Source organism: Erpetoichthys calabaricus, chromosome 4 (genome assembly GCF_900747795.2).
Source record: "Erpetoichthys calabaricus chromosome 4, fErpCal1.3, whole genome shotgun sequence".
NCBI classification, from domain to species: domain Eukaryota; kingdom Metazoa; phylum Chordata; class Cladistia; order Polypteriformes; family Polypteridae; genus Erpetoichthys; species Erpetoichthys calabaricus.
The window spans coordinates 226,300,875-226,877,590 of record NC_041397.2 but is presented as its reverse complement, the minus strand read 5'-3'; the positions used below and the strand labels follow the sequence as shown (position 1 = coordinate 226,877,590).

The 576,716-nt window shown below is 36.7% G+C and overlaps 1 protein-coding gene, 1 long non-coding RNA gene and 1 other non-coding gene across 8 annotated transcripts; 2 read left to right on the top strand and 1 right to left on the bottom strand.

Annotated features, from left to right (window-relative positions):
- The first annotated feature begins 99,378 nt into the window (after window positions 1–99,378).
- LOC114650634 (glutamate receptor 4) lies at window positions 99,379–572,450 on the top strand. Of its 6 annotated transcripts, none has more exons than XM_051926886.1 (16): window positions 99,379–99,757; window positions 100,943–101,101; window positions 357,132–357,371; window positions 406,518–406,702; window positions 425,973–426,026; window positions 435,152–435,310; window positions 460,173–460,340; window positions 462,254–462,358; window positions 465,967–466,077; window positions 489,551–489,757; window positions 496,272–496,645; window positions 534,751–534,949; window positions 539,871–540,118; window positions 557,765–557,879; window positions 560,509–560,756; window positions 571,190–571,275. In XM_051926886.1, the coding sequence occupies exons 1-15, from the start codon at window positions 99,670–99,672 to the stop codon at window positions 560,752–560,754; spliced, it is 2,658 nt and encodes an 885-aa protein (XP_051782846.1). In that variant the 5' UTR covers window positions 99,379–99,669; the 3' UTR covers window positions 560,755–560,756; window positions 571,190–571,275. The 6 variants fall into 6 exon arrangements, 5 of the variants coding, with proteins under 5 accessions (XP_051782846.1, XP_051782845.1, XP_051782844.1 ...); XM_051926885.1 differs by lacking the exon at window positions 557,765–557,879 and adding an exon at window positions 547,961–548,075; XM_051926884.1 differs by having other exon boundaries at window positions 99,380–99,757; window positions 560,509–560,643; window positions 571,190–572,450.
- Window positions 311,757–312,570, top strand: LOC127527642 (uncharacterized). The gene is made up of 2 exons (XR_007934827.1): window positions 311,757–311,872; window positions 311,951–312,570. It is a non-coding gene; the product is annotated as an uncharacterized LOC127527642 (long non-coding RNA).
- Window positions 531,577–531,649, bottom strand: trnak-uuu (transfer RNA lysine (anticodon UUU)). The gene has a single exon. It is a non-coding gene; the product is annotated as a tRNA-Lys (tRNA).
- Window positions 572,451–576,716: the final 4,266 nt, after the last annotated feature.

Genomic DNA, 576,716 nt, shown 5'->3' with positions numbered 1-576,716 from the left:
CAGTGTAATGTACCTGGGTACTGTGTAATAGTGTGACGACATGTTGACTTTATTCTCGACATTTCTACTGTATTCTCGCCGTTTATGTCAAGATTAAAGTCGACATGACTCTATTCTTGTAATTTGTCATTAAAGTAGAACATCATAAACTAAACTTCATCGTAAAATGAATATTTTAATTTACTAGATTTTCTCAAACCCCATCAAAAGTTATATAGCACATTAAACGCTTTGTGTTAAGTGTTCCCCAAGGCATGTTAAATCGGTACGTGCTACTTAAACTGACTTCCTCTTGTCCTGAGGAGGCGCCTGCAGCGATCGCTGCACAGAATACATTCACTTCATGATATTCCTGCTCTTTGAAAATTTAGAATGCTAAGATAAATACTTGATATAATTTTCATGATGAAATGCATTAAAGCATGTATTAATCATGTGGTGGCACAGCGGCGTGGAGGTTGCACTGGTGCCTCGCAGCAGGGGTGTCTCGGGTGTACCCTGCCTTGAATTTGCATGTTTTTCTGGTGGGTTTACTTGGCGTGCTTCAGTTTCCTTTCAAAGTCTTGTAGGATGTGGGGTTTTGTTATGTTATATTGACCCTGCTAGTGTATGTTTTGCTCGTATTCACCCTGCGATGTGCTGGCGACTCGTTCAGGATTTGCTCCTGCCTCGCACACAATGCTTGCTGGGATGGGTGCAACCCTGAATGGATGGCATAATTAAACATGTATAACGAAGATTTTTTTTAAATTCTGAACACTCCGTGGACTAGGTTTATAACTAGTTTTAATTTCACAAAGACGTTTATCGTGTGGTGATTGGTTATGTGGAGAAAGAAAAAGGAAGGATAGGAACTGGGGTTTGGTACATCAGACAGACAGCATGCATGCAATAAAGAAAGCCCGCTCAGAAGACTATCCATTGAATTCTGTGTTCGTGTCTCCGACCACCAGATCAAAAAAAACACAGTATTTACACAATATGTAAGTTAAACCTGTGCGATACCCATTCATACATCCAGTTTTTGGAGCCTCGTCACACCTGGCATAAAGTTCTCTACACTGAACATACACCTGGGGACCCCTTACTGCAAGGGAGCAGCACTACCGCCTCACTACCATGCATGTTTAATACCTGCTTTAATGCATGTCATCCTGAAAATGATATCAAGTATGTATCTTAGCATGGTGAATACTGTGTAATGCACCTAGGCTTGAAGTCTTGAAGTAATAGTGCAATTATCAGTAATAATACTATTATTTATTTTATTGTTATTATTTATTAGTTTAAATATTATGCAGTTTAATGATGGTAAAGTTGTTTAAAAAGTCACTTTAACGTGTTTCCGTGGACAGAGATTGTTAACATTAACAGAAAGTGTAGTTGGTTTACAAAAATATTTACTATTTTTTTCCTTTTCTAAGACATGTTCAGTGTAATACAACTTTTGACAAGCACCTCTGGATATTTTACTAAGTCTAAATGCCTCTTTGGATAGTTGAAAATATGTTGTCAAAATTATAGTTTAAGTTGTTTGCAAAATTTGTTCAATAAAAAGGTTCTATATTTTGACTGCATCTGTAATGCAATGTGATTCCTTCTCTTCATTAGTGCCACCCCCTTGAAAACTATCACTTTATGGTTCCATGCAAACCTGTATTAATACTTGTGTGCACATTAAAATGTTTTTTTGTACAGTGTACAATGCTCATGACAGTGGAATAGGTTATTCGTAGCCAGTCTACTGCAGTATTGCAGTGGAAAATGTGGTTAACATCCACTCATGCATGGGAAAAAAATACCGTTGAATACCGTGAAACCGGTATAATTTTGAAAAATACCGTGATATAGAATTTTGGTCATACCGCCCAGCACTAATATGTGTATATATAATATATATATATATATATATTATATATACATATATATATACAGTGCATCCGGAAAGTATTCACAGCGCTTCACTTTTTCCACATTTTGTTATGTTACAGCCTTATTCCAAAATGGATTAAATTCATTATATCGCCTCATGCTACCAGTAGTGACAATGACTGTAGCCAAATGCAAAACGGCAAAGCAGCTGAAACTGATTAACAACCCCCTCTGCTACTTAACTGACCTGATCAATATCGCAGAAGTTCCACTGACTTGATACTATATTCTAGTTAAAAATTGTTCCTTTAATTTTTTATAAATATATATATATATTATATATATATATATATATATATATATATATATATATATTATACAGTGCATCTGGAAAGTATTCACAGCGCATCACTTTTTCCACATTTTGTTATGTTACTGCCTTATTCCAAAATGGATTAAATTCATTTTTTTCCTCAGAATTCTACACACAACTCCCCATAATGACTATGTGAAAAAAAGTTTACTTGAGATTTTTGCAAATTTATTAAAAATAAAAAAACTGAGAAAGCACATGTACTGTACATACGTATTCACAGCCTTTGCCATGAAGCTCAAAATTGAGCTCAGGTGCATCCTGTTTCCCTTGATCATCCTTGAGATGTTTCTGCAGCTTAATTGGAGTCCACCTGTGGTAAATTCAGTTGATTGGACATGATTTGGTTGACAGTTCATGTCAGAGCACAAACCAAGCATGAAGTCAAAGGAATTGTCAATAGACCTCCGAGACAGGATTGTCTCGACAAATCTGGGGAAGGTTACAGAAAAATTTTCTGCTGCTTTGAAGGTCCCAAATAAGCACAGTGGCCTCCATCATCCGTAAGTGGAAGAAGTTCGAAACCACCAGGACTCTTCCTAGAGCTGGCCGGCCATCTAAAGAGAGCAATCGGGGGAGAAGGGCCTTAGTCAGGGAAGTGACCAAGAACCCGATGGTCACTCTGTCAGAGCTCCAGAGGTCCTCTGTGGAGAGAGGGAGAACCTTTCAGAAGGACAACCATCTCTGCAGCAATCTACCAATCAGGTCTGTATGGTAGAGTGGCCAGACGGAAGCCACTCCTAGTAAAAGGCACATGGCAGCCCACTTGGAGTTTGCCAAAAGGCACCTGAAGAAATTTCTCTGGCCTGATGAGACAAAGATTGAACTCTTGGGTGTGAATGCCAGGCGTCACGTTTGGAGGAAACCAGGCACTGCTCATCACCAGGCCAATACCATCCCTACAGTGAAGAATGGTGGTGACAGCATCATGCTGTTGGGATGTTTTTCAGCGGCAGGAACTGGGAGACTAGTCAGGATAAAGGGAAAGATACTGCAGCAATGTACAGAGACATCCTGGATGAAAACCTGCTCCAGAGCGCTGTTGACCTCAGACTGGGGCAAACGGCTCATCTTTCGGCAGGACAACGACCCTAAGCACACAGCAAGATATCAAAGGAGTGGCTTCAGGACAACTCTTTGAATATCTTTGAGTGGCCCAGCCAGAGCCCAGACTTGAATTCGATTGAACATCTCTGGAGAGATCTTAAAATGGCTGTGTACCGACGCTTCCCATCCAACCTGATTGGAGCTTGAGAGGTGCTACAAAGAGGAATGGGCGAAACTGGCCAAGGATAGGTGTGCCAAGCTTGTGGCATCATATTCAAAAAGACTTGAGGCTGTAATTGCTGCAAAAGGTGCATCGACAAAGTATTGAGCAAAGGCTGTGAACACCTATGTACATGTGATTTCTCAAGTTTTTTTATTTTTAATAAATTTTCAAAAACCTCAAGTAAAATTTTTTCACGTTGTCATTATGGGGTGTTGTGTGTAGAAATTCTGAGGAAAAAAATGAATTTATTCCATTTTGGAATTTATTCCATTTTTGAATGTGGAAAAAGTGATGCGCTGTGAATACTTTCTGGATGCACTGTATATATATATATATATATATATATATATATATATATATACAGTGGAACCTCGGTTCACGAACGCCTCGGTACACGTACAACTCGGTTTACGACCAAAACGTTCGCCAAACTTTTGCCTCGGTTCACGACCACACACTCGGTATACGAACAAGCCAGTTTCCCTTTCGGTTTGTGCGCGCTGATGATTTCCGCACGTGTTGCATTGTTCTCGGTCAGACGTGAAGTGCTGAACTGCTGCAATGTAAGAGAGAGAGAGAGCAGGCAGGCATGTGTGCTGATGAGAGAGAGAGAGAGAGAGCAGGCAGGCTTGTGTGCTGATGAGAGAGAGAGAGAGAGCAGGCAGGCTCGTGTGCAGATGAGAGAGAGAGAGAGCAGACAGGCTTGTGTGCTGATGAGAGAGAGAGAGAGCAGGCAGACTCGTGTGCTGATGAGAGAGAGAGAGAGAGAGAGAGAGCAGGCAGGCTCGTGTGCTGATGAGAGAGAGAGAGAGAGAGCAGACAGGCTCGTGTGCTGATGAGAGAGAGCAGGCAGGCTTGCGTGCTGGAGAGAGAGAGAGAGAGAGAGAGAGCGCATGCAGCTGAGAGCGAGCCTGTACGTGCAGCTGAGCAGGGAGCCTGGGTGTTTGTCAGTGTTATTCAATGTTTTTACATTAGTTTACTATTACACTGTGCATTCTATGGTGTAATTAACTATATTTGTGCTTAAAAATATTTAAAAAAATATATTTACATACAGTTTGTACGGTCTGGAACGGATTAATTGTATTTACATACAATCCTATGGGGGAAATTGCTTCGGTTCACGACCAATTCGGTTTACGACCAGAGGTTTGGAACGAATTATGGTCGTGAACCGAGGTTCCACTGTGTATATGTAATATATATATATATATATATATAGTGGAAGTTCCAGCCCCCGAACACAGACAGACACCAAATGTCCAAAATACATGTTTAATTTCTTTTCTTTTCCTTAAAACCACCATAACAATGCCTTAATATCCACAAATCCAGGTATTTTAAGATCTCTCCAGAGATGTTCAATCGGATTCAAGTCTGGGCTCTGGCTGGGCCACTCAAGGACATTCACAGAGTTTGTCCTGAAGCCACTCCTTTGATATCTTGGCTGTGTGCTTAGGGTCGTTGTCCTGCTGAAAGATGAGCCGTCGCCCCAGTCTGAGGTCAAGAGCGCTCTGGAGCAGGTTTCATCCAGGATGTCTCTGTACATTGCTGCAGTCATGTTTCCCTTTATCCTGACTAGTCTCCCAGTACCTGCCGCTGAAAAACATCCCCACAGCATGATACTGCCACCACCATGCTTCACTGTAAGGATGGTATTGGCCTGGTGATGAGTGGTGCCTGGTTTCCTCCAAAAGAGACGCCTGGCATTCACACCAAAGAGTTCAATCTTTGTCTCATCAGACCAGAGAATTTTCTTTCTCATGGTCTGAGAGTCCTTCAGGTGCCTTTTGGCAAACACCAGGATGGCTGCCATGTGCCTTTTACTAAGGAGTGGCTTCCGTCTGGCCACTCTACCATACAGGCCTGATTGGTGGATTGCTGCAGAGATTGTTGTCCTTCTGGAAGGTTCTCCTCTCTCCAGAGGACCTCTGGGGCTCTGACAGAGTGACCATCGGGTTCTTGGTCACCTCCCTGACTAAGGCCCTTCTCCCCCGATCGCTCAGTTTAGATGGCCGGCCAGCTCTAGGAAGAGTCCTGGTGGTTTCGAACTTCTTCCACTTATGGATGATGGAGGCCACTGTACTCATTGGGACCTTCGAAACAGCAGAAATTTTTCTGTAACCTTCCCCAGATTTGTGCCTCGAGACAATCCTGTCTTGGAGGTCTACAGACAATTCCTTTGACTTCATGCTTGGTTTGTGCTCTGACATGAACTGTCAACTGTGGGACTTTATATAGACAGGTTTTGTGCCTTTCCAAATCATGTCCAATCAACTGAATTTACCACAGGTGGACTCCAAGTAACCTGCAGAAACATCTCAAGAATGATCAGGGGAAACAGGATGCATCTGAGCTCAATTTTGAGCTTCATGGCAAAGGCTGTGAATACTTATGTACTTGTGCTTTCTCAATTTGTTTATTTTTAATAAATTTGAAAAAATCTCAAGTAAACTTTTTTCACGCCATTATGGGGTGTTTTGTGTAGAATTCTGAGGAAAAAAATGAATTTATTCCATTTTGGAATAAGGCTATAACAAAACAAAATGTGGAAAAAGTGATGTGCTGTGAATACTTTCCAGATGCACTGTATATATATATATATATATAATATAAAATAATTTTACAAAAAATTAAAGGAACAATTTTTAACTAGAATATAATATCAAGTCAGTGGAACTTCTGGGATATTGATCAGGTCAGTTAAGTAGCAGAGGGGGTTGTTAATTAGTTTCAACTGCTTTGGTGTTTTGCATTTGGCTACAGTCAGTGTCACTACTGGTAGCATGAGGTGATACCTGAACCCTACAGAGGTTGCACAGGTAGTCCAACTTCTCCAGGATGGCACATCAATATGTGCCATTGCCAGAAGGTTTGCTGTGTCTCCCAGCACAGTCTCAAGGGCATGGAGGAGATTCTAGGAGACAGTCAGTTACTCTAGGAGAGCTGGACAGGGCCATAGAAGGTCCTTAACCCATCAACAGGACCGGTATCTGCTCCTTTGGGCAAGGAGGAACAGGATGAGCACATCCAGAGCCCTACAAAATGACCTCCAGCAGGCCACTGGTGTGAATATCTCTGACCAAACAATCAGAAACAGACTTCATGAGGGTGGCCTGATGGCCCAACATCCTCTAGTGGGCCCTGTGCTCACTGCCCAGCACCGTGGAGCTCGATTGGCATTTGCCATTGAATACCAGAATTGGCAGGTCCACCACTGGCACCCTGTGCTTTTCACAGATGAGAGCAGGTTCACTCTGAGTACATGTGACAGACGTGAAAGGGTCTGGAGAAGCTGTGGAGAACATTATGCTGCCTGTAACATCATTCAGCATGACCAGTTTGGTGGTGGGTCAGTGATGATCTGGGAAGGCATATCCATGGTGGGACGCACACCTCTACAGGCTAGACAACGGCACCTTGACTGCCATTAGGTATGGGGATGAAATACTTGGACCCATTGTCAGACCCTATGTTGGTGCAGTGGATCCTGGGTTCCTCCACTTGTACGACAATGCCCGGCCTCATGTGGCGAGAGTATGCAGGCGGTTCCTGGAAGATGAAAGAATTGATATCATTGACTGGCCCCCACACTCGCCTGACCCAAATCCAATAGAACACCTCTGGGGCATTATGTTTTGGTCCATCTGACGCTGCCACGTTGCACCTTAGACTGTCCAGGAGCTCAGTGATGCCCTGGTCCAGATCTGGGAGGAGATCCCTATGTGTAATGTGGGGAACATTATAACTTGGCCAATGACCTGACCCCAGCCCTGCCCATTTGCTGTGTCTGTGTGTGAGTGGTAGCTCCCGCTGAAATAAATAAACTTGGTGTTCCTGTTTCAAGTTCAATAAAACTGATTTTCCTGAAATCCTGAGATTCAGCCTCATCTTTTGGGTGCAAGGCAGTGACTCACAAGTCACAATATATATATTGTAAAAGAGACAAAAACAGAGAGGAAGGTTTGGGGATCCAATCCGTATATTACAACAAGAAAATAAGTCACTTTGCAAAAAAGGAGTAGTCATAAAAAACTGAGTTAAACTAAGACTAAATTGTAGAGTGAAGAGGTTGGGTTTTATAGGTGGAGGGGCAGGAAAAGATGGGTTCTCTGCGGATGTGAGGTCGGTAGTAGGGTGTGGTCTGGCAGTAGAAGTGGGTGGAACTCTAGCTGGGCTTTTCTTCTGATGGTCTGTGGAAGAGGGAGAAAAGGCATTAGTGCAATTCATCAACCCCTGACTCTGTGTCTTACCCTGGGTCAAGCCGTTAGACTGCCTCCAATGCACGCATATGTGACAATATATATATGTATACAGGTTAAATTAAGCAGTGCAATTTACATTTGGGTTGTTGGTGATTTTAACTAAATACTGAAAATAGTGAAATATTTGTTAGCGTCACTGAGCTTGGCTTCCTCAAAACTGTTTATTCATCCCCTCTGTGATCTCTAGATATTAGTTTTTTCATTCTTTTTAAGGAAATCATCATTGAGATTGCCAGCTTCCACCTGTTCAGTGAGTCGACGGATCACTTGCCTTATCAACTCTCTGTTCATCTTCTTTTTAAGTACAATACACTTGTAATTGGAATGACTCTATCCCAAACTGTTAATTCCCCTTGCCCCATATTTTGAAGGCTAAAATGAGTAATTATGATGTATAGAGGTGACAGATAAAAGCATCGCTTCCTTAAAATGTGTCCTGCATTGGTTCCATATGTTTAATGAATGTTTATTTTTTATTCCTCTCCTACCTGCTTTTTAAAGGTTTATTCTCCTTCTGCACATCACCAACCTCAGTTTGGCTAGTTGCATTACAGTTTTACGTGAACTCCTGTGAGTTCCATGGGAAGTTTCAATTAAGCCACACAAATTCAATAAAACCTTTGCCAGGGATTGTGTCACATAGCTGAATATTCTGAAATATAAAATCAACACAAGTTTTTGCTTGTTAGAATTTAAGGTAATTTGTGACTTTTGTGTGTTTTATCTTTATGAATATTATTTAGTTTGTTCCATGGCATCTATGCACACACAATGTCCTACATGAGAGGCACATGGATAAAAGCTAAAAGTATCGCATGAAGCAAAATGCAGCAGGTTCTCATCAATATCAATGAAAAATAACTGCTATATGTCAAATTTTCCTTTTGTCATTGTAAATGTTTAAAATTTCATTTTAAAGAGCATTTGCAACACTGTCAACACTATTATTTGCTGCTTAACAGTGTTAAAAGCAAGAGTAACATTGAATAGTTAGCATATTCTTAATTTTTACCTGTAACAAGTCTTTCATTCATAAGTAACTTTGGTGCTCTTTTTCCACCAATTGTTTTGGTTGACTCAGGCTGACATTATGTACAATCAAATTATTAGCAATATTAATACTTTACTATAGCTTGTGTTTTCTTTTGTAAATGTGGAAAGTTGTACAACCTTTATGTATTATTTCGGCTAGATTATTTTCTATGATATTTTAATGTTAGTACTGACTGGCTGCAATACTTTTACTCCTGACTGCAGTAGACTGGCTAAGAATAACCTATTCCACTGTCATGAGAATTGTACATTGTACAAAAAAAACATTTTAATGTGCAGACAAGTATTAATACAGGTTTCCATGGCCCCATAAAGTGATAGTTATCAAGGGGGTGGCACTAATGAAGAGAAGGAATCACATTGCATGACAGATGCAGTCAAAATGTAGAACCTTTTTATTGAACAAATTTTGCAAACAACTTAAACTATAATTTTGACAACATATTTTCAACCATCCAAAGAGGCATTTAGACTTTGGAATAAATAGTAAATATTTTTTGTAAACCAACTACACTTTGTTAATGTTAACAATCTCTGTCCAATGACACGTTAAAGTGACTTTTTAAACAACTTTACCATCATTAAACTGCATAATATTTAAACTAATAAATAATAACAATAAAATAAATAATAGTATTATTATCGATAGTTGCACTATTACTTCAAGACAATTTAAACTGGTGTTGCGGTATAAGAAAAATCCATATCATAACAAAAATAAAAAATGGTTTTCGGTATGAACCGGTATACTGCCCAGCACTGATAGACACCTTCTTTTTATGACCACAGGCATGGTGATGCCCATTGTCACCAGTATCTTACTCAATATCATGACATGTGACATCACAATGCAATAGTTTTCAGTGATTGTGAAAACATAATGATCTAAGCTATTGAATTAATAAAAGAAAATCTTTGTGTGCTTAATACATTGTTTTTGTTTTTGGATTGCCTCTGATTCTTGCTTCTGTCTTTCGTCAAATGATTTTGTTACTTTCTTTTTGCTGTCCAATTAATTTGCCCTTCCATTTGTAAACCCAGCCTTACCTTTCAGCACACTTTTTCCTGCTCCGAAAACCAATCTATAGCTATAATAAAACAAAACAAGTCACAGTATAGTACTTGAAAGTGAGGTCAGAAGGCACCTTATCACCTATTGAGGAAACATTAAAGAGGCAACATTTGTGATGCAGCTAAGATGGAACAAAGTCTTTGTGTCATGTCAATGCTGATGTTGAAATGAGCGACATTAAGCTGAAAAAATGCATTACGTACAGGGAAAAGGTATTTACAGATCAGGAAACAAGGATAGACAGATATGGTAGAGAAGAAAATGTAATGCTCACAACTCAACTATGCCGTCAGTGAATGCTTTTGCTCATCTTCTAGGGACACCCATAACCATAACTATTATAAATTATATGCACCAAAAACAGATGCAGAAGTTATTCAATTTTCTTCTTTCTGAAGGTTGCTGAGGGTTGTGTAGGTGTTACCAGTGGTTCCCAGAATAAGGTGTTTCATTTCGCAGGGCACCCTGGATATCATTGAGAGGAGTTGCAGTGCACAGCTTGATGGCAATTCCGGTCTGTACCAGGAACTGAGAAGGATGGCTGCGAGGGCTCTGTGGGCAGATAAGGAGGTGTTTTTCAGAAGAAACTGTGAGCAAGTGACACGCCATCTATGGTTTAGTGACCCACGTGCGGCTTACAGAGGAATCGAAGTATTACGCACATCCAAATCTGTTCCCTGGTCCTTATGGATGACACTGCAGTTGTGACCTGCTGGACTGGCTACTTTGAGCAGTTGTTTAAAGCTGATCCTCCAGTTAGGATGTTGGATATCTCTGGGTCCATGGTTTTTGAGGCTGATCATGCAATTAGCCGTGATTCACCCAATCTCGCTGAGATCGCACAAGTGGTGAACCAGCTGAGGGGGGGAATGGCTGCAGGGATCTGTGGTATCTGGGGTGAACGTTTTCAGGCTGGTGGTAAGGCTGTCCTCCTGGCAATGCAGGCAATCTTTGCTTCCATTCGGGAGACGGGCATCATCCCAAATGACTGGAAAACAGAACATGTCGTCCTTGTCTGGAAAGAGAAGGGTAATTGCCTGGATTGCAGCAATTTCAGGGGGATAAAAACTGCTCTCTGTGCCAGGTAAGGTCCTTGCTAGGGTCATACTCAACAGAGTCCGTGATCATATGCTCACCTACCAGTGACCAGAGCAGTCTAATTTTATACCTAAGAAGTCTACCATCGACCATATCCTGTCACTGATGGTTCTTTTGCAGCCTTTGTCGATTATCATAAAGTATTCGACTCAGTTGATAGAGCTGCCCTGTGGGACATCCTGAGACATTGCGGGGTCCCCTCAAAGTTGCTGGATATCATGGCCTGCCTGTACACTGGTATTGTGAGTGGTGTGCAGAGTGGAGGCAGAACCTCTGCATTTTTCCTAGTTGATTCAGGGGTTTGTCAGGGGTGTGTTCTTGCTCCTATTATATTCAATACTTACATGGACTGGGTGTTGGGCAGGGTCATAGGGTCCACCGGCTGTGGGGCATCTGTTAGTGAAGAGAGATTCACTGATCTCGACTTGCTAACGATACTGTGATGTTCACAGAGTCAATGGAGAAACTGATCGAGGGTCTCAAGAGACTAATTGAGGAGTCTGAGTGTCTGGGCTTCCAAGTGTCACGGATAAAAATTCAGATCCAAGCCTTTAATGACATCTTGGGCACAGCCATCAGCAGTGTGTCTGTCTGTGGAGAGTGTGTTGACCTTTTTGAGAGGTTTACCTACCTTGGCAGCTACATTCATGTGTCTTGTGACTCTTCCTATGAAGTCAGTAGACAAATTGGAGAGCATGAGGCGTCAGGAGGTTGCTGGAAAGGGGTGTGTGGCGCTCCCTATATCTTTGCAAATTGATGAAGGTCCAAGTCTTTATAGCCCTGGTGCTTCCTGTTTTGCTATATGATTGTGAGACATGGATGCTATCCAGTGATCTGAGATGAAGACTGGACTCCTTTCGTACTGTGTCTCTTCGGAGAATACTTGGGTACTGCTGGTTTGACTTTGTGTTGAATGAGCAGTTGCTCATACAGTCCCGAAGAAGCACATTACCTGCATTGTGAGGGAGCCTGAGTTGCGGCACCATGGCCATGTGGTGCGATTGTTAAGGACCCGAGCAGCTGGACAAGGCCAAGGGGATGCCCACGTGACACCTGGCTGCGGCAGATAGATGGTCATTTCTGGAGGGTGGGACTGGACTGCGTGTCTGCTTGGGGTGTTGCCAACCAGGATCCTGGGCTCTTCCATCATGTGGTGGGTGCGGCAACACACTGTACCAGTGTATGCTCTCCAACCTGACCTGACGTGACCTTCTTCTCCAGTTATCTACCATAAGGCAGGCTTTTCGATCACCAGTTCCTCCATTGTACTGTGTCTTCTGATTTTCTTTTCATTTCATCTTTCAGATAATATAGCATGATTTACCTTGGCCTTCAGTGTTATGTTTAAGTATAAACTGAAATTGACAGTGCATTCAAACAAGATGTACTGATAGCGAGAGGTATCTGGAGCACAAAAATAAACAAGTAGGCTGAGTGCTTAGGAAAAATGAGTGCTAAACAGAAATGAAGCTGACAACAACCTTTTCATTTAAGCGGAGTGTGGCTCTGAAGCTAAGGATCTGCGCTGGTATCCCGAAGGTTGCCGGTTCGAATCCCTGTCAGTGCCAAAAGAGATCCTACTCTGCTGGGCCCTTGAGCAAGGCCCTTAACCTGTAATTGCTCCAGGGGGTGCTGTACAATGGCTGACCCTGTGCTCTGACCCCAAGGGGTATGCGAAAAAAACTAACAAACACTGTTGTAAGTCGCTCTGGATAAGAGCGTCTGCTAAATGATGTAAATGTAAATGTAAGCATTTTCTTTTATACAAACGGCAATTGTTTTTTTTTCTTAAATATGTTAACTTTCAGTAAAACTAGTGATCAAAACATTTGTATCTTTTATAATCTGCATCATTTTATAACTTTTAAAGATTGTAAATAGTTTTGCAAGGCATTGTATACCTGCTGCAATGGGCTGGTTGTCTGTTCCCTGGCACCCTATCATTGTTGGAAAAGGCTTCAGCTTGCCTTGCCATGGATAAGTGGGTTTGGAAGAGGGATAACTGGATTGTATACCTGAACAATGTAGTTGCCAGGCAGCCAAAAACTGACAAGAACTTGAAAAGAACAAGCAAACTATACATATGAGGAGCTGCAATTCCTCTTTAAATATGGAACTCAAAACTACAATGCACTCAATGGACAAAGGCCAGTGATAAATGAACAATCTAAAGAACTGAAATGATCAGTATTTCAAATCTGCTAATTTCATTACAGACTTGTGGTAGTTTAGATCTGTTCTGACATCAGCTGGCACAAAGGGGCAGGAACTAAATCTAAATGGGAGGGGAGCTTCATGCAGGGCATACAACCACTCTACATCTTACTGAGCTTGTTCAGATTTGTCATTCAAACAAACTTGCATATCCTTGGCGTGTGGAAGAAAATCCATGCAGAGACATGGAGACTGTGCAAATACCCAAGAGAAACCACCTAGGATGAGATTTGAACTGAAGACTGCAATTCTGTGGCTGTACTATTAAACTCTGAACCATCATGACAGTCTTTCCATTATGAATAATTATATATATATTGTCACGCATGCATGACAGTGGGTCTCCCTCCGAGTTCCTCTCAAGTATGTAGTTCCACCCCAGACAGAGAGGGGGCACTGCCACTAAGTGCGTTGTGTTCCTTCTCCACAGTACTGAGAAACTGCTTAGTGAGGGCAACTGGGCCAGAAAAGCATGACTGCTCAGAAAGAGACCAAGTGACTAGAGAGTCGTAGTATCTTCTATAACTTGAAGATACTACAAGTATTGGCCCTACTTTAACGGGAGGCTGTTATTTTCTTCTTTTCTTGTCCATGTTTTTGATGCTATCAAGAGTTTATTTTTGTTTTCTTTAAACAGTGACATCCAAGTTGTCACCGCAACATTTATTTTGTTGAAACTGTCATTCCCTTGGACGATCACAGTATGTAAATAGTACTGAAATATGCAGTGAATAGTTTGAAACAAATATTTATAGATACAATGCTTATCTACTGCTCTCTCGGGACATATGTATTAAATGTGGGAAAAATCATTAGTATTTTATATTGTACTGCAAATAAGTTTGCACTATTTAACTTTAAACTTTTAAAAGGAAACTTAGCATAAATCTGCAGATTCACTTTACAATGTTCAGATAGAAACAAGACTAACAGAAAATGTGATGTCTGTTAGGTAAACTGGGATATTTACCAGTGAACATTTATCTTGGCTGTAATTCAATTATGAGTCCTACAAATGAAAACCATATGGAGTAACAAGCAGTTATGTATGTTTGCATCACTTTGACTCTTGTGGGTGAGTCTGAAAAAATCAGAGCAGAAGCATTCCAGTGTGTATGTCTCTTGAGTGATCTGGGGTATTGTAATAGTGAAAAGGTCAATGGAGAGATGACAGGCAAAGACAGACTGAAGCAGGTTTAATTCTAAGCACACTGACAGTTTCATAGAGAGTGTAAATGAAAGCATGGAAGGAAGGTTTAAGGTTATTTTGAGGTTTATAAAGGCCATTTTAGGAAAAAAATAAAAGGATAAGATTTGTCAGTGACCATGGAAAACAAGTGACAATGCAACAATATATTGCTGGGAAGGGAGGCTTGCATTATTTGTTTATGTTTATGAATGAATGGTAAAACATGCATAAAAGACAGTTTCCACATACACATAACCATTACACAAGTAATGTACAAAACATGATGGTAAAAGTAATAATAAAGCATAATAAAAAACACTGGGTGAAAAATGTCTCTAAGTGAAACCAAAAAGACTGATCAGTGCAAGTTGAATGAGGGTGACTGTGTGGTTGAACATCCCCCCAAGACACATGGGTGCCATAAAAAGTGAAATATTACAGCAAATAAATTTGTCAGACAGAATATAGCTCTGATGAGAAAAGAAGGAAGGGAGGGTGGGAGGAAAAGAGAGTGAATGATAGCATAGCAGACAGGGAGGGTAGTAATAACCTCTGCACATGTAATGATAGGATAGAAGATTGACAGGAGGGGAAAATAGCAAACCAACAAAATCTATAAATGTTAGGAGCTTTTCTTTTGCATAATTAAATGTTGCTCTTTAACTTACTGTTGTTAAGAAGACGTTGCGTTTGAATGAAACGTAGGTTTAATTGCCGAAGTGTCATTGATGTATTTGAAATTATTAGATTTATGACATTCAGTCAGAATATTAAGTGTGGTCACACACTCACCATTAGGTTACATTGTGTGTGTTTTCATTTGGTGATCCCCCACAAACTTTTTTAGGATTGTGTGCACTACACCATCAAAACCCACAAAAAACAATTTAACAAAAAAAAAAAAAAAGAAAATGACAGTCATTCCAGAAAGGGTGAGTGTAATTAAAATGTATTAACTAAGTACATAAGGAAGTGTGTGAATAAATAAAGGGGAAACAAAACAGGCACAACAGATAATAAAACTGAGCTTGACTAACCAAGTTTTTTTTATTTTTTCCTATCATTTGAATGGCTTCTGAGCAGTTTAAAATTCTTACTTCTTATTTCTTTTTTTATATCTGCTTTTAGCCTCCCTATTAGAGTGCGTTTCACTCAGCTCTTCTTTTAGTATAAACCCTTTGATACAAGACAATAGTGTTCTAACTCCTTGCCTTCTAGGGTCAGGGTTCACAGGCACAAGTGCATAACCATTAGATTTCAGTGCCGTCCACAGTCTGCAGACTACACAAATGATCAAAACAGATACCACACTGGAATACATTTCCAAAAAGGTATTAAATAGTGTGGCCTCTTCTGCTCACTATTCTCCCACTCAGTCTTCTAACTCTGGCTTTCCTACTACTCTGCCACTGACCTTTTCACCCCAATTCACCTTCTGGTTTTAGAGTCATTATAGTCTTAGCAGGTTGTGACTTTTTAAAACAATCCCTGGGGACCTTTTAAGACAATCCACAGAATTATTTCTAGGTTCAAAATAAGACCTAATTGTGCTTCAGATTGCCCACCTGGGGGCCCTGACTCTATTGTATGTCAAGCCCTGACCTGCCTACAAGGCCTGTAAAGTAGTTGCTGGTTCTTGCTTAAATGTTACCACCCATTAAAAGTGCAGTTTTTTGTGCACTCATCATCAGACTTCATTGGTTTCACTGACCTCCTGTATGCACTTCATGTCCTTACTCTCTACATGGGAGATTCAAGCAATCTTGGCATATGCTGTGTTGCCTACCATCTGTCCGTTTGTAGGCAGACACAAGTCTTTCATTGTAGACTGTTTCTCTTTACTGTCCTTGGGAACACCCACAAGTGTCCTCCCAAAACACCACAACCCCCTGTTATTGGGACACCATTGCCACTGACATGGGATGTTTTATTATGTAAAAAGTACACAAAAGGGAAAGATCATCATGAAGAGAACACAAGGTTCTTCAAAATTGTCCAAGCACAATGATAACATTTTCCCATTCACATTTTCTGTTTTATAATCTGAACAACACCTCCAGTTTTATCATTGCCTTCATTCCAAGCTCTAAACAGAAGGGAGTGTCTTTCACTCTAAACTCTGCAGTTACTTTTGAGGAAAGTCTAGTGGCTATCTCAACAAAGATCTCTCTGGCTGCCCTAGATATACACTACCTGCATTCCTGAGATGTTAGTTATACAAAGATGGTAAAACACCATGGGTAGATCTCAAGTTGCCTGTTATTAAAAATATCTTCCAGGATCCAGTCCAATTTAGGTCCAAGGCAGTTTTCCTGGATTCCTGGCAGTCTTCTGCTATCACTATACCCTCTCCTCACTTCCCATAGACAGTTTTTTTTCCATTCTACAGTGTTTTAGTTTCAACAAATGGATGCCTTGTCTATAAGTCCATCTCCTGTACTATGTCATTCCTGTGTCTCTTCCATGCTGAAAAGCAGTAGCCTGTTAGTATGTGCAAACAGATGGTTATCAGTACTGTACAGATCTTTATCAGTACTGTAGATAATTTGCCCAAAGTACTGTACCTGCACCCAGATGTATTAGTCATATCGATAAAGGTATTGATGTATGTGAATTTACAAACATTTCTTTCAGATAACTTTTAGAAATAGATTTTTTAAACCTAGCAACCACACTGCACATCTAAGTGCTCTAGTTCTGCTGTTAACAAATGCTTCATTCTGAGATCTTGTCCATGTGCTTCATTAATCATAACTTTCAAATTTAATTTAATAATCAAGCTTCTCTTTATGAATTTTACATACTGGTGTTTAATTATTTGAAAATTATTATTATTTTTTTATTGGTGCTGATGTGAACTCTGCAGTGCTGTAAAGATTTTTTGCCAGAGTTCAGAATCTGCAAACCGGCACTGCTACCCCGTACCATTGGGTGGTTCATATTTGAGGTAAATTTTTTTCCTGTAATAACTATGATTTGCAGTTTGTACATTTTGCTGTAATGAAGCCCCTTGTTAGCTCATGTTTTGAGTGAAATGAAATGTGCATTTCTGCATGCGAAAAATGTTGTCAAATTCTACATTAAATGTTTCTGTTTATGTAATTGGGCTATATGCCATATTTTACAAAAATATTTATAATATTTCACTTCATAAAAACATAGAACATAAGACTATAAGAAATTTGACAAAATGAGATGGGACAGTTATGTCCAGAAAGCTTGTTTGTTTAGCTAACAGCGAAGTTGTCCAAATGTCTCATCTAGATATTTCTTTAAAAAAGTGGCGGTCCAAAGGTAGAAGAACCCTTACCAACTCCACAGATGACTTCACTTCAAATGGAGCATTCTCCTCTGATCTGTACTCTTTGTCTCCTGCTGGTTAACTAACTCGAGATCTAGTTTCGTAGGTTACCTCTGATGCCAACAGCTACTACTTTCAAAATTAATCTTTGGTGTGAGACTCTATCAAAGGCTTTTTGAAATCTAAGTAAATTATGTCATATGCTTTGCTGTGGTCTACTATTCTAGTGGCCTAATCAGCATAGCTTTTTACAAACAATTTTGAACAATACTGCAAAGTTCCATTTACAAAGTTACATCTTAATAATGTCTGATTGCATATATGGAAAACTAGTCTTGTGTTTCTATATCAAACTTTAAAAACACAGTATGAATTATTCTATTACAAATAGACTTAAATATTAACTGAAAAATGCATACGTAAATGATACATAAAAAGAATATTGAAAGTTCCTATGGACTTTCTTCATCCTACAAGGTGTTATTATTACTATTATTATTTGTGTTAACCATTTGCTCTTAGTTAAAATGTCGGTTAAAATTAACATGGCCATGGATTTAACATCATATTGGTTTGGATGTCACCATCAAAGATAAAATTTTAATTATGGCCAACTTTCAAGATTCCCAGTCAAGATATAGAAAGTAGTTAGTGATGCATTTTGTCCTCAAGTCTGAATAGTAAGGCTTTAAGAAAGGTGTAGTATTTGTATATTGAAATGATTCTTTGTTTCTGTTATACTTTTTCTTAATTTGCACCACTTGATCAATCAAACAATAATAATAACTAATAAACTAATAACATACATCAAATGTTATACTAATTTTAAAATAGAATTTTTTTAGGAAATTAAGATTTGGATATTCAAAAATTAAGTTCTGGCTATTTTTTCACAATTCTAACAAGTTGGTAATATTTTGTTTTTGCGTGAAAAAGTCTAGAAGATGAAAACAAAGGTGCCAAATAATTTATCCATGTTGTAGAAGGACATACACTCAAGATATATTTTTTTCTTGTTGAACATGTTTTGTTTTGTCTAGTTAACAAAGAAATGAATGAAAGAAGTGTTATAATAATAATAATTCTTTATATTTAGTGCTTATCTCACTACTCAAAGCACTCTCCACACAGGGAGGACCCGGGAAGCGAACCCACGATCTCCTTACTGCAAGGCAGCAGCACTACCGCTGCGTTATAAAGGATCTGGCCTTCTATCCAAAATACTGTTAGCTGAAAAACTAACTCAAAATGAACATTAAATAAAATAACTTAAAAGGAAATAAATTATTGTTGTAAATTTAAAAGGGGTTGAAATTAGGTGATTGAAGACATGGATTAAAGTGACTATGACAATACTGTATACAGCATATACAGGCACATGTTGGCATATGAATAGCAATGGCACATTGAACATTTTTAAATTGGGGGTGCAATTCTGATTTATCAGCAATGCAATTTTTTCACAAGGCGTCAGCCAGCTGCTTTCATAGATCGCAATTCTGAGTTATACCAAGGAGCTGAACACTTAAAGGAAACCTCCTTAAGTTTTAAAGGAGCTGTTTTATCTAATGTGAACGAAGGGCTGAGTTAAAGTGGTCAACAAGACTTATCTAGTGTTGACGGAATAGGTGAAGACAGTAAAAGATCAGAAATGGATCCAGAAAGGATAGAGGGACAGATATTTTTAAGGTTTCTGTAAGAGATTTGTTGTTTACAGGTAAGAGGAGGGAAAGGCAGTGAGACAGTGAAAAATACTGCTTTATGGTCAGAGAGTCCTAAATCAGTGCTGTAAATGTTGGCAACAGATAGTCCAGAAGTGCAGATCAGGTCCAGTATATGACCATCAGAGTGGGTGGGAAAATCAACATGTTGTGTCAAATCAAAACAGTTCAGTAAGGATAGGAATTAATTTCTCAGTTTAGATGTAGTAATGTCAATATGGATGTTGAAATCACCAAGAAAGATAATTCTCTGAGAGTAAGAGCTTAGGTGGGTCAAAAGTTCAATCAGATCGGATAAGAAGGATGCATTGCATTTTGGGGTATGATAAAGAACAATGAGTGAGACAGGACCTGATTTCGTTATTAGTTTAAGAGCTGGGCACTCAAAAGGCAATGGACAGTCAATTGGGATTCTGAATCCATGGGCTGCTTTAAAATTTTTTGTAATTACGTCATGTCTTCCTCAGACATACATGTATTAACACAAACAAGCTATAACATTTTGCCTGGTCTCACACACATTAGGCAGGGTGTTGTAACTGAATATTTGTTTTTTCCTTTGTTTCATTTGCTGACTGAAAACAATCACTTTGTATTCTTATATTTTACTGGTGTATCGGCAAGTGCTTGCATATTATTCATTTCAGGATCATGAATGTTACTTAAATGTATGAAAGCTAATGGTTGTACCTGTAAATAATCAATGATTCTCTATATTATTCAGCCCAAAGGAGAGGACAGTGCTGAGCATGGAACTAGGTAAGGCATAGAGACCATAAATCACTAGCCTTCTCTGACAATGTGCCTAAATACTTTTAGTGATAAGAAACAGTACACCATGCATTTACAAATTGGTTGCAAGAAGCTTTTTAAGCACTCCAACTGTATGATGAAGTGATAAAAAAGTAATTTTAATAGAATATTATTGTTGCTGATACGTGGAATTTGGCCATGGTAATGCAAAAATGCATTACATGTAGGTATTAAAATTCCAGCAACAAAATTGCTACAGTACCAGTGGACCTATTTTATCACACGCGAACAAAAGAAACTCTCACTCTCACAATATAGCCAACATAAAATAAAAAATAACAATAATGTTCTTGTTCAGGTCACTGTCACACTTTTTTTGAAAGGCAGAAACTAAGCAACCTATGTGGTAGATAGGCTAGAATTCAAATTCCAAAACAAATCAATGACAGAAATTCATATTTAAATCAAGGCATCTAAACAGAAAGTGAATCAAACTTGGAAAAAACATAAAATTTAAGATCAAGGTAATGAAATCAGAAGTAAAACCTTTCTCTCGTTACTTTATTTAATTTTTCTTTCAAGTCTATGCTTCTTTTTGATTTCTCTGTAATTGATTTGATTGTCTTCACCAATCAATATTTTCTTATTTTCCTACTAACCTGTAAGCCCATCTGTGTTATTTTCTCCTGTATTAAAAATCAATTATGGTACTGTACTTGTTTCTTATGTCTTAGCTGTCAGGAGTATGGAATGCTGGTTATGTTTTCTCGCTGTTTCTGGCATTGCCAAGCACAAGCATGAGTACACTCATATTTATGTGATTTTGAAGGTCTACTGTGTTGAAGTTTTGTTGTTTCTTTAAAAAAGAAATGAAATAGATAAATGTTTACCTCCTGTTTTGTTTAACAACAAAGGAACTATAACCTTGGACTGAGTAGGGGTCTCCAGAAAAAGATAATAGAGCATTTGGTTTTGAGCTTCTATTCAACTAGTGCTTGTCTGCCATCTCTGGCACTGTGCATGCATATGAATGGGAGCAAGCTTAAATCCTTGCAGTGGGTAAAGTAGCTTTTTTTTTGGCTTATTCATTTGTCCAAAACACATGTGATTACAATCTGCCACTTGCATCTTATACAGTGTTAGGATTTTGGAAGAAGTGAGAATGACTTATGTGGTATTTATTTCTTTGTTCTTTTTTGTTTTTGGCTTCTGTTTTTTATTTTGTCTCTATTCAGGATCCTGTCTGATTGCTTATGAGTCAGTTAGGGAAATCCTTTTGTTTCATTTCTTGTTCAGTTTTCACCAGTAGCTGCCAATTTTCATTGATCTGTTTACCCAGCCAAAGACCTTTTTTATACCGGTGTTCCTTGTTGTAGTCTTTTGCCACCTGCTTTCTATGTCTTTCTTGCCTGCCTTCTTCTTCCTGCAGGCATGTGTAAAGTATGTCCATTTTTGCCTGTGGCTACTGTCTCTTATTTTAAGTGTTCTGAACCTGGCACATTCCATGACTTGGGGCTGATTTCTGATCAGATCTTTACTTATTCTTGATTCTGATCTTTTGACAATGATTCTGTGGAGAACTTCAGTGTCTAGCCTCAGCTTTTCAAAAAAAAAAAAAATTTTAGCTGACAATAATCATAATAATAATAATAATAAATTACATTTATAGAGCGCCTTTCACAAATCCAAGGTCGCTTTACATATAGATGGGGGAAAAAAAAACATACAGACAAAAGTTTGTCGAAGAGGAAAGTTTTGATTTGAGATTTAAAGGTGGAGAAAGAGGAGCAATCTCAGATTGACTGAGGAAGAGAGTTCCAGAGTTGAGGGGCCATAACACTGAAGGACCTGCCTCCCAGGGTGGAGACAGAAAGAAGATTACTGATCTGAGAGTGCGACAAGGAGTGTATTGAGGTAGGAGCTGAGTGAGGTAGAGAGGGGCAAGGTTATGTAGGGATTTGAAGTGAATTTGGGAATGAACAGGGGAGATGTGAGGTGAACGCTTTGTGCGGGTGAGAATTTTGGCTGAAGAGTTCTGAATGTACTATAGCTTCTGTATAGATTTTGCAGGGAGGCCAATGAAGGGGGAATTACAGTAATCAATACAAGACATTATGATACAATGAACCAGAGCTTGAGCATCATTAAAGGACAAAAATGGACAGAGTCTAGCAAAGTTACAGAGATGATAGAATGAAATTTTGGACAGAGACCTAATGTGTAGCTCAAAACTAAGTGATGAATCAAACAAAACACCAAGGCTTCTGACAACAGGATCAGATTTGACAAGTGTACCATCAATAGAAACAGAAAAGTTGAATGCCTTAGAAAGAAAGGAGTTTGCACCTACCAATAACACTTCAGTTTTATTGGCAGTAAGTTTGAGAAAGTTATTTTCCATCCATTGCTTAAGATTAGTGATACATTCAGTAAGTGTGCTGAGAGGTTAGTCTGTAGGGAAGTGTGTAGTAAGATATAACTGTATATCGTCTGCATAGCAGTGGAAGTTAAGGCCACGTCTGCAAATAATCTGACCGAAAGGAAGGATATAAATTAGAAAGAGTAATGGCCCAAGGACTGAACCCTGAGGGACACCATGCGACACAGGTGATTTGAAGGATTTATATCGGCCTAGTGTGACAAACTGTTGCCTATTAGAAAGAAATGTGAGGAACTAGATAAACCTCTAACGCTAACAGAATTACTAGACGCTATAAAGTCACTACAAAGCGGGAAATCATCAGGCCCTGATGGTTACCCCGTAGAGTTTTATAAGAAATTCTCCACTCAGCTAGCTCCACTCTTATTGGTAACATTTACAGAAGCTAAAGACCACCAAATACTACCCCAAACATTTCGACAAGCATTAATCACCGTCTTTCCTAAACAAAATAAGGACTTGTTACAATGTGCATCATATAGACCAATTTCACTCCTGAATAATGATGTTAAGATACTCTCAAAAATCCTAGCTAGAAGGATGGAGAAAGTGCTGCCCTCGGTAATATCACAAGATCAAACTGGATTTATTAAAGGCCGACATCTATCTTCAAATCTCCGACGCTTGTTTAATGTTATATATTCACCAGCAAAATCAAACACCCCAGAGATATTACTATCATTAGACGCAGAAAAGGCATTTGACATGATCGAATGGAATTACCTTTTCACTGCATTGGAGAAATTTGGGTTTGGCCCGAATATTTGTGCTTGGATTAAACTACTGTATACCAGTCCAGAAGCTTCAGTTTGTATTAATAAAATTTGCTCAGACTACTTTAAACTAGAACGTGGTACCAGACAAGGATGTCCCTTGTCGCCACTGTTGTTTGCAATCGCTATTGAACCACTGGCGGTTCACTGCCGAAATTCTCATCAGATAAAGGGGATTGTCAGAGAAGGACTGGAACAGAAAATTTCTCTATATGCAGATGATATGGTCTTATATATATCGGACCCAGAAAACACTGTCCCTGCTGTTTTAACAGCACTAACAGAATTTCAAAAGATATCTGGTCTTAGAATTAATCTGAATAAAAGTATACTCTTTCCAGTGAACTCACAAGCATATAATATTAAATTAGACACCCTACCTTTTACCATAGCAGATCAGTTTAAATACCTAGGGGTAAATATCACAAGTAAACATAAAGCTCTTTATCAACAAAATTTTGGCGTCTGTATGGAAAAAATTAAGCAAGACTTGCATAGATGGTCAACCCTTCATCTCACTCTAGCCGGAAGAATTAACAGTGTTAAGATGAATATCCTTCCTAAACTTCTCTTTTTATTTCAAAACATTTCAATATATATCAATAAATCGTTTTTTAAACAGTTAGATTCAATAATAACCTCATTCATTTGGAACTCAAAACACCCACGTATCCGAAGAGCGACCCTACAAAGACCTCAGGCAGAAGGTGGCATGGCTTTACCTAATTTTCAGTTTTATTACTGGGCAGCAAACATACAAGCCATAAAAACCTGGACACAAATAAATGCACATACACAGGCTTGGTCTGCAATAGAAGTAAAATCCTGTAGTACTTCTTTATATTCCCTGCTTTGCTCTCCAATAAATGAAAGTTATCGCAAATATACTAATAACCCAATTGTGCTTTACTCACTCAGAATATGGAACCAAATTAGGAAGCATTTTAAGATGGAAAATCTTTTATCAGTGGCACCTTTGCAAGGGAACCACCTCTTTCAACCTTCGCAAGTATATCCAGTTTTTAATACCTGGAAAAGTTTTGGGATTAAAATGCTCAGAGATCTTTATATAGACAACATATTTACATCTTTTGAACAATTACGTTCAAAATTTAACCTCCCAGCTACACATTTCTTTTACTATCTTCAAATTAGAAATTTTGTTAAACAGAAATTGCCCGATTTCCCCCACCTTGCACCCTCCACAATGCTGGAAAAAATACTGCTCAATTCCGAGGAAACAAACACTATTTCCGCAATATATAAAATCTTATTAGAGTCCCTACCTTTCAAAGATCCAAGAGGACATTGGGAAGAAGATCTCTTAATCAATATATCAGAAAAGGAGTGGAAGGTAGCAAAGCAGAGAATTCACTCGAGTTCTATATGCGCAAAGCATAGAATTATTCAACTAAAAATTATATATCGAGCTCATCTGTCTCACTTAAAACTGTCCAAAATGTTTCCAGGCCAGGATCCAACCTGCGAGCGCTGCAACCAAGCTCCTGCCTCACTGGGTCACATGTTCTGGGCCTGCACCAAACTAACATCATTTTGGACAAAAATTTTTTAAGTGCCTCTCAGACAGCCTTAGTATCACAATCCCTCCTAACCCACTAACAGCTGTGTTTGGCGTCCTTCCAGATGGACTTGAATTGGAGAAGGACAAACAAACGGTGATTGCATTCACTACACTCTTGGCACACAGACTTATTTTGTTAAATTGGAAGAATCCTAATTCTCCTCTTATAAGTCAGTGGGAAACTGATGTTTTATATTATTTGAAATTGGAAAAAATCAAATTTTCAGTTAGAGGATCTGTACAAAATTTTTTCAAAACTTGGCAGGATTTAATCAATATTATTTTAGAATAAGAGAATTAACTATTATTGTATTTAACTCCCTTCTCCATCTCTTATTTATATAGATATTTACTTCTCCCCTTCTTTTGTCTAATGTTGCCTTATTAAAAAGCTTAAAGAAATTTTCCTTTAGCTAAGCTCTCCTTCTCAGGGATGGGGTTTGATTTGTTTTCAAATTTGTTGGGTTATAAATGGATCTGTTTGTATGGAATGATTACAATGAAAATTAATAAAATAAAAATATATAATAAGAAAGAAATGTGAACAATTGAAGGGATAAACCAGAGATCCCTACAGCGGAGAGTCATGAGAGGAGGATTTCATGATTAAGTGTCAAATGCTGCACTTAAGTCAAGAAGGAGGAGAATATTAAGTGAACCACATTCTCCAGATCGCAGAAGATCATTAACTACATGGAGAAGAGCTGTCTCAGTGCTGTGCTGAGTACGAAAACCAGACTGAAAAGGCTCATAGAGTGTGTTGTCTAGAAGAAAGGCATGGAGTTCTGTAGCAACCATGTGTTCCATCACCTTAGCCAGATAGACCTGTAACGATCCAAGTCAGGTTTTTAAAGGATTGGGGTAACTACAGCAGTGTTGAGGGCAGTAGGGACAGAACCTTAAACGAAACATGCATTTATCAATGAGGCAACAGGAATACTAATTATGGATGAACATGTCTTAAGCAGAGAAGTGGGGGCAAGATCAAGTAGACAGGAGGAGGAATTAGACTTATTAATAAGTTCAGAGATGGAGAGAGAGCCAACAAGCGAGAAACAAGTGAGTCTTGATGATGGAGATGGTAGATCAGAATGAGTGATTGAGGTGTGGAGGGGAAACTGTGATAGATTTGGTCAATTTTGGTATCAAAGAAATGTAAGCAAAAGGACACATTTTCTTGGCTAACTAAAAAGACTACAATATGCAAGCTTTCGAGGCAACTCAGGTCCCTTCTTCAGGCAAGATGTAATAATTGCCTGAAGAAGGGGCTTGAGTTGCCTCGAAAGCTTGCATATTGTAGTCTTTTTAGTTAGCCAATAAAAGGTGTCATTTTGCTTGGATTTTCTCTACATTCATAATGGCTAACACTGTACAACACCCTAGTGCTAAGGAAATGTAAGAAAGCCTGACAATGTTCAGCTCTATTGGGGCATGTTAGAGGAGGTGGTTGGAGGAGTTTATTAACAGTCCTAAAAAGAGTTCTAGGCCTAGACTTAGCACCTTCATCTGTGAGAGAGCAGTTGATATCAACATGGATATTAAAGTGACCAACAGGGAAAAGATATGAAATTACAGTGAGAAGTTCATTGAATTCAGACAGAAAATTCACCACAGATTTGGGAGTGCAGCACAGGAGGGGAGGAAACCAGCTTCACAGCAATATATTCAAAAGATGTGACTTCAAAAAAGGAAAGTTCCTTCATTGTTAAGGTATATCTATAAACCAGAGCCAGGCCACCTTCTTTTCCTGTTAACCTGGGTTAGATACTGTATGTGGCTGTAGTCAGGAGGAATCAGCATGTTTAAATGTAAATAGTAACCAAGTTGTTGCTAAGTTTCTGTAAGTAGAAACAATAAAAATAGTGACAATTTATTTTTTTATCCCAGTTTTCTTATTTACTTTTACGTTTTTTATATTATATACCATCTGTCTTCTATTGCGTTTCCAGTTATGACGTTATCTTAATGACTAATATTTATCATGCAAGTTGTCATGTGCATGTCACAAAAGCTACTTTTAATAAAAGAGCACACAGAAACATATTATTAGTATCATCGCCAGTGTATGATGAACCTATATTTTTCACTTCTTATTCGTTTCATTTCTTAAATTTGATTTCTAATTTTGTATTATATTTTCTTATTTTATGACTTTTTTGATAACATTTTGTGTTTTTTGTCATCTCCATTTTGTAACTCACTTCACATGTTTCCGGGGGCTGTGGTCTTTGACAGAAACACAATATAAAAATTATTAGGAACATTATTCAGGTCAAGGGCCTTGGTCAAGGGCCCAATGGAGTGGAATCACTTCAGGCATTCATAAGGTTTTGAACTGGCAACCTTCTGATTGCCAGCGCAGATCCCTAGCCTCAGGGCCACCACTCCACCATATTTAGCAATAGGTTTAGGAATAAGTGTGCACAGTAATATTTATGATATTAGAATGTAAAGTATTTTTTGCATTGGATCCTAGCATCCATTTATAAACTCATTGTTACCTGTTTAGGATTGTTAGTGCCAGTGCCTACTATACTGGTAGTAATGGGCACAAAGCTAGGACCAGCTCTGTAGTGAAGTCAATCAAAATCAAGGTCAAGTTTGTTCTCATTTGTATACATACTACAATGAAATTTTTAATTACATGTCACCTCAGAACATTTGACACTGTTTTTAGGTTACAGTATTTATTCCTATGATTGACTACTTAGTAATCTTGTGACTTGTGGGTAAAAACTATCCCTGAATTTACTGGTACAAATTTAAATTGTCCTTTACCATTTGCAAGGAAAGAGTAGCGAGAAGGCAGCAATGCAGGGTGGCAGGGGTCTTTAATAATACTCTTTGCGTTTCTAATACAGTCAGAGCTGTGTATGTTCTGAATAGTTGGCAGCTCGGTACCAGTAATATTCTGTGCCATCTTAACCAACCTCTGCAGTGCTTTATGATTTTGAAACGAACAGGTGCTGTATCCGGTTGTGGCGCTGCCATTGACGATGGACTCCACTGTGTACCTACTGAAGTATGTCAGAACTGATGGAGAAATCCTAGGTACTGGTAAGCATCTTTGACAAGAGATGAAATGCTTGATGAGATGAAATGCCCACTTCAGTGTGTCAGTAATAGGTACTCCAAGAAGTTTAAAGTTGATCAATCTTTCAACAGTATCATCTCTGATATGATATGAATGGAAGTGTGGTCTGCCTACTGCATCCTAAACTCTATAACTAGTTTCTTGGTTTTGCTGACATTAAACGTGAGATTGTTGTCCTGGTACTGCTGAGTCAGGTCACTAGTCACTGATATTACTGAGTCAGGTAGACCTTCTCTCTGCAGGCCATTACATCATTGTTGATGATCAGGCCTATGATGGTTGGGCTATCAGCAAATTTAATGATGAAAATGGAGCGGTGTTTGACCACACAGTCAGAGGTGAACAAGTACAAAACAGGGCTAAGAACACTGCCCTCTGGAGTGATTGTGCTCATAGTCAGCATGCTGCCAATCCACACATGCCAAACTGGGTTAATTCCAGTTGCCAATCAGTCTAAAAACCTATCTTAAAACAGGAAACCTGAACTCACTAAACACACTGATGCAAATATGAAGAAGCCATAAAAAGCCAATAAAAAAGACACAAGATGGGAACTGAAAGAGAGTGAGGCAGTAATGCGAAATATTATAAACAGTCTGTCATCTGAATAAATATGCAGAAAAATAAAACTATTATTTGCTGTTAATAACCTAGATTTTCAAAAAGAATAGAGCTGATGAAATACACTGGCTCTTGGTATTTCATGGGGTTTGAATGTTAATTTTGGAAAATGTTAAATACATTAGTCTGAATGTTAATCTTGGAAAATGTTAATCTAAATACATTAGTCTATTTAGAAATATCTAGTGAAGGCTTGTTTTTTGTAATACTCTCATGTTCTATATTTGGAGTTTAAAGAAATAATGAGCTACACAGCAGAACTGATGCTGTCCATCCCCACATTTATTATGCTGGATGGGACTGCTAAAAATGGAAAGACCTTATCACTGATGCTGAAAGTCAAAGGGGTTTGAATGGAAATGACAGAAACAATGTTCTGTCTAATTTTTAGCAGAATGTGTGCACAAAAAAAATATTTTGTGCATGCTTTTCTAAATTTCATTTTAAATTTGTACCCTTTAAGCCTAGTGCACCAAATAAGAATATATGTAAAGTTTATCAACTTTATATTTTTGTTCCTTTTTTTGTAATTCTTGTGAGTTCGTGGGGGATTTTTGTTGTTTGTTATTGTATTACTATAATTCTGGAACTTCTGTAAAAGATTGCCTCTTGGGACAAATAAAAGTCTATCTGTGTAACTGCCTACCTACCTACCTATCTATTTTAGCTTTGTCCTTTGTTAATGTATGTGGTTATTGGTTATTCAGACATAGACAACACAGCAATGAAACAAATCAACAAACATCAGGTCCTGTTAACCTTACAGTCTTTCTCTGCATTTTTGGCATTTGCTCATTTCCTATAGGCTCTACCCAGATTTATCACTCTTTTGTCAAGCTGATGAACAGAGATAAGCTTTCCTAAATAATCATTTGTAATTGTAATTCATCAGCTTTACAAGGTCACTTAATTGTTCATTTTGATAAGAAAATGCTGCCTTTGATGTCCCGTGCACAAGCACCCTTACACACACTTGGACTCCAGGAATCTGGTGTCATACCGGAGTAAGTAAGTGGTGAAGGAAACAGAGACACAGAGCAAAGAAAAAAAAAATACAGTACTTCTTTACCATTCACATGCCAGAAAACAATTCCATTGTCAACATATATTCCAATTCCAATGTCAATAAATATAATCAAATCTTCTGAAATGATATGGACTATATTTATAAAAAAAATAAAAATAAGTGCAATTGATTATATATAATATGTACAGTGGTTCAAAACAAAAGATGTAGAAAAAAATAAGTAAAACAAACAAGCAAAAAGACTTTTTCCTTCTCCTTCTCACAGGTCAAATATCAAGAGGATGAAAAAGACAGTTACTAAAATCAAAAAGTGAGAGAAAAAAAAACACAAAAAAACAGATTACGTATATTTACAGAGGATGCTTTCAAAAGACTGCACCATGCTCACGATGCAGAGACTTTCTCTCTCTAACCCCAGACAGTCAAAAAGACAGCCCATGTTGGTCTTTTCACAGTTTTATAAGCCAGTCACTGTTTATCTGGCCAGTCTCTTTCTTTTGAATTTTCTTTCTTTATGCTCATTCCAGTGTGTATTCAAACGAAGTGTGTGTGTATATTTATTTATTTACTTATCTATCTGTTTATGTATGTATTTGTTGAAAGAGATTCTGTAAAAAACCAAATTTCCTCCTGGGGACAAATATAGTTCTTTCGATCTATTAAGGTAACTCACAGTAAGTAAATTATGATTATTGGAGCTTTATCTAAAATCTACTAAAGAGTAGGAGGGTTTCCTTTAAGTCAGCCATTGTTAAAAGTAGTATTCACTTGGTGTATTATAGATGATGGTCAAATGAATGTCAGCAGCCTGTCTTACAATATCTCGGCATGGGAACAGTTTTTCTAAATTGAGATGGGATTTAGCTGTTTATGATGGCTGCCACTTTTACTGGTGATAATTATGGGCGTATCAAAGATACTGTTGAGCACATTTGCTGCAAGAATTTAAATCTCATCAGAATTAGGATATAAACTATCAGCTTTAAATAGCTTTTTGCAATCCAAGAACAGTTAAAATTCTCTATGACGTTTATTTTATGAGCAGGACACAGAGAAAAGCCAGAAGTTCAAACCAAGTAGCCTGCTAAAACATTCAGTTCCTTGGCTATCCATTGGTACTGAACCCAAAATGTACAGAAATGGGAAGAGTCAAGTGCGTCATGTAGGTAAATAAAATCCTGTTTAAAAGTTCCTGATTGCTGGTTATTGATCATTTCTTTTTTAAACAAAACACTCTCTGCAAAACACAATTGTGCTGCGCCTTGGATCTAGTAACATCAAAACCAATAGGCAATAACATATAAAAATTATATATTGTAGCACCTTGGCATTTCCACTTTAACCCTCATTAAGGGTGCTATGGAACAGCTTGTGCCCTTCAAGATTTGTACTTTTAGTGACAGTTCAACACACACACCCTGTTCCTATGTAAATCTAAATCGGACACAAACTGGAAGTCTACAGGGGAAAGAATTCTGCACAAACAGGTCTATCAGCAAAAAATATTAGCACAATAATGCCCACAAAACCTTTATGACTGCAAATGTATTAACTGTATCTTCTGTTACAATTTTAGGACTATTTGTCAGTTTGTATTTTAAGAATAAGCCTATGTGTTTTTGGAGTGCATCCTGTTTAACAATTTCCCCTTTTTGCATTTGCAGCCAGACATTTTTTATTCATTTTAATATGACTCACTTCTCTGTCATCAGCAATATTTTGCTGAGCAAAATTTGGCACCAGTACCATGCAGCTGGGTGTGGGAGGCCTGAGCTGGGACTGACACATTTTTCAGCCATTCAGCATTATTGGAAAAAGCTAGGTAGAATGATATGCCGTCAAGTTTCTAATAGGTTACAAAATAATTTGAAGTGTTACATTTTGCCACTGGCACTCTTGTTGAAGTGTTGCTCAATGGATGGGCTGGACCTGCTCCTCTATTAATTGTCATCTCACATGTGTTCTCTTTCTTCAGTGCTCATATAATACACTATGTTGTTAAAGAAAAGGTCTTCTTCATAAGTAATGCTCATAACTCAATGTGAGAGGTCATGTGATGGGCAACCTCTATATAAGGACTTCTGTCCTACTAAGCCTTTCTATGCTTGTGAACCTTAACCCTAGAAGGCTGAGTAATGAGACATAAAAAGGTATTTCACTCTTTTCTTTCTAATTCTAAGATAATAGAGTGATTAACATTCAAGTCTAACAATTTTGCATCTGTTTATCTGAACAATTTGAATGCTTGACAGTTGGCTCTGCAAAATGTCTCCTTGAAATAACACTGTTTTGAAGTTTGACAAATAATAATGGTTAAATTAAAACTGTACATTGTTTATCCTCTTTAATAAAACCCCTGTGTGCGTCCAGTGTCCGTGTGTGTGTATCTTCTGGTGAAGTGCGCATGTGCTGGGCACGGTGCGATGCTTCAAAGCAGATGCTTCAAAGGCCGCCTGACGCGTCACACAAGACAGAGAGTGCGGGACCTATAAAATATTGCGCGGCTGATCCAATTGGATTTCTGTAAATGAGGTAAGACTTAAAACAAAAGGCACGAAAAATCCAATCGGGTACTGAGACGCGGAGACCAGCTTCCCCAAAGAGGTAGGATTAGTGTTTGTTGTTGTGCAAGTGTTCACTCTGAGGATGTCAGATTTGCGATTAAGAAGCCTGGCCCGGTAAAGTGTAAAGTATCAGTCGTTGAAGGGGTTTTCATAAATATACGAATTTTCATGATATTACAATAGGATGACTTTTAAAAGTAGATTTATTTTCGCGCACATAAAATCCATTGCTGGGGAGACGCCACACATACAATAATCACCTGCACACCAGCACAGATTACTTGCTGGGGAACTGCACAGTACTTACTGGAGTAACGCCACAAGCACGATTATCAACTGCACGCCACACATTACATCAGTTGCTGGGGAGAATCTGCTGATTGCCCAGTGTTGGGACAAAAAATTAAACGCATATTACGGACATCGAAGCCAGTATTACTGTCAGAGAAAATTACAGGCATTTTACGGAAATACAAACCAGTATTACTGCGAGAGAAAATTAAAGGCACACAATACAGTGACGCATATTACAGCCACATACAAGCCAGTATTACTGTAACAGAAAATATTACGGACGTACAAGCCTATATTACTGTGACTATCTACTAACAACATCCATCCATTTTCCAACCGCTGAATCTGAACACAGGGTCACGGGGGTCAGCTGGAGCCAATCCCAGCCAACACAGGGCATAAGGCAGGAACCAATCCCGGGCAGGGTGCCAACCCACCGCAGTACTAACAACATCCATCCATCCATTTCCCAACCCGCTGAATCCGAACACAGGGTCACGGGGGTCTGCTGGAGCCAATCCCAGCCAACACAGGGCACAAGGCAGGGACCAATCCCGGGCAGGGTGCCAACCCACCGCAGGATACTAACAACATGCCATCCAAAAAAGAAGAAAAAGAAAATGAGCGTCAGAAAAACGCTATAAGAGAAAGACTCAGTAGAGCAAATAGATCTATAGAAGAACAGGAAAATGAGCATAAAAAAATTATCAAAGAGAATGCACTACTGTTCTAGCGCCCGTTATTGTAACGGGCTTAATGTCTAGTGTTAAAATAATATGCACAATAACTAGCAGTTAGTAGCCTATAGATTATATATTTAAACATTTATTTTTATTATTTAACTGTAGTGTATTATATTGGCAATTAAATGAAGCAATAAAAAGGAAAAAGAACAATTTCACACTGCAAGCTGTAGAGAATAAATATAGTCTACTTTCTGTTCTGATAATGCCTTACTTAGCATGTCTGGGGGCCTACTCAACTAATGTAGGATGTAGTGGTACTTGAAAGGTTCAGGGAAGGGACACACTAAAAGGCATAAGTTATGAAACAGGCTTTAGGATCTTAATCCTATTAGACTCTATCAAGTCAAGCCAAGATAGACTTAATTGAGGTTTACAAAGAAGGAGTGGTCTGGGTTAATCCTAACACTGACAAACCATTAACAATGAAATGGCTAGGGAGGACACTAAGAGGCATTTTCTACAAAAGGCATTTTTGTTCAGTAGCATAATTTAAAAATGAAAAAAAAAAAAAAAACATCTTGAGGTAACTGAAGCACTAAAAGGAAGTTGGTCCAATAATCGCAACTTGCAGTTTTCAACGTCTGCTTTTCAGATTCCTTACCATACTACAAAATGACTGAAGTAATTCTCTGGGGGCTGTGAACCTCTAATTTAATCTCTTTGTCTCCTTATCAACAACAAGTTAAGATAAGGTGTGTCACAATTCCACTGAGCAGAGAAAAAAATGAAACAGTATTTTTATTTTTTTAAATGCCCACTGGATGGTGGATCTTTTGAGCTTTTTGACTGGCACAGCTTAAATAATTAATTGCCAGGTACAATCAGTGTCACAAACAAAGCAGGGGGCTTTATCAGAAAATCTGTTATACAAAGTAGTTTTTTTTAACCAAATGTTTTCTTCCCAGGTCCACTCTGCGTGGAGTTTGCATGTTCTCCCCGTGTCTGCGTGGGTTTCCTCTGGGTACTCCGATTTCCTCCCACAGTCCAAAGACATGCAGGTTAGGTGCATTGGTGATTCTAAATTGTCCCTAGTGTGTGCTTGGTGTGTGGGTGTGTGTGTGTGTGTGCGCACCCTGCAGTGGGCTGGTACCCTACCCAGGGTTTGTTTCCTGCCTTGCGCCTGTGTTGGCTGGGATTGGCTCCAGCAGACCCCCGTGACCCTGTAGTTAGGATATAGTGGATTGGTTAATGGATGGATGGATGGATAATCAGAGTAAACAAAGATCACAACCAAAATATCACATAAAATTCAGAAGGGAGGAAACCAGTCTTTAATAAGGACTTACCAGGATTGGAACCAGCAAAGCTATTAACAGACAAGAAAGTCACAATAAGACTGGGTTAGCATTTGTGAACCCATACAGAAACTTACATATAAGAAAGACACAGAAGACATCTAATGTTTAGGTGACAGACTATCTGTGCAGACTAAATAGCACATAACCAATGATAACAAGCTGTTAATTAACCCAGCTAAATGAGAACTCACTTAGGGCAAGTGGCCATTTCCAGCTTTGTGAATATTGGTATCGTGCATAAATGTTTTAGCTGGTTCAGTGTTTTGAACTGATTGCCAAATATGATAGAGAAAGCACTTCCTCACTGTAAACAAGTCGTCTTCCCAGTCTTCCTCTCCATCTTAGCTCTTCCTTTCCTCAACATGAAGCACAGAAAACGAGATCTTTTATTGTCATTCCAACATCCATGTGCAGAAACAAAATTCAGTAGTCAGGTCCCAGTAATTAAACAGTGCCCATGATAACCCCATAAAACAATACATAATAAAAAGTAGCCCATTAACCTCATAGACTTTGTTATAAAGATATCACAGGTAAATGATACATAGAATGAAATAACATTAGTACATAAATGCAGTAAGATAACTATGGCTAAAATAAATATTATTGCAGTATGCCCTGTAATTAGCAGCAAGTTGAAATGGTAGTAGCAATAGTTTAATACATGAAACTACTGAAAGAAAAAAAACAAAGTGTAGTATAAATTACACAAAGTGTACAGTCACATTTAGTAATCTCCTCAAAATGTTGAGGCATTGGTGTGCTTTCTTTACTAGACAGGCTGTAATTGTAGCTCCAAGAGAGGTCATTTGTAATATGCACACCCAGATATTTGAAGCAGGTGACAATTCCAACCACTTCTCCATTGATGTAAAGGGGGAGAGGAAAGAGAATGCAAGTCCACCAAAAGTCCACAATTATTTCCTTATTTTTTAGTCAATGAAGCTTTAGTAGAACTGCTTTGTTTCAAGTGACTAAGTCAGAATTTTAGCTGTGAACAGTGATATCAGTCATATACATTTTAAAAAGCTATACACTTAATCATTGTTACACTCAAAGATTTTTTAAACTGTCCTACTTTTATCAGTTTCTCTCGTAACAGTTTAAATGCATTTACATAATAATCTACTTTTCTGCTCCATTTTAATTTCCTGTTGTTATTTTATGTGTTTGTTTGTAACTGTGGAATTATTTTCTCTGCAAATTATTTGCTTTACCGGGGAAATCCAAGAGCTGCCTGTACATACAAGTTAATGTAACTGAAGGGCTTGTAAAGCCAGAACTAGGTATGGATAATACTGCAGAACATCTCAGCAAAGGGGAACCAGAATCTTGATTAGGATGGCAAAAAGAAGGAATTTGTTAAAGAAATAAGATGGTTGTAACAAAGTATATAAGCAAAATACCTTAACAGGCCACAGTCACCATGACAAAAATAGTAGGCATTCTAAAATGTATCTGGGATTGGTTAACAAAAGAGGCTAAAAAGAGTAGGTCAGCTGCTTATTGGCTGGGAGGTAGTCAGCTGTACAGAATAAGACTACAATAAAAGGACACAGCTAAACAAATTCAAATCATATTATGGGATATATTCTACTGTTAAATTCTGCTCCATACTTGTAAATTTTTTATTTGTTATACTGTATTGAGGATTTGTTCTGTTCTGTGTATTGTATTGTATTGACCCCCTTCTTTTTGACACCCACTGAACGCCCAACCTACCTGGAAAGGGGTCACTTTTTGAACTTCCTTTCCCAAGGTTTCTTCCATTTTTTCCCTACAAGGGTTATTTTGGGAGTTTTTCCTTGTCTTCTTAGAGAGTCAAGGCTGGGGGACTGTCAAGAGGTAGGGCCTGTTAAAGCCCATTGCGGCACGTCTTGTGTGATTTTGGGCTATACAAAAATAAATTGTATTGTATTGTAATGAACATTGCGGTTGTCTGACTGGGCTGAAACACAACATATAGCAACTGCACATACAAAATGAAGTAGAGCAAGTAATCACACAAAATAAAGAATTGCTAGAAAGTTGTTTGGTTAGCAAAAAATACTAGAATGCTTCTGTTAGCTGAAATACTGTATTTGACATTACAAATCCTAATCAGCTGCATAGAGAGGTCACATCCTCCAAGAACCAAACAGCTTTTGTTCAAGAATAAATGACCATTTGGCCAAACCAATTCAATCCGGGAGGGAAGCTAGAGAGGACACTAAAAAGAAAAAAAAAAAATCAAAACATTCGACGTCATTTTCTGTTTTTGTATCAGCAGTGACACAGTGCTTGCTAAGTGTCTGAAAACAAAGTACATAATGCTTTAAGTTTGGCTTTTACAAAATGGTGTTAGTGATGTCATATGGTAGCATTACTGTATCATGTGCTATTGATGTCATCAATGAGAGACACTGCCAACATAAAAATAATGAGCAAAATGTAATCAAAGTCTATAAACAAAGAAACGAAAATATAAAAACAATAGACATTGTATCTTGGCAGGTCTGTCTTTAAAGGAACAAAAATTAAAGGTTATTTCCATTAAGTTAAGAAAAATAATGTTTGGCAGCATAGCTTTCATCAGGTAAGTCTCTCTTTTAGCCTTTTGAAAATTCTCAGACTATATTGTTACTTTCATTAGGTTATATTAAAGACAAATGTTACTTAATACACAATAATTATATAAAATAATAATAGTACTTCGAGTTTTCCAGATAGTACCTTTATTCCTGGCCACATGGATTCAATTTTTTAAATTGCCTGAAACAAAAACAAAATGGGATCAAAATGCTCGAAAATTACAAATATAGCAAAACAAACAGACCTTTGGAAATCAGAAGAACTGAAGATCTGGACTATGCCCCAATGCCTTCTTTTGTACAGCAAAGTGACTGTTATGATACGATACGTGTTTAATGCATGACATCAGGATAACACGGCCATCTATGATTTTAGAAAATTTTATGAGAATGATAGCTAAATTAAACAACTCAAAAAATAAATAAATGCTGAACTAGCACAAAAATGCTACAATGTAGAATTTGATACAGATGTTTCATATTGTTCTTTTGTTCCTATAACTACAGTATAAATTGACCATAAATCTTTTGAAGAAAAGCATAGCCCTAAAATTGAAATAAATAAATAAATAAAAATTAAGTTTACACTAAGGACTGAAGGGAACAATATATGAGGGACATTTATAAAGTTTCTGCACTTATATAACTTGGAAATGATGAAGGCGGGGGAGATAGTAATTGATCGTATCCGAAAGTGTCATGTGATTAGTTCTGTCTGGCAAGCCGGCTGCCCTTGCAGTTTAGTGTAAGTGTTGTCACCCTGTGGTGAAGATGGCTGCAAAACTTATAAATTGCACCAAAGGCCGTACTAGTGTGACAGATGCAGAGCACTCCGGATGTCCAGCTACAGCCACAACTACAAGGAATGTAGAAATAACCATGATGTGAAAGCAGTGGTGCATCAGTGGCTACATGTTCAACGAAAAACATTTTTGGCTGATAGCATTAAAAACGTGGTACAATGCTGGGAAAGCTGCATCGCAAAGGAAGGTGAATATGTAGAAAAAAGATTGTTTTTGCAATTCTTAATAAATAGAGTTTAAAAAAAAGTGCAGAAACTTTTTGAACATCCCTTGTAACTCCTGGCACAAAGAAATAGAACAATTAGTTGAATAATTATTTTTTTTAAATAAAGAAAACATCATAAACCAAGATTCCTAAGAAAAATGTCCAAAGCATCATAACAAAGCACAAAATATCTAAGCGCCAAAAAATTTAAAAAAGCCAATCAAGTTGTTATGAAATTTTTCTTAGTAAATTTCTGGACTTTTGGAATACCAGCATTTTAATTATTTGATTATTTACATTGTTAATTATTGTTTTGGATTTGCTGCAGTTTTTAGAAATTAATGTTGTTTGTTTTGGATTTGCCACAAGGTCAACGTTTTCATTTTGGTCACCACTTTTTTCGACACTTATTGTTAAGGACGCATGCAGGAATTGCTTTGCAACATTTTCTGAAGTTATAAGAATGGCTCACAATTTATAAGCTTGCAGTTGGGAGATTGTTAAACATTTTCAGTAAATGAGTTAGCAGTTGTATTACTGATTATGACTCTCGTTCATGTTTTTGTTTTTGGCAAAAGTTAAGCTTGGTTTATTACTTTTCAGCTTTTCAGCTTCTGACCTCGTAATTTCTTCATTTGTTGCCTGCCACTTTCCACCTCCTGTCAGTACACAAATAAAGAGCTTGACCAAATATGTAACCCAAAAAACAAAATCCGTAAGCAAGAAAAAAGTATCAAAGACCAAAAAATCCAAACAAAAAAGTCAAAGACCAACAAAGCCTACTATCCATCCATCCATCCATTTTCCAACCCGCTGAATCCGAACACAGGGTCACGGGGGTCTGCTGGAGCCAATCCCAGCCAACACAGGGCACAAGGCAGGGTGCCAACCCACCGCAGGACACACACAAACACACACACACTAGGGCCAATTTAGAATCGCCAATCCACCTAACCTGCATGTCTTTGGACTGTGGGAGGAAACCGGAGTGCCCAGAGGAAACCCACGCAGACACGGGGAGAACATGCAAACTCCACGCAGGGAGGACCCGGGAAGCGAACCCAGGTCCCCAGATCTCCCAACTGCAAGGCAGCAACACTACCCACTGCGCCACCGTCCCGCCCACAAAGCCTACTAGTAACAGGTAAGTCAACCAGGGGAGACAGGCAACACAAACAGAAAATTCTAATGCTTCAATTTACAGTAGGACTTAATATAGGGTGCTATAAACAGTTGCATTTGCTGCAGCATCAAGAGGTCCTTCTCCTTTGGACTGAACATACAAAGAATAAGACCTTCCTAAGATTACCTAAGCTTACATAAAAGCTGACAAAACAAATCTGAAACAAGAAAATAAGAAAAGAAAAACTGTACACACAAAAAATAAGAAATCAACAAAAACATAAGTAGGAACAAGTTTAAGATGAATTCATATTTACTAACAATTATAACAAAATAATTAACAAAAAACAACAAAATTAGCAAGTAAAAATTAAAGAAAGTAAAGCCAGTCATGAAGTTATGGGAAAACCATAACATTTCCAGGTGCATCATTTTAATATGCCATTGCTTTTTATTTGTTAATTTTATTTTCCCTTTTGCAAATACTCTATGCAAATTGCTTGTTGATGTAACTCCCACAGAAGTTAAACATAGGCTTCATGCACAGAGAAACAATAATAAGAACCAGTTAAAGTATAGTTGTTGTAATGCTATTTTAAATCTTGTGTTGTGCTGTGTTCTGGGCGGCTTTAAAGAAGACGGGTTAGTATAACCATTAAAGTGTGATGATCGAAATAAATATTTCATAATGAAAGCAATGTTTCACCTCTTAGTGTGCCAAATCTGCATGATTTTTGAATAGTAAAGCATCTGTTATTGGAGATGGATTTATTGTTCACCAGGAAAAAACACCGTAATAACAAAAAAGCTGTCTTATAACTAGCATACTAAATTATTTATTTAAATATAACATTCTTCTGTTAAACTGAATTGAATTTTTATAAGCACTTTGCCCTGAGCTTTCACTAAAACCAGTGAGTAATGAAATTACATGATATAAAAAAGAGAGTTGTATAGATACAAGGTAATGTGAACAACAGAGAGGCTGCTGCAATTCTAAATGTGCTGTTTATAGGGATTTTGAAATAATAAGCACTGATACATGAATAACAAATTGTTTTTTGAGCGGAATACAATTTCTGCTAGTGTGAATACAGAATTGAATTAACGGAAAGCACCGAGACACATCTGCAATTAAATTACAGCTTCCAAAATCTAGCATTGAAAGAATCCAGCCCATCTCCATTATGCATTGACTACACTATAAGATTATGTCAATGCTCTGTGACTCACTTTATACAAGCTTGTAGTACGTCCTCAGATGTCACCCCCACCTGATAAGTGAGAGTTATATCAGCCGCAGTTCTTGAACTCTGTGGCTTCTGCCTTCTTTCCGCTGAAGTCTATAATGATCACCTTCACAACCTCTTTTGAGTTTCCTCTCATGTTTTCATCTGTTGCCTTGCCTGTCTATACTGAAGCACTAATTAAATACAATGTTTTTATGTTTTGGCTTTTCTTGCAGCACATTTGATTTAATTTCTAGACTGTTGAGTTGATGAATCAGTTTTTATTTTTATTGAACCGTTTACAATGACTGCTATGACAAAGCACTTTATGTAAAACAATTATCATAAATTACACCATGCACCGTAGTGTGTTAATCTGCTATTTAGCAAGTTTCATTTACTCTACTATACAGCAGCTGCTATCATTTTCATTTTAACATGTAAGGTATATCTTGCTTTGGATAATGGGACTCGCAGTTCCTCACCCCAGTCATTGCCTCTTTCACCCGTAGGTTAGTTATTTTGGATGATTTACTTAAATTAGCCTCACTGAATAAAATAATGAAAGGTCACATTTGAATTCAGATTTTTTTTCCCCTGTCCCTTGATAAAGAATTAAACCTGAAAACTATTAAGCAGTGGTGACTGACTAGTCTGCTTTATTAATAGAGCTTTCGCCATTTCTGATTTAAGGACAAACTAAACTGCAAAATGAGAGCATACTCAGCAGTGGAAAACATTGATCTTCAAAACCCTAAAAAATATTACCACATCCTGGTGAAGAGGTAAATCAAGAATAGGGCAAAGAAATCAACATGCTAGCTCTCCATATGTGCTGAGACAGAACAAAATAAATTTTTTTCTGTTCTCTTAGTAGTGCTCTTAGACTAAAGCAGATAAATAGTAGCTGCATCTACATGATAGTAAATGATTCTTATTTGTTCTTACCCCAATTATGGCCTGTCAGAGGTCCTGCCCTGAAATGCTGTTTTTAAAATTTCTTTAAATTCTGTTTTATTGTTGATTATGTAGTTCTTGCTTCTTTTGTCACTTTAATTACATCATTTTTGAGCTTTGTTATTTGAATATAATTTGTTAATTTTTAACCTATGGGATGAGACACCAGATTAGGTAATGACAGTACCTGGTGGGTATAAGAAGCACCTGTAGATTACAGGATGCATTAACCTTTGTGTGTGTTCTTCTCCTCCTTCTTCTCCTCTGATATTTCCTTTATCAGATGTCACAATAGTGGAGGTGTATCTTTTCCATTGCCTTCTTTTCAAGTCATGTTCTTATTTCACACAATCTGTTGCATGTCTTTCACTACCACATTATTACATCGTTTTTTGATATCCCTCTATTCCTTTCTCCTGGCAACTCCATCTCTCATGCCCTCTTTTAGCGCACTTTTTCACTTTTTTTAGGTCACTGTTTTCCTGTTGTCACCATAACTGTCCAGCTCATAGACTATGTAACGTGCTATAATCAGAAAATTAAAATTATGATATAGGGAACAGAGAAATGTTGTCAGTTAAGCTTGTTTTATAAGAATGGCAACTTTTCCTGTTTATTTAGATCATAAGGATGTGATAGATCTGAAGAGTAGTTAACTCATACCAAGCTATATGGGCATTGAATTTGATTTGAGTTTGATTGTGTGATTACTTATTTTGCAGAGGTAAAAAGAGCAAGACTGACACTCTTTCAAACATACATAATCCAGATCTGATTACTGGCAAAAACAGAACTCATATTGCCACCAGAAAAAATTCTCACAACCACCTTAGTTGAATTTCCAGGCAATCTAGAGAAATTTAAAACAGTACAATTGTTCGTAACTCCTTAAAGATTTCATTTGGGAAATTATTTGTTCCATCTAATTTAGGAGGCAAAGCTGTTGAATGGGCCCATTCTTTGGAAATGTTCAGATATCTGGGAATCTCTCAAACTTTACAACTAATTAAAAGATTTCTCTGGTGGGAATAAAATGTTTAATGGTTCTTAAGACTTACACTGAAATGCAACCAAAATGAATTGGATGGCAATGAGAAGAGTCACACACAAGCAAGGAATTGCAACCAGAAAACCAATACAGAGATTGTCAAACCCAAATCATAACCCAAAAAAACAAAGTCGAAAAAAGTAAAGCAAAAGTCAGTAGCCAAAGACTCTGTATAATTATAAAATTATAAAGTATAAAAGTATATAAAATAGTTAGGAAATAAAAAGCATTTGGAATCTGTCAAACTCAGATAATTACAGTTCTCTTATACCAATCTTAATACCATTGTGTCGATGACATAATTTGCATAACTTCTAGGAGTACTCTCCATGGCAACCAAAAATAAACTGCTACCGCAACAGAAAATGGCAGCGACCGGAAGTAAACAAAAATAACAAACTACATAATACACATATGTATATGGGTGTTGAAAAAAATATAAGTCAGGGAAAAAATCATGACAATAATTTTTATGACAATTTGTTAACCAAATGTTGGTTTACCTAAGCCAATTCCATGTTCTGATCACCCATTGGAAGAGATTTCAATGTATTTTTCTAATTTTGTGCCAGTAAAAAGTTACCCTCAGCTTAAGAGTTTACAGATGTTTTTCTTACATGGATTTCCTTCATCCATTATAATTGATCATGGTTCTCAGTGTCTACATGGGTTTATAACTCCATTATTTGATTTGAATTCTGTATCATTTTCAGTGCCTAGTGTGACTGAATATCCCACTCAGGGGAATCTAACAAAGGTCAAAATGTTTTTGGAACAATTCCCTGAATGTAAATACAAACCAGCCCATGAATATCAAGTTGGGCAGAAGTTGTGGCTCACTACACAAGACAACCACCTGAGGATTCCATCCTGTAATCTGGTGCCATGTTTTATTGGACCTTACTCAGATTTAAGGAGGGTTGCACCAATGACTTACAAACTGGCCCTTCCTCCATATTTTAACATACATCCCAGCCTGTAATATACATGATCGAATCCACTTCCTGTTCTTGTGAATGGTTCTGAGGATGAAGGATGGAGTATTTGATTAATTTGTTTAGTTATGGTCCAAAGGATGTCTTAGCTCTGATTGGACTACGTTCATATGCCTTGTTTATAGGCATATTTTCATGCTTGGTCACAGCATAAGTAGCAGAATTATGTTATTACTTAATTTTGTTTTAATTTTTCTTCTCAAATTTCTAGGTCTGTTTCAAGACCTTTCTTTACCTTTCATAGGCTTTTTGGGTTGCTGAGTTTTTTGCCTGGCAAATGTATCTATCTATTATAAAAAGAAATCTCCTGTCCTGGAAAGCAAAATGCAAGTCTACGATACGTGATAATCTTGAAAGACATTTTAAAGACCCGCGAGACCAAGGAGACTTGCCACGGTGCATCTCGCGGGGACCATAAACATGAGACTTGGTGCCAAGAGATTGTCCCAAGGCTGTAGCAAAAAGGACAGCGGCTGTACAGGCTTTAAAAAGTGCGACAGCAGCTACCCCAACCGAATGCGAGCAGCGTTATACATCCTGCAAGAAAGAATTCAGCCACACCCGCGGCCAGAAATAAAAGACAGGTATTGCTTTTACAACGTCACGCGAGACCAGGCAGTGAGCCATCATTTAAAACAAGTCAACAGACCTCTAAGCTAGCAGTTGTTGGATTGCTTTTGGTAGGCAAGCATCATGTGCTCTGAGCTCTTAAAACAATGACATGCGACAGGCAGAAGAGGCAGCTAGCAAGCAGCAAAAAGACAGCAAATGATTCAAAGGCATATCCTTAGCGTACGTTCAGCCGCAACACCCTTCACAACACGAGCAGTATTATACGTCTGGGAAGAAAGAGATGTAAACATGCGATGGGCAGGAAATAAAGAAACAAGTATTGTTTCTACAAAAGTTTTTAAAGTAAAAGTGAAAATAATGCATATGTAACAATTCACAAGAAAATAATCTCTTTAAATTGTAGATTGCCTGCCTAAGGTAAAGTCATCCCTGATGAATGGGGACGTGGGAATGAGGGGACCTTTCATCGGATTAGCGCTATTTCAGGTGTGGAATGGCAAAATGGGGGAGGCAGCTTGATGACTGAGGTCTCCAGGACTTAAAACAAATCCAAATCATATTATGTGATATCATCTAATGTGAAATTCTACTCCGTACTTCTAGAAGTTTTATTTTTATACTGTATTGAGGATTTATTCTGTTCTATGTATTGTACTGTACGGCTCAGAATTAAAAGACAATGAGTTAAATGACAAAGTAGAACTTCATAAAAACGTTTAGAAAAGTTGGCGCTAAACACATGCAGAGCAGGTTAGAGACTATGAAACCAGTGAAATTAGAAAGGCTCAAAAAAAAAAAAAAAAAAAAAAACGGCGCTATACACATGTGGAGAAAGTTAAAGGATATGAAAGTAGGAAAATTAGAAAATAAAAAAAAAGAAAGTAAAGATCGCAGTAGCGCAAACAAACAAACTGCCTCTTTTAACTATGCACCAGTCTAACTTTGGTTTTGCACAATAATTACTACACTATTGCACCTTAACACTTAATTCTACTTTATTCACATAATTTTACTTATTTATTATGTTCTACTATACTGTTATCTTTCAATCTATGACTTTTTGTTAATCTAACTGATATTCTTCTAACTTTGCACAGTTTTTGATAAGCGGATCAGGATGCATTTCACTGTGTGTTGTCCTGTATAACTATGCATGTGACAAATAAAGGATCTTGAGAATTTCAAAAACGGAGTTTACCTCACATGCATTTATTGGTTACTTTGTTAGTGTTTATATATTTATCTGTCTGCTTATTTAAAAAGCTACATTTACCCCAGGAGTCAAAAACGTTCTGTCTAGCCTTTGTACAAAAACCTAGACAAAAGCTGGGGTATCACCTTGGTAACCCCATGTACTTTTGGAACTGTGAGAGGAAAATAGCATGACTTTACAGACAGGAGTCCAATGCAGAACTCTACTTACTTTTTTTACTTTGTAAAAAAAAATTATTAACTGCTGATGATGTAGATCGTTTTGTCTGTGCTGAACTTCCAAACAGAGAAACCTGTCATGACCTCATTAAAAAGATTCAGCATATTGGGACTCGCAAGATTACAAATATTGTTTTTACAGAAGTTCTGAAATAAAAGTGAAACTAATGAAATAGCAACAATTCAAATAAAAAAAAATCTTAAAAGTGTGTATCCGGAAACCAAACACGGGGGGTTGGTGAGCGAAACGAGCAGGGGGCGAAGCCCCCTGGTCTATTTTAAACTACATTTCTTCTCCTAGCTACAATTCTAATCCAAACTGCCTTTTGTGTGTGAATGACTTCTTTTGCCCATCCTAGAATCAGTTCATATCCGTAACACATCAGCTGACAAAGTACAAGGCATATCCTTGGAGAGGCCTAAAGATCCAACAAATGCAGGCCATCTGTGTCCATCAGGGGATAAAAATGTAAAAAATGTTATTCTTGTAAAGTTGGAGCCAGGAATATACACGGTAAGAGCCAAACCTTTCAAGGGAATGGTAAGTAAGTTTAAGTTTTTACTTAATTTCTGTAGAATATAGATTCCTCATAGTAGCACAGATAATGGAAGATTCTCTCTTTCCCCCTATAAGTTAACATGTTTTTGGAAGAACCTTCATGTTCTGTTGTATTCATCTATTTAGTCAATATAATGCTCTCAGACTGCAGAATTACAGCTAGAAAGCAGCATGAACTGTTGGAGAGAAAAGCATAAAAACATAGTTTTCTGCTAGCTTTAGCATTATGTTACATGCAACTGCTCCTACTGTATATGATAATATACAGAAACTTAGAGAACTGTAACCAAGACATGTAAGCCTTAAATGAAACAACATAAACATGAGGCTTTCCTTTTATTTGTTAGTACATTATCAACTTTCTTCTTTATTTCACTAAATGTGTAAAATTTTTAAAATGAAGATACTTGGACTGTGGATTTTTTGTACTTGTGCCATACTGACTTCTCAATTAGATTTTTGATAATAGCTGCATTTTATTTACTAAACCATCAGAAAATGCAGCTACACACACAAAAACGTGAGGCTTTGCATACTCATGATTTATTGTGAAAGTTAAAATTAACAGGAATATGAAAATAGCAGGAGATCAGTTACATGAAAGCAGATGAAGAGTGTTGGTAAAAGGTTATTGTGATGGCTCATGGCCCATGCTCTGTAAAGGCAGTCTTGGTAGAATAAGAAAGATGTCTAAATTGCAGACCCTCTATCTGAACAATGATATTTTGTATACTACAAAAATTGAAGTGCTACTTCTTTAAGTAACTTTAAACTTTATATGAGAGGTTTGATTCTGATTAAAAAACAAAAATACATTTTTCTGGCTGCAGTAAACAGAGATTTCATTTCACATAAAGTAGTTCTCAAGAAGAGCTGGAAGTATAAAACTGCATTTAACTATGGATAACTTTCACCTTTGGAAGTCTTTGTCTACTGACCTTTTATGTATACTTTCTTAGAACAGCAATCAAAACTAGCTCATCTTCTTTTTTTTTTCTTGCCCCCGGCACATAACCAAGAATGAATACCATATGTTGCTTCAATTTAAACTGAAGAGCCATCTGCATGAATTAGCAGGACTCATATGCTCATATGATGTAGTTATAGCATTGGTTTTGAACTGCAAAATGTGCAGTCCCGTGAATGTACTAAAGTATATGAATTTTTTTCAAGATCACCATTCTGCTCAAGCTTCACATTCTCTGAGGAATTAGGTAGAAAGATATGGACTATGTTAGCGTTAGTGTTGCCATTATAATCCAAAGAAATCCAAAGTGGTGTGTAGCTCAAAGTACTGAGTATGAATTTTTAATCATTACAAAGGAGAGGTATAGGATGCTTTGCATAGACATTCTGCATGCATTGCTTTGTCCTAACTCTGCCACCTACTGAATATTGATACTCCCTATGTCACTGGCTGTGGTTGTCTTTATTTTGTGCTTCTCACTGATACTCAAATCTTCTAATTCAGTAGGTAATTTTGTAAATGTAACCCTACACTTCATACTAATAACATTGTGTGGGCTGTGTGATTATTTAAAGTAGAACTAAAGTCATTATTGTCAGCTCCATACGGAGCTGTGCTGAAAGCTATTGTGAATATGTTCATCATTTATGTTAGCCATTTATGAGGTCTTGGATCTAGTTCTGAACCCAGGGAGGATCATTCCCTATTAAGAAGAGAGCTAGAATATTCTTGTGATCTTTATATATTTGTTGGAAATGGGTGGCAGTTGCCTCCAGTGGTGTATTGCAAAATAATGTATCCACTTTCCTTTTGAGTAAAAGAAGTGGAATTGCATTTGGAATTGAGATTTCTGTGTGCACGTGTCTAAGGATGGCGATAGTTAAAAAAGAAAAATATAATCTAAAATTTGAAATGAGGGGCCAGGGGGCTAAATATTAAATATTCAATGTTTCACTGAAATGGTGAAATACCTTGTAATAAGAAAAGCAGTAAAGAAAAAAGAAAAGAAAGTCAAGCATTCATGAAATAACTTTCCTGAAAAATGCAGTTTCAGTACAATAACAAAGTGTTGAAAAAATTAATGTATTAAATCTTTGTCTTTGTTCATCAGACTATTTATGGAAAAAAGTTGTTTTACATGTTAATTTTTTACTATCGCAAAGCCAGTGCCATAATGTGTGTATACACTTATGGCACATCAAAAAATCTTTTTAAACTGAGTGTATTTTATCAATTTTTTGTAATATGTTTTTACAATGAAAAACACTATTTGGTTCATTTATTCTATAATGTTTTCACCTTCTCCCTCATAGTTTGGTATAGCAATCATATTGTTGAGGTAAGGAAACAGCTGGAGAGAATGTTGTGCACCATTTCTAAACTCATTGGTCGGGAACTCCCCACTGTGAATTCACTCTACTTTGGCTGACTGAAACATAAAACCATTAAGATGTTTTCCTATTCATCACACTTTCCCAAACTGATTGGCTCCTTTATTAGATGCATCTATCTAATAGAGAGTTGGTACCCCAATTTCTCTCAGAATAAAGTGAATCTGTTACAATGTCCCACTACTGATGCAGGTTACCTGGTGGTAATATGGACTGTGTTAAGACTTCTGTGCCATATTAGTTCAGTATGGAGACAGAATAAAATTTTTTAGATGAACTATGCCATATTGTCAAGTCTATTCTGTTCGTTCTGTTTTTGTTTTATAATTTATTTTGCCATCTCTGCAATTTAGACATTTTACAATATTTGCCCTCTCTTTATTTAAAAACATTTTACGTTTCTAGTTTTTGTAGGGCATTTCCATTTTCTGTATTTGGTTGGTATGATACTATATAGTTGTCCGGGACATGCCCATTACATCATGAGATGGGTGTATTATAAAATATGGCTTGCACATATTTAACAACATCAGCACTCTGTTGTAAAATAAAGGAATGACTTAGAGAAAGAACTTTGATTGTGAACACTCTTTCATCTTAAATTTTCTGGTTATGCGATTTGAACTTTAGCATTGCCTTACTGTGTCACAAGAGTAATATCCCAAAATTTTACTCTTCATCACTTAACAACAGCACGTTGAGGTACTTTTTTTAAAAAAAAAAGTTACATTGTTGAATTTGCCATGTACTTTTTGAACACAAGAGTAAAAGGTAAGATTATATGTACCATCTGAACAGATTTTTAAGGTTGGACAGCCCAAGCTATGCAGTATGCATATAATCTCTGTGCCCTGTCATTGTGACTTTTGAATGTGTTTGAGCCAGCTTTATGTCATAATTCATATGTGTTATATGCAATGTGTGGGACATATACCTAGAAATTTGTTAGCCTGTCATTGTAATCAAATAATTTGATTAAATTAATTTAACTTATACTTTGCTCTTTCTGAATTCAGATTAAATTTAAACGTTATCTTTAACACATGACTTAAGGTTTAGCGACTACATTACCATGCTATGATCTGGTATGTCAATATTAGAAATACTGTACTAGAAATTAACATTGTTTCTTACATATGCATTATATAAAACCTTACTATTTGCTATAATGTCCAATTGTCATTTTTTTATTTTAATTGTTAAATTGTAACTTTAAAGTTGATTCAGATTATAGCAGTCAGAATCGTAAAGAGAGAAGTAAAAAGTATTAACTCTCTTCTAATTTTATACATCATTGTATCACAGTGGATTTAATTTGGCTTTTTTGACACTGAGCAGCAGAAAAGACTCTAACATAAATGTGACAAAGATCTCTGGAAACAGATTAAGTTAATTATAATAATTAATTAATTTCAATTGCAAAGAATCAAATGATGTCAACAGAACTGGCAGAATAATCCCTATATGAAAGTCTTCTTAGAAGCATATTTTAGCTTAATCTAATGATGATGAACAAGAAAGAGATAAAAAAAAAAAAAATAAGGACATTCAAGAAAGGGATTTTAAGACATGTGCACCACCATCTTATATAGACAGGCCATGATGAAGTAATGAACATAAGAGTAAACAGAATGGTCGTGGTCAGATCATAACAGCTATGCATCGTGATAAAGTTATCCCTGCTGACTTTGGAACAGAATTTTTAAGAGTTAATGGGTCTTAACTTAAAATCTGACCTTTATCTGCACTGTATGGCACCAGGAAATGCCCAATTGGGAACTGGATGACTAGTTGACTAAAGATAAGTGTAATTTGTTTTTTCTCTTCTCCATTTCCAAATAGCCTTTATTTAACTTTTAATACTTTTTTCTTTATTTGTTAATATTGTTCCTGCTTAAATAAAGAATAAATAAGGAAAAATATAGATACATTTTTATATTTCTGTTCTTCAATGTACACATTTCTTGTATTTGTTTTCAGCAATGTGTTTTTATGTGTTGCTAGTTTTAGTTTTGTATCTTATTATATTTATAAGTAGAAGTTCAAGTAACACTTTATAGTAACTTTCATTAATAAGCTGTTAACCATACACAATATAATGCTTAATAGATTACTGGTTCATGTACATTAAAATAGTTATAAATGCCATTAAATGGTAGTTCATATACTGGTAACACCTTATTAATCCGTCTTTAATACATCTTTGACTTTAACAAACATAATATATTGTTTCTATATATCTGTAAATCATTTAGTCTTGAATTGTAGGCCTTTTTGCAGTATTTCTGTTTAGGATCTTTCCAATGCTTTTCTGGCCTTGTGTCATGGAAGACTATTTTGTTGTTAAAAAAAAGCACAAACGTAAAAGAAATTCACAGATAATTTTCAGTCAGTGTTATCAAATAAAGTACACACCGTACACAAAAGATCTTCCAAAGACTCAGTGAAAGGATGATGATTGCTCGAAACAATTGTTGTTTAATGAGCAGGAACATAACTTGCCATGTAAAATGCTAGAAAAAAGTAAGCTATACATTTTTACTATTATATAATTACTGCAAGGCAAGTTTTGTAATATTTTCTATTTTATGAATAAATAATAACATTAAAATAGTCAGCTTTAATTTCATCTGTATCAAGTGATAAAATACCAGCGCTCTTCTTGAATTGATTGGTTAAGTATTTAGTTGTTAAATGACAATTTACTGCTACTGAAGTTTAATTTTTTGTATTTGTGTTTGATTTAATACACTGTTTGAAAAATATATCAATATGGGATACACATGAATTTAATTTAGAAATGGCTTTCACACAGCTAGTTACAATGACTATTAAAAGAGTCGTTAAAATTAAGAATTAATAATTGAATTGAACACTCTAAAATATTAAGGTAGGACTATTCAGTTATAGTTGGAATTTACTGACTATTAGTAACTGATAATAGGAAACATATAACTGTGAAAGAAGGTGTATCATTAATCAGGTATTTTGTCATTGCTATTGTCAAGTCTCTATTATCTATTTTTCTCTGTCTTCACTGTGTAACATTAACATATCATTAAGAAACATCTCTGTTCACAGATGTTATAGTTTCTTGGCAGTCTTTCAGGTGTCTGACATTGTACAATTTTTTTCTCTTTTACTCTTGCTTTTTCTCTAAACCCCAATCATTAGTTTAGAAAAGGACATGTTTTAACACAGATGTTGGTCAAAGTACTTTTTAGAGAAAATTAATTGCTACTATAAAGCAAAACCTTTAATAATTAAAAAAGATGATTTGAAAACTAGATTATTTTATTAGTTCATGATTTTTATAGTGTGTCAAGACATATGCACTAGATGCTATAGTGGTTGTGTATGATAGATCAGTTCATGTATGGGAAAGTCTTTTAAATGTTAGAAGCAATATAACTGTCAATTAACTCATTAAATTAACCCTGTCATATTTTGGTATTAAGTAGTACAAGGACAAATTGATTGAACTTTTCAGTGAACAGATTTTTTAAAAGGTGACACTGTTCTGCAATCAGGAGACATGCATATTTAATTCTAACTCTCTGTGACCCTTTTCCCTTAGGAAACACACTTGTGCAAAATATATACAAGACATGCATATTGCCGTGTGATAGAAATGTTGACCATTGCTACTGTAATGAGGTCATTAAAATTACCCAGTCAAACATGATGTTGTCCCATGGGTGACAGAGAGTACTGCATTCATTTGCTTATTTATTTATTATGCTGAAAAGAAGGCACCATAATCAATGCAAAAATAAATCAATAATTCCATGATGTATAATACAGTCTTCTAGATGTTTTAGCCACCACCTTTATATAAGGAGAACCTACTTACACCTTTACATTTCAGAGTTACTCTTTTCCATTATAAGGATTTATTTTAATAATAATACATTTTATTTATACAAGGCAACTTTCTAAGCACTCAAGGACACCGAACAAACAATGAATAAAAAACACATTATAAACAAAACTTAAAACATCAGAAAATATAAAAATTAAAACCAAACAAAGCCAATGTAATCATAGAGAAAAAGCCATTTTAAACAGATGGGTTTTAAGTTTACATTTGAAGGTTGAAAATGATTCGATATTTCTAAGATCAGTAGGTAGTGAGGTCCAGAGCTTGGGAGCAGAACGGCTGAATGCTATGCTCCCCGTTGTGGTTAGACGGGCGAGAGGGACGGTCAGATGGATGGAGGAAGAGGATCTAAGCTTACGGGAGGGAATGGCAACATGAAGAAGGTTGGACAGATATGGAGGGGCGAGGTTATGAATGGCCTTAAATGTTAACAGCAGAATTTTAAAATCAATTCGAAACTTAATCAGGAGCCAGTGAAGCTGCTGCAAAACCGGAGTAATATGATGAATAGACGGGGTTTGAGTAATGATGCGAGCAGCAGAATTCTGGACTAGCTGAAGCTTATGGAGAAATTTATTACAGGGACCAAAGAGGAATGAATTGCAATAGTCCAGATAAGAAGTAACAAGACTGTGAACAAGAATGGCAGTGGTATGGGGAGTGAGGGAGGGGCGGATGCGATTAATATTACATAGGTGGAAGTAAGCAGACTGGGTGATGTTATTAATGTGAGATTGAAAAGACAGAGTACTATCAAGGATGACACCCAGACTCTTCACCTGGGGTAAAGGGGAAACAAAAGAGTTATCAATAGCAAGTGAAAGATTATCGGCTTTGGATAATGATGATTTTGTACCAATGAGGAGAACCTCAGTTTTGTCACTTTTTAATTTAAGAAAATTTGAAGAAAACCACGATTTAATTTCAGCAATGCAGTCAATAAGCGAAGATGGTGGAAAAGAAGAGGTGGGTTTACTAGCAAGGTAGAGATGGATGCCATCAGCATAACAGTGAAAATTAATATTACAGTATATTTACGAAAGATATTTCCAAGGGGAAGAAGGTAAATAATAAAAAGAAGATGCCCCAGGACAGAGCCCTGGGGCACACCTGAAGCAAACAGTGGTGGGTTGGGATGTGAAAGTTTTAGGCTGAATGAGCTGAGTGCGGCCTGAGAGGTAGGATCTAAACCAATCTAGTGGAGTGTGGGTAATTCCAATCAAACATAATCTATTAAGGAGAGTGGTATGACAAATAATATCAAAGGCCGCACTCAGGTCAAGGAGGATGAGAATAGTAATTAAACCAAAATCAGCAGCCATAAGGAGGTCATTAGTAATTTTAACAAGTGCCGTTTCTGTACTATGAGGGTACGAAAACCAGACTAGACCTTTTCATATAGATTATCTATATTACTAAACGAAGGTTGTATATATGCACGGATGCCAATGGCTTCCCAGAGTCAGTAGGTGGCGCCCAAACAACACAACACAACCTGAAAACCAAACTTCACGTCACAATACAACCGCCGCCCGAACGCGAACACCACCACCGCATATACAACCTTCGTTTAGTGATGTTTGTATATATACAATGAAGAAGCACCGAAAGCACCCCCAAGTCAAAACCAGCGGCTTCCCAGAGTCAGTAGGTGACCCCAAACAACACAACACGACCTGTAAACTAAACTTAAGGTAAAGCGTGCATTTCAGTTTGTATATATGCACAGATGCCAGAGGCCACAAGCAAGCCGTACACACTACCACCGCCGCCCGAACACGACCGCCCACACCACCGCATATATCACCTTCATTTAGTAATGTACCCCTCCAAGACCGGGTCCTCCACCATTGTCACTTCAGCACGCGAATCCGCCGCCATCAGCAAACGACTTCTAGCTAACGACACAGCCATAGAAAAACAAAACGAGACCGCATGGATAAAAACAATAAACGAAGGCGCCTACAACGCGCTTCTGAAACACCAGAACCAGATAAGTCATGGCTCCAAAAAGAAACCGCTTTAGTACAAATATGTTTATTTAATTAAATGAAAACTTTCCCAGGATGCACCCACCCTCCATGATTTTTCATCCCTCCAAATATCGGAGGGAACAGAAAGTGATTGCCATTCTTGGATTTGCGATTCTTTCGAGAATCGCAGGTTTGCTGGTTATGAGATAAGTGGGAGTGAAGTTGGACAGCTACTATTTTTTCAAGAATTTTGAAGATGAAGGGTAAATTAGAAATAGGGTGAAAATTATTGAAGTTAGTAGGATCGGCACCAGGTTTTTTTCAGTATTGGGGTTATTGCAGCAGTTTTAAAAGATAAAGGAACAGTACTAGTAGCGAGAGAACAGTGAATTATAGCAGAAATAAGAGGGACCAGAGAGGGGAGGCAGGCTTTAACCAATTTATCTGATTTTAAATTGTCCAAAATGTGACCAGGACAAGATCCAACCTGTGAGTGTTGCAATCTAGCTCCAGTCTCACTGGGCCACATGTTTTGGAAATGCACCAAATTAACATCATTTTGGACACAAATGCTCATCAGTCAGCCTTGGTGTCACAATCACTCCTAATCCATTAACAGCAGTGTTTGGTGGACTCCCAGATGTGCTTAAGGTGGAGAAGAACAAACTGATTTTAATTGTCTATACCACACTACTAGCATGTAGACGTATCTTGCTTAACTGGAAGAATCCCAACCTACCTTTTATAAGTCAATGGGTAACTGATGGTCTGTACTATTTGAAATTGGAAAAAAAATCTAATTATCGCTTATAGGATATGTTCAAAACTTTTTAAAAATACTGTATGGTAAGATTTAATTTATAAAATTTTAGAATATGCATTTATACTGGGGGAAAAGGACATTTTCCCTTCTTTCTTTCTTTCTTTCTTTCTTTCTTTCTTTCTTTCTTTCTTTCTTTCTTTCTTTCTTTCTTTCTTATCTATTTTTGCCCATGCTCTTGGCTCTCCTTTCTCTTGGGTGGGGGTTAAATTCTGTTTCATTAGGTTTTGTATCTTTTTGTTCCTGCTTTCTTTTTTTAACTTTCTGATTTTTTTTTGTTCTTTTTTTCTAGTTTGACTATGTAATTTGTTGGATATCTTTGACTTGATTGTATGTAATGTTATATTCTTCAAATAGAAAAAAAAACAATTTGTCTGTGAAAATAATCAATCTAATGTGATTAAGAAATTTTCTAAAAATGATCACAGTATTATGGGGTCTGACTATTCCTTCAATCAAAGGAAGAGTCACTTGCATAATAAGTTGTATTTTGGTATTGTAGGTTTTTACAAAATAATTCATATATAAAATATGGAAAGCCTTGGCACATTCAACCATGTTATGAACAAGCCAAGTATAATTTTTAAAGCAGTATTGCCTAATAATAGCCTTTTTAAAATTCATTTTATGAATTCAACCAAAGAACTGTAACTCTTGTTGGAAAGGTAGTGTGGTAGGGAGGTGTTTTGAGAGAATACAAATATATAAGAGATGGTTGATAATCTTTAGTGATTGCAGCGCAAACATTTTAAAAATCTGTCCTTGCTCTGGTCAAGTTATAGATCAATAGTAACATTTCATCAAAATACCACTCTTATTATAATTTTTTTTTAATTAATAATTAAGTACAATATACAGTACATCAAATAAAGAGGCCTTGTAATGACACTTGTAATAAATAGTTTGATTTATTGAATTTGACAGATAAACAATGTCAAAAAAGTGTTTGAAAGAACTTTTTTTAATTCTCTACATGGAGTGATTTAATCTTTCTTTTTATAAATACATGCAAAAGGGATTGGTTCCCTGCCTTGTGCCCTGTGTTGGCTGGGATTGGCTCCAGCAGACCCCCGTGACCCTGTGTTCGGATTCAGCGGGTTGGAAAATGGATGGATGGATGGATGAAAAAGGGAAGGAACAGTTATTGTTTTAAGTTTTACGTGAAATGACTATAAAAATAAGTGCATTATTCTTTAAAAAGATAATTATAAATCATATTTGTTTTCAGTATAGTTAAAGTATTTCTGACAATCAAGTTGTTTTATCTATAAAATGCAACTCTAATTGCTTTGTTATTGTAGGTGATGTTCAGATTTACATATTGTCACATGTGCGCACATAAGAAACAACTAAAAGGCTTGGGTGATGTGAATTATCCTCTGAGACAGGAGATGGTGCTGTAAAGTAACATTCTCTCTTGTTCTTTCCTATGCAAAAAGAAAGACGGACACCTTTCCACCTCTGATGTCACTTCCAGGAGTCAATCCACTTGGACCCACCTCTTTTCTCTCAGAATGCCTGAAATCTAGAACAGCCTCCATTGTGGGCAGTCAACCTAAGGTGAGAGTCCAAGGAAAACTCGCTTGCATATTTACACATGTTTCTTTTGCTTTTTGAGCTTTGCAATTATACAGGGTTGGTCGCAAGGTGCCCCAAATCTTTAACATTGATCTTTTATCTTTTATAATATAAATTTTTAAACTTTTTAATCAACAAGAAGATGCTGGTAGCAACATTTCAAGTCAAATCAAACTTTTTCCTCATTAATACAGTTGTGTCTTTTGTGCTTGTTGTTTATATGAAGTTGAAGGAACCAATCTTTGGATTACTAGGAAAGCAAATGACAGCATTATTTCCAAATCATCTAATATTTATTTATAAACCGCACATGATCTGTTACGACATATAATATGGTTGACATTCACTTACTATATCTAAGAAAAAATGTAGGGTATGTTTCTTTACAGCTTTTGTCTAAAACAAAATATACAAATTATCATGCAATTTTATGTTGCATAATGTTTTTGCAAAAAAACTGTTTCCAGACCAAAACAAATTAACAATCCCATTGAATGTTTTGAGGATTTGTGGCCAAAGTTGAACAAAAACTCAGTTTCTGTCAGCTGGTAGCAAATTTTCATTCAGCTCTCAATTTTAAAAGACAGACAATTACAGGCTGACACATGTGAACTGCAGACCAATAACTGAGATGGTTGAGGTGGGAAGTGGACCAGCCACACCATTAAATAATCAGAGAGCTGAGTCAATGGATCTCTTTAACCGCAAGTGATTTATTAGAATTGCATTTATTTTTGCTTATTTTACATACTATTTTAATTATTTGTAATAAAACATCTTTTTTTATATACTTTGGACTCCATGGCTTTTACTTTTGACATGGGGAATGCCGTAGCACGCCTCCTGTCTTCTGTACTAGTTACAAATTCCATCTGTGGGAGAGGTGGTAGGTTTTATTTTAGAAATGAACTAAATTACTGATTTTTTTAAAAGAATTTTAGTTAGGTTTTAAGTTCAACATATAGCATATTATGACCCTGCCCTATTTCTGGAATCAAACTTCTCAGTCAGATAGATAGATAGATAGATAGATAGATAGATAGATGCTTTATTAATCCCCAAGGGAAATTCACATACTCCAGCAGCAGCATACTGATAAAAACAATATTACCTAAAGAGCAATAAAAACACAGTGCAAGTAAAAAAAAAAAAAAAAAAATTCAAGGTGGAGAGTGCAAGGCATAAGGGATGGTTGATAGTCTCAATAAAGGTTATCTTCATAAAAGTAATTTTCAGAAGTAAACAAATTAATTACATTATACATGCTTAAAATAGGTGAAACCAATTATTTGAAAAGTTGTTGGAACTCTAAATTAATCTCGCTTTGTTAGTAGTTTTGGCATGCAAAAATATCTGTAGTGTTTGTGTGAGAAGCCTGCTCATCGTGCAACACAGACAAACCTTGAGTAAGTACTGCAAACAAACGATGTACCTTTACATTTAATTTGAAATCCATTCGACACACAGTATCAAGACTACAAACCCTTAGTGATGGTTGAGCTACTGTAAGACTGCCACTCAAAACTCTCTTTTCATACAATTATGCCACACTGCTGAGGTAGGTTGTTTTAGGTGGTTCTCTTTAAAAGATAACATAAAATTTAAGTGCTAGAGTGAACTGGAATTTACCTCATTTTCGTAATGTACTCGGGACCTCAAAACTTTTACCACTCAGCCTAATGGGTTTGCAATTAAAAGTAACAATAAGCTGCAGCTTCTAGTTTTAAAATTTGAAGATGTGCTGTACCATATATATATTCCATATATGCAGTACTTTATAATTCAAGGATATGCTGTACCAGTCAAATGTAAGAAGTCACATCTGTCAGCCTAACACTGTAGACCAGCATTCAAGAAAAAATGGCTTCAGTTGTCCAAATAAAATGTCATATGCAAACTATCCAAAGACGTTAAACTAAAATCACGATACCATCACAGATTGTATTCTATGCCATTCATATTTCAGGCTATTTTAAATCATCAAGATTTTCATTGTTTGGTGAGATTTGCAGAATCTTTAAAATATATGCCTTGTATGGATGTAAATAAATATCATTAATAAAGTTAACATTTGTGAAAGATTAAAAATATTAAAGATAGGAAATAAAGTATTTAAGAAGTATTAAGCAACATTACACTCATTTGAATACATGAATAATCAGGCCCAAATAAGCTGTTTCCTTAACGTATTGGCATTCTAATATTCCTACACTTAAAAACATGTTTTTATCATATGCAGGCTTTTATGTCCATTTTTTTAAAAAAAAAATAGATTCCCCTTAAAGTGCAACTTTCAAACCATTTCTGTCATTAAAATTGATGGTAAGGTATTGACAAAACTACTTCCTAATTATCCAGAAAAAAGTGAATCCTTTTATTATTTCAGATGGTCAAACAGGGTTATCAAGAGCAAGTATTCTTGAACTGTTTTGTTTTAATTAATTAAATAGTTTTGGTTTAATCAATGAAATATGTAATTTGTCAAACTCTATGAACCCAGAACTGCTATTTCTTGATGCGGGAAAAGCTTCTGATAAAGTTCAGTGAGACAACTTGTTTGCCAAAAATCATAGGCTGCATTAAGCTCTAGCATTCCAATCCAGTATATGAACTCAGATATAAACTATTTCTCTCTCTTTAATTGCACAATATTGAAGAGGTTTGGTAACCCTGGTGGGAAGCCCAAAATAAAAGATTCTCATGTGCTGGTCTATATTTATAAATCAGTCTGTGGTAGTCATGAAGTAATGTATATATTTGATAACAAAAAAATTCCAAGATATATGCATTTAAATATAAAGAACACATTTGAAACTGGAAAAGTACGAGAAAAAAAACCAACTGTCCCTGTGGTGCCTTTCCCCAGTCATCCCATCCAGAGTGCTCTGTACAAGAGTTTCTTAGAAGATTGAAAGTCTTCAGCGCATGGGTAAACTGGAAAAAGAGGTACAAAAGGCACAGGAAGCCTCAGAGAAAAAAAAGAGGTATATCATAAAAATGTTAGGAGCAGAGATTAGAAACATGACACTGACCATCAATTAGCCATCTCCTAACCAAATACACAGTGTCCTTCCATTAAACAGCTGATAAACAGCTGATCAGTGCTGCTGAAAGTTAAAATGAGATAAGGGTAAATAAAGAGGATATCAAGAAATGCAGAGAAAGACAATCAGGGGGTTCCCAGCTAGAGGAATGGACTAGAAATAAGAAGAAATATGTGTTTGCTGGAAAAAAGTGAAGAGAAGAGCAAAGAAATGCCACAAAATCTTGGAAGCATGAGATGCAATAACCAGTGGGGCACTGATAAAAAGAGTTGAATGTTGTCAATAAAAACCTTGAAATATAACTTCTTCACTTAAAAAAACTTCCTGTTTTCTTCAAATGAGCTTTTAATAACTACATTGTATTTGAGAAGTTGCTATGACTATAGGAAAGAAACCTTTTAAAATTATAATCTTTCATTATGCATTTTTATAAAATGTTTTATAAAAGCATACTTCTATTCATTGACCCTAATCTAATTATTGCAATTTATGGTCCTACAAAACTATCTTGGCTGCAAGGCAGAATTCATCACTACATATCCATTACAGAGAACACACTCATACTTATTTACCGGTTAACCTGGTGTGCACATCCTTGAAATGTAAGTGAACACCAAAGGCCCTGGAGAAATTATATAGCAGAAAAAATTCAGAACCCCAAAAACCCACTTTTGAACCCAAAGATCTGCAACACATATTTACAAGTGCTGAAAAGCATAAATATTGTGGCTTGATTTCCCATCACTTTACTTATGCTTACCATCAGTTATAAAGTGAAACACAAAGGCTTCTTTCAGTTTGCTAAAATGAATTAACTGCTCTCTGGTGATTGTGTTTTATTCCTAAAACGTGTTAAAACATTGTAAAACATTAATTTAAAATGAAAGATTTTGGCACATTTGGATAAATGTGATAGGCCATATCACAGGATCATTTTGAACAGTGAACATAACTAATTATATGTTTTCTTTCTTTTATAGTTAGTTATATAAGAGGCAATTACCTGCGGGGTAGATGAGGAGGTTGCAAGAGAATGGATGTGGCAGTGGCATAAAGCCATGCTGTAGGCTTTACTTTATGCCATGCCATGGGAAGGATGTCCATTTTAGTCTGTGTGCGTTGCAGAAGGTACCAGCATGAAAAGAAGCATGTATGTTGGGCTTGCAGAGGAGCCATAACAGAGTTAATGTCCCAGAGTGAAAGTGAAAGACTAGGTGGTTGCCTGAATTTGGAGGTTCGTGCATGTATGCTGACTGGCAGACATGCACATGTGCTTGAGTAGAGTTGCTACAGAAACAGAGAGACTTTCACCTGTAATGAGGCAACATAGTCGCATTGGTGTCATTATATGAGTCATAATAGGATGGCATTAGTAATTGGCCAGATAAACTGGCCCAGCATATAAATCTGAGAGAGGCCCAGACGGAGTCGTCTTTTGATCATCTGGTATTGGAGAGTGAGAAAGGTAGCTGAGAAATCGAACAGCAATCCTTAAAGAGTATTCCTGTATATAGAATTTCCACGGATATTTATTGTATATTTTGTGCTTGTGCTAATTTTCACTGTTGATTTTTAATTACTTTTCTTTTTCTGCCCTCTTGATTTTTGTTTTGTGAGAAGGAGGAAGAAGAAGAAGAGTTATCTGCTTGTTTATATTTTTTATTACCTTTAATTTGACCAACTTAACATATACGCAACATATACAGTAGTCTTTGCATCCAATTTTTCCACCACTGGTCTGTACGCATACATTACAGATGTCTGGGGTATTGAGGTGTGTAGCGCGCCAGTTACATGGGGCATCACAGTAAAATAAAGATTTATTGAAATTTAAGTATCACTTTTAGGTAACAAATACCCACAAGAAGAAATATTTTTGTAAATTGTTGTAAGTGATGCTTTGCTTAGATTCTAATTTGGAAAGAAAAAGTCAGCATGAAATAAATCTGCTTTAGGACACATATAATTAGAGGCCATAGGAGTGGGCTTTTTAACAGATGGCCTTTTAATTAAGAAGAAAATTGTGTTTATTTAATTTGCTCTTTTTAATAAATATTACATAGTTTAGTTTTAATGCAACAATATTGAACTGTTTGTAGGATTGGAAATAACAATCTAATTCGCAGCTTTCAATATGAAAATTATAGACTATTTTTATCTTTTCTTTGGACCTTTCCTTGAAGTATTTTTTTTTGTGGGTTAAAAATCCTTACAGTCATTGTAAATCAGCTATTAAGGCCAATATCTCACCAAAATAATGGTGTTGTTTTCAGATGTGGTAATATTTTAAAATATGTTAATATTTCCTATTTTGACACATTAGTCAAAGAAGAAAAGTAGAGGCACATTGACACAGTGGTTAGTTGGCTGCCTCTCTGATTCAATATCCTTAATTTCAGCGCAGCACCCAGTTGTTTTTAGGCATTGAATTTGCTTATTCTGTCCTTGTCTACATGGATTTTCCTCTGGATATTCGTATTTAATAAAACAGTTTTTCTAAATCAGCCCTTTGACTTTGTGTGTATATGTGTGTGTATAAAAGCTGCAGCTTCTGTGATGGACTGGCACCTTATACAGAGCTGGTTCATGCTTTATACACAGTGTTGCCATGATAAAGTTCTGGACTCCACAATCCTGAATTTCATTAAAAGAGAAGTTTAAATGCAAAATGTTAGTATTATATGCATTGTTAAATTGTCTGAGTTGTCAAGCTGCAACATAGGCATACACAAAAAATTGTGCATTCTTTCTAGATACAATAACTTGGTATGTGTTCATTTAAAGCTAATGATTACAATAATCTGGAAGGGGTCATTTGTGTCATGACTCTATGCATTTTTAAAGAATGTGGGCTGTACCCTACTTATCCATCCATTTTCCAACCCGCTGAATCCGAACACAGGGTCACGGGGGTCTGCTGGAGCCAATCCCAGCCAACACAGGGCACAAGGCAAGGAACCAATCCTGGGCAGGGTGCCAACCCACCGCAGGACACACACAAACACACCCACACACCAAGCACACACTAGGGCCAATTTAGAATCGCCAATCCACCTAACCTGCATGCCTTTGGACTATGGGAGGAAACCAGAGCGCCCGGAGGAAATCCACACAGACACGGGGAGAACATGCAAACTCCACGCAGGGAGGACCCGGGAAGCGAACCCGGGTCCCCAGGTCTCCCAACTGCGAGGCAGCAGCGCTACCCACTGCGCCGCCCTGTACCCTACTTATGTTTCTTTTAAACAATTGTAAATGCCGACCAACTATATTTCTCATGAAGTATAAGTATATAATTTCAATTGTATTTATTTGAATTGTGGGAGCAATCAGTGGTTCTTTTTGCATGAAAATTCTGGTGGGGCCACATGGACCTGGAAGAGGGAGCAGAGCCATCTTGATAAGCTGTGAAGAGTGTGTGTGTGTGACAAAGAGAGAGATGATCAAGCACATAAAGAGCAGAACTTATGAGACTCATTCCTCTTCTTAAATCCTTTAGTCTGGGTATGTGACCATCGGCAGTCTCTTGTAGTATTCTGCTTTGAGTTGGATAAAGTGAGTGGAGGTGGTGTTGTTTCTGACCTCAAGTGAGTGGTATCAGGCAGATGGGACACAACAGAAAAGAGATCATTGGAGTAACATGGAAGTGGTGGTAGCAGGGTTGCAGACATCTTACAGTAAGCCACACTTGAGTGACAAAGATAGACACACTGCATTTCACAATATAATAGGTGATCAAAGCCAGTGATGATAAAGTGTCAGTCAAATAATGCCATAACAAAATCATACAAAATGAGGATTTATCAACACATGGTCATACAGTACCACCAGCAAAGGATGAACAGTAAAAAAATATATATAAACATCAAATACGTAACACCAAAAGCAGAAACACAACTGAATTAAAACAATTCCAATTTTTGTTCTGTGCGTAAAATGCTCAATTATGTTGTAGGTAAGTAATTGATATGATTGACGATAAGGGTTTTCACACACCATTTATATTACGTCACACACACACACATACAAAAAAATCAACTAATGAGTTTCTTTAAAGGGCTTTAGCTTTCAAGCCCTGAGGTGGATTTGAAAAGTTCATGTGGCACATGTACAGTACAATCATGAGCAAATTTATGTCTAGAACACTGCAGGTTCCAAGGACCTGCCCAGGCAATGCAAAATCAGGCATGATAACATTTTAAGAATACATTACATTGTTTCATTTTTACAAAACTCACCAAATGCTTGGAGATGGAGCAGTGTCTCACGTATCCTTAATGCAGAATACCTCCAGAATAATACCTCCAGAAGGAATGTTTCTGCTTTTTTATTTCAGCTCCTTTCCTAATCACTCTGGTTACTTCTCTTCAGTGATAGGTCCCACCCAAAAATATTGTAATATTTACCTGAAATTATAAAATATGGAGGCGTCATTGCTGCCAAACTCAGAATCATTTTGAAAATATCATCAGAAGATGGGACAGATTGAATGTGGTTGCTTATATTTATTTTGTGGTGTTTCACATATTGCCCACAAAATTTTAACCTGTCAATCCATTCATTTCTTGAGTCATTTGAGAATGAATAAAAAAAACAACCAAAGATATGTGTTGCCCCTAAAAAAATCAGAGTCAGTGAGCTGCCTTTGGTGTGTGAGGCTGTGATAAAGAATAGAGAGAGCAGACGCGGTGAGCTGGTGTCAGCTTCACATAGGAGGATGTATTCTTACACTGTTTGCTGCCTTTTGCTCTATACGCTCACGTGAGGAGAGCTCATCTAACGACTGGGAGATGGAATAGCACTTAACTCTTTTAAAATCACATGAGTGATTAAATCTTTCAAATAAGTAAACAAGATTAACAGGGGTGCATCTTTTCTTTCTACCTCATTTTAATGTTTTAAGTCTTTTTACTCCCTCATCCTTTTCTTAATTTATTTCTGAGTTTACTCATTTTTTTCAGCTCTCTACATATGCAGTAGCCAATCACTGGGCATATTCATTGCCACACATACAGTATTCTCACATTATACAACATGTTTTAAAGTTGCCAATTAACCAAACACACATTCACAATGAATGAATACATCTTTGCTTTAATTTCATATGCTCCATGCATACCTGTTATTTGCAAACACTTTCTTACTCTGTGTTTGTTTTTTAAACAGATTTCTGAAAAGCCCAAGCCATTTGAATGTGCTTCAGTTTTGTGCACTGCTCTGAATCTCCAAAAGTATTCATGTAAACAGTTGTAAACTAAACAGAGACAATGTCAAAGGTTCGTCAAATACGTCTTTACAGACTGGAGTCCAAAACTGAACCAAGTACAACAAAGAGAAGGCAGTATATATGATCGGCTGAAGGAAATGACGTCATTAGTCTGGGGCATTCTGGAACCAGAAGTGACATCAGAAGGAGGTGGGATCTGGTGGACTGGAACCAGAAGTGATGTTATCTGAGGACAGGAGGTGATGGTTAGGCTGAGGGTTCTTCTGTTGTTCTGCAGAGACAGAGGAGAAAGAGTTAGAGGACAGCGCCAACCCCTGTTCCAGCAGGCAAACGCACTGTTCAAACAGTCTCTTAATCACGTGTGTGACACAACATTTTACCAAAAAATACATGTGTTTTACAGTAGATATTGTTAGCACATGGCTGGATAACTTTCATAGATGTTTTATATTGTTTGCTGTTGTTCCGCATTGGTTTCCTTTGGCCCCCATTGAAGCCAACTGTAGGAGAAACTTTGTTATCTCCATTTTCCATAAAAACATGAGATTTTTTTTTTATCTCAGCTATTGCTATAAACAACATGGTGTAAAATGGATAAAGTGAAAAATTATACTTTTTTAAGTCTAAAAGGCAAATTAAGGGGCATATTTTATATTAATTTCAGTTCAACACTTTTATTTTTTATATTTACATAAAAGTATTTTTTCTGAGAAGATCAAAGCTGTATTTAGCACTGTACTGTTCAGCCTCAGAGTATTTCCAATACTTTGTAACACACAATAAAAAAAAAATACTAATTTCTACTGAAACATGTTGACAGCATAAAGAAACCATGGTTTAACCTATTGCATCATTTCTTGTATTGATAAATTCTTATAAAAATAAATTAACTGTGCCAGACAAGAAGCAGCCAAAAAGAAAAGGAATATAAAGGTCAGTATAGGATAAGCAACTACTGTGCCCTTTAATGTCATACAATACAACCTGAACCATACTGTTTGATGTAGGTCATTAAGGCACTAGTAAACAGCACATTTAACAATAATGTTAATGTAAATTTACCATGACAGCACTTAGTGGCTTGCTGCTTACAAATGATAATGTCATTGCAATATGTCCTTAGAGCTCAGCAATTATTGTTTTACCTCATAATACAGTGTGGCTAGGAATGATTTAGTTGTTTTAATTACTTTTAAAATTATTACTTCAATCTGTGCTCAAAACATTCTATTATGTGGTGCATTGTTTCTCCATGAGATTATTGGAAAATGATTATGTCAAAATTCCCTTGGCCATATGCAGTCAGTGTTTTGTGTCTTTCCTGATGTCTTTGTATATTAAAGTGGGGCACAAGACATCTAAATGAAAGAAACACTTTATAATATTCAGCATCAAATATTTTTGTCTCACATATTTTTTTTTAAATATTCATCCATTCATTTATGTATTTTCATGTCAGAAAAAATTGTTTGGTCTGCTAGTTCTGACTCCTTGACAATGGAGCAAAACCTGTGACATTTAACATAATGTATGAGGCTTGCATTTCCATGGATCCTTCATCTTTCAACACTGAACATCATGCAGAGGTGTTGAGAGTTAGCCAGTTTGCAAAGTATTTATATCAAAAGAAACTTCTTTTAGTAAGACCCTTTAAAGAAAATTATATAAATGTGCAACCATGAAGGCTATTGTAGATGTCACCTCATGCAGTGGAACCTCGGTTCACGAACGTCTCGGAACAAGTACAAATTGGTTTACGACCAAAAAAGTTTGCCAAACTTTTGCATCTGTTCAGGACCACACACTCGGTATACGAACAAGCCAGTTTCCCTTTCAGTTTGTACGTGTTCAGTCTCTCCCTGTGCATTTCCTGTGCAGCGAGCAAGAGAGAGAGAGCAAGAGAGCACCACACACACGAGAGAGAGAGAGAGACACACACACACACAGGTGCGAGAGAGAGAGAGAGAGAGAGAGAGAGACAGACACACACACACACACACGCGAGAGAGAGAGAGACACACACACGAGAGAGACACACACACACCGAGGCGCGCGAGTGAGAGACACACAGGCAGTGTGCGAGAGAGAACTGGACGCATAAGGTAGGAAGGCAGTTAAAGAATGCACTGGGCTTGTGTTTGTTTTCACTTCTGTTTACAGCGATTGGTTCGTAGTGTTCATTATTGCAATGTTACTTTTCTTGGTGGTTTATTAAATTATGGATTTTTTTCAAATGTTAATTTTTTTCCCTGTTCTTAAAACTCATTAAAAAAAAGTGTTTTTAGCCAGCGGTTGGTAGAGCTATAGCACGAACTATTGCAGTGTTAGTTTTCTCTGTTGTTCAAGGTTTTCTCAGTGTTATTCAATGTTTTTACATTTAGTTTACTATTGCGCTGTGCATTCTATGGTTTAATTAAATTAAATTAAAAACTTAAAAAAAATGTATATTTACATACAGTTCGTATGGTCTGGAATGGATTAATTGTATTTACATACAATCCTATGGGGGAAATTGCTTCGGTGAACCGAGGTTCCACTGTACTTTCATATGAACTCAACATTGATGTTTAAAATATTAGATCTTATTAGTAATTTTATGAGTATATTTTATTAGTATAATAGTTATGCTTAGCTGTCAAATACAGGTAATAGAATAAATGTAAAAATATTTGATATCTCTGTCCTATGTGTACCATCAGTATTCCTGCTACACCTTTCCTCTGTATCCTCATGTGTCTCAACCTCTCTTGCCTAGCACTTCCTCTCTCTATTGTGTTCCCTTAAAGCCTGCTTCTTATACTTTGTCATTTTGAGCATGTTGCTTTTTGACTATCACCAGTGGTAGACAAGCTCCCATTACTCCCTAAACATTTCCAGTGTTTGGATTCAACTCTCAAGGTTCCTCCTATGTCTTTTCTCAGTATCCTTATGTATGTTAGCCTCCCTTGCCTAGGACTGCCTGAATTTGATTGTGTTTGACTGAGCAACCACTGTGAGATTGACCAATCAGATTTCTTGGAGCAACTGGACACACACACACAAACATTAGTGTTTTATTATACAGGTAGACAATACACATGTTTTTTGAAAATCTGCCGTCTCCATTGTGCATGTGTGCAGAGCCACAGTCTTTTCTGTCAAAAACTAGTATAAGTCAGCAAACAATTCTAAATATTTTGTTTATCCAAGGGCTAATTTTGTGTCAACAAGTAACTTAACATAGTTTTCTTTGAGAAGCAGGGGGAAATTCAAGTACTTGAAGAAAACCCACTACAGATCATAAACTTCACCTAGCTAGAAGTGGAACCCAAGCAACTGAAGCCATGAGGCAGAAGCACTCACTACCACACCATGCTTAATACTGATTTAAGTGAAACTGATATGGCTGCATACTGGTTAGCTTTGCTAGTTCACATATCTGTTGACCTGGGATCAATCTCCAACCTGGTTGTTATGTGGTGTATGCACATTTTAATTGAGTCTGTGTAAGTTTTCTCTTGTTACTGTTGCATATGCTATTTATGCTGCTGTCTAGAGTGAGGGTGTACAGATGCAATACGGGCCTATAATGTAGGAAATCTATATACTGTACATAATTTTGATTCTTCTCCTCATCCAAAGATGCAGTGCTAAATAGTTGCCTACACGCAGTTCATATTTCTAAGAAAGAAATGGAGAGAGAGAGAGAGAGAGAGAGAGAGAGAGAAAACCAAAATAATGTAATGGATGTACTTGGGCATTAACTACACCTGAGTCACTCTTTTCTGAAAGGCATTCATGTTTGGCTAACATATCACTCTGAATAGCCTCAGTACGAGTTAATGTGCTCCATGTTGACCAGAAAAGGCACTCATTAGTTGAAACTGAGCCCAGCATGACACTAGAGCAAAGAAGTAATGTATTAATGAAACTACTAAATACAAGGAAGGGTATAAATATGGGAATTAAAGCAAGAAAAGTAGACCAAATAATAAAGATCTAACTTTTCTATCAGCATAACCAAAAAACAAAATGTTCCCCTGTCAACCAGATAGGTGTTAACGAAATTTTTAGTTATTAACTTTTTCTAAGCGTTTCTGTTATATTTTTCATGAATATTATTCCTAAACAGGGTTTTCAAATATAAGGAATTTAGTTTTGAAATCTAATATGTAAAGTTATTCTGCATTGTTTCTATTGGCAGTTTGTTTCAGTACAGAATGCAGCTGTTTTTGTGAGTACCATTGTTAAGATGTACTCCCAGGTTGCTGGGGGACTTGGTCTCGGAGGTCACAGCATCTGACATCATTGACACCCCATATTAAAAGACCACCTGGGATGTCCTTTCACCAACCAAACTTGCAGACATCACACCCCTTTTGGTAATGGAATATTTTTTTTAAAGCCTTTTTGGATTATGATCTTTTTGCTCTGTTATTCTGATGACGATTCTTACTTCACGCTGTGCCCTAGATGAAAGTATTATTGATTTTCTTCTGGCTTTGACCCTAGCCCTGATATAACAGCTCTTCTTCTGGTTCTAATCCTTCTAAAATTGCTAGTGATCAATCTCTAGCACAACAGTACGGAGACTTGCGCAATTACCCACCAATGCCCATTTCAGACTGTCCCCTGTTTCATTCTAGCTATTTTACTCGCTATTAGTATTTGGAGAAGTTCTCCACAAGACTTCACACTCAGTGGCCTAATGGCCAGAATACTTTTTAAATCATAGCCAGGAACTACTTCCATTTCCTGGGTCAGGAATGGCCATATCCCTACAAATACTCCTGTCACCCCTAGTGTCCCTGCAATTCTGGAACCCTATTTCTAGGTTTAGCAGTCATGCAGTCAGTAGGCCTGATGATCTACATGCTGAGCAACAGATTGGATCTTGTTCATCTTGTCTCCTATCCTGAACCTTATGACCAGTCTCTTTTAACACCTGCAATGGACTGCTTTTCTACTTGAAGCTGGTTCTCACTTTTAGCCACATGCTAAATATTTCTCCACTAGAAATGATTGTCTATCCCATTAAGTTGCAGTCCTGATTATTTACTGAAGCATCAGTACAGAGTTAAGATAGAAGAAAAAATCTGTTTTTTCACCTGAGTTTTGGCAGTGCTGAAACTGCACAGAAAATATCAAATTAATATCTTATAGCACCTAATGGTTGTTATATAGTATCTCTTCTGTCCAATAAGAGATCAATAATAGTATATTTGATGTAAGGACTAAGTTTTGTTGACTTTGGTAGGTTGGTACTTTGTCAAGTCAGTCCCAACTAATCAAATTCTATTGTCATTTGAGTTTATTCTTTATTTTAAAATGTAAACACTTCAGTACTGAAAATGACATTACAACATATACAAAAAAGTGGGAAATATATCTAAGAAAGTACAGTAAATTAGGTTCAGTTGGTATGGACGTGTGATAAGAGACAATGAATATGTGGGTAAAGCAGTGATGGGAATGGAAGTACAAGGGAGAAGAAAGCAAAGGAGGCCAAAGCAGTACTTGACTAGCGAGAAGTTACAGGACTAAGCTGTTTGCAGGAGGTTGATCAAGCACATCCACCCCACATAGAAATGGGAGAAGAGGATGAAGAAGATGTTCTTGTACTTGTATAATCACTATGAAAAAGGAAACATTCAGATGTAGTATAGTGGGTCTGCAGCTCAGAAAAAGTTGCCATTTTAAATAAATAAATAATTTGACGCACTCACACTGGGTAGTGGAGCTAGTGTAAGCAAACTGTTGAGAAGATGTCTCGTCTCTAGGTTGGTGTGAGGCAGTCAGCCGGCTGTGCACTGCCTTGTCAGCACATGCAGATTGTCTGATTGTCTCATTATCAGCCTGGAGCAGCATCCGCTCCCCAGCATATAAAGTGGAAGTGCAAGGGATTGGAAAGAGATAGACATCAGAGAGGAGGTTAAAGAAAGAGAAGATGACAGGAAGACTTGAGTTAGAGAGCGGTGATGCAGGAATGAGTGAGCTGAAGAAAGCGGGCTTGAGAGAGAAGGCAGGCAGTTGGGAGGAGAGCCCCTGGAGGGGAGTGTGTGGCCGACACTCAGGGCAGTTGAAATTGGTCACTCCGGCTGAGCATGTATGAGGAGCAGGAGTGACCAGGTCTGAGAATGACTTGCCACAGAAGACCGGGAAGGTAGCAGGGGTCGATGAGGCTTGGACTGAGAGCCCCAGTGTGAGCACCATGGTCTTTGGGGACCCAAGCCTAGGTCCAGAGAAGGGAGCCTTACTGTAACCATGGAACGGCAGGGACCGGGACCAGTGGAAGATTGGCTGTATCTATTGGCAGGGCAACTCCTCTGCTGTGAGGCCTGTACGGGATAAGCAGAGGAGACATTAGTTTTAAGAAAGATGCTTTTAGAAAACGGCAGTTTCCTGCCAGTTTCCTGTTTTTAACCTCATTTTTAATGGATTCATTTATTTGAATTTTAACCTCCACTTTCACTTTTATTGGATTATTTATTTATTGAACTCTGTTTTTGATGGCTTATTTTAATAAAAACATTGAACGCTGTTTCACCTTCCACTTGCTTTGTGTGGTGTCTTTATTTGCTCGGGTCATCCCTCTGAAACGTTATCACCGGTGGTGGGTTCAAGAGGATCTTGGTGGGACCTGGTAGCATGGAGCTGACCTGCACCATCACATCAGATCATAGTTAAACTTATTCTCACAAGGGTTTAAAACAATCTGAAGCAAAATTAGCTTTTTTTTTTTAACAAAAAAGCAGGCATCTTTGGTAAAGGCTGGCATGGTACATGCAGAACAGTAAATAATAAGTCATTAGATTTTAAACAAAAGTACTTCACTACATGAATTATTTTATTGAAATAAATTAGGTAATCATTGACATTTTAATAACACATCAACTTCTGTTGATGAATACTGTAAATACAAATGTTAAAGTGTTGTTACTAAGGAACAATAAGGATTTGTTTGTCAGAGAAATGTTTAAATATTAAACATTTAAAAATTAATTTAGTGTAATGTGATTCAAAATATATACAGTAGCAGTTCTTGTACTCTTAATTGCTCATAGCTCCAGTAGTCACTTTCTAGAAAAAAGTAAACTAGGCTTTAGTTGCAATTGTGCCATTGCATAATTCTCATTCCAGCCTGCAAACATTAAACTATCTTGTTTTTATTAGCATAAAATGTTAACTTATAAAATATTTATATAGTTCAATGACCTCCAATGATAAGAACAGAAATTCTAATGGTATTACCAATGGTATTAATAGCAAAAAATATCTTTATTAAATCTTAATATCCTGAAAATACAGCTTCATTGTAGTTATGAGAAAGCCTCTGGGGATTTTATTTAAATAATAAGTAAAGCATTTTCTTTTTGTTTTTCTGCAGCTATGTATTCTCTTGTTGATCTGAACTTGGCTGAACAGCTCCTTTTCAAATTCATTTTTCACATTTGTTGTCGTTTACCAGTGAACTGAATGCTAATCTGAGCTGATTCCTAACTAATCTGGTTTTCTCCTTGGCACCCTAAATTCTTCTGTCAGTGGTAAATCTGGTTCATTTACTGATTTGTTCAGTATTTCAGCTTATAGGTTCTTCCCTTCAGTTTCTTCACCATTGATTGCTTAGGCTCAATATCTGTATAGTGGAGCTCACTATGGCTTCAGCATACTTACTTGTTAACCAGTTCATACAAGTATTATAAGTAAATTTGCATTATGGCATATTTTATTATTTTGTTTTCAGGTCATTTGCTGTTTTTCAGCTGCAAAACTGTTTTGATTGCATCTTTTTTACAATTTTTGTGACATTCTTTTTAATTTCTTTTCATTATTATTTTTTTTGATTGATGGTAATCCCCTGTTGTTTTTTGGGGACTGAAGATGTGTTGTTAAATCACAGGGAGTGGTCATATGATCGTGGTGACTACTTGAGGACAGTATGTAAACTTACCTAGAAGCATGGTCCAGTTTTGTTACATCTAGAATTCATTTTGTTTCCTTTTGGATTATTTTGTTATGTATTTCACAAATATTATTTTTCATTGTTTTATCTTGTGCTATTACATTTTACCACCGCTGTTTATGAGTCTGTTTTCATGGAGGAAGCAATGTTGTTTGTGGTAACTATGCCTTGCATTGCTGACATATGTGATTAGTGTAGATTGATGAAATTCGCCAAAGCTAATATGCTGTGTTTGCCAGTGACCTTGTTTGCTGAATATTTTCCTGCAATCTCATGTGTGGTTGGCTTTAGGCAAACATTTTTTTTTCCAGTGCCCCATGATGCTTTGTAAGGCTATTGTGACATCACAGACATGGATAAAACTTTCACGCATGCCTACTGAAAAATCATTGTCATTCTGCTTCACTCATGCTTGATGTCATAAACTGATCAATATTTTAGCTTGATTTCCACCTTGCATGAATTTAAAAAGAAACAAAAAGTACTGAGTACTGCCACCAGATATATGACACTGACCCTTATGAGCTTGCCTGCTAGCCATTGTGCAGTGCCACTTGGATAATTTACATGTGTAATTAACCGTGAGCCCAGCTATGATTTCAAAACAAGGCTTAAAGGAGCCCTCCTCCTTTAAATAGCCATAATGACACAGTAACAACTTTGAAAAATACCAATTAGTTCCTGATTTTATAAAGGACTCATGTAGCATACAGTGACACACAGACAAGTTCAAGGCTTCTTGATCTGTTAGTATCCTGCTAACTAGCCTACTATACATTACAAAAATTGTTTTGTCTACAAATAAGGAATTTGCATGTTCTCCCTGTGTCTGCGTGGATTTCCTCCGGGTGCTATGGTTTCCTCCCACAGTTCAAAGACATGCAGGTTAGGTGCATTGGCGATTCTAAATTGTCCCTAGTGTGTGCTTGGTGTGTGTGTGTGCCCTGTGGTGGGCTGGCACCCTGCCCAGGGTTTGTTTCCTGCCTTGCACCCTGTGTTGGCTGGGATTGGCTCCAGCAGACCCCTGTGACCCTGTAGTTAGGATATAGCGGGTTGAATAATGGATGGATGGATGGACAAATAAAGAACCTTTTCAATGCTCAAAGAACCAATTTAATATGCAAAGAACCATACAACCCAGTAATCTGCCATTAAGGAACTATTCTTTTTAAGAATGTGTAATCAAGCTGTTAAGCATTTCAGCTCTACCTTGGCACAATACAAAGAAACAATAATGGTAAACAGAACTAGAGAAGCTCAAAAACTTTGTTTGGAGACTTATTAAACGGAAATGGAAATCATCTGGACTCTTGGTTTATTAAGAAATCTGGTCCTGCCATTACTGCCAGTACAAGCAAAAACGTCTTTGTGCACTCTTTCAAGATGTTCATATCACTCACATCTTGTCCCTTGCTTTTTAATGAAGTTTACTGTTACTGTATTCTTTAACCCGTTCTTATGTAATAACTTTTATTATTCCTGATTCTATCATTATTCCTGATTCTGCCTCTCAGGCATTCCATCCACTCCACTATTTATTTTGAAAGGTATTTTTGTTGTTTTCTTCCTTGTGATTGTTCTTTTTATGTGTGACTTTTTAGTAAAGATAGATTTATTCATTGATTTTACTGTTACTGTTTAGTTGCCTAGTTACATTCCAAGGATATATAGTAGATGTGATGACTTTACTTACTAAACTAATATATTATACTAGTCATTTAGCCCATTACAATAATGGGCGCTAGAACAGTAGTGCATAAACATTAGTAGGAACAGTCTCTATTAAATGGCAAGGGACTTTGACCTCATTCTTTTTGTTGGTCGTATTTTTCTTTCTTTCAGCCTTTCTTTTGTTGATGTTTACTTGCTGAGCTGACCGTTCTTCATGGGCTGCCACCGTGTATTGTGTGTCTTTAATTTTCTGTGATAGTAATACTGTCTTGTACGTCCGCTGGCTTGTACGTCCGTAATATAGCTTTAATTTTCTCTGGCGGTAATACAGGCGTGCGCGTCGGTAATATGCCTTTAATCTCCTCTGACAGTAATACTGGCTTGTATGTGGCTGTAATATGAGTTACTGTATTGTGTACCTTTAATTTCCTCTCGCAGTAATACTGGTTTGTATTTCCGTAAAACGCCTGTAACTTTCTTTGACAGTAATATCGCGCATCACACCGTGCCCCGTGCATGCGCACTTCACCAGAAGACACACACACACGGACACCTGGACGCACACAGGGATTTTATTAAAGAGAATGATATGTTCATAGCTGCCCTGTGACCCTGGTCTGGATAATTGTGTTTGGGAGATAGATGATATATAGCTAAGCAAAACAGAGGAAAAAGAAACTGAGAAAAACCAGAAATTTGGTGTAAAAGAATCTCTATATTATAAAAAAAAAAAATCTTGGAAGGGAGACAGGGAGATGAGACGTGATCTTCTCGAATCTTCTCAGAGGTTCATGGACATCTAACCTAGCAGTTGTTGGAATGCTTTTGGCAGACACGCTTCATGTGCTCCCAGTGCTTAAAACAACGACGAGCAACAAGCAGAATACGCAGCTCGCCAGCAGCAGCAGCAAGCCAGCAGATGATCCGAGCGCTTCTCCTTAGCTTGTGTTAAGCCCCCACCCCCTTCCCCCTTCACAACGCGAGCGGCCTGAGACGCGAAGTGGCAAAAGGACAGCTACTGTATTTCATGCTCGGGGCCAGAAATAAAGGACAAGTACAGTATTGTTTTTACAAAAGTTTTAAAGTAAAAGTGTAAAAAATGCATATGTAACAATTCCCATGAAAATAAGAATCTCTTTAAATTGTATATCCGGTAAACCAAACCCGGAGGTGGGCGTGTGAAGCGAGCAGGGGATCAGAGCCCCCTAGTACTTAAATATTACACTAAAATGTCTAATTTCATTATCCATTTCCTTAATTTTTCTTTATTTTTTAATTTATTAACAGAAGTAAAAAAACTAACTTTTGTACTATTGCAGGATAAAATGTGACTTGTTGCCCCTTAAACAATTTCATACTCATCAAATCTTTTCAGTACTTACAGAAGTCTAAGCACATTTCCTCTTTATTTCTGTTTGCATTTGGATATTGTGTCTGTTGGGTGAAATGGAATAGTTTCAGAGTACCAGTTTGGACTGCCCTTAATAGGTTAAAAAAAAAATTCATGGCTCAAGCCATAATTTGCAGGGATAGGATCTCTTTTCCAAAACAGTGCACCTTCAGGCAGTCTTTGGTTGAGTTCCTTTTCTTCTCTTACCTAGAAACAACCTAAACTCCTTGAATATGGTACAATGGATGGACATTGGCTTGTAGTAACCTTTCTGGGCCGAGCATCCTCCTGGGCACTTCATGTGGCCCTTAGCTTACTGATTCCCTTATGCTCTTAGCTGATACCTTCTTATTAGGCAAGGAGAGCTATGAAAATATTGTCACACACCTGCGAGTAGGAGTCAACTAAATGGCCTGAATAATGGCAATTCCATGTCCGACTAGGGGGCGCTGGGGTGCACTAACTGTCTTTCTCGATCCCTTACAGACCATTCTTGGGAAATCCCACAGGGTTCAGGCGCCTTTCATGACATCACTTAAGCTTCTGGTGCCATTGATGATGACTCTTCCAGGCCTGCATCTGATGACGTCACTTCCGGTCTCCAAACCCAATGCCGTCACTTCCGACCCCGCCTCCAATGACATTACTTTCACTTCCGGTCACAATGACGTCACTTCCAACACTGGCCTTTAAAGCTGCCATATTGAATCAATCGCAACCTTTAAAAATACCTTTTTGCAGCCAAGGCACATTATACAGATGGCTGCCCCAAACCTTTATGATGTCTAAGTGTCATTCTTGTCACAATATATATCTTGCATACATATCGGTGTACATATTGAACGTTGCTGTTGTAATCCACTTTAAATATTACCAAATGATATTTTGTATTTTATTTTAACTCTACTAATTTTGGAAATGTGTACAATGTTTTGGGTTTTAAATGACAGTTTCATATATAATAATACATTGAGCTGTATTAATGTAAACCCATCAGAAGAGTATACCAATGCTGACAATGTAGGTGACTTTATTTTAATTAATTCTTCAGGATTTTAGACAGAGAAGAGAACTTTCCTGTTAATGCCTTGTAAACATCACTCCCGGCCATTTGTCAAACCATTAGAGAAGCAGTTTTGATGTGGCAAATAAGTGCTGCAGTCATAATATCATTATAAAGAGGAAGAGGATTATTTTTTAAATAGAACTGTATTCATTTCCTTCATATTCTGACAAGATGTTAGTCATGTGAATATCAAATCACATTCAACAACAACATCAGTAACAGCTCAATAAATATTTATTCATAGTCCTCTTTATACAGCCAAGCATGCCTTTAAAATTTCCTGTCACTGAAATTTACTTCTCTAAAAAAACAACTTAAAGCAAAAAAACAACAACAACATTATTCCAAAGAGTTGCTACATACCATCTCAATAAGTGACAAATTAGGCTTCTCAAATGGAAGCAGTTGAGTAAGAACATTAATCTTCTTAGGTCTATAAATTAACGGAAATTAAATGTATAGTTGAAAATGTATTTATATAACAAGGCTAGTCATTGATATATAGTAATATGAAGCTTTAGAGGGTTTATGATTAAAGACAGGCTAAGCTTGTCACTCCTTTTTTTGGGTGGTTAGTATAAATATGGCTTTTCGCTTTGACTGCAAGAAGGCAGTGAAGGAATAGACACTGTGTGTTTCGTCTGACTAATGACAGACAGTCTTTTTATTCTGTACTTCCTGACTAATGTACACCTCTGTAGTTCCAATGAGACAAAGATAATGCAGCCTCTGTAAAGCTCTGGACTGTGATTTCAGCTCAAAGAGTACCCCTTGGCCATCTTAATGTTACATGCATGTGCATTTTCTACTCAGAGTACAGACATTCTATAAGATAATGTAGTAGTAAATTACGAGTCTCATGTGCTTTGTGTACAGTGCTCTAATCACTAAGATTGTTGTGCTGCTGTTACTGGCCTGTAGAGGACATATACGAGTCCTGTTTTCCTGTGTATACAGTACATGCCATTTTTGGCAAATGTGTAAGTTTAATTATTAGTATTATCCATAAGATTATTATGCTTATATTTTGATATTTGTCACGTTTTACACCATTTTGTTGTTTTTTCTCATTGATGATGCCATGTTGTTTACAGTTGTTATAGCTGTTTTAACTCATGTGATACAAAGTTTTTGTGACAAGCATAGTCATAGGAACTGGAGACATCATTCATTTAAATAATTGAATATATACCTATATATTGCAAAATTATATTATTTGTGAAGAATAAAAGTTTAAAACCAGCCAGTAACAAACATGATTCCAATTAAACAAAATATGATTTTTTTATTCAAGAGTGATATGTACATTTTTGTGATAATAAAACATATCATTATTTTTTATGCACCTGCTTATCAATCCATTTTGTGTAATGTCATAGATTAGAACTTTATCATCTTACCCGTATCCAGCTCCTCAGCCACTTTGAAAAAAATTAACATACTGTACCGAGTAAAGACATATTTGTAGGGAGACAGAAAGCTGTTAGATTTACTTCTTCCATTTTTAGGTGCCTTCAGCAATAGAATGCATGATGCACCTATTGCAATAGCTCATGTCTGTCTGTCTCTCTGAAACAACAAAGCCCCCAGTGGACCAATTTTGTTGAAATGTGGCACACTTATTCTTCAAGCCAATTTGTCAAGACAGTACAGTTTTGGTCAAGATATCTTGAACAGATTGCGCTGTGCACAGTTTTACAATATCAAAATCTCCCATTGAAACATATTACGAATTTGCGAGCTTGTCTATGCTAAAACAGAGAAACATTCAGTGTAATTTCAGCTATGAACTGGTTTACTGTTTCAGTTTTACCTTGATATTGGTTACTCCCACTTGAATATTTTTCTCTTTTTAACCTCCAATAGCTACAGAGTGCATGTGAAGGACAGCAATCCTACATTGGCAAGTCGAGATATACACACGCTGAGGGAAACCTCTACATCGGCAAGATGTTTCACCTTTATGTTAGTGGCTTGACAGCAAACAGAAGAGAATCAGTGCATCAGCGTCTCATTCCACCAGTCAGTCAGATACTTTAAGTTGTAACAAGTAAATTAAACAATTTTCCTAACCGTAAAATTATAAAATGCAAGTAGTAAAAACAAAAAGGTTATCTAGATATGGATGTAGAACCCTGTGGCATGTAAGCCATTGTGCACAGAGCAAATAGACATTTATTTAGTATTTACCTTACACTAAACCAACCTCATAGCTCCATTATCTTAAGTGTATAATGATTCACAATTTTATAGACACTTTAATTTACTAGGGTAAGGAGACGTCCTGATTTCAGGCTCTGCGACCTGATAAATAACTGAACAATATCAAAATATCCCAGGGTTAACATGCTGTCCATCTAATAAAGAATTGCTCTGCTGACACATGCATCCTTACATGTAATATACGAATAAACATGTGGTCAAAACTCTGACAGGGAAAGCTTAATTAAGAATTTGAGTTGAATTTGAACAGCATCACAAGAACAACTAGAAAGGAGACAAAAACAGATAGCACTGCCATTTATTTGTTTACACTTCAGGCACTGTTTGAGCTCTTATGCATTCATTTGTGAAAGTGATTTTTATTTTTTTTCAGTGTTCAGATTCCTGTCTAATGACAATGAAATAAAGCAGCCATTAAACGAGTATGAGCTTTATGCATGGGCATATATACTATGCAATGTCTCTGGGACTTCGAAAATCTGGTCACCCCATAATTTACCACCAGACAGCCACATTTATCTCTTTTTTATAATGGTCAGTGGCTGTAATAAAGTTTGCCTTGTACTTCTGTTATTCCCTATCATTTGTCATAAGTAGCTTTGCAAGTCCAATTTTATGAAAATTACTACAGCACAGAATGAATTACAAAAAGGTTTTATTTATTTAGGTTGTATTAATTGGCAACCTACTAAATTCAGTCAATTGAGGGCTACAGTGCCTGTGCAGCTCTTGAATTCACCTCGATGTTACGCTATGTGAACATTGTCTACCTTATTATTTTTTATGGTAGATACAGTCGGTAAAAACATTATTCTAGAGTTTTCTCAGCTCCAGACAGACACCCCTTTTTTGTTAACAGTTGATTGTTGTTTCTTTTTATTCTTCAAGCATAGTCTCATCCATCAGGATGGCAGCATGTTTTTTTTAAATATTTTAAATCTGTTATTTCCCAAGGGTGGCATGGTGGCGCAGTGGTAGCGCTGCTGCCTCACAGTTAGGAGACCTGGGTTTGCTTCCCGGGTCCTCCCTGCGTGGAGTTTGCATGTTCTTCCCGTGTCTGCGTGGGTTTCCTTCAGGTGCTCCGGTTTCCTCCTACAGTCCAAAGACATGCAGGTTAAGTGTATTGGCGATCCGAAATTGTCCCTGGTGTGTGTGTCATGCGGTGGGCTGGCACCCTGCCTGGGATTTGTTCCTGCCTTGCACCCTGTGTTGGCTGGGATTGGCTCCAGCAGACCCCCGTGACCCGGTGTTCGGATTCAGCGGGTTGGAAAATGGATGGATGGATGGACTTAACATTTCTGAGGTCTTACTTATTGTCCACATTTATTTGCCACTATCTGAGCATACCTGTATCTGCCATATCTGAGGCTACTTTTCTTTTCTGCTGAATCATCTTTTCCCAACTTATGTATGTATGGCTAATTATTGACTTTTTTAAATGTTGTGTCCACAAATTTTCACTTAGTTTAATCGTAATTCATGTTAAGTTTGCATCTTTATTCTGCTTTCATTTCAAATAATTTTCTATAAATTTCTACATGTACTCAACATTTCTTCCCAAGTGAAGATTGAAAAAAAACCTCTGCATTATACTTATTTATTTAATTGTTTATTTATAAAGCACTTTAAAAACAACATCAAGGCTGACCAAAGTGCTGTACAATAATAAAAAAAAGAAAACCCAACATATCAGACACACAAAACCAAAGGGTAAGTGAAACAGAAACACATAAACACATAAGAACTGAAGAGATTCTTAATAAAAAGTATACAGATAGTCAACATATCATACTGGGTTAAAAGCCAGAGAGTAAAAATGTGTTTTTAAATAGGATTTAAAGGCAGCTAGCGAAGGAGCTTGCCTAACGTGCAACTGCAAATCGTTCCAGAGTTTTGGGGCTGCAACTGAAAAAGCTCAATCACCTCGGAGTCTGCATCGTGCGTTGGGAACACGTAAAAGCATCTGGTCTGCTGACCTGAGAGAGCGAGACGGTACGTAAGGGTGCAGCAGTTCTGACAAATAAAGAGGGGCACAACCATTAACAGATTTAAAAACAAATACAAGGATCTTAAAATGGATTTGAAAATGAATTGGAAGCCAGTGAAGGGAAGCCAAAATCGGGGTAACATGCTCATGCTTTCTTGTGCCAGTTAAAAATCGAGCAGCAGCGTTTTGCACCAGCTGTAGGTGAGCAATGGAGGCCTGGCTAATTCCAAAAAGAAGCACACTGCAGTAATCTAGACGAGATGTTATGAAAGCATGTATCACTGTTTCAAGTTTGCGCTTAGACAAAACAGGCTTGATTTTTGACAGCCGCCTCAACTGGAAAACGCAAGATTTTACCACTGCATTCACATGGCTACATTGTAGACCGTAGTGGTTGGAATAAGCCACACATGCAGCTGGTCCATTACTATACTATGAACAAAAGCAAATATACTGGTCAAGAGTCATGTCTTCAGTTCGAAAGTTCAGTTTTATGGGAATGTCTTTCCTGGTTATGATGTACACTGATCTTTCCAAAGTATCTATTTAACAATATTTTACCAAAAAAGGCTTGTGTTTTGTATTTTGTGAGAAAGGGACTGCAGGATAATTGACATGTGAAATATGTGTGGTGTCAGAGTTAGACTTAGTGAGTCCGTAAGCTATATAATTGTTGGAGACCTCTTATTAAAAATTTACACTAGACAGTCTTACAAAGGTGCATACCAAAACATGACCTTGTGTTGCCACCAAAAAATAATAAATAAATAAATAAATTTGAAACATATATATGCCTTTCTTAATAACAAGGTATTTAAATGAAAAATAATTCTTTTCAAATGAATTATTTACTGATTAATTATTTAAAACTACAGTATACAGAAAAGGCCATATAAAATTTTAAAAGCCAAAAAAAAATCTAATATTTAGTGATTTCCTTGTGGATTGTGTGGCCCAAAGCTGTAGCTTTTTTAGCTTATGCCTAAATCTGGCACTGATTATTCAACACAAGTAATGTGAGATTTTTTTCCGTATCATTTGCCATTGAACAGCATTGGTATGTTGTTGTTGTTCTCTATGAAAACATGAAATTACTTTTTTTTTTTCTTGGTCATCACTTCGCAACACCTGGTGTAAGTAATTTAGAAAAAAGCATACCTTTAATAGCAATTATGTAAGCACAACTCAAGGAGGAGGTGAAGTGCATCAGAAATAGCAAAGGGGAACTAAAAGATACAGACAATGAAACAGTGGATGCCCTAAACTTGCATTTTTCTGAGGTCTTCACAAGTGAGGAAGTGGATAACCTCCCAGAGGTAAACAGGGACTACTAAGGAGGTACTGAGTGATTTGGAAATTGTAGAGGGAGAAGTGCTGCTCAGATTAAATAGGATAATAGATTAAATCAAGCAAATCACCAGGACCAGATAATGTAAACCCTCGAGTTCTTAAGGAGGCTAGCGAATACATATATAAACCCTTGACACAGGAAGTCACAGTGCACTGGAGAAATTCCGAAGGACTAGAAAATGGCAAATATCATCCAATTATATAAAAAGGGTGACAGGGCAGATCTAAGCAATTATAGGCCAGTAAGCTTAGCATGCATCACAGGAAAATTAATGGAATAAATTATTAAGGATAAGATTGAACAACATTTGGCAAGGACAAGAGTTATTAGGAAAAGTCAGCATGAGTTCAGAAGAGGAAGGTTGTGTTTTACTAACATGCTGGAAATCTATGAGGAGGCAACAAAAGGATATGTTCAAAGTAGAGCATATGATATTATTTATCTTGACTTTCAGAAAGCATTTGATAAGGTGCCACATGAGAGGTTGGGCATCAAACTAAAAGAAGTGGGAATTCAGGGTGATGTTTTTAGATGGGTACAAAATTGGATCAGACAGAGGAAGCAGAGTGTGATGGTGCGAGGAACCTTATCAGAATTGGCCGATGTTGCTGCTATTTTTAATATGTATAAATGATTTAGATAGGAATATAAGTAACAAACTGGTTAAGTTTGCAGATGATACCAAGATAGGCAGATTAGCAGATAATTTGGAATCCGTTATATGATTACAGAAGGACTTGGATAGCCTACAGGCTTGGGCAGATTTGTGGCAGATGAAATTTAATGTCAGTAAATGTAAAGTATTACACATAGGAAGTAAAAATGTTAGGTTTGAATATACAATGGGTGGTCTAAAAATCGAGAGTACAGTGTACACCTTATGAGTTGGATTTAGGAGACATAGTGACTTTAAGTTATCGACTTCCTGACAGTGTTTAGAAGACATTAAGAAAGTAAACAGAATGTTAGGTTATATAGCACGATGTGTAGAGTACAAGTCCAAGGAGGTTATGCTCAAGCTTTATAATGCACTGATGAGGTCTCATCTGGAGTACTCTGTGCAGTTTTGGTCTCCAGGCTACAAAAAGGACATAGCAGCACTAGAAAAGGTCCAGAGAAGAGCAATTAGGCTGATTCAAGGGCTACAGGGTATGAACTATGAGGAAAGATTAAAAGAGCTGAGCCATTTCTTTTTAAGTAAAAGAAGACTAAGAGGAGACATGACTGAAGTGTTTAAAATTAGGAAGGGAATTAGTACAGTGGATCGACACTAAATTTCACACAAACATTAGGAAGTTTATCTTTACACAAAGAATGATAGACATTTAGAATAAGCTACCAAGTAGTGTGGTAGACAGTAAGACTTTAGGGACTTTCAAAACTCAACTTGATGTTTTTTTGGAAAAAATAAGTGGATAGGACTGGCGAGCTTTGTTCGGCTCAATGGCCTGTTCTCATCTAGTTTGTTTAAATGTCTTATGTTCTAACTGTCTGCAAATAGAGGGATTGAATGGCATGCAGTAGAAGCCTAGAACACTATACGTTTCTACAGGATGCCCTGGAACATATGATCATAAGTCCACAAAGCCCATGCATACAGGAGTGGCAAACTCCCATATCACTTCAAATGTTTGTGCAAGAACAAAGAATTGATTCATTGCTCCAAAGCCATTACATATTGCTCCATTTGGATTTGAGGTTCAGCTTTCAGACAGTATCTCAGTTTCACTACTCTGGGCATAGTCTTTCTCTGGGAGATTCTGGAATGGGATCATCATCATCTGACTTTTCTTTTAAAAAGGGGAGCCCCCACTCCAGTCTGATAGTCAGATGTCAATTAGGTGACAGGCAAGAGTGGAAGATACTTGAGAAGTTATACTGAATAGTAAATGTAATGTTTGATTTTATGTAAGTAATGATGTTGTTTCCAAATTCATTCTTGTTTTACTTTTTTAATTAGATGTTTTATTTCAGTGGGCAGCACAGTGGCACAGTGGTAGCGCTGCAGCCTCGCAGTAAGGTGACCTGGGTTCGCTTCCCGGGTCTTCCCTGCGTGGAGTTTGAATGTTCTCCCCATGTCTGCATGGGTTTCCTCCAGGTGGTCCGGTTTCCTCTCACAGTCCAAAGACATGCAGATTAGGTGCATTGCCGATCCTGAATTGTCCCTAGTGTGTGCTTGGTGTGTGGGTGTGTGTGCCCTGTGGTGGGTTGGCACCCTGCCCGGGGTTTGTTCCTTCCTTGTGCACTGTGTTGGCTTGGATTGGCTCCAGCAGACCCCCATGACCCTGTGTTAGAATATAGACTGACTGACTGTTTTATTTCAGATTACTAATTTCAAAATATATTCACATTGGAGCAATGCAGAGCTGGTAACTGACCTTACCGCATCTATTTAGTCCATAAAAGCAAGCTGGAAACCTTAGGAAAACCTTTATGGATATAGAATATGAATAACAGCAAATCCTATGCAAAAGATACCCCAAACAAGAATCAAAATTTGTGCTTAATTTTGGAGTCATAAGAATAGGAACGCAAGTGAAGTGACAATGCTTTCTGCTGCACTAGTATACCTTTAAATTGTTTTATTGTGCATCTGGTGCAGTCAAAAGCTGTACAGGCTTATTGCCTTTATTGCCCCTAAAGAGCAAATGCTTATCCCTACAAAAGGCATGGTATGAATTAGGAGATTCAGAACAGCTGGGTTGTTGTTAACATTTTCATTATATTTTGTCTTTGTGCCTCTTGCAAAGCACGTGCAATGACTACTAAAACCAGATCAACAGCTGTTATAAACGGAAAGGGTTTATAAGGGCACTACCCATGTAACACAGGGATTTCAGAGACATTTTAGACAGTTTAAGCATACATGGAGTTATTTGATGGAGGAAATTAGTGGAGTGAATATACAATATAATAAAAATGTTTCAGTGATATACTGTAAATATTTTGGAGGCTATCAATACTCACTATTGTATATATGGTAATATATCCTATATACTATATATAGAGAGAAACAGAGCAGCATTATGGTGGTGCAGTTATTAGCTCTATATTGCTAGGTTTGAATACCAGCCTAGATTTTCAGCAAGAGAGAAGGGCATATTCAGCAGTGATCATACAAAGAGAGTGTAACCTCTGCTGGAAGGAGACAGAGCAGAAAAATCCAAAAGAAGAAAAATCTGAGGAGAGAAATTGATTTTTCTGGAAAGAACGTAATGGTGGTTTTCATTTTTAGTTGAGGTTTAGCTATAGTATGCCAAAAAAACATAATCGTGAGGCATTCTCAAAATGAGTAAGAAGGTACCTAGGTATTTGGAAAAACATTGAAACAATGAATTATCAGAGAAACCCCATAACAAAGAATTTGTGAGCAGTTAAATGCAAACAGTATACATCTAAAATTGGGTGTGTTGGCAGTTGGAATTCTTTGATGCTAGAGTAGTATTCTTAAAAATCTCATTCCAACCACAAATGTTGAAGGAGGGAAACCGACTGAACTGGAAATGGCTTAAGAACAGTTTCTGCAGGGCTATATACAATCTGGAAGATTGACTGGACAAAAGACAGTCAGTAATGGGAGGTAAGAGGAGAACACCATGAGACTTAAGAACGGACTTGATTCGAAGACCTAAGAAAAGCAAGAACTTATTATTATGCCAAGTTTGGTGATCCTGTACTGTACCCAGACTGGAGAAAAAATGGAATTGCCCCTGATAACTAAGGCCAGATTTTGAAATATGGGACTAACAGAATTCAGGATTGAGGAAGGGCCTAAATTGTTCTCCACCTTTTACAAGAACTTAGGAAACTAATGTGTACAGTTTAAAGTAGTACAGTGTCAAATTTAGAGAAATTAAGAAATGAAAGAGAGATCTTGGGTAAGCCAGGTTTGTCATAGTCGGGAGCCAAGGTCAGGGGTGGGTATCAAAGGAATCCAACCAGCACCAAATATATCTAAACATAAATGTACAGTGATAAAATGTTACATTTGCTATGAAAAACCTTGTTATTTGACCTGTCACTGATAAGAGTGGAATATGTTTGCAGATCGAGAGAAATTAAGATAAGAGAGGCTTGACTTCAGACCAGATTTTAGTTGGAAGGCATTATTAAATGTAAGTCAAGGGCGGTGTTCCTTTAAGTAATGGCTAATCTAGACCAAAATGAATTAAAACAGAAAGAAAGAGCAGAAAAGGGATTCTTTGATGTTTTTAAAAATTCATTTATAATTTCATGAGGCAATATCTTGCAGTGGCTGCAGGTTTTCATTCTAACCCTTTTTTTAATTGGTGACCAGTTTTTGCTGCTAATTAATTCCTTTTCCTTTCATTTTAATAGACTTGTTTTTTAAGATGTGTTCCCCTGAATTTCTTCATCGTTCCTCTGAATTGCTTCATTTCTTTCCTTAAATTCCACCCAAACAGAAATGAAATGTGAAGTGAGGAAGCCAACAGAAGACCAACTAAGTCAATGTCTCAAACTCCAAACAATTTTACTCCAACCAGTTTCTTAATTAAGAGCCGATTCTTGTTGTTAATTAAACCCGTTCTTTAATTCCATGGTTTGTTGCTGCTCTCATTGTGCAATGGGACACATTTCCAAAATTATTGATTTTCTCTTCTCTAAGAGCACCATTAAATTGTTCTTGTAGACCTGAGCAGATCAGTATTCCTGATACTTTCATTTTTCTTTATCTTCAGGTATTGTGTGATGGACACAGTTTGCTGGTCATTTTTTGGTTCATTTTTTATCTCATTATTGTTTGACTGCTAATTAAAGAGAAAGAAACAATTGGGGGGTCTGGGTCTTCAAGAATAAGTCAATTAAAATTAATTCAAAAGAAGTTACTTAGCTGCAAAAACAGGTCACTAATTAAGAAAAGGGTTAGAATGAAAACCTGCAGCCATTGAGTTTGAGACCACTCGTATAGAGCGAGATTCTGAGACTGAAAGTGATGTAAAATTAGGCCTGAACTTTGGATAGCAATGGCTAAAACCTTGAGAGAGAGGTTAAATAGAAGAGGGAAAAGTGGGCTACTGTGTCCGTCTCCTTTAAAAATCCAGAAGGGCAGCAATTTATTTGAGTTAGTGAGAACAACTCGACTTACTTTGTTTTAACATCAGAGTGATTATGGCAGTGGTAACAGAGTAATTGTTATGGTTTTACCAAGGTGCCAAATCAGTTTCCTTATTTGTTTGTTTATGTTGTTATTTTACATTATTTATTTTGTGATGTTATTAGTTTTATGTTAGTTCTTCTATGTAAATAGTTGTGTTAGTTCCTTTTATCTGATATTTTATTTTGCCTTTATTTTTTAAAATTTCTTTTACATTTGCATTATCTTGTGACACTGAAGGTGAGCTGACTACTTGTGTGGGTCTGTATAAAGACCAGAGATGCCACAAGCCTGTGTTAAATCATTAACTATCCTGCTTTTGTTGTTCACCTTCATTTTCAATTCATCTCTTTTTTGAGAATATTTTGTAAGTAAATTTGTAGGTGAAGTAGATAATTTGATCTTTTCATTTGGAATTAGATTTTTTTTTGCTCTGTTCCATGGTTGTTTGCTTTAATATTGTGAATTTTATGAGAAGCCAAGCAAAATTAAATCTTTTATTGTGGATCTGATTTTGTTCTTTATTTTATTTTATTTCGCTTTGCTTTGTTTTCCTTTTTTCTGGAAATGCTGTATTTCATGTTTACCTGTTTTGCTAAGTAAACCTAATATTTTCTCATAAAAGAATTATTATGTTGATTATTTGGACCAATGGATTTTAATCATTACCCTCTCCTGAGTGAGATTTTTGTGGGTCTCAGGGCTTTTGGAGGTGTAGGTCTTGAGACCTACATAAAGCAGTCAGGCCTTTTTTGAAGTCTGAGGCCTAGAATCATAACAGTCATTAATCTGAGTGAAAGAGAGAGCAGTATCTGGCATATGAAAAAGAGGGGCCAATAATTGTTAATTAAACACTAAAAAAGTTCAGGTGGCAAAGCACCTGGACTCTGAGACTTCCCAGAATGCAACAGATCTAATGTTTCTTTTACTTTGAAAATAATAGGAACATCTAAAGTTCAAGGTTATTGCAAATGTGTTGCAATGAGGATTTATTTTAATTTTTTTTTTTCTAGGTTCTATACTATTTTTCTGATTTCTTTTTTTACTCTTCTTGGTTTTGCAATATCTTGATTCCAACTATGTGGTTATGTTTTTGATTACAAATATATTTAAAGTAGTAGCACTATTTTCCAACTTCTCCAATGCCATTTTGTTTTTACACAGACTCCAATATTTTCTGAATTTGTTTCTGTGATGTGTTGACCCGTTGCTACGCAGTGCGGTATCGTTCATAACCAGTGACACACTGCTGCAATGGATTAAAGGTCCATGTATTTAATTCCCTGGTATTCTGATACCAATACACACCTAATTTCATCCATTTATTCCTTCATCTTCACAGCCTCACGATACCCAAAAGGGAAACATTCAAGTGCCATGGTAGAGACAGTATTTATGTGGCTTACATAAGGGAAAACTCCAGCAAACTAAATATTATTAATAGCCTTAATAGCAAGTTTTGTGTCATTGTAAACAGCTTCCTTTATCCAGGATATCAATAGTTGTGAACTGAGGATGGACCAGGGCTAGAGAGAAGACAAGCCAGACCTGTCTACTTTGCAAAAACAATAGCAGAGTTAATTAAACAAATGAGAACAAATGTGAAAAAAGTGCGAAACAGTGCATTATCATATAAAAAGTCAATAAATAAATCCATGCCAATTAAATTAAAGTGTCTTGTGTGCTTAATAAATAAATCCAAATAAATGCTTTTAAAGCCATCTAGTTCATGAAGAGGTAACCCTTTGCATTCTTTCTTTTACATTCAGTCCTTGTCAGATCTTCAAGACTCAAGACTGCAGCCACCACATCCTGGTCTGCCTCCTTCTCTGGTAACTGCAGCTCCGAATCTGCAACCTCAGTTGGTCACCACAGCTTCACCAGGGCACCTTGCTCTCACTCAGATGCTTCTGCATCTTGACCCTGCTAGCTTCTCCTGGTTCCTGTGGTCTCTCTCCATCCGTGTCTGCTCCCTCGATCATCACCCAGCTTATACAGAATTCTCTATGCACTGCAGCCTCTTCACAGCTCTTAGTCTTACTCTTTAAATAATCAGCCCTATTCAGTGATCACTATGCTCCTCTAGATCCTCTTACAAACATTTTTTTTCTTTCTTCCTACTCCCATTGTTTACTTGTGAGGGCAGGTGCTCTCCTTAACAACCCATGGAGCAGCTATGAGGGATGACTGTGCTGATCATGTTCGTATGGAAATCAGCCAGGAACAATGAGCCAGTTTCTCCCATTAAACACACTGTGGCTGCACAGCTTTCCACCAGTATTCACCTACACTTATAAAGTCTGAATCACAAAATTTTTAAAACTTCTCATCAAAACAAACCACTGACACACTTTGTCACAATCATCAAAATTGAAAAAGCTTATAACAACTTAAAACAGACATGATAAAAGAGTAATTAATGCAGTTCAGAAGCACATACTACCTTAACAGCAGGTTGCACCGCATTTGTTGTGGCTAAAGTTGAAGCCAAATATAAATGTATGTTGAGCTTCATGTGAAAGGTTATCATTTTTTTCTTGTAGTCTGGAGGTCGATATAATTTAGGAATTTTAATATTAAGGGGCTCAGGTGAGATGAATCTTTGTGTGAGGAACAGGTCCTATGTCATTGCTCAACAGTTTGATAGAAACCCGTCAAAAATGGGAAGATCACTGACCACAGTTTTTCCAGAAACTTAAGCACATTGCTGCCCTCCGATTTCCCGTTAATCCTGATGATGCTGTCACTACCCTATCTGTTTCAGTTTTCAAGTTCAGTTAATTTAGCATTCAAAGACCCAACATTGCCTTCCAAGGATCTGGCCTGTGTATCCTGATGGCTTAATTTGTAGACATACTATGATAGTTTCACTGTTCCCAGCCCAGAATATGGGGTAAGTAGAGATAATTTTATAATTGAAATAATATAATTTGAATGGTCCAAATATTAGATAGGTTGAGAATAGTGGACAGCCCCAAGAAGTTACCAAATCAGGTGTCCGTACACAATCAGCAGTCATGTGGTCTCTGAATTGGATGGATATTGAATTTTGCCGTTGTAGTAAGCTTTGAAAACTACTTCATGTTTGTTTTGAGTAATTTAATTTAACTATACTTAATTTGGAACTGTATACAGCACTTGTGGCATGTGAATAAAATTAAGCAATACAAGAAAATAAAGAACTGCATTTAATTAAAAGATTCTGTCCCTGTTGATATTGTAGGTAGTGTTAATTTTAAACAAAATTCACCATTGTTTTAAGAAGTGAAAAGAACTTTCCTGTTGAGGCACTGTAAAGTTTACTGATATTTCTCATTGAATACATAATCCTATGAATATTTGTCAGATGGTAGGTGGAGGAGGAGTAAGAGAAAGAGAAAAAATGCAATATATGTAAAGGAATATGTTTATAAACTGAATTTAGTGATTATAAAATAATTTTTTTGCATTTATTAAGTTACAGAAAGTAATTTTTAAATGATCTTTCTTTAACTTATAAAAATAAATGTGCAGAAATAGTGATAGCGACATGTAAAGGATAAGTAGAAAAACCACTGTCAGAATATTTTACCCTAAATAGCTGAAATAATGTGTCTGGCACACCGAACTGATGTCCTCATAGCTGTGACTTCTTTAAAAGTGATAATGCGGCATTGCCTTATTATAAGCTACCTATTATAGTCAATTAATTGTATTTTAGAGTTTAGATTAAGGACTGACTTTTTACTACTTTTTTTACATGTCTTCTCTAGTTTTAGGACACTTTATTTTGCCACTTTCTCAAAACACAATTTACAATGTAGACAGTGTCATTTTATCCTCATGAGACAGCGAATGACAAACAGTGCTAGCCACATATACATCAGCTCCAGAAATAATTTTTTACTTGAGTTGTGACAACATCTGTGTTACTGGAGATCATCAAATTGGCCCTTAGGCAAGACAGCATAGTGGGATAGGTGTTATACAGTATATAATGTGATCAGTGGATGGCATTAAACACTTGCACAGAAGGCAATAGTAACAGAGAAAGAGACAACACAATTTCAGAAGGAAGCAATATTTAAATGTTCTTTGGAAAAAAAATATGTGGAATTGTGCAAGGATTTAAAATAGTCATCTGGCCAGCTGACAACAAACTAGAGTTTAAAGGTGACAGATGGCTGGAATGTGTTTGTCATTACCATGATTTATTTTGGATAATTTTTGGTTGCATTATTTTTGTTATTTCACTTGATATTTATTTTTACTGTATTTTTTTTTTATATCACCATACTTCCAGTTTGTGGTTAATTTTTCTGAAAGGCGTTTTTTGTACTAATTTCATCAGCACAAATATGTTATTTTTAGGATTGACACTTGCAGTCATTTGCCTCGTCAGCATCCTGCCATTATTTTAAAAGAAATGGCAGCACACACAGTATGACATCTGAACTTTCATTCCAACCAAAAAAAGACTTTAGGTTAGTTTATGACTCACACACCTGTTGTTTTTGGAAAGATCATTAGTAACAATTGCACTTCAGATTCAGATTTTGGTTTTGATCATTGGGTTTTCACCTAATCATGCTTCAATCCTGGCTTGACTTTTGACAAATTTTCTAAATGTCAATTTTGAAATCCAGTCATATAAACTTTAAAATATTACATATTGGACTCTCTTCTTTTTCAAAAGGTTTGTAATAATACTATGGCCAAAGCCATAAAAAGGAAGCCTGACAATAAGAGAGTAAGGGAGCTGATTGAACATTTTGAGAAGATTAGTTAATATGGATCAACCAGTAGATCTAAGAAAATGTATGCTTGTATCCCTGACCTACAACAAGCAGTCCACTGATGGTTTCCTTAACATGTCAAACATGCATACCAGGATTTTCATGGAACAGCTGAAGCACAAAATTCTTTGGAAACAAAACAAGTGCACATCATCAATTTCATATGGCAAGGCACATCAGAACTGCAAGGCTGATGAATGGGAGTCAGTCCGGTAGAGCACTAAAGCAAAAATCATACATGGTCTTCCACTTTGATGCATGACTTTGTGTATGAAGTACACCTGATGAAAGTACATTTTGTTTTTTTTAATTAGTTGCAGTAATGATTTTTATTGGGCAGTCTTTATTAGTTGCTAATGACATCTTTAGAATAACACTTTTATAATCTTATTTTTATTTTCTGAACAGTTCTATGTTCTTTTTGGAACATTATGGAAATTTCAGGTTAATGGCAGTTATATCTTACTGTACATTGGGATGCTCACTATTAGAAAACTGGGATTGTAAAAGCAGTGTTTCAAGAGAATAACACTGGAACATTATACTTGAACTCTATATAGTATGTCATAATTCATAATTTAGTGGAAAACAAGAGTAGGTAGAATTGCATTCATATGACACATGGAATTGACTTTTTATCCAAATATTGTAGATTTTTTTCCCCATGTAGATCATTTATTGCCGTGCAGTCGTTTTCTACATAACTACATGTATCCAGTAGTTTCTGGTTATTCAATATGCTGTTTTCATAGAACTGAATAGATCAGAATAGAGTACGATAGAATAGAATAGAATAGAATAGAATAGAATAGAATAGAATAAGGGCAGAATAGTAACAGAGTGTTTAGAGATTTATAATGCGATATCATATATAAGGACTTTTCTACTAATTATATATCTATGTTATATAAGCCCATATTGATTTACTTTTGTTACGTATTTATTATTAGCTATGTTGTCCAGCATTGCTTGGGAAATTCAATGGGCCTCAGTTATAGTGCTGTCAATTAATTGGATGTATCAGAAGTATTATGTTACGATTTTTGTATATACAATATATATATATTTTTTTTAATAATCCAGAGACAATTTTATTAGTTGACTTTTGCTGGTTACTGTTGAACATGCTGCTACACACAGGCCTTGGTAGTGTTGGTGTGAAAAAGATTGCATCAGAACTCCGTATTAAAGGACATTATCAATAGTGGTGTTTAGTGATGTTGCAAAGGTGATTTAATGTTAATTTATTCAAAGCTGAAAAGTGCTAAAAATCTCAACTCTATATTAGCATCAAGCCTAAAATTAGTACAACCTCATTATAAAGTGGTTTTGAAGAAATGTCTATCAAAAAAGGTATTAATTAGTTTTACTCACTGAAAAGCATTATCCTGTGTTGTTCTTATCACATTATAACAAAAAAGCATCTCCATCAGCTTAAAAAAATTAATCTACACGCTGTCCAATTGTGGTTTGGCTCCATCAGTTTGTGTTTTCGTTTGAAAGTGTTTTGCATGAGTTTGCAATAGCAAAACTTACTAAAAACAGAAATTTATTGGGATTTGAGAGTTTTTAATTTTTGGGGGGCATTGGGCGTACAAAGAAAGAAAAGAATGGCAACACCGTACACACTAAATTTGGCAACAGATTTCTCAGAAAATGCTCCAAATTAAAATAAACTGGGAAAAAGTACCTTTAGTAAATACAAAATGTCTAAAGACAGGCCTAGATGAGGCAAAAAGATCAAGAGAGACAATAAAGTCGAAAGTGGTTGAGAAAAACAAATGCAGCAATTTATTAATTTATTAATTATTAATATTTAATAATTTGATGATAAACCAGTTTTGCCAGTTCTCTTACTTAAACTGTCTGAGTGCTGATGAAATATTATGGAGCAGTGAACTGGCTGATGGGAATTGTAGTCACTACATCGGCATTTGCCACAAACTTGTTGAGAAGATGAAGTGGGGCAGGGTAATATATATAAAATATCTTTCTTATTGGATCAGTTGCATGACATTGACTATGCTCACATCTGCAGTAATTGGTAACTACTTGAGCTTTATAACTCCTGCTAAACATGTCTTCTTTGAGCATCACCAAACTTTCCTCCTCTCACTTTGCTACTGCAAAAGGTCTTCATTTGAATAAACCTTCACGTCCATTTCTCTGAGATATCACGGTCAGCACTGTTGTGAAAAGGGGACTTGAGGTGTTAGAATGTCCCACTTGCCACAACATTATTACAAATATCAAAAAATAAAAAATATTTTTCTTTTTTTACAACATCATCAGATTTTTATGTTTAGTATTTTTGAGATTTTGGGTTTTTTAGGTTTTCTGTTGTGGTTCTAGGTTTCCCCCTAAATATTTATATCTTACTAATTTGGTTTTATTTTTTTGTAACTACAGCATTTTGACATTTTGTAAAGCACTTTGAGCTATATCCAGTATATGAAAATTTTGTTAGAAATAGGAAATATAGAAATAAATGGTGTTGTTAGTGCTGATACTGGTTTTCAAGTTCAGGTTTATGGTTATGTGTACAGAGTATAGTGAACTTTTTTCTCATTTATTTCAAAAACATACATGTTGTGTTTATTGGTCCTGTTTAAGTGAGTTGTGTGTGTGGTGTGTTTTCTGTGATGGACTGGCACACCATGTAGGGTTGGTTTCAGCCTTACGCCTGGTGATCATTAGAATGACTATTTTCTTACCCAATTCGTTTTAAGCGTAACATGTGGTGACTCCTGTGTAAATTTAATTTTTTCAAACAACAAAGACAGAAAAATTAAAACAGAAGTTATTGATACTTTAAGCAACAGTGATTACAAATTTTGAAATTGTTTTTGAAAACAGAAAAAGACTTATAATTTGCGGAAAGATGACTTTATGGGACGGAGGAATTGTCCACAGAATACATAATGGGAATGTAATAACTCAGCAATTATCACTTCATGGAAATTTTGATCTGGTATCAAAATAGCTGTAAATATAATCCAAAAACCAATAAAACAAAAAGACTGAAGGATTTCCCAAAATATACAAATAAGGGCATCGTTAGAAAAGTAAAACTGAACAGATTACAGTGCTCAAAAATTAAAAAACAGACAAATAATTATGATGTACGGTAATCCCGGACATGATACCAAGACGGCAAGCCAAAAAGGCAAAAGTTATTGCAATCAAGTGGAAGAAGAAGAAAGATGTCAGCCTCCTAACCCTGTTCATAATGCAGCAAGTGTGAATTTTCATGTCAGGGGAAATGTAGAAGTGACTAAACTTTGCACTGTGGTAGCTCACAGTAACACAAGGGGTGCTTCAGTCGGATGGGTCAGGCACTAACAGACATGCAGAAGCAACAGTAAAAATATTGCAAAAAAATCTTTCGACATCTGCTCGAACAGTGCCTGTGTGCGTTGGTGACCGTTTCAAAACATATCATACGAAGCATGAATACTAAATATATATTGATACAGCAGTGGACACTAGACATACTGTACCTTTCCTGCTTATGTTGACATTTTGTTATGTACATGTTTCTGTTATACATAGTAACATTTTTTGTAGTTAAAAGAAATGAATTGCTTTTAGCTCATTTTTCTGGTGGTAAACGTAATCATAAGAACACTACAAAGTATCTGGATGAGGTATTGGAAGAACTTAGCTATTACTTAAACAAACAAGCCTGATGGACTGAATGGTTTCCTCTTGTTTGTCAAACGTACATTCCTATGCTGTTTTGCCCAGTTCCTGATGTGAAAACAAAAAAGCACCAGTGATCTCTCAGCCAGCCTCATGGTCCTCCTCCTGATGCGCAATTTCATTTGTTTTACATGATTTCTTATACAAGCAGGTGTGTGGGTCCCCCTTGGAGTTTCTACTGCAATGATATGTACACCTTCTAGTGGAGACTTTAGATGTGAAGCAGGGGGGTTAGGTCCCTTTGAAGGCCAGGGTGGCAGTTGCCTGTACACAAACATTTGCTGGTAGTATGCTGTGGTGAAAAAATGATGCTGGTAGAGCATATTGGTGTGGATCAACCCTCTTCAAGCCCTAGTTTTCACCTCTCCAGGGATGTTGGTTTGGTTTGTTGCTCTCGTTTTTTTTTCACTGTGAATTCTGCATATTCTGTGTATGTGTTTAGTAAGGGGATTTTAGATTCTGCACACAACCCAAAGACACGATTTTTTTATTTGGCATGGTGAGTGTGAGTGTGAATAGTTAGTGTTCCCAATTTCATCCAGACACTGAAGTTTGTTGGTCTCTAAGACATTGAACTGTAAACCCTAAGCTGGCTCATTCAGTTCCCAATTTTGACTGACTTTCTCAACCTCAGGAAGTTACCTATAGCTATTTGTCCAGTATTTAAAACTTGAACTGTGTCCCAAATAGGTTTTTTGATATTTAGGCATGGGGTGAGGAGGGGGTTCATACCAACTATAAAAATAGTTGAATTTTTTTAGACCCACAACCTTAATGCTATATATTTATATCATATCTCAAGTCACATGTCATAAATTGTTGGTCATATACAGGTACAAAATAAACTGAATCTCACTTTTAATAATGTGTTTAAAATCTTCAAAATTCTGAAAAAAGTACACAAGTCTCTTAAACAATATCAAAATGATGGAAAACTTTTTTTGTCTACTTAAAGTATTTTCTTATTTTTTAAACAAATTAGAAAATTTATACATAGCGTTCTGGTATTCTGGGACTGGGCTCTTTTCAAAGACATGCAGGTTAGGTGGGTTGGCAATGCTAAATTAGCCTCAATGTTTTCTTGTGTGTGTGTATGTGTGTGTGTGTGTGTGCACATGTGTGTAAGAGTGTCTGTTTACCCTGCAATGGGCTATCGTCCTGTCCAGGTGTTGTTCCTGCCTTGCCCCTGATGAGCTTTCCTGTTTCCCTTCCCTTCTGGATAAGTGAGTTTAGAAAATGGATGGTCTGATGAAAACTTGAAACAATTTTAAATTTTTGTTTACTTCATCCAAGAGACAATTTTGTTTATTAAATATTTTGTCAGTGTTAACATATGTTATGTGTTATTGAGGTTTGCTCAAACTGCTGCACTGCCACTTAGACAGGCGGCACATTCAGGCATAAGACGCGGACACATAAACAAACGCTCGAGTTTGCAGTCATTTAAAAGCTGCCTGACAATCTGTTTTGCCAGCAGAAGCATTTTTACTTTTTATAACAGAGGAAAATACTGAATACAAAATATACAAGTTGAAGTGACATCTTTCAAGCTACATTTAAAACAGTAAACTAATCCGAAGTTTATGTAATATAGAATGTTTTTCTGTTTTAACAATCTGTGAGTTGTAATTGAGAGTTGCTTAGGCAGGATGGATTTAATTATCATATTCGTTGATTATTAACATATTTCCATTAGCTGTAGCATTAAAAAATAAACTTTTGAGGTAAAAAACAACCCTTTATTGGAGATCTATTTTAGTAATATAATGCATTTGTTGCTGACAGGCCCCCCTGGACCTCCCCTTAAACTCTGTCTGTGCATAAATGTGTTAAGTCTTCTTGTATAAAGGTGTCAGCCAGGTATTGTATGCAATAATAATTATAATATTAATAATCATGACCTTTGCCAAATGTAACAGTATGAAACTCTGGCACACTATTGCTTAGTAGTAACAAAAGCAGGTTCAGAAAAAAGCCGATGTCACATTACTTGCCTTCGGGTATGTCAGATTTGGCGACCACAATCACTTATCCCGTTGCAAGACCATGTCAATTTAAGTAACTTAAAATCGCTTCCCATTTCACCATTATGCTCACTGCTTTTTGTGACAGCCAATAACTTGCTGCCTGATGGAGCCAGCACTATATGAAAGGTTAACAATTTACTAGGCTTGGAGAGTCCATATGGAGTCTCACCCATTTTTTTTCTTTTATCCATTCTGTTGTAGTATAAAACATGAGACATTAGAATGACAAGTCTCTCTTCTGTTTATGAGTTTCAAAACACAAGTGTTCCTTATTTCTTGTTGCTGCAGTCAGGTTCTGTACTTCCCAATGAGCCATCATTGCTTGTCAGCTTTCATGCCCACAGAGCTCGCCCCTATAACTAAAGAAAAAAAATCAAATCATATTGAAATAAATAGATTATTGTCAAATGTATATAAAAATATAAAATTAGAAACAGAAAAATGACTGGAGGAACAAAATCAAGTGAAAACAGTGGTGAATGCCTATACCAAATTATTTTGTTACAATTATTGTTTATATTTGTATTATATGTATTTGATTAAAAAAAACTTCCTAAACACATTTATAACACATGGAAAGCATGACACCATACCGTTTATCTAATCTCTCGTTTTACATGTCCATTAAAAATCGGCATAGGCTGCAGTAGGCGTTTATTACAAATTTGAAAGTTTTCACACTTTACTTTTTTTCGTGCAAGTCTATGCTCTGTAAAAAGAGAGTCCTGAACTTAAAACCAAAGATAAAAGGGCAATCAGTTGAATTTTAGAATCAATCATAAAGAAAAAATAACGTTTATGAGAAATTGCTGGAAAAAGCACAGTTTGTTCAAGACGGTCATGTCCTTTATTAATTGCACTGTAAAGTTAAATGGATTAGCATCACATCGAAAAGATCCACTGCCAATAAACTAAACGTATGGAGCAAGTGAGCGCACGTTCGTATGTGTGTAAAAGGTAGAGAGTGAAAGAGAGAGACAGAGTGAGATCCTTTCCTGCTTAATAAACTGGCGATCATTTGTGGTCGAAAGGACTGAATGGGGATAGAGAAAGTGGTATAGTGAGGGTGGGAGGGAGGTAGTGAGTGAGTGAGAGAGAGAGAGAGAGAGAGAGAGAGAGAGAGAGAGAGAGAGAGAGAACAAGCGAGTGGGAGAGTGAGAGGGGACGAGAGAAAGCGCATGTCTCATCCCTCTAGCAGCCACTAGACGCTCCCCACTAACCAACGAGTCTCCCCCATCTTGCATGTGCAACATTGACTGCTGGACAGAGCCTCTCCCAGGGCTGTGGACGCTGCGGGAAAAATAAATAAAAATAAATAACCACCGGGAAAAAAAACAGGATGGATTGCTGAAACTCGCTTTATTTTTCTCTCATTTTTCCTCTTGCCATCCTCCTCAATGTCTCTCAACAGTTTTTAACAAAACAAGATGAGGATTATTTGCAGGCAGATTGTCTTGCTATTTTCTATCTTTTGGGGAGTAGCAATGGGAGCGTTCCCTAGCAGCGTACAAATTGGTAAGTAGAAATAAAAAAGCTAACAAAAAAAAAAAAAATCTTGGGATAGGACAGGAGCGAGACACAGTGTACGGGCAGGCTACTTTGATGCGAATTCACATCAAGCGTGTCTTTTCTTGGGATCGCACTAGCGCAATGTATGATTAAAAATATCAGAAAATATTAAGGCAAATAAATCGCAGTAAAATAAATGTTATATATGGAAACTGAAAAGTTGTTTGTTTTGTAATGCACCTTTTATAAATCCCCCGATAGTGCATGTATTTTCCTTGAACTGTTTTATTATGGGGATGACTATTGCTTCTTACTTGTTAAAACGCTGTCCCATGCATCAGCGCTCCTCTCGGCGTGTTATTTTGTTCTTGACGGTGTCAAAGCAGCACTGCACCAATCACACAACCTCAGACCCGAGCGTTACAGTGACCGCGGTTTATTTGTGTGCACCTTTAAAAGTTGCACATTAGGCATAGGGCACCCCGTTTTTTTGAGGACAGAGGCTTATTTCTTCTCTTTTGTTACTAACGTCAGTTTAATGTCTTCTTTATTTATTGGTACTATTTTGCCCCCCCCACCCCCCATTCAATGGAGGTGATTTAATTTATTCCACTACTGCATCAGACTGGAGTACCATGTACTGTATGTCTTATAATGAGAGGCTAGTATTAGGTTAACGTTGAACAAGTGAAAGGAGAAAGTTGTCATTTGATTCGTATATTTAAATTCGGTATTATACCTTCACGAACACATAAGCTTATATCCATGCTGTTCTTAAAAATGCGAGGTGAAAATGTACTTTGGAAGCTTTTCGGCGATATCAGTTCTAGACTAGAAATTGTCTGATTCATTTTTATCAACCTATACAGCATAAATCCCAAATGTTTTGCAATAAAATTATTCACTGCCGGCGTGCATGCAAAAGCGAAAGGTGAACTGCCATTAGCCCTCTTCCTTCAGCAAAAGTGAATTGCGTGTGCCTTGCTGCTGCTGCTGCAACATCGTAGCGATGCGGTTAGTTTGGTTACATTCGGTGCAATTTGTATCAAAGTAGCACTGCGGGGGTCTCCCTCCTTCTCCGCCACCATCCCCCTCACAAACGTCTTCCTTTCTGTTTTAAGTGTTATAATTGTATTAGAAAAAAAGCTATCAAAAATTAAATTGGATGTAATGTTTCCGTTTTATCCCCAGGAGGTCTCTTCATCAGAAACACAGATCAGGAATATACGGCATTTCGTCTAGCGATTTTTCTACACAACACCAGCCCTAACGCAACGGAAGCGCCTTTTAATTTAGTCCCTCATGTGGATAACATCGAGACAGCCAACAGTTTTGCTGTAACAAATGCCTGTAAGTAAAGCTGGGCTTTTTTCATATATATGCAATGAGCTGCCCCTGCGAAAAGCTGAAATAAATAAATAAGACAGGAACGTGTACACTTAGTGTGTGGATCTTAGTTTTTGAAGACGTCCAGTAGCTGCAAGGCATCCCGAATTGAGCTGTACCAGTCTGCCCAGATCTGCTGCAGACCACGCTTGACTGCTTTCGTCCTAAGTTGTTACAGTATCTGACACGAGTCCCGGCATCCATAAGAGTCAGTGTGCTGGATCTGCTCTGGGCTGCCCTGCTTCATGTCTTGTGCTGAAGAAACTTTTTTGGCAGGCAGTTCTGTCAAGTGGTGGTGTTTATTTCGCATACAGTACTTATTCAAATACTCTTTTCAAGCTGTTTTCCTTTTAGTTTTTAGCAGAGAAGAAATTCATTTAATAAAAGAAAAGCATAGGCATTAATGATTACGGCTAATATGTTTGCCTAAATGAAAGCCTTAAAGCCAGGGATTAACTTAAAATAATGTGGTAACAACACATACTGTATATATCCTGTATATTTACTTCTGTTTCTCATGTTACTTTTGCAAAACAATTATAGGGGTTATTGCTACCTATGTGAGCCTTAAAATACGCTTATTAGACTGTTCTCTTATTTTCCTGTACTGGATATTATTCAATACGTTAGCCTAACCCCTTTTCATAATTTTAAATCCTCTCAAATCCTTGGCCTAAGCAGAGAACACGATACATCAAACAGTAGAAATTACTTTTCAATGCACTAGCCTTGCTCGGCTGTAATACTATCTATCTATCTATCTATCTATCTATCTATCTATCTATCTATCTATCTATCTATCTATCTATCTATCTATCTATCTATCTATCTATCTATCTATCTATCTATCTATCTATCTATCTATCTATCTATCTATCTATCTATCTATCTATCTATCTACTAATGTGGTATATATCCATCCATTTTCCTAACCTTGCCTATCCAGGGAAGGGGCACACTGTAGCTGGAGCCTGTCCCAACAGTCACAAGGCACAAGGCAGGAACAATACCAGGGCCAGGCAGCAGTCTATCACAGGATATACGTGGAGTCATATATTGCAAATTATCATGATAAGTTTAAAAGTATTGGTATGAGATGAAGGATAGCTTTGGTTTGATGGACAGAAAAAACTACTCTTGTTTGCCAAATTCCTGTATTATGTCTATTTTCTATATTTTTCCGTATAAAATACATCTGATGTGTAATCACTGAAACACAGTTTAGTGCACTACCAGTAACTTGTGCTTGATTTCAATACCTTAATATATATTAATAAATTACTAAGATTTGAATAGTGATTAAACATAATTTGATAAAGAATCACAGCCTAGCCTTCTATTAAGCAGTGTGTTTATCATATTTACTTGTGAACCTTCAGGTCATCAATTCACATCACTACCGTTACATCTCTCCACTGTCCACACCTTCTCCTTATACAGCCAGACATGTTGATACACCTGATATGCAGTACACAGCCAGGCCTACTTGTTATTGAAAACATTTGTGCTGTTGTCCTTATTTTATGTATAGTGGTACCTTCCTTCTGAATTAATTTGTGTTGTTTTTAATTTTTTTTTTTTGACGTGTCATCATATTTGCTGAAGATGATGATCTGACTAATAGCTTTGGTGCTCTGATGATGCTAGTCAATAAGAACTTATATGGTAAAACTCTACTCTCTGGTGGCAAATTTCTTTTAATTGTTAAGATATTCAATGATTCTGCAAAGCAAAAGCATTTTTATTAACTTATGCGAGCAATTCCTGAGTTACACTATACTATATATTGCTAATTATATATATAAAAAAAACAAACAGAAAAGTAGAGGAACAACTGTTGTGGCAATTTTGTGAAGCAATTTGTTTTTATTTTGAGTAGCACTTTTCAGTTTCATTTATGCTTTCGTTGTTTTACATCAGCTCTCTTTTCTTGTGCAATTTATGACTAAATAATGAAAAGAAATTGTACTAACTGATTTCTCATGAAAACTTTTCTGTTGTACTTATAGCAGCAGAATATTATCTCTCTCTCTCTCTCTCTCTCTCTCTCTCTCTCTCTCTCTCTCTCTCTCTCTCTCTCTATCTATCTATCTATCTATCTATCTATCTATCTATCTATCTATCTATCTATCTATCTATCTATCTATCTATCTATCTATAACACAACCCAGTCAATGTTTTATTTAGCCTTTATCTAGTCAAGTAGTGGAAATATTGAGAATGTGCTGTAAAATGTAGCTACAGGACTTACATTACTCTATTGATGGTCGGCTAATACAGCTTAGGCACAGCTGTTATTTGTCTTTGATTAATGATTAAATTATAGGTGAATAATGAGTTTGTTATAAAGTCAAATTAAATAATGAGAAAAATTTTCGTCTTACGCTCTCTTTTTAACCGTCAGCCACTGCTTAAAAAGAGCTATGTAGAGAATTTGGAATGCAAATGAATCAACATTGCCGTCATTTTTCAATAATGTTGACTTGCACTGTGTTTTTTATATTGCCAGCATAATGAAAAAATGGATATCTAGGCTGATATTTGTTTCTTTAAAATGTTTCGGATGGTAGTGTGGTGGAAAAAAACTGCAGTATTCCCTAATGAGGCTCAAGCAAACTGAGTGACAAATGAATGAACATATTGCACCCCCCCTTAAGCAAAATTGGAGTGGATTCCACACACGCGCATGCAGACACACAAATGAGCACATACACACACACACACACACTCTCTCACAAATCAATTGTCTGATGGCTAGAGGACACCCACTTCCATGTGATTGAATCTGCTATGCTGACATGAGCTTCCAAGTCACAGATGTGTGCAGATTTCCAGCTTAATTAAAAGATGACTAAAATAAAGGAGGAAAAAGACAACACTTATAGTATAACATTAAACGAGGGGAAACTAAAGCATTCTTACATAAATCAGTTTTACTTGGCAGGCGAGAATTGTTTTACTTAATTCATTTACATACAGCACACGAGCTGCTTACATAGATTCAGAAGCCACTAGACCAAAATGAATATTCATGGGAGGTCAACCTTAAACATGTACGACGTGACCAGTGAGCATCATTGCCAGATTCCTTCTGCTGCAGAGGTTACACTCAATGCTATGATGTACTGCAGAATAACCAAGTGAGATTCTGTTCATTCCTGACATTGAGAAATGATACTGTAGGAATGAAAATCATTATATCTGTTAAACAATTTGATTTGCTGATTTTAAAATTATGAAAAAGGGTAAAGAAATTTGAAACTGCATGGTATTTCATGTCACCATGTACAGTATGCATGCTTGCTGCTGAGATCAGGTCATTTTGTATTATCTGTAACAAAAGCAAACACTTCCACCACATTATATTTTTCCAGTGTATGACATAATTAAAAGCCAAGAAGATTACAAAAGATGTAGTGGTAGACATGCTAACACTGCATGGTAGATTAAATTCAATAGTCCTCTTTTAAAGTCATGAACAGAAAGTATTTTCAGTCTCAGAAATGGAGATTCTCTGCTTGTTACATATCACTGTTCAGCCGTTTGCTTTGTTCAGTGCAGCTGATACCTCTCCCAAGGGATTACAAAGGTTCAAGATGGGTTGCTAGCTAAAATCGGTGTTTGTTAATCTTTCTAAAATGAGCACACATTTCTTCACACTCTCCACATGCCCATTTCTTATCACAATTTAAAGATCCTTTTATCAGACTGTTGTAGGTTGGGTTGTAGAGGATAAGAGTTGCAGCTGATCTGAGAAATTTGGGGCACATTGTTATATTACTTTTCAGTCCATAATCCCATGAATAATGAAAAGTAGAGTGTACTTTTCAGTTTTATTTGTTTTACATTACAGCAGTTGTACAGCTTGTGTGTTCAGCGGGACAAGATAATTCTCATAATAATACAATAGCCAACCTAGCACAAAATGAATATCTCAAGTAGCATGAGAAAACTATGCAATCAGAATATCTACTAGTTTGATGCTACAAAAGTTGCTGAATATTGCTCAGCTGTAATGTCAGAAACAGTTGTTAACAGCTATATGATCAGTATACCTCTAAGAAGTCTTTCAGTCAAAATCTAATAAAATGTTTTTAACTTACTTAGTAATAATTCATAAGAATATAAAACATTTGGGCCATTATGCCACTATCTCATCTTGAGACGACAGCAGGTCATCTGCCTGAACAACCTAACTGACAAGTCATGACAAAGTAAAAATCAGAAACATCATTTACTCCTGTTACACAGAATATTCAATAATTTGGCAATTAAATCAAAAATGAAGTTTATTTGTTTTGGTTACAAAGTATGCACTCATTGTGATTAACCAAAACATATAAGTTAATATGTAAATTATACTGAAAATCACTTTTCCAACAATTAAAATAGCAAAAATGGGAGAAGTCATACTTAGAGGTCACAAGTCAGAAAAACTAGTGGAACTGGGAAGGAAAGTGCACAGAACGAAAGCTAATTTTAGGATAGACTTTTAAGAGTCTTAGTTGAACATAATCTAAGAAGATGAGTAGTAAGTAGTTATATTATACAGAGCTTACAGTAGGTTAATAATGAACCCTGCTTTTTTATTAGTACTTTGTATACATGATACCTTTATCAAAGTCAGCTTATAAAATCAGGTGACAATACAATTGTTTACATACATGTCTTTTTACAATTGGCACATAGATGGATTAAACATGCACAGTGTTACACAATAAGTCGGAGGCAGGAATTGAACCAGATATTTTTTATAGGTGACCTCTGAGTAACAAAGTAGGTGTTTTCCTTATGTTCATTTTAAGTTGGGAGTGATTTATTTAATTTTCAAATATGAACGTTTGGCAAAAGATAAGAGAGAGCAAAATCTTTAACAGTGGTAATAAATAGTCCTCTTGTTGTGAAGGTCAGCCCAGTTTGAGTTGGGAGAGTAAGCAATGTTTTCATGTTTACAAATGAAATTAGGCTTTAAGATGCCCTGATAAGTTTAATGATTAAAAGCTAAATGGATAACAGTTCACTGATCACTTGCCACAGTAAGGCACCAGATCTCTCCCTTATCGATGGAGCTCTAAAGTGAGCATCATAGGAAATCAATATTTAAAGGAAAGACAATAGGGGATACTGAGTAATAAAGCTGTAGGACCCAAGTGCAATATTTGATTCCTAGCTACTTGGTATGGTGGGGGTTGGAGGGATTGGGTGTCGGGTGATCTGGTGGTAGGAATAAGGATTTAGGAAAGCAGGGACACTTGTGACCATTAGAATGATGGCTCATAATGTTTTATAGGCTTCTTGTGACCCATCCTTGGGACATGTCCTGAAAGTAATCCCTCACTGGGGCTTAAATCCTCATGTGGCCGTAAGGTCATTCAAATTTGAATCAGGAGGATGGCTAGAAAAGGAATCAATTGGCAAGAGAAAGACATTGCAAAGAGTGCGCAAACAGTATTATAACTGTGCTTGGTTTGAATATTTGCTTTGAGTAGAAAAGGTTATGGTACATGCCTGTTAGTTAGGATTTAAAGGGACAATATGTTTGTTTTCCCCTTTGTTTTTAGCCTCCCATCAGTTATATTTTATTATGTATTTAATAAAACATCTTTGTTCTGATTCACTTTGGTCCTCTGACATTTATTTTGGGTTCAGGAACATCTCAACAGCTCCCCCAAACTGCTACATTATATACAACAGAATCAAATATTCCCCAGTAACATTGTTTAATCAATTAATCTTTAAAAAACTATTTTTTCACTACTAAGGACAAGATGCAAGGAGTCACGGAAGAATAAAACAGCCTTGAATACTGTAGAGTAGGAAGACTATTAATCTAGGTTTAGGTTTAGGTTTAGGTTTATTTGTCATATATAGGTTAACACAGGGTCAACATACAATGAAATGTGTATGACAAGAAAAACAAGTCACTCAGCCTAGATCCAATAAAGCTAAAAAAAAAAAAAAAAAATTACAAGTTAAAAACAGACTAGCTATATAAAATAAAATGTGTACGTTTTAAAAGAAGTTATAGAGCAATATGAGTTGAATGAGCAGCAAGTACAAATGACAGTTATTGCACAGATAATGTATTATAAGTACAGATGCATATTCCATAAAGTGCAGATGTATGTTCCAGTCAGTATTCAGAGTGTGTGCAGGTACAGTTTGTGTGTGAGTAGTGCAATGTAGATGTAATGCAATGTAGGTGTCATGTAAGTGTATGTAAGTGTTCAGGTGTTGCTGTTGAGGAGTTGAATGGCCTGGTGGTAAAAACTGTTCTTAAGTCTTGTAGTCCGAGCAGCCAGACTCCTGTATCGTCTGCCAGACGGTAACAAGGAGAACAGCTGGCGTGCTGGATGACTGTGGTCCTTTATGATGCTGCTTGTCTTACGCAAGCACCGATGGAGGTAAATGTCTTCAATGGCAGGGAGACTCCTGCCCGTGATGTGTTCTGCTGCCTTCACCACTCTCTGTAGTGATTTCCGGCTGCTGGCAGAGCAGCTCCCATACCAGACGGTAATGCAGCCCGTCAGCAGACTCTCGACCACACTCCTGTAAAAGTTTGAGGTGATGTTGGCATTCATGCCAAACTTCCTCAGCCTCCTCAGGAAGTAGAGCCGCTGGCGAGCTTTCTTGACCACACTGTCTATGTGAAGGGTCCACGTGAGATCTTCGGTGATGTTTACTCCGAGGAACTTGAAGCTGTTAACCCTTTCAACTTCTACGCCGCTGATGTAGATGGCCTGGTGTTCTCTGCTTTGTTGTTTCCGATAGTCCACGATCATCTCCTTGGTTTTGCTGACGTTAAGAGACAAGTTGTTATCCAGGCACCAATTACTCAGTGCCTAATCTACACAGTGGTAAAACACTTTGCTATTACTAGTGAAAGCAAACATTTTATTGGCTACCTGAACAGATTCCAATATGCAACCTTTCCAGGCAGTTCAGGCCCCTTCTTCAGGCAAGCACAGTACAACACCCTACTACTTTTGAAAGAAAGAAAGAAAGAAAGAAAGAAAGAAAGAAAGAAAGAAAAAGAAAAGTCTTATTATATTCCTTGATTATTTGACTAAAGATAATAATACAGAATTCATGCTCTGAATGTTACAGCTTCCTTTAAATTACAAAACTGCATACTTTACTTGGGTGTAGCAAACATTGTAAATGTGACCAGTCTTGTATATACTGTAACTAATTTCTCAGCAGCTAACATTTAATTGAAAAGATTCTTACTTTCATTTACCATCCAAGAGAGTGTAGTTTATTTTACCTGCCAAAAAATTTCTTAAAATTGTACTTTTAACAGCTAGAGTTGTTTAATCTGAAAATGTTGAAAAAGTTATAATTATTTCCTTCCTCTGTTTTAAATTGTAAAGCAGGACATATAAGGTAGAAGTTCGGGGTAATTCCATGTAATCACTGAAGAGTTACCTGATAGTGTTGAATAACTATTAACATCAAATACTCTGAAACACTTTGTTGTCTTCATGTAAGGTGTCTATGCATGGTTTTAAATAAGTAATGATAGATAAATAAAGTATTCTTGTTTTACTGGGTGGGTTGGTACAACTCAAATTTTGTTAAGCCAGTGTTATCAGTCTTTTTAAAAATGGAAATATAAGTTCAAGTCTGTTTTGTACATTACATTTAATTTGTATCAGATTTTATTACTGTCTAAACAAATCTAGGGTGAATTTGCAAGGGGAAATTAACACACACCTTATGGTACTATTTAAGATAAAAAAGGCCATGAAAAATTTTACAATAAGTAATTGCACTTCTTTTTATATAAAACTATGCCAGGTATTATTTAAATCAATTCTTTAGCGTTCTCTCTTTTTCTTGTGAATTCTTTGCTAAATTTGCATTAGTCCAGCTTTATTTGGAGGCTAACAAAGCATTCTCAACAGAGTTAGTCAATCGTTTTCCACATAAGCTAAAATATCTTCTACCAGATGTATACATATTATTTTATCCCCTTCCTTACTGCCCGTAATGGTGAATTAATTCCATTCTTAAGCAGTTCAAAAAACTTTTATTTAATATAGACAAAACTGTTCAGTTTTCAGTTTAGTACTGGGTTGTTAAGATGCATCCACTTTTCAGACTGTTGGCATTTCTTTTCCAATAAGGTATTTAAATATGAAATATTTATAGGTGTGTAGCCCATGAACTTGAATCCTATGGTTTTTCATATAGTAAATTTAGACCAGTATCTTTTAAATATATAAACATATATGATTTATGTTTAAATGCACTGTATGGAAAATCCAGAGTTAAATTGTTGCTAAAATGCTACAGTGCCTTTAGTGGGCATGAAGGACGAGTGATAAATTGTACACAGCTCTTCTCATTTTCTAAGGTTGGGGGAAGGGCCATTTTCCTCCTCATGCAGCAGCTGCTGAGGCATGCAAGACATCCCGAAAGCCACCTGGGCAACACTGCTTTAATAAAATGAGGATTCCCTGATATTTGATTTCTTTTTTGAATTGAAAAAAAACATTTACTGCCTAAGGTGCTAAATAATATTATGAAATGCAGTTTGGTAGACAGTTAAAGAGTGAAAAAGGCACTAGTGCATGTATATGTCCATATTTCTGTGCTTTTCCAAATAATTGTCCAGTTCCTGTCAAACAGCGTTATTGTTGACACCTAGTGAAGCTCTTTGTGCTGTCTATAAACAGAGGTATATTGAAATAAATATTTATTGATTGATTGACAGTGACTCCAAACTGGGCCATTCCGACTCTGCGTAAATTATGTCATGTCTGTGTGTACCTATTGTTAGAAGAGATTTGGCAGCATAATGTGACAGCATTGTTTAATTTATTGTTCACTCCTTAATATCTATAAACCTTTTTTAATGTCTTAGAAGAAGTGACTAAAAGAGAAATTTGTTTATAGATTGTAAACATTACAGAATTTTAATGATGAGTAAGTGTAAATGCATACCCTTAGATATAATTAGGAGGTTTGTGATTCAAATAAAAAGAGGAAATGTGAAGGTGTTGGAGTTTAAACAGTAAGCAGAAACATGGAACCCAGAGAACACAGCATAAGGTGACAATGAAATGTTCAACTGGAAGAAAAAAATTGTGTCATTTTCTGCTTTTCTCTTGTCTGAACTACTGAATCGAAACAGACTTTTCTCTACAGTATGTTTGATTTTCTGTGATGGAATGAAAGTTCAGCTACTCTGCTTGTGTGATGTGTGAGCTCCGTGTGGAGCAGGGAGCATCTGTAGTTAACTGTCATCCAGCTCTGCAGCACTATCAAAAGTGACACATGCAAGGTTTCTGAGAAGGTTAATAATGTCATCTGTACTAATTAGGGATTTGGGTAACACTGCAGCCTTTGGGAATGCTTGTCCACATTTAGGCTCTCACAGAGTTGTGTTGGTAAATAAATCAAATATTATGAATATTCCCATGAACAAAACAACAACAAAAAAAAGGTAATTACAACACAAAGTTTTTAGTTCTTTCAATTGAAATTAACTGACTTTGGAAAGCTGTCTTCCTGGTGTAATATTTGCACGGAAAGTGAAGAAATAAGTTTTTTTCTAAATATGTGAGTATTTGCATCATTGCTCTTAGAGTTCAGTATGTACATGCTGGCTCTCTCAGGGTGAAGCACATCCTTAACTGTCAGCATGCTACACTTCTGGCCTTTATGTTGAATACACCACAGTGCAGCTAACATTTTGCAACAGTGAATTTTGAAGGCAACCTTCACTCTGCCATCCCTGATTTGCTAATTACCTCTTCTTTTCCCTCCCCAGTAAAGAAAACAAATAATTAAAGGCATCAATATTCTATGGCAGATGCCACAGTGAATTGATTTCATCCCAGATCAATGGTTGGTTAAACCGCTGCTGGCTTTTTCTTTTTTTATATCTTTCTGGTTTTACATACAGAGAGCTATTGATTGATTTAGGTTGCTAAACCATTTATTTGTGCTGATTCATGAAATTTCTTAAACGAAATAAAAGAAACAAAAGCAATGTTGTCTTCCAATTGCAAGAAATGTTTGTCATAGTGCATACGCCTGAGCATATTTAGTCTTATCTGTAAGACTGATTACAGTTTACTGTGATTAAAATGGTATTAGTACATAAGTGGTAATATTGTACATATACAGTATACACTGTTCTGTTTATTTATAATTTGCCCCTTATAATACAGAATCATGATTGAATTAATTAGGATTTTTGCCATTAAGCATCACAACAACTGTATAAAGTAAAAATGAAAATTAAGTACTGTCAATACCTCATAAACACTTCTTTCACAATTATTCAGCTTTTGTATGATGTCTGCGGTGCACCTAGAATGTTTTAGAAGTTTTAGAATGTTTTTGCGTTAAACGGAGACCTGCTCTGCACAGACAAGGGGCCTCATGTATAAATGATGTGTACGCCCCAAAAATATTGCATTCACCTGTTTCCACGCTCACTTCAAGATATATGTATACAAACTAAACTTGGCGTAATGCTACACACATTTTCATGGTAGACTCACACCATGCGTACGCATGTTTCTGCTTGGTTTTGCAAACTGGTGACACCCAGCATCAAAGCAGTGCTACTGTTTCTGAGCCATTTCTCTTTCTTTTTCATATTCGCATCCATGACGTGGGCGTTATGAAATATACCAAAATTCATATTGTTTACATATTTAAGACTCTTCATTGTAATCATTCTGTAACAATATAATGATGCACGGAATGGTCCAACTATTACAAATACCAATGCTGCTTTAGTGTTGTTATAAGACATTACAAATGGAAGAATATGAAGAGAGCACATATTTATAGATGATGATGACTGGCTTCTATGTCGATTGTGATTTCCAAGAGCTATCATCTTGGAGCTGTGTGCTGAACTGGCACCGGCTTTACAATGGCAGACGTTGAGGAATTGTGCTCTAACTGCTGCTCTACAAGTTCTGTCCACTCTCAGGTTTTTAGCCACAGGAGCTTTTGAAAGTGAACTTGCAAACGGATCGGGTATTTCACAGACATTACTGAGTTGCACCATTCCAGCTATATGGGATGGTATTATCTGCTTGTCATCCAGACATATAAGATATCCTTACCCTGTGGTTAAACTAGGAAACATCAAAGCGCAATTCGCAACAACGTCCGGTGTTCCAAATGTAATTGGAATGGTCAACTGCACACACATTGCTATTGCAATGGCGCTGGACAAGTTACATTACCAAAAGAATGAGCTGGCATTACATCATCTATAGCAGGAGGGCCTATAAAAACAACAATTCTGCATGGTTGCAGGTTCTTTTTCCAACTTGTGCGGCAAAACCAAGCAATCTTTTTAAGGATAGCGAGTCACCTTAAAGAGGAATGTAAAGAGCAGAGAATCTATCCACTGTAAAGGCGCCTTCAGAGAATGAATTGCTTATATAAATAGAAAGCATTTTCACTCTATGAATGTGCTGCTCTATAGTCCACAGCAAGTGTGTTGCATTGTGCAAGCCTGTAGCATGCTGAAGAGATGCCGTATGATGAACCTGACCCTGACCCACCAAATGATCAGCCAAATCGGACAGAATTACAACTTCGTTTGAATGTAATTAGTAGAATGTAAAAACAAATAATCAGATGCAGCATTTATTTTTTAACCAATTAATTTAATTTGTGGTCAATATCACATAGTACAGCCCTTATATTCCTTAGTTCATTGGCCACATCTCTTACAGCATCCACTATTGCATTTTGGGATTCTAGAACAGCATCTGTTAACACACATCCAGATGGTCAACCAGCGGTTTCCGAGGCAATGATATGCGTGCAGCCAGTGCCATCACCGACTGGAGTAATTTCCTTAGCACGGGGTAAGCTTTTGTAATATTGTCTGAAACAAAATACACAGACCCCATCAACTTCGTTTTGTTGCTTATACCATCGCATAAGCCAGCAAATAGTATGTTTTTCCTTGCCTTCACTTCGCATTCACTGATATTGCTTCATTTTTCCATATGCTTTTGCCATTGTCTTAAAACAAATATTCAAATATGCAAAATTCTGGGAGGAGTTGGGGTGGAGCTGTAGGTGTGTGCACGTGTGTTAAATTTCACCTTCATTGGGATTTATAAAGGAGAAATGCATGGAACTTGGTGTACGCACAGTTTTGTGCATCTGGATTTTTTTCTACATACGCACATTACCAATTTTGTCCATACGCCATGTTTTAGTGTGAGTTCTACACACGGTGTTATACATGAGGCCCAAGGTGTTTAATATGAATTTAACTTAAATGCACCTACTGTCTCTCTGGAAAGTCTTGCGGTGGGACATAATGAGGATGAAGAAACATATGCGTACTTCCTTAGATGCTATATTTCTCAAAATATATTATGGCACAGCATTCTAAGAATAATATCTCTAACATAAAACACAGCACATTGCCATAATGGTGCATCTGAGTTGTGGCCTCATGTCCTGGCATAAAATCTGTAAAAATCTGAAAGAAACCTGGGACTCTGGAAATTGATATTTTAATAGGACAATAACACAAGCCACAAGGGATTACATAAAAACAAAAACTTCAAAATTCTGGAGAGATGTAATCAAAAACCATAAGTGACGATCAATTAAAATTGCTGTTCACAAGTGGTGAAAGTTAAGGGTGCAGTGGTCAAAATTTGCTTGACAAGTTTGCCCAGACTTAATCTTAAAGGATCACGTCAAAGCTGCCTCTACCACAAATTGAGCAAAAAGGAACAATAATTACAAACTCAAGTCATTTACTATTTTTTTTTGTTTAGAATGAATTACATATATATAATTTAATGTTTTCTTTAGTATTATATTACAGTATATATTATATTCTTTAGTATTAGTTCCAAACCCATTTAATCTAATGTTGGATCGCCTATAGTGTCAGAGGTCAAGACAGTAACCAAAGCTGAACAGTGCTTCATCTCAGGGCAAGCTCATGTATGCATCCATATGGGACCAATTTACAATGGGCAATTAACCTGAAGAATAGTGGAATATCTAAAGAAAAATCCAAGCAGACACGGAGGACATTGTGTTTTAAAGTGTTAATTCCCATATATCCCCCAGGCACTAACCCCTACTCACCTTTTAAAAATCCCTTAATCTTCTCAGATGCCAGCTTTTGGCCATTTCATCTTCTCAGTATTTGTTTCCATCCCCTTCTCCACTCCTCTCTCATTTCATTATCTTGTTTGTGTCATCTACATTAGAGGTAAAATAACAAACTCCTAAATAGCCTATATTGTGTTACTAAGTTACTTTTCTAACCTTCATGATGAAATTAATGTGGTGGACTGATTTTGTAATATTCAATGATTTAAAAAATCCTGAAGATTCTTTACTGTTACAACATAGGATTTGAAAGTGTGTCTACTTTTTATAACTAAACATGATATGTAACATGATATAAGTATATTTGGTTTTATATTGGTATAAACAAACACTGTTTATTGGTATTTGTTAGATAACTAAAAATCTGAATACATTGACTGTTTATTTGTTCCCGTGATGTATTGGAAGAGTCATTGGCAATGTATGTCTAAGAATGAGACTGGATTTGAAAGAATGTTCGCTAACTTTCTGAGAAGTCCTTTTTAAGTTATTGTTGTTGATAGAATGCTTTTTCACTTTTTTCAAAATGGTTTCTTGTGTTTACACGGCAAAGACATTTCTACTGTATTTAGTGTTAAATCGAACCTAACCAAGGTTAGTCTCTGTCAACTTTAGTTTATTCTTATTTCTAAATCAATCTTTGTTCCATCATGTGAGTTCATCAGTCAAAATTGTCTTTAATTTCAGAAAAATTACAATCATATTTTCCTAAAGGCACATAAATTCTTAGTGACTATGGGGGTAGCACTGGTTCATGGTCTAGCCAGGACTCCAGAACTATCAACAGATATGTTTTGATTTATGAACAAAACTCATTAATTGGTGAAAATGTACTCAAATCAAACTTCACATTTTCTGTTTCTGTTGTTTGAACACAGTGACACTAAATAACCCAAATAGCTCAAATATACGTTCTGCAATAAACAAAATAATACTTTATTCATAACATATGATAACAGAGCGTGAATATAAAAATGTTTATACAAACACAGTAATACAAATAATAACAAAAACCATAAATGTAAGTTAGTTTGGTTTTATCTCATTTCTCCTAAAGAGAAAGACATCAACATATTATATTTCTTACTTTAATTTTTGTCTGGAGAATTTCTGAAGGGAATATTATCCAATCAGGACCAGTTTTTAGATGCTTTTGTAAGAGTTTAACTCTCTTAGCATGTTAGACACATCCTTTCCCTACTAGCTCGTCTGTGAGGATGTGTGTGTTTGTGCCAACACTGAAAGTGCTGCATGACTGTTATCGCTGTGAATGAACAGGTTAGTTTAGTCTTCCTATTGAATTCAGTTATGATAATGCCAATAAGTACAATTCATACGGCGTCAGTGTAATTACAAAGTCAAAAACAGTACAGGCTCGAAACCAAAACTATAATCATTGTATTTATTATTTGCTTAATTGCTGTTTTCCCAAGGTACGGAGGTGATGCTTAGTCCTGATTCCTCCATGGTCCACATGGAAGAATGTTAATCACACAACCTCCTTCTTTCTCCAGATAATATCTCATAGCTTTGGTCACATCCAGTAGTTGTGACAGTGCTGCAGTTGTAGTATTTGAAGCTTTACATGCAGTGGTCCTCTTTTGTTAGCATAAAATACATCTGCTAAAGATTGGTGATCAGGTAACTCCTTTGTGCAGCTGGATGAGCATGTTGCTTTTACATACAGTAAGTGCTTCCTATCTTATACACTGTGCTGTCTTTTGGAAGGTAGGAACCAATGAAGCACCCTTGTTCGTATCCAATATGGAGATTCCTCTGCTATTTGGAGTTGAAAGGTCACTCCAGCCATATGACAACACCCTAGGAAGTAGGGATCCAGCTGTAGAACAGATGTTAAATGCAGTTAAAGCATGGGGAAAAGGCACAGAACTAGAGCTTACACTAAGGTGTGGACATTTTGCAATTGGTTTCTTGGGCGCATGTAAGGCCAACCTTTGGTATGTCCATCAAGATAAGAAAAGATTGAGCTTTGGGAATTTGAAGCATTGAGTCATCTCTGAGCCAGCACCAGCATCATTTGACTGTGATTGATATAGTCTTATCAGATGTAGACCTTGAAAGAGTGTTCCATAGATGCCACATCTATGAAACTTGTTCTTTCCCTGAATTGACTTTTTTGACTTTTAAGTGTTTTGTAAAGAAGGCAGCAGCTCTGGCTTGCAGCTGCAAGACTCATGTGCCATACTGTGTAAAAAAGTGAGCAATGGCACTTTGTACTACACCTTCAGTATCGTATGTTGCAAATGTCATTACATTGTCAATATAATTATTTCTTCAGATTATAAGGGGAATGCAACAAAGTCAATTTAATTGCATGATATAATTAAGCAATAGAGAGAAATTTGGTAGAGGATCCCCACACTGTGTCTCATTAAATCTTTTTCTCATAATAAATGGTAGGCAAAATATCGGTCACTGCTGTTTTCTTTCCATAGGTTTGTAAAATACAGTAATGGGAATGCATTCAGGTTTTATAGGCAAAAAGTTGTTACTACAACAGTAGACTGATAAATTCAACTGCTTGCTAACTTATTTCTTCCATATTTTTTCCAATATGAGCTTTAACAGTGGGCTGTAATTTCACATATTTTCTTTCTTTGTAGGCATGCTTACTGCTCTTTGCTGAGACATGTACTGTATAATCCTGCAGTTCACATATAATAATGTGTGATGCTTTCTAATTGTTTTTATTCACTTTCAACTATAGCATTTTTCTTCTGGCTGTTGGTATTCAATTACAAAAATTACAAAATAATGAAACTTACTAAAATTCCCTTTTCAACAGTGGACAGTTAGACCTTACATTTACAGCCTAAGGTTAATACCTACAAGCAAAGTAGTCAGGCATATAAGACTGTATTAGTCTCTCTTCATCTTCTCTAGGCTCAGTTTAGGTTGCCTTTTTATTTCCAAATGTAATATCTCAGTAACTGTGGATATTTATCATAGTGGTGGAAGGTGGTGATGTGTTACTTGTTGGGTAGACATGCAAGTAAGAATTTCATTGCACGCTGTACACGAGACATGACAATACTATTCCTACTGCTAGCAATTAATCAGTGCCTGGCTAACCTTAAAGAAGTTCAACTCAACCTTGAGTCTCTGCCTTAGTTATTCCTGGTAATATCTTGGACACCTAATTCTTCTGATTTGACATCCATAAATACAGTTTTTAAGTTCAAATTTAAGCTTGTTGACATGTATACATGGTACTGTAACATTCTAAGATGTGCATGTGTGTGGCCATCTAGTAACAGTAGTATAATATCAATAACAAATAGTGAATACCACACCCTACACTAAAGTCAAAAATCAGATAATAGATGTATACAAGAAACACCCAAAAGGAATGTTTTAAAGACAGTTTTCCAGGAATAACCTGAAAACAGATTTTACACTTAAAGGAAGACTGAAGTCTCCATGTGGTAGCACAAATAATTTTACAAAACTAACAGCTCATTAAAAAAATGTCTTCCGTTTGGTGATGAATCGAATTTTTTTAGGTACTGAACATGCTTTAATCAAATGGCACACAAATATGTTACAAGAAATTAAGCAAATATTGTTCTTCTAGATCAGTTTTCCATCAGAGGTGTACATGACTCAATTTTGTTCTAATAACATACAGTACTTTCTCTTGATTGGCTAAGATCAGCTCCTGAGTGGCTATTCCACATAAATTTTGAAAGTGATGTCTTAACTATATGCATTTGAACTATTGATTTCTGTAATATCTCATTTGGATATTCTGAGAAATATTAGCATAGCGGAAATTGAGTTTAATAGCATTTATTCTTAAGTTATTAATTACTGATTTCTTATGTTCAGAGTTTTGATGAGTTGCACATTGCGTAAGAGAACAGTAGAAAATTTGGGAACTGGATTATTGATGAGGTGATAGTTATTTATTCTAGAAAAAAATATAAACACTCAATTCAGAGCCAAATCAGCAAACCCAACCCATAATTATGACAGTGGTAAGAATTTCCTGCTCGCTAGACAACAATATGAATGTACAGTAATCCCTTGCTACTTCGCGGTTCACTTTTCGCGGATTCACGACTTCGCGGATTTTATATGTAAGCATATCTAAATACATAACGCGGATTTTTCGCTGCTTCGCGGGTTTCTGTGGACAATGGGTCTTTTTACTTGCTTCCTCAGTTGGTTTGCCCAGTTGATTTCATACAAGAGATGCTATTGGCGGATGGCTGAGAAGCTACCCAATCAGAGCACGCAGTTAAGTTCCTGTGTGCTGCTGATTGGCTCAGCGACGGAGTGTTGCATTAACCAGGAAGTCTCATCTCACTCATTCATCATTAACGTGCTAATGCTTCAGGGGCCGTGTCCAAGCACCAACAGAAGATGCAAATGATTGCAGAAAAGGTAAAAGTTTTGGATATGTTGAAGGAAGGGAACAGCTACACCGCTGCAGGACATCGATTCTTTTTATTTAAAAAGGAGGAAAATCCATATAAGATCTACGGCCGCAGTGTCCTTTAACCAGGGTGCAAAACGAGTTGCAAGTGGACGTGATAAGGCAGTAGTCTGGATGGAATCTGCTTTAGGAATCTTTGCAACAAGGTCGACGACGTCATGACCGCCTACAAGCTGCTACGTGTACTTCGCTATACAGTAAGTGTAAACTTATCTACCGATTTCATATTGCTTAGCAGTTGTCCCTGTTTTTAATAGAGTAAATGGTGGGTTGTAAACAATACAGGGAGGGTTTAAAAACGTCCAAATACACGTTAAATAATTAAATAAATATAGTGTCCCTACTTCGCGGAAATTCAGTTATCGCGGTCGGTCTTGGAACCTATCTCCCGCGATAAGTGAGGGATTACTGTAATCAGAATGAATCTAGCATCATTGTGTTGAGTGGTTGTGATTTTTGAGACATCATTCAGAAGAGGATTTTTTAAATGAAAAGTTCTCTTTTGAAGTCCATTTTTGATTACTTTTTAACATGTATACAGTATATTGAAAATTTAAGTGCAGTGCGAAAAGACTTGGTACACAGGTTTAAATAAAAAGTCTTAACAGAGGAAAGTGAATAATGAAATGAACAAAATGAATAAAAATCAGATCTTTCAAACTATAGTAACTTAATGTTTGTCTGAAGGTCCTGCTGTTTAAAATCAGGTGTTGCTGATATGTGAATCTGTCCAAATATATTCTTTATTGGTAACTCAGATAAATCAGTTGAAAAGAACTGAGATTATGTAACAACACAAACACAATGCTAAGTCAGGTGGAAATCATGCCTGAATATTCCTTACCATACAAAGAAGAAAACAAAGTGTTACTATATGATTGCACCAAAAACAATAATCAGAGCTCCATAATGTTACCCAAGTCATAACTAGAAATGAAAATGTTTTAATAAAATAATCCATAATTACAAGTGACTGTCTAAAGTTACTGGTATAGCAATAGGAAGCACATTCAAATTCCTCAAAGTGATCAGCATTATTCAGAGCTTCAGCATAAAAGTATATATTTAAATTGAAGGCAACATAACAAAACAGCACATATTTTTGCCACCAGAAATCACTTTGATCAAAGCCTGGGTTCCTACTATGTGTTGCCTTCTGTATAGAATTGTCATGGGTTTCTTGTGATTAGGTTTATTGGTGCCTAAGGTGGCTCTGCATGTGTGACCTGGGGTTGATAATGTTTAATTGTAGAAGGGTTCTAGGACAACCATACTTTCACTTTCAGAATTTTTATTATTTAAACCTGAACACAGTGTCCTAAATCCCGAATATAACTTTCATATTTACATTTAACTGTCTGTTACAAACCAAAACAAGCAGGAGAGAAGTTTACAGTATTCTTACATTACACAATAACATTCTACAACTTTATAAATATGCCCAAAACAGATGTGGAATAATATTAATGCAGCAAATAATGCCCTTACAACCGGGATAGGTAGCAGTTCATCTTGCTAGAAGTCTAGGCATCAGCTTTTCATTTTAGTAAGTTGATTGGTCTTTGATCCAACATGACCTCTGTATATATGGAATAACAGAGACTTTGAGTTTCTCTATTAGTCTGAATTTATGCCAGTCTTGTGCTTCCTGCATGTTCCTCTTGAACCAATGGGGTGCTGTAGTTTAAGGCCGAATCACCTGGTTTAGTGCTCATGTCCTTTGACTGATCCTCTTTGGGCACAATTCGTGTTCTTGAAAAATTCTACCAACCCAGTCCTCCAGTAAAGCCCCCAGGCTAAGTCATATTTGCAACTTGCAAGTACAGGCCAGTTTATACTGGTTTTGGCATTCTCTGAACAGAACAGACACACATGATAACATAGATCCCTCTTTATGTCTACACTATCAATGGTTAACAAGATCTCCTGTTTAGATATATTAATGATAAACAAGATCATTATCTCTGTGATCTGGAATGTGGTAAATGCAAGAACCTTGTACAAGAAAAGTTTATAAAATTATATGTCACACAATGTCAGTTTATTAATTTTTTTCTAAGCACATACTTTATCATATTATTATACATCACACAAATCCAGATACCTGACAGAAATAATGCAGATTTAGAAAATGGCTGGGACAAGGGAGAATTATTTACTTAGAATTTTGAGTTGTATTGTGATTATAAGTTGGAGGCTTGCTGATGTACTTAACTTGACCTGCTAAACATCCGTGACTGAAGCTGAGCTTGGTAGTATTATGAGGCCTGAGAAGTCTTTCGGATGAAATTTGTTTTTGCTCTTACATCAACTTGTGTTTCTGGTGTCCTTGAAGAATGGGCCTCTATAGTTTACCTATTAGGACTGTTCTTCAGCATTTGAGTCCATTTTTGCTTAGTTCTTAGTACAATTTGTTTAGTACTGAATGATACAGAGAAATACAGTGTCTGTTGAACATTTCTTGTTTTGCTCACCATGTAACAGAGAATATTTCAATGCTGTTCCCATAAACAATTCAATTATGTATTAATGACTAACATTACCAGAAGACTGTGGGTGGAAATTACATACTGTGGTCACACTGCTGTTTAATATCAGCTGTTTGATACAGCTACTGTATGGAATATACTAAATAGGACACTTTTTCACCACAAAAACACACATATAAACTCCCAGGCAAGCATAGATACAGTATGTGTAATTACTGTATTCTTAACCAAACCTTTCTCCATTCCAATACTGTATAATTTCAGTAGTTCCTGCAACTGCCAGTTTTGTAGCCACAGAATGTTATGCATGTAGCTACGCTACCAGTCAAAAGTTTTAGATCACCTCAGTTTTTATGAAAATTCATCAAATCAAGGATTAGAACAAATAAACATGACAAATTAAAAAAAGTCAAGTAATCATTAAGTGTACAAAATTTTATTCAAAGTTTTGATTTATCCAAGTAGCCACCTTTTGCTGCTATAACAGCCAAACTGTGGTTACTCTTTCAATTCAGAATGCCTGTGACTCAGTGCAAGTCACCATCTCTGCCTCTAGCAAAAGAACCCCAGACCATCACATTTCCTCCTCCATGTTTGACAGTTTTTGTCACACACTGAGGAATCATCCTTTCACCAACTCGATGGTGTATAAATACCCTGTGTGATAAACTGAAGATTTCAGATTTTGATTTATCGGTCCATACGACTTTCTTCCAGTCTACTGTAGTCCACAGCCAATATTTCAAGGCCCTATTTTGTCTTTTAAGGCAGTGGTCCCCAACCTTTTTGACAGCAAGGATCACTTTATTAGATGCAAATTTTTCCACGGACCGGTCGGGGGGGGGCAGTTTTATACACAATTTACATAACATCGCTATTATTATTAAGCAGTTCACATACGTTTGCAACCCGAGATTTTTCTTCTTTTTTTGCATATAACAAAGACATATGCTTTGCATTTGCCATTCCAACAGACTGCACATCACAAACATTAACACTGTTATCGTTTTTTTCGTGTCTGCCGTTTCTATAGGAGTGTGACAATGAGTTAAATTCCAATGGATGTTTTGCAGATGTTGACAAGCAATAAGCAAAAGGTATCACTGAAAACCACAGAAAACAAAAACATCAAAAAAAAAACAGTACGAGGAAAGTTCAAAGAAAGAATTTTTTTTTACAATGTTTCTGTTTGGGGATCGTTGTGTAGCCTAAATGTGTACAACTGAGCTGCGGCCACAGATCTAACTGCTCTGTGGATGATTCATTCAAGCATTTGAAGGTCACCTCGTTGTAATGAAAGCATCTGCTGAATGTACTTCGTAGTAACGAGATTTCTATAGTCTCGTGTCATATGGGGAAACTGTCGGGACCGGAAAAATACTTTGTTGTAATACTCTCTCACCTCGGTCTCTCTCCTCTCTCTGCGCCGCTGCAAAGCCCCGCCCACCAAGCGTTCTGAAAAGTCTGAGTGAGTCGAGTGCCGGCAGTTCTCTCGCGGCCTGGCTGTCAGAGGGCTGCGGCCCGGTAGTGGGTCGCGGACCGGTGGTTGGGGACCCCTGCTTTAAGGAATAGCTTTCTTATTGCCACTCACCCTATCAAACCAGCAGCACAAAGTCTTCTCCTCACAGTAGAAACTGAGACTTGCTTTTTTGATCACTGTTAAGCTGTGCTTGATGCCATTTTGCTGTGAGGCACTTATCACGCAATCTGGTGGCCCTCAGAAACTTGTCTTCTGATTGGGTTGTGACTTTGGGTCTGACAGATCTCTTCCTAGCAGAGTTTCTTCCAGTTTCCAAATGCCTTTGGATTGTGTAGGACACCAAACTCAGTGACACTGATTTTTTAAAAACATTTCTCTAAATGATAGGCTTACATGTATAAGGGTAATAATGCTCTGTCTCATTTCACTTGTTAATTTCCATTTTCTTGTCATTTTCACTGGAATTTACAACTTTCTACTGTATAATATTGATCAAGTAGTACTTCAGAGGGTGTAGTAGCACAGTCTGTTCCAACTTTGCTTTAAGACAGGCAGAAGGTTTTTAAGTAATCAACAGCAGTTGTGGCAACTGTAGAAATTGTTTGCTTCAACTTGCAAGGTTTAATTTACTTTAATTGCCGTAGAACATCTGTAGGTTGTAACCTATTAGCTGTTCCCTGAAGATGGCCCTTTTGTAATATTCTGAAATTTCCTTTTTTTTTCAGTTTTTACTAAACAAAACTTTAAATTTAAACATCTGGCAGTTAACTGCTTACCTTTTCACTGTTTAGGTCATTCATTGCATTTCAGCTAAATAAATGTGAGGAAAAACAGGAAAAACTGAGGTATTCTAAAACTTTTGATCAGTAGTGTATTAGTTAATCAAACTCTTATTTTGTCATCACAAAATATGAGGTCTGAACTCCTCAAGTTCTGTAATGTTGTATTGAAGTAAGTATAATAAAAGAGGATGATTTGGTGACACTGTGATTTGTGCTGTTTTCTCAAACCATACCAACTAAGAAGGTTTGATTGTCAGCCTACATACTTTTTGTTTTAAGTTTGTATCGTCTCTAAATTGCCAAAATCTGCATATTATGCTAGCTGATGACTCTAAATTGGCCAGGTGTGTGTGAGTATGAATGTATTTACCCACTGATATTGTCTTCTATCATATTCTGATTACTACTGAGGTAAGCTCACCTCCCCAAGACCCTGTCCCAAAAAAGAAAATTAAGAGAACGGGTTCATGGATAAAAAAGGAAATATGACAGAACATGTACAGTAGCATAATAACTCACTATCAATGGCGAAGTCATACATTATCCATGCTATTAACATTTGGGCTAACGTTTAGTTTAGAACTTGAAATTCTGTACTTTTTTTGAATTCAGTTTTTATTACTTATAAACGTTATTTTATTTTGAAGCCAAAACAGGTTTGAGAGAACCATACAGTAAAAGCAGTTAGTCCTCATTTTTGTTGTGAAGTTACTTTTCACTGGCATTAAACTGCAGCACTGCTCTCAGTAATCATGCAGAAACAATTCTGAGCTTACATACACCTGAACAACTACACTCTTGTGAAGAAAACATTGTTGAAACTGAATAGAAAAACTGTGCAACTGAAGAGTACACATATTAAGAATACACCAAAGAGCAACAAGAAATTTTGAACAGTCTAACCTGAAGTTTGTTTTGACTCAATAGCAAACATTGTATTCATGTCTAAAACATTTTAAATGCATTTTTGCTCTCAAAATTTCATGTAACATTACTTAATTTTTTTTTCCTGTTCAAAAATAATTAGTTTTAGTAAAAAAGAAGCATGTATTATTTGATTTTGCGGATTGTTCTTAGTCACAATAGTTTTCAGAAAAATCAAATTTATATTTAATCTCATTTGTGATGTAAAAAATAAAATAATGTAAAATAATCCTTTGATGTCTGAAGCTTTACAGGTGGCCTTTATTATAACAATTTAAAGGCTCACAATCATGCTTGTAATGTAAGTAAATTTGGAAACATTTTTTCAATGGATTTTAAAAATATAAAATGTATATATAATAAATATTGCTAAATATCATTATTTGTTTTCTGACACAAAAAATTACTCGAGGACAAATTTCTGAAAGGCTAAAGAAAGCTTTGCTCAAAACTGTACTGCTTTATAAGGTTCACTGTCCATGGTGCTGAAATGTTTAACTGCTCAGTAGTCAGATGGATACAGTAGATATAATAATGTGTATACTGCACTCTATTTTTCCAAGGGAAAATGACGGTGTTCACACATCTGCAGAGAATTCCTTTGTTTTTTCAGTCAAACAGTAAAACAAAACAGAACAAATAAATTAATTTGGCCATAGTCTAGTCAAAGGATATGCTATAAAGTCTGATGGTGGTTGGTTTAAAAAAAAGGGTGTCAAACAGAGGGTGTGAAAATATTAAGCAGCTTCAGCAAAATCCTTTTTTCTATGTTATTGTCTCAGGAGAGTCCAGACTTGTCCTCAGAATAAAGCCAGCCTATCTGATTCTTATTAAATTTTCTGATATTGGTGTTCTCAGAGAGTGGTTGCATTCACGCTTATAGAATCTATACAGAAATGTTCTGTTCATATCAAAGGACCTGAGACATCTTAGGAAATAGGCCTTTTATGTATGCAGGTTCTTTGTTTGTAGTTTGTTTGCACTTCAGAGGCTCATTGTGTACCACTTGACAAAGTACTTCAGCACATCTCTCTGTTCATGTTCGTTCTTCTCCTCCTGCCCACAGCTTACACTATGCACCCTATTAATGCAAAGCCATCTGAAAATGTATGCATGTCTTGAAATTGTATTTAAAGTGTGAAGTATAAAACAGGGAAGTTAGAACAACATTTAATCTAAAATTTGAATATTTTTATTTAAAACTTGACTCTTGCTGTATAAGTAAAGCAGTTGTAAAAATAATTAATTTTGATATATAATCCCTACATACAATTTAATTCACAGGAAAAACAATCATCATTCTAAAGGAAGTATATAGTAGGCATAAACATACATTCACAGTATATTTTTACAGATGAATGGTTTGGGATTAACCAGTAATTGCAAAATTATCACAGAACAGTTCTGCTTACAGTTATTCAAAGAGGTGACATTTTTTACGTTATTTCCGTTTCAAAAGAAGCTGCAACTTTTAAATATTTAGGCGCTGTGTTTCTTTAAATTATAATACAGCATATTTCTAGAAAACCAAAAAGTAGGATCATTTTAACTAACAAGCTAAATGATAAATAAAAAATATCACCTGGCAGGCAAACAAAACCCAAGCACATTTAATTAATAAAGCGTGTTCCATGTTGAGAAAATACATGATGTGGCATATTGTACTGGGATTCCTTATTAAAAGCCTACAGTATAATTCATATTATGTATCTAATTACATCCTAAAGGGTCAGTAATATTGGACTGAAAGGGACTGTAGATCTGCTGCTTTTATGATATACTGCATTTGTCTAACGTTAAATGCTTTATTTGCTGCAAATGAAATGGGCTTTACTGTGGGACTGCTGAGGAAGCAATTGCTGTGGAAACAGTTCCATATGCCAGTGTTCAGCAAAATGAACTCTTTAAGAAGACAGTATGTCAAGTTTTCATGCTGAGCAATGTTTGTCACAATACAAAATGCTGAATCTTTTGCAATTTTGACAAATTGCTCTCTAAATACTGACACTATTCTGTTTATGCAGTGGTAGACATCTGGTAAATAAGAAATTACTATGTTGTATTACCACAATACTTCAAACACATGTTAAAAATTTGTGCATCATATCATCAAAAAATTAAATATTTCTTTTCTCCCTTGATGTTTTTTTTAGCACACAGGTTGTGAACTTGAAAAGCTTCATTCATTTTAATAGCTTATTTAGTATGAAAAAAGCAGTAATTAAATGTGTGCTTGACACCTAAAAGTGAAGAGGTTAGAAACAGGTCATGTAGTCATTATTTGCAGTGACACAGGAATCAAACCAAATACTTTACAAACATTACTTTAATTCTCTTCCCTAAATGATGTTAAGTCAACAAGTTTTACCTGTATATCAACACAATATTTTTATTTATAATGTTATTTTTCAGTATTTTGAACGCTAACAAACAGAAAATAAGCTTCATAAAATGACTACATCTATTAAATAAAGCATAAAGATCTGAGAACATTAAGACAGATGAAAAAAGACAATCAAAATGCTTTAGAATTTTTGAATGTAGTTTACAAAAAATAAATTGACTTGACGTTGTGTCTGAGCCATGATTAATTATCTTGGAAAAAGTTTCACATTTATAAATGTAAGTCAAGTCCACAGAAAAAGAGCTACAGTGTATACCATACCATTTTCTAAGTCAACTTAATCCTGAGCAGGGTCACATGGGAGCTGGATCTTAACAAAGAGAGCATAGGGCACAAGACAAGAACAATCCCCAGTTTTCTGACTGTGGCCCATCAAGTGTTGGCAATCTAATCTAATCTGAATGTCTTTGGACTGTGAGAGGAAACCAGAGAAAACCCACATAGACAAGGGGAGAACATGCAAACTCCACACACGGAGCACCCAGGTTGTGATCCCTGGTCAGCTTACAGCGAGGCAGCTGTGCTACCACTGTACCACCATGCTGCCCTGCTATAGTATATGTCACCTAGTAATTGTGCACTAATATGTTTCGCTAATATTTTTTGTGAAATAATAAATAACATTGACATGTGTAATATTTATGAAAATACAAATTTGATTAAACCAGTAGAGAGGCTGATGTTTGCAGAAACAAATACATATTTTGAGTAGGCAAAGGGAGTCATGAAGAGAAACAGTAGACAGTTTAGCTTACCTACACTTATAAAACAACTTGGATCTAGTTCTGTACAATGTGTTACTACAGAGAAACAAGACAAGACAGGAAATGTAGAGAACAGGTAACAAAAAGATTATTCAAAAGGTTCTTCAGAGGCAGTTACTCTTTAGATTAAGTAAATTTAAAGAAATTAGATTTACATTTTGAATAAAACCACAGATTTGGACACATATTTGGTAAGTACAACTTCAGGAAGGCAAGGTTAATTAATATATGAAATGCAGAAAACCCAACATCATACAACATCCTGGTTTTTAAGGATCAGATTATGATTATACTGTAAGGATTCAAATTGTTAAATTTTTGTTCTAAAGTCAATAAAAGGAATCAATTGGCTAAGAAAATTTAATCTTTTTAATCTTGTGTAGAGAAGACGGACTTTAAAGTCATCTAAAGCTTAAAAGTATGAATGGGAAAAATTATGATTTTTGCAAAGTGTCAAAGGTAAGGAACTGTCCAAAGGACAAAACAAATCAAATGAGGCTATGACCAACCAATTATTTTCTAAAAAAATGTATAAGGACATAGTTTAAAGTAAAAAGTCAATAACAAGTATGTCAATACTATTTGTAATTCTGATAAGTACATAATTGATGTGTATGTAATTCTAGCTGGCTCTTCTCTTACAATTCAACTAAGTTAAGCATTGCAGTTTGTAGTCTTAGTGCTTATGTATCTACACATGATAATATGGGCACTGTCTGCAAAGATGATATCATTTTTGTTTTGGTCAATAACATTATGTCATAAGAACACAACGGAAATTATTCAAAATGTTAAATATTTAAACAAATCATTTGAGATCCTAATAAATGAACTGATGCACTAAACAGATTTAGATTTACGTGTACAGACTTGTGGAAGATGTTGGTTAATGCATTAAAGGAAATGTATTGGGAGGTCCTTGTTTAGCTAGAGGACAGTAGAAGTCTGAAAAAGGGCAATTTTGCTAAAATGATTTACTGCCATCATTTTAGACCTGACTGAGTGAGTTATTGATAACCAGATGAATCACAATTCTTAACCTCTGGACCACAATCAGTCAATAAGTCTTAATTTAATATGCCCTGTTTAAAGGCAAATATCATCCCAACTTATATTGCATAAGACTTACTGTATTTACAAATAAAGATAAGACAAACATGTCAGACTTGTTCATTTTATTTAAATATTTTTCTTAATTTTGGTCCTGGTATATGTTTCACTTTCTGAAATAAAAGGCTGTTCTAGCTTTTGGTGAAACGTGTCATTTGATGGTTTCTTTCATTTGACTCATTCAGTCATACCAGATATTTCTGCCTGCCTGTATTTTACTTAATAATATGTTTTGTAAAATGGAGTTTAGTAGCGCACCTCAGTCCTTCAAGATTTTGTTTCTTATCCTCATTTCTAAATTTTTTATTTATATTAACAATAAGCACATTCATCTACAGATTGTAGTATCGTACTACCACACTTTCTGATACCTGTTTTATTACAGTGCCAAGAAAGCATTGCCCCTTCCTAATTTTCTCTATTATCGAAAATTTGTGACACACAAAATGTTTTCATTTCTCCAACTAAAAGCTAATACAGTATTAGAATGCACAAATAACACTTTTTAAAAGTTATTTAATTTCTATAAAAAACAGAGTTATCTGACACTTATGTGAAATAATAATGCATATGTAAAACTAAACAGGTAATTTCAAACATAATGTAAGTGGCCTCGCCTTTACATGCTTGAGAGATGTGTTATTTATTGGTGGCTCCTGGTTGTGAGACCAGCCTTTGAAAATTGTTTTCTCCCTTTCTTATTTTAGTTTGCCTCATACATGCATATTGAACTGTAGCATTCTAATTTGACAGTTAATTTTATGCCAATGGTTCTATAGAAAAATAGTTTAAAAAAATAACTAGTCACTGATCTCTCTGTAGAAATCATACTTTGGAACTGAATTCCAATCAGGGCCAGCTCTAGCTTTTGGCTGCCCTAGGCAAATGTGAAAATGTTGCGCCCAGTCCAGAGTCTTGAAAGCAATTAATTTACATATTATTGCAGCTCTTAGAGGTGGGGGCCAGGGCTGGGGGTTTTGAGGTTTGGTGTGAGTTGCAGATTTTGGAGGAAACTGTGGGAAAAAGCAGTTGTGTAGCTAGGGGAGAACATTTTTGGGGGCGGCATTATTGGCCAAAAGGCTTAGTAAAATTCATGTGTATGAGTTTTATCCACAAATGCTTCAAAAATAATTTTCAGACTGTCCTTCTGTGACAGCATCAGACACATCAGTTGAAATGTATGAGGCAGTAACATAAAATAAACACAAACATTACACCGATAATAATTTCTAGGAAGATAAACAACTAATTTACAAGTTATAATTTCGTTTCATTATCAATCCGAATGTGTTCTTACTCTTTGCAGAATACATCCCCACCTATCACTTGTACAGTACACTGGTTCTGGTTTTTGCAGTGTAATTACATTAAACTAATAATTAGAACATGGCTTATCAGTCCGTCTATACTATATTCTTGTTTAGTTGATGCTTATAGATAAATTATATGTGAAAAATTATTGCTGTTTCTCTATCTATGAATAAATCTATGCAAAATTTATCTTAACTTTTCTCTATACGTCATTTTAATTTTCTATTTAAATAGGTTAACATATTCAGATATGTTGGAGGATGGCAAATTGAGGCACTGCCCCGGCCCAAGTGGCACGAACTCTAGCTACACCACTGGGAAAAAGTGCTGGTGGCTGGGAAAATCAGGAGCTTGGCGACAAAGATGACTTGAAGCCACCTCCTCCTGATGCCAACTGCTATATCCATCATAGTTAACAAAATGCCAAAAAACTTTGCCGCCCTAGTCAACCACCTAGTTCACCTTCATTAAGATATTCTAAACACTATTCCTTTTTTTCCGAGCAGCTCCATTTAAATTCATTAGTTGTGTTATGCCACTTGGATTATGAAAATGTTAAAGAAAAGCAGATTGTTGGTCCACTGTGCCTGCTGCATTTTGCAGATATGGTTGGAATGTTAATGCAACACAAGTAGATATTTATTATTCATATGCTGTATTTTGCCCTTCTAGAGATGGTAGTCCTTTATAATGAAGTTTATGTTTAATGAAAGTGTGTTGTTGGTTACTCATGATAAAAGCTTTGAATGCTGTGAATTGGATAGCAGATCTCTTTAACTTTCGCACAGTTTCATTAACAGACAAATCAAGCTTGTGCTTACAAAAGATGGTAACACGTGACAATGCCACTATTAGTGCTACATACTTTACCCCAGCATTTGTATTCTATTGATGTTAGTGACTGACTGAGTCCACCTTTCCTGCATACATACCCATGATGCACCTGTCAAGGCTGTATTTGCTCCACTTTACATCAAAGCACATCAGTTTTGCTTAATTTTGATAAATGCTAGTTTTTTTAATGTTTGTTCCACTTTTGTTCAGATTAATCTCATTAACCTATCTCTTTATTTATTTTCTGGCCTGACCTTTACCTCACAAGTATATTAACTCTTTTACATGCATATTTTATAAATCTTCTTAATACTCCATATATCATTTCATGAATAATAAGATATTAAACCTGGAAAACTGGAAATGTACTTTAACGAGCAAGCATATACTTGTCATAAAAGAGAACAGCTTTTATTCAGTGGTCATTTTCAAGCATATAATTAAAATAATTACTGCCTAATCATGTGTGCAACTTGACATATAGAAACCCATCAAAATAATAAGAACTTGAATCTACTGACAATGTTAATACTTGTATACTTCTTTGAGTATATCAGTGTACAGTACATGTTACCTATGGTAAATAACATTGTCAAATAAATAAACAACAGTTCATTACCATTTGAGGCTTTTCATTTGGCAACATCAGTTGAACACCACTTCCTACTTTTCCTGCATCTTATTGTGTCACATAATGGTGTCAAATTAGGGTACACTGAAAATTTGTTTTATTAGGTACACCTGCATAGTAAGCCATAGAATGATATGTGCTGTTTGAAGCAGATACCAATAAACTGTGCATGTGTACAATTGGTCATGACTAAAGATTTAAATGATCTCAAGCAGAACAGTGTTTTAGGAGCCAGAGGTTTCAGCACATGTCAGAGGTAGCAACTGATCTTGTCCATAAACAACAGGACTGATGCCCAACTCAGTAATGGTCCTATGGTTGAAATGGGCTAAGTTGTGTAACATGATTAATGGAAAGTAATGCATGGGCAAAAGTCAACCAGCAAAAGGCAGAATGCAGTAATGATAGTAACAAACATATTACAACACCCTGACCATTATATCATTGATATTAGTAAAGTATAGCCACTGATATCCTGACAGGGATGTGGTTGTAATGAGTTAAGGTAACAAATATCCCTGGACATTTAAAAAAGAAGATTTTGTTTGATTAATCCTGTTTCATGTTTGTTTGTTTTTATAGGTGAGTCAAACACCAGCATGCCAAATATGGCAAAAGCAAATTCAGCAGTGTTGGCTGGTGTCATCAGAGTAAATATGTGGAATTTGTTTTTTGTGGTAAAAACTGAGGACCTTTGATATGAGCAGAGAAATATTTAACCACAATTACCGCTGATGTCCCTTTTTACTTTAGAATAATGTCATTTTCCACAAACCTAACAAAGTCCTGCAAAGGTTCTAAGAGCATGGCAATGAATTCATCATAGTGCTATGATGTATCCAGTAACCAGTTTATCATCTGTTTGGTGAGCGGTAACAACATTTAGAATAATGATCCATTTCCAGTTTCAAGACTGCTTTTATTTTTACATTTATTCACTTTTGTCCAAAGTGACTTAAAAAAGAGGACAACATAATTGAATAAACATCATTCTGGTGTTACATAACAGTTAGTCAGTCAGTCATCGTCCAACCTGCTATATCCCAACACAGGGTCACGGGAGTCTGCTGGAGCCAATCACAGCCAGCACAATGCAGGAACAAATCCTGGGCAGGGCACCAGCCCACCGCAGGACACACACACACACACACACTAAGCACACACTAGGGACAATTTAGGATCGCCAGTGCACCTAACTTGCATGTCTTTGGACTGTGGGAGGAAACCGGAGCAAACCCACGCAGACACGGGGAGAACATGCAAACTCCACGCAGGGAGGACCCGGGAAGCAAACCCAGATCTCCTTACTGTGAGGCAGCAGTGCTACCACTGCACCACCGTGCCACCCTGTTACATAACAAGATTACAAAAATTAACCATCACAAGTGAAGATCTCTAAACCAAATAGAACAGAACAATATTAGTTGCTTTCTTCTGAGCTACTAAGAACCTAGCATCAAAACCATTCTCAGTTAGAAAGATATTCGCAAAACAAGAGTCTTCAAATGCTTCTCAAATACAATGAAGGAGTCAGCAGTTTGGATGAAGGTGGGCAGCTTGTTCCACCAGTAAGGAGCTTCACTTGATGCTGCATAGAGGTGGTATCACCAGATGCCATTCACTAGCAGACCTTAGTGGGCAAGAAAAAGCATAGGACCTCATGAGTGCCTCAATATACATTGGTGTAGATCCACTGACTACTCTGTAGGCAAGTATCAAAAGATTTGAACTTAATGCTTGCTGCAACAGGGAGATAGTGCAATCATCTGGAAGGCAGAGCAGTATGTACCCCTCTTGTCTGGTTGAAAACAATATATACCATTTTTAAAATCCTCTGCAGTGGCTTTGCAGTGTATGCAGGTTCTTCTGCCAGAAAGGAGTTACAGTGTGCAAGATTTGATAGAACCAATCCCTGAAGCAGAAGTTGTGCTGTGTACTCTGTCAGATACAGCATGATGTACAGTTATGAGCACATGTTCCTACAATATCCATCTAATTTTGTTCACTTCAAATTCGTAGATTGGCAATGCTGTTCAATAATAAAATAATTTGGTAGGGCTCCCACTTTATTTCTTTACCTTTCTCAGTAGGAGGGGAAATTTGACTTGAGACACACTCATTTTAAGAAACAGAAAAATACAATATATTGATAAACAATGATTATAGAAATATAATAACTGCATATACTGTATATCCACGTAGAAGACAGAACACAAGACAGACAAACATTTAACACAGAAGAGGCTGGTTGTTTAGTAGCTATTTAGAGTTCTAATTGATCTTGGCTCAGATAAAAAGTTTAACGATACCAAGTCTTTAAGGATTGTGTCAGATGTTATGTGTGTTGTTGCTGTTGTTGCTCTGGGTTCAAGTGGAAGACTTTTTTTTGCATTGGAGTGCACTCTTTCTTTGCTACATTGTTCTTTGTTCATGGTATGCTCTGGATGCTGTCTCAGCTTGCTTTTAGACCTTTGCTGTGTTCTCTTAAACTTCATAGGGAAAAGCATGAGTCTTTCTGGCACAAGAGTGAAGATGCTGACGTTCCATACTTAAAATATTAGCTGCTTTTCAGTCTTCTCAGGTAGGGTTCAGTCACTGGCACAGAGTGTGGCTTGGCAGAGTGGATGTTAGAGCTAGTTTAGGGCATCCAGCTCTAAGAGAACAGCTGCCCCCTAAAAAGAAAGTGGATTATCAGCTTTTATGTTTCAGAGAGAAAGAAGAGATAAGTGCAGCTAGTTTTTGATGGAAGGTATACCCTTGGGTGATTGGATCAAGGTCACTTCCAGTTACAGAACCAGTGCCTGTTAATAGAAGCATCACATATAGGTAGAGTTAAGTTCATGGTCACAAGCCTAAGGTGAATGTGTATTTGGGTGCTGTTGTTTCTGAAGGAGTCTCTGATAAAGTGGCAGCTCAACTCTGATTTATAGCTCTGTGATCAGATGGTGTACAGAGCTGACCAGGGTTTGATACAAACTGCAGTTCAGCCATTTACTCAGGAATGCAGGTGGGAGGTGGGACATGCAGCTGAATTTCTGCATCTCTGTTAAATCCGCTGTCTTAACAGGCCTAGTGCCACTAAAGCCTAGCAAAATGGTTGATGCTCACTTTGTTCTACAGCATATTTTCTTCAGTTAATCAATTATTAATTATATTGTATAGCTATGACAGCAAAATATATGGTTGTTCCAGTTAATTTCAAATATAAGATTCTGCTCTGAAAATATTTAAAAGACATATTTAACATTATAGTAAATGTAAACTGTTTGGTTTCTTTTATATTTTGTCAACAGCTCCAGCTTACCTAGTTGTATTTAATGGACCTTGAAAAAGCAGGGATAAACATGATTTTTTTTTTACTCAGCCTAGACTTGAAATGCCGAAAGGTATTGCTTTGACTCATACTGTTTTCAGTGAAAAGTTTATCCACAGTTTTTGGGAACAATATAGATATAGCTGCTGCAGCAGATGACTCAGAGAAAAATGATGACAAAGAAATCTAAAGTTTTAAGATGCCGAATCACTTAGTTCATGTGTCATTTATGTCAATGCTATTGTTATGGAAGGAGAAATGCATTTGTAATACAAATCCCAATTCCCAGAATACATCACATGGTAATAATACACATGTCCAGGTAAGGTTTGCTGCTAGTATGTTTTAAAAAAGCAAGAATAGAAATTCTATTGTAAAGTTGCCAACCACAACTCCAAACTGAATGTGAACATAATGGGTGTCCTGCAATGGTGTCCCTTGTGAGACTCATTCTTGTCATGTACCTGATGCTGCTGGCAAAGAATCCATGAAACTGATATAGAACTTGTAGAGGTTTCAGCAAATGGATGGGTGCCTGCATTGCTGAAGAAATTGCATCCTGTTTTCATAGAGTAGAAAATTTGGTAGAGAAATTAAGAACAAGAAAGCATACTATATCCATATAGAGCTTTAAATGTAATTATGAATTGGTGTAGTTTCAATATTTATTACAATTAATGTTGATATGCAGAATTTTACAGAATAGTAAGTTGTAGAAAATAAATATACTTTCTGAATTTCTACCCAAAAAGTAAATAAAAATTAGTTTTTGCAGTTTGATTTTTTGAAAGTATTTTTAAGGGTAGCAAAGTTTAGCAAATGTAAAGAAAACCAAGAACTCTGACAAATCTAAAAAAAAGGAAAAGAGTGATAGATTATGCAGAGATGGTAAATAAAAAATCAAAGGAGAGAAGGATTTGAATTAGGGCAGAAAAAACAAACATAATTTCATTCATCTGCTGCCTCCCATTGTAGCACTCTCTGACTAATGTGAAGAACAGTCAGGGCCGGCGCCACCATTAAGGTGAATCAGGCATACGCCTAGGGCACAGATCATAAGGGGAGGGGAACTCAGCCGCACGGGTTAGCTACCGAACAGTCAGTTGGTGTACTAATAAGCTTGGCCTAGGGCGCAAAATAACCTAGCACCGGCACTGAGTGCAGTTGCTCATATATACAAAACATTCATCCACTTTTGATACCATAATGAAATCTCATAGGTTATAAACTAAACTAGCTTCAAATCCAGAAGATTATCACCAAAATGAGTGCCAAAAAACAAAGTGTTCTTGCTAAATCTTTGCTTTATTTTTTCAACAAAGCTTGGATGGTCCATGATGTCTCAGGTCATGGGACATATGCTTCACATGATTAGCAACCATGTAGCATTGTAGTGACCAGGCACACAAAATGGCGGCACCCACACAAAGAAATACACAAAATGGAAAAGGTAATCACACAAAATGAAGATGAAATTACATCACTGAAATAATATAAAATATTACATTATTAAACAAAAATGGAATGCTATTTGTGCAGTTTTTGTAGAGGACTTCTCCTGTTCTTTCCCATAAACTATATATTATGCATGGAAACCCAAATTGCAGTAATAAATCTTTTTTTTGAATCACAGTGTTTTGGTTCTCAATCAATTATAACTGAAGCTGGCACTCGAGTGTACTGATTGTATTTGGGATGCATTGAAGGAGTGATGAATTTTGTAATGAGCTGGCTTTGCCAGCCTGCTGGTAACTGGCTCAATCTCTTTGATTGTTGTTAAAGAGTCAGCATACCTAGGCGCTGACTTCAAGGATAGAATTCACAATCGGAAGTTTCTCAAAGAGAAGCCACCACTTTTAACCAACCAGATATCTAAGGCAATTTTTGGTGAATTAAATAGACTCTGATTCAAGGACTTTGCAGCATTATATGTTTTTATTAAACACTGTGCTGTTTAACACTAGAATTACCAGAGTCTACGAAAAAACTCATAGATCCGGCCCACCTTAAAACCGTTCTCACCTCTCTTTTGTCTTCTAAATGTGCCGATTAAGGTGAGCAGCAAAAAGCCGGCTATTCCATCCCCCACCATTGCAAAACGTTCACTAAGTTTTCCCAGCTCATATCTTGTTTAATTATCTGGGAGTGACTGAACTGGAGTTTTAGAGTGGAAATAATAGATCGCTATTTGGAACACACGCATTTCATGTGTGTTCCGTTTCTACAGTAATCTGTGTAAACACATTGTTAAAACAGAAACTTTTTCATATTTTAGTAATAAATGTTAGAAAATGTAGGCATAAACTATAGAATGTGTGAATCCTGACGGCGAAACAGCAAATAAACACTTTTACAAAAGGTTCAAGAATGTCACAACACCTTCCGTGGCATAACGCTGAGATTTGATGACTCAGAGCACGACAGCTCTGCCGCGCCATAGAGACCTGAGTTTGATTCCCTGCTGGGGAGGAAGTGTTTTTTTTTTTCTTTATAGCCTCAAACGGACATAAAATTTATAAATTGGTATACAATGTAAATCGTTAAGTTTAAAATGTCGATCGCGGTTATTTCTGTGTGGGTTGGCACCCTGCCCGGGATTGGTTCCTGCCTTGTGCCCTGTGTTGGCTGGGATTGGCTCCAGCAGACCCCCGTGACCCTGTGTTTGGATTCAGCGGGTTGGAAAATGGATGGATGGATGGGTTATTTCTGTTGATTAATTCATGCTTTTTTACTTAGAGTCAGAACAGGAGCTTATTCAGCTTATTCGGCTTCTGATCTCACTCTAAGTAACAACGCCAGTATAAATTACACCCAATCTGACGCTGTTCGTTTTCAAATAATATTGCATTACTTCGACGATATTTTCTGATTGGTACAATTCGCGTCATAAAATGATTTCTTCAAAACGTCACATATATTTGTTTTGAGATAATGAATAGAGCTGCAAATTACAGGTGCTTGTTCAGTGTAATAGGAACCATAGCACAGAGAGGTGTGTACACTGCAACAAGTACACATGTCGTAAATGTAGGAAGGGCGGTCCTTGGGTGAGCTATAGTGCGTCTTTATGTGAAAACAGCAGTGTCAGATGAGGAGTGTCTGATGATTGCATATAGTGCTGAAGTTACTGCTCTTTATTATGCTTTCCTCTGCATGTCTTGGAGTACAAAAGAAACAGCATACATGAAACATGTGGGGACTGGCAAGATTGGGGGAAAAAAAACATGTGGTCGTATGTATCGTGATACACTGCAGAGCTATAGCGCGTCTTTATGTGAAAACAGCAGTGTCAGATGGGGTAGGGAAGGATCCTGAATGCGACTGAGAGAATGAAAAGTGAATAAAAAAAAACAAAAACAAAGCTAACCTTTACAAATATCATAAATTACACCGGCTGTTACAAACTGAAATCAAATGTATCTTTTTATTCTAAAATAGTAAAAATAAGAGCAGTTCACTTCTCAAAAGGGAGTCGTGCAGGATCGAACTTGTGACCTTTTGATTCCCAGTCAACAACTGATACTGTTGTGCCACAGGGCCATCGTAGTAAATGAGTGTCAATGTCGCACACTAAGGCAGCTTTTTTTTTCTGCAGTTATATTTTTGAATAAAAGCGCACTTGTTCTGTTATATTTGTACCTTTCATGAAAGTGTTTCTTTGATATTTGGACTTCAGGATTCATACATTATATAGTTTATGCCTACATTTTGTCATTTACTACTAGAATATGAAAAACGTTTCTGTTTTAAAAATGTGTTTACACAGATTACTGTAGAAACGGAACACACATGAAATGTGTATGTTCCAAATAGCGATCTATTATTTCCACTCTAAAACTCCACTTCACTCCCAGATAATCAATCAAGGCATGATCTGGGAGAAGTTCGTGCACGTTCTAAGTCGGTGGGAGGATGGAATAGTTGGCTGTTTGCAGCTTGTCTTTATCTGCACATTTAGAAGACAAAAGACAATGGTGGAGAAGTGCGAACGGATTTAAGAAGCGATTTAAGGTGGGACGGATCTACAAGTTTTTTCGTAGGCTCTGGTAATTCTAGTGTTAAAAGTGATTGAGGCTGTTCTGCTTAGTTGAGCAAATGGCAGAAGAATGAAGATTAAGTACCAGGAAATAATCAGAAAAAATTGTAGTCAAAATAGAAAAGGTCAAATGCCAGAAAGAACATCAAATCAAGGTGAAAAAAACACACAAAGACTGATTTTAAAATATGTAACTAAATGCACTGACAGCAACACCCAAGAATACAGAATCTAGAACAATAGGGTGAAGTGCACTGCCATCTAAAATAGTGTACAGATGATAATATCACATGATGCAACTTCCAGTCATTTGTGAATACCAACAACAGTATGGCCACAGATAAGAACAAATACCCCAAATGGGGGTTCTTGTGATAAACAAAATGACATAATGATAGTGTTATATAAAATAACTAGCCAACCCGCGGCGTAGCATACGCCACATAATTATGTATTGATGGGTGAACACTTCCTGAACGACACAGTTGTCCAAATGGGTTGGGTTTGTGGATACCACTGTGAGTGAATGAAAAGATGGACCTCTGGAGAGAGTAACATACAACTGTCCATGACTGAAAGCGAGATCGTCTGTGATGATAGAGGCCACGCTGGTGAAAGTTACTTCGTCGGTAGGGATAAGTTTCAGCACTTGTTCATTAAGGTGTAGCGAGTCTTCGTTGTTGACGCTTAATATAGCTTGCGTACTGAGTTGTTCCGCAGTCACAGTTGAGAAACACTTTTTTAATGTCTTTTAAGCACAGAGAAAAAAATTAACATGTGAAACATCCGTAATGTAATAAGCCACCAAGAAAAGTAACATTGCAATAATGCACGCTACGATCCGATCGCTGTAAACAGAAGTGAAAACAAAATCAAGCCCGGTGCATTCTTTAACTGCCTTGTAGTGCAGTGGTAGTGTTGCTGCTTTGCAGTAAGGAGACTATGGAAGATTTTGGGTTCGCTTCCCGGTTCCTCCCTGTGTGGATAGCGCTTTGAATACTGAAAACACCGGTATATCAATGTAATGAAGTTTTATTATTCTTATGCGTCCAGCGCTCTCTCTCTCTCGCGCACGCACCTGTATGTGTATGTGTGTCGCTCGCTCGCTTGCACGTGTTCCTGCACTCAAATGCCGCATAATCATTTATTGATGGCTGAACAGTTCCGGAAAGGCACAGTTGTCTAAAAGGGGTGGTTTTGAGGATACAACAGTAAGTGAATAAAAAGATGGAACTCTGGAGAGAGCAACATACAACTGTCCGTGACTGAAAACTGGTTTTGGCAGATACATGCATATCTTTCTGAAAGTTTGGCCCTGTGCCTTATTAAATGTCATCGCAAAGGCCAATCTAACAGGAAATTGTCTTCGTGTAAAAATAAAAGGCAAATTATCCACGACAAACAAACTGTTTTACACGCTGCATACCTACCCATGGCGTAGTATACGCCGCATAATCACGCTGCTTTTTTTAATGTTTTTCAAGCAGAGGGAAAAAATGAACATTTGCAAAATCCGTAACGCTGCTTTCAGTAAGTGCAATGCACATGCATTTAATTTGTCGGCCACTTTTTGCCAGCCGTCTTTTCTGGTTTGGGCTGCTTTTGCAGTGTTACCACTTGTGCATATTAAATCTTGAAATCCTTCGAGTAACTAATTAACTAACTAACTAACACCCACCCACCCACACACACACACACAGCTTGTGTGAAAAAAATACGCCTGTACTTTCATAATTTTGTTGCAGCCTATCAAAGACTTGCTGATCATGTTTTTTAGACTCAATATACATTGGCTTTTCACTCAGCGCGGGGGCACGCATTCATCACAGATTATTACATCCAGCTAGTCTGCTAGACTAATCTGCTACACGGCTGCATTTGAAAAACTGACTTATCCCAGATGAGTTTCACCGGCATTAATGATTAGGAATCTGGTTGGAACAAAACCCTGCAGCCACAGGGGTTCACCAGGACCGAGTTTGGGAAACACTGCTGAACAGAGACGAAACCGACTCAGGTGAGGAGTTGGGGCTGGCAAAGTAGTTGCAGCTATTGATTATTCAGTGTTGTTTGCCTGGGTGTCTGATCTGCTCGACGGGATCAGAAATAAAAGGAAAACAATGTGAAGGCAATGTCACAGGTGATCCTGTGGTATAGTGGGTCCACAGCTCCCCTTCAAAAGGCCATTTTTAAATAAATAATCATCGCACTCATAGTGTAGCGAGGGGCGTGGAAGTGTGGCTGAAACGGTTTCCAGGTGGAGTCGTGCTGCGGGCATGTCTCCCCTGTGCAGTGTGCAAGCGAGTGAGGTATAGCAGGCTCGAAGGCAATTTGTTCCTGTGGTATAGCAGGTCCATAGCTCCCCTTCAAAAGGCCATTTTTAATCAGGTGACTGACAGTAGTGGAGTCAGGCACAGAGAAGGTCAGCTGCTGAGAGAGCGTCTTGACTGTTGCAGGGCCTGCATCGGAGAAGCAGGTGAGACGCTAATGAAAAAGAGGCACAGGGCTTATTGGTTTTTAAAGACTGCTTCCTTCATTGTGTTTTAACCTCAGTTTTAAAGGATTGTTTTAAGGATCCCATGGGATACCCCTCGCAAACTGTTTTAGACAGTACATAAAGCGATTCACATCCGCGAGAAACATGCCTCTATGTACAGTCAACGTGGCTCAGAGGTGCATGTGGACTCTAGCACAGACAAACATAAATAACGCCATGTTTTCCGAGTCGTTGCGTCCGAGTTGCTGGGCGTGGCTCTGCGAGTTGTCGTCGTATCCAATGGTCTTACAGTTGGTGGGCGTGGCTCCGTCCTGCGTGCGCCATGGGTGTCTTACTTGTCGGCGGCTTAGTGAATTATATATATAGATGATAAAAAACAATAACCACCAAAACATGTTAATAATCAAAAACAAGTCCAAAATTGAATTCCACAAGAAGAAAAATGTTCTCATAATCAAAACCAATTTTGCTTTGAATTATCAAGAGGAAATTAAAACCACTGTCAACCAGCATTAGAATAAAAGAACACCACTGCCCACCCAGTGGATTCAGTGATTGATTTTGGCACATCAAGAAGGAAACTTATCATTGTTTTTTTGGCCGATAGCTTCTTCCTTACAAGATCAGTATTCAGTTAAATTTTTACCTTTGCAGGTTTAAGTGACTTGCTCACTTGTTATTTATTCGGTCAGAGGGAAGATTATTCCAGCAATATTGAGTTTTAAATGGCTTAGCCTCGTCACCCCTTTTCAAGTGTTTAACTTTCACTATGGCATATCAAGAGAAATCAGTATTGTTATCTGATGACTGATAAATTCCTGTAATAAAATTCCAAAGAAGAGATAGATCCACACTGGCAAACACAAAGCACCTCTGCATGCTCATGAAAAGCACAGGATGCTAGGATTGTATAGAACCTACCATGCAAAGAAGAAACCGCTAGGAACACCAGAGTGAAGACACAGTGTGAGATCCTGAGAGGACAGTAAGCAGTGCCCCCCAAGTCACTAACAAGTAGAAAAAAGCCATGAAGTTTGGGTAGGAGACCAAAAGACCTCCAAATCAGTAGGTGACAGCTAGTGTTGATAGGCAAAATTTGTTTAAGCTTTTTTTTTTGCAGTGAATATGCTGTGTTCCCTGCTGACCTTGTTTGACAAATATTTTCTTGGATATTTGCTGTTCAGTTAGCTTAGACAAACATTTTTTCCCAGTGCCCCATGTTGCTTGGCTGGGCCTGTGTGACATTACACAGCAGCAGCTGCCATGCAGTATTTTCATTTGAGGGGTACATTAGCTGACCATAATTTGCATGCATAATTAGCCATGTGCTGCGCTTACAACTTTAAAGAAATCTTAAAGGGGCCTTCCCCTCCCCGCTCTGGTCATCAAAAAGCACAGGAGAACCTGTTAAATAATAATAATACCGTATTAACAAAATATTTTTCATTATGTACAAGGTGTTTCTTCCTTCTTGATGGAAGTGCAAAATTATGTACACAGATAAACTGGGAAAAATACAGACATTCTAGCTGTGTATAGAGCCACAACTTGAAACAATGGCACATCTATCTATCTATCTATTGTGGTAATTATTCTATCTGAATCTTGTATTATTTGAGGCACAGTGACACAGTGATTAGCACATCTAGCTCACAGGTCAGATCACATTTTGTCGACAATAATCAATCCAGTATAGTTGTCAGTCCCTAACCCTCATGGTCACTTAAAAGACCACTCATGGTGCCTGCCTACCAGTTTTTAACATTATTGAGTTCACCTTTGATGCTATGACTTGTTGAAAAGTCAATTACGTAGGTCTTGCATGTTTACCTAATAAACTGGTAACTTAGTACATAAAGAGTTTAAAATACTAAAACCCATTTTCTTACAAAATAGCGTGTAAGAGGTCCTGTGTCTAATTATTTCTTCTAAATCTACTCTTTCATTATGTGTGATATTCTAAATTAGGACTGAGCCTTCTTTTATTCATGTGTCTTGTTTCAGGAAACTTTCATCAAGTCATGATTTCAACATAAAAGCACATTAAGAATCTAATTAAACTTTATACACATTTAATAGAATTGATACCCTTAAGAGTTCAAGTTTTAAAATGATGCTTAAAAACCAATCATTTTGTGTCCTTTAGTACTCTGAAGCACATTATTCAAGCTGTCTGTTTAATTCAGTTAAGTTTAGATTGGACATGTAACTGAAAAGTTAAAGGTTTGATTGCTTCTGATTTTTATCTTGGTAGAAATACAAAGTTATTTAAAATTTGTTAAACCTAACAAACATCAAAATCATGAAGAAATTCAAAACGGTCATAATTCTCAAAAGCTGTGTTTCAGTTCACTGGGTTTACTAAAAGCATTTCAGCGTCTCTGGGCTATTATGCTTCTTGCATTTCTATGCCTGGGCAAATTTCCTATAATGAACTTTCACTGGTAAATTTTATGCGTTTGGTTTTTAAAAATCATAAAAATTAATTGTCAACTATTTATTCTCATTTTTATTGTCTTAACAAGTTTAAATATATTTATCTTACAACTAAATGGTGAGTTGTTTCCTTTTAAATGCATACAATGCCTTTGATTAGAAATAAAGCTAAAAAAAATAATTCTCAAAACCTACTTTTCAAGTCCACATTACAGGAGAACTGAAGCCATTTTTCACAACAACTGATCCAAGATAGGGTTTAATTCAAGTTTGATCTTGGATGGGAGGCCGTCTTATGTTTCTGCATATTCTTTCAGAGACATGCTGGGAGGATGGTTGGTGATTATACTATAAATTCTCCCTGAGTGACTGTATAATTTTGCCTCGAGTCCAGACTTAGAGTTTGCTTTGCACCTTTTAAATGTTATGTTTCTGGACTGGAGCAGAAAACGAGTTAGAAAATGTACACATGGCGTGACATTCAGGTGTGTTTGAGAGCTATGCAGGCACCGTAGCCCTCTATGGGCTGAGTTCAGTAGCGAGGTTTTAGAACCTTCTCAGTCCATTTCAGGGTTGCCCAGGCCAGAAGCTATCCCACCTGGAGTAAGCAAAAGATTTAAAACAGGCCTGAACAGGACTCTGGTCCATCACAGGAACCACTCTCACCCACACACGCACATAAACACACATACTTACCATAATTAAACATAGCGACAGTTTACAATTGCCAATTAATATGCAAATAATTAAAAAGACCATTATAATTAATTCCTTCTTTGCCTGAGCATGTCTGACTTTAGTAATTTTCCTGTAATGGGACCTGCAAAGCTGTTCAGTTACAACAAATATTTGGGAATAACAGAAGCGTAAGTCAAACTTTATTACAGACGCTGATCATTATGGATATGAGGTGAATTTTGCACTCTGATGGTAAATTATGGTGTCAGTGAAATAGTGAATCATTATAATCTGCAGTTAATGCAGCTATGAGTTTGGTTTAGTGAAAGGTTAATACTGAAAACATGTTTATTTACTGTTCGTAATAGCTTACATGTCACACGGTGTTTCATTCATATCTAGATAACCTTTTGTTTTCCTAGCTTGCATTTTATACTTTTACAGTTAGGAAGCTCATTTAACTTACCTGTTAAGGTATAAAGCATGAAGGGAAATGAGATGCTGATGCACAGGTTCTCTTACATTTCCACTTCATACCTAGCATACACATGCAGCTCATGACAGCAACTTTCTACATGCACAAGCTGTCTACTGGTATCATATTAACTTGTACTGGGGATCTGTTTGTTATCAGTAGCGGCTATCCGAGGTGAAAAAGATAAAAATATACAAAATATACAAGTTGGTGAAACTTTTGTCAAGGGAAAATCGAATCAATAAACTAATTCGTAGTTGAAATTGCACAGAATGTTTCTCTCTTTTAAGACAGATGAGTTTGTAGATTTGCAAATGGTTTTCATTTTTTAAAACCTTGTACAGTGCAATGTGTTTGATGTATCTTGACAAAATCTGAACTGTGGTTTTGAAGAATAAGTATGCCAAATTTCAAAAACATTGGTCCATGGGGGGCCATGTTGTTTCCTGTGAACAGACAGGTAGACAGACAGACAGACATGGTAAACACAGAGGATGATTCTTACATTATATGCAAATATTCCTAAAATGGATTGTTGGCTATATACATACATTATTTTACATAAGAACTGCTAACAAGTGTTTAATACAGATATGCAAGGCTGTGTCCATAATCAATGAGACTGACTGCAGCTTGCAAAGGGAGCCAAAGCAACGCAGGATACTTGGAGTGGTAGGTTTCAGTCCCAAGCAATACTGTATATATTTTGGAATAATTCAGTAGTGGCCAGCAGGAGTCAGAGTGGAGAGGGGAGACTATATAAAGTGAAAACCAGCAAAGAATGGAAAAGCAGGAAAATTAGGCTTACTCAATTTTTAACAACACAAAAAATATTTTAACATTTGTAAACAAGCAATTTGTGTGCCTTAAGGGCAAAAATAAAAGTTGTACTGATAATGAACATTATGTTCACACCTTCATTTTCTTAAATTACCATTTTCCAATATAAAATTAAGATTGTGAGGGTCAAGAATGCACTGAATCACACTGTGTGTGAATAAAGGAATATACAAAATCAACACAGACAGTGCTTGCCCTGGGATTTAGACCCTTGAGTAAGGTAGCTAACCTGTGCCAGTGTACCACTATATTTATATAACATATAACATAACAGTATTAAGCCTACCTAATCCATTTCAGTGTTGTTGGGGGCTGTGGCCTGTCCTCCTACTAGAATTGGCGCAAACTGGTATACAACTCCAGTTGGGATGCCATTTTCTCTTACAACTGCACATAGGGTCAGTTAAAAATTGGCAATATATCTAAGTGAGGGTAACTGGATTACTTAGGGAAAACAAATCCTTTACAGACATGTGGAGAATGTTCATAGTTCACAGAGATGATGACCAGGGGTGGCATTCAAACTATGAGATACCCATGATAACCACTGCACCACTCCTGTACAATACCCTAAATGCTAACTTGCAAAGCTGACCAGGATCTACATAGGAAATTGACAGATTTTTATAGTGAGGTAACACAATGTGTGCAAAAACTTTCACAAAGTCAATTGATGAATTGAATAAAAAAATGACAAAATATAAACTCTAGACTATCTATCTAAACAAGAAATACTGTAAATAAATGATTTAGAGTAAAAGAAACAATTAGCAGTGCTATTAAACTCTTACATTTGTAACATTTTACTAATAAATGTAAGATTTAGTGTCCAATAGAATATAGTGTTTAAAAGAGATCACTTAGACATCTTAGAAGCAGATCAAGTCCATAAACTTTTAAAACTGAGTAACTCATTGTGCCTTTAGGTGCCAATGGCTGGGTGCCAAAAAGGTAAACTGGAACTTCTGGAGAGTATTATGTTCTAACATTTTATCATTACTATACTCAAGTAAGCTTTGCTCACCATGTAATAATTTCCTGTACTGGCACATGGCAACATTGGATAGATTATTGGGAGCAGATTAGAGTGTGATACTGCCTGGAACTGTTATTCAGTGCTTATATAGTTGAAAAGAAAAGAAGTAGGACAGCATCATTGTATTTTATTATTTTGTGATGCACACTGTGAATGAAAACTGTGCTTTTACTTTCTAGGGATGGTTTAGTTACAAAGAAGATATACCTTAGAAAAAAATCAGAAAGGTGCTGGAACAACTGAGTGTCAACTATCTTAGCACGCAAGTCTCATATCTCACAATAATAAAAGTGTTTATTAGTGCTTGTTTCCCTTATGCAGGAAGTCTTTCCCAGGCTGGGGTGCTTCTGTCTTTCAGATCCATCTGCAAGGCAGGTAGCATCATTGTCGCCTTGTAGGAAAGCAGCTTGAAAGGAGATACCTTTGAATTTTATTAAATCTGAAAAGACAGACAAGTTTCACTTGAGAAATATTCCTTGAAAGCATCATTATTTAAAGACAGCTTGTGCCACCAGGGAATTTTTCATCACACTTTCTCTTCATGGTGCTAGATCATTAAAAATAATAATAACAATAATATGGAAAGTGTCAAATCTAAGTGGCTAACAGCAGATGTTATACAGATGTTATCTTACTTTTTTCTGCTTTGTTTAATAGGCCTTTTTAAATTGCATTAGACAACTGGACCATCATTTAGTATAAAAAATATTGCAGTGATGAAAAAAATACAAAGTAGAAGAAACTTAATCATATAAAGTATTTTTAAATTTTAATCAGGGTATTCACATTTACTAGTCATAGAATAAGTGCCCAATGATAAATGAATTAGTTAAAGTATTAATTTCATGTTTCATTTGAAGCAAGATCCCTTCCAATCCCAAAGCAGTTGTTAAACAGCTAACCTTTAAAGTAGAGTATGTATTGTGATTGTGTGGTATAGCGGGTCCACGGCTCAGAAAAAGGTGGCCAGAATTTAAATAAGCAAATAATGGAATGGCTGGCTTGATCTCTGTCAGTGTGCGTGATGGCACAGCTGCGAGTGGTTGGTGAGGTAAGATGCATCTGCACGTGATGGTGTGGTCTGTCTGAATTGCTTCGTCACCTTTCTGCAGTACGTGATTGAGGTGCTGCACCAATGGAAGAATATAAGAGAGAGCCGGCACGAAATTAAGAGGAGAATTGAGAGAAAAAGCAAAGGAGGTTAAAGGGAGGGGTGAGAAAGGCAGGAGTGAGCGAAAGCCAGAGCAAGATGGGAAGAAGCAGACAGACAGGAATGGAGCTCCAGAAAGGAGCGTGTGGCCAGCACTCAGGAGGGTGCTGAGAGATCACTTCTGTTGAGTGACTATGGAGCAGGAGTGACCATTATGCTCATGGTGTGCTCTTGCCTGGAGGCACCAGTGATTGGCATTGGTAGGAGTACAGTATGCTCCCACCAGGAGGAGACAGGTATTGGCAGCAGTAAGAGCAGGAGAGGACTCGGTGTCTCCCTTTGGAACACTGTGGGATTGGCAGCGGGGACAAAGGGCAAAATAAAAGGTTGTCTGCATCTGTTGAATGGACGTCTCTCCGTGCTGTGGGGCCCGATCAGGGTAAGACGGAGAGGGAAGCACCAGGATTCTGAATTGTAAAGGACAGTTTCCTGCCTGTGTTTTTAACCTCATGTTAATGGATATTTATTGGAACTGTTTTTAACCTTCACCTTCACTTCTTTTTATTGGATTATTTATTTATTGAATTTTTTGCACTGCACTGTTTTGAACAATGTTTGCTTTTATAGTTTTAATAAAAGTACTGACACTGTTTCACCTACCCCTTGCTATGTTTGTGTGTTGTGGCTGATCCCTTGGGTATGTTATAGGTGGTAATAGGTTCAAGAGGCTAACTAGAGCAGCTGGGAAGGTGGAGCTAACCCGCACCATCACAAATTGATTACTTAAAAGGCAATGGGGAGTTAAACAGGAAAAGAAAATATGGGTTTTGGACATTAACTGACAAGACCTAATAGCAACACATATTCTAGTGCCAGTGTGGGAAAAAGAGTAGCACTAGAGGATGATACAGTCTGTAACCATACTGGATATCTTGAAAAAGTAACAGATAAGGGTACCAGGGAAGGAGAGGCAGAAGTGTGACCTGAAAAAACCTTCAATGTTTCTTTAGGAGGCTAGAGGCCTTGTTACTCTACAAGTGTGAGTAATGCTGGACCTTACAAGAACTAAAGCTAGATGAAGAAGAGAGACAACATTGTAAAACAGGGTGAGATGGTATCTCAGAGAACAGAGTGCTTTGTTCATTATGCTTGAGTGGTAGGAAAGCAGGACATTCACTGAAACAGCTAGAAAGGGAACTGACATCTCTAATTGAGGCTGTCAAGCACGTGTGATTAGGGAAGATCTTGAAGGTAAGCAATACCACTCTGAGCAGAGAGGGGGCAATCTCACTTTTTCCCATTTTTGTTGGCAGTTCAGAAGATTGCCAGTTGACAGACGACTAATCTAGCCCTCTTCTGGGTAGACAGCATAAAACTACTGAAATCACTGGAAGCCAGTGTTTATCTGATGATCATCCATTTAAAAATAAGGTTCGAGTCCATTTCTTTTATTTTTGGCTTGGCTGATGCCAAGTTATTGCACCATTTAGTGCATTTTTTGCCCTTGTTTTTGTTTTCTTCCTTAATTAAGGCTTGTCGGTACTGGCAGGTACCCCAAGCCTTTTTATGTTTCTTGCTACATCTTTACAGATCACAAGGCCCAGAGTGGCTGCAGTATTTGTTCTTTTGCATTGTTATTATTCCATTACTTTTCTGTTCTCTTTTTTTTAACATAATCTGTCTTTTTTGGCAATTGTTATGGATGTGAGGGACCATCCTTCTATTTTATAAGCCAACATTTCCCAACATTACAGTGTTGTGGATATCCAGAACATTGAAAATTAGTAGCACTGGGCACAAGTCAAATCCATACCTGGACATGATGTTAGTCCAATGCAGGACATACTCATATTCACCCAGCAACAGTTAGGAGATTTCAGTTAATCTAAAAATGTAGGTCTTTGGAATGTGTGTGGCAAACTTGAGCAAAACATGGAGAATATGGGGAGATGGTGAAGTAACTTTAGCAATATTTATATAGGGATAATTGCATTTTTTGTTTATTCTACATTAGGAGTCAAAGTAGCATTTTGTTTTTTAAGATACATTCCAGGAATGGGAGTGGCACAAGCAGCAAAGTGTATCCACCTAACAGTACTTAAATGGCAAGTTCTGCTTAGGTCTAGGATACCATTATGTGGTGTTTGCCTGTTTCTCCACCTTTATGTTTGTTTCAGATCTACTCTTTCATTGTAAAAGCTGGCTGTTGCATTCATTGGCATGTCTAAAGTATCCCAGCCGTTGTTTGCAGTTTGAATGACTAGCCTCCCACTTTGGACCATAAGTGTAGTTTGATGTTCTCCACATCTAAAATGTATTCAGAATTTGGATAAATTGATTTTTTTGGAATATTTTAAATATTTAAGATATTCAAATGATTCATTTATCTTCCATTAAATGTAGGACTGTTAAGAAAATGTCAAAGTATGTGTGCTGTTTCCTTTTATGTATGGTTTCTGATGTTACTAGACAGGTAATCACATAAGGAACACTCATTTAGTTTCTCTTATGAAATTTTTAAGTATAAGACAAGAAATATGACTTGGCTTTACTCTATGCATCTTTCAAAGTTTTCCTTTGTCATTCCTCCGAAGTTTGTCACTGATGTCATATCAGCACTAGAAATCTTCCGTATTGTTTTCTTGGCGGCAGCTGCCGTTGGAGTAATGAACCATGCAGACCAGCTGATGGTTCCCGGCTCTGAGTTTTCAGCTTCACTGGTTATATTCTGATTTCTGGCAAACGTCTCCTGAAAAGCTGCTGCTGTTCTGATCTTGTTCTCAAAGTAATTCATACCATGAGACATACATTTAGGGATGCTAGTCCTGCATTGGCTGGACTCCACTGTGGTCAGTTTTATTTATATTCATGTTCTTCTTAGCATTTTAACAGGTGCTCATGGCTTGAAACTCTTAATATGTTAGCTTGTAGCAATAAGCAGCAATAATTATGTAGCAATAATTATGCTTCTAATATGATGCATAAGGTTAAACAAGCAAGAGGCACTTGTTGCTTCTGACAGAGGAGGTATTTTAAAATTATATACTTAATCTACCATAGTTATAAAAAGCTAGCTGTCATTCTGAAAGTGAACAAACTTTGCACTTATTCAAACAATGAACCTCTTAATCATTATGCTGAATCAGCCTTTCATACTGAACCCTACTACGAAATAATCAAGGAGTACTATCAGGAAAAAATAACACAAGAGCTGCACTGGGAAACAAACTGATTAAGTGTGGACAACAGAGAACAAAAATCACATAATTGAATAAAAATAACAATATAATACTGGCTTTTTAACCCTAATGCTGAAGAATTGGGTGTGTAGTTTGGTTTTTGAAAGCTGACCCTGGTACAAGAAAGACTGTATGACCTACAAACAGCAGTGTCACTTTGGACCACCTTTCATGCAGAGCACCTAGCATCTCATTTCTAACATTCACCTGCCAACACTTGAAAATGGAAGGTTATCAAAGATTTTAGACTAGTGATGACTTGCTTTAGATTGTTAAACTGTCTTACAGAGCATCGTCTGACAGCCTGCCATAGCACTGCTGGTAATGTGAGATGGAGTTGGGATTCACATGAAATGTTCTGAGAAGGAATGAGCCTTCACTTCATTTATAAGTGTCTTGTCTCTCTATAGACTTTGCAAGTCAAACATTACCATTGCAGAAGCTGGTAACCTGCTGGAAAGAGTTTTTTTAAGTTTTACTGGTATTCATAACAGATACAAAAATAGGTAATAACATAACTTTCAAACTACTACTGTAGTTTATTTTCTGCCTTTATTTTTCTCATTAGGGGTTTTGAACAGTACAAAATTCATTTCTACACTTGTATTTTATGTGAGAAAAATATTTTGCAATACTGATTGTGTTTCACAGTGGGAGGCCATTTTCTAAGTTGTTGGAATAGTAATTGCTAGGGTGGTTGCCACCATGGGTTTACTAGAGGTCACTACCCGTGACATAACCAGATCAACAAGTATAACAATCAGCGCCTCAAACTTCCTGGTGAATGAGTTTGGATAAAAGCAAAAGACTTTTCATTGGTGTGTGCTTTCATGTTTGACAAAAAAATTCTTGTTTTGTTTTTTTGAGTTCAACTTTTGATTATTATTCTTTTGGTTTATCAAAATTAGGCTCAGCTCTTGTTTACTGTACTTCATTTCCTGATTGATATTTTTTGCTCATGTCTGTTTCATTGTATACAGTACATAAAAAAGAGTCCAAAAAAGGACTGCTCACCCCACTAGATGAAATACTGCCTGCAAACTTTGCGGGATTGCCATTTTTATCGACGTCCCTGGTGCAGATGATGAAATTCTAGCTCATACTATACTCACCTCTGGCTGTTGCGACTTGTCAGTGCAGTTAGATTAAATTAGATATAGCCTTTGAAATCACTTTCCCCACCGCACTTCCAACATCTTGAAATGGAACATAACTCTTCAAAACAGATAGGGTTGTATTCATTTTCATTGCAGCCGGTGACAAAAACACATCAGAAGGACACATAAGAGCTTTGCTGCTAAGTGTCACAGAAGGGATGTAGAATGTTGCATTTTCAGATGGTGCAGCAGGTCAGCATGTTGACCTCAGTGCAGTGAAGAGTCGATTGTAAGTGAGCAGGCAAAACACCTTTTGTGGAGTTGCAAATGTACCACTGTCTTGGCTGTCTTCCCTATTTGAACTGACACTGCAAACAGTAATCTAGGTCTGGACCTCAGCTTTGAGACTCTCCATTGCTGCTTTGTAGCACCTCTGTGACCTGCCTTATCCTTTTCCCGTACACTCTTACCACTGGTGCTGATTCACACTGCTCACCTGGGGTTAGTGTCAGCTTGATCTACCCCACTTACCCCAGCTCCATGGGCCAGAAGCTCCACTGATGTCCACACACCCAGACCAGTGAACCTTGGCAGATGAAAAAGTGTGGTGGAGCTGCAGAAGTAGCAGTCTTTCAGCTGTCCAACCCCCATACTGATACTATAAATGGCACTCCAGATCTCAGATCTCAGATTTGGGAATCTCCAGCTTCTCCTCATTAAAGCTGACTGGGTACACTGTGGCTTCTGCAGAACTCAGCACTTGCTAAAATTGGACAGTAGGTCTTCTGTTCGTCCCACTTCTGTCACCAATGTACCACTGGCACCAAGTGCCAATATGGATTTGTTGCTCTTTACATGGCTCTTTGAGGCGATTCGCTATTCTAATAAGGACTGCTTGCCATTGCTGCAATAGATGGAATTCCGTTTATGACTTTGCAGGCTTGCTGTTTTTATAGGTGCCCCTTCTGATGGTGGTGGATGCCAGCTCATACGTTGGGTGGCTCATCCCTGGCTGATGCATCTTCTTAGTGTCAATACAATATGTAAGAATTTCACATACAGCTAAAGATGACAAAGTTGTATAAATTGTGTTACTTACAATGTATTCACAAATAAGTTATAAATGAGACACGTGTTTGGCTTCAGGGTCTTTCTAGCCATGGTGTTTTTATTTTTATTTTTTGACCTTATTTCATGTTTCATCTATGCTTTCTAACAATTTGGCTTGTGTTTGTCTGATGTGGATTGTGAACTCGATGAATATTTTGGACCACAAAGTGTCATACACTCTCTTGTCTTCATTTATTATTGCTGTTCAGTTATGAACTATTTTTTCATTTTGCCCATCAGTCATCATGTTCCAGCTTTCTGTCTCATGAACCGGAAGCCACCCTTTAATAATGTCGCGAAGCAGTTTTTCACTTTCAAATCTGACCTGTAACTCAATACTCAAAGGAGTTTAACCCTGAGAGACAAAGCTAAGGTGAAGATTCAGCAGAGTGACACCACAATACGATTTCCCAGACTGAGATATTTTTTTATACTACACTTTCCCAGTTCTTGGCAAGATAAAGAAATGGCCTAAGCCATTTCATACAAAAAGTGTAACTCAAATTGCTTTACAAGAAGTAAAATTATTACACTTACATAGAAAATAGATTTTAATAGTGAACAAATAAATACACAATACAATCACATAAAGAAAACTTTAAAATTGAAGTGTCCCTAATGGAACAAAGTGTAATTAAGCAGTAGTCTAAATTTGAATTTCTCTCAATTGAGGGCAGGACAGAACCAACCCAAGCAAAAGAGTAGTGCTTTCACAAAACTGACTGTTCAGGCTTTTCACGGCATGTGTTTATCTTGCAACAGGCTTCTGTGTAATGTAACTCTGGTTTAAAATTTTAGTTTTTTGCACACACCATTAGTTAATGCTGCTGCCTAATGATGGAGATTTTGGTGTTTATCAATGTGTTTTGAATCATTTGGTTAGGTGCAGTAAAAAGTTCCTGATCCTTACCTCAATAATTTGTTTATTTCACCAAGTAACAAGTTTCATCCCAGTCCCACTACCCACTCCAAATAGTCTCTACCCTTGTCAAAGAAGACTGCATGTTAAAAGACCAACTTGTTTGCCTAAGTGTGCAATAATAAAGCTGATTATGTTATGAACAAGCAGTTTGGAAAATCAATTACGTCACGTTTGTTATGAACTGCATAACTGGGGATGTTACTCACAAATAGTTCATTTGCTGTTTCTTTGAAATATGCAGTTCAATGTCACATACTACCACTGCTAGCATTTCACATGTCTCCCCCTCTACCGTACTTTCATAAGCCACTGTCAAATGCTGCCTCCTCTCATGTTGTGGATGCACCAACTATTTAGGTTTTTGTGCAAGTTGTATTTTAGTTCCATCACAGTATGTGCATATTTGGCTTAAATTAACCATTTACATATAAATAAACCAAATAAACCAATAAACCAAATACAACTTGCTTTCTTGTAATTGGCTTTGTATTTTCTTGAACACCATGTATCAAGCAGCATAATAAAAATACCTGTATTATTGCTGTGATGAGGATGGTTCAATAATATTATGATAAAAACATGTACTCAGACAAAAAATACTTTAGAAACCAGTTGTTGATCGGGTACATTTTTGTTCTTACCAGATCAGATAAGAACTTTTTCATGAGCTGAAATTTATAAGCAGGAACTGAATGGCCAGCTGGCTTGGAGAAGTGCATGTGGCCGAGATGAAAGGCCAAGGATGAAATGGAGGTTGATGGCTGAGATGAAATAACATTGCAAGTTTGTGCTGGCCAGCAGATGGACTGGAGGGGATGCTGAGTCTGTCTGATTTGGGAAGTGAAGGCATTTTTCCTCCTAAGGAGAGGTAGTGTCTTTCTGTGTGTGTGTCTCTCTCTCCCCATTTCATCCAAGGGCCATGCTGGGCCACACTGGACCAGAGAGCAATCAACATAATAAGACAGAGAGCCACTTGGCAGTCTGTTGTCCTGGTTGTATTAATATTATTTTGGCAACACTTACATTTGTACTCTTCCCATACTTTTGGTAGATGACCTACAATGCATTTGCAACTTTTTCTCCTGCCTGTTTTGGTACTCATGTTTAAATGCCTGGGATTATAGATGTAAAATAAGGGGGGAAGTATTAAACTACAATAGCAGTCAATCCTGACATTGTGGTAAGAGTATGGGATTTGAGGCATTTGGTTAAGGGAAAATAGGCTCACAGTAGGACCCTACCACGACAAAAAACAGTTGTACCCCTAAACAGTTATTTATTACCACATTATAGCAGCAACACTGAGCACGCAGGAAAAAACAAGAATTAAATATACAATAGACAAAGTGCACTTTAAATATATATTAATGTCCAAGAAGTACTCTACATATTCTCTTATAACAAATCCTGACAACCAAGTATTTCTACACAGCTTGTCTATGTACAGTACAATTACCTGCCCACCAGCTCTCTTATTTTTTTCTTTCTGTTGGATCAACAGAGTTCATCTGTGTAGGCAAGCAATGCTGAGTTATTCAGACTGTGACTTTTTCCCTCTCTTTTTTTTGAAGGTCAGCTTAATAACAATGCCTATTGTAAGGGGCAGGAGAGGTACTTATAGTCAAAACTCTTACTAAGGCAGCTGGTTTGATTCCATTCTGTTATGCAGCATTCAAGAGCAACAAAACCAACAAACATTAGGGTTTAATATATATGACTTCTGTCAAAGAAAGGTACCCCTAATAAATCCAGTTATTTTCATATAAACATCTACTGAAAGAGGCAGATGATAAAAGCAAAAGGCAAGCATTTAAAGACAGGCAGTAATAGAGAGTAGCGCTTTAGACATTGACTGATCTTTGAAAATGGTGGTGTTCTGTATTTCCCAGTTTCATACATATACACTTGTTTAAATAACAAATAAAATACATAAAATTGCATTATAACATTAAAACAATCTGGATGAGAACAGGCCATTCAAAGCTTGCCAGTGCTATCCATTTAATACTTCTAAAAACACATCAAGTCTTTTTTTGAAAGTCCCTAAAGTCCTACTGGTCTACCACACTACCTGGTAACCTATTCTATGTTTTGATAGTTCTCTGTATAAAGAAAACCTTTGTAATTTTTGGTGAAATATACCCTTAACACATTTCTAACAGTGTCCCCTTGTTCTTGATGAACTCATTTGAAAGTAACAGTCTCGATCAACTGTACTAATTCCCTTCATAATTTTAAACACTTCAATCATGTTTCCTCTTAATCTTCTTTTGCTTAAACTGAAGAGGCTCAGCTCTTTTAATATTTTCTCATCATCCCATTATAGCACCACTGGAGTCAGCCTAGTCGCTCTTCTCTGGACTTGTTCCAGCGCTGCTATGTCCTTTTTGTAGCCTGGAGACCACAACTATACACAGTACTCCAGATGAGGCCTCACCAGTGCAATGTAAAGCTTGACGTTCATTATAAAGCTTGACATTATGTATAGAAAGCAGTGTTGTTTGTTCCCAATATATTTTAGGTGAAGTTTTCATAGATGCACCAGGATCATTCAATCAATGGATAGAATCCATTGTTAAGTTTTTTGACATTTTTTAATTTATAAATGATGACAATGAAAGTTATCAAGTTATATATTTTTCTTAGAATCAACAGTGAAACAAATGTGTATGTCAAATATGACTGAAATAATTTCTAAACTGTACACCAAACACATAATTGGTATTTAATAAGTATTGTAAAAACTTTTTCTTTAGATGTGAAAGTACTAGGGTGTTGTACCGTGTTAGCCATTATGAATGTAGAGAAAAGCCAAGCAAAATGACACTTTTTATTGGCTAACTAAAAAGATTACAATATGCAAGCTTTCGAGGCTCTTGCCTGAAGAAGGGGCCTGAGTTGCCTCGAAAGCTTGCATATTGTAATCTTTTTAGTTAGCCAATAAAAGGTGTCATTTTGCTTGGCTTTTCTTTGGATGTGAAAAATACAACAGTGAACATAATGGATTTATGGTTATATTGCCAATATACATTACCAGCATCTGTCACATTCTATTCAGTAGTTCTAAATAAACAAATGTTAACTTGAAACTGTTGCCTATGAGCAGGGCAAAAGTGTTTTTTCCCATTAACCCACAAACAAGGAAGAAGGGAATTAAAATGCCAAATTTCAAACACACAGCACATGCATTTTAATACTGTTGACAATCAATCTCCTTGTCAGAGCCAAACTGATTACTCATATGCATTTGTTTATTCACCTTATGTCAAAAGAGTTGAATGTATAATCACTGATTTCATTTTAAGTGTATTATTCACTTAGGATCATCCTTCAGTATCTTATGAACAGGTGTTCTGCCATCGTAGTATATTTGGATGCACAACCTCCCAAATGGTGCTGTCACAACTTCCGACATTGGAACTGAAGGAGCTGCTGCTTGTCTGTTGAATACACATGTTTCTATTTAGTGTGTTTCTTTTTCTTTCTGGTTTATTAGGATGGTGTGTGGGAGAGTGCAGAGATAAGAGTGGCTCTGTCTATTTGTTCATTGCTGGGCTATACAGAAACAATTGAGTTACTCTGCCTAGTAATAAAAGTCAATTGCATATGCAAGTATCGCAAGTTGTTGTGCATGAAACATACATTATCTCCTCCTGATAAAAAAGTAATCTGGAATGTGTATATTTCTAAGAAAAGGGCTTCTGGATCTTTAAAGTACACTTTAACAGTAAAATATTAATAGTATTTGAAAAAAAAATACCAAGCTCTTAGGTAAAGTGAAAAGGACTGCTTTAAGGTGTTTAGTTACTTTTAAGGTGCACTGTAATCAACTTTAAATAATCATTTAAATGTCCAAAGTTGGATTTGATTCCAATCTCAATTTACAAGTGTCAAAAGACAATTTCAAAATTGTATGCTTGAAACAAGCACACTCGATTGAATTTCTTGATCAGTCACAGAAAAAAAAATACTTGTGGTTATCTCCTGCAAGCACAGTATTGCTTTAATTTTTTTTAGAATTATATGAACATTTATTGTACACGTTTATTTGTTTTGTTTACATTTACACTTTTTGCAATTTTTTCTGCTAGCACTGAAACTCATTGTGGGAAGTGGAATTGCTCTTTCCTATGTGTGCCATAATTGCTATAGGGCATTTAATGCAAGTAACTTCCCAGGCACTATTTTGTATAAAAAATACTTGGTAAACAGGGCTTGCTTGCCAGAACTTTGCTAGGTAAAATGTAAGGAAAGATGCTGTTCTGAGCAGTAAATTTGAAGCAAAAAATGAAAATAATAAGTTTAAAGTTAATCTGGTCAAAATGTGAAAGAAAAATTTAGTATTAGTTTGGCAAAATATAAAACCCCAAAAAATATTTAGTTTGTCCAAAGTGGTAAACAGGAGTTTAGGACCGGGAAATCAAAACCAAAACCAGAGGGGAGTTCTGTGAGAGCTATTGTTATTCAGACTTAGGTCAAATACTACAAGAAACATGAGAAAACTAATCCTGAAAACCAAAACACAAAGCTCATAGTATTCTACCATTTCAGTGTTTTGGCTCCTCCTTTAACGTCCCATACAGAAAAAAAAATTCAAGTAACTATGCTATTCTTTTCTTCAACATAATTAAAAAGGGCAGGATTTTACTATGGTTTCTATAATTGAAGGTTTAATTCTCTGACCTATTTATTTCATGTATAAATGCCTTAAATCCTCCTAGTCTTTTTTAGACACAGCTGCAAATATTCAGAAGAGGTCTGTGATTGTCATAAGGTTTATTAAAACTGCAAAAATAAAAAAGTAATTTTTTTAAGAATTTATTGTGGGTTGTAGATGTTTGGTGTTAAGTGAAACATTTTTGATTATTTTTATCTGTGTAGATAATGTTCAGAATTATATACAATTTCATAGATTATTTTAAGGTTAATAATAATAATAATTCTTTGCATTTATATAGCGCTTTTCTCACAACTCAAAGCGCTCAGCAATTGCAGGTTAAGGACCTTGCTCAAGGGCTCAACAGAGCAGAGTCGCTATTGGCATTTACGGGATTTGTTTTATTGGATAAATATATAGAAGATGTTATAAAGCTGCATGATTCCTTGTCCAATTTCTTTTTTACTTTTTTAGCCTTAGCCTGATTTGGAATTGGCTAAGGTAAAGGCATTGTGGGCACTCCCAGGTCACTTTGCCACAATACTTTTATGATTCTGGCAAGCATAACTAAGTGTAACTAAGCTTCAGTAGGATAGAAATATGAATGAGCATAAGCTACAACCAAATCATTTAAATGAAACTGGTTATCTTAAATGATTGTGTTCTTTTTGGTGGTCAGAGGTGCACACACAAAATTCTTTTCAGGAGTTTTTCTTCATTACATCTTTACTACTTCTCCTCAAATATACGAACCTGCAATACTTGTCCTTCTGATTTATTTTTCACTGCCTCTCCCAATAACTAATTGTAACAGAGGAAATTTATCTATCAATGTAAAGCTAACTTCACTTTTATAAGACAGATTCTCCATAGAACATAAAGATATTATGAACATACAAATTTGTAATTATTAGAAGCTGAAATTATAAATCGGTTATTTAGTTATATAACAGAATCCTACAATTGCATTAGTGCATAAAAGTGATATACAGTGTATTATTTACTTAAGTAAAATCATAGTATTCTAAATGTTCAGAGTACAGTATTGTAATCAGGTCAGGTCAGGTCAGGTTGGGGAGCATGCACTAGTACAGTGTTCCCGGTTGGCAGCCCTCCAGGCAGACAGTCCAGTCCCATACTCTAGAAATGACCATCTATCTGCCACAGCCAGGTATTATGTGTGCACCCCCTTGGCCTGGTCCAGCCACTCTTGTCCTCATCAGAGATGAACCTGTGAGCCGGATAACCGTTGAGGAATCGCACCACATGGCCATAGTGCTGTAACTGATACTCCTACACAATGCAGGTAATGTGCTTCATTTGGGACTCCGTGAGCAACCGCTCATTTGACACAAAGTCAAACCAGCAGTATCGAAGGATTCTTCGAAGAGACACAGTACTGAAGGAGTCTAGTCTTTGTCTCAGGTCACTGGATGACGTCCATGTCTTGCAACCATATAACATAACAGCAAGCACCAGGACTCAAAAGAATCAGACCTTTGTCCTGTTGCAAAGATATTGGAAGCGCCACACACCCCTTTCCAGCAACCTCATGACCCCTCATGCTCTCCCAGTTTGTCTACTGACTTCATAGGAAGAGTCACCAGAGACATGAATGTCACTGCCAAGGTAAGTAAACCTCTTGACAAGGTCGACACTCTCTCCGTAGACTGACACACTGCTGATATCTATGCCTAAGAGGTCATTAAAGGCCTGGATCTTGGTTTTTGTCCCGGTCACTCGCAAGCCCAGACACTCAGACTCCTCTGTTAGTCTCTCAGGAGCCCCGATCAGAGCCTCCATTGACTTCATTAAGATCACAGCAATGTTGGCAAACTCAAGATAAGTGAATCTTTCTTCACCAACAGATGCACCACAGCATCTGGACACCACGACCCTGTCTAACACCCAGTCCATGTAAGCATTGAACAGAGTAGGTGAAAGAGCACACCCCCGATGAACCCCAGAATCAACTGGGAAAAATGCAGAGGTTCTGCCTCCACTCTGCACAGCACTCAGAGTACCAGTGTACAGGCTTGTCTTTATATCCAGCAACTTCAGGGGGATCCCGCAAATTCTCAGCATGTCCTACAGGCAGCTCGATCAAATCAGTGGAATGCTTTGCGAAAATTAACAAAGGCTTCAAAGAAATTGTGCCGATATTCGCATTTGTATTTGATGGGAACCCTCAGTGCCAGGATGCAGTCGATGGTAGACTTCTTATGTGTAAAACCAGACTGCTCCAGTCTCTGGTTGGTAAGCAAGGTATCTTTTGATATGGTTGTTGCAAGATATATCCAGTTCAAGAAGTACTTAGTAATTATAAAAGTAAATCACCATGCAGTAGATAGTATACTTACAAATTTAAATATATCATTTTGTATATTCATATGTATGTTAGTGTTTTTATTTTTCTCTTAAATTAGAAAGTTATGTTCATTCAGAAACAAATAACGAACATTTACTTTTATGAACTTTGGATCATTAAAAATTGCATTTGTTTAGCATTGTAGCCCAGTTAAATACAGTAATATTCTTCTCACAAATTCTGAGAAAGCCACAAAAAACACCATGACATTTTAAGTCTAATGGGATAGGATTTTTTGAACTATTCTAGTATAAATCAGCAGGAGCCCATATTCCTCAAAAATTTAATTTTCATTTCTACAGTGCCCCGTGTTTGTGTTCTTTAGCCCAGCACAACCAGACTTTTCTGTGTCTTTCTGACAGGTGTGTAACTTGGTTGGGTTATTGGCTACAGTACATTTCCTTTCTAAGGTATAGCAGGTTTTGCATTTTAAAATGCCTCTTTCAGCAGTGCTGTTCTACTGAGCATCTGGCTGCAGCCCATCTTTTTTCTTTGAAAGCAAAATCGGTCTCCATCAGATCATATTCATCCAAAGGTCTTTCTTTGGTTTGTTGTTTTTTTCTTTATGTTTATCGACGAGCTTGTAAAAATCAGTCAGCCTAATGTGCACAGTTTCCTAATATTTATTTGGCAGTGAGTCTGAGTATAGAGATGTCTATCAGAGATGTTTGTAATTTAACAGATAAAACACTAGTGGTGAGCAAATAGTGAGCAGGGTACACAGCCTTACGATGTACTTGTGACACAGAGGTTGAGGTCTCATCTGCACATGTTGTATTCTCTTTCTTGCTGAGTTTGAAATTTGTAGGCAGATAGCAGGAACAAAGTCTTGTCATGATTATTTAATAAGAAGAAGTAATAACATAATGTTATTAAGAACATAAGTTAAATCCACTAACAAGATACTTTTGTATACCTGGATATACCAAAATATATTGTGGAGATTGTGGAGGCCTGATGGATGAGTATGCTAATTGATTACAACAGAAAAGTGAGTCTATAGTGAATAGAGTACCTGACATTTACTACACTGACTGAATCCAGAGGCCTTTTGAATATGAGAGTAAACACTAGACTAATCAATAAGCATAGAGCTTGAATGTTGAAGAAGACATTGGGCAGTGCTTTACAGATACTGTGTTTCATGAAGAAACTGTAGTGATGTTCTTTTATGAGAAGGTTGATATAGATATAGAAACAAGTTGTAGCATGTATTTAGCAGGTTCTTTTTTAATGTGGGTAATGACTCATATTCTTCGCATATTCTATAACTGTGATGGTTGGTGTGACTTTCAATGCTGTTGTGTGCTGGTCCAGTAACATCACTTCAAAAGAGACCCACCGAATTCACAAACTAATTGAAAGGGTAGGTTCAGTTATGCAGTGCACTCTGGACTCTGGACTCCCCAGAGGTAGTAGCAAAGGAGAGAATGAAAACAAAGCTGAGTGCCATTATAAACTATGCTACACAGCCACTCTCTGACACACTGAGGACTTTTAACCAAAGAAATGCTGAGCAGAAGTGTGTCAAGAAACACTACTGAGGCTTCTTCATGCCAACAGCAACACATCTTTATAATGCATCACTATGACTGTGACTACCAAGTCAGAAGTTTTATTTCTTTTTAATATTTTTTTTTAGTAATTCTGGTGTGTGGGAAGAACGGGTCATGACAACTGAAGAATAGTTGGGAGACCAGCCAGGTCATTCCTTTTAATTTCCTTTCTCTTCCACTTTTATCTGAAATGTAACACCTTCTGCTGACAAAACAAAGTTGCCTCAAGGGCAGTAAAATAAGACAAATAATAAGGCTCTATATAGCCAATTCTTTAAAACAAACAGTCTCCCGAGGAGCTCTGGTTCAGTCAGGTCTCAGTCTCAAAGAATCCCTCGTCCCAGGCACTTGGGCTTCTTATCTCAGGAGGACCAGAAGGGACTGAGCTAATTGCCCTTACTGGAAGAATTCTCAGAGCTGCAGGGAGAGAAGGAGAAGACACAGTTAACGACAGTGTCCTCTCTCACTCCGGCGGGTTATCACATACCTTGAATAAGCCAGCAAGGATATCCTTCAAATCACATGTGTGACAGTATATTTAATATCTGTTTATCTATTTCCCCATTGGGACAAGTATCAAATTCTTGTAAGTTTTCAGTGTGAAAAACCTCCAATCTACTCCTTAGCAAACAAGGATTCAGGAAATTGTCATATGTGTGCTCTCTGTAATGTTAGCAATTCTCACTGTAAAGATCATCTTAATCTTTTGAGTCAAGATAACCATGTGAAACCTCAGTGGCATTGGTTGTAGAATTTTGAATTGATTTTTTTGACTGATTTGGCTAATTTCATTTTCTGTTTGTGTGACAGAAATACCTGCAGCATTATGTAGTCTGTATGTAACTAAGGAGGTTAAGTATCCTTTATTGAACTATACCTTGTGAGACAGTCACCCATCTTTACATATCAAAGAGATTATTTGATAATTTAATGTTGTTAAAATCCCCATTTATACTAAGTGGAGAGTTTGTTATTTGAGTTTAAATGTTTATCTTACATAATTTTAATCAGCTTCCAGTCATTATTCTAAAAGGGCATTTGCTGCCTGGTCTATATATATATATATATATATATATATATATATATATATATATATATATATATATATCAGCAAGAATCACATAAAAAGTCTGTGTTGTAAATAAAACAATTTTGTAATGTATATGATGATTGCAGGTTGGAGAGCAGTATTTGAAGAGTGCCATATGATGGCATCAGCTTTTGTTAACATAAAAGCACTACCACATCTTGATTCCTTACTTATGTCATGATTATCTCTAAAGAGCCCATTTCCCGGCAGCTCCACTCATAAATCAGGTTAGAATTGCCAAGCCATGTTTCAGTGAAGCAAAAGTGTGAAAGAAATCTGACTTCTCCTGAAGCCTTAGTTGTAGCACATCCATTTTGTTTTATAACTGAATGCATATTGGCGAGACGGGCAGCAGTGACCCTCTCATTATCTCACTTTTCAGATTAGTAAAGATTTGGAATATATCCAATTGTTAGTAAAATCATATTGCATTGTTATTTATTAGTTGTCTTCTAGAACTGTGATGTACTTATATTCCATGAAAGCTAATAAGGAGATATAATGGCTCTCTTTTTCCATTAAACCAGTCCCATAATCAAAAGAAATATTGCTGTTTTGTTTGAAATCCTTGCTTAATTTGTCTAATGTCACTGGTAGATGCATTATTTGTGTTTCCGGAAAATTCAATTAACACAGAATTTAACATATGCCAGTGTTTAAAATGTAAACTTGGCATAGATTTTTGTTTGCAATACATCCATCCATTATCCAACCCTCTATATCCTAACTACAGGGTCACAGGGGTCAGCCCACCGCTGGGCGCGCACACACTAGGGACAATTTAGAATCACCAATGCACCTAACCTGCATGCCTTTGGACTGTGGGAGGAAACCGGAGCACCCAGAGGAAACCCACGCAGACACGGGGAGAACTTTCAAACTCCATGCAGGGAGGACCCAGGAAGTGAACCCAGGTCTCCTAACTGCGAGGCAGCAGCACTACCCACTGTGCCACCGTGCCACCCATTTGCTATACATGTAACAGACAAATAAAGAATACCACAAGCTTTATCTATGGCTGTTTGCTAACATAATAATATACTACCAACATAGACACACACACACAAAATGTCTACATAGCATGCAACATAGATATGTATACTATATGTGTTTGTGTATATACTTACTAACGAACCCGCGGTGTAGCATAATTATGTATTGATGGGTGAACACTTCCTGAACAACACAGTTGTCCAAATGGGGTGGCTTTGAGGATACGACTGTGAGTGAATGAAAAGATGGACCTCTGGAGAGAGCAACATACAATTGTCTGTGACTGGAAGCGGGATCGTCTGTGACGATGGAGGCCACGCTGGTGAAAGCTACTTCATCGGTAGGGATAAGTGTCAGTACTTGTTCATTAAGGTGTAGCGAGTCTTCGTTGTTGACGCTTAATATAGCTCGCGTACTGAGTTGTTCCAGAGTCACAGTTGAGAAACACTTTTTTAATGTCTTTTAAGCACAGGTAAAAATGAACATGTGAATCATCCGTAATGTAATAAACCACCAAGAAAAGTAACATTGCAACAATGCACGCTATGACCCGATCGCTGTAAACAGAAGTGAAAACAAAATCGAGCCCAGTGCATTCTTTAACTGCCTTGTGGTGCAGTGGTAGTGCTGCTGCTTTGCAGTAAGAAGACTGTGGAAGATTGTGGGTTCGCTTCCTGGTTCATCCCTGTGTGGATAGCGCTTTGAATACTGAGAACACCGCTATATCAATGTAATGAAGTATCATTATTATTATTCTTATGCGTCCAGCCCCCTCTCTCGCGCGCCTGTATGTGTGTGTGTCTCTCTCACGTGCCTCTGTATGTCGCTCTCTCTCTCTCTTTCTGGCTCGCTCGCTGCACACGTTCCTGCAGGCATACACCGCATAATTATTTATTGATGGCTGAACACTTCCAGAAAGACACAGTTGTCTTAAAGGGGTGGGTTTGAGGATACAACAGTAAGTGAATGAAAAGATGGAACTCTGGAGAGAGCAACATACAATTGTCCGTGACTGAAAACTGGTTTTGGCAGATACATGCATATCTTTTTGAAAGTTTGGCCCTATGCCTTATTAATTGTCATCGCAAAGGCCAATCTAACAGGAAATTGTCTTCATGTAAAAGTAAAAGGCAAATTATCCGCGACTAACAAACTGTTTTACACGCTGCATACAGCGATTCACATCGAAGCATACACACTGCCTGGTCATGTGCCCGGTCACAAGAGCAACTCACGGAGACCCACCCACCAACTCTAAGACCATGGGATACCTCTCACAAACTGTTTTACACGTTGCATACAGCGATTCACATCCGCGACAAACAAACTGCTTTACATGCTGCATACAGCGATTCACATCCGCGACAAACATGCCTCTTCTTAGATGGTCCTGCCACGTCCACCCTCATTCTCGAAGCATACACATCACCTGGTCATGTGCCCGCTCGCAAGAGCAACTCACGGAGACCCGCCCACCAACTCTAAGACCATGGCGTGTAAAACAGTTTGCGATGGTGGACGCGGTCGTGCGTCATAACCGAAAAGAATAATGAAAAGTCAACGTGGCTCAGAGGTGCATGTGGAGTGTAGCAGAGACGAATGCAAATGACGCCCTGTGTTGTGAGTTGCTGCGTCCGAGTTGGTGGGTGTGGCTCTGTGAGTTGTCGTCGTATCCAATGGTCTTAGAGTTGGTGGGCGTGGCTCTGTGCTGCGTGATTCCATGGGTGTCTTGCTTGCACTGGCGGCAGCTTAGTGAATTATATATATAGATACTGTGTGTGTGTGTGTATATATATATATATATATATATATATATATATATATATATATATATATATATATATATGGTTGAAAATAGTTTTACTGTCAAATAATGCAAAGAGTACGCGACACATGTTTCACCCTAATTCTGGGCTCATCAGGCATACACACTCACTGCACCCCCCTCTCGGGGAAGCGAACCTCGGACATCAGCGCCAGAGGCGAAGCCCCTAGCGTTGCGCTACGGTGTGTGGTTCGTTCATTTGACAGCATGTAGATTGGGGTAATTACATTCATGGCATTCGTAGTCTGAATCACAATCTGATTGTATGAGTGGTTATCTACCAGGTAACGCTTGTGGTTGGTCAGCAAGTCGGCTAACATCCTCCACAGTGCCCTCTTTCAGTTGCGAGAAGCATATCATAGAATGGTATTTTCAAATAAATATATATGTTATATTATGGTGTCTCAGCTCTTTACATGGCTCTTTGAGGTGACTCGCTATCCTTGAAAGGACTGCTCACGTTTTGCCACACTAGTTGAAAAAACATATGACTTTGCAGGCTTGCCACTTACATAGGCTCCTCTGCCACTGATGATGTAATGCCAGCTTATACTTGGGTGACTTACCCCTGGCTAATGTAACTTGTCAGCGCTGTTACATAGCCCTCCCACTGAGTCACCATCCCTAGTGACCAATTCCAAACCCTAGCATTGGAGTACAAACTTGTTGAAACGGAACCTGCAGTCATGCAGCTGGTGACAAGGGCATAACAGCAGGGATTGTGAGCGCTGAGTTATCAAATGGCACATTTGGGATGTTGAATGCTGCACTTTCCTGCGCTACAGTGGAGGAGTTTAACACCCATGAATTGTATGCATTCAGGCAAACCTCCTTGTATGGAAATGCAGATGTACTGATTGTCTTGGCTGTGTTCCTTCACTGAACTGGAGCTGCAAACCATGTTCCAGGTCTAGATCTCATTTATAAGACTTTCCTTACACCGCCACTTCACAACGGCTCTACAATATCCCTTATCCTTTACCCGTGCATTTTTACCACTGGCCCTGCCTGTCACAGCTTACTTGGGGTCAGAGGTATCTCAATCTGCCAGCCATTTTCACAGGTCCATGAGCCCAAATCTCTGCTGCTGTATGTGCATCCAGGCTAATGGACCTTAGCTAATGAAGAAGCTGTGGTGGAGCTGGAGAGATGGCAGTCTTTCAGCTGTCTTCACCCCTGTACTGCTGCTGCAAACAGCATTCCAGATTACATATTTGATCCTCAAGTCTCTCCAGCAACTCCTCTGAAGAGCCAAGCAGGCACTCTGCTAAGCTGGACATTAGGTCTTTTCTTCCCTCTTCTGATACCAATGTAGTATCTGTGCCGAGTGCTGCAATAGATGGATTCTGTGGTCTTTACTTGGCTCTTTGACGTTGTATGCCTTTAGCCGCACTCATTGGAAAAACAGGTGACTCTGCGGGGTTGCCATTTATATAGGCACCCCTGCCAGTGATGTAATACCAGCTCATACTTTGTTGACTCATCCCAGGTTGATGTAACTTGTCAGCACATTCTCTGTTTCTCTGTATGTATATACAGTATATATATATATATATATATATATATATATATATATATATATATATAATATATATATATATATATATATATATATTTATATACTAGCCAACCCACGGTGTAGCATACGTTGCATAATCACGCTGCTTTTTTAATGATTTTTAAGCACAGGGAAAGAAAATGAACATTTGAAAAATCCGTAATTTAATAAACCACCATGCAAAGTAACATTGCAACAATGCACGCTACGACCCAACATACAATCATCGTTCAGTACACACTGCCTGCTCATGTGCCCGCCCCCAACTCCTCACCTGAGTCGCTTTCGCCTGTGTACAGTCCACATGCACCTGTGAGTCACGTTGACTGTTCATTTTCCAAACACCACCTCGGTCGCTTTTGTCTCTGCTACAGTCCACATGCACCTCTGAGCCACGTTGTCTTTTCATTGTTCTTTGCGGTTCCGGCTGCTTTTCTATATATAATCCACCAAGTCACCTGACCATGGTAGTAGCGAGGGGGGGGTGTGTACAAAGGGCAGGGACGTAATCAGTGTGAGCGTATGACCCGTACTTACTGGGAATTCCTCGTTCATGGGAAACAATTGTAAGCCCCTGTCTCCAGCACGAATGGGGTTTAACGGCTTACCCACGTCTCTCGGCGCCAGGTAGACACACGTTGATCCATTCAGTGTAGCGCGCGTGCAGTACCGGACATCCAAGGGCATCACAGACCTGTTAATGCTGAATCTCACGTGGCTGAAAGCCACTTGTTCCTCTAAGAAGTTGGATGCTGACCGCTCTTGGGTCGCATAACTATTTAGCAGGCAGGAGTCTCGCTTGTTTTCTGAATTAACCAGACAAATCGCTCCACCAACTAAGAACGGCCATGCACCACCACTCACAGAATCGAGAAAGAGCTATCAATCTGTCAATCCTCTCCATGTCCGGGCCGGGTGAGGTTTCCCGTGTTGAGTCAAATTAAGCGAAAGGCTCCACACCTGGTGGTGCCCTTCCGTCAATTCCTTTAAGTTTAGGCTTTGCAATCATACTCCCCCCCGGAACCCAAAGACTTTGGTTACCCGGTTGGCCGCCCGGCGGGTCATGGGAATGACACCGCCAGATCGCCTGTCAGCATCGTTTATGGTCGGAACAACGACAGCATGTGACCGTCTTCGAACCTCCGACTTTCATTCTTGATTAATGAAAACATTCTTGGCAAATGCTTTCGCTCTCGCTCGAATTGTTGTCGGGCGTGTGCCATGGTCGGCTGCTTAGTGAATTGTTGGTGGGCAGGGCTCTGTGAGTTGTCATCGTATCTCATGGTCTTAGCGTTGGTGGGCGGGTCTCTGTGAGTTGGCGGGCACGGCTATGCCGTGCGTATCCCATGGTTGTCTTGCTTGTTCTGTCGGCTATGCCATGCATATCCCATGGTTGTCTTGCTTGTTTTGTCGGCTTGGTGAATTATATATATATATACTGTATATATATATATATATATATATATATATATATATATATATATATATATATATATATATATATATATACACACATACATACATGCACACATACTGTATGAACACAGCTTTAAATAATATAAAGTATATTTGTATTTGTAACATATATATGGTATGCATAGTAAAATAATCACTATGAGTTATTTGAAGAGTTGAGTTCCCAAGTAATGCCACATTGTCCCTGGTGTCCATAGAATGAAAGACAAGAAATCAGCAATAATAAATCATGAGATACTCTGTCAGTAACACTTTTCAGGATACAAAACAGGTGCTTCATCTGGGAGCGCTATTCTCCTCTGAACCTGGTTCACAAATGAACGCTGGCTTACACTTGGAATATTGTTTAAGTACTGTTGGGACATTAAGGGACAGGGCTTTCGATGCTAAAATGAATGTAATGTCATACACATTTCAGTATATTATCCTCTACTATATGAATTCAGATGAATATGCAGTTAGTGACTTCACTTCTGATGTTTGTGTGCCTATACATATATTGTATATACACAATATATATACCTATACACACTAGGTTTGCTGTGTTCAAATATTTGTTTTTATGATCAACTGTTCAGCAATAGCAACTCTGCCACTAGTGAATAGAAACTTCAACTCTGCTTCTGAGAGTCACTGCCACTATTTCAGCAATGCAGTGAGCATCTGTGCAGTATGGCTGCAAAACAAATTGGCATATTATAATCAAGATGTTAGTATATAGGCCAGGATTTGATCCTGAGTAATAAAAATAGGTGATAATGGAGAACTCTGGCCTTAATGTCATCATTACACCTCTCATTATGTGAAATTAGGTGAATCTAAGCAATATAACCGCTCTTGTTCTCTGTCTTCTCCCTGTTCACAGTAACTTGTGTTTTATTCCTGCTTTTTGTTCTACCATCGTCAGTATAGCCATTTAAAGCCAATGTTTGTTTTTTAAATTCAGTGCCATCTTTCTTCATCTCACTTCATTTCTCAGAATCTACCACCACGGGTTCATTATTGCAATCACAAGTTCTCCTGCAAACTATGTCAACCTTTTCCCCCAGGTTAGAAGTGTTAAACATAGCATATTGACAGATCTGTCATTTAACATCAAAGGTTTGACAATATATTCATACAGACAGGCCATGGCCTCTAAGGCCACAAGTTCAAGTTGAGGTCAGTATTAGCTGTACCCAGTGCATTAACCTCAGTTTTTATTTTATATAGCACTTTTCATAGTGAACATTTTAAAATTACTTCACAAAAAATGTCATTGTAAAAAATTTAGTCAGCTACTAAATTGTAAATGTTGTGCTTAAAGAGGTTTATAACAGAAAGGCTGTCAAAATGTCCAATGGTTGTTTTTGATTGCAGTAGAAACAGATACATCTTCTGTTTGGATTTAAATTTTCAGAAGTAAGAATGATCATAAGTGTCACAGTGATACAGGCATTTTACAAAAGTAGCTCAAAAATGGCATATTCATAAAATGATGTGCCTCTGATTAATAGCAAATTTGTACTTTATTTGGCTCTGTCTGTTTGGGCATACAGTATAGAAGATGCAAGATTTAACCACATAACTACCTTATCTCAAAACATTTGTGTTCCTTTCCTGAAACATCTAAGTATTCATGTCTGACATTGTGACTTCTTAAAGGAATATTCCACACAAACATGATCATTTTTAAATTTGTTACTTATCCTGAGGTGTTTTGTAGTGCAGTGAAATTGAATAGAGAGTAGGAGTGTTTTATGCTCCTGGTACTGTATAATTAATATTAGACACTGATGTCATGGATGCAGCAGCAGAAAATAGCAAAAAAGGTATAAGGCCTCATAAAAAGAGCAAGACAAGACCAGGACCTTAGCAGATCTGCCTAGAGACAGGCCTTCCCCCAAGTAGCCCTACCCCAAACAAATCTGACAGCATTCAAGGCCTCCTTAGTCCCAAAAATGGCGCACAAGCTTTTAACAATTTTGAAATACTTTTAAATGTCCGAGATATACAAAAGTGCTTTCCAAGGAAGAGGAACCATGAAAAAGGGACAAGGCCAAGAATAATATTTACAAAAAAGAAATTTATTCAAAAAATAACTTTGATTTATTTTCCACTATGTTTTATATGACACTTATATCCTCCTTTAGATCATTCCTTACCTTTACCTTTGTGTTTAGTTAATTTCTAATACCTTTTGATTGTTCTACTTATTTCATGTCAAGGTGGCACATTGAAATTCTTATATTAACATGTAAAGTACAGTAAAAATCATTTCCTTATTGCGCATTTACAACCTTTAATTTTCTCTGAATTTACATAAAGTATTTCACATTCTCCCAATATCAGTATTAAACATTTGATGTGCGAGAGGCATCTCTTGCCTTTGCTTTAATTCAGTTACTAATTGGCAGACTTTTATTTATCTGCCTGTATTGTAATTCAAGGTTTTTTATGTCTATTACAAACATATAACTTAACTTTTCAAGCATTGCTGTTGCTGCTCATGTGACTGTCTCTGCTGCGACGTGTGACATCATCAACCATTTACTATACAAGAATGCGACATACAGAACTTCATTCCCTAGCTTTGGGATATACTAAAATGTTCAACAAATCTTTGTCAGTGTTAGGAAAAAAATCAGTTATCAAATCTAACTTGGTGTTTGACTCATGATATTTGTTTTGGGATTCTGGCAGCTGGTGTTCTTTCATGCTTTTGACCCCGTCCAGTTTCTGACTGCTCTTTCTATATCACTTTTTTTCTTTTGTTTCATCTCCTGATCTGTTGTGTCTAAGAGACTGTTGTCCCTTTGTATAGCCTTCTTCTACCTAGGCATAATAGCTTAAATTGTAATGAATTGTAATGAATAGCTACACATGCATTGTTGCCATATATAGTTGATTGAGTCAAATAATAATTTATTTCCACAAAGATACAGTATAAGCAGAGCCAGTTGCTCTAGAATGAGGGTTTAGCCAAATTCTTTATTTATCTTCAAATATGATCTGTGCAATTCCCTAACCCTAACCCTCACCCTAAATCCCTTTTTCTCCCAGTGCATGCTCAAACTCAGTTATTGGCTAATTCATTAATGAAAAAATCCAGTTTATTTAATAGCATGCAATTGCTGCTTCATGTAAAGTGCATCCACTAATGCTGACACTGTAGCATTATACTGTCCAGCTTGTCTTGGGTTTATCGCACCCAAGTTTTTTAAACACATACAGCTGCAAGAAATAAGAACCAAGAGTTAAGAGAAATAAAAATATATGCACAGATTTGGTTATATGGATACTATCAAGGAGGAAGGCTTGCACATAAAGATATACAGAGAGTATTCAGATTTGATACACATTTAACAAAAGAGAAAAGCAGAAAAAAAGTCAGAAGAGATTTAGGATAAACAAATAGTTAGACCTATTGTGTCATCATATTACTTGATTCATACATTCATGTTGTTCCCTGCTTTAAACACTGTACCCATGCTGTAGGACTTCTTAAGCAGCAGCTGGGTCAGTAGTCATTCAGCAAAATGGAGATGATTTCCCTGATAATAACATGTACTTAATATTTGGCTGCTTTATTTATTTTTTTCAGCTTAGGGAGGATCCCTTGATCAAGTTTTCTAATGGATATATTCTTTGTGAACAATCAACCCAAGACTGAATAAGAGTATGCAGAAAAAAGTATGCAGAAGTATTGTTTTGTTTTAAAGTAAATATAACTTTTCAATAATGCAGCATTACTGGACTTAATTCAAACAATTTTTATTATGTATAGCACTTTTTCATACACTATAAAAAAACTTCCCAACTGGTAAGTTATTTGAAATACTCATTGTCAACACATTTTGATCAGTCATAGGGTACTTACACACATCTGCAAACCCTGTCTAGCCATATTGACTTGTACAGCAGCTTTCATGTTGCTACTGTGTGCTTGTATTCCCACTGAACCATAAACCAGTCTTTATTTTCAATTTGTGCCTGTGGAAACCATATGCCTAGTTTGCAACTCTTCATGTTATCTTGGATTTTTTTCTGTCTGATGTATTATACTTTTTTTTTTAATTAAGAATTTTTTCCCACCTTGTTGCATGGCAAAACCTTGTTGATGCAGTTTCCTATTCATTGTCCACAACTAGTCATTATCCGAGTGGAGTTTACATGTTCTCACCATGTCTGCATGGGCTTTTCTCCAAGTACACTGGTGTCCCTCCTACACCATCAAAGACATAAATGGAACGTTAACTGTTGATTCCAAATTGACACTGTGTAAGTGTGAGTACGGTGTTTGAATAACATTTAACATTTATTTTACATATTGGTATTTGTCAAATTTTACAAATTATGATCAGATAATTTCAAAAGGCTGCTGAAATGATATTTCAGATTTTGGTAGCACATGTGCTGCTACAACATTTTTGTGACTTCATTTTGAAGGCTTTTCAGGGAACTCTAAGATTGAGTCAAATATTATGTATGCTGTGAATGAAAACACAAAAGTCAAAAATGGGTTGGGGCTCCAAGGAAGATCCTATTTAATGTCCAGTTGAAAAAAGATAAAAACAAATTGTCAGTATTATGAGGTTTGATGAGTGTCAAATTGCAGTACTTTGTAATGGTGAAGCCCTGTTCTACTTAGAAGCAGGTCCCCAAATTAACTCTGACTTCCAGGATTATGGCTGATTATGTAGATCGATAATAATTTATTTGTTCCCAAGAATAAATTAAAACTTTACATAAGCACAGAAATCTAAATATTTTACCAAACCACAACCCCCAACCAAAAAATTCACACAAGAAATCTGCCATGGATAATAAGAAAGCTGCTGGTGTCTGATATCAGGCTTCAAGGTGGGAGAAAAATGTAATCAGATTTGTCCAGTTATGCCACAAGTTTATGTTTAAAGGCATTAACATTTGGATTGATCAGATCTAGCTTGTTATGTCCACAAATGAGATATACTGATAGAAGTTTTTTTTCTTTCCAAAGTCTCTGAAAAAAGTCACAATCATTCTATGGTCAGAATGAGGCATCATTAGAGTGTTAGTAACAGAGTAAATTGTTTCCGTTGCTGATTTATTAAACACTAACAAGGATGATATAACATAATTTATATTCCTAGGCAGTATTGTGGGCAAATTCAATCAGTATTTCAACGTCTGGATTGCACATTTTAATTCTAACTGTAATCGGCTTGCTGATTATATCAGATGAATCCTGTCCAGTGTTCAAATATCATCTAAAATAAGAAGTTGAAGTTGGTTCTCCCCTGTACCCAAAATACCATAGTATCCACCATGAGATGTGACAGTTTATACAACTTATTTAAAAGCGATCAAACATTCTTCATTATATGGAGGCAGGCCACATCTGAAACCTGTCTATTTTACTTTTATCCTCACCCCGGATCTTTGCCCTTTCCATTCTCTGATGAGCTGCTCCTCTAATAAAGAACTGCTAAGGTACTTGTGATCACAGTTGTACAAGTGGAGTACTTAATATATCGCACTTTTTACGTTCCTGAAAATAGTTTGCATTCTCAGATGTTGCACATGTAAGGTACCCTTCAGAACCTCTATGCTCATCCAGTGTCATCCCACAATTTCACAGTTTGCCCAAAAGGCAATTGAGACAATCCAACATTCATGTTTCTGATGACAGTAGCATATCTCAGTCAGTCAGTCAGTCATTCTCCAACCCACTATATCCTAACACAGAGCCACGGGGGTGTAGTGGAGCCAATCCCAGCCAACACAGGGTGGAAGGCAGGAACAAATCCCGGGCAGGGCGCCAGCCCACCACAGGAAACACACACACACACCCACAAACCAAGCACACACTATGGACAATTTAGGATCACCAATGCACCTTACCTGCATGTCTTTGGACTGTGGGAGGAAACCGGAGCACCTGGAGGAAACCCACACAGACATGGGGAGAACATGCCGACTCCATGGAGGGAGGACCTGGGAAGTGAATCCAGGTCTCCTTACTGCGAGGCAGCAGCGCTACCACTGTGCCACAGTGCCACCCAGCAGCATATCTTCAATTTAAAAATCCATTAAAAAATGTATAGTGACAAGCCAGATTCCAGATCACATCTAATCTTAAAATTAATAATTAATTGCTAAAAAAAAAATATTGTGTGCATTTCTTTTTTCTTTTCCTCCAGAGAGAGCACAGGCAGGTGAAGTGAGTTATTTCACCTCAGGTCTTGAAGTCCAAAGTCTTAACCACTGAACCACTCTCCCTGCCATGTTAAAAGAGAAGTGATGTCAGAAATCTTCCAGGTGCTTTTCCTCCATTCTAAAAACAGAAAAGGAAACTGTATTAGTGATGGTATGCCACCCTTAGTCCTCCCCCCTTATTTCCTTTCTCCATGACCCATATAACACTCTCCAGGCTTTTTATATATATTTATATATAGTGAAGGGATGCCCAGCTGGCACGAGTATAATGAAGATGGTACAAGAGAAATTCTAAGAGAAGGCCTTCATAGAAGCGAGAAACTGACATTGGCTAGAAGAGAGGATTTCCGCAGGTAATGGAATTGAGTAGATATAGGGGCATCTAGAACGGACAACTCACTGTACATATATTGAGTGCTCTGGGTCACCTTTGTAAGAAAGAGATAGAGACAAAGTGAGCTGGGGAAGAAATATTGCTACATATTAAAAATATGCCATTTGATTAATATGTTGGGGACTCCCGACCCACCCATTGCTTATGAGTATAAACACATTCAATTCCAAACCACTAAACAGTTCATTTGGGAGAGGCATCAAAAAAAACATTTCTTTTCATTTGACAATGACATCCCTAGCAGCCTGGCCCCCAGGAAAACTATCTGTTCTTCTTTCCTCTTATTCAAATATTTTATTTAGATCGATGTCAGAAATTAAAAATATATTATCTTGCTGTGATTGATCTAGGTGGGATAAACTGCATTTTCTTTCCTGAAATTTTTATTGTGAGTAGACTTTGTGGTTAATATAAAGATGTAACAGAGTCATTACTGTATCACATTTGTTTCACTCTGTGATTTCATTATAATAATGTTCTTGCAATTCCTTCTTTATTGAAGCCTGCCAAGCTTTTATCATGGCCAAGCTCAAAACATTTGGGTTAACCAGGGAGGCTGTCATTTAACACATTGAGAAAAATGGCTCCCAGCACACTTTCCTAATTATTTAGAATTAGCAATCAGTCAGCTTCTTGTTATTGAATTTATTGTCATTCCCAGTTTGCTGTCTCCCTTGGCTTTAACCTTGGAGGTCCTATATGGCTGTAAATTTCTGCTCTAAATTAATGGTGGCTGAATGAGTTATAGTAGTATATTTCTTAGGAAGCTCACTTTTTGTTTTGTTTTATCTCCATGCTTAGTGAGAAGGAATCCCTTCCTTATTAACTGTTAAGTGTATCTTTTATCAAATGGCCATCATTACATTTCTTCCTGCTTTCACACATTAAAAAAACTTCCAAAATGAGTGTACCGTATGATACGAATATTGCCTGGGATCATCCATATTTTGCAAACATAGATAATGTACACACTCAATGTGAACACCCAATGGTGGGACTTTGGCTAAAATACCTAAGAATGAGGCAATAGCACTAATCTCACATATTACTAACTACATCATACCAAAAGTTCTATTTTTATTCCATTATATAAGGTAAGAATAATAATTCTCGGTCACCAGAGATTAGCTCTGCTATCTCAAAGACACAGAGTCTGTCATTTTCTATGTGGAGTGAATGACCTACAATAGACCGATATAATGCCAGGATATAACTATGTACAAGGACATAGGTGGATTGTAGGATGGGTGGATGGACAAATAAATATGTGAAGTTATAGTTAAATACAGTAGCTTCTACATCACTCTGCTTTCTATTGTCTCTGAAAATTATTTTTTTACCTTACAGATGGCATAGAAATGCCGTAAATTCTTGTCAACTTTAAAAATATCCATCTTTTACTTAAGCACAATAATTTTTTTTAATGTTGAATAGCATTTGTAAAGTTTGCTGAAAATTAGGTGGTGATTATGCTGAGAATCTTGCATAAGTACACTTTCAGTAAAACAAGTATAGTTATTATTATAGAGTAATTTCCTGCGCTTCTACACTGCACATAATGATTTATATATGTACAGTATATAAACGTTTTATCAAAAAAAAAACAATCTGATGTGAACGTTTTAAACATAACCAAAAAGTGAAAACCTAAAAATATTATTTTTCATTTGTCCCTGGAGTTTCCAAAGAATTTGTCTTTGTAAGTCCTGAAAACACTATTTCTTCATTCATGCCCAAAGATGCCTTACATATGTAGACTATTCAGAACCTAGGGTTTGGTATGAAATTGAGAGTTCTGTTTTTAATATACTCTATGTGATCATTCAAACTCCACAGTAATTTAAGGAGTTGGTATTCACTGTAAACGTAGAAGCAAGTCTTGTGAAATATTACAAATTCTATCTCTAATGATATCACACATTTATTTTTCAAACTCTCAAAACCTTAGTCTCAAAAAGGATAGCACAGTTCACTTCAGTAAATCTCAAGCTTTTTGTTTCTTTAGAGCATAAAAGTTTATAAAACAATCCTAGCATTTGTCGGAGTCAGTCACTTGGATTATGAATCATGATGTTTCCTTGCAGTAGCATAAAGAGAAATGCTGTTATCTGGGAATGCAGCTCAGTAGTTTCATAGTCGTAGTAAGGGAATTGTCTATCCCTGCACCAGCATACTTTAGAAAAGTATGTGTAATTTCTAAATCCAATGCGGCTTTATTTCTGTTTTATGCAGAAAATTGTTATCAGTGTTATCAAAAGGTTTATGCTCTTAATGATTTATGGTTTTAAACCCTTATATGAAAATAACAAGAAGTTGGCCATTTATTCATCAAAAACAAGAAACAGATCCAAATGATGCAATATACTGTATCTGAATACTTGTTTTTCAAGAATCTGATTTTGCTAAGGTTATTATACTGACTGATTATGTGAAAGCAGAGTGGTGAGAAACTTTGCCTTACAAATACAGGTGAATAAATTTAATCAATCAGCTTTGACATCCGTCTCGGACATCATAAAGCAAAAACACACCATTTTACATTTCAAGTCTGCTGAAATGTATACATGTTTTCTTTTCTAAGCTCAGATACTGTATATGTGTTTTTCTCTTCTAAGACATCAATGTCTAACAAGCTGGTTGTTTAAATATAAATGACTATACTGGAATGGAAAATTTGTGATGTAGTACAAGGGACAAAAGAACCCAATGAAATCTAATGGGTCATCATCAGAATGAATATGTAATTTACCTCAAGTGAATTCTCCTTTCAAATGCTATTTTTCTATATTTATTTTGTAAATGGTCATGTGTTGATTGAAAATACGCTAGTATGAAAGTCCTGTATTAAATTAAGTGAAATTCATATTGTATAAATGGTAGCAGTCATATTTAGCAGGATAATAAAAATATATGCAAAATAAACAAGATATACTATTTTGCAAAGAAGGAATAATACACTGAGATAGTAGCTAGTTTACATGATTTAAAATAAACATTTTTATAAAGAACACATAGTTTACATGTTCAGATAGTTAGACTCTAAGTGGTAAGATTATGAGTTAGTGAAGATGGGTAACATGTGAGTGTCCTTCACGAAGGCTTGGATTCTTTTTAGAATTGATCTTATACTGTACAAAACAATTAGGTAGATGGAAATTCTAACTTATTATTGAAATAGCTTTTACTTGATAAACTTTCCATATCCTCTTTAATAAAATCCCTGTGTGCGTCCAGGTGTCCGTGTGTGTGTGTCTTCTGGTGAAGTGCGCATGTGCGGGGCACGGTGCGATGCGCGATATTACTGTCAGAGAAAGTTACAGGCGTTTTATGGAAATACAAACCAGTATTACTGCGAGATGAAATTAAAGGTACACACTGCAGTGACGCATATTACAGCCATATACAAGCCTGTATTACTGTCAGAGGAGATTAAAGGCATATTACTGACGCGCACGCCTGTATTACCGCCAGAGAAAATTAAAGGTATATTACGGACGCACAAGACAGTATTACTGTCACAGAAAATTAAAGACACACAATATACAGCGGCAGTTCACGAAGAACGGTCAGCTCAGCAAGTAAACATCAATAAAGGCTGAAAGAAAGAAAAATACGACCAACAAAGAGAATGAGGTCAAAGTCCCTTGCCATTTAATATACTGTAGACTGTTCCTTCTAATGTTTATGCACTACTGTTCTAGCGCCCGTTATTGTAACGGGCTAAATGACTAGTATAGTAATAATAAGCAAAGCACGTTAACATTGTTTTATATGAATACTCCTATAATGGCTGACCAATGAATTTAACTTTTTTGTTTCATGTCAAGTTGTGTGTACTGAATACATTTCTGGATCTAAATATGAGTTTTAAAAGCTGCAGCGCCTCATTTTTGAGGTTGCTGAATTTTAGGGTGATCTTCATATCATATGATTAAGTTTGAATCTAGTATCTTTTGTAGGATGAATTCTTTTTCTTCCAAAACATTTTTTTAAATATGGATTCAAAAAATGTCCATGCAGACTCATCAGCCTCACAAAGTCTCATTTAATCCATGGTGCAAACCTCTTATTCCAAACGTTTTCTAGAACATTGGCATCTGTTGACTGTGTAGGCCACTGGAGAAAACTGTAATCACTGCCATGGTCAAAGAACCAGTGTGTACTAGTAAACACCAATTTGTACCATTGACAAGACATAGAATTGATCATTATCCTTGTATTCATGTAGTATATACTCTATATACCAAATTCAATCTTTTCTAACTACATATAGGCAGACATCAAAATTACAGTATTGGCCAAAAGTTTTGGCAGTGACACAAATGTTGTGGTGTGCAAAATTTGCAGCTTCAGTTTTTGTGGTGGCAATTTGCATGGATTTTACATGATTGTGCAGAGTAATCAGATGGATATTAATTCATTGCAAAGAGCTTTATTAACATAAAAAGTGAACTTTATCACAAAAACCCATTTTCACTTATTTTGGCCCTGGCACAAAATGATCAGCTAAAACTGTCCAGCAAGTGCCCGGACCATCTCCTCCTGAGGAGTCAGCTACAGAATCTTGTTGCCACCAGTACAGAGCTTGCTCAGTATTGGCAGCAGGTGGGTTGTGAGTGAATCTACACACACAGTGAGGTGAAGATTTTTGCACAGTGGCACTGTGTCTAGAAGGACAGCAAAGAAGCCACTTCTTTCCAAGAAAAATATCAAGGACAGAGTGACCTTCTGCAAGATGTGCAAGGATTAGACAGCAAAAGACTGGTGCAGAGTTATTTTTTCAGATGAATCCTCCTTCTGACTATTTGGGACATCTGGAAAATCGATTGTCCAGAGAAGGAAAAGGTGAATGCTACCATGAGTCCTGTGTCATGCCAACAGTGAAGCATCACAAGACAATCCATGTGTGGAATTTGCCATAAATAAAGAATATTATGAAAACGTTCTACAAGAGCAACTTCTCTCAACAATCCAGGTGCAATTTGATGATGACCTGTGTATTTTCCAGCATGATGGAGCACCATGTCACACGGCAAAAGTGATAATGAACTGGCTTAGAGATCATAACATTGAAAGTTTGGAGCTGTGGCCAGGAAACTCACCAGATCTTAATCCCATTGAGAACCTGTGGTCAGTTCTTAAAAAGCGGGAGGACAGGCACAAACCCACAAATTGTGATCAACTCCAAGTACTAAAAAGGCAAGAATGGATCACCATCAGTCCGGATTTGGCCCAGAAGCTGATATCCAGCATGCCAGAGTGAAATGCAGAAGTTATGAAGAAGAAGGGTCAGCACTGTAAATGTTAACACTTTACATAAATTTGATGTATTTGTCAATAAAAGCCTTTGAAACTTATGAAATGTTTATAATTGTTATTCAGTATACTATAGAAACATGTAAAAAAAATCTGAAAATGCTGAAGCAGCAAAGTTTGCCAAACACAACATTTGTGTCACTGCCAAAACGTTTCGCCACTACTATAGTCAGACCAGCCATTATTTTTACAATCTTCCATTGTCAAATAGACTTCCATTGGAGTCTTCCATCTTCAATTGGAGTGGCCATTTTCAGTCTACTCCAGCTTTATCTTCCTATTCAGCTTACAGGAGTTCAGTACAGCCTTCTCTTCTAATGCTGTAGCCCATCCGCTTTAAAATACAATGTGTTGTACAGTCAGAAATTTCCCCAGTGCTCACCACCATTGTAAACAGAGGTTATTTCAGTATTTGTGGCCTTTCTTTTAACTTGAATGAATCTGGTCATGCTCCTCTGATCTCTATCATTTACAAGATATTTTCACCAACATCACATCATGTTTATCATGCAACTCTTTTAAACTATACAGAGTGTATTGTAAGAAAAATACCAGAAGTAAAAAAGTTACAGTTGAAACCACCACATACAGTACCAATAGAAGTTAATAGTGAATTAGTTCATTCCCCATGTCCATTCTCATTTATGGTCAAACAACAACTAAACCTCTTGACCATGGGCCTCATGTATAATGCTGTGCGTAGAATTCACACTAAAACATGGTGCATGGACAAAAGTGGAAATGTGCAAACGCATAAAAATATCCAGATGAATAAATCTATGTGTATGCCAAGTTTCACGAACTTCCCCTTTACAAATCCCAACAAACGTGAACTTTAATGCACATGCACACACCTACAGCTCCCCGGACTGCACCCAGAATTTTGCATATTTTAATATGCAAATCAATATAAATATCACCTTCCGTTCAGTGTTTGGTTAAAAACAATGGAAAAGGCAGATGAAAAAAAGAATAATTTCAGCAAATGTGAAGTGCAGGCAAGGAAAAACTTACTATTTGTTGGCTTATGCAGTGGTATAAGCAACAAAAGCATGGCTTAGACACTCGAAATGTTCAAGTTCAAAAAGTCACACAGTGCTTGAAAGAAAAAAAAAATGGTCAGACAATGCAGTTGGTGTGAAAGGCGAGTCACAGCCCACCATCTGTTTATTCTGTTTCAGACAATATTACAAAAGCGATGCTCAGGCAGTAATGGTGCTGCTGTGCCGAGCATGTCTTTGGGCATTGGCTGCACACACACCTCTGCCTTGGAAACTGCTGGGAGGCCATCTGACTGTGTGCTGATGGACTCTGTTCTGGAGACACAAAATGCAATAGTGGATACTGTAAGAGATGTGGCCAATGAAGTAAGGAATATAATGGCTGTACTATATGATATTGACCACAAATTAAATGAATTGGTCAAAAAATAAATGCTGCATCTGGTTACCTATTTTTCCATTTTCCTAATTACATTCAAATGAAGTTGTAACGCTGTCTGACTTGGCTGATCATTTGGTGGGTCAGGGTCAGGTTCAGGTTCATCATAGCGCATCTGTTTAGGTATATGCTTGCACACTGCAACACACTTTCTGTGGACTATAGAACAGCACACTAATAGATTGGAAATGCTTTCTATTTACATAAGCAAATTCATTTTCTGAAGGTGCCTTTATAGTGTAGCAACGGCACTGAGCGCCACAATGGATCAATTCTCTGCCCTTTATTTTGAGGTGACTCACTCACCATTCTTATAGGTTCTCCAATGATATATAATGTAATGCCAGCTCATTCTTTTGGTGATTCATCCCTGGCTGATGTAACTTGCCCAGCACCATTGCAATAGCAATGTACGTGAAGTTTATATTTGGAAAAATGGACGTTACTGTGAATTGCGCTTTTATGTTTTCAGTTCAACTGCAGTGTAAGGAAATCTTATATATCTGGATGACAAGCAGATAATACCATCCTATACAGCTGGCATGATGAGACTCAGTGATAATTGTGAAATACCCGATTGATCAGCCAGTTCATGTTGAAAAGCTCCTGTGGCTAAAAACCTGAGAATGGATAGAACTTGCAATAGAGCAGGTAGAGCACAATTCCTCAAACTCTGCCTTTGTAAACCTGGCGCCAAACCAGCACACAGCTCCAAGAGGATAGCTCTTGGAGATCAAAATTCGATTTAGAAGCCAGTCATCATCATCTGTAAATATTCACTGTCTGCTAATTCTTCCATTTGCAATGTCTTCTAACAGTGCAAAAGCAGCCATGGTAGTTGGAATAGTTTGGCCATTCTGTGCACCATTATATTATTACAGAATGATTATAATCCAGAGAACTAAATTTGAAAACGATACACAGTTAATTTTGGTACATTTCATAAAACCCACATCATAGATGTGAATCTATAAAAGAAAAGCAGACCACAGAAACAGTAGCACTGCTTTGATGCTCGGTGCCGCCAGTTTACAAAACTGAGCAGAAAAGTGTGTACGCAAGGGGTAACCCTGTTGTGAAAATGTACATGGCTTTATGCCAAGTTTAGTTTTTATAAATCTTGAAGTGAGCATGGAAACGGGTGTACGCAACATTTTCATGCATACACAACGTTTATACATGAGGCCCCATGTCTGCATGCCATATAGTGAGTTGCGCCTACTTATTTGCTATTTAGAACAGCAGGTTTTTTGCATTAATGGCCAGGTGTATTTAATAAAGTGGCCCTTTAGTTTATATATTTCGATACATAAATTAATTATTTTAATAATTATTCAGCAAAAATAGAAGTTTAAATGTAATCATCTGAGCAATCTTAATTATTGTTCCAAATATGGAGATGTTATAAATGAGCTATGTGATCTAAATTGTAAACATGCATTTTAGATTTCAGATGTTTGTTTTTTGTGAAATCTTCATTAATGCCTGTTCTTCTTTGCGTTATTGGAAATATTTTAGATAGCAGAAACCCTGTATTAGACAAAGAGTAAATGCAATAAAAGAGACTGGATAGGTAATATAGGAAAGGACAAGAATAGATTTTTTTTCAGATAATCAAATAATATTAATACAAAAATATTCCACAGGGAATTAAATAAATGGTTACATTTGATAAGCAAATTAGCAATTATAGTTATGTAGATACAATCAAGATGGAAATACCCACATTGTTTTTCCTAAATCATTAATCTTACGCATTTAAGAACATATTTTATTCTTTCATTAATAACACTCCTTTCTTTCACCTACATAATATTTAGAAAAATTTATTTAGCTCTTAATAATACTGACTCAGAACTGCTATTAAGAATTGTGGAGTGCTTGTGTTACTATGCACTTTGGAACATGAGCACACTGTGTGAATAGTTTGCAAAAGCAAGATAAAAGCATTCAAGGCTATATAATTTTCACAAATACTAATTGAGGGTGGCACGGTGGCAGAGTGGGTAGCACTGCTGCGTTGCAGTTAGGAGACCCGGGTTCACTTCCCAGATCTTCCTTGCGTGGAGTTTGCATGTTCTCCCTGTGTCTGTGTGGGTTTCCTCTGGGTACTCTGGTTTCCTCCCACAGTCCAAAGACATGCAGGTTAAGTGGATTGGCGATTCTAAATTGTCCCTAGTATGTGCTTGGTGTGTGTGTGTGTGTGCAACCTGCGGTGGGCTGGTGCCCTGCCCGGGGTTTGTTTCCTGCTTTGCACCCTGTATTGGCTGGGATTGGCTCTAGCAGACCCCTGTGACCCTGTAGTTAGGATATAGCGGGTTGGATAATGGATGGATGGATAATTATTGAAAATGATTTAAAAGTAATTATTGTACAAAGCAGAAGTATAGATTACACTACATATGCAGCAAAACAAAAAATTTGGTTACTTAACTATTGTACATATTTTCAATTTGGAATTTCAATTTTTATGGTGGATTCCAGCATAATGTGGGTGCAAATGACGATGCATAATAAAAATGATATTGCTTTATGAATGCATGAAAGACAGAATCAACCTGTGGTATCCAGGTTGATTTTCTCCAGGCTGGTGGTAAGGCTGTCCTCCTGGTATTGTAAGCAATCTTCCATTTGGGAGATGGGCATCATCACAACTGATTGGAAAACGAGACTTGTCATTCCTATGTGGAAGGGGAAGGGTGATCGCCTGGATTGTGGCTACTACAGGGGGATAACAATGCTCTTGGTGATGGCTAAGGTCCTTGCTAGGTTTAACCTCAATAGGATCTTTGATCACTTGCTTACCTACCAGCAACTGGAGCAGCCTGATTTTATGCCTGAGAAGTCTACTACCATCCATTGCATCCCGGCACTGAGGGCTCTCATTGAGCGCAAAAGTGAATATCACCAAAAATTCTTTGCAGCCTTTGTCAATTTTCAGATAGCTTTCAACTCAGCTGATTGAGCTGCCCTGTGGGACATCCTAAGACCCCCGAAGTTGATAAATGTCATGGCCGGCCTATACACTGGTACAGTGAGTGCTGTGTAGAGTGGAGGCAGAACCTCTGTGTATTTCCCAGTTTATTCTGGGGTGTATCAGGGGTGTGTTCTTGCTCCTACCCTGTTCAGTGCTTGCATGGACTGGGTGTTGGGCAGAGTCGTGGGTTCCAGTGGCTGTGGGGTATCTGTTGGTGAAGAAAGATTCACTGGTCTTCAATTTGCCTACAATGCTGTGATTTTTGCAGGGTCAAAGGAGGCTCTGATCTGGGCTGTCGAGAGACTGGCTGAGGAGTCTGAGTGTTTGGGTTTGTGAGAATCCTGGATAAATACCAAAAGCCAGGCCTTTAATGACCTCTTAGGCACAGCCATCAGCAGTGTGTCTGTCTGCGGAGATAGTGTTGACCACATTGAGAGATTTACTTACCTCGGCAGCGACATTCATGTCTTTGGTGACTTTTCTTGTGAAGTCAGTAGATGGATTGGGAGAGCATGTGGGGTCATGAGGTCTCTGGAAAGGGGTATATGGCACTCTGGATAAGAGCAAGAGGATGAAGGTCCAAGTCTTTAGAGTCCTGATACTTCCTGTTTTGTTGCGGTACTGTGTCATTTCAGAGAATCCTTGGTTACCACTGGTTTGACTTTGTGTCGAATGAGTGATTGGTCACGGAGTCCCAAATGAGGAACGTTACATGCATTTTGAGGAAACATCAGTTATGGCACTATGGTGATGTGGCACAATTCTCCAAGAATGATCTGGCTCGCAGGATGCTCATTGCTGAAGCTAAAACAGAAAATTATTACAAAATGTCTCAAATCTTCTATCTGCAGGGGTTTTTGATTTGTGCAAATCAAAAAGTAGCCATCAGTATTTTAGCATGAATATTATAATCATGTACTGTTTAGTCAGTTGTTTGTAAAACAATGTTTCCAAAAATAAATTATGAATTTTTTTCCAATAATATTAATTTTGTGTGATTAAAAAAAGATTTTCACTTGGAGTAAACAAGAGTGCTTTGTTGGACTGGCAACATGATAAATTAAACATCAGCTATCTATGTAGCACAGTGAGCCTGTGCAGGAAAATCTGCTGTGCTTGTGAGCCAGGCTTTTTGAAACACATCAGGCATTTCCTTCATCAAAAAGACAAACTATGCTGGAAGATATTTTCATCTGAAGGTAAAGGTTAGCGAAAGCTAAATTTAACAGTCTGCAGTAAAAGCATCTGGACGGAAATGCATTAATATTGCTATCACTACTTTAAAATGCTAATGACCGATTTAATTCAGGAACCTTGTGCTAGTCAGAGTGACCTAATTGCTTGGACTTTGGATTGACAACTATGGTCAATGTGTTACTGAAAACAATATTTAGGCAGCCACAGGTAAATTGGTGTGATGCTGCATCTCACTACGTCATGCTGTGCAAATGATATGTTTGGAAAGGGTGCTACATTATGATTACTATAATCCATCCATCCATTTTCCAACCCGCTGAATCCGAACACAGGGTCACGGGGGTCTGCTGGAGCCAATCCCAGCCAACACAGGGCACAAGGCAGGAACCAATCCCAGGCAGGGCGCCAACCCACCACAGGATTACTATAATGATAGATTAAAATTAGAATTGTTGTTTTTGTTTTTACGTTTGGCAGGATGAATCTGGTTAGTATACAGCCTTATTAGGAATGTCTTATTACAAAACACTTTGCAAAGAAACAGACAACTTAACAACCAGAGCTGAGATAGATATTAACGTACATGGCTGCATTTTTTGTTTTATCAATGCATTAATTTCTAATTTTTAATTTGTCATTTTTATTAGTTTTCTTCATGTTAATATATTTATTATATTGTTATTTAATATGAGTTAGCTATGTTGTTCCTACACTATAGTATTTCTTCAGATTGCTCATAAGGATACATAAGTATTCAATAAAGTACCTGTGAACAATTACAAAATTGTGGGAAGCACAAAAGCCCATTGTTTACCACTGCTGCATCATGGATCACGTCTCCTAGATCCAAATCCTAGGCTTGGGCGTTGTTGGAGTTTGCTTATTAGTTTTCTGTCTGCGTGAAATTTTCTCTTGGCAGTCCACATTTCTTCCCACATTCCTGAAGATTTACAGGTTAGTGTTAGTAACGATTTGGAATTGGCCCAGAATCAGTTTTATGCATAAATAGGTCTTCTCCCATATTTTATTTGAATTTTTAAATAGATCAACCAGACTGTACTTTTTTCTTTATTAATATCCAAGTATTATAAATGTGTTAATCCTTTTGCAGTTATTTAACTTATTTTAATTGCTGCAGAATTTTAAAAATATACAAACTACATTAGTTCATTTTGTCAGAATATTTTGTGTTAGGTAATCTCCTCTCGTGTCAGTTGCTGTATATTTTTTTTTTTAAATGTGTCACAATGGAAATGACTTGTATGTCTACTTTAGCTCAAAAAATCTGATTAGTTGCCATTTTCATTACATAGTGTCAAATGAGGTTGTCTCATATCCTGAAAATAGCAGAAAATCCTAAAAAGGATCACCTGATATTTGTGACTAATCATGAGAAAAGATGACTGCTTTAGCTATTCATTTTTCCTGTTTAAGGTTGCAAATTGTCATGGGCTATCTTGGCAGGACTGAATGGAAATGCACCAGAAAAGAATGCCAGTCCATCGCAGGGTGCCCGAGAGGCAATTTAAAACATCCAGTTAATTAAATGGAGTGTTTCTGGACAGTAGAAGGCTTTAGAATAATCAGAGAAAGGAGGCTAATTCTTTTCATGTGGATTCCCTGTGGCAAGGATCACCCCTAAGATACTGGAGGTAAAAAGAAAGTGGCAAGGGGAAGAAGGCCAGGTTAATATGAATGTTACTAAACATAAAAGTGAAGTGTGGCAATTGCACTCTTCACATTTCACCTCTTACATCTTTACTGCATTGTTTGCAATTGCTGTCTTTTAAGTAAAATATCTGATCTCTGGATCCTGGGTTCATAATTAAAAAGTAACGTTTAAATGGTGGATCTGTGGTGAATGGTGCTTATGTTTAATGAGTGCACTCATAATAAATTGTTTAATTATTTATATCATGGTTTGTAAATGTGGAAGATTTAACCTGTACTTTAAATAGGGATTGCACTAATATAATGCACATGTAGGCCCTGTTAAAAGCAGCCACTTTTACTGGACATTATTTATAGTGGGCTCTGATTTTGGCATAGAGTATTGCAGATACAGGTCAGTGATTTTATTTCATTTCTTGGAGTGCATAATTGATCACCAATTCAGTACTTATCTATAATATATACTTGTAGTGATTATGTGCTGTTTGATTTTTGCTGGTCAGCAGTGCCGTTCAACCCCTGTGAAATATCTTTATTCTCAAGAGTTCTAATTATGTAGATTCGATCTCTTGTAGCTAATGTGGACTTTAAATATTAAATAAATGGAGGGCATTAAATGCATGGAGGAAAATATGAGAGGAGTAATAACAACATGTGGTGTACAACTACAATAAGCAATATGTGGAAAGAAAAACAAGCAATATTCATAGCAAGCAATTTCACTATGCTAAACTGTGTGTTCTTTTCGCAGCTTCCAATCTAACCTACTGGTGACTATAGGCTACTGGGAAGCCTCTGGTGTTGGTCTGAAGTGGCTGAGAGCTTTATGAATAAAGAGATACACTGTATAACATTTCACAGTCTATATGCAAGATTTGTTTTTTGCACTTACATTGTAGCACAGGAATCATCTTTCTAATCAAAATAAACTAAACTGTAATATTCCTCAATATAATGTGTCTGCATATCACATGTATCTCATGTGAAAACATTATTTGACATATTTGCATTGGGTAAAAGGCTTAGTTGTGGCTATGTTAGATTGGTTCTTTTTTAAAATCAGCTTATCAGTACTTCATTATTTTGTTTTGAAAGGAATAGTTCTAACTTTAAAGGAAGGCCAACACCTTGAAGTGACTAGAGATTGCAATGAATTTGATACAGTAAGTGCAGTCTGATATCAAGCAAAATATTTTTATTACTTAAGGTTAGCATTAAAGATGAAGTTTATTCCGACCCAGTTGTTAAATTGATGTCATAAATAATACTTGTATATTTGAGATGGGTGCTATATACTTTTGCAAAATAGTTTTTCACCAAAATTACTTTCTGGAATCAGTGTCAAAGTCTCTTTAAAGTGTGTTACTTTGTATAAGTTAGTTTCATCCTTTAACCTCTTGTCTAGTATCCTAGGGTTCTGAAGAGGTTAATGGGTGCCTGGTCACTCCTTAGGATATGTTAATATTTTGTTGAACACTGCATATTTCATTCTACAGGTAATAAAGAAATAAATATGTTTACAGGCAAATTCCTAGCGAATCTGTGTGTTATCAAATAACATAATTGTTAACAGTTCTTATCCAGCCTATGTAAATAGGACTTTAGATACCTACTAAGCATGTGAGTAGATTTAGTCCTGCTGGTAGATTTAAATACTCTAAATATTGATAGTAAATGTAAATTAACTTAACTTAATTACAAGCCTTTATGTAAGTAGAAACAAAACTATTGTAAATGTAATTATTGTTCTTCAAGCATGTTGCATAAAGGAAATTTTGGGCTAAACGTAAACAATTTAAAATGTATATTTAAGAAAAGCATGTTTCACTGGAACAAAAAACTGTGGATTTTATAAGTTTGAATTTAACAGACACCATTTTTGATTCTTTCTCTTAGTGTATTGAGTGGCATTAAAAAAAAATCTTTTTCTGCTTTAAGGGTGTAAAAATTCAGAAACAAAAAAATTGTTTCAGGTAAAACAGAAATATATTTTTGTATGAAATGTGTACAGAATCATTTTGTATCTGAATTATGATATCTGAATGATGAACAGCAGGAAAATCTGTTCAATATGAATTGACAACAAACGAAGGAGGTGTTCTTGATCAGAGTGAATCCTAGAAAAAAGTACCTTTATAAATTGAAACAAATTACTGTAAAGAATAAGCAGCATGTGATCTATATCTATTTGTATATATATCTATATCTATATCTATATCTATATATACAGGGTGGCCCATATTTATGTATATGACATTTCACAGGCTGTAGCATTTAAACTACTATGTGAAGAGTATCGAAAATGGCATCACTATGTAGCCCGAGAATGGGAGTAACGATGACCGGACATTGATGATCTGTGGTGGCAACAAGATAGGGCTCCACCACACTATGCTGTACCAGTGCAACAGTGGTTGAACAAAACATTCCCACAACAATGGATCAGCCGATGCGGGCCTGTGGAATGGCAGGCTCAGTCTCCCGATTTGACCCCACTAGACTTTTTCCTGTGGGGTTACCTAAAAGACAAGGTGTATCAACATCACATCCACAATATGGCTGAACTACATGCAGCTATCACAGAAGAATTTCAGAGGATACCAATTAAGGTGTGCCAAGCTGCCTGTGACAGCGTTGCTCTTCGTCTTCAGGTATGTATTGATCTCAATGGTGCTTTGGTGGACCACGCCATGGAGAACAGGGGATGAAAAACATTTAAGGTTCCTAATGTTCATGTTCCATTATGTTACTTGATAATAACATTGGTAGTTTCCTGACAATAATGCCTTTTCAATCATATACATAAATATGGGCCACCCTATATATATATATATATACAGTAATCCCTCACTTATCGCGGGAGATAGGTTCCAAGGCCGACCACGATAACTGAATTTCCGTGAAGTAGGGACACTATATTTATTTAATTATTTAACGTGTATTTGGACGTTTTTAAACCCTCCCTGTATTGTTTACAACCCACCATTTACTTTATTAAAAACAGGGACAACTGCTAAGCAATATGAAATCGGTAGATAAGTTTACACTTACTGTATAGCGAAGTACACGTAGCAGCTTGTAGGTGGTCATGACGTCGTCGACCTTGTTGCAAAGATTCCTAAAGCAGATTCTATCCAGACTACTGCCTTATCACGTCCACTTGCAACTCGTTTTGCACCCTGGTTAAAGGACACTGCGGCCGTAGATCTTATATGCTTTTCCTCCTTTTTAAATAAAAAGAATCGATGTCCTGCAGCGGTGTAGCTGTTCCCTTTCTTCAACATATCCAAAACTTTTACCTTTTCTGCAATCATTTGCATCTTCTGTTGGTGCTTGGACACGGCCCCTGAAGCATTAGCACGTTAATGATGAATGAGTGAGATGAGACTTCATGGTTAATGCAACACTCCGTCGCTGAGCCAATCAGCAGCACACAGGAACTTAACTGTGTGCTCTGATTGGGTAGCTTCTCAGCCATCCGCCAATAGCATCTCTTGTATGAAATCAACTGGGCAAACCAACTGAGGAAGCAAGTAAAAAGACCCATTGTCCGCAGAAACCCGCGAAGCTGCGAAAAATCCGCGTTATGAAATTAGATATGCTTACATATAAAATCCGCGAAGTTGTGAATCCGCGAAAAGTGAACCGCGAAGTAGCGAGGGATTACTATATATATATATATATATATATATATATATATATATATATATATATATATATATATATACATACATACATATATATATATATATATATATATATATATATATATATATATGTATATATATATATATGTATATATATATATATATATATGTATATAAAGATGCAGTATATATGTGTTATGCGTTACATAAAAACATATACTCTATTATTATTATTATTATTGTTTATTGATAATTAATGTTAAAGTACCACAGTGAATTGTGTAAGTTAGAGTATGTATGCATGTGGGTGCATATGTGATTTGGGTTTGCAATGGATCGGCTCACGATCCAGGATTGGTTACAGTCTTTCGCCCAATGCAGCTGGTGTCGAGTCTGGCTCACGCAACACACTGAATTTAATTAAGTGTGTTGGAGAATTTTACATTCTCTATGTTGTACTTATTCTATGATATACCATTATTTGATTGCTTTAACATATTTATCTGGAGCACTGTAAATAGTACAAAAAGTATTAAAAGGGTATGCGTCATTTCAAACCACTTCTGTGCCTTAAATCCTTGTCTCCAAGTATAATTTTAGATTATCAAACATCCTTCTATTTTCTGAGCCTGCGTACTGTACTGTAGAGAGCCAAATGCTATGCTCATAGTAATAAACATAAGTTAAGAACAAATTCCACACAAGCACATTCACTGATATGTAGCCAATTCTTGTATTAACTCTGTACTCTGGACTTGTGATAATATTAATACTACTACTGCTTCTCTGCAGCCACACACATTCCTTTGGTGTAGAAAACTAATTAAAGTTTTAAATTCCACAATATAATTTATTGTACAGTATAGCCATTACCTGAATTTCAAATAACCACTTTACAAAAAGTCAGTTATATGAAGAATATCATTTGATATCTGTATTTATTTTATGATACACAAGAAAGCTGAATGTTTGTGGTTAGGAAGATTGAGTCAGTACCTCTAGTTCCAATAGCCTAACATCTTGGCATTCATTCCATGTACAACTTACTGCAGCCAGTGGCACAGAGCAGGGCTGGATGTTTAAGGTATGGATTGATGTTGGTGATGTGCAATCATTTTCTCAGCTAATGCTGCATTCACATGCTGTGGTTCAGTAGATTTGTTGTGTGTGTTGCTCATATATGTGTAACATTGTGAGTTGAAAAAGCCGGATAGATCATTCTTCAGAATTTGAAACTTGAAATGATAAGGCATAGATAAACAGCTTTATTAAACAGTATTTTTAAATGGAAAATATATTATTAGTGTTTATTTTCATGGTTAATGCTGTTATTTAATTAATTCTGTCAGTTTTTTTGTGTTTTGATCTTAAATGAGTAAAAATGAGAGACATTTTTTGGGAGGAAAGAATCTTTACATTTTTTTCATTTAAATGAATGCTAACTATCGGTATGTGTTCATGTTCCGAAAAATTAACCAAATCAAAGGGTTTTCAGGAATAGGTTAGCTTCACAAAGAGGGGGGCACCTGTATTCATCTTTGTTTTAGTTAGAAATACCTAGGGACGTTTCTTTCTGTATTCTTACCTTTGGATTTGGTTTCATATTTAGACTTTGTATTAAATATTATTTGAGAACCTAAAGAAACTTACATAGTAGAGCTTTCTGTGAATTCACAAAAGAAATACCACTTTTTTCTTAAAAAGTGTAAACATAATGACTCTTTACACCCCTTTACATGTGTCTTATATGCATCATTATTTGCAGTAATCCACAACTAGTCGACTAATTGTTTTTTCAGGTAGTCACGGGCCCTTAATAGTTACATAAACCATGTGGTAATCATTGGGAAGGAGCCATTTATCTTTAAATTGAAACTCCCATAAACTTACACCTTTTTTCTACGTTTTGACTCTTTTTCCCCTTTTGCCGATACTCATTGATAATGTTTATGCTAAAGCCAAACATTCAAAGCAAAACTAATACCGCAGATGATATTGGCATTATATGTTAATAATAATTCTACAATAAACATGTTTTAAATTGTGGCATATATTCTGAGATCCAGATATTTATTTTTGGTATTGCTTTTCAGCATATTGTTGAATATTGCTGTTCTTTTTGTTACTCATTTTACAAGATATATTACATACCCTGAAATTTTGTCGCATGATGTGCAGGATTAAAATTTGCTGCCTTTGTCATGCTGCTGGCTAAAATACTCTCCGCAGGGCCTTTGTCTCCTTCAGTGTTGCAGTTTTTTTTTTCTTTCTTATCACCCATCAGGCTGTCTTATCCATGATTAATGGTTCACTTGTTCACTGTACCTGCACAAGATCAATATGCTGAGTGAACCATTTACCTCAGTGAAGTGCGGTTAACTGAACCTGGAACTGCAGGCTGATTTATCTGACTGAAACACTTTGCATGAAAAAAATAAGTCTGAAATAAAGGGGCCCTCCTTAGTGATTTAACCTTTATAGGAAGCAGCACACTTCACCAAGGGGCAGGCCCTGGAAAGCCTTTCACATTTGTAACGATGTGCATAGAGCATCCTTATCATACTAAAGCAGTAAAGCTTCAGTGTGTTGCTATCTTTTTTTGTTTATAAAGATAGGACGCCTGTTAAGGGCAGTATTTTCCCAGTTTCTGAAATAATTTAGCTTCCTCAGTTGCAATAAATGCAAATATAATTCACCATTTAGTTAAAAAGGGCATGTAAAAATGTTATATACATGTGTAATTTATGTCTACTGCCTTCATTTACAAAATGTCTACTGATGTAAGAGTAAATCTGTGTGTAAGACAAGGCTTTAAGCAAATGCAGTGCTCCCGAACTGCAGTGCTATGAGTCAACCTATTGTGAAAAGTGCTATATAAAAATTCATTTTTTATAAATGTTAAAATAGCAATAAAACAGTGCAGTCTAGTAATTTTATTTTTCAGTTATTTTGTTTAAATGAAAAAAAAATATTAAAATAAATCCCAAAGTCTTTGTTTACTCTTGAACAACATGCAGAAATAGCACAGATTCATATTATTCTTAGTAAATTGGGCAGCAAAACAAAAGTGTTTTCCAATTTTTTCAGGAGCTGGAAAATTTGATGCTATTATTTTTTCAATAATTATGCTGTATCATCACATTTCTTGTTTACAGCTTGATGGGCCATACAGAGGCCATTCACAAAAATGAAAAGTAAATAAAGGAAACACGTATATTAATGTCTTAGTAAAGCATTAGGTGACTATATTGGCAATCTAGCATAGTGTAGCATTGTTATATTAGAAATTCCATCATTTTATGTTTTGTTTAATTGGATGGAAATCCTTTCTGGTGCTATTCAAGAATACCCCTTAAATGTTATCTTGGGTTTGAGATCCAGTGACTGGGATGGTCGTGGTATATCACTGTCATACTCTTTAAACCTTTCAATGATCACTTGTGTCATAAACATCCTGGATGATTCAATTACATTTAAGATAGACATGCTAGCATACATTTAGTATGATTATCCAGAATTGCTTTGTATGTCTTGGAATTAAACATGGTCTCTGTGAAATTCTATGCATTTAATACATGCCAGGAAAATTCATTTCATATCATAACATAGCCATCAGATAAAGAATATGAGCCTATAGATCTTTGATGTACACCTTGCTTGTATTCATCCATTTGCGCCAACTCAGGTGATTAGTGTACATTTAATTGTATTTTTTGTACTTCATTAATCACAAGAAGCTATGCTTAAATGCAGCCTGATTCTAGTATTCCACTCTTTAGATTAACTGACATATTTGAAACTTCCAGCTCCGGCCTTATACTGATGTTTGCTGTCCAATGATCTTGCATTGCTTACCTGTTTATCTTTGCATCTCAGATCAACACATAGTAGTCACACTTAAGGAAGTTGTTATTTTCACATCCCTAAATAATGATGCATTTCTCTTTGCCTTCCATCCCTTCGTCTTCATAGCCGCAGGACTAGTAATGGTACACATTTTGAACTGACTTGTATTATCTTTCAAACGAACTTGTATAGGAAAAAAAATAAAGACAAAGAATTATATATCACCTGTTATCTTAAACAATTGAAAATATGAAATTGGCTACTTTCATTAGTATTTTGATGCCTGTGCTTTGCTGGCTCTAAGTCTTCAATTTTTATAACAATTGTTTAAGTGAATTACTATTGGCCTTTTCATGTGTCCTATTTCTGGCATAGGAGCTTCTTTACACCAAAGTTCCCATCTGTTTATAAATCATCAGCCATACAATGACTTGAAGAACATGTGGGAGATCAAAGAACATTCTAAGTCAGTAATAAAGTGATAAAAATTCTTAGGCTGTCAAACCAACATAAAATGGCATCAAACTGTGTAGATGTCATCAAAGTAGGGAATCTCTAAAATTGTCCTAAATGGCCTACTGAGTTATTGGCTTACAGTAGAGTATACTGTACTACTTTATATCAGGAGCTCTGCATATCACTGTTCTGTACAGAGAGGTTTGCTGGAAAGAAATTATTTCTCAATAATAATTATCATGAGGCCCTTCTGAGTTTTTTAAAAAGCTGAAGCTTAAGGAGATTTGCCTTTCAGTAAGATGATGGTTACATGCACAAGGCAAAAACAATATTGGAGGAATGTAAGAATAAAAAGGAAAATGACTTTGGATGGTCCACTCAAAGTCCCAAGCAATCAAGAACCAGTGACCCGATGTGAAAATAACAGTCCACAATGACTTAAAAACAGGAATGAGCTCAAGCAATTCTGCAATTGAGAATATTCAGAAACAACTACTAAGCAGTATTCAGGACCTGTTCCAGTTCTGTTTGAGACTAAAGGTGGTTCAACTTAAATATGACAGTATAGGATCAGAATACTCAATTTTTGTTTACCTTTAAAGTCTCTGCTGATACAATACAATACAATACAATTTATTTTTGTATAGCCCAAAATCACACAAGAAGTGCCACAATGGGCTTTAACAGGCCCTGTCTCTTGACAACCCCCCAGCCTTGACTCTCTAAGAAGACAAGGAAAAACTCCCAAAAAAACCCTTGTAGGGAAAAAATGGAAGAAATCTTGGGAAAGGCAGTTCAAAACAAGACACTTTTCCAGGTAGGTTGGGCATGCAGTGGGTGTTGTCAAAAAGTAGGGGGTCAATACAATACAATACACAAAACAGAACAAATCCTCAATACAGTATAAAAATAAAAATTTTACAGATACGGAGCAGAATTTAACAGTAGATGATATCACATAATATGATTTGGATTTGTTTAGAGTCCTGGAGACCTCAGCCATGAAGCTGCCTCCCCCATTTGCCTTTTCCACAGCTGAAACAGCGCTGGGCCTATCAATCCGATGAAAGGACCCCTCCACCCAACAATTCCTGTGATCCTCCATCAGGGATAACTTTACCTTAGGCAGGCAAAACAACTTGGCAGGTGGGCCGTGGCACCAAGTGCCACATTTGAGTACCGAGAAGAGAAACAGAATAGGTGAGGGTTAGTAACAAATTAGAATGATTGTGTTACTTATGTTTTAGTGCTAATGACTAATAACAGAGATGCAGTCTATAGAGTTAATCAGCAGCTCTAGTCAGGATGTGCTAAACTGAAGTAGTGAGTCTTTAGCCGGGATTTAAAAGGGGCACCTCTTATAGTAGCAGGCAGACCATTCCAAAGTTTAGGGGCCCTGTAACTAAAAGCTCGACCTCCCACTGTTATTTTATTAATCATTGGAATCATAAGCAGACCAGCATCTTGAGATCTTAATGTGCGCTCTAGTTTGTAAGTCATGATAAGTTCAGACAAGTAAGCCAGACCTTGGCCATTTAATGCTTTATATGTTAAAAGGAGGTTTTTGAAATCTGCCCTAAACTTAACCCAGGAGCCAGTGTAAGGATTTAAGAACTGGAGTTATGTGTTCATATTTTCTTGTTCTTGTAATAATTCTTGCAGCAGCATTTTGGATTAACTAGAGGCTGTATAAAGAACAGTTTGAACATCCAGTGAACACTGCATTGCAGTAGTTAATCCTACTAGAAATAAATGAATTAATTAATTTCTCAGAATCCTGTTTATTTAGAAAGCACCTTAATTTCCCAACCTTTTTAAGGTGGAAGAAACATGATTTGGACAACTTTGTAATATGCGCTTTAAATGACATGCTAGAGTCTAAGACAACTCCTAGATTGCGGGCTGATTCAGTAAAATTAATGGTGATTCCAACTGAGTTAAATGATGACAAAATATTGTTGTGATCAGCGTCATTCTCTCCAACAATTAACATCATTTTTTTATCTTTTTTTAAAGACAAGTAGTTCTCATCCATCCACTCCTTTAATTCACTAACACAACTAATTAAAGACAACATCGGAGAAACTTCATTTGATCTAAATGAAAGGTATAACTGGGTGTCATCTGCATATGAGTGAAAATTAACATTATGTTTCCTAATGATAGATCCCAGTGGAAGCATGTAAAGTGAAAACAGTAAAGGTCCCAGTGCTGAGCCCTGTGGGACACCATATCTTACTTCTGTGTATAATGATGGAGTACTGTCAGCACTTTTCTGTACATATTGGAATCGATTTGATAAATAAGAACTAAACCAAGCAAGCACAGTGCCTGTAAGCCCAACATCATTTTCTAGCCTGTGCATTAAAATAGAATGGTCAATGGTGTCAAATTCTGCACTTAAGTCTAATATAATTAAAGTGGAGTTTTAAATAGTTTTGTATTTAGATTTTTTTTCTTTATTGTGTTAGTTTGCAACAAATATACAAGTCAGAACAAGATATGTAATATTTGTCATCCTCCAACATTTTAATACTTTTAAAGGTTCAGAAAACTTTAGCTATTCAGTTCAAGTCTGGTGACATTTTTCTTACATATTTTAACCCCCCCCCCCCCCCCCCCACACACACACACACACACTCCCCCCACCACATCTGTAGCAGCTATGGCTATTTGGACAAGTGGATTTTCCACCAGCCAAGAAAGATTTCGACCAACGTTACAAACACTGCAGTACATTTACTTTATATACATTTTTGAAGAACGTTTTGACTGTTTATGCATTCAAACAGCTGAAGAGAGCATTGGTGGTGTGTTTTAGATATGAAAATAAGCCATCAATGTGTAAACAATTTCTAAACTGCCAAAAAACTCTAACTTTTTTTTCAAAATGAAAATAAACTTTACCTATTTTTCCTTTTGTAGTTGCATGCTGACACAGCTACCCATTATGTCCATATATGCATTTCATTGGCTTTGGCTACCCAGACTATTGAATGGTGTCCTTGCTTTTATATCAGCATTTCCATTTGTAAGAACAGCATATTTATTTTCTTTATTTTATAGTTTTATAATGACCAGTACTGGGACACAATGTTCAGCGCTGATGCCTCCCACATCCAAACATGCTTGTTAGTGTAATTGGCTTCTCTAAATATACTAAGCATGGGTGAATGATTGAGAATTTTGTCCTGCGACAGAGCTGTGTAAATCCAGAATGGACTTCTGTCTTGTGTCTGATAGTATTAGGGTTGGCACTGACTCCTCGTAACCCTTTAATGCAATAATCATACTCATAAAATAGTAATGAGATTTCATTTTATTGTCTGTTCATTGTAAAGTTTAACATGGAATGTGTTTTAGAAATGACAAACATACTCAGTTTATGCTTAATCAATCAATTATGCTCCACTGAGGTTGTTCAATGTATTTCTAAATGAGGACATATCACTTTGTAGTAATGGTCCACAATAAGAGCAATGACTGCAATTTAATTAGTCAGTTGCTTTATACATCATATGTCACAAGGACACCGGAATTCTTATACACTCTTGTCCTCAGTTAAACATGCAAACATGGCTAATATTTATAAAAGATGTTTAAAAATTATATGGGTGCATGAATTCATTTTTCATATGCCAAGGTAACTAAATATAGGTAAATAAAAAAATATTCAATTAGTCTGTGAAAGATTTCAGATCTGTTGCTGCCCTGGGCCACGGCTGGAGTAATTTGGATGAAGTTTATTCAATCTGGCTAGAGTCGTTTGTAGATGAATAAAAAAGGAAAGTTGCCAGAGCAGCAAATTACCAAGATCTGGGGTTTTCCATGAAGAAGCTAAAAATAATGTTGGCAGCCATTAGAGTTAAGAGAAATCCTCTCATTTGATAGAAAGGAAAAGTGAAGTAGACAGGACAGAAGAAACATTCATGTGGGAGTGTAAAAAATAGAATAAGAAAGAAAAATGTTTGTAGGAAGGTAAAGACATAAATATTGTGAAAGGTTTTAAGAATGGCTTCAGGCAGCCAGATTGCAAAAGGACAGCCAGTAATGCAAAAAGACATGAGCCATCATCTGTCACAGCCACATGCTATATATTATTGTAGTCTACAATGGAGTGGTTAGTTCTGTATCCTCACTGATCTGAAAGAGTGGGTTAAGTCTTCACTCCATGTTCGAAGTATTCCTCCTCGTGTGAGTAAGTGAACAGGCATGTGCATGTCTAAATTTTGAGTTGTTAATTGGCTTGTCTTACTTGGGAAGAGGCCTGGATAGACTTCTGCTTCCCATGACTTTAAAGTAAATTGAGCAGATTCAGAAAAGATTTCCAATAGGGTTGATCAAAAATAAATTGAAACAAAAAACTGGAATTTGTTAAAAAATGTAAATATGTGTCTGATCGAACAATATGCAGTTAGACAGCAGCACTGGTGTTGTGAAGTATTTGTTGGCCCCCTTGCAATAGTGGCAGTGGGGCTCCCACCCAATCCCATTTTAAAGCTACCATATTTAGCACTTAAAATATTTTTTGGATACAATTGTTGACATAAAACTAGCTCTTGTTTAAACAAGCGTATATCTGGCAGGGGGTGTATGCTACTTGAGAATATGCTCCTTTAGAATTGCAGCCATACATGAAACAATATATCCCTTCCAGTAACCATGGCAGAAACAGTAAGACAAGAAATGTATGGCACAAAATAGATAACATATTTATCTTGCTTCTAAATGCTGCAATTACTTCAACATCATGTCTGACATTGTGGTCAGCAACACAGGAGCGCCACAGGGGACTGTACTTTCTCCGGTCCTGTTCAGCCTATATACATCGGACTTCCAATACAACTCGGAGTCCTGCCATGTGCAAAAGTTCGCTGATGACACTGCTATCGTGGGCTGCATCAGGAATGGGCTGGAGGAGGAGTATAGGGACCTAATCAATGACTTTGTTAAATGGTGCGACTCAAACCACCTACACCTGAACACCAGCAAAACCAAAGAGCTGGTGGTGGATTTTAGGAGGCCCAGACCCCTCATAGACCCAGTGATCATCAAAGGTGACTGTGTACAGATGGTGCAGACCTATAAATATCTGGGAGTGCAGCTGGATGATAAATTAGACTGGACTGCCAATACTGATGCGCTGTGCAAGAAAGGACAGAGCCGGTTATACTACCTTAGAAGGCTGGCGTCCTTCAACATCTGCAATAAGATGCTGCAGATGTTCTATCAGACAGTTGTGGCGAGCGCCCTTTTCTACGCAGTGGTGTGCTGGGGAGGCAGCATTAAGAGGAAAGACGCCTCACGTCTGGACAAACTGGTGAGGAAGGCAAGCTCTATTGTTGGCATGGAGCGGGACAGTTTAACATCTGTGGCAGAGCAAAGGGCGCTCAGCAGGCTCCTATCAATTATGGAGAATCCACTGCATCCACTTAATAGTATCATCTCCAGATAGAAGAGCAGCTTCAGGGACAGACTGCTGTCACTGTCCTGCTCCACTGACAGATTGAGTTAACATTTAACATTTAAAGACAAGAGTTTTATGGCCAGATATGAGGATTGTTTACATCTCTCAGAATAACAGACAACCTGTCTACAGACCCACATTGTTTTGAAAAAACTCATTACAAATCATTACAAACTTGATTACATCTTGCCTGAAGAAGGGGCCTGAGTTGCCTCGAAAGCTTGCATATTGTAATCTTTCTAGTTAGCCAATAAAAGGTGTCATTTTGCTTGGCTTTTCTCTACATTCATAATGGCTAACACGGTACAACACCCTAGTACTATTACAAACTTCAAAAGACTTTGTTGGACAGTTATCTTATCCAGAGATCTTGACAATACATTGTTCTTTTCTCTCTTGCTAAATTAACCCTAGCCTGAATGAATCTATTAATTTTTTACATTCAAAATCTCTCATTTAAATTTTTACCAATGTTGTTTCTTGTCCTAGAGTGTGTATATAAACATAGGAAACTTCAGTTTCTGTATTACATCTTGCCTGAAGAAGGGGCCTGAGTTGCCTCGAAAGCTTGCATATTGTAATCTTTCTAGTTAGCTAATAAAAGGTGTCATTTTGCTTGGCTTTTCTCTACATTCATAATGGCTAACACGGTACAGCACCCTAGTACTACAGTAATACTCGTACAAAAGAAAGGAAGTATTTAACATGTTTTTAAATTCTACATTTACTCATATAAACAAACAAATGAAGATGCCTATAGTAAGGTGCAATTGTCTTATAATGTTTCAGTGGGGTCATTGAGGATTGTGTGTCCATCTTCAGAGGAGTCAGAATACTTACCTTTGAATGGATATGAGACACACCCATCTATACATATCCAGGACAATGCCTCTGACTTCTCTGAGGATGTGAACCTCTAATTGCAGTAGTTATAGCACAGCACTTAGCAACACTTGTGAGTATGATTGGTATGAAGACCATTTTGGTATGTAAAACAAAGCAGGACCATTCCAAAAAATATGTGGAATAACATTCCAGGGCCATACAAACAAGAGCAGTTGCCTAGTGAGTTATCTGATAGATACCTAGCAAACTATTTGCATTGTGAGAATGATTTTGTGTTTTTGGATGAGAGAGTGATATTTTGAAAATAGTTCTCCAAGGTAAGGAGAAAGCAGAAGGTCAGTTCTGTTGCCATATTGGGTATAGAAGTAGAGATTTATAGTGTGCTTTATGAAGTACAGCACACAGAGTGGCAACAAACTTGTTATGAGAAGAAAGACACTGAGACATACCAAAGATAGGGTTTAAATGAAGAGGAGAAGATAATGAAACTTCACATGTTCCAAGGACTGATCTAAGGTGAAGATACTGTAGAAGGAACAAAGATTCTGCGTCTTAGTGTCCAATTTCACAAGCCCTCTACAATGATTCTGTTATCCAGACATTCTGTTATCCAAAAACAAGGGACATCCTCTTATTCGTGTGCATTGTGGAGTTTTCATTTATGCAAATATTGTTAACCTGAGAGAATAATATGGCTATGCATTTTATATCACTATTATGAAAACTGTAACAGATAATTAGAAAATGTGGAAAAAATTACCATCCCATAATTTTTTCAGGAGAAGCTGATTATACTAGCTGTTTTTTGCAGCTATTTACTATTTAAAAATAAAAAACTTTCACTGGATATAAGATTGGTTTTGTCAATTTCCTGTAGATGCCTTTGGGGCCTCAGTTAAGTTAACTTTCCAGTGTTATGTCAGCACACCTGCCACTGCTTTGCAAGAAAAGCATTAAATGCTATGTGACTAAATCTAGTTCAGGGCTATTTGGCTGGGAGTGCCAGTGCCTGACATGTCAGTCTTCAAGTCACATTGAGATGCAGAAAACTGTTTTGTGCTAGTAAGATCATTGAACTAGTAATGCATTTACTAGACTCTAATACTGCTTCCAAAAGTCTGTAAGTTAAAGAAAAAACTAAATTACTGTAATCAAAAATCTGAGTCAACAAATTAAAATACAGGCATAAAATTTTAATTAATATGGATAAATGGATATTTAGGTTGCCAAGTGAGCATCCCAAAAAGCCAATTTATCTTTGATGCAGTTATCACTCTTATAATACCAGTATCTTCACTGAGGGAAGCAAATTAAGAAGAGAATGGAGTACTAGGGTGTTGTACTGTGTTAGCCATTATGAATGTAGAGAAAAGCCAAGCAAAATGACACCTTTTATTGGCTAACTAAAAAGATTACAATATGCAAGCTTTCGAGGCAACTCAGGCCCCTTCTTCAGGCAAGAGAATGGATAAATAGTGAAATTATAATTATCATTAGTAATTATTATTATTTTTGGATTCAATTTGGGACATGTGATGTTGAGATCCCTATTATTTAAGTTTAGTATAAATCAACAACATATTCTCTGACATTAATCTGTCTCCAATTCCAGTTTGGTAAAGTTGTGAAGGAAGATCAGTACTGTCATTTTTACAAGGTTGGGATTCAAAATACCTTGAAGCTTAAAGAACCTATATAAATTTAGTACAGGATGATTATTCCTTTGGCAATAAGTTCTGCTTTGTCTAAGGCCTGGTTTGTGGCCAGTGTCACAGTTAGTCAAGATTAGATTCCTTTTTTCACTCTCTTTTTTTGTTTGGTCACCCATACATTCTAAGAAGATTTGGTTTAAATTAGGGTGATAAGGTAAACTAGATATAAAATCCTTTCTAAATAAGGTTTAAAACATTATTTTGACACTCCAATTAATGTATTTTTGGACATCGTATGTCCTTATCATAATGATGTTGTTATGTCATGTAATTTTTTGTCCTAGAAGATTTAATGCTTTTCCATTTTAAAGTGAATAAGGTAAATGTATGGTATCACAAATATATAGATGAAAAAGTTTATATAGAAGACTTAATGTACATTGTCCTGTAGTTTTTTTCCCTTCATGCAAAAATTAAAACTGTAAATGTACTGGAATCCATATGTTTTTGTCTTATTTTACTTTCATTTCCTCTTGGTAGTTTTGCTAAATGCGATTTGTATCTAGAAAGTGTGTTAATTAGCGTAAAACTGATCGGGCTGCCAGCATGTACATGTTCACTTTAAGAAAGTTGACTCTGTTTATTGTAGTACATTAAAAGAAGGATTTCTAAAAGAATCTTAGGTATACTGTATTTTTCAGGATTTCTTATTCTGGTATGGCATAACTTTTTATTAAAGTAATTATTTTACTAAAACTTAATATCAGCTTTACTGATCCACATCAGTGAATGCTTTTAGAACAGAAACACAATTGACTCACACAGCAAAAATTTACATACAGGCCAAATGTTTAGACATTGTTGTTGAAAATACACTTTTTTTCCGGATGTGTATCCTTAAAAACATGATGATCTTTTATTTTTTTAAAACAATCAAATCAAAACATCTTCATATTACAAAGGTGAAAATGTGCTTTTCTTTAAAATGTAGGTGCTTAAAACAAATTTATAATTTATGAAATAGTAAAAAAGTAAATTTATAACAATGCAAAAATGTAAATGATTTAGTCTCTTAAAGTATTATTTTACCTGAGGTTCAAACAGTGGGTGAAACAACAAAATATATAGTATCAACATGTAAATAATGCACAGTAAAACCATGAAGAAATTTTGTATTTTTAATTACTGTCCTAAAAAAATATTTCATTATAGTAACATGACAAATGTAACATGGAGAAAGTGATCTATGAGAAAAAAATCACGATTGAAGTACAGAGATATTAATGCAAAAACATTTATTTTATCTTCAAAGACATGCTGACACAGCCCACTGCAAAGCTCAATTTGGCTCAGCTTGTTAGACCTTCCTATAAGCCTCTTAGGAAATTACCTAATTCATGGCCCAGCAGTGTTCGCATATTGACAGTGAAATGGTTTTTACACAACATTTAGGAAATGTAATAAATTTAATCAGTGTAAGCTTAGAAAAAAAAGCATTTTTAACCTCATTGCACTGAATTTTTCAATATAAAGTTCCATGTGAGGTTTAGAACAATTACTTAAGTTTCAGCATTAATCTTTTTAAATATAAAAGTATACTTTTTTTTAGATTTACCTTTCTACAACTGAGGGAATTTCAGGGATTATGAAAGTGCATTTAAAATAAAAGAGTGGTACAAAAAATTATAAATTTTGTAGGTTCTTACCTACTCCTGTTCACTCTATGCTGTAGTCTTGATCTTTGTTTCCATCTTTACAGTTCAACAAGTATTTGGTAGCAATAGTAGATGAGGGAGAGGCACAATCTGATTCTGATGGGTTTCTGTTGTTCTGATATACACTTTGTGTTTAAAAATGATCGTAATTAAATTTTTAAATGAAAGTGGGATTCATCTATGCATTCATTCATCTTTGAAACTATTTAATCCAATGTGTACCAAATATGGCTGGAACCTAACCTGTCATACATCTGTACCAATGGCAGGGAGTGCACACTCATTGCATATGTTTGCTTGTTGTAGTATAAGATTCCAAGGAGACAAAGTTTAATCATATCAAAAGCAGTGTCATTTCTATAACCAAAGTTAAATCAAAGTGCTATACTGTATAATAAAACACACACTAAAATTAAAGTAAAAAAAAATTATAGAAGACAAATGATAAGGGAAAAAACGATGATGCATAAAAATAAAATAACAAATAAGAATTGGACTAAACTCCCCCGAAAGCACTGACAGAAACTGCAGCCCTAATAAACAGGAATAGACAGTTCCAAAGTAACAGAGCGTCTACTGAAAACACAGTGTATCCCTTCGATTTAAGGCAAGAGAGGGGAATAATAAATATCTTGAGAGAGTTTACAATCATATCAATGTGGCCTTTCTAATCCAAAACCAGTATCAGGAAGCAAATCGAGAGTGGCCTGTATTGACGATATACTGAGCCTCTTCCCAGTACCAATAAGCATCCTAGCTCTTGCATTCGAGACTAACTATAATTGAGATAAAACAGAAGTCTAGTGCATTGCAGTAATCTATTCAAGATGTAATGAAAGCATGTATAATCTCTAGGTTCTTAAAAGAGTGGAAAGGTTTGAGTCTGTAAATTTTCTTGAGATGATAAAAGCTATTGTAATTTGACTTACAAATTTGAGCTCCAAATTTCAGAATAAAACGCTTGTTAACAGTCATGTTGTGAATAAAATTCCCAAAGACTAGGTTCAAATTCGTAACCTTACCAGTGTTGCCAATAACAATTATATCACTTTTGCTTTCATTTAAATGAAGAAAACTCGCTAGCACCTATCAGGCTAAGATATCATCAAAGAAGTGAAGAAGAAATTCAAATTTCTAGACGTCAGAGATAGATAAATCTAAATATAGTCTGCATAGTATTGGTACATAATATGCTGTTTCCTTAAGATGTTTGCTAAGGGAAGCATATAAGGAGAGAATCATATAAGACCTACTGTAAAACAGATCTCTGAGGTACTCCACATTCCGATGAAACAATAGAGGAAAATGAATCATCATCTTTAACAGATAAGGACCTGTCTTTAAGTTATGATTCAATCTACATTACAGCTGTCCCTTGGACACCAGACATAAACTTTACACATCTCAACAAAGTAGGATGATCAGCCGTATTGAAAACCAAATTTAACTCCAGAAGAAAAAAAGAGTACTTTTTCCAGAGTGTTGTCAGTAATAAGGAGTAAACAATTGGTCACCTTTGCAAGAGTAGATTCTGTTTTCTGAGGCACCATAAAACACAGATGAAACTTATCAAAAACTGTATGTAATATTGAAGGTAACCCAAGGCTTGCTAATGCATCACTTTCTTTAGGACTTTATCTAGGACCGGCTGTTTCAATTAGGTTTGTAATTACTTAGAACAGTAATTCTGAAACTCAGTCCCAGAAACCTCATTTGGCTACATGTTTTTGTTTCTATCAACTTCTGTCTTTGGAAACCTAACATAATTAAAAAAGTTGTTACTTCCCATTTTTGTGTTTTGAGGTCAGTATAGATACATTATATGCTACACCGATCCCTCTCCCACTTGAACAGAGGCAGTGATGCAGTAAGAATTAAGTTTCTGGACTTCTCTAGCGCTTTCAACACAATCCAACCTCTGCTCATTTGGGACAAGCTGACAGAGATGGGAGTAGATTCATACCTGGTGGCATGGATCGTGGACTATCTTACAGACAGACCTCAGTATGTATGCCTCGGGAACTGCAGGTTTGACATTGTGGTCAGCAACACAGGAGCGCCGCAGGGGACTGTACTGTCCTGTTCAGCCTATATACATCGGACTTCCAATACAACTCGGAGTCCTGCCACGTGCAAAAGTTCGCTGACGACACTGCTATCGTGGGCTGCATCCGGAGTGGGCAGGAGGAGGAGTATAGGAACCTAATCAAGGACTTTGTTAAATGGTGCAACTCACACCACTTACACCTGAACACCAGCAAAACCAAGGAGCTGGTGATGGATTTTAGGAGGCCCAGACCCCTCATGGACCCCGTGATTATCAGAGGTGACTGTGTGCAGAGGGTGCAGACCTATAAATACCTGGGAGTGCAGGTGGATGATAAACTGGACTGGACTGCCAATTCTGATGCTCTGTGCAAGAGAGGACAGAGCCGACTATACTTCCTTAGAAGGCTGGCGTCCTTCAACATCTGCAATAAGATGCTGCAAATGTTCTATCAGACGGTTGTGGCGAGTGCCCTCTTCTACGCGGTGGTGTGCTGGGGAGGCAGCATAAAGAAGAAGGATGCCTCACGCCTGGACAAACTGGTGAGGAAGGCAGGCTCTACAGTTTAACATCCGTGGCAGAGTGACAGATGCTGAGCAGGCTCCTGTCAATCACGGAGAATCCACTGCATCCACTGAACAGTATCATTTCCAGACAGAGGAGCAGCTTCAGCGAGAGACTGCTGTCACTTTCCTGCTCCACTGACAGACTGAGGAGATCGTTCCTCTCCCACACTATGCAACTCTTCAATTCCACCCGAAATGGGGGTAAACAACATTATACAAAGTTATTGTCTGTTATACCTGCACTTTTATCATTCTTTAATTTAATGTTTTTTATCAGTATGCTACTGCTAGAATATGTGAATTTCTCCTTGGGATTAATAAAGTTATCTATCTATCTATCTATCTATCTATCTATCTATCTATCTATCTATCTATCTATCTATCTATCTATCTATCTATCTATCTATCTATCTATCTATCTATCTATCTATCTATCTATCATAGTTAATGTAAATCAAATTACAGCCTATGTCACATTAAATGAATACATCTTAACAGGATTTAACCTAACTAGCACAGTAAAGTGTGAATCTCTTAATTAATAATAATAATAACCTAAAAATACTTTGGTTTTCTTTAGTCAGTAGTTTATTGTGTTCCTTTAGTATAAATTAGCTTTCTATAAAACCATTAAGGTAAAGTTTGCTTTAATAAAGGCAACAGTGGTTGCATATCCCAGCTGGGCATGTCAAGCTCTTGCCTCATAATGGGGTACTGGGTGAAGTCATGTCTGGCATTTAAAACTTGATCACTCTCAATTCCCTCTGCCCTCCATCTTTTCAGTGAAAGAATTTTTGTTTAGTGACTCTAAATTTGACCTTTGATAACTGTGAGATTTTGATTGTTTTTGAGGATTGCTTTCCTTTTTCTTATAGATTTACTGTAGTTACTAAATAAGTGAGCAATAAGAAAGTAGTAAAATTACATAAACCTATCTCTCCATCCATGAATCTATGTATCCATGTTTTGTATCTTTTCTATGCCGTTCATGGTGGTAAAGACAGGATACAATGCAAGCACCACTGGGTGCAATGCAGGTCCAATCTTGCATGAGACACCAGACCACTAAAAGACTGAAAGTTGTGTGCATTTATTTAGCTGACATTTTATTGATTATTGATTTTATTATTCACTTTATATTTCTTACAAAGCCTGATGGAAATAATACAAAAAATCTTAATGTTTTTTATACAAAGCAGAACCATTCAGATGTTTAGTATAATGGCATCTCTTCATTATTTATATTTGGTTAGTATTTGCGATCTTGTTAATACATACATGTGCACTTTAAAGAAAGCATGTTTATTGGTAGTCTGAAGCAACTGCACACAGGTTTGAATTGACCTGAAAAATGTAATAATGTGGTTTATAGATTATATAAAATCTAACAAAATGGTGTAAAATTACAAAGTTAATAACCAAAAGTAGTCTAAGTATGCAGCATGTTAATTGAATTAATGTTGCCTTATTGTCAAAATATAAATTCATGCTTGGCTTAGTCCTAACTCCCAGTACTTTACCCCATTTTAGCAGAACCCTGCTCATGAAGTTGAACAGCAGAGATGAATGAAACCAAGGCATAAGCAGTCACATCTACATAAACAAAATGTTCTTACTCTTTCTAGAAAAAGTGTTTCCAACATACTATATATGTGGAAAGAATTTTCTGCTAATTAGATTGTTGTATTTGTGCTAAAGGTGACAAAGCTAAAAACTGCACATGTTTGATTTATATTATAGCTATCTACTCCATCTTAGCACTGCAGTGCAAATTAAGTTACGGTATGAGAAGCACCAGGCCTGGAAAAAGGCAGTTTTTATCTCTTCTGTAGGTTCTCAAATTCCCACGATTGTACGGTATATATGGTGTTGTATTTAATTTCCATTTTACTATCCAAGAGTGACACCTTGAACCGCTGGAGAAGATCGCTCTGTAAACCTGAATTGATTAAGAGCTTAAGAATAAATAGTAGGAAAATTAGCATTTATTTGCTCTTTTAGAACCCCACATTCTCTTTTTACAATGTATCACAGATCTAATTTGCAAATAACCTTGTTCAGATCGAGGTACTATGGACCCCAAGTAGTGTTTAATGTCACACTTCTGTTGAATTATTTTGTGGGCTAAAAGCACTTAAGGATATTGTGTTAGAGACATAATGTGCATGATTATTCATAATGGCTATCAGCTTTGTCTTTGTTCTCTCCTCTGCTACTAACTCCATAAGACTGAGAGTGCATCCTATAACTGAGCTTTATTCTTCTGTTTTTGTTAGAGGAAATGTAGTACACAAGCTCTAGTACAGTGGTTCCCAAAGTGTGGGTTACATCTCCCTGGAGCAGCATTGCAATAAAGAACTGGGGCGGGGTCATGACAGGATTTCTAAAATAAAACAAAAAACGCCTTAAAAGTTCTCTTTCAGGGCAGATGTCGACTTTTGTCGACAGGGGGCGTTAAGGGTGAATATCGACTTCAGCTGTAAATGTTAAAAAAACTTGCTGTTACGGTAAAGATAGACTCTGTTTGCCTGGAGGAATGTTAGACTCGTTGACTTGATGTCTAATCCCTTGACATCCCTACATTTACGTGAATAGCAAAGAGTAAATTAATGGCATCAAGCGAGAGAGCCAAGCGAATCCGCAAAGCAAAATAGTCAGTGGATGATGTTTTGTGTATTATCACTGAATTGGACTCTGACTTGGTTGGACTACGATTTTGGTGCAAGTGATCTGCAGATCAAGGTCAAAAACAAAAGTGATATACAGGCATCAGCTGATTGCTCCCCAGCTAATTGTGGTGCTGAACATGTTCAGGTAGATTACACACCTATGGAAATGTTTGCCCGGGAGGACTGCCACTTACAATGACAAGAGGTAAAACCAGATTGCGTCGCACTGTGACCACAGCCGCTGCTGCCACCAGAATTGGAAATATCTGCGGATTTGTATATCTGTAATGAGTACTTGCACTTCTTAATATTTTCAAGAACTTGTGTTATCTTCTGCCATATTCCTTATTATTCTTTGGAGTGTATTATTAGAGAGATGTATTTTTTTGAGCTTGTCAGCCTCTTTTTCACCAACAATTATTTGCACCATATCAAAAGTTGTTGGTAAAATCTGATTTTTGCAATTGTATTGGCTTACTGGCTTTTGCAATATGAAATGCAACTCAATAACTTGCTAGTAATGCTTTTTCATTAGTGGTGGTTGCCAAAGTAAAAATGACTTGCTCCTTGTGGAGGTATTTCAGCTTTCTTTCATAGAATTTCACAGGCTTATCTTTTTTGTCGGATGTTTTATATTTAAATATTAAAGTAGCTTGGATGGCTTCATACATAGTTTTGACAACACTTCTCGACAAAATACACACTGGGGTTTATTGGAAATAACAGTAAAACCATATTTGAGATATTCATCACTGTACAATCTATTTTTCTTTTTATTCTTGTTGCTGTAAACATATAAGGTAACCAATGATCTTTATAAAAATGTATCCATCTTTAACAAAATGGGTATAGCTTGTACTTATCATTGAATATTTGATATTGTACTTGTCACTCACTAGCACAACACACAGCTTGGAAATGAAGCCCCATCGTGCTTCGCTGCTTATATAATTAAAACTAAATTGAAATTGCTAGAAGACTCCAGTGCCATAGAGCATTGATGCAGCGAATAAAAATAATTAGTACATGCTTTCTCAAATGTGGTGGTAAGCCCAGGAAACACGAAGAACAAAGGCAAATTGCACTATTGAATAAGAAATGACGCCAGTATTTCTGTTATTTAATAACTGTTTTACACACCTGTCAGCTACTGTTTGTTTAGGAATGGGGTTGAGTGTGGTAGTATGGTGCGGTCGCAAAACTAAATTCTTGCCCAAAAGTATGTCATATCTTAAAAAATTTTAGGAACCACTGTTGCAGTAAATGCTTGTGTTTTTTAATACCAGGTTGAATTGAAGACATGATTCTTGACCAATAAATGAGAGGGAGAGGTGGATCTTCAATTGAAAAGCAAAAAATGAATATCAATGCACTTTAAAGGAAGTGACTGTTAATAATGTTTTAGTAAAAAATACACTGCTTTGTACATTTTGCACATATAACTAGATAAAGAACATTTGACAAAAATTAAATGAGAATTATTTGAAATCATTTGTCATGGTGTAGCATGTATATTATCATAAATGTTTCTCTTATTCTGCATGAAAACATGACATTAACGTTTTTCCTCGACCATCACAACAAACTATATGGGGTAAGTAACATATAAAAAAACATCATTTTTGGTTGAGGTATTCCGTTAAATTGCTTCTTCTACTGCTCTAGAATATCCCAAACTGAGGTCTACATTTTTGCAACAGAGGACTTGAACAGGGTCCTATTTGTTTTCCACAATCCAAGAACTCAACTGGCTTTGCTCCTGATGTTCTAAGTTGCCCGTGGTGAGCCCATGTGGTTGCTTTATGCAGTTTTATTAGGCTGAGTCAAACTGGGCTACATGGGCTATCTAGACACAGGGCTCTTGCTTTCAAGTACTACCAAGCCTGGTTCCAATGGTGTGGTTTGGGTTCAGACCATTTTTGCTTAGATCTATTTATTTACTTCATGGAAATTGTATTTTTTTGTAATTATTAGTTTTATTTGGCTCAAAAAATCAATTAAAAGATAAGTTTCCTGACATATTAAAAAAACAACTTGCCACAAAAATACCATAATGTTATTAAAAATGTTTATTAAATATGAATATAGTACTATTAGTGTGAACAATGAACAACAGAATATCATTTTTGCCATGTCAGAAATATGCAGTAAACAGTTCATTCATCACGATGTTCCTTTGTCATTTTAGAGTTACTACAGTACTTTTGGTCAAATTATGCATAAGTACTAGTGCGCTATTCAGTAACTGTACAGAATTGACTAATATATGTGAAAGGTGTCCAGTTTTAATCTGTACTTAATAAATGCTGGATGGTCATTAAATGAGTTGTTTAGAGTTGCCTTTTCCTCATTTACGGTCTGCCCAGTATGAGCTTTATTGTGCCACGTTGTATCCTGGTGTTCTCTCAAGTGAATGTTCTAATGAGCTCTTGATGGGTAATTACATATGGGTGTCATTTGAGTTCTTTTGTATATTGTATAGGACAGGTACCTACTACCTAATGCAAAATGAAAAAGTATTAGCAACTTTAACATTCTGTGTTTTTTTTTGTTTTGGTTTTAGTTGTCTAATGTGCGAAAATGGTCACCTGGTACAAGTACCTTAATGTACCAGTGGTCCATTTGTAAAAATGTAATTAAAAAGTACAGTTTTTACAGATATATCACCATATATTTGTAGTACCTTAGATAGGATTTATTAAGGAAGTACAATATATGAAACAAAATCAAGATGCTGGACCTGATACTAATTCTGTACATTTTCTTTATGTCTGAATTGTACAAAAACTATGTTACCATCATTCCTGAAGTCTTAAGTGCATATTGGTAAAAGACAAGCTTATCTTCTCTAAACATGTTAGAAAGTTCTTAGAAATGAGAATAGCACTTTATTCCATTTTAGCTTACAACACATCAGTCATAGTTTAACAAGCAATGCTCAGAAGGCCCATTTCAGTAAATTGTCCTCTTAATGATGTCATTTAGAAGCCAAACTTATCGAATCAGACAATGGCAAAAGGCTTGATCAGGGACATAGAGAAATGCTAATTCTTTTTTTTCCGCCTCACATTAAATTATCCTTTTTCTATGCAAAGTTTACTCCAGCTTCATTTGCTGTTAAAATGTTTTGTTAATTGAGGAGAAAAATGTAATAAGGGCCCTAATTAAGGAGTTGAGTAGACCCTCTGTGGGGATGTTTTATTGTATGTATTGCATTAGTTAGAGATTTACAAGGAACTACCTGTTTGAACAAATGACATATACTCAGACTGTGCTGGGAGTAAAAAGATAAAAAAGTAAATTTAATTAAAAAAAAGGGGCACACAATTTTTATTGTGGACAGTAAGCTAATTGATATTTGTCATTTGCAAAGATAGCAAGGCTCAGAAACTATAAAACATAATATTTTCAAAACAGGTTTAATTTAGTTCAGAGGTGATCCAGAGCTGATAATAGTAGCACTAGGCACAAGACAGGAACCAAAACTGCACAAGGTACAAGTCATTTCATGGCTCTTTCACACACATGCTTACACATAACAAGTTTGGAATTACCAATCAATTTGACTCACACACTGTATGTTTGGAATATTGGAGGAACACTGAATTTCTTGAAGGAAAATCCATACAATCACAGTAAGAATATGCATATTTCCCACAATCAGCAACTGGGTGCAAGATTTGAAGAATGGACATTGAATCAATGAGGAAGCAATACTAGTTTTTGCACAATGAAATCATCTGGCTCAAAAGTCTTTAAAGCATACTCTCTATCATAGTGCAGCCCAGAGTAAGCAGAAGAAGCTTTATTAATAAAGTTACTTTAGTCTCCATAGTGAGCAGTTTAACACACTAGCAACAATATTTCCATGAATTTCTTGATCAGATCGCGTTAGTTTATTTCTGTCTTTACACTTATACCATTAACAGTTTTATGAAATACGGTATTTTTCATCCTTGACTTGTTTTAATGCCCAGTACCAATTATTGAAGTGTGTACCATTGTTTTAGACTGAAATGATTATTATTCATAATCATCTTTAGTGTGTCTCTTTATTCTTATACTGTAGGTTTTGATAAGGGTAAATTTGAGAGCATTGTGATGATGCGGGTTCGGCTACATGCTCCCATCTTCTGTTAGGGAGCCCTTGAACCCAACACTGTCGGTAATGTCACCGATGAGCTAGACAGTGAGGCAATAAACAATTGAGCAAGGGGATGATGTATAAAAGTGCAAAGTGCTTTTATTCAAATAAATCCAAAGTGCAACAGTGCAGTGTTCAAAGTTAAAGTGCTATGCAGTTCTTTTATAAACTTAATTAAATAAATAATCCATAAAACAGTTGTGAAGTGGAGGTTAAAACCAATAGAAAAAACTCTTCTAAAAACCACAAGGTAAAATAGCCCAGGAAGTGATATGTTAAAACCAAAAGCCCGGTGTCTTCTGTTTCAATGGCGGCTACCCTGCTACACCCATCTGGACTGCTCTACAGGAGAGTTGCCTACCTGCAGGAACAGCTGCCCTTCACTCAGGTCCGGTAGCCCTCCGACCCTTGGCTTCGTCAGGCTCCCAACCGGACCAAGACTTTGGACCATTCCCCAGCGGCCAAGGCGCTCACACTGAGGCTACACCAGTCCAAAGCTTCATCGACTCCCATTGCCTTCTACGGTCAGTCGACTTCTCCACTGGTCACTCCGGCTCCTAAATCGCTCAGCTGGAGTGACTACTTTCTCAGCCCCACTGAGTGTCGACCAAACACTCCCCTCGTGGGCTCTCCTCCCAGCTGCGTGCTTTCTCCCTCGCTCGTTCTCCTTCTTCCTCACACCGGCTCTCTCCACCTGCTTCCTGTCTTCTCCTACTACCTCCCATTCTCTCTTTCCTTCATTTCTTTTTTCCCCCTTTTAACCAGCTCGCGCTTCTCTATATAGGCGGAGAGGACATGGCAGCTGCAGCCCATTAGCCACAGGAACGATCACGGATGCGGGCAGTCTCTCACCTGTGCACTTGGGTGAGAAACGCCCACACCGCAGATCGCCCTGCGGCTCGCTACAGTCACCACGCCCCCTCGCTAAGCCACGAGCGCGGTGATTATTTATTTAAAACAAAACGGCCTTTGCTGGAAGAGCTGTGGACCCATAACACCACAAGCATGTAGAGATGTGTGGACTATTGTAATGTATAGATATAGGAAGTAAAAATGTTAGATTTGAATACACAGTGGGAGGCCTGAAACTTGTAGTACGTATGAATTCAGAACCTTGGAGTGTAAATAGGCAATTAAGAAAGTTATACAGCTTGATGTGTGGAATATACAGTATAAGAACATAAGAAATTTGACAAACAAGAGGAGACAATTCAGTCCATCAAGCCCATTAGTTTAGCTAATAGCTAATCTGTCCAAAGTCAAAAAAAAGTTATTCTTAAATTATATGATACCACCTCATCTGTTTTTGGTCTCCAGTCTACAAAAAAGAGGTGTGAGCTATGAGGAAATACTGAAGGAATTAAAACTTTTCAATTTAAGCAGACAGAGAAAAAAAGCGATGAGATGATTAAAGATTTTTAAAATTTTGAAAGAAATTAATAAAGTGGATCCCAGCTGTTACTTTAAAATGAACACAGGAACACAGACAGAACCTTGTTACAGTGAAGTTCATACAAAAGTTATGATGTTTTTCTTCATACAGAGCACCATAGACATATGGAGTAAGTCACCAAGTGGTGTGGTAAAATAGGACTTTAAAAGTTCTTCTGGTGGGCTGAATGGCCTGTTCTAATATTTTGATGTTCCTATACTAATACATACGGTATATGCTCTGCACTGTCCTAATTATTGATATGCATTTGGTACTGCCAGAATAACATTGTGTGAGTTAATACATTTCTGCATCATTCTTTGCGCTGATTTTTTTTGTGCACTCTGATTCCCCATCATCCAAAAGAAATGTAAGTTATTGTAGGTTACAATGTTACTTCACAATATTGTGAGTGCGGATGATTGTGCTAGTATGCAAGTGCCCTGTGCTATGCTGTTAGCTTGTCCAGGAATAGATCATACATTGTGTCTGATGCTATAATGTAGGTTTTATTCATCTCCATCGATAAATTGAATTGAGCAGGTCAGATGGATGATAAATTAAAAACACTTTTTCTGCTTTGTCAACATCAGAGCTATTCCGAAGCAGTCATGGTGCAGGCATTTATTATTCTGCCATGGACAACACAGGATGAAACAATTAAATAATACCTTAATCTAAACTTAAAAGAGTTTTGTATTAAATTTCTAACTCAATTTAGGATTTTGAGCCAAGATTTACCCAATGAGGAATGCCAAGCAAGCCTCTCACTTCTATATTTAGGAAGATATGATGACATCAGAGACTGTGATTGCCAAATCGTATTAATAGTTTTCAAAGTAGATGTGACCAAAAAATACTGTCAGAGTGAAACAAAACGATAAAACTAATTAAATCATTCAGAATGAAAATTGAAGTATTTAATGTAAATGAAACTAGAATCTACATTTTCCAAAACCCTAGATAAAAAGTAATTCACCAGCAAGATTTATTTTGTTCAAGATAAAAAAGCTTAGAATCATAACATTGTATATGTATTGTGCAGGGGGAAAACTCCATGAGAAATAATACTTTTTGACTTGGATGCAGATAACAGTCAAGTTTCCATGCACTGCTATCCAAATAAGCAAAAGCGGCATGCTCGAGCACTAGATGAAGAAATTGAACTTGACGTTTAGTGCTGGGTTATATACTTTAAAACAAACCTTTGTTGAAAGCACAGGAAATAGTCTGTTAAAACAAGTGACTCTGATAGACTTTAGTAATGAGTAGAAAATGACTGGTCATGGTGAGGGTTAAATATTAACTATCAAGGGTCAATCTAGAATTTGTTAGTTGTTTTATAACTTTATCTAGTTAAAGTTAGGCCAATAAAGAAATCTTATAATACTCTTACACTTCTAAAAAAGAGCACATAGGAAGATGGGAGAGTGGGGGGTCATAGGTAGGGAAAAACTTATTTTTTGTTTTTTTGGTGATAAGTTTTGCTTGATGTACAAACATAGTGCTAGCAGTTACTGTTCCCACTAAAATAACTTTGGTCTCGTGAAATGTGTTGTCAGCCAGGTGTTATTGACACTTAAGTCTATATCACATTACATGACATTTATAGTGATTTACAGTTGTAGGCTTCAGTTACATAATCTTAGCGAGCCAGAGTCAGTCATCGATGAGCTTCCGGTTGCATAATGTGGCACAACCCAGCAACTCACTCCAACTAGTATGCAACTTGCTCCGACAAGTCATAGTGGTGGGCTTGTGTGATTGAGAGATGCCAGCCAGTGAATGGTCATCTGGAAGTACAATGCATAAAATGCAGAAATGAGGAAGAAGGAATGCGGATGTTTTGGATCTCAGAAACAGAATAGAAGCTTGTCTGTCTGACATCTAATGTTTTATGTACCATGGTAGAATGGCAAAAGAAAAAAGGGAAAAGATTGTGTCAGAACTCTCCCAACTTGTTCACCTTTTGCCCAGAACCAGCTAAGTCAGGCAGCATGTTATTGGCTGTCATAGAAAAGGGCTAGAATGATTGCTCCAGGAGGTTGGCACTTAGTCAATAGACATGGACAGTGATTTTCAGACGTTTAAATTGAAATGGTCCAGTAACGAGCTCAGCAACTGCATTTGGTAAATTTGATATACACCACAACTAGAAGTTGTGTAATGTGACCTCACCTTAAGTAGGAGTGTTTTTATAACGGTTGCTGGCAGGCAGAGACAGCTTAAGATGATAATTCATTTTCTGGGTCCTTTGTTTACTGGGCAAAATGGAATCACTTCTAATCCTGGGCCAGATTCCATTTTTTTGATCAGATTGTTCATACTTTTAATGTTCAAAGTGCCATCATTTGTTACTTACATGTTTGTAACTTTTGCTTATCCTTTTCATTATTGTTTCTTGGTGGAATATTCTAGAAATGACTATTATTATATAATTCCCCTTGCCAATGCCTTTGTGTTATATTTTTGCTAGTTTCTTACTCTGTGTCATGTTGTAGATCCTTAAGCATGCCCTTGTCCTATATCTCTTCTCTCTGTGCATCTTAAAATCCCAGAACACATTTCATATTTTGTCTTATTTCTTGCAAAATGATTGCTTTCTATTAACTAAGTACTTTGTATGTACTGACAGGTGAAGTGAATAATATTGATTATCTTGTTACAGTAGCATCTGTCAAGGGGTGGGATATATTAGGTAGCAAGAGAACAACCAGTTCTTGAAGGTGATGTGTTGCGAACAGGAAAAATGCACTAGAGTAACAATCTGAACTACTCTCACAAGGGCTAAATTTTGATGGCTAAACAACTCAGTTGGAACATTTAAAAAATGGCTGGCTTTGTGGGGTGTTCACAATATGAAGTGGTTAGAACCTACCAAAAGTAGGTGAACTGGTCATAGAGTCAAGGGCACCCAAGGCTTATTGATGCGCATGGGGAGCAAAGGCTATCCCATCTGGGGTGACTGCAGAAAAGAACTACTGTAGGACAAATAGCTAAAAAACTAGTTAGAATATACACACATACAGTGCTTCACAGCTGGCTGCCTATGGGAGTGCAGAGCTGCAGACTAGCCAGATTGCCCATGCTATCCCCTATCCACAGCTGAACGCACTTACAGTGGGCACATGAGGGTCAGAACTGGACAATGGAGTAATGGGAGAAGGTGGCCTGGTCTGATGAATTATGTCTTTTAGACCATTTGGACTGCTGGGTGCATGTATGTTGTTAACATAGGGCAGAGATGGCCTCAGGATACACTTTTGGAAGAAAGGATTTGGATTATATATTGGATGGCACAATATTTATTACAATTAAACGAAAATAAAACAGAGGTCATTATTTTTGGTCCTACCACATCTGCAGTTGAAATTGGTACTCAGGATCCTTGGCAGCAATGGTTCATAATGATGTCAGAAACCTAGGTATCATATTTGAGTCATCACTAAGTTTTGAAAAACAAATCTCCACGGTGGTAAAGTCCAGTTTTTACCAACTGAGGCAAATTTCTAAACTAAAATCCTTTATTTCACAGAAGGACTTGGAAACAGTCATTCATGCCTTTATTACATCTCGGCTAGATTATTGTAATTCCTTATACAGTAATCCCTCCTCCATCGTGGGGGTTGCGTTCCAGAGCCACCCGCGAAATAAGAAATCCGCGAAGTAGAAAACCATATGTTTATATGGTTATTTTTATATTGTCATGCTTGGGTCACAGATTTGCGGAGAAACACAGGAGGTTGTAGAGAGACAGGAACGTTTTTCAAACACTGCAAACAAACATTTGTCTCTTTTTCAAAAGTTTAAACTGTGCTCCATGACAAGACAGAGATGACAGTTCTGTCTCAAAATTAAAAGAATGCAAACATATCTTCCTCTTCAAAGGAGTGCGCGTCAGGAGCAGAGACTGTCATAAAGACAGAGGAAAGCAAACAAATCAATAGGGCTGTTTGGCTTTTAAGTATGCGAAGCACCACCGGTACAAAGCTGTTGAAGGTGGCAGCTCACACCCCCTCCGTCAGGAGCAGGGAGAGAGAGAGAGAGAGACAGAGAAAAACAAACAGTGAAAAATCAATACGTGCCCTTTGAGCTTTTAAGTATGCGAAGCACCGTGCAGCATGTCGCTTCACGAAGCAGCTGCACACAGAAGGTAGCAACGTGAAGATAATCTTTCAGCATTTTTAGACGAGCGTCCGTATCGTCTAGGTGTGCGAACAGCCCCCCTGCTCACACCCCCTACGTCAGGATCAGAGAAAGTCATCGCAAGAGAGAGAGAGAGAAAAGTACGTTGGGTAGCTTCTCAGCCATCTGCCAATAGCGTCCCTTGTATGAAATCAACTGGGCAAACCAACTGAGGAAGCATGTACCAGAAATTAAAAGACCCATTGTCCTCAGAAATCCGCGAACCAGCAAAAAATCCGCGATATATATTTTAAATATGCTTACATATAAAATCCGCGATAGAGTGAAGCCGTGAAAGGCGAAGCGCGATATAGCGAGGGATCACTGTATGTGAAACTGCCAAAAAAGTCTAGGGGAGACGGAGTTTTCTCAGTTATTGCTCCTAGGCTTAGGAATGACTTGCCTTTCCACATTAGGTCTTCATCCTCTATTGAGGTTTTTAAAAGTCGGCTTAAGACCTACTTGTTTTCTTCTGCCTTTTACTGTATATAATGGGATTGTGGTGGATGTTATAATGGGTTGTTTTATTAATCTGCTTCCGCATGATTGCTTGCATTGTGTTTATTTTAATGCTTCTTTGTACAGCAGTTTGGCACAACCTCTGTTGTTTTAAATGTGCTTTTATAAATAAATAATCTAATCTAATCTAAAGTTGGCAGAGTCAGTGTGATGCACTGGGCAGTGTTCTGCTAGTAAACCTTGGGTCCTGGCATTCAGGTTGATGTTACTTTTACATGAACCACCTACCTAAAGATTGTTGCAGAACACATAAATCGCTTCATGGCAACGGGATTCCCTGATGGCTGTGGCATCTTTCAGGAGGATAATATGTCATACTGTGGTGCCAGATACTATGGGACACCTTCAGGGGTCTTGTTGAGTCCATGCCTTGAGGGATCAGAGCTGTTTTGGTAGCACAAGTGGAACCTACACAATATTATGCAGGTGGTTTTAATGCTGTGGCTGAATGGTGTATGCTAAGCATATATTTTGTGTAAGAGCAAATGTATAGCATACTGTATATGTCTATAAGCATATTAAAGTACAATCAGGTTGACATACTGATTACTGATATTTTTGTCTCCACTTACTTTAGCTGTTGAAGGAGGCAAGACTTGGGGTGAATTTTAAAATGGATTTATACATACAGTATATAGTACCAAGTTATTTTCACTGTTTTCTGCATTAGCTATTAATTCAGTTATATAATTCACTAATTGGTGTTAATTGCTAATTGCTTTAGTATTGCTTCATTTTATCCTTTCTTTAAAAAAGGTCAGGAAGTCAAGGACTAAGTAGACCCAAGTGTGGGTTATTTTCCAAGTGACTACAATTTCTTAGTGTCCTATTATTAACTGCCTATTGTCTTCTTCTGGTACTTCATATATCCCCATTCAGGGGTGCATAACTGAAATGAGAGTCCCTTTATGCATTATCTTGTCCTTCTTGTGTAGTATTACAGTTTCTATGTTTTTGGTAGACATTCTGGAGGACAATACGTCTACAGGAACCCTGACTTCTGTTCTGTCTGTGAAAAGAGATGAACCTGCTCTGAGACATCAGAATTTCTTAATTCCCTGCCCTGGTACAAGACCTGAAATTTCTAGCAGGACAAAGTAGAACAAATTATAAAACTGATTTTAGACTTTCTTGTCATTTTGTTTCATGCATAAAGGTGGATTTACCTGTTAAAATTTATGGAAAAATTACATTCTTTTTAATTTAACTAGCTGAATTCTTTTTTCCTTCATCTGGAAACAAATATATGCTCTCGACCTGAACAGAAACATACATAAGGAGTTAAATGCTAATAAATAATGGATGGATTAATGATATAAACTCAATGATAGACTGTGACCTATTTCTGTATGTGCAATATGCCACATAAAAAAACTGGAGACAGAGAGAGAGAGGGACAGTGAAAGAGAGAAAGGGGGTGGGGGGGCATCATGTATTTTTTGATTTAGGAAAGATTAAAATAACGAAAAATCTTGCTATGTTTATGGCACAATTTATTTGTCTATGTTTATGAGACTGTTATATTAATTTACCACCTACCGTGGATCACAATTAATTCTTTACACAGCTATTACTTTTAATGTGGTATTTATTAGTATTTCAGTAAATCACATTTCACATTCCAACAATAGCATTTTTCCTAATAGTTACCCAAATTGCAGTTAAGAATACAAAAATATATGCTATGTTAAAAAAGAATCCACTGTCCAGCATAATTATTGTGTAATTAATTTATCGAAAAAGCAGCAATTAATTACTAGAATTACCTAGTTCTTGATGTTTATAAATGGTTTCATTTTTTGGCTTCTAGATGTACTATGTGGACTAAACAAATTAGTTTTAATTATAGAAAGCACATTTTGTGGAACATTTAACTCAGACATATTTAGCAGCCGAGAAAATCCACTGGGGAAATGCAAATTATGCACAAACTTAATAAATAAAAAGAATTTAAAGCAATAGCATTAAGCCTGTAAGCCTTTAGTATATAAGTGTAAAATGAAGTGTAGTGGCTTAGGAGTGTTAATGCTTTGAAAAGTAACATTTCATCATTAAGCAATGAATTTATGCTTCAGATGTGTAGAAACTATGAAGGAAACACGTTATGTTATTCATACGGTAAATATTGCTGATATTTTTTTGACATTTTACTAACTTTCACCAAAAAGCAACAATGTTACTATCCATCCAACATACTGTCTTAATTGTCTTTTTATCAGTTTTGAGTTGCAGGGGATATGGGATCTGGCTGGGCCAAATCAAGCAAAAGTCAGAAAGCAACCTGGGTCATGAAAATATTCTAACTACCATGCTAGCATTCACTCCCAGCAATAGAACTGAGATTAACAGAACATGCAGTCTTTAGGACATGAGAGGAAAAACAAAAAACAAAACATGCAAAATGCAAACTCTAAACATAAAGAAGATAAGAAGAAAATAAACTCTGGTGCCTCAAATTGTGAGGCTACTGTCTTAAGATTGTGTCAGAGACTTTATTTTAGATCGCATCTTTAAAAATCTTTCAGGTCTGTTGGTCATTGGATTACAGTGTTTTTTTTAGTTTGGCATGACACAGCATTGAGAGTGACATTTATATCCATTTTGTTAAAAAGTTGCATTTTACAGTTACCTATGTTGTTACTTTGTAGTTGAGTAGCACATTCCCAGTCCAGCACTCTCAGAACCTTTGGAGCAGACAGTCAGTGAAGAAATGTCTCCTGCATTAGTCAATGACTGCAATGTATTATTAATGGAACATTCAGTATTCCAACATACTGTAATTGGTTCATCTTATTTTTCAGATTGGAAAATTGTTGAAAGCAGTCTTTACTGTAGTGACAAGTTTACAAAATTCTTATATTTATTCTATAATATAATATAAAGTTCAAAGTTGTTAGCTTAGAGACAAGCTAATAAGAATGTGGACTTAAACCCAAATCATAAACAAACTTAGCCACATTATTAAAACCTGCTTCATATTTTTGAAAACATCTGACAATGCTTTCCGTATTAATTTCAAATCTAGATACTTAATATTTTAACTGTTTTGGTATCAACTGGGAATACTTGTCTCCCAGGGCCTCTTGTTTCTAGGTAACTTTAGTCAAGTGTGCTTACTCATCACACACCTAATAATTATTTGTAAATAAGAATAAAACATAGTCAGCCTTTTAAGACTTACCCAGTGCCCGGCATTGACTTGCTTCAAGTTCAAGCCTCTCAAGTGTTTGCATTCCATTCATTTTTTTAATTCAGCTCAGGGATGCAGAGGCCAATAACATAAAGCTCAAGTCAAGAAGCAACTCTTAGTGATGCACAAGTCCACCTGGTTAAGTGCTGTAGCAAATCATAAATTAAATTATTATAGTGTCAGTCTTCTGCTTCCACAGTGAACTTATAATTAGTCCATTATTAAATAATTAGTTATGTGTGGTTTATTAAATAGTTGCTGAACAAGGCTTGCCAACAGAGGCAACTGCAGAAAACTAGTTTCAGTGTGGAAATCTAGGCTAAAAATCTACTTATACAATTTATGCAATAATTTTCAGCAGTGTAAAAGTTATTTAATAGTAAAAGATGTAATATTATTAAACAAAATTGTGCTGTGGTGTGGCTATACGACATTGAATTTGACTGATAATAGAAAGTGACAATTTATTTTAAGCATATATTTTAACTTATGATATTTTAAAGGGTAATGTTAATCTTTTACAACACACCCATCAAGCTTCTGTTGGATACTTGAGAATGTCTTAAAATTTGGTCATTATCAGTTCCTTTGACAGGTTAATAAGATCTTAACATATGTTTATATTATATTAACATACTCCCCTAACATATCATAAGGTAATATGTTATGTAACAATTCCAATTTTGACGAGTGATCGCACCATCTTCTTTATTTCCTGTGATGTCTCAGGAAAAGCTGCATGTGTCCACCTGTGATCTCTTCCTCAAGCAGTTCATTACTATTTCAACCCAAACCACTAGATTTAATTTGCAGTTATGAGGCAACTCACTAACCACTCCTATTAACAACTGCACAAGTGTTTCTTCTATATATCATCTATATAATGTATGTATACACAGTCTGTGTGTGAATTTATTTTCTGTTGTTGGTATTGATTTAAACTTGAATTTACACCTTGTAAGACAATATTTAAGAGTAAATATTTTGGTTGCAAAATGTATAACTTAAAAATAAACCACACTATCCATTTCTAACCACTTATCCCTTTCAAGGTAAGAAACTCTAGGCAGAAGAAAAGGACACAGGATGAAGCAATTGGTTCTAAACATAAATGTATTATATAAAAAAATAAAGATATGTTAGCTAAAACTAATTAAAACACGGTATGAACGATTAAATCGAAAATATGCAAAGACCGATAAAAAACACAGATCTGCTTTTCCAAATGAGCCAATCAGCTTGCTTATTATAGACTGCTGTGGCTTAACATTTATTTCTTTCATCTTTTTCCTTCCAGCGTGACAGCTGTTTTTCTTGATAATTATCTGATATCGTGTAAATCTGGCTAGCTAAATTCTGTTTTGAATGTGATATCCAACAGAAACAGGGTGTTTATTCTCATTTAGATTGCAAGGGCCTGCACAATGTTTACTTCTCCCTATCCAGAACTCAACACAGTTGGAACAAAAACAGTTCATTTGGCCTAGTGTTTTTTTCCTAAAAGCTAATTGACATCTGAACAACATGAAGCTGACTTTCTGAGGTAACTAATGCATTATGGCTGTAAAAATGTAACTCTAAATCCACTTAGAATCAATTATTTAGTGAAAAAATGAAAACTGACAGTTTAAAAAGAGAATTAACTGCAAAGAAAAAAATCATAATAAACTGTAGGCCTATTTAATCTGGAAATGTTTATTTTTTAAAGCAGCTTAGTGAAAAAAAAGTATGCCCTTCTATATAATCATTACAATAAAATGACTCATCCTGATCAACCTCACTGCATTCTGGCAAAAGTCCCAGAACACTGGGCAAAAATGAGGCTACTATGCTCCTTGGAAAAGATGCCAGTGTACCACAGGTCACATTTTCCTCTGCAATTTACAGAAGCTAATTGTTCTAGTCATATGCAAGTTAGACAAAAGTGGTAGTAGGGAGAGCTCATGTTGACTCTGTGCAGCAGCAGGTGCCCAACCCAGGACTAAACCCAGAAATTCAAAAGCTGACTGGTGGTGGTAGATATAAAGACTTCTTATAAGAATTTTACTGTAATTTCATAATGCTTTCTTAGTGTGCTTTCCCATTTATCACTTGGTTATGAGGTAACATTTTTAAACCTGCTCATTTCAAGACATGGTCACAGAAAGCTGGATTATATCCCAGCAGCAAAGGCACAAGGTTGGGACAAATCATTTCACTCAAACACACACACCCATTTTCACAGAGGGACATTTCAGAATCAGTGTGCTAACCTAACATTTAGATTCCACCAACTTGGCACAGGATCTGCATCCAGGATGTTGGCTCTATTAGGCAGCAGTGCTAGTCACTGCCCCACTATGCTACCCCACTTTCAATCATTACAATTATTTTTATATTCTCTTTTTTACCATTGTTTGGTTATTTAATCTCTGGAACTACAGGACATATTTTCAAATATGTGAAGGTCATCATTAAGTAATAATTCATGACAACAATCTAACAACTGCTTCCAATAATTTCTCTTTCACCTGGACTTTGAAACACATGATTTTTCCAGGCTTTAACTCTTGTCACAAGAATGAGTCGGAGACATCACAAAGGTTTGGGGCAGCCACCCGTATAATATGCTCGGCTGCAAAATTGCCCTTTTTAGGTACACGATGTGAATGGTTCAGAGTCCAAAACAGAACTGCCTGTACTGAGGCAAGATGGCAGTTTTAAAGGCCTGGAAAGGAAATTATGTCAGCGTAGCAGGAACTGGGAGTGGCGTCCTCGTGGTCGGAAGTGACGTCATCCTTGGGGACGGCAAGAGGTGGGATTTCCCGGGAAATGTCTGCAAGGGACTGAGAGAGATAGTCAGTACACTCCGCCGCCCCCTGGCCTGGCGTAGAACTACCAGTGATTAGGCTCTTCAGCTGTTCCCCATGCGCATGTGTGTGACACTCTTAATATGCTCAAATTTGATATTAATCAAAGCATACTCACATTTTCATGCATCAATATGCATGAGATCACACAGTAATAGCAATTCTAATATGTGCATTTTTAATCCCTTTTCTTGTCCACACCATCTTATTTTCTCTAGCCACAGACAGTGTAAACGATCAAAAAGGATATTAAATAATGTAAATTAAATGACCTTTTATTAATTACTTTTCAATACAACAAATGACTGAAGAGTCAACATGATATATTCTCAAGTATTTTTGTCCCCAATCTAGCCCACCTGTCATATAACTGTGAATTAAACTGTCATTGAAGAAGGTTGTAGGAGTAACCCAACTGGCCTCAGGCAGAAACCTTCACTTTTTTTCTATTGAAATTAAAAGCAGAAAATTGTAAGAGAGCTGCTCAATAGGGCTTCCAATAAATGCAACACACTATTTGCAAGACTACTGGATCTAGTTTTGGTTCATGAGGGGCCAAAGTCAATTTTGGCTCAGCACTAGATTTGATATGAATCCATTGTAAGGCCCAGTCATATGGAGCTATTAGAGAATTCCCAATTTACACAACACATGTCTTAGGGATGTGAGAGGAAAACTAGAATTCTTAGAGAAAAGCCAGTGGGGAGAACATGCAAAATCCACACAGAGGGCAACTGTTTAGAGGATTTCAGGCAGTATGGTATTGCGGTTATATTTCTGGACATAAAGCCACAAGGTCACTGCCTCACAGAGTCACTAAGCAAGTTTTTTTACCCGTCAATGAATTAATTGTAAAAAACATTTGTAAACAGTTGTAATAAACCATAATCTTGTAAGTCGCTTATTGAGATGTCTGCTAAATATAGAATGGTAATGTCTCTCTGTTAAATGTGATATGAAATAAAGATTCATTGACTAACCAGCTAAAATGCTGAATCCTGAATATGCCAGTAGAAAAAAAAGTTGACCAATGCAAATCCTTACCAAAAAGCATTAGATAGTTGCCTACAAGAAATGAATAAGAAACTGCTGGAGAATCTGGTTTGCTGAACATTTCATTACAGGTACTGAAGGCCTTAATTCAGCTCTAAACTGGAGTACTATGCATATGGCTGAATTGCCCCAGTTTTATTTGGCCTGGCAGCACTATTTCATTGCCTCTGGTGACTTAAGGCATAGTCTTAGTATGTTGTTTAAATCCATTTCTCGAAATGAAAGAATGGACTTGTGTAGAAGCTGTAAATAAATAAATAATCTAAAGCCTAATTCAGTGGTCTCTAAGGATACAGTATTAAAAGCATCCAGAATTCAGCTTGTTATTTTTTTCTACATTGCTTACAGGGCCCTTTTAGACCTTTTGCTTTTAAGGGATGCCATGTCATAAAGAATCATCCTCACATCATGTTGTTTGTAGCCATTCAGTGTTATGTTTCCTTTTGTTTAGACTGCAACTTTCGTCTCATCTGCTTTCTTTCCTTAAAAGGTAATATCATAATTCCTCCTACTCTAACATCTTTTCAAATACAGATTTATTATAACTGAAATTATTATTGTAAGTTAAAATTATATTAACAGTTAAATAACGTAGCTTCCATTTTAAATAATAATTAATCATTATTCCACTGCAGGATACAATAACATGTAATTTTGTATTGACTTTAATTAAAAGCAAATAACAATCCATACAATCAAATCAAACTTAACAAAATCAAAATTCAACCCCCACCCAAAAGAAAGAGAGGAGAGCCAGCCAACAAAGCAAATCTTTTTAGCAGCAAGGAAGGAAGAGTATCCCCTTCCCCAATATAGAAGCTTATTCTAAAATGTTATTGATTAGATCCTGCCATTTTTTTTAAATGTTTTGAACAGATCTTCTGAGTGAGAATTAGATTTTTTCCAAATCCAAATAGTTACCCACTGACTTAAAAGTGATGGCGTGGGATTCTTCCAATTGAGCAAGATAAGTCTATGTAGTGAGGTAAAAGCAATTACGATTTGTTTGTCCTTCTCCACTTTAAGCCCATTTGGGAGTCCACCGAACACAGCTATTAATGGGTTAGGGGTGATTGTGACATCAAGGCTATCTGACAGACATTTAAAGATTTCTGTCCAAAATGATCTTAATTTGGTGCACACCCAAAACATATGGTCTAGTGAGGCTAGAGATGGATTGGAACATTCACAGGTTGAATCTTGCCCTGGAAATGTTTTAGGATGTTTTAATCAAGATAATTGTGCTTGACAGAAGATCTTAAGTTGAATAAGTGAGTGCTTATGGAACTAGAGTGTATTCTGTGCATGGCTGCCTTCCATTCATTTTCTGAAATATTAAGTGTGTTTTATAAATTGTAGAGATGCTATCTGAATCTTCAAGACTGATCAATATTTCTTCTGGAATAGAAATAGGTGGAAAATGAGGAAAATTTGGCAGGTTCCGTTTAGCAAAGTTTCTAGGTTGAAAGTAGTAGAAAAAATTTGTGGATGAGAACTTAAATTTGAAGCTTAATTGCTTGCAGGATGTAAAACATTATCTATGTACAACTCTCTAAATGTTTTAATCCCATACATTTTCCAAACATTACTGTGTGTGTCTGAGAGGGTGGAAAAAAATGGTTGTAATGTTGAGGTACAACAGATAAGAGCTTCTCTGTCTTAAAGTGCTTCCTACATTGGTTCCAAATTCTGAGTGAACGAAGGGCAGTTGGATTATTAGTTTATTGATGATAGTTTGTATTTACTGGAGCACAAAGCACGGAATATAAAGAAGTACTGCAAGATTATAATTCTATTGCAGACCAGGCTTCTTTATATCAATTAATTTGTGTTGATGTCCAGGTCATAATGGCCTGTATATTTGCCACCCAGTAATAAAATTGAAAGTTAGGTAGTGCCATGCCACCCCCTGCTTTAGTTAATTGTAGAGTCACCTTTTGGATGAGTGGATGTTTCGAATTCCAGCTAAATGAGGTTAAAAATTAATGTCATTTTGTAAAAAAAGATTTGTTAATGTATATGGGGATGGTTTGAAAGAGAAAAAGAAGGTATGGAAGGATGTGCATCTCAGCAGTGTTAATTCACCCTGCTAATGTGAATGTGGAGAGTGGACCATCTATTCACATCTTGTTTAATTTTTTCCATTCAAACAGCAAAATTCTGTTGAAAAAGATCTTTCTATTTACTTGTGATATTTACCCCTAGATATTTAAAGTGATCAAGTGACCTTGACTTCTTATTTAATAGCTACATAATACCTGCACTACACAATACCTACAGGTTTGACTTTTTCTTTTGAAATACCGGTGAAACTCTTTAGAAATACCATTTGTTTCCTATCTCTAGCAAATATTATTAGACTGTGGCAAAGGAAAGCTACTGTGCAAAATAAAGGTTATAACAAAAATGAGAATGGAGAATTGGACAGATTGTGTGGACAGTGTGGTGTCCAAATTGGCAAAGCAATTCTACTACTCTGTAGTGGATAAGTAAGATATAGCATTAAAACATAAGATGAAATATGTTATACTGTATTGATTGGGTAATTTTCTGGTTAGCTAAGACAGGTTATGATAAATGCATCCTAAACCTTTAATTAATTGTTTAATTAATTAACTATACCTTCCATTCACAGGTAGCCTCATGGCAAAGACAACACTTTGTCTATAAGGGAGAGGCTGGGAGCATGCGTTGACTATCCTGCCGCACCCACCACACACTGAACTACCTGGATTAGGACCTGAGTGTAGCCATGCAACAGGTGACACCTCAGCAATACACTGGAACTGTGTGAGGTTTTTACAGTGGCTGGAGTCTGTTATTATTGGGTGTTGCAATCTCTGGCAATTTTTTGGTCAATCTCATGATCACATCTGTCCTCTCATGAACAAGACCCTAAGTACTTGATTTCCTCACATGGGGTAGTTACTCACTCCTTACCTGCAGGGAACAAGCCAACTCTTTTCCTGTAGAGTATGACAACCTCAAATTTGAAGTTCATCCTAACAGCACAACACTCAACACTCTAAATCAAATTGAGTTTGATAAAAATGAATAATTATTTAAGTGTATATAAGCAATGATGCATAAATATCCCGATTTTGTTGTCACCTTTCAGTTAGTATCACCATTTTGGTTTAGTATTGTGTTTATGATCTTAGGTTTTCTTACATACCATTTTTTAATTTTAATTTCACTGTACTGTCTCTCTATTATAAAAAAAAAAACCTTGGAAGGAAATGAGACGTGATTTTCTCAGACAGATGCTTTCACGTCCCACGAGACGAGTCTTTGTGCCAAGAGATTTAGCCATGCCCGGTGCCTGAAATAAAAGACAAAGAGTAGATGACAAAGTAGAACGTCGTAAAGAATTCAAAAACGTTAGCGCAGTACACATGCAGAGCAGGTTAGAGATAATGGAAGTACGAAAATTTTAAAGTCTCAAAAAAAGGACAGTAAAGATCGCATTAGCGTAAACAAACGGAAATTATTACTTGGTGAAATAACGGCACATCGAAAAGAGATTGAATATATTGTTTGGATTTAAACTTTTAAGTCGGAAACTTTTAGATCGTCTTAATTCGTGTTGCCATCAGGGAAAAAAAAGTAGTGTTTCTTCCCAATGAAGAGGTGTATCTGCGAGAATTAAAAGATTTGTTGTTTGGAGAAAGTGAAATCCCTCAAGAGAAAATTTCAAGCCCCGCGTGACAAGAGCTTATGCAAAGAGATTTGGAAAAGTCCTTCCCACATAACCACGCACACAGTTCAAGCATTTCTCATTTGTGTGAATGCTATTGTCAGACACATTTCTTGTAGAGAGAAAGAAACAATATTCACTCATGGGCAGTTATACGTTGCGTTGTCACGATGTAATTACAAACACAGAATCAAAATTCAATGCGATTTTGATGAAAAGGTAAAAGCAAAAAGAGATCGAATATATGGACATAGGTGATATGACACAAGTGCGCCGCACAAAATGCAGGTCTCCTCTTCACAACACAAGTGGCAGAGATGCGGAGTGGCTGGCGCATAGAGCAGGCCGGGGGGTGGTGGGAGGTGGGAGTTGGCAAGTGAAGCAAGCAGGTGGGGAAGCCCCCTAGTATTTGTAAATATTGCACAGCAAACTTTGCCTTTGAATGGAAGAACACTTTTATTTTCTTATTTACTTTTAATGATTTAAATGATCAGATTATGAAATATAAGATATCCAATCAAAAATACATTCAAAACAAAATTTCTGAAAGAGTGATGAGACGCATTAACTCATAATCAACACTTAAAGCCCCACTTCGTAGGAATATTTTAAAATTAACATGGGCATAGGTAACAGAGTACAGATTTATAGTATCAGAAATTAAAAAAAGAGACACAGAAACCCTTCAAAGGTAAAACAGGTTAATTGACAAATAAAAAAACAGTGACCTCCAAATAACTCACAATATTCTAAAGAACTGTGCCTCTATTGATGACTTAATTCTACTTCTTTCCCCACAACAATAACTGTCTGCATGGCGTTTGCATGTTTTATTTTATTCCACTTAGCTTTTACCTGGTGTCCTTCTATATCCTGTACATGTATGTTAAGTTCACTTAAAAGTCACCTTCCTGAAAAGGCCTGAGATGGTGAGGTGGTTTCTGTGATACATTTCATCTTTTTCCTAGGACCCTATAATGGAAAAAGATGATCCAGAAACAGAAGGAATGGGACAATGGATTTTTTATTCTGATTTTAGATGCCATATCTTGGTCTAGAAATTCTAGAAATATGTAGTGTACAGTTAGGTCCATAAATATTTGGGCAGAGACAACTTTTTTTCTAATTTTGGCTCTGTACATTACCACAATGAATTTTAAATGAAACAACTCAGATGCAGTTGAAGTGACTTTCAGCTTTAATTCAGTGGGGTGAACAAAACGATTGCATAAAAATATGAGGCAACTAAAGCATTTTTTAACACAATCCCTTCATTTCAGGGGCTCAAAAGTAATTGGACAAATTAAATAACTGGAAATAAAATGTTCATTTCTAATACTTGGTTGAAAACCCTTTAACGGCAATGACAGCCTGAAGTCTTGAACTCATGGACATCACCAGATGCTGGGTTTCCTCCTTTTTAATGCTCTGCCAGGCCTTTACTGCAGCGGCTTTCAGTTGCTGTTTGTTTGTGGGCCTTTCTGTCTGAAGTTTAGTCTTCAACAAGTGAAATGCATGCTCAATTGGGTTAAGATCAGGTGACTGACTTGGCCATTCAAGAATTTTCCACTTTTTTGCTTTAATAAACTCCTGGGTTGCTTTGGCTGTATGTTTTGGGTCATTGTCCATCTGTATCATGAAATGCCACCCAATCAATTTGACTGCATTTAGTTGGATTTGAGCAGACAGTATGTCTTTGAACACCTCAGAATTCATTCGGCTGCTTCTGTCCTGTGTCACATCATCAATAAACACTAGTGTCCCAGTGCCACTGGCAGCCATGCACGCCCAAGCCATCACACTGTCTCCACCGTGTTTTACAGATGATGTGGTATGCTTTGGATAATGAGCTGTTCCACGCCTTCTCCATACTTTTTTCTTGCCATCATTCTGGTAGAGGTTGATCTTGGTTTCATCTGTCCAAAGAATGTTTTTCCAGAACTGTGCTGGGTTTTTTAGATGTTCTTTAGCAAAGTCCAATCTAGCCTTTCTATTCTTGAGGCTTATGAGTGGCTTGCACCTTGCAGTGCACCCTCTGTATTTACTTTCATGCAGTCTTCTCTTTATGGTAGACTTGGATATCGATACACCTACTCCCTGGAGAGTGTTGTTCACTTGGTTGGCTGTTGTGAAGGGGTTTCTCTTCACCATGGAAATGATTCTGTTCGACCACTGTTGTCTTCCGTGGATGTCTAGGTCTTTTTGCGTTGCTGAGTTCACCAGTGCTTGCTTCCTTTCTCAGGATGTACCAAACTGTAGATTTTGCCACTCGTAATATTATAGCAATTTCTCGGATGGTTTTTTTCTGTTTTTGCAGCTTAAGGATGGCTTCTTTCACCTGCATGGAGAGCTCCTTTGACCGCATGTTGTCTTTTCACAGCAATCTTCCACATGCAAGCACCACACCTCAAATCAACTCCAGGCCTTTTATCTGCTTAATTGATAATGACATAACGACGGACTTGCCCATACCTGCCCATGAAATAGCCTTTGAGTCAATTGTCCAATTACTTTTGAGCCCCTGGAATGAAAGGATTGTGTTAAACAATGCTTTTGTTGCCTCACATTTTTATGCAATCATTTTGTTCACCCCACTGAAATAAAGCTGAAAGTCTGCACTTCAACTGCATCTGAGTTGTTTCATTTAAAATTCATTGTGGTAATGTACAGAACCAAAATTAGAAAAAAGTTGTCTCTGTCCAAATATTTATGGACCTAACTGTATAACATCCCAGTGAGAAGCATAGTGGTGTAGTGGTTAGTCTTGAATTTGAATCCTGGGCCCATATGCTACTTATGTGAAGTTTACACATGTGAACCCCTACATCCCAAATACATGCGTGTTAAATTAATTGGCAACATAAAACTGAATCCTAATGCCCATTGTGGCAGTGCCCATTGTGGACTAGCAACCTCATAAGTAGTTTTGAAAATTAATAAATTGATGATTACACTGTCAGTTCACATATTATAGTTACTGAAGGCTGTATGTGATCACACAATATTGACACACATTGATGAATGCTGGATTCTAGTACAATGGTGAGAACTATGGTGAGGGTCTCTGTAAAGTTAAAAAATGGTCTGATAAACAGTAAAACTATACTTGCATTTGAATTTGACACAGAGAAAAGCTCAGTTTCCAATGCCTTTTCTCATTAGCTACTTAGTTGGTTTAAGTATTGGTAGTATGAGCTCAAAACAAATATTCTGTTTCCTTTGGGTTAAGTTTATGCTTGCGCCATTACTTCATTTTGTGATTGTCTTTAAAATACAATAATCCCTTCCAGCCTTATGCTAAGGGGATTTTGTACTGGTTATGCCTCCAGGAAAGTTTTCTTAAATAGCAGACTTTGGGCAGATCGCCTTGAGCAACCCAGTGGCATCTATAGGATTTATCATTTATAGTATGGCAACCAAGCCATTTTTTCCTAATTTGATCCTTTTCATAGCCTCACGTATTTCACCCCAAAAGTTAAACTAAAGTAGTCAAAATACCTTGTAAACCAGCCAACGTGATTAAAAAAGAAATACAAAACAAGGAATATCATTGAAATATACTTAAAAAGGCTGCAGAAATATAATATTATTATTGAAAGCTTTCAATTAGCCTAAATGTATCAGAATAACTTAACCAATAAGAAAATAACATTTCTTCTTTTATGAACCAAACACAGAAGAAGAGATTAACAAATGCACAAATTTGAATTTCCTATAAGCAGTTATAGAAAGTGAATGTATAGGGGGATGGTTGTACATTTTCATTTATACAGGAAATTGATGGATGTTTTTGAAAGGTAAGTTATCATAAATATCTGGCATAGGTCAGACAGAGAATGCGTTAATTTCATTAGGCTGTATGTGACAATCAATGCCAAAATAAAAGAAAAAATATATATTGTTTGACTTATTCTGGCCCTTAGCATTTATGAGTGTGTCTAAGAACATTAAATGTGTTTTTTAAAAACCTAATTTTTTAAAAAAGTTAGCCATATTAAAATTACTGTTACTATTAGCATTTCAAGAACAAATTGGAAGAAGTCATTAATTGGGTTGAACTTAATTATGATATTATGAAATGTCCATGATGCATGAAAATCCCCTAAAGGGTTTTCTGTTTGATGCAATATTGCTGTTGTATGCAAAATCTCAGAATACTGCTACACCTAAATAATAGCCTTCCCCAAAATAAAAAGGAATCAATTATTTGAAAATATTAAGAGCATATTCTACTTAAGTTTGTCAAAACTGACTTAAAATTGACTTGAGTAGCAGAGAATTAAAATTGTTTTTTGTAGAGAGCATCAAAATAAAAAACATTCAAAAGGCTGAAATACCGGAAACAGGAATATATTTATAGCCATTACAGAGTCTGTGCCAAACAAAACCCTAGTAACCCTTTGGTTTTTGAAATGGCTAGAGTTTAAGGAGGTCTTTCCTTATTTTTTATCAAGAGTTCAGACATCTTCCTGGCCACTCCATTATAATGATATCATACACCACGCACCATACTATAGTTGGTTCATGTGAATAGCAGCATGCATTGTTTCAATAACTGATAAGTGGATATTAAACACAAAATAGGGGCCAAATAGATACATGTTAAACAAGTTAGCCGTTCAACAACCACATGAAAACAACAATAACATTTACTAACACTAAAAATAATAATAATAAAATTACATAAACTGATGCAGCATGTGTCATGATTATGACAATCATGATTAAATCTGTTGTTTTGTTTTTAGTTTGCCAGTTTTCTACTGTTATTTAGTTATGTGCTGAAGATGTCTTTGGTGTTTGGTGGCAATGTGTCCTAAGTGCAGGTATGTGTGTTGACTGTATGAGGTATGACAACATGATTCTTATTTAAGGGTGTGCTGCTCTGTAACCATTTGCACTATAGAAGAAAGATGTTTTATGTATCATGTAAGAAGATAACTCTCGCAATTTTTTTTTCAAGTTCTTTTACTTTTGGTTTTCACTCTATATTGTTTTAACAAAAAGCGTATCCTTATTTGTATCAATCCCAACTATCTCTTGATATTCTTTCTTGTTTTATTCTTTTAATTCTCTTCCTCACTTAGGCTGTAAAAGTTAATCTTAAACCTACATTTTAGGTACTTAAATATAATTTGTGACAGAAAGGGGGTTTTGCTCGCCAAAGTAACATTAATTTAGGGGTTTCTACTGGGTTGGAGGTGGGTGGTTCAGCACAGGTTGTATAAATAGTGCTCATCATGGATTTGCCCGATATATCTCAACATGTACTTGTACTAAATCTGTTTCTTGACATTTTTAATAATAATAACAATTACAGAGGTGTAATATTTAATGAACAAGTGAAATTAATAAAAATTTCAAATGTCACAAACCTGATGCTTTAGTTTTCCAAATTTTTCCCTCCTGTTTCAGTTTTGCCCAAACTTTAATACTAATACTTTAATACTTGTGAAATCAAATTTGTCATTTCAGATTATTATCTCAGAATTCCTATAAAACCAAATTTGTTCCGTTTTTTTCATGCTATCTCAGATACGTTATTACACTTAGCTATGGCTTATGCCTGTGTTTTAAGGCATAGTTAGTCATTGAATTGGACTGACTAGTGCATAAATTACTTGTAACTGTAGATGTCATCCCATTCACTCTTGTACTATTCAATTACAGTATGTATCATATACAGTAATCCCTCCTCCATCGCGGGGGTTGCTTTCCAGAGCCACCCGCGAAATAAGAAAATCCGCGAAGTAGAAACCATATGTTTATATGGTTATTTTTAGATTGTCATGCTTGGGTCACAGATTTGCGCAGAAACACAGGAGGTTGTAGAGAGACAGGAACGTTATTCAAACACTGCAAACAAACATTTGTCTCTTTTTCAAAAGTTTAAACTGTGCTCCATGACAAGACAGAGATGACAGTTCTGTCTCACAATTAAAAGAATGCAAACATATCTTCCTTTTCAAAGGAGTGCGCGTCAGGAGAGAGAGAACAAAGCAAGCAGTCAAAAAAAAAATCAATAGGGCTTTTTGGCTTTTAAGTATGCGAAGCACTGCCGGTACAAAGCTGTTGAAGGCGGCAGCTCACACCCCTTCGTCAGGAGCAGAGAGAGAGAGCCACAGAAAAACAAAGTCAAAAATCAATACGTGCCCTTTGAGCTTTTAAGTATGCGAAGCACAGTGCAGCATGTCCTTCAGGAAGCAGCTGCACACAGCCCCCCTGCTCACACCCCCCTACGTCAGCGCAAGAGAGAGAGAGAGAGAGAGAGAGAGAGAAAGAAAGTTGGGTAGCTTCTCAGCCATCTGCCAATAGCGTCCCTTGTATGAAATCAACTGGGCAAACCAACTGAGGAAGCATGTACCAGAAATTAAAAGACCCATTGTCCGCAGAAACCCGCGAAGCAGCGAAAAATCCGCGATATATATTTAAATATGCTTACATATAAAATCCGCGATGGAGTGAAGCCGCGAAAGGCGAAGCGCGATATAGCGAGGGATCACTGTATGCTTTACCTACATATTAATTGTTATACTAAATCCAATAAACATTATGTTGGTTAAAAAAACAACAAGTAATACAAATGTAATGTTTTCAGGAATAAAGTACTGTATGCCTTTTCAGTAGCTCTGTTAATCGCTGATTTCTGAGATTGAATTTTCCTCCCTGCATTGCATATCATATGACTAGAGATTTCTGCCTCAAAATAGTGCAAGTGAAGCCACACAAATTTTTGGCCAATGTGGAAGTTTTAAATTAGGTTGGTACCACATTCAAGGTGGGATCCAGTCTTGTGCTCGGGGCAGCCAAAATAGGCACTCATTCTGGGCAACCTTGAACTGAATACCAGTCAGAAAATGGATGGTTGGAAGGACAACTTTTGCCATATTCATAACAATCGACGGATAAATGTGAAGCGTCTGATCCTTTAATGCAGCTGTGTATACCACTGTATTATTAAGCAAGTAATCGGGCCATTTGCTCAATGCACTCAACTGACAGTTAATAGGTCACATTATCACGCTCTCAAAGTATGCATGAATCATTTATGTTTCTTTCTTAACCAAGTCTATTATGGCATCAAGGTAACAGTGAAATTCGGTATTTGCCTTTGAAACTGTAGAGCGGGGTGTCCAACCTTTTTTCCCCTAAGAGCTACTTTTACAAAATGAAAATGGCCGAGACCTTCTCATGTTTTCTAACGTTTATTCTCATATCTTATATCAACACAAACAAACTGAATAAGCTTGTTTTGCCTGAACATTTACAAAATGTTGGTGTCCACAACTCACATTTTGCATTAAAACATCACAAAAAAAATATTTAGTTCACCTGCAAGTACATTTTGTATGTCTGTATGCATCTTCTAGTGTATCTCACACTATTGAATTAAAGCATGAATGTTGCCAAAACAAAACAATGCAATTCCAAATACACAGATATGACTTATTCATTTGTCATTTTGTTACATGTCACTGTTTCACTTCACAAGAGTATTCACATGTCCAGTTGCATGTGTGTTTTTTAGTTAGTGAGATGTCTGGCACTGCATCGAGTCAACAAGAGAGGTGTATAGTGGGGTGTAGCCACTTAGGTTCACTCTTAGGGAGCCATTTAAATGTTCATCTCTCAGTCTTGTTCTGAACTTTGATTTCATGACATTCATGTCAGAAAAGGCAGACACTCAAAGGTATGTAGACTCAAACAAAGAAGACATTTTCAGAGCTGCTTGGTGAAGATTCTTATAGTTATCTGGCTGTACTAAGCTCCAGAAATGCTGAGAATGCTGTTTAGACTTTAACTGCACATTATTTTGAAGGTTTACTAATGTATAAATATATACTGTATATAAAATCCAATGTCTCTCTGTCTGTATGTCTGTTTGCTTTTCACAAGAGAACTACTTAACGAATTTCGCTATGTATCATAGTTCACTTGTGGTACAGATTTACAGTGATCCCTCGCTATATCGCGCTTCGCCTTTCGCGGCTTCACTCTATCACGGATTTTATATGTAAGCATATTTAAATATATATCGCGGATTTTTTGCTGGTTCACGGATTTCTGCGGACAATAGGTCTTTTAATTTCTGGTACATGCTTCCTCAGTTGGTTTGCCCAGTTGATTTCATACAAGGGACGCTATTAGCAGATGGCTGAGAAGCTACCCAACTTACTTTTCTTTCTCTCTCTCTTGCGCTGACTATCTGTGATCCTGACGTAGGGGGTGTGAGCAGGGGGGCTGTTCGCACACCTAGACGATACGGATGCTCGTCTAAAAATGCTGAAAGATTATCTTCACGTTGCTACCTTCTGTGTGCAGCTTTTAAGTATGCTGCACGGTGCTTCGCATACTTAAAAGCTCAAAAGGCACGTATTGATTTTTGACTTTGTTTCTCTCTCTCTCTCTCCCTGCTCCTGACGGAGGGGGTGTGAGCTGCCGCCTTCAACAGCTTTGTACCGGCGGTGCTTCGCATACTTAAGAGCCAAACAGCCCTATTGATTTGTTTGCTTTACTCTCTGTTTCCTTTGAAGAGGAAGATATGTTTGCATTCTTTTAATTGTGAGACAGAACTGTCATCTCTGTCTTGTCATGGAGCACAGTTTAAACTTTTGAAAAAGAGACAAATGTTTGTTTGCAGTGTTTGAATAACGTTCCTGTCTCTCTACAACCTCCTGTGTTTCTGCGCAAATCTGTGACCCAAGCATGACAATATAAAAATAACCATATAAACATATGGTTTCTACTTCGCGGATTTTCTTATTTCGCGGGTGGCTCTGGAACGCAACCCCCGCGATGGAGGAGGGATTACTGTATTTGCGCAAATCCAAGAGAGATGCAGTGGGCCGAGGGGAGGGGCCTTCCTCACTCACTCGCCAGCTTTGGGTCATGTTCCTTAACTCTGCTTAGCTAGCGAATGAGAGAACAATTGAATTTAACTTTGTTTGATATTTAAAATAAAGTGTTACTTCGGTCTTGATGAGTTTGAGTCTGGATATTCTGTTAAGTGTATGCCACATTGAAAAGATAGATTGCAATTCAGATTGTGGATCGTGATATGATTTTTTGGAAAGATTGCCCACCCCTGATTTGACTAATCAAGTTTTCAAATTTATGTAGGATTCATTAACCCTTTAGCGAGCTACTTGGAAGGGGGTTGCCAGCCACCAGTAGCTCACGAGCGACTTGTTGGAGACCCTTGCTGTAGTGGAATTTTCCTGCTTTACTAAATTAAACCGGGATGGGATTTTTCAAAATAGGTGGAATACCCATAACCCCACACTGTAACTGAAGTAGTGATATTTTATTAAAAAAAAACCAATCATGATGATATATATTTATATATATTGTTATAGTATTGGCCCTTGTGACAGCCCTTCTCTCCCAGGGCATTGGCAACTCTGTACTTGTAATAAACAGTTAAATTTTAGGGAGTGATAAAAATAAGCAAAACATAAATACAGTACAAAATAAAGGTAAAATAATAAAACCTCCTGCCCTTCTTGGTTTATCTTGAACCTTGACTATTTCAGGTAACGGCTAGCTCACATTCTGTAGTGAACACAGATACGCCTGAAAACATAGAAAAAAGAATTTAATGTGATTTTCCGATAAATTCAGTCATTTCATGAAACACATATAGGCTCAGTTCCATAATGTATACAAAAAAGAGATGGGCTGCCTTGCTACATCTTCTGATGTATAGGAGCAAAAACAAGAATAGATGTGGAAAAAATATTAATGTCTACATTTAACATGTTTGACCAAACAACTTTGTCTGTTTTTTTTTATCTGCAGTGCAAAGTTTTCAGCATCTGCTTTCTCTTTGATCACATTACTTTGTACATACAGAGAATCCTGTTCTTTGAAAGAGATGTGTTTTCAAGTGTCACATTTGTTTATGTCGTCACATCTTTCAGCACATGTTGAAACATAAGCACATCATGCTTTACAAAAAATATACAAATGTTAATAACAGTACAATTATTTATGTAACACTTAGAATTTTTAATCTTTGTTTGAATATATTTCAATATGTATTTATTTTTAATATTTGAACCTTACATTTTGGCTAATTTGACAGGTTTAATGTGGAAAGCAAGAGGGTCTTCAGCACTGCCTCAAGGACTAGGCTAACAGCGTAGAAAGCTAGAATGCTAGTTATTCTCAAGGAATATTTGCCCCTCATGAAGCAGTGAGTTGACAAAGGGATCTGTAAAGGATGAGCCAATAAGTAGTAACTTTATTTTTTAAAGTTGTTAAACATGAGGTTCATAAATTACTATCTTAAACCAACTATACACAGATGTCTTTTTTAGATTTTTATTGTATTCTTTTTAATGGTTGATTAGTTAGAAAAAAGGTATTTATGTCATGTCAAAATTATAAAAAAATAATGAATTCTTTTTGTTGATGTTGAAGTATAGAAATTTTATTATATTTTTGTTATGACTGATTTTTTGACATATATATATATATATATATATATATATATATATATATATATATATATATATATATATATATATATATTGTGGAATACGGCCTGGACACAGACAGGCAGACATCGTAATAAGCACCACCACACGTATAAGTGCCACACACAACCCCCAAACTCCCCCAAAGTCCAGGTCTTCTCAATGATGCCTTCTTCATGTCCGCCTCCACTCCTCTCCTCCAAGACTTTGTCTCTCGTCCTCCCGACTCCAGCCATCAAATGGAGGGAGGCGCCCCCTTTTATCCCCACCCGGACGTGCTCCAGGTTCCTCCTGATTAGCTTCCGCTGGCACTCCCCAGTGTGGTGGAAGTACCGGCTGCGCACCCGGAAGCACTCCGGGTATGCCTGGTCTTCTTCCCCCCAGCACTTCCAGGTGTGGTGAAAGTGCTGAGCGCCAGGACTCTTCAGGCATCCGGGCATCCCCTGGCGTTGACCACGGGCCCCATATCATCCAGGGCGGCTGCCCTCTCATGGTCCGGAGGAGGTGTAGTCCCTCTTCCGGTCCTCCTGGGTGTCCTGGCTGGGTACCACCCCCAGCCACTCACCACAATATATATATATATATACAGTATATATATATATATATATATATACATATATATATATATATATATATATATATATATATATATACTGTATATATATATATACTGTATATATATATATATATATTTATATATATAGTAGATGCCACACGGGCTGGATAGGCATCCCGGCCAGAAGAGAGGATGGTTCCTTACCCATACGGGAGGCTCCAAGCAAGTAGACAGGCATCCCGGCCGGGGAGGAAAAGGGGATCAGACCCAGAAGAAAGAGTCAGAAAGGATGGACGAACAACCCACCCTAAAGAGGAGATGTCGCTGGGGGTTGTTTATTTCCCCAGCACGCTAGATGGCAGTGATCCTGGGACTGGAAGTTGCCCTGGCACCGGAAGTACTTTCAGGTCCTTAATAAAAGGGACCACACTCCCTTACCCAGGTGAGTCAGAACTGGGAGGAAAAAATACAACACTCAACTAGAGGAGGGCAATACGGTGGTAAGAGTTGGAAGGAGAGAGATTTTTGTGTATTGTAGAGAGAAACCTGTGCTTTTGTGCTACTTTGTGGTATTGTGGAAGGAATACGGTTGAATAAACCATCCTTTATTTGCACCCGGGACTCCTTGTGTGTTTGTGTTGGGGGTTTGGGCCGTTGACACCCTGGGTTCCATCAGAGCCACTGCCCAATGGATTCACTTCCGGGTAATATGAAAGTCCATTACAGCAGGGAGCTTGCAAATATAACAGCCTCTAGATGCCTCATCTAGCCTTTCATGAGTGTCTGGATTCTGGATGAAGGTATTTTTGACCATTGTTCCATACAAAATCTCTCCAGTTCAGTTAAATTTGATGACTGCCAAGCATGGGCAGCCTGCTTCAAATCATCCCATAAATTTTCGATGATATTCAAGTCAGGGAACTGTGACGGCCATTCCAGAACATTGAACTTCTCCCTCTGCATGAATGTCTTTTAGATTTTGAACTGTGTTTTGGGTCGTTGTCTTGTTGGAATATCCAACCCCTGTGTAACTTCAACTTTGTGACTGATGCTTGAACATTATCCTGAAGAATTTGTTGCTATTGGGTTGAATTCATCCGTCCCTTGACTTTAACAAGGGCCCCAGTCTCTGAACTAGCCAGCCACACAGCCCCACAGCATGATGGAACCTCCACCAAATTTGAAAAGTAGGTAGCAGGTTTTTTTCTTGGAAAGTGGTGTTCTTCTTCCACCACGCAAAGCGATTTTTGTTATGACCAAATGACTCAATTTTTTCTCCATCAGTCCAAAGCACTTTGTTCCAAAATGAATCTGGCTTGCATTAATGACCATTTGCATATAACAAGCGACTCTGTTTGTGGTGTGAGTGCAGAAAGAGCTTCTTTCTCATCACCCTGCCATACAGATGTTCTTTGTGCAAATTGCGCTGAGTTGTAGAATGATATACAGATACACCATCTGCAGCAAGATGTTCTTGCAGGTCTTTGGAGGTGATCTGTGTGCTGTCTATAACCATTCTCACAATCCTGCACATATGCCGCTCCTGTATTTTTCTTGGCCTGCCAGAACTGGGTTTAACAGCAGCTGTGCCTGTGGCCTTCCATTTCCTGATTACATTCCTTACAGTTGAAACTGACAGTTTAAACCTCTGAGATAACTTTTTGTAGCCTTCCCCTAAACCATGATACTGAACAATCTTTGTTTACAGATCTTTTGAGATTTGCTTTGAGGATCCCATGCTGTCACTCTTCAGAGAAGAATCAAAGGGAAGCACAACTTGCAATTGATCACCTTAAATACCTTTTCTCATGATTGGACACACCTTCCTATGAAGTTCAAGGCTTAACAAGCTAATCCAACCAATTTGGTGTTCCAAGCAATCAGTATTGAGCAGTTACATGCATTCAAATCAGCAAAATTAGAAGGGTACCCAAATTTTTTGCACAGCCAGTTTTTCACATTTGATTTAATTTCATACAACTAAATACTGCTTCACTAAAAATCTTTGTTCCGAAAACACCCCAGTACTCAGATGTTCCTAGGAAATAAAAGACATATCACTGTTATCTTTTTTGTTGAAAGTAGAGTAAATTATTATGCAGGCTGAGAGGGGTTCCCAAACTTTTTCATATGACTGTATATATATGGCATTTATTATATAGGCATCAAAATTGGTATCATCTAGTACTCAACATTTTAATATCGATATCAGTATCAGAAAAGAATGAAGTGGTATCATGCCATCTCTAGTCTTTTTCTTCTTTGTTATAAATCCATCTGTTTTCCCTCCCTGCTCTATGTGATCCTACCACTAAACTTCTGGCTCTCATGTGACACTGGCACCTATCCTATCAACAACCTGTTGCAAGGCACAACTGGATTGTGTATCCAGTCATTTGCATACACACTGACTTAAACAGGGCCAAGTAGGAGGCACCAGTTAATTTAACACACATTTTTTTGGGATGTGGGAGTAAGACCAGAATATACAGATTAATACCCATGGTCACACAATATTAACATGCAAACTCCACACAGGCAGGAACTAGTCCTTTAATTTGATTACTTTCCAATTGTCAAGCCAACATTGAAAGCTTCCAATGATTAATGTTGCAAAATTCAAGTTTCTTCTTTTTTCTCAAGATAATTACTACAAAAAATATTCTATGTCAGCTGCACTTGCAGAACTGATACTTTATACTGGAAAAAATTATATCCATAACAAGATGTCATACAGTTATTTATAGAACATATTCTTCTGTGACTTTTAAGATTAACCATTGTCAAACCTGTTCTGAGTAGTGCTTATGTTACAGCCCTCAGCCCTAGGAAATCTGCGCCAAGCACAAGCCACTTTTGCAACATTGTATAGTCGTAAAGTGCTGAATCTATAAAAGAAGCAGGCAGCAGTTACGAATCTCTGACCATAACTGATTTTATTCCGATTTGCCCAGAGATATATAACTACTTGAATCTCTGCCTAGATCAGTGGTTCTCAAACTGTGGAGTGGGCCCCCCTAGGGGGGCACGAAGTAACAAAAAAGGGGGGTGCAAAGATGTGAAAAAAAGAAAACAAGAATCGAAAATATGAAAAATACATCTATTGAAACCAAAACAAATTAACTTAAACTACACTCTGATACTAGAAAAAGAAATATAGAGTTAGATAAGTGTCGATTAAAGTTAAGTAGGTATAATAAAATATGCGTCTATGATATATCATTAATTAAAAAAGAACAAATTGGTATTAGTGGAATCCTTTTAAAAAAATGTTAGGGGGGGCGCAATTAAAACTGCTATGAAAACTCGGGTCACAAATACTTAAAGGTTGAGAAACGCTGGCCTAGATCAACATATTGATTGGGTTAACAATGGTATGTACCGCTTTCCTGTGTTAACAATAGCATATACACATTTTCATTGGTTAAACAATAGCACGGTTACTAACTATCAAGAAGTCCATATGCCACACTGTAGGTTGATTAGAGACCAATATCCCCAGAACATGTTCATTTTCAAACCAAGTAAATACAAACATTTCCTAAGGAAGCAGGTAGTTTTGTTATCAAAGTACTGTTTGTTGATGAGATACCACTCAAAGAAGGTGACTTTTCTGAGACAGGTAAATGTCTTATGTCCTGTAGATGGCTATCAACAATAACTTGTAGCAGTATTGCTCGTAAAATTTGGATCTTCACTTATCATCTCAGTCTCCAACATTGCCCCACCACCTATTGGCTTTGAAATTTTTTCCTAAAAATGCCACACAGAAATCTCTCTCTTTTTAAACACTCATTTTAGTCCATTACTCATTGCCAGTCTCTATCATGACACTATCAAGAACAGGAAATCAGCCAATCCTGGATGGGGTTCTAGTCCACTGCAGGGCTCACTGTCTCATATCAGGCAAATAATTTGATGTGATTTTGTGCAGTTTTTAGCCTTTGAAAAATCTTTTTGTATAACTGCATTCAATGCAGAACTTTCACCTAAAGGACATACTGAACATTGCATTCATCTATATGAGGGTTCTGTTGGAAAATAGAAGATTAGAGGCCACATTTCTTTTATATTCTGCATGTGGCCTAATGATCATAGTAAGCTATTCAGAATTTGTCATAATGCTAAGCACCCATTCAAAATTTCTTAGAAATATCTTTTTTACTTTTGGTTTTGAGTAATAAGATATGAATAAAATATACATAAGACAGCCTTCTCAACAGCTTATTTAGGTTTTCTTGTTTTTCCTTTTTCACCAATTTCCTTTAAGGTATACCAACAATTTGCGTTCAAATCATTATTCATCTAGTCTTAAAAAGCATAGTTCATTGTAAAATACGTACTTAATAGAGTATGAGGCAAACTGTAATATGCCTTGCAAAAATGTAACACACTCTAGAGGTATGGAATACTGTATAAACACCCATGGGTGAAGATTGATAGGCTTTTTAAACTATTCAGCAAGAGGAGGGAATGCATTAATAGAGAATTTAGATCCTCTGGGTTTTATTTTGCATAATTATATGGGTCTGCAGTTTATCTATTCTTGGGGGGGTTATCTGTATGTCAAAAGCTGCTGCATCAGTGGTGCATGCTTAAAGATTCCCATGGTAGTTTCATTCAAATGCTCTTTTTTTGTAGTTGATATTACATACATTTTCTTAATTTATTTTGTGCTATTCAGTTTCACTTTCTAGCATTTTGCTTTGTAGCTTGTACTATTACTATTGTACTTTTGCATTTTATTGTATTCTGTTTTGTGTAATATATTTACCCCATTTTTGACTTCCATTGCATGTCCAACATACTTGGAAAGGGGTCTCTCTTTGAATTGCCAGGGCTTGTTAAAATCCATTGCAACATTCCTTGTGTGACTTTGGGCTCTACAAAAAATAAAGTATTGTTGTTGTAGTGAAGTGTAACATTACAGCATTTAACACTGTTCTGTTACATCATTTGGATCTTGATTTCCTTCCAGACTGGGTACTGTGCGTGTTCTTCCTGTGTGAATTTCGTTTTTCCTCGGTGACTCCATGCTCTTCCCTCAGTCCAGAATTATCAAGCTGATTACTGCCTGTAAATTTTCTGTGGTATGAATGAATTTGGGTATGTGTATCCTGTAGTGAACTTGATATCTATGCTTGATCTGTTGAGGTACCATCCCATGTGCCCATTACTGGGACTGAATATCTCCACCAGCTCCATACTGCAAAAGGCAGCCTTAGATGGACAGATATTTCTTTTTTTATATATTTATTGATTTTAATTAGAAACAGATAACATTCCATACAGTCAAGTAAAACTTAACAAATCAAAGCAAAAATTTGACCCCCACCCAAAAGAAAGAGAGAGGAGCCAGCAATGAAGCTACTCTATAATATAAGGGAGCAAGAAAAGAAGGGTATCCCTTTCCCCAAAATGGAGACTTATTCTAAAACATTATTGATTAGATCCTGCCATATTTTAAAAAGGTTTTAAAATGTTCGTATAAAAGCTTTTCTTTCTTAAAGTGCTTCCTACATTGGCTCCATTTTCTAACAGAATGAAGGGTAATTGGATTTTTAGTGTAAATTATGATAGTTTGTATCAACTGGGGCACAGACCCGGGAATATAAAGAAGCACTGCAAGATTTTATTTCTATTGCGGACCAGGCTTGTGGATATTCATCAATTTGTGTCGATATCTAGGTCTTTATAGCTTGTATGTTTGCCGGCCAGTAATAAAATTGAAAGTTGGGTAGTTTCATGCCCCCTTCTGCTTTAGGTCGTTGCATGGATGTTTCGAATTCCAAATAAATGAAGTTATGACTGAATCTAATTTCTTAAAAAAATAATTGTCAATGTATATGAGGATGCTTTGAAATAGGAAGAGCAGCTTGGAAAGGATGGACATCTTAACAATGTTGATTCTCCCTACTAATGTAAGGTGAAGGGTAGAACATCTAGTCATCCATCCATCCATCCATCCATCCATTTTCCAACCCGCTGAATCCGAACACAGGGTCACGGGGGTCTGCTGGAGCCAATCCCAGCCAACACAGGGCACAAGGCAGGAACCAATCCTGGGCAGGGTGCCAACCCACCGCAGGACACACACAAACACACCCACACACCAAGCACACACTAGGGCCAATTTAGAATTGCCAATCCACCTAACCTAACCTGCATGTCTTTGGACTGTGGGAGGAAACCGGAGCGCCCGGAGGAAACCCACGCAGACACGGGGAGAACATGCAAACTCCACGCAGGGAGGACCCGGGAATTGAACCCAGGTCCCCAGGTCTCCCAACTGCGAGGCAGCAGCGCTACCCACTGCGCCACCGTGCCGCCCATGTCTTGTTTAAATTTTTCCATGCACACAGCAAAATTTTGTTGGAAATGAGCTTTATATTTACTTGTAATATTTACCCCTAGATATTTAAATTAATATGCTCAGATAAATGGGAAGGTGTCCAGTCTGATATTGCACACTAGAGAATTCACTGGAAAAAGCATGCTTTTATTCAAATTGATTTTAAGTCCAGATATCTTTTGAAAATCTGCTAATGCTTTTAGGACTTCTGGCACAGAATTTTGTGGATCTGATATATACAATACCATATCATCTGCATATAGTGATATTTTCTATTTAAGTCCTTCTCTGAAAATCCCCTTTATCTTTAATGTGTTTTGAAAGTATATAGCCAATGGTTCAATGGCGATTGCAAAGAGGAAAGGTGATAAAGGGGAATCCTTGTCGAGTACCACATTCTTGTTTGAAGTTATCTGAAATAATGTTGTTAATACGAATTAAGACTTCAGAAATTGTATAAAGTAGTTTGATCCATGCACATATGTTTGGGCCAAACCCAAATTTGTGTAATGTGGTGAAAAGGTAGTCCCATTCAACCAAATTAAATGCTTTTTCTGCATCTAAAGATTATAAGATATCTGGGGTGTTAGATATAATAGGTGAATATATTATATTAAACAAATGTTGAAGGTTAGAACTTAAGTGTCTGCCTTTAGTAAATCCTGTTTGGTCTTGTGATATTATAGAAGGAAGCATTTTCTCAGTCCTTCTTGTTATGAATAACAATGTTAAGATACTTTCCAAAGAGAGATTGGTCTGTATGATGCATATTGTAGTAGGTTCTTGTTCTTCTTAGGACGGATGGTAATTAATTTGGGCGAAAAGTTTGAGGTAGAATTTTTTTTCTTTTTAGCTTCTATAAACATTGCTAATAGTAGTGGAGCTAACTTATTTGAGAATTATTTATACAATTCCACTGGGAAGTCATCAGGCCTGGCTGTTTTTCCACTTTGAAGTGTGTTTATAGCATCTATTAATTCTGACAGTTTCAGAGGTTTAGTTCCGCAGCAGTAAGAGTATCTAGCTGTGGTATCTCTAATGAATCAAGAAACTCATAAGATTGTGTCTTATCTTATTTAAACTGAGTAGAATGTAAGGATTCATAGTACTCTCTAATTGTGTCAGCTATATTTTCATGGTCAATAATTTTATCTCCATCTGTGTTGTTAATTGCTGTTATTGCATTTTGGACTTCCTGCTTGTGCATGTGTTGGGCTAAGATCTTATTGGCCTTTTCTCTGTGTTCATAATAATGATGTCACGACTTAAAGATAAGCTATTCTGTTTCTTTAGTCGTCAAGAAGTTAAATAGCAAAACCTGTCTTTTCCTATAGAGTGCCTCATTTGGAGACCTGGCATATTCTAGATCTATTCAAGGCAATTTCGCTGATTAACTCAGATGACATCTTGATTTCAATTTTATTTTTGTGAGAAAGATATGAAATAATCTGCCCTCTTAAAAATGCCTTTAAAGTTTCCCAATGTAAACCTGCTGAGACCTCTGAGGATGCATTTGTCTCAAGAAAATAATCAATTTGCTTGGATATGAATTCTGTACAGTTCTCATCAGCTAATGACAGGGGGTTAAGACGGCAACTACGAGATGAGTGTGTAGGACGCTGTAATTTAAGCTCCGTGATCAGAAGGGGCATGGTCAGAGATAATGATAGTGTCATACTTACAATATAGTGATTGATAGTGGGCAAAAAGTTATTTTCTATGTACGGGTGAGAAGGAGTACGCACTTAGGTTAGGATTTAAGAACCTCCATGGGTCAGATAAGTTATGATCCATTACAAACTGTGTAAATATCTTTGCAGTATTAGATGTTATCGCCATTATATCTGAGGATCTGTCCAGGTCTCCGGCCAATATAATTTTGTGAGTGTTCACATTAGGGATAGATGCAAATACATTTTAGAAGAAGGCTGTATCATCCGAGTTAGGTGCATAGATATTAATCAAAATTATTTTAGTATTAGAGAAATTGCCCATCATAACGATATTTCGCCCTTCAGAATCAATATTGCATCTGACACTACAAATGGGATAATTCTGTGTATTAAGATTCCCAGACCACTGGTTTTCTTTGTACAGCTAGAGTAAAAAATTTGGCCAGACCACCCTTTTTGCAACTGAAACTGGCCCTTGCTTAATAAGTGAGTCTCCTGTAAAAATGCTATCTTGGCATTTAGACTTGTTAACACTAGAATTACCAGAGTCTATGAAAAAACTCGTAGATCCGGCCCACCTTAAAACCATTCGCACCTCTGCGCCAGCATCCTTTGTCCTCTAAATGTGCTGATAAAAACAAGCTGCAAGCAGCCGGCTATTCCATTCCCCCACCGACTTAGAACGTGCACGAGCATCTCCCAGCTCATGCCTTGATTGATTATCTGGGAGTGAAGTGGAGTTTTAGAGTGGAAATAATCGATCGTTATTTGGAACACACGCATTTCATGTGTGTTCCGTTTCTACAGTAATCTGTGTAAACACATTGTTAAAACAGAAACTTTTTCATATTTTAGTAATAAATGTTACAAAATGTAGGCATAAACTATAGAATGTGTGATGCATGAAGTCCAAACATCAAATAAACACTTTCACAAAAGGTTTAAGAACATTACACCTACCGTGGCATAGCGATAAGATTTGCTGTCTCAGAGCACAGCAGGTTTACTGTCCCTCAGACTTCTGAGTTCGATTCCCCATTGAGGGGAAAGAGTTCTTTTTTTTTTTCTTTTAAACCTCAAACGGACATAAAATTTATAAATTGGTATGTACTGTCAGTTAATGAGATCGTTATATTTTCATGTGGGATGCTCCTTTTAAAATATTTTTTAACAATTGAGACTGCAATTAACATGAACAAGTGTCCTTATAACTGTTATTTTTAAGATCCATAACACACAGACAGACAGAGCACTGCGTAATAGAGAGACAGACAGGCAGAAAAGTCACTAGATATATAAATAAACAGGGAAGGCACATGTACTGAAAGAAAAAAAAAGATCAACAAGTGCATTGATCCTGCTGCACTGAATAAGCTCACACACTCTAACATCCCCCCCCCCCCCCCCGATCTGACTCTAAGTAACAATGCAAGTACAGAAGCAAACCAAGTGTATGTGTGTACTGTATAATATTAACAAAAAGAGCAGCTTACTACTGAAAACAGCAAATATAGGAGTGAGTGGGGATCAAACCGGGGACTCTTGATCACACTTGGTTTGCGTCTGTACTTGCACTGTTTCTTAGAGTCGTGGGGGGGATGTTAGAGCGCATGAGCTTATTCAGTGCTGTAGGATCAATGCACATGTTGATCTTTTTTTTCTTTCAGTAATAGAGCCAACATAAATCCACACCCGAAGTGACGCTGTTCGTTTTCAAATAATATTGCATTAGTGCGATGATGTTTTCACATATATTGTCTCTTTCTTTCAGGTGTGTAATAGGAACCACAGCATAGAGACAAGCGTGTACATTGTAACAGGTACACACGTTGTAAATGTAGGAAAGAAGAGCCTTGCGTGTGTGTGAATAGTTAACATTTGAATATGATGATTGCATATAGCGCTGAACTTACTGCTCTGTACTATTCTATCCTCTGCATGTCCTGGAGTACAAAAGAAACAGCATACAGCAACATGTGCGGACTGGCAAGATCAGGAAAAAAAAAAAAAACGCAGTCACTGATTACAAACCGCAACATGTTATGCAAATGAATATGAATAATATGAATAATGTTGCATCTGTGCCACAAAGTTTTCCGAAATGTACTATACAGGTCATAAAACGAATAATTCCAAATATCATATATACCTACCTATGTCTGTGATTTTTTTTTTTGACATCATACACCATAAGGTGCACACTAATTCAGCATGAGCAGGAACATTCATTAAAACTGAATAAAAAATAATCAAGTGATGGTGAGATACGAAGAAGGCAGATTCACCAGCGTGTGTGTGTCAGCTTTAATCCCTCCAGATGAGAGAATGTCCAGTTCCATTGTCTCAAAACACCACTCACATCTCCAGTTATTCCATTTCAAATGAAAAATAAAAGCGTCAGATCCCTGGGTGGGGGGGGGGGTTGTTAGTATGTATCGTGATCGTGATTTAGAGAGAATAAAAGTTAAAAAAATGGTTTACAAGTCCTATAAATGCACACCATGTGTTACAGATGCAAACCAAATGTATGTGTGTACTGTATAATATTAACAAAAGGAGCAGTGCACTACTGAAAACAGCAAATATAGGACTGAGTGGGGATCAAACCGGGGACTCTTGATTACAAGTCAGCAAATCTTACCGCTATGCCACTGAAGCTGTTGTCTATTCCTTGAATCTTTTGTGAAAGTGTTTACTTGATCTTTGGACTTCTGGCTTCATACATTATATAGTTTATGCCTACATTTTGTCATTTACTACTCAAATCTGAAAAACATTTCTGTTTTAAAAATGTGTTTACACAGATTACTGTAGAAATGGAACACACGCAATGCATGTGTTCCAAATAGCGATCTATTATTTCCACTCTAAAACAGCACTTTAGTCACTCCCAGATAATCAAACAAGGCATGAGCTGGGAAAACTTAGTGAATGTTCTGCGGTGGTGGGGGATGGAATAGCCGGCTGCTTGCTGCTCGTCTTAATTGGCACATTTAGAAGACAAAAGAGAGGTGAGAACGGTTTTAGGGTGGACCGGATCTATGAGTTTTTTCGTAGACTCTGGTAATTCTAGTGTTAACTACGAGAGTACTTTCTTTCTCTTTAATTCATGATTGAGACCCTTGACATTCCAGCTCACAAAGGTCAATATTTGGTCATGGAATTATTTCTTCTGAACTTGTAGTCTTAGGTTAAGGTAGTACATTGTACATATGATAGCTTTGACATAGATTTTGTACTATTGCCAAGCGATACAGCTATGAAGCGTATTGTTATGTTGTCACTAACAGTTATTGGGGTATAAGGGAATAAAATGAAATAGCATTGCTCTCTTTCTCTCTTTCTCTCCAATTTGGCAAGTCACACTTCACATAGTCCTGGTTCTCTGACATGTCAAGAAAAGGATGACATCTAGGGCAAAATAAATCCCTCCAGCAGTGGTTGGAAGAAGGTTAAAACTGATCTTGTGAAGATACAGTCCAAATACAACAGACTAATAATATAATCTTAAACAATCCAAATATAATAGGATATGATGTTAAGGAAAAGAAAAATTGTAAAAAACACTATTAAAGGCTGGTTACTTAAATAAAGTTTAACAAAAAGACAATGACTTGTTACTTTGTGGTAGCCAAAGTATGCATATAATCATTGGAAGAAATTTCAATATAATATAAATAAGAGGAAAGGGATTGTCCAAAAAGAAGTAAAATATTAAATAAAGTAAAAAAAAAATATTCAATATAATTTATAGTTATGGCAAATTTTGCTTTACAAACAGTTCAATATGCAAGTTTTAACACTAGAATTACCAGAGCCTACGAAAAAACATGTAGATCCGTCCCACCTTAAATCGCTTCTTAAATCCGTTCACACCTCTTCGCCATCGTCTTTTGTCTTCTAAATGTGCAGATAAAGACAAGCTGCAAACAGCCGACTGTTCCATCCCGGCTTCACACATTCTATAGTTTATGCCTATATTTTGTAACATTTATTGCTAAAATATGAAAAAGTTTCTGTTTTAACAATGTGTTTACACAGATTACTGTAGAAACGGAACACACATGAAATGCGTGTGTTCCAAATAACGATCTATTATTTCCACTCTAAAACTCCACTTCACTCCCAGATAATCAATCAAAGCATGAGCTGAGAAAACTTAGTGAACGTTCTGTGACGGTGGGGGATGGAATAGCCGGCTTTTTGCTGCTCGTCTTAATTGGCACATTTACAAGACAAAAGAGAGGTGAGAACGGTTTTAAGGTGGGCCGGATCTACGAGTTTTTTTGTAGACTCTGGTAATTCTAGTGTTAAGTAGAATCTTCTTTGCCTTGCCAGTACACGGCATGACTCATGATCGTGTGTTTCAAAAGAAAGTTGGGATTGGTCTTCTCAGCTCTTTATCTGCTTTGTCAGGACAACTAAAAACGTAAAACTAATCTTCAATAACCACTTTCAGTTTGGCAGGTAACAAGGGGCTGTATTTGATTTCAGATCTACGTAGGTGCTGTTTAAGGCAATAGAATGCGGCGCATTTAGCAGCTGTAGCTATTGTAGTGAGAAACCTGGGAAAATACGAATGCGGGTATTTTCAAAAATAATCTTGTGTTTCTGTCTGAGAAGGGACATGAGATTTTGCTTGGCCTGTAGTTTCTCAAAATGGACAATTAGGCTTTTTGGTTTATAGACATTTGATCCACGTATATGGTAGGTTGCAGAGATCTCAAAATCCGATTTAAAGCCCACTTTCTATTTTAGAGAATAGTTCAGCTGTGAATTTCACTGGGTTTGGACCTCCCAGTTTTTCAGGAAGACCTTCATTTCTGATTTTGTTCCATCTACATCTATCTTCCAGTGTTGCCAGTTTGTGTGCAAGCACTTTGCATTCTCATTTTGCAGCTGATTGTTAAACTGTTTCAATATGGGTCGTGAACGCTTACTTAACATCTTCAAGATGAGCAGCAAGTACTAGTTTTTCATCAATTTTCTGTAGCATTTCTCTGAAAGTTACAGTAAACTTAATACTTAAACGTTGCTCCAAGTCTTTCATATCCTGATGCAATTTCTTATTTTTCTTGTTTAGGACCTTTATTTCATTTTTTATTTAATTTCATTTGTTCTTCTTTATGTCTCACCTTATATCATTTAAGCCTAAACTGAGTGTGGCAATCATTATCTTCAACCCGTACAATGTGTTTCGATCTTCCGTACGCAGTGTTGCAAGTTCAGTAGGAGATGGTGTTGCAGACTCCAAGAGGGAATTAGTTGAAGTTGACAGTAGAGAAAAAAAGGCCATGCTCAGCTGTAATGATCCTCTCAGAGTCGACACATGCTCCTTGCCCACCTCACTCGCAGTTCCGCTCCCACTAATGCTCTCAATTGGAGCTGATGCTGCTGTGTCAGGTCCTGGCAGGTCTGTACCTTCGCCCTTCAGTTCCACATCAGTCTCTGGGAGGCGGTACCATGAACTTGAGGTTGGTTTAGACTTTGATGGGGCTTTTGCTGCCTTATCATTTTCCTCTTCCTTCTCAGCTCTTTCTTTGCTACTCATGCTTATTTGTACTTTCATGTAGTATTATTAAATCCCCTTGGGATGAATAAATACAGGATATCTCAAAATGATATATAAAAAAAGTAAAACAACATCCCTGCTAACAGCGCTTCCCACCCCTACACATCCATCTCCAACAACAGAGGAGACCAACTACTATATACTATCAGATATTTTGCTATATCTACTAACTTCTAGGGCAATATGAATTGCAAGTGTTGGCATGCTAATGTTTCCATACTTTTTATAGGGTAGTGCCATTGACATACAGTAAATGGAACAGCTGAATTCTGTTAACTAAACAGTGAATCATGTACTTTAGAACACCAGAGAAAATTAAGGAGAGGTGCATGTAGGACTGAAGCCAGGAAGCATTTCTTTACGCAAAGAGTTGTGGGAATCTGGAACAAACTATGGAGACATGTAACTGACGCAGAAACCCTGCCAACCTTTAAGAAGTATCTAGATTAGATTTTGAGACAGTTTAGCTATTAGTTAAACAAATGAGCTTGATAGACTGAGTGGTCTCCTCTCACATGTCAAACGTCTTAAGTTTCAGCACTATAGTAGTGGCACAGAACTCATGGAGAGAGCTATGGGGGTGCCTGGCTGACCATTTTAAAAGTCAGACATCCCTGAAGCTATTTAGGAGACCTGGACATTTAAATATAGAAGTATAAGAATGCAGGGAACCTGCTTGGACCAGAAGGCCCCCCTATTAGATTGATGTACGATTTCTAAGGAGTGTCCCTGACCTGGAAAATCATTGTACCAAAGCAGCTCTTTTGTGGGACTTAATTTTTCTTTTCCTGAGCCACCTTGAGTATAGGTGGACAACAATTCAATTAGACAGATATTTCGAACAAGAATGTGAGGTGGGGAACAAACACTTTTGTGATGAGTATGGTATTTTGGATGAGAACAAATAAGAAAGCTATCCCTCCTGGTCAAATAGGGATGAGCTTAGTGCAAAGCTATTTCTCACTAGAATCACCCTAACTTTCTCTTTTCTCTTTTATTACATAATTGCATGGAAAGCAGTTACCCAATGATGTAGTCTAAGGTACATTAGATACTACAAACTCCCAAGCCTTGATTTGCCTCTTAGTATCTAGTAAAGATTGTTCTTCCCTGTCTTGTGGTAATACATCATTCGTCCTATCCTATGTGCAGTTCTGTACTGATGCTGTCCTGCCCACGAAGACCTTTAGGGTGTTTCCAAATCAGAAACCATGGCTGGACAGTACGGTGAGGTCCCTGCTTAAAGCCCGGGACACTGCATATAGGTCAGGTGACAGGCTGGCATATACCAAAGCCCGAAAAGAACTGAAAAAAGGAATGAACCTGGCAAAATACAGATACAAACAGCATATCGAGGAGTATTTTGATAAAAATGACCCATGGAACATGTGGAGAGGTTTAAAAACCATAACGGATTACATGTATAACCGTACCGATCAGCAGGTCAGCTATGACCCTAGTCTCCCTGACACCTTGAACAGTTTCTTTGCACGCTTTGATGCATCTAGCAGCAGGGAGACTGCACATCTCCCTTGGCTGGAGGAGCAGCATCAGCCTCTAGTCCTACAACTACACCAAGTGAGGTCCACCCTGAGGAGGATCAACACCAACAGAGCTGCAGGACCAGATAAGGTGTCGGGTAAGACACTGAAACTATGTGCTGATCAATTGGCAGGAGTATTTCTGGACATTTTCAACCTTTCTCTACAACTTGCAATGGTCCCTGTCTGTCTCAAATTCTCCACTATTGGGCCAGTGCCTAAAAAATCAGCAGTCACCTGCCTTAATGATTACCGCCCTGTGGCTCTGACCCCAGTAATAATGAAGTGCTTTGAGAGAATCCTCCTAAAGTACATCAAGGATGCCATCCCTGACTTGACAATCATCAGTTTGCCTACAGGAGGAACAGATCTACCGAGGATGCTGTCTCAATAGCACTTCACACAGCCCTGACTCATCTGCAGTGCCCTAACACTTACTGTATGTTAGGATGCCATTCGTCGATTTTAGTTCATCATTTAACACCGTATTCCCAGACAAGCTGGTACAAAAGCTTCATAATCTGGGTCTGTCCACATCGTTGTGTCTCTGGATCAGGGTCTTTCTTATCAACAGGCCTCAGGTGGTTAGAATTGGAGATCGTACATCAGCCACACTGGTTCTGAACACAGACACTCCACAAGGTTGTGGGCTCAGCCCAGCACTCTTCACGTTATTCACGCACGATTGCTCTACCATCCATGCCACAAATATGGTTGTGAAGTTTGCGGATGGTACGTCCGTAGTGGGTCTCATATCAGACAATGATGAGACTCACTACAGAGAGGAGATACAACACCTAGCACTATTGTGCTCAGCCAACAACCTCATCTTGAATACCAGCAAGACCAAAGAAGTCATTGTGGACTATAGGAGGTCCAGAAGAACAGAACATGCTCCTATATTCATATATGAGGAGGCTGTAATATGTGTGGAAAATATCAAGTTCTTGGGTATCCACATCACATCGGATCTGACCTGGTCTTTGAACACATCTTACCTGGTAAAGAAGGCCCAATAAAGACTCTTCTTCCTCAGGAAGATGAGACGTGCTGGATTCTCCACTTGGCTGCTCACAAACTTCTACAGATCCGCTATAGAAAGCATTCTCTGTCACAGTATGACAGTGTGGTACAGCGGCTGCATAGCACAGGACAGGAAGGACTTGGCACACATGAGAACAGCACAGGGGATCGTTGAATGTCCTCTCCTAGACCTGGACTCTATATATGCCGGAAGGGTGCAGAAGAAGGCCAAATATATAGCTGCAGATCTCATCCATCCGGCAAATGGACTGTTTGTACCACTTCCTTCAGGAAAGCAGTACAGAAACATAAAAACACGTACCAGCAGACTGAAAGACAGCTTTTTCCCCAGAGCTGTGAAGTCCATCTGCCCCTGCTGATACATACACATACAGCACACCTAACCTGCCCCCCTGTAGACATGCACACTTTCCCTCGTAATCAAACACGCAAACTCGTATTCCTCCCCTGCAGACCCACGCACACAGATCACTGGTCTCTGCAGGCATACTACTTCAGGAAAAGTATGGACTTGATGATGTCTTATTACTGCTGTCCTTTATATTTATTTTATTATTTATAGTGTATTGTGTGTTTTAAGTATTCTGCCATGAAGCCAGGTCCTACCAACAAAAATTTTGTTATGTGTATGCATAATGACAATAAAGAATTCAATTCTATTATCTGCAACCTTGTGGCAAATTGCGAAATGGGGACTACAATTTCATCAACCAGTGCGCTGTTCTAACTGACTTCATCAGAGCTCACAAAGTTTAAATAAAAGCACTGACAAATGCGGCATGTCATCAAAGGGAGCATCTGCTGCATTTTTTTTTTCTTCTTCAAATTCTCAGTCACTTTGGGATAGCGGTTTCATTGTCTTGCTGGATTACAGAGTTTATTTTAGTGTCTGTCTTTTTGTCTCATTTTGGATTGTGTTTAGACATGTTGCTTTATATTCCCCTGTTCTTTTTAAAATTGGATCTTTTCAGAGAAATGTGTTGCCAAAATTAGTGTATATAGTGTTGCCAGAGCAATGTTCCTTGCTTTCTTTCTACACCCCAAAATGCAAAATCTCCCAAATCCAAATACCTGTTTTTACCAAGTTTCGCTATTCCAGACTTGCACATGAAATGTAATATATTCAAAAGAAAATTAGCTATTTTGCTTATCATTACATATTGGGATGTTATATTTAAAATAATCTACAAAGCAAGATTTGGGCAGCCAGATAGTGGCAGCGTGATGAACTTGGCCAAGTGTCCAATTCATTTACTGTGTACACCATATGTGACTATAAATCTGAGATAAAATGTTTACATTTTTTATTAGTGCATAGCTTTGTGTTTTTGAAAAAGCCAACACAAGATGGCAATCATTGATCAGAAACAAACACTTTTTGAAGGTAAAAAAAACAAAAAGGAAACAAAAAAAAGAGAAAAAACTAATGGATGGAGCCAAGCCAAGAAAGAATGATTTTTTCCATCTATACTGTTTGTAACAAATTCATGTAAAACACGGTTCCGCCATGAAGCCATATAAGTAAAATAAAAAAGTAATAATACTATAATGCCTTATTCACCTTCCCTTCTGAACATATGACTGTTGGTAAACTTAAAAACAAATTCTTAAATGAACAAAGTAAAAACCCACATCTGAAGCTGAGTTTAGTTTAGTTTAGTTTGATTGCTACCACTGCATGATTTGCATGTTGCACTCATTGCAAGGATAAGATTTTCAGTTTGCTGTACTTTTTATTTCACTTTTCATTGTTTTTTTTATATTTTATTGTACTACGAAGATGAGAGAGAAACAGTATTTTGATTCTGCTGTATGTTCTGCACATATAGTGAATTGACAATAAAAGGCTATTTGATGTGATTGATGATTTGATTTGATGTTTTCCGTTTTGTATGTTTTTGGGGGATTTATTTCAGGTCTTACTGGTTCTGATTTTTAGTTCCCCACTTTTTGTAAGTTAAACTGTTGTTCCCATACACTAGGCCTATTTCAATTTAAGTATTGATTTTGATCTATACCAGCACTTCCCAACCTTCAAGCCAGAGTGGCATTGCAGGTTGGCTATGATCAACCCCTGACAAATCCCTGCCTCTCCCTACCACTCTAACAATTGCTTGATTCAAAGTGGTAGCATCGCAGGTGGATTGCGGCTGGTCCTTGTCAACCTCCCTAACCCCCACTCTGACGATCGTGCTCGATTCACCAAGGAGGAAAACATTGACGATTGCCCTTGATTCATCTAAAGTTCTGATGCACTGGTGATCGTGTGGGAGCCATCCCATGGTTGGACGATTGCATTCAATTCACCAAGAGGGACTGCCTCACTCCTTTCCAGATGATCGTGCTAAAATCACCAAGAGGAGACCCTATGGTAGGTTACGAACACACTGGCATGTGAAAAACTGGGTTGTGACAATACAAAGGTTGGGAAACTTTGATCTAAACCCTCCAAAACTTTGCAACAGTACAAGATTACTGAACGAAGTGCTACACTCAAATCTGATTGAAGCTACCATTTTTGCAGGATGTGCTACAGGGTGAAATTATATTTATACCCAAAATTCCCATTATTCAACTTTATTACTTATTTTACTTGTTTGAATTTAAAAGAACATTTTCCTACAAAATTTTATTTTCTATTAACCATCAACAAAGGCCAAGGTCAGTCACTAGGAAGTAATAATTTACTCTTGGAGTATTATATGGAGCTCCAGCGAACGAATAATGTTAGCCCCGATTTAGAGAAAACAAAAAACGAAATATATTGAAAAATACCCAGTCAGTTACATGGTGAATCTGATACATCTGATTAAATGATGACACTCTAACTAAGGCCAACTGTTTTAGAAAAATTCCCTGGCAAAGCCAGGTAACATAGCTAGTAATAGATTTTTGTGAGTTTTTATCTGTACTGACCCTGATTAGTACTTCTAAGATTCTGTCTGTCACTCTGATGCATGCTCAGTAAATTTACTGTGTTAAGAATTAAAATGGATAGCTACTATTCTGTGTTGTTGATTAGAATCAAGGAATTCATAAAATAATGACAGTCCTGAAATTAACTATCTACCAAATGGATGAACTCTGGCCAAAGATTAAAATAAATAGAACCCTATCTTTGTCCAGGAAGAGTCTTTGGGACGTGGCCTGTTACTCTAATACCATTAGCTCAGGCCTCATAGCATTGATTTTACTCACATATAAATCCAAAATCTAAACTCTTTTTGGGGTCATAGGAAATCAACTTCAACTCTGTACATTGCTTACACACAACAATATTTAGTCCAATATTTGCCATTTGTAAAACATTACGCTTATTTTCTAACAAGTTTTAGGATGTTCTTTCAAATAAAATATAAAAACACAGAGTGTCAGAATGTACAATATTGTTTGAGACAAGTTAACAATTGTGACATTGATTTTTCATTTTACTTCATTGAACATTTATCTTAAATCCTGTGTAGACTGACTTTTTTGGCAATAATTAAATATTTGCCTTTTTTCCAGACTATGCATTTTTTAAGCCATCTGCTACTTTAATTTCAAAGCAATAACTCACAGTTTCCTGATAAAAAAGACAAAAGACGTGTACTGTAGAGTTATCCAGGCATTGAAATAAGACATTTCCTTACCAACTCAAAAGCTACAGCTGTCTGAATTGGATTTGATTCAGGCCGGTGATGTAATGAATGACTTTTCCTGTGCTTGTGTAACTGTGGCTGTGTTAAATTGTAATTATATGTATGATGCCAATGACCCAGAAGGAAATCTCTTACAGCATTTGATTCTTTTGCTGTGACCTCTGCATGTGCAGCCTGTGAGGCTCCTTCAATAAAACTCCTATCTTGGTCTGCCATGTCTCCTTCCTGCCTTTACAAACATTTACTTATAGTAATTCCCTTATTTCTTCTAAATAAATCTTCATGCCCTTCTGTCTGTCATAATATCATAAAGTGGTATGGAGGGCATTTTAGAAAAGAATTCTTGAGAATTTATTAAATTCATAGAATATACAGAATTGTCATTAAGAGAAAAAAAAAACTTGTTAATAATTGATATGTAGTATTCAAGAATACTGCAATATTTAACAACTAGAATATTAGGAACATATCTTTTCAGCATCTGAATGTCTCGAGTGGGGCATTGATTCACCAACATGACATTGTGGTTCACCTGTATATGAAAGATACTCAGTTCTAGTGGATTTAAAGGATACTTCTGGCTCACCAGCTGCTTCAGTGATAACACTGAGTGGAATATCTTCTGACATTCTACATCTGAACTGCTTCTTGAAAGATCTCCAGCTCAGCCTTAAAAGCTTGACCTTTTTTTCTCAATGAATCATGAATTAATCCACCATCCCCTGTCACAACAGTTGTCTGAAGTTTGAATTTAACACCACAACTACAGTCTTTCTGTCAAGCAATGGCACAATGCAGACCTATATCTTCATCTGAGATATTAAAGTCTTTCAACATCTTGGCGGGGTCACTGTATTCTTTTCTGGGTAGTCATTGTGTTAAAAGTGTTACTAGATTAAGAACAGGTTTTAAAATCTGATGTGGCCAGACATCAGACTGAATGAATAAATTTGATGCCCTACAAGGCCCATGGCACCTTTCCCGGCTGTAATTTTCTAGGGTAATCTGCTTATTTACAACATGAGTAGAATGGTGTGGATTGCCATACCAAATACACACTTTTTATCATTAAAATTTCAAAGCTCAAGCTTTGTGTTGTACTCAAAATTCATCTAAAATATTTTTCATTTTAAAGTCCTTAAATTTGTGAACTTCTTAGCAGTGGTTTGGCTATTGTTGGGTACTGGCTTTAATAAAGCTAAATTTTCAAAGCTCAAAGCTAAAAAATTGGAATTCATCCAAAGCCTTATTAGCTCTTAAGATTAATGAGGACAAGTTGTCCATAAAATAAAAAAAAATGAATTTACCCACTCACTTTCCGATTTATTCTCTGTGTACAAGGACTTTTTAGCATAGACAAACTGACACGTGATATATTTACATCATTGAAAAACAAAATTCTTAGGATATCAAAATGTGTTTTGTTGAAAACCTGTATTATTTGTTTCACTAAAGTAATGCTTCTTCATTATATGAAATATGGAAAAAGTAAATCCAGCTGGCAAATATACAGTACACTTCACCACTCAAATGGTTTGACTACAATGACTTCCTGTATTAATACTGAGTCATCTGTAAAAATCTCTGAGCTTCAGTGCTGTATAGTAAATAACTGTCACTGCCATGTAACCAGGACAACCACAGTAAAATGTTTGGAAAATTAATGGTGATATCACCATTTTTTGAGGTGGATAGCTTGATAAGCCACTTTCTGATTTCAACTAAGACACTGCTGATCCTGCCATATTTTTTAATTTTCTGGGCCATGTGTTCTTTAATGGGCACTTAGAGTTCAGACATTGATTTAATGTCTCATTCAAGGCATGATTTCTCCCATACCTATAGCACCATGACAGCTATTAATGCATTTTTATATTATTTCTGGTCCAGAGGAAAGAGTGCCTTTTACTAACTCCCTCACTACCTCACTCACTCACCATCATCAGCAAGGTGGTATAGCTGCACATTGTCTGTAATGGTAAACTTTGATAATGACTCAATTAAATTACTTAAATTGTATTTCTGGTGTTGAACTGATTAATGCTGCTCTGGCTGGTTCTGGTTCAGATCCTGTCCAGTCACTTTCACAGTGGAGTTTTCAAGCTCTCCCTATGACCTTGTGTATTTTCTTTAGGTAGCTTCAACTTTCTTGTAAATCCCAGAGAAATGCAGGTGAGCCTGACTGGCAAATCTAAACTGGTCTGATAATAGTGTATGAGGGCATGTATGTGAGTGTGCCCAGTTGTGGACTGTTGCCCTATCCAGGGCTGAATAGTTTATGGAGGGCAATTTGGGAAAGAATTCTTGAGAATTTTTCAAATTCATGGAATTAAACATTAAACACAAATGAGGATAGAAGGGGCTTCACTGACAGGACAGCCTCTGCCCCAGGGTTGTCTCTGCTTCCTTGAAACCCAGCAATTGGCTTAAGCAGAAAATACAGTACATGAAAAAATGAAGTAATATTTTTACAACATAGTAAAACACTTTTGATTAAAACCAATGGACTCATTTTAACATTAATGGCATTGCTATGCGCAAGCAGATTTGCATTAGATTGATAATACTCCCAACCATATAATATTTAATGCCAGAAATATATTCATATTTTTTATTTCTGCAGTTATGGAGGATGAACACTCATGAACGTGTGCAGAAGTCCTTTTGCTGATTCCTGTATTCAAATACAAATCTAATCTCGGCATGCATTCCCTTTGGTACATACTAAATGATTAAAATAAATATCTGTATAATGGAAATTACTGCACACAACAAAAAGGCAATAGCTTCCTAGGAATCAAGATGACAGGTTTGCAATAAAACCGTGCATTTTCCTGCTACTAAATTAAATGGATTTACTACACTTAAGCATTTTACATTTTAATAGAAAAACAGCCTTTACTTGCTATTCATATCTGCCATACAATTTCAAGACTTTACGTTACAGTTTACAAGGCTTGCATAAGCAAATTCAGCCAGTACATAATGCCCTTGCTAAGCACCGACACTTTTTTTTAGCACCGATGTCATTTACTATTCACAATGCAGTTAAGATTTTCTCAGGTTTCTCATTACAGTCTATTCTATTAGTTTTATTTATTTATTTTTTTTACATAAACCTGACAAACTCAGTAACCTAAACTTTTCAAGCAGTAATTCTGTATATTGTTTAGTGGGCAAATATATTGTTGAAAAGCAAATATTGTATTTATTATGTATAATGAAACAATCAATTGTTTATAAAGTATCTGGTTACATGTGTATGACTAATATGTGCTTTAATCTTACATTGAGCTAAGGTCTTCAAAATGTTTTTAAGTAAATTTCCATCATCATATTTTTATATACTTGTACTGTGCCCATTAAAGGTCATTATTTTTGATCTTACTTTGATGACCATGTCCAGTCCTTCTGGATCTAACATAAAATTTGATTGGCTAGCCTAAGTCTTTCCCCTGCCATGTACCGTATAAGCTTTATCATTTCAATTAATATTTACATAAAGTTATTGTCTTTTCCAGAAACCTATATTTGCATTCAAATTTCTGTAATGGTGTAATGTATGCCTTCTGACTTTCACAATTGTGTAAGAAACTTTAATTAAAATATACAGTACAAAACAGTTCGGCTTTTAATTATAGTCTTTTATTAAAACAAAATATTTCTTGTCTAACATAAGGACTTAGTAACTGGTGTGGCTCTTTGGATTATTTAGTTTGTGTTTTCAACTTTCCCTTTTATTGTAAATGAACGAGACTGAATTTAGACTAAATAAAAGAACATAGAAAGGCAAACTAAAGAAAAGCCTGCCATACATTATATGAAGAGAGTCTGACAGACTTAACCTGTTGCCCAGTATATTCATGTACTGTGCTTGTGTGACTTTCACATGGCATACACTGAGAAGTGGGTTCATCCCTCCTGACACATTCACTGTCATCTAAGATATGAAAAGCTATATATACTGTAAATCATCCAAAACGTATCCAATAAAAAATAAGAACATAAGTTTGGCCAAACAAGAGGATACCAGTCATTCCTTCAAGGTTTCTATCTCATCCTGATACTTTCAAAAATGTCAAGGTTTCTGCCTTAACAACTTGAACTTGAAGTTTGTGTCAGATTCCCACAACTGTTTGTGTGAAGAAGTGCTTCTTAGCTCCAGTCGTAATACACTTCCCTTTAATATCCACTGGTGTCCTTGAGTACGATTCACTATTTAGATGAAGGTATTCTGTTGGATCCACTTGTCAGTGCCTTTAAGAATTTTGAACACTTGAATTTGGTCTCCACTTAGCTTGCTCTGCCCGAGACTAAAAAGGTTTATTTCCATTAGCCTTTCAGAATAAGATATGCTTTCTAGACCTGGGATGGTACTTGGATTGCTCTCCCCTGCAAAGCTTCAAGTGTTGCTGTGTCTCTTTTTATAATATTGTGACCAGAACTGCACACTTATTCACAATAAAGTAGCAATTAGTGACTGCTACTTAATATTTAAATAATGTCACAAGTTACACTTCCTAGAATCTCTAGGAGCACATGAAAAACAATGCCAAATGATAAATGTTCAAGATGTCTTGGACTATGCATGGTTGCCTCAGAGAAACCAGAAAAGAGCTCAAACCAGACAAGAGAAATGAGACAGGGTACCAAGAATCACCTTGTCTGGTTACACCCACATATTGAATTATGGAAAGCAACCATGAGAGTGGAAGGTCATTTTGCTAATTAATGTGAACATAACAGGACCTTTGACTGAGCAGTCCAGGAGGAGAGCACAGTATATAGTTGAGTGGCAAAAATTTTAAAACCCTTTTGTTTACCAGAATAAATATTGTGTGAACAAATTAAACCAGCATGGCCTTATCTATTATGTTTTCTCTCTTTTTTTGCCAAGTTTTCCTTAGTTACTACTGTATATTTTTTAAATTTAATTTCCTTTACAATAATCAGAATGATTTTGCAGTAGAAATTAAACCTATCCTACATATAACAACTTCCACAGCATATACTGTATTTCTCAAAAAATAAGCAGCCGACCATGGCAGGCAAGACGCAAGACAGAGCCCCACCCACCAACAATTCACTAAGAAGCCGACCATGGCACGCAAGACAGAGACCATGGGATACGCACGACAGAGCCACGCCTGCCAACTCACAGAGCCCCGCCCACCAACTCTAAGACCATGGAATACGCACAACAGAGCCCCGCCCGCCAACTCTAACCCTTCTCCCGCGTCCACCCTCACTCTCGAGGCATGCATACTGCCTGCTCATGTGCCAGCACACAACACCTCACCAAACACTGCCTCAGTCGCTTTAGTCTCTGCTACAGTCCACATGCACCTCTGAGCCACGTTGACTGTTCATTGTTGTTTTTGGTTCCGGCTGCTTTTCTATATATAATCCACCAAGTCGCCCGACCATGGGATACGCACGCACACAAGACAGAGCCCCGCCCTCCAACTCTAACCCTCCTCCCACGTCATGGGATACGCACAACAGAGCCCTGCCCACTGACTCTAACCCTCCTCCTGCGTCCCACACACGCAAGACAGAGCCCCGCCCACCGACTCTAACCCTCCTCCCGCGTCATGGGATACACACGACAGAGCCCCGGCCGCCAACTCTAACCCTCCTCCCGGAACACAACGACAAACTCAGCACAGAACAGAAACACGCTGTTGACACTGTTTTACACGCTGCATACAGCGATTCCCATCCCCGACAAACATGCTTCTTCTTAGATGGTCCTGCAGGACCAGGGAAAACCTTTGTCTACAAAACCCTGATTCATACCATCAGAGCTAGGGGAGACATTCCTACAACCGTAGCATCTACAGGAATAGCTGCAACATTGTTACCGGGTGGACGAACTGCACATTCCGTTTTTAAAATACTGTTGAGGCTGAATACTACTTCCGCATGCAACATCAAAACTACCTCGCCACACGCTCAACATCTTGATATTGAAACCTTCATGTATTACCAGTGCTGTGAGTGAGCAGATGCTTGTAAATTGATTACTAATAAAATCATTTTAATGAATAGTATTTTTTTCAATTACACAATTTTATGTTATGCAAACAATCTGATGATTGCATGCATGCAGTGATAGACCAGGTTCTGAGCCCATGCACCTGGAGTTGTAATAGAGAAGTGATAACTAGTTTGGATATTTCAGGCAAATGTTTCAAAATACATGTTTGTACAGAGTACTCTACTGTAGGTGTACAGTGTGGAACATGATACCTTGTAATGTAGTGCAAATAACATCCTGATGTCATTTAAAGCTTCAAGAAGTTTTGTAAATATATAAATGGTGTTATAAACAAGACAAAAAGATACACAAAAAGGTTTGGGGCAGCCACCCGTATATTGTTCCTGGCTGCAAAAATGGATATTAATAATGTACAGATGTGTATAGACTGGAGTCCACAACAGAACTGACTCAATAGCACAAAGATGACGGCTTTATAGGAAAGCAGAGGAAGTGACGTCATCAGTGGGGCCAGAACTGGAAGTAGCGTCAGTGGGTCCGGGAGGCTGAAAGTGGTGTCATTAATGCCGAAACTGGAAGTGAGATCATCAGGGCCAGGCAGGGTTTCCCATAAATGGTCTGCAGAGAAGTAACAGAAAGAGTTAGTGCACTTTGCCACCCCCTGGTCTGGCATGGAATTATTTTCATTCAGGCCCTTTATCTGCCTCCCTTGTGTACGTGTGTGACAATGGTAAAGGGACAGACCATACTTCCTAGGTGAATACAGAAGTATTGGAAAGCCGGTAAGTACATCAGGATGCAACTTCTCATTTTATAAACTAACTAATGTATGTTAAGGGGTGCTGCCCCTCCTAATTTTATATTGTATCCCAAAGGTAATTACTCTGAGCTTTCATAGAGGTTTTCTAAGGGATTATTACAAAACAATCAATTGGAAGCACATAGCCTATGCCTGTTACAGGAGCATCTCTATGTCGTGCTGTGGAGAATGGAGAGGTCAGGAAAATCAGGCATGCTTTGTCCTTGTTTTCTGGATTTTGTATTTCAGGAGCACATAAGTTTTTGAGGTGTCTATAGGGAGCTCTAGGTGGAAGGACAAAGCACTTTCTTGTAGCATTCATGATTCTAGTATTTTTTCCTGGATTGCCCCTAGAAGTAGATTCAGTGTGGAATATAAAGCTGCTTCTAAGTCAACGTTCATTTCAAAAGCTGAGTTGAGAAAGACCTGAAAGTGTCAGTGATGTTGTGTGACTAGGTGAAAGTAGTTTGAGGTCAGCAGAAGAGAAACGTTGATGCCCGCAATGGTAGCTTCCTTAGTGGAAAAGGAGATGAGCCACCCAACTTGATAGATAGGGAATCAGCCTTGTGAAGCCAAGTTCAGAGAGGCACCTTTCTATTAATTGTTTTGCTACTTTGTGTTCTTCCCTTTAATAATCTTGCTGTTGTGTGACCTTTGTAAAAAAAAGTCAATTATTTTTTATCATGAAGAATTTGGACCTGATATTTTAGTGTTAGTTTAACATACCATAAAGTCACAATGCGTAGGTCTTTTATTGTAAATTATAACATTAAATAAATACAAAAACTGAAATTAAACATCCTGGACTGTAGAACTAATCAGAAAAATGCCCAATGTTGAGAAGCAACCCTTATTTAATGTACAGTGTGTGTGTGTTTGGACCTTTTTTTTTTTTTACTCTGAAACTTCCAGAATGAAATATGTGGCCAATAAACACATTGTCAGACTCGCATTCAGAGGTCAAACAAATAGTGTGCCAAGGGAAAGTAATTTGTGGGCATCGAATGAAGTTCTCATTGCACTAGAGGTCTCAGTTTAATCCAATTGTCTATGCGGTGAGATAGAGACGTATCCTTTTAATGTTGTCAAATCGACCCTGCCATAGTCAGAGCTGTAACGTTGATTAAGTTTTGTCTACATGAAGCATCACTAGTTTGACAGGGCTGAATGACAAACACCAAGGACACTGCTGAGTCAAAATGAAAGGAAGGGCTTTTGTTGGTTTAACCTGTAGGTCTGAAAGCAAACACCTCAAGCAAACTGTAACTGTCTCAAAACTTTATTATGTTATGTTATTGAAATCAATAGTTTCTTCATTGCAATACTTTTACTGTTTGGATATTGATTGCACAATTTAAAGGTATTCTTATTGTAGTGATGCTGCAGTATTTCTTGCTTCACACCAAATTTGTATTTATATAGCATGCACTGGCGTAATATGTGATATATGATTTATATGATATTATATAATATATAATATATATAAGTGAATGGACTAATGACATTTCATTAAAATATGATATTTGCAGGACAGAGACATAGGGGACAGAATGTTGTTCCAGCAATTTATAAGTATAAGTTAGTTTACATACAGTGTTTACATGCCAAAGTGAGACAGTTCTGAGTTTTAGAGTGGCCAGATGTTCAAACTTTAGATGTGTAAACTCTGTTTACTCAAATGGAGTAGAGGGAGCGAGTTCTTCAAAAAAAAAAAAAAAAAATTGTGTTTACACTCCCAGCTCATATTAAGTTGTGCCTTGAATCATCCATCCATCCATCCATCTGGAGCCAATCCCAGCCAACACAGGGCACAAGGCAGGAACCAATCCTGGGCAGGGTGCCAACCCACCGCAGGCCTTGAATCATGTTTATTTTTATTTTTTTTTCTGGAAAGGACACATTTTTCTTTAAAGAACATTTACACTGTAATAATGTTGCTTATGGTCAGGAACCTTTTCAGTTAAGTATTTCAAATGTATGTGGTGCCTTGTGAAAGTTATTAATTATTTTTGTGTTGATATTTGAAGATATTACGGTGCCATTTTTTTTTTTAACATTGCCGTTTTGGTACCTGGTTACTAAGCAGTTGCCAGGATCGCACCATATATAGCATCCGAGTGATACTTTCACTGTACACTTTTGTGAATACATTTAGAAAACCTTGCACAAAAAGCTGTTGTATTTACTTCTGCTTCATTTTCTTTTTCAAATTACATGTTTGCTAGATCTCTTGTCTTCCTGGGTTCAATTCTTGCGTGCCTATTGACGTCTCTTTTCGCGATGGCAGAACACTATCATCACTGTCATGTTTGTCTGTCTGTCTGTCTGCCCATCTGAATAAAACAACTCGGTTTTTATTTGGTTGATTTTGTTGTAATTGAGATGTTTATTCTTCAATGAAAATTTGTTAGGAAAGTTGAATCTCAGTAAGATATCTCTAATAGGGCATGTGTTACAATTTTTTTTAAGTTTCAGAAACTATCACTAAAAAGCATTACATTTATACTGCACCACTTACCTTAGGTTAAGTAAAAAGAAAAGTTCATATAACACTCATGAATAGACAAACAATAGAAATTTGGTTTATTAGATCTTTTGTTTTTAATCTGATCTATAAATACACTTTTCTCCAGTACACCATAATTTAAGTATTAACTCTGAAACAACAACACTGTTTATTTATATAGCACATTTTCATAGAAATGATGTAGCTCAAAGTGCTTTACAGGATGAAGAAAGAGAAAAAAGACAAAATACAAAAAATAAAATTAGGCAATACTAATTAACATAGAATAAAAGTAAGGTCTGATGGCCTGGGAGGACAGAAAACACAAAAAATAAAAACTCCAGATGGCTGCAGAAAAAAAAAAATCTGCAGGGGTTCCGAGGCTACGAGACCGCCCAGCACCCTCTAGGCATTCTTCCTAACATGAAGGACCTCAATTCAGGCTTCACATGGAAGAACTTGATGATGATATTCATTTGGACTTCTGGCCTTTAGTCCATCAATGTAAGGACATTACGGTGCTTTGATCTGAAAACCAGAAAAAGGACAGCAGAGAAAGTAGGGGTTCGTACGGATTTCGGAGCCACCATGAATGATGATAATTAAATGCATATACAGAATATCAGGATTAAACTAAAATGAAGCTATGAGAAAGCCATGTTAAAATAATATGTTTTTAGTAATTTTTTAAAGTGCTCCACTGTATTAGTCTGGCGAATTTCTATTGGTAAGCTATTCCAGATTTTAGGTGCATAACAGCAGAAGGCTGCCTCACCACTTCTTTTAAGTTTAGCTCTTGGAATAATAAGCAGACACTCATTTGAAGATCTAAGGTTACGATTTGGAGTGTAAGGTGAAAGACATTCTGAAATATAGGATGGAGCAAGATTGTTGAAGGCTTTGTAAACCATAAGCAGTATTTTAAAGTCAATTCTAAATGACACAGGTAACCAGTGTAGTGACATCAAAACTGGGGTGCTCAGATTTTCTTTTCCTAGTTAAGATTCTAGCAGCTGCATTCTGCACTTCATTGATGTCTTTTTTTGGTAGTCCTGAGAGGAGTGCGTTACAGTAATCTAGCCGACTGAAAACAAAAGCGTGAACTAATTTCTCAGCATCTTGCAATGTTATAAGAGGTCTAACTCTGAAAGGAACAGTGATTAAAAAATAATAAAATAATAATAATAAAAAATGATAAAAATAATAACAGTAACTTTGCATTATTATTGTGGTTGTACTATTAGCAGAATCACAACTTTCCTCTTCATTAAAGTAGTGATTCTATTTTGTTGGGCCTTTTTACCTGTAATGATTTATATGCTGCAAATATATATATATTCTAAATGGTCATTGCGTATTTCTGACTGATTCTAATTTTACAGTATATCCCAATTAAGATTTTTTCTTTACTGCTTAGCATTTCTGGTTAAAGAAGTACAGGGTAATCAGATAAGCTGATTTGTGTTAAAATAATGTTATGTATTATAGTATAGTATATATAGTATACTCTTATTTAGCATGGTGCCAGAGATTGACAGCATGCTGCATGTTGGTTGGACATGTACATGTGATGATTTTACTGTTAGAAGGCACATGCAGTACCTCCTGTCCACCTAACTCCTAAATTAGCTGAACTACCTTTGTATCCTGAACATCTGGTTTTATCTTTCACACCCTGGTACTTATTTATAAAGCTCCCAAATGACACCCAGTGTAATATATCTATAGTACTTACTACATGCAGACCTCTGCTACCACTGAGACCGTCTTCAGCTTACCTTCTCAGTATGTCAAAACCTCAACATACTTCTTTCTGAATAACTTTCTGAAGTTTTTGTAGTTCACTCAATAATACTCCTTTTTAAAGTCTTCATACCAAGATCGTTTTGTTCTAACTAGTAAATCTTTGCTAAAAGGATACTTCTTACCTGGTCTGAGCTACAGTAAACAGTCTTTTACCGTAATGGTATTTCAGAAAGTTAGGTAACCTGGCTTTGTAAATTCGCATTTTTATTCATGCTTTTTATAAACAAAATAAAGACTCTAAACTATTGCTTTGGCACAGAATCTCCAAACTTGTCCAGGCATTTGCAACACACTAACAGTAAGGCTTCTATCCCAGGCCAGCAGAGATTAATGTCAAGGAGCTGCAGCCAGAACACAGTGTTAGTAAGCGTCTGTCTTTTCTGATAATGCAGTCCAGACAAAATGCATTGTTTCCTGACAAGGAGATTCATGGAGTCCAGATCTTGCCTCTTTAGTAGAATCTTTTTTTTCCAGTTTTAATAAAATGACACCAGAAGCAAACCAGATATTTGTGATGTAACTGTAGACCATATTCTGCCACCAGTAAGCAATGACTTTAAGGTGGGGTTGACACAAAAAACGGATTACACTAGACATCTTAATGATTGATTGTGTTTCAAGATATCCTGTCTTCTTCAAAGGTACACACTCCGATGGCCTAAAACATAACCAGACTCAATGTGTTAATAGCTATAGCTATTCAAGCAAGCTATACAAATTTTGAGTTTGAAGTGAGCAAAGTTGTTCATATACTTTCTGAAATACTCTCATTTCTTCAATAAGTAATCTCAACTAAGAATCCATGGCCATCTTTCACAGCAAGGAAAAACAAAAGCAACACTAATTTATTAAAATCACATCAACTACTCTCCCCTCTGCAGGGCATCATGAGATCAGATGACATTGCTGCGGCTGGCCAAACATTATTTCAATCTGTGATGAGTGTGTACACTTACACATCATGCCACCAAATCTCCAATGTTCTTTGTCTCCTCAACAGCTATTGAGTTTACAGAACTCTTAATTGTTTGAACAAATCCTCAAAGGTGTAGTTGTTTCCACTATTTATAGACATGTAGGCAATGGATAGGTTATGTATACCATAACCTATAAGTTAAATGCTACATTTTACATTTTACACCCCAAACAAATATATGTTTAGACTTAAACTGTGATGGCAGTGGACTGGTCAACCTTTTTGCACTAATTACTGCTGTACAAGATACTATACAAAATACACAAGCATCCATTAAGACCCCCCTCTCCCCCCCCGACCCCTGGGTAACTTAGCGCTTTAACGGAGAGTTGATCATACTTATAACAATGCAGCACACAGACACCTGGAATTTTAATTCTGTGTGGTATTTCTCACTGTTGCGTTCATTGTGTGGATACTCAATCATTTTATCAAATTGAGTGCCCCTCAGTCATTTCGACGTGCAGAGCCTCAATCGTTTAATTTTGTTGTATTGGTGAAAAGGCCCCTTGCTGTCACAGACCTCTGCGTGTGCACACAGTAATCCCGGATGATAGATCTGAATTTAACGTTGATGAGCACTACAAGCATTCAAGTGTAAATGAGCAAAAAAGCATTCAGTGTTCAGCACTCCCAATCTTCTGAATTAATATATGTATGCTTACTCATTTTACTTAATGGCCTTTGATAACTTACAACCAAAGAAAAACTTCATCCATGCAAAAATGCAGCAAATTCTATATAGAAAACCCCACATTTACAGTATGCCCTGTAAGTAAATTGATTATATCTGCCTACGTTATGTTATTCTAAAACTCTCTCAATATACACAATACATTTTACCCACCAGCTGTATTTTCTTTTCTTTTAAAGCAATTATGAATATTGACAGTGACAAGTAAATATAAAACTGCAGTCGCCATTCTTATCAAAATAAAACCAGGAGCTGCAGGGTAGCCAAGGTTTATGCTAGGAGAATTATAGGCCGAGTAATTCACTGTTTCATTCCTCCAGGCTTTGTTTAATGTATCAAAAAGCTCCCAATAGTGGTATGCATCTCCTCAGATGTATTAAGGCAGTCCTAAAGTTACTGCTCTATATTTGGAACTGGCCGCTCATCAAATATTACTTTCATTTTGAAACATCAGTATGAATCAATATTCATTAATTTTCATTTTAGCATGCTGGAAGAGTGATCCTAACATTGATTTTTTGTTTAATTCATACTGAGAAACATTGAATGTACATTTGTTCTTCCATAAAAGTTATGCCTGTTTACTGTGGTAGATTGACGATATCTTTTAATAATTGCAAAAAATTTTTACAAGTGGATTATTTTTATTTTATAAGGATATTTTCACAGTATATGTAACAGTTGAAAAGATCAAGCGACCCTATTCACTGCAATACTCAGATTTTTTAATGTTGTTTGCTTATAGTATCTGTGTATTCTACATACATTCACCGGACATTGATGATCTGATATCTTCATTATTAGGATTGCTAATCTAGCTCCAACATCAGGAATCATGTTTCTAGCTAGTCACAGTGCTTTCTAATCTAATTGGGCATAAGCAACTGTAATGTGTGCATTTATTCTTTCACAGATACCTAAAGATTGTCTCAGTTTCTGTGCTGTCACTTTATTTTTCTAGTTTGTTGAACAGTTTAAAAATGCTTTACTGACAAAAAGCAGAATTTGAACCATAACCTAATGGTTGAAAAATTCAGCTTAGTTTGTTTTACCACTGAGTACAGACTCAGAGTACATGCATAGATCTATATTTACAATGCATTAACTGCAATTTTTACATTCATGAACAAACAAACTGTATTAAACACATAGTAAAACAAAGCCTGACAATGAAAAGTCCATTCAAATTATAACTTAGATATGGCAAGTTGACAGTGGAGGGAAACAAAAATCCAAGTTAGGAACAACAATAAAAGAAACAAATAAACATCTGGGGGGCCATAATCACCTATAACAAACAAATAAGGTCAAAGTCAGCTAAAGTCACACTTCTGATGACCTAGGCCTCAGTTTCTTAAACTATGGATCACGACCTAAAATGGGTTGTGAGTTGCTGCTATTGGGTCACATAGGGTTAGAATTCACCGCTGTATTTAATTGAAATGGGTTGCGTAAGGATTGTGAAGTATCTAGAGATAGGTTGCAGTGAGCTCCACAGGAATTCTCCAAACGGGGTTGTAGTGGACTGGGTCTTGAAGACACTAAGAAGGGTAATATTGGGTCGCAAGAAAAACCCTTACCTAGACCAAATGACTGCCCACCCAACCTGTCATTTTGTAATATCGTAATATATTCTTAATGGAGTTTACAGTACATCTGTCCATCCATTAAACAGTCTATTTTATATTGTACCATGAACAGAACGCATCATTGTGGAAATCTGTTTGTTAATCTTTCCCTTAAGCCTTCTCTTGTTTTTTTTTCCCATTTGGCTTTTGATACTCTCTAACCCTTTTTAGGTGTGTTTACATATAATGCAATAGCCATGTCTGTCTGTCTGCATGAAACAACTCGGCCCCCAGTGGACTGGTTTTGCTGAAATAGTTCACACTTATTTTTCGTGGATATTTATTGGGACAGTTCAATTTTCACTGAGATATCATTAATACAGCTCTCTGTCCAGTTTTGAACTTTTAAAATCTTACGTTGAGAAGCATTCATAAATTGTTAACTCCTCTATGTTTGAACATTCTGTGTGATTTCAGCTACAAAGTAATTTACTTTTTGGACTTTTACCTTGAGTGACACCACCTTTTTTATTTTTTATATTTATTGTTTTACTTGTATGACAGTCACTCCTGATGACAGTGAAACATCACCTTGCTGCAGGACACAGAAGGGCATTGTTAGACTTTAGGCAGAGTTGGATTGCTAAGTATTACAGTGTGGCAAGGTGCACCATGGGACAGTGACATGATTTTTTTAGTTTGTTTTTTGAAAAAGGTGTGCACTGCTCTTGAGGCACAATGCTCCTACCGGTCTCAGTTTATTTGGATCATTAATGTGAGATTTGAATGGGTGATCAGCAATCAAAACAGGCAGGAGAGGCCGGTAGAGGTAATGATGGATGCAACACTTTTTAAATACTGTGACAGGATCAGTTTGGGGTCAGTAAATTTTCATTTAGTTAAGGTAGTTCTAGTGAGAGTGATGGAAAGAACTGAGATGAGTGAAATAGTGGAGATGGAAATAGTCTGTTTTTATTTGAACTTTAAAGTGCAAGGTAAAGGAGAGCGGGAGAGGGTGAAGCAGCAGGTCCTCCCAGGAATACATTGGACTGGTAGGATGTACTGAGTCCTGCTGGGACTATGACAGTCAACGCATGAGGTGGATGTCTTCAGTGAGAGCCAATGTCGCTGTGAATTAAAGCTACTGGGAATACCTTGGAGTCCACAGGAATGCTGGAGTAGAGGTCAAGGAAGGGCCAGGTGTAAAGTTTTGCACCTTTCCAGAAAAGTCCATTTTTATGTCTCTCACATGCCACTGCCTCCAGCCTTGGTTTTTACACACTACTATGGTATAAACCTTTCATTTGAGTGTTGGAAATGCCCTGGCACAGTGAACCCTGACATAGCATGCTTATATTGTAAGACATTAGATACTGATGTACAGTATGTATTCTATTTGCTAATAATGATGATGATATTTGGTCAATAATGTGATGGCCCTGGTTAGCTGCAACTACCATGTTGAGACCATTGATAATCAGAAACTTTGATGGGCCAGTGCAATAAAACACTTATAAAGACTATAGTGCAAAAGTGCAATGAGCTTTTATTAAAGCAAATTTAAATGTCTGCCTGGATGTATGGAACAAGACACTCACCCAGTATTTCTTGGATTCCTGGGAGGTTTGTTCACTAGTCCCTGCTGCAACACCATTGCTCAGATAGGACACCCCTCAGAGCGCCATTGCTTTGCTCCCTCAGAGAGGGCCCAACCACACTGCTTCCCCATTTCTGTGCTCACTCACTCATGCTCTCAATGTTAAGTCTAATTTCCCTTCCAAAAAGCCTCCTCCTTTTCTAGCTCAGGCCCTCTTATGCATCCATGGGCTCGGAGTCTCAATTACGACCCAATCACCTCATTAAACATTCTGGGGCACTACAAACCCAAAATGCACTACCATTCTAGCTTCCCATACTTGTTTTTGCAGTTCCACTGTGTCGTGCATGAATCTTAGCTTCAGTAGTTCACTTTACCTGCTCTTTGTCATTGCAGTAAGTGACATGGTATTCGTGAGACACTTTATGCTACAATGACTTAATTTTATGTTGTTGTTTATACTCAGTTACTTAGACCTGAACAGAATGCCTCAAATCCCATACTTCTGCCACACTGTTATGTACAGCACTGTCGTTCAGCACTTGGCTTTCCTGTAATCTCAGGAATTAAACCGAGCAACAAAACAGGCAGGAGAAATGTTACATATGAATTATATAGGTCAAATAGATAGTGACACAGAAAAAAAGCAAATTAAAGTGTGAACACCATACAGCCTGGTATTGAAGTGTCTACAGTAACTCAGAGCATTTTTGTCTTGACTTTTCATTTCTCCTTTCTAGTTTTTCTGATCAGCTTTTTACTGATCTTTTAAATCTGCTCTTTTTATCATGGGGTCATTCAGTCCCCAAGACAACTTCGCCTTTCTTTACAATTAATTTTCTTGTCTCAGAAATGTGCTTTCAGAGCTCATACACTTCTGTCATTAAAGTCAGGAGGCTATTTGAGGTATGTTTGTGTAACTTGGAACTAAGTTTGTAAGAAGTATTCCTGTGCTATCATCTAAAGTTAATAAAATTCTAAAATCAGGTGCTTTAGCTCATACGTCTGACATCATAAATGGGAGCTAACAGCAAAGAATGTTTGTATAACAGCTTTTGAAATCATGCATGAATTATAGCAGCAATTTCAACAAAATCATGCATAGCCAAGCAATACCTTAAATTTACAATGCTGCAAAGCTTTTACAATTTCTGCGTAATCTAATTATCGGGTAATTCTTAAGCAAACACCAAACCATTAGTGGACAAGGTACATATGACAAGTGAAACAAGCAGCTGCTTTAACATATGGACTGTTGCAAAATGTAAATAAAAAGCATCTTTTTACACTGATGGTGGGGTGAGCACATGTCAAGTTTAGGCCTGATGGACTGCTCTTGTGCCAGGTGAAAAAGTCAAGCGTCTCCATAGCCACATGCCATTAACAAAGAAGAAGCGTGGAGTGTTGGGTTTATCATTAACAAAGAAGAAGCGTGGAGTGTTGGGTTTAGTTTAGTTTAAGTATGAATGCATTAGTTAGAAGAATAGGATGTCTAGATAAAATCCCAAAGTAAAGTTATAAAAAGGTAGACTTACTTTCGTAACTCTGGGGAAGCCAATGGGTTGTCCAGAGTGGGAAAACTGAGGCTGCGCTCATGCTCTCTCATGTGCATGCGAGGCCACCTGGCTATTTATTACAGGCCTTGCAGGGATTGAGTGTATTAAGTATACAGAATGTGCCTGTGGAGGAAGTGGGTAGCATGACGCAGAATTGGCTGAAAGGGTCGTTCCCTGAAATGAAAATCACTTCCTGCCTCTAGGGGTCATCACTTGTGACTTAGTTGTCAGGAGAGTGAGTTTGGTGTAGCTTATTGTTCCATGTACATCAAGCATATCAGCCTGTGTTTTATTTTGCATATATTTTATTTTTGTACATAATAGATATGGATATCTTTTCATTATAGAATTGTTTTGGAGGGGGTATTTATATAGTTTGGGTTTGTGGTGCACTTTTTTCCTATTTTGTATGTAAACTAATTTTTTCTGTTTGCAAATATTTTTGGAGTCTTTGAAATGACTGTGTTTTGTGTAGATTCCTCCTGATTGTATTTTTATTTAGGAAGACTACTGCTTTTGTGTATATACATTTTTTGCTTTTGATTATTTTCATTTTGTACCATCTTTTTGTGTCTGTGTCTCCATGTCTGACATCTCTGATGTCTGATTCGAGTTGGTTCTGAACTACAAGACGCCCAGAGTGTAGTCTGCTGCCAACCTTGCCACTACATGGGGTTTTACAGACTTCAGCACAGCTTTTAAATCTCTATTGGGTAATTTTTGAAAATTTTTAAATCATTTAGCAAGAGACCCTCCACAACCAGCAACAAACAATAGCACATGAATCTTTTCATCACTTGAGTTTGAATCTGCTGTCTATGAAAGCAATTTCAGGGACATGATGTTGTAAAATGGCATAATGAAAGCAATTTTAATGTACCCTACTAATACATGTATTCAGACAGAGTAGCAGCTTCAGCGACAGACTGCTGTCACTGTCCTGCTCCACTGACAGACTGAGAAGATCGTTCCTCCCCCACACTATGCGACTCTTCAATTCCACCCGGGGGGGTAAATGTTAAAATTATACAAAGTTATTGTCTGTCTGTATACCTGCATTGTTATCGGCATTGTTATCACGCTTTAATTTAATATTGTTCTTTATCAGTATGCTGCTGCTGGAGTATGAGAATTTCCCCTTGGATTAATAAAGTATCTATCTATCTATCTATCTATCTATCTATCTATCTATCTATCTATCTATCTATCTATCTATCTATCTATCTATCTATCTATCTATCTATCTATCTATCTATCTATCTATCTATCTATCTATCTATCTATCTATCATCACTTTTATTTTTTAATATGGCTCACAGTTACAAAAAATATAAAAAATAAAATGGTGATAGAAATTCTATCTTAAGATGACTAGAACATTTTAAAAGCCTTGGACATTTAAACCAGCAAACATACCTGAATGGCATTCCATGCATACATTGTCGTACATTTTGTTATTTTGTGCATAATATTAGGTCTTTTTTGGTTTGATTTCCTTTTGCTACAGTCCTTTCAGATTAGGGTTTGTATGATATGTATTAATTTTTACAACATTAACACTTTTTAGTATAAAAGTTTACGCTGGCTTCAAGTGTACTAGATCAATCATGAATAAGGAGCCTGTTGCGGTAATCACCATGTCATCTTATGTGGCCTTCCAAGAGATCTGCAGTGTATCTGACAACCTCTGGTATATGGACAGAAGGTTGTCTTGGCATTACTAACTGAGTCAGTATTATTCCACTTTTTCCAGTAGTTGAATTGTGTCTTTCCGCAGGAGCACTTGCAACGGATGTTCTTTCCAAATTCTTTCTATGTCGCCTTAAGGGAATCTATATGAACATATTGCTCCATAATGAAGAAATACCAATGAATACAGCATGACTTCTTTTCAGCATACTCGCATATAACAGAATTGACATAACTTTATCAAACATGTAAGTTGTCCTATGCCTCCTGGACTAACTTTTGTTTGGTATTTTTCAAATCAAAGTTATTTCTGTACAATCATGGTATATATTAATTTGACACATTAAATCTTTCTCTAAAGTTAAACATCATTTTTAAAATGTAAAAAATAACTTGCTCGTATTGCCTTTTATAATGAAGGTGAAGGGAGCTAGAGTCCCATTAGTAAGAAAAGCATTAAAAATTACCAAATAAATCAATTTTTCAAATCAAAAATGCAACTGACTATTGACGCATGTCTTGAGAATATATACATATTGCAAAACATATATTCATGTTGTTTTAAGAAGGAAAGAAGCTGTGATATTCAGCCAAAGAGAAAACATTCCATAATATACCAAATAAATATTACAGTAATCCCTCCTCGATCGTGGGGGTTGCGTTCCAGAACCCCCCACAAAAGGTGAAAATCCGCGAAGTAAAAACCATATGTTCATATGGTTATTTTTATACAGTTAGGTCCATAAATATTTGGACAGAGACAACTTTTTTCTAATTTTGGTTCTGTACATTACCACAATGAATTTTAAATGAAACAACTCAGATGCAGTTGAAGTGCAGACTTTCAGCTTTAATTCAGTGGGGTGAACAAAACGATTGCATAAAAATGTGAGGCAACTAAAGCATTCATTTGACATACTGTCTGCTCAAATCCAGCTAAATGCAGTCAAAGTGATTGGGTGGCATTTCATGATACAGATGGACAATGACCCAAAACATACAGCCAAAGCAACCCAGGAGTTTATTAAAGCAAAGAAGTGGAAAATTCTTGAATGGCCAAGTCAGTCACCTGATCTTAACCCAATTGAGCATGCATTTCACTTGTTGAAGACTAAACTTCAGACAGAAAGGCCCACAAACAAACAGCAACTGAAAGCCGCTGCAATAAAGGCCTGGCAGAGCATTAAAAAGGAGGAAACCCAGCATCTGGTGATGTCCATGAGTGCAAGACTTCAGGCTGTCATTGCCAGCAAAGGGTTTTCAACCAAGTATTAGAAATGAACATTTTATTTCCAGTTATTTAATTTGTCCAATTACTTTTGAGCCCCTGAAATGAAGGGATTGTGTTAAAAAAATGCTTTAGTTGCCTCACATTTTTATGCAATCGTTTTGTTCACCCCACTGAATTAAAGCTGAAAGTCTGCACTTCAACTGCATCTGAGTTGTTTAATTTAAAATTCATTCTGGTAATGTACAGAACCAAAATTAGAAAACAGTTGTCTCTGTCTAAATATTTATGGACCTAACTGTATATTTTAAGCCCTTATAAACTCTCCCACACTATTATTAACAATTATACAGCATAAATCCTCTTTTAGATATTAGGTAAGATTCATTGAAATTATGTATGGAAATTGTGAATTTCCCCTTGGGATTAATAAAGTATCTATCTATCTATCTATCTATCTATCTATCTATCTATCTATCTATCTATCTATGTAAACACACTGTTTATATACAGTAAAACCTAAATATTATTTTAAAGATATCGAGCGTCTCCGATATCACATATGTTACAGCCATCACGACAGACAGGCCACCAGTAATAAATACGTGCAATGCAAGAAAAATTTTATACAGTAAAATGTGTGTACAGTGACACTAAACTATGTACATGTAATAAGTATTGTACGTAGAAAATTAATTATGGTTACTCACCAACAATGACACAACGACTTGTCCGATAACGATGAGTTTAATTTCACTGCACAACAAAGGAGAGCGTTACAGCTCTTCTAAAGGAGCCTCTTCAGGCAACTGTGTAGCACCGCCATTGTTCTTCTTCCAGCAGTCTTCAATCCAAATCCCTAAAGCAGATTCCATCCGGACTACCGCCTTATTACATCCACTTACAACTCGTTTTGTGCCCTGGTTAAAAGACACTGCGGCCGTAGATCTTATATTCCTTTCTTCCTTTTTAAATAAAAAGAATTGTGGACTCATTGATGCCGTAATGGCGTCCTGCAGTGGTGTAGCTGTTCCCTTCCTTCAACATATCCAAAACTTTTACCTTTTCGGCAATCATTAGCATCTTCCGTTGGCGCTTGGGCACAGCCCCTGAAGCAGTAGCAGGAGCACGTTGATGCTGAATGAACAAGACGAAACTTCCTGGTTAACGCAGCGGAATCGAATACGGCGCTCCGTCACTGAGCCAATCAGCACACAGGAACTTAATTGCGTGCTCTGATTGGGTAGCTTCTCAGCCATCCACCAATAGCGTCCCTTGTATGAAATCAACTGGGCAAACCAACTGAGGAAGCATGTACCAGAAGTAAAAAGACCCATTGTCCGCAGAAACCCGCGAAGTAGCGAAAAATCCGCGTTATATATTTAGATATGCTTACATGTAAAATACGTGATAGAGTGAAGCCGCGAAAGTCGAAGCGCGATATAGTGAGGGATTACTGTATATGTATACATACATATTTTCTTATCACACAAGAGAAAGAGGAATGGAATTAGTCACTTTACATTGACTTTCTAGTTTCTTCAGCAGCCATATCCACCAAGCTGCCCAGATGTTCTGCAGTGACACACTTTTTCAGCTGCTTTGTCCGTTTGCTCCCTCATTCATGCCACATCTCTCCACCTCACTCCACATGTCTGAGGCAACCCCTATGCCACTCTTCCCCCTGGATACTTGGCAGTAGCTAAACATCTTGGCTGATGAACTCTAGCAGCTGGGAGACATGTCCAATATGTTCCCTGTAGCCTGGTTTATACTTGATGTGCTCGCAGTTTCTACATGACAAAAATGGCGTCAGTCAAGGAGTTGCATGCTGTGCACAGATTTTTTCAATTTTTTCATAACTAGGCAGTGGATATGGTGTATCCTAGGAAGAAATGCAAATATGAAGTGCATCTGTTCATCATGTTGTTCACCCACTCATGAGGATATTATACTTGCCTTCCCTTCAATTCTTTTGGTTATGGTCTAACACTCCACCTACTTCTGTTTTTTCCCCCCTAAAGCCAATAATAACAGACCCCTACAACACCTTTGGAACCTTTTTTATATTGACTTCTCCAGATAGCGAATAGCTGTTATTCTTGCCTCAAAGTGACAGAGTCTGCATGAGTTTACATGTTCTCTCTGTGCATTTACATATTAATTGAAATGAGTGATCTGATCTTTTCACTATGTTGCCCCTTGGCGTGAATCTCACTCTACAGGCTTTATAAAATAGCACACAGAATGTAAAAAAAAGTGGGCACAATTTAGGAAAAAATAATCATAGGGGAAATTGAGGGTGCATCTGTGTGTTATTACAAGCCATGGCAGATCTTAACTGTTTATTAGAATTGCTGAAGCAAAAGTAGGATTATAAGCAGAATGCAGCTTGGTACTTGAGGCAGGTTGGGTTGTCAGAAATCCAGCCTTGCATAGAATGTGAGCAGCTAAGTGAACATGAAATATTTACTTACTTCAACATAAATATTTCTAAGAATCTATGATAAAACAGTTATTTCTAGTTTCCTTTCATTATCACAAGGATACTTCATAAACACGGAAGCTGCTTTAAAGTGGACATATTTGATAAATTTAAGGCTTTTTCATTCACATCAGCCCCATTGTAAGCTACAGGAACAGACAAGGTGTTTTTAAAATTTAAAAAAACACTTAACTTTAGAATACAGTTTTATGTGGCAAATTGCTATATAAAATATGTTGAAGAAATAACTTTAAACTTGAAAAATACCAAAGTAATCCTTCAAAATCAACTGTGGATGCCCTAGAGAAATATTTTCTCAAATATTGCTGTTATCTAAAATTTTATTTTTCTTCTCTTCTATTGTTAACTAGCCATGTCACAGATATAGTGTTCATGGACTTATATTGTCATAAGCATATGTTAATCAGATTCAAATCTGCTTTGTGCTTTCAACATAATTTGTGTGTTTATGTATGTAAATGTTGTGTGTGTTTGGTCACTGCTCTATAGCCAAACTAACTATAACTTGTGCAAACACTCTGAGCCCGTTCTAAGTAAAGAGCTCTAAAAAGAAATACTGTGACTTGAATTGAACTTCTGGCTTTATAGGATGGCAGTGCTGTGGAGGAGTACCCACCATCTAAGAGGGCACTTGACAGGTAAATATATGCAAACATGATGCAGCCCAATAAATGGTAATTGACAAGTCAGGAGATCAAAATCAATCTGCATCTGAGTTAGAAAAGGAGATAAATCTGCAAAGTTCTTGGAAAGAAGGCTACAGATAATTTAGTTTAATTAAGAGAGCAATAATCTACTGAAAGGAAAGGAATTAGAAATTAGCTTTAGTAAATGTAGATTTTGACAAGGCATTTGATAAGTTATCACATAAACACATTTGCAGTGCAATGAAAGTAATGAGGTTTCCTGAAAAAAATAATAGAATGGATAAAAATCAGTATTAAGGAATTGCAAATAAAGTTTCAGTAAATGAACTACCCAAAAATCTGTTTCTAATAAAAAGCTGAGTGAGAGCAGGTTGTTCTTTTATCTGCATTCTTTTTTGGAATTAACTTGAAACAGGGCTTTGCTGGAGATAGGATGTTCTGCCATTTTTACCTTTTCTCATCTTTAATGCCTTACATTAATTGATACAGACTACGTATTGTACTAATATTGGTAATAATAAAACTATATATGTTTAGCTTGTCAAGATTTCATAAAGGCAATGGTGGTCTCTTTATCCTGTTAGATTGAACTAGATTAAGTGTGTTCATCAGCTGATGAGGATTATCAAAACGTTTTGAAAATTTCTAAGACGTGGCTAAAGGAATAAATGTTTATTTTTAACCAATAAATAAGGGATGTGTAAAGCATAATTAGCAACAATGTAATTGTTGAAGTAGTTTAAAATACAGCAAGCAGGCACACTGTATGTTTGCTAGTCATTTATATAAAAATGCAATTAATACAGTAATTATAAATCACAGGGTTATAGCACTCTGAGCCTGGACTCAGTGAAAAGCGCTATACAAAAATAAACTGAATGGAATTTCATTGAATATTACAGGACTTAGTGTCTTAAGGTGAAACAAACATATGGAGCCTGCTGAGATTTTGGTTTAATATAGCAAAGAATTTTAAATATTAAATATAACATTTTTGGAAGAAATTCTTCTGAAAGTGAAGAACAAGTGTCACAATGAATCTCATAAATGAAACTCCAATAAATAAAAAGGGAATTACAGTAAATAAATACTAATCTGTTTCATGCTAAATAATAGTAAACAACTTTAGAAGAACGCAGCAGCAATCTGAAAACACCCATTGAGAGTTAGCATTGATCCAGGCAGGGTAGATTCTGTCCAACATATTACACTTCATTGGACTGGCAGCAAGAGCTGCGTACTAAAACTAAAACTAACACACATCATAGTCTGCCTTTCCACATAACAAATTAATCCTAAAGTAGAAGACTTAGGGATGTGAAGTAACCTATAGGACTGCATTTCAAGCTAGTTATTGTAGAAAATGCAGTGTACAGATAAGATAAGGGGTGCTCAATAAGCCTGAGGTAAGGTCATTAGTGGAGTCTCCCATGGATCTGATTTTGGATTGTTGCCTTTCCTAATTTATATTAAGCCTATTGATTCAAGCATAATGAATACACTTGTAAAATTTGCAGATGGTGCCAAATTAGGAAGAATGCCAAACACTGAGGAAGTAGCAAGCACAATTCATATTCACAACTGGGCAAACACTTGCAAATTACAATTTAGTGCAGTCAAGTGTAAATGTTTTACATGCAGGTAACAAGAACATGAAATGTAGACACAAAGTAAAAGATTCAAAACTACAAGTGCAATAAGCATTTAGGCTCAAAACACCATTTATGTTCAGAAGGTAATGAAAAAAACAAATAAAATGATTCCAGCAGTTATTGAAACCATTCAGTCCAGCTGAGGCTCAGCAAAGCCTAACCTTGATGTCACAGGCAGGGCAGTAACCAGTCTAGGAGAATGCACTTACTCAGTTTAGAGGTAACAATTAATCTAACATACACATCTTTGGGATATGGTAGTAAAACTGGATTACTCAGGGGAAAACACATCCAGGCAGGGGAAGAACTTGCTAACTCTACATAGATAGTGACATACTACTGTACCATTATGCTGCTCACCTCTTACCGTACTTGCGTATCAACTTTATTTTCATTTGCTTAAAGTGCAACATAATTTATTTTTCATATTTTGCATTGTCAGTCAATGTTGACTATAGAAACAATGGACTACCAAAATCATAGCATTATTCATCCTGATGGTGATTGTCAGATGAATAGGGAAAAATTAAAACTAGTCTTGTCTTACTGGAGGTTCATTATGGGGCAGCTGTTCATCTGTGCTGTCTCTCTGGGTAAATGCTGTAAAGTTAAACAGCTCACCAATACAGCTGTTTTCCATTAAATTGGAGGGGAAAATGAGCGAAACAAAGACCATCCCAGTTCTTAAGTTGGCTTGGGTATGGAGTGAAGAAGTGTAGCTTTAGTGCAATACATAAACTATATGCAGTGGTAGCGTTGCTGCCTGAGATCTTGGGTTCATGTCCGTGGTCCTCACTGTGAGGAGAACGGTTTGAGTAGTGAGAAAAGCACTATATAAATGTAAAGATACATTATTATTATTATTATATTCAGATTAACATTGATTGAATTTTTACTTAGTGCGGTGAAACAAATCAAGGGCATGTTGTTTTGATTGTTAATCTCTTAACACTAGAATTACCAGAGCCTACGAGAAAACTCGCACCTCTCCATCAGCGGAATATGAATAATATGAATAATGTTGCATCCGTGCCACAATGTTTTCTGAAATGTACTATACAGGTCATAAAATGAGTTATACCAAATATCATATATACCTATGTCTTTTATCCATCCAGATCAGAGAATGTCCAGTTCCATTGCCTCAAAACACCACTGACATCTACAGTTATTCCCAGTTTCAGATAAAAAGTAACAGCGTCAGATCCCTGAATGGGGGGTGGGGGGTGGGTGGAGGTTTTGCGGTTGTATGCATTGTGGTCGTGACTGAGAGAATAAAAGTGAAAAAAAAACATAACTTTTACAAGTCCTATAAATGTACAGCGGCTGTTACAGACACAAACCAAATGTATGTGTGTACTGTATAATATTAACAATAAGAGCAGCTCACTACTGAAAACAGCAAATATAGGAGGCAGTTGGGATCGAACAGGGGACTCTTGATTACAACTCAGCAAATCTTACCGCAATGCCACGGAAGTTGTTGTATCATCCTTGAACCATTTGTGAAAGTCTTTATTTGATCTTTGGACTTCAGGCTTCACACATTCTATAGTTTATGCCTACGTTTTGTAACATTTATTACTAAAATATGAAAAAGTTTCTGTTTTAACAATGTGTTTACACAGATTATTGTAGAAACGGAACATACATGAAATGCATGGGTTCCAAATAACAATCTATTATTTCCACTCTAAAACTCCAGCACTTCACTCCCAGATAATCAATCAAGGCATGAGCTGGGAGAACATTGTGCACGTTCTGCGACAGTGGGGGGATGGAATAGCAGGCTGCTTGCTGTTTGTCTTAATCGGCACATTTACAGAACAAAAGACGCTGACGGAGAGGTGCGAACGGATTTAAGGTGGGCCGGATTTACGAGTTTTCTCATAGGATCTGGTAATTCTAGTGTTAAGTGGTTGTATTGATCACAACACAACCCGTTTTAACTCAGGTTGGTGCAGGGCATGTGTGCTGATGTGCACTATTGTTAATAAATGATTGCTGGTGTGCCACAATGCTGCAATCAGAAGCCATGAGGTGAACATGTAGTAGAATAATAGGGAACTAGGTTAGTGCATAGGGAAAAATGAGGTTGGTTGGTTTTAGGAGTACAGAGAAAGTTTAGCTTTTTTGGAGGGGTTACAGAAGAGGACAAGTTGGACAGCAACTGTCTGGCTGATTAGTCTGTAGAGAGTAGTGCAGAGAGCTGGATGAGGCTAAGCAATGTGGATATGCTCTCCATGGTTAAAGAGCTGAAAGGAGTTGATGGAAGGAGGGAAGTTCATGGTGCCCTGGAAGCTGCTGTGACCAGAAGAGGTTGCAGCTCCATGAACTGTGGGTACCAGAAGAGGTTGGATTTCAGATCTGTGGTGACTGACCAAAGTGGTGGATTGTTGGGATACAGTGGGCTACATCAAGGGAGAATGGGGAAAGGGTAAGAAGTCAGCATTTATTTTACCACTCCACTTTAACTTTTAACATATTTATTAGATTGTGTATTTGATCACCTTGAGACACTGATTTTATTTTATGGGACATTTTATGGAGGATTTATTTACTGAACTGTTTATTGATCAACTTACGCTGTTTGTACCTTTTTGCACCCTTCATTTCTCAATGTTGATAATAAACTTTCCTATTCTTTTCAACTGAAAGTTTTGTGTGTTTGCTACCTGGCCCTGGTCCATCCTCATGATTATCAATGCCCCAGATACAGGAAACATAACCTTGGTTGCAGGTCTGGAGCATCACACTTAGCCAATGCATGATGCATTGACAATGTATAGCTAAACCTTCACATCCACTAATATGTTTATGTAAATAGTTCATTATTGTGAGTAACGTAAGATGTTGTGCTACTTAAGAAAGTATGCTCCTTCACATTTCAATTAAGCTTTAAAAGAAATCTGTGAAAATATATAATTCTTGATTCTGTGTTTGGTAACACAGCAAGGCAGCATAATTCACTGATGTACCTTTACCCCACAATCCCAGGCTGCCCCCCTCAGATATCTGGCCAAGTCTGTAAATAATGTGGATTTTTTTTAAGTTGTTGTTCTCTTCCTTACAATAGCAGACTTTGTTTAAAGAAGTAGTTACTCAAAGAAAGTAATAGATTACAAATTATGAATTACTTCACTCAGATTGTAACAGGATTATTTTTCTCATTACTTATTGCTTTACTTATATATTACTCGTTAAATCCATGCAAAAATGTACCATCGGGAAAGTATGAACATGACACCCAAAAGTGTTTTAATAAGGAAGTCACCAATAACAGTGAATGCAAATTGAGTAGTTAAAGAAGTAAACTATGTGATTTTTATTAACAGTGTGCCATTTTAACCATTTAAACCAGCAGATAGAGGTCTTTAGCTACAACTGTAACTCTTACAAAAATAAATCTTATTAAACAAATCTAAAAGTGGTGAAAATGGTGTGATGCCTCTAAATAACTCAAAAACCAGGCTTTATCCCAAGAAGCCTGTCCCAAACTACACAGATAGACTTCAGCGTGCAGAGGCCCAAAATGGGGAGCTGGCCTTAAAAATACTGTATGTGAATGTACTGAAATATACCAAAATGTCTCTCTAGGGGAAAGGAAGCCAACAAATCCCTGGCTAGAAAGACAAGTCCAAAATGAGTTTTTATAAATAAAGGAATTTCTTTAAATATACAAAAAAGAAGCACCTAAACTAACGAAAGGCATATGAGGAACAGGGTTTGTCTAAAAAAGCAACCCACAGCAAGCAAATCCAAAGAGGAATTCCAATAATCAAAAACCAAAAACAGAAGCAGAAAATTCAGAAACCAGAAAATGAATACTGAAGGCCCCAGTACTCCACATGAAATATAAAGGCTGAGGATTGATCCTCAGCAGTGACACCAGGGTAACCCAACCTTTTGATGTTTTACCCACAATACACAAGCGAGGTATTCACACTTAAATGCATAGCACAATAATGTGAAATATTAAATGAATATTGCAATTTTAATAGAGAGAGAGAGAGGTTGAGAGCATGTGCCTACCATACACTGAACCACCTGGATTGGGACCCAAGTGCAGCGGGTGACACCTCAGCACCACACTGGAACAGTGTTAGGTAGAATTAACAGAAAAACAAAAAATGATATGAAAATATTCAAATGAAGAAAGCAAAAACAGAAGGAGAAGGAAAACATATTTATGCCAGTAAAAAAATCCTAGCTGAAACATAACACTAGTGCAGCAGCCAGCAGATGAGAACACTTATTGATTGGGCTGGGCCAGGTACCTGTAATGTTTATTGTGTAGCACAATCAATGTGCCTGTGTATCTGTGTCTCTTTTGTCTTGATGTTCTATATACTATCAAAACAGCACAAGGTAATCAAAAAGAAAGCATTTACAAAGTAATTAAATATTTTACGTTCACTGGTAATTATTCAGTTACCTTTCTTGTACATAGACTCCTTCATTTGTATGAGAATGTTAAAGATGTATAATGACACACAATGCTTTTATTTCATTGGATGTCCAAGATTATTTTCTTTTCTGTAAATCTAATTCCTTATGAGCACTTTGATGAAGAGGCTGTATGTACCATACCATGCCATTTTATAACCTCGCTTAATCCTGAGCAGGGTCACAGGAGCTGAAGCCTATCCTAGCAAACATAGGGCACAAGGCAGAAATATTCCCCATCACAGAGGCTGTACATCAAATGAACAAAAATATTGACACAGCTAAAGTTTAATTATAAAAATCCCTGGATACATGTTGTAGTTCACTGCTCTCTGTCTCCCTTAAACTAGAATTATATTCTGTCCATTAATCATATTCTTCCAATGTGTTGCAAAACTGAAAGTTATCTTTCAAAATAAAAATAGAAGTTTTATTTTTTAAAAAAGATTCATTCTTTTTTAAAAAATTCAGACTGTCATGTAACACATAAAATTAGACACATCTGTGGTACAAATCTTGACTGAGTCATAAAATTCAATGTGCTCCACAGCAGCATGAGAATAGTGCGCATATGCAGTGCAGATTGGATAGACACACTCACCTTCTTGAACATTATGTGAGATGAAATATTTGTCCTTCAAGACATTTACCGTACATACTGTATTATCTGCTTAGAAAGAAATATGTCACGCAAGTAATACATTCTAGTTAAGCAACTGTAATGTAATTACAAGAGTTTAAACTGTACCGCGGTACACTACTTTGTTATTGGGAAATGAAATTAGAATACAGTAATGGATTGCTTTGCACCACATTACTCCAAACTCTGCTCATGTTATTTAAAATGTGTTTTCAAATTGCAAATTAAAGTTGCATTTAAATATTAAAATCAACATTAGTTATATTTCAAACCCACTGATTCTAGCAGTTGTTTTAAAATTCTGTTGAATCTAAAGATGTATGAGAAGATGACTAAATTGCTCTAGCAAAGAGTACAGACTGCAATGTACTGGGTAAGTGGGAATGAAGATTAGTGAATAGATAGTTTTAACTCTATAGTGTCCCTGGGTCCAGACCTGAGAGAGACATGCTGCCAAAATAAATAAAAGCTCTGTGATCACAGTTTTGCAGGCACAGCACTTGGAGCACTTTAGCAGCCAGGAGATATATTGGGGGTCCTTCTACCTGGGTGTGTGTTCACCGGTGACTTCCTCAGAGCAAATGACAATCTCCAAGCTTCTTTTTTTTGCCGCCCCCTCTCTTGCCCTTTCAGACAATTTTGCATGTCTAAGAGATTTAATGCTTTTTGGGTTGGTAGAATCATGGTGTGTCATGAGATTTTTTGGGTTATAAAAACTGTGCCACCACAGAAAAAAAGGTTGGAAAACACTGCTCTACCTACACCTTTGCTCCTGACAAGCTTAAAAAGATCTCCATAGCTGCTGTCTTGAGCAGAGTCTTAACTGACTCTTTGCATTACTTGGGTGGTTATGTGGTGTTCTTTGTATAAATTAGCAAATTTACTGGAAACTGGAATAATGGGTAGGGTTAATCATTACACTTCTATTTCGTAGAATTTTGTCATTATATTATGGCAGTCAGCACTATAAGCTAACTGGCAGACCGTCTATTTAAATACAGAGGTACTAGAGATTTATTTTGGTTTTAGTGCAACTGTATTTCACACTTATGTGATATGACATTGATTTGATCTTCTTATAGAAATGCTGGGAGTTCTGCTTTAACTGGTTCTGGTATGTAATACATTTGTCCATATTAGAGACATCTGTGGAAAACTACAGTTATCCGAAAGAGACGTGATTCACAGATTCCGTCAGCACCTCATTGAAAAACAGCCTGAAAAATTGTAGCCTCTGCTGCCTGCTGTTAGTTGTATTCCAGTTTTGTCAACTGAGTGTGAACGTGGGTTTTCACAAATGCATCTAATTGTTACTCCAGTGAGAGCCTTGTTACTGACAAGCATTGTCACCGCACTTCTCTTCATTTGATTTAGTTTGGCCCTCCACTCACATACTTCACTCCTGCATTTAATGAATAGCAACTTTTTTGCAGAATATAGAGCTGGTTATTAACCAGCGGTTAACATTGTTCTGTTTTTGGAAATTCTATGTTTCTAGTTTTAAACTGTCAAGCACAAAATTATACAGTATGGTACACTTAATGATTTATCAATTTCAGATTTTAAATGTTTTGTTTCACCAAGTAAACAAAACATGTAGTGGTAAGGCTGTCAGCCTCTATATACCTCAAACTTGATCCAAACGCAATGTACATGGTACCACCACCTTTTTCTTTACAAAATAAGCACTGCGTATATATATATACATTTATTTCCAATTATCAGAACCATACAACAATATGCTACTCTTTCAAACAAATAATAATAACATAACATGCACAACAGTTTACTTTAAAGTTAATACAGAAATAAAAGGAAAAATAGAGATCAAAAGAAAAGAAAGAAAAACAAAACAAGTTGCAACCCCCAACCATAAGAAAGAGAAAAACAACAGAGGCACAAACAACCATCTTAACTTTTTAAAAATAACAGGAAAATTCTCAGAGAGAATTAGATTTTTACTAATTTGAGATAATATAGAATGTTGCTTACCCACTGAGTTATAGAGGGTATGTTGAATTTCTTCCAGAAGAGCAAGAAAAGGCATTGTGCTAGTGTGGTATAAGCTATTACAATCGACTTTCCTTGAGTACTTTAATGCCATCTGGGAGTACACCAAATATGGCCATTAATGGCTTAGGAGTAACACCAGGGCTGTCGGAAAATGATGTAAAAATTGTTTTCCAAAATTATGTTAATTTAATGCATTCCCTAAACCTATAGCCCATTGATGCTGGAGCTAGATGGCAACACTCAAAGGTTGGGTCTTGCCTGGGTACATTTCGGACAATTTAAAATGAAATAAGTGAGTTTTTTGAAAGGCCTTTAGTTGAATTATGGAACTAGAGTGTATTCTATGTATGGCTGAGTTCCAGTACTGTTCAGAGATGCAAATTGAAAGGTCTCTTTATAACATTTCCCTAGGAACTTTGACGGGAAGATTCTTTGAAATATTTTATATGTTGTTGAAATGCTGTCTGAGTCTTCATCAAGCCTAGCCAGTATGGCTGCCTGGATAGATATGGGTGTGAGATGTGGAAAGTTGGATAAGTTTTTTTAACAAAATATGTAATTTGTATATAGAAAAATTGTTGTCTATATAAATATCTCTGAGTGTTTCAATATGTAGCATTATGAATCAATTAAACAATGAGAAGGTCTGAGAAGGTGGTAAAAGATGATTAATATGCACAGTATAGGAGTAACATATAACAGCTTCGCTACCTTAAAATGTGCTCTTCATTGCTTCCACATTTTAAATAATTGGCTGACAACTAGATTGCTGGTGAATTGGCTATAGTTAGTACTGATTGGCATACATAGGAGGATACCCAAGAAAGATATAGAATAGGATTTATTTTTTTATTGCAAGCCAGATTGGTGTAAATTCATGAATTTCTACCAATTTCCAATATTTTATTGTGCATAGATTTGTAATAACCAACAACAACAACAACATTTATTTATATAGCACATTTTCATACAAATAATGTAGCTCAAAGTGCTTTACATGATGAAGAAAAGAAAAATAAAAGACAAAGTAAGAATTAAAATAAGACAACACTAATTAACATAGAGTAAGAGTAAGGTCCGATGGCCAGGGGGGACAGAAAAAACGAAAAAAACTCCAGATGGCTGGAGAGAAAAAATCTGCAGGGGTTCCAGACCATGAGTCGGCCCATCCCACTCTGGGCATTCAACCTAACATAAATGAAACAGTACTCTTTGTATTTAGGGTTCTCACGGAAGGACTTGATGATGATGGTCATGCAGACTTCTGGCTTTTAATCCATCAATGTAGGAACATCATGATGCTTTGATTAGGTGGTGGTGTCACAGGTCGCCACCACAGAAAGCCGGGAAAGGAAACAGCAGAGAAAGTAGGGGTTAGTACGGATTTCGGAGCCACCATGAATGATGATAATTAAATGCATATATAGAATATCAGGCTTAAACTAAAACGAAGCTATGAAAAAGCCATGTTAAAATAACATGTTTTTTTGTAATTTTTTAAAATGCTCCACTGTATTAGCCTGGCGAATTCCTATTGGCAGGCTATTCCAGATTTTAGGTGCATAACAGCAGAAGGCCACCTCACCACTTCTTTTAAGTTTTGCTCTTGGAATTCTAAGCAGACACTCATTTGAGGATCTAAGGTTATGATTTGGAATATAGGGTGTCAGACATTCCGATATATAAGATGGAGTGAGATTATTTAAGGCTTTATAAACCACAAGCAGTATTTTAAAGTCAATTCTGAATGACACAGGTAATCAGTGACATCAAAACTGGAGAAATGTGCTTGGATTTTCTTTTCCTAGTTAGGATTCTAGCAGCTGCATTCTGCACTAGTTGCAAATGATTTATGTCTTTTTGGGTAGTCCTGAGAGGAGTGCGTTACAGTAATCTAGTCGAACTGAAAACAAAAGCGTGAACTAATTTCTCAGCATCGTTCAATGATATAAGAGGTCTAACTTTTGATATGTTTCTTAAGTGAAAAAATGCAGTCCTAGTGATCAGATTAATATCCATCCATCCATCCATTATCCAACCCGCTGAATCCGAACACAGGGTCACGGGGGTCTGCTGGAGCCAATCCCAGCCAACACAGGGCACAAGGCAGGGAACCAATCCTGGGCAGGGTGCCAACCCACCGCAGGACACACACAAACACACCACGCACACACTAGGGCCAATTTAGAATCGCCAATCCACCTAACCTGCATGTCTTTGGACTGTGGGAGGAAACCGGAGCGCCCGGAGGAAACCCACGCAGACACGGGGAGAACATGCAAACTCCACGCAGGAAGCGAACCCAGGTCCCCAGGTCTCCCAACTGCGAGGCAGCAGCGCTACCCACTGCGCCACCGTGCCGCCCTCAGATTAATATGCGATTTAAAATTCAGGTTACAGTCAACCAGTATACTGTTAACTACTTACACACCCTTAAAATATGTATATATGGTTTGTGATGAAAAAGGGCAGAAATAAATGGGATGAGCAACCAGACAATGTAGGTTTGAGAATATCAGTCCACCCAGTCTTAATCAATCTATGAAATTTTGTTACGTATCTGTTGTCTGAAATCAGAAGTTCTAATACAAACACATGGAGGCATTTTTAGGAAAGATCAGATTTAAACTAGAGTATAAATTAAGAAATCTTGTGATATAATGTCAAACTTATTTGGAGAGTTTCAAGTAAATTTAGTCTAATCTTTTCAAAGCAATATAAAAAAAAGCTTGCCTTGTGCATATCTGTAACATATTCTCCTCTGACATGGATATCTTTAGTCTTGAACTGAGAGGATTTTATAGTTATCTGCCAGAAGCCATGTGGTCAAAATCTTTAGGGACTTTAGTAGAGTGAAACCCACAAGTTGCCTTTTTTGTATAGTTGACCTTCATAAACAGTTTACTCTAGTGGCTATGGAGCTCTCTTCTTCATATGTAAAAAAAGAAAAATACGTAAACATTTGTATTATTTATCTCTACTTGTTTGTGTGGACATTATATAGCAGTTCAATTTTGTGGTGCAACCAGATGTTAGTATTATGATTTGAACCTTCCCTAATGCACATGATAGAATAAAGTATATTGGATATTCTTCAGTTGTAAAATATTTGTGCTGTCTCCTTTTTCCCAAAATATCACTCTTGATTTCCAATTCACACAGAGGTGAACAGAGGTGAAAACCTGGTACAGCGTTTTTATTGAAAACAAAAAAGAAATTATATAAACACAGTAAGCCAGGTAAAGTCTCTTTCAGAAAGATCATGAAGATATATATATATATATATATATATATATATATATATATATATATATATTGTTAGAGATGGCCGGCAGCTTATCCTGGCCAATACGCTCACACCGCCAGATGGAGTCCTCCCTGCAACATGGAGGTGCCCCAAATTCCCGCAGGGCATCATGGACAATGGAGTTCAGCTTCACTGCCCTGATGGATACCGTGGGGGCTGCCAGGGGACGCTGCAGGGAGACATGAAGATTGTTTCTATTATAACCCGGAAGTACTCCCAAGTCGCGGGGACGGAAGGACAGAAGTACTTCCGGGCTAAAGGAAAATATCAATCTTCATTTGACCTGGAAGTGCTATTGGATCACGTGCACCGAAGGACAGGAGTGCTTCCGGGTCAAGGACTATTTAAAGGACTGTGGGAAACCCAGCAAGCTGAGCCGGAATTGGGAGGAGGTGTGATGGAGCTGCTGGGTGCAGAGGAGGATTATTGTTGAGCATTTGTATGATTATTGATTATTATTATTGAGTATTGTGGAGGTGGAGGTGCTTTGTGCACATTATTATAATAATTAAATTAATTTCTGATACTTTTACCTGGTGTCTGGACGTGGTGTCTGTGGGTTTTACAGGGCAACAGCCACCCCTAGTGTCACTATATATATATATATATATATATATATATATATATATATATATATATATATATGCAGTTATAGAAAGCATGAAGTGGAACCTTACTTCCTGATGTCACAGCTGTTTTACATTTTCATAAATGTGATGTGCAGAAGTAACAGGATTGGATAAGCTATTATTATATCTTTTGTATAGTATGACATTCCATTTCTTTATCATTCACCTTTTCATTGAAAGCACATTATAAATTTGGCAATATTTGAATTTATTATAAAAATTTCTCTAGCCAAGTATTGAAACCCATTGACTACTGCAGTTAATTCACATTGAATATATAAAACCTTCATGATATAACTTAGCCAATGCCATTTATATGTTCTCTGCATTAGCTACAATTTCCAAATACAATATTCTATTGACTCTACATTGCTTCTTTTTCACCGTCCAGCACCATGCTACTGCCTGCCACCTGACACTGCAACAGCCCCTGATGTATCTGCCAGTTTATTTAGTGTCTCAGCTGTCTGTGCCTTGCACTGATCCATATGGGACAATTAGGAATTAATTAGGACCAGATGTTTCGCCTGCTTAACAAACAAACTGCAGATCACAGACTCAGAGATCACAAAAGTCTTGGGGACTGGATATCACTACATTACATGTTGGTAAACCACACAAAGAAAGATGCTTTATTTTTCAGACTTATACAGATATCCATCCATCCATCCATCTTCCAAATCCATTGCATCCTGAGCATGGCAATGGGGAAACTGGGGCCTATCCTAGCAAGCCTAAGGGCGCAAGGCAGGAACAACCCTTGGACAAGGCACCAGTCCATAACAACATGAATACACACACATACACATACTAGGAATGATTTAACATCACCAGCTCACCTAAACTGCATGTCTTTCAACTGTGGAAGGAAACTCAAGCACCTGGTGGAAACCCAGGCAGACACATGGGGAACATGTAAACTCCTTGCAGGGAGGACTCAGGACATGAACTCCTGTCACTCTGTATTTAGACAGCAGAGCTACTACAGCACCACTGTGCCATCCATATGCAGATATACTGGCCACTTTATTAGATAGTCCTTGGTAATACCTGGTTGAAAGCCCCTTTGCCTTCAGAACTGCCTTAATTCTTTGTGGAATAGGTTCAACAAGGTGCTGGAAACATTCCTCAGGGATTTTGGTCCATATTGACATGATAGCATCATGTGAATCTTCCGTTCCACCGCATCCCAAAAGTGCTCTGTCAGATTGAGATCTGGTGACTGAGGAGGCCATTTGAGTACAGTGAACTCATTGTCATGTTCAAGAAACCAGTTTGAGATGATTTGAGCTTTGTGACACAGTGCATTATCCTGCTGGAAGGATGCTTGGTTTGAACTTCAGCAGGTCATATTGACAATGTCTACATGCCTAAATTCATTGAGTTGCTACCACGTGATTTAGGTCTATATATATTGTACTTACCGCACACAAAGTTTGATCAGCTTCACACATTCTAAAGCACATAATTTCAGTATGTCAAAGTGACATAGTAAACCCCCTTTTATTTTAAAGATAAAGTTTACTTACTTTATTTAAAACTTCTCACCACAAAGCATCTAGCCTTAAAATTTTTATGACATTTTTGGCAAACCCTGTTAGTAAGTGCTTAATAGTTTCAAGCAATGTCTGCATTCAGTAGATACTATGCCTAATACAAATTCAACAATTCACGTCAATAATGTACCAGATGAGGGTCGCTGTGGTAACAAGCTGAGCAGGAATGTCCTAAATTACCCTTTCAAAGCAATAATCTGCAGTTTTTCTTGTAGGATTTCTAGGCATTACAAATTCAGGAGAAAAATGTCACCCCTTTTGTTTGTATAAGGTGTGCCACTAAATCGTCTGCAAGTGAGCGGTGAGCCGTATCTGACCCATGGGAAGTGTTGGGGAGAATGACCTAACTAGGATATGACACAACCCCTGTAGCTTATTTTATTCAACAGCATAAGCTTTTTAAAGCTATGATCCTCCAGAAGGGTGAATATCCATATTTTGGTGTAACAATTGCAGTTTTCTTTAGGTCACACTACACACAGTCCGTGAAGTCAAGATCAAGAATCAAAATATGCTGATAAGAATCAAAAACACTGATCCTGATCCATTAATTTACAGAGTTTCCTTAATACAATTTTTTGGTCATCAGTAGTCCATTTCCCAGGACAATCACAAGCATCCCAAATTTTACTAATGCTTTCACAATTTAGAGTCACAAAGTAGCCTAACCCACATTTCTTTAAGAAGAAAAAGAAGAAAACTAGAGAACTCAAAGAAAAGCCCACACAAGTTCTGGGAAAACATGCAAATACCAGATGGTGACAAGGCCAGGATTGAAATGTGGCTTTCTGGAGGTGTGAAGAAACATGGACAAACACTGCACCAATGCACCAGCAGAAACTGCGAATTCTGAATTAAATACTGCTTGTTACCAAAACTATTTTTAAATTTACTGTGATGGCTAGTAGTATGTTTTTTTTTTAGTTACTCTAAACAGTAAGGTGCATAGGGACATACATTTTGGGATTTGTGGAAACCCTTGTCTTTTGTGTGCTCATGCATAACAATAATCTTCCTCACCTAAAGCATTGTATAATTAATTTGGTTTCAGTAAACCTGTTTCAGAATTATGCAAATTCTACTGTTATTTATTATAACATGTATGTTACAGTAACAGTAACTGTTCTGTTACTTATAATATTTATGTTATCATTAACAGTATGTAGTCATGGATAGTACATAATAGACAAAATTGGTATTAACTATCTCATTTGATCTTAGTGTCATTTACCGTTCTTTAATTTTAAGCCACATTTTTTAAAAATGTGAGTTCATTCTGATTTTAGTGAAGCAAGTGACAAACATATTTTGAATACTATTGTAAATTCAAGAATTTTGATATTATTCAAGTTGGAAAAACCCTTAGAAATTACCAAATATAATACATTTTTCAAGCCAAAAATGTTAAGTATTGATCTGCATCTTCAGATTACACACATACAGTATTACGAAACAGCATATCCACATTGTTTTAAGAAGGTAAAAAAGCAAATAGCAAACCATTTTTGCAAGATTCAGCCATTTTAAAAGGAGACTGACTGAATGGTTCACTTTACCAACTACGCCATTCGTCTTTCCCTGTCTGGGTTCACCTTGGAAAGTAATCACTAAGTGCCCGTTATTAACATTATGGAATGTTGATGTCCAGGATGCCTCTAGTTTATTTATAATAATTTGTTCCTCTGAAGTGCTCACTAACATGTACTATGCATCTCATTCACTTACCTAGCAGTTTATCAGATGCAAATGCTAACTTTCCGTAGAATTTTTGAAACAATAGCAAAACCCCAATTCCTGCCAGCACTAGTCAGCTATGTTTTCTTTAGCTGGCATATTTTATGGTCAAAGGAGGCAGGGGTAGCAGCACCTTTTACTACTGACTATTAAAACAGAGGAGAGCTACAGTGAGGAACTAATCCCCGTATTTAAAATCCTCAAAGTCATTGATAAAGTAGATCCAGCAACATTCTTTCAGCGTAAGGTAAGGTGAATCACGTACTCAAGGGCATCAGTGGAAACTAAGACCGAAGCCAGGAAGTATGCAAATAGTTGTGAGACTACAGAGACATGTAGTTGAAGCAGAAACCTTAACATCCTTTAAGAAGAATGGGGATGAGATATTGAGACAGCTTAGCTATTCGCTAAACTAGCAAGCTTGATGGACTGAATGGTCTCCTCTCGTTTGTCAAGTTTCTTATGTTCTTAAATAAGAAAGAAGAAGTTCTACCCAAAATCTTTTTTCACTCCCCAATTGTATGCTCACTTTTGAACTCACAAAAAAACATATCATTATTTCTTTCATTTCAAACAACATACCTACACTAGATTTTCAAGGACTATCGTAGTCTCAGAAAGGTGTGTTTAGTTTTGCAAAATGGGTTTTGACATAGGATGGATATATTGTGAGAGCTGGAGTGTAATTTATGGGTGTTTAAATAAATTTTTATAAAAGGAATTGGTATAACATTTTTGGAGTACAGACAGGCTTTATATACAGTAGTTATTATGACCTCTTAAGGCACAAATGATGAGCACATACTTTAATATGAGTGAAGAGTAAGTTGTTGAACTGTTGCTCCCTCATGCTTTTCAAATATCAGACAGCCTGCACAAAATAAATTCTTCAATACTTTCATTAGCTGGAAAGATAGCTAAGAAGCTACCTTTATTTACTAGTCAAAATTCTTCCTGTTCTTTTTAATTCATTTAGACTTTCTGAGTACTTTAATATATTCAAAGGGTGATTTTTAAATGCACTAGAATACTATATCATTAAGCAGTTGAATTTTTATAATCTTGAATAAAGGAAATTTTGTGGAATAAAAAGTTTTGTCTATTTTATGAATTTAGGATCAAGAGACTACAGATGATTCCAGATATATTGGAAGTACCCCGATGCTGCAGTTACTTTCTGGATCTTTGTTAGTGTAATTTATCTCAATCTTGCAAAAAGGCCAGATCCATTGTCTTTATTGTGTGATGCTTTAATCTGTTAAAAAAAAAGATAAGCCCAGGAAAGTTATTGTGAGTTGTAATATAGGTAAGTAGTGTGAACAGATATGGTTTGGCAAAGGCATGATGTTCGAGAGTGAGGATTAGAAGAACAAAGTATAAAGTGAACGATAAGAAAGCACTTTGAGTGTTTTTTTTTCATATCCATTCCTTTATTAATAAATTTGTGTTTTATGTGTTTTTTTGTTTTTCCTAATTCAAAAGTAGATTCATTACCAGGGTGATATTTAATTTCTGGTAGAAAATTTTGTTAAGCTAGTACTTTTAATATTTAGTACTGTAAATACATCTGTATTTATGTTTTATGTTACAAAGGACAACACTTATGTCACATTAATATTTAATTCCCTTTTATTTGTGAGTATCAGGAATACATAGTGGATAAGTACAACATACCCTTACAATGTATTGATACTAGAACAATGAATAATTAATAATTATAATAAACAATATGCTGGCTCTCACATATTCCCCATTCATGATAATGGTATGCTGTATATTAAAAATTCACTACTTGATGTTGAGTGTTCTACTTCTCTCATCCACTGAATATATAGATAACAGTCTTTGACCTCAAAATGTTTTACATTATCTCTTAGCCTGATTAAATCTTCCAATTTTATCTGGCAAAAGCATTCCTTCAAAAGGACAATGAATTTCAGCTCCACAAGAATGTCCTTAGGCACCCGTCAAACTACAAGATATATCTTTTTTTTAACTGCCTTGGAGTATGACCTTAGCCCCTGAGTTCTAGCGTGAGTGAGTCTCAGGCTAAAGCTAATTATTACTTTTTGGATTATAAGATGCCTTTCTTTCTGTAACTAAGGCAGTAGGCCTAAAGTAATATATTGTGGGCTACAGGTGAACACGGAAAGAAAAGAAAAATTAACACATTAATAAATACATCATAGAACATAAAGACAAACAGGAGGTTAACTATTAAACAATGAAAATATTACATATTTATCATTAATTTTACATGAAAATAAGTTGATGGTGTTTTTTTTTTTCTAAAACCAAGGAACATCTTAAATATTCACCATAAAATATTCTTACATAGTTGAGTTTCATAAATAAATTGTAAAACCTACAAAGGTAGTCTTGCTGTCAGCTAAGTTCTGATGAAGAGGTGGACTATAAAGTATTCTCTCAATAAAAATAAGTCAAAGTTGGAGAGTCACTAGAAGAGAGCTCAGCCATAAGATTGGTGCCTGGTGCTGAAAGAGTATATTGGGAACTTTTGAATTAGTTGCAGAAGTGTACTTCTAAACCAGAATGAATCTCAGAATTATTCCTCCTGTAAACAAAAATGGTGTTGGAAATGTTTTTCTCTTGACCAGAAACAGGGATTAAAGGAGGAGGTTCAGAACTTAGCTGTCAACTGTGTGTTTCACTTGATTCATAGGAACCATAACCAAAAGGACTGAGCAGATATATAACCACTGTTGTTTGTTTTTATTTCCTTTGTAAGTTTAATATGATTACATTACAGTAAGTGTGATAAAGAATGACCAAGTATACAATGAATAACACCACATTTCATGTCAAATTCAACTTTATGACCAACCTCTTTTGAAAAACAATACAATAAGACAGCCCAGAGGTGGGCATTGCCCATCCCTGAGATAGCCCTATATGTAATTGGCACTAAAAGATGTTGAATTATATAAAATAATAACAGAGGCCCAGGATGATTACTTAAGGAATACTCCACCCAAAAATGATATGTTACTTACCCCATGTACTTTGTAGGGCTGGCCAGAAGAAATTTAATTTCATGTTTTCATGCAGAATGATGAGGAAACAAGTTTACTATGTAATACAAGCCAATAGTGGCCAATGTTATGTACAATGGCAAATAATGTGAAAAATGTCCAAGAAAAAATAAATGAAAAATAACCCATAATCAGTTGTATGCTCAAAATGTGCAAGAACACATGCCTGTTTGGTGAAATATTGTTCCCATCATTCATTGGTTAATATTCCTATCTTCAGTTCTAAAAGTGACTGCTATTAGGCTTTAGTTTTCTGTTCATGATGTGCACTGATTTTCCCAGTAGTATATATTAAACAATATTTTCTTACTCTATAATAGTAAGTTAGGAATTCTCCAGCTGAAAAATACTGGGAATCGAGCAAACCGTTCAGTACACTCTTAAAAATAGTGGTTTTTAATGGCATTTATGGTTGTTTACTGGGTTGTGTGATTCCTTGTAGAACTATTGCTTGACAAAGTGCAGTTTCATTCTGGGAAGGGTTCTTTGCATATAAAGTTGATTCTTTGTGCTTTGAAAAACTTCCTGATACAGTATGTAAAAAACTGAAATCTTTAATGTATGGTAGCCTACCTAGCAGGACACTTAACAGATTCAGAAAACCTACTTGTGTTATTGTATGCAGCAGGAGTCTCTTTAAACTAGGATTTCATAAATCTGTTATCATCGATTCATGGTTATTTACTGTATAGAAAAATGTTACAGATCTAAATAAATAAAGGATCTTTCTGGAACATTTATGTGGATGGGTCTTTTAGGAATTAAAAATTGTTCAACTATGGCTTTTCTCTGAAGATCAACCCTGGCACCTTCATTTATAACAGTGCATAAGATATCACAACAGTTTATTTAGAACACAATATTATTCTGCCTGGTAATTCTCTAAATACCTTAGTACAATGGAACCTCGGTTTGCGAGCATAATTCGTTCCGGAAACGTGCTCGCAGTCCAAAGCACTCATATATCAAAGTGAATTTCCCCATAAGAAATAATGGAAACTCAGATGATTCGTTCCACAACCCAAAACTATTCAAATAAAAATGATTAATTAATACAAAATATAAAATAAAAATACATAAAACAAATAAACCTGCACTTTACCTTTGAAAAGAATCATGGCTGTTGTGAGTGAGTTTCTAAATTCTTGTGGGATTCCACCCAACGGGATGACACGCAGAAGAGCGTCCCAAAGCAATCGCAGTCTCCCAGCGCTGTAGCAGTTCGCCGTAAAAGCAATACTGAAAAGATCGCGGACATGCTATAAGCGCCTGCTGTCGATGGGTGATACAAGGAACAAGTAACATTATAAATGCGCAGGGCACAGTACTACTTGGCCATGACCCTGCCTGACTGCTGTGTCTGTGTATAGGAGAGTGGCAGATCCCGCTACAATAAACAGCCGCGCTGTTGCTGTTTCAAGCTGAATAAAGCTGGTGTTGCTAAAGTACTGAGACTCAGCTTCGTGTTTTGTGATGCAAGACGGGGACTCGCACATCACAGCACACACACACGCACACACATACACACACACACACACAATGCTGTAGTAAACACTATACGCTCGTACGGATGTTGACTATATGAGTGAGGCATGCCGACTCAGACGGAGAATAGGAGACGATTGCCCACAATCCCACAGCGAGAGAGAAGAACCATCAGCTCAGTTGTGATCACATGACGCTCAGCAGACAAAGCATATACATACTACTCGTATTGCAAGACCTCGCTCGTTTTTCAAGTCAAAATTTATTAAAAATTTTAGTTCATCTTGCAAAACACTCATAAACCAAGTTACTCGCAAACCGAGGTTCCACTGTAAATGAATTAGAAGAAACAGTGTCTAATAAACAGGAAAATATATCTTCCCCTTTCCCACTTTCAATCAGGGTCTTGTCCTAGTTATGTTTTTTTTTTAATTAAAATTATTTAACAATCAATACAATCAAATTAGACTTAACACAACCAAAATTCAAGCCCCACCCAAAAGAAGTAAAGAGAGGACAGCCAGTCAACAAAGCACATCTTTGAAGCAGCAAGGAAGGAAGAGTATCCTTTTCCCTGATATTAAAGATTATTCTAAAATGTTATCAATTAGATCCTGCCACATTTTAGAAAAGTTCTGAACAGATCCTTTGAGTGAGAATTAGATTTTTTTTCCAATTTCAGATAGTATAGGACATCAGTAACCCACTGACTTAAAGGTGGTGGGTTGGGATTCTTCCACTTGAGCATAAGTCTATGTGCTAGTAGTAGTTAGTTAAAGGCAATTACAATTTGTTTGTCCTGCTCCACTTGTATCCGAAACAGAAATAGGTGGAAGGTGAGGAAAATTGGGAAGGTTCAGTTTAACAAAGTTTCTAGCTTGAAAATAGAAGCTTAATTTCTTGTTGGATGCAAAAACATTATCAATGTACAAGTTTCTAAATGTTTAATCCCAGACATTTTCCAAATATTAAATATGTTTGAGACAGTGGAAAAGAGTGTTTGTTATGTGGAGGTGCAACAGGTAAGAGCTTCTCAGTCTTAAAGTGCTTTGTGACAGTAGGGGGCGCTGTCTCACCTCCAAACCCACAGACAACACGCCAAACACCAGGTAAAAAGTCCCAATAAAGAATTTATTATAATAATAATGTGCACAAAGCACCTCCACCTTCACTATACACAATAAATCAATAATCAATACAATTCTGAGAGTGTCAGAGGTTTAGCCAGTTCCACAGCACTAAGAGTATCTAGCTATGTTATCTGTAATGAGTCAAAAAACTCATTGTGTCTTACTTCTTTAGACTGAGTGGAATAGAAGAACTTTTGCTACTCTCCAAATGTATGGGTTATATTTTTATGGTCTATGATTTTATCTCCGTCTATGTTGGTAATTGCTGCTATTGCATTGCAGACTTCTTGCATGTGGATTTGTTGAGCTAAAATCTTATTGGTCTTCTCTCCATGTTCATAATGATGATATCACGATTTAAAGATGAGCTGTTCCATTTCTTTAGTAGTCAAGAGGTTAAATTCTGATTGCTAAACCTGTCTTTTCCTATAAAGTGCCTCATTTGGATATCTGGCGTAGTCTAGATCTATTCTGGTAATTTCGCCGATTAACTCAGATGCCTTCTTGGTTTCCAATTTATTTTTGTGAGAAACACATAAAATAATCTGTCCTCTTAAAAATGCCTTGAGAGTTTCCCAGAGTATACCTGCAGAGACCTCTGGGGATGCGTTTGTCTCCAGAAAATAATCAATTTGCTTGGATATAAATTCTGTACAGTGCTCATCAGCTAATGACAGTGGTGGTTAAGATGCTAAGTATGAGATGAGTGTGTAGGACATAGTAAGTTAAGCTCCATGATCATAGGGTGTGGTTGGAGATAACAATAGCGTTGTACTTACACAATTTGATAATAGGCAAAAAATTATTGTCTATAAAGAAAATTGTTGAGTAACAATGATGAACTTGTGAGAAGAAGGAATATGCTCTAAGGTTAGGATTTTAAAAACCACCATGAGTCTGATAAGCTCTGATCCATTACAAACTGTGCAATTATTTTTGCATTATTAGATGTTATCACTGCTGTAGCTGAAGACCTATCCATATCCCTATCCATTTTGAATTTAAAACACAATTAAATTCTCCAGCCATTATAATTTTATTAATGTTCATATTAGGAATAGATCTCTATTATTCACGTTAGGTGCATAAATATTTATCAGAATCACTTTAGTATTAAATAAATTGCTCATCACCATGACATATCGCCCTTCAGGATCACATATTACATCTGACACTACAAATGGGATATTTCTTTGTATTAAGATTTCCACATCCCTAGTTTTCTTTGTATATCCAGAGTGAAAACTTTGCCCAATCCAATCCCTTTGCAACCAAAACCTGTCCTAACTTTCTATGTGAGTCTTCAGTACTACTAGTACTTCTGTACTTCTCCGGTACTATTATTAAATAATACATTTAAACCTATTAAGTGAGTAAATAGTTTCTTTATGTTTAATTCATGATTAAGACCTTTGACATTCCAGTTCATTGTTTGGTCATAAAATCATTGCTTCTGAATTTGTTGTAGTCTTAAGTTAAGGTATAAATTTTTACATATGATTGCTCTGACCTATATTATTACCAGGTATTATGTCTATGAATCCTATTGTTGTGTTGGCATTAACAGTAGTTGGGGTAGGAAGGATAAATAAGAAGTAGCAAAGCTGTTGTTCTTTTTCTTTCTCATGAACCCCAACCCCCATTTTACCTCCCTGTGTGAGGCAGACCACACTTCACAAAGTCCTGGGGCCTCATGTATAAATGGTGCGTACACACAGAAATGTTGCGTAAGAAAAATCAAATCGTGATGTATAAAACCTAAACTTTGTATAAAGCCACACACATTTCCATGGTACCTCATACCCTGTCGTACGCAAGTTTTCCGCTCGGTTTTGTAGACTGGCGGCACCCAGTGTCAAAGCAGTGCTACTGTTCCTGTGTGGTTATCCTTTCTTTCCTGACGCGGCTTTATAAATACACTGAAATTAACTGCATATTGTTTATTAGTTTAATGCATCTGATTGTAATTAACCAGTAACAATATAATGGTCCATGGAATGGTCAAGCTATTCTAAATACCATAGCTGCTTTAGCGTTGTTACTCTCACTGCACCTTCTTTTTCTTCTTCTTTCAGCTGCTCCCACTAGGGGTTGCCACAGCGGATCATCTTATTCCATATTACTCTCACTGCACCACTCGGAGAAGGTGATCGGAAAGAGAATTATCGATATACAGCATCAAGCACATGCTTCCTCAGCCATGCTTCCTATTTGAACTGCTTCTCACACGGCAAACACTTCAAACCTTTCCTGTACGGACCTCGTGGTTCCAGAAACAGTTTCATCCCAAGAGCTCTAAACGCACTCAATCAGTCCATCAACTGCTCCTGGTAGATCTGTTTGTACTTTAAGTACAATCACCTCACTGTAAACTTGTGATACAGTTATAATATTGCACAACCTGAGCCACTTTATAAAGCGCGTATTTACATATGATGACGATATCATTTTAAGATGAAATGCAGCAAAATATGTTTATTATATTATACAGATGAAACTTCATTTAAATAATCTGTATTGTTAATAATTAAAGGACACGGTGTTGCTACGCTAGCAAGGATCTGGCGCTCCGCTCACGGATTGTTCCTGCCACGCCCTGTATGCTTCACTGGGACTGGCGTGAAGGATAGAATAATTAAACATGTACTAGGAAGATACATGTTTTTATATATATATATATATATATATATATATATATATATGTGTGTGTGTATATTTCAGTGTTCCTTAAAAGTTTTGAAGAATCGGTGTTATAAGCTTACAGATGGCTTAACGTCCATTACAGAGCTGATTGTGTGGCGATCGGTTACTTGGAGAAAGAAAAGGAATTAGAGTACGTTTGAAAGAGACAATACTGCAGGGGCAGCCTTAGGCATGTGCAAACTGTGTACCTGCACAGGGCCGCCAAATCCCAGGGGCCTCCACGCCAATATATATTGAATATAAAACAGAAAGAGAAAATAATGACACAGATCAAAACACAGCGGCAAATTTCGGCAAAATTTAAACACTTGTGTCATGAAAACGAGGCGGCTATGCAGTGTCCACAATGGACGTGGCCATCCGCCGTGCATAAGATACCATATTGACATTGGCGGGCGAAGGAGCCACTTTCTCTGCCCAGGGCCGCCACGAGCCTAGAGCAGCCCCTGAGTACTGCTGCAATAAATTATTTCATCGAAGGTCGCATACAATCACTGCGCCACCGTGCTCCAATGTTTAATAACGTGCTTTAACTCCTATCATCATGAAAATGATATCACGTATACATCTCAGTATTTTAGTTATTCAGAGAGCTGTAATATCACGAATGTAATGGATTCTGTGTCCTGTCGGAGGTAGAGAAAGCTGGTTTAAGAAGCGCGTAGTGATTCACACACATAAAGCACATAGAAGAACACATACAAAACAAAGCATTTAACGTGCTATTTTACTTATGATGTGATTTGAGAAACTAGTTAATTAAACGATTTTAAGATGAAGTTTATGATGTTCTACTTTAATGACAAAATAAACTACGTGATTAAAGTGGAAATTTCGAGATTGAAGTTGTCATTTCGTGCTTTTTCCCCACTGTGTGCCTTTTTTTTTTCTCTGTATCCTAATAAGCTTTCATATGACACTCAGATGGTGGGCTACGACTCGCCTTTTTACGGCGACTTTGATATCTGACAACTTCTTTTTTATTTCGGGCACTGTGCGACTTTGTGAACTTGAGCTTTTGAGTTTCTGTGACACGCTATGTCACTCGATCAGCCTTTTGTTGCTTATGCCACTGTTTAAACCAACAAATAGTACGTTTTTCCTTGCTTCCACTTGGTATTCACTGAAATTCTTCCATTTTCCCTCTTGCTTTTCCCATTATCTTTTCACAGAATGCTGAGCTTAAGAGCTATTTAAATTGATTTTCATATTCAAAGAGGCGTAATTCTGGGAGGAGTTGGGGCGTGACAGCAGGCGTGTACATGTGCGTTACTTTTCACGCTGACCGGGATTTATGTAGCGGAAGAACGTGGAAGTTGGCAAACACACAGATTCCTGCATCCCAGAATTATGCCTCTTTGAATATGCAAATCAATATAAATAGCCCTTCAGCTCAGCGTTCTGTGAAAAGGCAATGGCAAAAGCACAGGGAAAATAGAAGAATTTCAGTGAATACCAAATGGAGGCAAGGAAAAACATTGGTTTAAACAGTGGTACAAACAACAAAAGGAAGTTGATCGAATGACATAGAGTGTTGGAGAAACTTGAAAGCTCAAGTTCACAAAGTCGCACAGTGCCCGAAATAAAAAAGAAGTTGTCAGATATCAAAGTCGCCGTGAAAAGGCGAGTTGTAGCCCACTGGCTGAGTATCATATGAAAGGTTATTAGGGTACAGAGAAAAGAAAAAAAATAGGGACACAGTGGGTAAAAAAGCACGAAATGTCAACTTTAATCTCGAAATTTCCACTTTAATCACGTAGTTTATTTTGTCATTAAAGTAGAACATCATAAACTTCATCTTTAAATCGTTTAATATACTAGTTTCTCAAATACCATCATAACTAAAGTAGCATGTTAAATGCTTTGTTTTGTATGTGTTCTTCTATGTGCTCTATGTGTGTTAATCACTTTTGCTTCTTAAACGGGCTTTATCTTCTTCCGACTGGACACAGATTCCATTACATTCGTGATATTACAGTTCTCTGAATAATTAAAATACTGAGATGTATACTTGATATCATTTTCATAATGATAGGAGTTAAACCATGCTGTCAAACATGGGAACACGGTGGCGCAGTGATAGTGATGAGCTGGCGCCCTGTCCAGAGATTTTTCCTGCCTTCCGCAAGATCCTTGCTGTGCCGTGCGCGAACTTCGATGAAATACTTTATTGTAGCAGTACTGTCTCTTTCAAGAATAGAAACAGCAAGAATACAGCGCAAGGCAGGAACAATCCCTGAACTAGCTAGCGCTGCGCCACCATGTCCTCACATGTTTAACAATATAGATTATTTAAATGATGTTAATATTTTATCTGTATAATATAATAAACATATTTTGATGCATTTCATAATAAAAATGATATCGTCATCATATGTAAATATGCGCTTTATAAAGTGGCTCAGGTTGTGCAGTATTATAACTGTATCACAAGTTTACAGTGAGGTAATTGTACTAATAAGTACAAACAGTTCTACAATGAGCACTTGATGGACTGATTGACTGCGTTTATAGTTCTTGGGATGAAACTGTTTCTGAACCACGAGGTCCGTACAGGAAAGGCTCTGAAGTGTTTGCTGTATGAGAGCAGTTCAATAGACAGCATGGCAGAGGCAGCATGTGCTTGATGCTGTATACTGATAATTCTCTTTCCAATCAGCTGCTGTAGAGCTGTGGTTCCACACTCAGATACAGTGATATAAATACTCTGAATGGTGCAGTGAGAGTAATATGGAAAAAGATGTTCCGCTGTGGCAACCCCTAACTGGAGCAGCTGAAAGAAGAAGAAGAAGGTGCAGTGAGAGTAACAACGCTTAAGGCATCTATGGTATTTGGAATAGTTTGTCCATTCCGTGGACCATTATATTGTTACAGGTTAATTACAATCAGATGCATTAAACTAATAAACAATATGCGGTTAATTTCAGTGTATTTATAAAGCCGCGTACGGGATGTGCATCTAAAGAAGAAAGGGAAACCACAATGGAACAAAAGCACTGCTTTGACGCTGGGCGCCGCCAGTTTGCAAAACCGAGCGAAGAACTTGCGTGCGTCAGGGTTTTGGCTAGCATGAAAATGTGCATGGCTTTACTCCAAGTTTAGGTTTTATACATCATGATTTGAGTGTGGAAACGGGCTTACGCAACATTTTTGTGCATATGCACCGTTTATACATGAGACCCCAGCTTTTTAGAGAATAGTTCAGCTATGAATTTCACTGGGTTTAGACTTTCACATTTTGCAGGGAGACCTTCGATTCTGATGTTGTTCCATCTATCTTCCAGTGCAGCCAGTTTGTCAGCGAGCACTTTACATTTTGATTTTGCAGTCGTTGCCTTTTCATTAGCGGCGGTAGTCAATTGTTTAACTATTTCAATACAAGTTGTAAACATTTGCTTAACATCTTCAAGCTGAACAGCAAGTACTCTAATTTTACTTTCTAACTTAGTCGTATTTTTCTGTATTTTTTCATCAATTTTTCCTCGAATTTCTGTAAAATCTGTAATAAACATATTACTTAAATGTTTTTCCCGGTCCTTTATATCTTGATGCTGTTTCTCACTCTTCTTATTTACTGTAGGTCCATTATTTCTTTCTTTATTTCCTTCTATTTTAGATTCTGTCATAATAATTTTAGACTAAATTTTATGCTTCTTCATGGACATTGTGTATTTGATGCATTTTCTTAGGCTCTTGTAACTCCCATCATATCAAGTGTCAATGCGATAATTAGATCTTTTAAGTCTTTTGATTCAACTCAACTCAACTGATTCTGATCTTTTGCATTAATTCATCTCTGGCAAAGTGCTATATCCCGTTAATGGAAAGTGACAAAATGTCAGACAAGTTGTTTTTGTTCAGCAAGATTAGTGATCGGGATCCTTGCATGACTGCATCTAGGCATACAGTATTCAGATCCCTTCTGCTGCCACAATGCCTGGCAAATCAAGACCTCCATCCACTTCAGTGATCACCAGCTTGGTACAGACCATGATGTGTCACTCTTTTTGACTTTGTTTGTTTCATTGTTGTGGTTAGGAGACATAATACACTCAATGTCTACGGGATCCTCGCAAAGATACTAAAAGCAACAAAGCATGAAAAAAATAACGTGTGAGGAAAACAGAGACTCTTAAGTGTTAGAGGACCAAATTTCTACAAATGGTAATTGGATAATTGCTGTCAATAGGAGAATGCAAAAAAAAAAAACAAATGAGAGTAAAAAAAATCAATTCTGCGACTGAATCTGGGATCACTGATGTAATGCAGTTGGCCTTCATGACCAGCTTATTTAGAAGTTTGGCATCCCCTGAGCAGATGTTATGTCCCAAGAGACAATGGCACAGAATAGTGGCTACCATTAACGGGTAGAACATCCCCAGGAGCTTTTCCAGTATATTAAAGGGTCTATGAACATCCTATTCTGTCTCTTTTTGTACAGTAGGTATGTGTTGTCTATCCAAATCAGTCTACTTTTCACACAGACCTTCAGATGTTTATAAGACTGTACCACCTCCATGTCCTCTCTTGTGGTGACTGATCACAGGGTGTTCCCTGGCGCATTGGAATTCCACCACCCACTCCTTTGTCTTGATAATGTTCAGATGACATAAACGGGACTTGCACTTAAAATAAGCAATATACAGAGTGAAGAAAAAGGGAGACGAGACAGTCTACTGAGGTGACCTTCTGTTGTTGACCACCTTCTCTGACACATAGTCTTTTGAGCCTCACAACCTGCCTTCTTTTAGTTAAATAATTCATCAGACAAACGGTGTGGGCATCTGCTGTACCAGCATTGCCTTAAGATTATTAATTGCAATGAAGCATCATCATGTCATATTGAATTATGTATATTGATAAAGGTAAAAATCTGAAAAGCATTATTTCATATTATTAGGATAGTTCAAGAGGAAGAATTCACACTCACTGTATAAAACTATTTACTGGCCACTGACCAGATTTACATAATCTACATAAAAACTCATCTTTCAACTCATGACTCCTGTATTTACTAGATACTCTTGGTTTAGGCTGAACTGCCAGTAATCACCTAGATTTTTCATAGTATTTCATGAATGACAATTACTAATTACAAAGGACAATAAACATAGGTTTAAGGTGGAAGCAGAAACTAAGCCATAAACAGAACAAAAACAAAAAGGCTAAGGAAAGTAAGTTTTCAGGCTCAGGGCTAGAACTCCAGAAATCAAAATGAATGTCCAGAATCAAACTAAAGGTCAGGAACAAAGAAAATCATTAACTAGAGAAATCACCATGTACTCCTAAGTAGTGAAGGCCTGAAGACTAAGCATGGTTTGAAAGTTACTGTGTTAAACCAAATCTCAATTAGCCATACATGCGATCTGCTCACCCATTTCTAGGTAACAGAGTACAGCAGGCCAGAAAGCACTTAGACTATCACAACCTTAAATAATTAAACATGGCAAAGCTCTTTCAGCATTTGTTTAAGCTTTCTGAACACTGAATATGATTATGGACTTCATTATTGTAAAAAGCAGTGATGCATCAACTAAACTAATCAAGCTGCAAGACTACTCACTTCCAGTATGAGTAAATTCACCACTCCAAAATACATCTCACCTATTGTGTTTTTCAACCATTGTTCAATTGAAATGGGTTGTGCAAGTCTGATGAGGTGCATATCCAAATAATTAACATTCTTCAAATTCATAGACAAATCAAACCAGAAAGGACTCAAGTTATATAACTCCAAAAGCGATCAATATTTTTCTTCATAGAGAGTATACATGACATTTGGTGTTTCAAAAATGATGGAAAGATATACTACTAGTGTTACCATTAAGATAACCTATGGCTAATACTACTGTGTGCAGATTCACCTCTAATTTAAACTGCTCATTTATTTCAGCTTTCTCAGTTAAGCATATTGTCAAGTTCTATAGTAATGCACATAGATAGATAGATAGATAGATAGATAGATAGATAGATAGATAGATAGATAGATAGATAGATAGATAGATAGATAGATAGATAGATAGATAGATAGATAGAACTTTATTTGTCCACACACACTTTCAGCCGAACACAAACCAGAGTGACTATAAAGCAAGAAAATTAAAAGAAAGAAAACTTCTGATTTGGCTGTCAAAGTCATAGTGAGGCTTTATAAAGTCTTATTACTGTTGGTATAAGGGAGTACCAGTATCGTTTCTGGAAACACTACTCCTGAAAGTACTCAGTGTTAGTGTGTCAAAGAAAGGATGTACAGTATAGTTCATTATGGCACTCAGTATTGTTTTAATCCCCTTGAAAGTTGAACAGAAGGCTATTTCAGTAACCAGACTTGACAATTAATATCTTGTTTTGAAGTTGAATCCAAAAGAGGAAAACAGTGAACATTTGATTAAAGTGATTAAAAACATCTGATATAGAAAAAAGATAATTTACCTAGACATGCATTCTTTTAAGTAATAAAAAGTTTTCTTTTGGTTTTACTAATGAATTGTCAGATTAAATATTTATCGTAAACATTTGAATATTTGGTGCTACTTTTAAGAACTTGTTTGTTGCCTGGGAGTAGTGATATTATGTTAATATTTGTAAAATCATTAAAAATCGTTAAAACAAATCTCAGTGACTCTATAGAAAGTGAACGATCGTGTCTTGTATCTATGGACACTATGGCCACTGTTGCCCCGGGAAACCCAACAGACAGACGTCCAGGAACACACATATAAAAGCACTAAGAAGAATTTTAATATTTTTCGTCAATAAAGTGCACAAAGCACCACACTCTCCACAATATCAATAATCAATACTATAAATCAATCCTCCACTCCCAGCAGCTTCGTCACCCAACCTCTCAACTCCAGCTCAGCTTGCTGGGTCTCCAACAGTCCTTTATATATTCCATGACCCGGAAATGTTTCTCCTCTTCTTTCGGGTCAAACGCCACATCATCCTCTTCAAGCATCCCGGAAGTACTGTGGGCTTCCGTCCTCGTGACTCCGAAGTACTTCCGGGTTGTAAGAAAAGTAGGAGTTCCCAGGTCCTTTATTAGCTCCCCCTGGCGGCACCCACAGCATCCAATAGGGCTGAGAAAATGGACTCATTGTCCCATGATGCCCTGCGGGAATCCGGGGTACATTTACCGTCCAGGGGAGCTGCCACCTAGCGTCCTGGGGGAGGCAGTGTCCTGGAAAGGCTGCCCTTCTCCATTCTTCCCATTCTGGGACGTCCAGGCTGGATTGAGCTACCGGCCGTCTCTCACATATCCTATGTCACAGTCGCCCAGAGTGTAATTGTAACCCCCAAGGTATCTTTCTCATAGTAGGCCTGAAAATGATTATTAGCCCAGTTAGTGTCTGAGTAGAGGTTTCCACATTCTGCTTACTGTATGTTCTGTCTGGTTGCTCTAAATGTCTTCCACTGATGGACAGTATATGTTAGACTAACTGGTGATTCCACATTGTCTTCTTGTGAGTAAGGCAGTGTGTTTCTCTGTGTAGAATGTCTTTCCCTGCCTTTCAGACAAGGCTTATATTTTCACAATGTTGTAACCTTGAAAACATTTTTTGTTTCTTTTTTCTGTTTAGGTCATTAAACTATTTGTTAATTATTGTGTGGCAGAGATTTAAAAATATATTTTCTAAAGAAACATGTGGTATAGATCATATTAAAATGAAGAACTTCCATAGGAAAATTTTACTTCTGAAAGGTTGATCTTTGATAGCTCATGAAACTTTAAAGAGATTCTCATTTATGTTTAATTTAAGAATCAACTTTGTCACAGATGCTTCACCCAAAAAACAAACAAAAACGGGCAAAAAACACTTTTGATGAAACTGGAATAATTTACTAGAACAATAACTTTTATCATGGCTTACAAATATTTTTTAATAAATGTGTTATTTATAGTACCAGATCATGCTGACTTCTTTGCAGAAATTGCTTTTTCAGACTTAGGCATGTTTATTTAAAAATGAAATGTAATATTACAATCATGTAACAATTAATACGTCCTATTTTTTTTTATACATATTCTCTTCACTGGTGGTAATATGTGAAGCCAGATAGACCAGGCCACCCTATTCCTCAGCAACTTCCTTCAGCTCCTCCTAGAGAATCCTTATGTGGTCCAAGGTTGATTGAGAGATATAATCCATTCAGATCATTCTTGGTCTGCTTCAGGGCTTCTCCTTTGTGGGCTGTCCCTTGTACACTTCCTCTGAAATCTGTGAGGAAATCATAGAACATTTACTTAGAACTTGAAAACACTCTATCCAGAAGCTGAATTGGCCTGTAAGCTCTTTTATTAGTTTCATTAGTTAGTTACTAAGCCACTGTGTTGCTCTTTATTTAACAACTAGTCTTGATGTCCATGCAAAAGGGCTGCTATATACTGTAGGATGCATGCACAGTCTTACTGCTGTAACCAGCAGCAACAACAACATTTATTTCTATAACACATTTTCATACACAGGATAAAGTGCTTAAAATGTCAAAAAAAGACTTGTAGAAAAAGAAAAACTAATTACATTAAGTAAGAATAATAATAATAAATAAATAACAAAAAATTCAATAGGGTTACATAAAATAGATGTGCAGTTAGAATTAAAGTCCTTATAAATAGTATTATATACAGTTTTCTGTATATAACATGAATATAATGATAAGGTCAGGTGGCTGGGAGTACAGAAAAAAGAGATGACAAAATATACTTTTTACCTACTGCTATGTGTTTATGTAAGTTGTATGCTTAAATGCTTGTCGTAATCTTAGACAATATGATTTTTATTAATGTTAAAAATAGCATTGTCATTTTCTTTCATTCTAAGTTTGTTTGCAAGAAACATTTTTTTGGACAATAAGAGCAACTAAGACCAAGTAAAGGCTGTGACCTTTACTGTTTTTACGAAGAATTAAACCTTTGACCTCTGTAAAGGCAGAATGTTTTAAACAAAGAGGAAGTGTTAGTACAGACAGAAAGCAGTTTTCCAGAGAGGGGAATTTTTAAGCAGTCAGAAGAGCAGTCACACACCTTTTGCAGACAAGTAGCAAGATGAAAAATGCAGAACTTTAAATGGTAGAATGGTCATTTTCTGAATTTTTCATTTGCATTAAAGCAAAGCTCTCAGCCCATCTATTACCCTTCTGCATGCACACATATGGTCTGTCAAAAAAGACATTGGTCAGGGAGGGGCTAGGTGTATCTCAAGCTCTTAAAAGTCATCTTCAAGCAGAAGGAGATCGAGAAGAACCAGGAAAGAGGCGAAGGAAATACATAGCTATCAAGAAGACATGTGCCATGTGACTAACAATGTGCTCCTTGATTGCCTTGTTGCTCTTTTGCCGCCTGGCTTACAAATGAATAAACAGGCGGCATTCTGTAATAAAAGGAGTGAGGTAAAGTAGCAGTTATTTCTAAGTGTAGATTGAACCAGTAGGTACATCTGCAAGTGCATGGCGTCTGTAGGCTGTGTCTCCGTTCAGGCCAGTTGAATGTCAGGATAAGAGAACAAGGATTGGGGAAGAAAACATATGTATGGGTTTTCAGATAGTGTCACCCCAAAACCTTTCCACAATATATACAGTGGTGTGAAAAACTATTTGCCCCCTTCCTGATTTCTTATTCTTTTGCATGTTTGTCACACAAAATGTTTCTGATCATCAAACACATTTAACCATTAGTCAAATATAACACAAGTAAACACAAAATGCAGTTTGTAAATGGTGGTTTTTATTATTTAGGGAGAAAAAAAAATCCAAACCTACATGGCCCTGTGTGAAAAAGTAATTGCCCCCTGAACCTAATAACTGGTTGGGCCACCCTTAGCAGCAATAACTGCAATCAAGCATTTGCGATAACTTGCAATGAGTCTTTTACAGTGCTCTGGAGGAATTTTGGCCCACTCATCTTTGCAAAATTGTTGTAATTCAGCTTTATTTGAGGGTTTTCTAGTATGAACCGCCTTTTTAAGGTCATGCCATAGCATCTCAATTGGATTCAGGTCAGGACTTTGACTAGGCCACTCCAAAGTCTTCATTTTGTTTTTCTTCAGCCATTCAGAGGTGGATTTGCTGATGTGTTTTGGGTCATTGTCCTGTTGCAGCACCCAAGATCGCTTCAGCTTGAGTTGACGAACAGATGGCCGGACATTCTCCTTCAGGATTTTTTGGTAGACAGTAGAATTCGTGGTTCCATCTATCACAGCAAGCCTTCCAGGTCCTGAAGCAGCAAAACAACCCCAGACCATCACACTACCACCACCATATTTTACTGTTGGTATGATGTTCTTTTTCTGAAATGCTGTGTTCCTTTTATGCCAGATGTAACGGGACATTTGCCTTCCAAAAAGTTCAACTTTTGACTCATCAGTCCACAAGGTATTTTCCCAAAAGTCTTGGCAATCATTGAGATGTTTCTTAGCAAAATTGAGACGAGCCCTAATGTTCTTTTTGCTTAACAGTGGTTTGCGTCTTGGAAATCTGCCATGCAGGCCGTTTTTTGCCCAGTCTCTTTCTTATGGTGGAGTCGTGAACACTGACCTTAATTGAGGCAAGTGAGGCCTGCAGTTCTTTAGACGTTGTCCTGGGGTCTTTTGTGACCTCTCGGATGAGTCGTCTCTGCGCTCTTGGGGTAATTTTGGTTGGCCGGCCACTCCTGGGAAGGTTCACCACTGTTCCATGTTTTTGCCATTTGTGGATAATGGCTCTCACTGTGGTTCGCTGGAGTCCCAAAGCTTTAGAAATGGCTTTATAACCTTTACCAGACTGATAGATCTCAATTACTTCTGTTCTCATTTGTTCCTGAATTTCTTTGGATCTTGGCATGATGTCTAGCTTTTGAGGTGCTTTTGGTCTACTTCTCTGTGTCAGGCAGCTCCTATTTAAGTGATTTCTTGATTGAAACAGGTGTGGCAGTAATCAGGCCTGGGGGTGGCTACGGAAATTGAACTCAGGTGTGATACACCACAGTTAGGTTATTTTTTAACAAGGGGGCAATTACTTTTTCACACAGGGCCATGTAGGTTTGGATTTTTTTTCTCCCTAAATAATAAACACCATCATTTAAAAACTGCATTTTGTGTTTACTTGTGTTATATTTGACTAATGGTTAAATGTGTTTGATGATCAGAAACATTTTGTGTGACAAACATGCAAAAGAATAAGAAATCAGGAAGGGGGCAAATAGTTTTTCACACCACTGTATACTTGCATGCTTACGTATGTACAAAAACTCCTTCTTGAAATAAATTAACATATTTTAGCAGAAAATACTTCTTTATGCACAATATATTATAATATTTGACACTCTGTCTACACTGGGAATTAGTTTTCCTTGCTTTTCTGTATTAAGAATTTTACTTTTGCTCCCAATGTTGCTTTAGACTAATCGTTCTCAAAGTGTGGCCCACGGACCACCAGTGGCCTCAAGTTGACAGTCATCAGGGAAAGGTAACTTTCAAGTGGCATAGATACATTAGTCTGCTTTGTACTTAACTTACTTACTTAAGCATATCTTTGTAATAATCAAGACTACTTTTTGACATCAGTACTTCTAAGTCAATATGCTTAAATAAAAGAGAAATGGCTCTAAAACTACCATCACGGAGCATACCATCTAACATTCATGCAGCTGGTAACAGCTTTTGCTTCAGTTCCACACTTACCTGCTCTGCTCCTGTTTGCTTGTTATGGGCTCCCCCTCTCTTTTTTACTTTCAACACCTCTTCAGCTGCTGTCTCTTTTCAGTTCGGTCAATCTTATAAGTGCACAGGACTCTCTTCTAAACTCACTTTGCTGTCAGCCTGTTGAGCATACGTGTCTGATCATGGCAATCTATTATCTCTTTGCCGCCAGTGATGTGGTCATCAGTGCCAGTCTGCCTGTTGTTAATCGATCTTAATGGATAAGGTGTTATTATAGGCCAATGGCTAAAATCTGGGACTTTGAAATGCAAATGCAGCACCATTAGATTTGAATTTTAGCATTTTTGTATAAATGCCTTTTGTAAAAAAATTGGGATATGTAACATAGAATTATACTAACAGTTCACTTTTAGACTCAAGTGGTCATCTGTAGGTGTGACTTCAGCAAATTTGTTCTTGCTTCAAAACACTTTAAGTACCAGTATTTTAGACTAAGTAACACATGCTTGGCCATGTGTAAAAACTGGCAATTACAAATATGTACAAAAAAAATATCTAAAGTTTGCTGAGCAAGGGAGATGAAGGAAATGGCACATGTGCTTGCACCCTAAAATGTATCACGAAAATGAATGAAGTAATACATCAGCCATAGAATTAGTATTCCTTACACAGATGCTCCAAATTGAAGTGTCCAGCAGGTTTTTATTACTGTATTTATGTTCACTGCATTAATTTCAACATGTTGTGTATATATGCGTGAGATTCAAATTTGTGAAATCTAAATTGTCATCTGTGAGCTGTACATAGACAGAAGGAGAATAGGTTACTATACTATTACATCATATTATTTGGCTGTAATGTGCTATATTGTAAATATTGAATAAAGAGCTACCTTTTTAGAGACATATGATTTTTATTTCTTAACTTTTTACCTGTCCTTTGTTTGATTGTTATATTAAAATTGTTTTTATTTCTGTTTATTATGTACATACTGATTATAGTTCACTATTTGTTTAAATAGATGTGTAGTATTGTGGAATCAAATGAGCACAACGACACAACTCAAGCATGAGCTGTGGCATTATACATTCAAAACATTCATCCTCTTGATTTGTAGTTTTTGGCTGAGAATCCCAGTATGTGGCAAGCACCTCTGAACAGTGCCCTTAATAAACATCATATTTGTTTAACATGAGCTAACTACAGACAAACAGCCAATTGACTGAAATGCTTTTCATTCAGTTTTCTAGCATCCAGGGTTCATTGAATAGACAAATACATTCATTTAGATCTATTCACACAAAAACACAAATGTTGTTTTTCTGAGACGTATTCAGATGGCATGAATGGACTGATGCAAGCGAAGACATGAACATGTACAAAAATAGGTTTGTTTCAGAATATTAGTCCTGTTTATGATTCTCCTGTGCGCCTAGACTAATGTCTGATAAATACAGGATGAAGCAAGCTTGTGCATATTTTATTAGAATTATATAGTTTGATGGAAAAGGGAAAACTCTGTTACTGAAAGAAATAAATGCCCCATTTTTACTGCTGGCTTAAATGAAATCAAGCAAACACACAGTGTTGCCGAGCCTAGTAGTGAGTGAATAAGAGCAACGAGAGGTCACATTGGAACTGAGGGAAAGTATTTGGAGAGTGCAGAATCAGCTTTCAGAATAATTAAATGGAGCTGCTTAGCTATTAGACACTGGTATTTATAGTTTTCTGTCTTTTTTTTTTCTTTTGCTATGATTAATTAGGACCATATTTTTTAAAATCCAGGCTTGAATCTAAATATCATACATTTTCTGTAACTAATTCCACTACACTTTTTTCACTAGTTCTTGTAGCTTAGAAGAATGCAGTTTACTTATGTCATTCAATATACAATACCATTTAGGCATTACTGCACAGTAAACACAGCAGAATTATTAAAGACATAATAAACAATCAAGACTATTAATTGCTATTCTTTGAAAGCTTTGGTTTATTAATATTTTTGTTGTACCTGAATGTTTACTTGAATACTTTTAAGGATATTTCATTATGAACATCACATAAAAGATAACATAGTGGTATAGTGATTGGCTTCACAGCTCCCAAGTCCTGGATTTGAATTCTCCTCTTATTATCTTGTGGAGTTTTCACATTCTCTGCCTTTTCCATATACATTGTACATATGTAGACTGCATATGTACACTGGTTTTCTTCCCACATACTAAAGTCATGTTTGTTAGGTTACTTGGTGACTGTAAATTGGCCCAGTATGAATGAGTGAGGCCATGTGTGCACAATAAGTGTGTTCTACAATGGATAATGGATTAGAAAGTTGACACATTAAAACAAACAGTAGTAGACAGACAGTCCACTGTTTTACTGTAACCTGACACTGCAGACTTAATGCCACATTAATGAAGATTTCTATAAAATTTCAACTTCTTTCTTTGTTTGTTCTGACAGGTACAAGTAATAACCATGTCTTTGCTATAGATGGCACCTTCACCGTTTGATCATATTACTTCCTGCAGTGGTGATCTTTTTAGTCTGAGGAAGAAATGCATAATTAAAACATGATATTCTTCATCAGTAAGAGAATACCAAAGCTAGTGTAACCACAACAGGGATTTAATAGCTTAACAGATGGCTCATAGTACACATTTACCACACTACACAAACATGGAGCTAACCCTAGCAGTCTAATACAATTTATGCAACATCTTCAGAAAACCAGATTGCAGATTAAAACCAGGTTATTATTATTCATATGTGTTCATTTTAACTGCATATAGCACATATTAAGTTAAAAACAGCATTCCTTTTTATTTTGACTCTTTTCGGCTTTTGACTCTGTCTTTTATCCCGTTTATTTTTCAGATAGCTTTTGCTTGTTTTACTAGCAGAACACTGCCAAGCAAACACAGCACTAGACATGGTCTTGTCTTACTGTTTGCATCAACTCACCAACAGGTTGAACTGCTCATCACTCTGAGTAAGATTCTTAAAGAGGTGGGCTCACTTGTTACATGCAGTTCACATACACAGAGACATTACCTTTAAGAAACTAATATACCAACAGAAAAGTCACATTTACTTTTTTTTTTTGCACATACATATTTGAATGTTTGTGTTTTACATTTTAAATTGTTCATACGTTTTCCAATATTATTTTACATACCAGCATTTCTTTTTCAAAATCCAAACTAAAAGAAGAACATTCAGTATACTGAATTGACAAATATATCACCCATTCCCTCTGCTGCAATAATCAGTTTATCCCTATACTGATGTTTAGCCACTTTAATTGCTTTTCTGAGATAATACTGACATTTCTTTTATGTTTCTATATCACCATACTGGAGTGAATTGCTACATGCCTTTTTAAGAATTTTCTCATAAAGTAAATGAAAAGTGGTGACATGAAAACCACAAGGTTACAGGATTCCTTTTCATCACTGACCAATATGGCACTAAGCAGCCACATAATAAGACTCTGCTTAAGGTATATTAAGATGTACTGTGAAAATGCAAATAAGCAGTAAAGCATCTTGCAGTCACGATTAGTTTTAAACTAAAATTAAAATTGGTTGCCTGATGCAAAGAGCAAAAGGTGCAAGTTAGTTCTGGACTGTTTAATTTTTTAAAATTATAACAGATAGATGAATGGATGGAGGATACCACTTTGTTAGAGTAGAGGCAGAAAACACAGAGCATGTAAAAGCTTTTAATTATTTTTTATGCTATGTTAAAGAAGCACATTGCAATTGGGGCCTAATTAATATTAGTTAGAAAACTATGGTGAGCATGTTGATGATTAAAACAAATGTACGGGAGGCAGCAGACTCTGCAGAAAAGCCTGGAGTTCTAAATGAATAGAGGCAGTGCTACTGAAAGTTAAGGAGTGTTTTGTTCAGGTACTGGCTGGAGATGGGACACCCCTGAGGAGTGTTATTTAATGTATAACACAAACACATCTGTTTGAAACAGATGTGCCCGAGGGTTTTTTGATACATAAATTTCATTATGTAGGCTGTTTTTGCCCCTATGGGATGGGCAACTCATCACATGCGTTACTGTTGTGTAAAATGTTTCCTTCCTTAGTGGCCAATTCATAATGTGGACTACATTGAGCTTGTAATTTTGAATACATCATTAGCAACCATTTTAAATGTGTTTTTCTGACATAATTCTAATTGATATTCTGTAATAGGTTAAGTTATTGCCAATTCACTGCTGTATATCTTGCAGATCTACAGTAATGCATATGTTTTGAGGATTTTCATATAGTAAATTAACAAGGGACTAGATTAAATTATATGAGGTGGCCTTTAGCCACACTATTATCTGTCTGTCTACCTATCTCTTATGAGAAGCACAACCACCATGTGGACTATTAGTATTACATACACAGTTTATATTGCATAAATTCAGCCACTTTACTTGTCGGCACTATTTTTATTGCCCTTTGAAGTGTATCTCTCCTGTTGGTTAATAGATCTCAAGGAGACATTACTTTACTATGTCACATAAGAAAATGACAACTGATCAATTTTACTAATCCTTTCTATTGATTTTGTTGATTATCCAAATATATGGGATTGTTGGTTTATTCTACTCCTACATATCGTAAGAGTCCAGGCCTAGTTACGTCTGTGTGTGAAGTGTACACGTTCTCCTTGTGGTTGTGTTAAGTTTCTCACTGCATTTTGCTTTTCTTTTACATGTTGATTAGGTCGAAAGGAAATGTAAAATTGTTGCAGTATGTTGGACTAACATCCAATCTAGGTTTGTTTCCTGCCTTGTGCCCAGTCCTACCAGGCTAGGCTTTGACTTCCCACAATACTGTATTGAAATAATGAATGAAACAGGTATGCCTATGTTAACATTTTGACATTGACATAATAGTGAACATTTCTGCCTCACATTTCAGCCTCACAGCACTAGGAATTTGGGTTCAGTTTTAGACCTCCTCCAACCTGTATTAATCTCATGTCCATATGGATTTTTAATGATTTTTTTTTTCACTTCTTTGAATATTGTTTGGCTCTGGAATTACTCTGGTATGAGTAAGTGTGCAATGCAATGATTGACATTTTACTGCTCAATTATCTCTGACTTCTCCTAAGACTGAAATGGACAAAACAAAAAATAGAAATCAATGGATTGTTAGGTGCGGTGGGTTGGCACCCTGCCTGGGATTGGTTTCTGCCTTGTGCCCTGTGTTGGCTGGGATTGGCTCCAGCAGACCCCCGTGACCCTGTGTTCAGATACAGCGGGTTGAAAAATGGATGGTTGGATGGATTGTTAGATGGATGGCTTAAATATTTTAACTGTATTCTTGAAAAGTTTATACATCAGTAACTCAGATAATGAAGTAGTTGGGCTCTAGTTCATTATAAGAAACCTTTACATCAGAGTTAGATTTACTATAGGGGGAGTATGTATATGTATGGGTGTGGTTAAGGTATTTTCGTAACTTATGTCATTTGCCATCTCCTTCCTCGGTCGATGCAGCCTTGGTTTTCCATAGGTAATTACATGTGACTCCACGTGCTCGAATTCCTCTCATCAACTGCTTACACATTTTTGCCATTAGTATTGCCATTTTAGTATTAGCGAAGCACTGCCTAAATGATTGCAAGTAAATTTTATCCATTTTAATAAGGCGCTATGTATGTGTCCAACCCGACACAGACTGACAACGGAGGCACGTTAAAATAAACAAGTCAAGTTGGGGAGCATGCACTGGTACACTGCGTTACTGCACCCACTACACAACAAAACAACTCGGGATCCCAGTTTGCAACCCCCCAGGCAGACACACGGTCCAGTCCCACCCTCCGGAAATGACCTTCTATCTGCCGCAGCCAGGTATTATGTGGGCGAACCCTTGGTCTGGTCCAGCCACTAGGGTCCCCAACAATAAGAATCTTACGAGTTGGATCACCCTCTGGGAAACGCGCCACATGGCCGTAGTGCTGTAACTGACGCTCCCTCACAATGTAGGTAATGTGACTCATTCGGGACTCCATGAGCAACTGCTCAATCGACACAAAGTCAAACCAAAGGTACCCAAGGATTTTCCAGAGAGACATAGTACCAAAGGAATCCAGTCTTCATCTCAGGTTACTGGATAGCATTCATGTCTCGCAACCATATAGCAAGACAGGAAGCACCAGGACTCTAAAGACTTGGACCTTTGTCCTTTTGCATACTGTAGATATCAGGAGCGCCACACATCCCTTTCCAGCAACCTCATGACCCCCCATGCTCTCCCAATCCGTCTACTGACTTCATAGAAAGAGTCACCAGAGACATGAATGTCACTGCCCAGGTAAGTAAACCTCTCAACAAAGTCAACACTCTCTCTTCAGACAGACACACTGCTGATGGCTGTGCCCAAGAGGTCATTAAAGGCCTGGATCTTGGTTTTCATCCAGGACACTCGCAAGCCCAGACACTCAGACTCCTCGCTCAGTCTCTCGAGCTCCCCGGTCAGAGCCTTCATTGATTCCGCGAAGATCACAGCATTGTCAGCAAAGTCTAAGATCCGCGAACCTTTCTTCACCAACAGATGCCCCACAGCTGCTGGACCCCACGACCTTGCCCAACACCCAGTCCATACAAGCATTGAACAGAGTAGGAGCAAAAACACACCCCTGACAAACCCCAGAATCAACTGGGAAAAACGCAGAGGTCCTGCCTCCACTCTGCACAGCACTCACAGTACCAGTGTACAGGCCGGCCATGATATCCAGTAACCTCGAGGGGATCCCGCGAATCCTCAGGATGTCCCACAGGGCAGCTTGATCAACTGAGTTGAACGCTTTGCAAAAATCGACAAAGGCTACAAAGAAACTCTGCCGATATTCATATTTGCACTCCATAAGAACCTTCAGTGCCAGGATGCGGTCGATGGTAGACTTCTTAGGCATAAAACCAGACTGTTCCGGTTGCTGGTAGGTCACCAAGTGATCACGGATCCTATTGAGGACGACCCTAGCAAGGACCTTACCCGGCACCGAGAGCAGTGTTATCCCCCTGTAGTTGTTGCAATCCAGGCGATCACCCTTCCCTTTCCAGATAGGGATGACAAGTCCCGTTTTCCAGTCAGTTGGGATAATGCCAGTCTCCCAAATGGAAGCAAAGATTGCTTGCAATGCCAGGAGGACAGCCTTACCAGCAGCCTGGAGAAGTTCACCCCAGATACCACAGATCCCTGCAGCCTTTACCCCCCCCCTCAGCAGGTTCACCACCCGTGCAATCTCAGTGAGATTGGGTGGTTTGCAGCTAATTGGAGCATCAGCCTCAAGAACCATGGACCCAGAGATATACAACGTCCTAGCCAGAGGATCAGCTATGAACAACTGCTCAAATAGCCAGCACAGCGGGTCACAACTGCAGTGTCATCTGTAAGGACCGTTCCATCAGCTGCCCTGACTGCGACTCTCCGAGGAACAGATTCAGATGTTCGTAATGCTTCAATTCCTCTGTAAGCAGGACGTGGGTCGCTAGACCTCAGATGGTGTGTCACTTGCTCACAGATTCCTTTAACAAATGCCTCTTTATCTGCCCTCAGAGCCCTTGCATCCGTCCCTCTCAATTCCCAGTACAGACCAGATTTGCCATTGAGCCGTGCGCTGCCAATCCTCTCAATGATATCCAGGGTGCCCTGCGAGATGAAACACCTCCTTCTGGCAACACCGGTAACACCAACACAACCCTCAGCAACCTTCAGGGTCTTGTCATGGAAGATCTCCCACATCACATTAGGATCGGCAGTCGTACCCAAATCTGCAAGTTCCTCACACAAACTGCGTGTAAACTCATTAGAAATAAACCAAAAGAATTTATTTTCCTTCTTCAGCTGGGACTCACGTCTTCCCCATGTCCCTCAGCCACAACACAGTCCCACAAAACCACAAGTCACAAGCACAAGTAAACTCTGCGAGTCCTCGACTCCTCCTTAGCAGCTTTGTCTCCCTCCTCCCGACACCGGCTCCTGGAGTGGTGGCTGGTGGCTCCTTTTATAGCTCATCTGGAAGTGCTTCAGGTGATTGACCACCTGCTTCCGATTGCACCTTCAGGTGTGGCTGAACTACGGGCCAGACTGGCCCAGGAACTCCTGCAGCGCCTCCTGGTGGCCACCCCGGATCCCAACAGGGCTGTGGAGAACTCCATCTCCCATGGAGCCCTGCGGGTATCTGAGGCACCATAGTCACCTGGGGGGCTGCCACCAAGTGGTCCAGGGGAGGTACTGTGCAGCCCATGCTTGCTACCATGGAACATATACAGAAGGGACGTCCCGGCTGTCCATCACACCATATACATCTTGTCTTCCATGCTCTGCTCCTCCTTATTCCATGACTGGGTGCTGATAGCAATGGTTTTTCTATGTACCATTTCTTTTCTCCAGCTTCTACTCTCTTTACAACTTGTTTCACTTTCAAAAGATATTGATTTATGTTTCTATGACATATAGGGCAAAATATATTTTTTACACAGCAGTCTAGCAAAGTGGTATTTGAATTTGCATACATGCAGTAACACTTTTAATACAGACTTCACAATAAAAGAACTTCAGTCTCAGATGAATCTCTAACAAACACATTACTGCACTTCCATTAGTGTAGTCATTTAATACAAAGCTTTCTCAGACTATGCACAATATTTAGAAAGAAAGTCTCAGTTAAATTAATTCATTTTTCTGCCCATGTTGTCACATGCTTACCCACTTCAGTGATATTGGGTGCCTAGGCCTAACCAGGCAGAATTGAGCAAGAGGGGGCATCTATTGAAACTGACTCTTCTCCTTTGAATACCATTCATGCTAGCATTTAGCTTTAGAAAAAAAAACTGTAAACCTGTTTATGACAAAATAGTTTGCCAGTTCCAGATCAGTCGCATAGAGCTCTTCCTCTTCTAGAAGAAAAGAGATGTAGCAGTGAGACTTCTGGTTGGAGACTCCACCTTTACTTATCCAACCCACTGTATCCTAACTACAGGGTCACAGGGGTCTGCCGGAGCCAATCCCAGCGAACACAGGGCGCAAGGCAGGAAACAAACCTTGGGCAGGGTGCCAGCCCACCGCAGGGCACACACACACACACACATACACACACACCAAGCACACACTAGGGACAATTTAGAATCGCCAATGCACCTAACCTGCATGTCTTTGGACTGTGGGAGGAAGCTGGAGTACTCAGAGGAAACCCATGCAGACACGGGGAGAACATGCAAACCCCACGCAGGGAGGACCCGGGAAGTGATGCTGCACACCCTTACTTATGTTCCACTAAATGTATTCCAGTAGATGTTCTTATATAAACATCGACATGCAAATTGTCTCTAGTACCCCTGGGATAAAAGTGATAAAAAAGGTTAAAACAGTGAGAAGACATTCCTTCTCATCCATTGAAGTTGTACTAAATAAATGAACTTTGAATACCAGCATATGCTGTGTGATTTATGCAGAGTACACTAGTAGAAAAAAGTGGCTGCTATGAAGGCCCGGTTTCACCTTTCCTCCCTGCAAAGTGCAGGTGAATTTCTGTTCAAACGGGTATGCAGCTCCAAATCACTTCTAAACTATAGACAGGTACACTGAAAAAAATGGCATGCCAGATTAAAATAAAAAAAATATGTACATCGGTTGCACATAATAAAATTGTTTTTATCAAAAATAATTTAATTATGCTTAATGCACTAAATTATTATATTCTGAAACAACATGATATTTTTATATAAAATAAATGAAACTTTTTCATTCTCTGTTAAATTAATTATATTATGTTAAATAAACATGGCTCATGTCAATAAAGCAACTCCACGCAGGGAGGACCCAAGAAGCGAACCCGGGTCTCCTTACTGCAAGGAGGCAGCACTACCACTGCTCCAACGTGCCGGCCTTGATAAAACATTAAAAGAGAATACAAGAAAAAACGCAAAACGGAGTAACGTTAGTCTGTGTGATTAAGTATTTTAAATGAATATCTGAATATTTCTCGTTGTGTGTGTGTGTTTTTATTTTTTTTTACTTTTATTTCACTAACCTTTTGCTCTTAACCAGCGACAATAACTCAAACAAACAACCTGTTGCTTCTTTGAAAGTCACATGACTTTACCGCCAAGCTATCTAACCTCGGTTGATGATAAATCCGCTTGGTGCGTATTAATTTCCGGTGAGGACTAAATATAACTATTTTGACTTCTACCTGAATGACTGAAATTAGTATATTGCACATCCCACAAGATTCAATAAATTAAACATGATCGAGTTATGTTCAAAAGTGATACATAAACAATACATGTAATATAAAGTAAATACATTCTTGTAAATGTAACAACCTGCCATTTCCCTTTTTTTCAGGGTATTTTATGCATCTCACAAATCTTTTTTCTGAAAACAGCTCATCATTTTGCAATTTGTAAGTGAACTGAATGGCCATAGATGATGGGAAATACATATTGAAAAATTTTTTTTATCTGTTCCTGATGAAATGAAACCAAGAGGCGAAGCAGTGAAAAGACTTGAGCAGCTAAACTCCAGGTTGACAGAAGACTGATATTTTTATATTAGAAACTATAATGCAGTAACACTAGATTGAATGAAATGGAAAAATAGGAGGGTATATTAAGCAGTGCAGTTTTTTTAAATCATATTTACTGTATTTACTTATTTATACGGTTTATTTATATTCTGCTACTTAATTACTGTATTTATTTATACATAATGCAATTGTGCCCCAAAAATTTTGTCTATGTGCTTTCTCTTGTAATCTCTCTATGAAGTGTGGACAATGAATTAAGAGCTAAGAACTAGAAACACTTTTTCGCCTCTTTCATATTAATTCTGTTAGTACTGTTGTACAAAGTCTGGACAGCTATTTTGTGGAGAGTGCTGTTTTCTTATTTAATTACAATCCTCTTATATACTTCTTACCTGGTCATCACCTTTATATATTTTCTCCAGTTCTTCTGTATATCAAAGCATGGAAGGTTAGGTTGATTGCTGACCTTTAAATTTGGGAGCATGTATGAGTGTTCTCTGCAGTGATTTGACCTCCCATCCAGAGTTGTCCATGTATTTTAGTAAACTTGTACAGAAAATGGATAGGTAATTTTGTGAACATCACACTGCCATTTCAAAAAATCAACCCATGTTAATATTACATGTGCCAATACTAGCGCTTCACCTCCCAGGATGACCCATTGGGCCTTAGGGCAAATGAACTTGGCACAGTTATAGACATAATGCACAAAGCATTAAACAAACAAACAAAAAAACAACCAAATAAACAAATAAATAAATAAATACATACATAACAGTGTTTCATAATCAGCTTCCTATGAAGAAAGTAAATGCCGCAGTAGTGTGTGATCAAACACAGTCTGGTGGATCTGGAAAAATAAAGCATTTAAGGAAGAAAAAATATGGAACATTGCAAAGCAGATGAAGTGTAAAGCAAAAAAAAAAAAAAACTGGATCAGACTGCAACTTCTTCCAGGTGTTTAATAGGTTGCTTAGTGTTTTCAGTCACAGATGTAAGGCTTTCAAGCTATTAGTCCGTAATGAAAGTTCCTGGGCATAAATTCCATAATGGAAATGTGGCTCCTCAGAACAGTCATAACTCTTTTGATTCATGCAAGGGCATCAAGGGCTAGCATCCCAGTTTTTCCTTTTTTTGTATTAATTTTAGATCATTAATTGATGTATGATTAGATATGAAGAAATATTGTTCAACATTTTGAAAGATTAACTTTGGAGCAAGACGCACATTATCATTAATTGCAGATAAACAGACAGCTGGCATAAACGTGAAACAAAACTTTAAAAAAGCAGACAAAACAAAAGTGCACTTTTCTACATAGTTATTAGTTTATTCCCCAGACAATGTATGTGGTGAAGAGTGCATGCCATATTTAACAGCATACTTTGAGCAGGTGTGAAAAAGGACCCCCGCTGTCCGGGAAGTACAACAGTGCAGCTGTCTAGATAGGAAATGGACCCAAATGGAATGCTGTTGCTTTAGAAACACTCCTGCCTTGTTTCAGTAATAGTGATAAAAAGGCGCATTAATTATCATCTGCTGGTTAATGAATATTTATCAGTAATAAGGGGCACTTTGTTAATTATAAGCAGTTACTATTCATGATATGTTCCCTTTGCCACATCAGTTGTATAAAGCAGCACCTGGTTGGCTGGATGTGGAAGCCATAAGTTTGCATTGCAGAAAAAGATCCAGATTTTGCGCTAATCTCTTTTTTTTCCCCTCAAGTATAAATTAATGGCTTCCTGGGTCATCTTTTCTGCTTTTAGTAAACCTGTAAACTTGCAATTTGTATACTTACTAAAACACACTTTGCTGTTTACACCTACAATATTCTAAGGCTTTGTCCTTACAGTGTACCAGGTTGATTATGTATAAATTGTAAAGATGTGGCACAATTATGGATTATAATAATAATAATTATTATTTACATTTATATAGCGCTTTTCTCACTACTCAAAGCGCTCTCCACACAGGGAGGACCTGGGATGTGAACCCCCAGTCTCCTAACTGCAAAGCAGCAGCACTACCACTGCACCACCTGTGAGGATAAAATGAAATAAAAAAAAATTATAGTTACATGCTTCCTCTACTTTCTGAATTTGCTTGCTTTATTATAGGACAACGGGGAGCCAGATCCTTTCCCCTAACCAGTGAGTGCATAGCTGAAACTAGATGTCTCCATTGCATAGCACACCCATGTTGTCATCCAATTTAGCACATACAGTATCAGGGTGCAGTAGTAGTTTCCATTTAACCTAATATACTACCTTCGAAAAGGAAGATTAAACTGGGATATTTGGAGAATATCCACAGGGACATGAAGGAAATGTGCAAACCACATATAGTAGCGTTTCTCAACCTTTAAGTATTTGCGACCCGAGATTTCATAATAGTTTTAATCGCGCCCCCCTAACGTTTTTTTGAAACCCCAATAAAATTTATTCCTATATTTTTTTGCTGCCGATACACCGCTACAAGTTTAAAATTTTTCTACGAATAGCAAAATTACGCCACATATGGCAACATTCACGCCCCCTTTTTTGTTTGAGAACCACTGCCATATAGGAAGGGTGTCTAGAAATTTCCCCTAACATTAATTAATGCCAGTTTTGGCAAAATTATGCCAAAATGGGTATTCATTATACATAAAGCAAACATGGGAGGTATCCAAAGGTTTGCAGAAAAAGTATTATAAACTACACAAGTGAGTAAAAGGAAACAAATTCTAATGCCAATTTGAATCTTTCTACACAGATTATTGACCTGTTTATCAGATGGAATGGCAGACTTACTTCCCAATCACTTCAGCAAAACACAAAGCACTACTATTTCTGACCTTCCTTTCCACTTCTCTGAATCTCTATCCCCCTCTTCTTCCTGCACATCTCCTTGTCTTATTACGAGACACAAAACCTTTTAATTAGGTGATAATACTCTTATGGACTGGTGTCCTGTTTAGAGTTACTTCTGCTATTGTATCCATGGCTGTCAAGATTAATACCAGCTCCCCCAGATCTTGAAATGGGTAAGAAAGTTGAAGGATGAATAGATGGATCAGTGGATAATTGAAAATAATGCCCACGCACATTAAAACAGATCTTTGCCACAAACAGTAAGTGTTGAAGCAGTGCTCATGGATACTATTGAACTTTATATGTCATTGCTCATCTGTATTAAACAAAACAAACAGTGCTTATGCCTCACAGTTTTGGAAAACTCATATTAGCCTACTGAGAACATTTGATGCTGATGTCTTCAATTTTTATATGCCAGTCTGACATGAACTGTGAAATACATTCCTTGGGCCATGTTGATAATTTCCATTGCCTTTTGTAAATGAAGCAGCTGCTAATCTCACACCAACAATCACATAGCTCTCAGAGTTATTGAAGTCTCCTTTTAACAGTCATGCTGGTTTGTAATTCCTGCCTCAAGCCATATCCTACATATAATAGTATATAAACAAAGGCAGAACTTATGAGAAGAGCTGTTCTTGTTTTCTGCACTGTTTGCAAATGAATGATGGCCATGTATTTTGCAAATGTATGGCATAGGCCTTGTATTCTGCCTTTTACATTTTTGTCCACCATTTGTACCAGCTGGCTGATTGTTATGTAGCCTTTAAGAACATGTGTTATTTTTACCATTAAAGGCTTGTCATTCACCTAATACTAACCCTAGAAAGGTCGCTGTTCATTACAGGGCACATTCATCTACACATCTAAACTAACTTGTCCTGAATCAGAATATATTCATCTAACTCTGACATCTTTGGATTGTGGAAGAAAAAACCCATGGATAAAGGATGAATCTACAAATTCCACACAAACAGTATCAGAAATGGACATGAGTCTTTGGAGACTTTGGAGTCTTTGGAGACTAACTTCTGTACATCCCACTCATAGTATACAATTGTTTTCATTATTATACCCGTGATATTAGTAAAGATAATATATCTATAAATACCAGGTGTAGTTTGATCCATTTTTTCTATAATGCTACGATGTTTACCAGCCTTCAGTCTAAGGGACTTGTCAGGTTTGCACATTACAAGCTTTTCTATCATCATGAGTATTGTATGGAATTGTAATTAAACAATGTGTAACACCGTCTGTTTTATCTATATTTATCATTTTATCTTAGTAGTATTTTAATGTATACTCTCCTCTTTATAGAATATTTCCAGACAATTTTCTATTCTTCTGATTTTAAAAAGGCTAACATTTTTATTAAAGACCATTCTGCATAGTCACTTTTCTCCCTACTCAGTTCTTGCAAATAGTGCATGACCATTCATACTTGCACCAGTAGAATCAGAAACAAATTCATGGTACTGTATTTTCTTTTATATATTGTATATATACGTTGCATTCAGCATATGGATTTGTAATCATTCTTTTTATTTGTCTGTTCTTGGTGTTATACTATAGTCACTAGTCATTGGAAAGCATGCAGTTAAGAATTTATTTGTAATCTGTACATAGTAATCTTAATACATAATTCGCCTGCCTTCTCCCTCACTCACGTCCGTCCGAAGCCGAATGCGCAGTCGCCTTCTGTGCATGTCCGAAGCCGAATGCACAGTCGCCTTCTGCGCAGCTGCCCGAAAAACCTTACGAGACCGACATCCAACCCCAACATCGTGGCAGGCGGCGGATTTACGGCCGCAAAAATTCAAAGAGAAAGGTGACTTTGATTAAAGCTCTAGAGGCCTGAAAGGCGATTTCGACTACAGCTCGAGGCCTAATTACGCATTCTGATTCAATTACGCATTCATTCAATACACCTATATCAGGTTTGTGGTGCTTATACTTATTACTATTCCATATTGTACTGGAACATTCATCATTCAATATTATACTATAGGCCTTGAAAATTCATCAACTAACAGTACAAGCCTGTACAGTAATGAGTAAAGCGGACTACAATCATTACAAAACAACTTCTTCGTTACCTATCATTTGTTCTTCATACACTGCTGACACAAACTCGTGCCCGTTTCATCTTACGTTGTCGAAACAGGCTTTTTGTCTAGTACAATAATAATGTAACTGAACCGACTTTTCACTTGTGTTTACTTTGTTTCTGAAAGTTGTGCTTCATTATTGCTAGGCTTACTATTCTTTACCTGCGTTTTTAATGCAATGTTGTTTTATAAGTGCATATTGCATCAATTTATGTTATGACTTGCTTATACAATTTTAGGGTTTGCTTGGGCTAACTCCCATATTCAGTTTCAAATGTTACCAGCAGTGGGTAGGATGCTAGTCTTGGATCAAGCAGTGGCCAAGCTGGGATTTGTATCCAGTCTCCTGGGCTGTGAAGCAGTAGTAGCAGTAATCATGCCACCTTAAATACTGTAATGTAATTAGCTCTAAAATACTGTATTTTTTATTTTGCATAATTGCCTAGGTGTTCAGATATGTCCATATTTAATCACTTTCTTAACCTGACATGGAGATTCTAAGACAAAGTTTACACTGAAGGCTTTATAAGGGAGACAAGTTCTGAACCAAACTGTCATTTTGTTCAGTTAAATAAAATTGCCATTCCAACCTCCAACACATGTGTATGTGCTACTATCATAAGTAGTCGCCACCGAGATTGAGCACTCAGTTAAATTGTGTTCCTTTTTGTACTATGTTTCTATTCTTAGTTTTTTTAATCTATCTATCTACCATTAACTGTATATTTGATGGTGAAGGTTGTGAATTCTGTGTAGTTGTTTTATTCTATCACTAAATGGAAGTGTGGTGGAGTTGGACTAAAATTTGCAAGGATTTGTAAAATCCAAAGAAACATTTTCATGGATCTGTGTCAATTCTGTTTATTATATACATATTATATATAGTCAGAGGAGCTTGAGTGACTTGATCGGGCTCACAAGGTATTGAAAATGTCTCTATTTTGGTTTCTAGTACAACACCTCACCTCTTAGGCCAATCTATCTGCCTAAAGAGATCATCTGCTGTACAATAACTTTTATAATAGTAAACTCACTTTCCATAATATCCTCTGCCATGTGATTAGAAAACAAGTGATGAAGATGTGCTTTTTTAGCAGCAAATTGGTCCGTGAAATATTCCACTTGATAGCATTTTTGCAACAGCTTTTTTCATCTACACAGCCTGTCAATATGTATACTTAATGATGTTCACTGCTACAAATGATGGGAGAAATGATAGTGAACAAGGATGCTCTTTGGAAAATTTAGACTGGTGAGTGATGTTTTTTTCTGAAAATGTATTTTGCAGACTGTAACAAACAAGTCTTTACATGCAATAAACAGAGGCAGCTGATTGAAAGGTTAAGCAAACTTTATTTTCAGATTTTTTCATTGTAGGCTAGTCTCTCTGGCTAAAGGATCTGGGCTGGTAACTAGAAGGTTGCTGGTTCAAATCCTGGGAGTGATAGAAGGAATGCTACTGCATTGGGCCCTTGAACAAGACCCTTAACCCAAAATTGCCTCAGGGGTGCTGAACAAATAGCTGACCCTGTGCTCTGACCACAAAAACTACATGTCTCTGAAGAGTGAGTTGGGGTACGCAAAAAATTGCTAATTCCTAATACAAGAAACTTTATATGCCAAATGAAGGATTAAAAATCACTAAAAAAAAATCACCAAAGATATATTAAGATGAGGCTACTTAGATGTTCTAAGTACTACAGAACAAAGTTTTTTTTGTTTTTTTTACATGACATAGGAAATCTATTATTGTTAAGAGTTAGTTTAATACGCTCTCAGTTATTAAAGAAGCAAAGATAAAAGACCGATGCAGAGTATCTACAAAAAAGTAAGTTAAAAAAATAATCTTGAAATTAGGTTTTACTACCCCCACTACTAATTACTTCTGCTGTCTGTTCTTTTTAGCTGGAAATTAGCTACTTTTCCATATTGAATGAACTATGAATATTAATATAGCATTGAATCATCGTTTAATGCATTCTGAAGAAGATATTGTAATTATTCTTAAAGGATATATGCCACCAAAATGTTTGCATTTTAAGGATTGATTATAATGCAAGAATGTACATGGCTGTGCTAAAATTGGAAACATTTGTGTCCAGGCATTGAGCTCTGAAAAAATACAACTTGTCACTGACTGATATCCCCGTTCTGCTGATTTGGGAATGGCAATTCTGGCTTTCTGGCTTTTAATTCAGTGAGTGATCAGCCCAGAGGCAACAATGAATATGACTTAATTCCTTTACGTTTTTCTGGTAAATTGATAGTATTTATCCATCTGAAATTCAATGCCTAGATACCTTCCATGGCACACTTTCTACTTGAATGCTTTCACAGTAGGTAATTTTACTCCAAAAGGAACCTATGGAATTACAGCTTGAATGTAACAGGGCTTAGTTTCTTGAAAGACTATTTATGAGTATATTTGTATTTTGCTTTTATTAGGATTATAGTATATTATGACACATTGCCTAACCATATCAAATTATGTTTTAAAACTCAGGTACTGTAATGTTACAATAACAAAGACAAATGGGTATCTCTATCTATTTATCCATTATATACCTGTTTTATTAAATGATTTGGATTATATTAGATGTAGGGATAATTCCTTGTTGTGATATAGGTCAGTCCTAAGGCACAAGAAACACAACCACACATATACAAGGCAGTTTATTGTTTTAGGTTTAATACTAGAATTACCAGGGCCAACGATAAAACTCGTAAATCCGGCCCACCTTAAATTCCTTCGCACCTCTCTGTCAGCGTCTTTTGTCTTCTAAATGTGTCGATAAGCCCAAGCAGCAAGCAGCCTGCTATACCATCCCCCCCACCACCTCAGAACGGGCAAGAAGTTCTACCAGTTCCTGCCTTGATTGATTATCTGGGAAGCGCAAGAAGGCATGCGAATGAATATGAATAATATGAATAATGTTGCATCAGTGCCACAATGTCTTCTGAAATGTAATATACAGGTCATAAAATGAGTTATTCCAAATATCATATATACCTATGTCTCTGTCTTTTGTCAGTGCGGCTTTGACATCATAGACCATAAGGTGCACACTAATTCAGCGTAAGCAGGAACACTCAATAAAACTGAATAAAAAAAAATCAAGTGATGGAGAGATACGAAGAAGGCAGATTCACCAGCATTTGTGTGTTAGCTTTTATCCCTCCAGATCAGAGAATTTCCAGTTCCATTGTCTCAAAACACTACTCACATCTATAGTTATTCCCAGTTTCAGATAAAAAGTAACCACGTCAGATCTGGGGCGGGGTGGGGGGGAGGGGTGTTGTATCGTGATCATGACTGAGAGAGTAAAAGTGAATAAAAAAACGCTCATTTTTACAAGTACTATAAATTTACACTGGCTATTACAGACACAAATCAAATGTATGTTTTTATTGTATAATATTAACAATAAGAGTAGCACACTATTCAAAACGGTAAGTTTGCGGGGGAGCTGGTTTCAAACTCACGACCTCTTTATTATAAGTTGGCAGTTCTAACCACAGCACCACGGAAGCTGTCGTATTCTACACAAATCCAAATCTTATTATGGGATATATCATCTACTGTTAAATTCTGCTCTGTACTTCTAAAATTTATATTTTTTATTTCTTACTATATTGAGAAATTGTTCTGTTCTGTGTACTGCATTGTATTGCATTGACCCCCTTCTTTTGACACCCACTGCACGCCCAACCTACCTGGAAAGGGGTCTCTCTTTGAACTGCCTTTCCCAAGGTTTCTTCCATTTTTTCCCTACAAGGTTTTTTTTGGGAGTTTTTCCTTGTCTTCTTAGAGAGTCAAAGCTGGGGGGCTGTCAAGAGGCAGGGCCTGTTAAAGCCCATTGCGGCACTTCCGTTGTGATTTTGGGCTATACAAAAATAAACTGTATTGTATTGTATTGTATTGGCACCTTTTGTGAAAGTGTTTATTTGATATTTGGCCATCAGCCTTCACACATTACACAGTTCATGTTTACATTTTGTCATTTATTACTAAAACATGAAAAACGTTTCTGTTTTAACGATGTGTTTACATGGATTATTGTAGACACAAAACACACATCAAATTATTTCCCCTTACAATTCTAGGTAGCTCACTCCCAGATAATCAATCAAGGCAGGAACTGAGAGAACTTCTTGCCCGTTCTGAGGCGGTGGGGAGGATGGTATAGCAGGATGCTTGCTGCTTGGGCTTATCTACGCATTTAGATGACAAAAGACACTGACAGAGAGGTACAAAGGGATTTAAGGTGGGCTGGATTTACAAGTTTTTTCGTAGGCTCTGGTAATTCTAGTGTTAATGTAATCATTTATTAAAGGTAATATAGAGAGTGCATCTTTAAAGCATATGTAGTATATATAAAAGTTTAAAAAGCTTTTTATGCTCAGTCTACCTTCACTCTTGTAATGTATAGTCTGCTTTTAGCTGTGCCTTTTAATAATTGTTTTGTGATTAACTGCTGTGGTAATGTGATCACAGTGAGCTGGGGTATTTAGTTTATCTTTAACGTGTGCCTCATGGCACTGTTCATCAAACCCTTTGAAATATAAGACTCAACTGTCTTATTTTTGTTTCTAAATATGTTCCTGTATCTTACACTTGTGTTAGTTGTTGGTTATATACAGTGTATATTGATTTCTAGCCTACTTTCAGCCTGATCCTTTTTAAAGTTTTGTTTAAGTACATTTTCTGGTTACCGAATTTGATCTTATTTCTTGCTGTAGCTTTACATCCTGCAGCTAAAATAGTAATAAAGCTGAACTGACCCTGGAGTTTCTCTTACTCTATTAAGCATTATTTTATTCTTCTTCATCTCAGAAAGTCCTCCTCTCTAGAGGGAGATAGTGCAAGGGTAGAAGAGGAGGAGGTGGAGAGATGTGAGCAGTTGTAAGCTTGAATCCGGTTATCAGTGGCATTCATAAGCTAATCTGTACAGACATTATGAGAAGGCAGCAACTTTGAGAGTTAGCTAAGTCAAAGTTATCAAGCCAAGTGTCAAAATCAATAAAAATAAATGGTTTAGCAAGCAGTGCTGAGGATGTGTTTCAAGAATCATTGTCAGGAAACAATGTGGAAAAGTTTAGTAACCAACAAATATAAATGAACACATAATTATAAGTCAAAATCGTAAATAGTAAATCTTAGTCAAAAATCAGGGCAAAAATATTCGTAACCAGGAATTTGAAAATAACAACAAAGAGTAAGCACAAAGGTCTTTTGGGATGAATCTAATCAGGGTCAACCAGGAAGTATGTTACATGTTGTACACTTCTGGTTGACTTTGCTTAACAAAAGCATTCTTTTCTCAGTTTTAATTTTTAGGACAAAGAATTTCTGTAAATTATTTTGTGACAACAGGTTTGGTTAGGAGTTTGATTTTGGTGTATAGTTTTGTTTACCTTAGATTTTACAATACACAAAACAGAAAACAAGTAATCTTCTTCACAGAGCTAGATGGCCAATCTATCATTGCAACCTCAGGAATAAAATACAGCAGTACAAACTACAAAGCAAAATGCAAGATTTTATCACTCACTAAATACAAAACTATCACATATGAGGATACAGATTTGTTGAGAGTCCTGGAGACCTCGGTCAACAAGCTGCCCCCACACCACTGGCCATTCCACAGCTTAGTCAGTGCTGGGTCAGCCAGTCTGATGAAAGGAGCCTGCTACCCGAGTATTCTACTGCTCCTGTATCAGAGATGACTTTACTATAGTTAAGCAAACAACTTGGCAGTACAGCAGTGGCACCAAGTGCCCCATGTGAGTACCCAAAAGAGAAACGGAATAGGGGAGGGTTAGTAACAGTTTATAAATACCACATTACTGATATTGTAGTACTAATAACTAACCACAGAGATGCACTGTGCACATCTAATCAGCAGCTATACTCAGGGTATGCTAAACTGAAGTAGTGAGCCTTCAGCCTGGATTTAAAAGCTGAGACTGAAGGGACACCTCTTATAGTAACAGGCAGACCATTCCACCACTTTGGGAGCCTTGTAAGTAAAAACTCAACCTCCCACTGTTATTTTATTAATCCTTGGAATCATAAGCAGGCCAGCATCTTGAGATCTTAGTGTGCACTCTGGTTTGTAAGAAATGATAGTTCAGATAAGTAAGCAGGGCCTTGGCCATTTAAGGCTTTAAAAGTTAAAAGAAGGATTTTGAAATCTGCCCTCAACATAACCGGGAACCAGTGTAAGGATTTAAGAATTAGAACTATGTATTCTTATTTGCTTGTTCTTGTAATAATTCTTGCAGCAGCATTTTGAATTACCTGAAATCTGTATAAGGAACAACTTGAACATCTAGTGAACACCACATTACAGCAGTCAATCCTACTAGAAATAAATGCATGAATTAATTTATCAGTAACCTGCATATTTAGAAAAAACACCTTAATTTTCCAATATTTTTAAGATGGAGAAAACATGTTTTGGACAGTTTTGTAGTGTGCTCTTTAACTGACATGCTAGTGTCAAAGATATTGCCTAGATTGTGGGCTGATTCAGTAAAACTAATGGTGATTCCAACTGAACTTAATAATGGCAAAATATTGTGAGATCAGCATCATTTCCTCCAATAATTAACATTTCTGTTTTCTCTGTGTTCAAAGACAAGTAATTCTCATCCATCGACTCCTTTAACTCACTAGAACAGCAGCATAAACAAAATGGCATCCAGCTGAAGTCAATGTTATTCTTAGAATGATAATAATCAAACTTCCAATGCAAGCTTCTGTGATAGTACCTGGGTCAGCACAGAATTTCTAAATGCCTAAGCAGAAGGAGCAATGTTGGGGTTCGGCGCTCAATACACTGAGAAGCATAAAGCTCCGAAAAAGAGAATTTTACCTATACTCCAACAGAAAATCCACAGGAATTCAAGAAGTGGATAAACAGGGAGACAGCAGACCATATAGGCAGTAATATTCAGAGATTCCATTTTTTAATCAGGGAAGCCAAAATGCATCGGTGTAATCTTTTGTATCCTGGAAGTTAGAACTCAAGAATTTAACGCAATGATGAGCTATTGATAATGTAAGAATAGGCTCTGCAAGAACATCCATTGCACTTTTTACTAGTTTTGTTTGTACTGGAACCACAGAACAAGTAGTAGGTTTCACTTTAGAAATTAAAGTTAAGACTACCTATTCTGTTATAGGATTAAAATTTCAAAAGTGTTGAATGCAACGTGATAGAGGTTTTGTCAACACTAATGTTAGGTTTGCACTGTGATGCTGACAGCTGGTATCGTATATTTTCAATTTTCTCATTAAAGAAGTTCATAAAGTCTGTACTGATAATGTCTTTTGGTATTTTACACTGTAGATCTGAATTCTCATTTGTTACTTTAGCCACTGTTCTAAGCAGTACATGAGGATTATTATTGTTGTTACCAATTATGTTAGAATAGTAGTCTGAGTGGGCTTTAACGAGAGCTTTCTTATATCTTTTTAACACTCTCTGTCCATGCAATTTGAAAGAGCTGCAGCTTTGTTGTTCTCCATCTATGCTCCAGTTTTCGACACTCTAATTTAAGAGTTTGAGTGCTCTCATTAAACCAGGGTGAGTTTCTATGCCCTTTGATCACTTTAGTTTTAAGGGTAGTGACAAAGCCTCTCTCAAGGTCATATTATAATGTGATGTTAGCTGATCAAAATTGTTTTCCACGATTACACTTGACTCACTCAAAGTATCTATAAATTTTGAAGAAGAGTTATAATCTAGATGTTGCGCTGTCTTTCTTTTAATCTGTGAATGTATTGGTAAGGGCACGACTAAATTAAACATAATTAAGTGTTGATCAGAAATAACTTAATTCAATGGAGTAATATTTAAATTTTGAATTTCAACTTTGTAAGTTATAGTTAAATTTAATATGTGGTTATGATTCTGTTGGACCATTGACAATGTAACAAAGTCCTACTGAATTTAACAAATAAGTAAAGCATTTGCTAAAAGTGTCAGTTTCCACATCAATGTGTATATTACAATCCCCCATCAATACTACACAATCATAATTTATAGCCAAATCAGATAAAAGGATGCCAAATTCAGTCATGGACAATGAATATTGCCCTGGTGGTCTGTAGACTAACACTGCAATTGTGTTGGCATCTGTTTTAATATTTAAATTAAGTGCCTGAATTAATGTGAATTTGCCTACATTTTTAGAAGCAGTTTGAATTTTGTCACAATGAGTTATTCCAAGTCCACTTCCTCAACCAGTATGTCTAGATTTATGAAGAAATGTGTATCCATCTGGTGATGCCTCAACTAGGGGAACAGTGTCAGATTTACTAAGCCAGGTTTGTGAGAAGACACAGATCAGATATATCAGATTAATATAATATCATTTACCAAATCAGTTTTACTTTCAAGAGAGTGAATGTTTAATAAGCAGCATTTAAAACTGTATAGATATTGCTGGACTGGTTATGTCTTTTTTGTTTTAATTTCTATTAAGTTACAATTTCAGGTGCCTTTGTTGAAGGATCTGTTTTTTTTTCTCTTGGTCTAATTATACACCTAATTTTTTGGTTATCAAGTTATTTAAGGTTTGCATCATGACTAAATTTATAGGATACACAACAACAGAGATTATGGGTAACTGCTACAGGATAGTAACAAGTTGGATAAACAACAGCCTGTGATTTAAGATCACAAAACTGCGGCCTGGATGGTGCTCTTTGCTGCCATATTTTGAGATAAAAAAGATCCACTCCAGTTAGGATGAAGACTATCTCAGTTGAAAAATCAACAGCAAATACAACTTCAAATACAACTACAAATAAAACTGGGCAATATTTAACTTTTGCTTTGCCCTTTTATTCTGTTCATCTCCCGGTCCTATTTCTCCTAAAAAATAATTCAATATTTTTCCTTTGGAAAGGTTATTTATCATTTACTTATTTGATTGACACATTTATCCAAAGCAGCTTACAACTTTTGAGATACAATTGGGTACTTTTCTCTATTTTTCCAGTGGGAGCACAAGCAGGTGAAGTGATTTGCTTATGGTCTGTGTCAGTCTGTACAGGGATTTGCACCCATGACCACAGTGTTTGCAGTCTTAAAACCTTAACATCTACGATTATCTTTGGCCAGACACAATGGATGGGACCAAGACGATAAGATTATCTTCCTGATAGTGATACTTTTGCTGACATTATATATAAAAAGAGAAAACAGAGACATTTTAATGCACTGTTCTCCTATGTGTACTTAAAGAGAAGGAAAAAGGCATTAAAAGCTTCTCAGTGTTCTCAGTTAATTTTGCCATTTGTGGGCCAGGAGAAGTTGATGGAAAAAGTTGCAAGCTTTGGATTCTAGCCACAGAGATGTGTCTTCCTCAAAGTATGGTCACGAACTAATGCCATCTTGATTTTTTGGAACCATTTTATATCTTAGAACTGGGAGACAGAGCTAAAGACAAGTTCAGAGTTCTTCTTCAAATTCATGGTCTTGCCGTCTTACAGCAGAAAAGGAAAATGGCCATGAGACTACACCAGATCCAGATTCCTCTGCACACTTCCAACCAGTCCCCATTAAATGTTCATGAGTCTTGTAAACTCAAATTACCTGATGGATGAATATTGCTCATTAGGTACACATTTTACCATTATGACTTTTTTATCTCAGCGTCCTTAATCAGCTACTTGTTTTTGAATCCTTTTCACTGAAGATTCCTGGTTGCTTAACTGAAAATGTGTGGGTATTAAATGGTTTCCTGAGATAACTGTAAAAACTAAACAATAGATACACATGTAATGGTAAGGAGACAGTCTATTGATCTCCTAGAGATAAAAGAATCACATGAGTAGTAGATAGATAGATAGATAGATAGATAGATAGATAGATAGATAGATAGATAGATAGATAGATAGATAGATAGATAGATAGATAGATAGATAGATAGATAGATAGATACGTTATTAATCCCAATGGGAAATTCACATTCTTCAGCAGCAGCATACTGATACAATAAATAATATTAAAGAATGATAATAATAGGGTAGCCCATGAAAACATAGGTAAGGCTTTTGTTAGTTTGTATACCCAATAAGTAATCCACACATTGCATATGATTAGATATATATTTTCCTGCTGTGAAGTAAGTACTTTACAATCATAATAAACAGATAATTCTCTCACAATGACCTGTAGAAAATGTACTGTCAGCTTAGTTAATGTCAGTGTTTTATGTGGGTGGCATCTGTTACAGCAAGTTCAATAGCTGTTGTTTAACAATAATGTTAGGTGGAGGATATAATAATCATCAGTTAGACTTTGGACTGTTGAGATACCTGACCAGTACCAGAGAATAACTGCAAATGGTTAATCCACAATTTAGACACACTATTTTCTACTTTATAAATTTGTAAGCAAAAGAGCATATCTACAGTATCTAGAACTGGGACAGTAACTTTACCTTTACAAAAAGAAAGTGCACCACATAAGCAGAAGAAAGCTGTGAGATTCAACAAAAAATTATTTAACATTGGTGCCCCACTTTACTGTTTTATTGCTTTAACCTATAATAGTATAGAAAAAAATCACAAAGTTTGCACTGATTAATGTTTTATGTAAAGTGAATGTGTCTTGTGCATACAGTATACTACAAGTTTCCTTTAGCAGATTTCATCTTTAGATATCTGCCAGTGTCAGATTCTTTTCTTAGTGTAGTTTGTTTTGCCTGTTCTTTGCTATGGAGGTTTATTTCTGTGAAACAGCTTGATGTTGCTGACACCCAACTCAGCACCTAAACATAAGCAATTAAACTTGATAGCATGTGTTGTAAGATTTTTCTCTTTGGAATAAAGCAGTGATTATGCATTCTGCCTTGCAGAGTAATCAAAACGAACTGCAAGCAAGTCCTAAGTATCCTCATTAATTGTTATCTTATCTCCAGCTGCCTCCTTTGTTCATATAATGAGGCTTAATCAGGTCTATGATGGTTTTCTTGGTAACAGTTTTTCCTCTGCTGCATAAATGGTAGGTGGAAATAGCATTAGGCACTATGTAATTCAACACTGTCATTTAACAATATACTATCTTTGTCTAGAAAAGTTTAATCATCCATTGGACTTTCTATTGCCAGTTGACACTCTTGTGAAAAGAAAGATTGGTTAACAATCTGGGGCTGACTGTATGCTATACTTATGCACTACAGAATTGAACTTTCTTTTCATTTTTCTTACTAGTGGACATTTGTTCAATTTTTGACTCACTCTCTCCATTTTTGCCCTGTCCAGAGCTACATTTGTACAATAAGTTATTTCAGTGTCCCAATTCCCTGCTTTTTGCCTCTTCTATTCTTAACTTTCTATTTTTACTTAATTGCCTGTGCTTTGCTGCTTCTGATCATGCTTCTTCTATATACACTAGCTGTTTCCTGGCTTCGCCCAGAAAATTTTGTAAAACAGAGGGTCTCATTTACAGTGGTAATCAGTTAATCAGATGTATCAGAAGTACTGCGTAACTAATTAAATACTTCTCTGTATATAATATTGGTAGTTTTTTACCAAGAGCTTGACAGGCAGAGTAGTGTAATGGTTAAGTTGTTGGACCTAAGACATCAAACCCGGACGTTCTGGGCTTATATCCTGCTGCTGATGCTGTGTGGCCATGAGCAAATCACTTCACTTGCATGTGCTACAAATAGAAAACAAAAAAGAAGTATAACCAATTGTATCTTAATTGCTGTAATATGCCTTGGGTAAAGGTGTCAGCCAAATACAAAATAGCAATGCTGTTAGATCACTGGAGCTGCTTATTATTGAACATGCTATATATAATTGCACAGGAGTAACACATCCCTGTATTAGATCAATGTCTGCTTTCCCTAGTGACTTGGCTTTTGTTGATGGTCATAGTAAAACACAATTTGACAGGAAAGTGTATTCTTTTGAATTGAAGCAGGTAATCAGTAGGAATAACATGAAATTTGAGTAAATATTATCATTATTAGATATTAAATATTTTAATTTGTTTACATTATTTACTCAGAATTACTTTTCATGTTTTAGTCCCTGCGGTGGGTTGGCACCCTGCCCAGGATTGTTTCCTGCCTTGTGCCCTGTGTTGGCTGGGATTGGCTCCAGCAGACCCCCGTGACCCTGTGTTTGGATTCAGCGGGTTGGAAAATGGATGGATGGATGGATGTTTTAGTCCATTGTATGTTCAAGCTTGTATTTTATTTTATTTTTTTAATTGCCATAGATGAACACTTAAATGCTAGCACTGAGTCGTGTTTTACTTAAACTTACTACAAACCACACAAACATTTATAGGTTGCCCATGCAATAAATTGAATGTTTTTACTTTTGGTGTTGTTTTCCCTTGTGCTTGAAGTGGAAGAACATAACTGTCTGTACTTTGTTTCAGAGGCTTCTTAAATGACTGGGTGTTCCCCCTTAAAGTCAAGTTTGCAGATGCAAATGTATATGTAAAGAATTCTGAATTCTTTTAAAGGTTGGGGTTGGTGTCCCCTTTCAAAGTCAGTACATGGCATAGTATATTAGAAGAGAGTAGCTTGTGGGGGACCTGTTAAGTTTAAACTTACACCATCAGTCCCAGCTTTTGTTGTATCAGAGAAGACCATTTAAGCTTCTGCTTCTCTCTCACTCTCCCTTTTTGCATCAAGTGAAACAATGTCTACGCACACTGCCACATCACCTGCCAACCTCACTGAAGCTTTATAGTGCATTTGCTAACCATTGAGCTTTACATCTTTCTTGAGCTTTACCAAACTTTCTGCTTCCATTTCACACCTGACTGCACACACCAAACATGATTATGTCTCTTTTTTCCCATCCAGGACACTGCCCCTTCTTCAGTCATCTGTCCATTCAGTTGGCAAGCGCTGCTGTTTGTGTGGCCTGTCATTTGCTTCTGCTGTGTCCTTCGTTTGCATCAATCCATGTTAGGATAATATTAATAAATATCGACAAAATTGTTATCAACAAATAAAAAACATAGGTCACCTAATTTTCTTTTTTCAATAACACCATCAAATTTCAATCAAATCAGTCAAAGCATTTTTGTGATTTTGGGGTATTTAGTTTTTCTAATGTGTCTCAACATATCTAAATGTTCTTTCTTAGGTATACCTACTATCTTAGATGTACTATTCTGGTAAATTCTTATTAACAATGGAAAGCAATGCTTTTGTTGATGAGTGAATAAGTGTATCAGTCAGTCCACTTTCATTTTATATATATCATCTGGATCTAAAAGTGGGTATTAAATTCATCTTCTATATCTTGAATTTCTTTTCTAGAACTAATCAGATTCTACATTTCCCCTTGGTATTAATAAAGTTTATCTAATCTAAGCTAATCATTTTTTTTGTGTATTGGATGAGCCATTTTTTCTATAGATATCATATATTGTTCTATCTTCTTAATAATCCAAAACTTTTAAAGGTGCATCTTTTTTTTAAAGGTGCATATTTGAGCAAGTGGGCCTTTCTCCTGCTATAGAACTCTGTACTGCACAAAAAGGTTGCAGACTTAAGAAAATACAGTTTGGAAATATTCCAGGCAGCCTAAACCAACTGAAAGGCCTTTCTTTGCAATTAACAGTATGGTTCCTGTGAATTTCCATCTTTTTGACAGAATACAATGAATGTTTGACAATGACTATGGTATTATTTTGATCTAAGTGAGAATGATGTCAAGTCCAATACAGGGCATGAAGAAGAGAAAGAGAATGAGTATGACTTAGTAACAATAACAAGTACTAAATTTGTTTACTGCGGTGGGTTGGCACCCTGCCTGGGATTGGTTCCGGATTCAGCGGGTTGGAAAATGGATGGATGAAATTTGTTTAAATGTTTAAATGAGAAAAGCATCATCTGTGTTCTGATTTAAAGGAATATGCCACCCAGAAATGATATTATTTTATATTTTACTTGCCCAATGTAGTTGTATCAGATTTTTATTTTTATAATAGTTTAACAACTACTTAACAAGTTTAACAACTATTGACATGTCTTGCCCATTGGTTTTAATACGTTTCCTAATAAAACTGACTTTGCCTTTTCTGCCTAGATTTTTGGATTACAAAACAAAGAATATTTGGAAAAGAATGTTTGTCTGCACTCTCTTCTACCTCTTTTTCCTAAAAGCTCTTATAAGAACATTACCGCCAGTAGCTCTAATAAAAACAGTATTTACAGTCGAGACCAATGCTCTTCTTTGGCAAAAGGCTTTGCCTCTTACAGTAGTTTTAAATATCCTGAGAATTAGAATAAGATTTGCATCTTGTAATGGTAGGGTGTTTTTTAGAGAATAGCTATTAAAAGGTTGTGTAAGACAACCCATTTACAACTTTTTATGTTCAGTGGAGAATTTCATAATTAGCTATAAATGTAACTGAAAGGCAATTTAATCACGTTATATAGCTGTCTTTTTATTTTGTAGTTTGTAGAGTATTACAGTATAGTACTGCTGCAGTATTTTGAATTCACAGTAGAGCAGGAAGTAAATAATTTGAACAATTTGACACTAAAGTATTATAATAGGTCATTTGGATTGATACAGATGAATTCACCAATGTCCCTTTTTTCTGTAGGTTAAGAAAACAGCTTAATTTCACAGTGTCTGTTACTGGGAGAATTAGAATTAGAGAGTTAGAATTACATTTATTGAAAAATATTGAATAATGTTTAAATCCACATCGAATCTACTTGAAAGCTGGATGAGGATTCAGGAAAACAGAACTTCAGGAAGTTTGAAACAAATGTATAAAACTACATTTTTGCCTTACAATATGCAAAATTAATTCTTATTTAAAGAATGTGTTTTTATTTCAAATGTTAGGACTCATAATTATAAGCTATCGATAGACTCAATCTGCAAAAAAACATTAGTTTGTTAAAGTGTCATGCTGTATTATTGATAAAGACAACTGAGTGTCAGCTGTGTATAAATGTCTGACCTGCCCAGAGTAAGATTATATTCCCTCACAGTCCATGATCTGGATGAGTGTGGAGAGGTGTTCTAGTTGAAAAACTTCAACTTTAATTCTAGTCAAGGTTACACCAGAGTTTGTGAGTAGAACAGCTACAGAATTTATCTTTTATATTCTCTCTATTCCCATTTTATGAACTAGTCACACAACAATTTTAAAATTTTTAGAAAGACACAATGTGTTGCTTTATGACATCTCATCAACAGTTTTCGTATTATTTGGCTGTCCAAGGTAAGACTGTACACCTCATTGTCCCTGATCTTTGAGACTGTGAAAAGTTGTTCAAAGATTGTGTTTGCAAATTTGAACTTTACTTACTTTTGGTAACATCCTTTATTAATTCCTTAACAGTTATCCCTACTGAGTCCATGACAGCCAAACTACAACATAATTAATAGCCACATCTCTGAGTGAATTTCAGAACATAATTTCTTTATCTGCCTCTCAAACATTGGTTACATAAAGATTTTCTATCATTTATCAGTTTCCCCAAAAAACATCTAGACTGTTCTCTAATAATTGTTTGCCTATAAGCACTACCACCAAAATCTTCTGACCTAATGTATTGAATAAGTCACTTTTATGCCTTATTTGAAGGTAACTCAACAAAGTGACAGACCTGCAAACCACTTAATTTATACTCCCTGGAAGCAGGCATTGCTAGACTTTTTCGGCCTTGACAAAGTATTGGACTCAGCTGACACTATTGATTTTAGCCCATAGCCATATGATACATTGTTTAAAATGAAAGTTTATAATATACTACAACTGTCACATTGTGCCCCTAGCATGATAAGAACAATTATTTATTTTCTGTATGGTGTTCAAGAATATCTCTCTCTCTGGCTATGAAAGCATTTGACTTGCTGTCCCAGCAAATTTCCCCTTTAAGTGTCTTCTGGCTTTTTAGAAACTTTTATTAACAGTCCACTGCTGTGTCACCAGACATGTTCTACAATTTAAGAGAGAGGCACTGAAGACGCTCCCTATGACTACCAATAGCAGAACAGTTGGTCAAAATGAAAGGTTGTGGTCTTTTTTAAGGTGGCAGTAGAGGAGGATCTTTTTTGTACCTATACTCTAGAGGCAAATGTTTTACTAAGATAGATAGATAGATAGATAGATAGATAGATAGATAGATAGATAGATAGATAGATAGATAGATAGATAGATAGATACTTTATTAATCCCAATGGGAAGAGGACTGAAAGCTAGCAATGTGCGACTTTGTCATTGTGGAATTTGCGAGACCTACCAGGTTCATTACTAGATTGGTCTCCTCCCACACTTTAAGATTAACACACCCAGAGATCCACATAGGTACACACACATACACATACAGATCCTATCCAGACAAAGTCTTGGGTGATGGTCATTGCCAGTTACCCCAGAATATACCCCACAGAGGACACCATTAAGTATGTATGAGAGTAGTGCGAAATGCCTGTCATTCTTAATACTCTACATAGGGACTTACTAACAAACATATGGGTGTCCTTGTGTCATATGAAGGCTCAATTACTTTGGCTATAGTGCCACTTTCCAACCAATAGTGTCTTACTTCCACCATGCTTAAATCTAAATATCAAGGTGCGACCTCTCAGCCTTAATAACCCTGCAGGCAAGAAACACTAGGTGTCCTAATATTTACTTCAGTCACTCACGATATAAAGGCAAAGTATAGAAATGTAAAAGCAATGTGCTCTTTATTAAAGTATCATAATACCAATAGAAGAAAAGTAAAATAGAAAATAAATAGACAGTAAAAGTTTGAATATAGTCTTAGAAAATCTTACTTAAATCAGTATTGTCAAGGGTGGATATTGTCCTGCGTAGCATTTTGATTTAGCGATCAGTGTTATCTGTAGGTTATCCAAATGAGATGAAATGGTCATATATGTCATGACCTCTGATGTTGCTTCCTGTGTTTTTGTTTTCAATGTGTCGTGGTCCCTTGGATGAGCCATTTTTACGTTAAAATTTCACGTGGGGCTTTGGTACGTGTGACGCTGTACACTTTTGATTGGTTGGCTGTCCTTATGATGGATAACTCTGCTCGACGTCTTTGATCTTTTCCTGAATCTGCATTCTGCTTTCCTTTCCCAGGCTGTAAACTAATTGAAACTGTTTCTAGTCCATTTTTTTCTGTTCTCAGGTTATAAACATATTAAAACAGCTTCTGGCCCATACTTATTTTTCATGGTCAGGTTATAAATAAACTGAAACAGCTTCTGGTTCTGTGGTGTTATACTTGTTTTCCTTTCTCTTGACCATTAAGTTCTAAACCAACTAAAACAGATGCATAAATTACTAGTACAATACAGGAAAAATTTACGAGAGAAAAATACTTTGAATGGGAATTGTGTCTGTAGTTAAATTGCTTTTAAGTCATATAAATTGAGTTCATCCTGATTCATTTGAGCAAAAATCAATTTTTAATATGAGCAGTCTGCAGTTTCAAAAACTGGAGGTTTTCCACTCCAGAACAGCGACTTTTCTTAATGCCCTTATTTAACGATCACTTTTCTATTTATTATTTTCAAGCTAACCTGTTTCAGATTTCTAATAAAATAACTGAGGCCAAAACAGTTTTAAGCACCTCTTATAATGCCTGGTATGATTCTCTGTGCTTATATATATATATATATATATATATATATATATATATATATATATATATATATATCTGCTTAGTAATATTTGAACACTCACAATCAACAGTACTGTTAACTTCTTAATGCTTCTTGACTATGGAGTTTTTCAGCTGTTTAAGCGCAAAATAACAATTCATGGTGGCACCTTTGATGACTTGGTGCTTATTTTCTGGCATCTAGGTGCTTATTTTCTTTCTTTCATTTTTACACAAAAAAATCAGTCAGGTTGATGGGCATTAATTTCATTCATGAGGTAGCATAATGCAAGCTACCAGTTTCTCATCTGACACTTGATCCAACCATGCACCTATTCATTGCTTGGATTTGTTCTTGATATCCATGATTCACAGTGTCATAAGTAAGTGAACATAACAGAAGGTTGTTCAATGAAAAATTAGAATAATATAATTCAGGTTCCATATGTTTTTTCACTTCATGAAGAGGGATACAGCCTGCGAAATTTTGATTATTTATGTTATGAACTACAGGATGCTACTCTTTCCCTGACTTTTTTTTTTTGTATCCTAACAAATTCTGACCTACTTTTCTTTCTCTCTTTCTCTTCTTCTCTTTTTACAGTCTGTTCACAGTACTCAAGAGGTGTTTTTGCAATATTTGGATTATATGACAAGAGGTCTGTGCACACTCTCACCTCATTCTGCAGTGCGCTGCACATTTCACTCATCACGCCAAGTTTTCCCACAGAGGGTGAGAGCCAGTTTGTGCTCCAGTTGAGACCTTCTCTCAGAGGTGCTCTACTCAGTGTGTTAGATCATTATGAATGGAACCGTTTTGTTTTCCTGTATGACACTGACAGGGGTGAGTATACGATTCTGATGTTTTGTGTATATATATATATATATATCTAGATATAAAAAGCTACCTGATAGTCAGTGAGAATAAACACTTTACAGATATTATACTATTTCTTTTTACCATGAAGCTTAAAAAAAGCACAAAACACAGAAGAACCAGACATACTGAATAGGCCTCATTCCAAGGCAGCCTACAACCCCAACTCATATAGCAAGCTTCCTGCCCGCACAGAACCAAAAATGGGGCTAAGCCTTCTAAATATCCAAAATGAGTCTTAAAATGCTCTTAAAAGAGGAACAGGTAAACAATGAAGCCATTGTTCCCAAAGGAAAACAAAAAGAAAGTTACTTAATTATTAAGGAATATATACAGTATAAGAATTCAAAAGAATACAAAAAGGTTAAATCTAAAACAAACTAATTCAGTGACAGTCACTAATTCAACCCCACCCATATGTAATTGTTAGAGAATATACTGTGTTTAAGAATGTAAAACACAATATTCAGCGGTATATTTAAAAAATTAACAAGCAAACCTAAGGCACATTTGCTGAAACTTAACAATCATGATTTAGTCTAAACTTACTATATCATTCCTAAATATTTGCGTTATTTTTATTTTATATAGTTTTGAACTTTATAACATCTTCTACCATGGTTTTTGTGGGAATGGCAACATATAGGGCTGCCAACTCTCTTTCTCTGGAAATGAGGACATTTGGGTCGAAAAATGAGGACTTTTGAGGATGCCTTTCCCTGTGATGCCATAATACGCCCTTATACCGTCTTATCGTTTTTTAAAATTATATAAACCTTTAGTAACAGTTTATCACTATAATTATGATATGATGGCCACAATCACAGTCACTGGCAGACTAATAAGCCATTAAATATTTTGAATATATCTGTTAAATTAACAGACTTCATTCCTTCCATTCTTATTTAGATAGCTTAACTGTATACACATGGTAAATTCACATCTTGTAAAATAAAAATAATTTAGTTTATTTGCATTTACCTACATTCTTTTATTTTTGTCCACTGAAGCTATTTTTCTCAGTAAATCTGATAAAACAAGGATATTTGTTGTTCAAGTAGTCTATGAACTTGCAATTTATTTTTGGCATAATGGGTATTCCTGAATTTATGTAAATGAAAGAATTATGAAAATATTATGAAATTATTTGAAGAAGTGACTTGATACGCTGTTCACTAAAAAGATATTGCATTTATATGACAGAATAAATGTGTGATTTTTTTAATTAACTGAAACTTTAATAGTTGACTCATTCATTTACAATTAAATCCATTTTGGAACAACAGGTGGTAATAATAATATTTTCCATTAAAATATTACAAAGTAGTACTTAACTCGCACTTAAATACGATGGACTGTACCTGGATGTATGAAATTTCTTGTTTAACCAAGCTGCTGAAAGAAGAATCAAAAATAAGATTTCACATATAAAACATGAAATTGTAATTTGGATTTTGAATAAATTCACTTAGTTACTGTGAATTAGGACTACAAGTAAATAAGGAAAGGAACAACATTTATAATGAACTCTCTACTCACCAAGAAGATAAAGCTGAATTCAAAAGATGAAATGAATAAGCCAACTTGGACAGAAAAAAGCCAAGAGCTCAAAAGTTTGTTTCTATTCTCGTCAATATCTGCACTGTTAACTACCGGAACAGAAGTAAGGATTCTGGGAAAAATGTGTGCGCACTACTTCTGTAAATGCTGATTGATATACGAGTTTCAAATTTTACCAATGATAAGTAGATGTTCAAATTTTAGGAGCCAAAATTTTAAAAATTCCTCCTGGACAGTCCATGGGATGTAAAAAATGAGGACATGTCCGGGAAAATGAGGACGGTTGGCACCCCTAACAACATAGTTAATTTTTACATGTTTGTTGCTATCAGTTAATTTGCTTCACACTTTGTGTGACATTACTAACAGGCGTTAGAACATATATTGCTATTGTAGGAGTTTTACACTGTCCTGCTTTTGTGATATTAACTAAAAGCAAATGTTTCTGCTCTCAATTCTTTTTTGAACTTTGGCAAAGTTGCTTTGACAGTGAATTTTGTTTTTTGTTTTGGGTTAGATGCAATGAGGCTCTATTATAAGAGGGTTCTCTCCATGTTGCTTTATTATTCACTGTTGGACAACCTTGTATTAAACATTCAAAATATTATTGATATACACCTCATCTCTTAAAACACTGTTGTGCCATCTTGAGAAGTTAGCTAAATTAAATTGCAGCAACAAAAAGTTATATAAAGTTAAAAAACAAGCAACAGCTTACCACAAATCAGTCCTATCTTTTGTTTTAACACAAAACACTAACCAGAAGTCATAATCAAAACGTCAAAGCAGAACGAGTGAAAGAAGTAGGAGTATTGTTTTAACAAGCATATGCACTAACAAAGAAAATGCATTTTTATTTTTTATCCGCACAATCAGGTAATAAAGGAGTTTAAATTGGAACTGACCTTTAAACGAACACATAGGTGACATCATGTGCTGCCCATTCCTGGTTAGCAAAATCAAAATTATTTAAAGCAAATGGTTACACCTGAAATAAATAATAATGATGAAGAAGTAAGTGGTTAATTAGTTTTTACTATATTATTAATGTTCTCAAAAACACTTCAGATAATTTTCTAACTTAAAGAAACAAGTTCCTCATGTAAGTTGGGCTTGAAACACAGAGGAAAAGGTCAGAAGAAAAGTTTAAAATAATCCTAGATCAAAATGAACGCTTTTCACTAGAAACATAAATTTATAACTATGCAGTTAACAAAGTTTGACACAAAGAGTGCTGCTAAGGAGTGTTATAAACTTTAATATTGAACACTTCTCTTTCTCATCTATTTCCAGACACAGCTTCATGTTCCAGTAAAATGTCTATGTTAATGGAGACACTTCCAGTGATGATGTACATTGGCATAAACTATACATCGAATGGACTATACCAAGTGTTTAAAATTTTAATAACAGTTAAGAATTTCCTATAGATGTATTATTTTCCAGACAATCCTAAATCTTAAATGAATCTAAATTGTATATGGTAGTACAGTCAATCAATTGTGATTCAGTCTATATTATTGAGGGCACTACTTTATGTTACTTTAAAATAATTAAAACCAAAAGTATTTCATATATTCATTATATTATCTTCAAAATTAGAGAACCCATTTACACAACAGTATTCCATATACATTTCGTAAAACATAACTCTGCAGAGTTATATATAAAGTTTGAAATTTTACAGACTTGGCGTATTTTCTGAAATGTTTCAAATACAACCTGTCATCGTTAAAAAGTCCTCCACGACTTTCCTGTACTCTCACTCATCTCCATTATTAATGCAGCCTTTGATGGATGAGTAATCTGAAATTATCTGCAGATGGCAAAAGCTGGTATTGTTCTGGAAGTTTGTTGTGTAAAAGTTGAAGAGAGACAGGACAGTTCCCTGAGGTGCTCCAGTATTGCACACCATTTCTGACACACAATCCCTTAGCCTCACAAACTACTATCTAGTTAGTCCATGATCTAGGAGATTGTGGGAGCATCAAGATTCAAAGCCTTGAGCTTTTTCCCCAGTCGATGAGACAGAATGGTGTTAAAAGCACTGGAAAAGTCAAAGAACATTATACTGACTGTGGTACCAGCTTTGTCCAAGTGGAAGTAGGCTCTGTGGAGCATGTAGATGAGAGCATTCTCCACACCTATATGTACCTGATACACAAACTGCAGAGGATCCAGATGTTCTGAATCAAGGGTTGTAGCTGTTTTCAGACCAGCCTCTCAAAGGTCTTCATGATATATGAAGTAAGATCAACTGGTCTGAAGCTCTTGGTATCACTGGAATGCCCATTATTTGGCCCTGGGGCCATACAGGATATTTTCTACAGATGGGAAACCTTCTGCAAATTCAGGGAAAGGGAGAATGGGTGGTGAAAGACCCCACTGAGCTGACTGGCACATGTTTTCAGAATCCTAGGACTGATTCCATCTGGCCCTGAAGCCTCGTTTATGCAAAGTTATACCAGCTTTCTCCTCATTTGATCAGCAGAGACACACAATCCAGGGAGTAGGTGAGGGCTGGAGATGACCGGTGTAATGTAATTTTAGGTCACATAGAGTGCAAATGGCAGTTGGGATTCCGGAACCTCCTCAGCTTGCACACAGAAGCTAGCAGTGTTGGGGGAAGACAAGAATGAGTCAGACCTGTTAAAGAACTGGTTCAGTTTATTAGCTCTGTTCTTGGTCCTTTCCTCTGCATGTTTAACAGTCTGCTTGTAGCCAGTGATAGTCCTCATCCATTCTGCAATTCCTACATGTTTTTTTATTGTAATTTGTGGTAATGTTTGTCTCTTTATTGGGCTTTCACCTCATGGAGCCACTTCTTCAGTTCCGTGTACACCCATTTGATTTCATCCCTATCTCCAGACCTGAAGGCTCTTTTGTTCATATTCAGTAGGGCTTTAAGTTCTTCTGTCATATATATACGTGTGTATACTATATATCTGTTTATATATATATATATATATATATATTTCACAATGTCCAGGCCCACAAAAAGTATAACAGAATGGAAGGGCCTGGGGAGAGAGCATCAATGAAGCAATACCTCCCCTGGGACGCTAGAGGACAGCCCTCCTGGGCAGCTGTGGCACCATGGATTCCCACAGTGCATGCTGGGAGCTGGAGTTTGGATTGACAAGTCTTCACTGAAGCGTGAAGGCTGCTTGCTGCTTGGGATTATCGACACATTTGCAAGACAAAAGATGCTGAATGGAGAGGTGTGAGTGGATTTAAGGTGGGCCAGATTTACGAGTTTTCTCGTAAGCTTTGGTAATTCTAGTGTTAAACAGTAACAAGATCTGCCAGTAAGAAGCGTGTACTCAAGGCGGTCTTAATTGTTATGAATGAGTTTTGTTTTAATAGTTTTCTTATTTTTCCAACCTTTAATGCTATATTTATAATTTGATTTGCTTTTTGAAGGTGCAGAATATATTTCTGGTTGCTACTTTTAGGTTGGAAATAGTTTTGAGACTGTTGAACTTAGTTTGTATCTTTTTTGACACCATTTTGCATTTCATTTGGGCATCGCTGCCAAAGGTGTGCAGTGAATAAAATCACAACAGTATATTTCTTGCAGTTCTTGGTCATCCAAGTTTGTAGATATACCAGTACCTTCAAGTTAGTATATGCTTTCCTATTTTGATTCACAGTTAAATAATTATAGATTTGTTTCTTGGACTACATTTTATTGTTACTGTTACTGGATTGGCAAAAGATAGGATGGTCTTTTGAATGTTTAATGATGTTTGTTCTTTTGCTCACCTCCATTCAATTCCCATTTCCTATATTCAGATTCAGGCATCTCATTCATTATTTGGACTCACAGTAATTGTTGCCTGATACACTCTTAGAGTTCAGGGTTGCATGATATCTTTTCTAGCTTCCTTTAATGAAACATTAATAGCATTCATTTAAAAAATTATGTGGGATAGCAAAACTGAAATTGTACTTTACACTCTTTGCAAAGAATTTCTAGCATCTTGGATTTCATTGTGTCTCCATGGGTTTGTCCATGTCTTCAGTAAGCAGTTTTGTTTTACATTATCTGCATATTTATCTGCATAAACTTCTCCATTAAGCTCTGATGTATATAAAAACACATTGGGACCACCAGGGGGTGCACATCAGACACAAGCAGAAAAACCAGCTCAACACAGGCTTCATTCAACTGTGGGAAACGTTTCTTAGGTTTCCCAACAATGTAGTACAGTACAAAGCCCTAGTAAAATGGCACACAGAGCTTTCTTTCTTCTCCTTGTCTCTCTTTCCATTTCCTGTCCTCCTCGCAAACTTCGTCTTCTTTCCTCCTGCCTCTGGCTCCTCAAATGGAGTTAGGCAGCTCCTTTTATATAGCACCCAAAAGGGCTCCAGGTGACCTGTAATCTCCTTCCAGGAGTAGTTTAGGGTGTGATGGCAGCCCTGCAAAGAAGGGCTCAGCTGTTCCTCATACACTCTCTGGCAGTGGACCCGGGCTCCAACAGGGTTGAGCTTTCATGCTTCAAACCCGTGGCACCGTAGCAAGCCAGAGGGACTGCAGGACTGCTCCATGTCGTTCTGGGAGAGGTACTGCTCTGTACAAGCTCCTTCCCTTAGGAAGGTGTCCTGGCCATATAAGTATCCCAGCTGTCCATTACAACCTATAATATTTTGTTAAATATACTAGTTATTTTTTTATTTTCACCTACTTTGGTTCAAAGTGTGTTGTTAAACTCAACAATTGTGTTCCACACTTTCTTTTTATGTATTTTTAGACCTGAAAACTTTTTAGCCTTTTCTACATTCTCATTATAAGTGGGACATTTCTCTTGTATTAAAAATATTGAACTTTGTTTGCCATGACAACCTTTTTTGTCAAGAATATCATTAGGCAAGTTAATGTATTTCTTGTCATTCCTAGAAACCTCAGTAATTTTGATGCAGTAATAGTGTTATTGGGATTTGTTACAAGTAATGTGTTGTATTAATGAAATGTAGTCATTTAAGTTTCAGAATAACATGGTCTGATATAATGATCACATTGAATTTACAAGATTAATAAAAGGCAAAAAGTGTGTTACCTGTAATTCACTGTTGAAAAAAGGAATGTTGTCTTAAATATAGGTACAGAGGTCTCAATGGATCTGAAAAAGTTATGATCTTTAATAAAATGTGAAATTATTGCAGCAGTTTTAGATGTGAAAGTCATAGTTGTTAATGACTTATCCAAATGAAGGTTTAAAACACAATTAAAATTTCCAGGCATATTAAAAAATAATGTAAGGAAAGTAGGTATAAATTCCTTTTCATAAAAATCTGATGCATATATATTTGCCAAAAATCTTTCTGAAAATGCTCTCGTTGGACCTCATGTATAAGTGGTGCGTATGCACAAAAATGTTGAGTACATCCATCTCCACACTCACTTTGAGATGTATAAAAACTAAACTTGACATAAAGCCATGCACATTTTCACACCAGCCCCTCACCTTACATACATACTTTTCTGCTTGGTTTTGTAAACTGGTGGCACCCAACGTCAAAACACTGCGACTGTTACTGTATCATTTCCCTTTCTTTTTCAGATTTCTAAGTCGATTTTGATTTCAAAGAGCTATCCCCTTGGAGCTGTGTGCTGAACTGGTGCCAGGTTTACAAAGGCATACTTTGAGGAATTGTGCTCTACCTGTTTCTTTGCAAGTTCTATCCACTCATGAGTTTGTAGCCATAGTAGCTTTTCAATGTGAACTGGCTGACTGATTGGGTATTTCTCAGTCATCACTGAGTCATGCCATGCCAGCTGTATGGGATGGTATTATGCACTTTTCATCCAGATATATAAGATTTCCTTACACTCTGGTTGAACAGGCAGACATTAAAGTGCAATTCGCAGCCACGTCCAGTTTTCCAGATGTAATCAGAGAGGTTGACTGCACACACATTGCTATAAAGGTGCGTCACAGAATGAATGTGCCTATGTAAATAGAAAGCATTTACACTCTATTAATGTGCAAATTATCTGTGATGCAGAAATGTGTCTCATTAATGTTGTTGCAAGATGGCTCAACTCATGATTCATTCATCCTGAGAAATGGTAGTATTGGAAACAAACTTGAAAATGGTGTTGTGTTTGATAGCTGGCTTCTTGGTAAGATAAGACATTTAATACTATCCCTTTGGTCAATTTTGTAAATTATCTGTATGATGTATCCATATAACATAATTACTTAGGTGACAGCGCATACCCTCAGAAGACGTGGCTTTTCACCCCACTCACCAACCCATTGACTTTTCAAGAGTAACGTTATAATGAACTCAAAACTCAGGCTCGGGCTGTAGTACAACATACTATGGGGCAGCTTAAAGGCCGTTGGCGCTGCCTTGTTAAAACTGGATTAGTGCTGCGCTGTAGTCCACAGAAGGTGTGTTGCATTGTACGAGCATATAGTGTGCTGCATAATGTAGCTCTCAATCGTGGCTTGCCCGTACCTGAGGAGATGCCGTATGATGAACCTGACCCTGACCCACCAACTGATAAGCCAAACCAAGCAATGTTACAACTTCAATTGAAGGTAATTAGCAGAATGTAAACACAGGTAAGCAGGTGCAGCATTTATTTTTTAAATCATTAATTTGATTCCTGGTCAATATTATACAGTACTGCCTTTATATTCCATAGTTCATTGGCAACATCTCTTTCAGCATCCACTAATGCTGCTTCTACTGCCTGCTTGTTTGTCTAATTAAACATGCAAATTATTTACAAATGTATGGATAATGGTAAGCAAAAAAAATAACCTTCACTCGGTTTGATGTCAGAATCTCCCTCACACACTGGTAGAATGGCAGTTATCAGTGTCTCGCCAAATATAGCAGAAACTCGCTGCTCAAACGGTGTGAGCCCCAGAATTTTGCTACCTCCCCCAGTGGTGTTGACACTCAGACGATGGACATCACCTCATCTTTTCAAGGCAACTTTGATGTCTGATCACTTCATTTTTACTTTGAGGACTGTGCGACTTTCTGAACCTGAGCTTTTGAGTGCCTCCGCAACACTGTGCCACTCCATCATTTTACACCACCAAACAGTGTGTTTTCTCTTGCCTCCACTTCACTTAGCAGGACCTCCATTTCACATTTTCTGAAGTTTTTTTTTTTTCCATGTGTTTTTCCCATTGTCTTTTGACAAACCTCAGAACAAAAGGATCTATGTATATTGATTCTGGGAGGAGTTGAGGCGTGTGCATGTGCGTTAAATTTGATGTTCATTGGTATTTATAAAGAGGAAGTGCGTGGAACTTGGCATACACAGTTTTATTCATCTGGATTTTTTTTGTGCATACACACATTTCTGTTTTTGTCTGTATAGCATGTTTTAGTGCTAATTTTACACACAGCGCTATACATGAGGCCCCTTATGACTTGTTTTGTGCTCCAGTTTTCAATAATTTGCTATCAATCCAATTCTCCATCAGTTCCTGAAAATATCCATCCAAAATAGTAAACACTTTTGTGTTAATACTGTGGTACCCACAAAGACAGTGTTTTGCTTTCCAATGACAAGACCTGGACTAATAAGGAGCCAAAAGGTCTCCTAAATGAGAAAAAGAGAGGATTCAAATCCAGTGACAAAGAGGCTATGAAGGATACACAGCGAGTGTATGAAACCAAAAACAAATAAGATTAGGCAATAATAATTAAAGAGCAAGTAACAAAGAAAAGGTACTGTCAGATTGCTGGGAGGACAAAAAAAAAAAAAACTTCAGTTAGGCTTGAGATATAAACAAAATCTGCAGGTTTTCCAAGGCCAAAAAGACTGCCCAGGCCCACAGGGCATTCTACCTAACATAAATGTTCTTAAATCAGTCCTCTTGGTCTTCATGCTTCACATGACAGAATTTGATTATGTTGGTCTTGTGGATAGCTGGGACACTCGCTTTCAATCCATCAATACGGGGGGCTCCATGGTGGATTAATCAGGCAGTGGTGGCACAGATCGCCAGTACAGAAGAACTGGAAAAGACAGCAGAGAATAGTAGAGATTAGTATGGATTGTGTATAACTGATGAATATGATAATTCTATGCCCATATAGTCTATCAGAAATACAAATAAAACTTATTAAAATAATGGGGGTTTTATCAGTTATTTAACATGATCCACCGTACTAGCCTGACAAATTTCTATTTGTAAAGTATTCTAGATATTAGGTGCATAACAGCAAAAGGCCGCTTCAACACTTCTTTTAAGTTTATCTCTTGGAATTATAAGCAGACCTCCAATCGAAGATCTAAGGGTACAAGTTGGAGCATAAGGGGAATAGGCATTATAAAATTAGGACGGAACAAGATTATTTAAGGTTTTGTAAACCATTAGTAGTATTTTAAAGTCAATTCTGAATGACACACAGGTAACCAATGTAATGATGCTAAATCTGGTGAGTGTGCTTTTCTTTTCCTAGTTAAGATTCTGGCTGCTGCATTCTGCACAAATTGCAATTGATTGATGTTTTTCTTAGGTAGTCCTATTGGGAGTGCATTATATTTTCAACTGAAAAACAAAAGTGTGAACTAATTTTTCAACATCTTGTAAAGTTATAAGAGGTCTAACTTTTACTATATTCTTTAAGTGAAAAAATGCAGTCCTAGTAATTTGGTTAATGCGTGATTTAAAGTTTAAGTCAGAGTTAATAATTTCCCCTAAATTCTTTATCTCTGCCTTGATTTTTAATCCTAAGGGATGCCCTCCTCATTTAGATGTTTGGCAATCACTAAGATTTGTACTTTCTCCTTATTTGGTTTGAGAAAGTTACCACTCATCCAATCGGAAATACTGCTATGACAAGAGCATCAGGGTCATCAGGTGTTATCAATAAATAAAGGAAAGGAAGCTTCTAAAGCTAAAATAGAAAACTCTATCAAAATAACATAAAACATGTCAGGAGTGGACTGAACATAATTACTGGACTCAGGCAATCCAGGGCTCAGGTGCTAGAAGGGGATATGGACAGAAGTAATGTGCTGACCAAAATTTTAATAGATTTTCCCTTCTACTGCCACCTTCTTCTAATGACCATTCCTCAAACACTGTCTCCAATACATCAACAACTTCTACTATGTCTTCTAGAATGTACAGTGACAAGTCCACATCTGACATCAGTAAGGTATATCCATAACTGTACACCAAGTAAGGAGACAAATGAGGAAGCTACAGACAGGAATATTGGCTGGACCAGATGGAGTCAGTCCTTGAGTTCTTAAGGCCGTTGCTGACCAACTTGGTTGCTGTGGTGTCCTCTGTCACCTGTTTGGTCTGTCCCTACAGGTCAAGAAAGTGACGTTGCTGTGGAAAACATCCTGCATTGTTCCTGTTTTAAAGAAGGCAGACACCTCTTCACCTAATGAATACAGACCAATGGCGCTTACATCTCATATCATAAAGTCCTTTAAGAGGATGGTTCTATATATGAGTATATGAGTCCAACTGTGGTACAGTGGAACCTCGGGTCCGTAATTCGTTTCAAAACTGTGGTCGCAACCCGAAGTAATTTCCCCCATAGGATTGTATGCAAATACAATAATCCGTTCCGGACCGTACGAACTGTATGTAAATATATTTTTTTAAAGATTTTTAAGCACAAAAATAGTTAATTATACCATAGAATGCACAGTGTAATAGTAAACTAAATGTAAAAACGTTGAATAATACAGAGAAAACCTTGAACAGAGAAAACTAACATTGCAAGAGTTCACGCTATAGCCTTAAGAACCGCTTGCTGTAACACTTTTTTTAAGCACAAGAGTTAAAAATAAGAGTTTTAAGCACAGGGAAAAAAATGAACATTTGAAAAATCCGTAATTTATACAAAAACTAACCATAAACAACCAAGAAAACTAACCTTGCATGAGTCGAGTTCTGGCATGAAGGAATTGAGGAGGAACTGGGTGGAGAGGAGATTACAGTTTTGAGGTAAAGTCTGTGATGATGCGGGTTTGCTGCATGCTCCCATCTCGCTTTCGGGAGCCCTTAAACCCATCACCGTCGGTAATGTTACCAATGAGCACGACAGTGAGGCACTACAATGGAGCAAGGGGATGGTGCAATAAGTGCCAAGTGCTTTTATTGAAATCAACAAAACAACAAAGTCCAAATTAAATAAAGTGCAGTGCTTTCAGAATCCTTCAATAAATAAATTATCCCATAAAAACAGAAGTGAAGTGGAGGTTAAAACCCAATAGAAAAAAGTCTTCATTAAATACAACAAGGTTAAAACAATGCTGGAAGCAGTCTCTTTAAAAACAAGCCCAGTGCATTCTTTAACTGGTGACCCCCGCTGCCTTCTCGGCCTTATGCGGCCATCTGTCCTTCTTCTGGTCACTCCAGCTCCTTGATGCAAACACCCTTGCTTGGGCTCACTTGTCCAGCTGCCTGTCTGTGAGCACACACTCGCTCGCTCACTCACACCGGTTCTTTCCACACTGCTTCCTACTTACTTCCTCACTCCGCAACCTCCATCTTTCTTTTCTTTTTCCTCCCTTTAGCCGCCTCGCGCTTCTATTTATGAAAAGGACGTGGCAGCTGTAGCGGCGCGATTATTTATTTAAAACTGGTCTCTTGACATGAGCTGTGGACCCACTATACCACAAAGTCCCTCTGCGCAATGCGGTCCAGATCTAATTATGCAGATCCAGATCGTCTGGATGACTTTGATTTATGCTGGGATGATTCCAGTTCGGCGTGAAGATGATTCTTCATGTCGCCAGTTCGCACACTTCTCGATGGTTTGGGATTTTTCGGGTGATTTTCTATGTAATAAACTTAAGTTATAGCGTAATGAAAATTGCATAATTAGATCTGGACCACAATATACTGTACAGGGAGAGACGGAACACGTGCGTAAATCACCGGCACGTATGAACCGGAAGGGAAACGAAATAGAGCACAAACAGTTCACAGCGAATGCACAGGGAGAGACTAAACACGTGCGGAAATCATCGCCGTGTATGAACCGGAAGGGAAACTGGCTTGTTCGTCACCTGAGTGTGTGGTCGTGAACAGATGCAAAAGTTTGGCGAACTTTTTGGTCATAACCCAATTTGTACGTGTTCAGTGATGTTCGTGACCCGAGGTTCCACTGTACTAAAAGCTGGTGAATAGTGGTCATATTAGTTGCCTCTAAGGCAAAGAGGGGTGGGCAAAGATTTGAAGCCGGTGGGAGATGCCCTTAAAGTACTTACAAAGTGGCGTGCCCACGAATGCTGATCTTGGGGCTGCTTTTTTAACGGTAGTCCCACCCCTTCAGACGATTGAATACATGTATACGGTATAACGTCTTTGTGGTTAGTAAAATAGTGGTGTGCCTTGGGATGTTTTTGGTTACAAAAAGTACGCCACCCCAGAAGAAATGTTGGGAAACACTGAAATATTCAAATGCTAAATTTGTATCATTCATTTGTTTTTTGAAGAAAAACTAATGTTCATGGATATAACCTGTAAAATATGATTAACATAGTAAAAACACAATGTCATGTATTTGAACAGTTAAGATTAATTGACTACAGGTAACATCAGTCCAGTTAATTTCCTAATACTGGATTTGTACAGAGGCTAAGCAATAACAAAGTCTGATCACTTATATAATATACAGTACTTTGAAAACAGTACAGTAATGGCTGTTTTACAAGACTTCTGAAATAATGGATTCATGTAAAAATGACTTGATTGATTTCACACAGTAAGCCTTAAAGGTTGAATAAATGTAAAAAAGAAGGGATAGATTTAGACAATTCAAGCACCAGGAGTTTGTGATATTTGACATTTGAATTAATTTGACTCATTTGTTAATAATTACTCTTTAGTAAGTTTTTCACTAGCTAATGGAGCAAAAAAAATCTTACAATAGCAAAAGTTACAAGCCTGAGTAATTTTAAAAGAGTGTTGTTAGAAACAGAGTATTTTTTTAATGAAATATCCTGAATTACCTTGAAACAGTATAGATATAATGTGTACATTTTTATTTTTAATTTTTGATTTTAAGTAGTACTTTTTTACTTAATTAGAAATGTCCATGATTACATTTAGAATGTGGGCATAGCAAGATAAACTATATAGTCCATGATATCCTTTGTTATAAACCCTACATTGAAACAACACCAGCTGAGTTTTTCCATCAATTGTTCACCCAACTCTGAATTCAATTATGAAGTATTTCTAAGGCTATCCTGGTAATAACTTCTAACACCAGGAACATTCTGCAAAATTTGAGCTCAAGCTCTCACTTAAAGAGTTTGGCATCACCCAGGTAGCCTACACCTTTTGGGCTGAGAGACTTTTGATACCAGTCCTTTCTTCCCTTCTTCCACTTCTGTGTTGGTAAATCCAGGATTGACTACCCAATTGATGATTGACAGGCCGTAGTACTTTTCCAACCAGGAGGCACCTTCCATATTCTCATGGGAACCTCCTACTATTGAACCTCAAGGAAACTTTAAAAAATTAGAGAGCTTCAGGTTCTCTTACAGCCTGACTGTTGTCCTACGTTACATATGAATTGTTACAAATGTCTAGTCTTTACCAGGGGCCTCATGTATAAATGGTGTGTACGCACAAAAATGTTGCGCACGCCCGTTTCCACACTCACATTACAATGTATAAAAACTAAACTTGGCATAAAGCCATGCACATTTTCACGCCAGGGTAATCCCTTGCGTACACAAGTTCTCCGCTCGGTTTTGCAAAATGGCTGCGCCCAGCGTCACAGCAGTGCTACTGTTCCTATGTGGTTTCCCTTTATTTTTTAGATTCACATCCCTGACTTGGCTTTATCAAGTACACTGAAATTAACCGCATATCAATCCGTAACCATATAATGGTGCACAGAATGGCAAATCTATTCCAAATACTATTGCTGCTTTAGCGTTGTCACTGACAGTGCACTACCCAGAATATTTAACTCTTTTAGGGCTAATTTTTTTTTTGTTTCTTATCTCCCAGGGCTGAATATTTTTCCAAAAACTAACATTTTTTAAAAAAGAACACAAAGCAATTGTTTGACATATCAAATCAACAAAAAATATTTACTTTTGACAAATGTTACTGTCTTGCATGTTGTATGAGCCTGCATACTCTATGATTTCACATACATATCACATACATTTTACACAGCAAAGTCTGATCTCGCTCAAAGCAGCCAATTTCAGTCATTGCCACATTGCACTCCTTACAATATGTGTTGCTTTGGTGCCTACTTTTCAATTATCTGTTGCTGCACTTTCTCACATATATTGTTAGTGTGTACTGTAGAGAGACAAGTCACCCATTTGCCATCGTGCCATGCCACTGCCACCAAGTTTTCTGCCCGCATGAAAACCGGATTGTCACCTCTTTTCATCTTCTGAAACTTTATGAACTTTATGCATGGCATTATAGCCTGGCTCACCCCATGGGATTTGCTTCTGTTTATTACAGAAGTGAATAAAACTTTGCAGCAGCATGTACCTATCACCACGCTGCATAACCTGTCCAAAGCCACCAGGGGACAAAGCACGTTTGGACCAATGCTCCCTGAAGTTATATCACCAGTTCTGTCCCATCTCTATTTGTAATGCCACAGCACGCTTCATCTCATCTTTTGTTGTGGGTTTCCACTTTGAAAAACGAAAATGCAATGCAATCACAGCCTGCGATTCAAAAAATTTCTTTGCCTACCTGTTTGTCTCATCTGACAGTAGCTGAAAAGCAGCATCAGGAGAAAGCAGCCTGAAGTACAGCAGCTGATGATCTGTCGTGTCCAGCAGCAAGCCGTGCCTTCTTGTGAAGTCAGATAGCCAGATCGGCTCCCATGGATCAATTTCTGGGTATTCCTCCCATGCGAACCTTGCCATAGGTGTACCGGCAGCGCAAATGCGCTCAGCTGCCAGCCGACCAGCTGGGGCGGCATCGGCTGGTCTCCGATTGGCTGATGCCGGCTCCTCAATCTCTTCCTCAATCTCCTGATCACTGTCTATGAAATCCAACTCTGAAAAATCAGAGTCCGACTCCGCGATAATGCGCAAAATGTCATCTGCCGAGTATTTTCTTTTCTCGACTCGCTTCGCTCCCTCGTGAGATGTTGATGCCATGTTGTCTTTGTTTACATTTCGCAACTCATGCACACGCAAGGATCATTTGCTGAGTCAACGAGTCTAGCATTCCTCTAAGCACAGAGGAAATGCCTGTGACGTGACAATGAGTTTTGTCTCCATTAACAGCTGATTGCCGCCCTCTATCCCTGGATGTCGACTTTTGTCGACATCCGCCCTCAACCCCTCCTGTCGACAAAAGTCGACATCCGCCCTAAAAGAGTTAACCCACTGTATCTGAGTGTGGAATTATAGCTGTACAGCAGCTGATCGGATTATTGGGATACAGCATCTAGCACATACTGTCTCAGCCATGTGCACAGTCTATTTGAAAGTCACCCATACAGTATGGCAAATGCTTCAGAGTCTTTTCTGTAGGGACCTCGCGCTTCAGAAACAGTTTCATCCCAAGAGCTCTGAACGCGCTCAGTAAGTCCATCAAGTGTTCTTGGTAGAACTGTTTGTACTTATAAGTACAATCACCTTACTGTAAACTTGCACTACAGTTATAATATTGCACAACTTGAGCCACTTTATAAAGCGCATATTTACATATGCTGATGTCTGGCTTCTAAGTCGATTTAGATTTCCATGTGCTATCTTCTTGGAGCTCTTGATATCATTTTTAAGATGAAATGCAGTAAAGCATGTTTATTATATTATACAGATAAGTTTTAAACTTCATTAAAATAATGTATATTGTTGATAATTAAACATGTGAGGACACGGTGGACAGCGGTAGCGATGAGCTGGCGCCCCGTTCATTGATTGTTCTTGCCTAGGGCTGAATGCTTGCTGGGATTGGCGCAACACTGGATGGATAGATGGATGGAATAATTAAACATGTACTACGAAGATATTTCAGTGTTCCATAAAAGTTTTGAAGAATCTGCGTTCTAAGCTTACAGATGGCTTGGCATCTATTACAGAGCTGATCGTGTGGTGATTGGTTACTTGGAGAAAGAAAAGGAAGGGCAGGAATTGGAGGTTAGTACGTTTGAGAGAGATAGTACTGCTGCAATAAATTATTTCATCGAGGGTCGTGCACAGCACAGCAAAAATCTTGCGGGAGGCAGAAACAATCTCTGCACAGGGTGCCAGCTCATCACTATTACTGCGCCACCGTGTCCCCATGTTTAATACATGCTTTAATTCCTATCACTATGAAAACGATATCAAGTATACATCTTAATATTTAAATTGTTCAGAGAGCTGTAATATCATGAATGTAATGTATTCTGTGTCCTGTTGGCGGAAGAGAAAGCCCGTTTAAGAAGCATTTAGTGATTCACACATAGACTACACAGAGGAACATGTACAATATGAAGCATTTAACATGCTGCTTTAGTTACGATGGGATTTGAGTAGTAAATTAAACGATTTTAAGATGAAGTTTATGACATTCTACTTTAATGACAAAATAAACTGTGATTAAAGTGGAAATTTTGAGATTAAAATTGACTTTTGAACATTTTTTTAACTGTGTCCCTATTTTGTTTTTCTTTTCTTTGTACCCTAATACACTTCCATATGACACTCAGACGGTGGGCTACGACTCACCTTTTTACAGCGACTTTGATATCTAACCACTTCTTATTTATTTCAGACATATTGTGACTTTCTGAATTTGAACTTTTGAGTTTCTCCGCCACTCTGTTACTCAATCAACTTCCTTTTGTTGTTTATATCACTGTTTAAACCAACAAATAATATGTTTTTCCTTGCCTCTACTTGGTGTTCACTGAAATTCTTCTTTTTCCCCCATGCTTTTGACATTGTCTTTTCAGAGAACAAAAAAACATAAGGGGCTATTTATATTGATTTGCATATTCAAAGAGGCGTAATTCTGGGCCGTGGGTGCATGCACAAGTGTTACATTTCACACAGACCGGGATTTATGTAGCGGAAGTGCTTGGAAGTTGACGTACACACAGATTTATGCATCTGGATTTTTTTGTGCATACGCAAATTTCCGCTTTTGTCCATACGCCATGTTTTATTGTGAATTCTATGCACGTCGTAATGCATGACACCCCAGGTGTCCTGTTACCACATTTGGACTAGAACTGATGTGACCAGTAATTTAACACAGTATGCTGTGATGTTGTGTTCAAATCCCTGCATGGGCTATAGAATGATAAATTAATCACATCCAAAGAATTAGTTTAAACATCTAAATTAGGCCTGTCCTTGGGAATACGGAAATACCATTTGAACAATTACCTCATGTTTTGTCTTGGTAGAGTAATATATATTGCTCTACTTTCCCCTATTGTATTATTAATATGTAGCCTTAGAATGCCTAATCTCACAGACTTACCACTGTTTATAAGGTACTATTGTATATAACTTATCCCCACCTTCCCTTCTATATCTATAACCTCAGGCAATTAGATGTAGTAAAAAAGGCAAGCAGAAGTTAAGTTACAGTTTAAACAATGTATTATTGATAATATTCATAAATAATAACAAAATGCAAAGTACATTTGACTATTGGCAACCATACAACCTGATTAAATGATGATATGTAGTTCAGGTGGCACACAGTCTTCTGGTTACTTAAATGTCTCTAGTTAAGGTATCATTGATGCTCAGCTTTCAGCCACATGTCTGTTCAAAATGGCTGCTGAGCTGTGCTGTTCATTGTGTTCTCTTCATCATCACAGGTTAGCAAGAGAGATGCTTCTTCATCATATGTTGGTTGGTAAGAGAGAGATACTGAGGTTAAACACATACATTTATAGATGTTCTGTCCAGCCCCGAGAGCCAATAGGACATCATGGTACTTAAAGGCCTCTGAGACAAGCCAATTCCAAACAGCCATACCTCAGACCAATGGGGGAAATAGAACATCTTAACACCTGCCCCCAAACCATATGTTAAAGTACACCTTAGCCCATTTGCGGGGGTAGAAATGACTTTAGCAAAGAAACACTTGCCAAACTGGTTTATAACACACATCCCCCCAAATCCTGTCGTAAAATTCAAACAGACCCATTCCTAAGGGGGGGGGCGGGTCAGGGGGGTAAACACTAAATTACATTCCTTTGTCTAAATTACAAATAAAGATATACAGTACAAAAATATTCATCAAGTTATATGTAAAATCTCACATCACAACACCTCAGTACCAATACAATAAAAGAGTTAATGCAAACTGCACAATTTTTGTGATTTTTTTTTATCTTTAGTATTATGTTAGAAATAATTTGGGAATATCATAATGATATTTAGCAGACCTCAAATTCAAGCTTCACCATTCATCTTCATTTCTCACTTTTTAACTTGAAGAAAAAGAAAATTACTTTTAGAGATCAGATGTGTATCATTATCTGTTTTTCTATTTCATTATTTTAAGTGAAAATGTTATCCTCCAGAAGAGCAGCTTCACAATGGCATTTAAAAAAATAAAATCAATGAAGTCACTTATAATTTAAAGCACTCTCTGAAAAGTATCTAATTTTATGGCTCATGGAAAATTGACATTCCAGCGGAAAGATGCATTAATATAAAATATCCATTTCTTTTTTGTTTCCCTGTGGAGCTGTTAGCATTTAGGATGTTAAACTGAGCAATGTTCATGACATAGCTTGTTATATTGCTGTTTCTTTAATATTAAAATAGTTGTAAAACTAGGAAAAAATAAATTGCTAATGAAATTAATCACATATATTTTCACATCAAATGTAAAACACTGAAGTTCAAAGTAATCATACATGATTGTGTTAACTTTATTTAGTTATTTTTCCTTTCTAAGACAGTATAGTTTCATAAATACACAGACATTTTAAGATATTGTCTAATTCTGCGTCCAGTTTTGGTCTCAGTATTATTAAAATGGGACATTACAATGGCAAACAAAGTTCAGTAAAAAGCTGCTGCACCTCAGTACAGGTATCAGTACTGTTAACCTTATTAAAGTACAGTGTAATACAAGGGTTGTTCCTTAATGAAAAGCCATTACTTCTTGTACAGTCAGGTCCAGTACATGCCAATCTGCTACACTAACCAAAACATGATTTGTGCTTCCCCTGTGAAATAGTAACATCACATCTAATAGACAGTAACACATAAAGGCTGTATGAAATCCAATATCCACTCATACACACAAAATAAATATTGTAGGACTATGGTACTTTCACCACCCTGTTAAGTGTGTCATATGATAAATATGGTAGCCCCTTTGAGCCCTGCAAGATTTCCAAGTCTTTAATAACGGTTTGATACACACATTCTGCATCAGTGCTTATCCCTTGGCAATGCACAATCTCTCTACCTTTAGAATCAACAGAAACCCAGAAATCTACAGGGGAAAAGAATTCAACATGATTTGAGAAATTTTAGTATGATGTTGTGCTCTGCCATCTAGTTGGTAATAGGTTAGTTACATAAAAGTTTGAAGTAGTACATCTGGTCACCCTTGCTCATCTGCCATACTAGGCATTCACCATGTTCACTGATATGGATGGGCCAACCCTAGATGCTATCCAATGCTCATCATCTGGCCCATATGTCAGATGGTTTATATATTGTATCTTACAATTTGTTTTTGCAGTTTCTAACAGATATGTTCAAATCTGTTTAATGAATTACCAGTTATGTTGAAAATGATGTGAATCTCCACTTTCCTTATTTAAGCTTCTATTTGAGTCTCTTCTGAAGAGAAAATAAATTTGTTTACTCATTATTTTTCCATTTAATGTACAGAATTATTTAGGATATTAAAAGAATATTGCTGGGGCAAACACCAAATACTATTAAAAGTGATTGTTATCTTTACCAATTAGCCCAAATGCTGGATTTAATCTTTTAAGTACTAATTTTATCAACATAATTTAAGATTACCCAAGTAATAATTATATTAATATGATGGCAACTAGCAAGTGGATGTAAAGTTTTTTACAAAAAATTTGATAGCTATGGCTACTACGTTATCATTGGATGCATCATGAATGATAAAGATACAGTCATATGAAAAATTCTCAGCCTGCATAATAATTTACTTTCAACAAAAAAGATAACAGCGGTATGTCTTTCATTTCCCAGGAACATCTGAGTACTGGGGTGTTTTCCGAACAAAGATTTTTAGTGAAGCAGTATTTAATTGTATGAAATCAAATGTGAAAAACTGGCTGTGCAAAAATTTGGGTCCCCTTGTAATTTTGCTGATTTGAATACATGTAACTGCTCAATACTGATTACTTGCAACACCAAATTGGTTGGAGTAGCTCGTTAAGCCTTGAACTTCATAGACAGGTGTGTCTAATCATTAGAAAAGGTATTTAAGATGGTCAGTTGCAAGTTGTGATTCCCTTTGACTCTCCTCTGAAGAGTGACAGCATGGGATCCTCAAAGCAACTCTCAAAAGATCTGAAAACAAAGATTGTTCAGTATCATGGTTTAGGGGAAGGCTACAAAAAGCTATTTCAGAGGTTTAAACTGTCAGTTTCAACTGTAAGGAGTGTAATCGGGAAATGGAAGGCCACAGGCACAGTTGCTGTTAAACCCAGGTCAGGCAGGCCAAGAAAAATACAGGAGCGGCATATGCACAGGATTGTGAGAATGGTTACAGACAGCGCACACATCACCTCCAAAGACCTACAAGAACATCTTGCTGCAGATGGTACATCTGTACATCGTTCTACTGTACAATTCAGCACAATTTGCTCAAAGAACATCTGTATGGCAGGGTGATGAGAAAGAAGCTCTTTCTGCACTCACGCCACAAACAGAGTCGCTTGTTGTATGCAAATGCTCATTTAGACAAGCCAGATTCATTTTGGAACAAAGTGCTTTATACTGATGAGACAAAAATTGAGTTATTTGGTGATAACAAAAAGCACTTTGCATGGCGGAAGAACACCGCATTCTAAGAAAAACACCGGCTACCTACTGTCAAATTTGGTGGAGGTTCCATCATGCTGTGGGGCTGTGTGGCTAGTTCAGGGACTGGGGCCCTTGTTAAAGTCGATGGTCGGATGAATTCAACCCAATATCAACAAATTCTTCAGGATAATGTTCAAGCATCGGTCACAAAGTTGAAGTCACACAGGGGTTGGACATTCCAACAAGACAACAACCCAAAACACAGTTCGAAATCTACAAAGGCATTCATGCAGAGGGATAATGTTCTGGAATGGCCGTCACAGTTCCCTGACTTGAATATCATCAAAAATCTATGGGATAATTTGAAGCAGGCTGTCCATGCTCGGCAGCCATCAAATTTAACTGAACTGGAGAGATTTTGTATGGATCAATGGTCAAAAATACCTCCATCTAGAATCCAGACATTCATCAAAGGCTATATGAGGCGTCTAGAGGCTGTTATATTTGCAAAAGGAGGCTCAACTAAGTATTGATGTAATTTCTCTGTTGGGGTGCCCAAATGTATGCACCTGTCTAATTTTGTTATGATGCATATTGCATATTTTCAGTTAATCCAATAAACTTAATGTCACCGCTGAAATACTACTGTCTCCATAAGGCATGTCATATGTTAAAAGGAAGTTGCTACTTTGAAAGCTCATCCAATGATAAACAAAAATCCAAAGGATTAAGAGGGGTTCCCAAACTTTTTCATATGACCATGTACCAGGTGGTCTGTATTTCTTTGAAAGTGCTGATTCCCCTTTTAACTTCGGAGGAACTGAAACAATTCCATGCGTTTTCTTAGTAAGAAGTATCATGAAAGAATTTGTAAAGCCAAAATATTTAATGAAACATCTGTAGTATTTTGCATGGTTTCAAGGAATTTTCAAAAATAAACTAGCAGTACCTTGCTGAAGTGACTGATGCAATTGAAGGGATTTTTCCCACCAGGCTTTTTTTTTTTTTTTTTTTTTTTTTTTTTTTAAACAGCTTTAATTATAATACCCAATTACTGTGCCTAAGTCAAATTTGAAAAAATTAGACCTTACATTGTTGAAACACATAAAGAGGAACAAAGGGAATGTTGTGGAGGTGAACTCGAGGCGTTCTTACCTTTTTCATCTCCTAGTATCTCACTCCATATACATCCATTCATGCTGCTGATGCAAAGTATAAGATGAACCACTGCATCCTGCTAATTATTAATTAAAGAGTATCAAAGCAGTATTATTAAAACTGAAAAGGAGGTGCACAGAGGTGGAACTTGAGGAAGACAAATTGTACTAGGTTTGATAGTGCTGACACACTGCCTGGCTGCCCCACTGGACTCTCTCCTAATTCATTTCAGCTGTTTTATACATCACTATTTTTTAAAGTGAATTAATTAATTTACATTTGAGATGAGGTCACTCATAAGTATGTTAAACCTCAAGTGACAAAGCTTCAAATGACAAGGATCTGTTGTATTCTCAGCTACTTTGACCTTAAGGTAAATAGGAGACAGTCTTAGGCCTGTTGTTTTTTCGTTATTCTCTTACATTTTACTTTGGTCAACTGGTCCCATTTATTCTATTTCAATATTTTGAGAATTTCATATCACACAGGGGTATTGTACTGTGACCCAGGCCTGTTCAACAAAAGTAGGATTTTTTCTGATGGAATTGTTTAACTGACAGAGGTTTAGAAAAAGCTAGGCAATGATTGTAGTAGCAAATGAACTGAATTTTCTTTAAAGAGAATAAAGTCATTCATTTGTTTATGTAATGTTATAGATGAGAGTCAATGGCAGCTATCTGTCCCTAAAGAAGGTGGCACTCATCATATCATAAATGTGTCACACCAAGTAGGCTTTTAGCACCCATCTGAGCATATGGCACAGAGCAACCACATATATATGTGATTATTTTTGAAAAAATACACAAAATCATATGCTAAATTAGAAGCAAATTCCCAAAATAATAAACACAGGCAAAACATGACACTTACATTGAATGTGAAATCAAAGATTCAATTGAATCCTACAGCAAAGTTACCAGAGAAGTAAAATTAAACTTTGGTTTATTTATACAGTAATGTTATATCATATAAATATTCCGTATATCACCGTTTTTGTCCTTAACTTTAAATATCATATAAAAGTACCCCAAATGTCATTAAATTTACTTGAATTACACATAAAAGTAATATGTAATTAATGGTCATGGCCATGTATTGGTTTGCCTCTATTCACATGTAAGAGCTGACTTTATTATTGATGATTATACTATTAGTTTCATGCCCTTTTTGCACATTCTTAATTAACTTAAATTGGAACTTACATGCCTTATAATTCTTTGTAAATCTGACACATTGAGCTAAGTGCCTAATTTTACATGTATGAAATTGCAGCTGGAAAGTATTTCACTTGGAGTAGACAATAAAATGAAAGGTTCTGTAGTAAATCTTCAGACATACCTCATAAATACAAGGGTATTTTCAGGCTATTACCAGAAATGTTCTCAGATATCATTTCCTAATAGCAAGTAAGCAGATACCAGAAAGGCTGCTTTTAGTGATTCTATTGTGCCCAGTTTTATTTTTTTGGCAAAATATATTTTTAAGATGTGAACACTATGAGATAAAATAAAACATTTGTGATGTTTTCCTTTTTTTAATATAATACAAATGTTCAGTTCCTAATTCCTAGCACATTGCTTCTTTATGATTAATTTACATATTTGAAGCTATTTACTTTTGATAATCTATGATTGTGTTTATAAGTGGTTGAATAAATACTTGCATTATATATACGCTGTAAAATAGTCTCACTGGCTTACATGGTTGTTTTTCTAAGTGGCGGCTTGTTCTTGCCAAAAAAATTTTAGTTCTGTTCATTTCTTTAATGAAATCGCAAATAATACCTCCATACATCCATCTAGCCATTCATCTTCCTTACCCTCCTTATTCAGGAAAGGGATGTGGGGAAGTTGGAACCTACCCAGGCAAGCATATAAGGCGAGGAGCAATACAAAACAATATATTATCATTAATAGTTTTCTAATAAAATATAGGATATTAGTCCATACTTTTCTGCAATCATTGAAGTGTTTGAAGTTGAAATATTCTTCCGATATATACAACTGTATGAAAAATATGGAGTCTCTGTCCATTTACAATGCACCTGGAGTATCAGTTCACATCCACACTCATACAAGACCATCTTAAAAATCCCAGGTAATTTAACCCAAAAATATGTGGGATTACAGCAGTCAGGCAGTAGGCCAAATATGTAGTCTGAGATGCTTCAGGATAATCAGTATAGCTTGTTTTAAAAAAAAAGCTAAACCTAGTCTCATGGCATTTTGATGTGGGAAAATAATTGTATCAATGTGCCAAGCACAATATTGTTGCTGTTAATTAAAAGTGATCGTGACTTGCAATATATTTTCTCTAGCCAAATATTTATTCTTGTTTGTTGAATTAATTGAATGTATCTAATAATTTTGTTCACTTATATTAAACTAAAAGGATGGTTACATTATAAAGATGCTTTGTGCTTTAGCATAAACAACACAGTATTCAATTTCAGATATCTTAGCACTTTACATGCCTGCTTAAAGAAACACATAATAGTGTTTTGTAGTCTTTTGCCTCCTCTTCCCCCTGCCTCCTTGATCAGGCTCTAGGCTTTTGGAATCGGTTGTCCAAACATGTTTTTCTTATGTCAGATTGATAGATAAAAAGCAAACCACTGAAACTTGTTGCAAAATGACACCTTTAAACTTTAATTTTTAAGAGTAAGTTAATTGTCTATCCCTGTTTATTTTTTACTTTATTATTGGTCAGTAGAAACATGACTGTTTTTGGAGACAAATGATTCTTTGTGTTGTGTTGATCTGTATTAAGAGCCTGCTGAATTTTTTGGTTCTTCCTGAAGCCCGTCTCAAACTTTTAGTCAACTGCCATAACAAAGATTCTCCATAATGTTGGCTATCAGCAGATCCCAACCAGAGGTTTCCAGGTCCACTGAAGAAAAACTCCAACCACCAAGGATATATTTGAGGAAGCTATGATCAAGTATAATGTATGCATGTTATATAAAGATATAAAGATATTTGTGCTTGAGCAGCTAGTTTTCCAAGATAAAATGCATAGAGTTAAGTTTTCAGAAACAGATTGGTGAACTACATCATAAAATGAAATTAAATCAAAAATAAAACTGATCATGACAGATAGAAACATCTAAACAGCCTATAATTCAAGCTTCTGAACCCAAATTATCACCATTGCTATATCTAGGTTTGTACACATGGCTTGAATTTGTGGTGTAATTTTAGGCATACTGTATAGTACATAGTGAATAAACAATTTTGTTAATTTTTATACTGTGTGCATTTAATGATAAAATAGAGCTGTAAGAAATATTCTAAGTGACTTATAAACTAAAAATGCTAAAAATTAGGCAAAAAGGGTGATATGATACATCAGACTCTTTGGAAACCAGGGACTGATATAGTTGGCTACTGAGCAGAGACAGATCACTGACTCAATGTCATACATCTATTTTTTGTATCTGTTTTCTGCTCCCTCCACCATCACACTCTTTCAAAACAATAGGTTTGTATTGTGTTTAGGTAACGTAAGGCATTCTGTTTTTTCAGCTCATATTGCATGTTTAAGAATTATAGAGGATAAGCCTGTATTGGAAGAATAAAATTAATTTTTAAAAATAACAGGGTTGAGTAGCTGCCCACTACCCAAGAACGTGAAATACTACTGCAACATTCATGAATATTTTATACAAATCAACAAGTAAAAGCCACAGATTTCTGTTTTCATGCAAACATTAGTTCAGTTTATAATTTTAAAAACAAATCTGAAAAATAGAATGAATTCATCCTGGCAAGCATCATCATCCTCAAGAAATGAATGAGCCCTGAATGAGATAACAGTTCATTGTAGGTCACACTCTCAAACACAAGCATACTTACCAATGCAGAGACAATTTAGCACAGTGAACCTAGGATCGGTGGCTATGAAAATTCACCATTCTTTCCCAAATCAATTTGCTATTGACTGTCCATATGTTTATTGCCAAAGAAAATCTGATTTTAAAGATTACTAGCATATATTCACTAAATTACTGAAGTCAATAAATTCAATACCAATTTCTGCTTCAAGGCTATAAAAATTGGAGGATTATCTGTTTGATAGCCATTTGAAAGAGGCTATATTGATAACATTGAATACCTTCAGGTGTTTAGAGTTTCTATGATGTTTCTGCTGAACATGCGACTGACTGTGTGTCGGATATTCAATAAAAGATGTAAATTCTGACTAACGCAAAGCCAATCCTCACCCTAACCACATGAAATAAATATGCATATCTAACAAAAGAATGTTTGTCATTACACAAAAAGAAAACTTTTTTTTTTTGATTCATAAAACTTTATGTGCAGTAACCAGTGATGTGTTAGTTCTGTTGGTCTGTTATATGCTAGAAAAATATAATATATTCTTAATGGCAGCCACACTTCGAGGACCACAAACATAAGAAGGCTGTTTATGCAGTGGAGTGGAATTTAAAGTGATGATTGAGTCTTGAAAAGGAGATTATATTTCATGACAAAATATGTATGGTAATGATATGATAAAAACAGAATATGACAATTGGGCTGATTTATGTCTAATGTTTAAAGAAAAACATTGGTAGAGAGTAGACTTATTTCCTTTTACTTGAACAGGGAAAGGCTGTGAGAATGATCTTCCTGTTTTAGAATTCTAGTAAGAGATTGTGGTGTTAGATTAAATTGGAAGGGCTGGCAGAGCATGATAGGGAATAGGTGCTCTGAATTTGTGTACTTTGAGACCCTGTGGTATTTGCTACCACTCTGTCAGTGCTATTTGTGGAGAATTTTGCACATTTTTTTTCCACATTTGTGGCTTTCCATAAAGCCACGATTATCAATTTCACTTTTCATTTATGCTTTTCAATAAAACAGAATTATAAAACTTCTAGTTGGTGAAAAAATCCTTTTGTTATTCAAGTAAGTCATTTTAAAGAGGACATATTTTTAAAAAACTGAACTGGAAATATGTGAACAAATAAGTAAAACAAATAAAATGTGAGTTGAGCTATCATGTTGTATATTCTTGACAGGCAAGTCATACAGATCCACGTTATTTACTAAGCTCAAATAATTTAAATATTGTTGTTTTGCATCCCAGTTCAATTTTTCCTTGGACAGTCACTTTCCTTGTCCATTTGCTTTGGCGTTTGTAAAAGTATTGAGGTTTCTTGTAGTATGTTGCTGTTGTTTGTAGTAGATCTACTAGAACAGGAGTTGCTTGTTTGTAAGTATCATTCATGAACAGTGCAGAAGGACAAAGCTGATAGTGTCATGCGTTCAGTCAAAAAATCCAGCATTTTTACTCATTTGCCAAAACACAGATGTTTTAAAATTTGCAGTTGAACAATTTTGGTAGCTGATAAGCCTGTTTACGTCTAATAATAAATATATATTATATATAATATATACAGTACTGTGCAAACGTTTTAGGCAGGTGTGAAAAAATGCTGTAAACAAAGAATGCTTTCAAAAATGGAAGTGTTAATCATTTATTTTCATCAATCAACAAAATGCAGTGAATGAACAAAAGAGAAATCTAAATCAAATCAATATTTGGTGTGACCACCCTTTGCCTTCAAAACAGCATCAATTCTTCTAGGTACACTTGCACACAGTTTTTGAGGAAACTCGGCTGGTAGGTTGTTCCAAACATCTTGGAGAACTAACCACAGATCTTCTGTGGATGTAGGCTTCCTCACATCCTTCTGTCTCTTAATGTAATCCCAGACACACTCGATGATGTTGAGATCAGGGCTCTGTGGGGGCCATACCATCACTTCCAGGACTTCTTGTTCTTCTTTACGCTGAAGATAGTTCTTAATGACTTTGGCTGTATGTTTGGGGTCGTTGTCCTGCTGCAGAATAAATTTGGGGCCAATCATACGCCTCCCTGATGGTATTGCATGATGGATAAGTATCTGCCTGAATTTCTCAGCATTGAGAACACCATTAATCCTGACCAAATCTCCAACTCCATTTGCAGAAATGCAGCCCCAAATGTTCAAGGAACCTCCACCATGCTTCAATGTTGCCTGCAGACACTCATTATTATACCGCTCTCCAGCCCTTCAACGAACAAACTGCCTTCTGCTACAGCCAAATATTTCAAATTTTGACTCATCAGTCCAGAGTACCTGCTGCCATTTTTCTGCACCTCAGTTCCTATGTTTTCGTGCATACTTGAGTCGCTTGACCTTGTTTCCAAATCGGAGGTATGGCTTTTTGGCTGCAACTCTTCCATGAAGACCACTTCTGGCCAGACTTCTCCGGACAGTAGATGGGTGTACCTGGGTCCCACTGGTTTCTGCCAGTTCTGAGCTGATGGCACTGCTGGACATCTTCCGATTTCGAAGGGTAATAAGCTTGATGTGTCTTTCATCTGCTGCACTATTTCCTTGGCCGATCCTCAACGTTGCCTGTTTCTTTGTGCTTCTTCAAAAGAGCTTGAACAGCACATCTTGAAACCCCAGTCTGCTTTGAAATCTTTGTCTGGGAGAGACCTTGCTGATGCAGTATAACTACTACCACCTTGTGTCTTGTTGCTGTGCTCAGTCTTGCCATGACATGAAACTGTCTTCCATAACCTCACCCTGGTAGCAGAGTTTGGCTGTTCCTCACCCAGTTTTAAGCCTCCTACACAGCTGTTTCTGTTTCAGTTAATGACTGTGTTTCAACCTACGTGTGACATTGATGATCATTAGCACCTGTTTGGTATAATTGGTTGATCATACACCTGACTATAATCCTACAAAATCCCTGACTTTGTGCAAGTGTACCAATAAGAATTGATGCTGGTTTGAAGGCAAAAGGTAGTAACACCAAATATTGATTTGATTTAGATTTTTCTTTTGTTCGCTCACTTTGCATTTTGTAAATTGATAACAATAAACAATCATTATTTATATTTCTGAAAGCATTCTTTGTTTACAGCATTTTTTCACACCCGCATAAAACTTTTGCACAATACTGTGTGTGTGTGTATGTATATATATATATATATATATATATATATATATATATATATATATATATATATATATATATATATATGTATGTGTGTGTATATATATATATATATATTGCATAGTTTACTGTCAAATAAAGCAAAGAGTATGCGACACGTGTTTCCCCCCTCATTTGGGCTCATCAGGCGTACACACTCTACTGCTCCCCTCTCGGGGAATCGAACCTCGGACGTCAGCGTCAGAGACGAAGTCCCATTACACTGCGCCACGGCGTGTAGTTAGTTTATTTGACTTTGAATCGATTCCCCGAGAGGGGAGCAGTAGAGTGTGTACGCCTGATGAGCCCAAATGAGGGCGAAACATGTGTTGCGTACTCTTTGCTTTATTTGACAGTAAACTATGCAACATTCCATGCTCTGTTTCTCACAACTGGAAGAGGGCACCGTGGCGGATGTTTGCCGACTTGCTGACCAACCACAAGCGTTACCTAGTAGTTAACCATCCACACAATTCAGGTCGTCGAGACTCAGACTACAAATGCAATGAATATATATATATATATATATATATATATATATATATATATATATATATATATATATATATATAGTTGAAAAATCTTTAATAAACCATCTCATTGTAATTACTCCATGTATGTTGCCATGAACTAGGGTAACTGGGAAGGAAAGTAACAATTTTAAAATAGCTTTCACCCCATTGCTCTGAAATTATACTGGCTTGTTACACTGTGCCCAAGTTATTTAAAAAATATCTTTCCAGTTAGCAAATTCCAGTGAGACAGATTGTTCAACTATGACATAGTTTCACCTGCCACTTTATTAGGTACATCTTGCTAGTTCCGGGTTGGACCCCCTTTTGCCTTAACAACTGCTATAATTCTTTGTGGCATAAATTCAACAAGATGCTGGAAACAATCCTCAGAAATTTTGGTCCATATTGAAATGATAGCATCACATAGTTGCTCCAGATTTCTCGGCTGAACATCCATGATGTGAATCTTCCATTCCACCACATCCCAACGGTGCTCTGTTGAATTGAGATCTGCTGACTGCGAAGGCCATTTGAGTACAGTGAACTCATTGTCATGTTCAAGAAACCAGTTTGAAATTATTTGAGCTTTGTGACATGGCGTGTTATACTGCTGGAAGTAGCCATCAGAGATCAACATGGTGAGCAACAATACTCAGGTAGCCTGTGGCATTTAAACAATGCTCAGTTGGTATTAAGGGGACCAAAGTGTGCCAAGAAAGTATCCCCACACCATTAAACCATCACCGGCAGCCTAAGTAGTTGATACAAGGCAGTATGGATCCATGCTTTCATTTGCTTGATGCCAAATTGTGACTGAATGTCACAGCAGAAATCAAGACTCATCAGAGCAGGCAACATTTTTCATATTTTCTACTGTCCAATCTTAGTGAGCCAGTGCGAATTGCAGCCTAGTTTCCTGTTCTTAGCTGACAGGAGTGGCACCCGGAGTGGTCTCCTTCTGCTGTAGCCCATCTGCTTCAAGGTTTGACATTGTGTTCAGAGATACTCTTCTGCATAACTGGGTTGTAAGGAGTGGTTATCTTTGTATCAGCTCGACCCAGTCTGACCATTCTCCTCTGACCTCTCACATCAACAAGGCATTTTCATCCAAAGAACTGCCGTCCATTGGATATTTTCCCTTTTGCGGACTGTTCTATGTAAATCTTAGAGATGGTTGTGTGTGAAAATCCCAGTAGATCAGCAGTTTCTGAAATATTCAGAACAGCCCATCTGGAGCCAACAACCATGCCACATCACATTCAAAGTCACTTAAATCTCCTTTAATCCCAATTCTGATGCTCAATTTGAATGTCAGCAGGTCATCCTCACAAAGTCCACATCCCTAAAATGCATTGAGTTGCTTCTATGTGATTGGCTGATTAGATATTTGCATTAACAAACAGTTGAACAGGTGTACCTAATAAAGTGGCTGGTGAGTGTGTACACATCCCTGTCTAAATCTATAAACTTTAATTATAATATAAATATACACATCCATATTTAAATCTATAAACTTTAATTATTATACAAACATGTGATAGTAACCCCAAATATAGTATTTTCACCCTGGACAGTTTTCTCTGTAATTAAAAACAGGGTTATAAATCTTTACTTAGAGTACATGTCTCTGCATTAATTGAATCAGCTTAATAGCGGAGAGTGAGATATCATCAGGGCTGTATACTGTACAGTAATCCCTCCTCCATCGCGGGGGTTGCGTTCCAGAGCTACCCGCGAAATAAGAAAATCCGCGAAGTAGAAACCATATGTTTATATGGTTATTTTTATATTGTCATGCTTGGGTCACAGATTTGCGCAGAAACACAGGAGGTTGTAGAGAGACAGGAACGTTATTCAAACACTGCAAACAAACATTTGTCTCTTTTTCAAAAGTTTAAACTGTGCTCCATGACAAGACAGAGATGACAGTTCCGTCTCACAATTAAAAGAATGCAAACATTTCTTCCTCTTCAAAGGAGTGTGTGTCAGGAGCACAGGCTGTCACAGAGATAGAGAGAAAAGCAAACAACTCAATAGGGCTGCTTTTAAGTATGCAAAGCACCGCGGCACAAAGCTGTTGAAGGCGGCAGCTCACACCCCCTCCGTCAGGAGCAGACAAAGAGAGAGAGAGACAGTGTTTGTTTTTCAAGCAAAAATCAATACGTGTACTTCGAGCTTTTAAGTATGCGAAGCACCGTGCATGTCGTTTCAGGAAGCAGCTGCACAAAAGATAGAAACGTGAAGATAATCTTTCAGCATTTTTAGACGAGCGTCCGTATCGTCCAGGTGTGCGAACAGCCCCCCTGCTCAATCCCCCTACGTCAGGATCAGAGAAAGTCCGCGCAAGAGAAAGAGAAAAGTAAGCCGGGTAGCTTCTCAGCCATCTGCCAATAGCGTCCCTTATATGAAATCAACTGGGAAAACCAACTGAGGAAGCATGTACCAGAAATTAAAAGACCCATTGTCCGCAGAAACCCGCGAAGCAGCGGAAAATCCGCGATATATATTTAAATATGCTTACATATAAAATTTGCGATGGAGTGAAGCCGCGAAAGGCGAAGCGCGATATAGCGAGGGATTACTGTATACAAAACTCAATTTTTCAGAAGCACAGGTGAACTTTTTGGCCACAATAATTGGTCTAGGATATTTGGTAGACACTTCCCTAGCCCTCGGAAATATGTCAAAGTCCATTGCACCATTGTAATTCACTATTTCAGTTCCTCCATCACAATTGACTTCAGTTACATTTCACAATGTTTTATGAAGTCCTCGAACAATTCCATGATTTCCCTGAACTTACAGTGAAGTGAACTCTGTAGGGTTAACTAATCTCTAGTGATAGTCTCACTTTGATAGTGGCTTCAAAGTTTTAGTATCAGAACGAAAGTTTCATAGGAGTCATGCAAGGCTGGTCTCCTATGTTTTTTGAAAACTCAGCACTGGTGTGCCATACTGTAAATTCAACAAATATTAAATGTGCTTCCTACTCTTCTTGAATAGACTGTCATTTCTTGCCACATGTAAGATGTTGTGCTTAATGGAAATATAAACATGTCCACCGCAGATCTTCAACGGGACCCAACCCTCAACAGAAACTTCATGCCAAGGTATTGCTATTCAGAGTTCCCAAAACCCCATAAAATAGTTATACTGATGACTACAGTGAAAAAATTGTTTGATTTTAAATTAGGGGTCATTCAAATCAATAAAGGTATTTGATATTTTTCAGTCTAATGAAGGAATTAGAAAACCGCAAAAAGTCTTATTTTTGTATTTACTAGTATTCTTCAGTTTTTAACAAAGCACAACATGCTATCAAATAGTACAAATAGTAGTGAATGATTTTCCTCCTTAATTGAGCATGGTTGATTACAGAGTGGTGTCTTTCAGAAATGCACTGGATCATGTCAGTCTTGCAGGAAGTGTGGAAATCATTGTTAAAAGTGACTTGAGTATGAAAGCATTGCAGTGAGGGGCACTGGAGCTATACTCAAGCCTAGATGATGGATGGCACTTATTTAAAAAGGTTATATATTTTATGTGTTGGGAATTTTGACTTTGCAAGTCTTTCACCATACAGAATACAGATACTGCAGAGAACCTAGTGAACCAACAGTGCCACCTACAGTATCAACAACTGTCATCGTGCTTGAATCTTTTGTGATTAAAGATGTCAGATGAGTGCTTCCTGGCAGATTCCCTTTCTTGATTTGCGATTTATATTTGAGGTTTATTTTCGGCAGTTTTTTTATTTGTGGTCAGAGCCATGATCCTGTTTATTTTTCAAATACTAAAGTCTGATAAATGTTCTTGACCAATGTCTACACTCATGGTGAAAATCAAATAGTGATCGTAGCTTGTATCTTTTGCTTTTACTGAATGGCTTGTGTTTAAGATGCTTATTTTATAGAATAATATTTTATATAAAATGATTTTTTCTTTCTTTCTAGATATTTTATAAACAATGGCCATTCTTTTGAATGACCATAGGTGCATCCTGCAGAGATGTATCTCATTCATTGTAGTTTACACCTGAGCTTGCTTTTTAGAAAATTGCTTACCTTTTTAATGCTGACCAGAATTAAAAAGACAACATTGTCATATTTTGTTCATCTGTTTTCTGGAAAAAAATACAAGCAAAACTCACATCCTTTAAGTTTTGTTATTATGGGATAGAACTGGATTCATTATTTTGACAATTTTTCAGAAAAGAGTACTTAGAAGGTAGAAGGTAGAAATTTTACATTATGGAATCAGAGTTTCCAGCGATTTTCCTATAGGAGACTGGAAAGTAATGTGATATTTTTTCTAAGTTTAAAAGGCCACAATTTTAAGCCCAAATGTCTTCTTTCCTTGTGAAAATCCATGAAGCTGTTTGGCAGTGCAAACATTAAAGAAATATATAAAACCAGTGAAAAAAACAAAAACCAATAAAAGCTAATATCAGATTAAGGGAAGTAAGGCAATATAATGGTTGACAGTCCTTGAATTCATTGGAGTCTGCATGGATTTTTCCAAGTATTCCCCAGTGCATGGTATGTTGATGGAAGATTCCAAGCCAGCCCTATTTTAGAGAGAGAATGTGTGTCTTTTTTTGTCTGGAGAGGTTCGACTTATAAGGACTTGTGCCCTGTTCAGGGTTTTTTCATGTCTTGTACCTGTTGCTTCCAGTAATGGCTCCTGCTTTTGCTACCCTGTATTTAATTAGGTTGCTTTGTAAATACCTTGTTACCACTATTAGAATTTATGAGTCTTTTTGTTTTTTCCTAATGTAATGTATTTTTTCTGGCCATGTAGTAATTTTTTTCAACATCTTTATGTCATTCTGGATTTAGTTTCCCCTTTCATTTGAGTTAAGTGTTTAAGCTTTATTTCATGGTAAATAAATGTTTATTATCTCTAATTTTTGTTACTGTGTGCAGCCATCTTGTTTTTTTTTTTTTGGAAACAATCACTTTGTGAAGCAGTTGTTCATTTCCATGTTCATGCATCACAGGGGTTACAACACAAAATTTCATTAGCCCGTCTCTGTTTAAACCATCATTGCACTAGAGGCTTTCTCCAGACTTATAGATATCTTTCAAAAGTCTTTAGATTGTTTTTTTGTTGACCGTTTATTTCTGTTAATCTAGCTTTGAATATTTGACTAAGGCTTTAGATTTACGTAAAGGATTTGGTGCTTTGTTTGAAGTAGAATTAATAACTTTGACCCTACATGGTTTTGACAATATTTCTTTTCCAATTTTCTTTAAATAAATATCTTGAGGCTAGCTATCAACTTTCCTTTTTGGCAGATCAGTTATGTTCTATCAGATTTGTGTAGAATTATTAATTGTTCAGTAATGTTTTTTCTTGTAATTAGAGAACTTTTCTATTAATTTTGCATGATTTAGATCATACTTGCCATGTTTATTTGGAAGCTTTGTACTTGTAGTACAGTGCACTCCGTTTAGCTGCAATGTTTGGGGGCTGAAGGCCTAATTGCAGTTAAGCGGGGATTGCAAATAAGTGGAGATAGCTTATAATAGACTGTGAGCCATGTGCTTCATGCTAGGAACGCACTTTATGCATGTATTGCATCACTGTGGTCGCCTATTTATAAAGGACCCGCCTAACTGCAGTGCCTAGAGCTAAGGAATAAACACAACGTATTGTTACTAACCAGCCTCAAATATAGTTTAATAGTCTAATGTAGTCAAATTAGATTATAGTACATGTAATATACATACAGCCTTGCCGGTCTACAGCTGCTAATTTTCAATTAAGCGATGTCGTCGTTTACTCAGTGTTAGTTCACATGCAACGAAAATAATCTGTTATTGTTGTCTGTGCCTGGTTCGGACGACGGTCATAAATTTGGCTGGACAGTGCATAAAATGTTTTGTACGAATCATAGCCAGTTGACTCTAGGTAGGCTCATATAAAATCCAAGTTCTTCACTGTGTTAGCGAACATCAGTGCCATGGCAGGTGCAGTCTGAACGTCATCAACGTTGGCTGCGTTCAGTCTCTCCTCCTCTTCTAGTTGATTAGCAGCTGGAGTAGACGCCTTCAGGCTTTCGCATATCTCTTCATCTGTTTTATCTGCACTTGTTGGACCATTACTGTTGATTTCAACAAAACGATCGAAGTCATTAGTTGACATTCCATGAGGCAGCTGTAGCCCCACGCTGCTGCTATCGTCCACAACTGCTGATGAGGCACCTGGAACTGGGATAGTGCTATCTCCCTCCACAGCTTTCACGAAGCTTGCCCGTCTGTAGCAGTTAACGATTGTTAATGTACTGACACAACTCCATGCATCCTTCTGCATGTGCAAACTGTCAAGTAGCATCAGCTTATGGGCCAGCTCAATTGCTCTCATTGTTTCATTGTCACCTTGATCTATGATAGCCATCAGACGGCGAAGCATGAGGGATCGGTAATTTCGCTTGAAATTTTCTGTTATGCCTTGGTCCATGGGCTGAATTAAGCTTGTTGTGTTGGGCAGCATAAAAACGAGCTTGATGTTTGTCAGTTTGATATCATCACTGTGTGCTGCACAGTTGTCACACAGCAAAACAATTTGTCGTCTTTTGGACCTCATTGAATTGTCCAGCTTCTTCAGCCACGCCAAACTTCACTGGTCATCCAGGCATTGCGATTTGCCTCATATGCCACTAGAAGCTTCTTGATGTTTTTGAAGCACCTTGGCTCTTTGCTTTTCCCTGTTACCAGCGGCGGCAACTTTTCTGATCCATCCATGTTACAGGCCAGTAGCAGCATCAGTCTGCCTTTTGGCACTTTAGTCCCAGCAGCTTCATGGTGTTTAAACATTAATGTTCCCTCAGGTATGGCACGGCATTAAAGCCCAGTTTCATCAGCATTGAAGATATCACGTTCATCATACTCTTTGTTGATGTCAGGAAGAACTTCAACTATCCAACGCTCTGCACCAGATTCACCAGCGTCCTGCTTTTCCCCGTGTTGCTGTGTAAACTGGATGTTTTCTTGTTGCTTCCAGCGCTCCAGCCATCCATTTGTAGCATTAAATACCTCTATGCCAAAGCTAACAGCAAGCTGATTGGCTTTTTCAATCAACATCGGTCGTCTAACTGGCAGTTGTCTCCTTCTAGCTTGGCTGAACCAACGCAACAAAGTGACTTCAACATCCTCAGATTTTCCTGCCCGTTTTCTTTTTTCGGTCAGGATTATCGTTTTTTTGCCAGTCATCAATCACCTGCTGCCGTTGCTTAACAATGTGACAGATTTGACTTGAATGAACACCAAAGTGCTTGGCAACAGACACTTGACTTTCCTTACTATCAATTTATTTTAACACTTCTACTCTATCCGCTAATGACAGGGCTTTTAACGTTTTTGAAGTCTTACATGCTACCTTATTAGACTAGACCTAATGTAACGATATTCCAGCAACTTTTCAAAAAACTAAATTATGTCGATCAGTTGTTACTGAAATAACAGACACCGCCCACGCATATGCCTGACACTGTTCACTTTATATGGTGTCGTCTCTCCCTGTACAGTGTATCAACTACAGTCGACTCCACTTGTGTGCACGCCGGTTGAGCGCACACTCTGCTTAGCTGCACATGACTTGCACGGTCCCTATTTGCATAAAGTCAAGTGCAGTTGACTCCGTTTAAGCGCATGTGACGATCTCGTCCAGAGGTCCTGCACTTAAATGGAGTAGACTGTACAGTCTCGCACGGCCATTGCAGCTATCCGAAGCCGACTGACCTAAAAATCATGAAATGGGAATATTAAAGGCATTGTAGCAAACCAGAAATTGCAGATAAGTGAATTGCAGCTAACCGAATGCAGTTAGCAATGGAGTGTATAGCGAAAAAAACGGGCCCAAAACCTGCATTGCCGCTAGGCAAAGATTGCAGCTAATCGAATTACAGTTAACTCCACTTACCTGCATCTCCTACAGATGAATGATTTTTGGCTCCTTTTCTCTAAGCAGTATTTAGATGGACCTTTTTTTTAATGATATACATTTTATAATACATTGCATGGTTGGGGGCTACATTTAGGTGCACCACAATTTGTATGTATATAGTAGTTATTCTAATAATTAACAATATTGCAGAAATCAACAGTTTTCCTGAAAATTTATCTCTGGTATATTATAGTTATGGAAAAAAACTTTTCATTTTATAATTTTCTTTTGATAAGATATATTAATTTAATCAGTATTTAATAACAAAAATAATTATTGATCTATAGTATGGATGCTCCAATTGTTTTTTTAGGGGCAATACCAATCACTGATTTCATATTAAAGAAATCAACAATTCTTATACCGATTCCATTTATTTCTTTATTATTTTACTTATTTTTTTCATTTTCCTGCCTAGCTAGCCATGTAGAAGGCTTGTGTTCTATTTTGCAGTGGTATATATTAAATTGCAGACCACAAGTGTTATCTGATCATTTTTATTTCATTTTGTGCACCTATTTTTCATTCATTCCTTCATTTTCCACCAGTTATTTGAAGCCTGGTCGCAGGGCAACAGTCTTAGTTGTGAGGCTCATACATCCTTTTCACCAGTCACACTTACCAGCTCATATTATGAGATTCCAAGGCATTCCCAGTCCATCTGGGAGGAATAATCCTCCCAGTCAACCCTGGGTCTTCCTCCGGGGTCTCTTCCCAGCTGGTTGTGCCTGTAAAACCTCCACAGGGATACATCCAGGAGACATCAGTTTCAGATGCCCAAAGCACCTCAATTGGCTCCTCTCGATGTGGAGGGTCAGCAGCTCTACTTCCGAGCCTCTCCCAGATGTTTGCGTTTCTTACCCTGCCTCTAAGGGAGAGCCCAGCAACCCTTCAGAGAAAGCTCATTTTGGTCGCTTGTACCTGCGATCTTTTGGTCATTACCCAAAGCTCATGACCATAGGTGAGAGTATGTGTGTAGATCAACTGGTAAATCAAGAGCTTCACCTTCTGACTCAGCTCCTTCTTCACCACTACGGATTGGTGTAGTGACTGCATAACTGCGCTCACCACCCCATCCATCTGTCAAGGTCACAGTCACTTTTCCTCTCACTCATGAACAAGACCCAGAGTACTTAAACTCCTCCATTTGAGGCAGTAACTAACCTCCCACTCAGAGAGAACAGTCTACCTTTTTCCTACTGAGAACAGCCCTCCTTTATACTCCTACTTATTGTTCAGTGACTATTAAAAATACTAAAATAAATACAAATTGTTACATTTTTTTTAACTAATAAAACATGTACACAAAATATTATCCATATTACATATGGCATGAAAAGAAACTAAAACGTTTATCATTATTACAAGCCACAATTCAAATAAAATGTAAGGTGCTTATCAAGAAAAAGTAAGGCTAACATGCTTAACTTGTTCACATGTAAAATACACATGTTTGGCTTAAGCCATGAAACTTATTGTTTACTAAGCAGTGAGTGCAAGTTCTTCTTTATTAGTTCTTTTTTTAATTAGAAATGTGAGCTACTGTACTAAACATCAGCTCGCTCACTATTCATACTCGGACAAGGAGTGTCCATTTTAATTAGAGGACCAAATAAAAACATAAGAACTCAATAAATGAGCTTCTCCTAATTCCTGCCAAAGATATGTCTCTCTTTTCTTTCATGTGGTCAGTATATACATCTGCTGTTCATCTCCATGTGCAGGACGACTCCTAAGATTTCCTTTTCTCAGCTAATTACTCCACTTTTTGTGAAAGCCAATATTCCTGCCTTCACTTTCTCCTAAAATCTGACTGTCTGCATCTCTTTTTACAGGAAGTTAAGCAGCAACAAGACACATGCGCATTACATAAAGGAGAACTACAACTAAATTACCGTAAAGCATAGAAAAGCAGATGCATGCATGCATGTCAGAATGTAGAATAGGAGGAGGAAGGGCAAAGCTCTCGGATATCAGGGGCTGAATGCTTGAGACCAGGGGTTAAAGCCTCAGGAGCTCCTCCCAACGATGCCACTGATTCAACAAGAAGAATGTGCCTTTATTCTATGTATATTTTACTGTGCCATCTCACAGAGGGCATAGCTTTAAGGTAATTTTTCTCTGTGATTGCTTACACTTCAGCACAATAAAAAAGAGGGTAAAACTTACGGATGTTCAGCAAAATACAAAAACTGTGGGACTGTTTAAAGTGCTGCATGCATCATTTTCTGCATATGAAAATGTATTCCTAGATGGTGCGCAGTTATTGCAAAACACATTCTATCGTCTCTGAAATGCGAATGTCACTGCAGTTAATCTCAGGTTCAGTGTTGGAGAATTGCTCATGGCCCCCATTAGACTTACAAACAGATAACACAAGCACACTCCTCCTTTGAATACTAAACGAGCTGGCAGATCTTAAACCGCTTCGCATGTTAAATCCTGGATATGATTTACTTTCTTCATTGCCAGCTGGGAGTATAAGCAGTCTACAAGTGTTTGGATGTGTGTGTTTGCTTGTGTGTATTTCTGAAGGATGGCTAACGTAAGCCTTAGGGGCCCAATTAGGCTACTAGCATAATTTCATCCTGCTCTCTGCCCACAAACTTCCCATTGTGTAAATAATTAATGCAGGCCTTTTTGTCTTAATATCACACATCTAAGAGAGGATTAAGCTGGCAGTTACTTCATATTTTGTATGCTTATTTATTTATACAAAAAATCCTTGCACCTACATGCTCACCATTTAAATGAAAACCTACTTGTAGCTAGACAAAAAATTTATTATTTCCACTCACTGCCAAAGCATGCAATTCCTAAATGTTAATTTTTCATAGTACTTTAGAGGAATTTATGAGGACGCATGTCCATCAGACAGCTGCAGCTGTGTTTTAAGTCCAAGGATAAGCTGTATGGCTGTCAGAACACTTAGGATACTGCATTGCAGGGATGTCTAAAAGCAGGTCTGTCATGATCTTTTTATATAAGACATACAGGAATGGAAATACTACATTCTGAGCCTTGTCAAGAACCTAATGAAATATTTAGTTTAGGCTTTCTCAGAAATAGTTGTTAGCAGATGCTCCCTAAACACTTCTGTTTGGACCAGTGAAAGATTAATTGGTAACTTTTGTTTTATGTAGTTGAACTCCAGGAATGACAAGTTGTGAAAGATCATCCATGGCATAGCAAATGGTTGTATTTAGTTTATTTTTTCTATTATGGCTCTTGCTTAGTGCTGATGCACAGTTGTAACATTTTAACATATGCTCTTTTTCATAAATATGGTCAGTAGCAGAATACCTAGTACAACTTCTAATCTGTTTATGAATCTACTGTACTTTTTAAGTGTAGCTGCCAAATGAAAAATTTTATACAGTGGATACTGACAAGTGATTTTGAAAAGTTATCAACCAACTACATTTTGTCATGGATGTAATATCCGCATTCAGTTAATGTGAGGTAGCATCCCTACCTTTTACACTACTGAAATGCCCTAGTACCTAGTACCAGTGGACTGGCACCTTGTCCTGGTGTTGTTCCTTCCTTGCACTGCATGACTGCTGGGATAGGCTCTAGCTGCCCTGAGAACCTGCCCTGGATAAATGGATTAGGAAATTGGATACATGGATGGATATTAAATGCCATATCATGGTGTTCGTGATGTATTAGCAATCATCTGGCTCATAGTAGTAAACATCAATATTTCAGAACATTTCCATGTATAGCATAAAGAAAACTTTTAAGTAAAAAAAAATGTAATGGATATTCAAAGTTTATATGTCATCTTTGAATAGCAGTGCACTTTTAGGTACTGTAAATGGTAAAGGGTACTTATACTGTACACCTAATTAAGAAATTACATTGTTTGGAATATAACACTATTAAAATTAAAATTTAATATTCATTATCATTTTATCATAGACATCCTTTTGTGTAGTTTTAAAGATAACTGGGCTCCATAATGTTAAAGGGCTTTCATACGTATAATTGAGAATTGATTATCATATGACTGAGAATTGGCAGGTAAAAATCTACAGGTTTAATTTAATGTTGACAATGATTCAGAAGGCAAACACTTATGACTACATCAAAGTACACTGTACATGATACCAGCACAACTAAGTCAAAGATTCCAGGGCATCTCTTATCAGTTCTGAATAAAGTAGTTTCTGTCATAAGTCAAGGCTGGTTTAAGTACAAATAACATTTAGTGAAGACAATGTGGAACATCTAGATGTATGTGATGGTCTTACATGCAGACCATAAAAACAAAAAGGATAATAGCCAGTCATTCGCTTTTACTGTAGTTGTAAAAGTAAAGTACACCTTTAAGCTTAATTCATATTTTCTTACAACTGTTTATAACTCTTACTATAATGTAGTGTGTTTATTTATTTCTAGTTTAAAGTTGACACAAGTCTTTTAGATAATGAATAATTCCACACAGATATGTCAGAAGAGTTTTGGTAACGTAGATAAAATGGCTTATTTTTAGTTAGATATTAAAAATTGATGGTGTCTGTATAGCAGTGCCTTTCTGTATTTAAACACAACATGACACCTTTAAGCATAAAAGGCACCCCATAGCATAATCCAATACTGACAGTCCTATTTGGGTATTAAGTGCACCTCCAGGTCATTTATAATCTACAGTATACAGGGAGCTGCTACAAGAATGACAATAATCCCTTAAATCTAATGTTGTGTGCTGTTTCCTATGATATATGTTTGAGTTATGAGTTGAAAATATACAAGATCTATTTTGATTTTAAAAGGGTTTTGTAACAGAGGACCTCAACCTTACAGCATATTTTCTCACCAAGAATAATATCAGAAAGCTTACAGGTATAAAAATAATACAGAAGAAGAAAGAAACAAAGGAAGAATACAAAGTACCATAATAACAGCAGACAATAATACCCTGCTACTACAGTTAGCATGCCTGCCTTGAACCCCTGTCTACTAAGTGATATGAATTTTCCACTTTCCCATTCTTGTCCCAAACTCTTCATGACTCAAGACTCAATTGCATTCATTTTTTGGCTGCCATAGTTCCTCATGTGATATAAACATTGCAGAGTGTGGTCTGAGAGAGGTATACTCTTAGAGGTTAAAAGTTAAGGAAAAGAAAGTAAAAACTTTATCAGATGAAAAGTGTGCCTCATAATCGTCTATATCTGAGATGCTTCAACAAGCAGAAGGTCAATTCACAATCACAGCTTTGCACATTGCTGATAAACAACACTGAAGTTCTGCAGTTCTGGTTTACCATTATGAACATGAATGTAACAGCCATGGAACGATCTTGTGCTCAGTTCAAAAGTTTCATCAGGAAATTGTTTATTTAAGTGTATTTTTTTAACCAGAATACATGTTTAGAACATTGTCAGCATTTAAATGTTTGCAGTTTGTGTTATTATGTACAATTATTATACATAAGTAATTTGAGATGAATTCATGTTTTGATATTGTTTGGGTTAAACCCCCATTGAAATCCAATAGATGACACATTTTTCTTGACTATCACAACAAACTATTTGGGGTAAGTAACAGATACAGAAATTGTCATCTTTGGTGCAGTATTCCTTTAAGTCTCAGAATTTCTTCTGCTATCACAGGTTGTCCTTTATTGCCTACCGGTAAGCCACTAAGCAAGCTGGAGGTTAATAACTGGCCTTCCAGTCCTCCCAAAGCACAAATTTTAAAAAAGCAACACAGTCCAAACTCACATGTGCTGCCATATACTGGATAGTTAGTGTTCTGTTCTGTTCCTGAACCTCCGTTTCCTAGCTCTGACTTTGTTGCCTTTTCCAGATTGTTATGTAAATTTGCAACTCAACTTTAAGTGTTGTCTTTGCTCTCTCTCTCTCTCTCCCTCTCTCCCTAATGCCTTTCTTTGTGAAAACCCCTGTCCAGTACTAACCTTCTTCAATAGCAACAGTGTCCCATCCACTCAACCCAAAAAAGCCAAATATCTGTTTTAAAATATAGTACAAATTGTGATTATACTTTACAATTACATCATGAAAATTATACTTGTTTCCCCAAATAAGATGTCATACTTCTCCTACTTTTGAACATAATGAATATAAATCTGCAGATTAGTGCAGATATTTGCTAGGTAATCTTTATAGGAATATCTTGATGTGTTGTTTATTGGCAGGATATCTTTTAATTATCATATAGAATTTTCTCTACACAGTTAAAGCAGCATCATCATGTCTTTTACAAAGAGTCGAATTTGATGTGGTGTCTTTTTTTTTTTCTAAATACAGAAATTGTTGTTTTTTCTTTTTCATTCAGACCATCTCAGTATGTGTCTTACATATTATTTTCTAAAACTTTAAATTCTTCAGTTAAAAAAATAATGAGGATAGTAATAAGGAGGACTTTGTATTCACATCTCAAAGTTGATCATTTTCTGTGTGGTTCTGGCATTTTTATCTTATGTTTGTATGGGTTTTCTTTGGTACTACAGTTTTTCTGACTTCCTGATGATGTTTTTGTTGTATTAATTGTTTACCTTAAATTATCCTTGTATGAGTGGGTCTGTTTGTGCTTGAGTGTACCCAGAGATGATTTAGAGAAAGCTCTGATACTTCCAGAAGTCTACGTTTCTCTGGAAACATAGGAACATTAAAAAATGGATTGTTGAATGGATTGTTGAATGGATTGGTAAATGGTTAGAAAGGGAGTACCAATCATAGCAATAAAAAACAAATAACAACAAAACAGCCTGTTAAGGTACTTTAAACACAGAGGTATTGCTGTGGCCAAGAAACATACATGCTCTACAAAGAACTTGGCAATCACACCGCTTTGTCTCAGCTTAAAGTATTAAACCCCTGGATCTTGTTAGTTGGTTTGCTGTATATCACTGGAATTAAAAGAGGTGGAAATAATTGCCTCTGTTTCCAAGAGCACAACTAGCAGAGGGAGCAAGTCAAAGAGAATAAATAAGTGAAAATTAAGTTGTATTGTAGCAGAAATAAAATGATGTGACCTTAAAGCTCAGTACAGAAAGCAGTTATTGGCTATCTTCCTAAAGGCATCGTAACCTTACCCAATATAAAAGATACTGGACATACCTATACATGTGTAATTTATATTTTATTTTTTAACGTCTCCACCTCAACAATAGTCTATAATTACTTTTCTACTGTGCAGTGCTTATTACTCTGTATTAATAAAACATACAAAAAACTACTCCTGCCAGACTCCATGACTAAAGGTTTTCACTCCACAGTTATCTTTCTTACACATTAATTAAGCTTCTATCCTATCTTAGATAGATAGATAGATAGATAGAACTTTATTTGGCTTTGTACAGAAGCCTTTTAAATAAATAAATACATAAATAGGTAGATAAGTAAGAAAGTAAATAAATAAATAAACACACACACACTTTGGTCTGAGCACACACTAGAATGACTATAAAGCAGGAAAATTAAAAATAAAGAAAATGTATGACTTGGCTGTCACAGTCCCAGTGAGACATTATGCAGGCATATTGCTGTTAGTATAAAAGAGCGCCAATCGTGTTTCCTGGAACATTTTATCCTCAATAAGTCATTGGATGAAAGTACTCGGTGTTAGTGTGACAGAGAGAGGATGGGCAGCATTGTTCATAATGGAACTCAGTTTTGTTTTAATTCTCTTCCTTGCTAATACCTCCAGGTGTCGAGAGTGTATTGTATAACTGAGCCTTCTTGTTTAATTAGCTTGTTGATTTGGTGGGCCACTCTTGAAGTGATTGGTAGCAGCCCGGCACATCACAGAGTAGAAAATTGCACTGGCCGTCACAGAGTTATAGAAGATGTGAAGGTTGTCACTTCCCACTTTAAAGGATCACAGTCTCCTAAGGAAAAAGAGCCTGCTCTGCCCTTTCTTATACAGTTCCTCTGTGTTTCAAGACTATTTCAACCTGTCATTAAACTGGACCCCCAAGTACTTGTAGGAGTCCTACATCCACTCCTTGAATAGTAACATAGAGAGTCTTTGGTGGGGCGAAGGTCAATATTTAGTTCATTGGTTTTCCTTATATTACGGTGCAAGGTTATCTACTGTAAATGCATTCTGTTTTTTATTATACAAAAAAATTAACATTGTAATTATACTGTCAAAGGAGGACATATCCTTAGACTTCATTGACCTCTGTAGCCTTGTCTCTATGGAGCTTTTATGAGAACTGTGTGTAATAAGTGGCATAAGTGAGTAAGAGAAAGAATCTGCAATTTTATCATTTATACTTACTGTACATTTATATTTGTTTGCTTAACAGACACTTTTATCCAAAGCAACTTACAAAAGAGGCCAAGTAACATAAGTTTGGGGACTGTTTGGGAACGAGTGTAATAGAACAAGGGTACAAAATTAATTATCACAATTAATTTTTGAATTTTATGACTTTTATTGTAATTTTACAATTATTCAAATATGGAATCACTCCAGTAACTAAAAACTAAACCTACCCTTTATTAGTGTAATTTTTAAATTATTTAATTATCCACATAAGTACCACATTTGGTCAACATAGGGATTTCCAATCTTGCAGGCTTTTTAAACAATGAATGTATCAGACACAAAATATTACAATTAATTTTATTGCTAATTAATTCAATGATTATTCCTCCATTCCATCTTAAAAAAATGCATGTCACTGTAGTATTAGCAAGCACAACATTCCATATTATTTTTTATTTAATTTTATTTAAATTCTTTTTAAAACGTTCAATTTTTTATGTATATAAAATTTATTTAGGAGAAAGAAGGAAATAATGTATTACTAAAATAAGAAACACCTAATGATAAACTAAACAAAAAAACTGATACAAAATAATACTAATTAATATAAAATAGACTTTCGTAACGCTTTGACATAAAATTATTTTAAAAATAATCAAAAAAACAGTACTTTTTTGAAAATAAAATAAAAAAGTTTTAATGGAACTACCAGCAAAGTGCACAAAACTAGAAATTTTAAGCAAATTATCAAAGCAAGGGTCAAAAACGAAATGAATTTTACATACAAAAGTCTCCACGGTGGGAAAAAAAATCTAAAAAACTAAAAGATAAACACCAAAAAGCAAAGGAGCCAAAAGCACAGCAAGAAAAAGCCAAGTAATGGCAAAGACAAGGCAGGTGGCCATTAATAATATCCAACTGCAGAGCCAGAGCACCATATGTCACCGCAGGTCTACGCCAGCAGTTCTAGACCAGCAGTTATAGAACGTAGTTAAGTTGAGGGCTTAGTATGGTTAGCATGATGGATAAATGGTTAAAGTTAGGGTTTAGTTAATGTTGGGGGTTAGTTTAGTTAGGTTTTGGTGTGGCTACCATGCCAGTCAATTTAATTTGTGAAGACCTATAAACGTTTATTACCAAACTGCTAGTCTAGACATGCAGTGATGTCACTTGAAAATATTGGCATAGACCTGCAGGTCAGTCTTGTGGCCATCTGGAGTCTTTTATAGTTTTTTTGTGTAACTCTGGTTCTAATGACTTCAACACCAGGGTGGCCTAAATTATGAGGAGGCCCCATCCTGTCACACTTAGAACATAGAGTAATTGAGGATTAGAGACTGGGAGCAAACAACATTAAATAATGGGCAAGGGATTCATTTAGTTCTCATAATGCTAAAATGTATAATAATAGCAAAAACAATAAAGCCTGTGATTTCTTCAGAACATTTTATTTCTAAATATGCATCCTTTTAAGAACTATTTAGATATCCAAGCTCTACGACTCATGACAAATATGGAACGGTTCACTAAAATTCTAAAAAAGAATATAAACTAACTGTAAAAGAGCATCTGAAATGCTAAACCTCAGGTGGACTGCACATACCATGCAATATCATGTCACTTTTAAATAATGCATCATTAATTTAATTTATTTTAAGGCTCATATAAAATACCTATTATTCTATAACTTCAATAATATAGTACATTTTCTTTAATCTTACATTGCTCTCAGTTGAATTTACTCAATTATGTGGTATTAAATTTAAAGAAATCACAGGATGAGGAAAAACACCGGAATGTAAAGTAACTGATGTTCAGTACTTTACTCATGAAGATGTGCGACATTTTGACCACTGAATCCAAAGTCCAGTAAAGTAAGGTGTGTTCAATCAAGGTTTATTTTATAGGGTTACCCACCATTCTACAATAAGTAAACTTAAAAAACAAAAGATTCATTCTTTGTTTTAACAGTGTTTATTGCCTTTATTCAACCAAAGAATTCATAAATCAACATTTAAAGGTGTTTCCAAAAATAAACTATATACAGTATAAGGAAAATAGCAGATTGAAAGACATCAGCATATCATTATAAGTCAAAGTTTATTCATTGTGCCACTTGTTAACAGTGCTAGATTTTACAAATGTAATACAGTACTTACTGTTTAAATGCTAATGTAAAATATGTTACCTGAAGGGTTAGTTACTGAGCTAAAAGAAGGAGGGATTTGTGACACAGTGTATAGATAGTTGCAAAATGAACTTCAATGCCATAAGCAAACCCCTCGTGTCTACTTTGCACTATTTATAAGAACAGAGCATGAAAACTCCTGTTTATAATTGAACGCCCCTCGTAATATACATATTGTTTATTCACCTTATCCAAAATGATAAATCCAAGTACAGTACTGAGATGGAGACATAAAGTGAAAAAATAATAGAAAATATTATTTAAATCAATCAAGTGTTCTATATGAATTGTAAGCTTAAATGTACAGAACATATAACATGAAAATCACTTACTGCAGTTGTTCTGCTCTGCAGATTATGCTCTAAATGTCATATTTATACTGGTGTACAGACTATATAGACTCATGTATAAAAACACACTGGCACATCTAGCATTAATGATCAGTAGCTACTTTGTGGTGTTTTTATATGGTAAAAAAGTAACTTTTTTCAGTAACAGAACTGTACATATATTATTTTTCATTTCCAAAAAATGAAGGGGTTATTTTTAGAATGCATACTTTTTTCTTTTTTTATCCAGGTTATGCCATACTTCAAGCAATTATGGAAAAAGCAGGACAAAATGCCTGGCAAGTCAGTGCTATATGTGTGGAGAACTTTAATGATGCTAGTTACAGAAGGCTTCTGGAAGACTTGGATCGCAGGCAAGAAAAAAAATTTGTCATAGACTGTGAAGCCGAAAGACTCCAAAACATTTTAGAACAGGTAAACTTGTTTATGTTTTCAATGTTTTTCTTGAAATTTATTTGCAGTACGAATATTTGTATTTCAGTCAGTTTTACTACTTAGATACTACTTAGATTTATGTAAAGGTTACAGACCGAAGGCTTTTGGATACAAAAACAGATGAAAGGCGACATAAAGCACTAAATGTTTTAACAGAGTTATAGATAGCAAAAACTCTAATTAAAGGTATGTATTTTTTCCTTGAATGTAACCAAGGTGTCCTTTCTTATCAAATTCATCAAAACTTCATCTTGTACCTTAAGAAAATATGGAATACTGTATGTGTTATTAGCACCCAACATGAACTCACTAATGTGTACTTCTCATGCTAACTGTAAAGAGTTGCATAAATTAGGTTAAGTCTGTCTGATGTGAAAAAACACATTTGTCCATCCTCTAATTGATGGAAGACTCCCTTAATGGGCCTGTCTCCCTCCTTGTATTCATTAAAAAAACAAACTAAACTAATTACACACTTTAAAATTTAACAAATGTATATATGAAACCAAACAGAATTTAGAGACAGTTTTGAAAACATTCTCAATTTCTAGGAACAGGAAATAACTCATTTATCTTTCTTGTTCAGTCAGTTAGTCAGTAATTTTATACATTTGCCTTTAGTTGTGTCTTAAATAATGTCACAAAGACAGTTAGTCTTAGGCACACAGGAGGAGTAAAAGCAGTGGCCTGGAAGCTTAACATTTTTAGTGCAGTGAGGTACTAAAATAAAATGAAAGGTGTTTTTTTTTCTCAAATAAAATTTTAAAACTGCAGCTTATATAAATAATAATCAGTGAATATGGCAAATTAAACCCATACTGCCCTTAGCATATCCATCATTCTGGATAGGCCTTATTAGACTGCTAGTACAATACAATAAAATACAATTTATTTTTGTATAGCCCAAAATCACACAAGAAGTGCCGCAATGGGCTTTAACATGCCCTGTCTCTTGACTCTCCAAGAAAACAAGGAAAAACTCCCAAAAAAAACCCTTATAGGGAAAAAATGGAAGAAACCTTGGGAAAGGCAGTTCAAAAAGAGACCCCTTTCCAGGTAGGTTGGGCTTGCAGTGGGTGTCAAAAAGAAGCGGGTCAATACAATACAATACACATAACAGAACAAATCCTCAATACTGTATAAAAATAAAAAAATTACAAGTATGGAGCAGAATTTAACAGTAGACGATATCCCATAATATAATTTGGATTTGTTTAGAGACCTGAAGACCTCAGCCATCAAGCTGCCTCCCCCATTTGGCCGTTCCACAGCTGAGTCAGCGCTGAGCCAGCCAATCTGATGAAAGGACCCCTCTACCCCACGATTCCTGCGATCCTCCATTAGAGATGAGTTTACCTTAGGCAGGCAAAACAACTTAGCAGGTGTGCCATGGCACCAAGTGCCACATTTGAGAACAGAAACAGAATAGGTCCGGGTTAGTAACAAATTATAACGATCATGTTACTTATGTTTTAGTGCTAATGACTTACAACAGAGATGTAGTCTGTACAGTTAATCAGCAGCTCTAGTCAGGATATGCTAAACTGAAGTAGTGAGTCTTCAGCCGGGATTTAAAAGTTGAGACTGAAGGGGCATCTCTTATAGTAGCAGGCAGACCATTCCACAGTTTAGGTGCCCTGTAACTAAAAGCTCGACCTACCACTGTTATTTTATTATTTCTTGGATTCATAAGCAGACCGGCATCTTGAGATCTTAATGTACGCTCTGGTTTCTAAGTCATGATAAGTTGAGACAAGTAAGCTGGACCTTGGACATTTAATGCTTTATATGTTAAAAGGAGGATTTTGAAATCTGCTCTAAACTTAACCAGGAGCCAGTGTAAGGATTTAAGAACTGGAGTAATGTGTTCTTATTTTCTTGTTCTTGTAATAATTCTTGCAGCAGCATTTTGGATTAACTGGAGGCTGTATAAAGAACAGTTTGAACATCCAGTGAACACTGCATTGCAGTAGTCAATTCTACTAGAAATAAATGCATGAATTAATTTCTCAGAATCCTGCTTATTTAGAAAATGCCTTAATTTCCCAACATTTTTAAGATAGAAGAAACATGATTTGGACAACTTTGTAATGTGTGCTTTAAATGACATGCTAGAGTCAAGTACTGTCCATTAATGTTTTTTATAGGAAAAATGTATACTTTTGTGTTAAACAATGTTTAAAAATGTATTTACACACGCACACACATAAAATTAAACAGTAGAGAGTGTAATGTTTCAAAAACTATAGTATGAATATTTGAAAGTGTATAGAATAACTTCCATAACTTTTATTACAGACATGATTAGAAAGAATTCTGCCTCCCAAATCATTATTCTAGCAAAAAGAGCCCACACAATAACACTGCAGCTAACAGGGTTTGCCATAAGAGAGATAGGACATGAATAAAAAGTAGCTTTCTTGTGATCTCCTTCATCACTGACTGTTTACACAGACGAATAGCCAGGAGTTGGTTGATCACTGTCTGGTTCCATGTTCTGTGTGAAATTGTAAGAATTTATATTGTTTATAGAGGCGGAGACGTCTTGCTGGGAATATATTAATTTGAATGTTTCAAGCATGTACTGTATATATGGAAGGAGCCAGTTTTAGCCTAGTTGTCTGTATCTGTGGCTTGGTTTATCTAGTTCCACTATGCAGAGTGCATAGAGCTTTGGTATTTCTGTTTTAAATTAATTATTGACTTGAGCATCACCTTCATTTTATACCAATGTGTTTAAAACCATTCATTATTCAGTTAAACCTGTTAGTTATTTTTTTGTGTTTACTAACTTTAGTTCATTATCTCTGCATTTGCGTTCCAAAATTCCATTTTGTGTATTCCCTTAGCTAATTTATTTTTTTTTACCTTTTCTCCATGTTAATAGTAAGAATTGTGTGACTTAAAAATTGAATAATGCTTCTTTTGTGATCAAAAGCTTAAATTCTGTTTGTGATTACAAACTTTTTTATAGAGCATAGCACTGGGAGATTTTGCTTGTTCTTTCTGAAAGCTTTGGAAGCCTCAGTGAGTAGTTATGATGTTCTTCTGGTTTGCAGTTTATTTTTATATGAGACAGTTTAAATGGTTTGTCCTCTCAGATATGACTTAGGTACGTGCCAGCTTAAACATGCAGATATCTCTGGAGTTAATAAAGATATAAATTCAGTTTTAAGTCAATTTTGTTTTTTTATGATCATGGTATCATGGTATACATTAATTTGTAATGAGACATTGTGTTCTTAAGTGAAGCATTTTTATAAATTAAAACAAAAATCTGTTGTTTCTTATTAAAATGGAGTCTATGGAACATTGATGCAAATGTAGAAAATGCCTTGAAAATTACAGAATATGTCAAGAATGTGTGTGAGTATTAATTCTTGTTAAAATGACATTATCACAGCAGTTTCACAGCCACTTTCTTAGTAGTACTCAATCCTGCTCTTAACCTAACACAATTACATAGGTCCTATTTCCATTCAATATTAAAAATACATTGTACACATTTTGATTTCATCTTTTGAGTCTTAGCTTATTAATCCTAGTTCTTTTCAACATAGTTTTTAAGAATACTACTTTACAATTTTTATATAAAACATGCTTATTTGTTTTAATAAAATATATAACCTAACATTCATTCCTGCCTAATTTGCACTAAGCAGAGAAAGAATTTTTTTTCAGTCTTATGTGCAAAATCTCGGAAATTTCTCAGTGCTCAGTTCAACACCAGTCTTGCTTTGGCTGTGATTTTTCTTTTTCTTTCTGTCTATTCTTCTCTTTTGGCCTTTGAGCACTTGTCTGACCTGATTCAGTTATTACGCCAAACCTGGTCTCAAGCAGATTGAGATTTATTTTCATCTTTGAAAAATATGGATGTATGTAGTGTTTCTTTTAAGGTACTCACGTGTACACAGAACATTTTAAGCTTCAGCACACAATATTTTCCATTAGCGCACAGCGAACCAAGTTAGAAAAATTCACTCCCTGAATGCCTAGAGTTTACCAAAGAGGGACAGCACAATGATCTTGCACCGATGTCTGGAGAGCACATAGAGGAATCTGACATTAAAGTGTAGTAGTCTTATTTTCACCCATCCTAGGAAATATTCAGGAAGAGTTTGGTTTTATTTTGCTTTTATTTGTTTGTGAAACATGGCAAAGAAAAGCTGAATGACGAAAATATTTCAACAAATAACCATAATTTGAAGAATGTAGCTACAGAGATCAAGCTATTGGGTTAGACAAGAGCACCAGAGATGGCAGCTTAGGACCAGTTAGGTCTACCATCAAGATGACAACATTTTTAACAATTAGAATATTCTTGCTGTTTTAATCCCCAGTGGTATGTGAAGTGTAACTGGTTTACTTTTTGCAAAATGTACAACCATATGTAAAACATGCAAAGTCATGTTAATATATGTGAACTATGGGGCTTGCTGGATTATAATATATAATTATTATTATAATATTGAAGTCAAGTCTGTCTTTAACACCAAGTCCACATCATCAGACACCATTTATGATAAGATAAAAAAAATTCTTATCCATAATCTCTATTTGAAGAAGTTGATTGTATCACAAGTAGATTTGATAGGAACAGATGCTAAGGAAAAGATTGAGCATCACCTGTCAAGATCAAGTGAACTGATAAACATTCAGTATGGGTTCAGGTGAAGGAGATCTTATTTGCTAACTATGATAGAATTCTGCCAGGTTGCAAAAGCATATGATCAGAGAGGTGCATATGATATTGTTTATTTATATTTTCAGATAGCTTTTGATAAGGTACACCGTGAGGGGTTAGTTACTGAGCTAAAGGAAGGAGGGATTTGTGATACAATGTACAGATAGTTGCCAAATGAACTCCAACACCAGGAGCAAATAGTTATGGTAGCAGGATTTTTTTTCAATTAGGAGATGTTTAACATGGTGTCCCTTAGAGATCAGTGTTGGGGGCAGTGTTCTTTTAACGTATATAAATGATCTTGATAAGAATATAAAGAAGCAGCTGGTTAAGTTTGCAGATGATGCTAGATGGAACTAGCAGAGCAAACTAAGTGAAATTGCAAATAATCTAGTATCAGACAAATCATTACAAAAGGATCTGGACAGAATTCTGTCATGGGCAGATTTGTGGCAGATGAAATTTAAAGTAAGTAAATATAATGTATTACACATAGGAAATAAAAATGTTAAATGTAAATACATGATGCAAGGTTGAAACTTGGCAGTAACATTTATACAATACAACATATGATTCACAGTGGACTTGTCACTGTCTACATCCAGACAGTTACAGAAGCTTACAGAAACTGCAAAGAAGGGAAATATAGAGTGTTTAGTTTATATATCACAATGTGTAGAGTATAGGACAAGTTAGGCAACAATGAGGCCTCATCTGTAGTACTGTGTATAGTTTTGACTTCCATATTAGCAAAAGACAAAGCCGTTTAGAGAAAGTAGAGAAGAGAGACTAGGCTAATTCCAGGACTGCAAGGTTTAAGCTATGACAAAAGATTGTAGGAGATGAACCTTTTGAGTTTAAATAAAGAGAGAGTAAGAGGTATCATGATTAAAGTTTTTAAAATTATGAAAGGATTTGGTACATTGGATCCCACTTGTTACTTTAAATTAGGTTCTTCAACAAGAACACAGGAACAGAGATGGAAATTTTTTAAGAGTAGGTTTCTCACAAAGGTGAGAAGAAAGTTTTTCTTCACATAGAGAACCATAGGCAAATTATTCCAAGTAGTTTGCTAGAGAGTGCTAGTTTAGGAACTTTGAAAACTCAACTTGATGTTATTTTTGTAAAATAGCATTTTTAAGCTTTGTTGGCCTGAATGGCTCGCTTTTGTAAACATTGTTCAAATGTTCAAATATTATTTAGCCAGATTACACGTATAACTGGTGTGGGAGATGGCCGGCTGTTCATCCCGGCCAATACCTCCAGGCCGCTAGATGTAGCCCTCCCTGTAGCATGGGAGTGCTCCGAAGACCAGCAGGGAATCATGGACAATGGAGTTTTTATTCCTGACCCTGCTGGACACCGTGGGGCCCACCAGAAGATGCTGCAGGGAGGCTCAAGGACTTACACGTGCCCTATAACCCGGAAGTACATCCTGATCACATGACCAGAAAGAACGACGTGCTTCCAGGATGGAGAAAAGGACTTTTAATCTGACCCGGAAGTGATAAGTCATGGACTGCAGGGTTGGAACCACTTCTGGGTCAGGGACTATAAAGGACTGTGGGAAACCCTAGACGAGTGAGCTGAGCTGGGTGGAAGGGTGGCAACCCGTCTGGGAGTGGAGGATTGATTGATTATTGATTTATTATTGTGTTATTTATGAGTATAGTGGAGTGGAGTGTGCTTGGTGCACATAATTATTATAAAATAAAGTCATATTGGACTTTTATCTGGTGTCTTGTCTGAGGGTTCAAGGGGTCACGGAGACCCTTTAAACTGTCACACTGGCATTAAAGGAGTAAAATGAATCTTCTTTTGTGTCAAGATTGTTTAAGTAATTTTTTGACTTCTTCCTCCTTCCTTTTGGGTTGTTCTGTGATAAGTCAGGGAGCATATACTGGTGCTGCAATCAAATATCTTTTTTTAACTGTAAGGTTTTGAACACTATTTTGCATATGCTATTACCATGACTATTGTAATAACTTTTCACACCATGCTCTGAAAAATCAGATGATTTATACATTTATTAAAGTTAACTGATTAAAAACACAGGCAATATTATTGTTTTTCCAAAAAACAAAAAAAAGGATTTAAGCACCACTCTCCAAGGAGAATGCAAACCCATTCTACTGCCCTCACCACGCGTTTGCGTAAGTTAGTTATGCAGCGAGCTAAACACTCCTTCAACAAACACCCAAGGCACTGGTGATGTTCAGGCATTTAATGAAAGTGGTGTGAAACTGTAAAATAACAAGCAATACCTATCAGAATTTGTTAAATTAATATACATTCTTCTTTAAAAATGCCTTCAAATTTAATACAAACTACTTTGTTATTATTTCCTTATGAAATGCTATAAATATTACAAAACAGATTCTTTAGCGCAAAGACATCCTGCTGCTTCATATTCAAATGCATAAAAACAGGCCTGAACAATCATAAAAGTATGTATTTACATGCACACTAAACATTTGCAAAATTTTAAAAGGAACAACTAAAATTTAATGTATATACTAATAAAGACACAAAATACTTACAGATTATGCTTTTACAAGGGCAAACAAACAGCAGATGGAAATGGATGTCTACCACCTGCTTCTCCATGTGCTGCTTTGCTTCAAGATGGAGTCTTAATAACGATAAAAAACAATATCTAATTTAGGCACTAGAGGTCCCCATGAACACATTTTAACAGAGAACAGAACACCCATAGTAAAATATTGCATAACCAAAATTCTCTGATCAATTTTACTGTTCATATCTGTATTTTTACAGATTAAAAACAGCCCAAACTGTGCAATTCTTTAGCTGTCACATTTAATAACCAGCCTAATAACTTTACATTTAGTTGAATCAAATAATTTTAGTTCTAATATAAACTGAGCATTGGTTTTGCCACTTTTTAGATCATTATCATTGATTTCTTCCCTGTGATGGACTGGTGCCCTGCCCAAGATCTGGGCCTGCCTCGGTCTAATAGACTTTCGAACTTGATCTACTTTTGAAAAAATTTCCCTTTATCTGGGAAAAGACCAGGGCCACCAGTTTTCATAATAATACTGATACTCATGAGTCTCATCTACTGAATTTTGATGAATATGTCTGAGTGTGATTTTATTAAAATGTTTGCTTGGTGGCTCTTGGGGAATGATTATTACTGTTATACAATATGTTTCTGTTTAGGTTTTATTTGTGTGAGTTTCGCCAAATAATTTTCCAAGCAGCAGATGCTGTTTTGGAAATTAAGGATTTACATACTGACTGACATACTGACAGGACTGATGTTTTATTTTGAGCACAATTCACACTCAGACAGCAAGTAAACAGTTACACCTGTAAAATAAAAAAATATTTGTTAAAGTAGCATTGTTTACTTAGTAAATAATGATGGGTATGGAGTAAAAAAAATCACTACAGCTAACAAAGGAAAACTTGTAATCCAGGGCCACTTTAAATTCCTTTGCACCTCTTCATTAACATCTTTTGTTCTGCAAATGTGTCGATCAGCACAAGCAGCCTGCTGTCCCATAACACCCAACCCCCTCCCCCAAACCGCCGCAGCTCAAATTGGGCAAAAAGTTCTTCCAGCTCAAGTCTGTTTATCTGAGTGCAAGGTGCCTGGAGTTATACAGGGTAAATAATATATCATTATTTGGAACATATACATTTCATGTGTGCTCCTTGTCTACAATGATCTGTGTAAATGACAGGAAATGCGAGGCAAGAAATGTTGAACACATACCTGAAACAGAAACTTTTTTCATGTTATAATGATAATGACAAAATTTTAACATGAAGTGTGTAATATGTCAAGACTGAAGTCCAAGAATCAAATAAACACTTTCACAAAATGTACAGTGTAACAAAACAAGTGCGCTTTTATTAAAGAATAAAACCGAAAAAATCAGGTTAGGGTACGACACTGACATGACGGCTTGGGTGGTGCAGCGGTAAGAACTGCTGACTCATAATCAAGAGGTTGCTAATTTGATTTCAGGCGCTTCCCAGAATTACCATTTTGAGTAGTGAGTTGCTCTTATTGTTACTATTATAGAATAAAAACATAGCAGTTTTCTTTTTAATTTTGTTTACTGCACTAGTTAAATTTTGACTTGTCCTAGCAAAAGAAAGCACTTGAAATACATGTTTTTATATTATTTATATAATATAAAAGTTTTGCACAAATTCATGTTTTTTCAATTATTGTAAAACTTGTAATAACCTTCATGTAAAGCATAGTAACCCACAGCCCAAAGTGTCAGGCTTATTCATTTTTTTGTGTATATTGTGTGTATATACTGTATGTGTGTGTGTGTGTGCGTCTCTCTCTCTCTCTCTCTCTCTCTCTCTCTCTCTATACATATATATATATATATATATATAAAACTGCTGAAAAAAATTAAAGGAACACTTTGAAAACACTTTAGACCTCAATGGGAAAAAATTCATGCTGACTATCTATACTGATATGGACTGGGTAATGTGTTAGGAACGAAAGGATGCCACATCATTTGATGGGAATGAAAATTATCAACCTACAAAGGGCTGAATTCAAAGACACCCCGAAAATCAAAGTGAAAAAATAATGCGGCAGGCTAGTCCATTTTGCCAAAATTTAATTGCAGCAACTCAAAATCATACTCTGTAGTTTGTATGGCCTCCACGTGCTTGTATGCATGCCTGACAACGTGTGGGCATGCTCCTAATGAGAGGACGAATGGTGTTCTGGGGGATTTCCTCCCAGATCTGGACCAGGGCATGACTGACTTCCTGGACAGTCTGTGGTGCAACCTGGCGGCGTCAGATGGACCAACACATAATGTCCCAGAGGTGTTCTGTTGGATTTAGGTCAGGTGAGCGTGTGGGCTAGTCAATGGTATCAATTCCTTCATCCTCCAGGAACTGCCTGCATACTCTTGCCACATGAGGCCGGGCATTGTTGTGCACTAGGAGGAACCCAGGATCCACTGCTCCCGCATAGGGTCTGACAATGGGTCCAAGCATTTCATCCCAATACCTAATAGCAGTCAAGGTGCTGTTGTCTAGCCTGTAGAGGTCTGTGCATTCCTCCAAGGATATGCCTCCCCAGAGCATCACTGACCCAGCTTCAAACAGGTCATGCTGAACGATGTTAGGCAGCATAATGTCCTCCACAGCTTCTCCAGACCCTTTCACGTCTGTCACATGTGTTCAGGGTGAACCTGCTCTCATCTGTGAAAAGCGTAGGGCACCAGTAGTGGACCTGCCAATTCTGGTATTCTATGGCAAATGCCAATTGAGCTCCACGGTGCTGGGCAGTGAGCACAGGGCCCAATAGAGCAGTGTTTCCCAACCACTGTTTATGTGCCGCGAGAAATCATCAGGTGTGCTGTGGAAGATTATCCAATTTCACCTAATTGGTACTCTAAGGTTTCCTGTTTGTTCTGCCTGTCACTAGAGGGTAATACAACTTCTTGCTCCAATTAAGTGGGTTGCCAACCGCCAGTAAAACAGAAGAAGACGAAGAAGAAATAAAGTACATAGTCATGCTGCGAGTGAGACAACGCCGCAGGTAATAGTGATGGATAAATATTTGAAAAGAAAAAGTAGTCAATCTGACCTGGGTCCTGGAGAAAATTCTGACCCAGATGAAGGCCCTAGCATGAGTAGTGGTCAGAAGAAAACAAAAAAAGTGAGCTCAAGACAATACAATGAAAGTTATCTTGCCTTTGGATTCAGTTATACTGGGAAACCAACTGAGCCAATTCCGCTATGCCTAGTGTGTGGGGAAAAAATGTCAAACAGTGCCATGGTTCTAAGTAAACTTAAACGCCATCTCCAGACAAAACACCCATCACTTCAAAACAAGAACACGGACTATTTTGTTCAACTGCGTGAACAGACTGAGAAACAGGCAGCGTTAATGAGGAAAACCACCAAGACGAGTAAGAAAGCACTTAAAGCTAGCTACCAAGTGGCTGAACTCATCACTAAATCAAAACAGCCACACACCGTAGCAGAGACATTAATATTGCCTGCCTGCAAAATTATCTTAAAAGAGATGATCGGCCCTGGCGCTGTTAAAGAAACAGCCCAAGTCCCTCTCTCAAATAATACAATTTCCAGACGTATTGAAGACGTGTCTGCTGACATTGAAAAGATAGTTTTGGAAAAGTTGCGCATTAGCGGCAAATTTGCATTGTAAATCGATGAATCTACGGATATCGGTAGACATGCACAACTTATGGCAAATGTGTGCTTTGTACATGGAGACATCATCAGAGAAAACTTTCTGTTTTGCAAGGAATTGCCAGAAAGAACAACAGGAGAGGAAATTTTTCGAGTTGTGTCAGAGTACCTTGAATAAGGAGGACTGAAGTGGCAAAACTGCGTAAGTGTTTGCACCGATAGAGCAGCTGCCATGCTCGGGCAGACCAAAGGATTTGTAAACAGAGTAAAAGAGCAACATCCAGATGTCATTGCGACGCATTGTTTTCTGTGACCGGGAAACACTCGTTGCCAAGATATTGCCGGCAAACCTAGCTGCTGTACTGGAAGATGTTGTGTGCATGATAAACTTTGTGAAGACGAGACCTTTAAAAAGTCGCATTTTCGCATCACTGTGTGAGGAAATGGGAGCACAACATAAAGTGTTATTGCTCCACACGGAGGTCCGGTGGCTGTCCCGTGGCAAAGTTTTAGCCCGTGTGTATGAGCTGCGGGAGGAACTTAAAGTGTTTTTGACAAATCAGAAGTATGATGACGCTAAGTTGCTCTCAACAACAACAACAACATTTATTTATATAGCACATTTTCATACAAAAAAGTAGCTCAAAGTGCTTTACATAGTGAAGAAAATAAAAATAAAGTACAAAATAATAAATTAAAGTAAGACAACATTAGTTAACATAGAATAAGAGTAAGGTCCGATGGCCAGGGAGGACAGAAAAAACAAAAAAAAAACTCCAGACGGCTGGAGAAAACATAAAATCTGCACGGGTTCCAGGCCACGAGACCGCCGAGTCCCCTCTGGGCATTCTACCTAACATAAATGAAATAGTCCTCTTTGTATTTAGGGTTCTCACAGAAGATCTTGATGATGATGGTCATGCAGACTTCTGGCTTTTAATCCATCACTGTTGAAACATCATGGTGCTTTGAGTAGATGGAAAAAAGGAAAACCGGAAAAAGAAACAGAAGAGAGTAGGGGTTAGTACAGATTTTAGAGCCACCATCAATAGTTATTATAATGAATTGAATATACAGTGTATCAGGATTAAATGATCATATGACGAGTGGTGTGCAAGACTGGCATATCTGGCAGATATATTTCAACATCTGAATGACCTGAACACACGAATGCAAGGCCGAAATGAAAACCTGCTCACAAGTACAGAAAAAATAAAGGGATTTTTTTCAAAGGTGCAGCTCTGGAAACAACATGTCAAAAGTGCCAACCTTACCATGTTCCCACCCACCCAGAAATGGCAGGGTGTCAACAGTGCTGCACTGTGTGAGACAATAGGTAAACATCTGCAAAGTCTTGAACAGAAGTTGTCATGTTATTTCCCTTCACTTTCCACTGATTGTCTTGACTGGGTTAGGAACCCATACAGCTCAACTGCAGTTGGAAAGGACATGACTTTGCAGGAGCAGGAAGAAATAACTGAACACATTTCTCTCTTGTAGAGAGAAAGAAACGATATTCACTCATGGGCAGTTATAAGTTGCGTTGTCACGATGTAATTCCAAACACGGAATTAAAATTCAATGCGATATTGATGAAAAGGTAAAAGCGAAAAAAGACATTGAATATATGGACATAGGTGATATGACAGAAGTGTGCCACACAAAATGGAGATTACGCAGCACGGCAGCAGCAGCAGCAAGCCAGCAGCTGATCGAGGAAAGAGGAGGTAAAAAAAAAACTGTATGTGTTTCCCATTGTATCACCATTTAAGAGGGGGTGTTGGAAGAGTGATCGCGTCTCCTTGGGGTGTATTCAGCCCCCCTCTTCACAACGTGAGAGGCAGAGACTCGTAGTGGTTTGCACGTAGCACAGGCTGTGAGTGAGAAAAGCGTGCAGGGGGCAAAGTCCCCTAGTCTTATATATAAACGTCTACGTGTGAAAGTGTGTGTGTCTGTCTAGCCCAGAAGTGAGAAGTGGAGTCAGGCTAAGTGCTCCACGTCCAAGGATACACAAGCGAGGCCAACACATCAGCAAAATGAAACATCCGAAGAGAGAGTCACTCGCTTATCAGCTATTACAGAAGTGTGGCGAGCACAACAGCAAAACGGTGTCCCTTTTACTTTTCCTCCCGCCATTAATACACAAGTGAAGCGAGGACATCGGCAGAACGAAACCTCCTAGGAGAGAGATGCCCAGAGTAGTTCCTTTCAATTACCTGACATCTCTACACTTCAATTTTTTTTTCTGACAATTTCAGTAGTTTCTAGGACACGCTTACACAGCTAGTCTATATTATTAAACCACAGTTAATTTATGCACAGCGGATGCACCGAAGCGCATGCACACTGCGGCTCGGCGCCCCAGAGTCAAACGCAGCGGCTTCCCAGAGTCAGTAGGTGGCGCCCAAACAACATGGATGAAAACAATGAACGAAGGCACCCACACAAAGAAACCGCTTTGGTTCAAATAGGGTTATTGAATTAAATGGAAACTTTACCATACCTACGACCTGTGAACTAAACCTGAGGTAAAGCGTGCACGCCAGGTTGTACAGCCGCCCGGACGCAACCGCCCACACCACCGCATATACAACAACACAGCCATAAAAAAACAAAAACGACACTGCATGAAGAAAAACAATAACAGAAGCGCGTTGAAATGAACTCTCCCAGGACGCACCCACCCTCCATGATATTTCATCACGCAGCGGCTTCCCACCGAGGCGCATACGTACTGCGCCGTGGCACACGCTTCAGAGTCAAACGCAGCGGCGTCCCAGAGTCAGTAGGTGGCGCCCAAACAACACAACCTGTACACTACACTTGCTCTAATCCACTGTGCCAGTAATATAGATCACATAACGGTCACAGACTCAAACCCAGCAGCTTCCCAGACTCAGTGGCTGGCACACGAACACCACAACCTGTAAACGAAACTTGCTGTGCTCCACTCTGCCAGCAGTCGGTGTCAGCAAAGGCAACAGAATCACATCTCCACAAAATGAAACCGCTTTAGTACAGATATGCTTATTTAATTAAATGACATTTCCCCAGACGCACCCACCCTCCATGATATGTCATCCATCCAAATATCGGACGGAACAGAAACTGTTTGCCATTCTTGGATTTACGATTCTCTAGAGAATCGCGGGCTTACTTGTATATATATAGGAGAAAAGGCTAAAGGAATTTCCATGATGAAAAAGAAAGATGGTGAAATTCACAGTATTTTGGATATATACCCTTCATTAGGAGTGCCAGATATATACTGTTGTAAGTATTGCCTCTTGTTTAATACTGTATTGAAATATGAATGCATGACCAATTATTGCATTTTAAGTGGGATTGCCACTCAAAGTGGCACTGTCCAGCTTACTCTAAAGATTCTTTTTTTGAAAGGAAATTAGTTGTCAATTTCTCTCTTTAAAAAGAAAAGCAGAAAGTAATAAAGTAAAATTATTTTCCTGGTTGGTGCTATGTGATGTGAAAGCTCTGCGCCAGTCAAAGTAAGCAAATGGAGTAAAAAGGATACAGACACTGGATTTCATAGGATTGTAAACCACCTGAGCCCCTTGTCTGACATAGTTTGTTGACAAACACTGATCTCTATGAGCTCTTGGACAGTTTAAAAATATAAATAGAGATGATGGCATAGAGTATTGGTGCATGTGAACAAACACTTCATGAGTACAATGATGTTTCCATTTTCTATTCCATGGAATAGTTTCTGATCAACTGGTTTGAGAGAGGAGACCAACAGTGTGTAGAGCTGCATCTGCTAATGTGGAAAGGTATCAGTCACAACCACTGGACACTGAGAGGATGTTTGGGGGACTTCGATCATAATGTAAATGCTTCTCTGTTATAAGCTGGTTGGGCTCCTCCCCTAGTTACTACATTTTGCTTCATTTTTTGGAAATGGCACTGGATATTAAAGTGGGAGCCAAATCAAAGGTCTTTCATTGTAATTAAGCCTCTAGTGTAGTGCTACTAAACTCTGTAGTGTAAGAGGTTTTTTTTTATTTCATTGTGCCTGATTTGGTATTGGTTTTACCCTGATCTGCATTCCATCTTATCTGTTAAGGGCTGTCTGGGCCTACTCACAGAAACAGCAGATCCTATAGCACACATTGTAACTTCCAGCCTTCATACAGGAAATGTGAATGTATCTGGTACATGTTGTCCTTTGAAGTGTGACAACCTTTACACACTTGCAGTGAAATGCAGATCAGGTCGAGCCAACAAAAAAATTTGGTAGGGGATTTTTTTTTTTTTTTTACAGAGGTTGTTCATGTCTCCAGCACTGATTCAAACTCATTTTTATTTACATTACCAGTACTGTATGGATCTTCACATAAAACAGAGGAGCAATTGTTAAAGTGATTTTTTGTGTTTTTTTTTATTGTAGATAATGTTATAGTTATAATTCGGGTGGTTTGTAGAAGTATTTTGCGTTTATCAGTATGTGTTTGCCTGGTTTATACTTGTATCTACTGTTGATTTTTTTTCAATACTATGGGTAATGGGTCAAGGTGTGCTTGAAGAACTTAATGTTTTCCTTATACCTTACAAATTAAATAAATTCAATATCAAGTAGAGAGCACACATACTTGATGTGTCTTTAAGACACCAATACAAATACAATTGAAAGTTTTTTTATTGTATAAGGTAGACTGTTAAAATATTCTGAGAATATTCTGGGAGGGAGTGTATAGGGAGGTGTGTGCAAAAGAAGACAAAGCCAGGGTTAAAAAGGGTTGAAGATGAAAATCAATATGAAGAATTCTAGGTAGGTTAATAATACTCCAGCATTCAGTCTGTCATGAACTATAGTATGAAGGGTCTATTTTAGTGAAATATTTAGAAAGAAACCTACCAGAAAAAAAATTATAATAATATTCTGTTTCTGGCCACAAATCATTTGGATGATATCCTCAGAAAGGAATAATCTATAATGCAACTATAAAGCAAGTTTGGATGGAACAGACTTCTAAACAGAAAGCCAGACCTTCTGTATTCAAATATTAATGCATTTAATTGTAAACCTGTGATGCATCTGGACAGGTCTCACCATCTTACTGCCACCTACAAGCTTGTTATTTGGTGGTCTTAATTATCCAAACCAGAAGTTTTTATGTGTGTTTGGGGGGTTGTTGTTTGTTTATTATTATTATTATTATTATTATTATTATTATTATTATTATCTCTATTATAATAAAAAAGTCCTGAGACGAGACAAAACTTTTTAGCCTTGGACGAGATGTGACTTTTTCAGAAAGATACTTTCATATCCCATGAGACAAGACTTTGTGCCAAGAGATTTAACCACGACCGGGGCTGGAAATAAAAGACAAAGAGTAGATGACAAAGTAGAACATCGTAAAGAATTAAAAAATGTTGGCGTGATACACGTGCAGAGCAGGTTAGATATAACGAAAGTACGAAAATTCGAAAGTCTCAAAAAAATGATATTAAAGATTGCATTAGCGCAAACAAATGGAAATTATTACTCTGTGAAATAACGGAACATCAAAAAGAGATTGAATATATTGTTCGGATTTAAACTTTAAGTCAGAGACTTGTAGATCATCTAATTATCAAGCGTTGCATCCGCAAAGCTTACAGTATTATGGAGGATTGCTCCCACCCTTTTTCTACAGAAAGTTCTGTAGCATCCAAGCCAGTTCTGACAGGTTCTGCAACAGTTTCTATGCCTTCGCTGTCCAGACTCTGAACTTTGTGCTGCTCCCTCCCCTCTCATCTGCTCCTAGTAATTTATATGTATATGTACAGTACATTTGTTACCACTGATGTTTTTTTTATTTCAATGTATTACTATCTATTAATTTACCTATTACTTATTTATCTGTAGTGTAATGTAGGTCTTACTTGTCCTGCACTTGTCCTGTGTTTATGTATATGTTAAAATGCTGTCCTGGGGAGCGTTATTTTGTGTCATACTGTGTATGGATGGTATGGTATAAGAACCACTTGACAAGAGTTGAAAAATATATTTTCCATTCAAAAAACAGAGTAGAGACCTAAGAGAATTATATTGCATGTGCATGCTCCAAGTAAAGAGGAAACCTACAATCAATCATTTTAGCCGATAAAACCATTTAAAAAAATGGCAGGTACAGCCCTATTACAAGATAACATTTTTTTAAACCTCAGTTGACAAACACAAAAACTGACAAAACACGCTGAGAGTGGTGTTGCCTTGTGCTAATGTTGCCAGAATGGAATTCTGTTATCCATGTTTTCTCCATAAAAACGTGAAGTTGACCAATTTTCTCTGCCATAACACAAACAACACGGTAAATAATTGATAATTTTTTTTGGGGTGGAGTATTCCTTTAACTTGATCATTATTACTTATTTGTCAGTCAGTCATTGTCCATCCCGCTATATCCTAACACAGGGTCATGGGGGTCTGCTGGAGCCAATCCCAGCCAATACAGGGCACAAGTCAGGAGCACCACCCCGGGCAGGGCACCAGCCCACTGCAGGGCATTACTTAATAATAAAATTAGAAAAACTTGGGATAAATGAACAATGGAAATCATTAAAAGATGGTCATAAATGAAGTTCCTTTAACATTGTAAAATATTTCTTATTTAAAAAGTAACCCATTACCTTCTGATATCTAGCATCAGATAAAGCTAGGAATGTAATCTAAGGATATTTACAGTAAGTGAAGTTTAATGTAAATATATATAAGGTAAGTAAAAGTAAAAATGTCTAAAGCAGTTGAGAAGTAAAATATTAGAAGCAAAAATATTAGATATAATTACACAATGGGTAGTCTGAAACTTCAAAGTACATCATATAAAACAGACTCAGAAGTTATAGTGGAGTCATTGCTGTCACCAACCAGGCAGTGTACAGAAATGCTATTAAAATGCAAAGCTATTACAATATTGATTTACATAACATGCCACTTAGAGTATTGCTCACAGAAGGTTATGTTTAAGGTGGAATACACACTTGTAAGGCCTTATCTGGTATATTGTACTCCGTTATAGTCTCTACATTAGAAAAAACACATAGGAGCTTTATTGAAAGTCCAACGATAAGCTAGCAGAGAGATCACAGGACTGTGGGCTGTGAGCTACATAGAACAGAGTTAAATCGTTTCAATTTAAGAAATCTGAGATTAAGGGGTGACAATACAAACATTTATAATTATGAGAGGTGGGGACCAACTGTTACTTTTAAAAGAGTTCTTCAGCAAGGGCATGGGGGTTACAGATAGAAATTAGTTACATTTCACAGCAACATTAAAATGCATTTCTTCACACAGGTAACAAACAATAGTAGTAGAAGCATGGAATAAGTTTACCAAGCAGTGTAGTATGTAGTAGTGCTTCTGAGACCTTCAAATCTAATCTTGATTTCACTATTTTTTTAAAGTATTAGATGAAATAAAGATAAAGAGGCTAGTTTGCAGTCAATAGCCTGTTCTTATCAAAAGTTTTTTTCAAGTTAAAGCATATTTGGTAAGAAATAACCATATTTAAAAGTTAATATGTCCTTCTCATCCTTTTCATCACTAACCTGTATTTCTTGAGTATACAAAACATATAGCAGTTGTAGTTTAGCTTTCTTAATACACATGGAAGGCACTGTGCAGAGCAATTGTTTATGTCAGCCACCTTTATACACTATGGATAGGTGTGTATGTGTATATTTATATTAAATAACTCAAATAAATTATTTGTAATGAACAAAATACCACTAACAGAGAATCTGATCTGTGATCTATTTGTTTGCACACCTTTTTTCCTGTCACTGACCATTTTGAAGCTGTGTTAATTGAATTGGCTAGTTGCTACTCATTCTCTTTTGGTGCATGTTGTGTTTTTATTATTATACATTTAAATATTTTGATTGTTTATTGTCATTGTTATGTTTATTGACTATGTGTCTGACATACTGTATTTGTTTCACCATATTCTGCATTGTTAGTACATGTTCAGTGATTCTGCATTAGGAGGACTAGCAACAAATAATATTGATTATGTTGCAAGGTATTTCACTTTGAACTGAGCTACACTGAATTCAAGTAGTCATTCAGTATGAAACATAGTATATACAGTGCTTGTATTCTGAAGTACACTATCATACTGCTGTGATCTTGGAGTCTATCAACACTAACTATTTTAATCAGGAAGCATTTCATGTTTTCTGTCCTTTTTTGTTGATACAGAAGCTAATCAAGCCTCAAGTGTAGAGATTTGCACCTAAAGACTTTAATTCAAGCGCAGCTGCTAATGAACTGATATAAGAGGCGAGAAAGTGAAACTTCACAGTTGCAAATTCTGAACTCATTTTATTATATGTGATGGTGGGGAATTATGTAAATTAATTCTTGCTTTTTCTTCTGCTTTTTAGATTGTTAGTGTTGGGAAACATGTTAAAGGCTACCATTACATCATGGCAAACTTGGTAAGAAATCTTTTTCATGTCTTCTTCCTGTTTTCTAAGTAACTGTAACAGATTATAGTTGCTTTATAGCACGATTTAGGCCAAATCATAGATTTACCCTCTCTCAATTTAGTTTCATTTTAAATGATATGCCTGTATTTTGTTTTTTTGACTCACTTTTTTTATTAATTTGCAATATTAGTATTCTCTGTAAACTTTAGAAAAATACAAGAGCTATGCTGTGTGTGACATTATGGAATTTGTCTACCTCATGTTTCATGCCGTTGCCCTTGCCATCATTACAGTAGTGCATTTTTGTATCTATCATAAACAGCATAAATATAAATTGGATCTCAAAGTAAGGCTGCCAAATTACTCATTAGAATGGAATCACATCTACCCTTGCGGTTAACAAGAAGAGAATTTTCGATTGGAGGAGCAATCATTTCTTTTCTCAATATTTTATGCATTTACTGTTCAAAGTGCACTTGAACAACAGATGCACATTGTTTTGCAAGCAATCAGTTAACACCTCCCTGAGGCTGATTCCCGTCTTTTACATTTCTCCCATAGAGCTGGTTAGCCTGCTTATCTACTGTATCTTCATACATAACTTAGGAACATTTCCTGCTTTAAAAATTTCATTTTGCAGCACATTTATCAGTGAGTTGCTATTTCCTCAGTGCAGTTGACCCGAAATAAATGGAATATATTGTCTTTTCACTTAAAATTGAAATTGGAGATGTTGTCATACTAGCCATTTTTCCTTCATTTAGTTACTCAGTTTCTCAGCCTGACTCTATTATTCATCACAGTTCCGATCACATGATAATGCCCAAAATCTGCTTGCCTAAGTGATGTCACAATCCTCACAGTTAAAATTGAAATAGCCACTTGATTTAAAGCAAAATACTTGAGTTAAATTTGATTAGAGTTTGTTTTTGGACCTCACAGTGAAGAAAGTCAGCACAAAAGCTTAAGCTTAAGAGAAAGGATAGAAGCCATAAGAAAAAATGTTGAGAAACATTTACTAAAAATTGAACAATGCATGAATGTTAACAAACACTTGGTTTACAATGAGTTACTGTGCTGCTGCACTAATTTTTACTTTGCAACAAGAGACACATCACAGAACGAGATTTGGCATAGTTACTCAAGGAAAGTAATGAATTGCAAATTACTAAATTACTTCTCTCAAACTATGATGGGATTACTTTACTAATACTTTACTTCCTGGAAAAAGTAATCACATTGCTAGTTACTTTACTTTAACCTAACTGTCTACACCTGGTAAACATACAATGAATTCAGAAGGTATTCAGACCCCTTCACTTCCTGAACATTTTATTGTGTTGTACATTTTATTTTAAATATATAAATATGCCATTTTTGCCCATTGAACTACAATCAATAACCCATAATGACAAACAGAAAACATATTTCCACAGTGCTTTGTAAATGTATTAAAAATCAAAAACCTCTAATTTCATTAAGTATTTGGACCCTTTGCTGCGGCACCCCAAATTGTAGTCAAGTGCATCCTATTTGCTTTAATTGGCCTTAAGAACTTGCTTGGAGTCAACCTGTGACAAATTAAATTGACCGGACTTAGCGTAGAAAGTTCCACACCTGAGTATATTAGGTCCCACATTTCACACTGCATGTCAGGACAAAACCAAGCCATCAAGTCCAAGGAGCTCTCTGTAGACAATGATACAATTTTTGTGAGGCATAGATCAGGGAAAGAGTTTAAAACCACTTCTAAAGATTTGAGAATCACCAGGAGCACAGTGGCCTCAATGATTGTGAAATATAAGAAGTTTGGAACCTCCAGGGGTCTTCCTTGAGTTGGCTATCTGATCAAACTAAGCAACTGGATTAGAAGTGCCTTGGTTAGGGAAGTGATCGAGTATCCAATGATTTGTCTAATAGGGCTTCAGAACTTCTCTGCTAAAAAGGACAAAAATCTCAGCAGCACTCCATCAGTCAGGCGTTTATGGTAGAGTAGCTTAACAGGAGACACTCTTGAGTAAAAGCCATTTGGCAGCAAAGCAGCATTTAAAGGACTCTTGTCTTATAAGCCAAAAATTGAATTTTTTGGGCACAACTCCAAGCATTGTGTCTGCCGAAGACCAGGCACTGCTCATCAACTCCCTAATATCATTCCTACAGTGGATCATGGTGGTGGCAGCTTCATGCCATGTGGGTGCTTCTTAACAATGGATAGGTAGACTGGTCAGAATTGAGGGAAGGATGAGTGCTGCCAAATACATAGAGGTCCTTGAAGAAAACTTGCTTCAGAGTGTATGTCACCTCAGACTGGAGCAATGGTTCACTTGAGTATGAGAATAACCCATAGAACACCCGTGGAGAGACCTGAAGATGGGAGTTTACAGGCACTTCCTATCCAATCTAACAGAGTTTGAGAGGGTCTGCCAGGAAGAATGGGATAAACAGCCCAAATCCAGGTGAGCAATGCTTGTAGAGACTTCCCCAAGAAGACTAGAAGGTGTAAGTGCTTTCAATTTTGCTCCAACAAAGTACTGAATTAAAAGCATGAATATTCATACAAATGAGAGTCTTCAGTGTTTGAGTTTTAATACATTTGCAAACCTTTCTGAAAACATTTTTACTTTGTCATTATGGGATGTTGATTGTAGTTCAATGGGCAGAAATTGCATATTTATACATTTAAAATAAAATGTTCAACACAATAAAATGTGCAGGAAGTGAAGGAGTCTGAGTACTTTCTGAATCTACTGTATACCAATTGGAAAGTATTAAGGGTGTCACTTCATTGTCCAATAAGTATTTTAATAAGGAAAAAAAGAACATTAATTCTGCAGTTAACTAAGTAAACTACTTGACTCACATCAATACTGTGCTATTTCAAACATATGAACCAGCAAGTCAAAGTATTTAGCTCACAAAAGAATTCTCTGTAAAATTAGATTGTAGTAATTAAAAACAAAAGTGGCCTAAACACTCAAACTCTACCACACATGGAGAAGATAAACTGTAAAATGATTACTAGTGTAGCAGCCAGCAGAGGAGAGCACATATTGATAGGGTGCCAGCTACCTGCAGTGTTTATTGTGTAACACAATAAGTATGCCCATGTCTCTGTGTCTCTTCAGTCTTACTTGTGCACAAATGTCTCCTGTATTTTTGTGAAAAAGAAAAATCAAAATGCATGCTGTGATATGCATTTTAATGGTATTTTCATTTGATTAGATTTTAAAGACTGTTTTGCCATTGTAGATCATCCTTTGATCAAGAGGCCGTACATCGTAATGAATAAAAATAATTAACCTAGCTATTGTACGTTTAATTCTAAAACTATGCATTGTATAATAACATTCATCTCTGGTATAGTTCTGATGGTGCTGTAAAACTCAATGTACTCTGCGCCTGAATGAAAATAGTGTGCATGTGCTGTGCAAACTGAGGATGAAGATAGGGTAGTCACTGTCACACACCATCACACTCACATGTTTGTGTATGGAATGCCTGCCCTTCAAGATATTTACAAATTATTTGCTTAGAAACATATGTAATGCAAGTCACAAAATTCTGCTTAAGTCAGTAAATGTAACTGCAAGAATTTAAATAGTAATGTGTTAAACTGCTTCATTACTGGGAAAAGTAATTAGATTACAACATCAACCACTTACTCTAAAGCACTGAGTAGAACCTCAGCAATGACGTGTTTTTGGAACACCAGCTAAGGTCGCAGAGAAAAGCCTTCTTTGGAAAAACATATGCAGGGCCTCTGGATGAGCAATCAGAATTAGACTTAATCACAAAGCCGACTCAGTTCAGTGAAGTGAGTGCCAGCAGTTTTGAGGGAGCTTATTTTTATTACAATTCTTATCGTTTATGCAAAATACTCTCCTCCTTCTGGTTCTTCCCCTCATTGCCTAATGTTCCAGCCCACCATTACCTAATGTCCATCACCTGGCTTTTTGTCCATCACCTAACCGAACCTTGCATAGACTACTCCTTACCCTGTGCAGGCGATTGAGACTTGCTTATCTATCAGTTCCCACTGCTAAGTTGGAATCAGGAGGACCCACACATAAGATACTGGGTTGCTCAAATGAATGGCTTCTTCTTTCACAATCATCCCTCAAAACTACAGGTTTAGGCAGCTACATCTCTTAAGGCTATAGTGCTAAGTTTTCTTATAGTAGGTTTGCCATTACCTCATGCTAGTGTCTGAGCAGGCAGACAGAGCAAGTGGCCTTGAGCTGATAAGCACAGGCAGTTTTCTTAGCTGCTTGGAATAAATAGTCATAAGCTTTTAATAATCAACTTCTATATGACTTACAGCTAACTAATATACTATGTTTTACTTAAACTTGATTAAAAGCATTGATATAAGAAAGTATTAATGGATAGATTTAAATTCTTTCTATATATTTTCTAAAATAGTGGCCTGTTTAGTTCTCTGTATTTTAAGACAGTGGGTTGTTCAGCTCTCTCAAAGTGCACAACATCCTTGACTTGTCGTTACCTTATTTGTGAGCAAAAAATCCAACAGCTTTTATTTTAACAAATTAATGAGAGTTTATAAACTACTTTAAAAATGAAAACACAAGTATACATTTTTAATAATTCTAAAGCTAATGATTGAAAGCTGCTCGATCCTTAAGTAAATTTTCTATACTAACACCTACTTTTTGGTACATACAAAGAAACTGAAGGACCTGGAGAAAGCCTACAGAGACACAAGATGACAAAGCTCCCCTGATTCTGGTTACACTGAGGTTCAAACCTAAGTTCTGGAGGTCAAAGGAAAGATGATAAACCATTGTGCCACCATGCCTCCCTCAGAAAGTTCTATTTCTTTCAACTATGTTATTCTTTAAGTTGCTTTATTAAATTGTAATTGTTGTTGTTTTTCTTCTAATTAATAACAGTACACTCTTCATTAATTAATTCATTAATTTATTCATTCTCAAACCTTCTGGGTACAAAGCATTACAAAGCCTTGGACTGGACCCCAGTCAATCACAGGGCCCATAATTCAGTTGTGCTAACTGTAATAAAAAATACTTTAGGGTGCTTTATTTAATCTGATGGTTATTCCCAGTGTGAGTATTCCTTTCTTTCAAGGAATTTTGCACTACTGTACCTAGAGGCACACACTTTTGTTTCTAAGACCTGGAACTATAGCAGATTTCTGTCTTTATGTAACATGCTGTGCTTATCAGTAAGAAGCAAAACACTGAATGCCTAAGGCATCAGATTTGCTTTCCGTCTAATAACTCCCATGTACGTAATGAAAATCACCAGGGACTAGTCATATATTTAATGATCTGCTAACATTTCAGGTTAATAATTTGCAGTTTTTCATTTTGCTCAAAAGGGTTTACATATTTTGGAACAAAAATGATTCTACGGTAAAGCTATTGTTATCACATACAGAAAGGTCACCATAAAGCAAACAATAGTATTGGAAAATCTTTTAAAATATTACTTTGGGATAATAATGGTAATATTGCAATAAATGAAACATGATGCACATTGTCATGGGATATTTTGAAAATATTTTCAAAAGCAGATGTATGTGATTTGGCCATGCTAAGAAATTGTAACTGTCAAGAGCGCATCTTTTTATTTTATTGAGCTAACTGTATAACTTATCTTAATACAGCATACATCTGTCTCATAGTTTTTCAAGTACTCTTTTGAAAACAGTGACTTGCTCACCAGAATGATGTATTAACTTAATATGTTTTAAATGTATATATTTTTTTGCAAATATCTGACTATTTTCTACATCTCAAGATCAAGTTCAAGTTAGCTGAATATATATAGGTACACCATTGAAATAATATAATAAAACAGGCATGTAAAGTAAATATATTTTTTTATTGTCTGGCTTAATGAAAGCAAAATATAACAAAATGTATTCTAATAATACAGGATAAATTAAAAGAATATGTTTCAAAGACAGTCCATAAAATGAAACACAGCTCTCTACCCCATCGAAAGTGGCTATTCATATAGAATAAAACGTCAAATAAAACAGGCATACTTACTTTACAATTAATGTGCTCTTGCCAAATGCTGAAAAAGTTCTGAAGTGATGGCACTAATGGAAAAAAGTATTGTTTTTTTGGGGGTTTTTTTGAGATCATACAGAATGCTACTTTCGTACTTCCCATTGAGTTATATATGGTGGATTAGGATTATTTCAGTTGAGAAAACTAAGTCTTCGTGCAAGTAGTGTGGAACAGGATATCACAATATTTTTTTCATAATAAAATATTATCCCATTTGATGTTACTCCAGATAGTGCTTTTAAAGCTTTAGGAGTGATTTTAGATACAAGGATATCCAAGACATATACAAAGATTTTGCCCCAAAAAGTTTGAGTATAGAGCATTCCCAAAGTGTGGCCCAGCCACCTGATGGAATACTGAAAAGAAAATCTGATTTGACTATCTAGAAGAAGTAAAGATCATAACAAGGTTTGCATAGGTTAATATGCCAAAGCTTCATCAACAAGCCCCACCCTGTTGGAGAGTGAGGGCTACTGTGTCCTCCCATCCCTGCTCTGTTCCATTTGAATTTGCTGCACTTTTGTGCACTGCTCTGATTTTTCAGAAGTATTTATTCCACAATATTTTACTAAAAAACTACATGTGTTTTGGATCTTGTGAGCAAACAGCTAGATACCTGGAATGTGAATTATACAAACAACTGACTTAATGTTTTTTTCATGGATGTTTTAATTATCATTTCCTGTTGTTCTGGGTTAGCTTCACTGACCCCCATTGAAGTCCATTGTATAACAAACTTTGTAATCTTTGTTCTATATGAAAACAAGAGATTATTTTTTTTCCTCAAGCTTCATTATAAACAGCACAGAGAAAGCCACACTCAAAATAAATATAATTTTTGTGATGAGTATTACTTTAAAGATCTCAGCCACCATGTACAGTTGACTTTCTTACTCCTTCATTTTGACAGTGGTACAGGACCATTGACTCCCGCACCAGTAGATTCAGGGACGGGTTCTATACACAGTGTAAGGTTACTAAACAGCCAGTGGAAAACCTTGAACAGTCCTTGATCATAACCAATTCATGACTACTCTTTTCATGCCCAAGAATTATAGCATCACCTGTTTAGGATGTTTCTGGAACATTTCACAGTGTTCCTAGTCTTATACTTACACATCACCACTTTTTTTTGTAACATATTGAAAGCACCAATACCGAATGAGCTTGTATTTACAAAAAAATAAACAGTAAACTTGCCGTGAGAAAACATTTAATGTTATTTTATTGTTTTCAGTTGAATAGAGGCCAAAGAGGATTTAAAATGACCACTTTCTGAGTTTTTAAAGCAATTTGCTTACTTACAATTTTTTTTGGAACTGAGGTTTGCGCATACAGAGTTTTGTTTTAAAATCAAATGAATACTGTTCCAGGTAAGCCACATTCTGAAAAGAATTATTTTGAACACAAAATGTGACAGCTTGATATGCATAGAAAATGGAAGAAAATACCTCCATCATTCTGTGTGTGATGCAGCAACCAAACAAAGAAAGACTATTGACCACCACAGGTACCAAGAAGAGAAAGAAAATAGAAGAGTGGTGTCAAATCAAAAACAAATTCTACACAACTCAGGTAAACAGCTGGGGAAAACCCTCAGAAGAAGGTCTATTAAATATGTGAAGGCAATATGAGAAGAAATTATGACCCCAGCAGCAGCTCAGTCTAAACTAGGTCAAGCTAAATAATAAGTTTTGCCTTGAATTAAATGCTAAAGGTTGCAAGATGCATCTGATATTGACAAACAGAGCATTCAAGCATTTTGGAGCCCTATGCTTGCCAAGATAGGTTCCACACTCCCTGAAACCCTGCTCATGTTTAGAAAATGGATGAATGGATGGATTATTATTATTATTATTATTCATTTGTTTACACCATTCACTCAAGATTACTTTTCGAGTTTTTCAGCAGTCGTTATGTTTAAGCTTCATTTTTTTTTGCCATACCTAGTTGTAAAACTGAATTGCATTTTACTTTAATATATTACAAAAAGTAATGAGGCCTAGAGGCTGTATTTTTAGGTGGCCCATGCAATGAATTAAAACTTTGAAATGCATACACATACACAACATACTGAAATACAACCTCCTCCACACCTCCTTGAGCCAGGTCAGGTGAGGAATTAGATTAAGCAGTTTTGAGACTGCAATGGCTTATAAATCTATGATTAATGGAATAGAATGTAAAATACCAATAAACAGATTTTTCTGTGTTATGAGGTGAGTACTATGTTTCATGAGATTTTCAGTACAACATCACACCACAATGTGACTTGGAGAAAAATACGCAAATTCATAACCTTCTCATTTTTATTAGCTGCTACGGGTCTGTTACACTATATTTAAATGTTTATTGATTTGACTGTATGAGACAAAATATCAACATTCATTGTATGTATTGTCGCAACCAGAGGAACAATAATGGCAAAGTGAATAAGGTCCGTTGACTATTTGTTAACACAACATAGTGTATACATTTCAGTACACAGTTGTACACATTTCAGTATATAGTGTAAGACTTTCAGTATATTGTGTATGAGACAAAATCTCTGCATATAGTGTATCACTGACTGACTGAATGGAAGGAGTGAGTTTTTCCAATTGAATCTAAAATGATATAGTTATACAGATAGCTATAGAATCCAGAACAAATGTATTTAAATTAATTTAATTATATGCGTTGCTGACGTCATAATCATATACAATCTTTATTGAAGTGACTATTGCATTAATAAATTGGGTATTATTATTTTGCTATTTGTAATACCAGGGACACCTTTTTTGAAGACAGAGGGAATTTATGCCTAAAATGTAACTGTAAGCATTGAGAAACTAGGCCTTCTTTACAGAATTTAACTGAAAAGAACAGAGCAACCAGTTCACAGCGTCAGTTTTGAATCAGAGATTTAACATGTCTGTGTAATCTTTTAAATATAGGGAGTGGACAAGCCTATTTATGATTGCAGAGTGGGTGCATTTTCTGAAGTGTATGAGAGATACCAAAATTTTAGTTTCTGAGAGTTTTTTATTTACAAATAAAGCTTGTAATATCAAACTACTTTTTATGTGTTGATAGGGTTTTAAAGACATCTCACTCGAGAGATTTATGCATGGCGGTGCCAATGTGACGGGTTTCCAATTGGTGGACTTCAATACACCTATGGTCACTAAACTGATGCAGCGCTGGAACAAATTGGATCAAAGAGAATACCCTGGATCTGAAACTCCCCCAAAGGTATGCTGTTCTCTGCAGTTACTAGACAATTAAAAGTGTTCAGATCATAAAGTCATCATGTTTTTAGTGGCTGTTGAAAGTGATTTTTATGGCTTTTCCAAATTTTACCCAAGAGGCTGTCTTTCTTTATCGTCTGTGATGTATTGTAAACCTGCAAAGCCAGTGCAATGAATGACCATGGAAAATAAGGCTTTATTGGAGTGTTTTCTCTTGCACAAGCCTCAGGCTTCTTGAATTAATCGCTGCAGGAATATTCTCATCCTCAAGGGAATAATCAGATGACAAGGGCAATTAGCATAATGATGTGCAGTCTGAATGATTAGTTTCAGGAAGTGATTGGTATTGAAAATGAGAAATTAAGAGCATTAAAAATTTGCAGTTATTGTAGGTGTTAATTTCACAATGTTTAGAAGGAAGAGGTGCTTTCTGCTCAAACTGATAATTATTTGTTAAATTCCAATTAAACAGATGGTGCTGTTGTACAGACAATATTAATTGCAACATTCTGAAAGCTCAACGAGCATTCATAAATCTCCTTGTCTTGTACTTCACACTCTGTGCCAAAAATATTCATAGAAATTAAAAAAGTACAAAATGACCACGTGTGGGGCATCTGATTTCCAATCCTTCTACAAACAGTACAGATATATTTTTAAGTTAAATATGACCTTTTCTGTAATTCAATTTTAAAAAAGCATAAAATACAATGAGTCTTTAATCAGAAAGAGCAACTTAAAATGTGGCTATAGCAGTTTATTTTAGTAGCGTGTTTCAAATGTACTACCTGCACTGTTGAATAGTATTTGAAAGTTATGCCATTCAGTCATCGACAAATACAGGGTTAGTCAAAATTATGTTAACACTAATTGTATTGCTATGTATATACTTATATACAATTTTAGTGGACAATTTATGTGCCACATATGGTATATGTGTTGAACATGATGGCGAACAGGTTGAGACATTCCTGTAAATCATCTTGCACATATGAAGTATGTTTTGTGAATAAATTGTTTCTGCCATTCAAATGTTAACATAATTTTGACTCACCCTGTAATTTCCCCTTTGAAAAATGTACTGTTCAATTTCACAGTCTCACTGGAGAAACATTCAGATACATTCAAATGTCCACTGACATAGTTAAAGGACAGCAAGCCTTAGTAGTAGTAGCAGCAGTATTATTATTTGTTTAGTAAAATATTCTGAAACCATGATAAAGAAGCATGTGTTAAACTACATAATTTAACTTCATTTAATAAAAAAACAAAAACAACGGATGTAAGTTTTTGTTAGGGATGACACCCTTCACCAATTTTATGTTGCTAGAATTGTCCGATATTGATTTTCTTCTTTATCCTTTGTGGACGGTAGCCTCAGACACAAACAGGCAGACATCAGAAGTCCCAAACACACACGTTTATTTACAATAAATGTCCAACACACAGCACAGTGCCCCTGCACCAAACACCCTTTCAAAGTCCGGGCCTCTTTCTGGTCCTTCTTTCACCGCCTCTACTCCTCTCCTCCGAGCTTTGTCTTCGTCCTCCCGACTCCTGCTCATGACTGGAGGAAGGCGGCCTCTTTTATATCCACCCAGATGTGCTCCAGGTGCCCTCTGACGATCTTCCTGCGGCACTTCCTGGTGTGGTGGAAGTGCCGCATGAACACCCGGAAGCACTCCGGGTGTACCTGGTATTCCTTCTAGCAGCACTTCCTGGTGTGGCGGAAGTGCTGCCATCCAGGGCTTCTCAATCCTCCGGGCGCCCCCTTGTGGTGGCCATGGACCCCAATAGGGTTGAGCTTCCATGCTTGGTTCCCGTGGCCTCCATACAGACCAGGGCAGCTGCCCTCTTGCCCTTCCAGGCGTCCCGACTGGGCATAAGCCCCCAGCCGACTACCACACCTTTTAAACATTGTTTAAATAGCATAACTAGCATTTAGAAGCTTTGAATTCTATACTAAAGTGTTATTCTTGGTTATTTTTACAGTTCAACCACAGGTGTCACCTGTTTATTTTTAATTAACAAAATGAAATAATGTAAGCTTACCCACTGACCATAAAAAAATACAATAAATACAATCGCCTTAAAATACTTACTTTTCCTTAATTAATAAAACATGAACACCAAACATTCTTCCATTATGTATATGGCATAAAGGAAAATAATATGTCATTATTATAAGCCACCGTTGTAATAAAAGAAAATGTTCACAAGATAATCAGCAAAATACAAAGCTAATGTGCTTAACAAGTTTACAAGTGAAATAAATTTGGCTCTTGAGCCTATTGTTTACTAAGCAGTGAGGGCAAATTTGTTTCTTTTACTGTTCTTTTTCTGATTCTTTTTATTCAAAATGTGATCTGCTGTACTAAACACAAATTTGCTCACTGTTCACATTCAAGACAAGGTTTTGTTTAAAGGACAAAATGAATGGGCCTGAGCTCATTAAAGCAACTACTCTTTTAATTTCTGTCGAACACATGCCTTCATGTCAGCTGGGCACCATTTCTTTGACTCAAGGTTCAGCAGGACGGTATCTGTTTTTTCTCTCTATCCACAGAACAACTCCTAAAACTTCCTTTTCTCAGTTTATTACTTGACTTTCTCCTAATGTCAAATCCAATATTCTGGTCTTCTGTCTCTGTTAAAGTCTGCCTATCACCTCTCTGTTTACCGGAAGCATTCTGCCAAAAAGACGACATGTCCACTTTCTCAGGTACCATAGTACTTTGCATAAAGGTCCACTAAAAATGTATTACTGTGAAACTTAACAGACCACATTTGCTTTGGAGACAGGCCAGTCAAATCATTTACAGTAAAAATCATCCAGTTTAGATTAGCGGCCAATCAATCAGAGCACCACTTATAAAAACCAGCTTACCTTGCATACATACCACTTTCTAGGGCTTGTAATACACAGTGTGAATGCTGATACTGAAATAGATTCAGGGTCAGGTATTAGGTCTGTTTAGTACACTATGCTTGTTAAATATTAGATAATCATAACTCTTCTAGTTATTTCACTTTATTCTTGGCCAAGTTTTATTTGTTTACTTGTGAATTTATTATTATATCCAGTGCAGGATTTACGTATAAGCTACACAAGCTATAGCTTAGGGCCCCCGCCTTCTTGGGGGCCCCCAAAACAAATTGTCCGAGTGAGCAATTGTCATATATACTTAAATATACTACAGCATTATTTATCCCAATCAGGCCTGGCCTTAGGCATAGGCGAAGTAGGCGACCGCCTAGGGCCCCGGCGTCCGGGGGGCCCCTGGACCCCCCTTTCTCCTAGAGCCCCATAATACCAAAGACCGGGCCTGATTATATCCATGGAGGATATATTGGATAGAATTTCCTAACATGTTCAAGATTCTTGTTCACTATGGGCAATGTCGATGACCTCTGATCTATAGAGTATGGAGACAAGGGTTCATGTCCTGGGTCCTCCGTACATGGAGTTTGCATGTTCTCCCTGTGTCTGCGTGGGTTTCCTCCGGGAGCTCCGGTTCCTCCCACAGTCCAAAGATATGCAGGGTTAGGTGGATTGGCGATTCTAAATTGGCCCTAGTGTGTGCTTGGTGTGTGGGTGTGTTTGTGTGTGTCCTGCGGTGGGTTGGCACCCTACCCAGGATTGGTTCCTGCCTTGTGCCCTGTGTTGGCTGGGATTGGCTCCAGCAGACCCCCGTGACCCTGTAGTTAGGATTCAGCAGGTTGGAAAATGGATGGATGGATGTTTGTGTGTATTCGCCCTGCAATGGACTGGCATCCTGTCCAGAGTTTGTTCCTGCCTTGCACCCTAGGCTAGCTAGTCTGGATTGAGCAGGTTCAAAAATGACATGTAATGCTACTTAAAGGTAAAATAAATTTTGTTTTAACTATATATGTGTACAGTAAATGTTTATACACTTTGGCCAATTTGTTCTTGAACAAAGAGAAAACATTTTCATCTTGAATTCCTACTCCCAGACATATTTTTCCCTGTCTACTGACGCAACCAAGTCTCCTTTTTACAGTGACTGATGCTCATGTGAATATGGCTATTAAATTTTAATAGATCTATGCATACTTCCAAAAAAGTGTTCAGTTTTTGTAGCTTTCACTGCATTTTTTATTTAGACCACAATTTATTTTACAATGCTCAAACATATGAGGACTAAAACTAGTCTACTTTAGATATAAATATTTTCCAAGCTTTAAATGTAAATATATAAATGTATAACCTAACATTCTGTTAGCCTTCTTAATGGCTTCTGAACACTGTCAGGCAGTCGATAGCTTAGAGTCCATTCTGACTCCTAAATCCTTCTCATAAGGTGTACTCTCGATTTTCCAACCGTCCATTGTGTATTCAAACCTAACATTTTTACTTCCTATGTTTAATACTTATTTTTTTGACATATTTGCTGTCATGAAATTTCATCTGCCACAAATCTGCCCAAGCCTGTATGCTATCCAAGTCCTTCTGTAATGATATAACGGATTCCAAATTATCTGCTAATCCACCTATCTTGGTATCATCTGCAAACTTAACCAGCTTGTCACTTATATTCCTATCTAAATCATTTACAGTAATCCCTCCTCCATCGCGGGGGTTGCATTCCAGAGCCACCCGCAAAATAAGAAAATCCGCGAAGTAGAAACCATATGTTTATATGGTTATTTTTATATTGTCATGCTTGGGTCACAGATTTGCGCAGAAACACAGGAGGTTGTAGAGAGACAGGAACGTTATTCAAACACTGCAAACAAACATTTGTCTCTTTTTCAAAAGTTTAAACTGTGCTCCATGACAAGACAGAGATGACAGTTCTGTCTCACAATTAAAAGAATGCAAACATATCTTCCTCTTCAAAGGAGTCAGAAGCAGAGACTGTCATAAAGGCAGAGGAAAATCAATAGGGCTGTTTAGCTTTTTAAGTATGCGAAGCGCCGCGGCACAAAGCTATTGAAGGCGGCAGCTCACACCCCTCCGTCAAGAGCACAGAAAGAGAGAGAGAGACAGAGAAAAACAAGCAAGCAAAAATCAATACGTGCCCTTCGAGCTTTTAAGTATGCGAAGCACCGTGCAACATGTCGCTTCACTAAGCAGCTGCACAAAAGATAGCAACGTGAAGATAATCTTTCAGCATTTTTAGACGAGCGTCCGTATCGTCTAGGTGTGCGAACACCCCCCCTGCTCAATCCCCCTACGTCAGGATCAGAGAAAGTCAGCGAAAGAGAAAAGTAAGCTGGGTAGCTTCTCAGCCATCTGCCAATAGCGTCCCTTGTATGAAATCAACTGGGCAAACCAACTGAGGAAGCATGTACCAGAAATTAAAAGACCCATTGTCGCAGAAACCCGCGAAGCAGCGAAAAATCCGCGATATATATTTAAATATGCTTACATATAAAATCCGCGATGGAGTGAAGCCGCGAAAGGCGAAGCGCGATATAGCGAGGGATCACTGTATATGTATTAAAAATAGCAGCGGCCCTAGCACTGACCCCTGTGGAACACCACTCTTAACATCAGCCAATTCTGATGAGGTTTCTCAAACCATCACCCTCTGCTTCCTGTGTCTGAGCCAATTCTGCACCCATCTAAAAACATCACCCTGAACTCCCACTTCTTTTAATTTGATGTCCAACCTCTCATGTGGCACCTTATCAAATGCTTTCTGAAAGTCAACATAAATAATATCATAAGCTCCATTTTGATCGTATCCTTTTGTTGCCTCCTCATAGAATTCCAGCATGTTAGTAAAACACGACCTCCCTCTTCTGAACCCATGCTGACTGTTCAGAATAACTCCTCTCCTTGCCAGGTGTTGCTCAATCTTATCCTTAATAATTCCTTCCGTTAATTTTCTTGTGATGCATGCTAAGCTTACTGGCCTATAGTTGCTTGGATCTGCCCTGTCACTCTTTTTATATAATAGGATGATATTTGCCATTTTCTAGTCCTTCGGAATCTCTCCAGTGTGCAATGACTTCCTAAAAATTTGTGTCAAGGGTTTATATATGTACTCACTAGCCTCCTTAAGAACTCGAGGATAAATATTATCTGGTCCTGGTTATTTGTTTGATTTCATCTTATTTAATCTGAGCAGCACTTCTCCCTCTACAATTTCCAAATCCCTCAGTACCTCCTTAGTAGTCCCTGTCACCTCTGGGAGGTTATCCACTTGCTCACTTGTAAACACCTCAGAAAAATGTAAGTTTAGGGCATCTGCTATTTCATTGTCTGTATCTTTTAATTCCCCTTTACTATTTCTGATGCCCTTGACCTCCTCCTTGACTGTTCTTTTACTACTGAAATACTGAAAGAATCTCAAAAGGTCTTCTTTCGCCTTATCTGCTATGTTCCTCTCCAAATTGTAAACTTTGTACAATTCTTTATTTTACTGTTAACATATTTATAAATTTGTGTTAGTAGTCAGTGCAAGTACTATATAGTGAATTACTCAGATTTCCAAGGACTATGAATAATAAGCAGAAATGGCTAAAATTAAACATAATGTTTTATACAAGATAAATCTGTGTTCTGGTCAGTAACCTTATGGATCCAGATAATAAATGTATTTTTGCACATATGCTGCCTTTCCTTTAGCAAAAAATAACCAGGTGGAGCCAGGCGTATCCTGTTTTGGTTTTCACTGCATTTCCTGGAAGTAACCATGATATTTCGTGGCACACTTGCTTCCTGCATAAGATGTGTTATCAGTGCTGGCCTGGTGATGCCTCAATAAGACAAAAGTAATTTTGCAGTCATTAATTGAATACAGCCCATGTCTGCTTGCAGATTAGTGCATACTTGAAGCTTAATTTATCATAGAGTATTTTTAAATGTTTGCTTTAACTCTTTGGATTTGATTATGTTATGTATAACCCTTATTTTACATGAAAAACAATATCAAATGTAGTGGACAGTTGCAAAAGTGCACATATATTTATTACTAGTGTTCAATGTGACATGAAATAATAATCCTTATGAGGCACAGCATACTTTATAGACAAATATCAAATAAATTGTTAGAAAAGATCATTGTGGCCAATGTAATAATGTATAGTAAAAAGCTCAATAAAGCAAATAAAAACACGTAAAAGCAACGCTGCAATAATTTCCTCCATATATAATTGTTTGAACAAATATGCAAATGTGAGCCATTTATATTTCATGCAAGTGATGTATACATATAACATTTAAATGAACAGTTATGATTAAGGCCAAAGTTTTGAAGAATTTTCAAAAGGGCAGTAAGCCGACTGTAGGCAGAGACAAGGTTAATCTGATAAAGCAATGTATACTTTGTACAGTTTTCTGCAGTGTGTTTTTTAGCAATCTGTAAAATATGTAATCTTTGTAGCACTCTGAGCTTATTTAATGGAAGTGCAGTAACAACAAATCTCAGTGAACTGATTTTTTTCAGACCGTAAAGAAAGCTAAGGCAAGAGACATAATGGACCAAGAGGTGTTCAGCTACAGAATAGAGAATTTAAATAGAATCGTCTTGAAAAAGATCAATAAAGTACTAGTGTAGCTAAGTGTGAGATTATATGAATCAAAGACAAATATGTAGAGGAAGGAAGAAAGAAGCAGGTTAGAGATGTTTGGAATTGGAATGTGGGATTCAAGTAGCAAGTCATAAGACATAGAATTTTCACAAGCAAGCACAGCAATACTCAAAATATAGCTTAGACGTATTTTATCATGTCCTCAGTGATAGTTAAGAATTTTAGAAGGTAAGCAGACAAACAAGAGCAGTGATGATTACTGATAAACTGTTAAAAGAAGGAACACTGACAGAATGAACTGGTAAACAGTCAATGTCAACTTTATTTATATAGCACATTTAAAACAACATAGGAATGCTGTGGCCAAAGTGCTTTACAATAATAGAATTAAAGAAAAACATACACTTAACATGAATAACATAAATAGAAATAAAATAAATGAACACGAATAAAATAAATAATAAACAGAAGTAATGTTACATAATCACAATGAGGAAACCATCAGTATTACTCAAGGTCACGGAATGCAAGTGAATAGAAATGAGTCTTCAATCTTGTTTTAAACAGTTCAATTGTAGACGACTCTTTTATGTGATGAGGTAAAGAGTTCCACAGGTGAGGAGCAGCAGCTGCAAAAGCCCTGTCTCCCTTAGTTTTACACTTGGTACGAGGGACAACAAGAGACAACTGACCAGAAGATCTAAGCATTCTGGATGGCTGGTGTAAAACACACAGTTCAGAAAAATAGGCAGGACCAAGCCCATGTAAAAATTAAAAAACTAGCAACAAGATTTTAAAATCAATTCGAAAACTGACAGGCAGCCAGTGTAAAGAAGCTAATATTGGAGAAACAGAGTCATACTTTCTTGCCCCAACCAGAAAGCAAGCAGCAGCATTCTGGGCCAACTTTAACCTTTGTATCAGGAATTTGCTAATCCCAGAATACAGAAAGTTGCAGTAATTGAGGTGAGAAAAGATAAAAGCATGAGTAGCTTTCTCAAGATCCCTAGAAGATAAAAAAGGCTTGATCTTACCTAATAGACGAAGTTTGAAAAAGCAACTCTTGACTACAGAATTAACTTGTTTCTCAAAAGAGAGGTTACTGTCAAAGATAACACCTAGATTGCGGACTTGAGGTTTGCAAAAGACAGAGAAAGAGCCGAGAAGTCCAAGACCAATTTGGGCTTTAGCTGATGGACCCACTATAAGCACCTCCGTTTTATTTTGATTCAGATCAAGAAAATTATTAGCCATCCAGGATCTTAGTTCAGAAAGACAGTTGTGCAGTTGATTTATTGCAGAGTTGCAGATGGGAATATAAACCTGTGTATCATCAACATAGCAGTGAAAAGAAATGTTACATTTCCTAAAAATAGCTCCAATAGGGTGAAGGTATATAGAGAATAAGGTAAGACCCAAAATGGATCCCTGAGGAACACCACATTTAAGAGGAGCAGTAGATGAAAAAGAGGAATTTAAAGTCACTGAAAAGTGTCTACCAGTTAGATATGACCTGAACCAGTTAAGAGCAGCCCCTTTAAGTCCAACAAGATGTTCAAGCCGCAACAGCAATATCTCCTGGTCAATAGTGTCAAAGGCAGCAGTCAGGTTCAGGAGGACAAGGACCGCAGCGCCACCTGAGTCAGTAATAATAGAGATGTCATTGAATACTTTAAGGAGGGCCGTCTCAACACCATGATAACGCCTAAAGCCAGATTGGTAGATCTCAAATAAATTATTGGAGTTAAGGTGATCAACCAATTGATTATAAATAATTCTTTCTAATATTTTCTCCAGAAATGGCAATTGGGAAATCGGGTGAAAATTGGCTAAAACTCCAGGATCTAATTCTGCCTTTTTTAGACCAGGACGCACTGCAGCATGTTTAAAAAATGAGGGCACAACCCCCGCACTAATAGAATCATTGATAATGGCTAGTAAAGATGGGCCCAAAACATCAAAGGCTTCCACTAAGAGGCGTGGTGGTACAATATCAAGAGGAAAGGGAGCTGGTTTAAGGGTGTCAATAGTTCTTTTTAGCTGTGAAAGTGAGACAGGATCAAAAGATTCGAATACAATACCATGATTAACAGTAGGAAGTTCATAGCCCATTTGAACAATACCACAGCGAATTTTATCAATTTTACTGACAAAAGATTGAATGAAATTGCTCACATGAAAGAACAGTGCTATTTAATCCCATCACAGAATGAGGGTGAATGGCCTCATTAACTGAATTACATAAGACCATAGGATTCTTAGAATGACGGGAAACCAAATCAGCGAAGAAATCATGTTTAGATTTCTTAACTGCAACCTGGAAGTTGAATAGTGAAGTCCTAAAAATCTGTTTTGAAACAATCAGACCATCTTTTTTTCCAGCGCCATTCTGCAGTTCGACGGGTGCGGCGCAGTGAGCGCGTAGTATCATTTAGCCAGGGAGTAGGTCTTCCCTTATTACAGCGTGTCTTGAGTGGAGCAATTGAGTCTAATACCATTTTACAAGAAGAATTAAATTCTAAGACAGAATCATGGATACAATCATATTGTACATGCACATCAAGACTAGAGAATATGGTTTTAAAATCGGATATAATAGAAGAATTTAAAAAGCAAGAGCAGCGTGAAGCACAATTAGTAGTAGGGACATCTACAGTAATATTCAAATCCATCATTATAGAAAAGTGATCAGTAAAAGAAACAAAACATAAATCAATATCATTAACTGAAATATCATGTGTAAGAATGAGATCAAGGGTGTGACCGAGAGAGTGAGTTGGCATATTAATATGCTGGATAAAATCAAATGATTCCAATAGTGATAAAAAATCATTAACCAAAGGTTTCGATTGACAACAAACGTGAATGTTAAAATCACCAACAATAAATACTTTGTCATGGGAGCGGGTTATATCAGCCAGGAGAGCAGAGAATTCAGAAATGAATATATCATTAATTACAGGAGGTCTATAAACCACAGCAAACAACAAAAAAGGGGAGCTGCACACTTCAAAAAGTTGCAGTTCGAAGCTACTAAACGGACCCCTTGTAAGGCTCCAACACAAGAACATACTTTTAAAAACAGTGGCAATGCCCCCACCACGACGAGTCAGATGAGGAGAGTTTAAAAATGAATAACCTGATGGTACCAAGTCAGTAAAACATGAAGAGTCACCATTTACAATCCAGGTCTCAGTGATGAAAAAGAAATCCAGATTATCTGAGATAATAAAGTCTTGCAGCAAAAAAGTTTTATTAGACACTGATCTCACGTTCAAGAGAGCAGCCTTGATAGAAGTAGAAGAGCTTGCTGCGGGATGAGCATGGGTGAGTGTGCGAAGATTAGCAGCGTTTACTCCCCGAGAGCACACAGAGGAAAAGTGATGCCACCTTGAAATGGAGAAATTAAATCCGGTATCCAGCGCCCATGTACCAGGGATGGAGTCCAGTGAAGGAGAAGATAGGTCGTAGGCAACTCGCAGGCATTGGGAAACCAAGCTTTGGAACTTGAGTCGGCGTTGTTTAACAGCAATACCGGCTCTTTTTCCACGTCAGCGGTGAGTGCGTTTGCGTCTCCGAGAGGCATTCAGCTCACTGATACAGGTAAACACCGGTGTCCAGGTGAAGACATCAGCAGATGAATAAAACAAAGGTGGAGGACTCCAATATTATCCCAACAGGAAATGAAAATTGAGAGGAAAGCAAGCAAGAAAATATGTTAAGTAAAGAATCACAATTGTAGGACAGTGGCCGTTGGGATAAACTAATACAAAAAAACAAAGATAAAACAGATTAGTGAGACGATCAGACAGTCAGCCACACCAGTCAGCTCCATCTTGAAGTAATAAGTGAATGAACTGGATGCGATTAATCCAATTAAAAACCTAGCAGCAATTTGTGCAAGGCAAGACCCTACCCTGAATGGAATGGCCATCAATTACAGCATACAGAAGAGAAAAGCCAAGCAAAATGACACCTTTTATTGGCTAACTAAAAAGATTACAATATGCAAGCTTTCGAGGCAACTCAGGCCCCTTCTTCAGGCAGGATTGCATATTGTAATCTTTTTAGTTAGCCAATAAAAGGTGTCATTTTGCTTGGCTTTTCTCTACATTCATAATGGCTAACATGGTACAACACACTAGTACTACAGCATACAGAAGGATAAGGCCAAGCATATATTTATATCACTTTTTGGCTAACAGTTTATCGTTTGTAAGTGGAAGTACAGAGAGATAACCCCATAAAACCTGTAAACTCCAAACTGAAGCAAAGATAGCTTTGAATTTCAGTTACAACAAAACCTGATTTCCTTAGAGAGTGCAACAGTGGCTAGCAATTCATGGATCTGGGTTCATATCTCAGTCTGCTTGCTGCCCTTATGAAGTTTTTGTGTTCTAAGTGTGTGTGTGTTTGTGTGTGGATATGTGAAGGCATCTCATGTTCATTCACGTTGACATCCCAAACACACTTGTAATAAGTCAATTGGTAAGGATGGATGTGTGCATGATTGTTTCCTGACACCTCATCCCAGGTTGCTTAGGCCTATACTGCAATTATTAGGAAATCAAAGAAACTTGTATTGTGAAATGTAAGTTCAGAAAATGGTAGGATGGATTTATTTATAGGCTGTCTTTTGATAAAAAAAATATCTGCCGTACCTTGACAAAATAAAAAAACACAAGTATTGTCCATGCATTTTGATGATTTTGTTTTTACTTTATAAGGTGAAACTTATCAAAATTCTGTAACATTTCCGTAAAACAGAATGCAAAAAAAGCAAGAATGTATTATAAAATTGATGGCCAGTGCTTATTCAGGTGCCAAGTAGAATGTAATAATACATAAAAGCACAAAATAGATATTCAAGTGTTTCTCCTTCTAGTTACAGCCAGACTGGTTTTTGTTATGCAAAGTGCATCCCAGAATCTACCTTTTTGTTATTTCTACTGTATACTGTTCTGCCCATTTTTTTCTGTTAATAAAATATCATCAAAAGAGTACTGTGTTAATTATTTTAAAGGCTATGATTTCCCACAGTAAACTAATGAAAAATATGTTGCTGTTAAGTCAGATGCTTAACAATGTTTCTGTGGATGAATGTAGTTTACAAGGCTTTTGGTTACCAGAAACCTTAAAAATTACAAAATTCTCTCAGGCGGTACTGGAATTATTCTGTTTCTGCCTCCAGCTTTCTCACTCTCTCTCTCTCTCTGTTTTCTATGTCAAATGGCCTCACAGCATGCCAAGCTGCTGTCTGCCTTATTAAAGGTTTATTAAATCATGTCCTGTGGAAACACTTAGCACATTAATGAGTTCAGTCAGGGGATAATGCCTAGCCAGTCAGCTTAGTGAGTGTGGTATAATTTTAATATGTTCAGCTGACCCTGTCGTTCATAGCACGAGAACAGCTTTGTCTGAGCTCTTTGGGTGGGCCTGTAGAGCTGCAGTGACAAGGCCAAGTGTCTTCCTGGCTCATGTGTCAATCACTGTAAAGATTTTGGCACAATTGCTATACAATGATGGCATATGCTTATCTCAGTACGGTCGAGATATGTTCTAAAAAAGGGGTCAGATGCAATACAGAGACGCTTGATAGCTTTTCGTGGTGCAATGTGGTTCTGTAGCAGCGTTAAGCACAGAATCAGAAGCCCTTACCCACTTCTCCCCTAAAGGTTATCACACTGCTATCCTGTTGCTCCATTGTACTATCACTATTTTTAGCAACTTTTGGGATGTGTTCAAAATGAAGTCCACATTTACTCAAATCATTAAGGACATCTCGATATAATGGAAATGGCTATTGTCAATAAAATAAAATGTTTTTTCTTCTTTTTTAAATAATTTTTAAACTAATAAAGCTGGCATTCATCATGCCAGGAAATCACACCATTAGATACACATCTACCTATCCATACTGAGGATTTCACCATCACCTGTGTAACATGCTCCCATTATTTAAGGAAATTGCCTGCCTTTAAACAAACACAACCAGTGCTCAAAACGAGTGGAGAATGTGTTTCTTTAGCTTATAATGTCCTTCTGCCCTGACAAAGAGGGACATAGTCCCTCAAAATGTGTTGGCAGGTTGTAATGTGTACTGTCTTATTGTGAAATGTTCTTCCATAAACTTTAAATTTAAACCTCTTGCAGTTTACTGCTTACCTTTTCACCATTTTAGATCCTTCTTTGCATTTCAACTGATTCCATTTAAGAAAAACTGGAAAAACTGAGGTGTTCTAAAACTTTTGACTGTTAGTGCATACTTGTTTGCTTTACAATATGTTCCCTGTTCTATTGTTTACTAGGGGGCTTTGCCCCCTGCTCGCTTCGCTCGCCAACCCCTGGTGTTGGGTAACCCGAAATACATTGATGTATGTATGAGATATATTGGAGTGTAAAGGTGTAGATGACGAACAAAGGAAGTAAAGAACCCATAGCATGGCACATTAGAAAGATTTATTGGAATATTTCTTTATACACAACATTTGTAGTAAAGATGGTGTGTTGTCCTTGAATGAGTTTTCCTTGGTATGGAGTATCTATAACTTTAACTTTAATGTTAGATGAACGACGAACTCTTGAGAAGGCTACATAAAGTTGTCCATGTCCAAGTACAGGCTCAGAGAGGTATATGCCAACCCTGTCCATGGTTTGTCCTTGGGATTTGTTGATTGCAATGGCAAATGCAGGTTTAATGGGAAATTGGTGTCGTTTAAGTGTAAAAGGTAATTCCAGGTCAGAACTTGGAAGGTCAACTGTAGGAATCAAAACAGTATTGTTAGAATGTGATCCTGTAAGTACTTTTGTAGACTTAGCTAATGGGTGACTGTTTATGACTTCAGCGACGTTTCTCATTATCAGCTGTATTGCTTATTTTCAGGAAGGGTCATTCGTTGATAGATTGCGACATCTGGATCTAACACGTAGATTTGTGCATAGTTGCGTTCGTAATATGGTTCAGGGTGCACTGTTCCAATCCGATGTAATACTTGTCCACATACGCAAAAGCAGTATGGGCCATTGCCAGCTGGTGGCCTGATATTTACCCCGGTAGATGCAAAAGCAAATGAACTATTCTAGGATCCAATGCAGTCCATAAAGTTTTTACTTTCGGGTACATTGTTAGTTAGAAGCTTCCGTAGATATTCAGGAAAGTCATCTAAAGGAGGCAGTCTAAACTGACCCTTTTGACAACAACGTGTAAACTCATTAGTTGTAGTGCCAGTTGTTTCTTCAGGAAAGTTAAGTGAATGACAATGACAGCAAATGATATTCATTAATCCTAATGAATGTTCATTAATAGTGGACTCATTACAGAATGCGTTGTCAGCTAATTGGCGGAATTGTTTAGCGGCTGTTTGTCGTTCTTTTTTTTTGCCGTTTATGTATTGCCTCTGCTGTTTGAGAGTCGCGTTGTAGGCGCCTGCGTTCATTAATTGTATTCAGGCGGACTCGTTTCTGTATGTCTGTCAGTTGAGATGTTTCGTTTTGGAGCCGTGACTCCTTTGGTTGCGTTGTTTGAGAAGCGCGTTGTAGGCGCCTGCGTTCATTGTTTTTATCCAGGCGGGGTCGTCTTTGTAGCCGCGTTAGTCGAGCTCTTTCTTTTTGGAGCCGTGCCTGCTTTGCTTGCGGCATTTCAGACGCGCGTTGTAGGCGCCTGCGTTCATTGTTTTTATCCAGGCGGGGTCGTCTTTGTAGCCGCGTTAGTCGAGCTCTTTCTTTTTGGAGCCGTGCCTGCTTTGCTTGCGGCATTTCAGACGCGCGTTGTAGGCGCCTGTGTTCATTGATTTTGTTCAGGCGGGCTCGTTTGTGTATCTCCGTCAGTTGTGGTGTTTCATTTTGAACCCGTGCCTGCTTTGCTTCCGCAGTTTCAGATGCGCATTGTAGGTGTCTATGTTCATTGTATTTGTCCATGCGGGCTCGTTTTTGTAGCTCCGTTAGTCGAGCTGTTTGGTTTTGGAGCCGAGACAGTTTTGCCTCCGCGGTTTCAGACGCGCGTTATAGGCGCACACGTTTAATGATTTTATCCATGCAGGCTTGTTTTTGTAGCTCCGTTAGTTGAGCTGGATCATTTTGGAGCCATGACCGTGACTCCATTAGTTATCCGTTGTCTACCATTAGTAATATGGATAATTGCACTTACTGTTAATACGGAGTGTTTTCTGTGGTTGTACTGTTAATAATGCATCACTGTAATGTGATTCACATGTGCTATATGGTTTGGACGTGTGAGGATGCCGAACGTTTAATACGGAGAGTTCGTTTATTCTTTTTAGCCGGACCATGCTGTGTAGTGTGGACGTTTAGTTCAGAAGCGCGTTGTAGGCGCCTGCGCGTTTCATACTTTCTTGCGCCTTCCGTACTATCTTTGTGGACCTTTACGGACTCCGTAGTGTCTTCCGTTTGACTCTGGGGTGCAGTGCAGAATCCTCTTTTCTGTGTGGCGTTAGTTGAGCTATTTCGTTTTTGAGCTGTGACTCCTTCGTTTGTTGAGCTCTTAGGTTTTTGAGCCGTGACTCCTTCGTTCGCGGTGGATCAGACTTCGCTTGCGGTTTATGAGATGCGCGCTGTTGGCGCCTGCGCACTGTCTCCTGCGTCCATCGCCGTGTACCTGGGTCCGTGCCTTCCGGTTTACCATTCTCGGTTAGTAATATGGATTGGTTGTATTCCTGTTATGCTACATTTCCATAAGTTCTAAGGCAATATGCCTGAATGGTTAGTAATGTAAGCATTTACATATGAAACTGTTATTGAACATGTTTCATGTGAACTTCATACTTTTATATTTAGCGTAAATGCTTTCTCCTCATGCTTTATTGTCACTCAAGAAGATATAATTTTAATTTGGAACATCACAAATCAACATTTAATAATTTATCAATAGATATTGATTTACATATGTTAATACAATTCTGGACTTTGGCATGTGCGTATTAAATTAGACAATGGGCAGAGCACCCACTTGGTCTTGGTCATCAAAACTATAACTTTAACTGTAATACCACAGGTTTATTTTCTCTTGGAATGCTTTTAAATTCGGTTTTTGCCATCCCTCACTTCTTATGATTCCAGGACTTTATATTGGCATATCTTTGTTTATATTTAACCACTGAGATTGATTTTGTTTTACTGTTTATTTACTGGGGGCATGGCGCAGTGGGTAGTGATGCTGCCTCACAGTAAGGAGACCTGGGTTCACTTCCCAGGTACTCCCTGCGTGGAGTTTGCATGTTCTCCCCGTGTCTGCGTGGGTTTACTCCGGGTGCTCCAGTTTCCTTCCACAGTTCAAAGACATGCAGGTTAGGTGCATTGGCGATCGTAAATTGTCCCTAGTGTGTGTGTGTGTCCTGCGGTGGGCTTGCGCCCTGCCTGAGGTTTGTTTCCTGCCTTGCGCCCTGTGTGGGCTGGGATTGGCCCCAGCAGACCCCCGTGACCCTGTAGTTAGGATATAGCGGGTCGGATAATGGATGGATGGATGTTTATTTACTTCCATACATGTGTATGTAAATGTTGTAAAGTTTGTACTTTTCTGGTACTATATTGTACATGAAAAGAATATATTTAAATGAGTTGTACTATGTTATTTACTCAGTTATTACCCTGTCACAGGATTATTTTTATTAGCAAGCCTCTCATGCCTATATAATGTAAATGTAGGGCTACATTTAAGTTTGTTTGTAGTTGTTTGTTTTGTAGTATAGAAAGGACATTATGTCAGTTGTATGTGTTATTACAAATAATGTAAAATCTTCCTTGTAAATTGCATCATTTCCTGTTTGTGGACTACCATGTATGAATTCTCAGGACCTCCAAATTATGTACTGAAGATGGTCTTACTCTTCAAGACTTCTCTTAAAGATGAAGTTTAAGTGATTACTGATTTTAGCATGTATGCTAGTACAGTAACAAACCCTGGCTGGATTTTACTTTCATTATTACTCAAGTGAAGACATACAGGCAGAAACATTACTTGACAAAAATAAGCTCTACAACATAATGCCTTCAGTGGCCTGTGATCATTCTCCTAACTTACTTCCCACAATTTCATCTCTAATTGTTTATTGTCATTTATGTTGCTATTCTGCTTTTTACTATTGCATTTTTCAGATATTTCTCCTATATTAGAAGTTGAATACATATGCGGTGTATGCATTTATGCCTCAATGGCAAGCTATCTACATCAAAAACAAAAGTAAAAATGACCTGGCTATAGTGGTGCTTACACCTGCTCTCCCAACTATTATAGAGCCAGTTTTATTTCAGAGTAAAGATCCTGGGAACCCTGGATATGTTCCTTCCTTCCTCTACTTCCTCCACACCACTGTCCTGTTCAATAAAAAAATACAAGATTTGTATAACCTGCAGGAACTCAAGTGAAATAAATAAATAGTAATCCATTTGTACATATGTATATAAATCTAATACACTAGAGTTCCTTTCATTGGAGAAGAATGTAATTCAGGGAAATCTCTTCAGTGGGAGGTGGTGGAGCTATGAGGAACCCTGTGCAGATACATATACACATGCAGAGAGAAGGAGAGAAAAACAGAGAGAGAGAGCAAGAGACGAGTGGCAACACAATTTAGATAACCAGATTAAACAGACCCGAAACACGATAAGGGTTTGAAAACAGAGAATAAAAACTGATTGCGACATTATTATTATTATTTTAAAAGTTGAGCACTTAGAAGTAAAGTAGTAAGTAGATATGTTATAATAAGATAAACAGTGGTAGAGAAATGGAACACTAAAATTACTTTTATTTTGATCCTTAACTTTACTTTCAAATATAGCTGGGTTGATATTGAGAGAACAAAAAGATATTTGTTAAACTAATTTGTTTAAAAATGTTGGCCTTGTGAACACTTATGTACATTTATTGAATGCTCTTTGTAAATAGCTGCTGTGCAAAATATATACATTTTTTTTCTTCTATTAACAGATTTGTTGGTAATTATAAGTCAGTTGTGTGTGTGGGTGTAATTTTAGTCCGATTAAATATATTAGGGGTTCCTACAGATGAATTACATTAAGAAGAAATTTAAAGGGAGACTGCATAAGATTAGCATCTGCAGGCCATTTGATTATTGATTCTTAAAATTGTCACTATCAGTTGTGGTGAAGCAACTATACCCCTATACTTAAACTGGCAGATTCTTCTTCTTCTTCTTTCGGCTGCTCCCGTTAGGGGTTGCCACAACGGATCATCTTCTTCTATATCTTTCTGTCCTCTGCATCTTTCTCTGTTACACCCATCACCTGCATGTCCTCTCTCACCACATCCATAAACCTTCACTTAGGCCTTCCTCTTTTCCTCTTCCCTAGCAGCTCTATCCTTAGCATCCTTCTCCCAATATACTCAGCATCTCTCCTCTGCACATTACAGGTGAATTAGCATTTCAAGAGAATTTTTTGGTTCCTTGTTCCATGGCTCAACTTAATAATGTTCCTTGGTTTCTACACCTATTGTGGTCCCATACCTCAAATGTAATGCTTTCCCACCTAAGGCTTATGGTATATTACTCTATGCTACTTTATGCTAGATAGAAACAGAAAAACCTAACACCATCATCACTTTTATTTTAATAAAAATGATCTCTCCTATGTCATTCACAAAAGCTTGCAAAATCCTCCGAGCTGGCATGTAAAAAATGTTATTGTATGAATTTAAAAGTAAGCAGCTTTTTATTAACATGTTGTTAACATTTGTGAAATCATGTACCTTTGAGCATAAAGTTCCTCCTTTGTACTGTTTAAAGCTGATTGATTGGAGATAAATGACTGTCCAGGAAAAACACAAACCTTACAGTTTCAGATCGACCAATTAAAGCACTGAAAAGGAACAGTGTGCATGTGTATTATCATACATCGGAATAGGGATATTTTCAGCACCATATTTTGCAGTGACATAGAAATTTAAAGTGTTTGGCATTGTTATTGTATTTTCAGCTCTATAGAATTAAAAGAGAAATATGGAATAGTCCATACAGTACTTCCATGTAAATTTCACTTCACTGATATTGCAGGAAATCACTTAACAAAAGATTTTACAATATAACATAATCAATTGTACTGTATATTAATGTTTATTGTAAACACAAATAAATGTACAGTAAAATGACCAAGAAATTGAATGAAGTGAACAACTTAAATACTCATAATATTTCACTTGAAAATCGCACATTGACAGATTGGTACATGGATAGCTTAATGCCTCTGTCCACGTTGACCTTTACAAATCTATGTGTGTGTTCATTTCTTTCTTTTTATCATCTAGCATGTGTTTAGGTAGGACAAAGAAGCTGACAGCTATCTTCACTTATACATTTTTTTGAGTGCATGAGTGTTCTTGCATGTGCCTCCTTGTGTGAGTACATATATATTTAAATAAATTGTGTATGACAAAAACTAGACCTGGTCCTATGACTAAACGGAGTAGACTGCAAAAATTCTGGTTAAATTAAACAATTTTTTCCACAGTTTTTATTGGACCTCTGTCAAACATTTTTGAGGAAATAGAAATACAGGCCTGAAGCCTATAACAAGATAATCTTGATGCAACATGTCTGAAAAGGGAAGTTATGTTTTTTCTGAACTTCTGATTGTACATACAGTAGGATCTCACAGATGAACACATGCATACAGTACATACACAGGCACATATACAGATGGCAAGCCAAAGTCAACTTTTCTCAATTTTTTGAACATTATAGAATAACAATCTTAAGTTAAATTGATAGCAAATCCTTGACCCTATCACCCTATTTCCATTTATATGGAATCTAACAGGACTGAAGTTATCAAAAGGCTTTAACATTACACACTTCTAGTTATATTTTTTTTTGTAAAAAAAAAACAATGGCAGGGAAAAGAAGAAGAAAAAAGGGCTACAAATGAAAATCACTGGAAAATTTCTGCAATATGACTACTTTGTTCTGCTGTTTTTTGCTACCCTGTCACATTTTGCAGCCAACAGGTGTCAAAAGCAAGAGAAGCAAATTGTCATAAATATGGTTGACGTATCATGCTTGCTGTCAGATTGTTATGCCTTAGCAGACAGTACTTTGTCCTTGTGTTTGGTCCTGGCTCTGTTGTTTACATGGTTCATGCCCAATTTGGGTATGTTTAGGAAACACAAAACCTTAGGCAAGTGTTTGAAGGGGTTTAATCTTTTGTATTGCAGTTCCACATTTAAGCATTGTATTTGTTTAAAATGAATTTGTTCTTTTGGGGTATTTGTAGTAGTTCTGTGTTTGAGATAATATTCCACCTTTAGTTCATACAGTTTGTATGATTATGGATTTTCTATTTTTTTTCAGTTCTGTTAAACACAAAGGATATGTTTGGCATTAAAACTGATAAGAACAAGTATACAGTGATATTCAGGCAATGTAATTTAAATGTTTTCACTTATAATAGGTAAAAACAAAAAACATTACAAACTGAAACAGTATCCAGAAACTGCAACAAAGAAGAGAAAATAAAAAATGTACAGAAGTATACAAAAAAGTATTCTATAAATTCCAGTAGTATACTGTATGATAGTGCAAGCATAATTATTAATACTGCACTCAGATTCAAAACAACTTATGAAAGTTGCAAATGCAATACTGTATACAAAATTTGAAACACTCAAAATAGGAGTCTTTGTATAGCAGATTATTGCGCAGAATAGACAATTACTCTGCAAATTTCTGGGAAATTCTGCTATCAGAATCAAAGACAAAAGGTACAAACCGGATGCGTATAAAAACACTGCACTTTCCAATCAGGAAACAGGGAACTGTGTGGGAAATAGAAATGCTGGATTATATTATGGATAGAGAAGTGTGGCAGGGTAGAAGTCTCTAACTATACTGCTGTCTAACTAGACTACAGTACAAAGCACCTGCAGATAGTGTGCAGCCACAGGCATGTCACTTACTATAAATGCCATGATTGTTGGCACTTTACAGCACCTGAATAGATTAAATAAACAGTGATATTTTGTGCAATTATAGCTATAGTAAAGTGTGAATAACCTAAATACACGCCTGTTCTGTCTGCATTTCCTATTTCCAGCATATATGACAGGAGATCTTTGATTTTTTTTTTTTTTAGCTTCAAAAGGTGCTTTTATGGCTAAAAAACTGTGACCAATGGTTTAAATCAAAGTGTGATCTTGTGGAGTGCTAGAGAAAACACTTCTGCGGAGAAATATACCAAAGTTATGTCACATATGCACTGAAATAATTATGTGAAATAATACTGTATCTGGTACTGCTGATACACAGCCGGATCAATAATGTTTGTAAAGTCTGTAGATGTCACCAAAGATCACCAGTGGCAAAACACAGAAATTCAGAGTTGCTGTAATAAGGAGAAACAAAAAAAAGCTACTGCAGACTTTGCAAAGTCATTTCCAGGGCATTATTAAGTGTAACATATTGTAATGATATGAGAAGTGGTGGCATTTCACTGAGTAATTTCCTTACAATAATATATATATATATATAATTTGCTCTCCTTCTTGTATCTTTCACTTAATTAACCTGAATGTAATAAGACAATACCAGTGTTGCCATTTTTGATTGTGCTTTTAAGGCTAATCACACAAAAAATAAGTCATAAACGCTGAAAATCTCGTATTTTTTTAGAATGACATACTAATAGTGTCATATGTAAGGTGTTTATTCAGAGAGGTATACAACTAGGAGTTCATTAAGAGTTAAACAGAGCATATTTATGGCAAATTCTGAAAAAAGGTACATTCTTCAATGCAAGAACAATGTGGTTATTTCCAGTTTTATATAAAACTTGCTTTCCCATTGAAGCTAAATCAGTCAACATGCTCTCTGTGTAGTATAGAAAATCACTATCGGTTTATCTTTTCATAATCTAGCCCCATCCAATGTTACTTCAAACAGTGCCAGTACAAGGTTAGGTGTAATTGGAAATCCAGTGCTCTTATATATAAGCAAACAGCTTCCTTCAAAATGGTCTTAATTTAGGATAGTCCCAAAGCATATGATTTAGCAAGGCCATTACAAGAATGCATCATTCAGGAGTATAGCCTAGCACTGATACATGTTGGGTGTGTTTAATGTAAAAAAGAGTTCTGCAGTTCACAATTGCATAGTTCCTTTCCCGGGGTACACAGTATGACATTAATTGGTGAAGTCTAGGAATACAGCCTATTCTCAATACTAGTTAAAATATATTAAAGTGTTGATGCTGAATGAAGATTAGGTGGGTTCCTTTCAAGAAAATTTGTAAAAAGAAACAGATTATGTTTTGACAGATTTCCAGATTTATGACACAATTGATTAAAGGTTGCAAACACATTGCCAGTACAAACACCTCTGAATGCCTAAAGACATACATAAATTAAATACTGTAGAAGTTAAGAAGAGTTGGAATATAAACTTACTCTGAAATGGACCTGCAGATTGCTAGTAAATTGACATTAATTACTGACTAGAGCACAAAGCAAGACGTATAGAAAAGAATTTGAGTAACGTTTTCTTTCCAAGGGTAACAAAGCAGGTCATTTCCAATACCATCTCCTTTCAGCCAGTTTTTCAAAGTGCAAGTATTTGAAAACCATTAGGAAAGCTTGTAGTCAGGTGATACCTTTCCACTCTCTACTTTCAATTTTTGCAGTGCCATCCTTTTAATACATGGTCTGCGAAATAAGCAAACTTACACTTTTGTCAACCCTTTTGAAAAAGGATTTGGATTTTTGGAAGGATATTCATTTAACAGTATTAATTCTTCCAGGCAAGGAAAGCAGAGGAGTTGACCATTTATTAACATTTCGTTTGATGCTTATCATTATGTTGCACAATTTTAATCGAAAAGATTTTGGGGTTATCTGGATAGAGCATGTGTTTATTCAAATTAACTGTGGAGTTTTATTAACCCAAAAAAAAAACTTCAATCTAAGTATAATTCTTGATAACTGTAAAAATTATTTAGCTTAACTAAAAGACTTAATCGAGTCTTTTTTAAAAATACATTGCATCTTTAGCACAGATATGTCTTTTTCTGTAAGTCTATTAACTCATATACCTGGGCCAAGGACACAGCAGCACTAATTGCTGCAAAATCATTTTGCCCAATCCTTATTCAAAGAGGTGTAAATTGTGTTGCTGCCATTTTTAATAGTAGATGACACATGCAGATCAAGACAATTTCTAAAGTCACTTTTTCCATTTACTGTTTCCAAAGCTGCACTTGATACAAACTAGCATCAATCCCTGCATGAGCTACTAACTGAGTAAAAGACACACTCATACCTGGTAAAACCAAGTTGACAAGATAATTTCCTTTAATATGTACTTAGGTCGGCGGTGGGTTGGCGTCCTGCCCGGGATTGGTTCCCTGCCTTGTGCCCTGTGTTGGCTGGGATTGGCTCCAGCAGACCCCCGTGACCCTGTTATCGGATTCAGCAGGTTGGAAAATGGATGGATGGATGGATGTACTTAGGCTGCTGGAAAAAAAATGTGTACCAAATGTGAGAGAAAAAATATTATGTTTTTGTCAGGTCCCTTTATCCAATGAGTAACTTATAGACACATACCACATGCACTTCAGAACAGGTCATCCACCTGAAGCCAAGAACGTCTGGGCATCTGTTACTTGGATGGGAGAACAACCATGAAAAAGCCTGGGTTGCTGCTGGAAGAGGTGTTGGTGAGGCCAGCCGGGGACGCCTACCCTGTGGTTTAAATATGCATCCCAATGCCCCTGTGCAGTGACACTGTGCTGTAAAACTGGTGCCATCCTTTGGATGAGACATAAAACCGAGGTCCTTACTCTTTGTGGTTGTTAAAGATCCCTGAGCAATCTTCGTAAAGAGCAGGGTGTACCCTGATTTCCTAGCTACATTTATCATAACAGCCTAGTCATTCTGGCCCCCTAATCATCCCCTGTCTCTGACTGGTTAATTATCGCTCACCCCTTTATCACATAACAAATAATGTGTGGTCAGCATACTGGTACAAAATGGCTGCCTTCGCATCTTCCAGGTGGATGCTGCTCATTAATGGTGGTTGAAGTGGCACCCCACTCACTGTGTAAAGTGCTTTGAGCACCTTGAAAAGTGTTATATAAATGTAATGAATTATTATTATTATTATTATTATTATTACAAGATACAGTACAGTTGTTTCAATGTGTTTTTACAGTTGGAGTACAGGTAGGTTAAGTGATGTGCCCAGGTCAGAAGCTAAGTTGCCATTTCATCATAGAACCTGCTACTAAAATTTTTCTATTGCAAAATTCCCAAACATTGATACTTAAAACTTACCTTTAACATTTTGCCTGCCTCTCTTAATGATAATCTCTTTTTTACTTTTTGCTTTTCTTTTGATGTATAGTACACATCGGCCCTCACATATGATGGAGTGCTAGTAATGGCAGAAGCATTTCGTAACCTCAGAAGACAGAAGATCGATATATCCCGGAGAGGAAATGCAGGGGATTGCCTAGCTAACCCTGCAGCACCTTGGGGGCAGGGAATAGACATGGAACGAACTTTAAAACAGGTGAGCCCAAGAAATGACCAAACTGATAATAGTGGTGTATGTGAGGCATTGAATATCGGCAACGTTTAATGAAAGCAGCCACTCCTAAACAATTTGTTTTTGTGCTATTTTATATTATAAGCTAAACAGCTGTAAATGTATTATATATGGTGTTTGCTAATTTAATGCATAGAAAGGCAGTATATATTGACAAAGTAATGACTATTAAATATTAGAGCATATATATGCAAGAAGTCATAATGTGTGTGTATAAGCTGACATATATCATTATAGTACATAGTAACACTTTAAACATTATGGCCCGTACATGTTGCACTTGAAGTGAGCATGAAAGAAAGGAGTTTATAAAACAATATATAGAAAGGTACAGGTTAATGGAGACACCAATACAGTAATGACAGCTAAATACAACAAACGTAAAGCCTCTCTGGGCTTACCCTACTGCACTTAGTCATCAAGGTGTAATGAGTTCTCTCCCTTCGTTCTTTCTCTTAATTGTCTATCCTTTATTCTTTCTGCCAGTCCTACTGTAGGTATAGCCAGCTCAAATCCTCCTACCTCTAAGAACCTTTGTCTGAAAATCAAAGGGGCTTTTACTGCTCTCATACAGCAGATCAGATCAACTGCTCAGTAAGTCCGAGCATAGACTGTAACTGCATAATATGGAGGTTAACATGAAATTATTGAGGTTGACTTTGCCTTTTAATTTAATGATTTATGACTGAATACCAGTTTGTTACTTCCTTTATTTATTTAGCTCACTATTATCCAAGGTTTTACATTACTCCAACTCTTTGGAAAGGCAGAATCATCAAACGTTTTCAACCAAGCATTTACTATATATCATCTGGTATTGTTAATTGCATTTTTAATCTTTTGATTAAAACAGGTAAAAGTTAAAAAATTCAAAATTCAAAGGTTTTCAACCAAATAGTTACTATGTATTTGTGATTGGTAATGGAAACTTTAGTACATTGAAAAAAACAGGAAAAAGTAAAAAAAATAAATGAATGATTATTTATTATTGATTTTTTTTAGATTTGGTAATTCTTTCAGAGGGTTTTATCTTCAGTCTTGGATACTGGAATAATTCATTAGCAAAAGTGTTGGCAACTGTTTCAAGAAATAATGGCACCCATTTAAAAGAGAGTGATGTTGATAATGACATAATATAATTTAACTACTTCAAATAATTTTTAAATCAAAAACTGATATTACAATTGAACCCTGAATACTTCAAAACTACAGAAAAACATAAATGTAAAATCAGTAAAATTTCAAAATAAACCCACCTCATAACAACAGGATAGTGGGATAGTAGTCACTTCACTTTCTCATAGAGCTGTCAGATAAGCCAAAAATTAAGATGCAGTTGTATATTTTAAATGATAAATGTACATTTTTTATATAATCCCCTTATACAAGGTGCCATTAACATGCTGTGTTTTACATTTTGTTAGTTTTATTAAAAATTGCCCAAAATGAGGGGCTGTGGGTGTTTTCATGTCTTATGATGTACTGATGCCCCATCCAAGGTTATATCATGGCATTTGGCCAATGCCTCTGGGATTACATTACACCCTTTATTACCCTGTGATAATAAAACAAGGTTCTGGAAATAGGTGCATTTTGTCAAATTATTGATATTAATTATGCTATACAATTTTTAAAACAATTATTGTATATTATACAATATGTATAATATGTTTTTTAATGGATATGGTAAATAAAATTTGATGTACTAAAGTCTTTAGCCATTGGGAGAATACTGATAACCCCGTAATATCCATGCAAACACAAGGACAGCAAGACCTATCTACATGCAAAATTTATTAATCCTGTCTTCAGAAATGTTTTCTAGTATAGCGTGCCTATAAAGACAAAATAATTTGTTTTTAACTTGCATTTCTTAGGTACGAATCCAGGGCTTAACAGGAAATGTTCAGTTCGATCATTATGGACGAAGGGTTAATTATACAATGGATGTTTTTGAGCTGAAAAATAATGGACCAAGGAGGGTATGCTAAGCTTTTTTATGTTAAACTATTATATTATGCTATTTTCATTTTATTATTTTCATTGTGTTATGTGTGTTGCACAAACTGTATGTTAGCTCTTCTACAAATGACATAATCCAGTCAAGTAGCAAAGAGTTCTCTTATCAACAAAGAATCATAAAGCAATAGCTATGAGTTGCATTTTTGTTGTAGCACTTGACTATAAATTGGTTGTTTAATATGGAAATATGAACAATTTCAAAGTGAATAAGTACTATTTCATTATCAATGTGAATGAACAGAAAGAGAATGAAATGAGAAGAGTTGTTATCAAGGGAACAGGTACTGCACACATGGCGAGTATTTTAAACCATTTGTTGTAGGTATTTCTTTCTGTATAAGTGTAAAATTAATATTAGAATAAAAGCATTTTGGAAAAACTTAATAGTTTCCCATCATATCTGCCCTAGATCCTTAGTGTGGCTGAATTTAATTCAAATTTATAAAATGTTTTTAATGCAGTACCATGTAATGCACTGCAGGACCGGTGAAATTTGAATTGAGTAATCATGGGTTAACAGATGTAGGATTTTGAAGTGAACATGTTTGTTTATTTAATACGAGAAGTAATCCAGATACCATGGCTATTTCTAAAATTTTAGCAAGAAGGTTAATAGACCTCAGCATGAATAAAGTCTTATGTGTAGAACTATAAAGTAATGTCAGTACTTAAAATTCATGAAAATTTCTGAAAAGTTAACATGATCACGTAGGTCCCATCTATTGTGACGTTTTGGTTTTAGTCTCATGCAGAATACATTTCTGGACTTTTTTCTGGTTTTGGAGCATGGTTTCAGCCTATTAATATTTTTCATCAGTTTTGTTTAATACATCGCCATTTTATATGTACAGCATGTTCTTGTTGACGGGTGATGCCATTATGTGTCTTTTTGTTGTTAGCAATATACCCCTTTGCTAACTTGTTAGAGTCAGTTGTTGTGTCATGTGACACCAGTATTTAAGATGGTGATGTTTTATGTACTTTGTCCACATTACTGGATACTTAACAAAACATTGTGGTGTTATTTAGTATTTTTTAAAGGTATTAAAGATTATTAGTCTTACCAGGCACTGAAATTGTTTTTGGACTTGACTTTGAGGCTATAGTGTTTTGTCTCTGTTGCCCCTTTTGGTTTTGAGCTTATCCTGTTTCTGACTGTAATTCCCTATTACCTTCAAGTCCTAAGTCTATTTCAGTCACATCTTTTAAATTTCCTCCATTGAAGCTTAATGCACTTGGTGATCATAAATGGAGATCTGCATTTCCTGTTACTGAAAATTTGTCTTTTTCCTCATTATCTTCCTTTGTGCTCTTTATTGGAGTTTGGATATCTCGAATTTCTCAATGTGTGCTTTACCAGCCAATGAAGCTGAAGGAGCAAGCAAGACAAAGATTGGGGTACTTAAATACCAGGCGTGTACTGCCCCACCACAGTGAAATGGTCTTTATTCATGTTAAAGCCGACTACCTGGCATTTCTATTTTGTTGTTGTTGTCTTGACAGCAAATTTACGATATAACAATGTATCAGAGTACCCTGCATTGGTAAAATGTAATCATGCAGTAATTATTAAAATGATACTTTCAAAAATGAGTGTCATCTGAAATCCTTATTACACTATATTAAGTATGTTTGCAAGTCTTATATTCTATTTACCAACCAATATGAACACAGTAAATGATTTGATTCTTTTTTGTGCTCTATACTGCATGTCACAGTATGCCTTTAGACACACTCTTCCTCACAGTACAGTATAATTAGAATCTGGCAACACCTCCCATTTTTAATCTATTCCAGTTTGCCCATCTACTGGTATATTTAGACAGGCTTTTGAGTCAAGGCATACTATTGGGGCTCCTCCATCCAAATGCCAATACACCTTTATAATGCCACACTGTGACTGTTCTTTTTATTTTTAGTCAAGTCAGAAGTTTTCTTTTTTTATATAAGTCTTGTGTGTATTTGTTTGTTATAATATTTATGAATTTATTTATTTATTGAGCTTCTGTAAAAGACCAAATTGGAACAGTTTGTTTGATAGATAGATAGATAGATAGATAGATAGATAGATAGATAGATAGATAGATAGATAGATAGATAGATAGATAGATAGATAGATAGATAGATCTATATTTTGTGTATTTCATGTTCATTCCCTTTGTTTCAATAATTTTGTTTAGCCTTGGTATGCCTGTTTTTTAACCTTTTTATATACTTTTTAATTAATTGGATGTTTTTAAATTTTCACCTATGTTTTAGATTATTCCAAGGAGCTGGTAAGATTTTGATAACAAAGAGCCACCATAACAGTAGACTCAGACCAGGCTTTTCTCTATGTGCAGATGCAGATTTTAATATTTCTCACAAGGTGCTGGTTGTGTTCTGTCAGTCTATAGTGACCAGTGTATTGTTCTATGCTATGGCCTGCTGGAGAAAGTCACAATCACAGGCTATGCAAAATGTCTAAATAAACTGATTAGTAAGGCCATCTGTATTACATGACTAGCCATGGACCCATTTTAGGCAGAAGAGAAGTTGATGTCAAAATCCTCTCCACAACACTTTGCCTTAGAACACCTTTATTTATACCAACATATGTTTTTAAGGGGCTCATCTAAGGCTTGTTTTTGCCACCAGTGTGCAGATTATTTATTACTGTCCCATTTTGCCTTTCCTCATTCTAGATAGTTATAATAGATACATTGGCATCGGGTTCTATATTTATATTATAATGTAATACTTATTATGTTGTTCTGGATCTACTTAAGTAATAGTTTGCATTTTTGCTGTTCTGCAAAGTTCTGTGTTGCTGCTGGAGAAAGTGAATTTCCCTTCCAGGGAAAAAAAAGATCAATCTGCCTATTAGTCTGTCTTCTACTTGCATTTGTATAATTTTCCCCCCATTTTGTTAATATGTCCTCAAATTCCTCTTGTCACACTCACTGAATCGAACTTTTTATAATAATGCGATCATAAGCGAATCCCTCATGTTCATAAACTCTGTATAACGATACGTGTAAAAGAGGTAGTGATTATTCTTTTTAGCTAAAAGTGAAATGACAATATATCACACTCAATGAAATTACAAATCAAATCTGGAAAATCTCAGCATAATCACAAATAGTCCTCACTTGCTGTTTCAATTCATTCTTTGGGTAGACTGATTTTACACTGTCTTATTAAACTATAAGTCTTTGAAACAAAAAAAAATAATCTTCTTTACAGATTCATTTTAGATGTCTACTTTTTCAGTCATATCAAATAAACAGCCCTGCAATGAATTTATGTCACCCATTTAAAGTAAGTTGTCGCCATGTGTCAGTTGTACCCCTGAATATGAAAGACGTTTTAAACTCAGTCAACAAACTTTAGGAGGGTAAAGCAATGTTAATGGAGAATTTCTATAAATAACAAGAGAAGCCTTGTTAATAGTTTTATTTTAAATATGTTAAAAATGTGTTAATATTTAACATACATGTTATGTCTGTCTAGGTCTGAGAAGAGTCAGGTTCATTTTTTTTGTTTGTATTTGTATTCTGTTGATATATATTATTTATCTTTTCTACAGATCGGATACTGGAATGACATAGACAAGTTGGTGTTAATACAGAATGAGATTATGTTCCCCAATGATACATCTGGAATTGAAAACAGAACTGTGGTTGTCACAACCATCATGGTAAGTTTGGATAAAACCCTATTTCGCTAGTATTGAAGTGGTAACTGGTGGTACCATTCATTCCTGTTTGGCCTGAAAGGAAAGCTGTAAATGTGTAGAAAGCTAGTCTAACTGTTCTGATAATGATTTTCAACTAAATCAAACCAATTTGCATTTAACCACTGAACATAGTTCGGGATTTAAATTTTGGATTTTTCTTCAAGCACTTTTTTTTGTTTTACTTTACTTGAATGGTAAATTAGAGTCAGGCATATGGTGAATACATATTTTTGTTTTCCTAAATTAATGTGGTATATGAGTTGCAAAATGAGTTTATTGTAGCAGAGTGGAAGCAAAATGCATTATTTGAAAAGCATATGATATGCTGATTACAGTGGTAGAATATTTTACTTTTTTCATTTGAAAAGTAACTTTTTGTTGCATGGAAATTGAATCATCCCCTTTTCCCCTTAAAATAAAAAGGGTAATAGAGAATTATACTTCAGTGGAATCCTCCTCTTTTCAGCCTATGATGAAGAATCCAATATTAAGAAATTGATCAAGAAAAGGACAGAGTAACCAGGAGGATGGGAAAGTCCCCTGCTAGCGGCTCAAGTATTTCCTGATTTGAGTAAAACAATTTTTTTTATTTTTTTCCCCCAAAACATTTTTTTCATGGATCATTACTGCTGCTAAGAGGAGCTAGAAATCTGTGTGCAACCAGAGGGAACCAACTGACTAAAAAACTATGCTTCATCTTCAAGTCCTCATTGGAGAAAAAAAGCATCATTTTCTTATTCTGTTCCTTAAACTCTATTTAAGTAGCATTTATAAAACCTCTTTTGGATTTTAGTTATTTCTTTATTAAATAGAAATGTGACTTCATACTATAAAATTGTGCATGAAATTAAATAAGCTGGTGTATAAATATTCATAAAATGTGTACATTTGATAGCACAGCACCTTAACTACCCCAGAACTAGAGGAATGAATCTTACAAGAGTAATAAAATTAAAAATGTCTTCTTTATAATTCAGTATGATTTATCCCACATACACATACTCAAAGGGAGAACAAATGAGCACATAGCACCTACTGTCTTCACCATCTGACTACACAAAGATGTTTCTTTATGTCACTGGTGGGTTGTATCATCATTTACTTGGATCCCTAGATGGAATTCCTTCATTGCATTAAAATAGATGCCAATGCAACTTATAAATCATTTATATTACAGCAGTGCCACTCACTTAGTGAGTACTTTCTCTAAATAACCTTGCCGTTAAAATTAACTGGACTAATGTGTGCAACCCTGATCAATATACCCCTTTTGGGGTCTAGTGACTATGTTTCATATATGTGAATCAAGTCAAATATCTTAGTATATTTTCTCCAGAATGTGTCACTGTCTGAAAAATGTACACTGTCAATTTTCCTTTCATTTTTGCCTGATATTCTTTTTTCTCTTGATCAGTTTGCCACCTTATCACAATGCTTTGTTTGTGTGTGTATTCAGAGAGTCTCTTATAATTATACTCATAAACATTAGCACATTCATGAGTAGTGTAGAATTCATTAGTCCCAAATACAAAATGAAAGAGGCCCATTTAAACATTGTGCTAAATTTTTCCAAAATGCTTTTGAAGGTAAAAGACAGCAGAAATGTAAACCTGTGAATGAATATCCAACACAGATACAAATTGTAAGAAATTAAATACTTTTTGGGACCATGCACTTTACACAGTTTCACTAAGCAATATGCTGTATTTAAAAAAATGTGTCAGTTCTGTTGGTGGAAAAATCTGCTAAAAGCTTCCTCATTACTATACTGCATTAGACTAAAGAATGGAATGAGGTGCCATAAAATATTGCCTTTCAATGGGCATATCCATCCATCCATTATCCAACCCGCTATATCCTAACTACAGGGTCACGGGGCTCTACTGAAGCCAATCCTAGCCAATACGGGGCGCAAGGCTAGAAACAAACCCTGGGCAGGGCGCAAGCCCACCGCAGGGCACACACACACCCACACATCAAGCACACACTAGGGATAATTTAGGATCGTCAAAGGGCATATTTGCAGAAAATTATTTTTTCTTAAATTATGTGGAAAGCAGAAGAATAATACCATGGTTGGCACTGCTGCCTCTCACCTCCAGTGTGCTGAGTTTATACTTGGCCTAGTCACTCTATGAAGATTGCTTTTCTTCTTGTGCTTTCTCTAGAGTTTTCTCTATGTAATGTGACTCCCAGCCATATCTCAAATACAAACTATTTTGGCTAAATTGCAACTCTAAGCAAGTATTGGTGTGTGTATAAATCTGCCCAGTGATGGATGGACATTCCATCCAGGGTGACATTCCTCCATTGCACTTAATTCTGGAGCTGCCAGCAATTTTGTAATTAAAAAATGGGTTTGGAAAATGGTAGATTGTGCTTACAGCCTTTATAGTATACAGCAAAAAGAGAGGCAATGTTTTAGTGCCACTGGGGTTGATAGTACAAGAAATAATGTGCAATGATAGTTTAGTAGGTTTGAATATTTCTGATGTTCTTAATTTGTGGCTTAAAAGATTTGATGGCAACACAAGACTACTCTGAAAAGAAAACAAATACCAAGTGTATTGGCTTGCCTATGTTGTCTTGTTTTTGTATATCATTCATACTTCTGTTAAAGCCAATATTTATGTTGAAAATAGTGTCTGTAAATAATGCTTTTAAATATGTTCAAAGTTGCTGTACTGAATGTTTGCCTGTTAACTAATGAAGAGGAAACACTGTGATACCTGCTGTACTGTAACAATCATTTTCAGGAGATCTGTAAACAATACATAAAGACATGGCTAAAGATGCATTAAAGTATCTTTTCCTCTGTTAAGTCCAAAGATCACATAATAACCATATGCTGTTTTTCCTTGCTTTATCTTATAGGATATTTGTATAAGTTATTCTGTTTGATTATCTTAAGCGTCTTTTACCTCTCTGATTGAGAAAATTAAGTAGTGTATGCATAATTTTAATTGCCATTTTTTAAGATGTTGCAGCACAGAAATTTCAATGGAAGAATGCAGTTTCAAAAAATAGCATTTTGCAAGGAACATGTTTATATATTGTTTGAATGATTGTAATTTCATAACTGAGAAGAACCATGCATGTCTCAAAAGATATAAAGTAATAAAGATTGTTTTGTGCTGCATACCATCATATTAATATGTTTTTTTTATTTTAATGGAACTTCATGGCTTTACTTCACTGAACAGTATTTCCAAATATGATTTTTAACTATAGTGAAAACAATTATGTTTTGTTTTTTTTTCTTCACAAGTATCTTGCCTTATTTGAATCAATGAAAAGTCTTGCAGCCTTAATTGTGTTGTATAATTTGGTTTGATTTGAGCCTAGGTTGACATTTACATTTACAGTGTCCTTGAATGTTACTTTTTTCACTTGTCTGAATTTTTAAGCCAGAATGAACTTCATTGTAATTTTCTTTTAAGAAAGGTTAAAAAGAAGAGATTAAGTGATTGCCCTTTCTGTCAGAAAATGCAGATCCTTTTCTTCTTGTTAATCTGCGGTTTGTGTAAACAGTAGAGGGCATTTAAAATTTTGTTACAGTTTCAGTTTTGGTGCAGAAATGCACATAATTTAGATTTTCTCCCTTTTTTATCAAAATAGATATATTAATGCTTTTTATTTATGCTGAAACTGGGGATTACCATTAAAATGTATCCATTTGTTTTATTTTTGCCAAGTGACACTCTGATAGGGCAAAATTTGTGAAAGAGACATGGATGTTTTGCCATATTGAATATGGCAGAAGGAAAAATGGTAAGAAAATAATCGAAATAATTAGGGGACATTAGGTAGCTCATGGTCAAAAAATGTCTAGCAAAAAGGAAAAAAGGAACCAAAATGTAAGTCAAACTCATAGTCAAAGAAATTTACCTAGATAGATTCAAGAATATTTGACACCAGAACTAGCATGGCTCCATCTGTCACTTCCTGTAGTTACATGATGGCAGCGGAATGCCATTACCAAAAATATTATGGCTGCCAACATGAAAACAAATACCCAAAATGGTGATAATTGTGATAAAGAAAAAGGCTATATGACAATCTACAAAACTAACAATCAAAAATACACATTCCAAATGGTCATTATATTAAAATATGCAAAATGTGATTTCTGTACACTTCAACACCACAGAATCATGGCAATAAAAAGAGACTAACCTCTGAGCTGAATCATAAAAGCATAAAAATAACATGTATAAAATACACAGAAATAATTTAATTTAGAAGTAATGATATTTATTAAATGTATATATCCTATATACAGTATGTATACAGCTTGTGATTCCAAATTTAACAGAGCAAATATGAGAGTGTAATTTTCTATATTTATACACATGCAGTGTAATAATGTTTTGGTATTATGGAGTTAATGGCTTTTTGGCACAACATTTAATCTCTATGTTCTCTTTCTTTTCTGTTTGTTTCACCTTTGTATATGTCATGTTCTTGGACTTAAGGTGTTGCACATTGATGACATCATGAGTGACACCATGGAACAAACTTTGCTGTGACCTTGACAAATGACACCTCAAGTGTGTGTTTTTTTGTTTGTTTGTTTTGGTTTTCCTTTTCAAGCCAACTGGTTTATTTCATGGTGCTGTAGAATATGTTTGCCATCTTGTTCTCCTCATGGAATTTTTCTTTTTTGGCTTGAACCGTTCATTATAAATAATCCCCAATATTTATAAAGTAATGATGTTTAAAAATGCATCAAAAACCATCATGGCAAATAAATGCCCTGATGGAGTCTAAAAAACAACAATAGAGAGTAGCTAAAGAAACTATTTGCAACTGGCCATTAGTAGAAAGCACAAAATATGGGTAAAACAGCCAGTACAAGAGAAGAGAACATAACAAAAAGGTATTGATCAGCAGGGTAGTTGCCAATATTTATTTTGTACCAGTAATAGTGTTAACAGATGGGAGTGGTCTGATGTAGTTAGCCAGGATAACACCAAAGGCCAGTAGGACATAAAGTGTTTGACAAGAGCAATTTAACTTGACTTTTTTTACTTGCTAATAAAATAGCTTTAGATTAAAAACAAACGCTTAACTTTATTTTTGCAGTTCCACTGTCTTTAAAAGTGAACCAATTTGCTTAATAGTAAAAACTGTGAATATTAATCTCTTGTCTGAAACTGCAATTTTGTTAAATAGGCACTGAACACAGCACTTTTATCTAAGTAAATATTTATACTTTAGTCTGTATTTAGCACTTGAAAGTTCAAGGATTTCTAATGTATATCTTTGTTTAAAGGGGATGGTGTGATTTGAAGAAGGTTATTTAATAACATATCACTAGCATTGTTAGTGTAAAATGGTCTTCACCATATAGCCAGTGTTTAAAAGAGTTTAAAATGACACTAATTATTAGTACAATACAGTTTACAGTATTTTCATTGCTCGTCAACCTTATGGATTGAATATGGCCAGGACTATATTAATGTGAATAAGGGTTAACCACTTGCAGCATGTGCAGCTTCACATATTTTCATTATTATGGTTAAAGTGTTTTTGTTATTATTATTATTTAATACACAGTGCACCACACAATAACACGGTGAATGTTTTTTTGGGTTGTCATCATACGGAAATTCCTAACTAAAATTCAAATATTTTCAGTATCACAGGTGGGTTGGAGAGAGATGAGCAATGCACACAAAATTAAAGATATTAAAAATACATATATAACAGTAATAAATGTGCTCCATTTGATTGGCTGTTAATCTAAATGTTCACTCCAAATGACTTAATTGGTATTTGGTAAATAGTCTGGGTTCATAAAATGTTTTTTTCAGCATATGTTTTTCTCAGTTTTTATGGTAATGAAGATTCAGAGCTCCTTTAAGCAAAGAGCTATAGTATTTGAAGAAGTGCACGTGTCTTTTTGTTTCATGAATGTGTTATGTAAAAATAGAGCAGTCAAACAGACTTAAGGAGAGAGAACACCAGCATAGTGGCTTTTACATTAAAGAAAATGGAGTGATAAGTTGAGAAAAAGAAATCTGAGAAGCTTGAGAATCTCTGTGTGTATAGAGAGAAATTGCATGCTGAACTTAAAGTGGAGAAAAACAAAAAAAAGAGAAGATGCTTTAGTGAGTTCAGATCTTTTTATTTTATAGGTTTATACAATCATTATTGTCAAGTACAGTATTAGAGTCTAGTAAAGTTCTTACTTGCATGTGCTAATGAACATGTAAGATGTCTCCACTCTCTGGTGCCATGATTAGTAAGTATAAATATCTTGCCTTAAAACATCCCTACTTGTATATTATTGTGACTTTGCCTTTTATTTAGAGATACCACTTGACTGAGTGTGGTCAGTGAGTGAACGGTGTTTAGAACAGCAGCACACATTTTGAATTAGAAGAATTAGATAAAGAAGAATTAGAAATGGAACAGATAAAGAAGAATTTGCCCTTGCTGCTTTGTAAGAAATAGGCTTGGTATTTTAAGATCCAAGTTAGGCTATTTTTCTTCTAATATTTCTAATATTTATTTATCTAATATTTATTTTCTTCTATACCATATGTATTATGGATAAATGTTTTGTGTACATGTTTTACTAGTTTACTAGTGTATTGTTAAGGGGATTTTATTTGTTTTAGTGTTTTTTATGGTCACTGAACAAGAAGTCTACAAATTTCATTTTGTTAAAAAATGACTGGCAGTGTCTGTATATTTAATTGTAAAAATACCAAGGGTAACACTTTACTATAGAATATAAAGCTTCTACACACCTGGGGTTCAATTAACTTAGGTAAATGTTTTCAAAAGGATAATTGGTATCAGAATCGGCTAATTCAAGTAATTTGAAATTGGTAATCAGTATCAGCTCTACAGAAGCCTGATGAGAGCATCCCTAAAAGATTACTAGATTCCTCTTGAGTGAGTGCACATGTTTAAAAGCCTGTGAAGCCATCACACATTCAGAAATCAATAGAGACAAAATAAAAAAACAATAGCACCGTCTCCTGTGAACATTAACAATAGTTTAGAAAATGTTCATTTATGATAACAATATTTTTGTTGAGGTAGTGCACTCATTCAAAAACCTCTGCCATTTTCAGGTGTTCACAGGCTGCTAATAGTGCAATCATTTGTAAACATTAATGTAACCTAAGGCAGTGCTTTCCAAACTTTTTCCATGTATTCAATATGTACATTAACTAAAAATAACATCCCTTCTGCATTATCTACAGATCACAATAATTCAATGATTCTTTGGTGCTATATTTTATTGACAAATCTCCACAATTATCTGCTATCATGTTCCAATGTTCCATCGTGTTCTGATGCAGCCAACAATTTTAATATGAGATTCCATTATAAATTTTTACTGTATGTCAGGATCTTCTTTCAAAAATGTTTTCTTTAAGAAATATGGACTAAAGTTAGCCATAGACCTTCCACGACCAACAACAGTACATTAGTCAAAGCAATTTTTGCATTACTTCAGTTGGAATGTGGCATCTATAAAAACCATCTGAGGCACCACAAACCTATCTGAGCTAAATGATATTGTAAAGTATTGTTTTATTTTCTCTACAAACATAATTATATTCCATTATCACTGTTATTTTTAGTATGGCTAACTGCTGTAAAAATATTTAATTAAAAATAGTGTGATAAGTGACTGTTTGAAGTAAATAAAAAAACAAAATGTCATAAGTTGCCCTAATTTGGGATGTTCATAAGAAATGCAATGATTTACTTCATGATGGAGAAGTACATAATAAACAAGAATAGCTGCATCAGATATTTTAATTTTAATGCATAAAATCTAAATATTCTCGATTTTAATAGAAATTCTTATTTTTAATCTTAGGTCCATAGAGGGTTAGATCCCTAGTAAAGTATCAAAAATCAAAATTAAAAATGACTTCTTATTCACACTCACTAACTTTGAAGTAGTCTAAAATGATACCCCACGCAGTTATGCTTAAAATTTGCCATTTTTAACCTGGAAGTGGCAATTGCAGTGCTAAGACAACCAGTAAATAAGAAAAAATATTGTCATATCCAGCAACCTTGAAACAGAATAAAATGACATTCCACCTACCTATATTAGAGATCCACAATTTTTCAAATTTTTGTGAAAAGGGGTAACTCTGACCTCTGGTTTCAAATTAAGGGGGTCAGTTGATGACACCTATTGGTTTATTCCTTATCATAAGAATGTAATTTTCTACACAAAATATGCTCCAAAGGTAGCCTAAAGATTAGAGTTTTTCTAGTTTACAGGGCCAAAAATAAGGAGAGAACCGAAAAACATCTTGAATAATTAGTCAAACAGTGTGTAATATGTGGGGATCTTCTCATACCGCTGAGTCAGAAGGCACCACAGACACACCTGAACGTTACATCATGTGTAACTTTTCTAACATGATAGCTATTGTATGCACCCAAGTAAAACAGTAGCTTAACAGAGCAATGGATGTGTAGAACATCATGTAAAAGCACAAGGAATAGCTCTTTTACAAATATTTATTTTAAAAAATTTCTCTTGCAATGAAAATGAAAGTAGACTTAGAAATAAATGCTTGTAAAGATCTGGGCAACAAGAACTTACTGCTGTGATAATGAAGTTAACCGAACCCTAATAGCATTTTACTGTGTCTATATACTGTAAATGTAATTACTGGTGTTAAAAGTATATCACATGTGGCACCAATGAGAAGGATCAGCTCCCCTCAGCAGTCACTGCATGGTGCACTGTTACAATAGGCCCAACCCAGTAATCTCTGATACATGGATAAAATATAAATTATCATTTCTATCAATAATAAAAATCAAAATATTCATACCTTGCCTCTGTAAGATGGAGGAGGGTTGATATAAAGGGTCCACAACAACTAGCATGTTTTACGGAGACATTTATCGCCCTGGCATTATGAACAAGAATTTACTTAGTAAAATAGGCATGTAGTATATGTAAACTCAAGTGTGAATGTTGATAATATTTACTGTTTTATTTTGGCAGCTTCTACTTTGTCAAAGTCACTGCTGCAAGGTGACTATGCCATGCCTATGTCTAATACAACAAAATAACAACTGTTATCAAAAAAATAAATTTAAGTGCTGGCATCCTGCTATTCATTCTTTACTGTTCCCACAGTATGTACCATCAACAATTGGCACTTTTCCCTCAGCACCCATTTTCTGATGCCAATGACTGTCAAATGAATATAAAATAATAAGGAGCTGTTCTCCAGAACAGTGACTGCATGACTCTAATGGGTCTTTTACTTACCTTTTGCTTTTTTAATCTAACACTATCAGTAACCCATCTCGACTTGTGTTGATTATTCAAGTGCTGATGTCACTGTGCTGTGATGTTACTCACAATAAAAAAATCACTCACATTCAGTAATAATAGGGTTTTATATCCCAGCATCTAATAAAAGGCACTGGCAAAGAAAACTGCATATGGTCAAATAATATAAAGCCTTTAAAGCATAAATAAAAGGAAGGTCATGTTAGTTATTGATAATATTACCACTCTAATAAATAAGGAATGTTTGCCTGCTAAGATTTAAGCTTAGAGACGGAAGGAAGACTGTGGACTTCTAAAGAGAATATTTTCCTTCAATTGCTTTAATAACACATGACTTCACCCAAAAATCAATAAGGCAAAGTCCTTTCAAAATAAATAAATAAATAGGCCAAGAAGCCTATTAATGTTAAACGCAAATATGAAACAAAAAGGACAAGCAATACAAAAAATCCAAGATTCATGATCTAACCTTCAGTAATACCATCCAGATTTTAGTGAAGTGATGAAAGTGGAGCCAACAAAGAGAATAATTCCAATGCCCCAGCCATTAGCCTGAGGCCTGAAAAATTCTTAAATAGGGGCTCATGTTGCAGCCCTATTAGCTGTACTTCTGCATAAATGTGAGACCTACTGCATCAGGCTGAACATGAAAAGGGTAGAGAAGGGAAGCAAGTAAATGAAAACAATTAAAATAAAAAAGGAAAATCAGTACAGAATTTTTAACAAAAAATTGTTTGGAGAAAAATAAGTAAAAAATGAATTAACACAAACATTTCACTAGAAAAACAGCAAAATAATTTACAAAACATATAAAAATCAATAATAATCATAAAGCCAATATTATGAAGGTTTTGGTGGTTTTAATATCACAGACAAGAAAGAAGAAAATAAAAAACTGCAAGTAAGTCTTTTAGTGAAATTCACATGTGCCAGCTGTAGTCTCGCTCTCTCTCTAGGTATATAATTAATATATATATATATATATATATATATATATATATATATATATATATATATATATATATATATATATATATATATATAATAAATAAATAAATAAATAAAAGGTCTGTCCATCTGCCATGTGATACCTTATGAATTACTCAGGCTGAATCTTTGATCTTGGTCTTAACAGAAAGCTTATTGTCTGATACACTCTGGAAAGTCAAAAAATATCAGCTGCAACCTTGTCTAAGGGGCCTGTGGTCTAGGGTTAGTTATCACAAAAACAAGTGACATGGCCGCAAGTGAAAGAAGTGCAGCACCTTCTGCTGAGCGTCAAGTGTGGGATACAGAAAACAAGAATAACAAAGACAGAGAAATACATGCAGAGTTTACCATTGTTTATATCTAGCCTTCTGCCAGGTCACACAGCATTATCCTATAATAAGACAAGATACCAAATCACATTGACAAGCAAGAAATAATGCTTAATATTGACCAACTGAGCAGCAGACAAACACGATGGCTCATAAGCATGCAAGACAAGTTCCCAAATACAGAAGGCAAGACAGAAATGAACAGCAATAATTGAGAAGATTGTCAATTAGTCACTGACCATATGAAGACATTGCTCTTACATCCTTACATTACAATTTCTGTGAAAACCACTATTTAGCAAAGTTACCTCAATAATCTGATCAATGTAAGGCTTTATTTTTTCATGTTGAAAACAAAAGAATCTAACAAAAATAATAAAATACATTATCACTTCTAAAGGAATTGAAAGAAGTGGGAATTTAGAAAACATAAGAAATAGCAACAGATTATCTTTAAGATGGTTTTATTTAAATTTTAATTTAACAAAAAATTAATTATCACTAAATTTAGAAGAAATTGTTTTGGGTCCACCTTGTAATGTATACCCTTTACTGCTTTTGTCATTACAAACAACAGGCAGCTTATCTCAGGACTCAGCTGACATGAAAAAAAAAAAAAAAAGAATGTAGCTGGTTGGAATCATGAGCCATACAGCTCAGCGATTACAAAAAATGAACTGACCATGAGATGTTGCAAAGTTTGCAACATTTAAGAGGAAAGCCTTTTTGGAAAGCTCACACAAGCTGGTTTTATTCTCCTGTCTGAGAAAGTCAGACTTAGGCCAGCTTTTGTGGGCACAAAATAAGAAAAACAAATGGTGACGCATGCTGACAAAATCTCAATCAAGGCAATTGCACATTAACCTAAAAAACAGAACAAATATGCTCACTCAAAAAGAAAGGAAACCTAAAAGACAAAGAAGCACCAATTGAAAATGCTTTGGGAAAAAAAATCACAAAGCTGGATTTGTGATCTCAAATATGATTTGGAAATGCAGACAAGATACTTCTGACCCTCTCTGCCTCATCAATTTGAAAAATTATCAAATAGTCACCATTAGCGTATATGTGTTGAGCATGATTAGGAGTGACAATGATTGTATCAGTGATGTCACAACAATGCAAATGTGATGCACACACAAAAATAGTGCTCTATATAGGAGAAAAAAATTAAGCAAAAATAAATAAACAAGTAAAAACTACATAAAAACAAACATCATAACCAATTGTGAAAACTGACATGTCAACAAATACACATTATATTCTATTTTAATTTTGTTGTCAGTGATGACATGTGTTGGTATAAATAGTGGCCACTACTGAAACAACGCAGAATTGCAAACTGCTGTGTTATTATTGGGCTTCTAAATAAAGGTAAGTGGATTACAATATTTGTAACCCACTACTTCACACTTTTTTTGATAATGTTATAATGAAAGGCATTCTGTTATGATAGAATTGCAATGTAAACGTTACAGAAGAATAATAATATCAAAGTGGAAAACAGCAGAAGCAAAAGGGGGCCTGTCATGGTGCATGTTCCTTAATTACAGAAACAAAAAATGAATGCTGTTGAAGTTTTATTAGATTATCACATTAAGTAATTTTAAGTCACAGTGAGGCACATGCAGTGATTAAACAAGAAGTACTGTAGTTAAGAATCTAGTGCTTTAGCTATAAGGCCAGCACCAGATTCTTGAAGTACATAACCCTACAGTGAATTTTCATGGGCAAACTCTTCCAGTAATTTTAAATTCAATGTATAAATAAACTGCTCAAGTATATTTTCAATGTGCAAAACTCATGCTAAACAAATGTACTTAATATATAAGCTAAATTTAAAGCATACCAAGCCAGCAATAAAACCTTGTTAATCTGTTGTACATAGTTAAATTACTGTGAAATAGGGCAGTGAATTTGAATTATTTATTTTATATGCATTAACAGGAAGTTGCTGTTTTTCTGAGAAGTGTAAACTATTATTTATTTTATTTATTAGTGGTTACCCAGCCTCTGTTACATTTTTACACATTTTTAAAAATGTGTGTAATTATAGAAACAAAGCAACATTTTCCTTAAAATATGAGTAATAAAAAATAAAAGTGAGTTAACTCATTTTGAACTTACTCTGCAAGTTCACTGTTGGAATACTGTAGCTGCATAATAATACTGCTGGATTTGTGCACAAGACACTAAGACAACGGTTCTCAAGTTCAATCCTGAGGGATTCTGTGGCTGCAGTTTTTTTTTCCAACCTGTTTCACATCGAGCAAGTAAATTGTATCTTCAGTTTATCTCATTTTTTAATTAGATGTCCATTTATTTATCTTACTTTCATTCAGAAAAGTGCATTAGTGTTATTACTTGCATTTATACAAAACTAAGAAATACTTCTTTTTTTTGTCATGTCTTTCAATGCTTAACTCTGAGAAGTGAAGCTAAAAGCTTGCCTGAAGAAGGGGTCTGAGTTGCCTCGAAAGCTTGCATCTTGTAATCTTTTTAACAATAAAAGGTGTCATTTTGCTTGACTTGTCATTACAACACCCTACTTCTACAGACATACAAAATGCTTAATTATGTCATAGGATTCCCTTTTTCTGTGGTAGTTGCTCTCTAAATTATATCCAAATACTGACAATTAATAACAAGCATAGTAGTCATCAGGGCATGCAACATTCACTGCTAAAGGGCAGTTATTTTATGTTACAATTTTCTGTGCTAAAAATTTGAAATGAACAAAACACCATAAATCTAGAAAGAATTTGTTTGCATCTAAATTCCTGCATCATGCAAAAAAAGAAATGAATAGTGTATAATTTCTGTACTGGTACAAAAAACACAAACTGAGAAGTACCAACATGCTTAATTAATGTAGAGGCCCAGTAGGAAATTGGTTGGAATGAAAATCTGCAGTGTTGGGGGGCTTCCAGGTCTGAACCTGAGAACCACTGCTCTAAAACATTGATTTCATCAAAGAATACTACTTCCCATTTGCAAATAGGATTTTAGACATGTACAATGTTATACTGCAAATGTTTTCAGGTTCTTAACCATTTATTGTATTTTATTTTCAAACGTATGTTTCATATATCAGTAGTCTAAGTACAGTTACCAGACACTTTAGAAAAATGATTAGTTTATTTTAGCAAATCCCCAAATGAACTATTTTTAATTAAATTCAATCAACTTACCTAGTACCTTTTTAAAGTAAAACAGAGAAGACATCAATTAAAGCAGCAGGACAGCCATCCTCGACTGCACAAAGTTTTGTACCCTTAGGGTAGGTAATTATGAAGATGAACATGAATCATCTGTGTTGCTTGGAATACTGCATTTGAGTCTGCAAATTAGTACTCAGAAACATATAATAATGGAGTGTCTTTCTTCTCAAATGATGCACATTGACTTTTTCTAAATTGCATATTTCTTATATAAAATTAAGTGCATACTTTAGTTCACAGTAATTTATTTTGGATTGTTTATTTGCAGTGTCATTGCTGTTTTGTATAGGTGGAGATTTAAAATCATTTCAAAGACACAGGTGCACCTCCTGAGTAAATGATTTTTAATTTCTGCAATACTTTAAATTTAATATTTAAGGTGACCATGCAGTGTGCACTCAGCATATAACTAACTGATAAGCCTATGAGTTCAATTGTGCTCTTCCCTGTCTAATATTTTACAGATACAAGATCTCACCAGCACAGGTTGGGTATCAAATGCAAAGCATAAAATTTCGCATTGACTGTCTTGAGGATCACTTGTTCACTGCTGTTGTTCCTTGTTAATTTCACAGATCAGTAAAATTTCCCAATCTTTAAACAATTTCTAGATAATTAACTGCAATATATAATTTTTCTTTACAGTATGTTTTAGTTTGTATTTGACTGATCAAAAAAGATTTAAGTAAATGGGTATAGACACACTATAAATATATAGTTCAGATTAGGACAAATTTGCTTTAGTACTATGTAGACTGTGACACAAGTATATACTGTAAGTCTTCTTTGAAAATACACAAAGTGCACCTGTGGAAACTACTGCCTGTTCTCTAACCCTAAACAAAAAGATATGATCAAAGTGGAGCATATGATATTATTTATTTTGACTTTCAGAAAGCATTTGATAAGGTGCCACATAAGAGGTTCGGCATCAAACTTAAAGAGGTGGGAGTTCACGGTGATGTTTTTAGATGGATGCAAAATTGGCTCAGACACAGGAAGCAGAGGGTGATGGTGCGAGGAACCTCATCAGAACTGGCCGATGTTAAGAGTGGTGTTCCACAGGAGTCAGTGCTAGGGCCGCTGCTATTTTTAATATATATAAATGATTTAGATAGGAATATAAGTAACAAGCTGGTTAAGTTTGCAGATGATACCAAGATAGGTAGATTAGCAAATAATTTGGAATCCGTTATATCAGAAGTATTTCACATAGGAAGTAAAAATGTTAGGTTTGAATACACAATGGGCAGTCGAAAAATCAAGAGTACATAGCAGACTATCAACTTCCAGACAGTGTTCAGAAGCCATTAAGAAGGCTAACAGTATGTTAGGTTATACAGCACGATGTGTGGAGTACAAGTCCAACGAGGTTATACTCTAGCTTTATAACACACTGGTGAGGCCTCATATGGAGTACTGTGAGCAGTTTATGGCTCCAGGCAACAAAAATGACATAGCAGCACTAGAAAAAGGTCCAGAGAAGAGCGACTAGGCTGATTCCAGGGCTACAGGGGTTGAATTATGAGGAAAGATTAAAAGAGCTGAGAATATACAGTTTAAGCAAAAGAAGATTAAGAGGTGACATGATTGAAGTGTTTAAAATTATGAAGGGAATTAGTACAGTGGATCAAGATTGTTATTTTAAAATGAGTTCATCAAGAACACGGGGATGCAGTTGGAAACTTGTTAAGAGTAAATTTCACACAAACATTAGGAAGTTTATCATTACACAAAGAACGATAAACACTTGGAATAAGCTACCAAGTAGCGTGGTAGACAGTAAGATGTTGGGGACTTTCAAAACTCAACTCTATGTTTTTTTGAAAGAAATAAGTGGATAGGACTGGCGAGCGTTGTTGGGCTGAACTAACACTTCTGCAGGAGAGCTGTCAAATCTTTAAACATAAGTATTTATATTCAATAATATAACTTACTATAAATTTGCTGAGTGCTACATAAATATTTGTATTGTATGTACTTTTTTATAGTTCTTATTTTGAATAGTTCGACTTTTTTACTTTTTTGCTCCTGGTGTGTCTGCAAAGCACAACATTTTTATAACTCATGCACAACTCCTTAAAATGAACAGCTGAAATCTGCGGCTTTCAAATAAATATGACACATTTAAACACGACCATTCACAATAAACAGTATTCTCTCTGTGTTCAAATCTATGGGGCTGACTCAACTTCATGCTTCTCGAAACAGCATGCCACAGGCAGGATCAGGCATTCAAAGAATAATATACTGAACTAAACTAAATTCAATTTCTCTTTTTTTGGCTTTTACTATTACAGCAAAAATGTGATACAGGTGAGTTTAATATTTACTTTTCATTGTGCCTTTCTTTTAGGGATTGTGTGCCAAGATGCAGAGTGTGTGTTAACTGTATGTTGGCTGACATAGGCAAATGAGCATTGCTGACATTAAAAAACTGTGAATTTAAAGCCTTTTAAAATCAGAAATATAAAATTGTATAAAGTCGTTAAATCATGCAAAGTTTACAAAAGCTTTATGTTTCACATTTTATCTAACATCAAAGAAATTTGTAATTCTGACTAGTTATACAGTATATGATAACAATAACTGTAGAACATATTTCATTAAGCATTTTTGAAGTGAAAATGTGACTTTTTATTTTCGACAATCTATGTAAATATACATGCTTATTATGGTGGCAGACATTTGGAAGGAAAAAGTTGGAAGGCACTGATCTAGATATTTCTATCATAGATAGATAGATGGATGGATAGATGGATAGATAGATAGATACTTTATTAATCCCCAAGGGGAAATTCACATACTCCAGCAGTAGCATACTGATAAAAAACAATATTAAAGAGTGATAAAAATGCAGGTAAAACAGACAGTAACTTTGTATAATGTTAATGTTTCCCCCACCCCCGGGTGGAATTGAAGAGTTGCATAGTTTGGGGGAGGAACGATCTCCTCAGTCTGTCAGTGGAGCAGGACAGTGACAGCAGTCTGTCGCTGAAGTTGCTCCTCTGTCTTGAGATGATACTGTTCAGTGGATGCAGTGGATTCTCCATGATTGACAGGAGCCTGCTCAGCACCCATCACTCTACCACAGATGTCAAACTGTCCAGCTCCGTGCCTACAATAGAGCCTGCCTTCCTCACCAGTTTGTCCAGGCGTGAGGCGTCCCTCTTCTTTATGCTGCCTCCCCAGCACACCACCGCGTAGAAGAGGGCACTCGCCACAATTGTCTGATAGAACATCTGCAGCATCTTATTGCAGATGTTGAAGGACACCAGTCTTCAAAAGAAGTATAGCCGGCTCTGTCCTCTGTTGCACAGAGCATCAGTATTGGCAGTCCAGTCCAATTTATCATCCAGCTGCACTCCCAGGTATTTATAGGTCTGCACCCTCTGCACACAGTCACCTCTGATGATCATGGGGTCTGTGAGGGGCCTGGGCCTCCTAAAATCCACCATCAGCTCCTTGGTTTTGCTGGTGTTCAGTTGTAGGTGGTTTGAGTCGCACCATTTAACAAAGTCCTTGATGAGGTTTCTATACTCCTCCTCCTGCCCACTCATGTGGTGCTTCGTGACTTTCCTACTCTATCCTGCTTTTAAAAGGCGAGTTCAGTTTTAATTTAGTAATTGGAGTTTATTATGTATGAGCAAGGAATTTATGGCACGTGCCAAAAGTAAATAAAACCAATATTATAAGGATTAAATGGAATACATATCAGACTACAAAAAGCAAAACTAATAAAACATAATTTATAATATTTTGCTGTATTTCTTCTGCCTTCAACACTAATTCCTACTTTTGGTTGACCCTCCAGTGAAAGTCTGTTAACCCCGGACTGATATTAGCATGGGGATAGACTGTCAGTCTGAAGCTTTTTGGATTTTCAGATTTGTAAATGAATATCAAGCATGGAGAAAAAGACTTTTTGCATGATGCCAGCCATTTAGTGAAATAGGTGTTGTTAATTTTACAAAGCCAAATATAACTAATATATTCTCATTTCAGCACATTTTTGAGGTTTAGTTTTATGACAGACTTCAGAAACCCCTTTCATCCACTATCCTTAGGTAGATGTGTTTCCTTTTAATATGTATCCATTACATTTCTTGAAGTATTCAATTAGAAAAGGTTACCTCAAGGTCTTACTGTTATGCAGTCTTGGATTACTACTAGTTTATGAAGTGCTTTCTGTTGCAAACAATGCTTATGAATAGCAAGAAAAAATCACTGTTCAATAGTTTGTATCAAAACCACTGATGGAAGTGCAAAGGAAGAAACTGAGTCACTAAGAGCTAAGGTACATCAAAATTCAATACAAATAAAGCAAGAATGAGATGCAAACAAACCTGAAAAGCAAGCAGTATCAACCAGGGCCCTGAAACTCATGTTGTAAGTTGTTATTTGATTCTAGATGCCTCTAGCTTTATTTATGCTATTATTAATGCATCTTTCTGCTTAGTCTCTGAGAAATTAATCCATGTTTTGTTTAAATTTTGTGTCTTGATTATTACTTTTGATGACCCCAGCTCCTCTGGATTCTCACACTTTATTGTCAAGTGTGCACCTGCAGTCACTAGGCATTATCTGAGTGGGCACCAGGGTCTAGCTCAGACCACCACTTTCTGCTATTCATTCTGAGTGTTGTACAAAATATCTTGTCCAAAGTGCTCAGTGGGAGCATCTTGTAATAGGAGCAACACCCGAGCATATTGCACAATTTTACACTACCTTGTCTCAGGTGAACATTAAATACTTAAAGAGAGACGATCTTCAGTCTGAAGTCAGAATTGTATTTATTTATTTCTCAAAATTAATTTCGGGTAATTTACTTCATTTTGTTTTTCTGACCCTTGCTTGCACTTTACTAAGATCCTGCCTTGGATCTTAAATATTTTTGCAATAGAACATTCTATTTTAGAAACTCTGAATTCTCGTAATACTTCAAAACATGCCCTTTTCAAGCTATTCAAATTGGGTTTTCAAGTGTCTCAAAATATATGAATTCCTTAAATTAGTGCTGTTCATGTTTCCCTCATTTACAGTACTAAACTGCATGTCGCAAATACCTACAACCATTCAAAAGGTCATTATACCAACCCTTTTGAACGAACCCACATACCTTTTCTTATTAGCTTACTTTTCCTGAGATGAAGTAAAGGAGTGGCAGAGGGGGCACTGGTGTTTAGGTTACCAGCGACTATAAACTGTCCTGCAAAGAGTGAGTGTGGCAGTATGCATGCAAAGAGTGTGCCCTGTGATAAAGTAGGTTAGAAACTTGGAAGATTTTATCAATAGAGTAAAAGGTCTTTCTTTCCCAGTCAGATTACCAGCATCTATAATGTTGGAAATATTGGTCATTATTTATATCATTAATGGATCCACTTATTTTAATAACTTATTTTTTTCATGGTTCAGGATTTTTTCAAAACAAAACTCATCCCTGCAATATTAGGGACCAACCACATCAAGTACAAGTAGCAGTCAATCACAGGGCACACAAACCCACAATCTGCCAATATAAAAATCACCATTCAACCTACTACAGTACATAGTGTACATCTTTGAAATGTGGGGGGCAAATCTGAGTATCCTGAGGTAAAGATTCACCACAATGAACAAACCAGGATTCAATCTCAAATTGTGAAACAGCACTGCTAGCCACTGTGCCACCCTGTTTGCATTGTGTAATAATGAAATAGAACATATAGATAAAATAGTCTGGCTTCTGAGCATCATCGGAGGCTTGCCTGGAGAGAGAGAAAAAAAATAGAGTAAAGAAATCGTGACTTTAGATTCCTCCAGATATGAAAAAGTTACAAAGCCAAAATGAGTGTAAAAGTTATCCATCCGAGATAATAAAGGGTGAGATTTATGGATCAGTTGGCTGTCCAGTGCTGAAGTGCTGTGACTGCCTATTTTGTTGTTATTCCTTTGATGAAAGTGATTCATGCTACACAACAGACAGTTCAGTGTGCCTATTTTAAAAAGAAGTTCAATGTCCAACATGCTGAGAGTGGTCTTTGTATCTGATGGCACTAAACCTTTCTTTAAAATGCTCAGCAAGCCATTTCCATTTCAATAATTGTCAGTAGCCTCTCCTTTTGTGGCTGTAGAACAACTTGCAACAGAGAGCTCTGCTAGAATCTGTCTTTTGTCACATATGCACTGTAAGAGTTTTTAGCTTGCTAACTATTACCTCTTTTTAAACTCTCTTCATATTATATCTTTTCACTATTAACCTGTCTGTACTTTATATGAAATGCATCTTTATAATGCAGGAATAATTTAAAATCAAGTAACTTTGGTAGTTTCTAAATTGGCCCTAGTGTGTGCTTGGTGTGTGTGTGTGTCCAGCGGTAGGTTGGTGCTCTGCCCGGGATTGGTTCCTGCCTTGTGCCCTGTGTTGGCTGGGATTAGCTCCAGCAGACCCCGTGTCCCTGTGTTTGGATTCAGCGGGTTGAAAAATGGATGGATGGATGGATAACTTTGGTAGTACTGAACTAGAGTGAATTTATCTCAATAGTACAGCATGTTGTAATTTCTGAGTAGAGCATACATAACAGGAGGCATCAGAAAATTGTCCTAACAATAATGGAGATTGATCGGTTCCTATTGAAAAAGCTCATCATTCCACAACATGCCAAAAAACCTACAAATAAAAATGTCCCTTGAAATGGACTTGTAAAACTTAGTTTAGCTATCAGTTTTCTTAGTTTCAGCTTTCATGGTTGGTGTTCCAAGGAGCTAGAGTCTATTACAACAGTAAATAATAGATCATTAATTCATCACTGGGCATTTTTATCCATTCAAATCTACATTTTATAACTTTTATCAATCCACTTTGTGTGCAAAAAATGTTTAAGAATTCAACTATACTTTCTTGTACCAAATACTGGATGCCACAGATCTCGTGTGAGATGATTTTCCACCCTTGAAATGGCTTCTACTCATGATTATGACTGACAAATCTCTCTCCAGTTGTAGAAAAGAACAGATAATCTGTTTCTTCATTATTCATTTAGCCTCAATATTAAAATAAAAGCTGTATTGTGATTTTCTTGCTGTTTGCCCAGTCCTACTCTTATGTGGTACTTGTCAATATATAATTTCTTTAGATTTCAATTTGTGAACATAATGCATTGTTTTATAATGCTTGTGATATTTACATTTGCTTGTGAAATTACATCTTTAATTCTGACAAAAATGTTTTTTAAGTGCTTCTTTAGATCTGTTAACTTTTTTAGGATCTAGAACATGCTTATTAATGTTGTCCTCAATTAATTGAACATGCTAAACCATTTCTTTAATTACTTTGTTTTACATTTTTTTCTTTCAACTGTTCCATTTTTTTTTTGTTTATTTGATTATTAATGTATGTATTCTAATGAAACCCTGAAGTAAAAAGTTAAAAAAAGATAAATGTGTATATATTGTGGTGGACGGCCAGGGCCATTACCCATCCACGACTCCTCCGTAATAAAGGACTGGGGGAGAGAACATGCACAGGGCATTACCTCCCCCGGAGCACTAGATGGCAGACCTACTGGGTTACTACAGCACCATGGATTCCCCCAGGGCTTCATGGGAGTTCAGCACAGTCATGTTGGGTTCCATTGGTGTTGCCAGGGGGTGCTGTGGGGACTGGCAAGCCCTACTTTATCGGGCTTCCGCCTCACCTGGAAGTGCTGCTACATCATGCTAACAGGCCGCCAGAATTACTCCCAGGTGCAGGATAAAAGGAGCCACCTCACGTTGTTTCAGGAGCCAAAGTCGTTGACAAAGCTTGCTAGAGGAGGAGTGGAGGCAGAGAAGGCAGACACAGAGAGAAAGATAAAATGCTGTGTGCTTCATTTGTGCTTTTTGTTCTGATGTACTGCGCTTGCTGGTGGAAAATGATTTGGGAAGCATTTATCACAGAATAAAAGACTTGTATGCTGTTAAAACTTGTGCCTGTGTCTGTCTGTGTCGAGTTTGAGGAGCTGGAGCGCCCCTTGCAGGCCACAATATATATACAGTGAAAAGACAAATTCAGGATCCTTGTCTTGGTGGCAGAGCTTCAAAGAAATAGACATATCTGAAGTTGTCAAATGAAAAGAAAATGTTTAAACGGACAAAAGAACACAGACATTGCTGTCATTTATTGCAGAGTACTTACTCCTTTTTTTAAAGGTATTTATTTGGACATTATCATTTATAACACTGCTTGTCCCAAATATTGTTCATTTTGAAAAACTTAACCAGAAATCACTTCTCTGCATATTATTTGTTATTGTATTATTAACTGAAATTTCTTTCACACCCCCGAGCTTACTTTTTTCCCCATTTGCTTATAGACTATGTAAACTCTTACATGTCTAGTTATTACAGTTGTGTCTTAGATCTTATCCAGCATCTGGGAGTTGAGAGAATGTAAACTGTAGAAAAACTGAGTCGCCATATCTTCAGTCTTTTTTTTTCCACTTATATTTCTGTTTTATGTTTCCTTCCCTTTGGAATACATCTGTTAAGAGTAGAAAAGGACTACATATGAAAGCATGCGATGTGGGGCCAGTATTACACAAGAAGATTCCATGTGTGCATTTAACTCCAAAGCATGTATATTTCTTAAATGGGACAAGGGTGTTGTACCGTGTTAGCCATTATGAATGTAGAGAAAAGCCAAGCAAAATGACACCTTTTATTGGCTAACTAAAAAGATTACAATATGCAAGCTTTTGAGGCAACTCAGGCCCCTTCTTCAGGCAAGATGTAATCTCATCTTAAATGAGACAACAATATATCTTTATACTGGAAGCATAATTTGTTGACAATGAATCTGTAAATATTGATCATGATTAAATCCATGAAGCACTTAACCTACAATTACTTAAGTTTAAAATATATATATCTGTAAATTGCTTTGAAAATATAGAAGTATAAATTTTATTCTGTAACAAAAATGTTTAACTTTAAAAGGCTGATCAGTGTATGCAAAGTTTGCCATATGTATCAATAAAATTTGATAAAGTGTCTCGTGACAGAGGGATATTTAATTTAATCATTTTAATTGACGAAATTGGCGAACCCCGAAGAAAGAAAATCCCCAGAGTATTCTGAAAAGTGGCTGTGGTCTCATTGCATTGACGCCACTTAGGCCTGCTTCCAGTAAGTCTGGACACCTGCCATTTCTAAGTTCTGTGAAAATTCTAGTTCCTTTAATGTTTTCATTTGTTTTGTAAGTCACTGGCTACAACAGAGAAGCATTCCTTACTTAAGTCTGTATTGTTTTCATTTAATAATTGCATATACAGTACATATATGTTAAGAGATGCTCAAATGGTGCCAGTGTTGTCATAATATTTCAGTAAGTGACTTTTTAGACATAATATTTTCAAACCATCACGTGGATGGACATTCTCAATCAATTGTAATTTGTCATTTTTGAAGAATAATGAATAATGAAAGTTATTTGTTAATTTTTTAAAATCTGCCTAACCAAAAATTAAAGTATTTTTTGTTTTCACTTGCATGCACTATTTTCTGTGAAAATATATGTTAAAAACTTGTTTGCATGCACTTAGTTGTTCATGTGTCAGTTTCATATTTTTTCATTGTTATAGGAAGCTCCATATGTCATGATGAAAAAGAACCATGAGCTGTATGAAGGGAATGATCGCTATGAGGGCTACTGTGTGGATCTTGCATCTGAAATTGCCAAGCACATTGGGATCAAGTACAAGATTTCTATTGTTCCCGATGGGAAGTACGGAGCCAGAGATCCTGACACAAAGATTTGGAATGGGATGGTAGGAGAGCTTGTTTATGGGGTAAGAGAAAAAAAAAAACATTTTGTTAATTAGCTATTCATGGGCAACTCAGACAAGGAGATAAGAAAATAAATACAAAGGGGATAATAAACTAATGAATTAAATATAGCATATACATAAAAGTAAGTTCCAGCTTCATACATAATGAAAGCATAGTTTATACTATACATTATTGTTGTATATTTGATTTGTTATTCATTTGGTTGACCACTTTATTAAATGTTATTACAAGTATGTTACAACTATATAAAGCACGTCAGCTAGGGTCTCACAGTGAACTGAGCCAGCAACTTTGAGGTTTAGAGTTCACTGTTGTAAACACCATACCATATTGCCTGTTATTTCTTTTTTAAATTCCTCTTTTTATTTGTTTTATTTTTTATCTCATTATATATATAATTGCTTAGATTCTTTCATTTTTAATACCCTCATTAAACTGGACATTTATATATAGTTGTTTACTTTTACTTTTATGCCTGATATTTAATTTATTATTTTGATGTTTCCCTTATATTTATTCTTTTCCTATCTCCTTGTTTATCATGTTGTATACCCTTTAAAAGCAGATCATTGTTTTTGATGGATGAATCTGGTGATCTACTATAAAGATGGTCAGCCAACCTCCTTATGAGTGGCAAAATGTAACATTTAATTGCATTCTTTTAACTAGTTTTCATATTCTTTTCCTCATGGATTGTCTAATACACGTTTTAAGATTTTTAAAAAGTTTTTCAAGACAGTGTTCAAAGTGAAGTTCTCTTCTACATGGCAATATCCAAGTTATTCTTCTGTGGGACACATCACTTCAAGGATCTCAGTTGTATCTATAAACCTTAGTCTACCAGCTTTTTAAGAAGTGTTAAAAAAGAGGAAGTATGTGGATTTGTAAAACCTTTGAATAAATTAATGTTTTAAATTTTCTTTGAGAACTAAAACAGGAACTAAAAATGTATTTCTCAATCCATAGACTACATTAAGAAACTGGAAATTGACATTAATTCATTATATGCAAATTAGCTTTTAGTACTCTCTTAAACAATCTAGCTGCCCAGCATCAGGGTAGTCATCACAGTACTTGATGAGGCTTTAACTGCATCCTTTGATTAGCCTACTAGTTTTCATTTTAAAGGGGTTCTTAGTATGTAAAATAAAATGAATAATGCAGTGCGCCCATGATTTACAGTTGGACAATCAGAACCATAGGAAGCATGGTTATGTAGTATAGCATAGCTACTCACACATGAAAAGGACAATGTGGCTGTTTGAAAGGAAGCCTACAGTAACTTCACAGAGATGATTAAGAGGTTCAGCAGATTTTTACCCTAAAGATGTAGTTATGGAATTTACAGCATATATCACCCGGCATTTCAGCTAATTGCACCAATAAGCAATGTCGGAATGATTTCTCTGAAATAGTGCGTTTAAAATAAAAATAAAATTCAAAGTGAATTAAAAGCTGATTCTAAGAAATAAACAGTTGATATAGATTTGTTAAGATAAACTGTTCTGCACGTTTAGCATACAGTCTACTAAACTGTATTATTCTACTTACATTCCTCATATCCTTAGTTAGTTAGAACTTTATTTGCCCCCATGGTTAACAGATTAAAAAAAGAAATTTATTTATTTATTTAATTTTTCTGTGTTTGAGCATACAGTACATAACACCTTTAGTCACTGGTAGGATGCCATTTTTTTTAACACTTTTGTTCGAAGGGTAATTCAAACACTTGTTTTAACCAACAAAACAATTAATTATAACAGTATGACCAGTATGACTGTAGAAAGTGGATGTGTTCATATAACTGTGATCTGGCTTTTGTTTTTAATCTTTTATAGTCATTCTATGGCTTCTAAAACATTTGAGATATAATTTTGGTAGTTTTAGAGGTCAAGGAACATAGTCGTTATATTTTGTTTTAGATTTAAAGTGTTTTCACTAAGTTAAAAGCTAATTACTTTCTCCAGTGGCTCAATTTTGTTTTTGTTTTTTTGTTTTTCTGTTGTTTTTTTTTTTGTTTGTTTTTTTATGGGTGCCGTTGATTTGCATCAATTGTTGTCTCAGTTACTAGACAATATAAATAGGCAGTGAATAATGTGTGACATCACATGGTCATAGCCATAAAGGTTGGTACTTTCTAGTTTGTCCAGTTTTGTGGATTTATCCTAACAAGATTAGCATTGTTTTGTTTGATTTTGTTGTTTGAATTCTGTTTACAGACTTTTTCTCTCCTTTTCACCATGATCTTCAATGCATGTTTGGTTCAATTTACATGCAAATTCTTAGTTTTGACTCTCTTTTTTCAGACATTAACTACAATTTAAGTCTCACATTATGAACTCTGTTACTCAGCTCTCATTCTCCTGGGGGGTATTTTCCGTACGTCGCTTAAATCATCCGAGATCAGATGCCTCATCTTGGATGAGTTAATGTCAGTGAAACTCACCCGGGATAAGTCGGTTTTTCAAATGCACAAACGCAGTCATGTAGTAGATTAGTCGAGCTGGATCTAATCATCCGAGATGAATGCGCGCGCCTGCGCTGATTGAAAAGCCCATATATATTGAGTCTAGAAAACATGATCAGCAAGTCTTTGATAAGCTGTAACAAAATGACGAAAGAACGGGCGCATTTTTTTTTTCACACAAGCGGAGCAAGACCTTTTATTCGAAGGACATGAAGAATTTCAAGATTTAATATGCACAAGGGGTAACACTGCAAAAGCAGCCCAAACCAGAAAAGACGGCTGGCAAAAAGTGGCCGACAAATTAAACGCGTGTGCATTGTACTTACTGAAAGCAGCGTTTCATTTCTTATGTGTCAGATTAATTATTATTTAATATGTCATAATTCCAGATCAAACGTGAGCACAAGGAGAACACGGGAACAGGTTAAAGTGAAGTACAAGAATATACTTCAACCTGGTAAATATTGGTATATAACTATTTAAAGAATTGTTGACATAAAGAATCATATATAATGTAAAGAACATTAATTTTAAAGCTAATAAGAAGGCAGACAAGCAAAAAACAGGTGGAGGTCCACGCGGTCCAGACCTAACCCCTGCAGAAGAGTTGGCTCTCCAGCAAAATGCCCATCGCCCTGTTTCTGAGGGCATTCCAGGTGGAAGCTCCTCCTCAGAACCAGTGGCAGGATGCAGTGGTCACTTAATTTCAGGTAAAGGATGGTCATTGCATATATTTGTCCTCAATGTGTGCCATAGGTATGTTCCATATAGCCCTCTTCTTTTGTTGGGTCAGTTGGAGGGAATGTCATATCCCTAGAACCTGTGTCTGACCAACGAGATATTGACGAAGGTCAAATATTTGATGAAGACACTGTGTCCGATTATTCATCAGGAGGAGAGGTACATTTTCCAAATAATGTTTGATCAAACTCCACTCTGATCAGTCCCATGTGCCCCAATCACATTTGGAAACCCTGGGTAATGAGAATGTTAGGCTGATTGTGAGATTCTTTATGGAACTGTGGGTGTTTTTACCTGTGTATTACCTACCTGCAATTGCATGAAACGCCTCTTTTGTCTGTACACGCAGGTGTCCAGGAAACACTATGAAAACCTGAAGGAAATATTTCAGAGCCAAACAGACTTTACGAGTTGCCTGGCAAACTGCACTTTTAGTTAGATTTTCCGCATCACCTACAGTATATAAAAAAAGTGCCGCTTGCAAAAAACCTCAAAGCAACAATGCATACTGTCTGTATGGTTGTGAAAGCCCGACTTCGCCGAATTTGACTTCGAATATAAGGTCCTAATAAATTTTTGAGGTACAATATTCCCCCTCGGCTAAAGCGGTATCTTTCGAAAAGAATTTCCTCCAGGAGCAATAAAGGACCTAGCTGATCGCGCAAAAAAAAAAATTCTCTTCTTATAATTTGCGTACCGATATCAATTGGTTGCTCATTCATGAACGGCGAAGTCATGACTGAATGAATTCCACGCACGGACACTGATTAAGTGTGTGAGCTAATCCTTGTTTACATCGAACAGACCTGCTCCGGGCAGGTTTGAGGATTAGGATGTGTTGCTATGACAACACATCCAGCAAGAGTTTCAAAAAACCGACAGGTTCAGGATCACGCCAAATCGTCAACAATTACATCTGGCTAAACGAGTAATCCACATACGAAAAATACCCCCCTGGTTTTGGTCTTAGGTAGCTTATTTTTCCATTCTCTGTCCATACTAGTGCCGAAGAGTTTAATCAGTACAAAATAAAATATATACATTTTTTTAAGTAAAATGATTTTAATTACTTTAGTTATAAAGGCACTAAAAAGCAAAAAATAAATTTTTCTTTAATCACAATTTTCGTGGTTAAATGTGACTAAATAAAATTGTGGGGCGCACAAAAATTAATTGATTCAAACAATTTTTGAAACTTGTTTAGCATGGTGGGGAACTACAATGTTGTCTTTTTATATTTTATGATGAAAGAAGCTATTCTGTTAATCGAACATTATTAAATAACTTTTTGTCAAACTAATTCTTATTGTCTTGTTCTATTATTATTCAGTACCTTCTTGTTTATCAGTTGTTTTATACTTTTACTTTTAGCCTTCATTTAGCCTGTTCCTTGTGTATTGAGCCCAAGTTAGTGGGACGTCCTGGCAAGTATAATTGACAAGGCAGCTTGTGTGGGTCTATTTAAAGGTCAGAGATGGCCCAGACTAGTACTGAGGTATTAGTTTTTTCTCTGCTTATGTTGCTCAGATACCCTGTTGATTCTGCTTTTTGAAGAATATTGTAAGTCTTGTTGGTCTTTAGATCTTTTTGTTTGTTTTTCTGGTTAATACATTTTTTTGGTTCTGCTGGCTGGTTTTTGTATTTCTTATATACTGATTTGTTTACTTTGGTTGTTTTGGTTTACTCATAGCTGATGACAACATTAAGAATTTAATGTAATTTTTGTCATTTCTTAGATTCTTTTATTATTTAGAAATTTATTTTTTAGTTTTGTGTTTATCTTGAACTTTTCCTATATTTAATAAAAGTATTAAATATGTATTAGTCCAGGAGTTTTTAATAATTCCCTTTTAAATGTAGGTTGTAGGTCTATTTTAATTTTTAGGCCAAAACCAATTTTGGATCATGTTCAATAGATAGATAGATAGATAGATAGATAGATAGATAGATAGATAGATAGATAGATAGATAGATAGATAGATAGATAGATAGATAGATAGATAGATAGATGGCTGTCACAACATAATTCTACAGCCCATCTTTTCACTGGGGCGCAGAAAGGGTACTAATCTGGGTACATATTGATGGGAAGAGAATTAATCTGCAAAAGTATGTTATTCCATAGATAGCACTAGAAATTTACTGATAGCACTATACATAGTATTGTGGTTTTCTGAATCCTTGTAGGTAGTACACTGAAACAAGATACTGTATATCCAAAATAAACCACAAATGCTAGATATTTGTAATTCACTTATTTTAGTTTTTAGCATCACAGTATTACTGTATATAAATTACACCTCTATCATTATATTATGGGAGAATGCTATGTACTGTTATGCTTTGGACAAGATCAAGTAAAGATCAAGTAGTATTAGTATTAGGCTGCTTCAGTATGACTAGTTACAATTCAGATTTGGTCAGATTATAAGTCATGATATTTCCAACATTTAATATGTGACTAATGTCAGTTACATTATGTATCAGTATTTGAACTGTCACTAGTCTGCTTTCTATCTCAGATACTACTGTGAGTAGTACTACTAGCACTGTACAAAAAATACTTTTTTACTGCTGAGCACAGGCACAAACACATACATAGAGTAAATAAATACCTGGCTGTGCTGAAACTGCTTTGCTTTCTCCTTCAGCCTATTGAACACAGCATTGTGCTGGCTGGGTTCCAGATGTGGCAGAGTTCTAAATCTTGCATCCATCATGGTGCTCTCCATGTGTGAGGTCTTTCTGAATTGTACTCTTTATGCTGGCCACAGTACCTGAGTCTTTCTCTTTTGGGGCCATGCTTTGCTCAGTCATGTGCTTCTGCGGCGCAGTGAGCGACACAGTGGATATATGTTCATTGCATAGCTCTGTGGAGCCTGACTGGATGAGTTTAAGCCATTATTATTATTTATTATTATTAGTATTGTTATTATTATAAACTAGCTGCATGTGGTCTTCAGGACAAAAAACAACCCGAAGACTCCCTAACAGTTTTACTATATTGGTGAATTTGCAGTGGCATCATATCTTGTCCAGAAAAGATGTGTAGTTGAGTGCAGCTGTGGCACAAATTGAGAGAGACAGGCTGGAATTGTTGACCTAAACTTATTCCTGATTTTTTGCCAAAAGTCTTACAGTATTCACTCATATATTTTGAAATAAAATATGTTAGATACATAAGTTATAAATTTCTTATTCTTACAAGTTCAAAGGCACCTGTTAGAAATTAGGTGAGTCATTCATAACTGTCTCATATATGTCCAACCATGAGATACATCCAATTTAACTATATTCTTTTGCAGAAAGCAGAGATTGCTGTGGCACCACTCACCATCACACTGGTGCGAGAAGAGGTAATTGACTTCTCTAAGCCTTTCATGAGCTTGGGAATCTCCATCATGATCAAGAAACCTCAGAAATCTAAACCGGGAGTCTTCTCTTTCCTTGACCCATTGGCTTATGAGATTTGGATGTGCATCGTCTTTGCTTACATTGGTGTCAGTGTAGTGCTGTTTCTGGTCAGTCGATTTAGCCCCTATGAGTGGCACACGGAGGAACCAGAAGATGGCAAGGAAGGGCCCCCAAGTGACCAGCCTCCCAATGAATTTGGTATCTTTAACAGCCTCTGGTTTTCCCTGGGTGCCTTTATGCAGCAAGGATGTGATATTTCTCCCAGGTGGGTCAAGCAGTTTTTAACTCTTTGCACTTTTTTGTCAAGACACATATGCATCTGTGAATTAATATGTATTGCACAACCTTTTTTCTTCATTACTTTCAAATTAATTTCTCATTTTGAAATTAATCTGTGAAATAAGGCTGTAAAGAGGAACTCTATATAATATCCTGTCAAACAGAATTCCTCTTTACAGCCTTATTTCATATATTATATAGAGTTCACTAAATATTCCAAAGTGATAAATACTATAGTAGTAGTAGTAGTAATATAATCTTGTATACAGAGTACAATGAAATTCTTACTTGCATGTCCGACCAACATATATTTTATCCTACTGAAATTTCATATGTTTCAATGAGCCTAAAGACATAAAAGCAATGACCTTACTATTGTCACAGTACAAACATTGCAGTGAAATGAAAATACCTTTAAAAGTTACTAGTAAATGCTTTAGCTATGTAGCTTGTATGTGCCATGCTATAACTATAAAACGCATGAGTGAAGGCTATGTCTTTTTCTACATTTCTTAGAAGGCTACTGATTTCTTGCTGCATTTTTGCATTTTGCGGTCACTGAACTTTGATATAAATAAATTCTGCATTCACCTTGTAGAAAAAAAATCAGTATATTTTTAGAATTGTAATAGGGACTAAGCATTATTTATGAATGATGCCTAGTTGTAGGTAAGTAAAAATTAATAAGAAGGCCTTATGAGACTTTTAAAGCAGAATGGAAAATCAGCAAGAAGCTTCTACAAGAAAAAGACTGACAGAAAAGGTCATAGATGGACAAAAACATTTACATTTTCTCTTTAAGTTCAATAGGCTAAGTTCAAGAACACAGAAGTCTTTACATCTTAATAATAGATCATAGTAAAAGTGACCTTGCTAATACAGTTGAAATGTTTTTTGCATAAATGTATGTATCCTTTAAAATTTTTGATATGTCTAAATTATGAAGAAATCCATTATTGTTGTTTAATCTCACTGTTGATGTCCAAATTATAAAAGCCTTATGTTGCTTTTTCATGCTTTCTTTCTGTGTGATGTAGCAATGCTAACCTCTTCCTCCTGTCTACTTGTTGACTTCACACCATCCTTCAGGACTGTCGTCTGTAAATCTGTGTGCTCTCGTCTTTTGCCTTACGGTGCTTTTGTCCAATATTAAAGCAGGCAGGCTCTTGGGCCATCTGGTCATTCCACAGACTATCACTCCCACGAGGCACGCAAAAATGCATTCTGTTCTGCTAGAGTCTGTCATATCTTTGCGTTGCTCTGGCTTAGATTCATTGCTTGATGCCTCGTAGGCGCCAGACATTTTTCTGTAGCATGCTTTCACCATTTGGTAAAATGCATGTTCTTTAAGGGGTCTAACTTCTTAATTATTTGAAAACGAGAATATATTTTCCAGCCACTCAGATAAATGGGCATTCATGAGAAAGAACGAAGGGCACACAGAAGCAAAGTGCAGCAGCCCAGGATTGAAAGGTACAAAGAACACAATCAAAATAATAGTGCCATTAAGTCACTTGTCTATAGCAATACAAATGCTATAGCGGAGCTATAATTTTGATTTAGGTATAATTATAACATTAAGAAACTGTGAAAAACTGACATCTTCATCTTTTGTTTTGTCCTTAAATATTAATAGTCATCTTCAGTCTGTTATATGTGTTATGTGGATATTTTGTTCATACTCAAAACAAGTGGCAACAGATACAAATAATGCAGGTTTTGAAGAAGGTTTTTTGTAATGTGTATTTTACTGGTTTGTTCAGTAATGTAATAATCTGAAGTTTGATTTACTCTGACACTGTGTATACAGCTAGGTCTTTTTTTAATTTACACATTTCTGCTGGCTGCATCAAGATGTGGTAGGCTGAACAGTTTCTAGGAGAGGTGGCTATATATCATTTTTGTATTACTTCCCTTATCGATAACCTAATCATATATACAACTGGTTTTCTCTCCAAGTTCATTTTATTTCTCCAGCAGGGGTTATTTTTTGCTATTGAATCTAAAAGTTTTGATGACTAACCAGCATATGATATTCAGATCTGTTCCTGATTTTTCCTAACAGCAGAGCATGCTTGTTTTCTATGTAGCCTCTTGTTGTGGTCAGGACTCTACTAAGTGGTATCACGTTGACATGTTGTCAGGAATCAGCTAACTGAATCTGGAAATAAAGTACCAAAATGTATTGTATAGTTGGAGATTAATAAAAAGAAAATAATAAACATAGAAGGAAATGATAGTCTTCGGTGTGTATGGTTGAATTTGCATTTCCTCAAAATTTGAACTTTAACTTTCATCGTTCATCTTGTCATGTGACATCACTCACTTACATGTTGCTTTATAGACCTCTTTCACTTTATTGTTTTTTCCTTTAAAGGGAATATATTAATAAATTATTATTATTTATAATATTACCTTTCCAAAGGTACAGTATAAGCTTGCTACAGGGGCATCCTTTTTTAATTAATGACACTATATAAATATAGAATTTAAGAAGATCCATCCATTCGTTATTGTTTTCACTTTATACAGTTTAGGTTCATAAAGAGTTAGAGCCTATCCTGGCATCATCAGATGCATGGTTGAAACCAATTCTGGATGAAACACCTTCAGAAACTACCCAAAATAAAAATATGTATAACCTAATATGGAAACATATCTTATAATATATTTAGATTAAAATGTGTGATAAAAAATTTTAGTTGACAACATAGTGAATATTCATCTTGCATTTGAATGTTCTGTAGATGACATGATGGTATAGTAGTTCACAAGAAGCCTAAGTTCTGGTGACTGTGAGAAGTTTTCATGTTCTCTCTTTTTTCATGATTTTTCTCATAGAACTCTTGTTTCCTCTATATCTCAAGGATATGTATGTTAAAAGGCAACCCTAAAATGGTGACATGAGTGTGAATATGTGTGTGAATATATGCTTCCGATATGCTGGTATCCAATCCAAGGTCTGATCTTATCTTATGAGGCTTTAGCTACCTGTAGTGAACTAAAGGATCTAACTAACTCAGTATCAATAGAGTTATGGAAGCTATGAAAACTTTGTTTAGGAATACTGGGTTAAGATGCAAAAGAAGATTCCATAATAAACAAGAGCCAATTTAATAATTCTAAATAAGGAGTTGAGTTACATGATTATGATTAAAACATTAAAATAATTTTTGACTAGAACAGGCCATTAAGCCCAACAAGCACACTGGTCTTATTCACCTAGTCTCTCCAAATTAACACTGTGTTGAGATTTCAAGGTCCTTAAATTCTACTCTCTACCACACCACTTTTTAATTTATTCCATGTGTATTACTAAAAAAAAGTTCTAACATTTGTGTCTGTCCTTAACAATTTTCCAAAAGTGTACCCATGTCTTTGAATTTATGTTAAAGTAACAGCTAGTATCCCTTGGACTTTATTCCATCTGTGGTGGATGGCCGGCTAAATATTCCGGCCCTCACCCCCAGGCGCCAGGTGGAGCTCTCCCGACAGCATGGAAGTTCCCCGAATTCCAGCAGGGCCTCATGGACTTTGTAGTTTGTATGCACAGCCCTGCTGGATACCATGGGGGCCACCAGGAGTCGCTGTAGGGAGGCTGTCGGACTGTTATGTGCCCTATAACTTGGAAGTACGTCCTGGTCACATGAACAGGAGAAATGACGTACTTCCAGGTTGAAGAAAAGGACTTTTACCCTGACCCGGAAGTAATAAGGACTTGTGGACAGTTGGGCAGGAACACCTCCGGGTCAGGGGGTATAAAAGGACTCTGGGAAAGCCCCGACACTGAGCTGAGCTGGGAGGTAGGGTGGCAAAGTGTCTGGGAGAGGAGGATTGGTATTTATATTTGGTTTATTGATTATATGAGTAGTGTGGAGTGGAGGGTGCTTTGTGCATGGTATTATTATAAAAATAAAGCGCCTTGGACTTTTACCTGGTGTTTGGAGTGGTACCTGAGGGTTCAAGAGGTCGATAAAAGCCTCTACTGCTACACATCATAATTTTAAACACTTTTGATTGTGATTGTGTCACCTCTTAAATCATATTTTCTTAAACTTTTATTCCAAAATCACTCTACTCAGTCTCATCTGGACTTTCTCTAGTATTGCTGTGTTTTTGGTTTTTTTTTTAAATATGAACACCAAATACAGTATGTACATAGTGGTCCAGATGTGGTCTCACTACTGCATTATATACTTTAAGCATAACCTCCCTTAACTTGTAATTTTGACATGCTATATAATCTAATATCCTATTAGCCTTCTTAGTGGCTTCTATACATTGTCTTGATGTAGATATTAATGAGCCCACTGTGACTTCTAGATCCTTCACATAAGGTGTACTTTTATATTTACTTATATTAAATTCCATCTGCCAATAATCTGTTCAAGCAGATTATGTTATCCAGGTCCCTCTGTAGCGATTGAGCTGATTCTGCATTATTTGTCCTTCCTTCCAATTTAGTATCATCTGCAAACTTGACCAGCTTATATTCTTATCCAGATCACGTATGTATGCTAAAAAGAGAAGTTGTCCCAGCACTGATCCTTGAGGGACACCTCCTTTAACATCACCGAATTCGGAAAAGGTGATTCTCATCATAACCATTTGTTCCCAATATTTAAGTCAATTGTATACCTACCTCACACCATGCCCTAAATTCCCGCTTCTTCTAATGTGGTACCTTATCAAAAACCTTCTAAAAATCATCATGCAATCGTTTTAACATCATTTATGTATTTTATATAAAAGTCTGTTTTCAGTGAAGAGATCTCTTCAAAAATAAATTAAATTGACAATTGAAAAAATCTATTAATATTTTTAATGATTAAATATGGGGAAATAACTGTAGTAATACACATCATTTATTGAAGGAATACTAAAATGCTTTGGATTCCTCAGAATGCTAGTATCAATTTGTTGAGCTTATTACACAATCCAACTATTAGTCTTAATTCTGAGTGATACACAGAGGGGTGCCTACCTTTATGTTCTCTGCCATTATAGATATACATTCATATTTTAATGAAGGATGATATTAATCAAAAATGTAATAACAGCACCTGTTAAATATCAACAAGTTAAATCTTACTTTATTTTATTTTCAACACCAAGTACACAATTGCACCGAGACTGCCAATGTCTGAATAGACTTCTTCTAAGACCACCTGTTTAGAATAAGAAATCTGTGCAGCTAATGTTATTAAGAACTAGCTGTGCTACCTGTCTAAGATGGGTTGAAATCTAAATAAACAATGTAAACCTCAGTGTTAACGTTTGCCATGCACCATCCAATGCATATGTCCCTGTTATATGGGATTCATAAAAGCATTGTTAATATGTGTAATGAGTCATCTATTGGAATGACAAATGCAATGCTTTTTATTACTAAAATGTTTTTGATGAGGCATCTTTTGGAATGACAAAGACGTAACAACTAGACGGACACACAGAGAGATAGATGCACAGACGTGTATCCTTTTATTAAGGTGGATAATTTGAAGTTCACTTCACAAAGGCTACCAATACATGTAAAGTGACAATTTTGAATTATTAGTTTTTGCAGCTGGTATAAAATGATCTGTTGTAATTAGACATGTATTACGTAGGTCTAATGCATATCTTTTTTTGAAATTAAAAAAGATTTTGTCTGCCCCTGTATTGTCGCAAATGATTTCTGTGGATAAAGTCAGCTAAATTCTTTTTTGCACTGAATTAAAAAACAACTCTTGATTTCCACACATATATTTTTAACTTCTATACTAATAGAATAACTACAATATTCTAAAAATTCAAGAATGCACACTCTTCTGTGCAGACACAATACAGAGCTCCATATGACACTCAAAAACTTAAAAATATCAAGAACATAAAAACGATTTAGGTAAGAACAGGCCATTCAGCAAAACATCACTCATCAATCATATTCACTGAATCTTTCTCAAATATCATTGAGATAAATGTTCTCGAAGAACTACTGTCTACAACATAAGTATTCTATACATCTGTGGTTTTTGGAGTGAAAAGAAAAACTTTATAGCTTTTGTGTGATCCCCCAGTGGCTTCTTATTAGTCAGTTTCAGAAATGGTGGGTTACTTTCTGAGAAAGCAGAATGTATTTAATCCAGTGTCAGATAAAGTTTGTGATCTGTGCATTGTTTATAATTTGAAATTTGTGACAAAAGCAGAGTAAATACTCTTCATCTTGTTTGAACAAAAATAAAAACTCACAGTGCAACTGATTGTTATAATTTGTGCTAAGAAAAAATTGTACTATATTTATATTACACTTGTTCAAACCACAGGCAGCAGTTCATAAGTCTTAAACAATTCAGTTAGTTGATTGTGAAAGATTGTATAAAATAAGGTTGATTTTTCAATTATGAATTGAACTGGCTGCTTAAGGATGTTTTCAGGCTCTTGCGTGTCGTGAGACAGCTTACTTTATTGAAATGTTAATTTGTTTATGATGCTTTGTTGTTTGTATTTTATGTGCAATAATAACATGTTCCAGAAGCCATTTTGTAGACTACCGATATTTAGACATGGCTTTACCCAGGCTTAGTCCACACTAACAGGTATATTCTAAAATGCTATTTTTTTTAAGAAGTTTACCTTTCACAGTATTATTTTCAGATTGTTTTCTAACAGTTCATCTTCCACAGTGAAATGCAAAAAATGTGTAAATCTTTCTTATTGGACACACATGGAAAACCTGAAAAGCAGAATGCCAAAGTAACAAGGAAAAAACAAACTAGACTATATTATGAGAACAGATGACCAAGTAGAAATGAGTAAAAGGATGCCAAAGACTGGAAAATGTAAACTGAACATTCTGCAAAATTAAAAATAGAGCAAAATATTCAAGCATTTCAAGGGGCGCTACCTGTCAGCTGAGGCAGAGAAGTTAGGAAAGGACAATTCCCGCAGTAAATCCCTAAGAGAGATCACAGGGAAAAACTAAACCCAAACAGCTCTATTTTTTCCCAATCCATTTCTATGCAAATTTATACACTTTAAAGAGCGTTTTCAAAATACAGTGATACCTTGACTTACGAGTGTCCCAACTAACGAGTTTTTTGAGATACGAGCAGTCTCTTGGCGGATTTTTTGCTTTGAGTTGAGAGCTAAAATTTGGGTTACAAGCCAGCTTCAGATACCCCACCCCACCACTAGTTTGTGCAGCTCGCCACAGTGAACGCCGCAACATCCCGTGTCTCATTCGTTCACTTTAAGCAGTTAGCTCGCAGTTGAAGCTTCAGTGTTGTGCTCGCATTTTGTGTTTGCAGTTATTTTACAAAACTTCATTTTTCCAACTTTGGGTCCAAAGAAAGTGAGTGTGAAGGACAGTGCAGAGAAGAAGAAGCAGATGATGTGCATTGAATTAAAGGAAGAATTTAAAGAAAAACATGAGCAAGGTGTGCGTGTAGTCAATTTGGCGAAGCAGTACAAGCATAGCACTTCTACAATCTGCACCATACTGAAGCAGAAGGAGTCGATAAAGGCTATAACGCAAGCCAAGGGCATTAAAATCATTTCTAAACAGCGGACATCTATCCATGAAAATATGGAGAAGCTGCTGATTGTGTGGTTGATGGAGAAGTAGCTCGCAGGAGATACCGTGATGGAGGCTATCATCTGCGAGAAGGCACGAGCAATTTACGCTGATATGCAGCAGCAGACCTCAGGCACTTCGACAGACTTGGCATCGGGCGAGCCGTTTAAAGCCAGTCGGGGCTGGTTCGAGAAATTTAAAAAGAGGACCGGCATTCACTCCGTTGTCAGGTATGGTGAGGCAGTGAGCGCGGATATGAAGGCAGCTGAGGATTACCTCAAAACTTTTTCAGAAATAATAGCGACCAAAGGATACATCCCCCAGCAAGCCTGGACATGGATGAAGGTGACATTAATGAGCTCATCGAGGAGCACTCTGAGGAACTGAAAACAGAGGAACTAAAGGAGCTACAGACGCAGCAGCACACAGAGGTTTTGCAGGAAATAAGTGACACGGAGGAGGCGGAGGAAGTTATCTCTACAAGTGAGATAAAGGAAATGCTGGGAATGTGGGAGAAACTTTCAGACTTTATTCAAAAGAAACACCCAAAAAAAGTTTCAACTGGGCGCGCAACGCGCTATTTAATGACACTTGCATGACGCATTTTAGAAACATTCTGAAAGGGAGGATGAAACAGACCTCATTGGACAGGTTTTTTTCGAAAACCCCTGCAGATGAAAGTGAGGAAGGTGCGGCAAAAAGGGCAAAAATCAGTGAATAACATTCAGTTATTCAGTTCAGCCTTTCTCCACCACCTCCGTCAGCATCTTCAACTCATCTCCAAGGTAAATGCTATACATTATACTGTACTGTACTTAATAAAACCAGTTTATTGTAGTACATTCTATTGTATTGTGTTTTTATACAATATTCGTTATTTATAAGTACATTTTTCTTATTTAAAAACATGTAACAAAAAAATTGCAGTGTTTTTTGGTGGTCCGGTTCAGATTAATGGCATTTCAATTCATTCAAGTGGGAAAATTGATTTGAAATAAGAGCATTTTGATTTACGAGCTCGGTCACGGAACGAATTAAACTCATATCTCAAGGTATCACTGTAATATATTTTTGGTGGATGAAAATGCCATTTCAGTGTGGATGTTAGGCCAATGCAAAAAAAAAAACCAATTCTGTGTTAGTATGGACTACTTCTTAGTGCCAAAACAACAAATTTCTCTTATTATTCTCTATTATTTTATTATTATTTTATTTCCTTTTCAGTTTTTATTCACCTTGGGTAATTTGATGTAATTCCTATTCCAGCCAAAAATACAAAATAAAAAGCTCAGAAATAAAGGTATTTTAAACAGAAAAAGATAAGGATTTTTAAGATATGTTTTCTTCTGAGCATGACTTAAGGTGCAGTCGTTTCATTGAAAATTGACAAGGAAAGAGTAGTTACAATCATTGTGAGTTCTCTAGTTGTTGAAATAAGTATCAAGCAGAAGGAACTGAATTATTTAAATGACGTACTTCAGTAGTGTGTGAGTTCTGTCAAAGATATATGGTAAAGCAGCCCGATTACTTCTATGAGCTCATTCCACTATGGTGTGCTGAGAAGCGCCACTGGGGGTCTTTTCTGCCCACTTATTTATCGATTGATTGCTAAATTATTTGGCTGTATTATCTGTCCAATGAGTCTGTATTCTTGTTTTGTATGTTTCTGCTGCTGTATACATTTGAATTTCTCCGTGAGATTAACCCTTAACTACTCGCACCATTTCTCATCTCATAAGTACTTGCATGGTGTACTTTATGCACCAGTGTTAAAATGGCTATTTATATGCACGCTGTGAGGTTTTAATATAAAACATTACAAAAATTTTAAATTATACATGTTTTTAATGTAATTTAATATAATATTACAGAATAGTATGACAAAGTCTAGGACTATCTGAAAATAAAACCCTAATCCACTTCTCCAGTGCTCATTCGTCACCAGTCACACTTTCATCCACTGCAGGATTTGCACATGTATCACACTTCACTTCAGTTGTTGAATGTTCTTTGTAGACAAAGTTATTGCAAGAAGAACATCTCACCGTTGTCATACATACGCAAGTACCCACGCTATGTACCAAATGCACCATATGAAACTTGCGACTGTACATCCAACTCATAAAACCAGCTGGGGGCACACTGGAGGGAAACCATTGCGACACTGTACTAGTGAATCACTCTGAGGATAGATGGCGGATGGTGCCAGTAGGTTCAAGTACAAGGAAGTTGGACAAAAATAACTGAGATTGGTGTACAAAATGCACCAGCATGAGTAGTTAAGGGTTAATAAAGTTTTATCTAATCAAATCTAATCTAATCTAGAAAAATCAATGAACCTCTATTGTTATAGCCCCTGTAAAGGTTCAAGTAGTAATTTTCAAAGAACCAAAATTTCCAGACCAAAATGTGTACACAGAATATCTGTATTCGCATAACACTCACTCTGACTCCTTATTCACAGATAATCAAATGCAATGAGGTTTCAGTTAACAATGAAATAACAAGCACAGCCTAAGTCACCAAGGATTAGTATCCATCAATGCTTGAAATATCTACAATGATTTTTATGGTATTCCTGAAAGAAAAACAGTGGCTATCAATCAATTACACATTCTGGAAAACAAAGTAATACATGAAATTTGCAATACATTTTCAAACTGAAGACACTAGTCACAGATACCAGTAGAATGCCATAATTTCAATATTTAGAAACAGCTTTTCAGAGGAATTAATTAAAGGAGGGGTCCTCAATCACAGTCCTTGTGGGTCTAAGTGGCTACAGGTTTTCATTACAGCCAGTTTCCTAATTAGAACTTAGTCCTTGCTGATAATAAAACTTGGTATTTAACTATATTCCTTGTTAATGCTCTCATTCATCAAAGACAAATTTTAGTTACATTGTAGATCAGAGGTCCTCAATTACAGTCCTGGAGGTCCACAGTGGCTGCAGGTTTTCATTTCAACCAGTTTCCTAATTAGAACCCCTTCATTTACTACTAAAGCAATATGTTTTTTGGACTTAATTTTAGTTATTTTGTCTGTTACAGAATCCTTAATTGCCTATTTTAGTTTTTAAGAGCTGCATTGTGTTTTAATTGATGCCTGTTTTCTTAACCAGACATTATTTAATAATGAAATGCAGATAACCAATAAACCAACAGCTTTCCAGCTAATGTGCTTCCTTTTAAACCCGTGTATATGCACCATGAAGTATCTGTGTAAAAAAATGTTTAGAAATAAATGAGAGGGGAATTGGAAAGGCCGTTAACTTTAAATCTGTGCTGGTCCAATAACACATGATAATATTCTCAGAGAAGGAAACTCTACAGTGCAATTAAAATTTCTCTTGGATGAATGAAAGCACTAACAAGCCAAATAATTAAATACCAAGTTTCATTATCAGCAAGACTGTCTTCTAATTAGAAAACAAGATTGAAGGAAAACCTACTGCCACTGCGTCCCTCCAGGACCATGACTGAGGACCCCTGAATTAAAGGGTCAACTGTTTTAGTTTAGCTATACAGCATTGTTGATGATCCCTGAGCTGTAGTTAAAGATTATGGCATTTAAGGGAAAAACCTATGCATTTATTGTGATTAATTTACATCAAGCTATTCCAAGGTTAGTGAAAAAGGCAGTATTTAAGCAATAATGTCAAGTTAAAAAAATAAGTATTTTGATCAGAAAGTAGCAATAAGAATGAATTCTCCAGTCTAAGATTTTTTATTGATTGAGAGGCAAGCAATTTTTTTAAAAAGTGCGAAATTATCTGGGAACAGCAAGAAATTTTATCAGATATAAATTAGTGAAATCATTTAAAGTAGCAGTAAATTTAAAAAATCATAAATCAGAAAATATCACATAGTCCTATAGAAAATCACTGAAATGTATAGAATGTTGATTAAACACTTCTGAATATAGTTAATTTAAAGTGGTCACTTCTTTATTGTACTGGTCATTTATAGTAACTCTTTTAAACTTGGTAAATGCAATTTTAATATACTTTGGTCAAAAAATAAATTTATTAAATGAATGACCTTTTTCTAAGATATTTTCTTCCTCTGATTGTCCACATTAACACAAACCTCAAAAAGCTTGCTTTTTGAAAAACACAAAATGCACTGCAGAGGCCATCTACGGGAAGTTAAAACAAAAAAATATTCATTTGCATCAGTTGTAAGTCCTGCCTTCTTTGGATCATGGTAACAAAAGAATTAAATATCAAGCTAAAATAGTCTTCATCAGATAAATCAGAAAGCAGATGGACACTGAACTTGGACACTCAGCAATATGTGCCACCATCTTGTATATAACTGAAAAGATGTCTTACAAAGTTACATGACCCTTCAACCCACCATAAGCAGTAAGGCTGTCACCATACAAAACAAGATCCAAACAACATTCAGAAGAGGCCAAAAGAAATGTCACTTGCAATGATAAAAAATAATAACCATCACAAATATGTAACAGAATAATAGATGCATAAAAAAACGATATATTGATGATATCGATGTAATAGTTAAAGTGATAAATAAATAGCAAAGCTGTTATGATTGGTGGTCATTGGTAACTTTTGGTATGTTTTGCTGACCTTATTCTGAGTTACCTTTTATGCAAACATTTTTCCTGAGCCATAGAATCCAATCCTGCATTGCTTTTTTGCTAGGGGTTTTTTTTTCAGAAAGTCCTGAAATTTTTACATTTTTTCCCAATGTCATGTTTTCATGCGGGCGGCACGGTGGCGCAGTGGGTAGCGCTGCTGCCTCGCAGTTGGGAGACCTGGGGACCTGGGTTCGCTTCCCAGGTCCTCCCTGCGTGGAGTTTGCATGTTCTCCCCGTGTCTGCGTGGGTTTCCTCCGGGCGCTCCGGTTTCCTCCCACAGTCCAAAGACATGCAGGTTAGGTGGATTGGCGATTCTAAATTGGCCCTAGTGTGTGCTTGGTGTGTGGGTGTGTTTGTGTGTGTCCTGTGGTGGGTTGGCACCCTGCCCGGGATTGGTTCCTGCCTTGTGCCCTGTGTTGGCTGGGATTGGCTCCAGCAGACCCCCGTGACCCTGTGTTCGGATTCAGCGGGTTGGATAATGGATGGATGGATGGATGTTTTCATGCATACCGCCATTTTGAGCAGCAATTGTTAAGATATTGCACCACCTGTTCATCCGAGCTTTCAAATATTAAACAATGAGTTTTCAGTGTGATTTTGATTAGTGGTTAGAATTTACATTTTGGTGTAGACAACTTATTTTGGGCAAAAAGACTGATTTTTGACAATGTTCTAGAATAATGAAAGGTTGGATGGACCCTCTGTTAAAAATCTTATTAGTTTGTTTTCTTGATGTTTCTTTTCCTAATCACCTCCATCCCTTTCTTCTGCCGTTCATTTGCATATCCATGACCACTGTAGTTTCAATTTTATGCACTCTTGTCTTTTACACTTTAAAATTGTGTTCTTTATTTTCCTTTTGTTTTTTCTTTTGAATAATGCAGAACCCAATTAACAGGGCTATTTAGATTCCTTAACACTAGAATCCCTGAAGCCTAAGAAAATTCCCTCGCACCTCCTCATCAGCACCTTTGTTTTGCAAATGTGTCGTTCAGCACAAGCAGCAAGCAGCCTGCTATCCCATCCACTGATGCAGCTCAAGTCAGACAAAAAGTTCTCCCAGCTCAGGCACTGCACATGTATTTTGTCAGCATCCCTATGTTGATCAAGCACAGGAAGCTCTGCAGTGTACTTGTGACTTTACGCTGTAGGAAGATAAGTAAATAAATATAGGTAAACAACATTCCATGTGGCTTTTATATAAGTAACATATAAATGTTTTTCATATAAAGTCCATCAAAAAACAATCACAAACATAACGTTGCATGCTACCTTGACGAGCACTGTGGGCCCTGCTGTTTCATTGAAGGACATGCATGTGGCAGATTGACTGGCAGGGTGACGCCCAACCTCCTGCTGCATCCAAATGGTGCCATCTTTCGCCTTTTTTCACACATTGTTCTTATGTGTGACTGGACGTTTCTTGCGGTGAGGGCTTCTGTTCTCTTTCTCCAATGTAGAACCCTCATCCTTATCTGAGTTCACCTCTGTTATAACATGTCTTTATTTGAAAAATAACAGTGTCAGATCAGGGGGAGCATGATTGAGAGAATAAGACTGAATAATAAAAAAAAGTGCAATGTGTACCACTGAAATAAAAGTTTATGTAATTCTGTCATGACGGAAAGCTTTGAAAAACATTTGAACAGAAATCTATTTATTATATAATGTGGGCATAACATTTTAAGTAAACAACAGCAAACAACTGCAGTAAAATTACTTATAATTTTGCAATTGAAACCTGTAAAACCCATCTAAATTCTTACAAATTCCATTTTAATAATAAAATTCTGCTTTCTTATCAAATAAATTCAAATAAATAAATTGAAGAGGTTTAGATGGCAGTTTATTTGAACTCACAAAGGAAATTATGTTATATGAATTTTGGTGATAACACCTTTAGCACTATAATAACATCAACAAACTTGTCTGTTAAATTAGAGGGATGCATCTGTTTAGAGAAAATATGCCAATTCTTTCATCCTGGGCAGTGACAAACCAACTGGTTTACTGTATTTTCAATAATATAAAAGAGTTCTGTTTATTTCCTGAGAAGGGTATGACCATACAAAAAATCATCCTCCATTTTCTATACTTCTCTTGTTAACAGTAAAGTATAACTTTTCCAAGATGATACTCAGCTTTCACAACTTGCTGTATTTACTACAAAATTGCTGGGAGTTTATTACAGCCAAAAGGTTGGGAGGAGATGGTGCTGGATATTTATTGACACATAAAGTATCACTGAAAGATATGGGAATGAAAACCGTATTATTTCCCAAATCTTCAAATTAATGTAATGCCAGCTTGAAAGCAAAATAGTACACAATATGTCTTATGTCTGCAGCATCTAGAAAATCTAAGAGACGCTGAGAAACTAAAAGTGGGTTGTGTTACATATTCCATTAGTCAAGTGCTAGCACTGTAGTCCCAGCTCTGTTTAATTTTATGCAGAATCTGTTTGCCCAAAAGATGTAGAGGGCAAAGAACTGGAGCAAGGATAAAAGCAAGATGACAAAGATTTAGAACTGGCCTACCACCCACTATAATGGGGAATGTTTGACCACTTTCAAATAAGTTGAGTTACAGTATATTCAGGTATTATGGAATTTTGTGGAATAGCTGGCTTAAACCTAAATTTTTGACAACTATTTTAATGCTGGATAAATATCATCTGATCTGAGCAGATAGAGACCAATATGGTGCAGAAAAAATGAAAGGAAGGGATCTGGCCATCTGTTTTTCGTCCATAATTTTGGAAAGATGGACACTCAGATTATTTATGGGCTATGGGGGTTGGGCCAGTGTGTGGGCACCCAGATAGATGGAGAGGACACTCCATACACAAAAAGTTCTTGAACAGTGTGGACAGGAGATAGCAGCCTTATTGTGTTAGAAATTGATGATCAGGACTTTCCTGGCCAGTCTGTGCCTTTCTGCTGTGACTATCCATTCCCTCTTACTGCACCCTTTTGAAGAGAAGAGCACCACTCAACTTTGTCTTGGGTAATTTGTTAACACTTAACTGGATTAATATCAAAAACTTTTAGTGATAATGTCAAGATGACTTTGTAACACTTTCTTTGGTCCCCTTATAAATATTTTCCTTTTGTAGACCACCGTAAAGCAGTCCCATGGATAGGCAATGGTCTGGCATGTGAACTACATGGCACTGGCAAGAACGTCAGTGTCTGGAATTATTTCTTGCTACTTAATATGAAGAAGCTTTTTAGGGCAAACTTTGTGAAAGTGGTGCAATTTATTAACATGTCATTGGTACACCATCCACATTTCACAAGCTGAAAGAAAAGTGGGGAGTACTTTAGCATTCAGTTGGTGGCTTATGACTCTTCTGACCCAGACATTATTAGTAAGTCTGCAGAAGGCTACAGATGATTAAATGATCCTAGTGTTTACTTCATCATCAATGCCCATTCTCTGTGACAGTGTGCTGCTGACATATGTGGACCTGTTCATCAGATAATATATTGACACTGCACTGCATATCAGCTTCTAAACTAGTGTTGAGGACACAATCATAGACAAAGGGAAGTCTCTAAGGGCATCTGTTCTATCCTTGGTTTTTGCGTGCAGCCGTCTAAGGTTGAAGAGTTTCCTATCTGTTCAGTAACAAATACCAATGCCCTGTATTACCATCTGTAACATGGCAGAGAACAGTAAGCTGAACAGAATAAGTGCCAAGAACAGACATGCTTATCCCCATTTAAGACAGGGAAGGGCTAAGATTTTTCATCATTGTCCTGAACTGTACCATGCATGTCTTCATGAAATTGTCACACCATGGTGATTAATTTCCTTGGGCATCTAGACTTTGCGGTGATCTTCCATAAACCCTCACCATGTACACTGTTGAAAGCCTTAGTCAATTCAATATAGCAGGAAAACAGATTAATGTTTTGCTCCTGACATTTTTATTGGTGGTGTGAGGCAGCAAACATCATATCAATAGTCCCACACTCTTTCCAAAATCCAAACTGGGTTTCAGTTAAGAGTCCTTGATTACAATATGATATAAGACTATTAGGAAGAAACCTGGAGAGAACATTACCTGTAAAAGACAGCAATTAAGTTAGCCTGATGGTTATCACAGCACTTATAGTTTCTCATGTGCTTCACCAGATGGATGACTGCTGCATCTTTGAAGAATAGTAGAATCATCTCTTGGTGCTACATAAGTTGGAAGAGATGAAAGAGCTTTTCTGTTTTATCCACCATCTTCCTTATAGACCTCAGCAGGTATTGCATCCAATGCAGGTGGTTTACTGCTGCCTAGCGAGATAAGTTACATCATCCTGATTAGTGTTTATTGTAACACAACTGCATCCCCAAAAACAGCGTGCAGCTTTCCAAAGAAAGAGCCCTGGATTACTAAGGACCTCAAAAGTCTACTTAATGATAACAAGATAGCTTTGGTGGGTGTACAGAGCAGGGGTCCCCAACTCTGGTCCCAGAGGGCACCAGTGGCAGCAGGCTTAATTAGTGACTTGCTCTTGAAGACTAAGATGCCTAATTATTTATTTTTCCTTAATTTGTAGCCAAACAATAATGAGATTCAAAATTAACGAAAACATAACCAGCAAAACATTACCAACATTGTCGATCATTCAATATCTGAAAATAAAGAAAGATGAAGGTCTCAGGAATGCTGAACTGCTCAGGTCCCCCAAACATTTTAACGGTGCTCTTAGAAAAGAGAAAATCAACAATTTCGGAAATTTATGCTGTTGCACAATGAGAGCAGCAACAAGCCATAGAATTAAAGAACAAGCTTAATTAACAACAAGAATCAGAACCTAACTAAGTGAAATTGGTTGTTGGGAGTTTCAGGCCCTGACTTAGTTGGTTTTCTGTTGGCCCATTCACTTCACATTTCATTTCTGTTTGGGTGCCATTTAAGGAAAGAAATGAAGCAATTCAGAGGAACGATGAAGAAATTCAAGAGAACAAATCTTAAAAAACAAGTCCATTAAAGTTAATTCAAAAGAAGTCCATTAGCAACAAAAACAGTGCACTAATTAAGAAAAGGGTGAGAATGAAAACCTGCAACCACTGGGGCCCTCCAGGGCTGGATTTGGGGACCCCTGGTACGGAGAGTGCCAAGGAAAAAGTTGAGTGAGGAGAAGAAGTCGTACAGAATAACATGAGTATGTTTAAAATAGATTTGGCATACTGGACACAAGTAATCCAGGATTCAGACGCTCGAAGGGAAAGTAAACAAAGCTAATGCCCTAAACCTATTTTTAAATAGATTTTTCCTCCCATCACCATCATCTTCTTCCAATGGCCAGTCCCCACCTACATGATCTCTACTGCATCAAGAACTATGAATCTTATTAAGAAGGCAGGCTCAGTTATGGAATTCATGCTCGACCTGCTGGAGGGTAATAGCTGAGGAGAGAATGAAGACAGAACTGATGGCCGTGATGAAAAATGATTCACATTGTCTCTCTGAGACAATATAATTGAGTTCTCTCAGCCAACAAATTATTCAACAGCAGTGTGTCAAGAAACACTGCTGGGACTTTTGCATAACAACAACAATACACCTTTATATTGCCTCATTGTGACAGCTTTTTTATCATTAGCAAAGTCAAAAGGTTTTTTTAATTCTTTTTTTGTAAGTCTTGTGTGCTTGAGGGGGGTGTAGTTGTTGTTATTTGTTATATAATTTCTTGAGCTTCTGTAAAAAGTTAAATTATCCCTTGAAACAGATAAAGTTCTGTCTATCCATCTATAAATTTTCATGCATGCAAGCCAGGTTTTAACTCATAATAAGACTCAAGTCCATTACAAAGGGACCTTTGTCCTAAACATCTCTAGGTGTACTTTCTGGGTGAATTTAGAGCCACTGATCAATGTAACACATGTTTTTGGATTGTAGGGGACCAAGAGTATGAGATAGTGAAGGGACTATTAGACAGCAGTAAATTTGTATTATTAATTAAGACATGCAGGTTAGGTGGATTGGCGATTCTAAATTGGCCTTGGTGTGTGGGTGTGTTTGTGTGTGTCCTGCGGTGGGTTGGCACCCTGCCCAGGATTGTTTCCTGCCTTGTGCCCTGTGTTGGCTGGGATTGGCTCCAGCAGACCCCCGTGACCCTGTGTTCGGATTCAGCGGGTTGGAAAATGGATGGATGGATGGATGGAACATTTATTATTTAATAATTAACAGGTTGGTGCATAATTTTCATAGTCCTTTGCACCCTCCAAGAGTATCCTTGAAAATGAATTAGCACAAACTAATACTCGAAAATCAAAGTATAACTTGACTAATTGACATATTTTCTGTGATTAAACTTGTTATAAGTATGTTAAGATGACCCCTATTTATTGTCACATTTTTATTGATCAGTGTACTATATATTTTCTGTAGCCAACTAGGGTTTACAGCTGTTAATATATGTGGTTCTAAAAAGTCTTTAATTTATTCCTAAGGGGTAGGTATATATCATACATTTCACTGCACTTTGGGCCAAAGCATTTTCTTTAGCCTTGCTGTGTCTGCTATGCTGTCAGTGTGAAGGAATATTTATAATGCAAGCTGGTCAACTGCAGCTCATTTTTCTTTCCATTTCATAAATCCCTTTCTCCAATCCTGTCTTCAAGATGCAGTACCTTTATATCAGTGAATTGCAAGTGCTTTTTGATACAAAATACAATCTACAATATAATTTATTCCCATTTGTTTATATTATTAATAAAGCAAGATGGTTTATATGCACATGGAAGAAGAAAAAATGGAAATGACAGGTTGTCCAACCCTGAAAACAAAAGTTCATGTACTGTCCTCAATTTCACATCAGAAATTTCATGATGTTTCTTATTTTAAAAGTAATGGAAGCTAAATATTAAATAGTCAGGCAAGTACAAGGTAGTATGAAATTGTGTGCCCTGATTCCCTTCTGAAGTTGCTATAGGTTACCCCAGAAAATGTTCTATATCAAATTCCTCTTTTTTGTGTCATGCAGATTTTATTAGTATAATAACATGTTTTTAAACATAAATTTTGCTCTACAAAAATACTGGTGATTAAGACACATTTAGGAGAAGTAAAATAAATATTGACTTAACCCAACTGCAGTCAATACAAAAAATGTAATTGCAACACACGTGATAGAAAATAATTATCTGATGAGTGTGTTATTTTACAGAATTGCCTTCATGTTTCTGAATCATTTTTGAGCACAAAGTTTTAAGAAAAGATGGCATTGTTTTAATGTAAAAATGCACTTGAAAGCCAACTCTTAATTTCTAAACATGTAGCCTTATGTGCAGTCCCTGGGTCACTGGAGATGTCAGGAAGCAGCTCTAGTCCTTGAAATATCATAGTCCTGCCTAGTATTCTAATTCAGTATTATCTTCTGTTTGCTACATAATTGCCACAGTACAATTGTTTGTGAGACCTGTGCTGACAGGAATATATTCCATCAATGCTGTGATCACCTTGAAGTACTGATATATTATAGACCATGATCTTCCAGTTTTGGTTTTATACTCTCATTTTGGATAATTGAACTGATTTTGAGCTTTTGTTTTTCTGGAAAATGCACTTGCATATACATTTGGCCATGCACAAAGTGCAAACACTTCTGCTACTTTGGGCAGATGATCATGTTCAGCACGACTTGTCAACTTCCGTTTGCAAAGAGATAGTAGATAGACAAATATTAAAAAATGGGAAAGTATTTGCAGTACACATTGTACAATGATGTAGACATAAAAATAATACCTGAAACAGAGTCTGATAAAACAGCAAAAAGATTAGCACCACAGTTATTTGCTCTATCATTAATCACTTATGTTTCATATAACACACAGCACAAGTAACACCTCTTTTTGTGCTCATGTATGTGGTGGAAAAAACAACTAGAATTACCGTATATACTCGAATATAAGCCGAGGGTGACGTTTTTCAGCACATTTTGGGTGCTGAAAATCTCGGCTTATATTCGAGTTCAGGTCCCGCTGCCCCCCGGTATACAAAAAAGCCAATTTCCCTTTCGGTTTGTGCGCGCCGATGATTTCCGCACGTGTTCAGTCTCTCCCTGTGCATTCCCTGTGCAGCGAGAGAGAGAGAGAGAGAGATACCATTATGTTTTTGTTGACCCTCTTCTCCACTTACAGAGCTAGTTTGTAACGGCCGACCCCTTTTACCCAGCCGGCAGCTACACCTCCAAGACCAGTGGCCTGGATAATTTACTGAGAAATGATCTAACTATCAAGCCGTACTTCTTACCAATTAAACTTTTCCCCCCCACAATCGACAGTGAAAAATATGAGCACACAAAAACAGGATGTAAAATTAAACAGATTATATGTATTAAGTGAAATGAAATAGAAAAATAGAAACATATAAATATAAATATCCCTCCACCCCAGCAATAACAAGACACCACCAAATATATATATATACAACAAAAACCCTCCCTTGTCCCTGTAACAAAGAAACACACAACACGAATAACAATGAATGATAAACTGAAAATGAATGAATTCCCAAGATAATTCTAGATAGCTCCATTTAAACCAACTCTTTAAAGCTGTTTTTTTAACAGTATGATTTAAAACTCCGGTTTGCCAGTAAACCAATCAGTTAGGTTTGTAATATTTGCTATTGTAAAATGTATAATTAGCAGGTTTGAATGTACTGTATTACTAAAGAGTAATATTTAATGGATGCGTCAAATGAATTCAAATTTTAAATGTCAAAAACTTGTGGTGTTTTAATTCTCCAAATCTGTCCCTTTTTTCTTTTTTTTCAACATTTCTCGCAATTTTAAAGCTTCCTGTGTAAAATCAAACTTGTCAGGTTTACATGACTCCTTTATTTCAGAACTCCTGTTAAACACCTTTTTTCCATGTTTTCAAGATGTCTTACATGAGTGTTCCAACTTTTTTTTATTTCTAATACCTGTGTACAAATCCAGAATTAGAAAATGACTTGTGCTGCTGTTGCTTGTACTCAATAAATTTATCACTGTGAGATAACATTACACTTTTCAGTGTACCTTTCAAAATATATGACAAGTGCTTTTACTTATGGGTTATACTAATAAACGGTAGTTTGCCTTCAAAAGCCAAACAAATTACAAAAATTCAGCATTTGCAGATTCGTATTTAGCAAGTACGCTGTTAACTGCGTGTTTTGACGATTACGCATCTGTGTTAAAACAGTATATGTCCTATTAATAGGGAGATGTGCCTTGTCCTTCAAAGCATTGAAACAAAATTGAAAATAAATTCATGTCATTGCCAGTGTGGACAAGTGAAATAGCCACTTTGCTTGAATCTTGCGTCAACACTGCCTGTCGTCCCACATCCCATAGTCACATATGAGTAACTGTGGATACGCATGTGAGTCGCACGCAATCGCAACACTGAACTTGTTTACACCGGTTAGAAAATGAACAGATGCTTGGACTGATGAATAACTGTAGACAATCAGAGAATGAATGCAAATCCTGCTTTTATTTTTCAGGGTTGTGGAGGAAACTATTTAAAAGTGATTAACCTCATTATCTAATTATCTCCTTATACAAATATGTGACAATACAAGTAAACGATTACAACTCATTTATTTCAGTGTCAAAGCATGTTTCTGAATTAATTCCATAACTGGATAAAAGCTCAATATTTCTACCCTGTGTGTGTGTTTTGTTTTTTTTGTTTTTTTAAAAGTATGATTTCTGCACTTGCGCACTGAAATTCTTTTCTGTGAACACAAACATTTCCAGGGATGACAGCTACTATTTTTTTATGTTTTTTATTGTGTGATGCAGTGCTATATCATCAACACTGTGAGCTATTTGTTTGCTTTCGGGAGTAATATGTATCCTGCAGTTACTCACGAGTGTAGTACCGAATTTCTCAGTTCTACTGATACTTTAAAAGGCTGTTACTGTTATATTGTAATGGACTTGTCATTATCAAGTTTCAGACAGAGCTCAGAAGCCATTAAGAAGCCTAACAGAATGTTAGGTTATATAGCACGGTGTGTAGAGTACAAGTCAAAGGAAGCTATGCTTACACTTTATAAAGAACTAGTGATGCTGCACCTAGAATACTGTGTGCAGTTCTAGTTTCGTGGATACAAAAAAGAAAAAGCAGTGCAAGATAATGTCCAGAGAAGAGTGAATATTGGAGATTTCGGGACTGCAGGGAATGAGTTTTGAGGAAAGATTAAAAGATGAACCTCTTCCATGTCAGCCAACAGAGTCTGAGAGCTGACATGAATGAAGTATTAAAAATTATCAAAGAAATTCATACAGTGGATCGTGACTGTTATTTTAAAATGAGTTCAACAAGAACATGGGTGCACAGGTAGAAACTTGTTAAGGGAAAACTTCAAACAAACATTAGGATGTTTTTCTTCACATTGAGAACCATAGACATGTGTAATAAGTTACCAAGTAGTGTGGTATACAGTAGGACTTTAGGGACCTTCAACATTAGACTTGATGTTATTCTGAAGTAACCGGGTGCTCAGGTTTCCTCCGGTTTCCCCGTGACCCTTTGTTCAGAATTAGGGGGTTAGAAATTGGATGGATGGATGGATGAAGTAATTAAGTGGATTGGTGAGCTTTGTTGATAGGAATGGCGTGTTTTCCTCAAAATTTTTCTAATGTTCTGAAGTCAAATTTAATACAAAGTCTTCTTTGCAACTCTGTTAGATTCAATTTATGCCTTAATGGAAAGCACAAGATGAGACACTGACCAGCTGTCCACGGTCAGTGAAACTGCATTTAGCATACAGCACTGCCATAGCACACACATCGAAAATCGTCACATTTTAATATCGGTATTTCAGACTAGTGCCACTGTTTCCTCACTTCCACAAGTTTGTTTCAGTCATTTCCCTTCTCTCTCCCCTCTCTTATGTGTGTCTTTCCTCATCAGTCATTTCAGTTTGATTGTTATCAGGTTTTAATAGGGATATTGGTGTTGTGGGGACTATTTATTATAATTTTGTACTGTAAAAACAAAGTATCTATGTGATGTGTCAATCCTGTTGATTGTAGGCTACATCTCATATTATGCTAAATAAAGGGCAGTATATCACTTACCACAGAATTTGCACTTTGACAAACTAGGCTAACTTTGCTACGCAGTCATATGGCAACCCATCACAAAAATATCCGCTACCACATTTGAAATATAAAATGTACTTTAAAAAAACACGGGACTAGAGTAATGCTACAGCAAATCAGAATCAGAAGATTCAAAATGGCAAATGTCAGAAAATGCAGTGTCTTTTTTGCAATTACCAAATGATTCACTTTAGCAGCAAGAGTAAGCCTCAGTGTTACTGCAGATCAAGATGTGAAAAAAAGCAAAAACATGACCAGAATGCTGTCTGAGCATTGCAGCAACAAAAATGATGATTTTCAGTTCTGTTTTTGTGTTCAAATATAATTCTGTGACACAGTAACATTGCTGTCAGTAGACACTGTGGGGTCAAAACTAACACTGATATTTTTGGCATAATATCACAGCTGTCAAGAGCCTGGGGAAAAGCTACAGACTTTTTGAGAAAGTGCAGATCTGTTTTCAGAGTTCAAAGCCTTATAGCTGTTCTGCAACTAGAACTGGATATCAGAAACATCAGACAGCATCTTAGGGTCAAAAAAATCATAAATCATTGAAGTGAAACCTGCTGTCATTGTGCTGGACACTTTTATGACTCAGTACTTTTGAAAAAAGGCAAAAAAGAAATCCCCCAAAGCGAACAATGTAACCATCATGTCAAAAAAGATTTACATGTGTCCTAAACATTTGCTGGCTTAGTCTGGAAGTATTAGTAGTATAGAGCAACTCATGGCCTAATTGTTAAACCTTAGTGTAGAAGAACAAACCATGGACCAGATTTATGCTGTAAAAACAGTAAATGTGTTATGCAGAAAACAAAAGTAAACAAACAGAAATTAAAGGTGCAAATTATTTATAAATGCTTTAAAGAGCTTTTGAAGTTGTGCCACCTTGTTAGGTTTAATGGTGTGCTATACAGTGGCATAATTAATTACATTTTAACTGGGCTTTTCTACTTGCTTATCTTGCTTTTAAAAATACTGGGTGGTGCCTTCCACAATAAAAAAAAAAATCTTACATTTTCCAAAATACAGCAGAAGCCATGTTTGTACCAGAGATAAACTAGTCAACATCAAACCTGAATAAGTCAGTCAGTCAGTCATTTTCCAACCTGCTATATCCTAACACAGGGTCACGGGGGTCTGCTGGAGCCTATCCCAGCCAGCACAAGGTGCAAGGCACCTGATTAAGTACTGTATATAAAAATAAACATCACTAAATAGCAATGGCACAAGAAAAACAGTTTGTTAGTTATAGAGCATTTATTATTTTACAATGAATCATCAGTTCATTCATTAATTTTGTGAAATCTAATAATAATTGTCTAATGTGGTGCTGTTCTATCTCTTCTGCCATATGTGTAAAGAAGTAGGTTTCTTCTATCAATCTTAGCATTCATATTTTATCTACATATTGTTAATTATAAAGTAGGCCTATGTTGTTATTATATAAAAGTACTGTTTAGGTGTTATAGTGGTGCAGCTCATTCACTGTCAATGTGGAGTTTATACATTCTCACCTTGTTTGCATGTTTTTCTAGGATTTTCTAGACTAATTTCCACATTCCAAAGACATATTTATTAGATTAATTGGAAACATTTGGAAATTGTTTTGGAGTGATTAAGTGGTAGAGCATGTGTGAGTATGCACCATAATGTATTGGCATGTTGTCTGTTTTTGGTTTCTACCTTGCACCTCATACTGATGTAAAAGGCTATTTGCTAATGTCACTTGCAGTTGTTTTTGTGAATGTGTTTTTCCATGTCTTTTTTTTCTTCATTTTTTGCATTTCTTTCATGAACACTGCCATTTTACAGCTTTCAGCATAACCATATGAAACAATAGTCATGTGACCAGTGTCATCATGCTGCCATGTTATAAAGACAGCTCAAATATCCCAGTGTCAGAACTTTAAAATTAAAAAAGGAAAGCTTTTGCAAGAGACTTATTGTACACCAAATAAGTAACTTAGGAAAGGATCTGCTTTTGACTTAGGAAATTTGGACTTTGACTTTGCTTTGTTTTTTTTGTTTTTTTTTGTACTTCAGCAGCCATTAATTCTACTGGTGTATCAGTTTTGGCTCTCATTTCTGATCATTCTCTTTGAAGATCTTTTGTATTCTAACATCAATACTGATCTCTTCCACTCCACTAACAATCTCACCAATTGTGAAAGCAATGGCTCCCCCATGTCTTTATTAAATGAACACTCCCTCCTGTATTCCGTTTCCCATGTTTGTATCCTAATAAACTGAATAGAAACATTGTGAGGAACAAATCTTTATAGGTGTTATGTAGTTGCTAAACTATTATGTTTCAAGTTCAGTCCCTTGATAAACATTAAATATTCCTCGATGCTTTGATCCATCCTCCAAATCCACTGACTCCATTTTAAAATTCTGAGGAGCTGCTGTCTGTACCAGTAGCATCAAGCACATGGAAGTAAATATCCTTGGTTCAGGTACTTATAGTTTCTGTATCAAACTGATAAAACTAACTCAGTTATGCAGTTCTTTATTGAAACTATTTTGATGTTGTGCTTAATTTTACCTTAGTGATTTTTACTGAAATGCTACTGTGTAGAAGGTATTTTTGCAACATTTCATTAATACAGTCAACAGTAGTTTATACTTTCTGGTCTGCATACCATTTGACTAAGGTAAGATTAGAAGATGCTGCTAGATTAATTGAATTCAAAGTTTAAATAGATTGAGGTCAGGGTACAAATACTTTGTGGTAATCAGGGGGTTGTGTTAACTGAACACTGAAAACTTACTATAATACATGGGAATATACAATATATTAGATATATTAGAAGCATGCACTTGTACAGTGCATTGCCGCACCTACCACATGACGAAACAGCTCAGGATCCCGGTTGGCAACCCCCGAGGCAGACACGCGTTCCAGTCTAACCCTCCAGAAATGACCCTCTATCTGCTGCAGACAGATGTTATGTGGGTGTCCCCCTGTTCCAGCCACTCAGATCCTCAATAGTGAGGATCCTGAGAGCTGGATCACCCTTGGGGAATCGCGCCACATGGCCGTAGTGTCATGACTGACGCTCCCGCACAACGCAGGTAATGTGCCTCATTCTGGACTTCATGAGCAACCGCTCATTTGACACAACATCAAACATGCGGTTACCAAGTATTCTCCGAAGGGACACAGTACCAAAGGATCCTAGTCTTTGTCTCAGGTCACTGGATAGCGTCCATGTCTCGCAACCATATAGCAGGACTGGAAGCACCAGGACTCTAAAGACTTGGACCTTCATCCTTTTGCATAGATATTGGTATTGCCACACACCCCTTTCAGGCGACCTCATGATCCCCCCATGCTCTCCCAATCTGTCTACTGACTTCATAGGAGGAGTCATCAAAGACATGAATGTCATTGCCAAGGAAGTAAACCTCTCGACAAGGTCGACACTCCCTCCGTAGATAGACATGCTGCTGATGGCTGGGCCCCAAAGATCATTAAAGGCCTCGATCTTGGTATTTATCCAGGACACTCGCAAGCCCAGACACTCAGACTCCACGCTCAGTCTCTCGAAAGCCCCAATCAGAGCCTTCATTGACTCTGCAAAGATCACAGCATCGTCGACAAAGTCAAGATCAGTGAATCTTTCTTCACCAACAAATGCCCCACAGCCACTGGACCTACATATTATATGTAGATACAATAAATTATACAGAGATTGTCCATCTGCAAACCAAACAATCCCAGCATCACATAGAAAAGACAGTTGTCCTGACATATGTACCTTTAGACACTGTCTGTCAAAGACAATTGCAGCTCCACTCTGAATGTTTACCTTTGAATGCTAACTTCCTTTAAAGTGCACACTAGTCTCCCATTGGCCCCTGCTGGGATTTGAGGTCCTCTCAGCTGAGCTTCCAATAAAGGCTTTGTTTTTTGAACAACAATATACAGCAATACTCTTAAGAGCCTAACAAGACAAATGATTTCACGTTTCCATTTTTATCAGACACAGGAAACATCTCCAAAATTTGTATGACCTGGGAAAAAGAAGCAGCTAGCTTGCATCATTTCTGACCTGAATACTGTTGGTGCCATGCTGTCAGCAATCTCTGTTACACTCTCTTATTGTCACTGTGATAATGCCCCAGACAGGCACGCACTAAGACCTACATAGGGTTTCCCATTTGTTCGTTTCCTAAGAAAGTCTCTGCCCTCTTTTTCGAACCTGTCCAACCTGCTATTGTGTACTCATCTTATTCTGTTTAGAATTCCAGACATTTGACTTCAAATCCTTATAGTAAAAGGATCCCTGTACTCTGGTACAGTATGTTTTGTAAAATCAGTAATGGACACTTAATAATTTAAACACTGTACCATTAAAATATGTTTTTAACATTTTTTTCAGTGACCCTTCCCAGACATACAATTTTAATTTTGAGGACTTATGGTATTTATGATGATTATTAGGGGGTCCCAGACTCCCTAGGAACCCCACCTTGTATTTCAGACTTTGAATAAGGTAACACACCGCACTTAGCAAACGTACGTAACAAACAAAGGGCAGCCTCCTGACATTTGAGTCAACCATGGATTTTACAATATTCCTTTGAATACTTGACCAGAATTAAAAAGCCTACTGACAAACAGCTGTAAATCCTAAATGGAACTTGCAACATGAGAACAATTCAAAGCACTAGAGCAAATCTGCAATACAATGGCTTGAAATAAATGAAATTGAAGAAATAAAATGGACAGGTTAAAGACAAATCTAAACCCTGTTTAACTTTTAATAGAGACCAGAAAAAGACTATACTTGGGAAAAGGCCTAAAAGCATCTCATAGTGGAAATTGCACTATAAGGGTGAATAAACAAACAAGGCCTTACAATCAAAGTGAGCAACCACTAAATGAAGTTCATTGGGACAAATGGGAGCAATGCTGATATTTGAAGACAGGGGTGCATTTACTTTGTACACCCCATGAAATTGGCTTACTATTCATTCATTACAGTTGACTAAATAAATGCAAAGTGCAATATTTAGTTGTTATTTGTAAGTTAAGCTGTTTTAATCTGTTTATAGTGCTGAAATGAGGAAAGGATTTCCATACAAGTATTTTAATATGATAAATAATATTACAATTCACAATATACATAACTACTTTCCCATATTATTGTTAATGTAAATAATCTAAAAGTCATCCATTTAGTCTGAATTTATGAGTAATAATTGTTTTGATATTGAGGTGATTTTCACTGCTGCCTTACACCTAAAATGATCTGTATTACGATCACACTTTAGTGTTTTATTTTTATTTTTTGCCATTTATACATTTTTTTCACTTAAATGTTAAAATTTATATCTAATTAAAGGTTTTGAATTTAGCCTTTATATCAACAAAGTGAAATTTTACTAAGAACCTGTAGATGTTTAATCTGTGGTACATACTGTATATAAATACAGAATTCATTATTTAACCCATTAATATTACATGCACAAAGCAGTTATGAAAATTTTGCTTATATATTTACATTTACTCTTGGAAAACATGTTACAGTGGTGTGAAAAACTATTTGCCCCCTTCCTGATTTCTTATTCTTTTGCATGTTTGTCACACAAAATGTTTCTGATCATCAAACACATTTAACCATTAGTCAAATATAACACAAGTAAACACAAAATGCAGTTTTTAAATGATGGTGTTTATTATTTAGGGAGAAAAAAAATCCAAACCTACATGGCCCTGTGTGAAAAAGTAATTGCCCCCTTGTTAAAAAATAACCTAACTGTGGTGTATCACACCTGAGTTCAATTTCCATAGCCACCCCCAGGCCTGATTACTGCCACACCTGTTTCAATCAAGAAATCACTTAAATAGGAGCTGCCTGACACAGAGAAGTAGACCAAAAGCACCTCAAAAGCTAGACATCATGCCAAGATCCAAAGAAATTCAGGAACAAATGAGAACAGAAGTAATTGAGATCTATCAGTCTGGTAAAGGTTATAAAGCCATTTCTAAAGCTTTGGGACTCCAGCGAACCACAGTGAGAGCCATTATCCACAAATGGCAAAAACATGGAACAGTGGTGAACCTTCCCAGGAGCGGCCGGCCGACCAAAATTACCCCAAGAGCGCAGAGACGACTCATCCGAGAGGTCACAAAAGACCCCAGGACAACGTCTAAAGAACTGCAGGCCTCACTTGCCTCAATTAAGGTCAGTGTTCACGACTCCACCATAAGAAAGAGACTGGGCAAAAACGGCCTGCATGGCAGATTTCCAAGACGCAAACCACTGTTAAGCAAAAAGAACATTAGGGCTCGTCTCAATTTTGCTAAGAAACATCTCAATGATTGCCAAAACTTTTGGGAAAATACCTTGTGGACTGATGAGACAAAAGTTGAACTTTTTGGAAGGCAAATGTCCCGTTACATCTGGCGTAAAAGGAACACAGCATTTCAGAAAAAGAACATCATACCAACAGTAAAATATGGTGGTGGTAGTGTGATGGTCTGGGGTTGTTTTGCTGCTTCAGGACCTGGAAGGCTTGCTGTGATAGATGGAACCATGAATTCTACTGTCTACCAAAAAATCCTGAAGGAGAATGTCCGGCCATCTGTTCGTCAACTCAAGCTGAAGCGATCTTGGGTGCTGCAACAGGACAATGACCCAAAACACACCAGCAAATCCACCTCTGAATGGCTGAAGAAAAACAAAATGAAGACTTTGTGATAACACCTGACCTGAATCCAATTGAGATGCTATGGCATGACCTTAAAAAGGCGGTTCATGCTAGAAAACCCTCAAATAATGCTGAATTACAACAATTTTGCAAAGATGAGTGGGCCAAAATTCCTCCAGAGCGCTGTAAAAGACTCATTGCAAGTTATCGCAAACGCTTGATTGCAGTTATTGCTGCTAAGGGTGGCCCAACCAGTTATTAGGTTCAGGGGGCAATTACTTTTTCACACAGGGCCATGTAGGTTTGGATTTTTTTTTCTCCCTAAATAATAAAAACCACCATTTACAAACTGCATTTTGTGTTTACTTGTGTTATATTTGACTAATGGTTAAATGTGTTTGATGATCAGAAACATTTTGTGTGACAAACATGCAAAAGAATAAGAAATCAGGAAGGGGGAAAATAGTTTTTCACACCACTGTATATAATACATATTCCAGTTAAGAGCAGCCATTACCATATTATACTACTTACCATATTATACTACATTTCATGCATAAATAAGTAATTAGCATATGGATGCTTTTGCTATATAAAATTGTAGGGTATTCGTTGGTGATCTATTACAATTTAGCAGATGCTTTTATCCAAAGCAGCTTAGAAAGTGTTCAACTTAATCTAGTAAACACAGCAGTCTGAGAATGGTTGTGAAACAAGTTTTACAGAACAAGATGTAAATGCCAAATGGGTTGGACTGGCATCCCAACCAGAAAAGGGTATGGTTCCTTACCCGGATGGAAGGCTCCAAGCAGGTACTTAGGCATCCCGACCAGGAGAGAGGAAGTAGCCAGACCCAGAAAAGATGGCCAGAAGGGATGGACAGACAGCGCATCAGATATAAAAGATGCCGCAGGGGATATGTTATTCCCTCAGGACACGTGATGGCAGCAGCCATTTGGGAACTAGCAGGGAATGCTGGGAGATGTAGTCTGGCAAAACAGCCCTGCATGGGTGCCACAAGGGGGCACTGTAGGGAGATGCACCCCCCCAATGTATGGCACTTCTGTGTGACCCGGAAATACTTCCATCAGGCAGCGGCCCTGGCACAGGAAGTACTCTCAGATCCTCAATAAAAGAGTCGGAGCTGTGAGGACGTAGAGCAACACTCGCCTGGAGGATGGTAGTGCGGTGGTAAGAAAAGAGGAGAGATACTGTGGAGAGAAAGATTACTTGTGCTTGGTTCTTGAAACTTTGTGGAGGTAGTGTGTTGAATAAACACATCTTTATTTGATCCCAGGACACTATGTGTGATCATTTTTGGGGGTATGGGGCTCCCTGACACCCTCTTTCTGTCACAAAGGTTACAAATTTGATTATCGCAAGGGCTCTAAATGAAATAGAACAAGGCAGGGCTAGCTTCTGTTTTTTAGCTACAAAGAAACTAGCATCAAAACCACGATCAATTAGAAATACATTTGCAGAGCAAGAGAATCTTCCAACAAATCTTAAACACAGTGAGAGAGTCAGTGGTTCAAATGGGGGTGGGCAGCCCTCTCCACCAGCTAGGAGCAACACATATAGGTGCTAATATATTGACTATTCTGTAGAATTTAAACTTGAAGCATGTTGCTAATGGGAACCACAGGAGCAACATGCAGATGTCTTGGCTATTTGACTACAAGAAGTGCCACTACATTTTGAATAATCTGCTTTGGCTTGGCAGTACATGCACATACTCCTGCTAGTAGATAAGTCACAACAAGACCGATGCCTGGTCCAGAGGTTTGCTACATAATCATTCAGATATGGCCTGATTTTGCAGGTGTTACATAGCATGAATATGCATGAGTGGAAGACATTTGCAGTGTGGTCAGTGAAAAATAGCTGGTCATTCACCGTCATCCTAAGGTTGTGTACTGACTTGGTAGGTGTAAGTGATAATTCACTGAGGTTTATGGAGAGTGGATGCTGAATATAAAAACCAGCTGGGATATTAAGGAGTTTAGTGTTTAACTGGTACAGCTAAGTGGTTATTAATCACTTACTGCTTTCTAACCAGAACTTAACAAATGTTTTGTTTGGTCTGTACAAGACTTACATCTAAGGCCAGTATTACACTACACAACTTTGATTCATGCCACACTTAACAATTGCATTTGCTGGATCCCATTGTTTTGAGAGTGTCATACCGCATGAGCAGGAATCACAGATAATAAATAACAGTTTATGACAGTTTCAAATTTCTTATTGCACGTCAAAAGTACTTCAAATTCCCCTCATTTTGTATGTGCTCACACTGCAGCTAAAACCTATTTATTTCCAATTTTTGGCTTATATCCATTTTTTTTGTTTGACATTTCAAATGAACTTTGAAAGAAATTCAAATTCAATATCAGTGCGTTCAGATGTCAATCCTAAATGTGTTCTGTGTGTGCAAAATGACTAAAAAACAAATTTGTCAAACAGATTCAACCTAATAGACCACTATGCTACTTAACAACTAGTGGCTACCAATGTATTTAACAGTGTTTTCAGTGTACAACATTTGTAAATCATAGCTGTTGCTTTAGCAAAATTATCATTTTCGGATTTGTACATAGAAACTTCTGCACACAAGAGAAGAACCAGAACATGTGGGAGTGACATATGGAGGATTTGATGCAAAATGATGGTTTGACAATTTCAGAATGTTGGGATGGGATATTCAATTACTTATGTTGTTATGTTCCCAAAAGACTATCTCAGAAAATATGTGCTTGGGGTACAGAATTAAAATTCCCATAGCATTTGGACTGTACTTTGTAAGCTGTATTCTTATAATGACAAGTGGTTTAGACATCAGGGAAAATAACACCAAATGTTAAAGGCTGCAGCTACTTTAGTGTCATACACACTAGCATACTCATTAGTAATGGCATGCCAAATCATGAAAAAAATGTTTAGAATTGTCTTATCATTGTTCAAACTGAGATTAAATGTTGCCTACACTTAGACTAAACATTGTGCCATTGTTACCATTTCAACTACCGAACAAATTGTAGCTTAAAAGAAAAATCATTCCACCTTAACGCAATATCGGCAAGAGATACAGTAAAACAACATTTTTAACTAATTAGGATGAAAAGCAGAACGCTTATATAGTATTGTGTCCAAGGTATTTATAGTAACATATTAGTATATAGTGATGAAATATCAAGAATGACTATACAACCTGCACATATGGACATTGATTGTACCTAGGTAGTAAAATCAGTCATATCTGTGTTGGTTTTTGTTTTTTGGATACTCTGGCTTTCCTCTAACCACTCATAAAACCATCAGGCTAGGTTCATTGAAAACTGCAGATTGAGGCCAATGTAATTTTGTACACAATTGAGTCCTGTAAGGAACTGGTGACATTTTCAATGGTTGTTTCCAGTGTTGCGCCCATTACTGATTATTTATTGGTCCCCACAAACCTAAACTGGATTATGCAGGTTTGACAATGGATTTATGTATGCGTAAATATGGATGAATTCACATTTTTAAGCAATATTGGTTTTATTAAGGAGATGATCGTGGTGCGATAGATAGCACTGAGACCTCACAACACTTAGCTCCTCATTATACCATAGTGTGCCAGCCACAAAGAGATTACATTTTCACATTGACTTCTTCTACTTATTTTTCAAAGGCTAAATTCATGATTTTAGACTAATTAGTAACTGTTGTAAATTACCATACAATACTTCATCACAGCTCAGGGTCCAATATGCCTGAATATATATAGTGACATGATAGTTGCCTTCCATCTAGAGCTGCTTCCTTCCTTGTAGCTACTGCTTCTTCGAAGGGCTTAAGCTCTTTGAAGCTACAGCAAAAAGCAAGTATACATTGTTGTTTGAGTAACTTGTAAGAAAGTGAAAAATAGCTTGTAATAATGTTTTGTTTCATTCATCAAGCAATATTATATACTGTATAGATAGATAGATAGATAGATAGATAGATAGATAGATAGATAGATAGATAGATAGATAGATAGATAGATAGAGACATACTTGAAAAGCCTTCTCCCAATCCAACAGCTGTGCATTTTTGAGTACTAAAGAAATATTTTAATAGCATACTGAGTGATCTTCATGATGATTTAACTATACCACAAACCTGAAAATTATTTTGTTGAGCTACTTGTTATAGCTCATTTTTCAAATTTATCTACCAACTGGAAATGTATTTATTAACTGAAGCTAAGAAAGCTTTTAGCAACTCATTGTTGTTTCACTCAGAAACTGCAACTCTGTTATGCTGTGATTACAATTTTTAAACTGATTCTATTTTACAATTAGCAGATGGTGTTAAATATTTTAAAGTCAGCAATAAAATTAAATCTTTATTTAAGTCTCTGACAGGTTTCGTGCCTCCTAGCTATGCCTGAAAAGCATAGTTAAAGGTTAACTTTGGTATTTTTCAAGTCAAAGTTTTTTTTTGTTTTACAATTATGGTATATATTTGTTTGCCAAGTAAAACTGCATTTTAAAGTGAAGCATATTTTACAATTTTTAAAAAATAACTAGCCCACTCTAGCTTTTTATAATGGAGCTTATCAATACTATGGTCCCATTATAAAGAAAAGCCTTAAAACTTACCAAATGGATCCATTTTTCAATCCAAAAATGTTGTGAAATATCGATTATCACCTTGAGATTACACACATACAGCAAAACAGCATAAGGTAAAAAGCCAAAAAGCAAACCATTGTTGTGATATCATTTTAAAAGGAGGCCAGCTGTGCACTTAACTTTGGCAACTACTCCATTCCTCCGCAGGAACATTCCAGCTCCCAGGAAACTGTCATAAGAACATACATAAGAACGTAAAAAAATTGACAATTGACAAGAGACCATTCAGTCCATCAAGCCTGTTTGTTTAGCTAATAGCTAAGATGTCCCAGTATCTCATTCAGATTCTTCTTAAAGGTTGTCAAGGTTTCTGCTTCATAGAACTACACGCCCGAACAGGGGCTTGAATCCTGGACCCTCACATTAAAAGTATGATGCTCTACCGACTGAGCTAACCAGGCTGTTGCTGCATACTGCAGAACAGACAGGAGGTACTTGGCCCAAGGGGCATGGATTCACCTCAGAAAGTCATTGCCAAGCGATGTTATTAGCATTATTGAATGTTAGTGACCAGTTACTGCTTCTATTCTGTAGACCTCTTATGATTGTTTATTAATTCTTATAATATAATTTCACAAAGTACTGTCTGCTGCCACTAGATTGATAATTTACAGTGTACTTCAGTGAGAGAGAATACTAAACAGGTGCATAGCATGCAATCAAGTGACAAGAATTAAGCAGACATTATAGACAGTGCTTGTAATGGAAGCAAATACAAACCACTTGAGGTCACAGTGTGAGGTGCCAGTATGCAATCATTTACTGCCAGTACTCAGCCCCTGAAATGGAAAAAAGCTAGTACCCAGTACTGGTCCGTAGAATCCCATTACAAGCACTGGTTATAGGCATCCATTCATCCATCTATTCCATTTATCCAGCGCTGGGTCACAGGGCAGCTGGATCCTAAGGCAGGAATAGCACCCGGACAAGGTTCTGATTCATAGCAGGGCAAGTATGCACACACATGCACTCACACAGTTTAAGGCCAACTTAGCAATGCCAGTTCACAGGGCTGGCGTTCCTGCCTCACGGCAATAGGGTCCACAGGAGTTATACTGTACATGTTCTCCCCGTGCATTTATGGAGTGATTGGTATCAGTGAACTTACTCACTCGAACATGTTATCCCAAGTTCTTTCATTACCATATTCTCTGAAAGAGCAACTCATCATGTACAGTATTTAAAATTTCCATAACCTGTGGTGCTTCAATCTGCTGTATCGCACATTCTGGATCTTTCATTTTCTGAGTATATTTCTTTCAGTGGACATGTGCACAACACAACAGACAAAACTGTGATATGCAAGTAGTTTGGTTTTTTCAAAAATGTAAGGCTTTCACTAAAAATTAGCCATGTCACCTGTCAAAGACAGGTAATAGAATAAACATAAGCATATTTGATATCTCTTGTTCTACGTCTACCTTAAGCAATTTTCCTCTATATTCTAACATGTCTGAACCTCTCTTGACCACCAATCCCTCTGTCAAACATGTTTCTGTTAAGCCACACTTCTCAGACTCTGTCATTTTGAGGTGCCTTGCACAACACCTGTCTGCTTTTATATTTCACGTCTTTGAAGGCTACTCCCAACCTCCTACACCATTACTCCTCCTCACGTGTCCCACACTTGCACTTGCTCTTTCAATCACATCACCAAAAGTCAAACTGACCAGACACACCAAATCCAAACTGACCAATTAGACTGGGCATGTACACAGACCTTTAGTATTTTAATATATAGTATATGTAATGCAGTAACACTTTGGATTTATTGTTTTTTGTGCAAAGTATAATGAAACTCTTTTGTCCTCTTTTCATTATGCTACCATGTGGAGATAAACGTGTTGTGTAGGCTGTGTAAAATAACAACACAGAATGTAAAGAGCAAAAAGTAGGCACCATTTAGGAAAAATGATTTGAGTGTGCATCTGTCTGTTGTTATAAGCCATAACAGCTGAAGAAACAGAATTGCCAAAGCAACAGTATGATTATAAGCAAGAAATAGCTTGGCATCGTGGGTTTGTTGGGGCTCCCATAACTCCACCCAAAATGTCAGCTCTAAGCAGACAAGCAAACAGGAAATGTATTCTTACCTCAAGAAAAATAGTTCTAAGAATCTATAATAAAATTATTATTTCTAGTTTCCTTTCATTATCACAGGGAGGCCTCATAAGCACAGAAGGCAATTTTTCTTAAATCAAAACATTTGTGGCTTCCTAATGGCCATATTTAGTAAGTTTTAAGGCTTTTTCATTCACCTGTAGATCCCGCACCATTCACCCCTATTGTTAGCTTTAGGAAAAATCATGGTATTTTTAAAAGTTATAAAAATGGTTCACTTTAGAACAGAATTTTGTGTGACAAGTTAATATGTACATTGATTGTGAATACATAACTTTGACTTGAAAAACACTAAATGTATCCTTTAATATGGTAAACCCAGTTCTTTGTTATCTAGTTGCATGTTTCCTTAAAATAAACCCACGTACCATTAAGCATGATTTTTAGCAGTATCAATCATTTCTCAGGCAATTGTGTTTTCTCTCTAAGCCACTTGTTAAAATACAATCATTTTTCTAAGTTTACATCTACACAATCGTGACAGTCTTCCATTTTCTGCCTACAGATTATGATGCAGTGAGCAGGGTATTGAGTGATTGTATGTGTTCCAGATCATAAGAAACACTTTCATTGATCACATTTTTAATAATCCCATACAAAAATGAAATATGCATCTATGTTTAAAAATATTTGCAATAATTGTTATTAGTATTTTTTTCTGAGTTTTTATTTATTTTCTTTATGTGTCTTTGAAATGTCTTTGACTGTGGGAATGATACTTTCAGCAGCTAATTATCCAAAACATTTTAAAATAATATTTTAACATGATTTAAAATTATTTTATTCATTTATATATTTATAATCAGGCATGTTTTTCACAATTTTATTAATATATGTAATCTAATAATATTTTACATCAAAATGTATTTATGAAGCTAAAATCTGCTTTGTTCTCTGTGTTATCAAAATATAAATAATATATCTTTAATATATTTAGTATTATTTGAAATAATGATAGTTATAATGATATTTCAAACATAATGAGGCCAAATATGTTTGATGTTAGGCTGAATGTCAATGGTACATATATTTTAACTGCTATAACTTAATATATTTCATTTCTTTATGGGATTTTTCAAAACTGTTGTAATTTTTTTCAAGTTTATTTCATGCAGTTCTTAGTACAGTAGGTCATAGACTTAACTTACTTAAGTTAATTTATAGTTCCTTTCCTCACAAATATAGACTCTTCTAGAAAATGCATTTTAATTATAAGAATACAGTTTGAATAAAAATATGTGATTGCGCACAAACATTCAGATGACAAATCATTCCATACTCAATTGTCTCTTATTTCACCATCTTTTATGTAACATTGAGTTTTTTTTCATTTTACATAAGCTTTTTGCATGTTTTTTTTCTTTCATCCTCTCACTTCCAGGTCTCTCTCAGGTCGCATAGTCGGAGGTGTTTGGTGGTTCTTCACATTGATTATCATTTCATCTTACACGGCTAACCTCGCTGCCTTCCTAACAGTGGAAAGGATGGTGTCACCTATAGAAAGTGCTGAAGATCTGGCCAAACAAACAGAGATTGCATATGGGACCCTGGACTCAGGATCAACAAAAGAATTTTTTAGAGTAAGTCCTTCTAATCCAGTGCTATGTATATTTGTCATGTAAGGGCAGTTTTCCTCCACAGCTTTGAAAAATTATTATGATTACATTTTCACCTGTAGTGCCGAAATTATTTACATCATTTATTTAGTATTGTAAAGACATTAATGATACATTTTATATTGTTGAATAGTTATTTATGATTTATATATATAAATATGCCATACCAAAATCAGGAAATTAGGTCAAATAAAAAGCCACAAATTCAACAGTATACACATGGATAAAATAAAATAAATATGCCTATTTCTCAGTAAGATTGAGCACAATACAGACTTTGATTAAAAATAATGAGAAGTAAGTGATATATCAGTCTTAGTCAAAAGAGAGGAAAAAATAGATGTAAAAAATATTAAATCAGCACACCAGGACAAGTGTTTTAGAAAATGGATGGATTAATGAATGGATCAGTGAGGTTTATGTGTCTGTAGAATTCTACTTTTTGTAAATTGTACAGTTTATATTTTATTCCCTTTCTTTTCAATTAGTGAAAAATAATTATTTCTTAAATGTTATCATTTTTGAAAGAATAAGAAATATCTATGTATTTAAAAACCAATAAGTTGAAACAATCATTCATTGTTTTTTGTTTTAATTACATTTAAATACCTCTTTATTTTTTTCTTTGAACATCAACAATTATCACAAGGGGCTATGTAAATCAACAAGATTGTAATACTATACAATCTATTTAATTATATAGGACTTTGTAATAGTAATTAGAAATGAAAACTATGAATTAATTGAAAATGTTGAAAGGCATGCATTAGCTTCCAAATGTTCTGACATTGTCTCATACTACCAATCAATACTGTACCTAAATTGTGATAAAATATTAAATGGCGGTGTAGTCAGTTTGAACACTGTAAAAGACATCCAGATTCAAAAGAATATATAAACTAAGGAATGGTAGCTCTACACACAAGGAGATCATATTGGACAATAGGACATAATGAAGTAAATGAAGGGATTTGGTTGGTTTGTAATATGATTACTGCACATTACATTATTGTCATGATAAATTGTCAATAGAAAGGGCACAAATAATTCCAGTGGAGATTTTTCCAATCGTGAAAAAAGAAATGCTAGTTAGCTACTGTGCCACTGCTTTATCCATTTATTAAATAATGAGTAAATTAAATTATAAATCGTGTAAATTGTATTTCTCATTCATATAAAAACTGTCTTTGATAAAATCATGGAATCCTCCAGATTATATTTACTGTTTTTCAAATTTTTATCAGTGTTGCACCATTTCACAAAAAAGGGAAATTAAAATATCATAGATTTGCAATAGCAGTCCTAGATTTTAATGTAAGAATATGATGCAACAACTTCTAAAGAGTTCAAAAATTCTGTAGGATGGTGATCCGTCACTTTGCCCCCAATGACAGCATTGCCTGATATTCAATTGAAATGAGTTTAGATTGGCATTAAGATATGTTGATTATTGCTCCTTTATGTACAGCAATCCAAATTAATGTTTAAGTTAGTTTCAGAAACTATGATTCAGTACTGAGCGGGGCAGTGGCAAATTCATTAGCTGTGCTCCTTCATATATACAGCATTCTATGGTCAAATCCTGCACCCAATTATTGTTTGTGTGGAGTTTTCACTATCTTCTCATATTGATGTAGGTTTTTCTTTAGATACTCTGTTTTGTTATCACAAACTCTCAAACGCTTGTGTGAGAAGCTGATTATGAGTAGAAATTGGACACTTTTGAGTGTATGTGTGTGCATGAGTGGAGCCTGTGATGGACCGTTGTCCCATATAAAGCAGATTCATATTTAGCACCCACTTCTGCCAGGGAAGGCCTTAACCCATTGTGACCCTGAATTGGGTTATGCTACTCTGACAATGTTATGTTAATATTAATAGGATATACAAATATTTTTCTATTTGGTATTATGTTGTTGGCTAACTATATAAAAACATTATAATAGAAAGACTGACACTACTAAGTGATATTAGTACATAAATTAAACCGAATAGCGTGTTGAATTAATACAGAATTAGTTTCAGCACTAAACCCTTAGGGAGAAGAATCATCCTTATACTGCAGTGCATTTTGAAAATAAATTGAAAACCAGGAACTTAACCAACAAAGAACAGTGCCTGACAGTTCAACATAATTTTCAAACTGCTGTAATAAAATATTGTAGTCAATCGTGTCAAACTCATATTCTCTTTAAGGTCTTTTGTACGCTTATGTGTCCCAGCTCTTTGACAGGCTACTTACCAGATAAACTGTGAGGGAATGTGTGTGGGTTTGTGTGAGTGTGTGTGTGTATGTATACCCTGCAATATACATATTTTTTTTTGCCTTCTTGGGTTATTGACCTGACTTGCAGCCACTGTTCCTACTAGTATAGGCTATAGTTCCCAGTGCTAGAAAAGTTCAGATTATTTTATGGATAGCACTGTTCACTGAGTGCTTAAAAATGATCCCGGGAAATGTACTGTATATATGGATGAAACACAGTATCTTATTTTTAGTTTTATATTTTCAGTTGTTAATGGCATAAGATATTCTTTTTTTACTTTTATTATAAAATAGTTAAAGTGAGGATTTCATGAATAAAATGTCAAAAAGTGATTTTATTACTTCCATAAAATGATTGTGTTATTGTCAAGTTCCAAAGTGAATTAAGTTTGCTTTTGTAATATACTGTATAAATTATTTTTCTTCTTTGTTTGAAGGTTTAAAAATGTTTCTGTTATGCACTCTGAGAGAAATCAGAAAATGAAAAATTAATATAAAAAAATCACAATTAGGGCGGCACGGTGGCGCAGTGGGTAGCGCTGCTGCCTCGCAGTTGGTAGACCTGGGTCCTCCCTGCATGGAGTTTGCATGTTCTCCCCGTGTCTGCGTGGGTTTCCTCCGGGTGCTCCGGTTTCCTCCCACAGTCCAAAGACATGCAGGTTAGGTGGATTGGCGATTCTAAATTGGCCCTAGTGTGTGCTTGGTGTGTGGGTGTGTTTGTGTGTGTCCTGCGGTGGGTTGGCACCCTGCCCGGGATTGGTTCCTGCCTTGTGCCCTGTGTTGGCTGGGATTGGCTCCAGCAGACCCCCGTGACCCTGTGTTCGGATTCAGCGGGTTGGAAAATGGATGGATGGATGAAAATCACCATTAATTAAATGTTAATCAATATGGCTATTGCCAATTAAAGGTAATCAAACACATCAAAGGTATCAAATTTATCCATTAAATACAAACTTCATCTAACACTTTCCATTGGTTGTATCATTTTAAAGGCATTGTGCAATTGATTGAAAACATTTTTTCTTTTTTCATGATTAGATTTTTTTTGTCCAATATACAAAATAAACATAATACAATGACCCAGTGTTGAAATGTTATCAATTCTCATGATTTCTATCTAGAAGCAACAATAATTTAAGCAGCTATTGGGCCCAGTAAGAAAATTCTCTGTTGATAATAATTACAAAGAATGAAAGAATCATCAGCAAAGAGAAGACTGAAGGCAAAAAGGGAAAACAGTTAATTACATAGGACATCAAATGCAGGCCAGGACACTAGGATACTCCCAGAACACATACTGAAAACTACTAGGAACATCTAATGAACAGGAATGACATAAGAGATCAAATACTAAGCCCATCTTGGGTTGCCTTCTGGGACTACCAAATGTTCTACAAGTATGAACAAGCTGTAGCTGTTATGACTAATAATTAGGGGTTTTGAAAGACAGGTAACATTCCTAAACACAATGTCCCAGAATATGTCTCTTTATTAATGTAAAAGATCTTTAGTCCAAACAGAAATGACAGAAATAGGTTTATAGGAAGATTTATATAATGAAGAGTAGATTGTTGATACTTGGTCCTTACTTGAACAGACAGTAGTTATATAGAGATATGCAAGATGTGAAGGGAGATTAGGTTGTAGATATACAGCTTTGGTTTTAACAGTTGACCTGAGCTTAAGGTAAAAGAAAGGTGAAGCATAGCCTGTAGTGTGCAAGTACCTCCCTTTAATCAGACTTAGCTATGTATCCAAATGTGTAATAACATTTTACTTCAGTCGCACTCTACTTATCCTAATGAGGGTGGTGGTAGAAGCATGTTAAGCTGCACAGAATAGGCCAACATGTCCTCAGCAACCTTATCTAACTTCTCCAACTTCTGTTCTTCCAAACAGACAAGACTTGCAGACAAATCAAAAGACATAGTGTTTACAGTCATTTGGCCTGCCTCATGTTTTCTCCCAGCAGGCTGTACCTTGTACACCTCCCTTGAAAGCACCTGGGGTATCCTAACTCCACCACCTCCAATGGTACCTCTTGATTCAGAAGAGCAGCAGTTCTATTCTGATGTCCACCCATAATGTAATAAGAGACATTTCCAGATTAACTGGGAAATTACACCATCATTCTTTTTAGGTTGTGGAGATTAAAAAAATAAATCTAAAGTCAAGATACACAGAATGCAGTGTTAATAGATGGTACAAATAAATCTAATAATACAAATCCTGTTAAATAATAAATCGAGGGTATTGGGCTGTAGAAATTTAACTTTACTGTGTATACTGTTCCAGAAAAGCTTAATATATTCTTTCCCTTGCACTGCTTATTCCTCGCTTATTGTTAATAATTCTTTGAGTATTCCAGCGCTCCAATGCAGGCTACTTAGGCTAACTTATTACTGTTTTAATTATAACATTGCATTCCCAGACACATTTAATCTAGTTTTGGAAGGAGCAGAGCCCATCCTGCCAGCACTGGGTAAAAAAAAGGAACCAGTAATGTACAGGGCACCAGTCTGTCCCAGTTTATTTATTTAAGAACATGTTGTATGCTTTTACTAATTCCGAAAAATTATCTAAATGTAATATCTGTTCTCTTTTTTCTTTTCTTTGCAGAGATCAAAAATTGCAGTTTATGAAAAAATGTGGACTTATATGAAATCAGCTGAACCTACAGTATTTACAAAAACCACAGCAGAAGGAGTAGCACGGGTTCGGAAATCTAAGGGCAAGTTTGCCTTCCTCTTGGAGTCTACAATGAATGAATACATCGAGCAGAGGAAGCCATGTGACACAATGAAAGTGGGAGGCAACCTGGATTCCAAGGGCTACGGCGTGGCCACACCCAAGGGTTCTCCATTAAGGTGGGTGGAATAGTATAACAATATGTCATGTGTTGTTATAGTATTCCACCTTCCCTGATGCCCCTTATACTATACTTTACATATGTCATTTGTGCGTGTTGTGTGTGAAAATGGTATGTGTTTTTTTTCATAATCTTTTTACTTTTTAGAGCATCAAGAAGGTAATGCATTTTATATTTAAATAGTGATTTCATTGGTCATGTTACAACAGCATTCTGACTCATATTTGTTTGTGCTATGTATTTTTTAAATCACTTGTAAGTCAGTATATGATTTTGTCACAGTGGTACCCAGAAATAAAAAAAAAATGGTTGCTCCTCTAAAACATAGAACTGGACAGTAGTCTCATTTATGAATTATTCATCAGTTTATAAAAATTTCCATCTATTCTATATAGAATATATACCCCATTAAAAGAATCAGAATGTAAGTTAAAACTAAAATTTTGCATATTCCTCCCAAATTATTTATAAGCAGCATATGAATACCTTATCTAAGAAGTGTGGGTGAAGAGGAAAATAAGTAGGTTTGATTTTCATGACATTTAATATACATCGCACTATTTCTGGTTGCAAATCTATTAGTTTGTTTCAAATGTTACAAATTCATTTATGTTGTCCACTTGACAAAATGATATCCTTGCTTGCTTATATGGATAGGCAGAGAAATTATTAGATAGGAAAGGACCCCTCGCCACACTATTACAACTGTGTACAATTACTGTGTCATATACAGTATATAATTATGTATGTATTATAGTAAGTTTCCTTTGCTGTTCATTTGCTCTTCCCAGTAAGTGTCATAGCTGCAACTGGCTAGCTGCATTATTTCCAGTTTTGCCTTTTCTCTAAATTGAAAGTTTATTAAATTAGCTTTGCAATTATATATTTTGCCAGATGCAGTACTGTAAAATCTTTTTGAAATTTGTGGTTTTATTTTTTTCAAAGCACTTAGGTTTCACTTGTGTGTATGCTTTCTAACATAATTCATTTTGCTATGGCCCACCAATCATTCTAAATAACCCTCTCTTCAATGTTAATGTAAAATAATTTTAAAATGCTTTTCATAATGGTAGACAAAAATAGACCAAAACTTGTTGCTATCTCCTTGCTATTCTCCAAGTACTCTGATTTATTACTCTAACTGAGTAATCTCTCTAACTGACTTTTTGTGTATGAACTATAAAACATTTGCATTTTGGATGGGTTTATGCATAATGCCCATCGTGACTTCACTGTGAAATAAATTACAAAAGTGAAAAAGAATAATATTACACACACACATTTTTCATTTGTATTCACTTCTGGAGCTCTAATTTAAAAAAGGTTTTCTGCCTGAGTTGATAAATAGTGATTTTGTTTATCATCACAATTTATTAGAGTTGTCGGTACCTTAAGCTGCAGAGTACATTTATTTCAGAAATTTGCCCATGTAAGTCCTGCAAGGCACAATTTTAATAAACTACTTTTGCGATTTTGACAATTCTAAAATATACTTGAAATCAATGATAAAAAATAAAAACAGGTGAAATGATGATAGTTCCAAGTGTTAAAATTCTTGTTGCTAAATGTCGCATTTTTTATGTAATGTGGAGAGATTGGACAACTTGAATGTAAGACATTAAAGTTTTCAATTTAGGGGGAATGAAATGACAAATGATCATTCTTAGTATGCATTACTTCCTGCCATATCCCCAAAATGCATATTTATTTTGCCAGAATGCAAGAGTTAGGGTGTGAGAAATTAATAGTGTTGTCTGGGATAAACTAACATCGTGTCCAAGAGCTGGAATGTCCTCTGTGCCAGTAACACTGAGGTACATTCTAGCTCTCCCTGACTCAGAAGTGGAAAAAAATATGTTTAAAAATGGATGAAGTGATCTACCCTACAGAATATGAAATGGGCTTTCAATAAGTAAAAGCTGAAGAAAGAGCTTATCCGATAATGTGGACAATAGAGGATACCCTTCTACTACCCTTCTGAGACCCACACAAAAAACTTATTTGTTTTGTCTCATGTGCTTGTCAATTTTCTGTTCATTTTTCCAGTTAGATCTAAGGAACTCCGTTTTATTATAATTAGATTTGAATTCTGATTGCTCACTCCATAATCTTTTTAATTTATCCATCCATCCATTAACTTTGTTAACCTTCTTTAGACAGTAAATACAGGGTTTTATGGAGTTGGAGGCTATGCAGGCAGTACTGGCCACATGGAAAGAATTGAAAGACAGTCACAGTAATTTTGAACTACTGCTAACTTCTTCATAAAGCAGTTAAGTACTATTACTGATGTTACAAGAAAACAATGTCTGAAACATTGGGTATCTTAATGGTCAAACACAAACAGTGACCTTCATTATCTACAATACATTAAAAGTTTAGGAAGAAACTCACAAGTTTTTAAATGTTAAGACTTTTTTAGTAAATGCATCATTTCCAGTAAGTTTTCTTGCTGTGCGGAGAAATATGTTTTCAAATGAAAGGGGATGGAGTGGCTATTTTTTATGAGAATTAGTTTACTTGTTCCCAGCGTGAGAATTGCTTTATTGCAGAAGAATGGTTCAGAAAATCTAGACGTAAACAACATCATTGGATGTGACCTCAGATAACGATTCTGTTTTCCCAGGCAGTGTCTGCTATAGCATTGACAGAAGCAGTGCTTCAATCAGAAGGTAAATGTCTTCCCCTCTTATTATTGAATGGACAGTTGGAGACCGCACATATTATTAGTATATATAATAAGTACAAGCCACAAGCTGTTTTGCCAGTCTGTAAAGGTTAAAAATACATAGCCACTTGATTTTTTTACGATCTCATCTTATTCCAACATCAACTTCAAACTATAATGCAGCTGTCTCTGCACGAAATTTAAAAATAAAAGTTGATAACTTGTCAGAATATAATTCTAATATGCATAAATTTACATTAGGCCCAAGGAAGTAACCAACCCTATATGGATCTGGGTTGTCAAATTATTATTTTATATAAAAGGGAATGTTACCTATGTGTTTTCAACTTGGGAGCCAGGGCCTGTCACAGCAGCACTAAGTGCTAGGCAGGCACCAGCCCACAGAAAGGCAAACTCACATAAACCTCCACATTTACTGCTCAAGCCAAATAAAAAAAATCATATATTTTTATGTATATTTTAAGACCGTGAAAGAACACTGAGACTACAAGAGAATCTGTATACTCCACACAGACAAAAACTGGTTGTGGAAGTTCAAACTTAGAATGCTAGATCTGTGAGGCTGTGGCACAGACTACTGTGCCACACACTGAGTAAGCAGACTACAACTTATTTTTTTTGTGCCTAATAAGTGATAATGTATTTAATTCTGAGTGTCAGTTTTCCCAACTTAAGTTCAACACAGATCATATGGTTGCTTTCCCCATTCAGTCTCTTGTGTTTATTATTGTTATTTTAACCATGTACATGTTATCAGTTGAGGACTCAATTCTCATTCTCCTTTAACTGTCTTTAAGTTAAAGTGACATTTCTTTGTGGCCTACCTCCTATCATTGTTGTGTCCGAGCTTTATGTTCTGTATGCTTATAGAGCTGGGGACATCATACACTAAACATAAATGAAAAAGGTAAACTGCCTTTGCTAACCTCTCACTAGCTGACCATCTCATTATGATGTCTGCCTATACACTCAGTACAGCTGAAGTCAAGTAAAGGTGATTTTTGGTTTGTAGATTTTAATACAACATACTGAAGTTCTCAGCAATAACATAGACAACAAAGTATCTTCTCTTATGGCCTTTGGCACTATACTTTTTTCTCTGGATCTTATTGGGGGTTCAAGAACAACCTTATAACAATAGTGTAGAATTTAAAGATTAATCTTGACAATACGATATATTCCCAAACTTGTTTATCCTGCCCTTTTTAAATGGCCACATATAATGAAAACTATCAATACATATAAAAAGCTTTTTTTGTTCCAACATTGACCTGGATAGCTTAGGATTAAGATAAGTTTGAATCCACTAGTCTAATAACATTTATATAGACTTTTAAAAAAAAATACCTTTAAAAAGTTCAGCTGGGCGGCACGGTGGTGCAGTGGTAGCGCTGCTGCCTTGCAGTTAGGAGACCCGGGTTTGCTTCCCGGGTCCTCCCTGCGTGGAGTTTGCATGTTCTCCCCGTGTCTGCGTGGGTTTCCTCCGGGCGCTCCGGTTTCCTCCCACAGTCCAAAGACATGCAGGTTAGGTGGATTGGCAATTCTAAATTGGCCCTAGTGTGTGCTTGGTGTGTGGGTGTGTTTGTGTGTGTCCTGTGGTGGGTTGGCACCCTGCCCAGGATTGTTTCCTGCCTTGTGCCCTGTGTTGGCTGGGATTGGCAACAGCAGACCCCCGTGACCCTGTGTTCGGATTCAGCGGGTTGGAAAATGGATGGATGGATGGAAGTTCAGATTGTTAAAATGCATAAGATTCGATAATCCAAAATTTCTGGGTCGCAGATTTCTTATTGCTACCAAATTGATTAAAAATATTTTCTCATGTTTGTAATCATTCTGTGGTTGCAAAAATTTAAAAGATTGATCAACATCATAGTTATATAATTTTAAAATGCAGAAGAGCATGTTTATCTCTAGCCCACAAAATAACCTGTACATCAAACTGGCTTTTAAAAAGCTGCTAACTTGAAATGAACAATCACAAGTTACTTCTCCAGTTGCAGCATGGAGATGCACTGGTTAGTGTTGCTGTCTCACAGTTCCAGAGTCCAGGGTTTTAATTCCAGCAAACAATAAAGCACAATACAGCTTATTGTAAGAAAATATAAGAAACAGAAATTCACACTGCAGGTTACATCAATGTTTGTATTGGTGCAGGATCCAACACATGAGCAGCTTTAGCTATACAGTACTATTGTTTTAATTTGAATTGATCAGCATTTTTTTTTCTCTACTTAGTACCTTTGTCTGATTTCTAATTTTTAATTGCCATCGAACATGAGGGCTTTGAACACAGAATTTAGGATTATATTAACGGAACAGTGCTTTAAAATTTTTAATTGCAATAGGTCATGCTGTCAGATTTTAAAAATCCCTTTAACATGACTCGTATTCTTTATCTAGTAATGCGTCTTACAAAGGGCACTACCACAAGAGTTACTATAAACATATATAGGTCAAAGCAACAAAACAAATACTTAAAATAAATTACATGGAAATAAAAATCAGGAACAATCAACAAAATTACTAATCAACATATGTTAATAAAAGGTTTAGTTTAGCAACAATAAAAGAGAATATTATCAATTCACGACCGAGGACAGAAATGTCAGATAGAAAATCAAGTAGGAGTAAAAAATAAATTGCAAGTAGTTAGAAAAGGACAGAACGAAGGAGAAGTTACTAAGCTACTAAGGTGAAAATAAGTATCCATACAGGGTAGCTTAATGTCTTAATAATAGTAAAAAGACCTAGGTAAGCAGATTTCATGTATCTTAATAATTTAATTGCAGTGCATATAATACAGGGTGTTTGAATGATCACTTCAAATCACTAAAAGAGAGTACCGAAAATGAATAAATGATAATAGCAGGGTAGTTCTTAACTTGATGACTCATGAGTGCACAGTATGTTTGAGAAACCAACTTTTACATGTCCTAAATTGGCTTCTTCCTTAAATACACTCGATATTCAAGTGTCATCTGCAACAGTGAAAAGACAATTCCAGGATGCTGGCCTTAGAAACAGAGTTTCAAATAAAAAGCCATTCCTGAAACTGGCAATTTAAAACAGAAAGTTAAAATGAGTTAACGAAAACAGACATTAGATGGAAGATGACTGGAAAAGCATATTATGACTAGCATCTTGGATTAATCATTTCTCTGTTGCAGATGACGCTGGGATTATGCATGTATTTAAGGGAGAAGCCAAATTAGGACATGTAAGACATTTGTTTCTTAAACTACAGACTCTGATGAATGTATCCTATTATGTAGTTGTGCATATGGATCTCTTCCTTCTTTTTCTATCCTGGTAAGGTCCAGTTTGCCCACTTCTCTCAGGATAGTAATATGTTTGTCTGAAATCTTTATTTTCTTGACAATCTGTCATATGGAATAACTTTGAGTCTGCAAAAAAAAGAAAAAATAAACAATTTACTGACATAATTCTTGAGAAAGCTTATTTCGGTTTGCCCATTTTTAACCCAAAATTGAAACTTTAGGAATGCAAGTACCTTGCAACCCAAGAAAAGACAAGGTGATCATTCTGTTTAACAATGACATAGTATGTATAAGAAAACTAAGGCAAAGGAACATTTTGTATGTATCAGGGCTTCTTCAACCATTAATCAGAGCTCCTGAGGGCAAGGAACCCAAGAGGTGATACATAATTAAAGCATCTCAGGTTTTCCACATCAGATTGTTCTCTGGCATGCTCAAAGCATTACTCCCCTACCCCTAATCTGTTCTTCAAATGACGGGCATTTGTTTGTCAGCAACATTCTCTTTTTTTCAATCTGTCTTGACCCATGCTGTAGGAATTTTGCTGTTTTTTTTTGTCTGTAATTCAGATTAATCATTCTGCTTTACAGGTTCTGTCATCTATAATATATGTACTATATATTTAGCTGGCTGCCCTCTAGCATCCTGTTTTCTAGTCAGAATATTTCAGGTTTGCTCCCATTGACACCTTTCAGGGATATTTGTAGGGAGTTCCTTTCCTTGGCCACCTCTTTCCTAACATGGGCTACTGTGTCCTTCTAGTCATTATCTGCCTACACTAACGTCTAAAAGGCAATCTAGGAGGATACAAATGTCTTGGCTGATTTCAATTAAACTTTTGTATCATGCAGAACATGTTCTGAAACCAACAGAAAAATCCTGACTTTCATCTACCTCTTCCAATACTAGAAACTCCTAAAGTTCTGTATATTCCTATAATAAAAGTATTGAGGCAGATTTTAAAAACCACTGAAACATAAATTACAACTAAAAATAAACTAATTCATACACAGTGTCTTAACTTTCAGCAGTGATGAACATATTCATTTGTCAATTTGATGGCAGCATGTCCTTTGCATTGGTAAACTTGATTCCTTCTTGGACTTGAGCTAAGATTGATTAATGACCTGTGCACCCTGCGTTGATGGACATGTTTTGTACGTAGCTGTGAGTGGTTGTACTCGGTGTCACTGTTTGTTTTGCTCAGAAAACTTCTTTTATTAGAGCATCCAACTCCTCCTGAAACAGCAGAGGGTCACAATGCTTATTGAACAAGTGGTTGCAGAATGAAGAAAAGTGAAAATAGCTGAGAAATAATTTACCACAACTAGTACTATTCCATGAATTGACAGTTTCTTAAGTGTATTTCTTAAGCTTGCAGAATGTATGTACAGTATATATACAGCTTATTTATACATACTCTGTGTTAATTCTTAGAATTGATTAATATGAATCACAAAAAAGATGCACTTTAATATCATACCAATTTCAATGAAATAAAAATATAAATATTTATGAACCCCAATAATTATAACTTATAAAAATGTTAAAACACTGACCAACTAAATGTAGACAATAATGAGTACACTGTTATTAAAAAGATAAGAATGGAGATGGTAACAATACCTTAAATTTACAATTAATATTTTCTAAACACCAAAATCTTCTGAAGAGTGCACATTCTGTATAAATGTATCTCTGTGCTTTTTTTAAACCCTGTGAAATCTCACAGTAAAAAAGATGTGCTCTCATTTTGTTGCTATTATGAAGAGAGGTTTATTTATCTAGAGAAAAACTAACAGTGCTTTCCATCTTGTCCTCTACACTCTTAATGGCTGTTCATTTTCTTACAAATATGTTTTATCGTTTCAAGAAATGCTGTTAACCTGGCAGTTTTAAAACTGAATGAACAAGGCCTGTTGGACAAATTGAAAAACAAATGGTGGTACGACAAGGGAGAGTGTGGCAGCGGGGGAGGTGACTCCAAGGTTAGCCTCAATGTCACCAAAAGCGGGTAAAAACAGTATTTTGTGTAACTTGTGCATCTGCTGTGGTTATAATATTTGTCATGGGCTTTTCTCCAGAACATCGCAGGGGGGATGTGCAGTGAAGTAGAGCAGTTACTGTCAAAGCAAAAATATTTGCTTTTATTTTGATTTTATGAAAACAAGATTTGCGTTAGGAAACAAATTACTTTTTTGTCTAAGCTTATTGAAGTATGGTATCTGCTACATAATCAAAGGAAGTGTGGGATCTTTAGTTATCTGACATCATCTAAATAAAGATACTGTGAGGCATGGTGTAAGAAGTGGTCTGTGTTGTGGAGCACTTGAGCTGGTAGGTTGGATAGCGAATGGTCAATTGAAACAACCAGTGAGCCCCCAAAGAAAGTTACTGTATATCCCTGTATGTATTTGTATGGCTCACAATAGACTGATGGATATGTGAAATGTTTTTTATATGTTTCTCATCACATATTGGTCAGGTTCAATGAAACTGTTTTAGAATGAATTGCCTTTTATAGTTTTCTGCTTTGAAATAATATTCTTCAAATTTAGTAATGGTGGCAGTATTGTGACACAGTGGTTAGCTGTGTTTCAGTCCCACCAAGTTGCTGTATACAGGCATTTTACGTGTTCTTCCCATTTTTTTTCTCTGACATTTTGGTGTTTATCCCAAAGGCATACATGTTAGGCTAATTGGCAACTCTTAACTGGCCTGGCATGAGTGAGGGGCAGGGTGTGCCCTGTCATGGACTGGCACCCAGTCCACTTTTGGTTACCGACTGACACCCAGCCCTACCAGGGTTTGTTCTTGTTCTTCATGACCCTAAAATTGAATTGATGTAGTTCACCACTACTTCCATTGTGAGATGTTGTAACTGCTGGATGCTGAGAAACATGATGCTGACTGGCTGTGGTTCCTGGCAGCATGCAATTGTAGTGAAGGCATCCCAGACATCTTTGTAAGGGCATGTAAAACAGACACACAGAACCGCATGAAAACATAGCTTTATCAAGGCAGGGAAAAACAGTTTGGGTTTCCAAGTGACATTGTAAGGCTTTTCATACATCTTTTAAAGGAATTGCCTTGACTCACTGTACCAATATATACTACATGTTGACTTATTTTTGTTTAACCAATAATGACAAAATGTCATGTGATGTCAGTCACTTGATGTTTGATTTACCTAATTTTAGAACTTAGCTGGAACATATAAGTTTTGACCTAATGTGTAAAATCATACAACTGAAAAATTGGGTATTTATCTTTTTACCTAATAACAAGTAATTTTGTCTTTTTACCTAATAACAAGTAATCTATGTGGCTTTTTTATCAGTCAGTAGTATATCTAAAAAAACAATAGAACACAAATCTAGTCCTTTTAAAATAGCTGCAGAATGGCTTTGTGGAAAGGAACCTCACTGACTCTATGCTGGATGGTTCTTCACATTGGAATGTTAGATGGAGGTGTTTCACGCTGCACTGAAAATAATCAGAAACAAGGTTTCCTGTAATTGGTAATCAATGAACAATACTCTGCTATTCAACTACTCCTATAAAAATTGCAAATAGGAAGTGATAAATGGCATGTTTTATAATTTAAAGCAATAATCAGGACGTGTAAAACATTTTCATTCTTCTTTATTCTTGCCAGCATACCATGTAGTACATCACAAATGCAAAGAGATCAGCTTGCAAACAGATCATTCCTTCACTAGATACAAAGGAATCCAAAGTTAGAGGGAGAATGCAGTCTTAAAGCCAGGTCACTGTAAAGTCTGTTCATGTTTTAACCAGAGTGAAGTAACTCTCATCTTAACACAAATACCAATAACTTACTGGATGTACTGTAATGTCACCCAGATTAGTGTTTCTTGCTTAAAAGTATAACTCATTTGCTCTCAAACTCGGTTCTCGGACCCCAGGTGGCTGCAGGTGTATGTTCCAACCAGAGCCACAATCAGTGAGTCATTTTATCTCATTTAATTAGCTGATTATTTTCTGCTCTTATTCTGGAGATTCAGAAAATCACAACAGTGTGATTTTTACTATTATAAAATGTTTAAAAATATTTTAATTTTTGCCTGAGCTTTAATTCTTAGCACTCTTTTGTTGCTTTCCTAATAATTTACTTTTTTCTGAATAATGTACTTTGCTCCCTAATCATAACAACTAGCAGAGCAGACACCCGGTAAAACAGCCTTAAATGCTGAAAGGCTGCAACTACTTCAGCATCAGACCCCTAATGTGCTAATTTGTTCATAATAAATTAAATAACCAGAACATCTGGAAAAGTAGGGTGAAAATCATAAAGATGATGAAAATCTTAATGACCAAGTTAAAAAAAACACTAATTTACCTCAATGTAACATACCTAAATCTTAGATACATTCTAATAAAAAATGTACCAAACTCAGTTTATTTGTAATTTCTGCATTGACCCAAAACAAAGAAATTGGGAAATTATATCTTTATTAATTAGGCTAGGAGTCCCATTAAAAAAAGAAGTTGTTTGGAACAAAAATGTGCAGCCACAGGGGGTTACTGGGACTGAGTTTGAGAACCACTGGCGTAACTGTACTTAAAATAATGTTCTTATATTAAATTTCCTTTGCCCTAATAAAAAGGTACAATGAGGCTATGGAAACTTTATTGAAATATTGTATAATTTCACTTTTAAGTTCAAAAAACATTTTATTGTGTTTTATTATCTAGTATAGTAAGGATTGAATAATGTGTTTTGTCAGTCATTAGAAGACAGAGGAGCAAATTTGGATCTTGCCAGTTGGCCAAATTTGTTTCCAAATACTTAAGATTAGTGTATTCAAATACTCCAATTAAATTAATTTAAATATTGCTATTCAAAAGTGTGTTATGATTTGAGTTAATTTTAAAATTTCATCTCATTATTCTGAACTCTTTTCAAGATCTTTTATTTTCCATTGTAGTTTTTTGGGGGCACAGATTCTATTTCTGATATTAATTTATTGTTTTGTAGTAGTTTTAAGTTAGTTGCAAAACATTTTCTGATAGAATATTGTTTTTTCATGGGTGCCACAATTTTATAGATTTTTTTATATACTATTGGTAGGGTGGTTGCCACCAAGGAATAACTTTTAACGTAATAAGTTCAACAATATAAAGGTCATTACTGCACACATCCTGGTCATTTGAGATTGTCTGTTTCACTGAAGATTTCTTGTGTGTGTTTCTTTGCTTTTGATTTCCCGGTTTAAGTAATTTTGCTTTGTTTTTTCTACTATGTTTTGTGCTTAGCATTTTGGCTTTGTTATTTGATTTAATTAGCAGTGTGGAATAATGCTTACCACTTTGAACTTCAAACCCTGAGGTGTGACTTCAAATTAAACTTCTGACTCTATGTGTTGTGAAAGGCGCTATATAGCGCCCAACCCGGCACAGACTGAGGTAGAGGCACGCGCTTAAATAAAACACACTTTTATTTTTCTTCAGCCGTGGGGCACGCCTTCCCCGTGTCCCACAGGCCCAACACAGTCCCAATAGCACTTAAATATAGCACACCAAACAACACTTTCCTTCCACTTTGGCACCACCACTCCTCCCAAGCAACCTCGTCCTCTTCCTCCCGATTCTGGCTCTCGAGTGGTGGTGGCTGGACTTTTTTATACCCCACCTGGAAGCATTCCAGGTGCTTGATCACCTGGCCCTAATTGCATTTCCGGGTGGGGCTGAAGATTTGATCAGCTGGCCTGCAGGCTCCATGCAGCTCCCCCTGGCGGCCATCCGAGCCCCCATGGAGCCATGCGCCAGGCTGGGGAATCATCGTCTGCCAGGGAGGCTGCCACCAAGCGTCCCGGGGGAGGTATTGAGCTGTCCATGGTAGCTCCCCCGGAACAGATGCAGTAGGGGCGTCCCTGCCGGGCATGGTACCTGGCTGTCCATTACAGTGTCCATGACCAAGTCATTTCACCTGCCTGAGCTCCAAATGGAAAAATAAAAGAATTGTAACCGATGCATCTCAAATGTGGTAGGTTGCATTGTACAGTATATTATAAAGGCATCAGCCAAATAATAAGTAATAAATGACTTCCTGGTTTTAACTTTAGCTGGATATTTGACTACATTTCATCTTCTGGTCCCAATCAAATCCAAATTGTTTCTTGGTATACCTAGGCAGGACAAAGTGGAGGCACCGTAGTTTGTGTTGCTGCGTCACTGCTCAATGTAAACAGGATCAGTTCTTGACCTGGTCATTGTTTGTAGGGAGTTTGCATATTCTCAATATGTACACATGGTTTTCCCTGTGTATTCCAATTCCCTTCTACACATCAAAGATGTGCATTTTTTATGTATACCTCTAAATAAATTTGATATAAATTAATCTGAGCGTGTCTTGTGAAGGATTGACATCTTATTCAGGGTTGATCCTTGCTTTGTACTGCTAAAGAAGGTTTTGGCTTTCCACAACCCTGCTATTGAAAAAAATGTATTTAGAAAAAACACACAATCATGGACTGTACAAAATGGAACTAAACAGTGTATTACAGTCAATTAAAGATGATAAATTAGTATATTGAGTGGACAGGGATGTACGAAGTTCTAGAAAATGAAAGGGCATTTGCTAAAACCAAAAGGAAGTATGTCATATGCTATATGCAGTACGGAAAGGTTGGTTCTTCATTGTAGTATTAAATGTTTGATGGGAACTGCAGCTGCTCGTTCTAGGAGGTTCTAAAACCAATGGCCAGGAGAAGACTGAAACAGCAAGATGGCCAAAGGCTACACAGGTTTATATACCAGGAAAAGGGGTGCATTTAGACTTGAGGAGGATTTCGTTTCAGAGCTTTGCACAGCAGGAAAAGAAAATTAGGAAGTATGAAGTAATGCAGTTAAGCTGGGTGAGCGAAATGTTTTACATTGTTATGGTGTTTGATACATGAACCTCCTACTAGTTTGAGTAAGTTAAAAAGTACAGTAGCACCCCAGTTATCAGATGTATTGCAGACTGATGCCAGCTCGGATAAAATGGATATCCATAGCCATTTCAGATTTAAAATTACAGCTATAAAAGATGTTGCCAATTTATATGATACGGTATCACTTTTAAGGCTTTTTTCATACCTTAGTAGAATTTAATGTTCCTCTCTTCTTTGCATCTATGTTCAGTGGTCATCTCAGCATCCAAATTTCTTCAGATTTAGTGTCTTCCTACTGTTCAATATACAGAAGTGCTGTTTTGATGGCATTTAGGCAGTCAGTATGAGAAATCTTGTGTTGATTATACTGTTTATGTTTAATTGCTTTTTTTTTTTTTTTGTAGACCAAGTAGCAAATTTAAAAGCGATATTGTATTTTTTCAAATAGTCTGACTGGAAACCTGCGTGATTGCAGCAACTGACAATAACCAAGGGGTGCAGTTGGGTCTGCATTCCTACAGTCACATGGTGCTCAAACGTACAAATGAATTTAAAAGTGTATTATTCACATGCTCAGTACAGTATTGAAGGCAAAGCTTTTATGAATTATAAGAAAAGTAGTGTATTACACTTATAGGTTCACCGTGAATAATGCAGATCCTCAGTAAACTGGGGTGTGGGTAATCAGTGTTCCAATGTGTTGTCAATAACACAGAGGAGAGAATATCAAGAACCCAATGTATTTGCTTTAAAAACATTGCAAGTTACTTTTTCATTCAACAAGTAAAGTTATATTCAAATTCTAGAGATTTTTAATATATATCAGAGATTGGTTTTGTTGTAGCTATGAGGTCCAAATCAGAGTTCAGCTCATTGTAAACAAAAAGCACTAATGATAGTTGCACTAGAGGTTGAAAGTAGATAATGAGTATATTGGCTACCTCATGAAGTTTAGACAAATGGTTCTAATATTGAAAGCTGGTCAACACCTGTTGTTCACAGTTGACCTGGGTGTGTAACTAACCTAGAAGGACAGTGCCAAGGTCATGGTGATCTTTAATAGCCCTGAATGGGAAATTCAGGCTGTCATGGCTGCAAAAGTACCAAGTACTTACCTGGTAAATCTTTTTAATGACTTCCAGTTACCAAAAAAGTTGTCTGATCTGAAGGGACAGATTCCAAAACAGTTGTTAAGGGGAACACTGAGGTTCAGCATATCCATCTATGCAAACGTCAACCCCGCAGCCCCCCACAAAACTACAAAGTTTGGATGGATTGTTTATTGCCATTTAGAATACTGGAATGGAGAAGGGGATAATGTAACAGAGACAAACCTTGCATCTGAATTTGGAGTAAAGGCTCATTTGTGTTGTCTGCAGATAAGAGGGGGTACAGATATGGCATGCTACCCTAATAGTTATTCCGTTTGAGTGGTAGGAGGAGGTAACAGGGGTGATGAAATAATTTTAAGCCTGAACCAGAAAGGATTATTCTATGGTGATGATTTTGCAAGAGGCCAAAGATTAACTTCTTGTTGTTAAAATATGAGAATTATGTATAGTGTATGTTTCTTGTTTAGAACCAAATCAATATGGATGCATAAAACTGCATAATCAAGTATCACACAATTGATTCCGCTTTATAGATTCATTCCCACTGAGTCAATATGTATTAAGACCATTCTCCCTCACATGCCACAGTCTAGACATGCACTGCAAACGTCCATCATAACTGGATGTCATTTCTAGTTGACCCAAAGTCTAAATGGTGTTTGACATATGTGACAAAAAAGGATACTGCCAACATAGAGTGAACTATAATGAAGTTCAAAGAATGATGGTGCATGAGATAGAGGACAGCAAAGGACTGTCAGTTGAATCTATTTCTCATAAATAGTTAAACATGAGCAAGGTCAGCACACACAGGTTGCATAAAATGATGACTTGTGAAGAGAAAAATCATCGCATCCAAAGATAAATATGAGCTAATAATTTCAGACTTTGAGAAATTCAGAAAGCATTTCTTAACAGGGAATGCTACTTGGATACATCTGCACCCAGTGTGCTAACTGCAAGTGAATGATGGAAGCATGGTCAGTATCTGACACCAAAAACATTCATACTTCAAGCCAGTATGGACAAGAACATCTTAGTCCATACTGACTACTTGCCTCAAAAGGCCCACATTTATTATTATTATTTCACAAAAATGTATCAGTCTATCAAAGAAAAGTAAAAAGGAATGCTATTGACCACTACCGTCGGCTTCATGGCAATGCCTACTCACAATGCAAAGGTCACAGAAGCTGTTCTGCCAAACTGTGGTGGATTCAAAGAAATGTCACACCCATCCTATTCTTCAGACCTGGGTGTGGGTGATTACCGCCTATTTCCTAATCTGAAATGCAACCCCAATGGGATGTGCTAGGCCAATGTGTCAGGTGAATGTGTCAAGTTAGCTACTGAAGACTGGTTGTACAGACAAAATATTTTACTTTAAGTGACGCATACGTGATTAGTGGAAACATAAAATATGTATTAATATTCACAAGCATTATGCTGAAGAATAACATTTGTTACATTTTACTGGTATTATTCTTTAATAGGTCGGGTTCAAAACATTTTGATCTCCCCCATATATTGTGTTGATGGCACATTCTCCATAGAATTCAGTCTCTCTCAAATTAGATTCATTGGAAAGTATTTCATGTCAGTGAAAGCAAAAAATGTGCCCATACTGTGCATAGTACCATTGGCACGGATAACCATGACCTTCTGGCTTTAGTTTCTTTTTTCTTTGTTTTTTTTTTATTTTTATTTAATAAATTCTTTTGTGTTTTATGCTACTGAACTGGTTTAGTTTATTTTGTATTGTGTTGTACTTAAATAGCATTTTCTTGTATTTTAACTTTGGTTTCACTTATTATGTTTCCTTTTTGCTATCTTCCTTGTCTTTTGCATACTGAACCAAAGGGAGCAGGGGTTCGGTGGCAACTGTTTGACAGTCAACTTGGCGAAAAGACAACTCGGCGAAAGACAAATTGGCGAAAAGACAAATTGGCGAAAAGACAACTCGGCGACAGACAACTCGATAAAAGACAACCCAGCGAAAGACAATTCGGCGAAGAAACAACTTGGTGAAACACTCTGCGACATCCTTTACCAGTTAGGTAATAGTTAGGTTCAAAGAGATTTTCTAATTATATTTAAATGACAACGTGATTTAAAATGTTGAAAATAAATTTATATAATTGACGAACAAACTTTATTCTGCAGATGAAACAAACTCTATCTTACATTATCTTTTGCAACCAAAATTGCTAATCCTTTATATAAATTGTATTGATTGTAATCGTATGATAACGTTATTTAGAATACAAAAGGTGACCTGCGAGTATGGCTTAAGGAATATCTTTACTCTCAACGTATTGGGACTCTCATAAAGCAGATGATTCTGTAGATTTTCCGGCGCTCTACGTTGTCATTTAATTATCATTAAAAAATCTCTTTGAACCTAACTATTACCTAACTGGAAAAGGATGTCGCCGAGTTGTCTTTTCGCCGAGTTGTCTGTCACCCAGTTGTCTTTTCGCCAAGTTGTCTGTAGCCCAGTTGCCCCTCAATGGGGAGCAGAGCACTCTGACACTAGAGCTGTGGAACTACCCACAACCAATATAAGGCCTAGTACAGCTCAGCACTGTTGCTCAGACATTAGCTTTTCTTCACATTGTTCAGCCCTCAATCTTGAAATTTGAATTGTGATTTTTTAGGTTTACTATAGGTTCTCTTTTTCATTCTTTGTTTTATGGACTTCTTCCTTATTGATTTAATTACTGATTTATGGATTGGTATTTTGTCCAGTTTTGGTTTTCATGTTTGAGGCAATGTTTTTATTTGTCTTTTTTATTTCTAATTTACTTCTTCCTTATATTTTAAATACTTCTTAAACAGACTTTTATCATTATATTAAGGACTGTTTGTAATTTTGACCAAGGTTTTTTATGGTTTCCCTTTTCATTTAGGATTTACAAGCACGGCTTTGTTTAAGTGTGCAGGCAACAAGCCTGCTTTTGAGCTTGAGGACAAGGTTTACTTTGTGTTTTTGGTCTACTTAGAGTTTTGGGCCTGTCTGTTTTTCAAAGTGAAACCCTTCTTGGGTTCAGTGATTCCTGAAACATAAGTATCAGCAAACAAATTCAGCTTTTGTTTGGAATTTGATTTATTCTTTATTTAAAAAAAAAAGTGATAAGGGAAATAAATGCCAGATGTATATCATCAAGCAGTACCTTGTCCAGACATGCAGGAAGAAGAACTTTAGTAGGCTACAGTGTGCTTCCCAGGGAAAGTATTCATAGGTGATATTGGAAAAGAAATATAATACAAAGAGAAGAATTGAAGAAATGAAATAAAATTAGTGAATGATACTTCACATTCAGAGACTAACACTGTGGAAGTTAATTTTGCATTTAAGCCAAATTTTGCATTTTGTCATATTCAGATCCTCACTTGGGGAAAATGAAGTAAAATGTTTGCCAATAGTTTTGTGTTCACAGTAACTGCCTACAATTTATCCACAAGTTGCCCACAGCAGTATGTGCCCGTTACTGAAAGCGATAGAGTGAGGCTCCATTTCAGTGCCTGTGGCTGAAATCCCTACCACACAGACACACTCTCTGTGGGGCCTTTGCTCTGTCACTTTGCTTTGCAATTCTATGTAGTTTTAATTGAATAACATAAAATAACATATATAATGTTATTTATGTTATTTTCCACGTGAAGAACTCCCGTAAACCTTGCCGTTTTGAAACTCAGTGAGGCAGGCGTCTTAGACAAGCTGAAAAACAAATGGTGGTACGATAAAGGGGAGTGTGGACCGAAGGACTCTGGAAGTAAGGTCAGTCGCTGCAGTTTGGGACCTACTGTTGTTATGCACAAACAGTAAGGGAATTAGAACTGTATTCAGGTTATAGGCTCAGGTTAAATAATTGTCTATACATCTTGATTACAGTTTTGGTCACTTTTAGTAAGTATACATAATTGGAAAATTTAGCATAGAATTGTAACAAACAATTTTCACTAATTTCAAAACGTAGTTAATAGGAATTTCAACAGGAATTCATAATACTTTTTACAGAAATCTACATGTTTAAATATAAAGTATTTGGGCATAATTGCACCACCAAACTGTTACTTTATTAGATTTTCATTTTTTTACAATACAGCTTCCTATCACCAACACTCATTCATATAACGACAATGGCAATGAGTTACATTTTGACATATGATGTAATATAAGGTTAGCGTACTTACACTTGCATATATTACACACCCATAATAATAAACAATAAGTTTAAACACATAATTGTCCCATTTGTTAATAAATAATTTTTTTTTAATATTTAAAACAAAGCTGGAGACCAACTGAAACCATTTTTTTCAGTTTCTTTCAAAAACAAAAAATAAGAAAAATATGGCAACCTCCTGCCTGCAAGAAACTACCCTACAGCTCATTTAATACTGAAACTGCTAGGAATATGTGGACAATTCAATAATGTTATGCAATCCTTGATATCACTAGCAAGGTTAGTGCTGGTAAAGACATCGTCCATCTTGCTGTATTAACCCCAAATCAGGACATGTTGAAATTTGAGCACATTTTCAATTTGAAGGAATGTTTTCTCAATGGAATAAAACCCCAAGATTAGAAACTTATTGCATCTTTTTAAAACATGCCATTAAATTTACAGCATAAACAGTATGCAGATGGTTCTGCATATTGTGAAAACTATTAATGAAACAGAGAGCAGGAAGTTTAAACACTAAATGTGGTGATTTTGAATAACATATTTTTTATTGTTTTTCTTTTTTTTTTCAATCATTGACTCAAATCTGCCAACATCAAAATTTGCCTAAAAGAAAATTGCAACTTTGGTATTTTTGTGTAAATTTTTTTTTTTATTGCATGCAATATGATGTCTTTGTGAATATATAATTCAACCAGTGCTAAACTCGTGGGCAGTCTCCTTTCCCTGACATCCAGAATCTACACAGCAGAAATAAAACGTAAGGAGGAATCTGAATAGTGAACGAGGTTTTGGCCTGGTCTCAAATGAATAAAAGACATAACTTTTGTCCAAATCAAAAAGTCAAAGGCATATTTAGGCCTTATACATTTAGTATATTGATTTTTGTTCAGGAAATGTACTGGTCTCTAGTCAAAAGAAAATGATACTTCAAATTAAAATGATAATTTAAAATACTTTGTAGGCATTCTTAACAAAAAATAATTTTAAGTATATGGATTTTGGTATGAAACATACCAAACAATATTAATTGTTGGCCTTCTGTTAGAATTATAGTATATTCCCTTCTTGACATACTTGGACATACTACAGCTTCCCTGATGTCCTCTGTTTTAAGTGACTAATGTAGGCATACGTCTGCAAGCCTCAAACCTTGTGAACAGTTAGGTTAGTATTTTCGTTTCTCTATAGACTTTCAATTAACTTAAGTGAAGAAGGTTATTCATAAAACAGCCTCTGACCAGATGCTTAGCCAACATCACATATTTTTTGTGCTGACCAACCTAAATTCTATAATGGAGTTTCCCCTCTCTTGGTGTTTCCATCTTTTCCAGGACAAACAAGTGCCTGTTAACAATTTAGCCTTACAAATTCTATACTTGCACCATTTCTTGTAGTCCCTTTAAGCTTTCCAGAACCCTGTCGTGGGATTTTGATCCTGTCCCTTACTTATCTCATCCTTTCCATTTATTTAATTTATATTATTCTTTAAAACTGGACTAATCAAACAAAATGAACACTTGCAGATATATTAAGATTTCATTTTACTGTAGTGACAACATTAACTCTAAACAGTTTGGTTTTAATTTTAGTTATATTTACCTCCTGTTTATTTTCAGAAAACCTGAAAAACAAAACCAATAAACACATAACTATGTACATGAATACTAAATGAATAAAAAATAAAATGAACTTTTTCAAAAGCAATAGAACAAAATATTGTTTAATGTTGAAATTATTCAGTAAATTAAATAGCAACAGAACATATCTGAAGTTGAACTTATCAGGCAGTGACACTAATTTGTAGATCCTGTTATACATTTCATAACATATGCAATGCATATTATATTCTACACGCTATTGTTATGCATACATACAGTATAAAGTACTATCTATCTGTTTATCTATATACAATATATAAATATGCACATATTACACAAGGAAGTGTTTCCAGAATGTAGCTGTCACTATAAGTATAGAAAGAAAATCTAGTTATAGACTTTACTTGTGTTAGATAACTAATTTGAACATTTCATTTTCTGAATATTTATTTTCTGTGTAGTATTATATATTATTAATTTTTTAAACATTTTTCAGTATATTTATATGGTTAGTCACAGAAAGGCATATTTAATTATTATCTAAACCTTATTGTGTTTGATCTTTTCATGTACCATTGTTTAAAGAAAGCTAACAGAATGTCTTATTGTTTTTTCTCAGGACAAGACAAGTGCTCTGAGCCTGAGCAATGTTGCTGGCGTCTTCTACATTCTTGTTGGAGGCCTAGGCTTGGCCATGCTGGTGGCTCTTATTGAGTTCTGTTACAAGTCCAGAGCAGAGGCCAAGAGAATGAAGGTGGAAAAGAATGCACAGAATTTTAACTCAAGTCCTTCGCAGAGTACCCAGAATTTAGCCACATATAGAGAAGGTTACAACGTATACGGAACCGAAAGTGTTAAAATTTAGGGGTAGGACTTAGGGTCCCCTGTAGTAAGTGGGTGGTGCATTTTTTGCAAAGTGTTGTGACCTTGTGGCTAGTGTTAAGTGCTTTTTAATTGCTTTCTTGGAGAGCTTTCTTCTTTTTTTCTCTTTGTTTTGAAGAGGTGTTTGCCAGATGCAAATTTGGTTCCGTTTCATGGCTGCAGATGACGTGTTTTGCTATTTTCTATTGTTAATAGGCACCTGCATTGCATTACTTTACCATGAAAATGAAAACAATGATGTTGACCTTTCTTTCTCCTCTCTCTAGCTGCTGTGGGACAGAATTATGTTCTTCTTGCTCCTGCTCAGTTTTGGACATTCATGTACTCTTTACCAGTAGCCGTCTGTTGTTTAATATCAGTTACTTGGTGTGGGGGACATTAAGTCGCTTTCTCTGCATTTAGTCCTCTAAAGAAATAGACATGAGTCTGATTGGCCAGAGAATTGTTTTATGCCAATAAGTAACTGATATAAAACTGGCCTGAACTTGCAAACTTGTTTTATAAACTCCAACAGCAGATTTCACATCATTGACTGGCATTTCAAAAGGGTATCTTCATGTTTCATTTGTGTAGGTCATTATAAGTAGTGATAAGTTTTAATAATGAGGACAACAATGTAGTTGTACTGACATGACATTCTTTCCCCAAGCATACACCATTCTCATATACTGTCTCGTTGTTTTACAAATGTAAGTCCATAACAATACTTTTGATGAGAACAGGCCACTCTGCCCAGCACAGCTCATCAGTCCCTGTTCGCCTAAAAACTTCAGTGTACTACCACTACCCACTGCACTGCTTGGCAGTTTACTCCACAATCCGTTGGTTATCTTTGGGGGAAAACCTTCTAATATTTATGTAAAATGTACCCTTAAATAACTTCTATTGGGCCCTAGTGATCTTATTAAATAATTCATGTTAAAGTAACAGTTGGAATCTACTGTACTAATTCCATTCATAATTTTGAACATTTCCTATCCTCTGTTTGCTTAAGTTTAAAAGATTCAGCTCTCTTAATCTTTCCTCACAGCTCATAACTTGTGTCCAAGATTCAAGTGTAGTTGCTCTTCTCCATCACCATTATCTGGCCGGAACTGTACAAAGTATTCCAGATGAGGCCTCACTAGCGCATTATATACATAAAGAATGATCTCCTTTGATTTGTACTTGACACATCAGGCCATATAGATTAACAGCATAGTAGCCTTGTTTATCACTTCTGTGCACTATCCATTACAACTGCTAAATATTTTTCTTCTTGCATGTAATATCTTTTTCCCTTTAAAAATCATCTACCAAATACTGTGTCTGACAAAGTCTGAATTTTGCCTACATCTTCTTTTAATGATTGTTTGAACTCTACTGTATCTGCCATTCCACCTAGAATAGTGTCATCAGCAAACTTGACCAGCTTGCTAGTTACATTTTTATGAACATTACTTAATATACATTAAAAAGAGTTTTGGCCAATGGGAATTGAAAGGGAAATATTAAATGTGTAATTAATTTTGTACATAGTGCTCAGTATTCATCTGTTACCTGCTTTAGTCCACTTACAGTATTATAAATGTATGGATTTCTTGGTATTCTATATATTCATTCTTAGAGCAAAAACAGAGAGGAACATATTGAAGTCACTAAAAAATTGATTTCCCTTCAAAACAAATACAATGCGGATTTAAAGGAAAAACTAGACACATTGTCAGATATTTCAATCAAGTTTTAATTTTGTACAAGTCAGGAGTCTGGCATCATTAGTTCAGGATTAGGTGTTAGTATTGCTCCTCTGTTTATACATAGGTCAATTTTTCAGGAGTACTGTTAGCATTATCCAAGTCCTTAATGATTCGACTAAACCTTAAAGTAAATTAGCCTGAGTCTACAGTATCTTCTCTTTGCCTGTACACTCTTGTGCTCATCCTTATCATTAAAGAAATGCTAGACACGTTTTATTTATCTACGGGAGGCAGAAAATCTTGACTTCCCCTTTATAACCAGCCCCAGTGCATATTTTCTGTTCCTCCAAAGTGGTGTTTCAGAAATATTTGCATTTGCTAATGTTCACTTTTTGAATATTATTACTCAAATAGCCATAGTGTTAATTTTTTTAAGAGCAAACCACAACCAAGCTTTTGATATTTGCCATCACTTGCATTTTCAATGCTCGGAGATATTGAGAAAAAACAGCTACTTGTAAAACACATCATGTTTTGTTTAAAATATAACCTAGTATATAATGTGCAAATATATATCATGAGATCCATGTTTAATGTTAATCTCATCATTTTATAAACACGAATGTCTCAATTTCATGTACCACCACTGTACTGAAGAGGCTATGGCATCTGCGGATGTAAATCCAGTGCTGTAAATGTATTTACAGTAATACAAACAAATGTTATAGTTTAACTGGAGTTACAAAAATGTCAAAGCCCTCACTTCACTCCAGTTTCAATCAGCCATATTTTCAAAAGTACTGTAATTAACAAAAGTGTACACATCCATGTTGAAATTAAGGCTTTTGATTATGTAAAAGCTGAAATCAACACAAGTCATTTCAAGCTTTTTACACCTTTAATAAGCTCTTGTAGCTGACAGTGTTTAAGTACAAACAGATGTATACGTTTAGGAAAAATAATTAAAAATGTTCAGTGCCTTGATTGCATAAGTTTGCACATCCTTTAACTAATAGTGTGTGGGGGCTCTTTTTGCATTGATTACTACAGCAACTCTATTTAGATAAGACTTTAACAAATTAGCACACCTGGATTTTGAAAATGTTCCCACTTTTCTTTGCGGAAAAACTCAAATTGCTTTCTCAATAGTTTATAGTACCGTGTATTTTTATGTTAATGTCATAAATCCTAAGCATGTAAAATCTCATATTATAATAATATGATTAATGTCCTCAAATATCCAAACTACCTTTTAGACTGTGATATCAAACAGTAAACAAGGGCTTCTCCCTTCCATTTTGTTACTGTTGCAAATACATTCTTAGCAGTTCCCCTTTACTTTCATGTAAAGTCAATATCCCTATTGCAGTCTTCATTTCAGGGTTGATGCAAGGGTTCCCCTCCTCCAGGGACTCCAAAAAGGGTGGGTACTCCGAACTGCTGTTCGGCGCATACGCACAAACGACAGTTAGGACCCGTCCCCCCACCCGAAGGCGGAGGGAGGCTACCCTCTCGTCTGCCGGGGTAAACCCCAATGTACAGGCTTCAAGTCGGGGGGTAATAAGTATGCCCACACCCGCTCGGCGCCTCTCACCGGGGGCAACTCCAGAGTGGTACAGAGTCCGGCCCCTCTCAAGGAGATTGGTTCCAGAGTCCAAGCTGTGCGTCAAGGTGAGCCCGACTATATCTAGCCGGAACCTCTCAACCTCGCGCACAAGCTCAGGCTCCTTCACCTTCAGAGAGGTGACATTCCACGTCCCAAGAGCCAGCTTCTGTAGCCGAGGATCGGACCACCAAGGTCCCCGCCTTTCGGCCTCCACCCAACTCTCACTGCACCCGACCTCCTTGGCCCCTCCCATCGGTGGTGAGCCCATGGGAAGAACAGCAGTTCGGAGTACCCACCCTTTTTGGAGTCCCTGGAGGAGGTACTAGAGGGCATACCTTCTGGGGACTCCCTCATACTTCTGGGAGACTTCAATGCTCACGTTGGCAATGACAGTGAGACCTAGAAGGGCGTGATTGGGAGGAATGGCCCCCCCAATCTGAACCCGCGTGGTGTTTTGTTATTGGACTTCTGTGCTCGTCATGGATTGTCCATAACAAACACCATGTTCAAGCATAGGGGTGTTCATATGTGCACTTGGCACCAGGACACCCTAGTCCTCAGTTCGATGATCGACTTTGTGGTCGTGTCGTCGGACTTGTGGCCACATGTCTTGGACACTAGGGTGAAGAGAGGGACGGAGCTGTCAACTAATCACCACCTGGTGGTGAGTTGGCTTCGAAGGTGCGGGAAGATGCCGGTCAGGCCTGGTAGGCCCAAACATGTTGTGAGGGTCTGCTGGGAGCATCTGGCAGAGCCCCCTGTCAGAAGTAGCTTCAACTCCCACCTCTGGCAGAACTTCGACCATGTCCCGAGGGAGGTGGGGGACATTGAGTCAGAATGGGCCATGTTCCGTGCCTCTATTGTTGAGGTGGCTGACCGGAGCTGTGGCCGTAAGGGGGTCAGTGCCTGTCGTGGCGGCAATCCCCGAACCCGTTGGTGGACACCGGCGGTGAGGGATGCTGTCAAGCTGAAGAAGGAGTCCTACCAGTCTGTTTTGTCCTGTGGGACTCTGGAGGCAGCTAATAGGTACCGGCAGGCCAAGCGGAATGCGGCTTTGGTGGTTGCTGAGGCAAAAACTCGGGCATGGAAGGAGTTTGGAGAGGCCATGGAGAACGACTTTCGGACGGCTTCGAGGAGATTCTGGTCCACCATCCGGCGTCTCAGGAGGGGGAAGCAGTGCAGTGTCAACACTGTATATGGTGGGGATGGTGCGCTGCTGACCTTGACTCGGGACGTTGTGGGTCGGTGGAGGGAGTACTTCGAAGACCTCCTCAATCCCATTAACATGCCTTCCAATGAGGAAGCAGAGCTTGGGGACTCGGAGATGGGCTCCCCCATCTCTGGGACTGAGGTCACCGAGGTGGTCAAAAAACTCCTTGGTGGCAGGGCCCCGGGGGTGGATGAGATACGCCCAGAGTTCCTCAAGGCTCTGGATGTTGTATGGCTGTCTTGGTTGACACGTCTCTGCAACATCGCATGGACATCAGGGACAGTGCCTCTGGATTGGCAGACCGGGGTGGTGGTCCCCCTCTTTAAGAAGGGGGACCGGAGGGTGTGTTCCAACTACAGAGGGATCACACTCCTCAGCCTCCCTGGAAAAGTCTATTCGGGGGTTCTGGAGAGGAGGGTCCATCGGATAGTCGAACCTCAGATTCAGGAGGAACAGTGTGGTTTTCGTCCTGGTCGTGGAACAGTGGACCAGCTCTACACCTTTAGCAGAGTCATAGAGGGTGCATGGGAGTTCGCCCAACCAGTCTACATGTGTTTTGTGGATTTGGAGAAGGCGTTCGACCGTGTCCCTCGGGGAATCCTGTGGGAGGTGCTCCAGGAGTATGGGGTACCGGACCCCATGATAAGGGCTGTTCGGTCCCTGTACAACCGGTGTCAGAGCTTGGTCCGCATTGCCGGCAGTAAGTCGAACCCGTTTCCAGTGAGAGTTGGACTCCGCCAGGGCTGCCCTTTGTCACCAACTCTGTTCATAACTTTTATGGACAGAATTTCTAGGGGCAGCCAGGGTGTTGAGGGGGTCCGGTTTGGTGGACTCAGGATTGGGTCACTGCTTTTTGCAGATGATGTTGTCCTGTTTGCTTCATCAGGCTGTGATCTTCAGCTCTCTCTGGATCGGTTCGCAGCTAAGTGTGAAGCGGCTGGGATGGGAATCAGCACCTCCAAATCCAAGACCATGGTCCTCAGCCGGAAAAGGGTGGAGTGCCCTCTCAGGGTTGGGAGCAAGATCCTGCCCCAAGTGGAGGACTTCAAGTATCTCGGGGTCTTGTTCACGAGTGAGGGAAGAATGGAGCGCGAGACTGACAGGCAGATCGGTGCGGCGTCCACCGTGATGCGGGCTCTGCATTGGTCTGTTGTGGTGAAAAAGGAGCTGAGCCGTAAGGCAAAGCTCTCAATTTACCAGTTGATCTACAGTATGTTCCTACCCTCACCTATGGTTATGAGCTATGGGTAGTGACCAAAATAACGAGATCGCGAATACAAGTGGCTGAAATGAGTTTCCTCCGCAGGTTGTCTGGGCTCTCCCTTAAATTTAGGGCGAGAAGCTCAGTCATCCGGGAGGGGCTCAGAGTAGAGCCGCTGCTCCTCCACATTGAGAGGAGTCAGATGAGGTGGCTCGGGCATCTGATCAGGATGCCTCCTGGACACCTCCCTGGTGAGGTGTTCTGGGCACGTCCAACTGGGAGGAGGCCCCGGGGAAGACCCAGGACACGCTGGAGGGACTATGTCTCCCGGCTGGCCTGGGAACGCCACGGGATTCTCCCAGAAGAGCTAGAAGAAGTGGCCAGGGAGAGGGAAGTCTGGGTATCTCTGCTCAAGCTGCTGCCCCCGCGACCCGACCTTGGATAAGCGGAAGAGGATGGATGGATGGATGGATGGATGGATGGATGGATGGATGGATGGATGGATACAAGGGTTCCACTATCATTAAAATGTTACATTTACTATTAAACTATGATACCCATTGACAGTGCTGGTTGAAGCCCGTTTGGAGCCCCACGCATGGTTGAGTCCTGCAACCACCCCCTAAAACCACCAGGCCAAAATAAATGCACACTGGATGTTGAAACACAGATGCTTAAGTTTAATACAGTAGACTGAAGTAATGGCAAACTAAACCTGTGCGAAGTGCATACAAGGTAATTACATAGAATAGTAACAATGATCTTTAACAGGTGCTTAGGGGCAAATGCATAATTAAAATATAAAAATAAATTAAAGAACACAGTTATCTCTGGAACTATGTACATTATACATTTTATGACTTAAAACATAACACATAATTGCATAGTTTCACAACTGATCTTTAGCAAGTGTAAGGACTGATGTGACATTGAGAACTTTTCTATTTTCTATACTAGACTTCCTTGCTACAATGTCCTCTATGACACTGTCAAATGAAACATGACCAGCAACCTCATGATTGATATGCATTATAGTGTGCTTAAGTAGTTAAACTATTTACTATAAAATTAAATTATTTTAACTTCAAACTTAATGTGCAATCTTTTGTTTTAGAACCTTTCTGACAACTACAGAGCCTGGTGATGTCTGTGTTGTCCAGATAGCACCATTATGCACAGGGACAGACTTAGGTGGAAGAGGGTCCCTGGGCTTGAACCATTTTTTTGGCTCCCCATAGGTGTTCTAAGGGAACCACTGGAAAATACTGGTATGTAATGTCAAAGCAAAGGATTCATCTAAACTTGAATAGGCTCTACACAAGAACAGCAAGTAGTATGTGAGTATGTAATAGGTGTGTGGTTGCCACAAAAACAACAAAAACAGCAAAAGAGATATTGAGAGATGGAGAGACACAAAGAGTATGCATTGGGAAAGCTTAGAATTATACTTGATAGCCATCAGGGTACAGTAAACCTGAATATCAGAAACAAATGGAGTCTGGTCCTTCAGCTGTCAATTTTGTGAGAGAAAGATTCAGAGAAGGAGGAACAAATATCAAAAACATTATTGTGACACCAAGTTACTTTCACAGTATTAGGTATTTTTAGCTGTCCAAATAAAAAAAATTGAAAACAAAAGTAAAAATACATAAAAATAAAAAAAAAACTTGAGCAAGTTTAGTTTTTCGCCAGTTTGCAGACTCTTGGACACTTTTATCCAGCTGCCAATATTATTTATTAAATATTTACTTTAATATTTACAGAAATAGGGCCAACTTAGGGACTGTACGAGGTCCAGTTTGTGGTTTGTTAACAACATTCTGCTCATTTATGTCAATTGTAGAGAAGAATTTATTTTCAAAAAGAATTTTTCACTACTGTGCGAAGTGACTTGTAAGTTGTCAACAAAATGCTAACAACTGACAAGAAAGCTGAAACATTTTGATTCGTGATTCTCATCTAGGATGAGCCATGTGGCGTTTGAAGTAAGGGCTTTGTTGATCAGTACATTTAAAGGTCAGACTTTCAAATTATTAAGTTTAATAAGTGTAAAAAAAAAAACCCAGCAATTCATCACAACTTACAATTAGATCAAATGAACACTCTGAAATTTTGTTTCAGTGTGAGGTGTTGGAAGAGTTTCCGTGCCTGTCTGTTGGGCTCAGTCACAATTACATGTAAGAGCCGTTACTTCTGAACCAATTTAAATTCAGTAAGTAATCTTTTGTATGTGATACATTTGCCTTTTATCTAGGAGATCAGTGAACGGCAGCTATGAAAGTTACCTAAAGCTATTTTAAAGCATGCACATTCAAAAGTGGCATCAGAGTTTACTGTTTGTACAAAATTATCACCTTCGTATACTTCACTGTCACTAAAATTACTGCCTGTAATGCTGTCACTATTATAACATGGCAAATCGCTTTTTTCTTCATGCTCTGACAATCCATTTTCAATTCTCCTGATGCCACAAATGCTGTCCAGCAGCCACTATCCATCCTGCAGTTTACTGAAGACGCGGATAGTGATGGTGTGCTTACAACTAGTGATGGATGACTTATCTTAGGGATAACGGTAAAGGGGTTAAGGTAGGTCTAGCGGTAGGAACATTTCTTTTGAAGAATAAATGTGTTTTGAAGGCATGCATTCTGAAGGTCACAAGGAGCAGGTGGAGTGCAGCACACTCCTTCTAAGACAAATTGAAATTGGCTTGGTAAATCGGCACCCTGTACAGCTGCCTATGTCACTTAATGGGGTGACAGGCCAACATATTACATTAGAATTAAGGTTTGTCTTTGGTTTCCCTGAATTTACATTTCCCACAAATTAAGAATTTCCAGTGCTTGCTTTTCATAGGAAGTAAAAGCTCAATTTGAAAGTAATGAAAAATGTTTTATTGTTTTACAGCAGTCACTTTCCTTGTTCAAAGTTTCTGTCATTATAACAAATATCAGTATATTCTCATATAAAACTTTATTTTGAGTAAATGCAGTCAGACCTTTTCAAAAGATTGTAAAAGATAATCATGTATAAAAGTAGATGAAGTAAATTTAGCCTCACTCTTTATAGGAAGTGATATTGAGAAGAAAATTGAGCAAGACATTTATATTTTTAATGTAAAGAAAGTTAAATAAAATTGTGTAATGCAGCTAAGACAACAAAAGTAGTTTTGTCCAACATATTACTGCTAGTTAAGCCTGCATATGCAATAATGCATGCTGATTCAAAAATCTTGTATTATAGAGGTGTCTACTAAGGCAGGGAGCATGGACCATAATGGCGGTACATCTGTCTAAGCCTCCATTGGCTTTTAGTTCCAGGATCAACCAAATACTTCCCAATAAACTACCTTCTAAATAAAAATATCGTCTGACTTTTCTCATAGTTTCCCTTGCAACATTGTCTGAATAAATGAAAATTGCATAAGCTATTATACAGAAGTAGGTACTACTGTCTAACTATAGTCAGTTAAATTGCGAAAAACAATAATATTAAAATAAAAAATGACTGGTGGTAATAATTCTTTGCATTTATATAGCGTTTTTCTCACTACTCAAAGCGCTGAGCAATTGCAGGTTAAGGGCCCAACAGAGCAGAGTCCCTATTGGCATTTATGGAATTCGAACCGACAACCTTCCGATTGCCAGTGCAGATCCCTAGCCTCAGAGCCACCACTCCACTGGTGTTCAAAGCAATCAACTTAATGCGCCATATTTTATGCATCACCATAAGTGATTAATCAATCATTCACAATGAATTGCTTCAGAAAAAGTGGAGCTGTTACAGTATTTTGAAAAAAAAATATTGTTTCTACCTGAATTTATTGTTTTGGTGTGATTATGACTTACTACTTACTGAATGTTATGAATTGCGCTCTTTCCCAGCAGCAGCCAAGTTGACTTTATAGTAAAGAATTTATCAGCGCTAACATTCTGATATAAGATGGGTGTGAATAATGGACACCAAACAATAGTATACTAGCATCTACAATGTATATACTATCTGATTGATACTGAGGTATCAGACATACTTACTTACTTAACCACTAAAATCTTCATGCACACATATGAATTATTTTTCAACACATTTTGCTTGGACATACTGGAATGTAATTGTTTTTACATGCACAAAACTGTTTTTTTAAACCACTAGATAAAATCTGAATAGTTTACATGTTAATCCCCAGTGTAGTATATTATGAAAATGTATTAAAATCTGAAGTATTTATAACTTAAAATTATAATTACCTTTTATACTCTTTGAGGGATTGTTTTTTTGTTTAAGATGAGGTTCTTCTCTCACCTGTTAACTATATTTCTAAGTAGGAATATGTAGCTTTTAAAATGAAGAAATGGGTGTGTCTAATATTTTCATTTTACATTGAGACGCCACTGCTGCAAAGAGTCACTGTAATAGACATTTCTACTTAGAGTGCCAAATTATATCTTTAATCAGTTTGTCTTAATCATTTCATATGAATGTGAGCAAGTATCTAATTATACAGAGCAATCACTGTTTTCAGCAGGTCTATGAGGGAGAATAAAGATTTGTCAACCAGGTATATAAGTCACAAATGCAGATGTCTAGACTATCTGATAGCCCTGTTTTGGTGTTTCTTGTTGCCTGCTCTTTTCATCTTGTTGTTTGCTTGTTGTTTCAGCAAGAGATGATTTTATTGTCAGCCTTTCTCTTATCTTTTTTCTTTTCTGTCTCTCTTGTCTTTAGCTTACCTTTACTGAAGCCATGAGAAATAAAGCCAGGTTATCCATCACCGGCAGTGTTGGAGAGAATGGGAGAGTGCTTACCCCAGACTGCCCAAAAGCAGTGCATACAGGGACATCTCTTAGGCAGAGTTCGGGACTGGCAGTGGTTGCATCGGATTTACCATGAAAACCAAAAATATTATAGTGCCTTAACAAAAAATTATATATACAGTATGTATGTATATATATATATATATATATATATATATATATATATATATATATATATATATATATATGAGGAAAAAGGAAAGAACAAAATGTGTGACTGAAATGCAACACAGACAGGAAACACCTGAAGAATCTTTTTCCAATCTCAGTGGTTGTAATAAGAGGAGGAGATATATCTCAACATAAATGACATATTCAGAAGATAAAAACTCAGTGCATGAGCTCTCCTCCAAACACCCAATCTCAGATTTTATATCAGGACACATCAAAAACTGGTGATGGGGAAAAAATCAAGACCAGAAAACTGTACTTGAAGAAAAAAAACTGTGCTATTAAGCATTATTTTTTGCCACTGTTGCTCATTAAACTGTGTGGAGATGAACAAAAGCAAAAAAAAAAAAAAAAATAGAACCATGCTTGTTAAACACTTGGCTTTTGTCTTAACAAAATAACACAGAGGTCCAAGAACATAATAGCCTGTGACTTACTGAATATCCATATATGACATGGGTAAAGAAACCCAGTTGTACTGGGTTAAGTAAATAAAACAAATCACTATACTGTGATATGAAGAAAACTAAATATGTAAATTCTGTGAAAAAGAAACAAAATAAATTATTTACATTGTCTTTTAAAAGGAAGGGAGTTGCAGTACAACATGCTTGCTTTTTAACTGTAAATAACTCAGTAGAGGACAAGACACATTTCTCTTTTATAACTATATTAGGGAAATATTCATTGCAATAATGAGTATAAGATAACATCACTGTAATTAACAAAAACACAAAAAATTATTAATCTTTTTTATATAAAAGGGCGTGGCCATCATCTTGTTTGCTGTTTCATCTGCTCTGTTGCTTCATTTAGTGTCACACAGAAGCACATTTGTCCAATTCAAAAATCCAAACGTCAAAGGAGTTTCAATGTCCGTCTTCAGCGTGGTGTCAGGACACGGACTAGGAGTGAGACATGCTGCAATGATTAACGTTTTAGTTACATGTAATAATAAATTGTGTTTTTTGTACCCAACAAATGAATAAAACTAAAATATACATCTAATAGTCACAAGTTATTGATGTCTGTAGTCTGCTAACTATGATTTAACTGTATGTTTCTGTTTTAATGCCAGTTAACATTTAAGCTGTTAAGAAAAAAGGTTTTATTTTTTCATTAAAGCAACTGTATTAGAATTTCAGATTTAAATCATTTTTAATAAAAATATGAAGCAGACATGTTGTAGTTTTCAGCAGCTATGAATGAAAAAATGTTTTTCCTACAGCCACGTAATGATATGTTTTGAGGGATATTTGGTGTGTGTGTGTTTGGGTTGGTGGTTACTTTCCTGAAGATGTTTGTATCAATTTGCATTTCAATTTACTATTGGCCATGGTAATGTTTCTACAATGTTTTTTCACTGCATTGCTACTCCCATTGTCCTAAAGTTGTAAACTGCAAAAACACTCAACTGGTAAGTATTTGGAACTGAACTGTTAAATGTCTAGAGTTTGCTTAAGCCCAAAGCATTCTGTGAGCAGTTTTACATTAATTGTACCATCACATTTTACCTGTAAATAGAACATTGAAAGGATGTCTGTAAATGGTGCAACACTGCTAGACATCACAAAACCACATTATATGAACTTATTCACATCAGTCTGATGTCAGCTGGGCTCCACATCTTCTTCTACTACAAATCCTCAAGGTGAGCAGTTCCAAATTTTACTACATCTAGTGATTATAACAAATCACTGTCATAATGGTGAATGCAGAAATACTTAATCAGTGGAATAAAAACAAGTTGTATTTTATACATAACAGCTTTAATAACCTGGGAAGGCTTATTGTTATTTTACATTGTGATTTTGATCTGTCTCAGATCAATCTTTATAGTTAAAAAGTGCTTAACCAAAAAGGGCACATTCGCCCTCAAGACATTATTTTTGAGCTAGCAGATCAGCAAAATATACAATAATCAGAAAAATTGTTTCACCCTTAAACCTGACAAGTTTCCACCTCCTCAGGCAAAGTATGTGTACAAGTCCATCACATTACGTTAGATGAAGCCAATACATGGGTCCCAAAACATTATTATATATCATAACCACATCACAGTCCAAATTGTTGCAGCCTCTGACTACTTTGTAAGCAGGGGTGCAAAAAGACAAGATACCACATGCCATGATGAATTTACTTAGAAGATGTTCAGTAGAACCAGCTATCTCAGATGATCATCTACTGTATAAACCCATATAAGATTGCTTCATTTGAACATTCATTATTAACAAAGTGCCCAGTTCCCATTGAGAAAGTGTCCATGTTTAGGCTGTCAGTGACAGGTTGTGAAGAAGACCAGCAGACCAGTGATTCATAGCCTTCACCCAAGTGCTTGCCATACATTCAATGACATAACAAGATATCTTGGTGCTTAGACCACTAGAAATTCCTTGAAATAAACTCTTTGGTTCTAGCTATGTTGAGGTTACTGTCTGTTGTGGAATTATGCCTCCACCGAAAGACACCAGCATAAGCCAGCTGTTACACACTGAAATACAACATCAAATATGTCCATAAATTAGTCATTTTGTGAGAGGCCACAAAGTTACTGCTCACTCAGTATTCAGCAAAAGTGAAGCAAGGTGCTGTGAGCTTTTTGATTCACTGTCATTGAACATGAGTAACTATTCAGGTGCTGTCCAAACCTATTTTCAGAAAAAACAGGCTCAGAATTAGACTCGATGTTCTTGTCTTCATATTGCTAAGAAAAAACATCATCAACCAGCCTGTAAGGGGCAAAAAATTAAGTCAACTGGAAAAGAAAGGAAATTGGACCTGTTGTGTATTAAGATGATTTTCTGTTTTGAATTAGTAGAAGTTCTTGTGGTCAGTGAATCATTAAAGGATCGTGTCCCCTTCTAACTAATGACACATTGACACCAAAGTCAGGTTATTGCCAGCAGCCCCTGATTCTCATAACTGCATTTTTCTGGTAGGTATTTTTGTAAAAAGAATGCATGAGGGTGCAACCTTTTTGGCCTTAAAGTAAAGCGCTCCCCATGACAATATTTAATGCATTTGTTTCATCTCAAACCTCTTGTACAGTCAGATTTTTTAATGGAGAGTAGATAGAATAGTAAACAATTCATTTAGAGGATCAAAGGCCTTTCTATGAATTAGCTGTGGTAGATGGTAAAATTAAAAATCACTGTGCCTGCTTTTAGTACTATTTTTTGAATACAGATGCAAGTTAACCCAAGTCTACTTTAAGTTTACTGTATCTCAATCCATAACAAGACCTCTATGGAAATGAGAGATCTACTAGGGGGCATGATAGCACTACAGGGTTTTATAAGTCAACAGTAGTAAAGGGACACATTTCTAAATCCCTGAACTTGTTTTATGGAAATAGATAAGTCAATACTGCTTTATAATTTGACTGAATCTATAATGAGATCATTGTTAGCAGTTTTATATACCAAAAATAATACTGAAGACTTCTGAAAATCATCATTTTCTGTTTTAGCATCAGTGGTGTTTTTTGCATTATAGAGCAGAATATTCAGTAGGTTTTCCTCAGTCATTAACTTATTATTAAAATGTTTATAACAACTCTTTGTTTTCATAAGCATTTTTTTATTTTAGAATTATGTGCTTAATATAATTTCTTTTACCTTTTGTGGTATGAAAAATTGTCATTGTGCTGAGGCCTGCTGAAGGGCTAAATCCATTGGCCCTGCAGTGTTTTCAGATTACCCTTTGGTGTCTCTGCATATGTGCAATCTGAACTTTTCAGTATAACAATGAGGCTTGAAGGCTAGAGCCCAGTCAAGGCTATGCAGCACAAGCCAACATAGAGTTGTTAAAAGTCCAGTACCATTTGCTTTCTTTAAAGTCACTACAGTAATTTACAAAATTACAGTAATTTACAGTTAATATTAGGAATGCATCGAAAATGAGACAGCAGGCCAAACAGAATAGAACTGAGCAGCATCTTCATTTTCACTCAGTGCTGAAGAGGATTGCATTGAAAAAGAAAATAAGTAAGCCATAGATGTGCTGTTTCCATTTTGTGAAAAGAAAGTCAGCATTATGGTGTGTTTGCTTAAAAAATTCACAGGGTCCTGGCACAGAAAAAACAGGTATGTAGTGTGGCCAGCAGAGCCCCAAATCCCCAACACACCATTTTGGGTGCAAATATTGTGCTTTTATTCACAATACCAAGTATTATTTACAGTTGCCCTTCCGTCAGTGCCATAGTGCCTCCCTCACAACCCAGTACAGGATAAAGTAACGTCAGTCACTCCCTTGCTCCTTATGTTCCCCTCCACTCCTTCCATGCAAGTGTTATTTGTCTCATCTCCTGACACCACTTCCTTTAGCCAAGTGGAGGGTCTCCGTCAACTCTGGACCTGGGAGTACTTCCAGTGGTTAATCTATTGCCTATGAGAAGCACAGCACTTTTGGGTCAGGTTAAGACCACAACGGTCCTTGTGTTTTTACTATCCCAGAGCTCGCCAGATGGGATTCTGCCACACAGTATTTAGGAGTTACCCTTTGCACATATCAGGCAGTTTCCCACATTGTCGTCCTTCCCAATTCCCACATCCATCCCAGGTTCCATTAGATGGCTGTAAGGACACCATCCCCACAGTGGCTGCTCTAACATCTTTCCACATGCAGGTCTTGGTATGGAAAGGAAATGTTGTCACTCCCTCCCTGACATGCTGTTCACAAGATCTATTGGCCAGGTAAGGGGGCATGGTTGGTACCAGCTGGAACATTGATTTGTCCCACACAATCAAAAATCATTTTTTCAGTTGTTTGTTGGTCTTATACTATCTAGGAAACATTTGGTCAGAAAGTTATTAGTGCTAAAACAGGACAACCACAGAGTTGTATGTTCAAACTGAGCAGTGTGTGTAGTCTGCCTGTTCTTTCTTTGTTATTGCAGCTTGTATTGTTCTCAAAGCCATTTGATTGGAAATTTGAGTTGTTGTTTTTTCTATTTAGGTAATTCATAGCCAACATATTTTCCTGGGCAGTGAGTGCCTGCAATGATCAAATTTTTTTCTTTTCTTTTTTTTTGTGGCATTTAAATCTATTTGACTTTATGGTCCCACCAAAATTGTTATTTATTTTCTATATAAACCATTACATATCTCTAAAAATATTATTGTCTTAGGACTAAAGTCTGCTGAAGCATTTGCCAACCTCAAGGGCATGACAGTATACTCCAAATGGCTGGTGAAAGTTTGAAGTACAGTTTTCCACTTGCCACCACCTGAAGTCTAATTGTAAGCACTGTGCATGTCCATGTTTTC

What these genes read in the sequence shown, in the direction of transcription:
- LOC114650634 (XM_051926884.1), top strand. Translation starts at nt 99,670, where the DNA reads ATGAGGATTATTTGCAGGCAGATTGTCTTGCTATTTTCTATCTTTTGG. An exon ending in ATTACATCATGGCAAACTTG is followed by an intron (nt 426,027 to 435,151) that starts GTAAGAAATCTT and finishes ATGTGTTGATAG; the next exon opens with GGTTTTAAAGACATCTCACT. An exon ending in TAGGAGAGCTTGTTTATGGG is followed by an intron (nt 489,758 to 496,271) that starts GTAAGAGAAAAA and finishes ATTCTTTTGCAG; the next exon opens with AAAGCAGAGATTGCTGTGGC.